Source organism: Triturus cristatus, chromosome 8, assembly GCF_964204655.1.
Source record: "Triturus cristatus chromosome 8, aTriCri1.1, whole genome shotgun sequence".
Lineage (NCBI taxonomy): Eukaryota > Metazoa > Chordata > Amphibia > Caudata > Salamandridae > Triturus > Triturus cristatus.
This window is the reverse complement of record NC_140591.1, coordinates 1,585,581,065-1,586,157,780: the sequence shown is the minus strand read 5'-3', so window position 1 is coordinate 1,586,157,780 and position 576,716 is coordinate 1,585,581,065. Positions and strand designations below refer to the sequence as shown.

General features: G+C 46.4%; 1 protein-coding gene and 2 non-coding genes across 4 annotated transcripts; all 3 read right to left on the bottom strand.

The window, feature by feature from the left end:
* Positions 1-170,951: 170,951 nt before the first annotated feature.
* On the bottom strand, positions 170,952-513,162 carry CCKBR (cholecystokinin B receptor). Of its 2 annotated transcripts, none has more exons than XM_085623513.1 (5): positions 512,858-513,162; positions 285,814-286,065; positions 243,827-244,091; positions 183,349-183,476; positions 170,952-174,503 (listed from the first exon to the last, which is right to left on the bottom strand). In XM_085623513.1, the coding sequence occupies exons 1-5, from the start codon at positions 512,868-512,870 to the stop codon at positions 173,980-173,982; spliced, it is 1,182 nt and encodes a 393-aa protein (XP_085479639.1). In that variant the 5' UTR covers positions 512,871-513,162; the 3' UTR covers positions 170,952-173,979. The 2 variants fall into 2 exon arrangements, with proteins under 2 accessions (XP_085479639.1, XP_085479638.1); XM_085623512.1 differs by lacking the exon at positions 512,858-513,162 and adding an exon at positions 499,980-500,854.
* On the bottom strand, positions 512,962-513,043 carry TRNAS-CGA (transfer RNA serine (anticodon CGA)). Its single transcript has one exon. It is a non-coding gene; the product is annotated as a tRNA-Ser (tRNA).
* A 59,401-nt stretch (positions 513,163-572,563) lies between the features above and the next one.
* TRNAS-CGA (transfer RNA serine (anticodon CGA)) lies at positions 572,564-572,645 on the bottom strand. Its single transcript has one exon. It is a non-coding gene; the product is annotated as a tRNA-Ser (tRNA).
* Between the last annotated feature and the right edge of the window lie 4,071 nt (positions 572,646-576,716).

Here is a 576,716-nt window from a genome sequence, read left to right as displayed (position 1 = left end):
TTTCTCGATGCGATAACATCTTTAAACTGAAACTGTACAGCTTCTTACTGACAGTCTTCTCGTGAGAAATCTCTTCCCACATTTCCTTCAATTCTGTTTTTTCTGATTTCGTAATGTAAGACGTTACATATCGAGCAACAGCAATGGAATTGTCAGCTACATACTGTATATCCATGTTAGCATTCCACATGGATAAAATGACTGGGTTGTAGTCATTTATATTTTTTGATTCTTCTTTTCTTTTAAGGTTGTAGGTATTCTTAGGTGATTTTCTTATGATAGTATGTCTCACAGATGACATAAAACTGTTTACTCTTCCATTTGAAAGAACAGGTCTAGGAAATCCAAATCAACATTTAGTGTAGTATTTATCTTTGCTCTTGTATTTCCGTCGACAGTATTTTCCACACCGATGACTTTGGAAACGTAAAACTTGCTCCTTTAACTTTTTCTCTTCTGTGCTTTTTGGTATAGCACATGTTGCATATTATTCAATGTAAGATAACACTGCTTCATCAGCATCTGTTCCAAACTTTGGGGCATCCTTGATCCACAACAGCATATGAATATGAGGAGCACCTCTTGCCTGGTACTCTTTTCTCCAAAAGAAATCCACTACTTCTCCTAGAGGTGGATTTTTTTTATTGCAGATGAAGGACATCATAGCCTCAAATCTATGATTGAAATATCTGCAAACATTAACCGGATCCAATGAGCACAGTTCTCCTGCTGTCTTGTATTCGATGTTTTTAATGTTTGAATTTGCCTCTCGTAGAAAATCCAGTAAATCATCCCAAGCGTACTCAGCACAGCTTAGGGTAACGAACCATGTTGGTGTTCCTAAATTCCGTAACATGCATTTTAATTCACCATGGCGTCGGTACCAATATTCATTAGTCCCACGCTGACAAGCCATCAGATTGATCAGTTGTGTTTCCAAATGATCATCTCGGTGCTGAACTTTCTCCATAAAATCCTTAGCAGACACATTTTGTAAATGTACTCCACTTTTTAAAATATGATTTACTGCATGTGATAATGCAGACAAGTCGCTTTCAAATAAAAGATGGAACAAATAAGGAATACTTTGTCGAAATCTTGGATCTTCTGCATATAGTCTTGTAGTCCGATACTCAGAAGCTGGAATCTGTTCTGGACGTTCATCGTATCGTCCTCCTTTTCCTTTAGGAAACAGCTGGGGAAAACATCGAGCTTCCAAGCTCTCCTCCCATACACTCACGGGAGTTCCTTTTGCTTTCTTCATCTGAAACAGATCAATATTGTCTCCCATAACTTCTTTTGAATGAAGAGGATGTATGCTAAAATGTTCATAAATTTCTTCTTCCTTTGACTTGTCCACTTTTTCAATTTGTCCAGTTGGTGTTTCTGTGTCTTCTTGTAAATCTTCTTCTTCTTCTTCTTCTTCTATATAAATTGATTCATACCATTTGTTATTCCTTTTCAAATACAAATTTGCTCTTTGTACTTTCCGTACATCTACCAGCTCCTGCCAAATCTTCTTATTCTTTGTAGGTACACCATTAACCAGAATAACTAATGGTTCAGTTTCCAAAGTATCTGCATCAATAGTTTCCATATTTTTTTTCAAATCCAAGGGCAAATATACCACTCTACCTTTTAAACCTCTCAGTAAATCTGAAGGAGGTAATTTACCAGTTTTGGGCTCCATACGTACTATGGTCTGGAACGGATGAACACATTGAATAAGTATAGACTCATAAGTATTTAATTCAGAAAGTTCGGCAGGAATAACATCCAATTCTAAATTATTATGTACAGCTCTGGTCGGCATTCTATTTTCTTCTAATTTGTTGTAACAGTATTTACAAATACGCTGAACTTCACCCAATTCAAAACAATTTTCAAGAAATATATATGTGGCAAAATCCTTCCACTTATAATTATCTTCATTTTCACTTTTTCTATAGAGATCAACATACCTGGTTTGTTTTCTATAATGAGTTCTGCGGCAACAAATACAAGTAATATTTGGTCTTTCATTAGAGATTTTTTCAAATTTTGTTATGTGATCATTAAATGTCTTACTTACAAATGGTTGTACATTCTCTTCCACTTCTTCCTCATTTACTGTGTCCTTTTCTGCACTGTTTTGTTCAGGACCAAAGTAACAAAACTGAATTTCATCAACAACCTTCTCTACATCTGATACTGACCCACGGAACAGAGCCCTATTCAATTCATCTAACTTTATTGCTGGACTTTTAGCAAAATACAACCGTCTCACAAACTTTCTCATTTCAGTATGATGAACAGCCAGCATTCTAAAATGATGGAAAACACTAATACACACTTTTCTAGATAGACAAGCCAGAGAATGACCCTGCAAACCAGTATACTCTCTCACTCTGCATGGATCTAGACTTTGAAGCACCTTAATCTTCTGTTTTACACTTTTTTTACTATATTCTCTTAGAAACTCACGAAATTTATCAATAGATTCCTGACGCACAGTGCAAATACTACTACAATTCCAAGTGTACACTGGGGCTTTAGGACGTCTCCCCATAGCCTCATCCGCCATCACTTGTACCTCATCTCTTGGAACCATTATCTCCTTCTCCATTATGCAACCATTTTTCACTTCGTAAGCACGACCTCTGGTGTCAACTGCATGCAGCAAACTATTACTTTGAAAATAACTCTCTTCATTAAAAAAAGGTTCACTACTTGAACTATGCATCCATTTTCCTAAAAACACTTTACAAAAGTTTGTTCTGTTCACTACTCTTTTCCTTTTGCTTTGTGATTTCAGTACATTAACCATTTTATCTAATGTACGCATCCTATTCAAAATTAAAATGAATAGTTTCCTTTTTAATTCTAATGCCTTTGCTGCAATGGCTTCAATTTCTTTTTTTCTCTTGTAAAATTTAGCCTTTTGCTTATATTTCTTCACATCCTTTATCAAATTGGACATAACTCTTCTCTGAAACATTTTTCTACGTATCTCTTTAAACGCTGTTTTTCTGTTTAAGTTAATCTTTTTAGTTGCAGAAGGTATATTTGCATTAACTAAATTCTCAATTTTTTCCTCTCCTTTTCTATTGAAAACATTCTTTCCAGTAGAGACATTTTGTACATTTTTCCTTTTTTTGAATATGTTCTTTAAAAAATCTTTTGTTTGCTTACCAGAAGATTTTTTCTTTTTCCCAACATGAGCATCTCCAACTAACTTAGGTCCTCCAGTTGTCTTCAAATATAGTTTTTTTTTGTGGTCTTTCTTTACTCTGGATTTTGTAGGCATCTTAAATTTTGTTCACTGCTCTTCAGCAATACCTGAAAAAAACTAAAATAAAATTCCTTTATTTTATTTAAATATATTACTACATTTTTTATGTTCTTTAGAAATCTTAAAATACTATAAACCCCTTTCCTATAAATGAAAATCACAATAACACCTTCACAAATTAAATATCTAAAAATAGTTCCTGTGTGCACACAAAGTCATGCTTTGAAATTAGACAGAAAACGAAATTTCTTTGCCAATTGCAAAGCATACTTTCTACTACTTTTTAGGCAAGTGAAAAGTACTTTTACAGACTGACACATTATGAATCCACTTTTCAGATTCTTAAAAAAGCACATGTCCAAACTGCTTTTTCAGACCAGCACCATGTGTAACCTGGGTGACTGACTACACTCCAGCAAGGGCAACCAGCCTTACTGATGCTGAATGTTTTTGCATTACTGACTGAAACCTCAAACCCCACTCGCTTGTGAATACTGTGCATGATTCCACAGGGTAAGCAGCTGGGTGTGTGCTAAGAGTCTGCTTCTGCACCAAAAAATGGCTCCCCCTTTCCATCTAATGCAACTGTGAAATCACCAGAGCAATACGCAATAAATCTCTGCCTGTAATTCCTCTTTGCACACAGAGTCATGTTTTCATATTAGTCACAAAACGAAATTTCTTTGCCAATTTGAAAGCACACTTACTACTCTTTTTTTTGGCAAGTGATAAACACTTTTACAGACTGACACATTTTAAACCAACTTTTCCGATTCTTAAAAAAGCACATGTCCAAACTGCTTTTTCAGACCAGCACCATGTGTAACCTGGGTGACTGACTACACTCCAGCAAGGGCAACCAGCCTTAGTGATGCTGAATGTATTTGCATTACTGACTGAAACCTCAAACCCCACTCGCTTGTGAATAATGTGCATGATTCCACAGGGTAAGCAGCTGGGTGTGTGCTAAGAGTCTGCTTCTGCACCAAAAAATGGCTCCCCCTTTCCATCTAATGCAACTGTGAAATCACCAGAGCAATACGCAATAAATCTCTGCCTGTAATTCCTTTTTGCACATAGAGTCATGTTTTCATATTAGTCACAAAACGAAATTTCTTTGCCAATTTGAAAGCACACTTACTACTCTTTTTTTTGGCAAGTGATAAACACTTTTACAGACTGACACATTTTAAACCAACTTTTTAGATTCTTAAAAAAGCACATGTCCAAACTGCTTTTTCAGACCAGCACCATGTGTAACCTGGGTGACTGACTACACTCCAGCAAGGGCAACCAGCCTTAGTGATGCTGAATGTATTTGCATTACTGACTGAAACCTCAAACCCCATTCGCTTGTGAATACTGTGCATGATTCTACAGGGTAAGCAGCTGGGTGTGTGCTAAGAGTCTGCTTCTGCACCAAAAAATGGCTCCCCCTTTCCATTTAATGCAACTGTGAAATCACCAGAGCAATACGCAATAAATCTCTGCCTGTAATTCCTTTTTGCACACAGAGTCATGTTTTCATATTAGTCACAAAACGAAATTTCTTTGCCAATTTGAAAGCACACTTACTACTCTTTTTTTTGGCAAGTGATAAACACTTTTACAGACTGACACATTTTGAATCCACTTTTTAGATTCTTAAAAAAGCACATGTCCAAACTGCTTTTTCAGACCAGCACCATGGGTAACCTGGGTGACTGACTACACTCCAGCAAGGGCAACCAGCCTTAGTGATGCTGAATGTATTTGCATTACTGACTGAAACCTCAAACCCCACTCGCTTGTGAATACTGTGCATGATTCCACAGGGTAAGCAGCTGGGTGTGTGCTAAGAGTCTGCTTCTGCACCAAAAAATGGCTCCCCCTTTCCATCTAATGCAACTGTGAAATCACCAGAGCAATACGCAATAAATCTCTGCCTGTAATTCCTTTTTGCACACAGAGTCATGTTTTCATATTAGTCACAAAACGAAATTTCTTTGCCAATTTGAAAGCACACTTACTACTCTTTTTTTTGGCAAGTGATAAACACTTTTACAGACTGACACATTATGAATCCACTTTTCAGATTCTTAAAAAAGCACATGTCCAAACTGCTTTTTCAGACCAGCACCATGTGTAACCTGGGTGACTGACTACACTCCAGCAAGGGCAACCAGCCTTAGTGATGCTGAATGTATTTGCATTACTGACTGAAACCTCAAACCCCACTCGCTTGTGAATACTGTGCATGATTCCACAGGGTAAGCAGCTGGGTGTGTGCTAAGAGTCTGCTTCTGCACCAAAAAATGGCTCCCCCTTTCCATCTAATGCAACTGTGAAATCACCAGAGCAATACGCAATAAATCTCTGCCTGTAATTCCTTTTTGCACACAGAGTCATGTTTTCATATTAGTCACAAAACAAAATTTCTTTGCCACTTTGAAAGCACACTTACTACTCTTTTTTTTGGCAAGTGATAAACACTTTTACAGACTGACACATTTTAAACCAACTTTTTAGATTCTTAAAAAAGCACATGTCCAAACTACTTTTTCAGACCAGCACCATGTGTAACCTGGGTGACTGACTACACTCCAGCAAGGGCAACCAGCCTTAGTGATGCTGAATGTATTTGCATTACTGACTGAAACCTCAAACCCCACTCGCTTGTGAATACTGTGCATGATTCCACAGGGTAAGCAGCTGGGTGTGTGCTAAGAGTCTGCTTCTGCACCAAAAAATGGCTCCCCCTTTCCATCTAATGCAACTGTGAAATCACCAGAGCAATACGCAATAAATCTCTGCCTGTAATTCCTTTTTGCACACAGAGTCATGTTTTCATATTAGTCACAAAACGAAATTTCTTTGCCAATTTGAAAGCACACTTACTACTCTTTTTTTTGGCAAGTGATAAACACTTTTACAGACTGACACATTTTGAATCCACTTTTTAGATTCTTAAAAAAGCACATGTCCAAACTGCTTTTTCAGACCAGCACCATGTGTAACCTGGGTGACTGACTACACTCCAGCAAGGGCAACCAGCCTTAGTGATGCTGAATGTATTTGCATTACTGACTGAAACCTCAAACCCCACTCGCTTGTGAATACTGTGCATGATTCCACAGGGTAAGCAGCTGGGTGTGTGCTAAGAGTCTGCTTCTGCACCAAAAAATGGCTCCCCCTTTCCATCTAATGCAACTGTGAAATCACCAGAGCAATACGCAATAAATCTCTGCCTGTAATTCCTTTTTGCACACAGAGTCATGTTTTCATATTAGTCACAAAACGAAATTTCTTTGCCAATTTGAAAGCACACTTACTACTATTTTTTTTGGCAAGTGATTAACACTTTTACAGACTGACACATTTTAAACCAACTTTTTAGATTCTTAAAAAAGCACATGTCCAAACTGCTTTTTCAGACCAGCACCATGTGTAACCTGGGTGACTGACTACACTCCAGCAAGGGCAACCAGCCTTAGTGATGCTGAATGTATTTGCATTACTGACTGAAACCTCAAACCCCACTCGGTTGTGAATACTGTGCATGATTCCACAGGGTAAGCAGCTGGCTGTGTGCTAAGAGTCTGCTTCTGCATAAAAAAATACCTCCCCCTTTCCATCTAATGCAAATGTAAAATCACCAGAGCAATACCAAACAGCTTTCTGAGACCAACAACATGTGTAACCTGGGTGACTGACTACACTCCAGCAAGGGCAACCAGCCTTAGTAATGCTGAATGTATTTGCATTACTGAGTGCAACCTCAAACCCTAAAAGTATTCCTTATTTATACCAGTACACCTTAATTTATCGTGAAAACATAGTCCATATTATTTTACATGTTCCTCACATTTAAATTTCACCCAAAACAGAAAATGATAAACACAACTTCAACAAAAGGAATTCCATTTCTATTATTCATTTCTTAATTTACCATATACATCCCCTCTCAAACTCTAAACTCACCTTAAAAATTAGTTAGTTGTGAAAGAAATGTGGCACTCAAACAGCAGATTATCAGAGCCAGGATCTCTGTTCTTTACACCTCTCTCCTCTCAGCAGAACCAGATAATGGCAAACTTTCCCTCTCTTTTTCCACACATATACATGTTAATTTCAAATCTCAGTGCTTCCCCCTTTTTTTCAAATGTAATCACACATTTCTATTGGTTGAAAACCAACCCTTTTCCAAAAGTACCCTTCCCCCAACTTGACTTCTGCCTAGTACCCTTCCCCCAACTTGACTTCTGCCTGCTACCATAGCAACAGCTCATGGAACACTGCTGTGTGGAGTTAGGTCAGAAGTTCACCAAACAATGTTTCATTTCCAAAGAGCAAGAGTGCTTGACTTTTCAAACCTAACAGCAAATCCATAGTACTGTTCTTTGGTAACACATTTTTCTGTACCAATACAAAACATGCTTCTATTAATTTACACATACAGCCTAGTTTTTATTGTAGAATGGTATGAAACAGCCAATCAGTTCTTTTTTTTATTAAAAAAATATGTATGCCCCCATTTCCCAACTGTCTTTCATTTCTTTTTACCATTCTACTGAATTACAGCTCCTGAGTGCATCCAGTTCTCCTTTGAAGATGTTCACAGTGTGGATTGTAGGGCACAGCTATGTCTTCTGGAGTGAAAAGTATGCAGAGAAAACAGATATGGTGAGAGACCTTGCTTTGCCAAATGTAGACATTAAATGGATTGGTCAGAGAGGGTTAAAGTGGCACCAATTGATTCCATTGGTGAAATCCTTCATGCAAATCCAACACCCTGACCTCATAATAGTGCACTGTGGTGGCAATGACCTAGGCACTTTGACTGGGGTAGGTCTGGAAATGCTTATGAAGGACACCTTTGCACAACTGTTTTCACTTTTCCCTAAAACTGCCTTTGTGTTTTCTAACATATGCCAAAGGCAAAAATAGAACTGGTCCAATCATTTCTGTCCACAGATTGACAAAGCAAGAAAGCACGTCAACAAATCTGTTTCTGCTTTCCTCCGTGACTATGGTATGGGTTCCATTTACCACAACAACTTGCGTTACGACATGCAAGACATTTATAGAGGAGATGGTGTGCACTTCACTGATGAAGGGAACAGAGTCTTCCTCTTGAACCTTAGACTCTGCATCGGTACTTACTTGTAGGTACCACTAAAAAATCACTTCATAAACACAACGGCTCTTTTTAGAGCCCCCTAATATCTAAACTCTTAAATCTGCATTTCATTTCTTTTATTTTATTTTTTTTCTACCGTACGCGTACGTTAAGCTTACCGTACGCGTACCCCGCGATTTTTTTTAAAATCAATAAATGTTTTCTTTGTACTTTTCTGTCCTTCTTTGACCCCCTTACAAATGTTAGGGGGTCTGTAACTCTCTCCCTTGCCCCCTTTTCAAGATATCACTCTTTTTTTTCTGAGTGAAACACACGAAATGGCGGCCGCCGCTTCCTGGTTTCGACCGATTCGAATGTTTACTAAGATCTAACAACCAATCAGAATCGCGCTCGCGCACGCCACCGTACGCGTACGGTAAGCGCACCGTAAGCGCACCGTACGCTGGCTCAGATATATATATTGATTTAAAGGCTATTTTCTCAGAATCTACTGAACAGATTTACACCAAACCTACAAAAGGCACTTTCTTGACCTGAGGACTACCTCTCTGCCAAAATTCAAGTAATTCTGTTCAGCCGTTCGGGCTGTAGCTGTGTCTAAAGGTCCTATGGAAAAATGCATGGGAAAAACGCGTTTTGGGACCCCCCTTTTATCTCAGCCCCCGCTTGACGAATCCCCCCGAGACTTTCAGGGTAGGAGCGGAGCGTAGCGCCCCACCTATTTTGAAAAAGTCGCGAGGATTCGTCAACCGGCGCCAAAGTTATTCAAAATAGAATGTTGCGGATTTCCTATGGAAACGTGGTCCTAACTATAACTACCTACTGGCGACCGCCAGTAGGTAATATATATATATATATATATATATATATATATATATATATATATATATATATATATTTTTTTTTTGTTTTTTTTTACCTAAAGTATCTAAAATGTGATTGAAGTCTCCATGAACTCTAAAATTATTATTGGGGTTTTGCATCATTTTTTAAGAGATAAGTTTCCAAAACTCATAATTTACTTGTGTCGGACCTTAGACTTTTATAATTCATATTAAGGCCATGCTGATTGTCATTTAATTTAAGTTGCACCTGCTATCAATACAAGTTTTGTGTCTTAATCTTAATACCTACTGATTTACTAAACAAACTCATTACAGTATTTTATTATTAATGGATGAAGATGTTATAATTTCTTCTACTCAGTTCTTTTAAATTTTTCCAACAATCATCCTCTGAAAAATGTGGGGCATATCTACAAGGCGGCGATAGAAAATTATCGCCGCTTTTGCAGCTGTTTTCGGCCATAAAGCGGCGATAATTTTATCGCCTAATTAGCAAGGTCACGCTAACCCTTGAAACCTTACATTAGCGCACGAAATGTTAACGCCCAGCTTTGCATCTCTAATGAGATGCAAAGTGGGAGTTCCTGACCTGACATGACAGGAGAAATGTCGCTAAGCGACATTTCTCCTATCATCAAGCCCCACGCTTTGAAGCATAGCGGCAAGAAAAGTAGCGATAACCCCTGTTATCGCTACTTTCCTTACGCCTGCTTCAGGACTGACTTAGCTATGATATCCTATGGAAGGTGGATATCATGGCTAAGTTTGTGAGGCCCTATCAACAAGCTAACGCCACACTTCGTGAGATTATCGCTGGGTTTCCAGCGATAATCTCACATTAGGCAGTTAGGCAGTTAGTGCTAGGATTTTTATCGCTTTTGAGATAAGCGTTGCTAATTATCGCCGGTTGTTGCTGATATGCCCCTGTGTTCCGTGTAGCAATGCAACATCCACATTAATGTTTGACAAATGTGATAACACTCTACTTTTAAATTGGATTCAGTTTACTCAAGATTTTTTTAAATTTTAACCAGATTGATGCCAAAACTTCAAATATTGTATGTGACACATTAAAAACTGGTTCAAGAGGTTTCATTATTAATTTTGTTCCTAACAAACAAAGGAAGAGGAAAAAATATCACGGCAGATCCACAACATCTAGTTAACAATATTTTATTTTCTACCAACATGTTTATGGTGGAAGATGACATCTACATACACTGTTCAAAGAGCTTAGCACCAAAACATTTTGAGTTCTAAATTTATTTCTTGGATAGCAATAGATTTTAAGAATCTTTTCTTTTTTTTTGTAATTCTTTTTATTGATAAATAAGAAACAAAAAGCAGCACTGAAACAAAAGGCATTTGCATAATTCACAGGTAAGAGGAGTTCATTCAATAGCATTTTGATAATACAGAGTAGCAATCAGAATAAAACCTTAGAGCTCAGTTGGTACAAGTTATGGTGTGGACAGGTCATCCAGGCTAACGCTACATGGTGGACTACAAATCTCCCCACGGTACGTGTTCCAGGCCCCTCAAATTAATGACCATTTCGTCGGGCATCCCCTTGCAACATAGACAGTCTTTTGCCAGGACGTGCACCGGTCCATGCTTTTCTTCCATTCCGTGAGTGTAGGGGGGTTAGTTGCTCTCCACTGCTGACCTATGTTTCTTTTCGCCAACATCAGTCCCAGTGTTACCCATATCATGCCCATTCTCCTTAGATCTGTAGGTTCCCACACGTTCAACAGGCACCTCTTTGCTTCGAGGCGGATATCAGGTCTCATTACTTCGCTTAGCACTGTGTGCATTTGGTGCCAGTATCGCTGAATGAAGTCGCATTCCTATATTATATGCATGAACGTTCCCTCAGAGCCACATTGACATCTACATTCACTCCCCTCAGCCCTCCCCATTCGGACCAGACAGGGCCCTGTGACGTATACTCTATGGAGGGTTTTAAGCTGAACTAGTCGCAGCCTGGCTGATATTGCCACTTCCTTCGGGGAGGACAAGGCCTCCTGCCATTCCTCATCGTCTAATTCGAGGCCATCCTTTTCCCACTTTTTTTCTGGTAGGTAGACGTCGAGCAGTCTGTTCTCAAGAGGAGTGTAGTCTGGGAGAGAGGAGCCTTTGGGTATGTGTGTCTGCAATGCATGGCGGACCTGGAGGTAACGGAAGTATTCTGTGTTGGCGAGTTCATACTGCTGTAAATAGGCAAAGGGCACCACTGCCCCCTTTACCCACACATCCCCGATGGTCGAGATCCCTATAAGGTTCCATTTGTCAAATCCCTTTGACTTCCAAAGCACCTAGGATCTCGGAATCCCAGAGAGGCGTGGCTGACTTTAGTTTACGTTCCCAACCCAAACCCCAAGTGGTAGTGTGCCAGACCTGTACCGAGTGTTTCGTCGGCCAAGTCAGGGGGAAGCCTTTTGGTCTGGAGTAGAATGCTCTGTAGTAGTTCCCGCTTGGGAGAAGCCACCGGTCCATTGCGTAACCCTGGTCATCCATAGTGCGGTACGTACCATGATTAATACCTGCGAGGTGCGCCACCCAGTAATATTTCTTGAGGTCGGGGAGACTGATTCCACCATCGTACCAGTTAAGGGCAAATTTGTGGAGTGTTATCCGAGGCTTCCCTCACCATAATAAATCCCTCTGCAGTCCCTCAATTTCTTTAAAATAACTGGTAGGCACTGGGTCTGTGAAGTTTTGAGGTACATATAGGAAGCGAGGCAGGGACATCATCTTGAAGAGTGCCGCCCTATCCAGCAGTGAGAGAGGGAGTGACTTCCACGCAGTAGCATCCCACTTCAGTCTTTGTAGTGGTGGGAGTAGGTTACGGCTGTAGCAGTGCTGGGGAGGGGACGTCACATATATTCCCAAGTATTTAAAGCCCTTAGTGGTGATTTGGATGAGACAGCCCTTGGGGACAGCGTGGCGGTCCCCATGGAGAATGTATATAAGAGATTTTCCCCAGTTAATGGAATACCCGGAGAACCTCCCGAAAATTGCGAGTATATCAAACACTGCAATCAACGACCTCTTGGGAGCGGCTAGGAGTAGCAGAATATCATCTGCATATAGAGAGATGCGGTCCTCCCATGATGGAGCCCACTTTAGTCCACGTATGACCGGGTCCCTGCGGATCCACATCGCAAGGGATTCCAGTGCTAGGGCGAAAAGGAGGGGGGAAAGTGGACACCCTTGTCGGGTACCTCGCCCCAACGAGAAAAGCGTAGACTTTCTGTTGTTTACTACGACCTGTGCCAAGGGTTTGGAGTAAAGGAGCCTGACCCACCGGATAAACCCCTCCCCAAATCCCATCTTCGTAAGCACGGCAAAAAGGTAGGTCCATTCTATGTTGTCGAATGCCATTGTGGCATCCAATGAGACTATAATTGCTGGTTCTTCAGGGCTGTATTGTGTTGAGGTATGAAGCCCGACTGGTCTGGGTGTACCAGGTTGCCTATCACTTTAACAAGGCGGTTGGCCAGTAGTATAGCGAGAATTTTGGGCTCTGCATTTAGGAGGGAGATGGGTCTATAGGACTAACAGTCCGACCTGGGTTTGCCTTCTTTATGGATTGTAACAACGGTGGCTATCCACTGGTCAAGCGGCAACTCCCCTCGTTCCCTACTCTCAGTAAACTTGGACCTCAGACGAGGGGCCAATTTATCAGGCGCCAATTTAGACAGTTCGATAGGAAGGCCATTGGGGTCCGAGGCCTTGCCTGCCTGGAGGCACCGAATTGCCGTTGGGATTTCATCGTTTGTGAAGTCACTGTCTAAGAGCGCTCGCTCCTCAGATTGCAGGAGAGGAAGGGCAATGTCTCTGAGCATGGATTGGGAGTCTTCTTCCGAGTAGTTTGTGCGTGTGCCGTACATAGTGCTATAGTGGACTGCAAATGTGTTAGCAATGGCCTTTGGGTCTGTGAGGGATAGACCATCATTATCGATTATTTCCGGCACCAGCCTGGATGCCATCTCTTTCTTGTCCAGCCACGCCAGGAGCTTCCCGGCTTTATCACCAAGGTCATATACCCTACCCTCGGATTCCCTGGCAAGGGATTTTGCCCTCTCCGTGGCTATCGCTTTGTATTAATCTCTTTTGAGCTGCAAGGCATGGATCTTTTCCGGCATCACCCCCTCCTCTAACTCCTTTTCCAGTTCGAGGACCGCACTCCCAACTGCCACAAGGTCCTTCATTCTATCTTGATGTACACCAGCTATTAGGGAGAGCGCCTGCCCTCGGAGCACTGTTTTGAACGCTTCCGACAACGTCTGAGAGGAGTCGACTAAGCCCTCATTTTCCTGGAAGTATTGGTCCATAGCCAGCAATAGGGCCTTGCGTATTCCAGGGTCTCGGAGAGGCCACGGGTTGATGGGGGCTATCCTACCCTCTCCACCCGTCCCATCGCCACATGGGCCCATACTGGGGAATGTTCAGAAAAGCCTCTTGCCAGATGTCCTACTTCACGGATAAATGTTAGTTGTGTTGCTGGGACGATAACATAGTCAATTTGTGAAAAGCTTTTGTGTGCACCTCAGTGAAACGGGTGTTGAACACTGTTGGGGTGGAATGCTCTCCATGTATCGGCTAATCAGAGTGTCTCCAGAAAATCAGGCAACCATCTAGCTGTCCTTCCAGTGTCCCGCGGGGGATATCTATCTAACATACCCGAGGCCACAGAGTTAAAGTCTCCTTTCAACAGCAATAGGCCTCACAGCAGTGAGAGCAACACGGACCCAAGGTCCTTTAATGTGCGAGATTGCAGTCCTGGTGGGACATAGATTGACATGCAAGTGACCGTGCACCCCTCCCATTGTCCCGTGACCCCTATGTAGCGCCCTAGGTCATCTGCCCATGTGGATTGGATCATAAAGGGAAGGGAGTTCCGCATCATTATACCCACACCTCGGGAACCAGTAGTGAAGCATTGTGTGTGCCACTAATGTGTAGCCCCATCTGTTTAGTGCCTTGCAAGTATTGCCCACCAGATGGGTCTCCTGGAGGAGGATCACGTCTGGTGCATGTCTCCTGATGTATTGAAGCACAACACAGTGCTTGATCTTGTCCCTTAACCCAGATAATGATACTTTTCCATGCTGACTTGTGGCTAACAAAACAAACAACATTACCCCAACCCCAATAACCCCCCCTCCCTGCCCCCTGCACTGTGGGCCTTAAACTGCCCATGATTCTAACTTGCAGAGTGCCTATCGCCCAACTTGGAAACTAAAAGAAGAAATGTGGGAGTGAAAGAGTCGCTACATCCCCCACCCACCTCTTCCCCCCCAAAAAAACGATTAGTGTCTCTTCTGCTACTCGGGTGGGTGAGTCCCAAGAGTCATGCCTCCTCAATCGCAGTTATGCCCCTTAAGTCAATGGCAACCCCCATGCCTAAGTACCTGAGGCCCTCGCCGATGCAGGGGGCCACACAGTTGCCCAGCAAGGTCCAATTCACCCCAGTATATCAATCTCTTTGTGTCCAGGCAAGTGTGCTAGTCTCCTGAGCCGAGATTACATTCCCTGACCCCATGCCAATTCTCTAGCCAGTCTGAGGCCGGTTCCGGGGTGTCAAAAAAACAGGTTTTACCATCGGTCTCCACACGTAGGCGTGCAGGGAACAGCATGGCGTACTTCAATCCCTTATCTCGGAGCGTCTTCTTTACTGCCAGGAAGGATCGGCGTTGCCTCTGGACTGCCTGCGTGAAGTCCGGGAAAAAGGAGATAGTAGCATTTTCGTACTGGAGTTGCGGGCCTGCCCTGGCATTTTGAAGAATAATGTCTCTGTCGCGGTAGTTCAATACTCGTGCCAGCATCGGTCGCGGGGGAGCTCCAGATTTCGGCCATCCGCCCAGGACTCTGTGCACCCTTACTACCACGAAAATTTATGAAAGGCCTTTAGGTTGGAGGTGAGTAAGTATAAGGTCCTCAACGAATAGGTCTGGTGCCTGTCCCTCCGCTCACTCCGGCACTCCCAAAATGCGCACGTTATTGCAGCGGGTGCGTCCCTCATAATCGTCGAGCTTATTCTCAGCAAACATCCGAAAGGACTGCAACTCACGTATCTCGGCCTGCATTTTGGAGGTGTCATCCACCAGGCTCGTGGCAGCGATCTCCAGTTGTTTGACCTTCTCGTTAATCTTCGACAGGTCCGCCCGTATCAATGTGACGTCTGTGGACATCGCATCCATTCTCTGTTCCAAAGATGACCTCACCCCAGAGATAGCCTCCATCTTTGAGCGTGAGTTCCGTAGGATTTTCTTCAGTTCCACTGCCCGCCTTGTCTCTGGTCTGCTGGTCGTGGGGCGAGGCCTTAGGAAAAGTATAATGGTCCAATTTGTTTTGTTGGACCAATCTGGACCCCTTCGAGACCGACATTTTGGATGGCGCCGGTGTCGCCCCTAGTTCTTGGCACAAGCGGTACCACTCGCAGTCTTCGGGCCTCCCTGGCGGTGTCCCGGTAGTTGGTGGGCACAACACCCACTAGCGCCTTTGCCACCAGTGACTCCCCTTGGGTGGGGCCAGCGGCGGCCAGTCACAACAGGTCGGAACTCACAGTCATGTAGGTTATGTCGCCAGCTCACTCAGGCCTTCAGCGCATCCAGTTCCAGGCCCGAGCTGGAGCAACCCGCTGGGGGATTGCCGCCCCCATCACAACAGCACTGCCACTCCCCACCACTGTGCACTGTCCCACCAGTTCAGCGCGCCTATGCTAAATTTTACACTTGCCATCAGGACTCAAGGTAGGGGTATGTCGATATTCCAGGCTGGTCACAAAGACTGTGTGTCAGGCTAGGAAGACGTGTCTGGGTGAGTCACCGTGGGCCGGTCGCCCCCGGCAGTGGCTGCAGACGCCTCGGGGGTGCAGAATTAGGCAACAAAAGTGATGTGCTGCATTCGCATATAACAGTGCGAGTGAGCGCACTAGCCATGTGCAGAGCCCCCAGTGAAAGGAGCGTCCTTACAGCCAAGTCCCCTTGGCCGTACGTCGTTACGTCGTCGGCCACTGCAGACACTCTACTGCCCGGCTGCAGTTTGTGTGAAGGCCGCAGACGTAGGTCGTCGGATCTCCAGATTTCGGGGGTGTACAGCCACGATTCCGGTGCCGGCAGAGTCAGTGGGGGCTCAGATTGAAGTTTTGGAGCTCAGAGGTTGGATAGGTGTGCCGGATGGTCGTGGTGAAGGGGTCTTAGGACGGAGCTAGTCTAACCAGCAGCTGCCATGCTACACTGCTTGGCCACGCCCCAAGAATCTTTTCTTGAAGCAAGCAATGACTGATTCTTAAAAAAGAACGTAATCAGGGTTTTTGAAAAACATATTGTGCTATTGCTGATTAAGCTTGACTGTAAAATGTTTTCTAAGGTGCCAGCAAACCACTTACTTTTCTCTCAATCAGGTGACAAGACAAGGGTACCAGCTCTCGCCTCTTTCATTGTTCTGTCATTGGAACCATTCCTTGAATTAATTTGATGGAACATTGGCTTCAGTCAGTGACCATGAAGGTAAATTTGTGGCATGTCCTGATGATATTTAGATTTATTTATTAAATTCTGGGATTACAATGCCCACCTTTTGTAATGAAATAGATGCCTTCTCTTTAGTCACTGGCTACAAATTAAAAATAGACAGTGAAGGGGGGCGTGGTTTAAGCGCCGACGGGGATGGCAGCCAGCTAGCCCTGAGGCTTAATGGAGCTCTTCGCCACATTCTTCAACCGGGAATTTCATTGTCGGAAATCTTCCTGCATCAAAGGCTGGCTTTAGTTACTCACGGTAAGCCCGCAGTTACTTGTAAATTGGAATTTTCATTTGCGGCGTGCTTCGTGACTGGAACGCAGCCACCATTTTGTGTTTTTTCACAATATCTCTACCGCGCAGCAGATCTTCTAAATAACATGCCGGTATGAGGAAAATATTTTTCTAAACCGTTTTTGGGAGCCATTTACCGCTTTGTTTACTCCTTTCTGCTGCTCTATCTCCAAAATGTGAAGTTTACTACGGTGCTTTCTTTCTCCAGTGCTACAATTACTGCATTTTTTCTATAAGCTTTTTCACAACTATATACAATTGACTTTTGGCTTCTACCTATCAACATTTTCTTTGAAGCTGTGCTGCCTGAGATAATTTCATTTTCTCTGCGCTTTATCTTGTGCCACCTCCATTTCAAGCTGCATTTTTTACCAACAGACTTTTATATGTCTATGGGAAAGGATCAGAGGTGGAAGGGCGGTGTTTCCTCCACTTTGTCAGTCACACGTCCAAAATCCATCCTATTACCTACGTCTAACCCTTTCTCAGTCCTGCAAACCAACATGGAGGACCCTTCACAAACAAATTTATCTCCTCTCAATGATACTGCTTCCAATATGTCTTCGTTCGTACCTGCTTCTGGCTCTCTGTCTCCTTAGTGTTCTATTCAAACTGTATCTAAATCCACTGCCTTGTCATCACAAGCTTCCACTAAGCGTGTTAAGAAGGGTCCTCCTACACCTACCGCTTCTCCTCCGCCAACCTCAATAGAGCTTCTATTGGAGCTCTTAAGCCATATATGGAGGAGATAAATACTCGTCTTCAAGCTTTGGCGGACAATTGGTCTTCGCATCAAACTAGAATCACATCAATGGAAAGCCAGGTTGAATCTCTACATGTCTCTGCTCAACAGATTCCTCCTATGCAGTTACAAATTTTTGCAGCGCCAGAAGCAGGTCACAAACCTTGAAAACCGCAGCAGGCGTAATAATCTACGCATTTATGGCTTATCTGAAGGATTGGAAGGGTCCAACCCCATCACCTTTTTTCAATCTTTTCTACCACAGCTACTAGATATTCCAGCAACGCCTCCACTGAACATACAGAGAACTCACAGATTGGGTCGTCGTCTCTCTGCTTCCTCCTCTCAACTTAAACCACATGGTATAATCCTCTACTTCTTAGAATATACTGACTTGTTGAAAGTTTTGCAGGCAGCCAAACTCAAGCGTCGTATCTCTTGGAACGGCTCACAGCTCTTTTTCTCCAAAGACTACGCCAAAACCACTGCAGATAAGCGAAAGTCCTTTCTTGCAATGAGGCCAGGGCTGCGGGATTTAAATGCTAGATATGGCTTTATCTATCTTTGCCTGTTTAAAGTAACTTATAGAAACAGAACCACCAAGTATGAAGACCCAACTTCTCTTCAGCGTTTTCTGGAAAATTGCAGAGATGAATCAATGGATTTTGCATGATCATCCTCTACTTGATAACTTTATTATTCCATTTTTGTAGTATTGTATTATATTTGGTTTTTTCTTGTTTATGATGGATGTTGATTAATTTTCTTTGTCTCTTCTTATGTCTTCCTGTTTAGGTTTCGTCTCCCCCTTCTTTTTGTACCTATCCTCCGTTGTTTAAACATCGTCTAGACCATGTTTCTCCTCGTGATCTCCCTCGGAGGTGTCTCGCTGGTTGCATCTCCTCGTCCTGTTGCCTCAACACCCTCCACCCATGTTTGAGTCGTTGGTATGTTTTTATGTTTTTGATGTTCTTCTCCTCTTCCTTTCCTATATTTTCTCCTTCTCTCTTTTTTCTCTTTCTTCCCTTTTCTCCTCTCCTTTTTTCTTTATCCAGCTCTACCTCAATATCACTCTTGCTTCTTCTTTACCATCCTACTTCAATTTTTATCTCACTACCTTTTTCTTCATTTCCTTGACATTCCAACCCCAAAATTGATTATTATTCTTTTATATTTACATATTCTCTCCACTTCAAGATTCGATTTCTTTTTTCTTTTCCTTATTTCTTGTTATTACGCATTACTTGCTAATTTTTGCTTTATGCTGTATTGTTGTAAAAATTCTAATGTATATAGTTGATTAATGACTTTACGTGTAATCTCCTGGAATGTTAAAGGTTTGGGTGCTCCTATCAAACGACAACGAGTATTTTCCCATTTGTCTAATCTTAAATCTGATATTGTTTTCCTACAAGAATCCCATTTAATAGATGCAGAAGTTCTTGAGCTAAAGAGACAATGAGTAGGGCAACTTTTCACTTCTCCAGGCACTAGTAAAATAAATGGTACCGATATTCTTATTCATAAAAAACTTAAAGTTTCCTTTATTGCTCAAGATTCTTATAATGATGGGCGATGGCTCATTCTTCACCTAAGAATTAATGATGTACTTTATTTAGCATATACGAACCTACTCAACCTGACCATACTTTCTGGCCTCATATTTCTTCCCTTTTGATGTCTATTGATGCACCATATGTTATTTTCGGTGGAGACTGTAATTTAATTGTTGACCCTTATATAGATTGCACATCTAAAACACCTTTTAACCCCTCACCAATGCACCAACACTTTACCAACCTAATTCCTCATAGATCCCTTGTTGACTCCTGGAGACTCTGTCACCCACAACTTCGTGAATATACTTTCTTCTCCCCCACTCACTTCTCACAATCATGCATAGATTATTTATTTGTCTCCACATCCTTAACACAATCTATTTTACATGCAGACATTGGATCCATCCTAATCTCTGATCACACTCCTGTAATATTAGACCTAGAGTTACTTCCTATCACTAATTCTAATAAACGCTAGCGCTTTAATACTTCCTTATTAGCTGATCCCTCTTTCACTTCTTCTTTTGAAGACTTTATCACAGAATTATTTTAACATAATTTATTTTCTGTTTCCTCCTTTTCTATTATCTGGGATTTTTTCAAAGCTTCAGCCAGAGGCTTTATTATTTCTTATGTTGCCAAAAAGAAATGTCAGAATTCCCAAAAAGCTAATGAGCTTCTCAAATCCATTAAATTACTAGAATCCCTCTATGCGTTAACGAATTCTGCAGCTGATCTTGATAATTTAATTAAGGAAAAGTATAAATACAATAAACTGTCTACAGAAAATGCTTCCGCATACCTCCTTAGAGGTAGTGCTCGCTATTACGGCGGTCAAAATAAAGAGGGTAAGCTTCTCACATCCTACCTCAAAATTAAAAAAGACTAATCGATGATTGATTACGTACTAAATTCTGCCACTATCCCTATCACTAAACATACTGAGATTGAAGACGAATTCAAAAAATATTATACCTCCCTATATACCCCTGAATCCTCTCCTGATTCTATCAATATACAAAATTATCTTGCATCCATACACAAACAATTTTCCACAAATGTTGACTTCTCCTCGCTAGAACATGATATTTCATTAACCGATATTTCTCAAGCTCTAAAACTCTTAAACACGGGTAAAGCGCCCGGTACAGATGGTTTCCCGGTGGAATTCTATTCCCACTTTTCCATACCACTTCCTCCTCATCTCCTCACATTGTTTTCATATTTTATTTCTTCTGATGCTTCCTCTGGTTCTTTTCAAGATGTCCTCATTTGTGTAATACCTAAAGATGGAAAAGATCTTCATCTTTGTAAAAATTACAGACCAATATCATTAGTCAACTCTGATTACAAAATATTCGCTAAAATTCTTGCCCTCCGATTAGAACTTCTTCTACAGTCTATTGTTGGTAAAGAGCAATCTGGCTTTATTAAAGGACGGACTATCCCAGATAACACTCGGACCTTTTTTAATGTATTACATAAAGCTAAAAAATATCCCCATTCTCTTGCAGCTATTTCTTTAGATGCTGAGAAAACTTTTGACCGTATGGATTGGTCTTTTCTTTTTCACACTTTGACTTGGTTTGGTTTCGGTCTCAAATTCATTTCTTATATTTCGTTACTATATACTTCACCCAAAGCTACTATTTTTACCAATGGTTCTTTTTCTGATCCTTTTTTGTTGCGAAGAGGTGTTTGTCAAGGCTGTCCCCTTTCCCCTCTTCTTTTTATTTTAGCTCTAGAGCCGTTTTTAGCTAAAATTAAACAAAACACCGATATACATGGTTTCCAACAAGATTGCCTTCATATTAAAATGATTCATTTTCAGATGATTGTCTTTTGTTGCTTGCTTTAATACAATGGTTATATAGAGAAATGTTTGTAATTGAAATATGTTGTATTATGTCATATTGTTAATATGTTGATAAAGATTTTTTTAACTCAATAAATGTATGTGGTACCCTTGCTGTGAGTGCACACATAGTAGAATCACTACAGGCAGAAGCCCCATGAGTGGATGCCATGCCACATGTCATGAGAAATTTCATGGAAAGATTTGCCCACAAGATCAACCTTTTATAAACCAGCTTACCCAGCACATGATCTTTTCCATACAGGATCCAGCTGGGAGTGGCATGCTGTGCATCTGTGGCATTCTCTTTTAACAGACAGTCTTCAGCTGCTCCCTTGGGGCAACTCAAAGAACTTAGCAGTTGCTGATGAGTGATGACCTTCTCATCCTGCCCCAATAATTGGTGGGATCAGCAAAATAAAGGAGCCTACAGGGTGCTGGGTTGTGGGAAGCGGGATGGCTAAATTGAGGCAGGGAGTGCATTCTGGAGTTCATTTATTGGTGAGACGTTAGCAAATTTGGGCAGAGAATGGATATTCCATAGAGGATATGGGGCCGGCAAAGAGTGCTTTGGGTCAGAGGCAAAGCCCGGATGACATCTGGCCACGACTTGCCCACTTTACGGGGGAGTTATGTCTGAAAGGGTAACAGGCCATTGCCTCCCTGCCTCAGGCTACAGGAACAGGATTGTGGGAGATAGGCAAGAAGGATGGTGGCTGCAAGGGTTACTGCTGGGTATCAAGAGACCATCTACATGCATTGGTGTGCTGTGCTGCCAGCAGTTTGAGTCGCTGCTTCGCTGTTGCTCGACCTTATCCTAGGAGCACCCCAGCATAGAGTATGTCAGTGTAATATTATCAAGAATGATTTTCATTTGACTGGGTCCAAACTGGAATAGCATGGGGAGCAACAAATGATGAATTTAGGCCCAAATCTCTGTACTGAGGGTGAATAATTGACATTGTTCAGCATTCCATCCATCAGGTTTTTTTTTGCATTTGTGGGAAGGGTAAGCCCAAACATGGGCACCTTGCTTGCTGTGCCACCAGAGTCAAGCTAGCCTAGATGATGAGGGGTAATACCCCGAAACCAGTCCCATAATGCTTGTTTCCAGTCCCGGAAGGACCTGGCTTAGCAGTTCGGGCTGAACTGTTCCCATGGGGAGCAGGGTCAAAACTGATTTGCATATGGCTGGGTACAAACTGGAATCGATTGGTGAGCAAAAAAAGTATGGATTTAGGCCCAGATCTCTGTACTGGGGGTGAATGTTTGACATTGTTCAGCATTCCGTCCATCAATTGTTCTTTTAGTAAAATACTATCCATCTGCCACTTCAGGAGCAGAAGGTGGAGGACCCTTCAGTTACGCGCCACCCATGCAGCCTTCTTCAGGCAGTGTTTGGTTTATGCCGTATTTACAACAAGACTGTGTAACTTCCCTTTTCTTTTGTGGCAGTTTTTCGTGCTTCATCCAACCCTACACACGATAGTGATAATTTATAAATGAAATCCTTGGACTGGATGTAGGCTGCTCATTGCACACTCTGTGAGCGGAAACCCAAAAGGGAACACTTTACTGTTCAAGAGAAGGAGGTACTGGATTGCAGTGTGTGATTAGACCAAAGAGGCTATGGATAGAATGTGCATATAAAGCACACTGTAGTTTATTGTCACATACACATGTTTATTGCAAAGAAGGCAAGAATTGGATAGGCACAAAAACTGAGGTGCCTCATCACCCAGTAGAAGGAGAGGCCAAAGACTGAAAGGGTGTTTATGCTCCTCTACTGTCTCCATCTCAAGTCTGACCTCCTTTGCAGAGGGGCTAAAGTGTATAAAGAGCCACACTCTCTCCACCAATAGCATCCATGTGTCTGTCTGGCCTTCAACCCAGGCCTGTGTTTTATGTTATGCAGTTTTCTTTTTGTTGGTGTGACTTAAATCAATGTGTCGATGAATGTTCTATGTCTCCATGTGCATGCACTTCTCTAGACACCACAATAAAGGCAAACCTATTATCAATGCTTGTTGAGAGTTCATTGCACATTGTACCTTTTCTTCCACCTACATGCACCATAAGGTGCATACAAGGCAGTGGCGTCACTAGGGGGGTGCGGACCGCACCGGGTGACACCATCACATGGGGTGACACCCGGTGACAGTGGGTACAGGGGACTGCGGCGGTAGGGGCAGAGCAAAGTGCGGAGGTACGGGGCACTACACTTCTCGCACACGCGTTCAGTGATCACGGCTCTTTCCTTGTTTGCAGCTGAAAAAATAGTGAGGAAAATCTACACTAAGAGTATTTCTGCAATGCGGTAAAGATAAAATTACTTGTTTAATTGTAGGAGTTGTATAGCATACCGTCAACACATGGACAACTGCAGGAGCGCGCGCTGCGCCATGTATTTAGCTCATCTTCCTACGGATTAACTCTTTACGCATGCGCAGTCTATAGACCTCCACCCTCACTTTCTCTTTTAGTTATTTGTGATTTGCGGGGTCGAAAAGCGGACAAAAGGAAGTCATTGTGGTGGGCGTAGGCAGCCGGGGGCTGAGGCTTCACATACAGAGCTCCTGCAGTGCCGAGGACTGGCTGTGGTGGTTGCACTGTGAAAGGCGCAATGTGAGTGCACTTTTCAGCCGCTTGCAGTTTAGCTTTTACAGGTTGCTTATTGCGTATGTAAAGTTGCTTTGTGCTTTACCTCTGTATGTAGATTGTGATAAATATATAATAAACTATCAGGCAGTTCCGGTGCAAAGATTCACACAAAATGATTAGGACGTACATTACAAAAACTCGCATCATGAAATAATATTTCCTTGCAAGACCGGCAAAAGTAGCAAACAGGCTCGGGATTGGTCTGTAGAGCAATCTGGCAGTGCCCGACGAGCTGATTAACAGATGAGTGAGTGTGTGGGGCATTTTTGGACTGTTTTTGGGCCTGTTTTACGTTCTTTTAGGCCGGCCGCTGTGTTAGCACATTGTCTTCACCAAGCACAGATGTAGGCTATGGAACGGCAGTGTGCAAACACAGTGGCATCACTAGGGTTGGTGTCACCCGGTGCGGGTAACTCATGGTGTCACCCCCTCACGACTTACCGCATGGACCTCCTACGCCCCGAGTCCGCCAGTGGACACAGTTGGCAAATAACGGGACCATACAGAATCCTTAGTAACGTTTGTAAATGTTGGTCCTATATTTACAAAATGTGCCTGTTAAAAACAGTGTGATAATGATTCATTAATCAGGTTGTACAGTGGGCTACCTGCTAGTCAACAGTTTATTGGAATTTATAATATCATAGGTATGGTACTTTTTACTGGTGTGGTGTTCCCACTATCCAGCAACATGATATATCAGTGGTCGAAGTGGGGGGAAAAAAGTAGGGGAACTGTGGGTGGAGAATCAGAGGGCGGGAATAACCCAAGGATTGGATCAGTGGGCAGAGCCAGAGGCGTGGCCAGAATGCGCAAACATCCCAATTTTTTGTATTTGTTTAGTTTCACTGCCCAGTTTTATCAACCATTGGATACACATGATTATTTAAGGTTATAAGGAGTTATTGACAGTAAAATGTATTCACAAAGTGGGATATGCTTCTAATCACAGAATGTCCCCAAATACGATAAAATGTGGAAGCACAAGCCATTTGTCTCCGAGCCATGGAGTTTCTGTCATCAGCACTTCTCCCTTTTCCAAAACAGCAGTTCAAACATGAATGGCTAAAAATCCTAGTTGGCAAATGTTTTCTAAATATTAATGGCTCTGCCATATTTGCTTCATAATGCAAGATCTGCAGCATGATCTGACCATTTCAACTAATAAATTGTTTGTAGCTCAAACGTATCAAAAGTTAATAAAACATGTGACTTGTGTTGCTGCGGAGTAGATGGCAGTTAATAGCTCACTGTTCTATGTTAGATTTTTAACTTATAAACTGAAAGTAACAAAAGGATCTCTCTGACAAAAGCAGTAGCCCACTGGCGTATTTACATTATGTGCACTTTGTGATCTGCATGGTACATGTTCTTTGCAGCAGGTACATTAATCCTCTGAGCTACCTTTCCATGAGTCAAATCTTCCATTAGACAAAGTTCCGATCTCTCTCTAGGAAGAACATTAATCACCAGAGTCATCATGACATTTTTATTGTTACCAAAAATTACTGGAGGCCAGGAAGGAGGCAGCAAGCGCTTTTAAAAGCATAATATACTTGCAAAAATGATGCCTCCACCTAAAGTGAGCACCTGGTGCGGTCACACCGGTTGCAGCGCCCTAGAGCTGGCCCTTCTCAAGGGTCCTGTGATCTCAGTAACAGGGTCACTGTTCTAGGGTGTACTGCTTCATAGGCCTGCCCGCAAGACTGGAGGTGAATTTCAGTATGAATAGTGGTGGACAAGCCTTGAAGGTTAACCTACACTTGTCAGAGTGCAAAAGAGGGTGAGCATCGTCGCCGGCTTCAGTGCAGCTCTTTTGAAAATGAAGTATAACGAATAGGTGGCTTGCAGGTAATAGAAGTGATAGAACAGGAGTGGTGGGGAGTACTGGGCAGAGGTAAGCATCACAAGAGATTTGGTGGGCTTACAGAGCGATATGATAATATGTACTGATGGGGCTACATAGCATAACCTGAACAGTGTCTACATCAGGACGTTGGTATGAAAGCAGCATCATCTCCCACATCTGCGGGACAGCTGAAATCCTGAACACTGGGGCTGGCCTGATGCTACTTGTTTTGTGTGGGAGCTAGACTTTCCTTGATCATGGGGTCCTGATGCAGGGTGAACTCTAAAACATTCTAAAAAGATAACACCAGGTGCTAAACAGTTCCTGGTTGGTGGTTATCAAATCAAGTGGGCAGTCAGTTTTGGTCATCTCGTTGTTAAATGCCTCTCTGGTCGCCTGTAAGTTAACCCGAAGATGTGTTTATTTAACAAGCAACAAAATTCATACTTCCAACAAATATCCGTATGGAGTCCTTTTTTGAGCTATAATCTTATATATAACTAAGAATACGCTGGCTATGGTGCCCTAATGCAGCCTCTGCGCACCCTATTGTACCTAAAACATGAGCACTACTGTCAAAAGATATACTAATATGTTATGTTGGAAAATTAACCATTGTCTGTCTTGTTTATCATTGTTGTGCACATACACCAACGCAGGATGCAAGCAACTGCTTCAGAAAGGTAGAGGCTCCTAACTAGGTTAATTAGGCGAAACTGTGCGCCTAATCCTTGTCCACTCTCAGTGGTATAACTGTGACAAATAGCAGAAGCCGATTTAACAGTTGTACGCGCTGCCGTGAGCTCGCCTGCCGCCCAGCTGCTAATTTCAACCGGGCAGCCAGCGAAGAGTGGGGCTCTGCAGGGGTCGGGGTCGGGGTCGCAGTGTCAGCTATGGATACTGCCACACTCCCTCGTGCCACATGCAAAGGCATGCCCAGGGCTCTTTCAAGCTTCTGAAGTCCACTGGCCAATGAGAGCTCTCGGACCCAGGAATTCCCCCCCCCCCCACAGTTTTTGTTCAAAACTATGGCCATGTCTCTTAGAGATCACAGCTCCTCTCCATCTGCATGTTCGAATGTAGTGTAGATTTTCCTCACTATTTTTTCAGCTGCAAACAAGGAAAGAGTCGTGATCACTGAACGCGTGTGCGAGAAGTGTAGTGCCCCGTACCTCCGCACTTCGCTCTGCCCCTACCGCCGCAGTCCCCTGTACCCACTGTCACCGGGTCACTGACACTGCGACCCCGACCCCTGAAGAGCCCCACTCTTCGCTGGCTGCCCGGTTGAAATTAGCAGCTGGGCGGCAGGCGAGCTCACGGCAGCGCGTACAACTGTTAAATCAGCTTCTGCTATTTGTCACAGTTATACCACTGAGAGTGGACAAGGATTAGGCGCACAGTTTCGCCTAATTAACCTAGTTAGGAGCCTCTACCTTTCTGAAGCAGTTGCTTGCATCCTGCGTTGGTGTATGTGCACAATAATGATAAACAAGACAGACAATGGTTAATTTTCCAACGTAACATATTAGTATATCTTTTGACAGTAGTGCTCATGTTTTAGGTACAATAGGGTGCGCGGAGGCTGCATTAGGGCACCATAGCCAGCGTATTCATTGCTCAAAAAAGGACTCCATACGGATATTTGTTGGAAGTATGAATTTTGTTGCTTGTTAAATAAACACATCTTCGGGTTAACTTACAGGCGACCAGAGAGGCATTTAACAACGAGATTACCGAAACTGACTGCCCACTTGATTTGATAACCACCAACCAGGAACTGTTTAGCACCTGGTGTTATCTTTTTAGAATGTTTTAGAGTTCACCCTGCATCAGGACCCCATGATCAAGGAAAGTCTAGCTCCCACACAAAACAAGTAGCATCAGGCCAGCCCCAGTGTTCAGGATTTCAGCTGTCCCGCAGATGTGGGAGATGATGCTGCTTTCATACCAACGTCCTGATGTAGACACTGTTCAGGTTATGCTATGTAGCCCCATCAGTACATATTATCATATCGCTCTGTAAGCCCACCAAATCTCCTGTGATGCTTACCTCTGCCCAGTACTCCCCACCACTCCTGTACTATCACTTCTATTACCTGCAAGCCACCTATTCGTTACACTTCATTTTCAAAAGAGATGCACTGAAGCCGGCGACGATGCTCACCCTCTTTTGCACTCGTGCCACATGCAAAGGCATGCCCAGGGCTCTTTCAAGCTTCTGAAGTCCACTGGCCAATGAGAGCTCTCGGACCCAGGAATTCCCCCCCCCCCCCACAGTTTTTGTTCAAAACTATGGCCATGTCTCTTAGAGATCACAGCTCCTCTCCATCTGCATGTTCGAATGACTCACAATACAACACTTTTGCACGCCGCAATACAACGAGTCTCTAATGGCATTAAAAAACACAAGAACATTCAATAAAACAGACGTCACTCCTGCAGCTTGTACGCGTTATGCCCACTGAACATTTTACTTTCAACATTCCTTAAATGAAGATCGAAAACACATCACAAGCGTACATGGAGAAAGAAGGCAAGCCGCACCAGCCCGTCCTTTTAACCAGCGTTGTCTATGTCAAGCTCCTAGAAGCTGTTTGCACACTGCCGTTCCATAGCCTACATCTGTGCTTGGTGGAGACAATGTGCTAACTCACAGCGGCCGGCCTAAAATAACCTAAAACAGGCCCAAAAACAGTCCAAAAATGCCCCACACACTCACTCATCTGTTAGATCAGCTCGTCGGGCACTGCCAGATTGCTCTACAGACCAATCCCGAGCCTGTTTGCTACTTTTGCCGGTCTTGCACGGAAATATTATTTCATGATGCGAGTTTTTGTACTGTACGTCCTAATCATTTTGTGTGAATCTTTGCACCGGAACTGCCTGATAGTTTATTATATATTTATCACAATCTACATACAGAGGTAAAGCACAAAGCAACTTTACATACGCAATAAGCAACCTGTAAAAGCTAAACTGCAAGCGGCTGAAAAGTGCACTCACATCGCGCCTTTCACAGTGCAACCACCACAGCCGGTCCTCGGCACTGCAGGAGCTCTGTATGTGAAGCCTCAGCCCCCGGCTGCCTACGCCCACCACAATGACTTCCTTTTGTCCGCTTTTCGACCCCGCAAATCACAAATAACTAAAAGAGAAAGTGAGGGTGGAGGTCTATAGACTGCGCATGCGTAAAGAGTAAATCCGTAGGAAGATGATCTAAATACATGGCGCAGCGCGCGCTCCTGCAGTTGTCCATGTGTTGACGGTATGCTATACAACTCCTACAATTAAACAAGTAATTTTATCTTTACCGCATTGCAGAAATACTCTTAGTGTAGATTTTCCTCACTATTTTTTCAGCTGCAAACAAGGAAAGAGTCGTGATCACTGAACGCGTGTGCGAGAAGTGTAGTGCCCCGTACCTCCGCACTTCGCTCTGCCCCTACCGCCGCAGTCCCCTGTACCCACTGTCACCGGGTGTCACCCCATGTGATGGTGTCACCCGGTGCGGTCCGCACCCCCCGCACCCCCCTAGTGACGCCACTGTGCAAACAGCTTCTCGGAGCTTGACATAGACAACGCTGGTTAAAAGGACGGGCTGGTGCGGCTTGCCTTCTTTCTCCATGTACGCTTGTGATGTGTTTTCGATCTTCATTTAAGGAATGTTGAAAGTAAAATGTTCAGTGGGCATAACGCGTACAAGCTGCAGGAGTGACGTCTGTTTTATTGAATGTTCTTGTGTTTTTTAATGCCATTAGAGACTCGTTGTATTGCGGCGAGCAAAAGTGTTGTATTGTGAGTCATTCGAACATGCAGATGGAGAGGAGCTGTGATCTCTAAGAGACATGGCCATAGTTTTGAACAAAAACTGTGGGGGGGGAGAATTCCTGGGTCCGAGAGCTCTCATTGGCCAGTGGACTTCAGAAGCTTGAAAGAGCCCTGGGCATGCCTTTGCATGCGGCACGAGGGAGTGTGGCAGTATCCATAACTGACACTGCGACCCCGACCCCTGCAGAGCCCCACTCTTCGCTGGCTGCCCGGTTGAAATTAGCAGCTGGGCGGCAGGCGAGCTCACGGCAGCGCGTACAACTGTTAAATCAGCTTCTGCTATTTGTCACAGTTATACCACTGAGAGTGGACAAGGATTAGGCGCACAGTTTCGCCTAATTAACCTAGTTAGGAGCCTCTACCTTTCTGAAGCAGTTGCTTGCATCCTGCGTTGGTGTATGTGCACAATAATGATAAACAAGACAGACAATGGTTAATTTTCCAACGTAACATATTAGTATATCTTTTGACAGTAGTGCTCATGTTTTAGGTACAATAGGGTGCGCGGAGGCTGCATTAGGGCACCATAGCCAGCGTATTCATTGCTCAAAAAAGGACTCCATACGGATATTTGTTGGAAGTATGAATTTTGTTGCTTGTTAAATAAACACATCTTCGGGTTAACTTACAGGCGACCAGAGAGGCATTTAACAACGAGATTACCGAAACTGACTGCCCACTTGATTTGATAACCACCAACCAGGAACTGTTTAGCACCTGGTGTTATCTTTTTAGAATGTTTTAGAGTTCACCCTGCATCAGGACCCCATGATCAAGGAAAGTCTAGCTCCCACACAAAACAAGTAGCATCAGGCCAGCCCCAGTGTTCAGGATTTCAGCTGTCCCGCAGATGTGGGAGATGATGCTGCTTTCATACCAACGTCCTGATGTAGACACTGTTCAGGTTATGCTATGTAGCCCCATCAGTACATATTATCATATCGCTCTGTAAGCCCACCAAATCTCCTGTGATGCTTACCTCTGCCCAGTACTCCCCACCACTCCTGTACTATCACTTCTATTACCTGCAAGCCACCTATTCGTTACACTTCATTTTCAAAAGAGATGCACTGAAGCCGGCGACGATGCTCACCCTCTTTTGCACTCTGACAAGTGTAGGTTAACCTTCAAGGCTTGTCCACCACTATTCATACTGAAATTCACCTCCAGTCTTGCGGGCAGGCCTATGAAGCAGTACACCCTAGAACAGTGACCCTGTCACTGAGATCACAGGACCCTTGAGAAGGGCCAGCTCTAGGGCGCTGCAACCGGTGTGACCGCACCAGGTGCTCACTTTAGGTGGAGGCATCATTTTTGCAAGTATATTATGCTTTTAAAAGCGCTTGCTGCCTCCTTCCTGGCCTCCAGTAATTTTCGGTAACAATAAAAATGTCATGATGACTCTGGTGATTAATGTTCTTCCTAGAGAGAGATCGGAACTTTGTCTAATGGAAGATTTGACACATAGAAAGGTAGCTCAGAGGGTTAATGTACCTGCTGCAAATAACATGTACCATGCAGATCACAAAGTGCACATAATGTAAATAGGCCAGTGGGCTACTGCTTTTGTCAGAGAGATCCTTTTGTTACTTGCAGTTTATAAGTTAAAAATCTAACATAGAACAGTGAGCTATTAACTGCCATCTACTCCGCAGCAACACAAGTCACATGTTTTATTAACTTTTGATACGTTTGAGCTACAATCAATTTATTAGTTGAAATGGTCAGATCATGCTGCAGATCTTGCATTATGAAGCAAATATGGCAGAGCCATTATTATTTAGAAAACATTTCCAAACTAGGATTTTTAGCCATTCATGTTTGAACTGCTGTTTTGAAAAGGGAGAAGTGCTGATGACAGAAACTCCATGGCTCGGAGACAAATGGCTTGTGCTTCCACATTTTATCATATTTGGGGACATTCTGTGATTAGAAGCATATCCCACTTTGTGAATACATTTTACTGGTAATAACTCCTTATAACCTTAAATAATCATGTGTATCCAATGGTTGATAAAACTGGGCAGTGAAACCAAACAAATACAAAAAATTGGGATGTTTGCGCATTCTGGCCACGCCTCTGGCTCTGCCCACTGATCCAATCCTTGGGTTATTCCCGCCCTCTGATTCTCTGCCCACAGTTCCCCTACTTTTTTCCCCCCACTTCGACCACTGATATATCGTGTTGCTGGATAGTGGGAACACCACACCAGTAAAAAGTACCATACCTATGAACCTATGATATTATAAATTCCAATAAACTGTTGACTAGCAGGTAGCCCACTGTACAACCTGATTAATGAATCATTATCACACTGTTTTTAACAGGCACATTTTGTAAATATAGGACCTACATTTACAAACGTTACTAAGGATTCTGTATGGTCCCATTATTTGCCAACTGTGTCCACTGGCGGACTCGGGGCGGAGGAGGTCCATGAGGTAAGTCGTGAGGGGGTGACACCATGAGTTACCCGCACCGGGTGACACCAACCCTAGTGACGCCACTGATACAAGGTATGCTAAGGCAGACAGAGAGAGAAAGGCTTGCCCTATTCAGCCTCACTGCCTTGCACACAGAGCTGGCTTCTGGCAAGGGCGAGCTGGGCACAGGCCCAGGGCGCCAACCATCCGAGGGGCGAATAGAACAGTCTGCATAAAGGTCCTGCAAACAGCAATGTCCTGTACTTTGGCTCCAGTGATCCCATTTGAAGAGCTTATAATCGCTTTTAACGTGCTGCAGCCGCTGTTATTTAGCATCCGATGAGCCTCTACCTCGCCCTCCCATCTACATCTGACCCTTGGCCGCTAAACATCCACACCCCCTCACCTCCTCAACAAGCAAGTTTGAACCAGTCTGAAGGCATTACTTTGGGTGTGATCAAAGTGTGCTGCGGGAGGTGCAGAGATGTGTTTTGAGCGGCGAGTCGCTGCTTTGATGTAGCCAGCCTGGGACTGACCTATGAAAAGGGGTTGCTGCCTCTTTTTTAGGTCTCGCTGAGCCCAGCACATGCGCTGGCTCGGAGAGACATTTTGTATGTGCACTTTTTTTAAGTGCTGCTTGCTGGCCTAGCGCTTGCGTGCATGTGAGCGTGCACGCGCACAGCCGCCATGAGCTAGGCCAGCCAGCAGCACTCAGGAGAGCGTCATCGCGATCACTTTCGCTTTCACAGCGATCGTGATCACGATGACGTTATAATCACTGCACCCGCGCTTTACTTTTAACATTAAAAGTAAAGCGCGGGTGCCGCGATTATACCAAAAGTAAAGTAATAGAAAAAACATTTATTTCTTTACTTTTGGAATAATCACGGCACCCGCGCTTTACTTTTAACGTTAAAAGCAAAGCGCGGGTGCCGCGATTATACCAAAAGTAAAGAAATAGATGTTTTTTCTATTACTTCACTTTTGGTATAATCGCGGCACCCGCGCTTTACTTTTAATGTTAAAGTAAAACGCGGGTGCGCGGCTGCCTGGTTTTAATTACATCAGATGGGCTGAAAACAGTCCCTGTGACAGGCACACCGCAAAACCTTACACTTACTTTCTGGTCTTCCACACCCGAAGCACCCCATCAAAGGAAGTGTTCCACGCGCATCCATCAGTTCGATTCTCTCTTGTGCTTGTCTGTCTCCTGGGCTTTGTTTTCCACGTATCACGCGCTTCTTAGCGCTTTGTGGAGAATTAAGAGGGCATGACGTGTTCTACAAATAACATAACTGTTATTGCTCTCAAGGAGGAGTGATTGAGGCTGACCACACTCCCGGAGGGAGGATGAAAAGTAAGTGCAGCGGAGAAAATAAATGAACTCATGAAGTGCCAATAAGTAATCTAGGCGCTACTCCGCCACTTTAACCTTGTCGCACCAGTACTTACATTTGATGAGGGTGTAAGCGACCACCCATCACTAGTATCGATCCGGATCAAACAGAAATCACACAACATAGGTGGAGCTGCAGAACACCCGCGAGAACAAGATTGGTGTAAGAATTTGTGGCGCTATAGCAAAATAGAATTTCGTCTCTTGGAGCGCTCCCCTTGCATTGCATAGTGGCTGTTTTTTGCCTTCTGCAGTAATTCAGCACCACCATTAGCTAGCACCCTAAGGCTGCTATCTTACTGCACATTATGAAGCAAGTAAGAAGTGTAAAATATTTCAAACCAACGATTAATACATGTGAAACACACACCAGAACCCTAGTGCCGAAAGCCACCTCTCTTGGATCCCTATCTCTAACATGCAACAGGTCACAAAAGTAAGAGATGAGACAACGCCTTACCTTTCCCTGCAGATCCTAGCTAGCGCTCCAGAACCCACCCACCCCAAGACAAAACATGGCAAAGGTGCCACAAGGCTTCCCCACCCATGCTTCCCCTACCATCGATAAACCCAGCAAGTCCAGAGAGGATCTGAGTACCAACACACTAATCGACACTCCTCCAAGCAGAGTCTCCAGGCGGTAAGTGGCCCCACACCCCCCACTCGCAGAAGGCCATATTCTGCCCACTCGAATGTAAACGCAGGCAAGTACTTCTACTGCCAGTTACTAGAGAAGGGTCTATTGGAAAATAAACATTTACCGGAGGAGTTAGGGATAAGTTTCATGTGCTGTTGCTTGCGATGATCTATTGTGGAATAAAAAACTTCTAAACAAGCATTGGCATAGCCAATACGTCTCGCTTTTGGGACCTTATAAGTGTTTAGTTATCCAGCACAATATCCATGGTGCAACAACATCAACTGCATGTTAAACACTTAGAAGGACCCAAAGGCGAGACCTATTGGCTATGCCAATGCTTGTTTGTATTCACCAGCAGTAGCGGGGGTGGCATATCCTCCGCCCAGGGAGCTAATGAAGCATAGGCGGGGACCGCTTGCACGGTTCCCTCCCAGATGACTGAGCCCCAAAAGAGCAACACAAATGGTATACAGTGCATACCTACCTACAAAGCACGGGGATGCTGTATAAGTACGGGGTTTACAATGAGGGAGCGGCGGTGCATGTGCAGGAGGCGTAGTTACGGAGGGTGCTATAGAGTGGGTACGAGTGATGAAGGGGGTACAGGGGAGGGGACTGCAATGTGGAGGAAGGACTTGGTTGAGTGTGGGGGGGATGAGATTAGATTTTGGCAACAGGGGAAGCTCAGGAGGGCCTGTGAAGAGGAAAGTAAATTGAACAGAAGCGGGCCTAGGGGAGAAGGAGGGTGATAAGCTGCAGGGAATAGCTTTTCAGTAGGTTATGAAATATTTGTGAATGTTGCAAGCTAAAGGATACTGGTAGTGTGGGAACTGTACAAAACAAAACTCTGGAACACATAAAGGGGGACAGGGGTGGTTAAGGAGTGACAGAGAAAAGGGGCGGAATCACAAGGGGTGGAGCTTCAAAAGAAGAGTCTGACAGTCAACGTATACATTTATTTCTTTTTAAAATCTGTTGCAAAGAAATTGTCACAAGGACATATGTGACAGTATATCTGTTCTAGCTTACTTGATTAGCCACAAAGAGGCTGCATTGTTAAATATCTTACACGGTTAAGACACCTGCTACAGAGATCTTTGTGAGTCTATCAATTTTGAAAGGAATATAATGGCCGTAAAATACCTCCGGTAGTTAAAGCAGTTCTGGGAGAGTTCTCTTTTTTGGCTAGTCACAGTTTTGACTCATCAAGTAGCACAGATGGTGAATGTACCTGCTGTAAAGCACATCGGTAACATGCACATCACAGGTTTGTACTTTATGTACATAGGTAAGTGGGTTACTGCTTTCAACACATTTTGCTACTTTCAGTTCATAAGTTACAATTCTTCTAAAATAGAATGAATGAATGAATGAAGCGGATTTGTATAGCGCAACTAAGCCCAATGGGCGTCAAGGCGCCTAACCAAACAGTACTGACTCGCAAATAAGCGGAACTTACTGGTAAGCCTTCATAAAATACCAGGTCTTAAGTGCTTTCCTGAAAAGGACTTAATCTCTAAAGGGAGAGAATTCCAAAGTCGCAGAGCAACGATGGAAAACGCTCTACTACCCCATCTCACCTTCTTGCTTCGGGGGACTACCAATTGATTAGCCTCTGAAGAGCGGAGACATCTACTGGGAATATAACGTGTCAGAAGAGACCCCAGAGCATCCGAAGGGCCAGCAGAGAGGGCTCTGTATGTAAGACAAAGAAGTTTAAAAGAAATCCTGAAATGGATGGGGAGCCAATGTAAGTGCTTCCTAGCTGCTGTTGCGGAGCAGTCTTTTGGGAGAGCCAAAACGAATTTAGCAGCAGCATTCTGCACCACCTGAAGGCGCTGGATGAGATGTTTATTGGTCTCCGCATAAAGTGCATTACAGTAATCCAACCTCGAGCCAACAAGAGCAGTCACAGTTTGCTTGCGTGCCAGTGGTGAGAGATAATGAAGAATTTTTTTTAGGGTCATAATGACTCCCCAACATGTGGATACCGTCCTGCTGACCTGGAGATTCATAGTCAACAAAGTGTCAAAGATGACTCCAAGGTTCCTAGCAGACTTGACAGGGGAAGGGCAAGTTTCTAAGGATGTAGGCCACCAATCACTAGACCAAATATCCTGGTCTTTACCGAAGACAAGGACCTCAGTTTTGTCGGCATTCAGTTTTAAGGAGTTTAACACCATCCAATCCGCAACCAACTGCATACAGGACCTAAAACTGGACGCCGAGACACTGACAGGGTGGACTAGGGACACCATGATTTGTGTGTCGTCGGCATACGAGACTACCTCCATCCCCTGAGATCTTACTAACCTAGCAAGGGGGGCAACATAGAAGTTGAATAAAGTTGGGCTTAAAGCAGACCCTTGAGGCACCCCACATTGCAAAGATTTAACAGGGGAGAGGAAGTCTCCAAGCATGACTCTTTGCTCTCTCAGATGTAAAAAAGAGTCAAGGAGACCTAGAGCCGACCCAGCCACCCCTGCCTCCCTTAACCGAGAGGTTAAGATAGAGGGAGACAGGGTATCAAATGCTGCGGTAAGGTCCAAAAGAACTAAAATAGTTGTCTGACCCCCATCAACCTTGCAGCGAATGTTATTTACCACCATCGTCAGAGCAGATTCAGTGCTGTGGAATTTCCTGAATCCATGCTGAGAACTATCAAGAAACTCAGAGGAGTCAAGAAAGGTGGATAGATGGAAATTGAGATGAGCTTCAAGCATCTTAGCAGGAGCAGGTAACAAAGAAATTGGTCTAAAATTCTTCAATACTCCAGGATCAAGAGAAGGCTTTTTAAGGAGAGGTTTAACTATAGCCTTTTTCCAAGCCGCGGGAAAAATACCCTGGGCTAGGGCCTCATTCATAACTTCCAGCAGTGGAGGCAAAAAGATCTCCCTGCACTCCTTTAAAACTCTTAAAGGACAGGGATCAGCAGGAGAGGCAGACTTAGTCCTATCGAGTAGGACATTGAGACCCTCAAGGGAGAGCGGCGGAAAGAGGGTAAGAAACTTATTGGGGTCCTTCCTCCAGGACTCTGCGGCCTTAACAACAAGGAGGGAACCATCATCTGATAGATTCCTCTGAGTTTCTAAGTCCTGATGAATATCCGAAATTTTCTTATAAAAGAAATCGGAAATATTGTTGCATAACTCCTGCGAGTCCACAACTGGATCCGGTGACTGAAAAGAAAACAGAGAGTCAACTATTTTAAACAATTCTTTGGACGAGGGGAGGGAAGCCGTCAAATTAGAAAAATAGTCTTGTTTTTCCTTGATCACATTAGATTTATAAGTTCGTAGAGACAGCTTGTGATCATCTCTATCAGAAGGATCCCAAGACTTACGCCATTTCCTCTCCTTGGCTCTACAAGTTTGTCTAAGGAGTCTTAGAGACTCTGTGAACCAGGGCGCTGAGGGTTTACGACGAGCCACATATCGCAAAGAAGCGGGGGCAAGCACATCAACCGCTCTGCTAATGGAATCGGCAAACTCCTGAGCCGCCACGTTAACATCTCGTGAGGACAAAACCCCAGAGCCTCTTATAAGAGGAGCGAGGGCTTGGGTGGTAATATTTTTATAGCTTCTTTTCCAGACTCTATTATTGATGGCACAACTACGGGGCTCTTCAATAGAGATTGTGAGTTCAAGGGGTACAGCCAGATGGTCCGACCAGGCCAAGGGAATGGGAGAGCCAGCTGAGAGTCTAGGGTCGTTGGTAAAGACCCCGTCTAGTGTATGGCCCGCTCGATGAGTAGGGCCTTTCACCAGCTGGCTAAGCTCACAGGCTTCTAACGAATTAATCAACTGAGATGTATCTCTTGCTCCAAGATCCTCCAGATGGAAGTTTAAATCCCCCAGAATAGTGAGCTGCGATTTACCAAAGTAAGGCTCTAAGATTCGAAGTAAATCGGAGCAGAAACTCGTTCTGGGACCAGGCGGTCTATAAACGAGAATGCCCGTGAAGGAAGCTGTAGGCGAAGAAGAGATGCAGAAGTACATAGCCTCGAAAGAGTCCGAGGGCTCAGAAACAGTCTTTATCACACAAGAAAATGGGGCTCTACACAAAATTGCCAACCCTCCCCCTCTACGTCCCACTCTATCCTGTCTATGAATCGTAAAGCCCTCCGGAATTGCCAGTAATAAATCATGTCCGGAAGAGTCGGAGGCCCAGGTTTCCGAGACAAAGACCCAGTCCGGTTGCCTATCAGTGACGAACTCATGGAACGCAATATTATTCTTGATAAGCGACCTGGCATTGATCAAGAAGCCCTTTTTAGATTGTGTAGTAGTCCGACTAGCTAATAGATTAGAAGAACCTCCCCCCACCCCTTTAGGTGGAGACAAAACCGCCCCACATAGGCGGCATGAAGATGAAAATCTCAAGTCCTCAGGGGAGAGAGAGAAATGGCAAGCTAGAGGTCGAGGTCTGATTACAAGCAACTCACCTATTGAATAATTCCTCACTATATGTAACGGGCAATGCGGAGTCCGGTTGGCCAGCCCGCCCATCAGCACGTCCTCAGCGCGGACGGGCGCAGACGGGCTGAACTCAGGCGTAACTCCGGCGGAAGTCCGGCGACTCCGCTGCGCAAGTCCGCTGCGCGAAGGCATGACTCCCTTTTCAAGTGTCTATGGCCCAACGGAGAGCTAGAGCGTCCAAGCCACACGCTCACCTCGTAGTACTCCTAAGATGGCGCCCTATCGACTTCAATGAGACCGGGAGATGGACCCGCCCAACAGCGGTGAGCAATATAAATTATAGTGCAAGCAGGGGACCTAGAGAATAAAACCAGGGAATAATTCAAAATTAAAAACTAAATAAGATACAAAACGAGGGAGTTTTAAAAAGCCAAAGGCCAGTAGTTCCAGGTATACAGCGCTCGCAAAAGCGCCAGCGCTACAACAAGTTTCACAAGTGATTAGTCAGCAAGCGCACAGCTATTTATTTACTAACATCCAAAAGCTGCATGCAAACTATAAGCCATCAAATCAGATCCTTATTGGTTTTTTTTCAATTGTTAATATTCTAAGACGGCACAGAAGGGTTCCTTTGGGAAGCAATAAAGTCTTGTTAGTACAGACAACCACAATCACAATGTTGCATTTTATAGCCTGACTGTGGCCCTAATTTGTGTATCGGTCGGAGAGCCTCCGACCACCAAGGTTTCAAACCTGACCTCCATATTACAATGAAACCAGACGGTCATTCCGACTGGCTTCCGATGGGCTCAGGGAGCCCGTCGGCCAGTCGGAACCAATACAGAGTCCCTTATCGACTGTGATTCTGCCGTCGGGATTATGATGTTGGTTTCCAACAGACTTTCCATGTCGGGGTTTCGGACAAGAAAAGCCTGTCGGAAAGCACATTGGGGCCCCTAGCAGGCCCCTCTCTTTCAGCAGCCTCTGGTTGGAAGCCGAGGGGGCACCTAAGGTGCCACCCTGTAAATCCCTGCACCTTGTGGCAGGCACCTCACAGTGACTTTCATTTCACTATGGGAGCTTGGCGGTTGCATCATAATTGCGGTTTCAAAACTGCAGGAGTGTCGGACGCAGTTTCATCCTAATCAGCCTCTTTGTGTTTCTCCCGACTAGTCACTCTTAACATTTAATGTCTACAAGAATGGACAATATGAGATTCGTACCTCTTATAGCTCTCATTGTCTAATGTAACATTTCCTGTACATTGATTTACACATTTGTATGATTATAGTGCTTCTGTGGGTGATGTAAAGTGCGCAGACAACCTTCACTGGGATGAAGGGGCTTGTGAAAGAATTCAATTTAAAAAATGTAGGTGCTATTTTAATCATTAATAGTGGGGTTGCTCATTCACACATATAAATCTTGCACACCTCGTATATTGGGGGAGTTAAACAAAGTCAAAAACCCGCCTCCAAGTCATAGTTTCTCTAAAATACTTGTGAAGTAACATGCTGTGTGCCTTTTGTTTCCTTACATTGCGTTGGTGTCTAGGTGATAGGCTCCAGTCAGGATGATACTTGAGCAAGGGTTAATGGTCCTTTAAATCAGGCTTTTATTTTGGGCCCAGATGCAAGTAAAAATAATAAAGCTTCATTACTGCTCTGAACAGAAAGCAGACGACATGCAAGTGCTGCTGAAATATGTCCCAGTGTCTGAAAATGACACCAGAATAAATTCAACGTGTTTCCCTGGGTCGGCCGGATCCCAGCTCCAGCCCCAAAATAGCTGCCAGAACCGGGATCCAGCGGAACCCTCTACTTTCCAGCACTGGGCACTGTTGCATTTTAGGTGCATCATGTTTCTTTACAGGAAGTAGCACTAGAAGTGAAATAGTCAGAATGTGCTCATAGTTTGGTTTATGCATGCTGCATGATATTTAATACAGTCTCTGAGTTCTTCCATGCATACATAATTACCACTCTCCAGGGACATTAACCTGTTTTGCAAACACCTACATTAAATCACTCTATTTTGTTGCATTAGGTGCATTTGGCTTATTTTAATCGCGTTTCGGGCCCAGGATGGAAACTCACACGTTGACCCTCCTTTACAAAAGATTGAGTGGTCACTCATGTGACTCAGTGCACTTTAAGGCAGCATTAATAAGTCTTTAATAGGTTTAGTAAACCAACCCTGTTCTTCATGCCATACTGTGCCACGCGAGCGCCTGCGCAAAACATTTCATATGTTGCCAGCTCCTTTCCATGGACAGCTGCCCCCTCTCTAGTGCTCCAACAATAGAACAGCATCTTCTAATGCAGATGAAAGTGAATACTGATGGCACAGGATGCTAACGTGACATTTGCGCCACGCAAATCAGGCGCAAAGTCAAAATGCTGCTCTGGATCCTGTCGGCGAGCCGAAGCTCCACCCCGCACGGATACAGCACACCAATGGCAGTGAAGCATATTTGGCCCCACAGTAACGACAGAGAGGTCATACGTTTGCAAATCATGAAGGTTTGTTAGCATTAGCAAAGTTACAATCTCAATCGAATTGATAAATCAAAAATCAATAATCATCTCAGTACAGCCTATATGTGACTCTAGTTCAGGCAAGTGAAATGAGGGAGGCAGGATTAAGGTATTTTAAAGGTAAAATAAGCAAATATGCAGTTTCTCTCCCATTAAAGGGAAACTCCCTAATGCTAGGCTAAAGTTTCAAGCAAGATCGGGGAATTCATAAGCAACAGGTGTCAGCAGGTGTATGATCAATCAGGACAAGGCAAGAAGGGCTAGCAGAAGAAGGTATCTATGAGCAGCAATAAAACAAACATGGGGTCTTAAGAGCAGGAAGATGGTCCTCTGCCTTCAAAGGTGGACAAGAGAAGTCTACCTGACTAGAGTCTGAGTTACTCCATTAAAACATAAGGGGGCCGGGGCGTGGCTTTGGAACCGATGGAGATGGCCGCCGTCTTCGGGAGCTCCGCGGGGACGTAGACGGCGAAGGACCTCCAGGCTTCTTTTTCTTTGCTTCGGAACGGGAAACCGGCGTTTTTCAGCGTCGGAACGCCTCTGCTACCGCTGTGAGGATGTGCGGAGCGTTTCTATGATGATAAGGTGATATTCTCTCCTCAAATGCAGTCTGTCAGCGCTGCGGCCGCCATTTTGTTTCCTGTGCTTCTGTTTTCCTGATGCATCCTTCGTTCTACTGCTACTGCCATTGACCCTGAGACTTATATTCTTCAGGCTTACTGCTATTAATGTATACGCAAAGGTTTTTTCCTCAACCACTGTTGGCATTTTTCTTGAAATCTTCGTAATATTTACTGAGAAGCTCACTGCAGTCTCTTTTACTGATTGGATGGCTCATTTTTGTTTTTATTCCTCCTAAATGCTTCTCTGCGGACCTCCTCTACTACTGAATCTTATTGTTATTTGAGCCTTCCTTTCCTTGTGACTTTCTTTGACACTTTTTAAGGGGAATTTTGTTTCCTTTTCCTCATGGCAATGCCGCGTGGTGCTCGTAATGGGGTGCAGCAAGCTGGGAACCCGTCTTTGGCTGACGCTAACCCTTTCAATGTCCTACGTGACACTATAGATGAAGTACCCCTTGAGTCCTCTGAGTCTAAAGGTTCGACCACTTCAGGTACCCGTCCCAAACAGGTTTCCAAGCTGCCAGCGGCTTCTCCATCCGGCAAAAGGGTGAAGGTTAACCCTCCGTCCCCTCCTAACCCTCCATCTTCAATCTCTATGGAGCTTCTCCTCGATGAAATCTGTGCTTTGAAACCATATATGGAAGAAACCAATTTGCGTTTACAAAGTCTTGAAGACAATTGGTCTCATACTGTTCAACGGGTTGTGGTTCTTGAGCAGAGAGTTGACGCAGCTGAGGACTCTATGAATCAAGTCCCCACTTTGCATAGAGAGATTGATCACCTCAAGCAACAGGTTAAACAATTGGAAAACCGCAATAGACGCAATAACCTACGTATTTATGGTTTGGTTGAAGGTCTTGAAGGTTCTAATCCAATTTCATTTTTCCAGTCATTTTTACCGTCTCTTCTTGGACTTCCTGAATCTCCTCCTTTAAACATTCAACGTGCTCATCGCCTGGGTCGGATCTCTAGCTCTTCCTCCTCTTCAGCGAGACCTAGAGGTGTTATTTTATATTTTCTAGAGTATACTGACTTGCTCAAGGTACTCCAAGCTGCCAAGCAAAAAGGAAAGATTTCTTGGCGTGGTTCCAATCTATTTTTCACTCAGGACTATGCCAAGGTGACTGCAGATCGTCGGAAAAAGTTCCTGGAAATGAGACCTACTCTTCGAAGTCTCAATGCTAGATATGGTCTTTTCCATCCCTGCCTTTTTAAAGTGACTTATAACAATAAGACTACATCTTATGAAGACCCAGCCGTTCTTCAACAGTTTTTGAATACATGTCGTCATGACTCTATGGATGTATCCAGATCGTAACTGTTTTGTTTTCATTATGCTGACTGCTTGATGCTTTGTTGTATTTTGGCATTGATGTTTTACAATGTTAACATATGTATTTTGTCTTTTTCTCCTTAGATTTGGATATATGATCCTCTGAATGTTATCTCCTTCATTCTTCCTGGATGTCGTCCTCCCTGTCGTTGATGTTCTGCGGTTTCCCGTTCGGCGTCCCATCTCCCCTGTATGGTTCCACCACCCTCATCCTTCTTGTTTTCTTGTGGTATGTCCTTTGCTATTGTGTTCTTATTTGTACATGAATGGTTTCGTTTGACTTGTTGCTTTCTTCTCTTGGTTTTGTGTCCTTCTTTTGCTTTTCCTAGCTTCTTTTTCCTTCCTTGTTTCTCTACTTTTCTCTCTGTTTTTATTCCTTGTTCTTTTCCTTCTCTTTATCTCTTTACTCTTAATCCTTTCATTCGATCTATTTTTTGGCTCTCTTTTTCATCCTCTTATTTGCCTTTTCTTCACCTTTTTCAATTTCATATCTTTGTTTATTTTTTAATTTCCTTGCCTTCTAAATACAATGTGTGTATGGCAGTTCTTCAGTTGTATATATATGGTTATGTATTTTATTTCCCTTTATATATCTATTAATAATTCTTTGTCCTACAATGTTTTGTTTTTCCTTCTTTTACAAATGTAACAGTTGTTATCCTTTCTTTAATTATTCACACTTTTGTGTTTTTCTCTCAATTTGCATTTTAACTCTTATCTGTAGATGTCTTTGAATATTTTATCTTGGAATGTTAAAGGTCTTGGTTCTCCTATTAAACGTCAAAGAGTATTGTCTCATATAGCAAATTTAAAAGGGGATATTGCTTTATTACAAGAAATTCAAGTTAAAGATACTGAAATTCCTAAATTACGTCGTCATTGGGTTGGTCATGTTTTTGCCTCTCCTGGTTCTGGGAAGCGTAATGGTGTTGCTATTCTATGCCATAAGAATTTGGATGTTCATCTTGTTAAACAAGATAATGATTTAGAGGGTAGGTGGGTAGCAGTCTCTTTGTTGATTAATAAAATTCCTCTAACTATTATTAATATCTATGCTCCCACTGTTCCAGATAAAGTCTTTTGGCCCCATATTCTTTCCCTGCTCATGCAATATACAGATGACTACCTGATTTTGGGCGGTGATTGTAATATGGTTATGGACCCCTTTTTGGATAGAAGATCTGATTCTAGGTTCTCTCCCTCCCCTCTGCATTCTTTATTTACCTCCACTATTTCCCAAAGAGCACTTGTAGATTCTTGGAGACTTTGCCACCCTACTCTCCTAGAATACACCTTCTACTCACCTCCTCACTCCTCCCAGTCCCGGTTAGATTATATTTTCATTTCCAAAGCCCTTACTCAACACATTACTCACTCTGACATAGGTTCTATTTTAATTTCTGATCATGCCCCAGTCTCTTTAAATCTAGATTGAATCCCTCCCGTGAAAGGCACTAGGAGATGGAGGTTTAATAATTCTCTTTTATTGGACCCGCAGTTTACACAAGCCTTTCTTGAATTTGCCTCTTCATTTTTTAATGATAATGACTCGTCTCAGTTAACCCCTTCCCTTATTTGGGATACCTTTAAAGCCGCTTCTAGAGATTTCATTATTACATTTGTTGCCCAGAAGCGCCGCACGGCCTCTCAATCGATTCATTTGCTTAACACACAGATTAAAAGACTAGAACACTCCTTTTATCTTTCTAAGAAACAATCTGACCTGGATGATCTTATTAAGGCTAAACTTTCCTTTAATAAAATTTCTACTGATTCTGCCAATTTATTTTTACTTAAGTCCAGTGCTAAATATTACAGCGCACAAAATAAAGCCGGTAATCTTTTAGCTAGGTACCTCAAAGTTAAGAAAGAGCGTACTAAAATTGAATCCATTGTTACTTCCTCTAATGTTATGGTTCATAAAGATGAAGATATTTTAGCTGAATTCACGGATTTTTATCAACAATTATACACTCCGGAGTCCTCTCCTTTATTGTCTGACATTACTCACTATTTATCTTCCATTTCTCCACCTTCCTCTTCAGATGTTGACTTCTCCCCATTAGAGGCTGATATAACACATAAAGATATTCTGGAGGCTATTCAAGTCCTAAAAAGAGGTAAGGCCCCTGGCCCAGATGGGTTTACCATAGAATTCTATTCCCATTTTTCCTCCTTGCTTCTTCCTAGAATTTATCAACTTTTTTCATTCTTTATTGCAACTCAGAAATCTGAGGGCTCCTTTCAGGAAGCTCTAATTTGTCTCCTTCCTAAAGAGGACAAAGATCACACTCTCTGTAAAAATTACAGACCAATTTCCTTAATTAATCTAGATTATGAAATTTTTGCACAGATTCTTGCGCTTCGTTTGGAAAAAGTTCTTCCACAATTAATTAATAAAGAGCAATGTGGCTTTATCAAAGGCCGTCATTTATCTGATAACACCCGTCTTTTCTTTAATGTCTTAAGTAAATCTCATTCCCACAAGGCTTCATTAGCAGCAGTTGCATTGGACGCTGAGAAAGCTTTTGACAGTCAACTGGCAATTTATCTTTTCTTCTCTTTCTTGGTTCGGTTTTGGCCCTAAATTCCTTTCCTATGTCTCACTGCTCTATTCTTTTCCTAGGTCTTTTATTTTGGCCAATGGTCTTGTCTCTTCCTCTTTCCCTCTTCTTCGAGGTGTCCGGCAGGGCTGTCCGCTTTCTCCGCTCTTATTTATTCTAGCATTAGAACCTTTCTTAACTAAAATTCGTATGAATGATGAAATTTCTGGTTTCCCCTATGGTGATAAACAGCTAAAGATCTCTGCATACGCAGACGATATCCTTTTATTTATCTCGAACCCTCATACGTCTCTTCCGTCATTTTTATTAGAGGTCTCGGATTATGCATCAGTGTCAGGTTATAAGCTTAATGTAGATAAATGTGAAATCCTTCCTCTAAATAAATTCTGTTTTCATGCTGACTTTTTATCTTCTTCCTTCCATTGGAGTCCAAATAAAATCAAATACCTTGGTCTCTGGTTCACACCTTCTATTAAGGATACTTTAGCATTGAATCTTAAAAATGTACTATCATCCCTTACTGCATCTACGAAGAAATGGCATCCCTTGTTCTTATCTTGGTGGGGTAGATTAGACTCTATCAAAATGATGTTAGTTCCAATAGTCTTATTTTTCTTGTCGAATCTTCCAGTTAACATTCCCAACTCTTATTACAAAAGTATTTATTCTATATTATCAAAATTTTTATGGCAAAACAAAGCTGCCAGAATGTCTTTTTCTAAACTTAAATCTCCTAAACATTTAGGTGGTGTTAATTTTCCTGACTTCTCCTCGTATCACACTTCTTTCTTCCTTACTCATTCTACCTCTTTCATTTCTGATCATATTCCTGATCCCTTTTCTCGACCTTTGTGGGTAGAAGTTGAATCCTCCTTTTTTCATCCCTTTACGTTTGAGGAGTTTGTTTCATTAGCTCAAGCTCCAAAGAAATTTTCTCTTCCCATCCTTCAGCAGGTTCGCAAAACCTTTCGTCCTATTATTCTGCATAACTTAGATGATCGTGCTCGTTTTTTACAATCTCCTATTTGGTATAACTCCCTTATCAAAATTAAAAATAGATCTATTTTTTGGAATGACTGGTTAACTCTTGGCCTTAAATGGACTTATCAGCTTTTTCACGATGGTTCTTTTATTTCCTTTTCTGTTCTTCAAGCTCGTTTCTCTCTCCCCCTATCTTTTATCCCAAATATACCTTATTAAAAACGGCGGCTCAAGCTGCTTATGATGCTCTTACTGGTGCTTCCATACAATATAATTTTTCTCCCATTCCCTTAACATTTTTACACTCTTCCCCCTCTGCTTCTCAGATTTACAAAAAATTGCGAGATACGGCTGCTCACCGAGAGAAGTCTGCTGTGGAATGCGCTTGGGAGTCAGATTTAGACGATTCTTTTCCTCTTTCTACCTGGGATAACATCTGGATCAAAATAAGGAAATCTTCTAGAGCAGCAAATACAACCCAAACTTTATTTGTTATATACAATAGACTTTTAATTACCCCATACAAATTACATCAAATTGACTCTTCTATCCCGTCTCTCTGTTGGTCTTGTTCGGCCTTGGTAGCTGATCTTAAACATATGTTGTTTACCTGTCCTGCTGTTCGCCTTTTCTGGGATAAAGTATGGCAACAAATTAATACCATTTTCTCTTCCAATTTCCCCTTTTCTCTTTCCCATATTTTTATTGGTAGTATTTCACAAATATGGTCTTCTTCTAGTGTTAACACCTCTATTGTTGATCTCCTTCTTGCTGTGGCATTTCAACAGATCACGAAAGCATGGAAAGATACCTCCCTTATTTCTTATCAAGCCTGGTGGTATGGGGTTTGTTATAATCATAGACTAGACAGGGCTTATGTTCACCCTATTACCCTTGCTATTAAAAGGGACTTATTATGGTTACCTATTACTACCTTTCTGAATTTGTCTGCCCAACCCCTTCCATTACATAATCCTTGCAGGGAGGAGGTTTCTAAACCTCCTTGATTTTGTTGTTATTATTAATGATTCTGTTATTATTAATGAATGTTGATTGCCATTTCTGTTCTACCTCTTCTTGCATTGTTAATTCCTGAATAGTGAAATTATTTTTGTTTACTCTGCTAGTTTTTACTATATATTGTTGTAATATGTTTCTGGTGATATCCCTTTCTCTTTTCTTCCTTTCGCCTCTTCTTTTCTATTCCTTTTTATTTTTATGAAGTATTTTGCAATTTATTCTTTTTATAAAATGTATGCTATTGTTGCTCTGGATCTTTTTTTTTCTCTAATAAAATCTTCTTTAAACTCAAAAAAAAAAAACATAAGGGGGCATATGTATCAACATCTCCATTTGCGATTCTCAAATAGCGATTTTTAAAGAACCGCTATTTGAGAATTGCAAAACGGGATGTATTTAAACAATCGCAAAACTTTTGCGATTTCTTAAAATTCCTTAATTGCGATTAGCAAATTACGAAATCGCAATTAAGGAATACCTTCCCATTCATTCCTATGGGCCAGGAGACCCATAGGAATGAATGTGAAGTAATTCTCAAATTGCGATTCGCAATTTGCTAATCGCAATTTGAGAATAATTTCAAAGGTGCAAGGGTGTCATGATGACACCCTGATGCACCCCTGAAATGAGCATGTGTGCGCATATGGCGCACATACATGCCCTAAGGGCATGTATGTGCGCCACGAGGCACTTTGTAAAATTCAAAACAGTGCATTTTGAAAGGAAATCGCAAATTACCACCAACTAGAAGTTGGTGGTAATTTGCGATTTCTTAAGGATAATTCGCACAACTTGGGTGCGTGTTACATATCATTTAAGAAATCGCATTTTGCGATTTCTTAAATGCTTACGCAAAATTAAGAAATCGCGAAATTAGCAATTCCTTAATTTTGCGATGAGATATTGGCTCATACATCCCGATTAGCGATTTTTTAATCGCAAACGCTGTTATTTTGCAAATCGCAGCGTTTGCGATTAAAAAATCGTTTGATACATATGCCCCAAAAAAGTCACTTCCAAAGGTTACATTGCATGAGTTTTCACAGAGCAAGGAGGAATCCAATCTAAAGGCTCACCTGAGCTCAGTGTGGGCCTCTTTCACACAGTCAAGGTGAAAAGCAGCTCCAACCCCCCAGACTTGGAGATATTGGACAAAGGGAAGGACCTTCTCCGGCGACTCCTTCCCTTCCAGGTGCAGAAAAACAACATTTGAATAATTGGTTACAACAACGGCCTTCACATAAAGTTTCAATAACAACATTTCAGAACAACAAGATCACGGTAGCTCTTGGTGCCTGGAACAATACAAAAATCAAGCACAGCAGACAAAAATACAAAGCTCCATCAAAATGGAGTCAGTCGCTCTAAGGTCTACACAACACACACTAACGTAGGATGAATCTATTCTTCTAGCTATAGATAACTAAACACATAAAAGCGCACATTATATTTTGGCCTAATATGAAATGTGCAAGCCAGGATAAACCGTGTTAATGCATACTAGGTTATTCAATTGCAAAACGAGAAAAGTGACAACGCATCACAAATACCCGGATGGTATTTGAGGGACTCTTTTTAGGCTTCCTCTGCATAGCGCTTGCGCTGTGCTTGAGAAATCTATTGTTTTTAATATAAACTTAATTGGGACTTACATCCTGCCTTCTCTTTTTCCAGGCTTCTCATAGGTTCTTGTGCGTGCCACTTACCTTTCCTCCATTTCTATTGGATGTAGCATATTTTCCTATATTTACCAATGCTTGTTCCTCATCTGCTTCTCTTATCAGTTTACGGCTGCCGAAAAACTGTTAACATCCGCTTTGTTGGAACTATATTTTCATTATGTTTTGCCTTTTACTCTTTCAGTATAGTGAGATACCAATTGAACATCTGTAGTGATTAAGTGATGTGCATAGAGTCACAGGGTGCTGAGCGGCACCTCCGAGACTTGAAACAGGATCCCCAGCTCTCAAGTCAGCAGCTCTGGCCACTGTGCCACATCCTCTCCACTCGCATGTTATCTGTCAGGGAGCTCTTTCCTTCTCCCGGATGATGATTGATGAAAACAGCTCTTTATTCATTACAGAGTCGAAACCAATGCATTACCAATGCTTGTAAATAGTCCAACCCTTGAGGTACAGGCGGGAGATGGTGGGTGGGACAGCATTCACCACCCTAGCCTAAATCACTTTTTAAAAACATTTCTCTCCTCTTTATGACGCACTCTTTCGTCTAGTCCTACAGTCTTCTTTCGCACACTCACTCCAGCTATGTTGTTGTTTCTCATTCCCTCTACACACTGACTGACAAACCCCAGTCAAATGGCTGTAGTCTCATTGAGATACAACTTGCCCTAGAAGACCGCTGTAACTCCCCGCAGGCTTATGAGTTTTAAGAACTTTTTTCTCACCTGTAGACTTGTACTGGTGGGAAAAGAGCTGTGTTCGTATAACGTATAGAATGCCTGTTGGAACTGGCACTTTCTGGTTGGCTGAGGCAATACCCAAGCCAGGCAGAACCTACCACTCCCGTCAGGGGCGGGTGATTACACTCGCTGTATAACCTGTGCTCACCGTTGAGTAGCTTAGCACTGAGCAGTCATGCTTATCACAGAGGCAATGAGTAAAACATTAGCACAGCACTCGCTCACAGTAAATATATTGCCCGTCACAAAAGAGACTTCACACATGATGCAAGTAAATATCGTTCATAGTCAACACACAATAATCAACACATGAACATCATGCACTCAATGGCAAAAATCACACTTGGAAATATTACTAGCAGCTCTCGGCCCAGCCATGTTTATGTGACATCAGTAGTATGCACTTGGCAAAGTTCCTAGTCGAACCACCCCACAACCACCTTATGCTGTGCAACACGTTATCAACCACAAGCCCACCCTCGCAAATCTGATAACTCAATACCACACAGCTATGGGGTGCGCCCCCGAGGCCACAACAATAATGTGCATGAAAGGAATTATATCACTTTTAAGCAGAATTGCGAGCCGAGGTTCTGAGGGTAAAACCAATGTCAACCGTAGTGTTCTTCTGACAAGATACCAACATGTAATACGGTACCACAGGCCGGTGATGTCAATCAGAGGCGGTCCGCTGATTGCCACTACCACACACACACACTCACCCAGCACTGATGCATGGTGCAATGGATATCGGGCAAGTACGCAGACGCACTAAGCACCCTAATGCAGTGCAACTGATATATGGTCGGTCAATTAGTAACGCACTGCAAAGACCAGTGGCCCAAACCACCCTCCAACTCACCCCGACTACCCTACACCAACAGATCGGAGCTAACCAACCCTACCCCCAGATAAAAGTCTGCTTGCAGAAAAAGTCACACTTAGTCAGGGTCTCAAGAAATAATGTGGGGGTAGGTAGCAGGTCTAATTAGGAGGCAGTCGTGAAATGGGGGTTGGCCACCACTTGAGAAGTTCACCCACAGGATGTGGAGCAGGAGTAGGCTAATGGCAACAATCAGTCACTAAAAAGGTTTCCACCAGAGACCTTCTGGTACCAGCCCAGCTCTTCGAAGCACGGTGGTGGTCATGCAGCCTCTTGCCCCACTTCTGATTGTTTTCAGAAGCATCCCTTCGACCCCATCAGTCACTCTTAACACCCAGGCCCAATCCAGGCAACAGTACCTGGCCGCACAGTGTCTTTGGGGCCTGGGTGAGGAGATGGCAGTTGGCCCGCTGCACTGAGGGCCAAATAGGAGCAAGCAATGAATGGGGCAGGCAGCATGGAGGCCTCTAGAAAGGAGGACGCACCCCCCCCAGTACACGTCTATTAAAGTCGCACCCAGGCAATTCTGGGCACAATGACTGGTGCGCATTGATACAAGTCACACCAGACAATTCCGGTCAAACACAAGGAGGAGTTGCAAATCCTGTGCATTCCTGGAAATGAGGCACAACATCTGACGTGCTGATTCGGGATGCAACAGATGATTTCGGTCACACATAAGGAAGAGTTGCAAATTTGGAACCTCACAGGAAATGAGGCACAATGCCTGGTGCGCATTTATGTTAATGTTAACTGGGACTTCTTGAATGCATAATCACCGACAGGTCTCTTAGTGCTATTAGAGAGAGCCTAACCTCGCCAAACCAGCATGTACATGCACCAAACTTGGCCTAGGTTGTGCCCCAGGCTTCAGCAAAAAGAAGCGTTTTAAGTTTTTTCCTAAATGGAAGAACGGTGGGTTCCATGCAAAGGCTTTCTGGCAGGCTGTTCCAGAGTTGCGGGATCATTGCGGAAAAGGCTCTGCCCCCTTTGGAGGATGTATTGAAGCGGGGGCAGGCCAAAAGGCCAGCTTCAGATGATCGAAGGGTACGCCCTGGCACATAGTTTATGAGGCGCTCCTTAATGTAGGCTGGGGCACGGCCGTAGATGGCTTTATGGGCTATGCAGAGACCTTTGAACCTGGCTCTCTGTTTGATCGGGAGCCAGTGCAGCTGCTGCAGTAGGGGGGTGTCATGTGCCCACCTTGGGAGCCTCAAGATTAGTCTAGCAGCGTTGTCCATGGCCACTTGGAGTTTTGTTAGCAACTTCTCAGGAAGGCCAATATACAGAGAGTTGATACAAGCATTGATACAAGTCACACCAGACAATTCTGGTCACACATACAGATGCAAGTTCAGCCGTGCCACATAAGGTAGAGTGTGGCACCACTATTGGTTCACCCCCACCTCCGAGAGTCGCACCCTGTGAATCGGACATCACATGTAAAGAGCATGCAGGTAGTCAGCCCAGACCAGCCACTATTCAGAAGGAGGCGCATGGTCCCTTTCAATGGCAGTAAACTTCCTTGTGCACAAAAGAATCCTCTGGCAGTGTGCACCACGTAGTTCCAGGTTCTCCGGTCCCACCTCCCAACAAGTGTATCTCTCACGCTGAAGTATGGCACCAGTAGATATACTGGAGTTTGTCATTGTGGTTAGGTGTTGTTCAGGGGGTTTCCTTTTGAACCACAGATGTCTCTCATAAATTGTAGGCCTGTCTGCCATTAGGCCATTGAATGCAGATCCTAATAAAAGTGGGGTCATCTCATGTCAAAATCTCTTCCTTCAAACTATCCAGCCAGGCCCTCAAATGGCAGAGGTCTGTTGTTCCAATTGAATGACCAATGTTTATATCTGTCGCTGGGGAATGCACAGATGTCATCCCCCAGCCTCCAGTGTGATATGTAGTCAAACTAATGGGCACGCAAAGAGTTTCAGAGCAGAGAAAGGCCTACTTTCTAGAATTGCCATTTCTAGGCAAGTAATGACAAAACCACTTTTACCATAGGAGAGGGTTTGTCATTGTGATTCCAAAGATAGGAAACATTATGAAGCTACTCTACTGCAATCTAAAATTGCAGCCTGAAGTCATTTCCACCATGTTCACCTATGGGGAGAGCAAACCCCATAGGCAGTGAAAACACACATTGGTATTCTTCACTTCCTGGGGTACACACATGCCCTGCTTTTCACCTACCACTTGCGTCACCCCTCAGAACTTACCCTAAGGGTGCTCTAGTGTAATGGAAGGTCCTCTCAGGGCTGGCTAGTGATTTAGTTAAGCCAGCCTGAGCATAAGTGCAGTTGAGCACACCCAGGCCTGCAATGGCATGCTGGGCACATGTTTAAAAACACCCTAGGTGCAACTGCGCACACCGAGGCCTGCAATGGCATGATGGGCACATGTTTAAAAACACCATAGGTGCAAGTGCACACACACAGGCCTGCAATGGGAGGCTGGGTGCATGTTTAAAAAGACCATAGGTGCAAGTGTACACACACAGGCCTGCTAGGGCAGGCTGGACACATGTTCAAAAACACCATAGGTGCAAGTGCGCACACACAGGCCGGCAAAGGTTACACGAATATGCGACGTTACATCGCGGTGTTTACACCGCGATACCTTTACAATGCAGGCATTACAACGCAAGTGGTTACAACGACTTGCGCTATAGGGCGCTGGATGTAGGAATAGTGTGATTTACTATTTCAACTCCAGCCTAGGTTACAGTAGGGAAAGTGTTGGAATAGTAAATCATACTATTCCTTAGGTTAGAGCGCCATCCTGCGCAAGTCATTGTAATGACTTGCGTTGTAATACCCGCGTTGTAAAGGTATTGCAGTGTAAACACCGCGATGTAACCGATGATTCCCATGTTACACATCATGTAAGCAGCACATCCTAACATAGATATGAAGGGAGTGTGCACTTCCACACTGGATTTACAGGGGGAAAGTGACCAGAGCCACCACAAGAGAATCAGCAAAACTCAGGAGGAAAAAGCAAAACTTTTAAGGAACACTACCTGAAGAATATCAGGTCTAATAATGCCTTTCATACATCAAATGACAACTGATTCCATCCTCCCCACCATTAGTCACAAGCTCCTGAATCACACTTAGAACCCAACCAACAGTATTCAGCTGGTTTGCCATGGTCTTTGGTAGCATTTTCACATGTACAGTAGGAGTGAAATATCCCCACATTAACTGTGCCCGTTACCCTCCTTGGTAAGAAACCAGTCAAGGTATACTCCTTCACATAGCACCAAGCCCTAGAATTGCTAAGGCGTTCCCTCACCGCTCAGCACCTTATACAATAATGCAGCAGTGACAGCTGGCCTGGGCAGCACAAGATAAATAATGCAGTATTTACGGACAGAAGTGCACGGTGTGTACATAGCACGCTAGTTAACCCAATAAACTCGGTCACCCTAAGCGTATGTGGCATAGTGACCTTCAGCGGTTTGTTTCTGCTACATAGGTTACGATGAAACTCATTGAGAAAGATTGAAAAAAGGCTGTAGAATTGAACATCCTCCAAAGGGCTTCCGTGTGACACATTACAGAGAAACAGCACATCATCCTAGGGTGACTACAAGAAATTTAAAAAAGGAAGCCCACACCTGGAATAGGAAAAGGAAGGTGGAAAGAGGCAAAGTAGAGTGCCGGATCCAGCACACCCAGCCACCACTGAGTTTATCACCCTCCTGTATTCAGCCTGATAGAGTAAACCCATCCCAGCCGCTCAGTTAATCAGGGGGAACCTCAATACCCCTCGTTCCCCATCCCGCTTAGGAGCCCCCAAATGTGTCGCTCACCAGTCGAAAATGAATGATCATGATCAAGATCCTGCCTCGCAAGAGGCAATGCATAAAACAAGGCCCTGGGTGTTCACGCTTTATTTATTTTAGTTATTTATTTATTTATTTGAAAAGTTTTATATAGAGCTGGCTAGACCCGGAGGTATCAGAACGCTTTACATGAGGACGAACATTGTTTCAGGGCATAGTTACACGTTACATGAGTTACTGGAGCGAAGTTACATGCGTTAAAAACATAGATGTAAGGAAAAAAAGCAGGTAAGGGGAGAGAGATTCAGGGGAGAGAGGATAGGAGCAGGGGAGGTAGACCAAGAATGAGAGAGGGAAAGAGGTGTGGGAGGGTGAAGGAAAACACAACCGGGAGACGAGGAGAAACAGTGTCCGGCGTACGGTGTGCTGTGATCCCAGTGGAAGAGGTATCATTCCCACACTTCCTCTGTGTGTGGTTCCCTTTGCGCTGTGGACTCTCTCAGAGGGGTCTCTGAAACTCCAGGGCATAAATACTGGATCCCTCCCCAACAAGGGGAGAAGGAGTGCTTTGGCAAGGGGCGCCATTCCCACACCTCCGCTGTGTGTGGCTCCCTTGACGCTGTGGACTCTCTCAGGGGGTCTCTAAGACTCCTGGGTATAAATGCTGGATCCCTCCGGGGAGAAGGAGTGCTTTGGTAAATGGCACACACAATGGTGGGTAACACATAGTTACATCCGTTACAGTTACAGTTACTAGTATATGCTTAGGAGAGAAACGTGAGCGTACACAATAATATCAAATATTAGTGCGTAGCATATCCAAGACATACATCATATGGGGAATGGAAGGTAGCGGGGGAAAGGTAAACAGGGGAGACGAAAGCAGACAGAGTCAGGTAGATCTGAAGGGGGAAAGTTCTCCAGGGGGAACAAAGCAGTCAAAGCAGTCAAGGCGAGAGAAAGAAAAAACTGCGAAGAACCATGAAAAACAATGTCCGATGTACGGCTGGGTAGGTCACGGCCAAGGGGGTGTCCCAGAGCCAGACTCCGCTATAGCTGCATAGAACAGCTCCACCGGGCAGCGGCCAAGGGTACTCGGGCTCCGCGGTAAGTACACACAGTTTAAAGTTTTAGCCCGTGGGGCATCATTATAGTTCCATAGAATCAGTCCTGGTGTTACTGGGAGTCGCCGTCCACCATGTATTCCATCTCGGGGTGAGTGCAGGTGAGTTAATTTTAATTTTATCTGAGAGATCTGATTTCAGAGCAGCCAAAGAAGAGCCCTTTAGTTCTTCACGTAGCTCCTTTTTAAAGTCATAAAGGCAGGATAAAAGTAATTCTTTTGTGAGGGCCATTGGGTCGGTGTCCGCCTTGCCGCAGAAGTTGCCGTCTGATTCTGCTGGGGCAAAGCAGTTGGAGATCCTATTACATTGTTGTTTTTTTGGAGGCATAAATGAGGTAGGGGTCTGGGTCGTGAAGGGTCTGGTGAAGAGAGATCCCCTTGAGTGGAGTCACGTCTTGGCTCTCTAAAATTGCAGGGTGTGTTGAACAGGAGAATTACTTCGGGTGTGGCGCCTCTTAGGTGATGACTTGCCTCGCCTATCTTTGTGCTCAGGGGGTTCCCTTATGTATTGTTGTAAGAAGATCAGGCTGTGTATATGGCTTTTTGCGTAGGTTCTAGTTGCCCCGCAGATTCATTATCTCGGTACCTGTAGAAGCTCTACACCGAGACAGGTCAGCGCCATTTTAGGGCCAGGCATGGGCCCACCTTGTCAATATTGTCCAGATCCCTGTAAAATCCTCTTCTAGGTCTCTCCCTCTTTCATGTAAGGGGCCTCCTCGGTCTAGGACGCAACCCTCAATGTAATTGGAATAAAGAGATATTGGCTATCTGGCGAGAGAAGCAGGCTTTATGTGCTCCTATTCGAAACGGGCGCCATTCTAGAGCCAGGCATCCCGCTCTGGTGATATCCCTAGCCGCGGGCTGCCCCCTCCACTGGGAGTCGTGCGGGGGAAGAGTGCCCCGTCCTCTTTACACGTCCACTTAATGATGGTACAGAAATGAATCACAAAGGGTCCCATTCTTCCATAAACTCTAATAGTGTTCCGCTCATCCACCGGATGTGTCACCAACTCTGCAGTATAAATCTCCCCCATCTTGAAAAGCCGCTGTGCACTCCTGGATAGCATGGGCTCTTCTGATGCCAGGCTTGTACACTTCTTTGTGCCATGAGAAATAAGTGAGTGTTATCAGAACCAAAATAAAATCTGGATCCTATCCAATCGGAGGGTAATATGAGTGAAAATGTGAATCCATTCCATGTCTTTCCAGCATCTTTGCAATACTCCAGGAGTCTTCCAGGTATGATAATAGGACCTCTCTCATTGCATTCTCTGGTTCATGATCCCGTCGTTCCTCCAAACATCTTTAAAACTTGCCATTGATCCTAATGCACCTATGTAAGATAGCAAACTCTACAATAATGGCATCTGTAGATTAATCTAGAAAGCTTGTCCTCATTTATATTTCCTTTCACATTCAAATTTGAGTGGAACATCTCATCCCCTTCCTGAAATAGCATTTTAGAGCTTCAAAATCAGCACCTTGTTGTGTATAGATATAATCAGAGAGCCCTCGCGAGGTGTCAATGTCCTCCTCAATTGTATGTGCCCATTTTCTATCTTGGAGTTCTCCTTTCAAGTTTGATTAATGGCTCTTTTCTACAAATTGGCCCACCGTCCCTCAACCACACTTGAAAAACAGCCAGCTCTGTTTTGCAAAAAATGAAGCATGAGGCTCACAACAGACTCAGCAGGAATGGCCATGTTAAAAGGTTTACCTTTGAGGCTGCTCACTTACTATGGACCAGAGAACTCCTAGAGTGATTTACAATTTGGAATTTCTTTTTGAGAGCACTAGCTCACTAGGAGGAGGTCACATAAATCTCCAGGTTCACTCAATGCTTTCATTTTTTTCTCCAAGATGATCTGCTAAAATTCTTAGTTGAGGGACTAATGATAGGTTTTGAAATGAGAAGGAAAACCATTCTACACACAAGAAAGGCAAACCATACCTAGAGATATCTGAGCATTGTTATGCTCCCAAACCAACTCCATCATTTTACTACTCAATTCAGTGAAGAATTCAGAATTTATGCGGATCTGGAGCATCCTATACAGGACCAAGACCCCGGGGAGGGGATTCATTTAGATGTATGCCATTTCCCAAATCAAATGGAACTTTGAACAATCATCCAACTATCCCATCTTTCTAAACCACTCCTCAGCGCATCGAGGACAGAAGTCTAATTAACCCCCCAAATATCTAATCTCATTTCCTTAACATTCATATTAACATTCATTATCTCAGTAACATTCTTATCTCAATCTTACCTCATAAAAATCACTTCTGTTTCTTACAGAGGCATCTGCAATCTTCCCTCCTTTCTACAGTACCCCGAAGACTAAAAAGGCCAACCGTGGGGATTCACCAGCAAGAGAGAGTAACATATCATCAACAACCAGCAAAAACCTACGTTGACTGTCATCAAATGGAGTCCCACGAATACCCTTGTCTCCCTGTATGTCACACATAAAAGAGTGCAATAATATTGCAAATAAGATGGTTGACTGAGGATGCACTTGTCTTGTTCCCCGAATCATAATAAATCTATCTGAATAGGTTCCACTCTCTTGAATATTCTTAATCGAAGGAACTGAAAGAGCAGCTACAGACTGAATGAGAAAAAGTTCAATTCTATATTATCTCAGCCTTTCAAAAAGAAAACACAACTATAGCCTATAGAATGCATTTCATTCAACAGATGACAATTAACTGGTTCCATCCTCCTAAAATAGGTCAAGTGAATCATAGTCACTGTCACATGTCTATTCTCCACCATTTGTCGCAACCTAATGAAACCCGCTTGGAACCCATACAAAGCATTAAGTAAATGGTATTGAGTTTGTTTGCCATGGTCTCTGCCAGCATGCTCACATCTACATTAAGGAGTGAAATAGCCCCACAAAACCATGTTCCCTACCCTCCTTAGGAACAATGGCAGCTAAGTCCTATAGCATTGTTGCTAGCAAATCGTCTACCTATGACATACTTCTAGAGAGGTCTGGACCATTGAGAGTGCAAAATTAAAATTAATAAAATTGTGTGTTTAATTAACATGGATGCATCGCAAGTAGAGTTAAACATTGTATTTTTCATAATGAAGTTTTAACGTTGACATGACAAGGCTTCAACCCCATTTGCATGTGTTGTCCTGTGTATATTTTACAATTAATGTATCATTTCTCATTTCTATCCGTGAAGCTCCTTCAGAGTTTGGTAAAGTCATTACAGCCCTGTTCTGTGGTAATTTTTATTTTACCATAGAATACTGTTTCTGTGGTAACTTACTCTTCTCCTTCTTTTTGGTTATCTCATTTTGGCACATTAGCTTTTATTGAGTTCCCTGACCGAGTTGGCAGAGAGGCTGAACTTTGCGGTTTAGCCTATGATGATGATGTGTTACAATCAATACTTACCACCAACCCGAGTATTTTAGACACTATACCTAACACTATGATGAGTAATGAAGACGAGTGGGGTAAATTACTAGGTCTCAAGAAATCTCACTCCCGGACATTGGTCCACTGAGCTATTATGACAGAGTACCTCCGGGGCATTTGTGCCCCCACTGGATTAATAGTCACAAATGCACCAAGATTATTCCTCGAAGATAAAACATTTATGAAGGACTGGTCTTTGATTGCTTGCCGCTGCACAGGCGACTGGCTTCTCTTAATTATTAGGACAGCCAAGCGCGTGGCAGACACCATTCTGATTGAAATACAACTGTTGGAGTCGCAAATTAAAACCACCATCACGGGCACTCTATATAAAAAGAACTTGGAGGAATCCAACAAATCCATCAAAGAATTCAAAGATTCCATCTTGATGACGAAAATAGAAAAATTCAAGAAAGATCTGGCATTCTTCACACATAAAAGGGTATATCCCTACACAAGTGAAGATTATGTGCCGCCTGAGTTTAATCGAAAAGGACGACAACCCGGATCCTCCTATGGGACCTCTAGTTCCGATGAGGGTTCTAGTGACTCGGACTCTTCTACTTTCAATGGACAACAGAAGAGAGGTCGTGGAAGAAATAATCGATCTTGGAGATATGGACCAGCACCCCAACATTTTCAACAATGGTAGCCCCCGAATCCTTGGGGTATGTCCACCCCTTCGTTCCAATCATTAGTTGTTCCACAAATGTGCCCCTTTCCACCACCTCAATACCAGCAAAACTTTAATCATCAGCCTTTTTTAGGGTTTGGCCGTGGGCACTCCAGGGGAAGAAGAAGAACCAAACAGGCTCAAGTACACTGGAGCTCCCCACCATCCCCAGCAGGAACACGGAGCAACAAAAAGAAGACCCTACAGCAGCCAGGGACCAGTACAGAGACAACTTAGTTGTTAATCTTAGCTCGAGTATAATGACCCCTGAGGAACAACTTGTACTCAATAGGGGTTTAGGATTTGTCTGTACAAATAAAGGAGATCTATTTCTGACACAATGTGAACTTGCCAAGTTCTTCCACAAAATACGTCTTCATTTTATGTTTAAAGACAATAACTCAGAAGCAGTTTTAGATTGTGAGGATAACAACACTGGCTTAAAGAAAAAATCTACATTCAATCCTCCAACGCATCTTGCCCCAGCACAAGTTCAAACCTTTGAAAAAGCTGTGAGAGAGGATGTCGAAGCATTACTCTTAACAGAGAATAAGTCCTTTTGCAATCTTCCTAAGAATGAACAACAAGCACTTAGAACACTTATGGCTGATGATCGAGTAACTATTAAACCGGCAGACAAAGACGGTGCCATTGTCATACTGGATACCGAGGTATATCGAACAGAATGTCTACGGCAACTCGGGGACAGAAAGTCATATTGTCCTCTCAAAACAGATCCTACAGAGAAATTAAAGATTTCAATTGCCACTATGGTTGAAGAAGCTAGGAATGAGGGTTGGATCCCCAACAATGAAGCAGCCTTTTTACAAACGGATCATCCCATAATGCCGTATTTTTATGTACTTCCAAAAGTACATAAACCTCAGCGACCACCACCTGGACGGCCTATTATTTCAGGCTTAGGGTCGATTCTAGAGCCTTTGTCTACATTTGTGGATTTTTTTCTTAGGCCGTTGGTTAAGGAGATGCCGACCTATCTCCAAGACACGAAGGACGTTTTACGTCTTTTACCTGAGGCTGAATTTGATCCGCACACAGATTTCCTGGTGTCATTCGACGTGGAGTCTCTCTATACTTCCATCCCACAGGATGAGACACTTGATGCCATCCACATTTTGTTAGACAGTAAGAACTTAGAATCCAGAACACCTGTACAATTCATCATGTCTTGTGCACAATTGGCGACGAAAGAAAATTTATTTTGCTTTGAAGAGACTATCTATTTACAGACTTCAGGTACCAGCATGGGAAGCATTTTTTCTCCCCGTCTGGCTAACCTTTACGTTCATGGATTCGAACAGGAACACGTACTGTCAGAGATCAATCCCTTCAGCCAGTCCATTCGCTTATGGAAGTGCTACATGGACGACATTTTTGTCGTCTGGCGGGGGGACCATGAATCCATATTGATGTACTTCACCTGGTTGAATACTAGAAACGATTTTCTTAGGTTCACTGTTGAAATCAATAAAACTAAGTTGTAATTTTTGGACCTCTTGATTTTTTCCACTCCCTCTAGCCTTGAAAGCAAATTGTACAAGAAACCTATGGCTAGGAATTCCTTATTGAGCTACGAGAGCCATCATCCTAGGTCGCTCCGTGAAAACCTACCATATGACCAGTTTCTTAGGATACGCCGCAATTGTTCAACTAGAGATACATTTGAGAACCATGCTTCATCTCTATCTACTCAATTGTGAACAAGGAAATATCCTAAGAAACTAATACGTCGCTCAGTTAAGCGAGCAGCCAACAATAATAGAGAGGCCTTGCTAGACCCTCCCTTACCTAAACCGCCTTTGAATCGGATCACATTTGTGATCACCTTCAGTATCTTGTCGAACAAGATTCAAAAGAGTGTCCGTAAACATTGGCATATATTGAACATTGGAAAAGAACAGATTCCATCACCACTTTTTTCATTTAAAAGAAGCACAAATTTACGTGATCAACTTGTACATACAAGACCAAAAGTCAAATCTGCCCAAAGAGAAAGCCCCCTGTGGAACTTACCTGCTGTTCAGTGGCACTTACCCTGTGGTACTTGTGCTGCTTGTCCCCAGACACAACCATCTAAATCCATTGACATAGGGACTGATAGACCGTGGACACAGAACAAATTCGCCAACTGTAATAGTGAAAGACTTATCTATTTAATCACATGCCCGTGGAACTACCAGTATGTGGGGATGACCACTCAGAAGATTAAAATCAGGGTCTCAGAACACAAAAGCACCATCAGGTGCAAGAAGCAGACTACCAAACTCACAACACACTTTCTGGAGGCAAATCATAAACCAGATGACTTTAGATGGACAGTCCTTGAACAACCGTTCATACCACCACATATCACTGACATCTCTAAATATCTGTTCATTAGAGAACAAAAGTGGGTGTTCAAGCTGCAGAGTGATAACAATGGTTTAAATGATGATATACCTTGGGTCTCCTTGTAAGACATCTATATCAATCTGCTGTAAGAAAGGACTAGACACTGCAAGTCTTTCTTGTTCATATTATATATATGATTTGTTAACATTATATATATGACTCTCTTAGTTAGTACATTATTTGAATCGTTCTTCTATGCACTGTGATTCAAAGACATTTCTAGTATTTACTTATGATGGGGTACCCGTTTGATAAGTGATTGTAGTCAACGCAAGCAATTGATGGTACTGCCGGGGTCCACTTTGTTCATTGGGGATAAGTGATTGTAGTCAACGCAAGCAATTGATGGTACTGCCGGGGTCCACTTTGTTCATTGGGGACTGCATCTCCCAGCATGCACGATCAGGGGGGTATGCTCTGTGTATGCTGTACTGAAACTTAGTAGTTGCAGTACTGGTATAATCCTTCGTACTGTTGATATAATCACGCATAGAAGGGGTATCAGAGGACAAAGAATGACTCTCGGCTATCGAACTACCGCGATAAGATGTGACAGTATCACGTGCTAGACGTCAACGCGGAAATACGATAGACTCCCTTTTAAAAAGAAACGCTTAACCGTAATCGGCACCTTCCCTTCGGCTCGCTATAAGCCCGGGGTACCGACGGTTCGGTAAGCGTGTCTTTGTATGACTGTGATTTGCTTGTTACTCGGTGAGCGCATTATGGTGTTAGTTCACGATGCGCTTCCTCTTTACGTGCCAACCTAATACACGCTTATGTTTACATTGTGTCGCTCTCTAAATCCAGTGCACACAGTGTTTGATGTGTTTTACAATGCTGTGTTTTGCGAGAATGCCCTGATTCACTTAAGCCTATGGGGTGGAGTTCTCTGTGAGCTTATGTCCGTCTCTCGCTGTTCGGCCAAGAGAAGCGGCATACATTTGCATAATCGCAACAACAGTATTTCACACACGATCGGGCTCATGATCACCTATAGATCCATGTTGCATGATCTTTATAGACTCTAGTAGCTGACATTGTGGATTGATACTGAAATTGCGTGTTCTCTACCTTCAACGTTGCCCTTGATGGGACATTATTGTTTCTCGACATATGAGACACTATTGTTTATATATGGCACACAATGAGCACTTACTACTTAGTCTAGTACCTATTGGTGCTATGCCAGTTTTAATTTTAATTTTGATTTATTGATGTGACATCATGATTTTTAACATTGGGAGTTGAAGAGTATTATAGCACTTTGAGCATCCTTCTGCTCTTTATATCTTTTGCAGAGCGGGGCCTCATTATCCTGAGCCGTTGCCAGGTGAGGTGAAGTGTCTTCCTCACAGTACACGGGTAAGGCACATTTGCTATTGCAGCAACTAGATGATATTTGTAAATCACTAGTATTTGACTTCACGTCTTCTTAAGAAGTGCAAAGCTTGGTAGATATGTGATAGGTTATTTTCCTTTCTGTGTTTGTTCTTGCAGGTTCTCACAGTATCCTTGGTACAGATGAGGATTTGGAGAAACTACTAATACAGGTCACATGGTTACAATTGTTTCAACCATGTTATTATTCACTTTTTTCTTTGGTTTTTGGGCACGTTATTCGCAGTAGCAATATATCTAGTGTTTGGTCCTGAAGAAAGCAGCGGATTCATTTAATCCGTATGGCTGAAACATGTAGACCTTTCTGTGTTTTTCTTCGCACGGGCAGTTATTATGTTAAAAATGTCATTGCACTGTTTTTAACTTGGGCATTAGGAGACACCCAATAACATTTCTTTTTATATATCACTTTCTTACTCACAAGCACTGCGTCCATCACTCCCTTAAACAACACCTCTTCACATCTAGTGGATTTCGTATGAGTGCGCTTTGCGCATTTATAGTTAACTATAAAACATCCGTGATCTCCCCTTCTTAGTGTAAGGGTTGTAGCCCTTGGCGTCACTAGTGTGGCGCTAGGAGGAGACCCAGATGATGAAGCATGACACATATTCTGGTCGTTCTTCTCATGGCCGCGTTCTACTAAGCCAGGTTAAGTTTCAGACCCGTGGATACTTTTGTTGTTCATATTCATTTGTTTTGGGGGAAAAAATCCACGCTTGGTCTTAAAAATTCCCTTGAACCCTGTCTTCCTTGTTTGTATTAATGTTTATTTTAACACTAAACATTTGCAAGCCCACAGAGGAAGTTTGTTGCTGCTGGAGGAACATGCATACAATGCCTCAATGTTCAAGGCTGATGTCTTTGTGCTAGCAGAACTGTGTTTTATTCATATTTTCAAGCAGCTATTGCTTAGTAACACCATGTTATTCGCACGTGTATGTAGGCTAAAGGTCCTACTTGACTATTCGTTTTGGGAGTGTTTCTGGGATGAGCTTATTTTTATGTATTGCAACTTTTGAATGATGATTGTTTTGTATTAATGCGTCACTAGGAGTACAACCCATGGTGTCACCTGAAACCATGCTTAGGGCTTGCTTTTCTCTTGTTGAAAAGCCATGAGAACTGGTGTTTTGGGGTGTTTGCCAATGACCTTCCTGACTTCTCTTAGAGACCAGGCTCCACGTTAATATGTTTAATCATTTCAAACTTAGAGAACCTTCCTTCATTCATTGACTTCAGGTCAGACTGTTCTTTGACTTGAACTTAAAATGTTTTTCATGGTTCTCTCCTCCTTATAAACTAAGCAGTCCCTATGACTACTTACTCTTTGACTCATTATTTGCCTTGAGCTAGAGTCTCGACCGTATTGGGCTCTGGCTATTAATTAGAATAGGGCTCAACTTCCATTGCCTATGCTAACACATTAGCCTACTACTATGATTTCTGAGTTCCAAATAAACCTGTATGGTTTGTACTTGATTTTTGCCCCAAGTGGATTTTCCTGTGTGGGGTTTATCTATGTGAGTTCTCTGGGTTTCTTGTAATTTTATATCTAGGGCTCTCATCCCTTTTAATTTTTAAAAAGTGGCAACAAAATTAAGGACTGTACATTCCCAAACATCTTTTATGTCTAAACCATTAAATCTTCATCCCCTGAATGTCTATCCAAGTTATTTTTCCCTACCATCTTATACCTGTGTTTCCTAAGAAGGACATTGCTATTTCTAACCCTCTCCTTGATTCACTGGTCTGAAGAGCACAATCGTAGTCCCTAAATCAGTTCACAATACCTTCTGTAATGCTATAAGACTTCCATCTCTGTTGTAGCAACGTATATGACCAACTATCTCTCTGTTTAGGTCTGGCCTTTGAGACAGCTTTAGGTGTCTCACCACAATATTGCTTTTCAAAAACAAATATCACACATAGTAAATGCATAAAGGAGGATTAAGTCAACGGGCATCATTCCATTGGTCTGTTTAATTGCCATTCACATTTTGCTTCCACCCACCACAACATACTGGGGTATTGGATTAGCCCATTTCACCCATTGAGTCCATTTACTTTGAGTGAGTGCACAAAGCCTGTGCACATTGTTCACATCCACCTAAAATAGTTAGGGGTACATGTACCAAACAATCATGCAGTGCAGCGCAGCAAGCCACCTTGCAGCACTGCGTGATAGGGAAAGGGCAGGAATCCACCGTACTTAACCCCTTGTAAGCCCATGACGAGCGGGACTCGTCATGGCACACAGTTCTCGTGTGCCCATGACGAGTCCAGCTCGTCATGAGGCATTCCCTTGGAAATCCCTTTGGTGCGGGCACCAGAGGGATTCCCTTTCACTAAAAATAGCCTTGGGAGCTGGGGAAGAGCTTTCCCAGCTCCCGAGGCCCCCCCTGCTTTCAGTGTAATGACGATCGGCGCGCACGTCGCGCCGACGTCATTACACTGAAAGTGAAACTGAAATGAGCCAAGAGGCTCATTTCAGTTTCACTTTCTACGTGCTCAGGGGGCTATCTCAGCCCCTTGAGCACGTAGAAAGACGGGAGAGGTATCGTTGGAAAGGGGAGAATCTCCCCTTTCCAATGGTACCCCTCCCCAGTGGATCCCTGCTTGGGGATCGCCATAGGAGGGCGATCCCCAAGCAGGGATCCACCCACTAGACACCAGGGAGGGGGGAGCGGCTCCTTGGGCAAGGGCCTTTGCTCCCTTTATATAAAATTGGCATCATTGAGTCTTTTTGCCCCCCCTGGGTGGCAGATGGGGGCAGTAGCCCCAATCTGCTCCCCTGGGGGGGGGCAAAAAGCCCAGTAGACACCAGGGAATTAAAAAAATATATATATAGGGTTGGGGGCTGCCCAAAACAGGCAGGCCCATGCCCCCCAATGACTACAGTCTTTCTGCCCCCCCGGGGGGCAGATGGGGCATTGGCCCCTAATCTGCCCCTTCAGGGGGGCAGAAAGCCCACTAAATACCAGGGATTAGTTTTTAGTTTGTTTTTAGGGAGGGGGCTGCCCAAATGGGCACGCCAATGCCCCCACCCACCCACCACCATTACAGCCTTTCTGCCCCCCTGGGGGGCAGATGGGGCATTGGCCCCCAATCTGCCCCCCCCGGGGGGCAAAAAGCCCACTAGACACCAGAGAATTAAAAAAAAAAAATAGGGGTGGGGCTGCCCAAAACGGGCAGGCCCATGCCCCCACCCCACCCCCCAATTATTACAGTCTTTCTGCCCCCACCCTGTGGGGCAGATGGGGCATTGGCCCCTAATCTGCCCCTTCGGTGGGGCAGAAAGCCCACTAAACAACAGGGATTTATTATTAGATTTATTTTAGGGTGGCGGCTGCCCGAAATGGGCACGCCAATGCCCCCACCCACCCGCCATAATTACAGCCTTTCTACCCCCTCTGGGTGGCAGATGGGGCATTGGCCCCTAATCTGCCCCTTCGGGGGGGCGGAAAGCCCACTAGACACCAGGGATTTTTTTAGAAAGTAAAAATAAGCGTGGGGACTGCCCAAAACAGGCATGCCCATGCCCCCACCCCTCCCCCAAAATCATTAGTCTTTCTGCCCCCTCTGGGGGGCAGATGGGGCATTGGTCCCTACTCTGCCCCTTCGGGGGGGCAGAAAGCCCACAAAACACCAGGGATTTGTTTTTAGAAGGTTTTTTTTAGAGTGGAGGCTGCCCGAAACAGGCATGCCAATGCCCCCACCCACCCGCCACCATTACAGCCTTTTGGCCCTCCCCAGGGGGCAGATGGGACATTGGCCCCCAATCTGGCCCCCCAGAGGGGCAGAAAGCCCAGTATCCACCAGGGATTCATTTTGCGCAATTGTTTTTAGGGTGTGGGCTGCCTGAAACGGCCCCACCCTCGCCCCCACAAAAATGACAGTCTTTCTGCCCCCCAGAAGGCAGATGGGAGCTGTAGCCCCCAATATGCCCCCCTGGGGGGCGCAGAAAGCCCACTAGAAACCATGGATTTTTTTGTTTTATTAGTGTAGGGGTAGGGGCTCCCCAAAATGGGCATGACAATACCCCCACCCACCCCAGAGAAACTCCAGTCTTTCCGCCCCCCCGGGAGGGCAGTTGGCTGCAGCGGCCCCTGATCTGCCCCCTGGGGGGGCAGAAAGCCCACTAGGCGCCAGCAAGTACGCAGGCTTTTTTTATGCGTGGGGGTGGGGGCTGCCCAAAATGGTCATACCAAAGCCCCCACCCCAACAAAAAATAGCCACAGTCTTTCTGCCCCTTTAGGGGCATATCGGGATGAAACCCCCTTCCCCGATTCCCCCCCAGGGCGGCAGAAAGCCCTGGGGCTCCGACTTTTTTTTAGCAATGTGCATACCTGTGGATTTTGGGCCATAGCGCAGTTGGCACGTAGGCAAACCTAGCAAACCTGTACATTTTTTAAAACTAGACACCGAGGGGAATCGAGGATGGGGTAACTTGACTGGCTCGCACCAGGTTCTATTACCCAGAATCCATTGCAAACCTAAAAATGTGTCCAAAATAACAAATTTTCCTCACATTTCTGTGGTGGAAAGTTCTGGACTCTGCGTGGGTCCACAAAATTCCACCCACCCCGCGTTCCCCAAAGTCTTCCAAGAAAAATGGTACCTCACTTGCGTGGGTAGGCCTAGTGCCCGCGTCAGGCAAGGGCCCAAAACCCATTGAGGAGACATCAAAATTACCTATCACAAAACAACCTGGTTTTGCAAAGGGGGTACCATGGGTTTTTGGCCCCGGGCTTGGCAGCTATCTAGGGAAACCTACCAAACCCACACATTTCTGAAAACTAGACACCCGGGGGATTCCAGGGAGGTATGGCTTGCGTGGATCCCCCAACGTTTCCTTACCCAGAATGCCCTGTACACCTCAAATTTAGCTGAAAAAATAACCTTTTTCACACATTTTTGTGTGGGAAAGTTGTGGCATCACCGGGCTGACACAAATTTCCTACCACCCAGCATTCCCCCGGGTCTCCCGATAAAAATGGTGCCTCACTCGTGTGGGAGGCCCAAGTACCCGCGACAGGCAAGGGCCCACAAAGTAGTGAGGCGACATGAAAATTGACTATCTCAAAACGACCTGGTTTTGCAAGGGGGGTCACTTTGGTTTTTGGCCCGATGCTCTGCGGCCACCTAGAGAAACCTACCAAACTGACACATTTCTGAAAACTAGACACCCGGGAATTCCAGGGAGGTATGGCTTGCGTGAATCCCCCAACGTTTCCTTACCCAGAATGCCCTGCAAACCTCAAATTTAGCTGAAAAAATCCCCTTTTCACACATTTTTGTGTGGGAAAGTTGTGGCATCACCGGGCTGACCCAAATTTCCTATCACCCAGTGTTCCCCCGGGTCTCCCGATAAAAACGGTGCCTCACTCGTGTGGAAGGCCCAAGTACCCGCGACTAGCGAAGGCCCACAACTTAGTGAGGTGACATGAAAATTGTCTATCTCAAAACGACCTGGTTTTGCAAGGGGGGTCACTTGGGTTTTTGGCCCGGTGCCCGGCGGCCATCCATGGAAACCTACCAAACCCACACATTTCTGAAAACTAGACACCCGGGGCATTCCAGGGAGTTATGGCTTGCATGGATCCCACAACGTTTCCTTACCCAGAATGCCCTGCAAATCTCAAATTTAGCTGAAAAAATCACATTTTTCGCAAATTTTTGTGTGGGAAAGTTGTGGCATCACCGGGCTGACACAAATTTCCTACCACTAAGCCTTTCCCCGGGTCTCCCGATAAAAATGGTGCCTCACTCATGTGGGAGGCCCAAGTACCCGCGACAGGCAAGGGCCCACAACGTAGTGAGGCGACATGAACATTGCCTATCTCAAAACGACCTGGTTTTGCAAGGGGTGTTAAATGGTAGCGGCAATTTCAGTCGATAACCCTTCAAGTATTGCCCGGCGGTAATCGCCTCTTATACCATTCGATGTTAAACCAATAAAGAGGCAGGCGCCGGAGCCTGGAAGGCAGGAAACAAAAGTTTTATTCCGTCGGAGCAGAACACATCAGATCAGACAGCAAGGTATCGTCACGAGGTGCTCTAACTGCATCTCTGAGGCCTGGCCTCTTATACACAGGTTTATGACTTTATTGCAGGGTTATCATACATGGCACATTCTTGAGATTGTCTTGGAACATGAAAGAACATCCTCGGAATCCCCACTTCGAGCTCGTTCCCACACATATCTACAGTGGAAGTCCCCACCCCATCCACAGTAGGAGATGGCTATCACACAGCTGGACATTCCGCCAATTCCCGGGGGTGTGTGCGACCGGCCGGGTCTCAGGGGGTAGGGGCTTTGATCTACTGTAATCCCTTTGATGTGGGGTGTTTCCCTTACAGTAGGGGCAATAAACTGCATCCGCAGGGCTAGGTGATGGCCTGGGATCGATTCGGACAATGGGGCGCAGAGGAAGGGGGTTATCAAAAGAGATGCATGACCATGTATGGGATGTCGGTCAGGCGTGGGATGTGGTTCCATGGCAGGGTCGCGCAGAAGGAGAGGGTTTATGGCCCGTGTATGAGAGAGCGGGGGTGGTCGGCGCGCGGGGGATGCTTGCAGCGCCAGGGGAACGCGCTGGCGATCGACAAATGAGCGGGGGAGAGAGTGGGGTGCCTAAAATGGCGGCCGTGCGTTCGCTGTGCGTGGCGCTGGGGAGAGGCAAGATGGCGCAGATAATGTTCAGTTTGCAAGCTGAATTTCCACAGTCCTCCCTTTTAACATGTCTCGCCAGCTTGTCTAGTTCGGATCTATCCCCATAATACTACGAACTTCCACCTCATAAAGAGCTTTCATTCGCTCTGCTTCAAAGTTCAAAGTCTTAGGGCAGATGCAGTTCATAAAAAGCGAACATAAAGGTGGCAGACACTGAATCCCCAAGCAACATCCACATAGTATCACAATTGGTATTAGGATAAATGAAAACAGCCTCCATCCCCAACTTCTAATAGTGTCCCAAAACCAACTCCCCAGTGACCATTCTTCTTGCTCCTGATGAACCTCTGCGGAAAGTCTGTGGAGGTGTTCAATTGCTTTGTAGACTGAGGGTGAGTTATCCGGTACGTAGGTACAACAGCTGGACCCAATGATGCGGCATGCTCCTCCACGATCAGCCAGAACCACGTCTAGAACGAGGCGGTTCTGAAGAGCCACTAGGCGGACGGCCTGGAGCTCGGCGGTGTTGTTGGCGAGGATGCCGGCCGTAATGTTCATCGCCGTTTCGACTGCCTGGGTTAAGTGGCGGATGGCACGGCTGTTTGCCATTGGACCCCAGAGTGGAACAAGACCTTTTACTGCGTCCATGAACTGCGCTCCGGTGGAGTCGGCTTGCACAATGTCTTTGGCACGTTTCTGTCGGTGATGGTTTGCTGGAGCCACATATGTCGGAGGAAGGACAAAGGCGATGTAGCAGGTGCCTCCCCAACCTTTCGGAAGCCAGGTGTAGGCCTTAGTACCACAGACGAAGTACATATTCGGGGAGGCAACAAAGGAGGGTGGATCAACTGAGTCCAATGTTCGGGTGATGAGGCAGGAGCTGTGGCCCACCAGCTGCGCCCCCAGGCCTTCGAGGCACACAAATCCAGTGATGTTGATGACGGATAGGGCCACTGTTAGGGTGGCGGCCGTCCGTTTCCGGAGGTAAGAGAAGGTGGGTCTGGCTGGGTTGTTGAACACTTGCATTTCAACTCGTTCTTTGGCAGGGATGTCCATGTGAAAGGAAGTGTTTGATCTCAGAGGACAGAAGGGGGCAGAAGTTCTTCCAGTTTTGTTCAGCCAGAACCCATGGTAGAAGTGTGACATAGTTCTGCCGGAAGTGGCATTGTCCTTGTAGCTTTCCTGCAGGAGTATTAGCCAGGCGAGGCAGGAACCATGGACAGAAAAAGGTGAAGGGATGAAAGGGATAGAGTGTCCAGTGGCATGTGGTAGCAATCCACAGATCCAGCAATTAGTGGCATTGGCGGCAAGATTATGTTGGTGGAGCAACTGCACAAAAGAGTTATTCCAGAACTCCTTACGTCTTTCTCGGAGTTGGGGTGAAAGTGAGATCAAATGGTGTTCTTTCATGGTGATAGGTTGAACAGTGGTCAGCAATGTCTTATGAGAGGGTGTGCTCTCCTCCATGATCCAGAAGGTGACCATGAGGAGAAGGCAAAAGAGAAGGGTAATGAAAAGTGTAATAGTCTTTGAGCTGTGCATTCTGTCAGTCTTTGGGTTTTTGTAGTGGATCTTCGGACGTCCGGTTGCTTCCATCATCTTCATGTCGGGCGCTTCCATCACCTTCAAGGAACTCGGTAGCGGGCAGAACCACAGACTTTGTTTAGTTTCTCTCCTGGTGGCCTTTGAGGTGGCTAGGCTACCGCTCTGAGATTTCCACTTAGTTTGTGGTCTGCTTAGCCGAAGTTCTCTCCTTTCGTTGCAAGTTATACCCTTCCTTGGATGGCACGGTGGGATCGGGATATTTCACTAACTCAAGTGTTTCTGTATCTGGGCAGTGGCGCAGGGATGGTCGGTCCTTGTCCAGAAGTTCTTCTTGGGCGGTGATGTTGTCCGTGGTCGTCAGGGTCGGTGATACCTTCTTGCAGTGGTGTGCATGCAGCCAATTACGTTTCTCCTCCACTCGAAGAGCTGTTCGGGTGGTGATCAGGACTTGCAGGGGGCCTGTCCACCGGGGCTCCAGACTCTTGGTGCGCTGGAAGTTACGCACTAAGACGAAGTCACCGGGTTGGATGTCGTGTCCGGGGCCCCTGGAAACATCGGGAATGGCGTGCAGCACCTGCTGATGGATAACAGACAACGTTTTAGTTAGGTTATACAAATAGTCAGACATGAGGACGTCCGGGACGTCGTGGATGGATGTTGGCTTTGGTGCAGTCCAAAGGTTCATGGGCCGCCCGAAAACGACCTCGTAGGGTGTCAAGTGGTGTTTAGTGGGGGTGGAACGCATTGATAGCATTGCTAGCGGGAGGGCGTCTGGCCATTTCAGTCCTGTGGTTGCGACTATTTTTGCTATCTTAAGCTTCAATGTGGCATTATGTCGCTCAACCAAGCCTGCAGATTGGGGATGGAAGACCGCATGGAACTTCTGTTTTACACCCAGCCCCTTTAAGATGAGTTGGATAACCTCGGCTACAAAGTGGGGGCCGTTGTCGCTCCACAAAATTCGACAAAGGCCGTATCGGGGGAAGAATTCTTTCAGTAGTACTTTTGCGGTAGTCATAGCGGTGTTGTCGTGGGTTGGGTAGGCTTCCACCCACTTGCTGAAGGCACACACAACGACAAGTATGTACTTCAAACCCTGGCACCTTTCTAACTGGACATAGTCCATTTGTAGGACTTCAAAGGGGTGATTGGGAACCCCAAACCCTCCCCGGGGTACAGCAGTTCCTTTCCCAGGGTTGTGTTGGAGGCATACCAGGCATTGTTGGACCAGACGTTTGGCTGAGTCTGGGATTTTGTCGTTGTGCCAGACTTTGGAGATGAGTTCGATCATGGGGGCAGACCCTATGTGTGCGGGGGAGTGTGCCATGGTCAGCATGGGGATCAAGTATGAGTCGGGTAGCAACCATTTGTTCGAGTCTTTAGTTCGCCAGCAACCGTCATCGTCCTTCAATCCCACCCGGGCCCATTCAGTTAATTCGTGTGGTGTGCTGGCTAGTTGGATATCCCTAATCGTTTCCCTAGCATCCTTCCATTTCTCAGTTTGTGACCTGGTCACGTACATATGGGTCGTGGACCTATTCTCAGCTGTGGTTCGGGCAGTAATGTCAGCTAGTGCATTTCCCTGTCCTATAATGTCTGTCACCTTCTTGTGTGCCTGGCATTTGATCACAGCCAGCCGTGTGGGGAGGAGGACTGCTTCGGTCAGGGCAGAGACTAGATCTCCATGCAGGATGGGTGTGCCATGGGAAGTTAAGAATCCCCTTTCTTTCCATAAGAGCCCAAAGTGGTGAACTACCCCGAAGGCGTACTGACTGTCTGTGTAAATGTTTGCGGTTGTCCCTGCTGCCAGGATGCAGGCTCGTGTGAGAGCAATTAGTTCCGCCGCCTGTGCGGATCGCTGTGTGATGCGGGCTGTCTCAACAACTGTTCGGGCTGTGGTGACTGCATAGGCAGCTGAGGTGGTGCCATCGGGGAGCTTGATGCATGAGCCATCCACCCACAGTTCTCCGTCAGGGTCCGGGAAGGCAGTATCCCGGAGGTCAACCCTACTCTTGGTCTGTTCGTCGGTGAGGGTCACGCAGTCATGTATAGGGGACGTATTGGGGTCAGCGTCAGGGAGAGGTAGTAGAGTAGCTGGATTCAGAGTGGTGCATCGTTTCAATGTGATGTGGGGTGCGAGCAGAGTCAGTTCGTAACCAGTCAGTCGTGCGCTAGTCAGGTGTTGAGTCTTGGTTTGGTTCAGGAGGGTGTCAACCGCATGGGGTACCAATACTGTGAGGGGGTTCGAGAGCACGATCCCCTCACTTTGTCGGATGGAGACAGCAGCGGCGGCTACTGCTCGAAGGCAGGCGGGCAAAGCTCTGGCTACAGGGTCAAGAGTGGCAGAGAAGTAGGCACAAGGGCGTTGTTTAGGGCCTATGGACTGGGTTAGGACAGACAGTGCACATCCCTCCCTTTCGTGGGTGTAGAGGGAGAAAGGTTTAGTGGAGTCTGGGGTTCCTAGGACTGGGGCCGAGCAGAGGGCGTCTCGTAATTCTTTGAAGGAGGATTGGCATTCGGGTGTCCTGGGGAGGGGGAAGGGGACATCTTTAGCCAGCAGGGAAAGCAGAGGTTTTACGATAAGACTGAAGTTTGGCAACCATTGTCGACAAAAGGAGGTGAGGCCTACTAGGGACCGCACTTGCTTCTGAGTTTTGGGAACAGGGGTTTCTAGGATGGTCTGAATTCGGTCAGGGGTAAGTTTTCTCCCGTCTTTGGATAGTAGGTGGCCTAGATATGTTACTTGGGGTTGGCAGAATTGCAATTTCTTCCTGGAGACCTTGTGACCGTTCTCCGCGAGGAAGTGGAGGAGGTGAATGGTGGCTGTGACGGCAAGTGGAGTGGAGTGGTGTCGGCCGCCAAAAGAATGTCATCGACGTACTGTATTAACACCACTCCATCGGGTAGTTGGACTGCATCTAGTTGCCTCTTGAGGGCTTGGCTATAAATGCTGGGACTCTCAGTGTAGCCTTGGGGTGCCCTACAGAATCTGTACGAACGGGCTTTTAAAGTGAAGCCGAACAGGTAGCGGCTGTCTGGGTGGATGGGGATGGAAAAGAATGCGTTCTTGAGATCAATAACGGTAAAGGTGGTGGCAGTGGATGGAATCAGGGTGAGGATGGTGGTGATGTCTGAGACCACGGGGTACTGAGGTATGACTACTTTGTTAACTTCTCGTAAGTCAACAATAAAGCGGTATGCTTTCTCATCTCCCTCGCCTTGCTTCTTTACAATGGGTAGGATAGGGCTGTTGCAAACATTACTGACTACTTCTTCTACCACTCCTGCATCGACTAGGGACTCGATGATTTCCACCAATGCCTTCTCGCCTTCGGGCGATATCCGATACTGTGGAAGCTTTGGGAGCACTGCGTCCGGTCGGACGGCTATGTTTACTGGGTCGATCACCATGCGCCCTACATCTGAGTCGGTTTTAGCCCATAGATGTGAAGGTAATGTGTCGAGTAGGGACAGGTCAGCATCGGTTATAGAGAGCATACGCCGTGTGTGACAGGGTCTGAACAGATCTGGGTTATCGTGCAGGATGACTCGAACTCCGTCTGGGGAGCATCTGATGGTAGCTCGAAAATGTTTTAGCAAATCAAGTCCCATAATAGCATCGGGGGTGTTGGAGGAGAGCAGAAAGGTCGTGTCAGTGGCGTTATCTTCTACGTCAAAGGAGATTGGTGCTGATAAGGGGTTAGTGGAGGGCGTTCCATCGAAGCCTATTGAGGTTACGTGTGAGCCAGACAAGGGTGCCCTAGGAATCAGTCGTTTAGATAACGCACTACGTGTCGCCCCAGTATCTACCAGGAATGGAGATTTTGTGCCCAAGACCTTAGCGGCGACGTAAGGACCTTGCTGGTCAACACGGAGTTCGACTGGATCCCTCCCTTGCCCCTGGCGGTCCTATGCGAAGTCATGGGTGCTTTCGTAGTCGGACTGCTGACACTGGTTTTGTCGGGGGCGATCAAAGGTGTTTGGTCTGCCTGGCCTGTCGTTGATGGCGTCGTTCGTGTACCCTCGTCCCTGTCCTCTATTTCTGGGGTCATATGCTGTGTCTCTGGGGTCCCTATTTTTGTTCAATTCCAGAAGGACCGGGCACTGGGATTTCCAGTGCCCGAACCCTCTACAGAACGCACATTGGTTCCCATCTAAGTCTCTCCGTCCGTTGTAGGGTGCAGGTGTATGGTCTCTAGGGGGTAGCTTTCTAGGGGCGGTTGGTTGGTAATTCCCTTTCGGGGGTTCCCTTCCTATGGTCACCCCTTGCAACTGTGCTATCATTACCCTCTCCTTCAGTTCCTTTTTCTTCCTCTCTGACGCCCTATCATTCTCATTCTTTTGGTTTTCGTAGTATTGGGCCATCTGGAGGATAGCTGCGGGTTTGGAGGCTGCCCAACTACTCTCGCTGGTCTGTAGCTTCTGGGAGACTTCTTGTGACAGACCTTTCACATAATTCTGGACAAAGAGGTGATGTCCGGTTGCAGTGGTCATGTCCTGGCCACTATAATCGGAAAACACAGTCTCGAATCGGGAGACGTATTCAGACACATCCTCCTGGGGTTTCTGGCGAAAAGCCGTCACTATCGACCAGTCTACCTTTCTTTCTGGGATTAGAGTCTTCAACTTCTGTACAATCTTGTCTGGGAGCTCCAATATGGCTTTCGGGGGTTTCTGTCCCGGTTCTCGCTGTTTATCTATGGTATCGAGTTGTACCCAGGTATATCCAAACGGCTCAGCATGGTCAACTTTCCGGATTTGCTTCCACACATCAGCCGGCAGACATAGCCCGAAGAACAAGTCGATATCTGCTAAAGTCATTATTGTTGAACCTAAGGCTGTACCCAGTTCGGTGTAGAAGGCAGTCGGGTTCTTTCTTAAGTCGGGTAGAGTTTTTCTAAAGGTCAAAATATCTTGTCGGTCCCATGGCTGGTAGACCCAATTATATACAACCCTTCCCTTCGCATCTTGGTGGTTGATGTCGTCATGTGTTCCCTGACCTCGTGGGGGGACCCAGTAGGGGGCGGCCTCTTTGATGGGCATCATGGTATCAGTCCTTCCTTCCTGGGGCTTAGTCGCTATGGGGGTTTCTGCTTTGGTGGTCTGCCTGTGTTCTCTAAGGTGTCGATAGACCTCGAGTGTACGAGTGAAGAGGTTCGTTACATCACCCTCTCCTTCTTCCCCAATGTCTACCTTCCTATATAGGGCCGCTAAGCCTTCGGGACCTTTATCGTGGTACCTATCCTCATATGTATTCAGAGCGTGATAACAAAGTCGTACGACAAAGTGTCGTCTGCGGCTGTCGGCATACGAGTTATACACGTCTGTTATATACTCCTCACTTTCCTTACGCTCCACCAGTGTCTTTACTATCTTGTCGATTCCTGTTCGTTCATCCTTCGTTAGTCGATTCATTCTGGTGGACTCTTTCTTTCTCATCTCAGGGTTATCCAACGTTATTGCCGACGTTGTGTTCAGTACAAGAGGCTCGGCCGGCGCGGAGGCCGTGAGGACCGAGGCCCCTGTACTGCTTTCGCTCGTGTTTGGGGGTTGTGGGTGTTGCACTACCTATTGGGAGGGTGCGTATGGAGGGGGCATGTAAATGATCGGGGGACCTAATAGTAATTCATCATTCGTTCGTTGCTTAGAGGACAACTCAGGGTAGAGCACAGAGGGGGTCCTAACAGCGTACTGGCCTGGTGTTTCGGGCTCCTGTCTTAGTTTAGTTTCCCTTCTCTCCTTTATTTCTTCTTCTAACTTTCTAGCGGCAAGGTGAGCTGCCTTTCGTAATTCTTTTTCTGCTTTTACTTCTTCCCTCTTTTTTCGTTGTGTTGCTTCTTTGCGCCACATGCCGATACTGTCAAGCATAGTAGGCGTCGTCTTATTGCTACGCAGAGCTATTTCTAGCATTTCTATCTTATGGTCGTCGAAGGATCCCATCAGTGGCCACTGACTCTCGGGGTCCTTCCTTGTATATTTATGCCATAGCTTGCTATAAGCTACGGCGACTAGTCCATATTTAGTGAACATGTCCTTATTATGGGTGCCTTCCAGTGGAGCTGGATGGTTCACCTCTAATAAGCGGTCCGGGCAGAACCAACTACCAATCAGTGGGGAGAAGATAGGCATGACGGGTTTCAACGGGGACAAAAGTCAGCACTACCTATCTTTTAACTGCTTGCAAAGACTAGACAGAATATCTCTATTCCTCGTTATTTGTAAGCAGAGAATACCTCCAAAGAACCAATATCGAACAACTAGTGTTCGGACAATCAATCAATCAATCAATGGGGAGATAAAGATAGGCACGACGGGTTACAACGGGGACAAAAGTCTGCGTTACCTACCCTTCACTATTTGCAAAGACTAGACAGAATATTTCTATTCTACGTTATTTGCAAACAGAGAATATCTCAAAGAGCACTATTCTTCAAAAACAATCAATGTTCGGACAATCAATCAGTGGGGAGATAAAGATAGGCACGACGGGTTACAACGGGGACAAAAGTCTGCGTTACCTACCCTTCACTATCTGCAAAGGGAGAGAGAGAGAGAGTATTTCTACTCCTCCCCGTTTGTAGACAGCGAATATCTCAAAGAGAACAATCAATGAGCAATACTAGTATTTCAAACAATCAATCAATTATTTCGCAATTTGTCGTGTTTCACGACCTTACCCGGACCGCGTGGACAGTTTCTCGTCTTCCGCCTCCAGCGCCCGATCGTCCTCTACTTTCCGTATTTGCCGCGGCACTCCTGATGGTTCCCAGTCAGGACCGTAGATCACTCGAGAGAGGTCTGCTCGGAACCAGTGAAGTTCGGATGATCGGCTGCCAGACGAGGGTCTATCGGGCAGGAGCTCTCCCGATCGTTGCAGTCGTTCACTCTGTCGTCAGGACCTCTCCCACTGGATCCACGTGTCGCTGATGGGCCCCACGCTTGGGACGCCAATTGTTAAATGGTAGCGGCAATTTCAGTCGATAACCCTTCAAGTATTGCCCGGCGGTAATCGCCTCTTATACCATTCGATGTTAAACCAATAAAGAGGCAGGCGCCGGAGACTGGAAGGCAGGAAACAAAAGTTTTATTCCGTCGGAGCAGAACATATCAGATCAGACAGCAAGGTATCGTCACGAGGTGCTCTAACTGCATCTCTGAGGCCTGGCCTCTTATACACAGGTTTATGACTTTATTGCAGGGTTATCATACATGGCACATTCTTGAGATTGTCTTGGAACATGAAAGAACATCCTCGGAATCCCCACTTCGAGCTCGTTCCCACACATATCTACAGTGGAAGTCCCCACCCCATCCACAGTAGGAGATGGCTATCACACAGCTGGACATTCTGCCAATTCCCGGGGGTGTGTGCGACCGGCCGGGTCTCAGTGTTGTAAATTAAGGCAGAATGTGATTAAGCATTTACTGAAAACATTAATGCTTCCCCTTTTGATCATGTTTTCTTCGTTATGTTGACCGAAGTTCGGACTCCATTTTGTATTGGCATGCTGCCATGTGTTCACCACGAGGAGAGTCCGACCTCTGTGTTAGTTGCTCTTGTAATCTGCCTAGCAACAGTTTATAAATAGCTCTCTCTTGTCCGTCTGGCGCATGCCCAGACTTGACCACATCTGTTATAATTAGCTTTGCTTGACCATGTCCTTTCGCGGGCTCAAGGAGTGTGTTGGCTCCGCCCATGTATTGATTCAGTATCGAGAATGACCATAAATGGTAATGTTCTTCGGCCTCATGTTGTATCCACCCACTTATGAGCCCCTCTGTTGTGTATAAAAGGGGACTGTGTACGAATGTTCTTTGTGCTACTCCATGCAATACTGAAGAGTGTTGTGTGGATTGTAGGACCACCCTTAAGGGTTAATAAACGTTGTTTTGTACTTTGCAGTTTCCGTGCCAACTTCCTTATAGATTCCGTTACAGGAGAGCGAACCCTTGAGTCTTGCGGGCCTAGCTGGGGCCTGTATTCATCAATTGGCGCCCGTCACGTGGGGCTCATCGGCGACTCGGATGCTCGAAGGACTGGTCGCGACGAAGGTGAGGAGTTTGGCCGGGGACGTGATCACTGCCAGCGGCGTCTTAGCCCTGGCATCCCGAGGTTTTTCTTCCTTCCCTTCCGAGCTGACCGTCTGGGTGGCGCCGGTCATCGACTGAGACCTCTTCTGTCGGTCCTGCCGTGAGAGCCGTTTGGGCGATTGTGGAGCTTGGCAGTTGGAACCTGGACTCTTGATTGGTAAGAACCGTTGTACGGTACTTGCTCCGAGTTTTGAAGCCTGGGTTGGCTATTTGAGTTTTGATTGATGATGACTAGTCATATTTTGAATTTGTCTTTGTGAAAATATATGCGTTGCAACACATATAGGCAGGTAATGTGGAGAAATTTCTCCAGGAGCTGTGTAAACTTTGAACGGCGCAACGATTAAGTGCCATTTTTCCTTATAATATTGCATATTTTGCACTATTTCTGAGCATGCCTGCTTTCAGCGCACTCCGTAAGTGGTGCTGCTGCTTTGGTAACCGGTTGAACCTCGAGGAATCTGCTCCAGCTCCCCCAGAGGGGACTCCTAATAGGGATATGTATGTGAAGCATGGTCTTTCTTCCATAATGTACAGCACGCTATGGAGGAAATACACGAGGAAGGATCCTGAGTTGCGATGGCCTTTGTATGGATCGTTTGATATACGTAAGATTGAGTATGTGGAACAGTGTATGTGTAAGCGACGTGCTCGTCAGGATATGTTTGAGTGTGTGCGATTATGGGTGAAGGAAGTGCGTGAGCGAGAGAAACGTGAGAAAGCGCTGTTTGATAAAGAGCAACGGAAGAATGACCATGTGCGAGCGCAGGAAGCGAAGCGTCGGGAGGACAAAGAGCATACGGACAGACAAGAGAAAGAGCGTAGGCTACAGGTCTCGGGTCAATATGTTGTTCGCCAGCCGCTTTATCCTGTCCTTAATAATCCTGATGATGATTTTTATTTACTAGATCGCTCTCCGCCCCCTTATGTTGGCGCATCTGCTCCGCGGCCGCAAGATTCTGGCCCGGCTTCGGGTAAGGTAGACACACGGTCCATGTTATCGGCCGAGCATATGGCTGAGCTTCGGAAACTTTCCCTCCGTGCACTTAAGGGCAAGATGTCTAAGGAGGAGTTGTTCCATACTTGGGGGTCGTGGCAAGATAGAGAGAGGGTGTATTTTCTGTCTCATTTCGCGGATGAAGTAATTGCTGCTTTCCGAAAATATTCTAGTGTCCTTGAGCCTGACGAAGTGTCTTCGGATGCCGGAGCATTACGTAATGGTGTTTTTTCTCCCCCTAAGGCTCCTGAGGCGGCTCGGCGGCTGTTCGCTTTACGGGACGAGGTGCTGGCCCTTAGAGAGAAAGCACGCCAACAAACGGAGGAGGGGAAGCAGTTGGATTCGTCTGCAGCAGGGGGCCACCCATCCGCCTCCCAGTCAGATAAGGATGACATAGTGCATGCTAAACCAATGCGAGAGGCGGCGCCTTTGTATGTTCCTCCTAAGGGAGCAGGGACTAGCTCGGATATTAACTCCGCCGATGCAAGGGGATATTTTGTATATAACTGGGTTTACACTCCATGGCATAGGGCCGATGTTATGGCACTAAAGAATGCGTTGCCTGACCCCCGCAAGAATCCAGCGGCCTTCTATGAAGAAGTCGAGGGGGCCTTGAATTCTTGCATTATGACCTTAGCGGATATAGACCTGTTCTTTGGCCTTATCCTACCGCCGGATACGTGGCGCTCTGTCCGAAAGGTAGATGATGCGGTTGCCTTCAAGGCCCGGTGGTCCGACCTTGAGGATGAGGATAGGGAACGGAAGCCTGCACAGAAACCACCCCAGAATATTTTAGATCTCCCTGCGGCTATTGTGGCTAAGTTGAAGACGATTATCCCCCCTAAAAAGATTGACTGGAATATGTTAACTGCATGTAAGCAGAAAGTTGACGAGTCAGTTGCGGACTTCTTTACGCGCTTTGAGGAGACGTTTCATGATTTTAGTGGCCAGTCGCTTACTGACGACACGGGCCGCCACCTTTTCGCGGACAAATATGTGGCTAATCTGCTACCAGCAGTTGCGGCCCGGTTAAAAGCGAGCGAGAGTTCCTGGTCCTCCGCGACGCCGACGGCCCTTCTGACTATCGCTCAGTATTATGAGCGTCAGGAGCACGAGGCGCAGGGCCAGGAGGAGCCATTGGGCCAGGGATTGCCCAGCGTTGCGTGCTTCGCGTCAGGGGCATACTCCGGGTGGCCCGAGAGGTAGAGGGGGCTTCTCGAACTTTAGAGGGAATTCTAACGATAATGTCCGTTTCGATACTGCCGGGCGGCACCGAGATGGCTCAAATGTTTTTGATCGCCAGCACCAGTATCATGTATCGGACATCGATCAATCGGGATATCATGATTCTCAGCATGCATAGGAATGCGTTGGATGGGGGTCCGAATCAGTTGAGGTGCCGGTCGATCAGACGGGTCCTTATGTATCGGCTGAGGTTTTAGGTTCTACTGATCAGTTCCTAGTGGATACAGGAGCGACACGTAGTGCATTGTCTAGGTACTTGGTTCCGGGGGCTCCCCCATCCGGCTCAATAGTTACATCGGTAGGGTTTGACGGTACACTCTCCCGAAGCCCTCTTTCACAGCCCCTTGCATTTAAAGTTGATTGTTTTTCTGCGCCCTGTCCGTTTCTGCTTGCTCCATATACACCGGATAACATTATGGGCCTTGATATGTTAAAGTACTTTAGGGCTACAATCCGCTGCTCCCCTGAGGGTGTGAGGGTGATCTTGAATGACAACTACCCCCGGTCTGGGCGGATGTGTACGATATCAGAGGATGCATTGTTGGCTACCCTCCCCCGAGCTTTATGGGCGACTTCGGACACAGATGTGGGACAAATGGTGATTCCTCCGGTCCACATTAGTGTCCAGGAGGGGGCGGTGCTACCACGCCTCCCGCAGTATCGTATTTCCCAGGAGGGCGAGGAGGCTCTCATACAGATTGTGCACGACTTGATAGCAGTAGGGGTGGTGGAAGAAGTTCCCTATAATATCTGTAACAGTCCGATTCTCCCAATTTTGAAAAAGGACACGGATGCAAAGGTCTATCGGTTCATAATTGATTTGAGGGAGGTAAACAAGATCGTGATACCTCAGTACCCGGTGGTTTCCGATATCACGACGTTGCTTACCTTGGTCCCGCCTACGGCGACCATGTTCTCAGTGATTGATTTGAAAAATGCCTTCTTTTCTATTCCCATTCACCCTGATAGCCGATTTCTTTTTGGGTTCACATTAAACAATAGATCTTATCGTTTTTGTAGAATTCCCCAAGGCTATACAGAAAGCCCTAGTATTTACAGTCAGGCTTTGAAACGACAGTTGGATTCCTTTGTTCTACTCGAGGGGGTCGCCCTCATTCAATATGTCGACGACATCTTGTTGGCGGCTGACACCCTGGAGTTGTGTGAAAGGAGCACGTTATCCCTCCTTTCCTTTTTAGCCTCCCACAATCATAAAGTATCTAGGAAGAAATTGCAATTCTGTAGACCAAAGGTGACTTATTTAGGTCACCTTTTGTCTAAGGAGGGGCGTGCACTCACACCAGATCGTATCCAAGTAATTTTGGACACACCGAGACCATCCACGCAGAAGGATGTGCGTGCATTTTTGGGTCTTGTTTCTTTTTGTAGACAGTGGATATTGGGGTTTTCACACATAGCTAAGCCATTACTAGCTCTTTTGACAAAAGACACGCCCATTCCGATCCCCTGGTCAGATGAGTGTGATGCTGCGTTTCAGCAATTGAGACAGGCCCTTTGTTCAGCACCAGTGTTAGGGACCCCTGATTATGCAAAACCCTTTTCGTTGTATGTGCATGAGAAAGATGGATGTGCATTGTCAGTCTTAGTACAGATGCACGGCGACAAGCAGCGCCCTTGTGCATACTTTTCGGCTGTGCTTGATCCTGTCGCCCGAGCATTACCAGGGTGTTTTCGCTCGGTAGCGGCGACAGCTGTGTCAATACGCCAAAGTGAAGGAATTGTGTTGTCCCATAAATTGTTGGTGTTAGTTCCCCATGCTGTGGATGCCCTGCTTAATCAAACAAAGACGCAGCATTTGACCAGTGCCCGTTTAACGGGATATGAGCTGACGCTTTTGGCTCCTCATATTACGTTAAAGAGGTGCGTGACATTAAACCCGGCCACATTGTTGCCATACCCCGAGACCCAGCCTGAGGCGCAGAAAGCGCATGATTGTATTCTTGTGACTGAGGAACAAACAAAGGGTCGTATTGATCTCCAGGATACGCCCTTTTCAGAGGTAGATGGAGAGTTGTGGGTAGACGGATCATGCCTGAAGCTACCAGATGGTACGACTTCAGCAGCGTATGCAATTACCACATTATACACGATAGTGGAGACAGCACGCATACCACAGAAATCAGCCCAAGCAGCGGAACTGATAGCCTTAACACGAGCATGTGAGCTCAGTACAGGATTGTGTGTGAATGTTTACACAGATAGCCGCTATGCCTTCGGAGTAGCGCACGATTTCGGCCTACTCTGGAAGGAGAGAGGGTTCTTAACGTCACATGGGGTACAGATAATGCATGGGGAGTTAGTCCACAATCTCTTAACCGCATTGACATACCCGAAGAAAATTGCCATTGTTAAGTGTAGTGCCCATAGGAAAGTAGTTGATAAAGTTGGAGAAGGGAATGCGTTAGCAGACCGAGTAGCACGGGAGACTGCGATGCAGCCCGGCGCTACTGCCATGTATGTAGTAAAGTCACAGGTGGAAAGATGGCGTGATGCGAAGGAGGAAGTGCGAGAAATGCAAAGGACCGCTTCTGATAAAGAGCGGGAGCAATGGGCTAGCGAGGGAGAGTTGGATGATGAGGGCTGTTGGAGAAATAAGCAGATGGATAGATGGAAGTTACCCACGGCTTTCGTACAACCTATGGTTCAAATGGCACATGGGCTAGCACATGTTGGAGCTTCCGCAATTGTGAAATTGCTTACCCAAGTCTGGGAGCATCCAGAGATTGCTAGCACAGCAAAGAGGGTGGTGCAGACCTGTATGATTTGCCTGAGGTACAACCCAGGAAAGGGCACTCGAACTCCAGCAGGAGGATTTGCGACGCCCACTGCACCCTTTGAGGTTCTGCAGATGGACTACATTCAGCTTGAGCGCTGTAACAATTTGAAGTATGTTCTAGTAGTGGTTTGCGCTTTCAGCAAATGGGTTGAGGCGTACCCTACGAAAGACAATACTGCAATGACCACGGCGAAGCTGCTGCTAAAAGAGTTTTTCCCTCGATACGGCGTCTGTAGACTTCTGTGGAGTGATAATGGCCCTCACTTTGTAGCGGATGTTATAAAGTATGTCTTGAAGGGTCTAGGCATCACTCAGAAGTTTCATGCCGTGTTCCACCCTCAGTCTGCAGGACTAGTCGAGAAGTATAATGGTACACTGAAGCTTAAGATCGCCAAAATCCAAGCTTCAACATCTTTGACTTGGCCAGACGCCCTGCCACTGGCGTTATTGTCAATTAGGTCGGTGCCACACTCTCGAACTGGCCTTACGCCATATGAAATCGTATTTGGACGCCCAATGAATATTTGGGGTCCACCAAGGCCTAAGGCTGTGTATGATGTACCTTGTGTAATGATGAGCGATTATCTGGCACAGTTAACGGATAATTTGGTTTCTATTCATCAACAGGTCCGAGAGGCGCTCCCTGATCGGTCTACCGGTGAAGGACATGGTCTCCAGCCTGGAGATCATGTTATGGTGAAGGTTTTCGACAGAACGAACAGTTTGGAGCCGAGATGGGTAGGACCTGAACAAGTCCTCCTTGCAACGAGGACGGCAGTGCGAGTCTCGAACAGGAAGAATTGGATCCATTCCTTGCACTGCCGAAAGGTACCGCCCGGATTGGTGGAGTCTGCCGTGCTGACCGATCAACGAGAAATCCTAGCAGCAGAGACAGGCCGTGCTGCGAAGCCGAATGACACTGAGGAACTCTTTCCGGACCACACGACTTCTGGAGGAAGGCGATATCATCTTCGACCAAGGAAGTAAGGTTACCAGTGCCGGGACATACTGTCAGAACGGCCCTTGGGTTAGTGAAACGGAGAGCCGATGAGGCAAGGGGGGGGGATCAGCCCTGCATTAGTGTAGTGACACCCGTCTTGGCCCGCTGGTGAAGAAATCAACCGCTGCCCAAGGGGAAGAGTTCTGACAGACTTTTTAGTTTCAGGAAGATATCAGGGTATTGTTTCTTTTGACATGGAGAAGAAGAAAATCCTTTGTGCGTTGGGGTTCATGCTAACAGTAGCTATTGTTGGGATAACCACATGGTTTGTGGAGGAGGCAACTCCTGCTCGAAAGACACTTGTGTTGACGACTCCAGTGCCTGCGGAGCACTACTTTTATACACTGCCATATCAAGAGTTGAAGCATCGACAATCCTATTTGAATAACACTTTCATTCAGATGCTGCATCACACCCACGTTGCTACGAACGCTACGAACTGTTGGATATGTGGGATGATGCCAGCCCATCAGAAGAAAGGAGGTACGCCATTCATACCACTTCCTTTCTCTCATAATGGCTCTTGTAGAGCATGGTACACTTTGCTGTTTGCCACTCGGAAACCGACAGTGGGACGATTGCTTTTTAGACTTAACAGAGAATGCCATCAAGACAAGAATGGGTATCCACAAGCGAATGGGACAATTTGGGAATGGGAAGAGTACCGACCGGACAATGAATCCATCCCCTATATCTTCACGAACACAAGAGACACTGTGGGGAAGGACAAATTCGTAATCCAAGTAGTACAAGCTCAAGCGGATTTGTGTGTCCAGAGTGTGGGTTTTATCCCTGTTGGTGTCAGTGATTGTATAACTATACTGAACATCGACGGGCTGAACAACAGTACCTTCCTAGCGTCCCATAATACCTATTTTGTATGTGGAAATAAAGGTTATTACCGTTTGCCGGCAGGGTGGTCCGGGGTATGCTATGTATCATTCCTATTACCTCCTGTATTCTTAGCACCTGCGTTATATCATAAGGATTTGAAACTGTTGAATAATGTGACTGTAAATAGATATAAACGTACTCTATCAATTGATGATGTGGATCAGACCGATACCAGCTTGCAACAGTATATTGATTTTAACTTAGGACTGTTCTTCTTTGTTGGAGCTGCTTTGAACAGTAGGAAGATCCGAAGATTGACAAGAGTGGTAGAAGCTGTGACAAATCAGACTGCTGCCGCTCTTGGGAATCTTACGGAAGAATTACAAATAACTAGGATTGTTGCATTGCAGAATCGTATGGTACTAGATGTAATGTTAGCTGATCGAGGTGGAGCCTGTAAAATTATTGGAAGTAGCTGCTGTGTGTTCATCCCTGATCATACGCCATCCGTTTATAACGCCATTAACAAGCTGCATAAAATAGCAGCTGAAATCCACACAGAAAACGGCACTTGGTCCTTTTCTGGATGGTTTTGGGCGTTGGTTACTGCCTGGGGATGGAAGGTCTTAACTGGTCTCTGCATTATTATAGCAGTTCTGTTCCTTTTCTGTATGTGTATTCAATGTGGACCATTGTGCTGTTCCGTATGCATTTCATTCTGCATTCCAGATAAGAAAGCTATTGCCGATGTTGCTCGACAGAAGGGTCTAGCTAAAGAGGTTAAGGGAATGATGATAATTGATATATATGATGATTATTCTTGGAAGCCGGATGTCTTCAGTAAATGCTGAAAGGGTCGTCTGTTGTAAATTAAGGCAGAATGTGATTAAGCATTTACTGAAAACATTAATGCTTCCCCTTTTGATCATGTTTTCTTCGTTATGTTGACCGAAGTTCGGACTCCATTTTGTATTGGCATGCTGCCATGTGTTCACCACGAGGAGAGTCCGACCTCTGTGTTAGTTGCTCTTGTAATCTGCCTAGCAACAGTTTATAAATAGCTCTCTCTTGTCCGTCTGGCGCATGCCCAGACTTGACCACATCTGTTATAATTAGCTTTGCTTGACCATGTCCTTTCGCGGGCTCAAGGAGTGTGTTGGCTCCGCCCATGTATTGATTCAGTATCGAGAATGACCATAAATGGTAATGTTCTTCGGCCTCATGTTGTATCCACCCACTTATGAGCCCCTCTGTTGTGTATAAAAGGGGACTGTGTACGAATGTTCTTTGTGCTACTCCATGCAATACTGAAGAGTGTTGTGTGGATTGTAGGACCACCCTTAAGGGTTAATAAACGTTGTTTTGTACTTTGCAGTTTCCGTGCCAACTTCCTTATAGATTCCGTTACAGGAGAGCGAACCCTTGAGTCTTGCGGGCCTAGCTGGGGCCTGTATTCATCATCAGGGGGTAGGGGCTTTGATCTACTGTAATCCCTTTGATGTGGGGTGTTTCCCTTACAGTAGGGGCAATAAACTGCATCCGCAGGGCTAGGTGATGGCCTGGGATCGATTCGGACAATGGGGCGCAGAGGAAGGGGGTTATCAAAAGAGATGCATGACCATGTATGGGATGTCGGTCAGGCGTGGGATGTGGTTCCATGGCAGGGTCGCGCAGAAGGAGAGGGTTTATGGCCCGTGTATGAGAGAGCGGGGGTGGTCGGCGCGCGGGGGATGCTTGCAGCGCCAGGGGAACGCGCTGGCGATCGACAAATGAGCGGGGGAGAGAGTGGGGTGCCTAAAATGGCGGCCGTGCGTTCGCTGTGCGTGGCGCTGGGGAGAGGCAAGATGGCGCAGATAATGTTCAGTTTGCAAGCTGAATTTCCACAGGGGGGTCACTTGGGTTTTTGGCCCGGTGCTCGGCGGCCACCTAGGGAAACCTACCAAGCCCACACATTTCTGAAAATGAGACACCCGGGGGATTCCAGGGAGGTATGGATTGTGTGGATCCGCCAAAGTTTCCTTACCCAGAATGCCCTGCAAACTTCAAATTTAGCTGAAAAAATCACCTTTTTCACACATTTTTGTGTGGAAAAGTTGTGGCATCACCGGGCTGACACAAATTTCCTACCACCCAGCGTTCCCCCGGGTCTCCCGATAAAAACGGTGCCTCACTCGTGTTGGAGGCCCAAGTACCCGCGACAGACAAGGGCCCACAACGTAGTGAGGCGACATGAAAATTGCCTATCTCAAAACTACCTGGTTTTGCAAGGGGGGTCATCTGGGTTTTTGGCCCAGTGCTCGACGGCCACCTAGGGGAACCTACCAAACCCATGCATTTCTGAAAGCTAGACACCCGGGGGATTCCAGGGAGGTATGGCCTGCGTGGATCCCCCAAAGTTTCCTTACCCAGAATGCCCTGCAAACCTCAAATTTAGCTGAAAAAATCACCTTTTTGACACATTTTTGTGTGGGAAAGTTGTGGCATCACCGGACTGAGACAAATTTCCTACCACCCAGCGTTCCCCCGGGTCTCCCGATAAAAATGGTGCCTCACTCGTGTGGGAGGCCCAAGAGGTCCTAAACGTAGTGCGCCTCACTACGTTTTGGACCCTTGCCGGTGGCGGGTCCTTAGGCCTCCCACACGAGTGAGGCACCGTTTTTATCGGGAGACCCGGGGTAACGCTGGGTGGTAAATTTGAGGTTTGCAGGGCATTCTGGGTGAGGAAACGTTGGGTGATCCACGCAAGCCATACCTTCCTGGAATCCCCCGGGTGTCTAGTTCTCAGAAATGTGTGGGTTTGGTAGGTTTCCCTAGGTGGCCGCCGAGCACCGGGCCAAAAACCCAAGTGACCCCCTTGCAAAACCAGGTCGTTTTGAGATAGGCAATTTTCATGTCGCCTCACTACGTTGTGGGCCCTTGCCTGTCGCGGGTACTTGGGCCTCCCACACGAGTGAGGCACCGTTTTTATCGGGAGACCCGGGGGAACGCTGGGTGGTAGGAAATTTGTGTCAGCCCGGTGATGCCACAACTTTCCCACACAAAAATGTGTGAAAAAGGTGATTTTTTCAGCTATATTTGAGGTTTGCAGGGCATTCTGGGTAAGGAAACGTTGGGGGATCCATGCAAGCCATACCTCCCAGGAATCCCCCGGGTGTCTAGTTTTCAGAAATGTGTGGGTTTAGTAGGTTTCCCTAGGTGCCGGCAGAGCTAGGGTTCAAAAACTACAGCTAGGCACTATGCCAAAAAAAGTTCATTTTTCACTGCGAAATTGAGGTGTGTCCACGATGCGTTTTGCGCCGTTACCTGTCGCGGGCACTAGGCCGACCTACACAAGTGAGGTACCATTTTTCTCGGAAGACTTTGGGTAACACGGGGTGGGTGGAAATTTGTGGATGTCAAGAACAAAAGGGAGAGCTAGGGACAGCTAGGGGGGTAGTGTCCGAATCCCCCTTGTTTGTGGATCCACGCAGATTCCAGTACTTTCCACCAGAGAAATGTGGAGAAAATATGTTTTTTTAGCAATTTTTTAGGTTTGCAAGGGATTCTGGGCAACAGAACCTGGTGGGAGGCAGTCAAGTCACCCCATCCTGGATTCCCCTGGGTGTCTAGTTTTCAAAAATGTATAGGTTTGCTAGGTTTCCCTAGGTGCCGGCAGAGATATGGTTAAAAAACTACAGCTAGGCTAAAAGGGTAATTTTTCGCTACAAAATTGAGGTGTGTCCACGTTACGTTTTGCGCCGTTTCCTGTCGCGGGCATTAGGCTGACCCACGCAAGTGAGGTGGCATTTTTCTCGGAAGACTTTGGGGAACGCGGGGTGGGTGGAAATGTGTGGATAGACGCAGATTCCAGAACTTTCCACCAGAGAAATGTGGGACATATGTGGTTTTTTGGGCAATTTTTTAGGTTTGCAAGGGATTCTGGGTAACAGAACCTGGTGGGAGGCAGTCAAGTCACCACATCCTGGATTCCCCTGGGTGTCTAGTTTTCAAAAATATACAGGTTTGCTATGTTTCCCTAGGTGCCGGCAAAGCTAGGGTTAAAAAACCACAGCTAGGCACTTTGCTAAAAATGGGTAATTTTGCATTGTGAAAATGTGGTGTGTTCACGTTGGGTTTTGAGCCATTTCCTGTCGTGGACACTATGCCTACCCATACAAGTGAGGTACCATTTTTATCGGGAGTCTTAGGGTAATTCAGATTTGTAAAGGAACTGTTATTACCTATTGACTTTCGATGCATTTCTGCCTTCCAAATGAAAACATTGTGTAAAAAAGAAGTCATTCTAAAAAATGACTGATAATTCTCATGCTAGTATGAGTATTCCCAATTTCGGAAATGTGCAAATATCTACTGTTTCTAAACTCTATATTTTGTTCCTATTTCAGAAATACATAGGTGTCTTTCATACCGATTTTTCCATGTACACATTTTTACTGAATAGTTACTATATACCCGGTACATAATAAAAAACCATTGCAAGTTGCTGCTCAGTTTTTGGCTCTGGGTTCGTCGGGTTCTTGGTGAACCTACAAGTCCTATATATCCCTACAACCAGTAATGTCCAGCGGATGTAACAGTATATTGCTTTCAAAGAGCTGTCATAATTAGAAGAAGTTACAGGTGAAAACGTTGACACAAAGGCTTTTTTTTTTTTAACACATTTTCAATTTATCCTATATTTAACTGTTAGTTTCTATAAAGAAATCTTCATGGATCTACACAAATGACCCCTTGCTGAATTCAGAATTTTGTCTACTTCTCCAAAATGTATAGCTTTCCAGGATCCATTATTGCTTTTGTACCCATTTCTACCATTAACTGGAAGGAGGTCGAAAGCACAAAAAATAGCAAAGATAGGCTATGTCCCAGAAAAATGCCAAAACTGTGTAAACAATTTTGGGTTTCTGACAAAAGTCTGGTATTCTCTAAAAGCTGGGAAAATGGTGATTTCCGCCCCACAAACCCTCTTTTGATAACATTTGCAGGGAAAAAACCCAGATGCTTTCATTTGCAGCCCGTTTTTCCGATTTTTACCCCAAAAAACTAAATTTTGCTGTATTTTGGCTCCTTTCTGTGACCCCTCCAGGGGAATCCACAAACCCTGAGTACCTTCAGAATCCCCATGATGTTGGGAGAAAAGGACGCAAATTTGGCATGGATACCTTATGTGGTCAAAAAGTTGCAGGGGCCTCAGCGCGCACTACCCCAAAGAGCCAAAAAAGGGCGTGGCACAGGAGGGGGAAAAGGCCTGGCAGCAAAAGGGTTAACATTATTCTGCACCTACTTGTCTTTTCCTTCCACTGGCACACAATACACTGTCTAGCACCCATGCAGGCACCCTTGCGCTATGGTGTAAGGGTGCCTGCACTGTAAGCACTATTGTTTTTGGTATTTTCCTCCTTCTATGTGTGCTGCAGAATGCATCAGACACAGAAACAGGAACAAACACGCATTTTGATGCATTCCCAGGTCTACCACCCATGGTAAATCTAGAAATGAGTCAAAATCCATGGGTGTATACATGCAGAAACCCACGCTCCACCCATGCAATGCCTCCCTGGGGCAGAGTAACGCAAGGCAGTGATTTGCGCTGCTTAGTGTTACTCCAGATCTATCAAGCCATGAAGGGCCATGCAAACTGGCAGAGCCCCGCAAGGTGGCCTTGTGCGGCTTGATGAATCCAAAGTTAGTGCTGCGTCGTCCTTGTGCCCCCTTGCGAGGTGCAAGGTGATGCAACACTATGATAAATCTGGCCCATACTTTCTTTTCACTGACAAAGCAGGCACAAAGTATGCATTTTATTTCCCTTATTCCTATCAACTTTACAAACTGCCAATTTATTCTGTCTGTACTTCGGTTGTCAGATTTATTTTCCATTACTTTTCAAAGTTGGTGTGGTAAAGTGACATTGTAATACAGTAGCTGCCTGTGGTTGAGTGCTTGTGTTGGCCGTGATTCATTCTTGTCTCCTTTGCAAATAATAATAAAATGGAAGGCTCGAATGAAAGGGGTGTTATTCAATAAAACCATCACTGTCCAAAGCTTGTACATGCAGAGTGCAAACTGTCAGAAAGCAGCAAATAACGCCAAGCAAACCACAATCCTGTCTTTGGAATGTGGTAATCATTCACATATTGATTGTTTACAAATTGATGCCTTGTATTCGCAAAGCGGTTCATGTTGGCTTCACAAATGCCTTTGTTCTTCTGGCTCTGGGTCTTCATTGTCCTCTCTTCCATTGGTAGGCAGTAGAGGCTGTTCAATGTACTTCGTCCACAGAGTGATGGTGGTGCCAGAGCCATCAATTAGCTTATAGGCTTATAGCCCGCTGCCGAGGGCTGTGCTGGTTGTTAAAGGCCCTGAACCCTATAAAAAGGGAGAGGGTCTTTAACGACCAGTATAGTCTGAGGCAGAAGGGCTATTAGAACATTTCACCCACCGAGGACAGAATGTTTTAAAATCACAAAGGGAGAAACCCAAAGACAAACAATGAAATATCTAAGGAGAAGGCCTCTATGAGCCATTATTATCTCTGAGCCATGCCATTGTTTTCAAAGGTGGTCTCTACATTCCAATGTTCGAATATAGCCTTATAGCCAACCGTAGGGGCTATACCAGCCATTAAAGGTCCGCTCAAGCGTTTAACAAGGGAGCGGGTCTTTAATTGCCGGATGAGCCTGCCATAGAGGGCTCTAAGTCTATTAGAACATTCCGCGCCTAGAGGGCAGAATGTTAATCTTTGTAAAACAAAGGCCTCAGTGACTCTGAGGGGGTTGAAATCCCCCAAGGCTCCGTGAGATCTTTGTACACAGCTTTTGCTGTGAACAAATATTGGATGGTTGATTCTACGGGCTTCTACCAGCCATTAGGAGCCCAGAGCACTCCATTGTCTACAATGCAGCACTCAACATTCCAATGTTCTAATGACCTTTATCATTATATTTGCCCACCGGTGCCCTGAGCATACGATTCTGACTTGCCACCTTATTGGAAAACTGATAACTTGTACTGGGTATTGTGTGGGGACAGAATACCATACATGTATTGTGCAAAATAAGTATACACATATATGACTTAAAACAGAAGTGTTTAGACCAAAATGTGCATGACAGACACAGACACCCCTCTAGTGTGAACTCACAGTCACACCTGGCGATTACAAATGTTTAGAAGGATGGAAATGGACAGCATGAATCTCCTGCAAGCACGTAAGGGAACATTTTGGAAAAAGGAGACAACGATGAAATTATGAAACACTTATTTTAAAATTGGAAATATGTTAGCTATTTTACAGTTCTAAAACTAGTGACAGATGGCAGGACAAATTACCTGGGTGGACAGAGCAGGGAGTCACTCATAAAAGCATTAATGGGCAGAAGAAAAAGTGTAAGGGAGAAGGTATGGGAGCAGAAACTAAGCACAGAACAAATGGCAAGAGAAAGTGGGAGTTTTGAGTTACCCCCAATCTATTGAGGTAACACCTGGTAGGTTTCCTAAACCCAAAAAGGAAACTGCAACCTTTTCTTCAAACAAGGAAAACTGGCAGGTGGCTCTCTACTGACCAATGCTCATATAGGCAAGAGTATTAGGTGTCAGAGAAAATCATTATAGAATATCTTTTCTACCAGTGGTAGATCCTCGCCCCGAAGGCCGAAATCAATATGCACACCATTTATTTGTATTATTATCATTTTATTTTATTATTTTCATCATAGAAACATAATACATCCAACAACACGCACAGTAGCATCATATGCACACATCATTAATGTTTTTTATACTGTATGATTATTTATCATGCATCATTTGTCTACAAATCACATGTATTTTATTGATTGCAAATATTATGAACAGCTCAGTAATTATTATACACATTGGGAGAAATAATAGGTAAGGCCCAATTATATTTATTTTTCTATGCATTTAGGGACACATGTACCAAGTCATTTTGAGGTCATTTTGAACCCTTCGTCTTGCAAAATTAGATAATTTGCAACTGCAAAATGGCTTTTGGGGTTTACTAAACCCATTTCATGTTTCTGTAAAGGTTTACCAAATTGCAAAATTGGTTTGGAAATGGATAGCAAATCAAAGTTTTGACGAGATGTGTTTAGGGCATCCCTTTTAAATTGCAATTTAGTATCAACAAGACTCATTGCCAGTGAAAATGCTCTCCCCCTCTTGCAGCTCCACCATCAAGTGAGGCCCTCCTGAGCCCCTACACTCTCGAGTGTTGGTGTTCGAGGTCCTCCTCCTCCCGCAGGCTATACCTGCGCCTCATCTCTGGTGGTCCAGTGGACCTCTCACTCTTTCTCTCGCTCTGTTTTTCTGCATGCTTTTTCCTTTTCCTTTCACCTTCGTTTGTCACCCTTTTACTGTCACTCTCTATCATTTTCTATCCTCTTTTCACTTTTCACTTCTTCATTCTGTGCACCTCTCCTCCATTTTTTTCCTGCCGCTGCTGCCCCCGCGGCCCCACCCCCCAGCGCGACCAGCCCAAGCCAGTTTCCCCTTCCCTCTCCCGTCTCCCAGCTGTCCAGCCCTCCTCGACCCCTACTAAATGGCGGACCCTGCATGTCCACGCCGTTAGCGCGCCAATGGCATGCCAAAGACAAGCCTGTCTGCGCCTGTCCGCGACCAGCGGCAGGAACCCTGAACCTCCGAACCACCAATGTTACAACCCAGCGGCACTCTACGCACTCAATCCAGGTTGCAGCAACAACTGCAAATTAGCACTCCTGCAGCACCACCAAGACGATGGATCCAGCACAACCTGCCCGCAACAACGCGACCACACCAAAGACCCTGCAATGCATCCTCCTCAACGTCCGATCCCTCCACAAACACACCACCAAAATCTGGGACCTCTTCGACAGCACCGCCCTGGAAGTCGCGTTCTTCACTGAAACCTGGACCAACACCACCTCGGTACCTGACATCGCCATCGCCATTCCCCAAGAATACAAGATCTCCCGGGCAGACCACCCCACCTGCCCTGTGGGGGAATCGCCACAGTCCACAAATCCACCTTCCGGTTGAGCACACTCTCCGATGAGTCCACAGACCGGATGGAACACCTACACTTCAAGATACAGGCCAGCCCTACCACCACCCTCCAGGGAACCCTAATCTACCGACCTCCCGGACCCCGCGGACCATTCACCAACTTCATCACGGACAGCGTCACCCAGCAGGCCATCGCGTCCACCAACTACAACCTGCTGGGAGACCTCAACTTTCACCTCGACAACCAACTAGACCCCAATACCACATCCCTCCTGGACAACCTCCACAAAATTGGACTCCGCCAAATTGTGAACGAGCCCACGCACTCAGCAGGACACACCCTCGACCGCATCTTCACCACAGGAAACTCCATCACTTTCAGCCACACCACCGAACTCCTGTAAACAGACCATCGTTGCATCCATTTCACCTTCAGAACACCCACCATCCACAGAACCCAGCACTTGCTCCAACACAGAAATTGGACTAAAATCACCGATGACCAGCTCACCACCTCACTCGGTAACTCCACCCCAACCATCGCGGACAACGACGACCACAACACCGGAACTCAAACCTTGCACAGATGAATCTCCGACTGCGCCAACACCATAGCCCCCCCTCAAGAAGAACAACAACACACACGCCAGGAAAGCCAGCTGGTCCACCACCGAACTCCGAGAGTCCAGACGCACATGCTGCCGCCTCGAAAAGGCCTGGAGGAACTCCAAATCTACAGAAGCCCACAACAACTTCAGAGCCGCCACCAGCACCCACCACCAACTCATCAGAAATACAAGAAAGAAAGCGATCAAAGACAGAACCTCCACGCATGCGCACAACAGCAAAGAACTCTTCAGCATCATCAAGGAGTTCGCCCTACCCACCATCTACAGACATCCCTCCCTCACAAGACCTCTGCGACAAACTCAGCACCTTCTTCCACCACAAAATCAAGAACATTTACGACAATTTCGACGAAGACAGCCGACACACAGAACCCTCACCAACCACCCCAACACCTTGAAGCCAATGATTGACAGCTGGACGGCCCTCACCACCGAAGGCACACTGAAGGTGATGAAGTCAATCCACTCCGGGGCCCCCATGGACCCCTGCCCCCACCACATCTTCAACAGTGCCGCTGACAACATCGCCCCCATGCTTCACCACACCATCAACTGTTCCCTCGCAAACGCCTCCATCCCTTACGACTGGAAGCACGCTGAGATTACACACCCCAAAGGACCCTACGATCAGCCCTGCTCTCCTACACTGTGGTCCCTCGCACCAGGAAGTCCAGATAGGGAGGACGCTCCTTCTCCTTCCTCGCGGCCAGAGCCTGGAAAGCCCTCCCGCTCCAACTCAGACAGACAACATCATTCCCCAACTTCACAAGAGACCTCAAAACATGGCTCTTCAATAGACCTCCTCCTTGATGGGCAGGATCTTGCGCTTCCCCCCCGTCCAGCGCCTTGAGACCCTTACGGGTGAGTAGTCGCGCTTAACAAACCCATGATTGATTGATATATCAGATGTAGTAACATTTTGCAATGGCAATTGCGATCGGAAATCATTGAAAAAGTACAACTCAAAGAAAATGGTAACACATTAGAAAAAGGAATGGGGTCTCCTTGGGTCTCCTTTGTGAAAAAAAGAGTTTGTTGGGGTGTAAGTAAGTAAGGTCCAGTGCACCAATGCCAACTCACATAAATGTTTTTAAAAAAGTATTTTTTTCTTTTTAAACACATCCCCATGCTGCATTTAATAAAAAAGTTGACCGCTTTTTCCTAATCGATTCTTAGTACAGCTGGCTCTTCTGTACTTAATATTTTGAACATTGTGCATGAAAACATAATATCACTACAAAACTTTACATCACATAACTCAGAACATCAAAGACATGGGATGAGTCTCATTAAATCCCTGCAGGGATAATTACAACGTATGAAAGCAGTTGGCGGTGAAGTAATATTCGTTCAACGGAAGATATGAGGATGATTCTGAGCCCTTGTTCCCCTCCCTGGTGTGATGCAAGGGGACATGTTAAAGATCTCTGAAAGTACTGAAGGAGACGTGGTGGATGAAGGGGACATGGATACAAATGAGATATGGGGATCATCATATGCAGCCCTAAGGGTTTGGGTATATAGGCCGAAATGGTCAGTTTGCTTCACTCCTCTGAAATAAGTATTCCTAGGATGGATGTTAGCTAAATGTCATCAGTCAACATCAAGGTCACTCAATGGGTCTAGAGAATGCAATTCAAGTAGGGCTCCTAAATACAGTAATAAAATAAAATGTGGACATATTTTATAAATAATATGTTCATATGATGCTTCTTTGAAAGGTTCTGAAGTGCTTTGCCCCTTTGCTGGTAGGGCATTGGGCCTTCAGTGCCTAAGGAGACAGACTCTGATGATAGATAATGATGGGGCCAGCCTCTTTCTCCATTGAGATACTAATCTATCAATATCTGTGGTATCAGGTAAAATTGTCAGTCTGCTAGAGGGCTGGAATACACAGCCACTGGTCGCTATCATTAGTATGTGGGTCATGACCACAGTAAAGGCATCGTTAAATGTTAAGGCCCTAGCCCACCACCACCAGGGCATTAAGTTTTGCTTGATACAATGGGCATGGTGTCTGGTTCTCATTTTTGTTCATAATCTTAAATTATTGAAACTGAAGGCTAGCCTCTCTCTGTTCCCCAGTAGTTAATTTGTAAACAAATAAATGCTGGGGCTCTTGTCAGGAGGCAGCTTGCACCAGCCCATTTCTCCTGTAAGCGGTGCCTAAAACAAAACCAACTACTAGCCATAAAAGTGGGGAAAGGATGTGGTGCAGCGGCCAGAGCTGCTGACTTCGTAGCTTGGGAGCAAGGTTTTGAGTCTTAACGTCAGCTCACCATCCTGTGATTCTGGGCAAATCGCTTAATATGCCCGTGCCTACCATAGATAAATATGTCCTTAACTGGTGCGCATGAAAAGCGCTGGTGTTGATGGTTAAGCACCGGAAACCACTGGCTCAAATTAAGCACTGCTGTTCCCTGTCTCAAGACTGGAATAGTGAAGCCCAATCCTCTTGACAAAGGATAATCCTGCTTGGCAATGCACCTGAGTTTAAACTCTACCAGTTTAGAGGAGAATTCTGTAATCATAATCTTGTACCTCTTTAAGAGAGCTATCATATCCCAGCCTCACTTTTGAAAATTTGAGAGAATTGGTGATTGAGACGGTAGGAAGGGACCTGGATTGAGTTTATTCCTGAACGGTGAGATCTGTTGATATCTCCATCTCCTTTTGATGTTACATATTTTATTACATTTCAAATTAGTCATCTTGTCCATCTCTGAGAGGGTGGTACCCTTATTGTTTTGTTAGGCCACAAAGGTTTTAAAGAAGCACTCTTGAAACACTGCATCGGTGCCACTCATCCATCGGCTACAAAGCACGCAGAAAAGAAAGTGGGTCAAGAGGACAGGCCTCTCTCATCTTTGTTCAGATGATGAAGCTGTCAAAAAGCAACTCCTGGGGTAGATTTGTGACACTGGATGTGTTTATGGCCATTTCACTTCAGCAATAAAATTAGGGTCAAGTCCCAATCCTTCCAAGGTTGTGAATGAATGCAGTCACAGGCTATCTCCTCTTCAAGGGAGACATGCACTGTTTTCTTTCATCTGCCAGATGATATTAGAGAGTAAATGTATGTTGTTGCATTTTTTTCTGTAGTCTCCAGTTGTCTCACCCTCCTTGAAGGCAGCATGTAGCACTGTATTCTTACTGTTTTAGAATTTGCCAGGTTGCCCGTCGCCAGCAGAGGCAGGCTAGAGGGTGCTTCAGAAATGATGGTATAGATTTCATCATTTGTAATATATCCCACTGTTTAATGTCTATATTCAGCTGATAGCGTCACTAGGAAGATGCTGTTGAGTAATTCTTCCTCTGGTAGTGGTGTGCCACTATATTGAGAATGATAAAGATGATGGAAAAGAGAGGCTTAGGTCTCAGTGATGTCTGCAGGCTGGGTAAAGAGTGTCACTGTAATAGTTAAGGATGGCAGGGGTGATGGGTTGTGATTCTCCCTTGTCCTCCTAGGCTGCCAGGAGAGCAGCCTCCCTTTTCTCCCTGTTCTAATGATGCATCACAGGTGAGATACAGTGTATTCTGCTGCTCTCGATTTGAAAAGTCCATTGAAGTAAAATGTCTTCTGTTCCAGCATTCTCAGATCTGCCTGACATTGCATGGTCCATTTCCTCATTACATGTTCCAAATTGATCTGATCAGCTTTAATTTTCGTTTGGCGATGGCTCAGATTGCGTTACCCGGAAACCCAAAAAGTCTGAAACAAGAACCCATGTCCCTCTTTTGGCCTAGATATGTACATAAATGTTCTTCTATAGGTTTTCTTTGCCAGTAATGTGTATCTAAATGTATTCAGTCCCCATCTTTTAGAAGGAAGAGTAACAAGCCCAGGCTGGAGAAGCTGGTGACTCATCGGATATTCCCTCTCTTAGAGAGCAACTACATGATACCATTTGTAGAACAAAGTTAGAAGTGAAGAAATGATCACTCCTGGAGCAAAACCTGTGTACATATGGTATAAAGGTATCATTTTCCCTTGACATCCTTCAGAAGGGCTCTGTCATAGATACTGAGACCTGCTTACAGGTATTGTGGAAAGACACTGTTGTCGCTTTTTTGGCAATATTCCCGCCCGCTACCTTGGCGGTCCGACCGCCGAATTTTAAAAGAAATAAAAGCAATTCCCCTTGATAGCGCCTGCTTCAAGAAGGTATTCATTTTTTATGCAAAGCCTGTTCTGGCTGTCTTCGTAATCTGACTTTGTACCAAAACCTATGTGTGTTTGCACTGATCGGCACAAGTAGCATCCCAGTATGCCTTCTTCATGCACAGGAACGCAAAGCAGCACACAGAGCTTTCTGCACTGAGAACATAGCACCTTTCTAGTTCTGGAACTTTAATACCAATGCAGCATTTTGAATCACTTTGCATCTCTTTGTGTCATTTTGCAATGGCACAAAGCCTAAGGGCCTTATTATGAGTATCGCGGTCACTGCCAGAAACCCTACTTATCTTGCAGACAAGCTCACCATCTCTGGTGGCTCTTGGAACACTCCTGCAGCCAGGATGCAATCAAATTGCAGACTAAGAACTGTAAAAGAGAAAAAAACAAGACAACAGTCAATTTGCAACTATGCACCAAGAATCTAGAACAACATCCCCATTTTCATTAGGACCGCAGCAACGCTGCTCTAATATAGGAAAGAGTTGAAGGCTTACCACTTAAAAGAACACCACAGCACAATGCAGGAACAGTAGACTTCTCCTCCCAGAATCTGGCTGCCTCTCCCATCACTCATTGACGGTATGCTTGCCTTTTACCCTCTGCAGCACTCGGCTGTCTTTTGGCTACATTCGCTCTATACAAATAACACATCAACGCATACATACATACATACATACCAGGTCAGCAGTAACAATGCTCAGTAATTGAGGAAGAAATTCTTGTTTGTATATGTGGGGGCCAGACTCGCCTGTAGGGCAATCAGACAGTGCCTGGTGGGCTGGCCTGACAGATCAGTGTGTGGGCCATTTTTCCAGCAGTTTGTAGGACTGTTTTACGGTCTGGTGGTAGGGGTTATACTGTTGATTTCCCTGATATTATCACAAATATTGACTGCAGCACGCCCAAATGCATGCAGTCTCCCTTACCTGGAAAAACACTTATACAGCGTGTCTTTACAAGTTAGAAACTGGTCTAATTCACAAAAGTAGGACACTTGTTTAGCTATCTAGTACTCTAATGGGGGCCACTATTATGTTGGTGCCCGGGCCTACTTTGTGTCCAAGTCCAACCCTGGTTTCTCATACGTGCTGACATTAAACCTTAGTTTACATTCTAAGTTGCCGAACTCACTAGACTGGGGACACATTACTTGAGTACAGTGTCTGTATCGGGGATAGTCCTGGTGTCACAAACAAAAAGGCAGACTTGGAATGTCCTGTGGCAGGTACAGATCTCAGTAATTAAACATACACGAACTTGATGACGTTTTGGGGTTAGTTATGTAGCATGCAAAGAAGGAGCGGCCGGAAAAAGGTGTCTTGTGGCCAGTTTACAGCCCTTTGTGAATGTTGCATCAGAGGTGTCTTTGGAAAGTGGCCTGCTGGTCAGAATGGAGGAACAGGTCCCTGTTGCTTTAAGGAGTAGATTGGGGCAGAGTGCATGTGGACAATTTGCATAACTCGAAACAAAAAAGAATACTGTGAGAAGTTCTGGCAGCTTTGCATGGATCAGGATGTAGAGGAAAAGGTTGTAGGCTGCAGTTGTGCAGTGTGAGTGGTAAAGTGTAGAACTCAGATGCAATCAGTGGCTCATTTAGAGGAAGCGTAGATAAACATTTGATTCATTTTTGGGTCCTTTACAAGTTTTGCCAGTTGAACACAAGCTTTGTGTACTATTAAACGATTACCAGTCTAAAAGGTTTAGGTTAAGTTTGAGCATCTTCCTGTTATGAAGAGTGTCTTGGATTACCTAGCATTTATATTTTTTTCAAAGCTTTCCCCGAGAACTTTATTTCAGAAAAGATAATTCAAGGGCATATTATCAAGAAACGGTGTCAACATGGGCTTCTATGGGAATTCTCTGCGGCATATTATCAAGCCCATTATCACCGCTTTAGCAGCAGTTTTCTGCCGCTAAACCGGCGATAATTTTAAATCCAAGCTTGATAATATGCCCCTCAGCTTGTATTTAAAGAGATGCAAGATTTCCTGAACCGGGCTGATACTGCGCATGACGAGCATTCTCTAAACCCTTAAGGCAATGGAATGCCTGAGGTAGCCAATACAGTTGGATAGGTGGATGTGTTAAGTGGCAAATGGTTTTCAGTGCTGGATGCCATACAGAAATATACAGATTACTGGGTCCTAGTTGTCTTGGATGGGTAAGTGGAAGTTCTCAAGTGTCAAACGCTGTTTCCATTTATCTAAGTGTTTTGTTTTTTATGTTCTCCTTTGTGTGATCATGTCATTTTTTGTATTGGGAAGTGTGTTATTTATTCTTTGGACAATTGTAAAGAAATATGTGTCATATTCTGTTGCAGGTCCCTATCATGCACTTGTGTGTGTGTTCCATTGTTGTTGTTAGGTAGTAGCCATGCAATGTACAATCTATTACAGCTAAGGTTGTTGGAGTTGGTTAGAGGTAAGAGGTCAGAGGTAAGCTTTGTGCCTTAACTAACTACGCCTTGCTATTGTGGGGCCAAAAAGCTTTTCCCTTTCATTTCTTTGTCGATCTGAACGTCATGCTCTGGATTCTTGATTTTCACTGGATTGTAGATCCATGTATTTGCCTTTAGCATTGAAATGCTAGATTGTGTCCAGAGAGTGGGACTGAAGGAAGCAGAGTTCTCAGTGCGTGTGGAAAGTCTGGGTACTCCACCACTCTGTAAATTTATGGGGTGCTTGATTCCCTCCTGGGTAAATGTATTCTCATTTGAGATGCTGATTCTGAAAGAGTGGCAAGAGATCCTTGTCACAAACAATGACTTCCCTATGTAGAGGCACTTAAGGAGGATCTCTTGGTATGGGCCACATGGGGAAGTTCCCTCTTGAGGTTGCAGATCACTTTGTTTTGAATCTTGGGGTGCTTCACCTCGCCTTTTTCTTTCACCACTAGTTGGGTATATAAGGTGCATCCCCTCGCTACACATTCCACATGCAAATGCTATTGGAAACCACTGGGTCACCCTTCACACGCCTCCCACAATCTTGCCATTAACGCCATGCTGCCCAGTCATACTGCGGCCAACCACTTAACAAAAAGATCAGCTTCCAGTAGGAAAATGACATCAAGGGACAGTAGAGACAATAATTAAGTAGGCAGGTGACATTTAAAATACAGATTATAGCTAAGAGGTGGTGAAGACATACTCAGACACTCCACCTGAACCATGGGGGTTGTGCATGGTGTCTCATTATGTTTCTTGTCATGGTGGCTTTCAAGATAATATGGTGGGGCTTAACTTAGTTCTTCTTCAGCCTTGGGTCCTCACACTGGAATTAGGACAAAATATTTAAATAAGACAACATTTCACATAAGATTCTGACATACAATCAGAGGTGTTTACCTCCTCTCCTACATGCTTCCTGTGATGCTAACACAAATTGAGGCTACTGCCTCCAGCTCATCTCGCAAAAGCACTCAATCTTTTACCAGCTGTCCACCTCACCCCATCCTCAGCTTCACTGAAACACAACACAGCATGGGGAAAAGACTACCAGAGACCGGGACAAAGCGAGGTATATGCATGTTCCAATGTCTTTGGGGAGCCTTTCACAAGCCTCCCGCTTTGGCCCCTGGCATGCGGTTCTTTTGGAATACACCCCATGCATATGCTGCTGTCTTGCCACAACCGCAGCCCACAGCTGCCTTCTGAAAATCTTGTTGCCCCTGCAGAATGTTGCCCCACTACCCTGTGACACCACGTAGTAGCTAGGCCTACTGGAAGCAGGTAGGTCCCTGTGGCATCCTTGGCTCCCACAGGCTTGTGGATACTTGTGGTATTCTGGGCCCCATACACATGTGGCCCCAAGTATAGAGAGAGCTGCTGGAGGATCCACGCCAAAGAAAAGAAAATGGAGGGGATGTCAGAACCTACAGCAGCCCATTCCACCGTTCCTCCATTCGAATGACTTCCATGGTATGTCTGTCAGAGCTTTGACACCTGCTGCAGATATACCAACAGAGTCACCATGCTGGAGAGGGATCCCAGGGTTTTTTTGGGGTGGGGTGCAAAGGGGCAAGATCACCTTGTTTTATGCAAAAATACTGCAAAGCCGTTAGCCAGGGAGACTCTAGTCCATTGAAGTCCAATGTTGGCTCACAGTGCCAGTGTCATTCCATTTCATCAGGATAACCACTGCCTTTGTAAATGGTTCCATTCAGATTAATGATATATCTTGTATTATCTTATGTGAATATTATGAAATTTTGGCCTGGAGCTTCCTCACAAGACCAATGTTGTTTGCTCTAATTTTGGCCCTACAAACTCCAATTGTTTCCTGTTGTTGTCATGTTGAGTATTTCAAAATGGAATATCCATAAAAGTCACAGAGAAAGTATATTCTTCATCTTTTTTATTATCTCAAGGTACATAATATTGTATTACGCATTTATTTAATGCATTTATAGACTGCATGGCTGCCCATAGGGCTTCCCAGTGCTAACACGGAAAGGTTAGAGAAGGCACCAACAACTGACTAAAAGACCCAGGTCCCCACTTTCATGCGAAAGGTCTCAAGAGAGGGGGCTGTTCTGCCTCTGAGGGGAGGTGAATTCCATAGCTTGGGACCCAGGTAATTGAAAGAATGGCCTCCCTGACGTTCCAATTTAACCTGAGGGATGGCCGCAAGGCCCAAGATGCATGAGCATAACACACGCTTAGCAGTGGTGGCTCGCAGAGGGAGTGCTGCGGGGCGGAGGGGCAGGGGAGGGGCAGAGTGGGGGGGTAGTGGAGTCAGACATACAACGGCCAGGAGTAAAGTAAGTAAATAAATAAATAAATAAAACTATTTATCCTGCGCTCGCTGCGTCGCCAACTCGGCGATGAAGCGAGCGCAAGGTAAATAGTTTTATTTATGTATTTACTAACTTTACTACTGGCCGTCGTATGTCCGACTCCATTACCCCCCCCGACCCTGCCCTTGCCCCACCCCACCGCCCCGCAGCCCTCCCTCTGCGAGCCGCCACTGACGCTTAGGGACGTGCAGGATGACCAGCTGTTTATGTAATAAGAAGCATTCTGGGCCATAACCTCATACACAAAACACAGTGCTCTGAACTTGACCTGTTTCTCAATGGGCAGCCAGTGAAGCTAACACAGATAGATGGTAATCGAAACACACAGGGGAACATGGCAAAGAAAGTCTGGCGGCGGCGTTCTGCACAATTTGCAGTTTATTCTAAAGGGACTTCAAAATTCCTAAATACATCACATTTCCATAGTCCAGACGCAAAGTTATTAAAGAATGCATCACTCTTCTTTGAGCAGAAGCAAAGAGAAGCTCCAGAATGGTACTCAGGCATTTAAGGAACCCAACACAGGGACCAGACACATTGTTCAACTGGGAATCTATCCTGAGTCTGCTGTACAAGCAAACCCCCAGATATTTTACAACCTGCTTAGGGGTGGGAACCGGACCTAAAACCTCTGGTCAGTCCCACAGCCCTCAGAGCTGAGGTTGGTTACCCACCACCAGAACCTCAGTTTTATTGCGATTCAGCTTTAAACAATTGTCTTTCATTCAAAAGGCCACAGCCTTTAAGTATGGCCTCACCTCAGGACCACTTTTGCCTTCTGTAGAAGACAAAGAAAGCTTACTTTGCATGTCGTCTAGATAAGAACATAGAATAATGCTGAAAGCTCATACAAAGTCCACTAGGAGTCCAACATAAGCATTGAAGAGTGTAGGACTCGGGGACGATTCCTGAGGGACCCTGAAAGACACCTTGTGATCTGAGGAAGAAAAGCAGCTGGAGGTCACTTGAAAGGTACAATCCTGCAAAAAAGAGTGGAACGATTTAGTGGCTCGGTCAGTCAATGGAGAAGGATGTTATGGACACGGAGTCAAACGCTGAGCTAAGTCCAGAAGAATCAGCGCAGTTGTGCCTTCAATCAATCAATCAATCAATCAATCAAGGAATTTGTAAAGCGCACCACTTACCCGTGAGGGTCTCCTGGCGCTGAAGGGAGGGGGGAACCGCTACTGCTCGAAGAGCCAGGTCTTGAGATGTCTTCTGAAGGTGAGCAGGTCCTGGGTCTGCCGCAGGTGGGTGGGGAGGGTGTTCCAGGTCTTGGCGGCGAGGTAGGAGAATGATCTGTCGCCGGTGGTCTTTCGTTGGATGCGGGGGACGGCCGCGAGGGCGACGTTTGCCGAGCGGAGCTGGCGGGTGGGGGTGTAGAAGTTGAGTCTGTCGTTCAGGTAGGCTGCTCCGGTGTTGTGGAGTGCTTTGTGTGCGTGGGTGAGGAGTTTGAAGGTGATCCTCTAGAGTCAAGTATCACTCTAAGATGTTCAGTGACTCCCAGCAAAGCTGACTGCGTATTATGGCCAAACCAGGAGCCAAATTGAGAGTCATGGAGAAAGTTGTGGAGTTCCAAGTGAGACGAAACTTGTGAATTAATATGTATTTCTAATAGCTTCGTTAAGGCCGGAATGAGTGAGATAGGATGAAAGTTTTCAGATGTGGACGCATCAAGAGTAGATTTTGTTAATAACACCACAAGGTAGCATATTTACAAGAGGCAGGGATCAAAGCTTGGTTCTTGGAAATGCTGAGAAGATCTATCCAAATAGGAGAGAGTGAATTGTGGCTGAGTTTAAGTATTGACAAAGGAGAAGGGTTAGATGGTGAGCCTGATTTAATGGAATTTAACAATGGCTCAAAACTTTGAGTGTCAGTTACAGTGAATGACTCTAGGATGGAGCTGACGCCTGTATCTTCTACCACATCTATTACTTCCACAACCATGGAATAGAACCCTTCAACCAAAGGAGCATCACATGAGTCATAGGTGTTAGCTACTTTGTCGAAAAGGAAATCACAAAGTTCATTATATCTAACAAAGGATAAGGGTGTTTAAGAAGGCATACAAGCTGGATCTGACAGGGCTTTGAAAGAACTTGAAATAACTCATTGGCTGGATTCTTGGCACAACTGATTTTATTATTGAAGTAAGCAGCGTGACCTTCTTGGCACACCTTATGGTAGAATGTCAGAGCATTCAGGTACTTCAGTTTGTCGTCTGTGTTATAATTTCTGTGCCAGGTACTCTCCCCACACTTACAGGTTTTCTTAAGTGCAAGAAGCTGGCAGGAAAACCAGGGTGCAGGTGCACAAGATCTGCTGTTAGTAACTGGTTTTCGGAAGGAGAGTATCAAGTGTAGACTCCATCCAACTACTGACTTGCAGCACCCTGCAGTCACTAGAACCCTCCAGCCTTAGGTTGTTGATAGAGAAGTGGTGGCTAGACAAAGAAGGGTCGGGCAATTCTCAACGTCGCCTATGGGTGCCCTCATACTTCTGTGCAGTTACTGCGCTCTTAAGTGCTACCTTTGTCAGGATGGCACAGTGATCCACAAAGGGACAGGGGGTTTGACCTTAAGAAAGGCAAGATTGTCTTTGAAAGGTTGATAATAAAACCTAGATCTTACAGGAGAGAAGTTGTCATCTGAAGAGCATCCAGAAGAAGAGAATGATTTTAGGACACGAGAATCCATAGTTGTCAACATTTGAAAAAAACTTCCCAGGACATTTTGCAGCACAGGGCTGCTGCAGACAGAAAGTTCTTGTTTGTGTACCTGTGTGTAATAAAGAGAAACAGTTTCTGCAACAATGTTACCTGGGACAGTCTCCAACTTGCCAGGACTGTCCTACAAAAACGGTACAGTTGGCAACCATGGAGGATCATGTCATCCAGATAAATTATCAGCTGGACAAAAGAGCCAAATTAAAACTGTGTCCATGACAGTTCTAACAAAAAAAGTTTTGATGTCCACTAATGACTACTGTATCAAAACTTTAAACAATGAAAAACAATATCCAGCTTGCCACAGCAGTTAACAAATAATATAATAAAATGGAGGCAAGAAAGGGTACTCTTCTCCAGCTGCTGAGCAAGGAAGGAAGAGGAATAAAACACAGTGGGCAAAGGTTTATGTTTAGTTGGAGCTGTTATTTAACTATTTTTCACTGACTTGTAGTTCTCACCATAAGTCGTATGTGCAATGGAGTTCATTAAAGGATACTGTAATGTTTTCATGGCTGCTGCATTTCTGTAATGGAAGCTCTAAACCATAATCCTCCCCTCTGCTACGGAAATCGATTCCTATTCCATGAATAATATGTTTTAATACAGGAACTCATTTTTTTTGCAAATTATGCAGTAATAAAAATGGAACAGACTGATTTTGCCCTAAGCACATTCCCTTCTTTCACGTTTCAAAAGTGGAAAAATACATCTTCTCCACGTTTTATTGTATAAAGAAAGGCAAACGATGTGAAATTAGCTTGTGGCATGTTTTCCTAGTGCAAATGCAGTTTACTACATTCCTTAACATACAAGTAGCAAAAACTGAGCCAATTGAGTTGAACTGTTTCTTCTTGTCGTTTTGCACTAGTGCAGTTGCTTTCCCAATATGACCCCTCCCACAAAGCCAATGGTGGTGGGAGGGTCTAGGGCCCAATTTGTACTAATATTTGACGCAAGGTTGTGCAGCAAACAAAGTTGCTGAGCTGCCTTCCGTCAAAGTGAGAGTGAAAATATTCACCACATCTATTAAGATATGGCACTTTTTTTCCCCAGCACTGGTGCAATTTTGGCTGTGATGTGTCAAAGAACCATAGTTCAAAGGTCCGTGCATTGTCTAAAGCATAGGTTTTGTAGTGGAATGGGACACTTACAGCACAAAAGCTATCCTTTACTACTTTTCAAATGTCATAAGTGTGCTACACAATGCAACACACATGCAAAGTAGGAAAAATAAGGAGAATTTTTTTTATCATTGTCACTCAAAGAGGCGTATGGTTTTGTGCACATCCCTGACCACGAATGTTAGTAGATAAGGATTTGCATTAAAACCCATGGGTGGTTGCATGGGGCAACCCATAGAACACCCTCTTGACCCAAAGTAGCTCATAGGCAATTTTGACTTCTTTTTTTTTTACTTTTCATCGCAAATCCTGGTTTTACATTGGATAGTAAATCCCACCCCAACACTTTGCAAGAGGTTTACAGCACACACGTGACACAAACCCAGCACAAAACGTTAGGATATCGGGGCATAGGTCCCTACAAGGATGTAATTTATCTAGGGTTGCCGTCTGCCGTTTTTTTACCGGCATGACCAGTACTTTAATGTCCTGATCACTACAAAAATTAGCAAAAATACAACAAGCAGGTATTTTTTAACCTTATCAGCAAATACTTTAAATACAACTTTTAAGAAAAAAGGCACTTTAAGGTGTGTTCTGGGGCTGCCTTAGCATCCCTAACTGTTAATACAAGTATCCAAATAAAGAAAGGCTATGATGAAAATGAATCCAGGCGATTTTATGTAAAGTTCTATTTGCTTTCGCAGATGCTTGAAACGTGAGCACATGTGCGGTATTTTTTCCCGGGGAAAGGTAGAAACCCGAAGTTGTTCATCTCATGATAATCTAGTGCTCAGCCTAAATGTATCCAAGTTGTTCATTAGATACATTGAAGGGTTCATCTTCGTGACCAGGATCCCTGGATATAGAAATAGTAAATCTAATTTAAAATTGTTATTTTTCAGTCCCCACTGACAGCTGTTTATATTTCACCTGTAGGGTCTTGCTTCCGCCTGTCCTCTACGTCCTTTCGACGTGCCTGAGGGTGACGTCGCCTGTGCGTGCGGACGCTCGGCGGGAAGAAATGAGGCGGAAACGGCGGTTAATCGTCAGCCATGACCTGAGGCGAGAGGACGCATCTGTCTCAGCTCTCGAGGCCTTGGGCCTAACAACCTGCAGATGAATGCCATTCCCGCAATGAAACCTGTAATTCTGAATTGCGGCAGGGCTGGAATTAAGGTGAACTGTTGAAACTGCGCCGATCCATCGTGTGTAGGTAGGAATGTCACATTTCTTCACTGTTACAGTAAAGCAAAACGCAAACAAATGACTGGTATGTTTTATTTTAATTTTTACAAAGCAGTCATTTAATTACGTTTTGCTTAACTGGATCAGTGAAGCGCTGGTTGGTACAAATAAGAACATGTTAATATGTAACAATGTCAGTAAGGTCACTCGCGTTCACATTGAAGTGAGCCGTCAGCATGTGGCTGTAACGTGTGAGACAGTGACACGCAGGGTCCTTCGGCGGTCCCCCTTCTGGAGCCTTTTCTGTCCATTAATGACGCTATGACTGTTACCAGGTGGAAAGACGGTGGTAGCTTGACATCCTTCAGAAATGTTCATCTCCTTCGAAGAAGGCTCATACTCAAATCAGGGTCGGCCCTAGTCAGTTCCTCCAATGTGCTAAACTGTACAAGACTGCACTGGAAATTTGTCAGGAGTTCCCAGACACCTCTGGGTTCTCATCGGTTGAGTCAACAATTGTGGAACTTGGCTGTGCCACGCATGTGACCTCCCACTTCCACAAGGCTTTAAAGGCTGACCACGCCCTTCCGGACTTTCGGGTCCAACGGATGTGAGATGCAATGCTGGATGCACCCCTGAAAGATGCAGGCGGAGGAGCGTCACCTCACTGCTCTTTGAGAAGCAATAATAAAATGATAATAACGAAGTTGTCATTTTATTGTTGCAAAGGTTACGGCCGGGCTGGAGGCACGGGGAGGAGTGGTTTGCGCACACTAAGTGCATATGATTGCATGGCCGGCTGTCTGAGACCGGCCAAACCGTCATGCGCACTTAGCATGTTCCCAACCAGGATCATTACACAGCCTGGTGGGGAACATGCCCAGACCCCAGTCCCCATCTGAGCAACGATTCACAGCATTGCAGCGTTGTGATTGGCTGTGAGGAGCTTGGGTGCTTCCTGGTTCCCGGGCTCGCCAGAGAAGTGAGGAGAGACAGCCGACGGAAGAGGTAAGTGTTTATTTTGTATTATTATGTCTCCCACCTTTCCCCCTGCCCCTCCACTCTCATTCCCTGTTAGCTGCTACTAGACAGATGGAGATTGGGACATGGCAAAAGAGTGTGTATGGGCAATTTCAAGCAATGCCCGATTTCAATTTACTCATTTATATTATATCACAATTACATGTCACCCACGTGGCTCCACTGAATCTGTCCGGTCAGGCCATCCACATGTCCCAAGTGTGGGGCGGGTGGGGTGGAATTCATCTGCATGACGTGAAGGTGTGGTCAGTTGGGGCTGTATTGGCAAGCTGCGGTATGTGCGCTGACTGAATTAACCGGCATTTAGTAGAGATGTCACTGCTTCACAGCTTGTTCAATTCAATACCCAAGCCTCCAAAACAGTAGATCACATGTAAATGAGCCTCCTTGGGGTTAGTGCTGGCTGAATGCAGGTTAGCTATACACTACATGAGAGCACAGGGACCCACCCTAGAGATGTGCAGGTGGGATCTATGGGAATGAGCAATTACGGTGGAGATACAAATGAAAAGGATCAGGACCAATCGAAAGCTACAGGAAGATCTTGGTTCACTATGCCTGTTAAATTGGATTCTGATACTAGGGGAGTGGGGGGTACCGGGGGGATGGAAGGAGGGAACTATGGAAGATTAATAAGAGCTATGTCATACCTGCACTCGTACATGCCACTGCACCTATGTTATGTTAAAATTGCTTGCTATTGTACAAGACTCATCAAGATAGGGACATCTCAGCGCTTGGAAGGCAGATAGCTAATAGCCAGGTTTTAAGATGTTTCTTGAATTCTGTAAAGCTAGGGCATGTTCGTAAAGTCAGTGGTAATTTTTCCAATGGAGTGGGCTCAGGTGAGATAATGCACGGCTTCTGTATTTAGCCATACAAACCCGGCTAAGGTGCAGGAAGGATTGGTTGCTGGATCGCAAGTTCCTACTAGGGATATAGGAAGCGAGTCTGTTATGTAGAAATTTAGGGCCAGAGCCTGAGAGAGATTTATAGGTTATACATAGTAATTTAAACAGGGCTTTCTTGCGGATAGGAAGCCAATGTAAGGCTCTGAGTGTGGGGGGCTGATGGAGTACTTGGAGGCAGGTTGTTAACCAGACGTGCTTTGGACAACCTGCAGTTAGGACAAGAGAGATTTGTTAGAGGAAAGGAACAAGGCATTTCCATAATCCATTCGGTTGATGACAAGCACCTGGGTGTTTTACGTGAGTACAATGGGAGCCATTGAAAGATTCTTCTAAGAAGGCACATGGTGCCACAGCAAGTGCCACCAATGGAGGATATGTGGTCTCGCATTGAGAGTTGATCTTCGATAAGGAGGCCTAAATTCCTAGCAGTTCTACTAGGTAACGGGGGGCAATTTCACGGGCCACTAATCCTCAGTTCAGAGACTTTGGGCCTTGCTTGTTTTCCACATATCCTTTTCACTGTGGTTATTGTTTCTGGCGAAATCAAAGTGAAAAAATGTCAGGATTCTTTTGTAACGTGTTAGTTATGAATCTATCGCCTCATCCCGCAGTCTTTTTCCCCGCAGGGAATCACAACGCGGCCGTTACAACGACCGCGTTGTGATTCCGCATACCATTACTCCGCAAGTCGGAACAACGACTTGCGGAGGGGGGCGCTGGACGTTGGAATAGTATAATTTAGTATTCCAACTCCAGTCTGTGCGGACACTAGGGAAGGTGTTGGATTTTAAATCCACCACCTCCCCCCCCCCCCCCCCCCACAAGTCGTTGTTCCGACTTACGGAGTAATGGTATGCGAATCACAACGCGGTCGTTGTAACGCCCGCGTTGTGGTTCCCTGCGGGGACAACGTTTTGCGGTAAACGTTGTTTACCGTCAGTTATCCCTCTTGGCTCTTAATCATTCCGAAACCATGTAGACCGATCCCAAATACTTTATATGTGATCTTTTTACATGGTTTCTCTTTTATGTTTATGTTTCTGAAAAGAAAAAATACAGATTTCTCTGCTTTTCACAATAGTTTTTCCGACCTGGACTTAAAAATACAGAGCAGGCCGGTAAAAGGTCAGGTGGAAACCCTATTCATGTGGCGAAAGCAAGTCACTAACTACATCACGCAAAACCATCCTGGTAATTGGTTTGATAATGCAGAAGAACATTCAGGCTCTTCTCACATTTTTTGTTCCATTGTTGTAGGTAGTCACAGGAAAAGGGAGGGACTTGCCAACAATCGCACTCTGTTTAAGTCCCGAGCCCTGGAATATTTATCATGTCTTTAGTATCCGGAGCAAACTTATGTCAACTACAAGATTTTTTTCATAAAAACATCACAAACCTGGAATATTGTGCAGGTCTTCTGGATCCTCTGTCAACTTTTGTGAGTTGCCAGAACTTAAATTTAAACTACACAGACATTGGCGGCATCACAAAGATGTTGTATCTTTTTAAATTAGAAATCTATATACGAAAAACTCCACAAAAAGCAAACTGTGTAGGAGAAACCAGCTGCAAACCAAAACTGGAGGTGCTGATCTTTGATCTGACTAATGATAGAGCTCCAGTTTTGGCCCAGAAAACTAGGACCTCTCACGATCTCAGTGAATATGATGAAAAACTTGGGATTAAAGTTCAATAAAGAACTCTGTTTGGAATCCCAAATTAATACAGTGGTATCAGCTGTTTGTCTGCAACTGGCACTCTTGAAGAAAAATCTAGAAACAATTCCTCAAGATCTCCGGTCCACTATGGTGGATACATGCGTCCCCTTGAGATTAGACTATATTAATGCCTATTATTAAGAGATTTCAATCAAACTGCTGACTGGACTGCAGCTAGTCCACATCATGGTGGCTAGACTCATTTCTGGCTTACGCATATTTGACGGTCAAAGATTCCAGGAGAATGCTGCACAGGTTGCCACCAGCTGAGCAGAGAATGTGCTTTAAAGCAATCATGCCGAATCCACTGAGCACTATAGGGGACAGGGGCACCTACCGTTAAGGCTCAGTGTTGCATCCTACTGCTTCTCCTTCTTTGTCCTTTCTTAATGTCTTGTACTCTGCTGCTCAGCCTGTCTCTATGATGTCATCCTTAGTTCTATCTGTGTATGTTTGAGTGTACTGTCAGTTACCTTGGAGGCTGAGCAGCAGGGCAGCTGCTCCCGGTGGGGCCTTTACCTTAACCTTTACTGGAACTTTTACTGGATTCTACATTGTGAGAAGTTGGCCTGGTATATGATGCTCACTAGTTAAAGTGATCACCTTGTACCATGCCAAGCAACCCTTATGGTGTGGTTGTAAGTCAACCTTTTCGGACTAGCTGCCCTAGTGGTAGCGTAGGCTAAGCAGTCTTTGAGGCTAAACTCGTAAAGCGTGTTAAGCCAGCTGTTTTACCAAATGCAACCCCCTTTTATACCAATGAAAGGACACCACACAGATATATATTCAAAATATATATGTATTTATTTCTCAAAGTGACCCCTAGTCTCTTTATGAGCACAGGAGCACAAATCGTCAAACAAGATTACAGTAGAATACACAGAAGTTGCACTTTATATGGATAGGCCCTGGTGGCCGCTCAAACCATATACTAAAATAGTGGTATAAGTACCACGAACAGAAAAGGGAAAAGGCCTAGGGCCTCTAGAATCACTGGGCCTACAAGGAGCTAACGTCAGTTAGTGACCAGGAGGTCCACGTGTTAAATGGTAGCGGCAGTTTCAGTCGGTATCCTTTCAAGTATTTGCCCGGCGGTAATCGCCTCTCATACCACTCGATAATTTACCAATAAAAGAGGCAGGCGCTGGAGACTGGAAGGCAGGAAACAAGGTTTTATTCCGTCGGAGCAGAACACATCAGATCAGACAGCAAGGTATCGTCACGAGGTGCTCTAACTGCATCTCTGAGACCTGGTCTCTTATACACTGGTTTATTGCTTTATTATACATAGTACATTCTTGAGATTCCCTTGATGTGCGGGGAAATATCCCCTGAAGCCCCGGCTCAGATCCGATCCCACACATGGTTACAGTAGAGGTTCCCACCCTACCCGCAGTGGGAGATGGCTATCGCGCAGCAGGGAATTCCGCTAATTCCCGGGGTGTGTGCAACCGGCCGGGTCTCAGGGGGTAGGGGCTTTGATTCTACTGTAATCCCTTTGATGTGGGGTGTTTCCCTTACAGTAGGGGCAATAAACTGCATCCGCAGGGCTAGGTGATGGCCTGGGACCAGTTCAGACAATGGGGCGCAGAGGAAGGGGGGTTATCAAAGGAGAGGCATGACCATGTATGGGTTGTCGGTCGGAAGTGGTTCCGTAGCAGGGTCGCGCAGAAGGAGAGGGTTTATGGCCTGTATGAGAGAGCGGGGGTGGCCGGCGCGCGGGGGATGCTCGCAGCGCCGGGGGAAAGCGCTGGCGATCGAGAGTGAGCGGGGAGAGAGAGTGGGGTGCCTAAAATGGCGGCCGTGCATTTGCTATGCGTGGCGCTGGGGAGAGGCAAGATGGCGCAGATAATGTTCAGTTTGCACGCTAAATTTCCACAGTCCTCCCTTTTAACATGTCTCGCCAGCTTGCCTAGTTTGGATCTATCCCCATAATACCCCGTACCTCCACCTCATTCAGAGCTTTCATCCGCTCAGTTTCAAAGTCCAAAGTCTTAGGGCAGATGCAGTTCATAAAAAACGAACATAAAGGTGGCAGACACTGAATCCCCAAGCAACATCCACATAGTATCATGATTGGTATGAGGATAAATGAAAACAGCCTCCATCCCCAACTTTAATAGCGTCCCAAAACCAACTCCCCAGTGACCATTCTTCTTGTTCTTGATGGACCTCTGTGGACAGTCTGTGGAGGTGTTCAATTGCTTTGTAGACTGAGGGTGAGTTATCCGGTACGTAGGTACAACAGCTGGACCCAATGATGCGGCATGCTCCTCCGCGGTCAGCCAGAACCACATCTAGAACAAGGCGGTTCTGGAGAGCCACCAGGCGGACGGCCTGAAGCTCAGCGGTGTTGTTGGCGAGGGCGCCAGCTGTAATGTTCATTGCTGTTTCGACTGCCTGGGTTAAGTGGCGGATGGCACGGCTGTTTGCCATCGGACCCCAGAGCGGAACAAGACCCTTTACTGCGTCCATGAACTGTGCTCTGGTGGAGTCGGTTTGTACAATGTCTTTGGCACGTTTCTGTCGGTGATGGTTTGCTGGAGCCACATACGTCGGAGGAAGGACAAAGGCGATGTAGCAGGTGCCTCCCCAACCTTTCGGGAGCCAGGTGTAGGCCTTAGTACCACACACGAAGTACATATTCGGGGAGGCAACAAAGGAAGGTGGGTCAACTGAGTCCAATGTTCGGGTGATGAGGCAGGAGCTGTGGCCCACCAGCTGTGCCCCCAGGCCTTCGAGGCATACAGATCCAGTGATGTTGATGACGGACAGGGCCACTGTTAGGGTGGCGGCTGTCCGTTTTCGGAGGTAAGAGAAGGTGGGTCTGGCTGGATTGTTGAACACTTGCATTTCAATTCGTTCTTTGGCGGGGATGTCCATGTGAAAGGAAGTGTTCGATCTCAGAGGGTAGAAGAGGGCGGAGGTTCTACCAGTTTTGTTCAGCCAGAACCCATGGTAGAAGTGTGACATGGTTCTGCCGGAAGTGGCATTGTCCTTGTAGCTCTCCTGCAGGAGGATCAGCCAGGCGAGGCAGGAACCATGGACGGAAAAAGGTGAAGGGATGAAGGGGATTGAGTGCCCAGTGGCATGGGGCAGCAATCCACAGATCCAGCAGTTAGTGGCGTTGGTGGCAAGATTGTGTTGGTGGAGTAACTGCACAAAAGAGTTATTCCAGAACTCCTTACGCCTTTCTCGGAGTTGGGGTGAAAGTGAGATCAGATGGTGTTCTTTCGTGGTGGTAGGTTGAACGGTAGTCAGCAATGTCTTATGAGCGGGTGTGCTCTCCTCCATGATCCAGAAGGTGACCACGAGGAGAAGGCAAAAGAGAAGGGAAATGAAAAGTGCTATTGTCTTAAAGCTGTGCATTCGGTCAGTCTTTGGGTTTTTGAAGTGGATCTTTGGACGTCCGGTTGCTTCCATCATCTTCATGGCGGGCGCTTCCATCACCTTCAAGAGACTCGGTAGCGGGCAGAACCACAGACTTTGTTTTAGTTTCTCTCCTGGTGGCCTTTGAGGTGCCTAGGCTACCGTTCTGAGATTTCCACTTAGCCTGTGGTCTGCTTAGCCGAAGTTCTCTCCTTTCGTCGCAAGTTATACCCTTCTTTGGATGGCACAGTGGGATCGGGATATTCAATCAACTCAAGTGTCTCTGTATCCGGGCAGCGGCTCAGGGATGGTCGGCCTTTGTCCAGAAGTTCCTCTTGGGCGGTGATGTTGTCCGTGGTTGTCAGGGTCGGTGATACCTTCTTGCAGTGGTGTGCATGCAGCCAATTGCGTTTCCCCTCCACTCGGAGAGCTGTTAGGGTGGTGATCAGGACTTGCAGGGGGCCCGTCCACCGGGGCTCCAAACTCTTGGTGCGCTGGAAGTTACGCACTAAGACGAAGTCACCGGGTTGGATGTCGTGTCCCGGGCCCCTGGAAACATCGGGAATGGCGTGCAGCACCTGCTGATGGATAACAGACAATGTCTTAGTTAGGTTATACAAATAGTCAGACATGAGGACGTCCGGGACGTCGTGGATGGATGATGGTTTTGGTGCAGTCCAAAGGTTCATGGGCCGCCCAAAGACGACCTCGTAGGGGGTTAAGTGGTGTTTGGTGGGGGTGGAACGCATTGATAGCAATGCTAGTGGGAGAGCGTCTGGCCATCTTAGTCCTGTGGTGGCGACTATTTTTGCTATCTTAAGCTTCAATGTGGCATTGTGTCGCTCAACCAGGCCTGCAGATTGGGGATGGAAGACCGCATGGAACTTCTGTTTTACACCCAACCCTTTTAAGATGAGTTGGATAACTTCGGCTACGAAGTGGGGGCCATTGTCGCTCCACAAAATTCGACAAAGGCCGTATCGGGGGAAGAATTCCTTCAGCAGTACTTTTGCAGTAGTCATAGCGGTGTTGTCATGGGTCGGGTAGGCTTCCACCCACTTGCTGAAGGCACACACAACGACAAGCACATACTTTAAACCTTGGCACCTTTCTAGCTGGACATAGTCCATTTGTAGGACTTCAAAGGGGTGATTGGGGACCCCAAACCCTCCCCGGGGTACAGCAGTTCCTTTCCCAGGGTTGTGTTGGAGGCATACTAGGCATTGTTGGACCAGACGTTTGGCTGAGTCTGGTATTCTGTCGTTGTGCCAGACTTTGGAGATGAGTTCGATCATGGGGGCAGACCCTATGTGTGCGGGGGAGTGTGCCATGGTCAGCATGGGGATCAAGTATGAGTCGGGTAGTAACCATTTGTTCGAGTCTTTAGTTCGCCAACAACCGTCATCGTCCTTCAATCCCACCCGGGCCCATTCAGTTAATTCGTGTGGTGTGCTGGCTAGTTGGATATCCCTAATCGTTTCCCTAGCATCCTTCCATTTCTCAGTTTGTGACCTGGTCACGTACATGCGGATCGTGGACCTATTCTCGGCTGTGGTTCGGGCAGTAATGTCAGCTAGTGCATTTCCCTGACCTATAATGTCTGTCACCTTCTTGTGTGCCTGGCATTTGATCACAGCTATCCGTGTGGGGAGGAGGACTGCTTCGGTCAGGGCAGAGACTAGATCTCCATGCAGGATGGGTGTGCCATGAGAAGTCAAGAATCCCCTCTCTTTCCATAAGAGCCCGAAGTGGTGAACTACCCCAAAGGCATACTGACTGTCTGTGTAAATGTTTGCGGTTGTCCCTGCTGCCAGGATGCAGGCTCGTGTGAGGGCAATTAGTTCAGCCGCCTGTGCGGATCGCTGTGTGATGCGGGCTGTCTCAACAACTGTTCGAGCTGTGGTGACTGCATAGGCAGCTGAGGTGGTGCCATCAGGGAGCTTGATGCATGAGCCATCCACCCACAGTTCTCCGTCAGGGTCCGGGAAGGCAGTATCCCGGAGGTCAACCCTACTCTTGGTTTGTTCGTCGGTGAGGGTCACGCAATCATGTATAGGGGATGCATTGGGGTCAGCGTCAGGGAGAGGTAGTAGAGTAGCTGGATTCAGAGTGGTGCATCGTTTCAATGTGATATGGGGCGCAAGCAGAGTCAGTTCATACCCAGTCAGTCGTGCGCTAGTCAGGTGTTGAGTCTTGGTTTGGTTCAGGAGGGTATCAACAGCATGGGGTACCAATACTGTGAGGGGGTTCGAGAGCACGATCCCCTCACTTTGCCGGATAGAGACAGCAGCGGCGGCTACTGCTCGAAGGCAGGCGGGCAAAGCTCTGGCTACGGGGTCAAGAGTGGCAGAGAAGTAGGCACAAGGGCGTTGCTTAGGGCCTATGGACTGGGTTAGGACAGACAACGCACATCCCTCCCTTTCGTGGGTGTAGAGGGAGAAAGGTTTAGTGTAGTCTGGGGTTCCTAGGACTGGGGCCGAGCAGAGGGCGTCTCGTAATTCTTTGAAGGAGGATTGACATTCAGGTGTCCAGGGGAGGGGGAAGGGGACATCCTTAGCCAGCAGGGAAAGCAGAGGCTTTATGGTAAGACTGAAGTTTGGCAACCACTGTCGACAAAAGGAGGTGAGGCCCACTAGGGATCGTACTTGCTTCTGAGTTTTGGGAACAGGGGTTTCTAGGATGGTTTGAATTCGGTCAGGGGTAAGTTTCCTCCCGTCTTTGGATAGTAGGTGGCCTAGATAAGTTACCTGGGGCTGGCAGAATTGCAATTTCTTTCTGGAGACCTTGTGACCGTTCTCCGCAAGGAAGCGGAGGAGGTGAATGGTGGCTGTGACGGCGAGAGGAGTGGTGTCGGCCGCCAAAAGAATGTCATCAACGTACTGTATCAACACCACTCCATCGGGTAGTTGGACTGCATCCAGTTGCCTCTTGAGGGCTTGGCTGTAAATACTGGGACTCTCAGTGTAGCCTTGGGGTGCCCTGCAGAATCTGTACGAACGGGCTTTTAAAGTGAAGCCGAACAGGTAGCGGCTGTCTGGGTGGATGGGGATGGAAAAGAATGCGTTCTTGAGGTCAATAACAGTAAAGATGGTGGCAGTGGATGGAATCAGGGTGAGGATGGTGGTGATGTCTGAGACTACGGGGTACTGGGGTATGACTACTTTGTTAACCTCTCGCAAGTCAACAATGAAACGGTAGGCTTTCTCATCCCCCTCGCCTTGCTTCTTTACAATGGGTAGGATAGGGCTGTTGCAAACATTACTGACTACTTCTTCCACCACTCCTGCCTCGACCAGGGACTCGATGATTTCCACCAATGCCTTCTCGCCTTCGGGTGATATCCGATACTGTGGAAGCTTCGGGAGCACTGCGTCCGGTCGGACGGTTATGTGTACCGGGTCGATCACCATGCGCCCTACATCTGAGTCGGTTTTAGCCCATAGATGTGAAGGTAATGTGTCGAGTAGGGACATATCAGCATCGGTTATAGAGAGCATACGCCGTGTGTGACAGGGTCTGGACAGATCTGGGTTATCGTGTAGGATGACTCGAACTCCGTCTGGGGAGCATCTGATGGTGGCTCGAAAATGCTTTAGCAAATCAAGTCCCATAATAGCATCGGGGGTGTTGGAGGAGAGCAGAAAGGTCGTGTCAGTGGTGTTATCTTCTAAGTCAAAGGAGATTGGTGTTGATAAGGGGTTAGTGGAGGGCGTTCCGTCAAAGCCTATTGAGGTTACGTGTGAGCCAGACAAGGGTGCCCTAGGAATCAGTCGTTTAGATAACGCACTACGTGTCGCCCCAGTATCTACCAGGAATGGAGATTTTGTGCCCAAGACCTTAGCGGTAACGTAAGGACCTTGCTGGTCAACACGGAGTTCGACTGGATCCCTCCCTTGTCCCTGGCGGTCCTATGCGAAGTCATGGGTGCTTTCGTAGTCGGACTGCTGATACTGGTTTTGTCGGGGGCGATCAAAGGTGTTTGGTCTGCCTGGCCTGTCGTTGATGGTGTTGTTCGTGTGCCCTCGTCCCTGTCCTCTGTTTCTGGGGTCATATGTTGTGTCTCTGGGGTCCCTATTCTTGTTCATTTCCAGAAGGACCGGGCACTGGGATTTCCAGTGTCCGAACCCTCTACAGAACGCGCATTGATTCCCATCCAAGTCTCTCCGTCCGTTGTAGGGTGCAGGTGTATGGTCTCTAGGGGGTAGCTTTCTAGGGGCGGTTGGTTGGTAATTCTCTTTCGGGGGTTCCCTTCCTATGGTCACCCCTTGCAACTGTGCTATCATTACTCTCTCCTTCAGTTCCTTTTTCTTCTTCTCTGATGCCCTATCGTTCTCGTTTTTCTGATTTTCGTAGTATTGGGCCATCTGGAGAATCGCTGCGGGTTTGGAGGCTGCCCAACTACTCTCGCTGGTCTGTAGCTTCTGGGAAACTTCCTGTGACAGACCCTTTACATAATTCTGGACAAAGAGGTGGTGTCCGGTTGCGGTGGTCATGTCTTGGCCACTGTAATCGGAAAACACAGTCTCGAATCGGGAGAAGTATTCAGACACATCTTCCTGGGGTTTCTGACGGCAAGCCGTCACTATCGACCAATCTACCTTTCTTTCTGGGATTAGAGTCTTCGGCTTTTGTACAATCTTGTCTGGGAGCTCTAAGATGGCTTTCGGGGGTTTCTGTCCTGGCTCTCGCTGTTTATCTATGGTATCGAGTTGTACCCAGGTATATCCGAACGGCTCAGCGTGGTCAACTTTCCGGATTTGTTTCCACACATCAGCCGGCAGACATAGCCCAAAGAACAAGTCGATATCTGCTAACGTCATTATCGTTGAGCCTAAGGCTGTACCCAATTCCGTGTAGAAGGCAGTAGGGTTCTTTCTTAAGTCGGGTAGAGTCTTTCTAAAAGTCAAAATATCTTGCCGGTCCCACGGCTGATAGACCCAGTTATATACAACCCTTCCCTTCGCATCTGGGTTGTTGATGTCGTCGTGTGTTCCCTGACCCCGTGGGGGGACCCAGTAGGGGGCAGCCTCTTTAATGGGCATCATGGCATCGGCCCTTCCTCCCTGGGGATTAATTGCTATGGGGGTTTCTGTTTTGGTGGTCTGTCCATGTTCTTTAAGGTGTCGGTAGACCTCGAGTGTACGAGTGAAGAGGTTCGTTACATCGCCCTCTCTTTCTTCCCCAATGTCTACCTTCCTATATAGGGCCGCTAAGCCTTCGGGACCTTTATCGTGGTACCTATCCTCATATGCATTCAGGGCGTGATAACAGAGCCGTACGACGAAGTGTCGTCTGCGGCTGTCGGCATACGAGTTATACACGTCTGTTATATACTCCTCACTTTCTTTTCGTTCCACCAGCGTCCCTACTATCTTGTCAATTCCTGCTCGTTCATCCTTAGTTAGTCGATTCATTCTGGTGGACTCTTTCTTTCCTATCTCATGGTCGACTGGCGTTGTGGTTGACGTTGGGTTCGGCACAAGAGGCTCAGCCGGCGCGGAGGCCGTGAGGGCCGAGGCCCTTGTACTGCTTTCGCTCGTGTTCGGGGGTTGTGGGTGTTGTACTATTGATTGGGAGGGTGCATACGGAGGGGGCATGTAAATGATCGGAGGACCTAACAGTAACTCGTCATTCGTTCGCTGCTTGGAGGACAACTCAGGGTAGAGCAAAGAAGGGGTCCTAACAGCGTACTGGCCTGAGGTTTCGGGTTCCTGTCTTAGTGTAGTTTCCCTTCTCTCTTTTATGTCTTCTTCTAACTTTCTAGCGGCAAGGTGAGCTGCCTTTCGTAATTCCTTTTCTGCTTTTACTTCTTCCCTCTTTTTCCGTTGCGTTGCTTCTTTGCGCCACATGCCGATACTGTCAAGCATAGTAGGCGTCGTCTTATTGCTACGCAGAGCTATTTCTAGCGCTTCTATCTTATGGTCGTCGAAGGATCCCATCAGTGGCCACTGACTTTCGGGGTCCTTCTTGGTATATTTATGCCACAGCTTGCTATAAGCTACGGCGACTAGTCCATATTTAGTGAACATGTCCTTATTAGGGGTGCCTTCCAGTGGAGCCGGGTGGTTCACCTCTAATAAGCGGTCCGGGCAGAACCAACTACCAATCAGTGGGGAGAAGATAGGCATGACGGGTTTCAACGGGGACAAAAGTCAGCACTACCTATCTTTTCACTGCTTGCAAAGACTAGACAGAATATCTCTATTCTTCGTTATTTGTAAGCAGAGAATACCTCCAAAGAACCAATATCGAACAACTAGTGTTCGGACAATCAATCAATCAATCAATGGGGAGATAAAGATAGGCACGACGGGTTTCAACGGGGACAAAAGTCTGCGTTACCTACCCTTCACTATTTGCAAAGACTAGACAGAATATTCCTATTCTACGTTATTTGCAAACAGAGAATATCTCAAAAAGCACTATTCTTCAAAACAATCAATGTTCGGACAATCAATCAATGGGGAGATAAAGATAGGCACGACGGGTTTCAACGGGGACAAAAGTCTGCGTTACCTACCCTTCACTATCTGCAAAGGGAGAGAGAGAGAGTATTTCTACTCCTCCCCGTTTGTAGACAGCGAATATCTCAAAGAGAACAATCAATGAGCAATACTAGTATTCAAACAATCAATCAATTATTTCGCACTTTTGTCGTATTTCACGACCTTACCCGGACCGCGTGGACAGTTTCTCGTCTTCCGCCTCCAGCGCCCGATCGTCCTCTACTCTCCGTATTTGCCGCGGCACTCCTGATGGTTCCCAGTCAGGACCGTAGATCACTCGAGAGAGGTCTGCTCGGAACCAGTGAAGTTCGGATGATCGGCTGCCAGACGAGGGTCTATTGGGCAGGAGCTCTCCCGATCGTTGCAGTCGTTCACTCTGTCGTCGGGACCTCTCCCACTGGATCCACGTGTCGCTGATGGGCCCCACGTTTGGGACGCCAATTGTTAAATGGTAGCGGCAGTTTCAGTCGGTATCCTTTCAAATATTTGCCCGGCGGTAATCGCCTCTCATACCACTCGATAATTTACCAATAAAAGAGGCAGGCGCTGGAGACTGGAAGGCAGGAAACAAGGTTTTATTCCGTCGGAGCAGAACACATCAGATCAGACAGCAAGGTATCGTCACGAGGTGCTCTAACTGCATCTCTGAGACCTGGTCTCTTATACACTGGTTTATTGCTTTATTATACATAGTACATTCTTGAGATTCCCTTGATGTGCGGGGAAATATCCCCTGAAGCCCCGGCTCAGATCCGATCCCACACATGGTTACAGTAGAGGTTCCCACCCTACCCGCAGTGGGAGATGGCTATCGCGCAGCAGGGAATTCCGCTAATTCCCGGGGGTGTGTGCAACCGGCCGGGTCTCAGGGGGTAGGGGCTTTGATTCTACTGTAATCCCTTTGATGTGGGGTGTTTCCCTTACAGTAGGGGCAATAAACTGCATCCGCAGGGCTAGGTGATGGCCTGGGACCAGTTCAGACAATGGGGCGCAGAGGAAGGGGGGTTATCAAAGGAGAGGCATGACCATGTATGGGTTGTCGGTCGGAAGTGGTTCCGTAGCAGGGTCGCGCAGAAGGAGAGGGTTTATGGCCTGTATGAGAGAGCGGGGGTGGCCGGCGCGCGGGGGATGCTCGCAGCGCCGGGGGAAAGCGCTGGCGATCGAGAGTGAGCGGGGAGAGAGAGTGGGGTGCCTAAAATGGCGGCCGTGCATTTGCTATGCGTGGCGCTGGGGAGAGGCAAGATGGCGCAGATAATGTTCAGTTTGCACGCTAAATTTCCACACACGGGTGGCGTGTGCAGAGCAGATAGTCACACGCGTGCTCCCATAGGTTTCAATGGGTGCGTAAAAAGTACAAAGTTACTGCAAAGAGGATCTTCCGGATGGACTAGGAACTCAAGATTTGGAACACAGGCACTAGAGATGTAATACTACACTTGGGCACAGGTGTGCCAGCTTTACCTCACCCACAGGAAGCGGGTGCATAGGCCTCGAAGTGCGTCGGGTTTCTTCTATCTGTTCCGTGGAGCCTGAAGACAAAGATGCTGCAGGCGGTCGGTCCGGAAGAGATGCAGTGGATCCAAGAGTGGATCGGAGATGTTGAAGACCTGTAAGCAGAGGGGACAGTGTTCACAGTCACTAGCCAGTGACCAGCGTGGCACCAGGTGGGTACCAGGCAATGTCGGGTGCAAACAGGAAGAAAGGTGTAGCTTGTCTCTGCAGCCACGTGGTCCCTGGAGGTCGACGACGTCCAGGAGTCGGTTCACGAGCTGTCCCACGCAGGCTCTCGCTGTCGGCGGTGTCGGCGACTTGATCGAAGCAAACAAGCCTTGGCAAAAGCAATTGTTGTAGGAGATGAAATAAGCTGATGGTTCTGACCAGCAAGGTCAGAAGGACTGCTCCTTTGGAGGGGAGCAAGGGCCAGTCTGGAGCAACCAGACCAGCGGTGTATTTCTTGAAGTTCGTCGCCAAGATGGCTACTAGCCAGCGGGCCAGCAACCGGTTAGGCGCGTCGAGTGGCAAAATGCAGAAGGGCCCCACGCAGATCGTGGAGATGCTGGAGGGCTCACCTTTGGTGCAGATGCTGCTCGGGTGTTGGGCTTCTCAGATCCCAAAGCACAACTTGGAGGGAGCCTCGGTTGTTGCACTTGTCAGCTTGTCGTAGTCGTTCCAAGATGGCTGGCTCCACGTGTCTCGGTGCCTCCACGGGTCTCCTCTTTTCAGGGACTGTGGATCGGGCGGTGAGAGGTCTGGAGGTCCAGGTCTTGTCAGTCTCTGGGCTCGGGCTCCGGCGGGAGGCGGCGGCAAAGCAGACGTTGATTCGCTGGATGGTGCTTGCGTTAGCAAGGTGGTCACTCCCTGACCACAGGGGAGATTGGCTTCAGTCCTCTGTGCAGCAGAGCGTCGAAGTTCCCGTCTTCTTCTTAGTGTTAAGTTGATTCCAGGATAGGACACAGCTCCTACCTTTAAGCGGATTCTAGGGGCCGGACTACCTGCTAGGTCCCTCCCTATGGGTGGGACCAGGAAGGGGGGTGGTTACACCCCCAATCCTTTGTCCAGCTCGCCCCAGGCCCGGGACTGGTGTGCCCCAGGACCGGTTTGAACTGGCATATGCACCGAGGCTCCTTGTGAGCCACAGGCATGTCTGGTTTCTTTCAAGCCCTACCTGACCAATACACAAAATCCTGTCTGGGGTGGTGCACGCACCTCCCCTGGCAGGAAACCCTTTGTCCACACCTCCCAAGCTGGAAGGACTCCCAGCAGCAGGAGGGCAGACTTGTGTCTGTGGTGGCAGCATCCATTTTGTGGAGCTGAGGCTATGTCTGATTTTACCCGGGTTTCAGGTACTGTACATGTCGTGTCCCTCTAGAAGGGTGGAATGCTAACCCCGTCGCCAGAATTGGCGAGGGGTTAGTATTCCAATTCGTATGACACCTTACTCGACATGTTTTGATAAAGCCAAACCAAAGATAGCATTTAACCGCGAGGTTCATAATGCACTTAAGAGTATATGGTATGACGATATCTGGAAACAGTAGGAGGAAGTTGTTCCGACCACTGCAGACAGGCTCAGCTCATGCCAGAGCACCATCTCACATGGAACCAAGCACTCTGCCTTCAGGATTGTTAAGGCCTGCCATAGGAGTGACTTATAGGTTACCAGGTGTCCCATTTAAGGTTAGGTATAGGTATACTACACCTAAGTAAGAGGTGATTACACCAACTTACCCCAGCTGAGTGATCAGCCAGTTGTGTCAAATTGTTAGGCCAAGCCTGGGGTGGCATAATACATGCTTCAGCCCCTGGCAGGCCTTGGGTACACCAATGCCCTGGGTACCTAGTGTACACTGGTACAGGGGCTGACAGGGTGATCCACTTCCAATTGGTTATGCACCTAGAGTGCATAGTTTTAATTTAGTAGAGAGAACAGCAGGCTGGGGGTCTGATTGGCAGGCCCACAGCCTCAATATGTCAAAAACCAGTGAAGCAAAAAGCAAAAATTTGGGGTGACCATAGGATAGCAGACCCTACTCTCCTACACACATACATGATTATATGCTGTGTCTATTTATCCTATGACTTCATATCAACAATAAATCTACACCTTTAAAACAGCAACCAAAGAGTTTTTTTTATTTATTGGATTTTACACTGGAGACGATTGGAGAAAAGAAACCACACGAAAAGAGAAGAAACTGCAAAAGAAACTAGGCGAAACTAGCTAAGCTTTATGGCCAACGCCTTGGATGTCCCACTGGTGTCTACAACAACAGACATCCTACTGAAGTAAGAGTTCTGGGCGTTGGTATATGGCTTGAATGGCTTTGAACCTCTACCTTACTAACTGTTTACTCATTCGATGTTTTGAGCGATGGACATTGCATGGATTGGATGATTTGAAACTTATTTCTCTACGGACACTACTGAGTTGAAGATTTTATACATATTTAGTTTGACTCAACTACAGACAACCTTTAATGAATTGGAAGGGTTACAACCTGCTGCGATTATCAAATTCTGAAGCCTTCATTGCTTACGGATTTGGATTTTGCTTGTTCATAAGATCATTTTTCTCAAACATGAAACTTCGTGGTGATGCAGTGCAAGTAATCTTTGATGGTACTCGGGGGCACTTGAGCGTTTCAACAGTATTTCCCTGTTCTACAAGTACTGGGACGTCCTATATTGTGAGCTCTCTGCAACCTTTGAACACTAATGTCCCTGCTTTGTTGCCTTTGGAGAGTTTCGACAGAAATGTGTACTTTGTGTGCTGGTGAGCTATTTTCATTTTTGTTTGGTTCTGTACTATCGCTCAACTTGTGCCGGTTCAACCGCTCTTCAAAATTAAAAAAATACAGCTCGAGCTGCCCGCAGCATGTGTTCACTGGACACGGGCTGTCTTACCTGTTTCCACGAGTCTGTCATGGATCCTCTGTGACGTCTGCTCTTCCTCTATGTTGTTGGCTGTTCTGGACGTTTTGGCGCTTAAGCCATCCTGCAAGCACGTCTTTCTGCGTGCCGCCATGTTGAATTGCAGTCCTTTACTGTTTCCTGCCTTGCCAACCTCGTTTTTCCTGACTTGCCAACCACGTTTTTCCTGGCTTCTCCATGTATGCGTCCGAAGAACGGGTGCCTTTTCGCATTTCATTCAACAATGGTGGTGGCATTTCTTCTCTCTTTTCCAGGTCTATGTTAGCATGCAGCAGTGACATTTTGTGAATCTTCGGCTTCTGTTGTAATGTATTCTCAGCATCTGCGAGTTTTCTGCATCTTTGTTATCATTACATCTTTTTCCTGGACTGTTGGAACAATTTCACCAGTGCGATGCAGACTCTGTCATGCTTCCAATCTTCTTGCAGTTGGTTACACCCTCTATACAGAAAAGATTACCAGTGGTTTCAGAAAGCTGCCTCCGTAAATCAGACAACGGTGACTACATTCATTATTTTAATTTGTTATGTTTAAAATATTGTCATCTGCACCTTGCATTTTAATTAATGTACGAACTGTGCGTGGTCTGATTATTTACAGTTTATAGTGATTTATTTCCTGTTATGTGACACATTATGCAGGCTATTTCATGCATGTCAGTTTACAATGCTTCCTCAGAGCTCAGATTCCTAACCTTTTGTGGGGAGCCATTTTTGTGCTCAATATATTTATTAAGGTGCTCTATCCCGTTTATTGTGCAGTTGTTTTGTTTACTTGTCCTGGACCTCGTTAGGGCTCTTTGTGTTTGAGGTGTATAATGCCATTTATTTTTACAGGTAATGAGCAATTGTGATGCTCGATTCTTTCTATGTTTACTTGTACTGAAATGAACCATTTGATGCTCAATTTATTTGAGGTGTTCATTTCCATTTTTTGTGATGCTTGATTCTTTATATGTTTACTTGTGCTGAAATGAACCATTTGATGCTGAATTTATTTGAGGTGTTCATTTCCATTTTTCTGGTGATGTGTTTTTGAGGTATTGGATTTTGTTAATGCGTACTTGTGCGTAGCCATTTTCATGCTCAATTTCCATTGAGGTGCTCAATTATATTTATTCTGGTCATTAGTTGTAGGGATTTTAATTCTTCTACGCTTGTTGGAGCCATTTATTTGCTCAATATCTATTGAGGTGCTCCATTCTGGTTATGCTTATTGGTGAGGGCTCAGTGTTTATGATGAGCCATAGGGGTGCTCAGTTTTATTTCGTATTGCTACTGAGCCATTTATTTGCTCGACTTATGTTGAGGTGCTCAGTGTTATCTATGCTTACCTCTATTTTGTTAGAGGTGTTCATATTACATTTTCATGCTCAGTGTTTGTGAAGAGCCTTAGATGTGCTCAGTTATATTTATGCTTACATGTTGTGAACCACTTACGTGCTCTACTTCGCTAGAGGTGTTCTATTCGTATTGAGATTCTCAGTTCTATTTATTTTTACTGGTGATGAGCCTTGGGCTCAGTTCTGTTGGCGCTTATGTATGCTGAACTACTTTGGTGCTCTATTTTGTTAGAGGTGTTCAGATTTTATTTATGATTGACGGTACTGAACCTTTATTACCACAATTTTCATTGAGGTGTTCAGTTCCATTTGTCCGGGGAAGAATAGTATTCCTCCCATTTTCATTCTAATGTTGATTTTGTCAAGTGGTGTACCATAACCATTTTTTCTTGCATTCTTTTGTTGGTACAGCCTTGGTACCCTCGCCCTTACCTCTTCTCTCTACCATTGTGAAGAGGCTGTTTATTTTTTTGTGCGTTTTATGTTTTTCCTTTCTTCTGCTCTCTGTTTTATCTTCTTCATTTCTTTGGTTAAAGGAGGAAGGTGTGTTGCATCCTGCTGCTTCTCCTTCTTTGTCCTTATTTAATGTCTTGTACTCTGCTGCTCAGCCTGTCTCTATGATGTCATCCTTAGTTCTATCTGTGTATGTTTGAGTGTACTGTCAGTTACCTTGGAGGCTGGGCAGCAGGGCAACTGCTCCCGGTGGGGTATTTACCTTAACCTTTACTGGAACTTTTACTGGATTCTATTTACATGATTATATGCTGTGTCTATTTATCCTATGACTTCATATCAACAATAAATTTACACCTTTAACACAGCAACCAAAGAGTCTTCTTTATTTATTGGATTTTACACTCCGGTTACTACGTCTGCTCCAAGTTGATCTCTGCATTCGTTCTTAGCGCCCATTCTCTGATGTCGGCGCACCCATGTCGGAGGGTGTTAGAATCCGGGTTCTCTGGTTGGCACAGGTAGGTACTTGTGACAAGCAGGGAACCTTTCCTCTAGTCAGGATGAGGGGTTACACTACTAAAACAACCCCTTGCTCACCCTCTAGGTAGTTTGGCGCATGCAGACAAGGCTTATCTCAGAGCATTATAGGTTAAGCATTTGTGAACACATACAGTAACCAAGTGACAACACTACAAATGGACACCACACAGGCAGTTATATTAAAAATAAGGAATCTTTATATAGGATTATCACAAGACCATTAAACAATTAAAAATACACAATACGGTTGCTTAGTTGGTAGAAGATTGCTTAGTTTCTCTTAAGTTCTTAAATGCGACACTTTAAGTCAATGTACCTTTAGATGCGACACGCAGGGCAACGAAAGTGTTGCAGCGATGCAGATGCGTTGAAGTTCTTGATGCAAAACAAATAAAGACGGGGTCTTCCAGATGCGTTGCGCTTCTCCGATGTTGCGAGAAGGCTCGACTCGATGTGTCAGCTACAGCGGCGTCACCCTTGATGAGATGCGACGACAGCGGCCTTGACAGCGGCACTCTCCGACGTTGCGAGACGCTTCCGCTCGATGCGATGCTGCAGCGGCGACACCCCTTCTGCGAGATGCGACGACAGCGGCACGCTTCTCCGTGGATGCGAGGCGCTTTTCTGGATGCGGTGCAATGCGACAACTACGATGGCTGCGATGGCGACACGCTTCCTCCTCGATGCGAGACTCTCCTCTCGATGTGGTGCAATGCGACAGCTACGATGGCTGCGATGGCGACACGCTTCTTCGGCGTTGCGAGACACTTCCGGAATGATGCGAGACGCTTCCGCTCGATGCGATGCAGCAGTGGCGACACTCTCTGCGAGATGCGACGGCAACAGCTCCGACGGCGGCACGCTTCTCTTCCTTGCGTCGCGCTTCCAGCTCCTTGCGACACGCAGTCCCTCAGAAGGCCCAACAACAGCAGCAGGCACTTCCAAAAGACTCTGGGGAGCTGGGGGTGAAGTCCACTGGTCCTGGGACTTCGTTCAGGGGGCAAGCTCAGTTCAAGCCATTGGAAATCTTTAAGCACAAGTTGAAATAAAAGTCTTTGTAGTCTTTTCTCCTCTCCTTCAGCAGCAAGGCAACCACTGCAGGCCAATCCCCCAGGTCAGGGACAGTTATTCTTCCTACAGCTTTCCCAGTTCCTTCTCTTCTGGCAGAGGTTCTTCTTGTTTCAGCAGGATCTGATCTAATTTCTTGGGAGCAGGGTCCCAATACTTATACCCCTAATTCCTTTGTTCCTCTGGGGTTGAGGGGCCTTTGCCCAGTCCAAACCAGTTCTTTAGCACTCTGTTGACATGACTCTGCCTTTCTATTCAGGGTGCAGGGCAGAGACATCAGCCACTCCGCAGGAGGTGGAGCCAGCATTGTGGTAGCAGAGCACAACCCTATTCAGAGCCCAGGTGTACTCCTCCCACCCATCTGACTGCCAATCTTCCTATTCACCACCAGGCTGCCTAGCCCTGCCCCTCTGGGTTTCCCCAGCCCTGTCACTCACAGAACCAGACAGGCAGAGGCGGGCTGAAATGGTCAAGCAAGCAAATACCAACTTTCTAAAAGTGGTATTTGCGAACACAGAATATTAAAATAAACTTTACTAAAAGATGTATTTTATTATTCTGAGTTCAGGCCTACTAAACTCGAATTTCTACCATGTTCCCTGGGTCTGTTAGGATCATAGGATGTAACAATTCTAACAGCCCATTCTGGCCTATGGAGAACAGGTAGCCTTACAATAGTGAAAACGAAAATGGCTGTAATTCACTATTAGGACAAGCCACACACATCAGGGCTTGTCCTACCTTATGCTTACAATGCAGCCTGCCCTATGGCCTACCATAGGGGTGACTGATATGAAGTTAAGGGAAGGTTTAGGGACTGGCAAGTGTGTGCACTTACCCAGTCAGCATGACAGTACCAGACTGCACGCAGGCTCTGCAATGGCAGACCTTAGATACATTTTACCAGGCCGCTTCTGTGGGTGGCACAACCAGTGCTGCAAGCCCACTAGCAGCATTCCCAACAAGCCCTGGGAACTCCTGGTGCACTTTACTGGGGTCTGACAGTAAACCAAATAAACCAATCATGGAATCCAACCAACATATACATTTTAAATAGGGAGCACTTGCACTGTGGCACTGGTTGGCAGTGGCACAGTGCTCTGAGTGGCCAACACCATAAAAACACATTAGGCACAGCGACAAAAAGTGGAAGGGAGACTCACGCCAAGGTGCCAGGTCTAACACGTGTCCCTCCAGCTGAAAAGTGGGGAGAACTACCCTAGCCCAGGGAGTTCCTCATCACTAAGGCGGAAAAATCTGGACAGACCGTCAGCATTGGCGTGATCTGTACCACGGCGATGTTCCACCGTGAAATCCATACCCTGTAGGGAAATGGACCACCTCAACAGCTTTGTATTCTCACCCCTCATATGCATCAACCATCTGAGGGGCCTGTGGTCTGTCTGAACCCGGAAGTGAGATCCAAACAGGTAGGGTCTTAGCTTCTTCAGCGCCCAGACCACAGCAAATGCCTCGTGCTCAATAGCACTCCATCTCTGTTCCCGTGGTAGTAACCTCCTGCTAATAAAGGCTACAGGTTGATCTAGGCCCTCTTCATTAATCTGTGAAAGAACAGCCCCCACACCATGCTCTGAAGCGTCTGTCTGAACGATAAACTCTTTGGAGAAATTGGGAGCCAAAAGCACGGGCGCCGTGCACATAGCAGCTTTCAGGGCCTCAAAAGATTTCTGACAGGTGTCAGTCCAGCTCACCTTCCTGGGCTGCTTCCTTGAAGTCAGCGCTGTCAAGGGGGCAACAATGTTGCCATACCCCTTGACAAACCTCCTGTAGTACCCGGTGAGACCTAGGAAGGCTCTCACCTCTGTCTGGGCTTTGGGCGACTCCCAATTCAGGATGGTTTCTATCTTGGGTTGAAGGGGTGCCACCTGGCCACTCCCAACTTGGTGCCCCAAGTACACCACTGAAGCCTGCCCGATCTGGCACTTACTCACCTTGATCGTGAGGCCTGGCCTCCGCAGCGCCATCAACACTTCCCAGAGGTGGCGCAGGTGTTCCTCCCACGTGGAGCTAAACACTGCGATGTCATCCGGGTAGGCTGCACTGAACGAATCCAGCCCAACCAACACCTGGTTGACCAACCTCTGGAAGGTGGCAGGGGCATTCTTCATCCCAAAGGGCATAACCCGGAACTGGTAATGCCCATCAGGGGTGGAAAATGCTGACCTCTCTTTGGCCCCATCGGTCAAGGCGATCTGTCAATACCCAGACGTTAGATCAAACGTGCTGAGGTAGTGGGCAGCCCCTAGCCGATCTATGAGCTCATCAGCTCTGGGGATGGGGTGTGCGTCAGTCCTGGTGACTGAATTGAGTCCTCTGTAGTCCACACAGAACCGGAGTTCGGGTGTGGCTCCCGGTGCTGCAGCCTTTGGGACCAAGACCACTGGGCTGGCCCAAGGACTGCTTGAAGACTCAATTACCCCAAGGGCAAACATCTTGGAGACCTCCTCCTTGATGCAGGCCCTTACCCTGTCAGTCACCCTGTAGGCCTTGTGCCTCACAGGTGTACTATCCCCAGTGTCCACATCATGGACGCACCAATCAGTGACACCGGGAACCAGGGAAAACCGATCAGAAAATTGTCCCAGCAGCTGGCGACAATCATTCTGTTGCTCAGGGGTCAGGGCGGAAGAGAGGATGACACCATCCACTGACCCATCTTGCTCCTTGACTGAGAGGAGGTCAGGAAGAGGCTCGGTCTCCTCCTCCATCCCAGCATCTGTCGCTAAGAGCATGCCCACTTGGGACCTCTCCAAGTGGGGCTTGAGGCGGTTGACATATAGGACCCTTAAGGGGTCCCTAGGAGACTTCAGGTCCACCAAGTAGGTAACCGGACTCTTGCGCCCCACAACCTCAAAGGGACCGGTCCACTTATCCTGGAGCGCACACGGCTCCACGGGGGCCAAGACCCATACCTTCTGTCCAGGCTGAAGCTCTACCAGAGTGGCATTCTGGTCGTACCACCGCTTCATCTCCTCCTGGCTGGCTTCCAGGTTTGCCTCAGCAAGTTCCCTGAAACGCCTAGTCTGGTTTCTGAAGGCCAGCATGTAACTATATACATTCTGGGGAGGTTTCCTGGGAGATTGCTCCCAGCCTTCCTTTACCAGACTTAGAGGTCCTCTCACTGGGTCTCCGTACAGCAGCTCAAAGGGACTGAACCCCAGAGACTTCTGTGGCACCTCTCTGTAAGCAAAGAGCAGGCATGGTAAGAGGACGTCCCACTTACGCCTCATGGGTTCCTCAAGACCCATTATCATGCCTTTTAGGGTTCGGGTGAATCTCTCAACCAACCCATTTCCTTGGGGGTGGTAAGGTGTGGTGAACTTGTAGGTTACCCCACACTCTTGCCAAAGGGACTTCATATATTTAGATATGAAGTTGGTACCTCGGTCAGACACCACCTCTAGAGGGAATCCCACTGGGGAGAAAATTCCCATCAGCGCACGTCCCACCACGGGGGCCGTCACTGTCCTCAGAGGGATGGCTTCCGGGTACCGGGTGGCATGGTCCACCAGGACCAGGATGAACCTATTGCCCATCGCTGTCCTGGGGTCCAGTGGCCCTACAATGTCAATCCCCACTCGTTGGAATGGGGTACCGACCACAGGGAATGGTTGGAGTGGAGCCTTCGGCTTCCTTCCACTCTTCCCACTTGCCTGGCAAGTTTGGCATGTTCTGCAGTGAATATCTGAACTCTTGCGCATTTGGGGCCAAAAGAAGTGGGTGACAAGCCTTTCAAAGGTCTTGTCCTGCCCCAAATGTCCTGCTAGTGGCACATCGTGAGCCAGCCCCAGTACGAAGGCTCTGAAGCGCTGGGGTACCACCAGCACACGGGCTGACCCAGGCTCAGCAACCTTAGGCTCAGAATACAGGAGGTCGTTCTCCCAGTAAATGAAGTGTGTTCCAGACTGATCACCGTTGGCCTGGTCTGCAGCCTAATGCCGCATACCCACAAGAGAAGGGCATTCTTTCTGCTCCCTACAGAATTCTTCCCTGGAGGGTCCTCCTTCTTGCTGCCAATGGGTCAGCTCAGGCAGGCCCCCCAGTTCAGCTATCTGTTCCCCTGTAGGTTCCAGGGCATCCCCCTCAAGGTCTGTTCCCTCCTGGACCGTGGGAACTTCAGGGGCCGGTTTCCCATGCCCTCTGCTACTTCTCTTTAAGGCCGGTCCCTGGGCCTCCCTCTCAGGCTCCAGGACCTCTTGAGTACCTCTACTAGCTGCCATGGACAGTGTGGTGACACACGCCCAATCCGGCATACCCAACATCTCCAGGTGAGCACTTCGCTCCACCTTAGCCCAAGGTGAGCTCTCCAAGTCGTTCCCTAACAGACAGTCTACGGGCATGGCGGGCCTCACAGCTACCTGAAGAGTACCAGAGATCCCCCCAACTGAAAGGGAACCAGAGCCACTGGGCAGTGACTCTCGGTGTTGTCGGCGGCAACAACCGGATAGAATGCTCCTGGGACAACCTGCTCCTGAGACACCAGGTGGCGCTTGCCAGCCGTCACACTGGCTCCTGTGTCTCTGAGAGCTTCAACCCTATGGCCATTTATGGTCACCCACTGCCTGTACTTCTTAGTGTTCTCAGGCAGCTGGGTTTGGGGGACCTCTTCACAGTCTCCTAATGAGACAAGGGACATCTCTGAGGGACCCCACCCACCTTGGACATTCATCTCCTCCCCCAGGGCTACACTAGTCACCTGCCGGGATGGAGCACCAGTGGGTGCTGGTTTACCAAATAATGGACACTTCACATCAGAGGCAAAATGCCCCATGTTACCACACTTGTAACATCTGATGGGCCCCTTCTGAACAAGTGTACCTGTTGGGCCCTGGTCGGCTTCTGTGGTGGGTGAGAACCTTTCCCTTGGTTCCCTTGGGGATTACTTTGGGGCCTCTTCTGGAACTCCCTCTGTTTACCCTTGTCCCCCCCACTCTTCTGCTGGGGACCCTGCCCACCTTTGGCGGAATCTCCAACTTGACCCTTATGGACCCTGGTACTGACCCAGTGGTCCGCTTCCTCAGCAAGCTTCCTAGGGTTAGTCAGCCTACTATCAATCAGGTGTTGGCGTAGCTCAGGAAAACAATTACTGGACAAGTGCTCCCATGCCATTAAATCAAGAAGCCCTTGAAAATCATTCACTTGCTACCCTTCACCCAACCATCCATCATTTTTTAAAAATTCCTGAACTACATCTTTGGGTATGTACACTCTGGACTCTACCTGCACTGGGGGTGTGCTGCCACCAGAGGGAGTGCTTCCCAAGCCCTGGGCTTTCAACTCCAGCTCCCTCATTATTCTGTCATGCTCCATTTGGATTTTTTTCTCTTCCATTTGCATTTTTTTTCTCTTCCATTTCCATTCTTTTTTGTTCCATTGCCAACTGTCCATTTAGTTTGGCCATCTCTATTTCATGAGCTCTGGTGTCCTTCCTGTCTGCCAACTCCTCTGGAGATAAACTTTTGTTAGAGACACTGCTACCTGCAGGGGAAGGGCTTCTCCCTCCTCTTGAGCCCACTGGCTCATCCAGTTGCTCATCTGCATTCTCATCATCACTGGCATTCCTTGCTTCTACCCAGACCCTCAGCGCCATGTAGAACTGTGCCTTGTTTTTACATCCAGTTGTAGAAACATTAAACTTCTTGCAAAAGAATTTCAGTTGTGGTAATGTGTAGCTGTCTAGTTTCTCTTCTTCCCATTTAAATTCAGTATCAACAGAGATTATGGATGCTGCTTTCTCCACCATGGTTAAGCTTGGCAGTGCTCAAAAATAGACAGTCCAAAAGAAATCTTCCAACAGTATTGGTTGCGTTTAAGGTCTGTACTCACTAAGTAGTGTTCACCAATCACTGTACATGAGTCACAAATGCAAATACAGAATCCTCACCGCTGACCACCAATGTTAGAATCCGGGTTCTCTGGTTGGCACAGGTAGGTACTTGTGACAAGCAGGAAACCTTTCCTCTAGTCAGGATGAGGGGTTACACTACTAAAACAACCCCTTCTCTCACCCTCTAGGTAGCTTGGCGCGAGCAGACAAGGCTTATCTCAGAGCGTTATAGGTTAAGCATTTGTGAACACATACAGTAACCAAGTGACAACACTACAAATGGACACCACACAGGCAGTTATATTAAAAATAAGGAATCTTTATATAGGATTATCACAAGACCATTAAACGATTAAAAATACACAATACGGTTGCTTAGTTGGTAGAAGATTGCTTAGTTTCTCTTAAGTTCTTAAATGCGACACTTTAAGTCAATGTACCTTTAGATGCGACACGCAGGGCAACGAAAGTGTTGCAGCGATGCAGATGCGTTGAAGTTCTTGGTGCAAAAGAAATAAAGACGGGATCTTCCAGATGCGTTACGCTTCTCCGATGTTGCGAGAAGGCTCGACTCGATGCGTCAGCTACAGCGGCGTCACCCTTGACGAGATGCAACGACAGCGGCCTTGGCAGCGGCACTCTTCTCCGACGTTGCGAGATGCTTCCGCTCGATGAGATGCTGCAGCGGCGACACCCCTTCTGCGAGATGCGACGACAGCGGCACGCTTCTCCGTGGATGCGAGGCGCTTTTCTGGATGCGGTGCAATGCGACAACTACGATGGCTGCGAAGGCGACACGCTTCCTCCTCGATGCGAGACTCTCCTCTCGATGCGGTGCAATGCGACAACTACGATGGCTGCGATGGCGACACGCTTCTTCGGCGTTGCGAGACACTTCCGGAATGATGCGAGACGCTTCCGCTCGATGCGATGCTGCAGCGGCGAGAAGCGACGGCAACAGCTCCGACGGCGGCACGCTTCTCTTCCTTGTGTCGCGCTTCCAGCTCCTTGCGACACGCAGCCCCTCAGAAGGCCCAACAACAGCAGCAGGCACTTCCAAAAGACTCTAGGGAGCTGGGGGTGAAGTCCACTGGTCCTGGGACTTCGTTCAGGGGGCAAGCTCAGTATAAGCCCTTGGAGATCTTTAAGCACAAGTTGAAATAAAAGTCTTTGTAGTCTTTTCTCCTCTCCTTCAGCAGCAAGGCAACCACTGCAGGCCAATCCCCCAGGTCAGGGACAGTTACTCCTCCTACAGCTTTCCCACTTCCTTCTCCTCTGGCAGAGGTTCTTCTTGTTTCAGCAGGATCTGATCTAATTTCTTGGGAGCAGGGTCCCAATACTTATAAATATCACAATCTAGAAGAGACAAGGGATTAAGTCCTCTCTGACTCCCTTAGCAAAACGTAAATCTCACACAACAGAGATAGACTTTATAGTACAAATAGAGATCCTATACAGTAGAGACGGGAAAATCAAAAAAAAATTTAAGACTGCCCTCACACACTTGGTAGTGTCATGCTTCATCATTGGGCCGCATCATACACCCAGGTGCAGACCAACACACTGGGTGGAGCGCAGTTTTTTAGAGGAAAAAAGATGAAGCGCAGTGGTGAAGGTAGAGTATAGTAAAGAAAGACAAAGACACAACACAAAAAGTGTCAATCAAATTATACAGGAAAATAAAGTTTCTTCTAAAACGAAAAGGGACCAAGAGAGGTGCAGAAATACTTCTAAAACTGCCTAGGGGTTAACCCGTATCTATTTATTCTGTGTCAACCTCTGGCAGGGTTAAAATTTTCAATATGGGGAAATCGGGGAAGGTAACGACCCTTCTATCCCCACTGCAATTACCAACATGTTTCTGCCAGCTTTTTATGCGCCCCACAAGGTCGCTCTGGCATTCGTCAGGGTGTTGGTCCCTATTTTTGCGGTCTGGACCCCTATTAGGGTATTTTTTACCTTATTTACTCTGTAAACGTGGGCTCTTTCCCAACGTCTATTTTCTCTGGAAAATATCGAGAGGAATCTCTATTAAGAGTTTACGGATTAATATTCTTAACCCGGGACGGTAGGGGAGGTGCTCTTGTCGTCACACTTACTCCAAAGAAGCACTGCCTCTGGTAGCCCCTCACGCGTCCTCCGTCTTAATAGAGATTCCTCTCGATATTTTCCAGAGAAATTAGACGTTGGGAAAGAGCCCACGTTTACAGAGTAAATAAGGTAAAAAATACCCTAATAGGGGTCCAGACCGCAAAAATAGGGACCAACACCCTGACGAATGCCAGAGCGACCTTGTGGGGCGCATAAAAAGCTGGCAGAAACATGTTGGTAATTGCAGTGGGGATAGAAGGGTCGTTACCTTCCCCGATTTCCCCATATTGAAAATTTTAACCCTGCCAGAGGTTGACACAGAATAAATAGATACGGGTTAACCCCTAGGCAGTTTTAGAAGTATTTCTGCACCTCTCTTGGTCCCTTTTCGTTTTAGGAGAAAATGTATTTTCCTGTATAATTTGATTGACACTTTTTGTGTTGTGTCTTTGTCTTTCTTTACTATACTCTACCTTCACCACTGCGCTTCATCTTTTTTCCTCTAAAAAACTGCGCTTTCCCAATACTTATACCCCTAATTCCTTTGTTCCTCTGGGGTTGAGGGGCCTTTGCCCAGTCCAAACCAGTTCTTGAGCACTCTGTTGACATGACTCTGCCTTTCTATTCAGGGTGCAGGGCAGAGACATCAGCCACTCCGCAGGAGGTGGAGCCAGCATTGTGGTAGCATAGCACAACCCTATTCAGAGCCCAGGTGTACTCCTCCCACCCATCTGACTGCCAATCTTCCTATTCATCACCAGGCTGCCTAGCCCTGCCCCTCTGGGTTTCCCCAGCCCTGTCACTCACAGAACCAGACAGGCAGATACACATCACAGCAGAGGCGGGCTGAAATGGTCAAGCAAGCAAATACTAACTTTCTAAATGTGGTATTTGTAAACACAGAATATTAAAATAAACTTTACTAAAATATGTATTTTATTATTCTGAGTTCAGGCATACTAAACTCGAATTTCTACCATGTTCCCTGGGTCTGTTAGGATCATAGGATGTAACAATTCTAACAGCCCATTCTGGCCTATGGAGAACAGGTAGCCTTACAATAGTGAAAACGAAAATGGCTGTAATTCACTATTAGGACTAGCCACACACATCAGGGCTTGTCCTACCTTATGCTTACAATGCACCCTGCCCTAGGGCCTACCATAGGGGTGACTGATATGAAGTTACGGGAAGGTTTAGGGACTGGCAAGTGTGTGCACTTACCCGGTCAGCATGACAGTACCAGACTGCACGCAGGCTCTGCAATGGCAGACCTTAGATACATTTTACCAGGCCGCTTCTGTGGGTGGGACAACCAGTGCTGCAAGTCCACCAGCAGCATTTGTATTTACAAGCCCTGGGCACTTGCACTGTGGCACTGGTTGGCAGTGGCACAGTGCTCTGAGCGGCCAACACCATAAAAACACATGAGGCACAGCGACAAAAAGTGGAAGGGAGGCTCACGCCAAGGTGCCAGGTCTAACAGAGGGAAAACACTCCGTTCAGGCTTGTCAACTCTGGAACAGTCTTTCTACCTCTCTCTAAAGCACTGCAGGCTGTCTGACCTTTCCAAAATATGTACAACCTTTCCTGTTTGTCTTCATTCACATACTGAATAATTACATACCCTAATTATCTGCTTTCTTATTTGTTTCAAGATTCTCTTTGTACTTTAGTAGCACCAAATTGACTTTTGGTGAACATCCTGCTTCGATAGTCTTCTTCATTCATTCACAAAAACCGCACTCTTTATGCACTCTGTAAAGATATTTTGCCATTTATTTTACTTAGTAGTACAATGGTATTTGAAGTACATTAATTTACTCAGTTTGGCCTTTGTCAAACCTCGCAAGATTATGTTTTAACATAGCCCTAATTTTCATCCAACCCTGAAAGCTGCTCACTGCTTAGCGGAGTACCTTGGTTTTTCTCTGTCCCAAAGAGACAATGGCATGACACAAAATGCGAGCACCTTCCCCTTATTCTTGGCGAGGCTACTAAGGTGTCGCTTATGCTGGCTGCATCACAGATATATTAAGGGCTTCAGCCGAGCGGTGGCTGCAGTCCCACTTACGGCTCAATTACTAGTTGTCCAGCATTCCCATTTTCATTAAAAACATCCAGTGTTTGTCTGCAAGGGAATCATAAGAGGCCTGGTAGTCCTGCTAAAGACAAATAAAACGCAGATGGAAATATGCTCAGGACACGGGAAGGAATTTTCACAAAACATCAAAATGTCAATGCAGTAATAGTTTCTGCATGTTATGTCCTATTCCAGAAGCAGAAACTCATAATGGCCTGCTAAAAGCAGGTGTTGTTAATGCCATGAACGGTATTATTGTGCCTTAATACCAGGCCACTCCTAAGGTGGACATTAAGTGTGTAAGCACACACTTTGTACCTCTTCTTAGGACCTGTCCAGCCCTCTACCTGGCCATCCTTTTGTCGGAATCCATGAATTATAAAGATCTTTTTGGGAAAAAGTCGCCTTCTACTTTCAAGAGGTACATAATATAAAGGTACAGTCACTTTTCTCTAATTTCCCAGTAGCATGGGCGACACAGCAGGGTCAGCGTGCAATCATCAGCCACACATCATAAGTACAAAGTAAGGAATGAGCTCTAGATGCAGAAAGACGTAAAAAAGAGACAGTCAAGGCATGAAAACACAGGACCAAGCCACAAGGAGTTTATTGGATATACTGTTCTCAGTTGACATGAACATTACATTTCCAGGCAACGACACATCTTAAGGAGAGGATAACAATCTCAGAAACATAGTAGGGTCCAGACAGGGGTGCAGAGTTTGGGGCCATTTAAGCTATTTAGCCTGGGATTTCAGCCTAACTGCGCTCTTACATCATAATCCCACCCCCCTTATATACCTCTGCAAAAAAATAGTTGTCCATAGATTTTCATTTTTGAATTGTATTTTCGGATCATTAGAGAAGTAATTTGGCTTGGTTATACATTGCTGATCCGCGCTGAATTTTTCTGGATGACATTTTCAAAAATAGCACATGAGTTGCAGTGATGATGTAATATTTCAGGAGCAATGAGACCTATATACTTCATTTTGGTGTGAAAACATAGGTTTTGGGAGTCAAGTAGTCTTATAGAGACTGAAAATAACTCCTCAAAGGAACACTTCCAACATCTTCCAAAATGGCAGCTATAATAGAGGAAGAAGAGACACATATTGAAATGAAACAAATAATTATGGTTTTGAATCCTTTTTATGTAGACTCCAAACAATGTTTATGATCTGAATATGAAAAAAAGCTAATGTTAATCACTACTGTTTTAGACATATTTTCATAGTTCACTTTATTTGTTTTGACAATTGCTCATTGTACATGTGCAGAATGTTGAACATTTGAGAAGAGGATATCGACAAGGACACCTTCTTCTTGTTTCACAGGTTTTGTAAGTTCATTTACACAAAAGTTCTGTGGCTTTAGAAATTCCATAGGTTTTAGCAACCCATCTATATCTTCCCAACCAAGTTCACACAGATCTTTCCCTTCATATACATGATCCAAAACATTTATGCATCTTCTGCTCAAGTAGAACGCTCTTTTAATGTGTTCACGCACAGACTATGACATCAGTGGAAGGTCACTTATCGGGACTGATCTCTTGAAATCAATGTACCGAAGATCATCAAACATGTGATAACTCATTTTCCACACACACAAGGTATTTTTCAACATCTTTATAGTCTCATTCTTCTTCTGTCTTAGCAAATCCTGTAAAAAACTTCACAGGTTCAGCAGTTAAAACTCCAAGATTTGTTCCAGTTTTGCTCATAGCTACTGTAAGAATATGTGCCTTGATAAGAACACTTGAGCGTCTCTGGGTCAAGTTTCTTGTGCAGAATATGAAGTGGGATTAAGTGTCTTTTCTTCCCTGTTCCAGACCGGAGTCATAACCGACAGTCCTTGACTTCTGAACATTGTAACAAATGTAAGTAGCACAATGATAACATCTATGTGATTTGACAGTACAGTGACTCGATTGGAACCATTTTGAACACCCCACTCAACGTGGCACAACATGAAGGTCATCTTCTTCCAATTTCCTGTTAAGTTCTTGAACAATATGGCCCTTACCTCTTGAATATATCTATGCAGGCACCAACTTCTCATTGACAATCATTCCACTTACGATAATTGGAAATTCAGTGTTCACAGAAGCATCATCATGGCGAGTTAACATCTCCTAGTTAATCTTGTTTGATGTTGATGACCAGAATTTATCAAGTTGCACTGGTATAGGTGTCGATTTTTGATTCAGGCAAGGTAAATTGTTCCTCTTGTCGACATTTGTCTGATACTCTCACATTCTTTGACAAATAGTTCAAGATAACCGTCAAAGACAATGTGCAGTTCTTGCAAAGGGAACACTGACTTTGATATCTATTGAACAGTCTGAACAACCACTCCAAAGTTTTGCAGGGATGGAATTTTGACCATTCGCAAATGTGACATATAGTCCACAAAACAGCAGTTTTCAATGAGGACATCTTTTTGAATTGAAATTCTTCAGGTGAACGTTTTTTTGCGAGCTCTGGTACAAGTTTGTGCTTCACTGGTTTGGGTATAGCATCTCCAGCAAAAAAAAATTGTTTATTGGAAGATTATGCAACAGAATGTCCTTGATAAATTCAACCCTTTCTTTTGCTACATCAATCTCTCTATGTGCTTGCAAAAGTTTTTTTTTGTTACCTGTTTTGTAGTGGTGGTTGGACAAAACTCTTACTATGGCATTTAAAGCGAGGAAGTTTAGCATTATGATTATGTCCAGCAGCTTTTTATCTATAAATACAAATCTCTTGTTCTTCAGTTCTGCGTACATATGCATTGTTTGGTCCCGAAGTTTTGTAGTCCCACAGGCTCAGTCATTTCAAAGGGGTTTCCTTACTGCTGCATGAAATGAAGAATGCTGTAAACATGCTTATTAAAACATTCCCTTCTCTTTCCCACAGGTTCGCGGTGGGGAACAGTTTAACGATGCTCCATTAATTTTGAATTTATCATCTCTCTGAAAACATTGCAAATAGAAAGGACTTCATGGCAAACTATCTGCCATTGAGCAACATATTCACTTTTATGTGTCTGACCAACAATTCCCTTGGAGCTTTTCTGTGATCTCTGGATCGTCTGTTCCAGTTTCATATCTGAAGCCACAGCATTGAAACTTCCCTCTCTGTCTTTCACCACAAAATGTCTTTGGATTAATTTTCTGTAGAGGTATGGTTTTTCCACCTTTAGCTTCTTCACTCTTTCCCAATACCAGGTACCGATATCTCAGGTAGTTTATGCATTTGATTCGCGAAACATAGTATTCAGTGACTCCACAGTCTTCACGTGCAGCTCCCAATCACCATAGCAATCAGCATGTACCACGTTTTTCACTAGAGCTATTGTGTAAAAAAATCCCCAGTACTTGCAAAGTTCTGATTTTTCCTCACAAACTTTGACAAACTCTACAAACTTGGTTTTTAAGTTTTCTGATGTTGAAATAAGTGTATTAAACATTGCCTGGCGTTGCATTATGTCTTTTTAATGATGTGCACCCTGTGCCTTGTGCACTTCTGAGATAAGATATGCAAAACCTAATTTGTCATTCTTGTTCCAGAAAGCATTCCAACACAATGTTTCTATGGCCTCAGCTATGAGGAGCATACCTTGTAACGAGCTAACATAATGAGTTCCGCTCAATAGTGACTATACAGTTTTGCTCCCAAAGATTTCAGTCCCAATAATAGCATTGTCTATGCCACATCCACTGAGATAACTTCCTGCATGATGCAACACAACTTTTGTCATGTAGAAAAGGCCCACCATTGGATAAAGATCATCAAATTCTACTGGGTTGCCCATATGCCCATAAAAATACCAGCTACAATACAGAAAACACCTTAATCACCAAACATTTGCAGGATAGGCTGTGTATACTGTTGCATAGTTTGGGACTAGAGATGGTATTACTGGTACAAACCCAACCTTCTTCAGTGGGACGGTATTCAGGAGATCAGACCATCAATTCCAGCCCACAGAGGAACTGGTTTTTTTCATCCTTCAGTCCGCACCACATTAGTGATATGATAAAGGTATAAGAAGATCATTGTCCTCAACCACTTCAAAACGTTCTGGTAGAACCCAGAGGATCAGACTCCCTCCCTCCCTTCTTCTCCGAACCCACTGACATCAACAGCGGAGTACCCCAAGGATCGTCGCTAAGCCCGACGCTTTTCAACACCTACATGGCCCCCCACTCCGCCATCGTCATACATGGGCTCAGCATAGTATCCTACGCCGATGACACCCAGCTTATCCTCTCGCTCATGAAGAACCCCGAAGACACCAGACTCTTCCACAAAGGAATGAAGGACGTCGCATCTTGGATGAAAGACAGTTGCTTGTAGCTCAACTCAGAGAAAACCGAGGTCCTCATCCTCGGCCCCTTCACCCCGCTTGGGACAACACCTGGTAGCCCTCTGCCCTCGGGAAGCCCCCCACCCCTACAAACCACGCACAAAACCTCTGCATCATCCTCAACTCCTCCCTCTCCATGAACCGCCAGATCAACACCGTCGCCTCCATCAGTTTCAACTGCCTGCGCATCCTCCGCAAGACCTTCAAATGGATCCCCCCGACTGCAGAAGGACCGTCACCCACGCACTCATCACCAGCAGACTGGGCTACGGCAATGCCCTATGTGCTGGAATCAACAGAACTCTTCTAAACAGACTCCAGACCATCCAGAACACCGCAGCCAGACTCGTCCTCGGAACACCACGTCACGATCACATGACCCAACACCTACGAGACCTCCACTGGCTCCCCGTCGAGAAGAGGGTCACCTTCAAGCTCCTCATCCACACCTACAAATCCCTCAACATCAGACCCAAATACCTCAACAAGAGAGTCTCCTCTCCGCCGACCCTGCCCTAGCAGAGGTCCCTCACATCCGCAGACACAGAACAGGCAGGAGAGCTTTCTCCTACATCGCAGCCAAGACCCGAAACGAGCTCCCGGTGAAAATCAGACGCTACCCTACCCTGCACATGTTCACGAAGAACCTCAAGACCTGGCTCTTTGACTGATCCGGAGCTGACCCACCCCCAACGCCTTGAGACCCTCACGGATGAGTAGCGCACTTTATAAGTCCCTGATTGATTGATTGGTAGACTGGGATGTCTTGATGGCTTGTAGGGATTTGGCATAATTTAGCAAGGCAGTTGGGTTGTAAGTTTGCAACTTCGTTTGTTCATGCCTACAGCTGACCCAACTTGTTTTCCAGCAGCTACTTCATTGGTACAGTCTTAAAAAAAACACCATGGCAGTATCATGTGTCCTGGATGTTCCAGACAAAGAAGAGCTATCTTCAAAATCAAAATTATTAGAGCAGCAATTGTAAATCCTTTCCTGGTAAAGTGACTTGGAAGTATTGTGCTGTTGGATTAAAAATATCCTATTCATTGAAGTGATTATCTCACTACCTTTGCACTTGTCACAGATTGCGAAGGCAGTAATCATGTGCAGCAGAGTTTTCTTTTTGCCATGATTTGATCCATAAAACATGATTACATGATTTGGAAAAGACAGTACATTTGCATAGCATAAGTCTGCAGCTTCATGGGATTGTCTTCGACTTACACGCTTATATCTTCAAAGCCATCATAAAAGTTATCAGCTTCTGTTCCTAACTCGAGAACTTTAGTTTGTAACAGTTTTTCTTTGCTGATATTAAATAATGTTGTAAAAAACGGTAAGACAACATCAGGCAATCTTGTTGACTCCCATGATGTGCGCAGCTCTGGAGCATCACAAAATTCGTCTTTGAGTCCATAATCTAAATCTTTTAGGACGTTTCATAAAATGATTCCCGCTGATTTTACTGCATCCTGTGATCTTATTTTGGCAGCAAGAACGTCAGAAGACAAATCAGCTGAGAACACCATAAGTGGCTCTTTCTTTCTGTTAGACTGATAAAAACAAATTCTGTCATTGTACATTCTCACCAGAAAAATATGAATTTCATTATTATGGATCAATACAGTTTTGTCAGTGTTAACCATTAATTCTCTGATCTCACTGAGTGTGAACCCATAGCCAGCACTCAAGAGTGGCCTTAAAACTTCATTTGCTTTTTTAAAGAGTGCAAACTTAACTGAAGGCTGGTGGTTTACGGAGCTCATTGTACATTCATATTTTCAAATGTGTACACGCATGCAGTTCGGATGGGCATACAAATCCGCTGCAAATACATTCACCACACTGTTTAGGTCAGCTACTTGGCTGAAATCTTTCTCTTTGAAGAAACTAACTTCAGATAAAAATATGTTTGCCCTTTGAGACACACATACTCTGTGCTTTGTTCCTTCGTCAATCCCTTTGGTCCTTGTTCTGGCTAAACCACAGATAACACATAGAAGATCCCCTCCTTTCTAATAAGTTGTTGGAGGTGGACAAGCGGTAGCAATCAAAGTCAAAGTCAAAAAGTATTATTGTATAATTTGTTAAAATTATCACAATACCCACATGTATGAATAAATATATATAAAATTGTAAAGAACCATAAAAACATCTAATCATTGTCACCAAAGTCCCGTAAAACTTGTTAAATACAATTATAAAAAGTTTGATTCAAGCGCGGGACATTCTATCTCTATGAAATCTAAATTATTTATTTGCATTTTTTTTTTTTCTTAAGGGTTCCGATGTCACGATCTTCCTGCTCTAATTGCTTCAGGTGAAACCTTACCGCCCCCAACAATTTGATTCCCCTGCATGCCAGGATTATGGAGGATCCTCCCAGCCAACTAATTACAGCTTGTCTACAAGTTCGAACTTTTAGGACATTAAAAATTTGCTTTAAGTACCGTCGTCTCTGAGCCATTACTGCTGGACATACACAAAAAATATGGGCTAGAGATTCTATTTTGTATCTGCATAGACGGCATTTTTCTGATTGATAACTCTGTTTCCAGGAGGGGAGTAGATCTTTTGACACGTGCTGGCCCATCCGATAGTCCATGTAGGAATTCTTTAGAAACCCGCTGAAATGAGAGGATAGGTATGCTTGTGGTTTTAATGATTTATAGGACGCAATAACTGTCCACCCATGCCGGCGTTTGGCCATAAAAAAAAAATTCCAAGAAGGATTTTATTTTGGCGGAAATTGTTAATTAATCTACTTAAACCAGCTTTGTCCATCCTAGTTTCCCATGATGATTCTAGATCGAGTTCTATCAAGCAAGTTTTCAGATGCTTTCCCCAAGTGCTCAAGGATTTATTGTCCGCCTGATACATAATTTCTTCCCAGCATAGATGGTCCAAGGTCTCCTGATTTGCAGAACGAAATTTGTTACAAAGCTTCACGAAGCCGCTCATGCTCCGGAAGTTTTGATTTTGTAGGCCAAATTCTAGCCGTATCTGCGAAGGAGAAGCAGATTTTGGCAGGTTAAAGACGGCTTTATAAATCCTTGTCTGCATTGCATTTAATAAGTCAGCCTCCTTGCCACGCCAAGTAACCAGCCCGTAAGACAAGGTGGGCAGGATTTGCGCGGCCATAACCTTCAGTAGATGATTGTAATTGGGACAGTCCAATTTGGATTTCAGTAGCCGGTATGCAAAGATTAATGACTGGGCTTTTGCTTTTATTACTACTTTTTGCTCCTTGTGTTTCAGTCCTTGCTCAATTGAAATTCCCAGATATTTATATGATGGTTGTTCTTCTACCGTATCCCCGTTTGCCGTCCATTTATAGTTGAGTTTGCTTGATTCCACTAGTCGGACAACCTTGGTTTTACCTTTATTTAATTCCAGCTTTTCCTGTTTTAAATATTCCGCTAATTTATTGATTGCTCATTGTAGGCCGATTGGTGATTTGCTCAATACTACTATGTCGTCCGCGTATTGTAAAAAGTTGATTGGATTGTTAGCCAGTCTCGGCGGATGACATTCTGCTGCAACCAAAACTTTACTGATGTCCGAGAGGAAAAGGTTAAAAAGGCTTGGGGCCAACACGCAGCCTTGCTTTAAACCTTGGTGCGTCAAAATCCTCGAGGTTATACTGCCGCCGTTGCCTAACTTGACTCTTACCCATGTGTTATTATACAGGGTGGCTATGGCGTTTAACATGGGTTTTGGGAATCCCCAGGTGATCAACTTTGCCCATAGGCGCTCTCTGCATACCCGGTCGAAAGCTGACCGTATATCAATAAAGCAAGCGTATAGTCTGGAGCCCTCAGTTAATGCTTTTTCCATTAAGAGCGACAGACTGGCCAAGTTTGTAATGGTACCCATTCCTTTCCTAAACCCTGTTTGGAACTTCGGGATAATATTGGTCTCTTCTATCCAATCTTGTAGCTGTGTTAGGATGCAGGAGGCGTAGAGCTTAGCTTCAACGTCTATTAGGGATATCAGCCTGTAATTAGCGGGGTTACGACGGTCCCCCTGTTTGAGAATGGGATGAATGATATTCCCCTGCCATGACTCTGGGACTTTGTTTTGTGTGTATATGTAGTTGAATAGGGGAGTTAGGGACTCTGACCAGAAGTCCGGATCTGTTTTAAAGAGCATATTTGGCAGCCCATTCGGACCTGCCGCTCCTTCTGTCTTCAATCTTGTTATTATACCCCTCAGTTGTTTTTTGGTGGTTAGAGGAGTTTCCGTGAACCCATTTACTTCTTCCATGTCCTCTTTTTCTTTATTCTCCGGATTCTCGTTTCTTATGTTTTTCCCATTATCCAACTCTCTCCCCCATTGACTATTAGTACTGCTTGAATCTGTGTTTCCATACAATGATTGCACGTGTCGAGACCAGGATTCCTCTCCTATCCCTGCTTCTTGCTGGAGGCTTGCTCCTTTGTTTAGATCGTTAATGATTCCCCAAAAGTCCCTGCTATTCGGCAGTTTTCCCGCATTCAGTAGCTTATTCCAAATGGTTTCCTTATACGTTCTTTTTGCGACCCTTAGCGACTTCCTGTACATGCTCCTTGCTTCTTTTAGTTTGCGGTTGTTTATGCTGGTCCCCATTTTTTTTTCCTGTGCGACTGCTCTGACCTCACGTGCAACGCTTCTCTTTTTTTCTCTTAAGTCCAGATTGAACCATGGCTCCTTCCTTGCCTTAATACAACCCGGTTCCCTGGTGCTGCTGGGAATTTGTGCAAGAGGGCCAGAATCAGTTGCTCACAGTTCTTTATACGATCTTCCTCGGGCTGAGGGCCTAAATTGGACATATGTTGTTTTACTGTGTCCAATATACTTTCCAGGCCTCCCCCACGCCATTTTAGCTTCATTAGGTTGAACTTCTCGGCATGTTGTAGTAAGGACGGCAGGTTTTGCAATGCGGTGGGTGGGATATTCATTCTGGTTATTTGAGGGAAATGGTCGCTTTCTAAACGCTTGACTATTTGAAATGATTCTATGCTAGAAGATAGGACCGTACTTATTATTGTGAAATCTATTGTTGAGTGGGCTTTACCGCTCAAGTAGGTAACGCCTGCCGGAATGTCACCCCTAGTTTTTCCATTTAGAATTAACAAACCTAAGTCTCTCAACTCGCATACTACTTTATTGATCTTTTCTACCTGTTTTTTCCCTATGAGATTGCTGTTAAAATCTCCTGAAATAAACATCGGGCAAGACGCGTACGATCTCTGTAAAACTTTTATGATACGTTTTCCTTTCCGGGTTGATATAGATGTTAATCACTAATAGTTGCCATTTCTTGTTTCCTGTTGGTGAATAGTCAGTGATTTTAATCACTTGAGCCCAAGAAAGTCCCACGTCCAGCTCTTCTGTTGCCCAGTTGTGTTTTTGGGCTACATAGGTTGACAGTCCACCGCGTGGATGCCCGAAGGGTGATAATCTTTCTGCCGATATATGATGTTCTTGGAACCCTGCAATTGGCGAGGGAGACATTTTCCATGATTACTGAATCAGGATTACATCTTGATGCTGAAAAAAGGTTAGTGTGTAATTTTCAAGGGCCATTTCTTGAAAACCATGGACATTCCAAGAACAGAATGAAATACTTTGTAGCAATCGATCCTCTTAAGTGGATGGGCATTGGGTTTTGATGTCATGTTCTCCGCAGACCCGTATTTTTGTTGTGATTCACTGGTTTCTGCAATTTTTTGACAAATATTTTTCATTGCATACGACTTGTAGTACTTATTGTTACAATGATAATATATTTGATCCTCTTCACCCATCACTTTCAATCTTTTGAATACTTCATCTTGCCGTATTCCTGCAGCACCTCGAATTTTCTTCTGTCCAGCCGCAGTTGATGTAGGTGTTTCTTTCGAATTAGTTTGGCATATGACTCATTTTTCTTTGTTGAAGGAGTCCTCAGATTTTGTAGTTAGCAACACTGTCAGAGGGTAACGATCCTCTGGTACCACCTGCTTCGCTTATGTTTACAAATTTGAATCAACAGAAAACCTGAAACAAAAACAATATTAAAATAAATTACCAATATGATGCTTAACACATCATTATAGAGCCACCATTTTGGGAAATGGCGGAAGGATTACTCTGAGGAGTTCTTTTCTGTCTCTATAAGACTACTTGACTGCCAAAAACCTATGTTTTGACACAAAGATGAAATATATAGGTCTCATGGTTCCTGAAATATTACATCATCACTGCAACACATCCCACATTTTTTTAAATGTCGTCCAGAAAAATTCGGCCTGAATTAGCAATGCTTACCCAAGCTAAGTTACTTCTCTAATAATAAAACCACACAGATCAAAACCAAAAATCTCTGGACACATTTTTTTTTATGGTATATCAAGGGGCCAGGACCATCAGTTCTGAACCAAATGTCTACTCACCTCACAGGATGTTTACTGTTCTTAACCATTCCCTTCTTGGAAACAAAGTGGGACAGAAAGAAATAGTGTGCGAGTGCTGTGGGACTCAGCGCATTGCAGGACTGTCACCCCATCATGTCCACTGGGGGAGTACTTTGTAAAACCCACTGTGAAAAGCTTCCATGGCAGAGGAGCAGGGAGCTGCCATGCCTGGGGGGTGCTCCAACAATGAGATATGTAGGCATTGTACATACATAATCTATTAGCACATTCAAAGGGTTATTCAAGTACTGCAGTCATAAATGTTATTTTAATTGAACTCATGTTACAAGAATATTACAGAGACTTCTGATGTACACTCATTTTCTCACAGAAGGAAGAAAACAAGGAAATAAAGGAGGAAGGGCACCAGGAAATAAAGTTGAAGCGAGATAGGGAAGTAAGGATGAATGGGACGAAAAACGGTGGAAGGAAGAATGTAAAGAAGGAAGGAAGAGAAATAGATAAAGAAAGAAGAGACGAGGGAAGAAGGCAGTCGTCGAGAGCAGAATGGAGGAATGAGGAAGGGTAAAGGGAAGAAGAGTGGAAGGAAGTTGAATCACAAAAGGAAGGGATTTTGGGGGAAAAGGGAAGGATGGAAAGTGGGAGGGCAATAGTTGGAAAGAAAGGTGGGAAAGAGGGAAGACTGGAAAGAAGGACACAGTGAGGCAAAGAAGAAAAATAAAGTTATAAAGAAGCGGAAGAGATCAATGCTGGAAAAGACAGACAGACAGAAGAAAGGCAACAAAGCGCTGATATGAATATAAATATAGCATGTGAAAGACAAAAGAAGATGGGAGATTTAAACTAATAGAAGCAGGAGAATTAATAGAGCGTTATGGAGAACGATGAAGACAGATATGGTGAATGCAAATGAAAGACAGCAGTAAAGAGGGAAAGATCAATCAAAGCCCTGTGTCCAAATAATACATTACAAAAATGTGAAGTGAAACAACTCCATCTGCACCCTGACGACAATGGTGTGAAGATGGAGATTACATTGATCCCTCTGTTGGGGTTTGAGTATCTACTTGGCCTTTTTGTTACCCTGGCAACCAGAAGGAAGGAAGCACAGAACTTTCCACCTGCTTCTCCTGTTCTAAGACCTCCTTTTCCTGGGTTGTTCTTACAGGCCACCAAGGGCCACCATGGACCCCCGCTGGCCTATAACACAAAAACTGCTTAGATCACTCCCAAAACTGGGTACACTGCAGTATCTCAATGCCTCCCAACCCAAGTTATTGAGCAATTTTAGTTTGTTCCCTCTTCAAGAGCATAAGACAACTGACTGGACCCTGACCCCATCACACGCGACCATGTGTGCACAAACCCCATCAAACAGATGCCATCAAACCACTGTTTGAATGCCCTCCACCTTACAATTCTCCACCATATGCGATAACATCTAAAACAGACCTCTCATACTTCATTTGGAAAGCATAGGCTCAAAACCTCAGCCTTACATGAAAATCTCCCAACAAAAATGTAAACCCCCACTTAAATTATCCAGCACATGCCCCATAATATGCTAGGCATGGAGCTAGAATAGTAAAGTGAGCCAGACCTAAAATATATTAGTAGTAAGCATGACTATATGTAGGAATTAATGTTTTTCGTTAGGTATTTATGTAAGCTCGGATGTTATCTTCTGGGGCTGTAAGAAGTCAGGATAGGGAAAACTCACCATAAATGAATGCAAGTAGCAGTGGCATAACTGAACCTGAGGGGGGGGCTGCAAAGTACAGGGAGGACACCCCTGCACCCACCACATACCAATTTGCCCCACCGCCCAAAAATCAAGGGTATCAAACTAACACTAGCTGGTCCCAGACCCAGTCAGTGTACTGTGCTAAAATACACAGTCCCACTGGCCAGTGGAGTAACATTAGCCCCCGCAGCCCCGCCCCCGCACGGGCTGCGGGGGCTAATGTTACTCCACTGGCCAGTGGGACTGTGTATTTTAGCAGTCTGTATTTTGAGATATATGTTTTTACTGTGAGCCATGTTTACTGATATATTCAAGAATTGTCTTAACTTAGGCACCACTGCTGGCGTCATATGATCCTAATACACATGGAAAGCAGGTACACTTGCAGCACTCTCAGGGCCCCTAAATGAGGATGGACTGGAATTATAATGGGAGCAGCCAGAGCTGCTGTGAGAACCTCCATGCAAGGAAGACTGGTCTAGAAGCAGGAAGCAAGAAAGAAAGGTAACTGCATGCTACAGATGTTATCTTTTGGGAATATAAGAAGTCAAGATAGTGAGAAAGGAATGACAGTAGGACTGCCTGTATTTTGGCAGTCCATAGTGTGAGGTGTATATGTTATTTGGAGCCTTGTCTACTACTATTTATTAAAGAATTGTCGTAACTTAGACACCACTGCTGGCCTTGATCTGCCCACTATCTCACTGCCTTATTTCATGTAAATAATATTTCATCCATTCAAAACTGTATTGATCTCCCATAACTCTAAAAAAAAAATCTTCTTTACACAACATCATCATGTTATGTCCTTTACTGGAGGTCCCTGGATTCACTGCACAGTTAGTGTTCTAGCATACATTTCAGGTGTGTCAATAAGGAGACATACATATATCTTAAAAGCATACCATCTAGACATTAAGACACTGATAGTAATTGACATGTTTTTCTGTCTTGGGTGATCGCCTTTAGATCTTTTATAGATAGATCAGAGAACAGATCAGAAGACAGGTGCCCCTTTAAGAGGATAATTCTGATGGGAACAAGGCAGGCAAAGGGCGACATAAGCAACTTATCACATGCATCCTCAGAACCAAAAATACCAGCATTAAACAAGTGGGCAGAAACCACCCCATAAATCGACAGCGAGAGGAAAACACTTAGTAAAGACCTCTACAGTTTCTTGGTGCCTCCAGAAAGTATACTCTGAAGAGATACAGATCCACACATCCATCTGCACCCATCCAACATATTGCTTAGTCATACACCACAGCCACCACAACTGCTGCAAAATGGAACCATGAATGAGTGCTTGGAAACAGACTGCGTCATCCTGTGTCTACAACCACCAATCCTGGGTACACAGTGTTCATTGTTCTTCCTGAAGGAGGTTCTTAGCGTAGCAAAGACACAACTTTTCTCATCAGGCATACTGTGGGCATGAGAGACTAAGGGGATGGAGCACATTCCTTTACCTTTAAATCTAAATCACAAACCATCATGGCAGAAGGCAGGTATATCTCACAAGAGTCAATGAAAAAACAATAAAGCTATGTCATGCTCAGTGGGCTAGTGAACAAAGAAGTTTTGCTGACATGCAGTATTAAAGGGAAATCCAGTTTCCAATGAATTTTACTTGGATAAACACAAATTAAGTGAATATTATGGAAGTTCTGCCCTCACTACTTAGCCAGACCAGAGGAAGATATTTTGTTAATTAGAGAAAACAATGTGGATGACGGTTTCCGATATGCTTTTGCTAAGAAGGGTTTTAATATAGTGCTAGTAACATAGAAAGCTGTCACTTTCATGAGGGGAGTGGGAACTATTGTGAGGTAATCGCCCTCCAAATTAGTTTGGAGTTGTCGAGAAGATGGCGTGTCCTTAATGAGGTAGAGGGGTAATTGTCTTCGTTAAAGTATCCGCTTCTTGTGCATCAAATACTATCAGACCATAGGGGAGAGCGGTCGCTAGGGCGGTCGACCTCCAATCTGGGGAACTGGGTTCGAGTCTCGGCAATGCCACTGAACATCCTGTGATTCTGGGCAAATCACTTAATCTCCCCGTGCCTAACAAAAATGAATGTGTCCTTATGTAAAGCAACTGGTGCTATGTATAGCGCTCTGATACCCGACTTGGGTCAAGTTCGCCCTATATAAAACTCTGTTAAAAAAAATTAAATGCTTATGAGGGTCCCTGTGAATCGCACACAGGTATATTATGACTTCTTCCTTCCCATGGCTCCTGCTGTTCTGGAATAACAGCTTCAAAATGAATGAGGAGTACCGGCTTGAGTGGCTCCTCCCCGACCATGGGGGGGGGGGGGGAAGATAGTTGAGAAAGTCAGCTTGGGTGTAAAATAATGTGACCAATGTGCACCCATCTTTTTCCCCCCATTGGCTGCTGCCACTGAATGACAGCTGCCGTGAAGAAACCTCCCCCACTGCTCGCACCTGATTCTGACGTCATCATTCAGCGACAGTGGTGGAATGATCGCCTAAATATTCAGATGGTGAGCCTTTCCCATTGAGTGGAGCCTGCTATTGAAATGCGTTGATTGGAGCCTGCAGATTCTATTAATTCAAAACGTGTTTTTGAGTTTCCTGATTTTTTTTTTTAGAAGAAAATGGTTTCCCCTTTATTTTCTACGCATCTTAAAGTCACTCTGCAGTTTGTAAATGCTCGCTTGATGAAGGCTAATGAGCGATGATTACACGATCAATCTTCAGTGCTGAAATAAGCAACATTTTTATGGAAATTGATATTGTGTGCCATAAAAATAAAAGACTGCCTAAGAGGTAATGTCCTCGTGAAAGCAAAGTCAATACTGAGTGCCTGGTGTACAAAAGGAAAGATTTAACTGAGTATGAAAGGGATAAATGATGTATATCTCTGGCTGTACGAGAAGTGATGTGATTAAAAACTATTTACTTTTACCTATTAAATAGCAGATCAGTTCTGTGAGACAAAGAGCAAAGTAAGATTTTTTTTGCTTTCTTGACATTGAACGTACAATATTTACATGTATAAGATTTTTTTTGAAAAACCAGAAAAGTGCTTACCTTGAACCAAGAGATAGATAATTTAAAAAAAATAGTTACATTTTCCATACAGGTAGGTCAGACCCACATATTCTTTAGGGTGGTATGTCAACAGATGACAAGAGGACAGGACAGACTTTATATAGTAACCTAGGGCAAAATATACAATATCCATATGAGCCTAATACACGAGGAACGCAGATAAGCTTGCAGCACTTTCAGGGCCCCTAAATGAGGATGGACTGATATCAGAATGGGAGCAGCCAGAGCTCCTGTGAGAACCTCCATGCAAGGAAGACTGGTCTAGAAGCAGGAAGCAAGAAAGAAAGGTAACTGCATGCTACAGATGTTATCTTTTGGGAATATAAGAAGTTGCGATAGGGAGAACTCACCCTAAAAGGAATGACATTAGGATTGTGCGAACTGGAGATTCTTGCCTCTTGATAAATACAATGTAGCAGATTGGCACAACAGAATAATCGAAATTACAAATACATGCAGCCAGCTTAAAATAGTGAGTGCTGAAGATTGAAGGATAAAGGAACTGACAAGAGAGAAACTCGTCAAAATGGACAAACTGCAAATATTGAGCTAATCAAAATGATGGGAGTTGTTCAAGATGGCTTCCTACACCCATTGTGCATGTTAGGAAGGATGCAGGTATAGTATAAAGGCCCTGAAGTGGAATAGTTTGCAGCACCACAAGGGCCTTCAAGGAAGAGGGTGTGAAAACTGAAGAACAAGAAAGGGAGCAACCTGCAAAGGAAACAATGCCAACAAGCAAGATTGTATGTAATAGTGCAACTGGGGCACAGGATATAGTGCCGCACAAAAACGAATTTGAACTAAAAGCGAGAATAGCAAACAGAAGATAAATGTTGGAAGGGGAGTAAGAGAGAACTACCTGCCCTCAACTCCTCACCCTAACCGTTTGGAAAGAAGAAAACAAGATTTACGAATTTCTGACCTCAATCACCTAGAATTTATGCCAAATCAGCTTCACTGTATAACATTGTCCACAGAGGGTTGATACACGTGTTACTAAATGATAATGAAGGAAAGAGAGCCTCGACGGTATAGAAGGGAACGTTAGATGTCTGTTGTGTTGGCATAGAACAGCAGGAAAATACAGTGATTTGAAAGCCAGTAGAAAAGCGCCTGGACATCTCTCCAAGGTTCCCATAAGCTACAGGTGACATTAGATATCCTTTCAGAAACAAACTTTTTATGGTATAAATCTGTGAGCCATCTACGTTCCTTCGAGTGACCGACACATAGATTAGTGTTGTAATCATACAAAGGTATATAGTGTACATGGTTGGAAACTCTTATTCCCGCCAGAATTGAATCAGTTTATATATACTATGTACTATCTATGCAAAGGATGAACATTTAAACATCTAAGCAAGATATTAGTCACTAGCGGAACTTTGCTCATATTTTGCAAGCGTCTTGTGGACAAAACGATATCTAATCAAAATTCAAAATAAATTGAGAGAGAAGGTAAGCAAATGCACAATGACTTTGAAATTAAGTACAATTACATTAGTTCCTTTAACATGCAAAAAGCTGGTGAGGGGGGAAAATAAGCAAAATTCCTTGCATTTGCCCCCTTGATTTCTGAAAATGAACAGTTGTTCTGTGCACACACCCTTGGAGCCATTATACTCCTTCTAGATCAACATTTTGAAGGTTGATTCCGTATCCAGATGTAGCTATCCAGCATCTGCTGATCCCAATGGGCTAATAAAATTACCCACCCAAGAATGCCGGGCACCTCAAGATGAAAAATTAGAACTTGAACTCAACCTGCTGACGCCACTTCAGACTTAATTCTCCTGAGTTGAAAGAATTGTTACTTAGTGTGGTGCCAATAGGAGGTGAGTGATAGTGATCCAGGAATTTGAATTTCTCCACGACTTCTCTTGGGTTTGCAGAAGTTCATAACTTCCGTCGACTACTGATGATAACACCATATTCGCTTGGGTGATTGTGGAAAAAACAGAATTCAAAACACCCTCTGACATTTTGGAGACTAGATGTGTGAACGTTTGGAGTGGAAAATGTCCAACCTTTTGGTTCTTGGACTTTGTGTTTTTTTTGCCCAAAAAGGACTGCAATGGCTAGAGCACAGTCTTACTCACAGAACAAAGAGGGGACTGGTCAAGGTCCCTCTTGGCATCTGACTCACTCCAGCAATTCTCCTTGTCCCATTCAAGACACTCACCATGTTTTTTAAGGTCACAAGAATCGCCTGCCTTCTTTATATAGAGTGCAGTTGACCTGCCTTTGACACCCCTTTATATGTATTGCGGTGGCTTCCAGATCCTGGCTGGTACCACTCTGCACTCACCCTTTTAATGTAATTTTAGGCAACCCACTAAGCTCGTCCTATTCAGTATTAGCTTATCTTGACCCACCCAAGACAGAAATATGTTTACCCTTTTGTTATTCCAGACCCAGTCAACACCCTGTTTTGCTGCTCTTTCCCAATTCTACATATCAGAAAAACTAAGTCATCATTCATTCCAAGGTTGCATTCATAGTGGCCCCCCTCGAATGAGCCAGAATTCCTTTACCTCCACTAGCACCTCAAATCATTCTTAAACATTTCTAAAGTATCTACTTGGTTTTCTTTATATAAAAAAAACACTGAGGATGAATGTGTTGTGGGCTCTGAAATGGTTCCCAAGCCTAGAAAGAAGGCGGGGTTTGGTAATACAGCCTTCCAAGTAACCATACAATGGCAACACCATGGACAACAGAGAAGCAGCGTCATCAATATATCTGATTCACATTCACACATACAAATACCAACCCAATGCATCAAACCTCAGCTTGCAGTAATAAAACTCAGACTAATGGGGTAGGTACATGATACGGGTCAGGCATCCTGAGAAGTGAGCACATTGACAAAGAATCTAAGACTTAGGAATGTTGGGATAGGAGGATTAAATAGTTCAAAAGCAGCTACTCTGTATGGAGATGAGTGACTAACTTTTCCCAGGAATATCCAGGAACTGTGAGAGTGCAGCAGAAGCATTTTTGAGGTTTAAAGGCATTTAATAGCGCAACTATTCAATACAAAAGGGTTACACTCGAGATGGATAAGGCTTTGTTGGTCTCAGCAGCATCGAAACCTCATCGAATGACAGCTCCCCCAATATTCTTCTAATCTATTGACTGTTCTGTTGGCTGCATTTGTCACACTGATTTACTCAGTTCTACTCTCCCAGCTGCCCACATTGGCTGGAATGTTGATATTGTAAGAGACCCCATGCTTCAGCCCCCTAATACCCTCTCTCCACCACAATTTAAACCACACGCGTCTCTGGGTGGAAAGTACAACCTTTGTAGTCCCACGTGGTGTATGACTGACCCTACCTGTTTACCATATATGACGTCTGGTTCCCCAGTCAGACCCTGGAGCCAATAACTTTTCATTAACCATTTATAGGTAATGAATTCAGCAGCCCGCATTCATCCGCCTTCAGAGTATCCCATCTTTCAAAGTGTACACAACGCTGTCCCTCTGCTGCAGTGTAGAGTACTGTCTGTCTAACTGGCAAGGCTTAAAAACATGTTGTATAGAATAGGTCCCTAGAGTCATTTCACTCTAAAATATGTACAACAGGTGTTTGGGCCAAGGACCTCCACGGGCTGCCTCCCAATGAGGTGGAAGATAAAAAGACTGGTTGACTCCCCAATATGTGATGATGGAAGCCCAGAACCCCTGGCCAGGATTCTGGACCGTACATTGTCTGCAGAAGATGATGAATATGTACTGCAGGTGGACTGTTCTCACTCGAAGGCCAGCATCCAAAATTAGGAAGCCTGTCTTTAAAGTCTGGGGTGAGGACTTTTGGAACAGTATACTATTTATTTATTTGAAAAGTTTTATCTAGCGCTGGCTAGACCCGAAGGTATCAGAGCGCTTTACATGAGGACGAACATTGTTTCGGAGCATAGTTACAAGTTACATAAGTTTGTTTACTCTGTGTACTACCGTTTAGAGATATTTATACAGCGAGGGCCGAGCCCCAAAGATAGAACACAGGTTTAGCAGCTTTATCAGCTTGATAGTGTCTGGTTCTAGAGGGCAAGCAAGGCTGTCTATGAAGGTTAGCAACTTTCCATGTAAGGTGGGCCCGTCGAGGCCAGTGGTTAGGGAGAGAGGTTGGTTTTAGCAGGTAGGTTAGTGGAGATTGAAGTGAGTCTACTTCCTTCCAGATATTTACTTCCTTTTTGATATTAAAGTATTTTATTAATGTAAAGTGCCACCTATTGCAAAGAAACATCGGTGGGCTGTAAAAGGTTAGGTTACAGTGTGCTTCTGTTCTGGGCTATTTTAGGGGATGGATGCCACTGGACTTCTGTTTATGCTCTGCCAGGAGGAAAACTAGGGAGTGCAACAGATAAATGAAAACAAAAAAAACTAGCAGTATCACACTTCACAAATGTTTAACCTGCCCATTCACATTTCCCTTACCTCATCTATGTAGTCTCCAGCTTCATTGCACTTTTCAAGGACTATTGTTCAACTACCCTTACATGCAAGTGGTGTTTCTTACCTGATGTCATGCGTGTGTGCACTACTTGGTGCTTTAAGGTTTGGAATATGAGTGTGCCTATTCTGGCACTCGCATCCAGCTTTCTTTGATCAAGCCTTACATTTCCCACTCACTCTGGTCCACAAAACATTGACATATTTATCACCTGTGAGTAAGAGTACCGTACCGGTCAGCTTTTCGATAACCTCACAGAAGAATTCCCCAAACCACTGGATGACTCCTGTGGCACCCCTCATGAGGCCTATTTCTTGTGCAATTGATCCCACTGCCCAGCAGTCTTTGAGGTTTCTTAAGAAGAAAGTTCCCACCTTAGTTGAATGACCAGGATTTGTTCATCAGCCTTCTGTGGCCAACAGTTTCAAACCTTTAGAAAAGCCTGCAGAGATGGCATCCCTCACAGTTGTCTACTATGCTGTTCACCCAGCCAAAGACATCAAGAGTATGCGTCTGCCATTACTGTGGATAATGTGGTATGGCATGCTGAAGGCCATGAAACCTGCTTGTGTCAGTCTTTTCCATGTTCTTTTTGTTTTAGGGGATTCCATCAATTTCTAAGTCGCTTCTTTGGGGCAGTTCTGCATGCATTACCTGTTTTTGTCTAGTAGACCTTTTGCAAGCCTGTGGAACATTTCCCATGTATTGTACGAGGTGCGATCTTGTTGAGGGCCTATAACGTCAGGGCCTAATCTAGTCCTATAGCCTCTTCTGTCTTACTTTTTTCACTGATCACTGGTGTTTCCAATAGTAGACTTTTTTAATGGACACTGTCTCTGAATGTTTATATGTGATTTATGTATTTGGAGCAATCCAGCAATGGATGGACTTCAACACAGTCAAAATGGAAGCATACCGCATCTGCACACACCTGATCGCAAGAGAAAGGACCCACAGTCTTCTCTTGTGGCCTCTGCAGCTCTATACTGGCCCATTCTCTCATGGTAAATCTTTGATGATCTTTATCAAACTCCCAATGTCATTGACCACATGTCCTCAGTAAACAATTTAAATTCTAGACCATCTCCCTACCCGGTTGTCTAAGCATCTTTACAATGATCCAGATTCGAAATGTCTACCCAGTGCCCTCAAGGCCATTACATTTGGCTACTCCAAAACCTCCCACAAAGCTTTCACAAGATCATGCATCTCACCTCGATGGCGCCCTTGCAAATTTTATAATAGTCGATTGACGGATCACGTAAATTCTAACATGAAACTCTTTCTAAAACAGAAACTTCGATTAAAAACTATCATCTATCTGCAAAAATGCTCCAATTAACTTTCATTCACTTCAGCAAGCATCCCGCCAGCTGATACCCACAGCATGTCTCTTCCACCCCTTATCTTCAGTCTCCACAATGGTTGGCAGAACACTTTATCCAAGCACTCTTTACCCTTCGGGCCCACATTCTTTTGCCTCAGTGGGGGAGCAATGCTGTACTCGCAAGGCTTCATGGGATACTAACCACAATTCACCTATTTGTTACCAGTGTGCCAAGAAGCTTTACACATTGTGCTCTGTTACCACATTGAACTGGGCAGATATGAACAGTAACCACGGTAATGTCTTTGCATCTTAAAGTATTTCTAATAGTAATCACTTGTGTATTCCACCCATGACTCTGAAATTTGTGATTGCCCTTTCTTTTGATTGGTTTGTAATTTGTGTTATAGTGTCTTTTATAACGGGAGGCTGTGATGCATTCTACCTCCTGTAATGGGTAATGTGGATAGGTTGTTACCAGCTATCATACACAATCGATTCTCAACTGTATTGCTACAGGCTCAATACTGTGCTAGCACTCTTTACAACGCCAGCAAACATATACCGTTTCACTTACGATTGCAAATAAAGTAATTGAAAATGTATGCCCTATTTATCACCATAGTGACACACTATTGATACAAACTACACCTACTCTCCTCCGCTTTATTCTCCAAATGCTCTGTAAATTCCTTCTTTAGTCCAAGTAGGATACCTAATCACCCTTTTTGTCAATCACAAGATTGGCCATAGCAGCCACCCAAACAATACTAGCCACCCAAACAATACTAGCCATCCAAACATTACCAAGAGAGCAGACTCAATCTGAACACAGTAGAATTATAAACACTATAAGCAAAATACACAAGCTGTCAATAAAAAATACAACATAGAAGGGTCACAACATCAACTGAGAAACAACCAAACTGTAAATAACAGCAGCATTTTAAACCATGTCACGAGAACAAGTTGCTGGAGTCTCCATGTGGCAGTCAAATGATTATCAGTGTTAGAGAAACTCATTGGCGGAAAATCCTCCACTGTGTGGGGCAGATGTTGTTTCCTAGTTGAATGTCCTTGATATTTAGCATTTAGAATCTGTGGTTGATTGGATGGTCATAGCAAGCTCTGAGATGAGGACGACAGGACAGGCTTCTTAACCAACGGGTGAGCATATTTCACACGGCTGTAGACCCTTCAATATGGAACCTGTTACCATAATGCCTTCAAACCCCCATGTGTTTTTCCAGGAAACAGTGGTTTCAATTGACAAACATGACTGACAAGCACAGTACAATGTACATGTTTACAGGTACATGGGATCAATCACCAACACACAACTTGCAATGCAACGCTTTCTGGGGGCCTTTGGTGTGGAGTTAATCAAGCTGTTTTCATGCATCTCTGTCAGTAGTGAATGAGGCTGACACGTGGCCACTACTTGCTCCTAGCCACTACAACCTCCGAAAAAGATGGCGATCTCGGTATCAGTTATTGGTGTTGCCAATGTCAAAAGGTGTGCTGAAAGTCACGAACAATTGGGGATTCAGAACCAGCTGATCAGTTTTGGATTTGTCTCAAATGATCCAAAGCAATCCATTAATAAATACCAATATGTATCTCCATGAATAAGTACAAATACTGTGGTGATGTGGGCAGATAACGATGAGTTTGTTTTTGTAGGAGGCAATATGCTTTTCTGCAAATTTTGAAGTCTTTAGGAATTATAATGTAGTGCATTACTTCAAAGCTTATATTTTTCACACACAATACATTAAACAGACAGTAAATGGCCCTTAATCCATAACTCGTGTTAATAGTAAAGAAGTTGGCTTATAATTACTGGAATATTTAGTGTGAGGAACATCCAGTGTGCCCAGAACAGTAGGCAGCTTAGTCTGAAAATATAGTGCATTGGTGACTTCACAGTGAAAAGTTGACAGATCTCTCAGCCTGTATAGTCGGGTAGAACAATCCAGCCCGAACTGTCCAAGGTGGAAGATTACATCTTTTGAGAAGTTAGAGTTTTTCTCGTGGACCAAAGTTTTCCACTTCTATTCATACTCCTATCCAAAACACTAATGGTAGGTATTTTCTAGGGAAAGTTTTTAACACCTAGATTTTTCCTCTCTGAATTTTAAGCAAAGTGGAGTGGATGTATTATGAAGGGCAAGTATTGGGCAGACAATGGCTACAATTCTGATGTGCTGAACAGTGAGATACTTCCAGATGCTAGCAGCTGGGGTGACTAGTGATAAGGGATGTTACTATCATCTGTGCAAATGATGTCTCTGGGCAGACTTTCACAGACAGATGTTTTGAAGTTACTGTAAGATGCGAGTTGTCAGTGTTGGCTGTTCCCATAATTAAACATGAGGTGTAAACGTTTCCTACCATTAAAACAAGAAATATTTAGGGACAATTACTTAAAATACTATCAAAGTCCCACATAAAGAAAATCAAAAACAAGACATCCACTGTGACACGTAGACCAGTGTTTGGACAAGGAGGGTTATCAATAGTAAGTGATGACCATATTAACAGCACAGTTATTCCATGCAGCAAAGGATCTTTACACCAGCAGGGACAGAGGACTGTGCAATTTCAGAAAATTAGATCCCTCTCCCTCCTCTTTTGGTGCAGTACAGTTAATGCGGACAGTGGTTGACGAAAGCTGAGGTAAAAATTGATAGTTATAGGGGACATTGTTCACTGTGTCCATTTAATTGCATGGAACATAAGTAGACTTCCATGGTCAAATTGATTTTTCTCCTAATCTCCTCTCTGCCTATTCAAATTCCTAACACACACTGCACTTCTCTAAACAAACAACGTTCCGGAACCACAGAAGTACCCACTCATTGAGCCTTTATGCAGACTGTCACTTAATCTTTGGTTGTCTTCTTGGCTAGACGTTTCAAGCACTCTCAGTGTAAGCTTCCAATAAGCAGCAAAGAGGTTGGAATATTAATATATCTTAAAATTAAGAGCATCAGTTTAGAAGGGAGACTAAAAAGCACAGGGTGCTCTCAAGTAGACAAACAGTGAATCAAATTCCCTAGGTCTTTAAGGCTTTATGGTTTCTTAGGCTAATTGAAGGTGAAACAGTCAGCATTTTCTTACAAATGTAAATGAGCCAATACATTAAATTAAACCAATATAGGATTAAAAAGCCTCAGCGAGGCCTATTCTGATCTTCTGATGTCACTTTAGCTATCTTGTGACCTACTCATCTTCTTTCTAGAGGAACGTTTCTGGTCTCACTGATGCATGGGCAGAAAACAGGCCAATCTCAGGCTACATGAACTCCGTGAGAGAGGCCCCTTGACACGTGCATCTTTCTCTGACTCTTGTAAACAAAGGCATGGTTTAACAAGGGTGCCACGAAATACCTTGCAAAAGTAGTGTCCCTGAAATACCAAAGCCAGAATATCGAAGCACACACATTTTGTGGACAAAATGTCAAATCCAAAATATTGAAAGGTAAGTGACTATAGATTTCCTATGCATATCTCCACATGTGTGTACCTTGCAGATATATGTATTTAATATATCTGCAAGGTACGTAAATGTGGATTCAGAAATAGCTATATATACTTCCTCTATAAGCACTTACCTTTAATTATTTTGTCCCTCAATATTCTGTCCACAAATTTTTTTTATCTTGTTATTTTTAGGCTTAAGTAGTACAACCTTGCGAAAGCACTTGTTCATGAGGCAATATATAAGAGGATTGACGCAGGCTGAAGTGTAGGAGAGGAGGTGAATGAAAGAGATGGGGGCCCCGGTGAGAGCCTTAAATGCAGACGTCTCATCAAAGGCCTTCCAGGTGTTGACCACGAAGACGGGCATCCAGCAGATGAAGAACATGGTGACGAGGACAATGAGCATGCAAATCAACTGCTTCCTGGCAATAAGCATGGCCTCTGGGTTGAAGTGTGCACGGTCCAATAATGAGGCCCCCCTCGGAGCCAGGGTGAACATTTCCATGGTGTTGCGACGCTTGGAGATTTGGATGTAGCAACCGTCGCCTTCATCGCAATGCATGGGAGTCGTAGTGGTCAATCTATTTTTATGAGCTACAACAAAAAGGAGAAATATGCAATCACAATCTATGATCATAACGATACCTCTTCCTTCATTCTTTATGGGTAGGGGCTGAAAGCATAAGATACATTTAACGCTGTATCTTGCTTTTTCTTTCATCGTGTGTCTACCTTTTTTTCTTAGCTATTAAATATAAATGTAGGTGCTTAACGATTTATGAAATGATTTTTTCGTCACAATATTTGAGTTTTTGTAAAGGTACGTTTTTGATTAATCATCTCCCCCCTCCCATCGCCTCACACGGTCTTCCCACCAATGTGTATTAGATGCTCTCGGTAATATGAAGTTACACTATTAACAATGCTGTTAACAGATGTTGCTAGTGAGAAATCAGAGAAATTATTGTGTACATATGTAGATTTGTATAGAGTGAACTATTCTACAACGCAATGAAACACGGTACTGTAGAAGGGGGATGCATTGCAAAAGAACTGAGAGGCCTAAAAGACGAGTGGATATCATTCAGCTGTGCATTGTCAACTCATACTGGTCTTGTGTTTAGGGCCATATATATGGAGGAGTAGTAGTCCCTTATTTTACCCGTTACATTTCACCACAGGCATTCTGAAACTCAATGTGGTCTCCTTGATTCTCAAGACCGTTGGTAAACATGGTAGACACAGAAAAGTTCAATGTAATTCTGTTGTATCCGCCTCCCCGCTCCTCTATTTTGCCTTATTTACTCCACACAAATGCCCTGCCATTCCACCAAGGGCCATTCCACAACCTGGTAACGCTCACCCCTCAATTGCAGCATCCTTCCTCTTCAGTCTACTTTACAGTCCATGCCTATCCACTGCGGCTCTGTGCTGATCCCTCTTAAAGTTCCTCCCTCTTCCAGTACTGCTCTCTTGCCCAAATTCCTTTGTCAAAAGTCACTATGGCCAGTGAGTTGACCCAGGAATGGTACACCTGTATTATTTCTTTATTGAAATTATCATACGCCACTTTATCTGTATAATCTCTATACTGACAACAATAGATCAACTTGAATTGCATCCTGTTCACAAGCATGTTGAACACCTAGTGAAAGTGATGGGTAGATATTGAAAACCTTGTCAGGATCAGTAGGTGCGACCATTGTGGATAAACCAGAATTTACAAAACCTGAGCAATAGTTAATGGAGGCAGTAGTCCGTATACATGGGATTCTACTAGAATATGGAGATGATAAGAAAGGCATTTTTTCTTGTCTTAATAACTTTGCTGCCATTTAACAAATATGCATGAAAAGTGGCTGCTTTACAGAAAGGTTTGCACTGATCTTTCAAGCAGGGGCCAAGAAAAAGGGGAGGGTCCCAAAGCATAGATTTCTCACTTGTTCCCACAGGAAAGTTTGCTATCCTATACAGACAAAACAACTGAACTGCACCAAATTCGGCACAAACAGAATTATATGGTGTAATTCCGTGAAGTAGTTTTCAAGACATTTATATTTAAAGAGGTGCTCGGGTTGGTCATGAAGGGGTTAATCTTCTACACCGTTGGTGTCCAAATATGCTCTAATTGGCCAATTTAAAGGGGAGTAGTCAATCCTCACTGGCTGACAACAACATGTACGATATGTTATGGCAGCCATGACAGGACTCGGGGCATGGTCTCCTTTGAAATACATTGTAGTGTATGGCAGGTTTTGAGGGTCACAAATAAGAGTACATATAAAAGCGGCTAACAGATTTTAGTCACAATACAAGTCATTTTTTTGTGGTTTTATAGTCCTTTTAGGAATTCTGATGTGTTCGCAGCTGATTTTACCCTGTGAAAAATGCTGGCACTCTGGTGGGATTGATAAACCATGTCTGACAGTAAACTGCTTTCTCTCATGAGTTTCTGATAGAGCTACATTTGCCAGCATTCTGCAGCACACATAGAAGTAGAAAATTGTTATTATTTAATGAATATTTATGTGCAGGAAGGGGCACCTTCAACGGTTATTTATGTGCAGGAAGGGGCACCTTCAATGATTATTTATGTACACCTTCCTGCACATAAACAATCATTGATGGCCTTTTGCTCTTTCTATGTGTGCTGCATAATGCAGTACACATAGAAGAAGCAAAAACAAGGAGAAATAAAGATATTTCTCCTCGTTGATCCATTTTAAAGCCAGCTATTGCATGGCGTTAGTATTTGGTGCATCCCCAGATTTACACATCCTTGTAAATCTGGGGCAGCCTCAAAAAGCCATGGATGTTGTGGTGGAACACCCACAGCATCGTCCATTGCACGCCCCTTTCATGCAAAGTGATGTATGTAAAGGGGTTGTATTTACAAGGTGGCGTTAAGACACAAAAAGTGGCTTAACACCACTTTGTAATTATAGAGAAGGGCATAGAGTCACCAGAATGTCAGTAAAAGTGACTTTCTGTTGGCGCTATCCCCTTGCAAGTATACCCCACTGTATCTATAAACGTGTTATGTGTTGTCACAAGTGAATACATCAGTGAGCACATGCCTCGCCACAACAGTGGAGATTTAGACAGGCAACCACCAGAAACAAATATTTTGCTAGTTCTTCTAATCTACCTTTTCAGAAATGACAAGGCACATTTGGCTTAGAAATGTACATTTTTCACAGACAAAGATTTTGTGTGGATCCCAAAAAGATGTAGCTGGGCCAGCATCTGGATATTAAAGTTTACAATCGTGATCTCATGTGTTAGTGCCACTTTACTCCATTGGGGGAGGTTCGAGTAAAGATGCGCTGTGCATAGCTGTAGCTACAAGGGTGGATACTTAGCCTAGTCATAAAGGCATTACTTTAACGTGAAGTATATGACTTCCTGCGTACTCATCTTACAATCTTCTAACACACTGCAGGCAGTTATTATTGATCAGGTGAGATGTGGGGCAGAGTGTTGGGCCACTCTCATTGAATGATAGCGATGAAGTTAAAGTGTGATATGATCTGAATGTGTATTCGTGGTACTGTATTTGGAACAACCCAACAAGGGATGGATGTCAAACCAAAGCTAAAAGAGCTCCACGCCTGTTCTACACAAAAGAAGGGACCGACATGCTTCTGTTTTAGCATCTGAAGCTCAAACGCTGCCTGTGCCCTAGGGTAAACGTTTGATAACCTTTGCCAGAATTCCAATGTCCTCAGCCACATCTTTTCACAGAAACAATTAAAATTCAAGACCATCCCTCTGCCCACTTGTCTAAAGCATCTTTTCAGTGATTCAGGTTTGGAATGTGTAACCAGTGCACTCAAGGCCATTACATTAGGCTACTCCAAAACCTTCCACAAAGGCTCAACAGTGTTATCTATCTCACCTCTACAGTGCCCATGCATATTTGAACAGCGGACTGGCTTTATCAAGTCAAACATAACACATGAGACAATTGAAAACAATCAACTATCTGCATAAATTCTCCATATCCCACCATATGATCCCCAGAACGTCTCTTCCACCCTATATTTTCAATCTCCACAGTGGTTGGCAGAGCACTCTATCCAACCGCACTTTGAACCTTCAGGCCCACATTCTTTGGCCTCCCTGGAGGAGCAATGCTGCTCTTCACTTACAAGGCTTCATGGATACCAACCATGCTTCGCTTCCTTATAACTAGTGTGCAAAGAAGCTGTACACATTGTGCTCCATGATACCACATTTAATTGGGAAGATAAGAACAATACCACAGCAATGTCTTTGCATCTTACGTAAAAGCCAATGAACATAGAAAACATAATTGGAGCTCACAATATGTCTAATGTTATAATAATATTTGCACGTGTGTTCTGGTTGCGACTCTGAAATCTGTGATTGCCCTTCCTTTTGACTGGGTTGTAATTTGTGTTATAATGTCTTCTAGAATGGGAGGCTGTGATGCATTCTACCTCCTGTACTGCGTAACGTGGATAGGTTCTTGCTGCATATCATACTCAATCGATCCTCAAGTGGATTGTTGCATACGTAATACTGTGCTAGCCCTACTTACCACCGCAGTGGCACACCATTGGTATAGACTACACCTACTCATCCCCTCTTCCATCTCTACATTCTCTGTGAATTCCTTCTTCAGTCCAAGTAGGATACCAGATCACACTCTCAGTCATTCACAAACTTCACCATACCAGCACTTCAAACATTACCAGAGAGCAGACTTGGTCTCAACACAGTAGAGTTTGTCTCACTATAAACAGTAAATACACAGCTGGCAATAGAAAATACAAAATAATAAACATACAAGGATCACAGCTTCAACTGAGGAACAGTCACACTGTCAATAACATACGCATTTCAAAAAATGTCACAAGAATTAGTAGCCGGAGTCTCCGTGTGGCAGTCGAATATGCATCATTGTTTGAGAAAATAATTGACGGAAAACTCTTCATAAACTTAACCCGGACAATGCTGTTTCCTGGTTGAATGTTCTTGACATTTGGCATGTAGAATATGTGGATGATTATATGGTCACTGAGATGAGGACGACAGGACAGCTTTCTTAACCACTGGTCAAGCAGAATTCACACGGCTGTGACCCTTTCATAATGGAACCAGTTACCATAATGCCTTCGAACCCCCCATGTGTCTTTCCAGGAAACTGTGGTTTCAATTGACAAACATGACTGACAAGCACAGTACTATGCACATCTATACGGGTACACGGTATTAATCACCAAAACACAACCTGCAATGCAACGCGTTCTGAGTGCCATTGGGGCAGGGATTGACCAAGCTGTTTTCATGCATCTCTGCCAGTAGTGATGGACGCTCGATCCGGCACGTGTCATAGCTTATCACTACTTGCTCCTAGCCACTGCAACCTCCAACAAAAGATGGCAATCTCGGTATCCATTATTGGTGTTACCAATGTCAAAAGGTTTGCCTAAAGTCACAAGCAATTGGGGATTTAGAACCAGCTGATCAGTTTTGGATTTGTCTATATTGATGAAAATGAATCCATTAATAAATACCAATATAGTAAACACGTATGTCTATGATTAAGGACAAATGCTCCAGTGATGCAGGCAAATACATTGGACTCTTTGTAGGAGGCTACAAGTGTTTCTTTACATTTTCAAGTCTTCAGGAATTATAATGTAGTGTATTACATCACAGATTGAAGTCTTCTCCCACAATGTATTAAAGACACAAAATGTCCTTAAATCCTCAGGTCCTCTGTCAGTACTCAAGAGGTTGGCATATAATCAATTGAACATTTATCTTGAGGAATAACCAGTGTATCCAAAACAGTAGGCCGCGTAGCCTGAAGATATAGTGCGTTAGTGACTTGCCAGTGTAAAGCTGACGGAGCTCTCAGCCTGTATGGTCAGATAGAACAGTACAGCCTCAATTGTCCTAGGTAAAATCTTTCTAGAATTTCGAGTTATTCTCGTGGAACAAAGTTTTACATTTCTGCAGTCCTATCCAAAATATTGATGGAAAGTATTTTTTTAAGACTATTATTCAGCACTTCTCATTTTTCTCGGGGTTTCAGTCAAACTGGAGCGGATATAATCTGGAGGGCATCTATTGGGCAGACATGGACTACAATTCTTATGTGCTGGACAGTGAGATACTTCCAGCCACCAGCAGCTGAGGTGACTTGTGATAAGGGATGTTACTACCATCTGTGCAAATGATGTCTCTGAGCAGACTTTCACAGATTGATGTTTTGAAGTTACTCTGAGATGAGAATTGTCACTGTTGGCTGCACCCATAGAGGATCACAGGCAGGTTGGCTACACCTTTAAGAAAGAGGTGCCACAACTTCCCAATAAGGGATGTTCAAATGTTTCCTACCATTATAACAATATATGTTTATAGACAATTCCTTGAAATAGTGTCAAAATCCCTCCAAAAAATAAAAAATCTAAAACAGGACATTCACCATGACACGTAGACCAGTGTTTGGACAAGAATGATTACAAAGGTGTACGATGAAGCAGAATGGGAAGAGGTGATCATGTCAACAGCACAGTTGTTCCATGCAGCAGAGGATCTTTTCACCCGCAGGGACAGAGGCCTGCAATTTCAGAAAATTAGATCTCTCTTCACTTTTTGTGCAGCACAGTTAACCGGAGCAGTGGATGGCAAAAGCTCAGGTATAAACCAATGTTCATTGGGGACCTTGTTCACTGTTTCCATTTAACTGCATGGACTTCCATAGTCAACTTGACTTTTCTCTTGATCACCTCTGTGCATAGTTCAGCTCCCAACATGGCTGCACATGACTAAACCAAACAATATTCTGGAACAACAGAAGTACCTGCTCATTTAGCCTTTATGCAGAGCGTCCCTTTCGCTGCTTGGTTATCTTCTCGGCCTTACTTATGAAGCATTATCAGTGTGAGTTGTAATAGCAATATATCTTAAGATTAAGTAAAGCTGTTCAGAAGGGACGCCGAAAAGCACGGTGTACTCTCACATACATGAGCTTTACAGTGAATCAAATTCCCTAGTTCTTTAAGGCTTTAAGGTTTCTTAGGTTACGTGAAGATGAAGCAATCAGCATTTTCTTTAAAAAAGTAAATGAGCCAATAAAGTAAACCAAAACAATATTGGATTGAAAAGCCTCATCAAAACCTGTTCTGATATTCCGATGTCCCCTTAGATGCCATTGTGACTTCACTCATCTTCTTGAAGGAACTTCCCTGGTCCCACTTATGGATGGGCAGTGCTCAGGCTGGTCCCAGGCTACTGACTGTGGTGTAGCTGAACTTGGAGAGAGAGGCTCCTGTGACAGCTACATCTTCCTCCGGGTCTCGGAAACGCCGGCATGGTTTAACACAGTTGGCGAAAGTGCCAAAAAAGGCCTTGCGAAAACGCTTGTTCATGAAGCAATATATAAGTGGGTTGACACAGGCTGAAGTGTAGGAGAGAAGGTGGATAAAAGAGATGGGGGCCCCGGTGAGGGCCTTGTATGCAGACGTCTCATCAAAGGCCTTCCATGTGTTGGCTACGAAGATGGGCATCCAGCAGATGAAGAACATGGCAACGATGACAATGAGCATGCGAATCACCCGCTTCTTGGCAATAAGCTTGGCCTCTGAGTTGTTAATGCGTGCACGATCCAGCTGTGAGGCACCACTCGGAGTCAAGGTGGACATTTCCATGGTGTTGCGACGCTTGGTGATTTGGATGTAGCAACCGTCGCCTTCATCGCAGGGCATGGGAGCTGTAGTGGTCAATCCATTTTTATGAGCTACAACAAAAAGGAGAAACAGACAATCACAATCTATGATCATAACTAACTGCATAACTATCGGCTCATGCTTTTGGGTGGGTGCTGAAAGTAAAGGATGGATTTCCTTTTCTTTCCACATGTGCCTACCTTGCTTTAGATATTAAATATAAATGCAGACTCTTACGATTTATGAAATTATTTTTTTCGTCTCAATGTTTGTCTTTTTGTCAAGTTTTTGATTCCTGTATTACAGGGGTCTTCAAATTTGGGGCAGTCCCCCACATGGGGGGCCTCAAGTGATCCCAGGGAGGGCGCCAGGCTTTGGCCAAACAAAGCATTATGGTGATAGCAGTGCTTAGTTTTAAGCTGTGAGGGAAAATGAGCGGCAGTAAGCCACTCTGTAATGGGCCATCAATAGCTTCTTTTGTCATTTATATCCTAGCTGGGAAGAATGGTAATAGAATTTAACTCCAATGTTTAAATATGTCTTGTGTGCAAATAAGTGAACATATTTAAACATTACCAGTTTAACAGAATGATTGTGAAAGATCTGAGGGGGACCCAATGAATTTTATTTCTTTACTGAGGTAACGAAGCATTAAAAAGTTAGAAGAGCACTACTCTATTGTCTTACATTGTCTCCCAACTGATTTGTGTTGGATGCTATCAGGCAGTACGAAGATTCACTATTGTTAACAGATGCTGTTAGTAAGAAATCAGAGATATTATCAGGTGCATATGTAGAGTTATATAGAGTGAACCTACCTAAAAACAATGGCACAGTGGGGGAACAGCCATTACAACGCGGTTTTTACCACGCAGTGCAGTTACATCGCATGCGTTACAACGCATGCGATGTTACAACGCTATGCCATTACAACGCAAGTCTGTACATCGACTTGCGATAGATGGCGTGCTAACATTACAAATAGTGTAGTTTACTATCCCAACACCTTCCCTACTGTTAAGTGGACTGGAGTTGGAATAGTAAATTACACTTTTTTAATGTTAGCACGCCATCTAGCGCAAGTCGATGTAAAGACTTGCGTTGTAATGGCATAGCGTTGTAACATCGCATGCGTTGTAACGCATGCGATGTAACTGCACGAGTGGTAAAAACCCGCGTTGTAATATCATACATCCGGCACAGTGTACATTAGAAGGGGGATGCAGTGCAGAAGAACTGGAAGGGCTAAAAGTCAAGGGGGATATCATCACTCAGCTGTGCATTTGTCACATCATAATGGTGTGGTCGTTTTCCATAATTCAAATAAAATGTGCCTTAATATTAGTTCTTTTATATGTGAAATTAGTCATGCATTAATATAAAGATATTTCAATTCAAAAGAAATCCTTAAGATGTTTTCTAATGTTTTTTTCTGTTCTAGATTAAACTAGGCATCAGATAGGCCTCAACACCATCTTTGTTAAAATGGCTACGGTATTATGTTTTTCAGTCTGTGTTTATATTTCTTGCTGGACACTACATGCAGCAAGATGTGCACTTTTTATTTTGTATGACATATTGTTCTTGAAGAACTTGCTGGAGGAAGACTTTTGCTACTTTCCAAAGCTCTTCCTCCTAGCAAACTGTATTGCATTCATTCACAATTCTTTTACTTTGTTTATGTAACTAGTTTGCTCTGACACCTCCAGATGACATTAAGTTGGAAGACACAGATTAGTATTCATTCAGTGGGTTAGTACTAAGATGGTATGGTTTTGTGATGTTTTAAAAATAAGAAATAAGATTTGCTGTAATAATGCACACATCGTGCTGACTTTGCAGTTTCTCTATGATTTCCAGTGCTGAAAATGACTACATAAACCCTTGAATATGGGGATGAGCCAGATCTTTTGAGTCTTTACAAGGGATGCTGCCTAACTGTAAATATTCGCTGCAAATTTGGGACTCAGTATATATTTATTTGATTTTTGTTTATTATTGCATTTTTTCTGTAACTTAGAGCCTTCCTGTAAGTTGATTCTTATGTGTCATACTGATTCTATAGGATTGCTGCTGCATGTGCCTGTTATGGATTGCAGTGTTGCAATTTAATAAACCTTCATGGTTTTCTCTACATTTCTGACCTCAAACTCCCATTTTGAGTCAGTCATTTCTTATTGACTGTATTATGAAAATGCTGTTTTGAAGGTTGTCTCCAGGGACACATTACTACATAGTCCTTGAGGTTAACACTGTCCCATCTCCCCCAGAAGTCGGGCGCACTACTGTTCTGTTGAATATCTAAGCAATAGCGCCCTCACACTGATCTTGTGTCTAGGGCAGAATGTATGGAAGACTACCCATTCCCGTTCATTTCGCTGTAGGCGTTCAGAAACTCAGCATGGTCTTCTTGAAAGACAGCTGGATAGGATGGCAGGCAAAGGAACATTAAATGTAATACTAATGGACACACCTCCCGCCCCACTGATCTGCTGTGCTTTATTTACTGCTCAGAAATGCCCAGCCCTACCACAGAGGTCCATGCCACAGACTTGTAATGCTAGCAGCTCAGCTGCAGTAACCCCGCCCCCCAGTCTCCTGTACAATCCATGACCACTGCTTCTGACCTTTCAAACTTCCTTCCAGCCCTCTTCGGTGTCCTGCCCTCCCCCAGTACTGCTGTCCTGTTCACTTTTGTATGGCCATAGCATCTAAAGCCACTGTGGCCACTGAGTTGACCCAGGAAGGATAACCCTGTTGGGTTCACCTGTGTTAAAATGCTTGTATTGAAATGTTCTACACCACTTCATCTGCATCAGCTATATCTTGATAATAAAAGTACTGCTTGAATTGCATCCTGCCCACAGACATGATGATTACTCAGTGGAAATGATGGGTAGGTATTGCCAAACCTACTCTGGTAAGAATTAGTAGGTAAGTCCAAGGTGGATAAACCAAAAGCTGCAAATCTTGAACAACAGCCATTTGATGCAGTAGTCTGTATACATGTAATTCTACCAAAATATGGAGTGTTCCGCATTGACCTGTAAAAACATTGTGGCCAAAATATCAACTACAGCAATATTGTGAATGTAAGTATAAATAGTTAAATACAGGTTTGCTGTTTTTAACTCTGTGTATTTGTACTTGATGATATTTACACATGTATATATCCACACATCTATCTATCTTGCAATCTTTTTAATCACTGATCCATTTGTAACAGTCCTGACGAGGCAATGCATGTCAAATTTGAGTTGGGTGTCCTTTATCTAAATACCTATATATGTATATATTCACTGAAAAAAATCAAAGGGGTAAGAGTGACGTTTTATTTAAGTATGGGATTAGTATCTTACTTTGCATTAACAAAACCTGAAACAAACAAAGGTTATAGGGTTGTTATAGTTAGGTGAAAATTGTAGTTATAACATACCAAAACCACTGAAATTCACCAATTATATGTTGTGGAGGCCATTAGAGGACTCATGGGCATGATCCCCTCTGAAATACATTGTAGTGAACGCCACATTTTGAGGGTCACTAAACGGAGCACATATAATGGGTAATAACAGATTTTAGTTCAAATATAAATCGCTTGTTGGGGGTATTTTCAGAATCCTGGTGAGTTCTCAAGAGATTCTATCCTATGAAAAATGCTGATCCTCAGCTGGAATATTATGAACCATGTTTGAGAGAAAACTGTTTTTTCTCTAGATTTTCTCATAGAGATTATTGAGGTGCTTCAGAAGTTAAAATGAGAACATATGTTCTATAGATTCACACTATCTTCCTTAGACAGGTGAGAATAAAGTCTGATATTCTGAGTAAAACATGTACTTCCAACAGCAGCAGCCTGTCATTTGATTCCCTTGCGTTCTACTGCAGCCTTTCACAGTGTTCTAATGAGCAACTAGAGCGCGAAAAGTCTTTATTTATGACAAAACCAAGCTTTGCTCAGCAGTCCGTGGCCGGCGCAGCAATAGATTTGAAAGCATTTTCTACAGATGAGACTGCAGTAAAGGAACAGAATTAGGGGTTTCCTTTTGCCATACAAATGATAGTTAGTGTTCAAATTAAGACAAGATTTCGCAAATATATTCCTCATCCAAGTCAGTAAAACATTCTGACACGCGGACTGAAACTTATAGTTTCAACACCAGCAGCAGTCTGTCAGTTAACTTCTTAGTGATCAATTGCAGCCTTACTGTAGAGTTCTAATGAGCAACCAGAGCACTAACATACTGTATTTGTGACACTTGTGGGGCATACTTGAAAGCCTTCTTGATGGAGTCAAAACTGAAATTTTTTAACCATTTCCTACAGAGGCGGCTACAATTAAGAAACAAAATTAGGTGTTTCTGTTTGCATAGAAATTATGGTTGGTGCTCTAGAAAGCTAAAATGAGGACAAATATTATACAAGTTCTCAAATATCTTCCTCAAGCATTTCAGGAAAATATTCTGCTATACATAGCGAACATGTACTTCCAACACCAGCAGAAGTCTGTCACTTAAATCCCTAGTAATCAGCTGCGGTGCCACCACTGAGTTGTAATGAGCAACTAGAGTGCTATCAATTTGTATTCAAGACAAAAGTGAGACATGCCTGAGGAACAAACTAAAGTAAATGAGCATTGAGATGTTAATGCTGGCATGAAATCAACAGGTTAAAAAAGTGAGGCAAGGTGTGGGTTTTTAGTAATTTGAGCCATGTCATGAATGATGAAATATGTGAGGTCAGAAGCAGTGCATGATCAGGGTGCAATTTATAGTTCATTTACTAACATATTTCAGTGGTTTATGGGTTTTTTTAACGTTAGTGCGCATCTCATTCCAAATCCTAATTATGTCACTTTAACCATTGGTTTTTCAGTTAAAACAAATCTGAGAGTTACCAAAAAACACAGTTAAAGTGCAGTAATGGTTACTAAACAAAAATCTGAAAAACAATATTATTTGCCAGTTATGATCTAGTAAACTAACCACAACTTGAATTGCAGTAACGGTTTGCTTATGATTCCACTAGTACATCACTCATGACATGTAAATTACATCATTGATGACATCAATAATGACATCTCAAATGACACCTCAAATGACATCATTGTTGACATCATCCATGATACTGACATTAGTTCTGATTTTTGTAATGATATGAATGACAAATATAGATGTTTAAATTACATGTAATATGAGTAAAACCTATTTTGTATAACATATGGTTTGGATCCTTGATGTAACTGTATAATTTAAAAGTAGTGAACAGACTTGTATTTGTATTGCAACATAATGGTGAGCCCCTCCTACAGAAATACTGGAATGTTTGTATAATAGTTACATAGCTGTATGTAACACTTTCTCTGATTATATACTAAGCTAGGTGTATGATTTTTTAGGCTACTATTCTGTTTGCTTGTGTATATTGCATGGTGATAGGGTAATTCAGTCTATGTATGTGTTCTTGCTTCCAGTAGTTTAATGGACTGTGTTTTTTTGTATTGATCTGTGGATGTGTGGTCGTACAATTGTAGTGCAATGTTTACATTACATTTTTGTGTTTCTAAATCATGGTGTGTGTAGTAGTATGGACACTGAGTGTTTTGGCAGCAGTTGAGTGGATACTTATGAAATGTGTTAAATTTTGTGATCGTGCTTATTTATGTTGTTGTACTGGAGTTTTCAACAGTTGTGAACACTTTCAGTATTGGTGCAGGTGTTCTAAAATAGGTTTTATTTTTTATAAGATTGTAGGGGGTTAATGTGTAAAGAAGAGTTATGTTTTTATAGGGTGCAGTATTATTACATGGTGTATTCTGAGGCCAATAAAGAGGATTAAAAATTGTGTAAATAGTGTTTCCTAAGATATAACAGTAGTTTGGATGGGACACTTAGCAGAGCATTGGTACCACTAGGTGCTGCCATCAAATATTTCATTTCCCATCATACCTGACGTGATATCGGAGGTCATGAGGAGGGTGCTAGCTATGGTTGGTTTACTGAACCATAACTGGTGAATATCTGGTTTTTAGTTTTTTTTATAATCATACCGCACTTGAAACGTGTTTTTTTAACTATATATACTAAGATTCATGATATAGTGTCAGTTGATATTTTGGCCGCGGTGTTTTAGCTGGTCATTATTTGTGTCCTCTAGATCCTGACATAAAACAGATGCATTGGTGTGAGAACACATCATTGGACATAGTGGTCAAACGCTGAAGGCAAATCTGGAGCTTCTCAGGATAGGGTTTGTTAACAAAAGCTGCTGTTCATTATGACAATTCTAAATGAGGTACCACAAGAAATTAGTACAGAATCAGTAATACTACAAAAGGGAGCACAAACGTGGGGACTTGTGCAGGGTTCCAGAAAACAGAAGCTATGCAGACGTAGAAGCAGATATTGGGAATCGTGGTGGGGGGCAGGGGTGGGCTGTGGGGAATCTCATCAGTGCAGAAGAGAGGAGACAGGAAACCAAGGGACATGGCTCACCCTGTTCCGTGAGCAGACAGGAAGTAATACCTGCTTTTAAATGCACAATGGTGAAACGCATGCGTTTAATGATGCTCAGTGTTTGCAAAAGTTCCATTTGACAAGTTATTCTTTAAGGCAAGTTATTGCAGAAGGGGGGGGCAATTCTGAAGGGACTGGTGATACCCCGCAGCCACTTCTAGAGATTTCCAATGGAGAATTGAGCAGATACAGGATGTCTATGACAATATGTTACTTCGGTAACTTGGTGTGCACTGTACTCTATAGGTGTTCAATACCTATAGGTATTTTATAGGTATTATTAAGGGTTGTTTGTACATCCCTTATAGTTTTCTATAGATAATCTATACCTATATTTATTCCATAGGTGTTATTCAGGGTTGTTTCTGCCTCCCTTATTTTGTTCTATAGGTATTCTTTACCTAGGTTTATTCTATTTGTGTTATTCAGGGTTGTTTCTAAATCCCTGTTTTGCTTACAAGGCTCAAGTCCTGCTTGTGTCCTCCTGCTAAAACAGGAAAGTAAAAGTTTACATGGCACTTAACTTTTAACAGTCTGTATAGTAATCATACACACATTGGCACATTTCTTTGTGACATTAAAAATTGCGAAATACACTGAATCTATACCTTTGTCCAAAGACCTAGTGGCTATATTTGTGGCAAGGCAACAGATTTACGGTAGTGAAATGCCGTTACAGATTCTGGGATAAGAGTTCTTCACTTAGCATGCATGTGTACAGAAAGTAGGACTACAAGAGAACTCTTTTACATACAGTTTCATGCCTTTGTGAATTGTCCCTGAAACGCCCCACTCATTATTATATGTACAAAACCAAGGAGGGCACAGTCCTTTCAATTTGCTCTAACTCCATATGAATATTTCTATTTTAGTATTACTGTATTGCTATTTTAAGTGTTTAGATACCATTCAAAAAGGCATGTAAGAGTATGTAAAATAATACTACAGAGGTGACCTATTACTTACTCTTACTTGTCCTTGTAAAGCGGCCTTATCCCGATTCAAATGATTCAGGCCAGTTGAGAAAAAATCACAATGATACAGGTGGGTCTCTGTTAGGAGGGGTGGGAGACTGTGAGTAATTTGTAAAAGCATATGTGTCAGGGCACCAAGCTTTGCTCAGCAGTCCGTGGCCGGCGCTATCAAAGGTTGAAGTGCTGAATACCAAGGCTGCATAGTCTTAATTACACCTCATGCCTCTTCCATCCACCCCCAGACACTCACTGTCCCTTTATCTCACTCCTGTCCCTTTCCCTCACTCCTGTAGGTTCTCTTTCATCCCTGCTTTCTCCTTTTGTCTTTCTGTCTTTCCCCTTTTACATTTTCTTCTCTTTTGCTCTGCTTCAAACTAAGTGCTGATTTCCAAAATCGAGTGCCGGGTGGCTCTCATCTGCAACCACCGGCACTGGTGGGTGAAAGAAGAGGCAGGGCATAGTTGCAACAAAACAGCCCAGAAAATGTAAGACATAAAAAGGAGAAGAAACGGACGGAAATACGATTGAAACCGGGAAGATATAACAGCAAAAAATCAATGCCTAGTAGACAATTTACCATATGAGATTGCTCCAAATTAGAAATTCGTGTTTTAAATAAGGGTTTGAGTCTTCTTCCAGAAAAGTAAATCAGATTTATTGTAATTCAAGGGTACAATTGTTAGGATATACTCGAATTTTAAAATTAAAGAAAGATTGTGCTACTCCCCAGAAGCAGGGAGTGGGTTATGATGAAAAAGTGAACTCTAATCCTAGTGATTTGGTAGGGAGATAAAACTAAACTCAGCTGCGCATACTGATTCAAATCCGGACTATTTTGTACTTCAATTTTTTGCATAATTTGTGGACATTACTGCACCCAAAATGATGACATTGAGGCATTATAAATAAAAGAGATATGGTTCTTAATTTTAACTTTTTAGAAATGAAAGACGTTTTAATATATTTGTTTTGAACCATGGATTTTGGCTGTGCATTGAGGAGTTGGGTATGACAAACTATTTTTTTAGTTTTTGTTATTACACGCATTCAAGTGACTTACTGTGATGCGGCACCGAGCTCAGGATTTGTTGTGTTCTAAGCACATCGACACATGGTGTATCTTCCCCCTGATGTGTGTGTAGGGCTGGTGATGAGATGACAAGCTACTAATAGTCGAGTCAGGGTTTCAGAATGACCTATAAACATGCAAATAATCCCCAGAGAAATTCACAGTATATGAAATTTCCCAAAAGTATTGATTATGGAAATAGTAAAAACCTGTTGGGATTTTTCTAAGATGTCGGTTGACTAGTCCAGTTCTGTGTGTGAGTGTTGAAGAGGGGCACATGCACCAATCCCTTCATCCCGTGCTCCTACCCACTTATCTCTCAATACTAACATCTCTGCTACTGTGATAAAATATTGACCTTTGGCCTCTTTCTTCATGTCCATCTCAAACTGGATCCCTCGGTAGAGCTCGCGGGAGATGAGTCCATAGGCAATGATCATCACCACTCCAGGAATGAAGAAGAGGATGGTGAGAAGGAACACATACCTGTGTGCAGAAAGACAAACATCAGTGACATGGTGACCACCACAGACGTAAGAGTAAGAGAATCCAGTGACACAGCCAAGTATATCATTGGAAAATTTTAAGTGGGGCATGTAGCACTAACACACCCCAATCAATGAGAAAATAAAATACAATTAGAACAAATGATCACTGGATTCCTTCTGATTTTCAATTTGCTCAAAACAAGTGACTCATTTTGTGCCCTTCTTTCATTTATGCTTGAAGGATCAGAATCCATTTAACATATATTAATCATATTTTCAGCATCATGAATTCATGTGAAGTATAGATTTTATTTTCATTAAATAAGAGATGATCTAATCAATGAGTGCACTTTATCCCAAGTACAAAAAAAAGACATGAGCCCCAAATTCTCTTTCATGTGTCTACACGTGTATTCTTTCTCTAGGAAGCATTCTTTACACCTATATGTTTAACATCTTTTGGGCATCTGGTGTTGTACAGAGTGAGCATTCTTGTGTTTCGCTTCTCAAAATGGAGTCTTCATCAGGACATAAAGAATGAGGAAGAGGCGGCACACATGGAGTTTTCCGACCGTGATTCTGTGTCTAATCTTAGTGAATCTTGTCACCTTGTATTGTATGTGGATCAGTAACAAGGAGCAAAATTACACTGAAAGTCAATGACGTGTTAATTTTGCCTTACATGACTAGATCGCTTTGCAAAATTTGAGCCCAACTGAGGGGTCATGGTCGGTTTTATTACGTGAAGTTACATCAAGCATTCAACCTTCCTGATAAATCAGATGTCAGTATTAGTTGGCACTAGGCATACTTCAAAACACATATCATCTGTCAATGTGTTGGCTACCTAACAGGCTTCAAGTAAGCTCAGGGGGAGCACTAGCATTCAATGATGCCTTTCTTTTTTTTAGATTTTAGAACCGCAACATAAAATTTTTTACCATTCTCACAAACCACATGTTGTAGTAGCTGGCCATTTGTATGTATGGGCGGTCACCTTCCCACAGACCAGTGTGGGTCACCCCGCTTAGCAACCAACTAGATTCATGCCCAGCCTCAATCCAACATAGCTTGCAATGCAAGTGAGCTGGGTACAAAGAACCCTAATATCATGTCTCCCAGCGAAACGTTTAGAGATTATAAAACACTTATAGGGATTGAGAGAACATATGGTGCAATGAAGAAAAAAAAGGGCACCAGACGAAATTCAGTCAAACATCTCAACTATTCGTTGACAATAATGAAAGAAATTAATAAAGATGAGAAAAAGTTGACAAAATCTTTAACGACAACATTTATTAAATTCAGCATCATATCAAATCCAGCACCTAAGCATTCGACGAATACTCCATAGGCACTGAGCTCATACACAAAAGGCCAAGTTCCAGACAGTCACACTGTGTGGAGGGCCTAGATAAACCTGCTTTGCTGTTTATCATTTAAGAGCAATGTTAGACCTGGCACCTTGGCGTGAGTCTACCTTCCACTTTTTGTCGCTGTGCCTCGTGCATTTTTATGGTGTTGGCCGCTCAGCGCACTGTGCCACTGCCAACCAGTGCCACAGTGCAAGTGCTCCCTATGTAAAATATATATGTTGGTTGGATTCCATGATTGGCTTATTTGGTTTACTGTCAGACCCCAGTAAAGTGCACCAGAAGTGCCAGGGCGTGTAAATACAAATACCGCTGGTGGGCTTGCAGCACTGGTTGTGCCACCCACAGAAGCGGCCTGGTAAAATGTGTCTAAGTCTGCCATCGCAGAACCTGCGTGCAGTCTGGTACTGACATGCTGACTGGCAAGTGCACACACTTGCCAGTCCCTAAACCTTCCCTTAACTTCATGTTTGTCACCCCTATGGTAGGCCCAAGGGCAGGGTGCGTTGTAAGCATAAGGTAGGACAAGCCCTGATATGTGTGGCATGTCCTAATAGTGAATTACAGCCATTTTCGTTTTTCACTATTGTAAGGCTACCCTGTTCTCATAGGCCAGAATGGGCTGTTAAGATTGTTACATCCTATGATCCTACATGCCCAGGGAACATGGTAGAAGATCGAGTTTAGTATGCCTGAACTCAGAATAATAAGGTACATCTTTTCGTATGGTTTATTTTAATATTCTGCGTTTGCAAATGCCACTTTTTAGAAAGTTGGCCTTTGCTTGCCTAACCATTTCAGCCCGCCTCTGCGTGATGTATATCTGCTGTCTGGCTTGTGTGAGTGACAGGGCTGGGGAAACCCAGATGGCCAGGGCTAGGTAGCCTGGTGGTGAATGGAAAGATTGACAGGTAGATGGGTGGGAGGAGTACACCTGGACTCTGAATAGGACTGTGCTCTGCCACCACAATGCCGGCTCCGCCCCATGTGGAGCGTCTGATGACTCTGCCCTGCACTCTGAAAGAAGAAGCCTGCATCGCGTCAACAAAGTGCTCCAGAACTGGACTGAACTAGGCAAGGGCCCCCCTGGCCTGGGAGAACAAAAGAAATGTAGTATAAATGTAGGAGCCCTGCTCCTAAGAAATCAGATCCGCTTTGAACCAAGAAGAATCTCTGCCTGAGGAGGAGGCGCCAGGAAAGCTGTAAGGAGGAAGACTGTCCCTATCCTGGGGGACTGGCCTGGAGTGGTGACCTTGCTGCCAAAGGAGAGAAGAGGAACCTTTTGCTAGAGACTTTGCTTTATTTTTATTTTCAAGAAACTTGTGCTTTTCAAAACGATCTCCAAGGGCTTGGAAGCGAGCTTGCCCCCTGAACTGAACCCCAGGACCATTGGGCTCAACCAGACCTTCACTCGCCCACCGCCGGACTGTGGTGTTCCTTCCTTTGCCGGAGCCGTGACTCTCGTGCCCCTCAGCCCCTCCTTGAGCCGTGACCGGACTGCTTAGCCGCCCCTGCCTTGGGAAGAGCCTCGCTCGATCTGAGACGCTCTCCCTACGCCGTGCTGGGCTGCCCCCGTCACCTCGCTCGCCGGAGGCCCACTGCGCACCTTCACCCCTCCCGCCGGAATCGGCGCTGTGAGCATCTCCAAGCCTCGGACGGCCCGGACGTAGAAAGCGTGCCCGGCTGCCCCGCTTTGCTCACTTGCCAACCTGAAACACCCCGCTCTTGCTGTGAGCCTGAAGGACCAGACCCCCCTCGTAAAGCGTGGGAGCCCCGTACGCCGCCTCGCCCTTCTGAAGAGCCGCTGAGTGTCCCGCACCAGCCTTTACTGAAAGAAACAAGGTACTGTACTTACGAACTCGACCGCGAGCTCGCATCGGATCCAGGGTCCGCAACATTCTGTTTTCCCTGCCGTCTGACGCGTGCCTCCCGGTTACCGTCTCAGCGCGAAGCGCGCTAAGACCCACAGTTCCCCTTGTTGCCCCGTATAAGACGACTTTCCGTATAAAAGAACTTTCCGTATTCATAGAGATCGTGGCCCCACCGTTTCACCGTTGCTGGGTCTTGTACTAAATCTGCTGAAAATATAAAAGCCTTATTTTTGTATACAACCTGCCTGGTGTCCGTCTGTGGTGCATGCAAAGTATTTACTGTGTGTATAATTGCAAGTGCTTAACCATGTACGCCCTGAGGTTTAGCCTTGACTGCTCGTGCCACGCACCTAGAGGGTGAGCATGGGTTATTCTAAGGAGCCATCCTTCGCCCTGACTAGAAGTAAAGGGTCCCTACTTGTCGCTGGTACTTGCCTGCGCCAACCAGAGCCCCCTCATTTCTAACAAGCAAAGTCATTGATAGAGACAGGGCATGGCAGTAGATGGAGAATGTGTGCTCTGCATCTAGGGGAATAGATATTAGAGCCTTGTTCGCACCACGCAAAGTGTTACATGCGTGATGCAGGGCTCTGTGTCAGATTTATGTAGTCACACAAAGCTACCTTGTGTGGCTTTGAGTCGCCTCATAAATCTTGAGTAAAGCAACGCAGTGCAAATCACTGCGTCGCCTTACTCTGTGCAATAGAGGCATTCAAGGGGTGTTGTGGTGGGTGTTCCCATGCAACACCCAGAACTTTTGACACATTCCAAGATTTTCAAGGACTGATTAGTAAGCCTGGGAATGCATCAAAATCTTACGCCTCCCAAAGTGAGGCAAAACGAGAAATATCTTGATTTCTCCTTGTTTCCTCCTCTTTCCATGTGTGATGCAATCTGCAGCACACATAGAAAGAGGAAAACACCTCCATGGATTGTTTCCATGCTGGAAGGTGCCTCTTCCAGCACAAAGACAATCCTGCAGACAACACGGGCATCCTTGCAAGGGTGCCTGCGTTGGCGCTAGGCTGCAGAAACGGTGCCCGCACAAGAGGAAGGGACAGGAATGAACCGTATTGGATAAATACAGTGCATCCCTGCCCTTTGCCTGTGACGCAGGGCAGTGCAGTGCAGCAGGATGCCATCCTGCACTGCGATACGACAAATCCCCGTAAATGAGGGCCCTAGTGTGCTATGCATCTATATGTAATGTGATCATGGTGCAAAGCCAGCGCTGGTGACTCTCCATCACATCCACGACTGCCACCTCCTCATCTCTGGGCCAGGGTGCAGTGGCATTTGATCGGACTGGAGGCAGAGAATCAAAGTCTGTTAATCCTAAGGATCTCTCACTACTGTTTCATTCTTTCACCAAAAGCGCTTCGAAGCTTCTTCCGGGGGTTGAACCGCTCTTTATTTGTGCAATTGCAAAGAATGGCGCAAGTGAGCCACACCCTCTCCAAAGCAAGTACTATGTATGATGCAATTGGGCGGGAGTTGAAAAGGAAGGCATGATTGACGTTGCTCCTGAGGCACAGCAGCCCGGGGGGTGGGGGGGCATGAGGTGCGAGAGTGGGGGCTCCAGCGCATTGATGAGCCTCCAGCCGCTGCATTGCTTAGCACGTGCACCTGCCTCTTGTAGCTGGAGTGCACTCTCCATGCTGCTTGGATTCACAGAGATAACGAGGCGGGGCGGGGAGGGGAGGGGGGCCGGTAAGAGCCCTGCTTCCCTCCTCTTTCCCCTTCACTGGTCTTTGAGCAGATGCTGCTCTCAGGAAGCACCGAGCTGTGCCCGGGCCCGGCTCTGGGGAGACATGTCTGCCTGTCAGGGAAGGGATGGAGCCCCCTCCGCCCCACCCCCGCGGAGGGAGCAGGTACCTGCCCGTCACTCACAGCAGGAGGCAGGCTGGCCCCCAGGGACAGTCTCCAGCACAGGAGTCAGGCATTTGTCACTACTGGTGTGCGTGGCTCTCCCCAGCTCCACGGACCTTTCAGAGTCTTCGGCCTGTCGTGAAGGGGCCACTCGGGCTGAACCCCTGTCTTGTGCACCCCCTGATACTCGTCAGTGTGAGTGATCCCCTATCTATGAGCTGTCTTTGCAAAGACTCTTGACAGCCTGCTCTTCTGACCGGTGCTGAGTGAGACGGCATACACAGCTCTGGGGGTGCAACAGACCCGCTGGCATGGGCGTAGGAAGTGTGGGGGACGCGGGGGATATACCCCCCCCAGATTTTGGAGTGGGGGGACACGGGGGACAAGGGTGGGGGGGACGAGGGGACAAAGGAATTTCCCCTCTCCCTTCTGTTATCGCAGGGCCATTAGCACGCGAAAGCGCTACCTAATGGCCCTGTACTTGACCTGCCTGGAGTCAGAGGCCACCCGCCCTCTGCCTTTTGTTCTGCTGCAGGAAGGCTCAGCTGTTCTGGGAAGGGCAGAGAATGGAGAAAAAATAAACGCTGTCTCTTTTCCTTCATGGCAAGGACCGTGTCCACTACTCCTGATCTGCCTCTGGCGGCTGCCCTTCTCTCTTTATTCCTCCATCTCTTTCTGTCTCTGTCTCGCTCCTGCTTGCGTGCTGATTTCAAGAGGCAGCTCTTAAGGTACTCTCTCTTGCCTCTCCTTTTCTTTATTTGTTCCCCTGTGAAATTGATCCAAAAAAGGCTGAACACTTTGGCTGTAAATGTCCTCATTTTCTGACCGTTTTCTATTGAAAAGAAAAACCTCGGAATGTAGAGAAAAAATAGTTAAATACCTAAATAAAGCAATACAGAGTGGACAGCAGACAGGCCAGACTGTTATTTACACCCACACACATTAGCGCCACTTTACAGAGTTTGCCAGTGAAAGCGCTACTTTCTTTTTTATCTTCTTTCCTAGAACAACATTGTTTTCCCAGGGTGGGTAAGTGCGCCATTCCTAAAGGGACTGCAATATCTGGTTGATGGGTAGAGTGGAAACGTTTAATATGATCGTGTTCAACTTTTTAATTATTTTAGCTTATAAAATGCGGCTCTGTGTTTGGGGATGTGGTCTTTTTTAAACCAAACTGCATACATTTTGAAAGGATATAAGCAATGGACATTGAAAGGGGTCCCTTCCTGGTCCTGTAGCCATGTCTTGAACTTTTCAGGCAAAATCACTTACTGAGTTTAAAACCGTTAAGGTAACCATGTTTTTTTCTGATTACAGTTCACATGCTTTGCTTATTCTTGCATTCCCTATGAGTGTTTGCTTTTTCCAGGGTGTTATTCATTTTTTTTCAGGCAGCATTTTACTGTTGTCTAGTGCATAATTTGAATTTAGTCGCAGCACAATTGAGTTGTGCTGAAGGCAGTGCAAGTTTCTCTCAGTGGGGCAGTATGGTGTTCAGTGTGGGAGAGAATGTGGCACTCTGGCCAGAGCTGCTGAATTTGGAACTAGAGAACCATGTTCAGACCTTCATGACCAGTTCACCATACCACACTCCTTCCTGACAGAGCTTATTCCGATGCTACACCTTAGAAGGCCCGATAGACCTTAGAAGCCCAGGTGTCTTAGCACCCGCAGGTGGACCCGTCCACCACAATCCATACTGCAGTTCACTTCCAGTCTTACGGGCAGGCATATGAAGAAGCACATCCTAGATCGACAGTGAATCTGTCACTGAGGTCACAAGACCCTTGAGGCCAGTCCACCTCACCCATTGGTACCTCCATTGGCCTTTTTCCAGCACTAGCAGTGCAACTTGCCAGGGGTTGGCAATGTAGGATTTGCATGCACACCAAACTTAGGGGGTGATTATAATGGCAGTGGGACCGCCACGTCACCCCGTCGGTGGCGGTCCCACCGCCATTGGTGACTGCATCACAGCCCGCCATATTACAATGGCGGGTGGTTACCTGGCGGTCGGAAAGACCAACCACTGTGTACCCGACGGGCTTCTTGAGCCCGCCGGTGTGGTGGAGGGGCTTGTGGTTCCTACAATGCTGGTGGTGCAAGCAGGGATTACGATGTCCCTTACCCGCCAGCTTATCAATGGCGGTTCACCTGCCATGGAAATGCTGGCGAAAGGGACATTGGGGGCCCGTAGCAGGCCCCTTTACCCTTGGCCCTCAGACATGGGTCCTGGGGGGCATCTATGATGCCCCACAACATATCACTGCACCATGTGGCAGGCACCGATATATTTAACATGTTCATTTTTTTTCACTTTGCGGCGGATGATGCAGCCAGCAGCACCTGCTGCAATGTAAAAGATAGGCACTGCGAACACCGTAGTGGCAGTCGCATTGTAATGCCTATCGTGGGGCCTCCACCTTGAAGGCCAGCGGCCCCATTCCCGGATTCGATGGCGGTGGTACTGAAGTCCGCCTGCCATCGTAGTCAGCCCCTAAGTTTGCATTTTATGAATATGATTCACCGGGAAATAAATTGATGTTTGCAATTTAATTGACTTTGGTTGGCCTCTTATCTATGAGATTTCCCTGTTGAATGTGCCTTTACATTATACATTTTCGGTTATATGAATTGATTGCATACTACACTCTCGTACAGGTATTAATTTGAGTGTCATTAGGAGTGTCTGGGACCAATTGTTTTCTTAGGAATTGTTTTCTTTACTAACCTTTGCAAATGGCCCTAAACTTCACAGCAACACAAGTCACATTTCTTTTAGTAATTTGGGATCCGTTTGAGCTACAAAATTGTTTTGGAGGAAATCGTTAGATTATGCAGCAGATGATGTATTATGTGGCAAATATGATACAGCCATAGTTAAGTGGAAAACATTTTTCCACTTAATTTTGCCCCAACGTTGTAGTTGATCAATTTGTAAGTTCCCCAAACCCAAAAGTCGAGTTTGGGCACAATTTGCATTTTAAAAGCAGCCCTATAACACAGGGCTACTTTTAAACTGACCTCAGGCTTCAGCAGTGCACACATGCAAGCGCAGAAAGGGCTGCTGGCCTCTAAACTGCCGTGCCTTATTATATTCTAGGGACTTAAAAGTAGTTCTAATCCCCCTGCCCTATTATGTACTAGGGCCTTATAGGAGAGGTCATGCCAATCATAGGGGTCCCCTAACCCATAGTGCACCCTAGTGTATGTAGGTGTTTTCACTGTATTTTTAAGTGCCTCTTTCAGAATAGCACTGGCTGTTTAGGCAGAGGCCAGGGTCAGTCAGTCAGGTACCACCAGTACCAGTCAGCAAAAAGTTGGGGAGTGCCCAGGGCGGCTTTGCAACACTCGAGAAACACAAACTCAGAATGTAAAACATAACACCATGGTTGGGGGGTTCTCTTCAATAATCAGAATTGATTTCTATCCTAATGAACCCATTTTCCAATATTAGGATAGGAAAAGACTGGGGAAAAATCATTACGTTCTAATCTATACATTTATGCAGCTCTTTGATGACGGTTAATAGCTCACTGTTCAATGTTAGGATTTTAACTTATAAACTTCAAATACCAAAAGAATATCTCAGACAAAAGCAGTAACTCACTGACCTTTTGAATTAAAACTTTCACTAGACAAGCCTTCGATCTCTCTCAAAAAAAGAACATTAATCATCAAAGTTATCTTCACATTTTTATTGTTGCCTGAAAATTGCTGGAGACCAGGAATGCAGCAGCAGGTACTTTTCAAACCATAATGCACTTGCAAACACGACGCCCCCACCCTAAGTCAGCGGCCTTTGTTTGCTTTGTGCATTAAGATGCAAGATTCATATATATGGTTTTTTTTTTAAACATTTGGTCTCTACTATATGAATGTAAATAACAATAAAGCATGCATGCAAACTGTGCCTGCTTTTCTCAATATTTCACTTCGAAAGTATGCAATTGTATTTGTTTAACGGGCGGTGATTTGTATAGGGTCACTGGAAAGTGCACAAGGTTGTCCCTGTCCCCCCCCAGAATTTTAGTGTCTCCTACGCCCCTGCCCGCTGGATCCTGTACCGGGGATCACGTGTTTCTCCGGCAAAGCGCCTCGTTCCCAAGCTACCGCTACAAGACACCCTCTGTGGTGTATGTCAATTCCGGGCCGCAGCCCCTTTGACCGCAAAATCGAGTTTGGACACTTTCTGCCTGCCCCTGGAGCCGTCAAGCACTGCCGCACTTTAGCCCTGGTCCCTGGAGGACGGACAAAAGCTAAACAGCGGTCCCGCAGCGCGGGAGACCGCAAAATCGAGTTTGGACACTTTCTGCCTGCCCCTGGAGCCGTCAAGCACTGCCGCACTTTAGCCCTGGTCCCTGGAGGACGGACAAAAGCTGAACAGCGGTCCCGCAGCGCGGGAGACCGCAAAATCGAGTTTGGACACTTTCTGCCTGCCCCTGGAGCCGTCAAGCACTGCCGCACTTTAGCCCTGGTCCCTGGAGGACGGACAAAAGCTGAACAGCGGTCCCGCAGCGCGGGAGACCGCAAAATCGAGTTTGGACACTTTCTGCCTGCCCCTGGAGCCGTCAAGCACTGCCGCACTTTAGCCCTGGTCCCTGGAGGACGGACAAAAGCTAAACAGCGGTCCCGCAGCGCGGGAGACCGCAAAATCGAGTTTGGACACTTTCTGCCTGCCCCTGGAGCCGTCAAGCACTGCCGCACTTTAGCCCTGGTCCCTGGAGGACGGACAAAAGCTAAACAGCGGTCCCGCAGCGCGGGAGACCGCAAAATCGAGTTTGGACACTTTCTGCCTGCCCCTGGAGCCGTCAAGCACTGCCGCACTTTAGCCCTGGTCCCTGGAGGACGGACAAAAGCTGAACAGCGGTCCCGCAGCGCGGGAACGCGCGCGGGGCGTGCCCGGGCGAAGACCGGGCCAAGACGGGCCCGTCTACGCCCGTCATAGACCGACAGAGGCCGGGCTGGGCCACATCTCTGGCACATATGTTTTACTAGTAAGGGGGCTTGTGTTGGGGTTTCTTACTTGTATTTTGGCTCTGGACTCTGGCGTAAACCGTCTAAATATCCTGTTCTTGTATATGTGCTGCTGCTTAATGGTACTTTACTCGATATAGTAACGATCTGTTTGTGTCGGTTCAACCATGGGGAAAAGGAAAATAGCGAGTACATCTAATAAGAAACCTACTAATGCTGGCGAGCATTCTCGCCAAACCTTACTCACATACCTTACCGGAGCGGTAGGCGCCATTGAACGCCAGATCACTACAGTTGAGGAGGCTTTAAAGCCGGGGGGGGAGATCTGTCCTGTAGCAAAAACTGGTCACGATAATAACGAACTCCAGTCTAGTGTTGTGGGTGGAAATGGCTGCATAGTGATTACTGCTGACCACTTGTCGGGTAGTGAGCAGGAACACGATGTATCGCAGCAATTACAGCAACCGCCAAACAAGCGTGCCAGGAACCCGGACTCTTGTCAGAGTACCATTGAGTTCCCAGGCCCCCTACCCGAAAAGCTCTCATCTACAACCCACAAAAGATATTCCAAAAGGGGAAAATGTACCACAGTTACCAAGGCAGAAAACTGGGAAAAGACTGTCATTAGCGCTAATATGCGCACCCAGTGCGAGGTAGGAAATTTAAATGCCAAACTGGATGCATTGGACACGTTTATTAGGGCAGGTTTAAATAACCTGACATCCAGATTAGACTCAATGGAGGCCAAATTAGCCAAATGTCTGAACACTTTATTTCCTTTACCACCCGATAGAATGACATTGCCTGGCCCTAGTGCGAATGACGAGAATCCTAGTACTGGTGTCAGGTCAAGCTATGCCGGCTCTGCGGCAGCTGGATATAATGCCCCTGGTAATATATCTTCTCTGAGAACTAAACAACCTCGTTGTGTCGAGCCTGAGGTACATCCAGCTGCCACAATACCTATAATACCTATTGCGCCCAAGACAAGTTTTACTCCATCTTTGGCTAATGCTAACTGCGTGGTTACGTCCCATGGGAACCAACAGGCTGCATTCCTTGATTTACCACCAGCAGCCACACCATATGTAGTGGTGTTAATTAATGTTCCTACATTGACCCACGAGCTGGAAGAATCCTGGGAGACCTTGAGAAATAAATCCCTACAGTGGCTTGGCACTAGGACAGGACTGACAGAGAAGCTATTTGAGGAGTTTAAGATGGTAAGGAGAGTGGGATGGTTAGGGAGAGGGCCTAAAAAATCTCCAGGAGATTGTATCATATTGAATTTTAGATCACCAATATTAGTGAGACTGATTTTGAACAGGCTTGGTGTTAACTGTTTGAGTGACTCACACATTAGTGCCGTCCCCTTAGGATACTTTTATCAACCGCCATTAAGGAACAACACTAGATTTATCCCGGCGAATCCCACCCCGCATTACATGAGCCAGTTTAACATTCCAATTCAAAACCGATTTGATAGTCTTAATAATCTCGAGAGTGTTGACTGACTGGGTTTGGGGGTCTTGACCCAAAGCACAATTACTGGGGGAGTGAGGGATTGCTGCACCAAGGGCCAATTGATGATGAGCTCTGAAGTTATTAAAACAGTACAATTACCCAAGGAACCACAAGCAGATATAGAAGTAGTGGAAGATACCTATACAGAGAAGGCAGCCGTTTTGGAGCACACCCCCATGCCTCATAATGCTAACGTACCAATGTTTGTTGAGGGTATTGAGGGGAATAGTGATAGTTCAGGTAAAAATAATAATTGGAAGTTAGTATTTTGGAATGTGGCTGGCATGAAATCAAAAGTGGGAAATAAAGTCTGGGTGGATTTTGTAAGCAAATTCGAGATACTAGGCTTACAAGAAACATGGGCAGAAGAGCCAATTCATTTGTGTGGTTTTAAAACATTCCATACCCCTGCAATTGGATCTACCCATGGTAGAGCTAAAGGGGGGCTATGTACCTATATTAGCAACCACCTTAACATCAGGAAAGCCTCATTAGTCACTACCAATAACTACTACCAAATTGTCAGTCTGGATATAAGTCAGACATCATCTGTGACAATAGTGAACTTTTATAATAATGTATCCATGGCACTGCGGGAGGAAGTTTTTAGATCCCTATATAAAGACTTAACCAACTCACAAACACAGACAACTAAAGACGCTTTTGTTATATGGGGGGGGGACTTTAATTGCTCTTTATGTCCAAATGCTGATAAGGGCACCTGTGGGTTATCATATGGTATAGATACTAGTCCTCCGCACTTTTCCCATATAACACATGGAGACCTCTTGAATAACATAGTATTCTCCTGTGATATGGGGTTTGCTAACAATCTTTGTATAACCGAGGTCCCTTTTAATCCTACTTTTAATGGACGAGGTGCCTTTTCAACAATAGATTATATTTTGATATCTAGCAGGCACTCTTCCCGTGTTGTGAGTTTTACTACCCACGATATTGCCTTAAGTGACCACTTCCCAATAAATATCGACATTATGGCACCTTATAAAGACCTTAACACTAAAGGTAGAGACATACATCCCTTGACGAATATTACCCTGAGTAGGCAAAATGGTTTTGCATTGAAATGGGCAAAAGTTGACCCGGAGGATTTTATTATTAAGTTAGTGAAGAGGTGCTACTGTATGTTCCAAGCTTGCCTCAATGAAAACTCCTCCCAACTAGTAATTATAGACAACTTCTTGACTATTACATCGCAAATAAAAGACATTCTTTGGATTAACCCTAAAAAAAGGGTGAACCATCAAGAAGGCTGGTTTGATAAGGCTTGCACCAAGGCTTACACGCACCTCAAATATACACTAAAGGCGATCGTGAAGGATCAGGATCTCATTAGGGAAGCCAGAAGAAATTACAAGAAGACACTGGCTGTCAGGAGGAATCTTTTAAGAGAAGAAGCTTGGAATGCTTTGCATGAGGCCTCCATTGATCGGGATTCCTCTGCCTTCTGGAAGGCAGTTAATGCGCCCTTTCTGGCAGACAAACCTAAAGCCACTATCGAGATAGCTATTTCCGAGATAGAGTGGATTTCTCATTACTCCAAGCTTTATACTAATCAAACATTGGATGCCCAGGGAAATATGTTACATGAGGCTGCTGTGGAGTCTACACCTATTTTTCAGGACTGTGGATTGAATTTTACCTTGTGTGAGGTTAAACTGGCTATATCGGCCAGTCTAGGGGGTAAGGCGCCGGGGCCGGATGGTATCCCGGTCGACCTTTTTAAGAATAATATGGATTTATGGGGACCACTTTTAACATTACTTTTTAATGCATGTTGTTCTTGTGGGTTTTTATCATCCTGGTATGAATCTACCATAGTCCCTATTTTTAAAAAGGGTGACAGATCGAATCCGGCCTGCTATCGTCCAATTTCACTATTGGATTCTACCGTTAAAATCATTGGACGTGTGGTCTTGGACAGATTACATGCGTGGGCTGAAGATCATTCTATTCTAAGCGACCTGCAATACGGCTTCCGTAAGGGTCTAGGAACAATCGACCAGGGTCTAAATCTACATATTCTTTTAGACAAATACATCAAAGCTAAAAAGGAAAAGCTGTACTTGACTTTTGTTGATTTAACCTCAGCATTCGATTGTGTAGTTCATGAAAAGCTTTGGCAGATTTTAGAGGGGCTGGGGGTGGATAATCACATTATTTTATTTTTAAGGCAGCTATACTCGGGAGCGAAGGCAAGGGTTCGTTTTGGACAAGGGGGAGATTGCACTAAGCACTTTAGGGTTTCTAGAGGAGTACGGCAAGGCTGTGTCCTTGCCCCATTCCTATTTTCTTTATATATAAATAATCTAGAAGGTGTCTTAGTAAAGGAGTGCAGGGACCTACCGATGGTAGCCACACGACCTATCCCTGCACTCCTTTATGCTGACGATGCGGTCCTGATGGCACGCACTCCCGTTGCTCTTCAAAGGGTAGTAACCTCTTTTACAGATTTCATGACCAATCTGGGCCTCACAATTAATTGCTCAAAAACATTTTCTATGAAATGTGGGATTGGGACTATCAAAAAGAAAAATTCTGTCTATATTAATACTAGGGCCATAGAGTGTACGGAAACCTTCTCATACTTGGGGATTTTATTTGATCACTCAGGTTCTTGGAGCAGGGCCATTAAAGAAAGACGGTTGTTGTTCAGCAAATCACTGATGGCCCTAACCAATTTCAGTAGGAAATTGGGTAGACGCTCTCCGGGTGAACTGCTACGAATCTATAGAGCTTCATGTGTGGCGATTGCCACTTATGGGGCTGGTATCTGGGGATACGCCAATGTTAATTCTTTACAATTGGCAGAAAACATCTTCCTCAGGTATCTTTTAGCAGTACCAGAGAGTACGTCAACTTTTATTTGTCACACTGAATTGGGTCTGCCGTATATCGGGGATGTGATTAAGATACAGCCTGTTCTCTTGTGGCATAGGGTTTGGATGACCGAAGAATCTGCTTTTAATCGCCAAGTTTTAAAGGATGTATTGGGTATTGATGGGACAAAACATATAAGATGGTTGAAATACGTCAAATCTTTCTTGATTCAAATAGGCCATGCTGAATATTATAATGACCCACCGACTATGTGTAGGGTATCAAGGAAGGATCTTAAAAATATTTGCTTGCTATACATGAATGAAGTCAGATTTTCAAGCGAGATGGCCAAGACTTCCGTGGTAGCACACCATCTTACCTTGACTTCGATAAATGCCCAACCATATATTCTGTTAACTACTAGGGATTATGACAGGTTTCTGTTGACACGATTTAGACTAGACATTTTGCATCGATCTTTGAGTTTCCCAGAGGTAAATGATTGGTCTAGAATACTCTGTAATTGTCCATGTGATGATATATCAGCCCAGTCATCTATTCACATTATGTTTTTTTGCACATTTTATTCAAAGCCTAGGAAAACATGGATTATTCCTGTTTTAAAAAAACTGGGTCTGAGACAATGTCGACCAGCATTTTTGGCTTTGCAGTATTTGGACAACGTTTATGTTATTGCCTCTGTAACCGTGTTTTTAAAAAATGTTTTTAGATATCGTAAGTCAATTGTGATGTCTTAACTAAGTTTTTTATCTGCATCTATTGATTTTTTATCCATTTACTGTAAAAATTTGTGGAATTTTGGTGTAATATTTTAATTGTGCTTTTATGGTTATTTTTTAATAACCGAATAAAGTTCATTTGAATTGAATTGACAAGCCATGACAGACACTGGCCCGTATCTCTGTCGATGCCCCTCGTTCGTGAGGTGAAGCACCTTTGCTGCTGCAGGGCACTGAGGGCAGCGCACTGATATTCAACAACAGAGAGAGACTGGCATAGGTGTGAGGATGCACCTCGTGCCAACGCCTCCGCGCCCCTCCTGTTCCCAAACTGCGAAAGGAAAATGCAATTACAATGAAATTGCCTTTTACGTGGTGAAAGGAACTTAAGGAAGACTCTCCCCGCGCGCTGCTGGCAGCATCCCCACGTGCGTCCGTCCAGAGGCAGAGACAGTGCTAATGCGGTTCGTGGCAGACACCCTGTCAGTGTTACCGGGAATGCGGTTTGTTGTTTCCTGTTTTCGCCAACCACAGTGGACTGTTATCTGGACAGTAAATATTCCTATATTGTGACACCGGCTGACACGCAGGTGCATAGTGTCAAGGGTGGGCTTTGTAAGGAATATTTGACAGTGTAACCCCCCTCCCCACCCCACCCTGTTCCCAATATGTGCCCTGTAAACCCTCGTGGGTGGCTGTCTGATGCGAGGGTCCTGTCAGCAGTACATGTCCATGAATGGAGCATGCACACTCCCTTGTGTGTGCCATGAACATACTGCAGGGACATGACATACATGCTCCTTGTAAACACAGGTACATCCTCTCGGATCTGGGCGCCCATAGACGGCACATCCTGTGTCTGCCACAGATGCACACTCAGGAGCTGGCTGGCGTCACACTCACACACGTTTATTTACAGCACCTGTCGGCTAACAGGAAAACACCAACACAACCACGGCACTCCTGGGAGCTACTCACACTCAAGCACCTTTATTTACAGCACCTGTCGCCTCACAGGAAAGCACCGACACAACCACGGCACTCCTGGGAGCTGCTCACACTCAAGCACCTTTATTTACAGCACCTGTTGCATCACAGGAAAACACCAACACAACCACGGCACTCCTGGGAGCTGCTCACACTCAGGCACCTTTATTTACAGCACCTGTCGCCTCACAGGAAAACACCGACAGAACCACGGCACTCCTGGGAGCTGCTCACACTCAAGCACCTTTATTTACAGCACCTGTCGCCTCACAGGAAAGCACCGACACAACCACGGCACTCCTCGGAGCTGCTCACACTCAGGCACCTTTATTTACAGCACCTGTTGCATCACAGGAAAATACCAACACAACCACGGCACTCCTGGGAGCTGCTCACACTCAGGCACCTTTATTTACAGCACCTGTCGCCTCACAGGAAAACACCGACACAACCACGGCACTCCTGGGAGCTGCTCACACTCACACTCAGGCACCTTTATTTACAGCACCTGTCGCCTCACAGGAAAGCACCGACACAACTACGGCACTCCTGGGAACTGCTCACACTCACACTCAGGCACCTTTATTTACAGCACCTGTCGCCTCACAGGAAAGCACCGACACAACCACGGCACTCCTGGGAGCTGCTCACACTCAAGCACCTTTATTTACAGCACCTGTTGCATCACAGGAAAACACCAACACAACCACAGCACTCCTGGGAGCTGCTCACACTCAGGCACCTTTATTTACAGCACCTGTCGCCTCACAGGAAAACACCGACAGAACCACGGCACTCCTGGGAGCTGCTCACACTCAAGCACCTTTATTTACAGCACCTGTCGCCTCACAGGAAAGCACCGACACAACCACGGCACTCCTCGGAGCTGCTCACACTCAGGCACCTTTATTTACAGCACCTGTTGCATCACAGGAAAATACCAACACAACCACGGCACTCCTGGGAGCTGCTCACACTCAGGCACCTTTATTTACAGCACCTGTCGCCTCACAGGAAAACACCGACACAACCACGGCACTCCTGGGAGCTGCTCACACTCAGGCACCTTTATTTACAGCACCTGTCGCCTCACAGGAAAGCACCGACACAACCACGGCACTCCTCGGAGCTGCTCACACTCAGGCACCTTTATTTACAGCACCTGTTGCATCACAGGAAAATACCAACACAACCACGGCACTCCTGGGAGCTGCTCACACTCAGGCACCTTTATTTACAGCACCTGTCGCCTCACAGGAAAACACCGACACAACCACGGCACTCCTGGGAGCTGCTCACACTCACACTCAGGCACCTTTATTTACAGCACCTGTCGCCTCACAGGAAAGCACCGACACAACTACGGCACTCCTGGGAACTGCTCACACTCACACTCAGGCACCTTTATTTACAGCACCTGTCGCCTCACAGGAAAGCACCGACACAACCACGGCACTCCTGGGAGCTGCTCACACTCAAGCACCTTTATTTACAGCACCTGTTGCATCACAGGAAAACACCAACACAACCACAGCACTCCTGGGAGCTGCTCACACTCAGGCACCTTTATTTACAGCACCTGTCGCCTCACAGGAAAACACCGACAGAACCACGGCACTCCTGGGAGCTGCTCACACTCAAGCACCTTTATTTACAGCACCTGTCGCCTCACAGGAAAGCACCGACACAACCACGGCACTCCTCGGAGCTGCTCACACTCAGGCACCTTTATTTACAGCACCTGTTGCATCACAGGAAAATACCAACACAACCACGGCACTCCTGGGAGCTGCTCACACTCAGGCACCTTTATTTACAGCACCTGTCGCCTCACAGGAAAACACCGACACAACCACGGCACTCCTGGGAGCTGCTCACACTCAGGCACCTTTATTTACAGCACCTGTCGCCTCACAGGAAAGCACCGACACAACTACGGCACTCCTGGGAACTGCTCACACTCACACTGAGGCACCTTTATTTACAGCACATGTCGCATCACAGGAAAACACCAACACAACCACGGCACTCCTGGGAGCTGCTCACACTCACACTCAGGCACCTTTATTTACAGCACCTGTTGCATCACAGGAAAACACCAACGCAACCACGGCACTCCTGGGAGCAGCTCACACTCAGGCACCTTTATTTACAGCACCTGTCGCCTCACAGAAAAACACCAACACAACCACGGCACTCCTGGGAGCTGCTCACACTCAGGCACCTTTATTTACAGCACCTGTCGCCTCACAGGAAAACACCAACACAACCACGGCACTCCTGGGAGCTGCTCACACTCACACTCAGGCACCTTTATTTACAGCAGCTGTCGCCTCACAGGAAAACACCAACACAACCACGGCACTCCTGCGAGCTGCTCACACTCACACTCAGGCACCTTTATTTACAGCACCTGTCGCCTCACAGGAAAACACCAACACAACCACGGCACTCCTGGGAGCTGCTCACACTCACACTCAGGCACCTTTATTTCCAGCACCTGTGGCCTCACAGAAAATCACGAACACAACCACGGCACTCCGGGGAGCTGCTCACACTCACTCTCGGGCACAATGAAAAAATCATAGGGACAGATGTATCAATATTTCACGCAACGCAGCAAGACAACCTGCTGTGTGGTGCTGCATGAAAGGGAGAGGGCACCTTTATTTACAGCAGCTGTCGGCTCACAGGAAAATACCGACACAACCACGGCACTCCTGGGAGCTGCTCAAACAGACCCAGGCACCTTTATTTACAGCACCTCTCGCCTCACAGGAAAACACCAACACAACCATGGCACTCCTTGGAGCTGCTCACACACACACACACAGGCATCTTTAGTTGCAGCACCTCTCGCCTCACAGGAAAACACCAACACAACCACGGCACTCCTGGGAGCTGCTCACACTCAGGCACCTTTATTTACAGCACCTGTTGCATCACAGGAGAACACCAACACAACCACGGCACTCCTGGGAGCTGCTCACACTCACACTCAGGCACGTTTATTTACAGCACCTGTTGCATCACAGGAAATCACCAACGCAACCACTGCACTCCTGGGAGCTGCTCACACTCACACTCAGGCACGTTTATTTACAGCACCTGTCGGCTAACAGGAAAACACCAACACAACCACGGCAATCCTGGGAGCTGCTCACACTCACACTCAGGCACCTTTATTTACAGCACCTGTCCGCTCACAGGAAAATACCGACACAACCACGGCACTCCTGGGAGCTGCTCACACTCACACTCAGGCACCTTTATTTACAGCACCTGTTGCATCACAGGAAAACACCAACACAACCACAGCACTCCTGGGAGCTGCTCACACTCAGGCACCTATATTTACAGCACCTGTCGCCTCACAGGAAAACACCAACACAACCACGGCACTCCTGGGAGCTGCTCACACTCACACTCAGGCACCTTTATTTACAGCACCTGTGGCCTCACAGAAAATCACGAACACAACCACGGCACTCCGGGGAGCTGCTCACACTCACTCTCGGGCACAATGAAAAAATCATAGGGACAGATGTATCAATATTTCACGCAACGCAGCAAGACAACCTGCTGTGTGGTGCTGCGTGAAAGGGAGAGGGCAAGAGTGCACCATATTTACAAATATATGGTATATTCCTGCTCTTTGCCTGCACTGGTGCACAATCTGCTGCCTAGCACCAACGCAGGTGCACTTGCACCATGATGAAAGGGTGTCTGCATTGCAGGCAGGATTGTTTTGGTGCAGGAAGAGATGCCTTCCTGCACCAAAACAATCCTCTGAGGCATTTTCCTCTATGTGTGCTGCAGAATGCAGAAGACTCAAGAGAGAGGAAACAATGCGGAGAAAGTTGCATCTCCCCTGGGAAGGCGTAGAATTTTGGTGCATTCCAAGGTCTACCAGTGTTGGTAAAACTGGGAATGCACCAAAATCCATGGGTGGATGCGTGGCCTTGTGTAGCTTGGTAAATCAGACTTGAGGATTGCGTTCCCCTTGCGGCACCTTGCGTGACGTAAGTAAGTGAAACACTATGATAAATCTGGATCATCCTGCTCCTCACTCACACAGCTGTAGGGGTCCCCTGGCACTAATGAGGTAACAGCTCTCCCTCCATTCCGTTCCAGGCATGGGAAACGTAACCTTTCCCTAATGCTAGCATTTTTCTCTAGAAGTGTTTTACACGTAAAGCAAGTAGTGAACAGTGAAACACAACTCACACGAGCAGCATTCTGGCAAATTGTCTAACGGCCTCTCTCAACCTTGGTGTTAGACTACAGACAGTGTAACGAACTTTGGCCAGGATCAAAAGTGACTTCTGTACACTTTTTAACACTAAAACATCTTTAAAGACTTGGGGGCAGATGAAGTAACCTATTTTATGGTAACAAAAGTTCCAAATCGCAAACTGCAAAGTAGGATTCTACTTTGTACGAATCCCCTGTTAGGAGTAAGTAACGTTTTACCAACTCCTAAAATGTGATTGCGAATTATTGCAAATCTAGTAGTTGGAAGGTGCATGTTGTGGGCGTCCCTTCCAAATACCAAATCAGTATATATCAACTGTTTGGGAGCACAATTGTGTTCACAATCCTTTGAAAAGTTACTGACCTCGCAGTAACCCATTCGTGAAGGGGAAGGGGTTCCCTTTGCACTCCTTTCCTTTTGTGAATTTAAAAACAAAGTGCTCCAGGGAACTGCTGCCTGCTCTCATTGACATGTTTAAAAAAAAAAAAAAAGCAGCCTCATTTAACCTCTTCAGTGCCCATGACGAGACTATCTCGTCATGAACCCCACCCACTAGTGCAACGCCCGGCACAGGAGGGGGAAAGGGTGTGGCACTGAAGGGGTTAAAGGAAAACGGGGTGCTTTAAGAAAATATAAACTCCAACCACAGACATGTTTCCCTGCTGACCCTGGTAGGCCACCACCCCTTGGATTGTGGCCAATCAGAGTGAGTCGCAATTTGCAACCTACCTGATGAATACTAATGAGGTCAGATTGTGACCACTCCAATTTGGAATTTTAAAAACAGATTTAGTGAGGGCTTCAAAGTCTCCTTTAGCAATCTAAAGGAAGTATTTGGCCTGCAAGGTAGCCCATAAAAAAACACAAAGACTGCAAACTTGAGAAAGTGGAGAACAGACCAAGGGAGAATACAGACAAGCAAAGAAACTGCAAATACTTCCCGAGTCAGGCGGATCAGATGTGCTTCACCAGCCAAACCAATATCAACCAAGAAACTGCACTTCAGGGTCAGTAGAGGCAGAAGTAGTATAAGACCTACAATGTGCAGAAGTAAGCTGTCTGATAACAGTGGCTGCTACGAGTACCTCACTTACAATTCAGTTCACACTCGGCCTAATCATTCCCTCACCTTTGTTGTTTTTCCCCTTTCTCGTTTCCCTTAGTTCTCAAGCCCTTATTGTACTTGCCTCTTTCTGGTATTCTCGGTTTGTTAGTTTTGTCTCCTTACACTCCCAAGCGTCCTTCCTACCAGTGCGGCAGTGTCATTCCCGCTTACTTTGTTCTTTTGTTTTCGCTTCTCGTTTCCCTCAGTTCTCAAGCCCTTATTGTTCTTGCCTCTTTCTGGTAGTCTCTGTTTGTTTGTTTTGCCTCCCTACTCCCAAACGCCCTTTCCACCAGTGCTGCAGTGTCATTCCCTCATACTTTGGCTCTTGAGCCGGACTCCAGGTAGCCCTGGGGCTAGTTAGAGTCTGCCTGTGCTCTGCAGCGGGTAAGCCCAGATCTTCTTCATGTAATACTTGTATTTACACCTCTTTGGTGTGTCCCCCCTCCTTTGATTGCACAGTCTCTCCAATAGATGGATAAGTGGCGGCCCTTTGCGTATTGGTCAAAGACACCGTGCAATAACCATCCAGTCCTGGTTTTCTATCAATCAACCAACAGGAGCATCTCTCTCTCTCTCTCTCTCTCTCGCTCTCTCTCTCGTTCTCTCTCTTGCTCTCTCTCTCTTGCTCGATCTCTCTCTCTCTTTCTCTCTCCTTCTCTCTTGACATGGTCAATGCTGTCTGAGCTCTGGTCATAACAAGATCTGGTATTACAGATGCCAGTTTGATGAGGTAGCATGAGGTGTGATGACATCTCGAGGTATGGACAGAACATGTGGGACCTCATTTATGAGAACTGTTGCATCACTGCGTGAAAACAGAGATGCAACAGTTTTAACTGCGCCATCCGTGCGACATGATGGATGCGTCATATATACTGTATGACGCATCACGTCACAAGGAATGACAGATACTTCAGTATTACTGACGTATCCGTCGGCGCAAAAGTGACGCATTGCTGGGGTGTGCCTGAAAACAGACGCAACTCCAGCAATGTGTCCTTTCACATGGGCCATGCCCCATGAGAAAGGGCCTGCATCAGTCTTACGCCTGCTGTGAGGAAGGCGCGAGATATTGACGCAGTAGCGTCCTAGAGGAGGCGCAGTGAAATCTGATAGATTTCAGTGGGCCATTTCTACGAGGCTTTCTTGCCGGAGAATGCCCACCCTGCATACATCCGGTATAATGTAGTGCAGATGCGTCACCTTGTAAAGAGGGCACAACATGGTGCATTTTTTACGCCGGCGCTGTGTTGTACTTACACTTCCTGCTGCTCGGCCAGTATGCATGAGTATGTGTGTATGGAATGTTGGAATGCGTGATGACTGTGTAGAATGTTGGTGTGCCTGGTGGACTGGAGGAATGACAGTTGGAGGAGTAGGCTGAGCAGCAAAGATGCAGCTCCTGGTGGGATCTTGAATTAGCCTGGTTAACATATTTACTTGGTATCTTGAGATCTTGAACTAACTTGTAACTTACCAATAAACTTCTACTTGAACTTACCTCGTGACTACAATCCATCTTTTCTACATTGGCGACGATCTGGAAGAAACCCTGCGTGACAAGACTACTGAAGGTGAAGAAATTTACATTTATCCAGGATTTTATTGGTACATGAAACTACTCAAAGCAAAGCAACTTAAAGATCAAGGAAAAGAACGCCCTCGCAGGTCCCACCAGTGTCCTCCACCATCTGGACAGCCTACCCAGGGCGCTTCACATTCCTTGTGGTTATTGATTTCTGCTTTAAAAAAAAAGAGAAAAAAAGAAAGGATACACCGCTAACCAGTATACGTCAAAGACTGGCAAAATATTTTCTTACACCTGTTTGCCATGGTGTGATCTTGGCATCTGTGAAGACTGCAGGGACTGGCGAGTTTTTGACCACTGTTGTCAGCAGAATCTAGCTACATGTTTGGACATTCAGAGACAACTTTATCTAGGTCATACAGTGGTACAGAGCATGAAGTCTGGCAATGTTTACATCAACCGTTATCTACAGAAGACACTGGTCTACGTACATTTTGCCGAGGACTTTGCAAGGGGCACTTTGTGTAAGGAGTGGTTAAGACGGCGCTTTGGGTGAGGCGAGAACTGCACCGTACTGTACTTTTTATCTTTGTTTGTTGCCGAAGGAGGTAAGCCCAATTTTTGGATTTAATTGTGGGCCCCAGCCGTTTCCTTTACATGTGGCAGTTCAATTGCTTAGTTTAAATCGTCACACCGCGCGCTCACCTTGTGTGTGCTTCATTCAAAATGACACTGCACGTGCAGCCTTACCGCTTTCCAGTGTCCAGCGAAGCGTCACAAAAGTATTGCAAGGACTCATAAATAAGCCCCATAGTGTGGAAGGAGCAAAGGCTGCAACGGCAGCATGTGCTGTGGCAAGAGCATGCGGTGTGGAGGCACTGAGAGCTCCGATCAGAGCGCGACGTGTGATGAGAGCGTGAGGTATGACGAGAGCACGAGGTTTGAAGAGAGCATGAACTGTGCCGCTGACCGCGGCCCCCGCAGGGGGCCACTCGGCGGTCGGCGCCTTAGTGGCCCCGGGGCCCCGGTCACCCCTCCCCACTCCCTCCTTGGGGGGGGCGGGGGCAGGGATCCTGATTGTTGCCCCCCTTCGTGTCGGGGGCCGGAAGTGACGCGCAATGCGCGTCACTTCCGGGCCCAGGTGTGAGGGGAAGGCTATTTAGCCTTCCCCCACCCTCACTGGCGACCTCTTTGTCGCCCACCTCGCCTGACCTTACCTCGTCAGCATCGGTCCGCCGTCCGCGCCTCCTCGTGCTCCGCAGGCCCCCACGGCTTTGTGTTCGTCGCCTCCACGCTTTCTGGTGAGTCTTGCAGCACCCGCTCCGCCCCGGCCCTGTCCCTGGGCAGTACCAGGTCGACGGGGCCCTGTGGCGAGGATTGCCACGGGCGGAGGGGGGGCAAGATTAGGGGCGGGGGTTTGGGCAAAAGAGCGCAATGATTTTTCTTTCCCGGACCGTTGCGGGGTTTGGGGAGCGCGGGCCGCGCACAGCTCGATCGTCTCGCCGTCGCGGGTCGCAGGTTGTCCGTCGTGCGCCCAGCTTCCCCAGTACATCTGTTCGGTGAGTTTGCCGCTGACCTTCCTCCCGCCCCGTCCCTGTCCCTGGGCAGCACCAGGTGACGGGGCCCTGTGGTCGGAATACCACGGGCGGGGGGGGGGTTGCAGGCACAATGCCAGGCCCAAGTCGCGGGCCAGGGAGGTTGCGCGTGTGGCAGGGGGTGGGGCGCACGTGTGTGTATTTTCGGTCGGGCATCGGCAGTGCCATCATCTGATTTTCCCGTGCCTGGATGTGTAATGTAATTACGGTGCTTTGGAAAGCACTCAAATACCTTCGGGTCGAGTCTGCGCTGTAATGAGTCACTGTGGCAGAATGGTCAAGGCCTGAGACACTTACGTCCAAGGTTACAGGTTCGATTCGTTCTGTTCAGGTCTAGAAGAGAGCTTGTTCATCCCCACCCTTGCACCCCGCGTGCACACTTCTCTATAATAATAAACGGCACAGTCAATCCACAGCGCACCTCTCCACACGTGAGGGCCGTGTGCGATCTTGGTCATATAAACGGCTCTTTTGGTGCTGCGGGAATTGAAATCTTTGTACCAAATAAAGAAGGGGGTCTGGGAGTTATTAGGCAGCAGTTCATAATATAGTGAATGTCGGTCGGTCGTTTCCTTGTGCTAGTGCCTGCTCCGAGACCCCTGGCCCTGCCCCTCCCACCCACCTTCCCAGCCATGGTTGTGGCAGCCTTGGGTCGTGGCTCGGTGGCCAGTTGGTAAGGCTTCGATCTCGAGTGACGATGTGGCCTTGGGCAGAGCTGCGGTCTGTGGCGCTGGAACTCACCGTTCGAGTCTCGGCTTCGGGGCTGCATGGGGTGATTCTGGGCAAATCACTCAAATGCAACTTGGGGAGGAGATGGGGTCCGTCGGCTGCGCTGCCGACCTTGGTGCAGGCAACCAGGGTTTGAGCGAGGTCGCGTCCACACTCTGGGATCCTTGGCATATCACTTCATCTCCCCGTACTTGATTGGGTAATGTAATTACGGTGCCCATGTCCAGCGCTCCAATCCTTCGGGTCGAGTCGCGCTAGTTAATAGATAAAAAAAAAAAAAAAAAAATATGCTTCTGTCTGACCCGAGGAATGTCTTCCCCCCCCCCAAAGGCTTCAAGATTGCATATGACCTTTGTGCACACTCAGTTTTCTCGAAGCTCACGGGTTCGGACCCCGTCCGAGCCTCTATGTTGGCTTTGGGACGCGGCAAGTGGGATTCTGGCGCTTCTCTCGCGCTTTGCGAGTAAGGGAGAAGAGTTGGCTTAACGGATAGGGCGCTCTAGCACAGACCTGGGGACCGGGGTTCGAGTTCGGTTTTGACGCTGATCCTCCTGTGATTCTGGGCAAATCACAATCTCCCCGTGCCCAACATAATATGGAAGTTGCGTCCCCATGCAACGTAGCTGGTGCTATGTCAAGCGCCCTGATACCTGATTGGATCCCGGCAAGTTAGTGCTTTACACAACTGCACTATTACAGATATAACAAATGCAAGTTTTCGGCTACCCTACATGCTTTCCTAAGTTAGAATAAACTTTCATTGCGTCAGTGTCCGGGCAATTCACCCCTCCAGTAAACGGTATCTAAAAATTTAAGTGACCACGAGCCTGCTGGCTAGTGGCAGTGATGCGACAGCTGCTTAACACTTGGTTTGTTTTACAGAATCGGGAACAGGCAACAGCAGACCATAAAGGGGGTCGCAGTTGAGTGACAGCGGGGTCGATATTTTCTAACGCGCACCAGTGTCTGGTGTGTGCCCCCTGGAGGTCGACACTCGGAGGCCTCCCTTCTCTTAACGTTTCTCTTAACGGTTGAGGCCCGTGCCTCAATATGTATGTAAATACGGTGCTACGGGATATATGCATAAAGAGCGAAACGTATACAAGGACCGAGGCTCAGGTCCTCAATCTCAATCTGGTTGGTGTTTCGAGTCTCGGGGCCGCATTCTGTGATTCGGGGCACATCACTTAATCTTAATCCCCACATTAAATAGGGTAAGTGGCTACTGAGCTCCCCGTGCCGGGCGTAATACTAATACGGGCTCATGTAAACGCGCCCGAGGTCGGTTGCTTAATCTTTCTGTGCCCTGAAAGGGGTTTTAGAACTAACTTTCAGCCGTGCAAACACTTTCCTGCGACATAAAACAACATGTCACAGGATGCAAGGTGTTAGCGGCTTAAAAAGAATGACGCGCATAGTGCATAGCGACGGCAACCGGCCACTCGGCGGGGTGAAACATGTGACGGGGTGAATCGGTGTAGTTGGCCTACGGGCTCAGGCGGTCTTTATAGAATGGGGGGACCCAGTTGCAAGCCTCGGCAATGGCGCTGTACAACCCAGTGATCATGGGCAAATCACTTAATCTCCCTGTGCCGGATATAAAAGGAATGGTGTCCGCAACTGTGCTCCGCCTCGCTATGATACCCGATGTTCCTCCAAGCGCCTAAGCCCACCCCCACTCACTGCCTTATAAGATCTCATCTCACGTGGCGATAAAAGATGTAGTTAATAAATAGTGATTATTTGGCATATATCCTTTGTAAAGACCTAACTAAAACGTCAAACCTGGTAGCTAGAGGGCGTAGTGTTCAAACACTAGTACCATCAAACATATAAGGCGCTGAAAGGGCTGTGCAAAGGGGGTGACCAAGGATTGCCTGCATAGAAGGTGACATCGCTGTAATCTTTCTTGTCAACTCGGAACCCAATACACTTTAAATCTGCATCTGCACATGCATAATATTCAACTTTTTATGATGTGATGGTTGGACGCTAAGATGTACATTTTTGGGTCGTGGGTGAAATCAACAGTCTCTACTTTGTGATTTGATGCAGACTGTTGACGAGTCAGACCATTCCATAAAAGCAAATGAATCAGGGTGGTCCGCATGGGGGCCATGCCCATCCTTTTATGCCCATCTGCATTCGTGGTGCGCCCCATCCTTGGTGATTTCGGCCAGTATGACACCCCCTGCTCCGGAATGGGCGGTGCTAGTGCCCGGCGCTTTAGGGTTTTCGCGCACAGTACAGGTTTGAAGGAATTTCGGTATTCCACGCGGCTGGGGCGAGCGGGGGCAAGGGGTAGGCGTTGTAACCTGTGAGTTGGCTGTTGGTTTAGGGTAACCAGTCCGGCCCGCGGGGTTGCGTCCGCATTCGGCCATTACTATACCCCCCGCACCTCACTGGATAATCGGGTGCGGTGCTCGTGTTATCTGTTACACTCGATCACGTAATATTGTATTTTGAATTAAGCGCAGTGCCTGGATGTGTAACGTAAATAGGGCACCCATGTAAAGCGCTCCAATACCTTCAGGTCGATCTCGCGCTATATAAATATGCAACATGTAATTGCGGGCTGCCTATATAGGCAGATCCATGATACCAGTACATGCATGGCTCGCAAGATTTTGCTCCATATACTCGAGCACGTAGGAGACTAGCGTGGGTTCACGGCCCCAAAACACCAGCACTGCACGGCTGGGAGCTGCCTGGGTCCCCGCTGATCGCGGGAGGTGCCACACATGTGGCGCTCCCTGGTTAAGGTTATCGCCCCCCCTCCCGTCGGCTACGCTGCCGTTGAGTGTGGGGGGGCATGCAGTGGGCTGCGTGCGGCAGGCGCAATGGACCTGGCACGGGGATCGTTTAGTATGATACGAATCTTGTAAGCTCCCCGTGCTTGAATGTGTAATGTAAATAGGGTGCTCAGGTAAGGCGCTCCAACACCTTCAGCTTGCGCTATATAATTATGCAACATGTATTGCTGGCTTCCTATAAGGCAGATAAATAATACAAGTGCATGCAATTTTCACATACGCGATTACTGGCATTAATAAACCCCCCCGCACCTCAATGGAGAATCTGGTGCGGGACTCGCGCGGTTCGGTCGGGGAGCGGGTAATATGGTATGAATGTCGTAAACACCCCCTGCCTGAAGAGGTCATATAAATACGGTGCTCATGTTAAAGTGCTCCAATGCCTTCCGGTCAAGTTCGCTCGATATAACTATTCATCATGTAATTGCAGGCTTCCTATAAGGCGGACACATGATACCAAGACATGCACTGTCCACATCACGCGATTACGGGTATTACTAATCCCCCCCGCTCCTCAAGGGTTAATCTGGTGCGGTGCTCGTGTGGCCGGGCACGGCGATCGTGTTATATGGTACGAATCCCCTATTCTCCCCGTGTCGGCTTGTGTAAGTACGGTGCTCATATACAGCGCTTCAATGCCTTTGGCGTCGAGTTTGCGCGACACAAATATGCAACATGTATGTGCTGGCTTCCTATAAGGCAGATACTTGATACAAGTGCAGGCATTGTTCACAAAATTTGCACCAATACCTTTCGGTCGAGCGCGCGCTAGATAAATAGGCAACATGTGGTGGCTGGCTTCCTATGATGCAGACACATGATACAGGTACATGTATTACTCACAAGAAGTTGCTCGTGCCCACATTTGCGCGCATTAGGCGATGCCGGGCATTACGACTCCTCCTGCACCGGAACGGGTTATTTGGTCGGTGCTTGTGTCCGGCGCTCTAATTATTTGGTGCGCAGTACGGTTTGAGCTAATCACTAATCGACCGTGCCCGAATAAGGTATGTAAATACGGGGCTCATGTTCTGCACTCCCAACACCTTCGGGCGGGTCACGCGGTGACTCTGGCCAGATAATTATTATCCACGTGCCTGATGATGTATGTATATACGGTGCTCATGAACGGCGCGCCATTACCTTCGGGTCGAGTTCACGCGACATATAAGGGCTAATTACAGTAAGGGTCGCGCAGTCCGATCCTGACCACACGTGACCACGTGTCGCTCGTCTCCAACCTTTTGCTGAAAGGGGGCTTGGGTCGCTTGTCATTGTTGTTGTCTCGTTACCCACCCCCATTGCTTACGGCCTCGCCCTCCCAGGTGCATCAGTCCTTGGGCAGGGCGGACCAGTGTGGGGATAGTCCTAACGTAGAACTGTCATTGCCATGTTAGTAACAGTTAAACACGGGTCGCTGCCGACAGTCTAAAAGAGGTATGCTTAAGCCCGCAACTTGGCCCCGCCAACATGCTTATGTGGGCCGCCTTCAACGGTCACTGACATGGGGAACTCACACATATCTAACTGTAACCTAGACACCCGGGTGGGTGCCTAGTCGGGCAAGGCAACGCAACCGAGATAGAATGGTAGTTATTATCTAATGCTAAAGGAAGTCTGGATTGAGCCACTAGATGGGTTAGATATGGGTGCAGCTCAGCGCCCCAATCGCATTGAATTCGGGGACGCACTGACATAGCGGCAAAAGAATAAGTGGTCACCACATAGCGCATCACTAGGGCCTAAATCACGGCACAAGGTTACCAGCGTGATTGTCCAAGTGGTTGCGGGTGCGCCGCTCGCGAGCGGATTGCAACCCGTGGTTTACCTCTGTCTCAAATCGACCGATAGTTCATGGTTAAGCAGATTGGCCTGCAGAACACTGAGCTGGGCACCATAACCAAGAGTTAGGCCTGCAGGAGGAGTAGCTGAAGGAACCATATAGGAATAGGTCCAGATGTACTTTGGGGGGCATTCCCCTGCAACCAAAGACAGATTTCGGGTTGCTTCGATGAAGACCTTCCACCCGGCTGGTGGGTGGTATGGTTGTTATATAGCAAGTGTGCGGTCGTTCAAAGTTTGGTAAAGACCACGTAGAGCCCCAGGGCATCAGGGCATTATTGACCGTGCAGCACTCGCTACGCTCAGAATAGGGCCGGTATTTGCACCAAAGTTTCCGGTTGGTTCCCACAGACTTGTCTGCTCCCAAGGTTATCCTCTAGGGGTAGAACTTGAGACTAAGGGGGCATGGCCTGCTTCGGCGGCACAAATAAGCGATAGCTACGCCGGGATGGAGTTACCATGCAGGTCCTGCCACCACTGGGTCCCCCCCAGGTGATGGGATCAAGTTAGGTGGGACCGCGAAGTCTACGGTTCTTGGGAAACTCCCTGCAGCAGGGCATTTAGCAACAGATAAGGTATCAGCGTGTGAGTATCAGATATCTGCTTTCCAGCAGCACCGTGCCCTGGGAGCACACGCGTTGCCCTAACTCTGTGGCCCTCCCACAAGGGAGCCGGGTAGCAAAACAAGTGAATAGGCTCCTTAGGCGGGCCTCTGGCCTTCAGCTGGGTGTAATCACCATCAATTGGAGAGAGGCCCAGGTAAAAATGGGCTTTCCGTAATGCTTGGAGGACCATTGCGGTTGGTGGCACTCCCCACCGGAATCACTGGTTGCGTACGGCAGCTGCAGGAGACTGGTGCTGCTGTCCCAATATCTGGGGTGTCAGCGGGGCAAACACAAGGGGACATTATGACCGCGCGCAACGCTTAAGCCAAACAGATTCCCGTAGCTGGTATGCCTAAGGGATCATCACTGAGGGATCCGTAGTGGCATAATTCCTATAAGGTATAAGGGATGGTGGGCAGGGGCAAGAGTCGCCCCTTGCCCATGGTCACGCGCTGGCAGTGAGGTGCACTCCCGTGCCCCAGGTTAACTATCTGAGGGGACTGTACAAATGTTAAGTAACCCTTCTCGTCATAATAGTCAAAGCGGGCAGGCCCAGGATTGTGAATAGGTGTAACCTTCCCGCTGGGGGGCGAATAGTTATCGCACATCTTCACAGGCCCCTCTATTTCAACAGACCCTATCCGATTGGGATAGCGTCTAGGGATTGGGGACATAGATGGGGCCATCTACAATCCAGGAGCTATAGCTCACTGGTATGTCTTGGGCCTGTGGTTATAAGGGATCTCACAGGGTTTGAGTCCCGCGAGCACTGTCAAACTGTCTTGAGGTGGCAGAATGTCAAACCCTTCTGTCTGCAGGGATGGTTCCCTTCCAGCTAGTTGCAGGAAGCCCTAGATAGGAGAGGTGCTGGTAAGACTATAGCGGGTTGGTGGGGGGCCCTGGCTGCGACGGTTAGCCGCCTCCAGGGCTGTGGCGGAGTTACAGGGCGATCTGGAAGCAGGCCGGTACAAAGGGTACCTCTGCGCGGCACCACGTGGTGCCTGAGCCAAAACGAGGAGCCTCCAGAGAGGTCCCGGAAGCCGGTCGGCGCCCCGCTAGGCCTGCGGGCGGTTGTGGGCCTGAACAACCGGGGGCTTGCTATGCGACGCTCCGCCCCGAGAGGGGGGGTGTGAGTAGAATCTCAACGGCACGTGATCGAAAAAAGAATCACTTGGGGGGCAGCACTTGCGGGTCGTTCCCGTGCTGCCCGGCTCATCAGGCGGGGCAGGTGAAGTAGATGGCCGCCTGCCCTTGGATCGCCCGTAAGATAACCCACCTATTACATATCCTGGAATTATGTAATAAAACCTGCAGCATTTGTTACCCACTTACAACTGTTTCTTGTGTCTTCTTTGGGTAACCTAATTTGGGGGAGGGGGGAAAGCGGGGTGCCCCTGGGGGTACTATGCCGCTGACCGCGGCCCCCGCAGGGGGCCACTCGGCGGTCGGCGCCTTAGTGGCCCCGGGGCCCCGGTCACCCCTCCCCACTTCCTCCTTGGGGGGGGCGGGGGCAGGGATCCTGATTGTTGCCCCCCTTCGTGTCGGGGGCCGGAAGTGACGCGCAATGCGCGTCACTTCCGGGCCCAGGTGTGAGGGGAAGGCTATTTAGCCTTCCCCCACCCTCACTGGCGACCTCTTTGTCGCCCACCTCGCCTTTTTACCCTCCCTACCGCTTACCCGGCGTGGTGTGGTGGGGTGGGGTTTTTTGCTGAACGTTTTAATGTTTTCCTTTTCGTTGCAGGCGGAGTTACAGGGCGATCTGGAAGCAGGCCGGTACAAAGGGTACCTCTGCGCGGCACCACGTGGTGCCTGAGCCAAAACGAGGAGCCTCCAGAGAGGTCCCGGAAGCCGGTCGGCGCCCCGCTAGGCCTGCGGGCGGTTGTGGGCCTGAACAACCGGGGGCTTGCTATGCGACGCTCCGCCCCGAGAGGGGGGGTGTGAGTAGAATCTCAACGGCACGTGATCGAAAAAAGAATCACTTGGGGGGCAGCACTTGCGGGTCGTTCCCGTGCTGCCCGGCTCATCAGGCGGGGCAGGTGAAGTAGATGGCCGCCTGCCCTTGGATCGCCCGTAAGATAACCCACCTATTACATATCCTGGAATTATGTAATAAAACCTGCAGCATTTGTTACCCACTTACAACTGTTTCTTGTGTCTTCTTTGGGTAACCTAATTTGGGGGAGGGGGGAAAGCGGGGTGCCCCTGGGGGTACTATGGAGAGAGCATGCAGTGTGGAGGCACTGAGAGCTCCGATCAGAGCGCGACGTGTGATGAGAGCGTGAGGTATGACGAGAGCACGAGGTTTGAAGAGAGCACGAACTGTGGATAGAGCATGTGCTGTGGCGAGAGCATGCGGTGTGGAGGCACTGAGAGCTCCGATCAGAGCGCGACGTGTGAGAGAGCAAAGGTATGACGAGAGCACGAGGTTTGAGGAGAGCATGTGCTGTGGAGAGAGCATGCGGTGTGGAGGCACTGAGAGCTCCGATCCGAGCGCGACGTGTGATGAGAGCGTGAGGTATGAGGAGAGCACGAGGTTTGAAGAGAGCATGAACTGTGGAGAGAGCATGTGCTGTGAAGAGAGCATGCGGTGTGGAGGCACTGAGAGCTCCGATCAGAGCGCGACGTGTGATGAGGTATGACCAGAGCACGAAGTTTGACGAGAGCATGTGTGGAGAGAGCATAAACTGTGGAGAGCATGAGGTGTGATGAGAGTAAGGGGTGTGACTAAAAAGAATGAGATGTGGACACAGCATGAGGCGGGGTGATGGCATGTGGTGCGGCGATAGCATGAGGTGTGGAGAGCGCATTAGGGGTGGAGAGAATAGAAGGGGTGAATGAGGGCATGTGATGTGAAAAAAAAGCATTAGCTGTGGGACGAGCATGATGTGTCACGAGAAAGCATGTTGGTTCTGATGTTGGAATCTGCACTGCACATGGGTGTGACAGATCTGACCAGGACCCATTCTAAGGCCTCGTATTCGAGGACTGGACTTAAATCCTGGCTCCCCCACAAACGCGTTGTGTAGTCTGTGACCCAGCTCTCAGAACACTCGCCCGGGAGCCGAATACAGATTTTATGTTCAATAATCGTGTACCGAGATACACTGTCCTTGGTTTACAAAGGAGCAGTGCCATGTGCACAGCGAAGAAGGAGTTATTCTGCCCTCCTCTGGGTGCCCTGTACACCCTCCCCCACCATGAATGCCATGCATGCCCATCTCAAGTATGCACGGGAATAATTCCACTTATGCGCACCAGCACACAATAGACGCAGGTTAGAGTCAGCCTCAGTAAAGTGGGCCTTTTAGATGACCCTGTATTATGGATTAAAGTAACCCGCGGAGCCTTTAACAATCCGACTCTTGCAGCATCAAGTTCCGCACTGGAAGGTATAAAAGTAAAGAGCTATAAACCGCTGGCTTCCAGCAGCCGTTGAGGGATTTCTGTGTCATAGTGCCAATATCGGCAACCGTTATCATATCATACATCAGTACATAATCATAATAAAAACACACGACACTGAATGTAAGTGGAGAAATATTGCTGCAGGTTTATTAGCATAATAAATATGCAAACACGGTGGGTTATCTTACGGGCGATCCCAGGGCAGGCCAGCCCCATGGCGCCTGCCCGTCTGATAAGCCTAGGGTCACCATGGCAGCGCCAATTGGTGACCACCAAATGTTGGGAGGGTCCACCCCTCCCATCCGTGAACCTCCAGTCCACATGCTTCACCACGCCCCCCCGTGATGGGTGGGCGGAGCATACATGGCAGCCCCCGGTTGCTCAGACCCACAACCGCCTGTCGGTAGCGGGGCGCCGTAGGTCTTCCAGTGGACACGCTAAAAGATCCCTGGGTATCCTGGCTTAGCACCACACGGTGCTGCTGCATGCTATACCCCTTGGTATGTGCAGACCCTGGATCGCCCTGTAACTCCTCCTGCAACACAAAAGTGAAAGTTGTTAGAAAAACCTTCCCCCCCCTTCTTGTCCCTCCTGATGCCGGGTAAGCGGATGGGCGGGTAAGGCAAACGAGCGGGCAAGAGGGCGAGGAGGGGGCGGGGACCGAATATGTACCCCCCTCGAGGCTCCTCCCCGCCGGAAGCAGCTACCTGCTTGGGGTCTCCCTAGGTCAAGCCCAGGGACAAGACCTCCCACCCCTGTGCCTTCCTGTGGCACTAAGGCGGCCGCCCTCAAGGGGGCGGGCCGCTGCGCAACCCCCCACCCCGGGCAGCCTTACATAGTGCCAATATCGGCAACCGTTATCATATCATACATCAGTACATAATCATAATAAAAACACACGACACTGAATGTAAGTGGAGAAATATTGCTGCAGGTTTATTAGCATAATAAATATGCAAACACGGTGGGTTATCTTACGGGCGATCCCAGGGCAGGCCAGCCCCATGGCGCCTGCCCGTCTGATAAGCCTAGGGTCACCATGGCAGCGCCAATTGGTGACCACCAAATGTTGGGAGGGTCCACCCCTCCCATCCGTGAACCTCCAGTCCACATGCTTCACCACGCCCCCCCGTGATGGGTGGGCGGAGCATACATGGCAGCCCCCGGTTGCTCAGACCCACAACCGCCTGTCGGTAGCGGGGCGCCGTAGGTCTTCCAGTGGACACGCTAAAAGATCCCTGGGTATCCTGGCTTAGCACCACACGGTGCTGCTGCATGCTATACCCCTTGGTATGTGCAGACCCTGGATCGCCCTGTAACTCCTCCACAGCCTTGGGAGTGGCCACCGTCACTACCAGGGCCCCCCACCAGAACCCCTATTAGTAGCAACCCGCAGCTGACAGAGCTTCTCCTAGATCCAGTAAAAACAGCCCCATGCCTAAATCCGAGAGGTGAACCCCATCGCCTGTGAGACATCCCGTTGACTTGGCATGCAGAAGGCCGTGCCTGATGAAACCAAAGCCTCTTTGCTCCGTGAACTTGCGCATAGCGCTGTTAACCTTTCTTCTAGATGCCTCGATGGCATCGCCTGAGCGAGCACCGCGCCAAATAGTACGTGGAGTCATCTCAGACCACCACAGCTCACACGGTCCCAACAACACGCTCAACTTGCAGAAAGTATCCCTCATGTCTTGTAGTAGAGCTCTCCTTCCTAATGATGTGAGGTCATTCCCCCCCAGGTGAACCACCAAGAGGTTGGGCGGCAGCCACCCTCCCCGGAGTCTCTGCTTAACCTTCCGTAATAAGTCGCACCAGCGCAAGCCTGGGAAACCCAACCACGTGATGTCCGTGTTGGCAAATCCATTCTGCCACTCTCTTGCCGCCGCCCAAAGTGCCAGTCTTGCAATAATTGAGTGACCAATTACCCACACCTTCATACTTAATAAAGAGAAAATTGGTTTTGAGTATATGTTTATTAAGCGGAAAAGAAAACAACACAAGCACATTTCAGCACATCTGCAGTAAAGGTATACGAAAATCCAGAAGAAACAGCGAGGGAGGGGAGCCCTGCTATGAATGTGGGCACCACAGACAGCCCCCCCCAAGTGACCCACAGCCCCACCGGCCACCCCTAGGGCCGGATGTACCGCTTGAAGCAATGCGACTGCCAGCGCCCCACCATCATAATACCTTCTGCAGGCATTCCCGCCAGGAACGCTGTGGTGGCCGCACCTATGCGGAAAGAGTGGCTGCTGAATACTTTGCCCCTGACCTCAACGCCGGACAGCCTAAGGCAGGCTTTGAGGATGTGGTCCACTTGAAATCTAGTGACCGGGAGGCCATCCTGATGCACTAGCAGGTAACCCACCCCCCGCGGGCGAAGCAGCAGGTAGGATCTGACACAGGCTACCGGGCAGTATCTCTCATCCCCCAGGCCATGAAGCACCACTACCCTCCCACGCCCTAGCTGGTCAGTTTTTGACTGTCTAATGACTATTTTCAAGCACCCCGGTTCAAGTTCTACGTCCTTTACGTTCAGAGCCACCCCCGAGGAGTCAGATTTGGAGCGGGCCACTAGTTCCCCTATCCTGAAGGCACCAAAGAAGGCCAGGGAAAAGCAGGCCGAGAACAGCGTAGCTTCGTACCTAGAGTGAGTGGCCCTATCCATGCAGTCCAACATTCCTTGTAGCAGTGAGAAAGTAATGGGGGACCTGGGATCCGGGGATCGCGGATCCATTTTCGCCCACCCTCGCAGAGCTGCCTTGATCACAAAAGCCTTGGTGGGATCCGCCTGCCCCCTGAACGTGTCGTACCTGCATCAGAATGAACCTCTCCAGGCACACACCACCCACCACCTCACAGCATCACAACAACACAACAAGGTCATGTGATTCTGTCGCCACCCTCTGTCTCAGCCACCCAAACCTCACCTAGGACATTACCACGCCCAAAACCACCAAGAACACTCGACCACAGATGGAGAGACCCCAGACCAGAAGACAGAAAAGAAAAAATCCATATGACTCCTCTGGCCTTGCCTTTGTGTCGTGACCCGCTAAGGAGGTTTTCAGATCGTCTATGAATTCAAAGAACCGACAGGTCACTAAAAAGAAATGTTTCCACGCGTGGAAATGCCAAAGAGCCACACACCCTCTTGATTTACCAAGAAACAACACACACTCACGGCCATAAGCTCATAACACAGCAGGTGGATCAGACATTTAATGGACCAGTATCACACAGCAAACAATCGTGCCATCTCGGAATCATGTCCCTGGCATTGCTCATTCTATGAAAACTGCTGTGGAAGCCGCACGAATGATAATCAACGCCTCCTTTGCCGTGGGTACTGTGCCAGGTGAGCTGACCTGCCCATTCAACAAACCACTCCTAGATGTACCAAGTCTGGATGACCATGCCACTGCCAACTGCAGACCTACAGCCGATGGATGCTTCCGGGCTAAAGTTGTAGACCAGGGAGCACAGCTCCAAATGTGGTTATTTACTGGAAAAGCAGCACTTTCAGATGCGGGGGTCTGTATATAGTCTTTCAAAGGGACATAGACCTATCCTGGATTCTACACTGGACGAACTAAGAAGACAGGCTGATGGAAGTGGGGCAGGGGGCCTGACCGTACCACATCTTTGTACTGCTTCCAGCATGGTTCAGCACTTGGGCATCCAAGTAAAAGCCTTTGATTTCCTTCTTTACAGCCAAATGGAAGCACATTGCCACATCCTCTCCCTGGACAATGCACCTCCAATTCCAACTACCTGGCGCCAAGGTCCCTAAGGGCTCGGCGGTCTTCCCCCATCCCTTCAACATCTACCTCAGCTTTCTGCCTGCACTGATTCAGTCTTTCTGAGTGTATTGTTATAACTATGAAGGTGGAACGCAGATCATACTCAAGCTCAGGCGCGCAACACCCATTGGGCTCACCGGGCTTCAGCCCCCCCGTCGTCTTCTTCAGCCCGGGCTAAGATTACACACGTTGAAATGATGAACGAAGGCTGCGCATTGGATCCTTTCTGAGAGGCCCGGCAGCCTGCCTCTGAACAGCCTCTGAACAGTTTCAGGAAGCCCCATGCCCCCACCTCTTGTTTTCCTTACACTGGCTTCACCGAGGTGAAATCCTTGCCTGAAGGCAGGGATTTCACCTAAGCACTTGATGGGGTGGGAAGATGTGCACAGCAGGGGGAAAGGGATGGCCAGTGCAGGTGACGCTTTTCCTTTGTCAAGGAATTTCTGCTGGCGTCATAGCCCAGGGTGTGCTGTCTGTACACTTGTATGGATGTATATTCAATACAAGTGAACAGACAGCAAGCCCTGGGCTATGACGCCGGCAGGAATTAATTTACAAAGGAAAAGCGTCACCTGCACTGCCATCCCTTTGCCCCTGCTGTCTGTGCACTTGTATGGAATTCACATCCACGGCGCCGATCACCAGATGAATGGTGAACAGGGACACGGATCTTTCACATTTTGGATCCAAGGGCACCAAGGAAGAAGCAGAGGCGGCCCAGGCAAGGAGAAACCAGGAGACATTTGACCCACATTTACCTACACTAAGACCTTCGGGAGGGGCTGGATGCCAGGGCGCAGTGCTGCTGATCAGCCCGACTCCACAGAATAGCATCAGAAGAGCAGGCAGCAGTTTTTTATGTAAGTTCCAGTGACTTTAATGCATTCTTCAGCACAGCATTACGTACTGCCTACATAAGTGAATGTTGTTCTTGACTTACATACATGGAAACGTCAAAGAGGACAGTCCCCACCGTATATGCAAATGTAGTGTAAGTTTGTAGTGTTCATTTTTTGGAGTGCTAGTGGGTAACTTTAGGGTTCAGGGTGGGTGTGGGTTTTAGGGTGCCAGGGAGTAATTTTAGGGTTCAGGGTGGGTTACGGATTGGGGTGCCAGGGGGTAAATTTAGGGTTCTGAGTGGGTAAGGGTTTTGGGGTTCAAGGGAGGTAATTTTAGGGATCAGGGTGGGTATGGGTTTTGGCATGCCGGGGGTCATTTTAGGGTTCAGGGTGGGTATGGGTTTTGGGGTGCCAGTGGTCATTTTAGGGTTCAGGGTGGTAATTGGTTTTGGGGTGCCATGGGGTCATTTTAGGGTTCAGGACGGGTATGGGTTTTGGGGGGCCAGGGAGGTAATTTAGGGGTTCAGGGTGGGTGTGGGTTTTGGGGTACCAGGGGTAATTTTAGGGTTCTGGGTGGGTGTGGGTTTTGGGGTATCAGGGGGGGCAATTTTAGGGTTCAGGGTGGGTATGGGTTTTGGGGTGCCAGGGGGTAATTTTAGGGTTCAGCGTGGGTATGGGTTTCGGTGTGTAGGGGTAATTTTAGGGTTCAGGGCAGGTGTGGGTTTTGGGGTGTCAGGGGGCAATTTTAGGGTTCAGGGTGGGTAGGGGTTATGGGGTGCCAGGGGGGAATTTATGGTTCAGCGTGGGTATAGGTTTTGGGGTGGCAGGGGTAATTTTAAGGTTCAGGGTGGGTATGGGTTTTGGGGCATCAAATTAACAAAAATGCATGCTCTAATTGTTGTCCAGTTTCAAATGCAGAATTCACCACATTTTTTTCTCAGCTTGACCTGAGCATTATCCGATCCTGATTATCTGCCATTTTAGCCCCGCCCCTATTGATTAACATTAGCCACGCCCCTTCATTTGCCATGTTAGCCCCCCCCCGAAATTAAGACCTAGTTGCGCCCCTGCTCAAGCTTAAGAACCTCAGTGACAACGTGACATCCCGATGCGCACCATGCTTGGTCATGGGAAAAGACCAGATAAGTGCAAACCATCTTACTCTCAACCCCCGGCAAATCAAAATCCTCAGACTTGAAAACTGGCTGGTGACGGATGAGATCCCAACCTGGCCTGCTGACCTAGGTGAAGCGCCCCTCCAAGAAAAACACCGCCCAACCACCTAACCTCAGAATCCTCCTCCGCAGAATGAAGTTACTTTATTTCATCATCTGGGAACAGTTAGTTGGGTGTGATTCAGACCAACTCGAAACAGATCCTTCCTACCCAGTGCACTCTTGCCCGGGTTAGTAAAAGGATATTATGGTTGACAGAGTTGGATGCTGCTGGAAGAGGTAAGAATCTTAACAATCTGGGATCTGCGGTGTGTGATTTGTTAAATGCCAGTTTCAGAACTACAACCGGCACTAAAACACGATTGGTAGTCACGCAAGGGGTTGTTATCCTTCATGAGAGGTTTGAGATGGTTTACACAACTTTCTAGTCCTTTAGAGAGGAAGTGGGAACCCAAAAAAGGTGAAAGTGTTTGAGAACATCAGGATCTTTAAGAGCTTTTTGAGTGAGGGAGAAACCGGACTTCTTTTCAAGCATGAATGGAACACACCCTGAGAGAGAGATAAAAACGAATGAGAAAGAGAGCGTACAAGAGAAAGAGGTGTACATAGCTAATTCAAAATGGAAGAAGATGTGAACTAAGGCGACAGGCAATGGGTCGGCAAACTGTTTTGAGGTTTGAGACTGGATATGGCGTCTATAAGCCCAGTCTGCCAGAGTGAAGGAGGCCTGCTGTCCAAGATGGGAGAAGACGTTGTGAGGAGTAAAGTTGAGAAAGGCTTTGAAAGAGTTTACTTTAGAATAAAAGAAGGTATCAATGATCTCACACTAAATTACTGTATCCGCAGCCGTGAAAGAAGAAGGTACGTTAGTTGCCACTCTAACAAATCCAAAAGTTTTTCGGGGAGAATTTTAGCATGATCAATTTGTGATTTGAAAGGGTCAATTTGGCTTCAAGCATGTTTCCTGAAAGAGTTTCCAAGCACATTAAGAATGTCTAGGCATAGTGTAGAGGTTGGCATAGACATTCTGTGGTTTTCAAGCTTCTCTTCTCATCATTAGCTCCTTGAAGTATCCTGGAGCATGTTTCTCATTTTGTCTTTCAGTAGGGAGGTCACAACGGGCGGTAGAAGCACAGTCTTCTCCTCCCACATGGAACCAAGATGAGCTGCATGAGGTTAAGTGGCTCTGATCTAGATTCCTTGTGCCAGAAATCCAGGACATCAGTGGTTTGGGTTAATATTATTAATTATATTTCTAAAGCAGACCCTTGCCTAGCAAAGGCGTCCTGGCACTAAGCAGCCTAATATGATCAGTCGTGCTCTACCCGCCGTTATCTGGTAAAAGGCAGGTTTTAAGAGAATTCCTGATTGGCCAAGATCTGGTCAATTACACAGCCCAATTGGTAGGTTGCTCCACAGACGAGCTTCCTACACCGAGAGCGCTCTGCCTCCTGTTCGAGAAGGCATACATTTTCTCTGAACCAGGAGAGCAGCTTCGGCGAACCTCAGCCGGCGTCCTGGGCAGTAGATCATGAGCTTCTTCCTCAAGTAGACCGGTCCCATCACATGTGCTGCCTTATAAACAATGCAGAGTTATTTAAAGAGAATCCTCTTCCCTACTGGTAACCAATGCAGCTTCTAAAGTGCCAGAGAGGCAGAGGACATTCGTGAGAGATCCCGGCTAACAGAGCTGCCTCGCTTTAAATGCGGGACAATCATTTAATCAGCAAATCACCCAGAATCAGTGCCTCACCATAATCTAACGGGGTAAGAGTATTAGTTTGAACAAAAAGAGCTCTATGTTCTGCCAGAAGAATTAGTAATAATTTGCTGAATGTTTTCATTGGGGCATAACAGGTTGATGATAACCTGTTGACACGAGAGGTCAATGAAAGATGGTTGTCACAGAAGACTCCAATACTTCGAATCTCTGAGGATGCTGACTGGGAAAGGTTGGTCTCAGATGGCCATAAATCATTTCCTCTGCAGCAAAGTACCTCTCTTTTCTCTTCATTGGATTAAGGATCTTCAAAGTCAGCCAACTTGTGACCTCCCTCATGCAGTGATGGATACCACCCTATGGGGAGGAGGTTTTAGGGTCAGCTGGTATTATAAGCTGAGTTTCATCAGCAGAGTTCTGTGGTTGCTTGCGCACAAGTAAAAACTTTGGGAACTTTTTAAGCTTTTGCTCCAGATTCAAAACGTACCCGACCAGCAGTTCTACCGCAAGGTACTGAATTTCAGATGTGTTTCCCTGTAACGCTCAAGCATCCCCGAAAAAACAGCAATGTCCCTTTCTGTTTAGGGACTCTGGAACGCTTTCAAGTAAGAACATCAAAGGGACCAGAGCCTTAGTTCGGCAGCTATCCCACCAGCAGATCCCCTGTGGCAGCTACAATCTCAGACTTGTCCTGCTTGGAGACAACTTTTTCTTAAAAAAATGACAAAGTCTCTTTTTGAATTAGGACTTTGAAACTTTTTTGAACTTTTTGGCTTCCAGACTTTCACCAGGACTGATCCACTTGTTTTTTTCCATCAGGGTGCCAACCGGATCAGCCTCAAATCGCGCCTAGGTTCCAGCCTACTGCTTCCATAGGCGATCATTGGCGCTTTGTGCTTTTTGGTGCTATTTTCACTTAAGTCTTTAAAAAATCATATCTCCAGTTTGCCATACTGGATTTTTGTTATTTGGTCTTAATTTACACAGAAAAAATGTCTCTTCATTTTAAAACTGGTAGCGAGATTTATTATGTTTTGAGTGACATTTTCGACTGTGTCTGCATTGCTTAACTACTTTACACATTTCCTTTGATAGAAGCCTGACTATTTTATGTCATGTTACCAGGGATTAAGCACAGGTTTATTTAATTTAATTTGTGTGACATCTAGCAGGCGGTGGAATTATGCTATGAGGTGGACACTTGTCCACCCCAAATATCAATTCACTTTTCTACGGTGCCATGTCTCGATCCCGTTTTAATGCACTGAGATTTTTGTATTCTTTTTTGTCTATGAAACCATGGATGAAAGTGCTCTGGAGCAGCCATAGGGCAACTATAGAAAACATTGCAAATGCATGCATATTGCATATGCACCCCCTTGTGATGCACAGCACTCATATTGATCTACCGTGCTTGGTCAGAGATGTAAAAATGTTGAATACATCTTCACTTCCCTCCATCTGCTTAGGTGCTGGTGCCATCTGCCAAGAGAATCCCCTGGCACCTTCTTGTGTGTTGTGCCAGTGTTCTACCCACTTCAATGGTTCACTGCGACTGGTAAGGCAAATAGTTTGTGACAGCCAATCTGCCTGCTTTTGTGGCCTGTAGTTTAATCTTACATGCTTACGGCTCAATAGGAGAATGCAAAAAGCTGGTATTTTAGGGTCAAATATCCCAGTTTATCTCTCCAAGTCAAAATAGAATTCTAGTAAATTAGGCTATGATGTAGTTGAGGAGGGTGTGGGTATTTAAGACAGTAAGCAGACAATTTACCCTTCACACAATTGGGGAATACTAGCCCAATTGTGCTTTCCTTCGTTGGTGGAAACCGCATCAGCGGAGATTCTTCAGGTTTTGACACTGGGTCCATCGAGGTGCCTAGGTGCCTGCATCTGAAATGATGTTGGATCAGATTCTTGTTCTAGAGGGTAAACAACGTTTATAACGAAACTTTTTTTCTGCAGGGAATCACAACGCGGTTGTTACAAACGACTGCGTTGTGATTCCGCATACTATTACTCTGCAAGTCGGAACAACGACTTGCGGAGGGGGGAAGGTGTTGCATTTAAAATCCAACACCTTCCCTACAGTCCTCACAGACTGGAATTGGAATAGTACATTATACTAATCCAACATCCAGCGCCCCCCCTCCGCAAGTCGTTGTTCCGACTTGCGGAGTAATGGTATGCGGAATCACAACGCGGTCGGTGTAACGACCGCGTTGTGATTCCCTGCGGAAAAAAAGAATGCGGGATAAGGAGGCGTATTCGTTCTAGAGATGTTGAACAGCCACCAGCCTGTTGGAGGTAACTCCATGAAACCCTGCCAAGGAAACATAGTGCACTTTCACGCAATGAAAGCGCCCAAGAAGGTTAGGTAGACTACATATGTGGTCACTCACTATTTAGCATCACTTCGTGAATATGTATCCCATTTCCACATTAGAGAGCAAAAAATGCCACCTTCTGCGGTGGGCACCAGTGGAGCAGCCATCAGAGGCCTCCTGTAAAAGCAGGTCATCCTATAAGGGGCATGGTCAGTTTGGCCAAGAAACCACAGCTGCCATCGCAGACAGCTCTAAAGTTGGCATATGTTCCTCTGCACCTTGGCAGAGGAGGGACATGTGCTGCAACCACAGACAACACACCCAACACTCCAGCTCTAAATGAGGCCTTTAGTTCTTCCTGGAAAATGTGAATGTCGAGACCACCGCATCAGGACAACCAAAGCTGATTAACAGTATCATGGATGTGTCCTGCTATCTATATGTCATAAGCCTGGCTGCAGATGAAGAGTCGTGTACAGGTTGGAGAGGATGGTTCAAGGTGAACAACAGATGCAAGGGATGTCTTCATGAGCTGACCGAGGTCAGCTCCACCTCATTCTGTCAGCAGCTGAAGGTGAGGCATTGTGCTCCCACCTAGGGGTCAATTGCTAGTTCTGTGGTAACAGTGTTGAATTGCATGTCCTGTGGTAACAGAGCAGAGATTTCAAATTAACTGCCAATCATGAGCGAGATCTGATTGGAACCTGAAGAATGGGAAATTCCACCTTCTAGCTGATGAAATGTTCGCAGATGGATGCAAAGAGTTCTAATGTGGTATCCCTACATTTCTTATCTTTCCCTGATTGAGCTGGAAATGTTGCTTGTCACCATCGTTAAAATCTGCAGCAACGGCCTGTCTAAACCCTCTCCATCTTCAGAATCTCCAGTAACAGCCTATCTAAACCCACTATAACAGGCTGTCTAAACCTGCTCCATCTTTAGAATCGATACCAAAGGGGATGATGGACGGAGCGTTTGAGCAAATCAAACACTCACCCCCAGTCAACTGATCTGGGTTTAATCCATCATCATTCTTTAGCTCACTCCACCACCCCAGTTCAGACATAGCCATATGCAAATCAGTCTGACTCTCTGCCTCATGGGAACAGTCCAGCCCGAACTGCCAAACCATGTCTTCCCTGGACCGGAAACAAGCAACCTGGGACCAGTTTCGGGTTCATAACCCTCATCAGCCAGGCTATCGTGAATCCAGTGGCAAAGTGAGCAAGGGACCCATGTCTGGGCATACCCTGCCAACTTAGGGCAAACAAAGCGATACCAAAGGGGATGATGGACGGAGCGTTTGAGCAAATCAAACACTCACCCCCAGTCAACTGATCTGGGTTTAATCCATCATCATTCTTTAGCTCACTCCACCACCCCAGTTCAGACATGGCCATATGCAAATCAGTCTGACTCTGTGCCTCATGGGAACAGTCCAGCCCGAACTGCCAAGCCATGTCTTCCCTGGACCGGAAACAAGCATCCTGGGACCGGTTTCGGATTCATAACCCTCATCAGCCAGGCTATCTTGAATCCAGTAGTAAAGTACTTTGCCACTGGATTAAAGATAGCCTGGCTGATGAGGGTTATAAACCCGAAACCGGTCCCAGGATGCTTGTTTCCGGTCCAGGGAAGACATGGCTTGGCAGTTCGGGCTGGACTGTTCCCATGAGGCACAGGGTCAGACTGATTTGCATGTGGCCATGTCTGAACTGGGGTGGTGGAGTGAGCTAAAGAATGATGATGGATTAAACCCAGATCAGTTGACTGGGGGTGAGTGCTTGCAATGTTCAACACTCCGTCCATTATCCCCTTTGGTATCGCTTTGTTCGCCCTAAGTTGGCAGGGTATGCCCAGACGTGGGTCCCTTGCTCACTTTGCCACTGAATTCAAGATAGCCTGGCTGATGAGGGTTATGAACCCGAAACCGGTCCCAGGATTCTTGTTTCTGGACCAGGGAAGACATGGCTTGGCAGTTCGTGCTGGACTGTTCCCATGAGGCACAGGGTCAGACTGATTTGCATATGGCCATGTCTGAACTGGGGTGGTGGAGTGAGCTAAAGAATGATGATGGATTAAACCCAGATCACTTCACTGGGGGTGAGTGTTTGATTTGCTCAAATGCTCCGTCCATCATCCCCTTTGGTATCACTTTGTTCGCCCTAAGTTGGCAGGGTATGCCCAGACGTGGGTCCCTTGCTCACTTTGCCACTGGATTCAAGATAGCCTGGCTGATGAGGGTTATGAACCCGAAACCGGTCCCAGGATGCTTGTTTCCGGTCCAGGGAAGACATGGCTTGGCAGTTCGGGCTGGACTGTTCCCATGAGGCACAGGGTCAGACTGATTTGCATATGGCCATGTCTGAACTGGGGTGGTGGCGTGAGCTAGAGAATGATGATGGATTAAACCCAGATTAGTTGACTGGGGGTGAGTGTTTGATTTGCTCAAACACTCCGTCCATTATCCCCTTTGGTATTGCTTTGTTCGCATTAGGTTGGCAGAGTATGCCCAGACGTGGATCCCTTGCTCACTTTGCCACTGGATTCAAGAAAGCCTGGCTGATGAAGGTTATGAACTCGAAACCGGTCCCAGGATGCTTGTTTCCAGTCCAGGGAATACATGGCTTGACATTTCGGGCTGGACTGTTCCCATGAGGCACAGGGTCAGACTGATTTGCATATGGCCATGTCTGAACTGGGGTGGTGGAGTGAGCTAAAGAATGATGATGGATTAAACCCAGATCAGTTGACTGGGGGTGAGTGTTTGATTTGCTCAAACGGCCCATCCATTATGCCCTTTGGTATCGCCATCTTTAGAATCTGCAGGTACAGCCGGTCTAAATCCACTCCATCTTCAGAGTCTCCAGTGACAGTCTGTCTTAACCACCTTCTTCTTCAGAATCTCCAGTAACAGACACTCTAAACCAGCTGCATCTTCAGAAACTACAGTAACAGCCTATCTAAACCCGCTCTAACAGCCTGTCTAATCCCGCTCCATCTTTAGAATCCCCAGTAACAGCCTGTCTAATCCCACTATAACAGCCTGTCTAAACCCGCTCCATATTTAGAATCTTCAGTAGCAGCCTGTCTAAACCCGCTCCATCTGAGAACAAGAGACCTAGTCAATCAACCGGTCATAGATCGACCTATGCTAAACAAATTGATATAAACATTGACTCAGTGTACTCAAAATTTATGTTAAAAATTTCATTTTATTAATATAAATTCATGATAAAAAAGTGTGAAACTAATGATACATACTATACTTGACAACATGACAAAGACGTATTTATATTTATACAAACAAATATAAAACAATTCAATCCAGGTATTTCGAACGCTAGTACAGAAAATTAAACATGAATTTAAAAAGTTTGTATCATGCTAAAACGTAGTGGCTTAATGATGAACAAGTTCTTGTTCATCATTACAGCCACTAAGTCTAAACCCGCTCCATCTTCAGAATCGCCAGTAACAGCCTGTCTAAACCCGCTCCATCTTTAGAATCTCTAGTAACAGCCTGCCTAAACCCGCTATGACAGCCTGTCTAAACCCGCTCCATCTTCAGAATCTCCAGTAACAGCCTGTACAAACCTGTTCCATCTTTAGAATCTACAGTAACAGCCTGTCTAAACCCGCTCCATCTTCAGAATCGCCAGTAACAGCCTGTCAAACCCCCTCTCCATCTTCAGAATCTCCAGTAATAGCCTGTCTAAACCTGCTCCATCTTTAGAATCTGCAGTAACAGCCTGTCTATACCCGCTATGACAGTCTGTCTAAACCCGCTCCATCTTCAGAACCGCCAGTAACAGCCTGTCGAACCTCTGCCCCATCTTCAGAATCTCCAGTAACAGCCTGTCTAAACCCGCTCCATCTTCAGAATCTCCAGTAACAGCCTGTCTAAACCCGCTATGACAGCCTGTCTAAACCCGCTCCACCTTCAGAATCGCCAGTAACAGCCTGTCTAAACCTGCTCCATCTTTTGAATCTCCAGTAACAGCCTGTCGAACCTCCGCCCCATCTTCAGAATCTCCAGTAACAGCCTGTCTAAACCCGCTCCATCTTCAGAATCGCCAGTAACAGCCTGTCTAAACCCGCTATGACAGCCTGTCTAAACCCGCTCCACCTTCAGAATCGCCAGTAACAGCCTGTCTAAACCTGCTCCATCTTTTGAATCTCCAGTAACAGCCTGTCTAAACCCGCTCCATCTTTAGAATCTCCTGTAACAGCCTATCTAAACCCGCACCATCTTTAGAATCTCCAGTAACAGCCTGTCTAAACCTGCACCATCTTTAGAATCTCCAGTAACAGCCTGTCTAAACCCGCTATGACAGCCTGTCTAAACCCGCTCCACCTTCAGAATTGCCAGTAACAGCCTGTCTAAACCTGCTCCATCTTTAGAATCTCCAGTAACAGCCTGTCTAAACCCACTCCATCTTTAGAATCGCCAGTAACAGCCTGTCTAAACCCGCTCCATCTTCAGAATCGCCAGTAACAGCCTGTCTAAACCTGCTCCATCTTTAGAATCTCCAGTAACAGCCTGTCTAAACCCGCTCCATCTTTAGAATCGCCAGTAACAGCCTGTCTAAACCTGCTCCATCTTTAGAATCTCCAGTAACATCCTGTCTAAACCCGCTATGACAGCCTGTCTAAACCCGCTCCATCTTCAGAATCGCCAGTAACAGCCTGTCTAAACCCGCTCCATCTTCAGAATCTCCAGTAACAGCCTGTCTAAACCCGCTATGACAGCCTGTCTAAACCCGCTCCACCTTCAGAATCGCCAGTAACAGCCTGTCTAAACCTGCTCCATCTTTTGAATCTCCAGTAACAGCCTGTCTAAACCCGCTCCATCTTTAGAATCTCCTGTAACAGCCTATCTAAACCCGCACCATCTTTAGAATCTCCAGTAACAGCCTGTCTAAACCTGCACCATCTTTAGAATCTCCAGTAACAGCCTGTCTAAACCCGCTATGACAGCCTGTCTAAACCCGCTCCACCTTCAGAATTGCCAGTAACAGCCTGTCTAAACCTGCTCCATCTTTAGAATCTCCAGTAACAGCCTGTCTAAACCCGCTCCATCTTTAGAATCGCCAGTAACAGCCTGTCTAAACCCGCTCCATCTTCAGAATCGCCAGTAACAGCCTGTCTAAACCCGCTCCAACTTCAGAATCGCCAGTAACAGCCTGTCTAAACCTGCTCCATCTTTAGAATCCCCAGTAGCAGCCTGTCTAAACCCGCTATGACAGCCTGTCTAAACCCGCTCCATCTTCAGAATCGCCAGTAACAGCCTGTCTAAACCGGCTCCATCTTTAGAATCTCCAGTAACAGCCTGTCTAAACCCACTCCATCTTTAGAATCGCCAGTAACAGCCTGTCTAAACCCGCTCCATCTTCAGAATCGCCAGTAACAGCCTGTCTAAACCTGCTCCATCTTTAGAATCTCCAGTAACAGCCTGTCTAAACCCGCTCCATCTTTAGAATCGCCAGTAACAGCCTGTCTAAACCCGCTCCATCTTCAGAATCGCCAGTAACAGGCTGTCTAAACCCGCTATGACAGCCTGTCTAAACCCGCTCCACCTTCAGAATCGCCAGTAACAGCCTGCCTAAACCTGCTCCATCTTTAGAATCTCAAGTAACAGCCTGTCTAAACCCGCTCCATCTTTAGAATCACCAGTAACAGCCTGTCGAAACCCGCTCCATCTTCAGAATCTCCAGTAACAGCCTGTCTAAACCCGCTATGACAGCCTGTCTAAACCCGCTCCATCTTCAGAATCGCCAGTAACAGCCTGTCTAAACCTGCTCCATCTTTAGAATCTCCAGTAATAGCCTGTCTAAACCCGCTCTAACAGCCTGTCTAAACCCGCTCCATCCTTGGAGAGTTTGGAACTCAGTTGACTGATGTTACTGTACGTTGAGTTATGTGACTGTATCACCTGATCTCAGCTCTTTGAATCAGGAAAAATCAATCAAGAAATGCCCCTTTAAACAGTGATGATGGCATCTTTAGAATGTAGGTTTCCATTTTGATTGTTTTAGTAGCTTGCTGTTTGTTGCTGTCATCTTTATATTTTAATTAGCATGCTGCTGCCTCGAATTTTGGATAAAGATCGTTTAAAAATACAAACAATAGCTTGTCATGTTTTTCAAAGGGTACTTGGTTTAATTTGAGTGATGGTTAAATGCACGTTGAAGTCACTTTCACTTCCTCCATGACTTTGATCTAGTGAAACTGAAACTAAAGTTCTACCTCATATAAAAGTTTCACAGAAGGTAAAATACTTGTGAAATTAAGGCATCCTTTGCTGTACTCACTCATATACTTATTTCCATTATTTATTCGCTCGCCCATTCTCTACTCATCTCGCACTTACCTTTTTACGTTTAGCTCATTAGTATATACCCTTACACTCACCATTTATTAACTCATCACATAGTTTGTTACCTGTACCATAGTTTGTTACCTGTACCTGCCATGCAGGTGTTCTTCACTCATTCATTAGGTCACTCATTTGCTCGCACACTCATTACTTACTATGACATCACTGAGAGCATGTATTGGAGCTCTAAGGTCATAGCTGCTCCTGCTAGTTGTTCAATGTGCCCCTTGAAGCAACTACTCTAACTTGCTCCACTGTGCAAATAACCTTCATCCACATATAACATATATAATCTCCCTGAAGGGAATATTCCCCCAATAACTAAATGTAACAATTGTCTCAATCACACGCCACCCACTCAAAACTCCCTCCCACATTCACTCTCTTGAAGTAGATGTGTGCTCAAAAGCTGTGTACCTTGGCAAAGGTACCAAAAGGTCTTCATTGCAATTCTAAGACTAGACTCTCCCTTACCTCCTGTGTGACCTTGGATAGTACGTTTTACTTGGCCAACTCTTGCACACTTACATCACAAAGGCCTTTATTTAAGGCGTGTGAATGTGTACTCCTGAAGTACTACTTGACGTACTCATAAATATCTTTTTGAATCTGCTTCGTGGACTTCAGTGTACTAAAATTCTGGTACCCATTGATCACTGGTATGTCAGTGCGGGTGGAAACTCAAAAGGCTTGATTCACAAACGGCCTCCGCTCTTGTGGCTGAGGGCCCACATTCGTGGGGTAGGCCCTCTAGTCGTGGCTGAGGTCCCGTAGTCATGATGGAGGCCCGGCAGTCAATGGGGAGGCCCGGCAGTCATGGGGAGGCCCCACAGTCATGGGGGAGGCCCCACAGTCATGGGGGAGGCCCCACAGTCATGGGAGAGGCCCCACAGTCATGGGGGAGGCCCCACAGTCATGGGGGAGGCCCCACAGTCATGGGAGAGGCCCCAAAGTCATGGGGGAGGCCCCGCAGTCATGGGGGAGGCCCCGCAGTCATGGGGGAGACCCCGCAGTCATGGGGGAGGCCCCGCAGTCATGGGAGAGGCCCTGCAGTCATGGTAGAGGCCCTGCAGTCATGTGGGAGGCCCAGCAGTCATGTGGGAGGCCCCGCAGTCATGGGGGAGGCCCCACAGTCATGGGGGAGGGCCTTCAGTTGTTGGAGAGGTCCCACAGTCGTGAGTAGGCCCCGCACTTGGTAGGGCATCTTTGCCATGAGAATCCTCATTGTGGAGATTGAGCCCCGAGTGCAGAAACACCCCCACTACTGAAGGGCCTTCCCCACGACTGCGGGGCCTCGGCTAAGACTGCGAGGCCTCCCCCATGACTGCAGGGCCTCAGCTACGATTGCGAGGCCTCCTCCATGACTGCGGGGCCTCGGCTACGACTGCAAGGCCTCCCCAGGGCCGGACTGGCCATAGCGGGCACCGGGCAATCCCCTGGTGTGCTGCACGGGTAGGGGCCGGTTTAGGGCCCCTGGGGGCCGTTTTTGTTACAGGGACGTTTTTGCAGCATAGCTGCAAAATCGGCTCTGTAACAAAATCGGCCCAAAACCGGCCCTGACAAAATGCTCGGCACCCTTCCTCCACCCCTCCCGCCCCACCCCAGGGGGCCGGCCGATCACTTTGTCAGGGCCGGTTGTGGTTCCCAGTCCGGCCCTGGGCCTCCCCATTGACTGTGGGGCCTCGGCTATGACTGCAAGGCCTCCCCCACGACTGCGGGGCCTCAGCTATGACTGCGAGGCCTCCCCCACGACTGCGGGGCCTCGGCTTCGACTGCGAGGCCTCCCCCACGACTGCGGGGCCTCGGCTCCGACTGCGAGGCCTCGCCCATGACTGCGGGGCCTCGGCTACGAGTATGGAGGCTCTTTGTGAACCAGGCCCTCGGTTAACAAAGTGACTCAAGCGTGCATAGGGGCTCGAGGAAACATCTCTTGAGGCACTGAGATCATTCAGGTCTCAGTTTAGACTTAGGCGTAGTAAACGCATATACTGCTGATAGTCACAGCGGTGGCACTGGTGACATCACAGTGGTAACACATCAGTCGAGGGAGGATGCAAGTGACCATACAGGGGCAGCATGGGAGTCCACAAGGTGTGCCTAAATGATGCCACTGCCCACAGGGTGCACCCCCTTCCTCACCCCGCTGGGCCCAGGTTTGATGAGAGGGAACAGAATCCTTGTCAGTGCCCTTCCCTCCCAAAAATACACAGAATGTACCTGGCCTCCTCTCACTCTCTTCCACCACTTTTGTTCTTGATATCCAGACATCGAAATAAATAACAGGTTAACAAAAAAGGAAGGGTGTGGGGGCAGGGGGCTATCGGGCCTCTGGAAACAGGTATAGCGCTCTATTCCCCTGGCGCTAAGTTTCCTCAAATACTAGAAGACAAGGTTTCGAGGTCTATTTTAATGTGTCTCAAAGCCGAAATCCCTGGAGCATCCAACAATTCTAGTGATAAGTATTTTTAATGAGCTTATTGTTTTATTAAAGCTTCCTCTTCAGTGCACAAGTGGCCATTGTGCCTGGGAGAGGAAGATGTAAGAGCACAATGAACACATTAGAAGAGTTATCACTACTCTGAGTTGATGCTGAAGAAACTGCGGCATTGAAAATAGACCTCGAAAAAAGTGCCTTTTAGTGTTAAATGAAACCTGTTTTTTCTCCACACTTCCACATCATCCAGGAAAAACAACCACCCACTGCATCCCCATGTTAAAAAAAACCTTGGGGCATATTTACAAGCCCGTAGCGCCACCGAAGCATCACTTTTATGGACGCTCCGGTGGCACTGTGTAGTGGCCCATATTTACTAGGCCACTCAAAGCCACTTGGCGTGCTTTACACGGCCTTGTAAATATGGCCCCTTTTACTCAGTCCTCTGCGTCACTGGGCATGTCATGGATGCTGCTCTGGGTGCCCCCACACAACGCCCACGGCTTTTGACGCTGCATAGATTTACAGGGATACATGAATCTGGGGCAGCGCCAAAAACTGACGCCTTCCCAGGGGAGGCCTCAAAGTGGCGAAACGAGGGGAAATACTTTTATTTCTCCTCGTTTTTTGCTCTTTCGAAGTGCGCTGCAGAATGCAGCACACATAAAAACAGCAAAAAACGAGAAGCAAAGCACCATTAATGATTATTTTTGTGCATGATGGGCTTCCTTCTTCCTCACAAATACAATCTTTCCTGCAACACAGAAACCCTTGTGCCATGGTGCAAGGGTGCCTGCGTTGGCGCACGGCTGCGGTTTGTGCGCCAGCGCAGGAGAGAGCACAGGGGTGCGCCATATTCTTGTAAATTCGGCGCATCCCTGTGTTTTGGAAATGACGCAGCTCAGTGCTGTAAAATTGTTTGTGGCGAAGCGCTGTGTCATTTCATCGCAAATATGCCCCCTTGTGTCCTTCCAGCATCTTGAATACCTCCCTCCCTGTATTCCTGAGCATCCTCTCCACCACTACACCCACCGAGCTCTGGGCTTGATGTACAAATTTCAGATTACCTACTGCGATTTTCTCCAAATTGCCATCAGGAACTTGCTATTCCTAATGTATGAAACTCACTGAGTTTCATTTTGCGATTCCTAGTGGGTTGAAAATCGACTACCTCATGAATATTAATGAGGTAGGTTGCAGTTTGCAACCCTCTAGGACTCGCTGCCATCACTGCATCACTGGGACGGTGGCCTCCTGGGGTCAGCTGACCACCATGTCTGCGATTGCTTTTTAATAACGCAATATATTTTTTTTCCAAATGTAGCCCGTTTTCCTTAAAAGAAAATGGGATGCGTTCAAAAAGAAAAATCATGAAACGTTTAAGTCTTATTTTTTAAGAGCAGACATTGGTCTGTGGGACCACTGCCTGCTCTTAAAAAAACTTTTATCAACATTCACAAAGGGGAGAGGGTCCCATTGGGATCCCTTCACATTTGTGAATGGTTACCACCTCCTCTGAGGCGTTGGTAGAAAATCAATGTTTCGTGACTGTAACAAAGCATTCGTACGTACCACTGTGAATCGGTATTAGGAAGGGACACCTTAAACACGCCTCTTCCAAATACTGATTCACAATACAAATCGCGAGTGGATAACAAGTTACTGAATCACAATTTGGCTTTTGTACATTTTTTTTTTTTTTTGCAGTCGGAAATGGACCAGTTCTCCGAATCGGGCCATTTAGGACCTCAGAAAAGGTATTGTACATATGGCCCGTTAGCCTCTCATTCGAGGAGCAGAGCGCCGGTGTTACACTGACCGCAGCTCTAACAGCAGCTCCTCCATGAGACCTGTAATCTCTGTCAGTGTGCATTGGCACAGACCTGTGTCCACAGAAGAATATGCTGATATTCCCGCCTCTCTCAGGTCTACGCAGGCATGAAAGAGGCAGGGGCGATGGCCATTCCACCACCTTCCTGCGTCTCCAGAGACAGATGCACGACGCAGAACGATGTCCCCCCTGCAGAATGTGGTGAGGGACCCCTGATATCTCACAGATATTTATAGACCTGGGGCTGGATGGGGCGTGATAAGTGAAATCCCCCTGTGCCGCAGGGGACCTGCCTTATGCCTCTGGCTGGAGACCGAGAGGAGGCAGCAGGTCAGTGCCCTTCAGGGCTCGGAGTTTACTGCTCTGATATCGGAGTAACGAATAACAGGATTTTGATATTGGTTTATGATGGAAGCCATCCATTACAGCTCTGACATCATGCCACTTGACAGCTGTGGAAATACCAACTCACCCATCTTCTACTTCCTCTGAGTCTCCGTTGACCCGAGGGCAACGTAGCAATGGCGAGCGCTGCGTTTTCTCCTCCCGCTCCTTCGAGCCCTCCTCAGGTCGGTGGAGACCCCAAGGATGCAGCAGATCTTTTGCAGCTGAGCCTGCTGCTTGCTCTGTAGTCTTAAAGAGCAGGGTCGTGGCACTCAGGAGAGGAAGGTGAGGGCAGAAGAAGGCTGGGATAATGGTAGGTGCATATAATATAAGGGGCCTGATTTAGATGTCATTGGACCATGACTACATCACAACAGTGACAGATATTCCATCCGCTGAAATATAAATCCCATTGGATAATTTGATTTAGATTTTGGCCAATGGGATATCCGTCACCGTTGTGATGGAGTAACCCGTAGGCCAAGATCTAAATCAGTCCCTATATGTATGTGGGAATGGAAGGCATGGGGGCAACAGAGGGTGGCATACACCAAGCATTTTTTATCTGTGGGGAATGGAGTGTGAGACGTAATGCCAAAGAGATGTGGGGGGCAGTAGCAGAAGACCAGGTCACTCTCCCTCTGTGAAACTGCTCCACTGCATCACATTATAAGAGTATGGAATGGGAGAATGGGGGGGCAGAAAATGAGATATTGCACCCAACGCATACATCATCACACAGGTATTGCAAATCACAGAGGATATCTGTGACAATATAGAGTCAAGAGGGTGTAGTCTGAGTGCCTTTATTAGGTCACACAATTGTTAGGTGACATGCAATATCCTTTCAGTGTACATTTGGGCATTCATTATTCTATGTAGTAAGTGATTATTTCCACCCTGGCACAGAGCCCACAAGTTGTACCAGGTCATGTGTATGTAGTTCATGCCATCCTTTTTTAATTTGTAGTCTGAGATCTGTACTTTTGTTGTTCAGTTTAAGAAAAACCGACCCTAAGATCCATAATGCAAAGAGAATGTAAGACCAAGATGAAATGCTCCCACCTGACTAACTGTGGTCCATCCATGTTTCACATTTTTCACTCCCACTGCTCCATGTTGACCTAGGAACAGTAGCCTCTTTCCTCAGTTCCCACAGATGTGCTTGGATTCCTGTGGGGCTGTCAGGTGGGGAGGTAGCTGTGGTGGTGGGCTGTCTGAGGGTCCTGGACCTCACATGCGCCAGAAGAGCAGATACACCTGCCAGCATCCATACTTTTCTTCCTCATGGTTTGAAGGGGAGGTAGGAGTATGGGCAGTGAAGCAGGTCAGCCATTCGAGTCAAGTGGGCTCATGTCATGAGGCAGGTGGGTCAAGCGGGGTCTGCATTGTGGTGCTTTATGATGAAAGGAGTCTTTCTGGCTCAGGTGAGAGCACACATATGGAGGAGCCCACACTGTGGCACAACAGAGGATATGAGGCAGAGTGCGGAGAATATATCTCTGAAAGGGCTCCCTCCTCCTGTGAGTGAGGTTGTGAAGGGGGAGGAAGACCACCCTCAAACACAGTGGTACAAAGAGTAGGTGATGATGTGATGACACTACCCACTTGGAATAAGTTATCACAAGTGAGGTGTCTTGCAAACGTCGTCTTACAGGCACTCTCTACTCAGGCTGCCAAACGTATCTGCTGCAGGAAAGTAAAGACTAGGTCTATATAAGGAAATAATGGGATCCTACTTATTATTCACAAATAAAGCTGCAGATGTATAGGTGACACCAAAAGGATGTAATCCCCCGCATCATTCCTGGTGACATGATCAACACCTTGTCAGCAGTTTGCTGAATGAGCAGAATGGGCAGTGGTGGGCAATGGTGGTGGTTTGTGACAATCTATGAAGGGGGGGGCAGGAAGAGAAAAGGAATATGTGTAACAATTTAGGAAGCTGTCAAAGGAGATGCACATCGCTGAGTGGTGTCACAACTTACCAATTAAAAGGCAATGCAGTGCAAAAATCCTTAATTTGAAACCAGTGGTGGACCATTATAATTGAGACTCCCAGTTTTGCATGTCTTTACAGATAAATATAGGCAGAGAATACCAATTTTCTTCTGCTGTATTAATTTGTCATTAAGAAAGAAAGCGGAAAACAGGTCTTCTTTTTATTGACCCTCAAGGCTGTCAATAATGACACATGAGCCAATAGCTGTGCGGACAGACAGACACGTGAGCCAATAGCTGTGTGGACTGAAAGACGCTTGAGCGAATAACTGCGAACTGACAAACATGTGAGCCAACAGCTGTGTGGACTGACAGACATGCGAGCCAATAGCTGTGTGGGCTGGGTTACAGTAGGGTTTGCCGTTCCCTAAGGAAGCTTAAACAACTGCAGTTGTGCATGTGATTGCACTGCAATGCTAACGTTTTCATGTGAGTGAACCCAAAGGGCTGGTAGGTAAACATTCTAAAGACATTCTAATAGCATGAAAAGGTTAGTCCTATTGGCCAGTCATTGTTCGAAGACGTCAAGCGGCAGAGTAAACCTGGGCAATGAGATTCTTAGGCATTTGCACAAGTAATTGCTCAATGTGACACAAAAAATGATTCTTTATGTCTTCCTGTGCACTCTATTGGTGAATGACTAGGTTTGTGAGTAGCTCTTTGGGTGTCTGAGAGTGTGTGAGTGGATCTGTGGCTGTATGAGTACATATATCAGTGGCTTTATTACTGAGTTAGTTGTGTAGGAGTGGCTGTAAGGGTGATAGAGTGAATGTGTGTGTAGACCTATGAATCAGTGAGTGGGTGTGTAAGTACTGGTATGGGTGTGTCAATGGTTTTGAGAATGACAGTGTGGAAGTTGGAGTGGGTGTATGAAATTTTACATGGGGGTGTGAGTGGATGCGTCAGAGATTCTGTGGATGATGTCATCAGTGATGTCATTTGAGATGTCATTAGTGATGTCACTGACCATGTCATGAGTGATGTAATATGTGAGGTCATAAGCAGTGCATTGTGGGGGCATGAGATTTGCTGAATTCCTCTGGTTTTGTACAAGTGAATTGTCAGCCTAACTATAACGTCTCTGTAACCTCTGTTTTTTTCAGTGAATCTTTAGGGTTTTTTAAATGCTATTCCTCGGGATTGTGCACTGTGGTGGTAATGACCTAGGCACATTGACTGAGGTAGGGATGGAAATCCTAATGAAAGAAACCTTTGACGAACTGATGTTGCTTTTCCCTCACACTGTCTTGGTTTACTTTAATATATGCCAAAGACAGAAATGGAAGTGGTCAAATCAATTCTGTCCACAGATTGACAAAGCCTGGAAACATGTTAATAAAACTATTTCTTCATTCCTCAGAGGCCATGGCATGGGCTGTATCTATAACAACAATCTGCGTTTTGACATTTATGTAATTTATAGAGATGATGGAGTGAACTTTACAGATGAAGGCAACGGGATTTCTAAGTAACTTGAAACTCTACATCCAGTCTTATGTATAGTAGCCATATACACACAACCAACACAACGCCTCTTGTCAGAGCCAATCCGAAATGATGTGACTTTTTTAAAGGGTTTTTCTCTGTTTCATTTTTGTTGATCTTTGTAACGATGTCACAATCGCTGAGGTCACGTTGCGAAAACGGAAAACAAAACATTCAATGGCCACCAACACATCCAAAAATAATATGTTAAAAATTCCTTTCTGAACATTGCACTATACATATTGCTATATACATTCTTCTTTCAAAGCATGTTTAAAGTCATATTTTTGTACTAAGTTTCTTTAAAAAACATCTTTCAGACCTATTTTCCGTTTTTGCGGTTATTTGGGGCATATCGATGACGTTGTTAACCGCAACAATAGCGCCTTTTCCATAAAGTCTAAAACACATATATCCACACATCTTACAGTATTTTACACACTAGGGGTTTCTTACACTATTCTCTAAACTCATGTTTTTCTAGAGAGTTTGAATAAAAACCATCTCTAAAACTTATTTTATATTTTTGTGGTGACTGTGGAGAACACAATGGCATCGGTAATCGCAATTCCCCGGACACGTCATGAAAACTGAAAACAAAAGCAAGAATTCAATAGCCACCATCACATAAAAAAAATAGAACTATATAATTGATTCTAACCATCACGGTAGATAACTCACTAGCTAAATAACTCTATAAAACATTTATCAGAATCTCAATATCTCTATACCAATGCATATTAATGATTCATTGATATATTTTTTATAATTCCACCAATGTTTGCGTCTATGTCGATAGTCACGATGTCCCCGTGTTGGTACACGGGGCTGCTCTGGCAGTGTAGTGTCAACGCAAATATCGTACGCAATTAAAAAAATCTATTTGGGCATATAACTTGTGTCACTGACACCCCTATTTCTCAACCGTGGGGTCAGAGTATCTCCACCCTATCCCCTTATGTAGGCTTTCAAACAAATTATCAGCCCCGGGACCTGTTCCGGATAGATAAAATGGCGGCCGCAACTTTCTGTTTGGGTTGGTCCAGCCAATCGGAGCATCCCCGTTTGCCTGTGCATTCGCGATTCATCGCGAAACCTCAGCGAAATATCTGCAGCTGGAGATATCGTAATTTTAAACTTACATTTCTCAAAAGCAACTGAACGAATTTACACCAAATAAGCAAAAGGCACTTCCCTGAACTGACATCTACCTCCCTGCCAAATATGGTGTAAGTCTGTTCAGCGGTTCGGGCTGTAGGTGTGGCTAAAGGTTCCCATGGAAATTAACATTGCAAAGGCAACCTTATTTTGTGCCCGAATTCTTGGTCCCCGCTGCACGGATCTCCCCCAAATTTCTATGACAACCAGAACCTACCTTGACATTTTGTTTGGAAAATTTAATGAAGATTGGTCAAACGACGTCAAAGTTATAGGCAAGCCAAAAAATTTTTTTCCTATGGAAACTAGGTCCTAACTATAACTACCGACTGGCGACCGCCAGTAGGTAATGTAAATATATATATATATATAAAACCTTGGTCGTATATGTGGATGTGGACCTAGGTATGGATAATTTCGTTGAAACTTACTATTTAATATTGTTCTAACAATATTCTTTCCCATCGAGATCTGTGACTCGATGGGCAGTTTCACAAATGTAAACTTAGACGTTTGGTCTAAACTTAGACCAAACGTCTAAGTTTACGACTTTGGGAATTCACAAAGAGCATTTACCACTACTATCTTTATGTCCTCACTTTGGGATTTAGAAATTTGTATTAATTCACTATTTTGTCATTTTGATATGTTAACAATGGCTGGTCAATGTGTTGTGCACAGAAAGAAAAGTAAAAAGTAAAGCAGAAGGTAGAGGAGAGAAATCGGCATGCACATCTCCATTGCGTGCCTCACCAGGCTTGGTGCACTGTACTGTTTGGCCAGACGATGCGGCACTGAAAGCCAGTGGTCACGCCATCCTTCATCTGGAAAGAGACTAGGGTGTTGTAGATGGGGTAGGGTATCATCATAATGGTGGAGATGATCCAGGTAGCAGCGATGACGCGGTAGGCATGGGAGCGCGTCTGCCAGACACGGGATTTGAGCGGGTTGCAGATGGCGCTGTAGCGTTCAATAGCAATTGCCACCAGGCTGAAGGTGGACACACTGACAGACAGCCCTAGAGAGGAACAAAAACACATGTCAGAATGCACAACAGTGTGGAACCACAAAAATCACATCTAGGGCAATGCACGTATTATCCTTTATGGAGGCATTCATGTATGTGAAGTAGGGCAGAAGCTACTTTAAAATTTCGTGACCACTGTTAAATAAAGAACTTTTGTTGAATTGTTATATTGAATTATATTGGACAGGATAGGCTGGGGAGTTTCTGTGGGTAGTGGTAAGGACTCTTCGATTCCAGCCCAGTGACAGATGCCAGGGGTGAAAAGGAATAAATGAACAAAGATGCATGCAGGAGTTCTGTAGAGGACTTAGACCCAAGAATTAATGCATCACAGCACTCTAAAAAAGTGGGCTACCCTTCAGATAATACTTGTGGTGCAAGAAGCAGTTTGATAGACTTTAGGGTATGGTGGCTGTAGCATTGCACATGCACAAAACTACGTAGTTCCATGTTGAGCATATTTGTTCAATGACACCGTGGACAGTGACTACTGGTGCACCTCAAATCCCGTGTTCGTGTCATTACTTGTCACCCTCTCTGCCGATACCACAGAAGCTCACCCCTTGCATATCCCCCATGTCCCTCTGGGTGGGAAAGTAAAGGGGTTCCCTCTGCACCCTTCTAGGCAAACCAAACAAAAATCAAAAAACCTTTCACTGGCTTAAGAAATTTGCACTGGATACATCTGGTCTTCAGGCTACCTGAAGCACAACTTGGGAAACCAGGGGTTGCTGGGTTTACAGATGAAGAGGGTGCTGTGGTAGTCATCCACTCCAGCTGCAAGGAAGGCCAGCCACACAGGCAGTTTCTGTATCTGCAGCACAAGGTATAGAGCTCAGCCTGTAGTCATGGACCCCGTTCCCTCCTTGGGTGCACCATACATAGAGGGCTCCTGGTTACAGGGTTCACTGCACTGTTCCCTCTTCAATGTGAGCGCCAGTGTGATAGCAAGCACCCAGGGAAGGCAAAGGCCTCCATCAAGTGAGTGAGATGTTTACCTGCAGGAACTCATTCTCCATAGCTTGAGAGTTCTGAATGATTCTAGTGATGTCAGGGGTTCAGTTGACATCAGAGTCAATGAGAGCTGACTGTCCAGGTTCTTCTCCCTGTTGTTGATTTCCTTCTGGATAGTCCTGCCCTGAATCAAGGCCTCTCCTATTAGAGGTAGGCCTGGTGGGCTGGGTACCCTGGCATGAAAGACTGGGTCTCACTCTCTGTGGATGGCAGCTGCACCTACACTGGAACACCCTTCCTTTCCCAATGCATGGGTCTGGGCTCTGGATTCTCCTGCTCTAAATCCCCCGAGACCCAAGAATGGAGATCCATGCCCTAGAGGGTACGGCCCTGCGTAGTGGGCCACGCATAGTCAAGGGGAAATGATGCCTTGTCAGCTCGAGATCATTGGGCAAGGAGTGATGATGCCCTGGGAGTGGGTGACACTGCGGCCACTTGGCTGCTGTGTTGATGCAGTGAGCCAGATGCACAGAGTAAGAAAGGAAGGGTCAGCATTGATGCGTCTCATGCCGATGGAGGTTGCTGTTGGCTACCAAATCTTGCAGGCGGCTGGCATGTGGCATGGTGAGGAGGGGAGAAGCCCCACAGCGCCGCAGGTTAGTAAATGTGAAGGCACCAGGGAGTGGGACCAAGGCAGGCTGAAGGACACGGTGTGTGGCAGTACTGCACAACAGAAGAGGTCTACAATTCAGGAAGTTGGCACAGAAGAGTGAGAGCCGAGGGCCAGATGGACAATATTTGCATTCACAAAGGTGGTTTCACCTTCCGCACCAACGTTTCGCAAAAGGAAACGAACTTACTAATTACTAATTGGTCGCTTCACAAAATTCCAAAGTGTAGTGAGTCGTAATCCAATCTACATCATTAATACTCATGGGGTAAATCACAAATTGTGACTCACTACGATTGGATGTCATCACAAGGATGGTGGCATGCTGATGCCAGGAGAACCATCATGTCTGTGATCATGTTTAAATAAAGTAAACTCTTTTTTAAATGCAGCTTGTTTTACTAAGAGGAAACAGGTTAAAAGTTGGAAAGAAAGAACACTTTTTATGTGTTTTTTAAGTTGGTTTTTACAATTGACAATGGTCTCCGGGACCATTCTACTCCCCAACAAACTTGTTTTGCACCCACAAAGAGGAAGGGTCCCCAATCGGACTCCTTCCCTTTTGTGAATGTTACCACAGCACCTCAAGGGATGGAAACTTTTTAATGTTTTGCCACTGAATTTCATGTGCTAAAACATTAATACATACCATATTAAATCACTATTTAGATGGAATGCCTTTAAACACCCCTTCAACATGGCTATTCGTTATGCCTTTCTAAATCCATTTTGCTATTTAGTAATCTTTTAATGTATCGCAAAATGGGATTAGTGCATTACAAAAAGCCCTTTTCTGTTAAAGCACCCTGTGATTTTGCAATTCGCAGGCTTTGAGACTGTGAAATGGGTTTGAAGATGAGGCCTAAGTAGGCTGCCTCCATCCAGTGGTGATTGCCCAGGTCTAGACAAGAGGCAGTGGAAGAGAGAAAAGCCTGGCAGAGAGGGCAGGGTAGCAGTGGACCTGTGGGGCCCAGCATGAAGCCTGGTGGAGGGAACTGTTAGCGTGATATACAGTGCGGCCATCTTTCAGGGGAGAGAGACCATGTTAGGTCCAGGGTTCCAGTGCCAGAGGGCAGGTTAACCACTGCATACGCCCCCAACATGTGTGGACCAGTGAGGCAGCCTGTGGCTTTTGCTCGGACCTTGTTCATCAGAATATTCTTCTAAATGCCATTTACTAAAATATTGTCTCATTGGGTGTAGATTTTCTATCATTAACTCCAAAAGGGGCCTATGTTTGTGAGCAATATGCAGATACAGGGGCAGATTTATGTTGCCTAGCGCATCTCTGCAAATCAGCAGGGATGCGCCAGGAAAGATGCGGCACGCAAGTTTACCCTTGCACCACCCATGATGTGCCACATTTACAAGAGGGCAGGAGAGGGGCAGGGTGGGGGGTAGTAAACTCCGGCTCACGGCCGACCGGAGTAATGTGAATAAATAAATAAAATTAATTTCATTGTGCGCGCTGAAACGCCAAATGCATTTCAAACCTCCAGATGACACTCAGTCGTCAGGGTGGGGCCACAGTCAGCCTTCCCGTGGCAGTGGTATCTCACCGGTGGCAGGTTGGAGTCTCTAGCCTCTGAGGGCTATGCAGCGTGTCGCTCAATGGGTCGCAGCAGGAGCAGAGACTGCTGTCAGTGGCCCTCTCCGAGGCGGCATATCACTGCGTGCTACGGCTCTATGGTAGAAACTAGTCAATGATCTTCAGGACCCAAGAGTCCTGTTGGAATCATGTTAGCCAAAGAAGGTAAGCACAGTTGACTACGTAGAGCTAGCCGATGACCACCAGTCTCAGGGGCTTGCAAACGTCTTTGCCAAAAGAGCAAAGGGCATTAGATGGCAGAGCGCTCGCTGATGACCTCTGTAGCCCACGGCATTATTTGAGTCATCGATTCCAAAGAAGTAACGTACAGCAGCCAATGTTGAGCTGATTGCTGCCTGCACGACCAGATACTCTTGTTGGAAAGAAGCAAGGTACAGTCAACCACAGCAGTGGCGTAACGAAACTTTAAGGGCCCCCCCTGCAATGTACACAGAGGGGACCCCACTCCGCATTTTATCCGGAGGCCTCAGACCGTAGTTCTGTTCTGGGGGGGGGGGGGGCCCACTGCAGCTGGGCCCCCCCCCCCCCCGCACCGCAGGGGATGCGGGGGCCTGTGTTACGTCCCTGAACCACAGTGAGCCAGCTGATGGCCAGCAAGCCCCACCGTCTTTTTGGAATCATTTTATGCGAGAGAGCACAAAACAGTAGAACAGGAGAAGCTGGCCAATGAGAATCCACCTTTGTAGCACTTTTAGAATAATACTAACTAAAAATGCAAAGAACAATGCTTTTTGGTTGCAGGTGCCGTGGTAAGTATTGTTTTTGATTGATTAGTTATTATGAGTTTATGACAGGTTTCAAAATAATAGAAATTACCCTCTAGAGCAGAGTTGAACAAATCTCTGAATTCTGTCACCAAGGGACTTTTGCAATCTTCTAGAAGGATTTATGACTGCGATAGGTGGAGCTGAGAGTTTGGGAAATTGCTAATGTAATGAAATTCCTAAATTCATCTGCACTATGTCCACAGATTATCTCATGAATCACAAAAATGAACAGACATGTCCTGCCAATAAGTAAATTGCAGCTCCTAACATATCCCTCTTGTTTGCCAGTAACAGGAAATCTACTTTTTAACAATTTCCGGGATCAATTCAGCAAGGGCTCAGAGAGTACATCCTTCAACCAAAGAGCTAATTATGTAAAGCATGAATTCTGCGATGGACTTTTTCACTTTACTTAAAGAATTTAATGTCTATAAAAGGGGAAAGGTTAATAACATACCAATGCATAACAACTTCATAACGTTATTCTTTCATTTTAAAAAGGAGGTAACAACACATCTCTTATATCACCTGTCACCGATAAGGACCTGTCGAATTCCTCCAGACACGACAACTATGAGACTTTTTAGAGCATCCTGGACTGTTACATTGGTAGAAAGGAGTTGTCTTCATGTGTTCAAGTACAACACAGAGTGAGTTTATTGCTAGTTACAGGTTACATATAATGTTCAGGTAGGTACCACTAAACCCCACAGGGAGCGATTGATGTTTCCAGCTCAGTCATCAGGTCCTCTCTGACCTCCTTCAACATACACTAGTGCAGTCAGGGTAAGAGAATAATCTACACACAGAGAACTGTTCTTAACTTTGTTTATATTGAAAAAGGGAGAAGTGTATCATCCTGTTCCTGAAATGGTTGAGCCGTAGATTGGAACCCTCTACTGTGAGAGATCTAACGTATGGTGGGTCTGCTTAGGCGGTTTTGGCACTCAGTGCATCGGGCATAGGCCCTTTTAGTCTCTCAACAAGTTCATGATATCAGCGCAGGGCCATGTTCGGCCCCCCCCCGCACCAGTGGGATCTCATCAGCAGCAGGCACCTACCTCCAGATGACACTCAGTCGTCAGTATCAGTGTGGGGCCACAGTCAGCCTTCCCGTGGCAGTGGTATCTCACCGGTGGCAGGTTGGAGTCTCTAGTCAGCACTCAACAGTCCTCTGAGGGCTATGCAGCGTGTCGCTCAATGGGTCGCAGCAGGAGCAGAGCCTGCAGTCAGTGTCCCTCTTCGAGGCGGCATATCACTGCGTGCTACAGCTGTATGGTAGATACTCACAAAACAGCTCACTCTGGTACTCCGCTATGACCCTGTGGCCTGTCATGGCTGGCACAACTTATTGTTCAGGCTGCCACCAACCAATCAGGATTGACTAGTCTCCTCTAAAGTGGCCAATCAGAGCATGAGTGGACACCAACGGTCCAGATATCACTATATTTTGAAGTTTAATATCTGAAAAACAGCTGATCAAATTTACACCAAATCACAAAAAGCATGCTCTCTGCGTGAATATCCAGCTTTCTGCCAAATTTGGTGTAATTTTGTTCACCCATTCTTTCTTTTTTACTTTTTCTTGAGTACTTGGTGCTTCTTCTTGGGCACACCAGCCACACGCCCGATGATTCAACGGGATGGCCGATGCCAGGCACTATCGTCGCCACACAGTGCCTCTAGGTGATGACTTACATTCTTCACGAGGCATCCCGATGGCAACTCTCAGTTCACTTAGTCTTCAGGGCTGGTCCCAACCTAACAGCACACTTGTCAGTGTCATGGTCAAGCAGTCCATTTCCGGGGCATAGAGGCTACTTGCAGGTGTTTATCCCAACTTTAGTTGTGCCTTCTACTTGGGCACACCATTCCAGCGGCCTAGAGGCTACGACAAGTATATGTGATGTAGGCTAGGACAAGTATATGTGATGTAGTTCAAACTGCCCGATCCAGCAGTACCGTGATTCCTTCAGCGCAGTTGCTCAGGGAGTCTCTGTCGGACGCACAGTACACCAGGTTCAATTACAGGATTCCCTTCCTCAATCCACTCCTCCTGCAGGATTGGTACTTCCTTCCTTCCCTCACTCACAGACGGGATGTCTTGGTCAGGGGCGGCTGGTGGATTTTGAAACTGGTGTGGCGAAAAATTTGTACCCTTGTACACTGCGCGAGCGAAGCGAGCGAGCCTGAACTGAAAAAGGAGGGTGCGGGGGGGATTCCCCCCGCAAGAAAATTTTGCAAAAAATGTATTCAAATGGTGGGTTTTACACCACATATTTACTGTAAATTTTTGCAAAAACGGGATCCAAATATAGCATTTTAAAGCACAAGTGTGAAGAAAATATTACAAAAATGTGCTCAATCCTCTAACTGGTCTGCTTGCAAAACGACACCCAAGCCAAGCACACACAGCCAATGGGAAGAGGCCCTCTAAGTGTTTTCTACCTGTAACACATCTCTTCCTCTTTACTGTATTGGTTAATGAAGTCATCAAGGCTCACACCATTGGTAAGACCGTACATTGCAAATACTTTGAAAATTAGATGGCGAAAGAGATCCATCCCAGGATTGCAGTTCATCCTTGATTTTTTTAAGATTAGCCAGACAAACAGAAATTATATTTCAGCACTACTATCCCCTTAACTACCGCCACAGAGTCAGTCACCCTGACCCTGCCGTCCGGGCCCGCAGGCATCAGTAAAGTAAATTATCGGATTTGCAGCAGAGTAGACAGACAGTGATAAAAATGAAAAACAACAGTTAAACAGTGTCGCTTAGCGGAACCATTGCCTTGGACTGGTGTCCGCAAGGGGGGCTGATGTGACTCCCCCAATCCAGTGTCCGGCTTTCGTCCTGCCTTAATCAAGTGTGGATGGCTCTCAGCTCACATGCGTAGGTGAGTGTGGCTCAATTATCAGAGGGCTCGCCTTCAGCCTGGGAGACACGGGTTCGACCAAAAAAACAAATATTTAGGTAGAGATTAGCGCGCATTGTTATCCTAAAGCACTCACGCTAGAGGTACAAATAATAAATATATTTTTAGGGCCCCATGTCAGAAGAATGGTAAATCAGATCGGCAGGCACACGGGGTATCCGGCGGGGAGTTTGGGCACCCACTAACTTTAAGGAGGACCGGTACACATATGGTCTGTCTATTAACGTCCAGCCTAAGGTCGCTGCGTCGGTGTTTTTGGGGGGAGTTAACAGTTCGAGGCAGGATAGCTGGCTGCCTTCTGCACCCGAGGGTGCTGGTGTTCAAAGTAGGTGGACTCACATAGAGGCGCTATGGCCGCTCTGAGGTCGTGACCGCTGGGGGCGTGGTGAGTTTGCTGGGGGCCCTGGTGGTAACAGGCGGCACGGGGGAGAGGGTGCGCGCGATTTCGCACCTCTGTGCCACGCCGCCTGGTCTTGTGTCAGCCATCCTTGTTCCAGCTGGACACGCCATATCCCAGTCCCGGCCACCGCGCCATATGTGCATAACAGTTACACTAAAAGCTTAAGCTCCCACTCAAAGTGTGAGGAACCGGGTTGTCGCAGTACATGATGGGGGGAGGGAATAAACGAGAGCTGGTATCACACTTCCACCAGGGGACCTGCAGCCGTCAGTACAGTCAGTAATGGGTCTCTCAACTCCAGGATAGCTCCATGGGTTGAGCGTTCGTCACTGAAGCATGGAGATATGCAAATCTTAGTCTCTCTTCCAGGCAGCAATGTTATTATTACCCCGTGTAGTGGCCCACACCATGAGGCTCATGGTGTGGGCCACTACATGGGGTAATAATAACATTGCTGCCTGCAGCCCTTTGAAAAGGCAGGAGTGCACCGTGAGCTAGATAAAAGTATAATAGTGCCTCTTCTACGTCAGGCGCGCAACGCCCATTGGACTCAAAGGGCTTCAGCCCCCCCTGTCTTGTTTGGCTGCCCGGGAATGAGACAGCTTCCCGGCGCACACACAGCCGCACCTGAGTACTTCACAGGTCTTTAAAAGACCTGTTGCTTGTTAACGAGGCTTTGATGGTTTTCACCCCTGCAGCTCCACTCCGACTTTTGCTTGAAGCATCAGCCCCCCCCCCCCCCCCCCCCCGAAATTTGACTCTAGTTGCGCCTCTGGTTAACAGTGTAGTTCAGGTTTTTTAATTCCTACTTGGGGCAAGTTAGTAGTCCAGTTCACTGGAGTCAGACTCACCAAATTATTGGCGGGCCGGGTCATGCCAAATGCCCTGTCCAGCCTGTGGAATGCCCAGAGCTCTGTGCAGTGTGCTTTATGAAAGACCCGTGAATGAATGAGCACCTCAGACCCTTTTGACATACACAAAACACTTATTTATATAGTAAATATTCTGCAAATCGCCTAATGTTGATCACCAAAGATGTCTTTCCTTGAGACCAGAAATAGGGAACGAGAACTTAAAAAAAAATCTGTGTGTAGGTTGATTGATGGGGGATATTAACAAGCCAGAGAATACATACATCACACTAGAGTTGTTGTCACAGTAAGTCAAATCACAACACTCCCACACACTCTGATGGATTTTCCAGCCAAACCTAACTAAGGTACACACTTTGCTGCATATTAGATATGCAAATAAATATATGTATACATTTGGATTTGATCATATGTAAGCCACACATTCACGTCTATTTTACCCTTTGAAGCACGGAATATTTTAGGCAGTCGTGAGCCTATATTTAAAAATCAATGCACAATAGCAGACATGCCAACCCTCCCGATTCAGGCGGGAGACTACCGATTTCAAGGCTAGTCTCCCGCCTCCCGATTCCTGCAAGCAAAAACCCGATTCCTCGGGGCCCCAACACTTGCATCACCCTCTCTCTTCCTGCTATTGCGCTATGAGATGGACATGGGTTTATATTTGTTATCATGCGAGCCTGCTTAGCTTAGCTACGTGTGTTGGAACACATGATTCTAAAGCCCATCCGTTTCTGCAATGGGTGTAATTTACTGATATTTGTGTTTTCCTCGTCTTCATTGCTTGATTTCGCTTGCGAAAAAGTGTCACTCATAGTTGTTGAAATGTCACTTATACTGACACTGAAATTATAAAAATGTCACACAAAGCAATCTGAAACCTTTGCAGCTATGTACACAGCGAGGAAGACGAACTTCTTTGGTAAAGTGATTTTTAGATTTGTTGTGTTCATCATGTATTCAGGTTAGATGCAAGTGGCATGAAGCCGTTACAAGCTGCTTACGTGTCGCACTTCCTTCCTGTAAGTGGTTACTTTCTTATCACCTGCCAGCCAACCTTCCTGTCGCATACAAAATCCAAAATGCTGTATTACAATCAACACATTTCACTCATCTTCTTTTATTATGGCAGTTGTAACTCATGCTGCTGGCACCGAGCCAATGCCACTAGCTTCAGGTGGTTTTAGTCGTCTTGGCCGGGTGTCCGCAAAACGAGATACATCTGCCCTGAAAGCGAAAGTGTGTGAAGTAAAGCCGTGATACACCAAAACACCACCCATCAAATAACACAATGGCCTCTAGGTGGACAGCTTTATGGCAGCCCTGAGCCCCTCCAGTGACCAAGAGACTGGTCAGCCCCAACTCGGCATGCCAGAACCTTCGGTGTTTTACTGTTTTTTTTTTGGGGGGTGTGAACTTGTGCTTCCACGTGTGAGCTCCTTATCGCTCTGCCGCAACTGCAGCATGGGAGGACCTGCCATGTTGTTTAAAATCCAGTTGCCTGCCCCTTAAGTACAGTCTACTGATGTGACCAGCGTCCTAACAGTGTCTGTGGAAGAAAGCATCTCGTCACCATCCCCGTGGCGACTTCTTAAGAGGGAAAGTGACATCTCTGGTGAGCCAATGTGTTTGTTTGGCATGGGAATGAGTGCTGGCTATTTCTTTGTCACCAACTGTTAATACATTACACTTGTTGCTGCACATTTCCAATACGTTACGCAGTTAGAAATGCATGGTTTCACTAGCACAAGCATTACCAGTTTAAAGTTGCTCCACTACTCATTTCAGGCACGTGACAACCCGTGCAGGCTGTATGTGACGTCAACATGGGACATAAGGCCGAATTTTCATCGAAAACCAACGCAAAACGACGTACTGACATCCATCTTTGGGGCATATTATCAAGCCAGGTGATAAAATTATCGCCGCTTTAGCGGCAGAAAACTGCAGCGAAAACAGCGATAATGGGCTTGATAATATGCTCTATGGAATTCCAATTGAAGCCCATGTTAGATGTGAAGGACATCTAACATGGGCTTCAATTGGAATTCCCAAGGGCATATTATCAAGCCCATTATCGCCGTTTTAGCGGCAGTTTTCTGCCGCGAAAGCGGCGATAATTTTCTCCTGGCTTGATAATATGCTCCATAGTTCGTTGGTAAGAACTTCTTTCACTTTCATGGCGGTCACGACGTTGTGGCAAGTCTTTTATATATAATGCAGCCTGTCCACCTAAGAACGTTTATGGAACCTGACATTTGATTTTTGCATCTACGAGATGTTAACCCCTCAGAGCTGTACATCCTACGTGCCGCCATGGTGATCCTCTGAACTGCTGTGTGTTTTTCCATGACTTTGGTGCAGTGTGTGCAGTCTTGTTCGGACACTTGAGGATAATTAGCTGGGGCATACATACTACAAGGAGCAATGTCAGTCTCCATTGCCTGAGGTATGCCTCCACAGCGTTTACTGCCAGGGTACTTTTCATCTTTGTCAGTGTGCATAGACTGGGAACTCCTCGTTGGAACTTCATTTTGGTAACGGGTCAGTCATCATTAGCGCAAAGAGGAGTGCAACTCGTTACAGGGTGCTGGTATTGGCATTTTCTGGCTAGTGGCTACTACTACTGCATGATTTGAATATATCAAACTTTATTGGTTAACTGCTTGCTGACAAATGCGCTCCATGCTTCTGAAATTTAAGAAAAAAGTGCATTTGTGTTTCAAATGTCCAGTCCTGCAGCAGCACACTTCCAAGGCCCAAACCCGATTCAAGGCCCCAATCTCCAGATTTTTTTTTTTTAAATCTCCCACTTTTCTCTTCGGAAATGTTGGCATGTATGCCACACACACCAGATGCCCTCCGTTGTTTGGGTTCGTTGTTTATCATTGCTGCAGACATGCCAACTTTTGCCAACCCTCCCGATTCAGGCGGGAGACTACCGATTTCAAGGCTAGTCTCCCGCCTCCCATCCCGTCCCGATTCCTGCAAGCTTGAAGCAAAAACCCGATTCCTCTGCCCTCGGGGGCACAACACTTCACACTTGCATCATCCTCTCTCTTCCTGCCATTGCTGCACTCCATGCTTCTGAAATGTAAGAAAAAAATGCATTTCGTTTCAAATGTCATTTGAAACGCAAATGCACTTTTTTCTTACATTTCAGAAGCATAGAGCGCAGCAATGGCAGGAAGAGAGAGGGCCTGCAGCAGCACACATCCAAAGCCCAAACCCGATTCAAGGCCCCAATCTCGCGAGTCCCGATTATTTTTTTTTAAATCTCCCACTTTGCTCTTCGGAAATGTTGGCATGTATGCCACACACACCAGATGCCCTCCGTTGTTTGGGTTTGTTGTTTATAATTGCTGCAGACATGCCAACTTTTGCCAACCCTCCCGATTCAGGTGGGAGACTACCGATTTCAAGGCTAGTCTCCCGCCTCCCGTCCCGATTCCTGCAAGCTTGAAGCAAAAACCCGATTCCTCTGCCCTCGGGGGCACAACACTTCACACTTGCATTCCTCTCTCTTCCTACCATTGGATGCGCTCCATGCTTCTGAAATGTAAGAAAAAAGTGCATTTCGTTTCAAATGTCATTTGAAATGCAAATGCACTTTTTTCTTACATTTCACATAAGCATGGAGCGCAGCAATGGCAGGAAAAGAGAGGGCCTGCAGCAGCACACTTCCAAAGCCCAAACCCGATTCACTTCAAGGCCCCAATCTCCCGAGACCCGATTATTTTTTTTTAAATCTCGCACTTTGCTCTTCGGAAATGTTGGCATGTATGCCACAGACACACACCAGATGCCCTCCGTTGTTTGGGTTCGTTCATCATTGTACGGCCATACTCGCTTCGCTTCTGTTCTCACTTTCACTTTCACTGACAGAGACAGACTTTAAGTTTACTTAAGTTAGACTTCACTTCACTTACCCCCGTGTTTTACCGACGACGCGTTGATGATGACATGCTCGACCTCGCTCGCTGGCTCCATCGATGTTCATAAACCGGGCTCCTCGTCGCAGCAGTGCACAGCGTGGCAATACCAAACTGGAAACTTCTGGAATTGGTCTACTCTTTCGACTCCTCCCCCAGACCCCAGCAAACCAATCACTTGAACAACAACAACTGTTGCTGGGTCTGGTGGAGGAGACAAAGGCCACTGCCACACCCCCACAAACTCTAAGCCTGCCGGAAGGCTCCACCCTCGGCCATTGGAATTAATGGAGGGCCTCCAGCTCCGCCCTGGGCCAAGGGAATAACGCCCAAAATCGAAAGGCTATTCTGCTAGTTAGACACAGGCTGCACCCACCAGTGTGTCGTCACTGCCCTGCTTTCTGGCTCTAGGTCGAAGAAATCTTCGCCCAGCCAAAAGCATGTGCAGACACTGCAGAGCAAAGGCCATACCCCCACACCCCCCTAAAGAAAACCCCAATTTTGTACATGTTTGTTCACTGAGCACTAGCAGCCAGCACAATTTATTCCTAGCTGCTCAGTGTTTTTCGTCAGGCATTATTTTTGTCCCCCAGGGTGGGAGGGCGACGCCCATCTCGCCCCTATGCACCAGCCTCCCCTGGTCTTGGTCCCCAGGACAGACCATTAATTCCTCCTTCAAATCGGACTACCAGCGATGTTCCCTTGCATCTTGGGAGTTGGCTGTCAGTGCGACTCCAACCCCAGGCTACCTAGTAGATCCTCACTATGCTACGGAGTACCCCCTCCTTGGTAGAATAAACCACAACAAACAACAATGATGAATTTTAGGCTCTCTTGGTTAGATTGATTTCGCAGATGGGACATGTGTATTCCAAGGCTGATTCTTGGAACAGGTTTGGGTTAGTTCCCCTTTCATGTGTCCTAGCCAGACCACCTTCAAGCCCTAGCCTTTGTCTGCAAAGGTGCTCTGCCCAGCAGGACAGTCTCCACCACAGAAGTACAAAGAGGTGAGAGCAGGATGCACCGATCTATTTACGACTCTTACTCAAAGAGATCAGGAAGAGAGACAAGAATCTGTGCCCCTTCAAGGGACTCCTTTCCCTATCAACAGATATTGCTGGCCTCACCATGCACCCCCTGCCATCCATCAAATGGCGTGCAAGTGGCAATGGCCCCGATAATTATGAAGGATGCTATGTAGTTAAGACAATATTGCTCAGATTTAATAAGTAATAAATTACAAGTCTGATATGTGTGTAAATACAGTAATATATATGTGTATCACAGGTATTTTACATACGTACGGCCCATATACACAAATTGATTTTAGTAAAATGGGTCTTAAATGTCAGTGGCGTTTCGCTCCCTGTGAATATTGGACTCATCATCATGACTCAAATCAACATGAGAGGTAACTACATGGGAATTGGTTGGGAGAGAGGCAGAAATGGGACATAAATATAGATTATATACAGACTCATTGTATGGCAAGTATTTTACCCTGTATCCAGCTTTGTAACAAAATATATTAAGGAACACTGAAAGTCCCAGCAGCAGCGGACCTTACACTGTAGACACCAATGTTTGTCTTCAAGAAAGGAAAAAACCTCAAAGACCATTAGGTCTGCTCTGCACTCGCTCCGAATAGTACTCCCAAGTTTTTTTATGGATCTGTGCGTCATTCCACCTGTAGCTTCTGTTCCCTAACCGTCGAAACTCTAACACCAACAATGTGATTTACACCATTTTGTGTCCTTGCAACCTTTGGGTCGAACAACCCAAAAAATCTGAATCTTCCAATATCGGTGCAGACTCAGGTGTGAGGCCCTCACTGCCCCACTGGTTGTGCACTTTATCCAAACAAAATATTGAAAAAGACGATCTGCAGAGGCAGGTGATCTCGGTCATCTTCACGCCCAAGAGAGGTGGCAACATAAGCAAGATCCTAAACCAAGAGGAGCTCAAATGGATCCTACGCTTGGATACCATGAGTTCCGGACTAAACGGAATGGAAGACCGGACAGCATTACTATAAGACAGAGACCTTTCTCCTCACCTGGGCGCCTTTCCTCCGGGACGAAGCCCACTAGCCCTTAGTTGGGAGCGCCCTTGTCCCCAAAAGGCTGACCAGATATTATATCACACTGACACTGCCCTTGAGATCCCACCTGGTCATGATCCTTCTGGGTGTGTGCCTACTTCCCCCACTTTCCTCTCCCACTTCCGTCTTTTCTACATGTCTATTCTTCTTTTTTGCCTCTTATCTTTTTTCTCTCATTTCCCTTCTCTCCCTATTCTCTGCCCTTTCCCACTCTCTACTCCCCTCCCCCGCGCGTGTGGATGTGAGTATGGACTCTCTGTTTGATTTTCCATTATTTGTTTCTTTTTTTCATGTTCCATTTTTTGGGCCACCCCACTGACTATTCTGTGTACAGACGTGGACCCGCGTGTCCTCCTTGATATTGCTCTTCCTTGACCTTCAAGCGTCCCTGCACCGTGGGAACACCACAGGCTATGTGCCTAGTGCTCTGTTTCATCTTGAACTGTGTGTTTTTTGTAATGTATCACTGTTTTACATATTATACCTTATTTTCCCCGTCCCCCCTTCATGTATTCAGTGTTTCGTTTGGATCTTCCAATAAAGAATAATTAAATTAAAAAAAAGTATTACTATAAGACCCACCAGTGTCATCCGAATGGGACAATACAATTCGACCAAAAACTGTTTTATCTTTTAATTGGATATTATCCCAGCTGACGTTACAAGTATAACATATCAATTTTTCAGCAGCATTCTGTATATATTTCTGACTGGTTCAGTACCATAACTAGAAACACCCCCTAATGGGTCACTCTGTAATCGTTTCATTTTCTGATAATATATTAAATGAGTCCATGTGATCAGGGGCGGCTCCTCCGCTATGGCGGGGGAGTGTCGCCCCACTGCTTTTAAGCAGTGCAAAGTAAAGGAAGCCTAAACTTATAATAACTTTGAGTTATTATCATTTTATGTTTCCATGCTGCTTTGAGGCTGCTGCTTTGCTCTTGGAGCAGGGCAGGGGAGTGGTTTGCCCACTCCTAAGTGCACATGACTGTTTGTCTGGCCCTCTCGGGCCACCCAAACCAGTCATGCACACTTTCCCCGTTCTCCATGCAGGCTGCATTGCAGCCTGTGTGAAGAACATGTCCAGGCTCCCATTCCCTGGCCGAGCGTCAAACCAGGTCGCTCAGACCAATCACAATGCTACATTGCAGCATTGTGATTGGTCAGGGGAGCCTGGGTGCTTACAAATCACAATGCTGCATTGCAGCGTTGTGATTGGTTAGGGGATCCTGGCTGTGCTTCCTGTTCCTCAAGTCCCACGAGGAGAGCAGGAGCAGAGACGCGGAACCCGGTGGTAAGGTAAGTGTTTATTTTTATTTTTTTATTACATTGCGCACCCCGTCTCTATGCACCCCTGCATCCGCCTCTCCACCCGTGATCCATGCCGGCCGCCACTGCATGTGATAAAAGAAATGTCTTAATTACTGTCACAATTGTAACTATCCAAATGCCTTCTTATGCCTTTCGACTTATATCAACCTCATAAACATTCCTTCTCATACATGACCACCGAATGAGTCCCTCTAAAGGTGTCTGTGCATCCTTGGAGATGTTACTCAATGGATAGCTGCCGACAGGGGTGTAACACAGGCCCCCCGCAGCCCCTACAGTACGAAGGGGCCCCCAAGCTTCAGGGGGCCCCCTCAGCACAGCACTTCAGCCTGATAGAGTCCAGAGGGGGCCCCTTCACGTACCTTGTAGGTGGGCCCCTCAATTATCGTTATGCCACTGGCTTCTCCCCACCGGCACTTGGTTCGTCCTCACAGAATTCCTGCTCACCACCCACCGGCTTAAAGTTCTGACCTCATTGCACGTCACCTCCAAATATATGTGCCAGTTACTGAGCAGGTATCATTTGAATATGTAGCCTCCATCTTTACTTTTAGCCCCATGGCATTCCAGTCATACCCTTGTCACTCCAATGTTCCCTCTCCACCAACTAACCTCTCCTAGCTGTACCCTGACTCAGCGTCTCCCTCATTGATTCGATCCACGTGGCTGGAATTCCTGCTTACCTGCCCGCCGCTCAAGGGTCTCACCTCATCGGGGGTCGCCTCCCACCACATAGTCACAGACCAGGTAAAAATTGAGGTTGATGCAGCCTTTCTCCTCAGCTTACAGCCGAGCTCCCCTCCATCCCATGTCAGTCCATATTCCTTTTCACGGAATAAACTCACCTTGACGTACCCTCACGCGGCACCTCCCATAAAGCTAGACATTAAATCTTGTTGACTCCCTCCGCATTCCACACTGGTGAGTTTCTGATATTCACATCCCCAAATCACCATACTCTCGACTCGATGGTTAAATTCACTATTCATTTATTTTTAATTTTCGATCTTTCCTCAGCTGATCTTCCCTTTGTTGGCATCATTATGGCGAGTAATTACGGCGCATTGCTGCAGTGTACGATACTTGTCATACGAAGTGTCCGCATGTATTTATATTTCTGTCCCCTTTCTGTCTCCCCCCCCCCCCAGGAGTTGCCGCTTGGGCTCGTGTTGCTTTGAGTTCTGAGGCTGATTCCAATATTCAGGGGATCGAACGCCGTCGATCTTTAGACGGATCCATCTCACTCAAATCAAATTGTGACATACAGGCCGGTCTTGTGTAAATCCTTGTGATACTCATACTGTATGCACACGTGTGTATCCTGCTTGCCTGAGCCCCTAGCAAGTGTTTCTTTCACCTCACCCTCTCTCTAGGAATATTTTAGGTTGTAATGTATTCATTTTGTGACTGATTATTAAATCTGAGCAATATTTTCTTAATTACGTAGTATCCTTGGGTATTTTAGAGACCATTGTCGCTACCCCGGGTCCCTAGTGACCACAGGATCTCCCTTGTGTTTCAGGACAAGTGGCCTCGAATGCAGCTCCAGTCAGCGTCATCACGGACACTGTATGAGGGAGGGCCTCGGCACTTCTAAGAAACGCCAGCCTCCTCTTTCCACACGATGGAGTCTGGTGCTCCCCTCCCAACTTGGAGATGCCTGCAGTACACATATGCTGTCTGGAGAAACAACCTCTCCTCCATCCTGTGCTCTGGTCCATACTGTCAGCTTCCAAAATGGGACCCGTTGGCATGCATCACTCGTGCATGGCACAGCGTTACTCCGAGCACACACGCACATGCGCAATGCACGGGATGTCTCATTCAGGATTCTGGGTTCATTGTGAGCAGCAGAACTTTAGATGAATGGGCCTGTAAGCACACATTGATGTCTCACAGGTAATGTCCTCTGTAGTGTTCTATGTCCATGATGTCATGTGTTCTATGTCCATGCTGTCATGATGTTCTGTATGGGAATGTGAGGGTGCATTTGTCTGAGCAGCGGCAGGTGTCTGTGAGCAGCGGCAGTTGTCTGGGGTGCGGCAGTTGTCTGTGAGCAGCGACAGTTGTCTGTGAGCAGCGGCAGTTGTCTGTGAGCAGCGGCAGTTGTCTGTGAGCAGCGGCAGTTGTCTGGGGTGCGGCAGTTGTCTGTGAGCAGCGACAGTTGTCTGTGAGCAGTGGCAGTTGTCTGTGAGCAGCGGCAGTTGTCTGGGCTGCGGCGGTTGTCTGTGAGCAGCAGCAGTTGTCTGTGAGCAGCCGCAGTTGTCTGGGTTGTGGCTGTTGTCTGTGAGCAACCGCAGTTGTCTGTGAGCAGCCACAGTTGTCTGTGAGCAGCGGCAGTTGTCTGGGCTGCGGCGGTTGTCTGTGAGCAGCAGCAGTTGTCTGTGAGCAGATGCCACTACAGGATGCTCCTCCAGAGCGGCCTCTATTGTAATGATTAAACCTGTGTGCACCATCCATGCGACTCGAGTTTTCACTGCAGCCTGTCTCGCAACTCACTAACACAGTGTGCTACCACCCCTGCTCTCCAAGGATGAAACCTCTGAAAGGGACAGTAGTCCTCTGTCACCCTTCTTGATTCAGAACTAAGTCCAGAACGTTTCATTATCAAGACCAGACCTATGTCAAAGCGCGCACATGGGATTGGTGTGGGGCATTAACAAAAAACAAGCATGCATGCAATAGGTCATTAAGTTAAAGCCATTTGCTTTGCTATACAATACCATTAGTAAAGCAAATAGCTTTAACTTAATTAAAGGTGAGACCTATTGAATTTTCAATGCTTGTTTTCCTTTTGGTTCCAGTTCTAATCTTATCTCTCACCTTGCTTCAGGTTTCCTTGTTCTTATACGGCCTTGCATCTTTTTCAAATGGATATCCCCCCATTGGGTACTGTCCACCCCCGCTGACGTGTTGTCTTATTTATCTAAGCATCCACAAGTTCACCCCAGGGTCAGTCCTCATTTCAAACTCTCAGTGAGATGTCAGATTTGCATCTTTATCGCCCCTCCTCCTCTCACCCCTTTAAAAAATCTTCCCTGACCAGACCCCAAAAAAGAGATGTCTCTTGTGCCCCGTTCCCCTGTGCCCAACTTTCAACAGAAATCCCTACAGCGGGAACCCCAGCGACTGCTTGTCCCACCAACAACAGACCAAGGAGAAGCCACAAGAGCTCCTAAGATGCAGAGTGGTAGCAAAGGAGTTGTGGGAAGACAAGAACAGAGGAGGGTAGAAAATAAAAGAAAGGGAAGAAGAAGACAGATACAGTATAGAGGGAAGCTGGAGGGAGAACAGGAAACTAGAGAAGAGGTGGAGCAAGGGCTGGGAAAGATGAAGAAAAAAAGGGAGAGCCAGGAAAAGGAGTGAAGAAAATGAGGGGGCGAGAAAGAGAATTATAAACCGAGAAAGGTGAAGGGTAAAAGTAGGGGGAGAGGGGATGTAAGAATAGGTGAGGTGAGGGAATGGAAGGTGGGGGTGGGGGTGGGGAGGGAGGAGTAGGGTGGAATAGGGATGGACACAGAGTCCCGAAAAGAGGAACGGGGTCAGACACTACGGACATAGCACGTGCAATGGAGGTGGGAGGGGGCCACGGAAAGAAAGCCTGCAGAGGGGTGGACATGTTAGTGCCAGGAAGTAGAGAGGGTGGTAGGAAAGGGTGAGAGAATGGAGCAAAAGCGATGGGAAGAGCTATGGAATGAATGAGGCAGAAAGTGAGAAGAAAAGAAGAAAGTGAGGCAAACTGAGATAGGTAGAAGAGTAGGGAGAACTACAGTAAAAAGAAGATAGAAAGGATAACCTTTGGAGGCATTGGGAATTATTTATACTATTTCTGGTTTTAGCCAAATCCATTTAACATTTGCGAGCGCTCGGCAACTCCACTGAAAATAACGTTAACAAAGAAGCATTGCCAAATTCAAAAGGACATACTAAGTAATGATGATCTGATATGAGCCACCGCGGGAACTGGAGGTGTGTACTCCAGCCTCCTGCCCCTGAGAGACCCATGCACAGACAGGTCTTGTCACTGACAGCTGATGCATGTGTACATCTGCAACAAGCACAGACCTGGTCTTTTCCGAGTTCATTCTGAAGCCACAGTGCACCCACCTATTGCTACACGCCGATGCCCATGCCACCCGGGCGTGGGACACGGAGCAGAGACAAACAGGCCACACGATACCTGGCGGCCGCACAGAGCCTCTAATCTGGTCTTCCAAGAAAGGCGTATTGAAATATGTCCCGTCCTTCCGTGAAGGCAGCTGTATTCTTGATGTGAAATTCCCCAACCCCTAGTCACCCACAGACCCAAATCTGGTTCAAGCACCTTGTTTTGGGAAGAATCTTTTCAGCACACAACGAGTGACAAGCTCCCAAGTCCTCCATCACCCCAAACAATCTATTTTAGAGAGTCTTTGGTTTTTTTTATTAGGGGGGCGGTTACACAGTTACGTCACCTAGGTAAAACATCGTTTGGGACCCCGCATCAATCCATGTACAACAATTTCACACAAGTCTCGTAAAACTCTCCTGCACTTCACCACATGCTTTCAAGTCCGGCCTTTCACCATTCTGTGGTTGATAAACTGCCACTGAGCTGGATAGAGGCATTTCCGTTTGTGGTGTGCACTCTGTAAATAATTATTGGAATCAATGTGCAAGTGTGCATTTGTTCACCTTGGTAGGCGTAGTGGCAGGTATGAGCTAGGGATGTCCAGCTATCACGGAGAATATTCGGTTCAACAGCAACTGGAATATTTCAAATCAGCAGCTGGGGGAGACGACACAATAAACAAAGATGACTCCAGCCCAGGCGCCATCTAAACATTCACATGTACGTGTATGGCATTCCTCAGTGGTCAAGGGAGGCTGGGAAAAGCAAAGGCCCCCTTCGGTTCAAATATCGGTGGTATTCTGAGATGTGTTAAATTTCTCCAGGAGGCGAAAGCGGACTTCTTTGATCAATACAGGCAGAACTGCGTTTATTTGTAAGATCTCTTCGGGGCTAGAATGCCAGCAGTCACTTTCCTTATCCTCCTCTATGATGGGGGTTCGGGGACCAAATCCTGTGACTGGCCTGGTGGAGAATGCGGGGGCAGCGTCTAGCGAGTGCTGTGTGCGGCACCGGCCGCCATTGTCAAACTAAAAGCACACTGAATAACGAGGTTTGGCCCGAGGGAGGTGGCAACAGGAGCGCGCTGAGGCACCTTTTAAACAAGCTGTCGGCGCTGTGCGAAAATTATAGTGCGTAGCAGCTAATGAAGGAAAGTGTGTAACGCCGCAAGTGAGAGATCCAATCCCGGTGGGCGGGGCCAAAAGTGGACAGGGTGGTAACAAGGAGGGACTAAGAAGCCTCCTTTTCAATCATGAGCCGGCGTTTAGCATGGAGGATGATGCCCGCGAATGGAAAAGATGGGCGGGGCTTCAAGTCCACCTCTGAAAGCTTTGGAATCCGTATTGAATCCAAGAAGCCCTTGCCTAGCGAGTGCAGCGCATGCGCGCTGCTAACGCCAGGCGAGACCTAGAAAAAAAATCGCACTGGCAGGGGACATGAATGTACATCATGCAAGGGAAATTCCTGTCCCAACAACATACATATATATACATAAAACGTTTGATGTTAGCGTCTGTGTGGTTACGGTTAAGATTCAATTTCCATTGAAAAGGCACTTTATGGTTTGAGTGTAATTGTGGCGCCATTTAGTGCAGATTCAACAGAGTCGAATGGGGGTGTGGGGACAATATGAGAGTTTTCCACTTTAACTTCCATAGGAAACTTTGCCTCCAACAGAGAACTTAAATCATCCTGACAGGCAGAGAGGAAGTCTGGATGATCAAACATCCACTCTGTTCCATACCAGAACATTAACTCTGCCTTCAGCATCACAACGAGAAGCAAGCACACCATATTACACTACAATATACTTACTGACACAAACCCCAGATTATGGCAACTCAAATATTTATGTATAAGAAAGCACTATTCAGAGGATGCAAGGTAAAATATGCGTAGTGCTGCTGAAAACTCACTAACAAATACATATATTCACCTCAAGCATAAACCTATGAACAAACAATAGGTGGGATTTGTGAAGGTGGGAGACCAAGTAAAGGAGAAGCAAAGGTTGAGTGCTATGAAATGAAGTGCAGAGCGGGTTAAATGGATGGAGCTAAGAAAAGAAGAAAGAAAGTATCAGGAATGAGGAAAGGACAATATATGAAAGAGGAATTAGAATTGATGAGGGAATGGGTAAAAGTTGATGGAGGATCACGTTTTACCATATAAATAAATACATATCGACCCATGCAGCATGAAGGCCCCTGTATAGGCCCCACCAACTACAACCTGGAAATGTGCTAACTTGACCACTTTTATCTTACACAGTCACTAGTGCCATAGTGGCTCACACCTCCCTTGACACATCCACATAGGCCCAAGGCCAGTGCCTCAGTTCTTATCCTCCTCAATAATAAATTCTACTAGGCCCAATATTCTTAAACATGCATTTCTCTTGTGCCCAACACTGCGAGGCAGCTCGGGCGACCGCAGAAACTTTCCACAGTTGCAAAACCTATCTCTCCCACACACAGGGCCAGCTGGTACACTCTCGACATTTCACAAATATCGTTTGCTTCATTCTATATTATGAAACTTCCCGAGCTTGCTCAAATGTAACCAAAAGACAGCACCTTGCCTCAACAACACCTGTTTCAATTCCGCTTTCATGTACACGTTCCGAGAAATGTATGATAAAAATATGATATGTTTATAAGTTGCGGTCAAGCATTGCTGACCACCCGCTCAAACACCTGACCCACTGGGACACCACTTCTGTGAGTTCAGGGTTTTAGCAACACCACCGTAGACATGCGGTCAAGAGCACCTACGCCAGTGTGGTTCAAATACATGCATCAATGCGGGTTAACCATTCTGCATTGAACGGGTATATAGGGCCTGCACCCCAGTAGGAGCTCAGAACTCTTTTGCAGCGCCTTGCATGCTGTGGGTTCCCGCCGGCCGTATTTCTGCATTGGGCTTGGAAAGCCTTCTTTCAGGTGGTAGAGCCCAATCTAGATAACATTTTTCCTTTTTTTTAGCCTCTGCTCTTATGCTAGGTTTTTCATCCTCACTCAATTCATTGCATTTAATGTACTTTTAAATTGAAATTCTTGGATGGTTAGTTTTCTCATTTCAGGATTGCCTTCTAGGCCCCCGCACGCTCATTGATAAGTATTTTGTGTTGCCTTTTCTGACTGATTGCGACTATGAGCTTGATACTCTCTCTAAGCTAATGAGTAGATGAATGTATTTCTGTCACTGTGTTAATGACTTAGTAAATAAAGTGCCACTCCAATGCAAGGTCTTTGTCTCACACTTGTGTTCATTATTTTTAGACAAACTGTGATTAAGCTGCGTTAGACCACACCAGGTGGGGTTACATTTACCCGTCTTCAGCTGGCAACCACAAATTCATCGTGCAGACTGTTCCTTCCTGCGGCGGACCGGGGACACTCGGCGGACTGCCCACGGACTCCCCTTCTCTCCCCACTGCCGGCCACTGGGTGAGTCAGGGATATATATTTTTTTTCCCTTGACTTACTACGGTTGGTCCCTGGTATGTGGTTGTGAGGTGGGGGCTTTGGGCTCTGTCTGTCTGGCTCCTCGATCCCCTGTAGCGGTCTGTCTTGCCACGATTCGCACCCTCTATGCCCCTGCGTGTGGTGACAGCTCTCAAGTTGCTTCAGATGTGGTTCTTGTTGTATTGGGGTTAGAGTCCTCAGATGTGGTTCTAATTGTATTGGGGTTAGAGTCCTCAGATGTGGTTCTGGTTGTATTGGGGTTAGAGTCCTCAGATGTGGTTCTAGTTGTATTGGGATTAGAGTCCTCGGATGTGGTTCTAGACTTTGGATGTCGTTCTAGATTTTATCGTGTATTTTGGTTCGAGGTTACAGTCCTCTGGTTCGAGGTTTCGGGGTTAGAGTCCTCAATTGTGGTTCGAGGTTGACCGTCCTCCATGTTGGTTCGAGGTTTTGAGTCCTCATTGTGTTTTTTTATATTGACTTTGTATTTCACCGTTGCCTTCTACGTTTTATCTACAGTGTGGTTTTCTCTTCCTTCGGGTCCCTTTTTCAATGTGTGCTTCCCATCTTTGCCCGTTTTGTCCTTTCGGATCACATTATTTCATGGGCCTCTCTCCTGTCTTTATCTCTCCCTTTGACGACCTAATTCTGCATGGATTGGGTGTAATATTCTTCTCTTTTATTAAAATATTTTTCATCTGTAAACGTTGTGTCTTTCATGTCTTTCCCTGACTTTTTTTTGCTGCGCAGCTCCCTGCCTCGAAAAGGGGAAGTCACTTGTGGTTACTTCGCAGCCTTCACCCGCCTTCCACTTCTGTGGGTTTCAGCCAGGCTGCCTTGGCTGCGCTGCCTTCCTTCACCTCTTCATCCCTTTCTCTTCTGATTGCAGCCCTCACCCACCCCTTCTTTTCTTTCAATCTTCTTCCTTTCTACATCTTGCACTATACGCTGCTCTCACCTTCCTTGCCCTCTCCCTCCCTTGCTCTATACACTCTCTGCTCCTCGGCTTCACTCCCCCGCCTCCGCCCTAAACCCTCCTGTGGCCTCTCTCTCGTGGTCTGCCTCCTCGGTGCTGCTGACATCTCTCCCCATCTTGCTTTCTGGTCTCGGGTTTTTTTTTCTTGTGGTGAGAATTCATATCTAGGTTTCTGAATGTACAATATTTATTCACTATGTATGCAATTTATTGTTCCATCATTTATTTTTCATTGATGTACTCTGTTTAACGTTTTTGCTGTCTTTTTGTGTGTCATTGTGTTTCATGTTTTGTATTTGTGTGGTGTTCTTTTTATAACACCGTGCCTAGGTGCTCTTGTCATATATCATCCACTGCCACTCCTGTTGCTTCCTTGGCACTTTCACACTTCCAGTAGTCGGTGCTATGGACGCCAGTTAGTTCATCTACCTGTTGCTGCTCTTGACACTTTCACACACAATAGCCGGGTGCCAAGGCTGCCAGTTAGGGGTTGCCTGGACTGCAGTGCTACCTGCCCTTAACAGCTGCGTCCCGCCAGGTAGGCTGCAGGCCTCTCATACAGTGCCCCCTGACTCCTACCCTTCCCAACCAGGGCTCCCTTCAACAGCGGCCTTCCACTCCTTGGTATTCGGTGGAACTAAAAATGGAAAAAGCCAGTTGCAGGCGTTTGGAAAGAACGTGGCGCACTAGTAAGACTCATCAAAACAGAGTTCTTTATAGACAGTCTCTGTCCAAATATCATCTGACCTTAAAAGTAGCCAGACGTCGGTTTAACATCAACCATATAGAAAATGCCAGCAACTCCCCGAAAACACTGTTTGGCATAGTACGGGACTTTGTATCTCCTAAAGTCTGTAGACAGACGCCCATGGAATCCCAGGAGTTCTGTAACTCTCTGGCGACCTACTTTCATGAGAAGATATAAAATATCTATGAGAACTTCTCTTCACCAGCCGCTATTGACTTGGTATCTTCTACCAAATTTGAGGAGCAGGATAAGTTGGCAGCCAGCTCCCTAAACAGTTTTGAACCAACCACACCGGAGGAGGTCATAAAAGGCCTTGCTGTGGCTAAATCTGGGTCACCATTAGATCTCTGTCCGCCAAAAACTATGGTGCTTTTAGCCACAAGCTGTGCCCTGGTAATCCGAGATATATTTAATCATTCCATCCATACTGGCACTATTCCAGCCATCTGGAAGGAGGCATTTGTTCGCCCAATATTTAAAAAAAAACCACTGCTGATCCTTCAGTTCTTGGTAATTACCGCCCTATCTCTTTGCTATCGCTGCTGGGTAAAATATTAGAAAGTTTTATCAATCGACAACTAAGTTTTTACCTGGAAGATAACCATATTTTGGATCCCTCGCAATCGGGTTTTCTGCCAGGTTTCAGCACGGAGACCGCCATTTTGGCAGTAACCGATTCTCTCAGACAGACTATCGATGCTGGCGGAGAGACTTCTTTCCTGTGGTATCAATGGTACAGCTCTGAAATGGCTCAAACACTTCTTGTCTGAGAGAACCCAAACTGTCATGTTGGGACCCTATTCCTCAGCAAAAATGCACCTTGACAAGGGCGTTCCGCAGGGCTCTTGTCTAAGTCCAACCCTTTTCAATATATATATGGCTCCGCTGGCAAGGATTGTCGAGCAGCTGGGTTTTGAGATCATCTCATATGCTGATGATACGCAGCTTATGTTTACCATCGGACCAAACCCAGAGCTCGACAGAATCCATTTTACCGCTGGTATGCTTGCCATTTCCAACTGGATGACAAGTAACTGTCTCCAGTTGAATCCGGAAAAAACTGACGTTATGTTAATGGGTAAAGCCATGGACAGTTGGTCAGATGACTGGTGGCCTGTTCTGTTGGGCACTGCCCCCTCCCCCAAACAGTCAGTAAAAAACTTAGGTCTAAAATTGGACCGGGCTTTGACTATGAAGGATCATATCGCGGATACTATGAGTTTGTGCTATTATGGTCGGAGGCTTCTTAGGAAAATTTTTCCTTACATGCCCACCTCCCACCGCAAAACTCTAGTCCAGGCAATGGTCATCAGTTGTCTGGACTATGGCAATGCCTTGCTGGCAGAAGTGGCAGAGACCCTATTGGCCAAACTCCAAGTAGTACAGAACACCGCAGCGAGAATGATTTTAAATCGTCCAGCAGGCTCCGCCTCGGCTCTTCTGTTAAGGGAATTACATTGGCTAACAGTAAAGAAGAGATCTTTTTTTAAGGTCTGCTGTCTCACACATAATGCGTTGAATGAAAGAGACCCCCTCTATTTGTGGAAAAAACTATTAAATCCCCCCCCTGTAGGAAACTTAGATCCAGTACTCTGGTTCTCCTCCAGGTTCCTCGAATTCGCCTCATCCGCACTGGGGGTAGAGCCTTCTCATATCTGGTGCCAAGATATTGGAATGAGCTCCCCCGAGCCTTGCGCAAAATCCCAATGTTTAGCATTTTTAGGAAACAGCTGAAAGCTTTTCTGTTTTAACGGAGATATCCATTCTAATCCGCCCCAGGGTGATTTGAGCACTCTACAAAACATATAACATAACATTACATTTTTTCTGCCTCCTGTCCCACATCATTTTCCACTCCCTATCACAGATGTTTTTTTATCTCCCAGTTGCCTTGCAACTGGTAGCCAAAGGGGGGTGGTAGTATTCCTTCTAGGCTCCTTGCCTCCGTCGTCGCGCTCTCTCTGACCGTTATGTCCAATACCCCCCACTTATCATCAATTTCAATATCCATCTAGTGCACGATACTGATCTAGTCGTCCATAACACTACTTTTAATGAACTAACTGAACTTACAGACCATCAACGCGACATCCTCTCTGCCACTTGGGAAATTCTGGGGGTCATCTTCACCCCTAATACTCAGGTCCGCGTCTCTACGCTATCCTTGACTGACTTATTTGCCGCCCGCGCACACACATCTCTCCCGCCATCTCCAGACACCACTCATCCTGACCTGCTTTGGCCTGACCACTCATCTAACTCTTCCACCATATCAACCCTCTATTCCGCCCCTTCTGAGTGTTCCACCACCTCCCCAATTGTGATTATTACCGACGGGGAGTCTTCACCAGACTCCACACATTCTGTTGCCCTATCCGAAGCAGCCTCTCTCCCACATCTTTATGCCCCTGACTCTCCCACGCTCTCCGCCTCCGACTCATCCTTTTTATTATTATATCACGCACATTCTAAAGACCGCCCAGTGCCCCTCTTAAGGGCACTCCTGCACAAGTGTTCACAAGACTCTGCAACCCTGTCTACCCCTGCAAGCCCACCTCATTGCTCTAACTGGATATAAGGGAATGACCGACAAATCCCACACCAATACCCCACCTCAACTTACGGTATACCTGATTAACAATCACGTCGTGGGTCTTTCAGACGGTCACTTGCTTTATCCACGTAACACCCTTAACTAGCACTGTCCTTCTCACTATATTCCAAGCACTCGGTATTGACTATAGTCACACACGGCAGATCACGCTCTCAATAGCACCGGCATTCTCTTACCCCCTTACATCAAAGACTTGTGCACTAAAGCGCAATAAAAAATAATACCTCTTGGTATACTTCTGCACCACCTACCCGTCACGAACAAAGGTCCCATGCAGACAATATACGGGAAAAAAAATATTGGACTCTTCTGTGCACAAAACACCAGATTGGATTTAAGTACGCATTTGCCTAATATCTCTAGGCTTAGAATTACCTACCACATTGACCACTTCATGCCCATGAAAACGATTACAAAGTAAGATTATTATTGTCCTTGCCCGTCACAATATTGAATTCCCTGATTTCTCCCCTGAGGGAATATACAGAGGACCAGAGGAATTGAATTTAAGATTGATAATTTGTTTTATTGTTCTTGACGCCATAGGGGCCGAACTTATAAAAGGCCTATACCCCAACTATCCTAGTAACTAGTCGGAGAAAACATAGACAGGGTGCACTTCACCCTCCCTCGAAGTAACCACATTGTTCCTCGCAAGCTTACATCGTGGCATTCTCACACTAGTGATCCTATGAATAGGATACTGAGCTCTACTGTATATAAAACAACAACCGGCTTCCACATATATTTTATCTTATGACTCGAAAGTTGGGAAGGCCCCACCATAGTAACTAGTTGTTGGCCAAGACACCCACTTCTGTTTAAGATTGCTGACGCCCGCTTTGGCGGCCAGCTCCATTTCCCTGGTTGCACTCCTGCACAGGACCACGACTTACAGGACGGTATATACCTCCGTGTCCTTGAGAGTGTAGGAGAAGAACTGATACCAGATCTCAACTATAGCCACTAAGAGAGAGAAAAGCATAGGCAGAGGTGTTTCACAGCAACACCCTCCATTAAAAAGATTACAAAGGACATACCAGACACAGTAATGGTAGCTGCACCTGTCAGTTAGATGACGGCAGTGACCACATTCCCCCAGGCTGCCATGAATGCCCTCGCAGGCAACATACAGCCTGCCGCACAGTACGTACAGCCAGAGCCCCTCGCACAATATATAATACGAGCACAACCTGCTTACATGCCAACACAACCTGCTGACAGCATTGCCCAACAACCTCATTACAACAACAGAAACAATACCAATAGGAACTCAGGTATGCAGGGAAGAGGTAGCGGAATGGGACAGCAGAGGTTCCAACAACAGCCAGGACAGCATACCTGTTTCTATTGCCACAAAATAGGCCACATGCAAAGGGATTGCCGCACTAAAATGCAAGATCAACAGTACATGGGTCTCACCCAACAAACACTGCCTCAATTCCACCAACAGCAAATGCGTCCACAACCCCAAATGCCATACACCTACGTCAAACCAGTCCAACAGCAAAACATGCAGCAAGCACAGCTACAAGCAACCATGATGGCCCAAGCCCAGCAACCACTACTGCAGATGTCAGCTCCAATGCAACAGCAGGCCCCTACATACCAGGTGGTTCCCCAAAATGCTGTGCCCTAAGGAGGCATGGTGATCACCCCCAGCAATACGTTCAAACAAGGCGCCATCAAGTAATACCTAGCAGGAGGATACAGGAGGTTAGGACAGCCCACAGACAACTCTAGTGTGCCCGGTGATATCATGCACTAGGAGCAGCAAAAGAGGACCCCTTGCCAGATAAGCACTGTATATTTTGTTGATGGGTCCTCCACCATTGACCAAGAAAGAGGGATCAGGTACACAGGAGCCACAGCAGTTAGGGCCCAGCAGCATGCGTCCTCTGATTCACTAGACATTGTACAGCAGATGGCATTACCTTCACACTACTCAGCCCAAGCGGCCGAGTTAGTGGCCCTTATTGCCGCTTTAAACTTTGGGGCTGACGACCGCATCACTGTGTATTCAGACTCGGCATATGTCACAATGACAACACACTCCAGCATCTTGCGCTGGAAAAGGCGTGGATTTCTTAAATAAGATGGGACGCCTGTGATTCACAAACAGTTATTAGAAGAACTTAGATCTGTGAATTGTTTTTGTTTTTATTCTTGTATTTGAAGCCCTTTCTGGCAGATGCTGATCTATTAATTTATTAGTGAGACCATAATATCTAGGTGCATATTGATTGTCATGTTGATTATTTTTAATTATATATGCAAATATTCACTTATGAGCAAATTTTGTCAATTTAAAGTTGACTGGCCTTATACCAATTCCGTCATTTAGGGGAAAAGCCTGCTAGTTAGTGTTGCTGTGATCTGTATCACACCAGTCATTAGCCTTACAGATCGCCGCTAGTTATTTGATGCTGTGGTCTGTAGTACACCGCACCATTCCTCCCCCTCATCTGGGTACGTGCCCAGCACACCCACTTTGACTGAGGCAGGTTCAATTTGAGACCACGCAACTGGTTTGAGGTGCATCCAGTGTATACTGTGTCTAGCTACCAAGTAGCTTCCTTCAAGATTGTTACTTACGTCTTTTTGAGCACGGATTTAAATAGGCTCCCCTGTTTTAACTTATTACACCCTGGATGAAGTACATTCAGTTACTTGACCGTCACACCTCACTCAAGTATTGGGTCAAGTGGTAGGAAGAGGGAGAGGAGAGATTTCACAGGCATTAATTGACCACATCACACAGCAACCTTTTTTACGTTTTCTGGTTGCTATTACGCCCTTGACTTGGCCCAGCAGCAAATGATAGGCCAGCCACGCAAAGGTAAATGACATAATAGGTTGAGCTCAAGGACTGCCATCCCTTACCGCCCAGAGCCCAATCATAGAAGATGTAATAACAGGTAAAATTGAGCTATTCCCTTTGATATTTTTGTATCCTCATTATATTCAACACGCACCACAACATCTAGATTATTGACAACAATAGAACAATGAACAAAGATTGTGAAAATGAGTAGTAAAGTGCCTTGCTGGTAACATACAAATATCTTCTTCGTTATTGGAAATAGATCTTTACACAAAAATGTTCTATGGCCCACAATGTTAGAAGACTAAAAATTTAGTCAAAAAAAGAAGAGGGGGACCAGGAGCTGGTTATGGTCCAATGTCCGTGCTCCACTCATGACAGTTAAATCAATGAGGACATTGTTCCCTGTTGGCGGTGAAACAAAAATAATGATCACCTGCTCAACATAGGTAGAGATAGAAGAAAGAGTAAAGATGGGGGGAGGAGAGGGGGGTAGGGGGGGAGATGAAAAGAGGCGAAGAGAAATGTCCCCAGTCTCAAGGATCCAATCCCGAAGGGGAGGACTCTATGTAGCCTCTAGTTAGCCCTCACACACCCCGAGGGATGTCTTGCTTCATCATTGGGCTGTTGTTGCTCCTCGTCGGGCCGGCGCTGCAATGCCCGACGGTCCCCCGAAGGGTCTCTTTATCGGAGGTCTTTAAAAGAGAAAAGCCGTAAGGTGAATGCGGGTATGTGGGCCAAAAAACAGTAGGGAGGATCCGAGGTGTAAGTGATAACGTGCGTGTGAGGTGTGTGAAATAAAAATAAAAATGCCTAGGGGTGTCCAGAGAGTGGATTTTAATATAATGGAGCCCCTGGCAAAGTAAAAAAGACCAACAGGTCGCAGGGTCACTAATTAGCGCAAGGTGCTAATGTGACTTTAGTAAAAGGTCGACATGTTTCACGCCTAAAATGCCCAAACGGGTCAGCGGCGTTTCATCAGGACCAAGGAAGGGTGAAAGGTTGTGCACGGTGAAGACGGGGGTGCCAGAGATTGGAGGGGTAACCCACGTCTTATAGGAGGTTAGAAAATGGTACGGGGCTGCGGGTTACAGTGACCAAGTCAGCAGGGGAAAAGAACGTACCAAGCTAGTGTAACCCTCGTGTATCTGAACGGGGCTTCCTAGGTTTAGCCGAGGCTGCCAGCGCCCTATTTGGGTTGAGTCGGGGGCCGGCTCTGTCAGCACCTACCCTCTGCCAGCTTGGTACGTTCTATTCCCCTGCTGACTTGGTCACTGTAACCCGCAGCCCCGTACCATTTTCTAACCTCCTATAAGACGTGGGTTACCCCTCCAATCTCTGGCACCCCCGTCTTCACCGTGCACAACCTTTCACCCTTCCTTGGTCCTGATGAAACGCCGCTGACCCGTTTGGGCATTTTAGGCGTGAAACATGTCGACCTTTTACTAAAGTCACATTAGCACCTTGCGCTAATTAGTGACCCTGGGACCTGTTGGTCTTTTTTACTTTGCCAGGGGCTCCATTATATTAAAATCCACTCTCTGGACACCCCTAGGCATTTTTATTTTTATTTCACACACCTCACACGCACGTTATCACTTACACCTCGGATCCTCCCTACTGTTTTTTGGCCCACATACCCGCATTCACCTTACGGCTTTTCTCTTTTAAAGACCTCCGATAAAGAGACCCTTCGGGGGACCGTCGGGCATTGCAGCGCCGGCCCGACGAGGAGCAACAACAGCCCAATGATGAAGCAAGACATCCCTCGGGGTGTGTGAGGGCTAACTAGAGGCTACATAGAGTCCTCCCCTTCGGGATTGGATCCTTGAGACTGGGGAAATTTCTCTTCGCCTCTTTTCATCTCCCCCCCCTACCCCCCTCTCCTCCCCCCATCTTTACTCTTTCTTCTATCTCTACCTATGTTGAGCAGGTGATCATTATTTTTGTTTCACCGCCAACAGGGAACAATGTCCTCAGAAGACTAAAAATGCCATCAATATAAGTAATATCGTTTCCTGGCAGAAAAGGAAATACTTTCAGTTTCAAATGCTCATGAATATGTCTATTTAGATGACCAATTATAATTCATAAAATAATTTTTTCATTATAGACCTGATGAATATCTTTGGGCATCCATACTTTAATGAACAAAATGCAGGGGCCTACCTGGTCAGCTAGATGCTAGATTAACATAGTAAGATGACAGAAAATACTGCATCCCCAAGATACTAAGTACAGAATAATTTACTCCTACTTGCGTCCGAATTCAGCAGCAGCCAAGGCAGGCACAAGCGATAGCACGAATGCAAGCCACAGAGCACACACAGTTGGTGATTACTATTACAAAATAAGGTTTTGAATTGTGGCTCATGTGCAAGTTAGTTAGTGCCACTGCCCTTAGAGCAACGTACAGGTCGGAGCAGATGGTGAATATTAGACAGAAGATTGGAATTAGCAAGATAAGACTGTTCTCTTCCGATTTCTTGTGAACAAAAGTAGGAAGAGAAGAGGGGAGATAAAATGATGGAATGGAATGCACGCTAGTTACATCCCATTTTCGTTTTGGATCAATATAGGTCCAATACATTAGTGTAGTTGGACTTGATGGTCACAGGTTCAAATGTTGGTCTCCTCAGCCTTTCATCATTCTGAGGTGTATAAAATGAGTACCATTAAGTTAGGAAAAAAACTTGCTGTTTAGCGCCACAATTACTATCTTGAGTGAACGTGCGCTTTACAAAAACACCATATTATTTTAAAATAAGCTATATTTTACGTACAATTAAAGACAACACATGTGTCTGGATAATGCGTGATGTTGAAGGGTTAATAGATTTTGTCTTGGGCTGTCTTCAGAAGTAGCACTCCTGGCCGACCACAGTTCTGGGCGTTGAGCCAGGCAGGAAAGAGACATCCTGTGGTTAGTAACGAACAGGAGATTGAGGGAGTTCATGTAAAAATATATATGTATACAGTTGGAACACAGAGAGCTGTGTAAAGAGGAATAAATTGCCTAGGGTCACACGATTCGGTAAAGGGGGCAGCCGAGATTAAATTAAGTGTTTTAGGTTCCACGTTATGCAGTTTAGTGACTGGGTATGCATGTATTTATATATATACATGCATGCTTCGATCCCTTGTGACAACTGTACTGTTTAAGATAAAGTAAGCTAAGTGTACGCATGTCCATCAGATATTAAAGCAGCAACAACTTTCAGCAATGCCTGAACGGGCTGCTTAAAAAATAAAATAGGCAAAGTAAGCGCCACAATTGAGGGAAATAAATAAATAAATAAGAGAAAGCAGTAATAGTGTATTGTCCATGGATCACCCTGTTTTCACACACAAATATTCCAATGTTCTGACCGCCACCTAACATATAACACCGCCATCTTCAGAAGTAGATATATATATACATATATATATATAATGGCACTAGGTATATTGAATTCTTGAAGGGTTTTGCCCATTTAAATGGCGCAAGGAAAAGTACTATTTTATATGTTTTTCATTTCTAGGTTCTTCAGAGCTGAAGAGAATATTGTTGTAACAAATTAGATTGTATGGTGGAATGTGCTAAAATGCATTCTAATGCAGTGCATTCGCCAGGGACTACAAAAAATAAATAATATATAGTAATATCATATTTCTGTATTGAGGTTTAGTAATGAAAATATGAGTATATATAAATACAGGAGGACAGTGTGCATTGAATAACTGTGCTTCATATTATATTGTATATAAAAATGAAATATATAAGAATTTGAATGAGCTAACACGCACTGCGAAGTTTCATTCAAATTCAGGTTTCCAGGTGGAGGAAGAAGGCCCCCATCAGTACTGAGCTTCGACATATCAATAATGGAACACAGATTTTTGACCCAAATACTTTTTGAAACAATAATAGACTACTCACAAACAGCTGTCCCCATTGCCAAGAGGAAGGGATTAACAGAACAGACTTCAGGGTCAACCCTGCACCCCCTCATCACTGAACAACAAACTAGAGAAGGTTAACTTGTTTCCATTTGACTGTCCAAGAGGAAGAAGGCGGTGACAGCTTGGTCATTTATGGATTCAGACGTAGCCTCATTACCCGCCGCACAGAAGTGTCTTATGCAAAGTTATGCATTTGAATTATAACATTTTGCCGTTTCGGCAGAGTGGCACTAGGACAATTTAATTAGCTCACTGTTCTATCTCATTGTGTTAATAGAAAGGCTTGTATTGGTCAAACTTTTGAAGTTGCCAATACCACTGTGCACCCCAAGTCACCTCCAATATACCTGCTAGCACATGGAGAAAATGGCCCTTGTAAGAATGCAAAAAGGTTCAACATCCTCTGCCAGTACCGTCAGCACCCCAAATATTTATGAGCACCCTGTGTCCTCATCCCCTTCCCCTGTTGGAAGTAATAATATATTAATGCAATAATGTGAATAGTGCCCAAACAGTTAGAAAGCATACTCATGATTCCCTTTACAGCAACATGTGGTACATTCAGATGACAACAATAGGTAGACAGAAGACTAGGGAGTACTGTTATATAACTCATGGACTACGCATGCAGTAGGCACAGATAGACTGATTTTACCTAAGGAGGTACTACCACACACTGTAGAATATCTCCTACACCTGTTACCCTACAGAATACACAACCAAATGTCAGATTATTGAGGCCACCTTCTCTAAAGTGTTCGTAAATAGAACAGTAAGGGACCACACCCCAATGATGCATGAGGGTATCACTGACAAATCCAGAATGAAGTGAAGGCAACAAGGATATTTCAGATGAGTGTTCATGATATAGCCCTTAGTGTAGCTTTTTGCAGGAACAATGGGTTTATGATAACAGGATCTCTGTCAGACTATCATGGCTCTTTGCCCCACACCCTACCTTGCCCATGCCAGAATAGACGTGCTTTATTGTTCTTTGCACAAATTTACGTCCATGGCAAATTGAGTGCCCCAGGTTACTTGAGGTATAGAGCAGCGTCCTTAGGGCAACATAGGGTAGACTAGGATTATGAAGATGAGAAAGACTGGTAGTCTACTTGGGGTGGGGAGAAAATGTCAAAAAATTGTAAAATGATCTCAAATTAAAAGACACCTCGTCTCTGTTTTCTAGGATGACATTTATGGCATGTTGCCTGTGGGTCGGGACACAAATTGCAAAGAGCACTATTTTTAATTTGGACATTAAATGCCAAGATAGGGATCTACAGGAAGTCCATACATAGGGTCAGTAGACCAAGGAATAGGAGTATATTAGCACTGCTAGAGATAGTTGAGCTCACAACGACTGGTTCACATTTGTAGCAGACCCCTCCCGACATCAACTACTAAAGTACATACTGCTCCCCCACTTCCTCCAGGTACACCTTTAGCAGGGATAGACTATACCATAGCTCCTTATGACGATCTGGTTAAAAACATGGATCGGGAATACGTTGAGTTAAGAGCCCAGATAAATAGGGAGTACACGTGCCTCTATGCTAACGACACCCCTTTTGGATCATAGGACATGATGAAGAACAAGCTATATATACAGTTAGGAAGGTGTTCAAAAATGAACTAGAGGAGGGAAATGATGGAGGATCACGTTTTACCATATAAATAAATAAATATCTACCCATGCAGCATGAAGGCCCCTGTATAGGCCCCACCAACGACAACCTGGAAATGAGCTAACTTGGCCATTTTTATCTTACACAGTCACTAGTGCCATAGTGGCTCACACCTCCCTTGACACATCCACATAGGCCCAAGGCCAGTGCCTCAGTTCTTATCCTCCTCAATAATAAATTCTACTAGGCCCAATATTCTTAAACATGCATTTCTCTTGTGCCCAACACTGCGAGGCAGCTCAGGCGACCGCAGAAACTTTCCACAGTTGCAAAACCTATCTCTCCCATACAGGTCCAGCTGGTACACTCTCGACATTTCACAAATATCGTTTGCTTCATTCTATATTATGAAACTTCCCGAGCTTGCTCAGATGTAACCAAAAGACAGCACCTTGCCTCAACAAGACCTGTTCCAATTCCGCTTTCATGTACACGTTCTGAGAAATGTATGATAAAAATATGATTTGTTTAGAAGTTGCGGTCAAGCATTGCTGACCACCCGCCCAAACACCTGACCCACTGGGACACCACTTCTGTGATTTCAGGGTTTTAGCAACACCACCATAGGCGTGCGGTCAAGAGCACCTACGCCAGTGTGGTTCAAATACATACGTCAATGCGGGTTAACCATTCTGCATTGAACGGGTATATAGGGCCTGCACCCCAGTATAAGCTCAGAACCCTTTTGCAGCGCCTTGCACGCTGTGGGTTCCCGGCCGGCCGTATATCTGCATTGGGCTTGGAAAGCCTTCTCTCAGGTGGTAGAGCCCAATCTAGATAACATTTTTCCTTTTTTTAGCCTCTGCTCTTATGCTAGGTTTTTCTTCCACACCCAATTCATTGCATTTAATGTACTTTTAAATTGTATTTCTTGGATGGTTAGTTTTCTCATTTCAGGATTGCCTTCTAGGCCCCCGCACGCTCATTGATAAGTATTTTGTGTTGCCTTTTCTGACTGATTGCGACTATGAGCTTGATACTCTCTCTAAGCTAATGAGTAGATGAATATATTTTTGTCACTGTGTTAGGGCCATATGTAGAAAGCAAAATTGCGATCGCAAAGGCCGAAATTCGCCGAATTTCGGCGTTTGCGATCGCAATTTTGCTAAGTGGGATGTAGGAAGGAAAATCTGCAGGCAAAATAAGGAATCGCAAAATTTGCGATTCCTTATTTTGCAAATGCATTTAAGGAATCCCAAATAGCGATTCCTTAAATGCAATGTAGAAAGCACCCAAGTTGTGCTATTTTGGCTTAAGGAATCGCAAATTACCACCAACTTCAGGTTGATGGTAATTTGCGATTTCTTTCAATAATGCAGTTTTTTGCATTATTCAAAGTGCCATGTGGCACACATACATGCCCTTTGGGCATGTATGTGCGCCACATGTGCACCCATGCTCTTTACAGGGGTGCAAAAGGGTGTCATGTTGACACCCTTGCACCCTTGAAATTGCATTCTCAATTTGCGATTCTCTAATTGAGAATCGCAAATTGAGAATGTCTTCCTATTCATTCCTATGGGCCTTTTAGCCCATAGGAATGAATGGCAAGGTATTCCTTATTTGCGATTCTCAATTAGAGAATCGCAAATAAGGAATAGGTGGGATTCGCAAACAAAATTGCTAATCCTACCTACATAGCGTTTTGCTATTCTCTAATTGCGATTCCCTAAAAATTGCAATTAGAGAATCGCAAAACACAGCCTACCTACATATGGCCCTTAGTAAATAAAGTGCCACTCCAATGCAAGGTCTTTGTCTCACACTTATGTTCATTATTTTTAGACAAACTGTGATTAAGCTGCGTTAGACCACACCAGGTGGGGTTACATTTACCCTTCTTCAAAGTGGACAAGAGAGATGCTTAAAGTATCAGGACGGAACCAAAGCCCTGGGAGATAAGGTTAATTGGAGGGAGGGTGTAAGAGGAGACAATGTGAGAAGAGTGAGCTTGAGCAAGTTAGTTAAACCCTAAGGGTCAGATTTCCAAGAACTGACCCATCTCTGCATATTAGCAGAGATGTGTCAGTTAATTTGCGTCACTGAAAAAACACTTGCGCCACCATGGATGCATCACATTTACAATGCGGCGCACCGTGGCGCAAGGATTGACAGATGCGTGATGCATCTATTGGCGTAAAGGTAACGCATTGCTGGAGTCGTGTCGCAAGCACGACGCAACTCCAGTAATATTATTATTATTTAAGAGTTTTGTATAGCGCTGGCCAGACCCGAAGGTATCGAAGCGCTTCACAACATTAGTGGCGACAAAGTTACACGATAAAAGCAGTAATACAAGCATTGATTCGTGACATATCGAAAGTCATGGGTGCTTTACAAAGTTAATAGCAAAGAAATCTCAAAATATAACAGTGTTATATACGACTCGTGACGAGGTCCGCTCTCAGAGAGATCAACAGTATAGCAGTAATATATGCATTGAGTTGAGACGAAGTCCTTTCGGGGAGGGGGAGACCAAGGAACAAGTCAGAGGTGGGCGGGTTGGAAGACTTAGTTATAAAGTGGCGGTGGGCAAGATTCAGCGATAAGGTGGCAGCTATCCATTCGGAAGAGACTGGTTGAGGTAGAGGTCCTTGAGCTGCCTTTTAAATTTTAAAATGGAGGGGTTAGTCCTGATATGGATTGGGATGGAGTTCCAGATTCTGGGTCCATTTCCTGAGAAGGATCGAGATAGGGTTTTTTGTTTGTGCGTTTTCGGGGGAATGAGGAGTAGAGTGTTGGTACTCCTAAGATTCCTTGACTGGCCGGCCTTCTTTAGTTTGGAGGCCAGGTATGCAGGTTTCCCACTGTGCAGGGCTTTGTGCGTGAGGCAGGCAGTTCTGACATTGGCACACATTTCGATTGGGAGCCAGTTTTCTGAGCGCAGGCGAGATGTGTTCATATTTCTTCACTCCGGTGACCATTCTGGCTGCAGCATTAAGAGTTGATCTGAGGAGCGCTAGGTGAGATTTTGCTCTTCCTGTGAGTGTTGCATTGCCTTAGTCTAGTCTGGACAGGACTAGGGATTGGGTAGCTATTTTGAGGAAGTTGGTAGCGATGTAGGGTTTTATTTTGTTGAGTGGTTTTAGGTTTAGGAAGGCGCTCTTTGCGGTGTTCTTGATGTGTTTGTCCATGTCTAATTTTGAGTACCGAGTGATTCCCAGCGATTTTATGGAGTCGGCCAGGGTGAGATTGCAGTTGAGAGCATTGATAGCTTTTAGCCATTCTGTGATTAGGGGGTTCTGTTCTTTGTTGGAAATGAGGAGGATTTTCGTTTTATCTTGGCTGAGTTTCAGGTGATTGAGGGATAACCAGTGTTGGACTTGTCTTAGAGTGTCATTTAATCTCTGGATGTCATCAATGGAGGAGGTCTCTAGATCGATCTGTGTATCATCCGCATAGAGGTGGAAGGGGATGTTGGCTTTTTTGAGTATGGTGGTGAGGGGTTGCATGTAGAATTTGAAGAGTTGTGGGGAGAGGACTGATCCTTGGGGGACCCCCCTGCTGACGGGGAGTAGGCCAGATGTGAGGTTTTTGATTTTTATTTGTTGGGTGCGGTTCTGCAGGAAGGAGGTGAACCACTGTATGACCACCTCTTCTGCTCCAACTCTTTCTCGGAGTACCTTAGTGAGAAGTTTGTGGTCAACCGTGTCGAAGGCCGCTGATAGATCCAGGAGTATGAATAGACAGCACCGGTCCGTATCGAGAGATTTGTGGACATCATCTATTACATTCAGGATCGCTGTCTCTGTGCTGCATCCTTTTCTGAAATCCGACTGGTGGGGGTCTAGGAGGTTGCTGTTGTCCAAATGTTTGGTGAGTTGCAGGAGAACACATTTTTCCAGGATTTTAGCTAGGAATGGGAGGTTTGAGACGGGTCTGAAGTTATTCAGATCATTTGTGTCAGAAACCGGTTTTTTTAGTAGTGGTGTGACTCGTCTGATTTTGAGTCAATCAGGCATGACTCGGGTACTCAGGGAGCTATTAATGATCTTGGTCCAGAGCGGGGCTAGGGTGCGTTTGGGTTTTTTGGCCAGTTGGGTAGCAATGGGGTCCGAGAAGTGTGATGATGGTTTGGAGCTGGAGATCATTTTGATGATCTCTGCTTTGGAGATGGGGTTGAAGGATTTCGAGCTGTTCGGTGGGTGCTTGGGTGTGATCTCTTCTCTCGGTGGGAGCGAGCTTCTGTTGGGGGGGTTGCTGTGATTATCCAGGGAGAGCTCAATGTTGGCGATTTTGTCATTGAAGAAATTGGCAAAGTTATTACAAAGGTCTTTGGAGGGCTGCATTGAGGATGTAGGGGGCTTTGAAGTTTGTTGTCTGATGAGATTGAAGAGTTCTTTGGGTCTATTTTTAGTATTATCAAGGGCATCACAGAAGAAGGAGGTTTTCACCTTTTTGATGTTTTTTTGTAATTCCTGCATTCTGATTTGAGTTGATCAAGGAGGATTGTGCGACGGGTTGTTTTGCCAGAGTCTTTCTGCAGCTCATAGTTGTCTTCTTTTGGAGTTTGTCAGTGTTGAACCAGGATCTAGATGGAATGTTCCTGGCTCTTTTTAGTTTCTGGGGAGCCATTTGGTCCAGAATGGAGGTCACTGTTGTGTTGTAGTGTTCGGCAAGTCCTGTTGTGGATAGGTCATCTGTGGAGGTGGGAAGTAGTGAACATAACCTTTCCTCCAGGTTATCAAGCGGAATCTTTCTTAGGTTCCTTGCCCAGTGGAGGGGTTCCTGAGTATTAGGCAGGCGGGGGCTCGATTGGTTGATGTGGAATAGAATGATATGATGGTCTGACCAGTCAACAGGTAGGGTGTGGTCGATGGTGACTGCATCTACTTGAGCAATGATGGCATCTAAGATTGAGCCTCTGTTGTGAGTTTGCTCTGTGCAGTGTTGGGTGAGGTTGTTGTTGTGAAGAAGTTCGGTTAGGGTTTGGATCAACAGGTTGTTTTCCTCGTTCCAGTGTAGATTGAAGTCACCTAGTATAATGTTGTTGGAGTCGCGGAGTGCGCAGTGAGCAATGCTTTGGAATGCCTATTTCTATTATGCTGCGTTGCTCCATACGCCTGCTTCAAGCAGGCGTAAGGTTTTGACGTGGTGGCGTCCTAATAGTGACTTAGTGAAATCTTGCAGATTTCACTGCATCAGTTTTACGAGACTTTCTTGCGTCGGAACGCACATCCCGCCTACATTATACCTAACGCAGGTATAATATGACACAGGACTTTACAACATGACTCATCTCCATAGATGAGTCACGCTGGAAATGGGTCGCAATGTGGCGCATTGTTTACAACGCTGCTGCGTCACAAAAGTGACGCAACGGTGGCGTAAAAGTATCCCATGGGGCCCCTGAAAGTCTAAGGGGAGGAATGGAGGAAGGGGTTACTGAAGTACTGGAACTTCAATAAGATAATCAGGCAAGAGAGTAAGACGAGAGATGGTAAAACAGATTGTTGAGGGCTATTGATAGGAATACAGCAAGAAGGAATTTCTAATTAAAAGAGGGAAGAAACGAAGGAAGGAAAGTTGATGAAGAGGAGGAAGAGACATACGAGTGGTAGACTTGAAATGTCGGTGAGATTGCAAAGCTGTATGAGAAGGGAAGAAATGCAACCATGAGCAAGAATATCTGGGCCAATGTTAAGCTTAATGATTTTGAAAGGAGTTCGACAGATGTTTGTAAAATATGTAAAATATGTGCTTGCCTGATACCTATTAACCACATACTGAAATTCACAGGTGCTCGCATTAAGTCCTCTCACCCATGAAGTAGGCGGCAATCTTGCAGATGGCCTCTCCAAAGATGAAGTTGCCCATGAGGTTGGGAATGAAGGTGAAGGGGATGCAGAAGACAGCCACCATGAGGTCACTGACGGCCAGCGACAGTAGGAAGGAGTTGGTGACTGTACGCAGGCGCTTGTTCATCACCAGCACGATGATGATCAGGGTGTTGCCGAAGATGCTCAACAGGAAGATGATGCAATACAAAAGGATACGGACCCAATTGTTTAAGTCTGAAACAGAAGGAAACACACATTTACTTGAAGGAGAAGAAAAATGTTGTACAATTATTCACATGTCATTGACTTAACATCTCACAACCACACATTGAGAAACAACTTCAAAGATACGGCAACCAGATGCAATACACAATGGCTACCTACTGAAAAAATTACAACTTGGCCAAAATGCTGATATACATTTGATTTTTGCACTAATGCATTGTCTCCGATGGTTTCTAATGGAGCAGAAAATAGATTTCAAGAATATCTGCTAAGTATTTCAGTACATAGAAGGCAGAGTCCTTTGCATCTCTATTTCGAACAGGAATAAACTGGTTTGGCTGCCAACTTTTGTTGGTGGTACCACCCTTTAGATGGAAATCGAAAGGGGAGTGGAGACGTGCGGCCTTATGTCCAAAACTATGGAATAAATGCTTCCTTGAGGTCTTGCACCTGCAGACCTTCCTCAAATTTGAAATCGAGTCAAAGCGGATTCATCTCAGTAATCCTGGCCTACGCGTCTGCCACCAGCCGCTCTGTCTTTTCTATAGTGCCTATATTAAAAATGTGAAAAATATTAAAAGACCAGAGACCTTCATGGGCACCTGGTTTAGTGCTGCATCTCTGATTCAGATGACCTTTCAGATAGGATCATGAATTTTCATTCTCTAAAATTCTTACTTTCACAGCATTTGTGAAATTGTAAAATTAGTCAAGTGGGATTCCCAAATATAAAAGCATCTGCAAAGTTGAAAGCTTGGAATACTTTTAGGAGTATGGTACTGACAATACCTGTGAGTAGTGTTTCCTTAAGTGAAGACTGGTTGTCCTGCACAGGAGCAGCTAGCAGAGAATGATGATTAATACAGATTTAGGTGGATTCTCCTTAATGCATAATCATGATACACAGTCCTCAAAGCCCTTCGGAGATGTCTTCGGCCACCAAGACAATAAGAATGACTTGGTTGTCACTGTTGTGCCGCTGCTTGGGGGTTGCAGGATTGTCATTCATTCGCCAAGCAGCTCCCCGCATGAGATCCATAAAGATAGGTAGTAGATATTGGGAGGACCTCATTTGTTCGCCCTTACAGATAGAAGGAGAACCACCCCAAAACAAGCCCTTATGCCATAAGGACAGGGCCCTTTGATCAACAAACAAATATGTGCCCTCTCAATCCTACAATCTATAACATTGACTAAGTATTCAATAGTCATGAGAATATGGTTTAAAACATAAAAAGGAGAAATTGATGATAAGCAAAAATCCACTGAATTGAATTCTTCAAATGAGATTTTGTTTCATAAGGAAAGATATGGCAAAACGAGGAACAGCCTTCTCCAATTCATCTCCGGTAAGTATTTGAGACATATTCGAGCTCTACTCCTTGGTATTCACCACTTACATGGATTTTTTTTTTTTAGTTTAAAAGATAACCTGTCTTGCACTTTGTTCTAATTTACTCTTTAGAAAGGTGTCACCCTCATCCCTTGCCCTTTTACTCTACATCCATATATGGTCTTGACCAAAGTATCTTGCGCGTTTCATCTCTCAGTTGAATTGGGAATGTCTGTCACACTTTCACCTTCACATACATGCATGAAATTTTAAAGGAAGCAGCAGAGCAATACTCTCCCCTCGATTATATTTGTTTTTTGGAGGTGCTTTATATCCAGCGTGGTACGCACACACCACTCTTTACCTCCTGGACCCCTGAATAAAGTGTGTTCTCTAGGTACCAGTTGCGTAATTTTAAATCACTTTCACACTTTTTAAGGCCCACACACCCACATGCACAACTGCGGCGTCTCCTAAAAAGATCTCCGATAAAGAGACCTCTTGCGGGGCCCGTGGAGGACTGCAGCGCCACCCCCACGAGGAGCAATGCCCGATGATGAAGCATGACACTCGCAAGAGTGTGTGAGGGCACTATTTCTTAAAGGAGAAATTCCCCCAGCTTCATCCCATCTCAACCTGATCACTTAGAGACATTTCTTTTGTCACTTTTTCGCCTTCTCGGCCTTGACTCGTAACCATAGTTTGGCTGCAGACTCTACTCTTTTGGGAACTGTTACCCCTTGTGATACATACTGCATAGGGCATACCATACACCGCACCGCCTTAATAGAATGTATCCGAATGCACAAAGCCCCTACCCTAGATGTCAGGAGGCAGACGCTGATATACTTCATATGCTATGGGACTGCCCGCGCTTACGAAACTTCTTGCATACCGTCAGGTATAGAGTACAAGAAATCACTGGAACTGATGTCTGGGCGACTGCAGAAAGCTGCCTGTTGGGATACGCCGATGTCCAAAGAGTCAGAAGGTCTGTTATAGATTTGCGGATATGGCCATCCACAAAGCGAAACAAGCCATCACTTTGAGATGGAAATCTGCCTCCCCACCTCAACCACTTGCATGGCACACAGAGATGGTTCGCTGGGGCTCCGCGGAAAGTGCAATTATTCAACAAGAATAATTTCATGGACTTCTTAAATTACCAATTTCTATGGAATGGGACCAAATGTTAATATCATTTAAAGCTATAGATCCAATATCAACTTCACCATCACGGAATGGAACTACATCCCCTACACCCCCTGCCCACTAACATAATTGCACCCATCTAATCCAATACACATAGTTTGAACTGTCTTGATACACAAGATTATACACATATATGTTCATAAGGTAAGGGCGTGATCTCAAATGAGAGACCACAATATACCGTGAAAAATCATGTAAAGGATGCCAGAGAAGTGGGGGGAGGGGGGCCTTATTAGATTAAAGAGTAGTATGTTATATTGTATTGAGTAGATATTAGAAGTGTACAGGATAGCTGCTTAGTTGCGGCCATAACTTCAATTCCAGGTGTCAGATGTGCCGCTGTACTGCAAGATACCATTGTATAGGATTGCGTATATATATACGTTTCCGATTTGGTTATCATATTATGTCACATGTATCTCTACACATCATTTTATGTTCTTATGCAAATGTGAATATTATATATTCAACCTTTTGTGAAAATCTCAATAGAATTGTGTTAAAAAAAAAAACAAATAGGCCCCCAAATTCCCAGAGGGAGAGGGAATGAAGGAGAGAGAGTAGAGCACGGGGGGAGCGAGGGGGAGGAAGGGCTTGAGGGATGGAGAGGCAAAGCAAGGACAGTAGGAAAGATTCTTTCATTGTCGCTACATTTACTTCGGGTGTTGCGCTGCTTTTCCCCTGCCCTTCTCAGTCACATTTAGGAGGGACAAATACTATATTATTTGCCTCGTGACGATAGCCAGACTGTTGAATATATCAAAATAAAGGATGTATGATGTTACAACGCGTGTGTTTACAACGCGTGCAGTTACATTGCGGTTTTTACAACGAACGCATGTAACCACGCGATGCCATTACAACGCAAGTCTTTACATCGACTTGCGCTAGATGGCGTGCTAACATTAGAAAAGCGTAATTTACTATTCCAACTGCAGTCCACTTAACAGTAGGGAAGGTGTTGGGATAGTAAACTACACTATTTTTAATGTTAGCACGCCATCTAGCGCAAGTCGATGTAAAGACTTGCGTTGTAATGGCATCGCGTGGTTACATCGCGTTCATTGTAAAATCCGCGATGTAACTGCACGCGTTGTCAAAGTTTCGTTGTAAAGGTTGTTTCCCCAAAATAAACCTCCCTTTCACTTGCTTACACCCTCTATGTACGTACCCTCTATCTACGTACTCTGCCCAGAAACAAACCCCAGGCGGCAGCTGAAGGGTTAAAGATTCTCATAACAGGGCCAGGACTGGATTCAGCAGCAGTGATAAAGGCGAGCGCATGCCCCATTATAGGGGGAACAACCCTTTAAAGGCAATACGAGCACCATGCACTGGTTACTGCCATCTGTTATTGATAGCACCTAGAAGCACCGTAGCTGTGGAATGCAGAACCATACAAAAAATATAATCATTATCATAGTAAACAGTGATAAATGGCGTATGGGGGAGGGTGATGACAGACTGGAGGAAAGGGACGCCAGTCCAGCTTCTCCTTTCATCAGAGAATTATTCGGTCCAATCTAAACCAGCCCTGTTTGCTCTTCTCCTCCACAGACATCACTGCTCCTGCCCAGGACACTCCTGCGTTACTCTTCCCTTTTCCTATAGAGTTTGTGAGGGGCCTCCAAGCCAGCTCTGGCTCATTCTTCTCTTCCGCAGAGGTCATAGTCCTGTACAGGCCAGTCTGCTGCTCCCTGCCCTGCTTCCACACAGTGTATCAGTCCTGTCCAGAACAGTCCTCCGCTCTGTCCTCCTTCCACAAAGTGTATCAGTCCTGCCATGGCCAGTCCTCCACTCTGCCCTGCTTCCGCACAGTGTATCAGTCCTGCCATGGCCAGTCCTCCACTCTGCCCTGCTTCCACACAGTGTATCAGTCCCGCCCTGTCCAGTCCTCCGCTCTGCCCTGCTTCCACACAGTGTATCAGTCCCGCCCTGTCCAGTCCTCCACTCTGCCCTGCTTCCACACAGTGTATCAGTCCCGCCCTGTCCAGTCCTCCACTCTGCCCTGCTTCCACACAGTGTATCAGTCCTGCCCTGTCCAGTCCTCCACTCTGCCCTGCTTCCACACAGTGTATCAGTCCTGCCCTGTCCAGTCCTCCGCTCTGCCCTGCTTCCACACAGTGTATCAGTCCCGCCCTGTCCAGACCAGTCCTCCACTCTGTCCTCCTTCCACAAAGTGTATCAGTCCCGCCCTGTCCAGACCAGTCCTCCACTCTGTCCTCCTTCCACAAAGTGTATCAGTCCCGCCCTGTCCAGACCAGTCCTCCACTCTGTCCTCCTTCCTCCACAAAGTGTATCAGTCCCGCCCTGTCCAGACCAGTCCTCCACTCTGCCCTGCTTCCACACAGTGTATCAGTCCCGCCCTGTCCAGTCCTCCGCTCTGCCCTGCTTCCACACAGTGTATCAGTCCCGCCCTGTCCAGTCCTCCACTCTGCCCTGCTTCCACACAGTGTATCAGTCCTGCCCTGTCCAGTCCTCCACTCTGCCCTGCTTCCACACAGTGTATCAGTCCTGCCCTGTCCAGTCCTCCGCTCTGCCCTGCTTCCACACAGTGTATCAGTCCTGCCATGGCCAGTCCTCCACTCTGCCCTGCTTCCGCACAGTGTATCAGTCCTGCCATGGCCAGTCCTCCACTCTGTCCTCCTTCCACAAAGTGTATCAGTCCCGCCCTGTCCAGACCAGTCCTCCACTCTGTCCTCCTTCCACAAAGTGTATCAGTCCCGCCCTGTCCAGACCAGTCCTCCACTCTGTCCTCCTTCCACAAAGTGTATCAGTCCCGCCCTGTCCAGACCAGTCCTCCACTCTGCCCTGCTTCCACACAGTGTATCAGTCCCGCCCTGTCCAGTCCTCCGCTCTGCCCTGCTTCCACACAGTGTATCAGTCCCGCCCTGTCCAGTCCTCCACTCTGCCCTCCTTCCTCACACTGTATCAATCCCGCCCTGTTCAGACCAGCCCTCCGCTCTGCCCTGCTTCCACACAGTGTATCAGTCCTGCCCTGTCCAGAACAGTCCTCCGCTCTGCCCTCCTTCAGCACAGTGTATCAGTCCTGCCATGGCCAGTCCTCCACTCTGCCCTGCTTCCACACAGTGTATCAGTCCCGCCCTGTCCAGTACTCCGCTCTGCCCTGCTTCCACACAGTGTATCAGTCCCGCCATGTCCAGTCCTCCGCTCTGCCCTGCTTCCACACAGTGTATCAGTCCTGCCCTGGCCTGTCCTTCTGCACTCATCTCCTCTTCTGAATGGTTTACCAGTAACGTTCAGGCCCCCCCCCCGACTGTCATTTGCATAAGTTACACTTGGCACGTTATGCGCGATAAAAGCCTGCAACACTATACATAAGCATTTGTCAGCACCACTGGCTATGGTTCCACCTCGCCTCTTTTGCTAAGAGTTGTCTGTGCCATTTCCACAAAGGATGTAACACTCAAGTGCCCAGAGGTGATTCACTCATCCATGTGGCGCTACATAAAACATATTTTGTTACTTTTTTTGCATTGGCTTCTTTTTTCCGCATGTATTGTATTTGGCTGATGTGCTGTATGTCACAGTGAACCCTGGTGGAAACAGCTGGATCTCGGTAAGGATGCATAGTATTTTGGGGGGCGGGGGCACAAAAAGTGTTTAAGAGTAAAGCGGCATGCCATTTGACATTTTGTGCCCTTTTACAATGCGCCAAGCTTTTTGACAACAAAATATTCTTTTTTGATGAAGCGTTTAAGTAAAACTACTTTATAATTGCACCATTTTGCACAAAGAAAAAATTGTTGAAGGATACATCCTGTGTTGCTCTTAACCAAAACCTACAGGCTTATTTACAAGAAGCTTGCGCCGGCGAAGCTTCGCTTTTCTTGATGCTCAGGTGGTGCAAGCTTCTCAATCATATCCATGAGGTGACGCATAGCCACCCTGCATGGCTTTGCATGGCCTCATAGATACGGAGTAAGGTTCCTAACTCTGTGTCAAGGAGGCACAGTGGTGGGTGCTCCCACGCAACACCCATGGATTTTGACGCTGCCCCAGATTTACAAAATCACGTAAACCTAGGGCAGTGCCAAAACCTTACGCCTCCCCAGAGTAGGCGTACCAAGGAGAAATGTTTTCATTTCGCCTCCTTTTTTCCTCTCTCCATGAGTGCTGCATTCTGCAGAAGACAGAAAGGGGGAAATGCCTCTTGGGATTGTTTTTGTGCAAGAAAGTGCCCTTTCCTGAACAAAAACAATCCTGCCTGCAACGGAGGCACCCTGGCAGCATGGTGCAAGGGTGCCTTGCAGCATGGTGTAAGGGTGCCTACATTGGCGCCAGGTAACAAATTGTGCGCCAGCGCAGGAGGAAAGGATAGGAATGCACCATATTTCATAAATACTGTGATTCCTGCCCTTTCACATTGGTGCAGGGAAGCACATGAGAAGAAATGTGGCGCTGCCCTGCGCCAATCCTTCGTAGATATTTGTCTGGCTGGCACCTAGACATAAACTATCATTTCGTTTTGTACATGGCTGAGGGAAGTGCACCCAGGGGCCCAGATTTACGTAGAAGGCACGCAACACAGCGCAGCAGGCAGGGCCGGCTCTAGGGCGGTGCGGCCGGTGCCACCGCACCGGGTGCTGACTTTGCATGGGGGTGCCTGTCTGATAGTTTATATTGTGCTTAAAAGCACCTGCTGCCCATTCCTGGCTTCCAGTAATTTTCAGGCAATAATTAATATGTCAAGAAAACTCTGGTGATTAATGTTCTTCCAGGAAAGATCAGAGTTTTGTCTAGTAGAAGTTTTGACTCCTGAAAGTTTCGATTCATGGTAAGGTAGCGCAGAGGGTTAATATGCCTGCTGCAAAGAACATTTATCATGCAGATCACAAAGTGTATGTAATGTAAAAGGTTCAGTGGGTTACTGCTTTTTTCAGTGACTTCCTTTTGTTAGTTGCAGTTTATAGTGAGCTATTAACTGTCAAAGAACTGCGTGCAGACTTCAAAGTATAGATTAGAGCGTATGGATTTTAACCCCAGAGTTACATTATACTAATGTTGGGAAAAGTGTTCATTTGGGTACAAATCAGTTCCAGCTAATAAAGAGTGCCCCAATCCATTGCGATACATTTTTAAATTCAGAGTTTGTGCTTCTCCAGACCAAGTACTCTTCAACTATACTGCCTACCTGTATGGATGACGTGTGAATCCACCCCTTGATGTCCTGTGTCTTATGTAACACTTCCTATACACTAATTTACACACCTATGATTGATAGTCTCTGTGTAATGTGTGTGTTATGTAAAATGCTCTGACACCCTTCACTTTTATGAGTGACGCTATAGGATTAAATAAATGCATCTGAGAGAGAGTGGTTATGGAGACTGTTAAAGGGTGGTGGGGAGGCAATCCGTGGTGGAGGTGGTGAGTGGGGGGGGCGCCAAAGAACCATTGTCGCACTGGGCGCCACCAGTGCCAAAGCCGTCCCTGACAGCAGGTAAAATTACAACACTGCGTTGCATGAAAGAGACAGAGCAGGACCATATCTACTAAGATGCGGTGCTGTCCTCCTCTCTCCTTGCACTGGTGCACCTCTGGCTGCCAAGCTCCAACACAGACACCCGTGTGCTATAGTGCATAGTGCTTGCTTTGTGACACGCAGGTGCTGCAAGCTATGCTTTAAGGCAGGGATACACAAGGTAGGAACCGGGGGCCGCATGCGGCCCTCCTGACCTTTTATGGCGGCCCCCTGGTGAACACCAGCACTGGGCTCTGCTCACTTGACAGAGCAGGAACATTACGAAAGGAAAACTGTGAAATTGGCATACATTTATTTATACTTTATTATTATTATTATTATTATTATCATGGATTTGGGGCGCATGGCTGCCCTAAGGCTTCCCAGCACAAAGAGACATCTAGTTGAGTGGGACTTATAGATATTGTTTAAACAGCCAAGTTTTAATTGCTTTACGAGACTGCAATTCTTTGTCCATCATTCAAAACTCGCGTGGCAGGGAGTTCCAGAGTTTGGGGACTTGGGGCCATATGTATCAAAATGTTCTTTTGCGATTCTCAAAAAGCGATTTTTTGCGAATCGCTATTTCAGAATCGCAAAACGCTATGTATGTAGGATTTGCAAATAATTTTGTGAATCCTACATATTCCTTAATTGCGAATCGCAAATTGCGATTCGCAATTAAGGTATACCTCCCCATTCATTACTTTGGGCCTAGAGGCACATAGGAATGAATGGGAAGACATTCTCAATTTGCGATTCCTTGATTGCAATCGCAAAATAGGGAATCGCAAATTTTGCGGTTCTTAATTTTGCAAGGCAGTTTTCCATTAATACATACCACTAAACCCAATTGAGATCGCAAATGCCGAAATTCTGCGAATTTCGGCGTTTGCGATCGCAATTTGGAATGATACATGTGGCCCTTGGTGGGGAAAAGATCCTCCTCCCCACCTCTCCCTAGTGGCCCTAGTTGGCTTTAGGAATCCTTCGGAACTTGATCTCAAGTACCTATTAGGAGTGTAAGGTGATAATAGACTCTATTTTCCTCGGGCCTCTGTTGTGTAGAGCTTTGTGCGTCATGTTCAGCACCTTGAATTTGACTCTAGCTTCCACGGGGAGCCAGTGTAGTACTTTTAGGTGTGTTTTCACCGACTCCCGGGCAGGGACATTGCACAGTAGTCTTGCTGTTGCATTCTGGACTACTTGCAGTCTGTGGGTCACATATTTTTGGTGCCCCCAGGGCAATGTGTTTCCATAATCCAGCCGCGAAGTGACCAGAGAATGGAGTACCGTCTTCCTAAACTGCATGGGGATTCAGTCTAGGATCCTTCGGAGACTTCTTAGAAGTCCAAAACAAGTTGCTGCAACTTTCTTGGCTTGTGTCGCCATGGAGAGATCTTTGTCTAGCCAGAAACCCAGATTTATTATAGTTTCTTTAGGTACAGGGGAGCTACCTAGACAATCCGGCCAGTTTATGGGAGGTCTGGGGATTTGCTTGTTCCCAAGGACCATTAGCTCGGTTTTGTCTCAGTTTAGCTTTAGGTAGCTTTTCGTCATCCACTCCTTGACTCTTTCCATACAATGTGCTAATCTCTCAGAGTCCCTACTGTTTTTTGGGTCCAGGGAGATCACCAGTTGAATGTCGTCCGCATAAGACGTCATGAAGATGTTGAATTCTTGGACAATCTATGCTAGTGGATCCATATACACACTGAACAGTGTCGGGCTGAGCGAGGAGCCCTGTGGTACCCCACAACTCATTGACATTGTCTTAGAGAAGGTAGTGTTCTCTAAAACTTGAAATGGTCGTCCCTCCAGGAAGGATGCCAACCACTTGAGCGCAGTTCCCTGTATCCCGATGGCCGAGATTCTCCTTCGTAAGATGTGGTGGTCTACCGTATCGATGCCAGCGCTCAGGTCCAAGAGGAGTGAGGCCGCTGATTTCCCCTGATCTAATGATGCCCTAAGTTCCTCCACTACCACCACCAGGGAGGGTTCCGTGCTGTGTTGTGCCCAGAATCCCATCTGGGTTGGGTGGAGGCATTGGTTCGTTTCTAGAAATTCCGCTAATGATCTATTAGCTTGCTTTTCCACCAGCTTACACGCAAAAGGCAGCAGGGAAATGGGGCGGTAATTAGCTAGTTGTGATGGGTCTGCGTTAGTTTTTTTTAACAGTGGTTTATAATGGCATGTTTCCATGCTGCTGGGACAATACCTGTCTCCAGAGACTGGTTCATGACATTAATCAGGGATGGAAGGATGGTAGATGTGGCTTTTTTAAGGATGTGGGGCGGGCCGGATCTGAGGGTGAACCAAGCTTCACTTTATCCATTAGGGATTCTGCTTCCTTTGCTACCATTAGCGGGAGAATGGTGAAAGTTTTTGGCGGAGGGGTTTCTTCCTGATCCTCCTCCCCCCTTGAGGTTGTAACCTACTTGCTCCAAAGGAGCCGTAGATGTCAGTTACTTTTGAGAGGAAGAAGGAAGCTAAGTCATTACATCTCTCCTCTGATGTCACTAAGGGATGGGGGTCCTGGTTGGGATCGGTGAGTGCCTTAACTACCCCAAACAATTCCTTTGAGGAGTTCTGAGCCAGGGTGATTTTTTCTTCGAAGAACTTAGCCTGAGTAATTTTTACATTATTGTGGTAGTTTCTTATGGCCGTTTTATACTTGATTTTCAGGTGAGGATCATAGTTTGTCCTCCACTCCCTTTTGATCTTTTTGCAATTTTTCTTAACTCGTTAACTAAGGAAAGGTAAAGAAGGTGCCTTAGACTACTTATCTTTAGAAACACCTTTAGCTCTAAAGACATCTTGCACTAAACATGTAAAAACATTATTAAAAACTCTGCAAACTGCAAATACGTTAATTTTATTACCATGCAGAAGGGTTTTACCATAGTAGATCCGATAATATCAATGCATGGAGAGGCATTTATTAGAACTGGTAGTTTTCAAACATGATCTTGGAAACATTAATGCTGCCACCCTTCTGAAAACAATGCCATTAGTGAAACAAGAGGAAAGTCATTTGTCAGGTGCACCTTGTGTTTAGCCTTGGTTGTTATATGATTGGAACAACATTATATCTTATTGAGTAAAACAAAAGAGAATGTTTTGTGCAGCACATATCCTGAACTCGTATATTTCAAGGGGCACTAATATGTGGTAATGAAGAAATAGGAGGCAAAGTGAAATTACCCAATTGCCTAGGATCACACAGTTTCTTCAAGCGGGGAAGCCAGGACTCATACCACGTTTTCTGTTTTCACATTTTGCAATTCAGCCACCAGATGTTTGCTAGTACCCATGCTTTAAGACATTTCCCATTTCTTACGAGTGCTGTACAATGCAGCACACATGCAAAGTGTGAAAAACCAGGAGAAATGAAACATTTCCCCTTATTATGTCTTCCTTGCAGAAGCGCAAGATTATGGCTCAAATCCGTGTCTACATTTCGTTGTAGATAAGGATTTGTGGCAAATCCCATTCATGGTTGCATGAGAAGCTCATGCACCACCAATGGAATGCACCCTCTTACCTCTTGCCTCTTACCTTTTATTTAGTGACTTTGTTTTCTATTTACGTTAGTATGTCACACTAAACGTCAACTACCTCATTATCTAGACCCCGTATTGGATATACCCACTAAGTTGTGGAAACTATATACTTTTTCCTTTTGCTTAAGTTAGTATCCCATAACATCATGATTATTGGTCATTGGGGTGCTAAAACTCTAACTACTTCATTTTCCAGATCATTTAGATCCAATACTGGATACACCCATTAGGTTGTGGGAACAATAAAACCTTTCTTGCGTATTAAGCATAGAGTACGTCCAAACTTGTCATGAAAACTGCCATTTGAAGCACTATTATGGACACTGTTCCTCGATATTACGTTCCTAATTTTAAACTTTTGACCGATATTTCAATATAAATATGATCTAAGAACAGGAGTGCATCATCAAAGTATGTATCTTTGTGTATACTATGTAGAAAATGACTTATACCGAAGTTAGGAATATGACTAAGAGGCTGTCACATTGCTTTATAAAGTGTACACAAATAGGAGTGTCTGATCCATTGACAGGCATCTACGTCGTAGGATCTCGCATGATTATCATCAGTCTAATCCTTAGACATCTGCTGAATTTAAGTAAGTGTCTGGATTTTTAATATTAATGCAATTATGCAATCAGGCAAATAACCCAAACTAAGATTGCGTTCTCCTTTATGTTTCAGTTTTTTGACTTTACTTCTTTGAATAAGTCAACACCATATAACAACTGTGGAGTTTAAAATACTCGTGTAAGTATAGATCACAAAGAGATACAATATATCCCATTTGGATAAAATCAAGCTCTTGATTAATAAAACATGACCCTTATGAAATGAGGGCTCTATACTCATAGATAGCAATATACATGTTTGTGTACCTATCTTTATCCTCATTATATAGGTAATATGTGCCATGACAATGGGAATATGAGACGCTCTTATCATTACCAACTAAACATAGATGAAGACTATAAAGATAGGGTTAATGACCCAACACATGATTAAGAACAAGATACATGATATCAGGATATTATTGTCTATTGATGTTTTTATTGTTAAAAATTGTATATGTTGAGAGAAAAAACACTACAGTGTGATAAATCATTGATAATCCACTATAATATATAAACTTTTGTATATGTATAATGTTTAAGAAAAATAATACATTGAAAGTATATTTTTCTAAAGATATATGGTTCCTCATATCATTTATGGTCATTGGTTGGTTTTACCCAGATTATATATTGTTGTTGAACTAGCTTGCTATTGGTTCTTTTTTCACAAAAAAATGCCTCTTACCTTTCCTCCATTTCTATTGGCTGTAGCATATTTTCCTGCATTTACCAATTCTTGTTCCTCGTCTGCCTCTCGCCGCCGAAATACTGGTAAAATCCACTTTGGTGGAATTAAATTTTGATAACGTTTTGCCTTTTACTCTTGCTGCATATTTATATGACAACTCATCACCTGGAGAGATTAAGTGATTTGAATAGAATCACAGGATGTTGCCCGGCACCACGGAGACTCGAATCGGGATCCCCAGCTCTCAGTGAGCAGCTCTGGCCACTGCGCTACATCCTCTCCACTCCCATGTTATCTGTCAGAGAGCTCTTTCCTTCACCCGAACGATGATTGATGAAAACAGCTCTTTATTCATTGCATATGTGTAACCGATGCATTAACAATGCTTGTCCTTGTGCTGTCTCCAATTTGTATTTTCTCCTCTTTCTTTTGCGGGGTGTCCCCCCTCCTCACCCCTTTCCCATGCCTACACCCCCCGTCCTCAGTATTGTCACTCTCCCACGTGACTCTTGCAGGAATAAATGCATTGCATGTTATCTCATCATGTTAACATATTGGCCATTTCCACAAAGGACATAACAGTGAGGAGCCTAGAGGTGATTCAGTCACCCATGTGGCACTATATAAATCATATTTTTATCTCATCATTTAATGTATTGCGCTTCTCAGCAGTGTGTGCGTATGGATGGGGGGGAAGGGAGTGTTAGTGAGTAATGTGTTCTCTTGTTTTTTGATGTACCGCAGGCTGGTATTATCCTAATCTGTCTTATTGAACATTCAAGGAGTCACTCCTCCTGACTGAGGCACGGAAATTTGCATAAAGTCTTTCTTCATTGCGCTGCAGGATATAATTATGCTGATTTGTTGTGGTCACATGTGAGGGGTTTCATTATACGGTAAAATGCCACGCCTCTGAGTAACATGAAGTGCGTAAAGTCAGAGTCACAGTGAGTAGGGCAGCAGCTCCTCCAACCATATATATTTTATTAAAAGATTTGTAAAGCGCACAGCTACCCAACAGGGTTTCCCGGCGCTGAGCAGGACAATACGCAAGCGACGATTGCAGATGATTATACAGAAGGATCATACTCAGCTGTAAAGGAAGGTCTTTAATTTCTTACGGAAAGCTAAAAGCGAATGACATCCAGAGTTCCAGAGGAAGACAATTCCACAGTTTGGGGCCAGGGTAGGAGAATGACCTGCCGCTCATATGAGTGACATGGACTCTGGGAACAGAAAAAAAAGGAAGGCTGATGTATACAGGCCCCAGCTAGGCCCGCAAAGCCCAAGGGTTCGCTCCCCTGTAATGGAACCTATAAGGAAGTTGGCACGGAAACTGCAAAGTACAAAAACAACGTTTATTAACCCTTAAGGGTGGTCCTACAGTCCACACAACACTCTTCAGTATTGCATGGAGTAGCACACAGAACTTGCGTACACAGTCCCCTTTTATACACAACAGAGGGGCTCATAGTGGGTGGATACAACATGAGGTCGAAGAACATTACCATTTATGGTCATTCTCGATAAGAAATTTCTCCACATTACCTGCCTATATGTGTTGCAACGCATATATTTTCACAAAGACAAATTCAAAATATGACTAGTCATCATCAATCAAACTCAAATAGCCAACCCAGGCTTCAAAAACTCGGAGCAAGTACCGTACAACGGTTCTTACCAATCAAGAGTCCAGGTTCCAACTGCCAAGCTCCACAATCGCCCAAACGGCTCTCACGGCAGGACCGACAGAAGAGGTCTCAGTCGATGACCGGCGCCACCCAGACGGTCAGCTCGGAAGGGAAGGAAGAAAAACCTCGGGATGCCAGGGCTAAGACGCCGCTGGCAGTGATCACGTCCCCGGCCAAACTCCTCACCTTCGTCGCGACCAGTCCTTCGAGCATCCGAGTCGCCGATGAGCCCCACGTGACGGGCGCCAATTGATGTATACAGGCCCCAGCTAGGCCCGCAAAGCCCAAGGGTTCGCTCCCCTGTAATGGAACCTATAAGGAAGTTGGCACGGAAACTGCAAAGTACAAAAACAACGTTTATTAACCCTTAAGGGTGGTCCTACAGTCCACACAACACTCTTCAGTATTGCATGGAGTAGCACACAGAACTTGCGTACACAGTCCCCTTTTATACACAACAGAGGGGCTCATAGTGGGTGGATACAACATGAGGTCGAAGAACATTACCATTTATGGTCATTCTCGATACTGAATCAATACATGGGCGGAGCTAACATACTCTTTGAGCCCGCGAAAACACATGGTCAAGCAAAGCTAATTATAACAGATGTGGTCAAGTCTGGGCATGCGCCAGATGGACAAGAGAGCTATTTATAAACTGTTACTAGGCAGATTACAGGAGCAACTAACACAGAGGTCGGACTCTCCTCGTGACGAACACGTGGCAGCATGTCAATACAAAATGGAGTCCGGACTTCAGTCAACATAACAAAGAAAACACGATCTAAAGGGGAAGCATTAATGTTTTCAGTAAATGCTTAATCACATTCCGCTTTAATTTACAACAAGGCTAGCTAATCTCAGCTGTCGAGCGGGCACATAGGGTTTGACCAGGCTTTGTATGTAGGGGGGTGCCAAACCATGTTTGGCCCGGAGGCCTTAAACCATAGGTGGGTCCTTGTCAAAGGGACTTCTGGTTTCCTCCTTCCCACACCACTGTGGAGATAGGTGTCCTCCCCGTTGTAAGAGGGACAAATGTGGAAACCATTGCTTGTTCTGAACATCCACAGAGAAATCTTATCTCTCATTTCCACTTGAGGCCCCTCACTCACAGGCAGGCGAGGAGAACCTGACCCCTCACTCACAGATGGGTGAAAAGAATCTGACCCCTCACCGGCAGGTGAAGCTAACTTACCTCCTGACTCACAGACATGTGAAGAGAACCTGATCCCTCACAGGCAGGTCAAGTGAACTTGACCACGCACTCACAGACAGGTGAAGAGAACCTAACCCCTCACTCATAGACAGGTGAAGAGAACCTGACCCCTCACTCACAGACAGGTGAAGAGAACCTGACCCCTCACTCACAGACAGGTGAAGAGAACCTAACCCCTCACTCATAGACAGGTGAAGAGAACCTGACCCCTCACTCACAGACAGGTGAAGAGAACCTGACCCCTCACTCACAGACAGGTGAAGTGAACCTGACCCCTCACTCACAGACAGGTGAAGTGAACCTAACCCCTCACTCATAGACAGGTGAAGAGAACCTGACCCCTCACTCACAGACAGGTGAAGAGAACCTGACCCCTCACTCACAGACAGGTGAAGTGATCCTAACCCCTCACTCACAGACAGGTGAAGAGAACCTGACCCCTCACTCACAGACAGGTGGAGTGAACCTAACCCCTCACTTACGGACAGGTGAAGTGAAGCTCACCCCTCACTCACAGACAGGTGAAGAGAACCTGACCCCTCACTCATAGACAGGTGAAGTGAACCTAACCCCTAACTCACAGACAGGTGAAGAGAACCTGACCCCTCACTCACAGACAGGTGAAGAGAACCTGACCCCTCACTCACAGACAGGTGAAGTGAACCTAACCCCTCACTCATAGACAGGTGAAGAGAACCTGACCCCTCACTCACAGACAGGTGAAGAGAACCTAACCCCTCACTCATAGACAGGTGAAGAGAACCTGACCCCTCACTCACAGACAGGTGAAGAGAGCCTGACCCCTCACAGACAGGTGAAGAGAACCTAACCCCTCACTCATAGACAGGTGAAGAGAACCTGACCCCTCACTCACAGACAGGTGGAGTGAACCTAACCCCTCACTTACGGACAGGTGAAGTGAAGCTCACCCCTCACTCACAGACAGGTGAAGAGAACCTGACCCCCTCACTCATAGACAGGTGAAGTGAACCTAACCCCTCACTCACAGACAGGTGAAGAGAACCTGACCCCTCACTCACAGACAGGTGAAGTGAACCTAACCCCTCACTTACGGACAGGTGAAGTGAAGCTCACCCCTCACTCACAGACAGGTGAAGAGAACCTGACCCCTCACTCACAGACAGGTGAAGTGAATCTAACCCCTCAATCATAGACAGGTGAAGTGAAACTCACCCCTCACTCACAGACAGGTGAAGAAAACCTGACCCCTCACTCACAGACAGGTGAAGAGAAGCTTCAGCAGTAGCTCTGGTTAAGCCCTGAGCCACTCCATGGACCTCTATGTGGCACAGAGATGCCTGCTTGAGTACCACACCCAACTCGCTCACAAACAACTTCACTTGATCCGCACAAATCTGAGCACTCATGGACCGTCCACCTTTGACACACAGCGGCCCTATGATGTTCATCACAATCGTGACCTGAGCAAGGTACGGACACACCACAGGAGCAAACATTTTCAGCAATTGTTCTACATATTAAACACCTTTCATGACCTACCTTCCAAAATGCTGAATTGCCTACTGTGTGGGTTCAATCCCTTTCACCATTGTTGTCAGCTTAATTTCCCTTGAAGATTTCTTTCCCAGCCCAGCTTCACTTCCAGTGTCTACTGTACTGCTCTGCACATCCACACGTATGCCATGCCAGACCAGCTCTCTGGGCCTCTGGGATGCACGGGAGACCAGGCCACCCGGGTAACTAGCCTTGCTGTTGTCCATGGAACCACAGAATCTGGTTATTACACCCGGATGCTTTTTACCTTATTTTTAAGGTGTGACCTTTAAGGGGTAGGTAAGGGCAAATGTTCAAGATTTACTGTTGAAGAAGGGAGTGAGTAGAGCGCCAATTACCCGTATTAGCAAGAAATTGTTCAATAATTTTGTTGTTTGTACATTCAGTGTTTTAGGTAGTATTATTTCACATAGCAAACATTGGGCAGTGTTACATTTCAAAGAGATAGATGCACGCACCAGAAGTTACTCTGCGTACATTACCAAAGAGAGCAAAACAGGGTCTGCCTGCGCGATGCACTCTAGCTGCGGTTGTGGCATCATGCACAATTAACTCAGAGGCTTCACATCAATGTGCAGCACAGTGGGTCGGAGTTACCAGGTGAGAGGTATTTAGCACATGCTGTCATTATTGGATGTGTTAAATAACTCAACCCTCGTTAAATTTCCGCACGTGAAACCTGCCAAAATTTAACACGGGAAATGTGTACGGCATTTACCATACCATGTGGAGTTTAGATGCTTTAAATACATCTGCATGTTATTCCCCAGAAACTCATAATAGGTGCTATTTATCACACCAGATCAAAAAACGTACCCGCGGTATTGTTATTTATCACGTGCAGGCAGATTCAGGGCGTCAGTAAATCTAGCCCATGATGTGCACCTCTTCTGTGGTCACAACTCAACTCTACAGCTAGAGCTGTGTGGGGGGCATCAGCACTGGATGCATGGTTCACGCATGTAATTAAAGGGATAGTTTGTGCGGGGTACCAACGCTGTATGTGTATGTTACACCTGAAATACAGCTATCGCTGTCTGCAGGGTACCAGGGTTGGATGTGTGGATCACACTTGACACACAAAGCTAGAGCAATGGGCAGGGCACCAGTTCTGGATGTGTGGATCGCAACTGAAATATGCGGCTACAACAGTATGCAAGGTACCAGCACTGGATGTGCGAGTCACACCTGAAATATGCAGCTACAACTGTATGCAAGGTACCAGCCATGGATGTGTGGATCACACTTGACACACAAAGCTAGAAAAATGTGCTGGGCACCAGTCCTGGATGTGTGGATCACAACTGAAATATGCGGCTAGAACAGTGTGCAAGGTACCAGCCATGGATATGTGGATCACACTTGACACACAAAGCTAGAAAAATTTGCACGGCACCAGTCCTGGATGTGTGGATCACAACTGAAATATGCGGCTAGAACCGTGTGCAAGGTACCAGCACTGGATATGTGAGTCACAAATGAAATGTATGCCTAGAACTGTTTGCAGAGTACCAGCACTGGTTGTGTGGGTCAGACATGAATTACAACGCCAGAGTGATGTGTAAAGAAACAGCGCTGTGTGTAGGTCACAACTGAAGTATGCAGCTAGATCAGTGTGTGGTGTAGCAACACTGGATGACTGGGCACACCCGAAATTATGGCTAGAACTGTGTGCAGGGTCCCTTCCCTGGATGTGTGGGTCAAACTTGAAATATACTGCTAGTAAAGTGCACACGGTATTAGCACAGGATGTGTGTGCCACACCTGCTATGTACAGCTAGCACAGTGTGCAGGGGAGCTGCCTTGGATGTGTCTCACATATGAAATGTAAGGCAAGAACAGCGTGCAGGGTACCAGCGCTGGATATGTGTGTCAGACCTGAAATATAGTGCACAGTTCCAGCACCTGATGTGTGGGCCACTCTTAAAATACAACGAGAGCTGTGTGTGGAGTACCATTGCTGGATTTGTGGGTCACGTTCGAAATATACAGCTAGCACGGTGTGGAAGGTATAATCACTGAATGTGCGGGTCACACCTGAAATAGTCCACCCGAATATGTACCTTCCACCTGCAATATACAGCTAGAGCTGTTTGTGGGATACCAGCACTGGATGTGTGGGTCACACCTGAAATATACAGCTAGAGCTGTTTGTGGGATACCAGCACTGGATGTGTGGGTCACACCTGAAATATACAGCCAGAGCAGTGCGCTCAAAACCAGCACTGGATGTGGGGGTCACACCTGAAATATACAGCCACAACAGTGTGCTGTGTACCAGCACTGGATGTGTGGGTCACACCTGAAATATACAGCCACAAGAGTGAGCTGTGTACCAGCACTGGATGTGTGGGTCACACCAGAAATATACATTTTGAACAGTGTGCTGTGTACCTGCCCTGGATGTGTGGGCCACACCTGAAATATACAGCTAGAGCTGTTTGTGGGATACCAGCACTGGATGTGTGGGTCACACCTGAAATATACAGCCACAACAGTGTGCTGTGTATCAGCACTGGGTGTGTAGGTCACATCTGAAATATACAGCCAGAAACGTGCGCTGTGTACCAGCACTGGATGTGGGGGTCACACCTGAAATATACAGCCAGAACAGTGCGCTCTGTACCAGCACTGGATGTGGGGGTCACACTTGAAATGTACATTTTGAACAGTGTGCTGTGTACCGGCCCTGGATGTGTGGGTCACACCTGAAATATACAGCTAGAGCCGTTTGTGGGATACCAGCACTGGATGTGTGGGTCACACCTGAAATATACAGCCAGAGCAGTGCGCTCTGTACCAGCACTGGATGTGGGGGTCACACCTGAAATATACAGCCAGAGCAGTGCGCTCTGTACCAGCACTGGATGTGGGGGTCACACCTGAAATATACAGCTAGAGCCGTTTGTGGGATACCAGCACTGGATGTGTGGGTCACACCTGAAATATACAGCCAGAGCAGTGCGCTCTGTACCAGCACTCGATGTGGGGGTCACACCTGAAATATACAGCCAGAGCAGTGCGCTCTGTACCAGCACTGGATGTGGGGGTCGCACCTGAAATATACTAGCCAGAACAGTACGCTCTGTACCAGCACTGGATGTGTGGGTCACACCTGAAATATACAGCCAGAACAGTGCGCTCTGTACCAGCACTGGATGTGGGGTCACTCCTGACATTTACAGCCAGAACGCTGTGCTGTGTGCCAGCACTGGATGTGGGGGTCACACATCAAATATACAGCTAGAGCCGTTTGTGGTATACCAGCACTGGATGTGTGGGTCACACCTGAAATATACAGCCAGAGCAGTGTGCTCTGTACCAGCACTGGATGTGGGGGTCACACCTGAAATATACAGCCAGAGCAGTGCGCTCTGTACCAGCACTGGATGTGGGGGTCACACCTGAAATATACAGCTAGAGCCGTTTGTGGGATACCAGCACTGGATGTGTGGGTCACACCTGAAATATACACCCAGAGCAGTGCGCTCTGTACCAGCACTGGATGTGGGGGTCACACCTGAAATATACAGCCAGAGCAGTGCGCTCTGTACCAGCACTGGATGTGGGGGTCACACCTGAAATGTACAGCTAGAGCCGTTTGTGGGATACCAGCACTGGATGTGTGGGTCACACCTGAAATATACAGCCAGAGCAGTGCGCTCTGTACCAGCACTGGATGTGGGGGTCACACCTGAAATATACAGCCAGAGCAGTGCGCTCTGTACCAGCACTGGATGTGGGGGTCACTCCTGACATTTACAGCCAGAACGGTGTGCTGTGTGCCAGCACTGGATGTGTGGGTCTCACCTGAAAAAATACAGCTCAAGCTGTTTGTGGGGTAGCTGACCTGTGTACCTTACACCTGAAATAGACTGCTACAGCGGTGTGCGGGACACAACACTGAATGTGTTGGTCACACCTGAAATACACAGCTAGAGCTGTGTGACTGTTGTATGGGCTTGTGTGTACAGATACTGGTACTAGTTGTGTGCTATTGCATTGTTTGGGGCGCCATTACTGGATGTGTGAGTCTGCACCAAGAGGGTGTACCAGGTAACAGCAGTTGGTCTGTTAGGTCAAGCCAGACGTGGGCACCTTGAATTACACTTTTAATGATGCCTTTAGCTTGTATAATTGAACAGAGTGGTAGACCAGATAGAAATGAGATAAGGCGGTGTAGCATATGACGTCAAAACTGAAGTGCCCACGTGTCAGCCATACTTTGTTATCCCCCTTTGAACGCCGCGTCACACCAATATGTAGGCATCTTTCTAGAACTTATATTTTCAGAGGGGGTGTTTAACTCATTTTACATCTTTCGTCTGTTTTGCATCCCACACAGGGTCAAAGAGCTAGCTCGGTTTCCATGGAAACAGTTCCTTACTGTAACAGATTTCCTAACTTGTGCCTGTCTGCTTCCTGTGAGGACCTGTTTCCCGCCTTCCTGAAGCTTCCTGGACCTGGCCTGCTGTACTGCATCTCAGTAGCAATGTTAATCTGTTTCCAAGCCGCCTCCAGATCAGCATTAGCAGCTCGAGCCTGCGCCGGCGCGAGCCTCTCTGGCGAGAGTGATCTCTGTAGGCACGAGCCTCCGCCGGCGCGAGCCTCTCTGGCGAGGGTGATCTCTGTAGGCACGAGCCTGCGCCGGCGCGAGCCTCTCTGGCGAGGGTGATCTCTGCAGGCACGAGCCTGGCTCGCCCCATCGGTCAGAGGGTCTGCACCTTGGAGCACTGACATCTTCGTATCCGAAAGCCACGGTAAAGGCCAGGCTGGACCGAAACCCTCTGTAGCGCCAAAGTACATTTGCATGGACGGTCGGGGATTTGCTACAATCATAGGTATGAGTAAATCCATAACCGAAGTGTGAAAAAATAGGAAACATTCACAAGATTGTGGGAATCTGAGGGAAAAGGCTTCTCAATCAACAGAGAAAAATATTGTCCTCTTCAAGAGAAAGCAAACAATAGCATGTGCAAATGGACTTTTGCTTCGGGTGAACACATGCACAGATGTTGAACATGTAAAGTTCATATCTCAAGTGCTTAGACAAGTGAGGACTCCTGAGAAGCTGCAGGTCAGGGTACTGCAACTTTTTGAGAATTTTGACAAATAAACCATCTTCAAACGTAGGTGTAGATATACAAATAATTTTGAGAATCGTGTCCGAAGGGTCTCTTCAGAAGCCTCCAGCCAACCGGTGCTCCGACTGCCACGTGGCTGACAGATTTTTGTAGTTTGCGTACGGGATGGAAGTTTGCACTTGTTCTGGATGAGGGAATCTTGAGCGGCTGATGAGTGCGTAGTGTGTGTATCATGTACTCTGCACAGATGAGTGGTGGTGGCCGTGTGTGTGTGGTTGTGTGTGTTAAAAGCAGGATCAGAACTTAAAGGGTCCATCTGGTGAAGAGAAAACATCAGTTCTCTTTACCCGCTCCTTCACTAATAATCTCCAACGATAATAATTCAGAATGTCTCTTTGTTTGATGACGTCTGCTTGGGCTTGGTGGTGCGCTGTGGCATCAGTGACCGGAAGGTCTCCTAACATAAGAGTGGCTGTTGTTGTTGACATTGACTATGGTACGTGTGGATTTGCAATGTTGTAGAGGAAAGTTAGGGGTGTGGGTGCGAAAGAAGCAGTGTCGACACTTAACAAAGCATACCCTGTACCCTCAGGTGCGTTTTGCTACCTCAGAGCCCCATTTTTCAATATCAGTTCGATCGAGTTGTGACGTAAATCTCTAGGAAATCCAACTATGGTCCATGAGCTCTGAACTCTCAAAGTGGTACAAGCCCAAGAGCGTTCTTTCCCAAGGTTGTAGAAGAGTTCACAGGAAGGGGCAGGACTATTCTTGGACCCAGTAGTCATCAAGAGTATGACTTGGAAGCATTGGGCTAGGTAAGTCCCACAGAACCTTTTGCCAACTCTTCTATGCCGTGTCTAGCAGCTGTGCACTGCTGGCGGAGCTCTGGTCAAGTGGTAGGTGATGGATTGCCATCCACTTCTTAGGGCTTAGCAAGTACTCTTCCACACTCCAGGTGCTAATGCAGAGACACAGAGGGAGTGTGGTGCTAAGACAATATTTGTGCAGAAGTTTGCTGGATGGCGATGCTGTCCATAGAAGAATCCAAGATAAAAAATTATATGAGAGCTCTGACTGCAATTGAGATCCACGCGTGCCCACAGCGTCCTTTTGTTGGAAATTTCCTTCATGAGCAGTCACTGAGAGGTGACAGCCAGTGACTGATGTCACAATCGGTCTCAACTCCCAAGAGAGATTCATCAGATAATTCCTATTATTGGTAGTTGTGGTGATGAGGAAGCGGCTAACGAGAATTGTGACTGTTTTATATCACATGTTGATAAAACCAAATGGTTTGAGAAACGAGAAGTAGGAATGACAGTTAGCGAGAACGGCATTAGCTTTAAAAAAGGAAAGAAGATAGGAAGTGGTTTAGCGTCAACTGGTCAAACGTAATGGCTAGGGGTTTTGGGATAGTTAATAAGTGTTAGACTGTAGAGGTAATGGATTACGTGTTGGGGTAAGATATGAGGGTTTAGGGCTAAGGGTTGGGGAGTATGAGGTACATTCTTAGGAATGAGGTACCAGGTTAAGGATGAGGGCATAGTGGTATGGGGGCAGTTATAGGGGTTCGGAGGTCAGGGTACATGCATGAAGTAACAGGTTATGGAATAGAAGTAATGGAGCATGGATTAAGGGTTCCGGCAATGGGGTTTCTGGTTAGTGGATGAGTCTAGGACATAACAGTTTGCAAGTAAAGTAAAAAGTTAGGGGTAAATAAAATAAGGAGTTGGACTTGGAGGATGGGGTTTGAGGTTTTTTAATTTGGGCTAGAAGGTAAGGGTTTATGGGTAAAGGTAGGGGGGGTTACTAGCTCACAGTAAGGGACTGGCTGTAAGGAGTTACAAATTAGTGTATTATAAATTGTTAGGGATTTGGAGTCGGGCTTGGCTGAGGGATGAAGGTGGATATTAGGGGTGAATGTTAGGGTTAGTTGAAGAGTTTGATTAATCATAAAAGAGCAACATAAATAAGTGAATTAAAATCCAGATTTGAACCAAATAATTGAAACCAGGACCTGTTTCAGTGAAAATGGACAGAGTGGAACTATATGGTTCCAAAACCATTGGATTCAGACTGGGTGCTTTACTTTTGAGCTGCTCTGTACTCTTCATATAAAATCGGTTTTAACTAGTTAAAACCATTTTCCTATTGAAATCTCCTTTGTCTGGATAATATTTCATTTATATGAACTGTTCAGAATTTTGCTTGTTGTTTCCTAGTCTCCCCAGCACTTCTTACAAGATTAAGCCATTTGCTCACTGACCCTATCGAAAGAAGGTCCAATGGTACTCAAGAGAGCCTTTGGATAACCTGTGTTTATGAATACACACATGTGACAATGCTGTGTGAGCTTGTTAACTGGTGCACTGTGTTGTAAGTCTTTCTTTCATGTCCATCCGTCCCCTGAACTCCACACAGTACAATACATAAAGGCCTTTTATAAAGTTACACCAAAGCAGCAGTGGAGAAAACACACCTTCAAGAATTGAGGCTGAACTCTTTGCTTCTTTTGTTTAACATTTGCAACCAAGAGGCAGGCTGAAAAGAAAGCTGGTAAACTGCGTTTTAAGTGCACTTTAAAGAAATAAAAAATTCATGAGCACAAGTGAAATGAGAATAGAACAGGCCCTTGCTGATCTAGATTTAGAAGAGAAATGGAGTGTAATAAACATGACTTTATATTTACAAAACGCCAGTACCACCGTTCTAGTAAAAACTGGGTTAATTCACTTTTATTCAGCCTTTCTTTTCATTTTTATTTTTTTATGACCAGCAGAAGGAACTATTTGGCAAGAAATGCTTTGCATAGCAACAGTGATCATGGTACATGGATGGATGACATCAAGAGGTCGAGGATATGAAGAATGAGGATTCTGTCATTACACTAGACATAACGGATATGTAATGTATATATGGAAAACAATGGTGGATAATGCTTCAAGCTTTTTTACATTGACCAGAAAATATTTTGGAATATTTACGTTTCCGTGGCTGGCGTGGCACATCTCATTATTAAGTAAGGCATGATCGCGCAGCTGTTTACAAAACCGTTATTTTCCTATATAGAGAGTCAGCTGTGGGTCAGCCCTCTTCAATCATTGGCTTGTTTGGATCAGCCCATGTTAGCCATTGCTGTGGAACTTTTTCAATCACACACTGGCTGAGACCAGGAGAGTGTGCATCTGTCACCGCCTGCTACTGGCTGTTGGATGTATCCTTCCGCCTTCCTTGGAATGCATCCATGGCAATGCCGCAGTCACAGAGCTGGTAGATAAAATTATAAAGCCCAAAACGAAAATGAATCATCACACTTTTTCTCACATTCATTGTCCTATAAAGGAATCCTGTTTTTTCACTGCAACACTTGTAATTAAGAATGTTTTAATTGATCAGAATGCCAGACCAAGCCTGACCCAAAACGGTCGCTTTAATGAGTTTTCATTTTGCAGACAATGCCTGGATACCCCCCAGGGCAGCGCCTGGATACCTATACTGGTGGCAAGCAGCGCTCTACAAATCCACCTTACATTACCATGCCTACGGGAGGTCTGGCTCCAAGATGGCTGCGAAGACATCACAATATCAACAGCAATAGCTGCAATGATGTGGCCTAAGGGCTAGGGCGGACGACCTCAAATCTGTGGAACTGGGTTTGAGGCTCGGAAACGGCGCTCAACATCCTGTGATTCTGGGCAAATCACTGAATCTCCCGTGCCTAACAAAAATGAATGTGTCCTTATGTAACTCAACAGGTGCTCATGTAAAGCACTCTGGTACCTTCGGGTCAAGTTTGCGCCATATAAAACATCGAAAAAGAAAAACTTCTTGCAAGACTTTAGGCGGCCATCTTAGGGCCAGGCCACCCAGATCTCAAACAGAGAAAACATAAAGCACCTAGCCCTATTGCTGTCTGCAGGACTCTCTTCAGTCTCCTGCCAATGTGCAGCTCCCATACACAGTGGCAGCCTACCCAGTCGCCATCTCACCCCCATTTCTCAGTTATGTCCCGCCTACATTTAAATCTGTGCCCCCTGGATGGTTTGCACAAAGGACTGAGGGGGGGGGGGGGGGGGGGGGGGCAGAGATGGCAGTCTCAGTGATGCAGAGATTTGCTCGGCTTGCAGAGCACCATTTCAGCATCCTATAGCTTCCAATAAAAACATTGTCACTAGTGAGAGCACATGAGGGCCACACATTGTTCACTAGTGTCTGGGGTGGGTGAGTGGCTCCAGCTAGTAAGGACAGGTATTGAGTGAACGAAGCAGGCCATGTGCGTCTCCATGCATTGCAGTGCATCCCTCCTGTAAGCAACTGCAAACCCACCGCAAACCAACAATGACACAGTAACAGAAAGCCAGAAGAATCTTCCTAAACACCATGGGATCTTCTGCGTCACTAAAGAATACACAAAGAGGCCTGTTTGTGGGGATTTGGCATAGGGCAGCACAGCAAGTCATCTTGTTGCGCTTCCCTGCGTCAACGTGAAAGGCCAGGAATGCACCGGATTTAAGCAATATAGTGGTTTCCTGTCCTTTCCCCCAGCGCTGGTGCCCTTTCTGCAGCCTAGCGCCAATGCAGGCACCCGTACACCAAGCAGGCACCCGTACACCAAGCAGGCAGCCTTGCACCATGCTGCAAGTGTGCCTGTGTTGTTGGCATGATTGTTTTTGTGCAGGAAGGGATACCTCTTTCTATACGTGCTTCAGAATGCAGCACATATAGAAAGAGGAAAAAGAAGGAGAAATAAAGTTATTTCTCCTTTTTGCGCCTCCGCTGTGGAGGACTAAGGTTTTGGCACATCCCCAGGTTTACATGGTTTTGTAAATCTGGGGATGCGTCAAAATCCATGATGTTGGGTGGGAACACCCACCACAACACCCATGGAACGCCTCAGGAGCGCAGAGTAAGGCAATGCAGTGGTTGCGCTGCCTCGCCTTACTCCTTATCTATGAAGCCATATAAAGCCACACAAAGTGGCTTTGCATGGCCTTAGAAATATGATTTGGTGATTTGCGCTGCAATTGTGTCACAAAAAGGGACATGACAGCGGCACAAGGGGGTCGTACATATGCACCAAAGTGGGCAGCAGACCCAGGGGCATATTTACTAGAAATTGACGCAGTGCAGCACTGCAAGTCATCTTGCTGTACTGAGCAGAGTCATTAGGAAAGTGCAGGGATGCGTCGCATTTACAGCAATATGACGGATCCCTGTGCTTTCCTCTGCGCTGGCGCCAATGCAGACACCCTAGCACCATGGTTCGAGGGTGTCTGCGTTGCAGGGATGATTGTTTGTGTGCAGGAAGAAACCGCTTCCTCCACAAAAACAATCATTGATGGCGTTTTCCTCCTTCTATGTGTGCAGCATTCTGCAGCACATATTGAAAGAGCAAAAAACGAGGTGAAACAAAGGTATTTCTCATTTCACCACTCCTACGCTTCCACTCGGGAGGCGTAGTATTGTGACGCAATCCCAGTTTTACAAAACCTTGTAAATTTGGGAAAGCGTCAGAATCCATGGATGTTGCATGGGATCACACAGCAACACCCGTGGAACGCCCCTTTCATGCAGAGGAATGCATGAAAAGGGGCCATATTTACAAGGCCATGAAAAGCCACGCACGGTGGCTTTGCCTGGCCTTGTAAATATGGCTCAGCATTGTGCGCCACCGGAGCTTCAAAAAAAGTGTTGCTCCGGTAATACTGGGGCCTTGTAAATATGCCCCCAGTCCCTAACCCCACTCTTCTGTGTTGCAGAACCCCATGACTCTGGCTGCACTGAGTCATCTGCAGCCCTCCGTGCATCTGTCCCCCCTCCAACAGCCTCTTATTCACCACCCATGTCCCTCTGCAGAGAGCACCGTCCGATCTGTCCCTTCTCTGCTCCTATCATGTCCCAGGTTCCGGGGACCTGTAGCCGGCTGTGTGTGGCCTGTGTGAGGAGGGAGTGGAGAAGGTAGGAGGGTGGGATGCTGTTCATGCCTGGCTCTGATGGAAATGAACAAAAAACCATTCGGTGCATGATTGCATGTGTTAGCACTTATAGACAGACCTGTTGGCTTCTCCAATGCTTGTTCATTTTCAGCTCCTATTGCAAACTCTATGTTCCCAACCCACTACTATTTTGCGTAGTTTGGCAAAGTAATCACCATTTTTCGATTTTGGACTCAAACTACAGCTGTTTTGCACTTTTAAAGAAGCAATGAATGTTGTGACATTGATTTCGGTATACTTTTTAATGCAATGAAATCATGTCTTCTTTCTTGTACCATAACCAGAATATAAGGAGTTGAAGGAGAACTCTCAAGGGGCGGAGGATCAGTGGCCAATGGCTGAATGCCCCAGAGTGACTGTACATGTAGAGGATCAAAGGTCTAAAAAAAAGATGCGTTTTTCCAAACAGTGCTCTGTGGCTGAAGCATGACATGCTTGATATTCGGTCTCTTCCTCCTTGCCATGTGCTGTATGGCCTCCAAGCGCTATACATGGGCATCAGGGCTGTATGAGGCGCTATCAAGATCACCCATGTGACAGACCCATTTTTCCTGCACTGGCGACTCCTTTATTTTTTCCTTCTTGTCTCTCTGATTTCTTTGTTGATGAATTTATAATGTAGTGAGTGTACACCCCATCCTCAAGCACAGGCCCGAGCCCCCTTAAGGGATTGGGGAACAGGGAGTTCTCCGTCGAAAGCATTTTTTTTTTTTAAGTGCGCCAACTTTGACACTTAACAACATAGGGGTGGATTTATGTTTCCTGGCGCATCCCTGCAAATCAGCAAGGATGCGCCAGGAATGAAGCGTCACGCAAGTTTACCCTTGCGCCACACATGATGCGCCGCATTTGCAATGCGGCGCATCATGGCGCAGGAATAAACAGATGCGTGACGCATCCGATGGCGTAAGGTTGCCGCAGTGCTTCAGTTGCGTCGCAAGCACGACGCAACTCCAGCACTGTTCCAACCTACCCTATCCCTAACATGGTGCGTCAAGCCTTACGCCTGCTTCAAGCAGGCGCAGGGTTTTGGCGCATCAGCATTGGGAAAGTGACTCAGTCAAATCTTATAGATTTGACTGAGTCACTTTTCAGGGGCGTTCCTGCGACGGAACGCCCCCCCCTCTGTCGACACGCCCACGTGAAACCTGACGCAGGTTTTACGTGGCGCAGGGCTTTACATCGTGACGCATCTCCATAGATGCGTCACGATGTAAATATGGCGCAACGTGGCGCAGGGTTTACACCGCTGCTGCGTCACAAAAGTGACGCAACGGCGGTGTAAAAGTGGCGCATCTCCAATATAGATCTGCCCTCTTGTTTTCATAAATGCAGTTTTCAAACTCAGAGATTCTGAGGGCAGACTGATGAAATAGATATTCGTGATGGAGGAATGTTTTCACACCACTGTGCAAACAACAGTCGTAATTATGTAAAAATGAAAAAAAAAATCAAGGTGGGCCCCTGATATGCCTTCCATGGCGAGTGTATTTTAAGGACCTTCACAATGTGGCAAGGATGAGCTCTTTATGTCTGGGATAGCAGTAATGCTGCCAGGAATGCCCCACATGTGGCAGGAATGAGCTCTTCGAGTCAGGGATAGCAGTAATGCTGCCAGGAATGCCCAACATGTGGCAGGAATGGGCCAGTATGATGAGAGGGAGGGCCAGAGTGTTGCCAAGAGTGGTGTCACATGTCAGTGATGGGCAGCGAGGACGCACCAATAGCATGTTGCCAAGAATACCCAGAAGCATGTCAATAATGGGACATCGTATGAGGGACAGCGGGAATGTCTCCACAAGTGGTGTCAGGGTTACAGAGCCTGTCCCAGAACTGGTTGTCATGGCTGCCCCTCACATTAGGTTTAAGCAGCATGTCCCCAAGAATCACATAAGGTTCATGGGTGAGGCCAATCGGGCCAGCCCCGCTGCCTTCCCAAACACACACCTAGAACCAGGTCACGAGTCGGGGCTACATGCGGGTACACAGCGTCCGCCCACTATTTTCACAGGGTGGACGCCGTCCACTCTGCCAAGACATTGGGCCCCACAGAAATATGCTGAATGTGTCCCGGTGCAATTTTCAGACACCGGGACACTTTCAACTGCTCCTGCACTTTGTCTGCTTTCCATTCCCAGCAGCAACATGTCGGCAGTGAGGGGGCTTCTTCTTCACCTCCAGCGGGGCCAAAGATAAAGGCAGAAGTTAAGGGGAAGGGTATGCCCAGACGTGGGTCCAATGCTCACTTTGCCATTAGATTCAAGCTAGCCTGGCTGATGAGGGGTGTTACCCCGAAACGAGTCCCAGGATGCTTGTTTCTGGTTCATGGAAGATCTGGCTTGGCAGTTTGGGCTGGACTGTTCCCATGAGCTACAGGGTCAAGACTGATTTGCATATAGCTAGGTCTGAACTGAGACGATGATGGATTCAACCCAGATCTGTGACTGGGGATGAGTGTCTGAAAGGTTTCAGTGCTCCGGCCATCATCTCCTTGTGTTTGCTTTGTTTGCCCTAAGTTGGTACGGTATGCCCAGACGTGGGTCCCTTGCTCACTTTACCACTGGTTTCAAGCAAGCCTGGCTGATGAGGGGTGTTACCCTGGAACCGGTTGCAGGATGTTTGTTTCCGGTTCAGGGAGGACATGGCTGCGCAGCTCAGGCTGGACTGTTCCCATGAGGCACAGGGTCAAGACTGAGTTGCATATAGCTGGGTCTGAATTGAGGTGGCGAAGTGAGCTCAAGAACGATGATGGATTCAACCCAGATCTGTGACTGGGGGTGAGTGTCTGAAAAGTTTCAGCGCTCCGTCCATCATATCCTTGTGTTTGCTCTGTTCGCCCTAAGTTGGCAGGGTATGCCCAGACGTCGGTTCTTTGCTCACTTTGCCACTGGATTCAAGCTAGCCTGGCTGATGAGTGGTGTTACACCAAAACTGGTCCCAGGATGCTTGTTTCCTGTTCAGGGAAGACCTGGCTTGGCAGTTTGGGCTGGATTGTTCCCATAAAGCACAGAGTCAAGACTGATTTGTATATAGCTGGGTCTGAACTGAGGTGACGAAGTGAGCTAAAGAACGATGATGGATTCAATCAAGATCTATGACTGTGGGTGAGTGTCTGAAAAGTTTCAGCGCTCCGTCCATCATCTCCTTGTGTTTGCTTTGTTAGCCCTAAGTTGGCAGGGTGTGCCCAGACGTGGGTCACTTGCTCACTTTGCCACTGGAATCAAGCCAGCCTGACTGATGAGGGGTGTTACCCCGAAACCAGTCCCAGGATGCTTGTTTCCAGTTCAGGAAAGACCTGGCTTGGCAGTTCAGGATGGACTGTTCCCAAGAGGCACAAGGCCAATACAGAATTGCATATAGCTGGATCTGATTTGAGGTGGCGAAGTGAGCTAAAGAACGATGATGGATTCCACCCAGATCTGTGACTGCGGGTGAGTGTCTGAAAACTTTCAGCGCTCTGTCCATCATCTCCTTGTGTTTGCTCTGTTAACGCAAAGTTGGCAGGATATTCCCTGACGTGGGTCCCTTGTTCACTTTGCCACTGGATTCAAGCTAGCCTGGCTGATGAGTGGTGTTACACCGAAACCGGTCCCAGGATGCTTGTTTCTGGGTCAGGGAAGACCTGGCTTGGCAGTTTGGGCTGGACTGTTCCCATGAGTCACAGGGTCAAGACTGATTTGCATATAGCTGGGTCTGAACTGAGGTAGCGAAGTGAGCTAAAGAACGATGATGGATTCAACCCAGATCTATGACTGTGGGTGAGAGTCTGAAAAGTTTCAGCGCTCCGTCCATCATCTCCTTGTGTTTGCTTTGTTCGCCCTAAGTTGGCATAGTATGCCCAGACGTGGGTCCCTTCCTCACTTTGCCACTGGATTCAAGCTAACCTGGCTGATGAGGGGTGTTATCCCGAAACCGGTCACAGGATGCTTGTTTCTGGTGCAGGGAAGACCTGGCTTGGCAGTTCAGGCTGGACTGTTCCCATGAGGCACAGGGTCAATACTGAATTGCATATGGTTGAGGTGGTGAAGGATGATGGATTCAACCCAGATCCGTGACTGGGGGTGAGTGACTGAAAAGTTTCAGCACTCCGATCATCATCTCCTTGTGTTTAACTAGAAGTTAAGGGGCCGCATGCCTAATTTTGATCGAGTATCGGACTGGATTCGGCCTGGAATCTCACACTTACATGCAAATGCACCGGAGAGTAGAGAAAAGCACACAGCTTGTCATCTCTTCACAGGTACTTACGTGAGGCATGCTTTTGACTTTGTCACTCCCTGTATATAAGTGCACGCACTGTAAGAATGTCAGATAGGTTGGGCTTTCCCAGTATTTACACAAATAATTTAAATAACACTATTTTATTCCTTTCATAGCACTACTCATCCCAATGCAAAGTGTTAGAGCGCTTTACATAACATACACATTATCCAGTCAAAATAAATTATGTAAGTGTGCAAATCAATGTGCAAGATGTGCTACATGAGACAGTCAGGGTTACAAGGTGTAGGAGTCAAACGCCTTTCATAGCTCACTGTGGTCTGCTAGAAGGATTATATTTGATGAACTGCAAGTAACAAAAGGATCTCTGTGTTCAAAGCAGTAATCCACTTAATTATCTACATATAATAAAAATCTGTGAACTACATGTTACATGATGTGCTTTGCAGGAGACTTTAAAAATATATTTTATTGCATTTTCAGTTGGCACATGTTATAACATACACATGAGAGCACTATTGCATAATTGAGTGGCACATTTATGCTCACAACATTGTATAAGATGCACACCATGTGTGCTGCGATATCATGAATAACAAACCCGAAGAAGGTATCACACCCCCCCCGCCCCACCCAAGAACAGTGGGTGATTATGTTTTACAGGAGACAACTTAATCCTTTATATTACTTTGATTCAAATTTGGGACTACACTAAACAAAGATCTCTCAACAAATGCGTTAACCTCCAGAGTTATCTCACCATTATAATTATTGCCTGAAATGTACTGGGCACCCCTGCAGCAGATGCCTTACACCCATAAACATTTCTAAAATGCGGACTTTGCAGCCCATTAAGCAGGACAGACCTGTTACCATACTTTTGCTTGTTGGCAATTTCTTTGTGGCAGGGTTTAAAAAAAAATGTATTAGTTGAGGCCCAGAGTTTACGTTAGGATTGCGCCACTTTTTGGCACAACCGGACTCCAAATCTCATTTGTTAAATATCCTAATGGGCTTAAACGTACGCATGATACAGCAGATAAACATATGTGAGGGATCTTAGTATCTGATGTCACTTCTTGTGATGTCACTTACATTGAGGTCCCTTATTGTGATGCCATGTGGAATGTCATGCGTCGTGACGTCATGTGCTGTGTTGGCACGCGTCATGATGTCACTTGCATACTGCCAACTTGGTCAGTCCCCCCACTTCTTTTTATAGGACTTGTGCCCTGCCTAGAACCACTGGTTCCTACCGGTAACTGAGATGGATCGCAAGGTCAGGGCGAGTTTGGCATGTCCAGACCCTCACATCACAGGACAATGGCACACTTCCAAAAGCTGGAAGGCCAGCCTCCCGCCAACCAACACATCATACGTGTATAAAGGAAAAAACCCTTCTTTGCTCTAGGACAGGGGAAAGGAGAGACACTGAGTGTGACAGAGGTGGACAGACCAAGGGTCAGTGCAGACTCACTAACATTCTCACATGTCCTCAACCCTGGGGGATGCAAGCTTCATTCAGGTCAGGCAGGGCCAGCTTGGGAGGCGACCCTGGTGGCTTCTAGGCAGGGCGGCTGCCTCGAGACACCCTCCATGCAGGTTTGGCTTCGGCTCCTTTAGTTCTCTCCAGCTCCTCTCCCTTCCTGGGCAGTACAAGTGCTTGTTTTTCTGGGGAGTCACACGAGGAGGGCATCTGCGGGTGTTCGAGGATTGTTGGAGGCCCTGAGGGTAAAAGCAACACTGAGTCCTGGTCGGACATCAGTCTCTGGTGCCAGAGAGGTGGAGCACAACACAAAAAGGAATACCGAGGGCCACAGTGGTCTGTGAAGGGGTCTGACTGTGCCCATCTGTGCCATGGTCCGTGAGTCACACAGGTCTGCAGGCCTGGCAGGGTGCAAATGTGGATTTAACCGCTCCAGCAGGAGCTACGGTGGAGGAGCTGCAGTCAAGGTGTGTGGGCCAGCTGGACATGGGGGAGCCGCCATCTTGTGCTGCGATCATTGTGACATTCACTCCTCCAATAGGACTCAAATCCACAGGTATGTACTTGAAGCTCGGAGAGAGCTATCAGAGACAGCTTCCCATCCAGGCTGAAGGAGAGCCCCTTGGTGAAGGGACTTGGGCTGGGGTTTTGAAATATTGGCCCCTTCGAGCCTTTCTAAGTTGGAAAGAAGGTAAGTACTTATTAGTACCCTATTCTCTTTTACCAATGCTGCAGCATCGGCACTAATGCACCCGCATCATCTATTGGAGGGTTGTAAAAAAATAAGTATAAAAAGGGAGGAGAAGAAGATGCTTTAAACCCCCGCGTCCCGGTGGCACTGCACCTACCGCACTGTTGATAGCTTCGCCCCTGTGTTCTACACACCTTGGTAATATTGGACACTCAACAGAAGTTCTTGAATGAGGCCTTCACTTATCTCTATGGAAAGAGCGGCCCATTAACCATGGACCTCAGCCAGGGTGAAACATTGTTTTTCGATGCGCAGCTGTGCAGCTGTGCAGCTGGGCGTGCACTGAGACCGGATTGTGTGGATTCTGTGCCAGGCACGGCCCTCAGCCAAAGCATCAAAAGTGGAATGTCCCTTAGAGTGCACCACCGAGGACTTGCAGGAGTTGCACTCTGATGAGTGATTACACCAAGAAGGTAAACAAGGCAACGGCTAGCTGGGCTCCCTGAGCGGGACTATGAGAACGGGTTATTAAAAACCTCTGATATGGTAAAAAGCGTATCAGTTAATAATGTGATACGTATAGGAAACAAACCTTCAACTCACAACTCAGCATTCAGAATAAAGATAAACAGATTCACATGACATTACGATCCCACTACCATATTTTGAACAACCACAGGCAAAGCCAATAGGTCTGTTCTGTGACACCAAGGCACAAGACTATGAGGTTTGCAAATTATTTTTGTTCCATTCATATGCATGCATTTGCATGACAACCATCTTAGAATAATTTGTCTTTTTGCTTTAAGAAAAACCTGCTCAGCATACATCAACCACCCTCTGCCATCGTGCTGTGGGAGGAGCTATCTCGTGTCTCGTGCCACAGCATCAAACTAAGGTTCAGATGGCATGCTCGGCCTGGTCCAAGATTCTGTCTGACTTTCCTTCTGTGTCAGTCTGTGGGCAGAGGTTGTGGGCACCTTATTTTGGTATAAATCTGCTTCAGGTTGGACCCCGCCTCCTCTCATTATTCTGAATTAGTGATGAAGACCAGAAGTTGGAGAGGATTTCTGCCCATAATAAAGCAATGTTGTTGTCCTTTTGGCTCAGTGGTTTATCTGCCACTGCTAGCCGTGTGCCACTTTCTGAAGATGTAGAGGGGCTTATTTACAAGCCCAGTGCGCCACCGATGCCTCACTTTTTTTGATGTCTCTGCGGTGCAGAGTGCAGACTCATATTTACAAGGCAGTGCAAAGCCACCCTGTGTGGCTCTGCACGCTCTGGTACTTATGGTGTAAGTCGCTGCGTTGCCTCACACTGCATCAGGGAGACGTACCATGGGCGTTGCGGTGGGTGTTCCCAGCAAACGACAGATTACTAGATTTACAACATAGTGTAAATCTGAGAATGCATCAAAACCATGCGTCTCACGATGGAATATTTTTGTGCAGGAAGTTGTCCGTTTAAAGCAATCCATCATACAATGCGGATACCCTTGTACCATGGTGCAACGGTGCTTGCGTTGGCGCATGGCAGCATTTGTGCGCCAGCGCAGTAACAGAGGCTACAGCTCATTCCGGCCCTTTTCTTTTGTTGCAGGGCAGCAAAGCAAGAAGCCTCATGGCGCTGCCTGGCGCCAACATGTTGTAAATGAGGCCCAGAGTTTTCAGAGCTCCTGTTGTGTCTCTATCATGGTGCAATGGAAGGGCAGCAACCAAAGGCGGTGGTGCAGTGCCCATCAACCGGCAGAGAACACACACTTTCTGCTACTGGTGTCCGTCCCAAAAAGAGTCACCCCCTGTTCCATGAAGAGGATGGGGTCTTTAACAACTCACCAGTGTAGCATTCCGGTGGATTCACTGGTCCAGGTGTCCTTCACAGGGACAGACGCATGTCACTCACCTGTGAGGGCTCAGACGGTCACACTGTGACACTCCAGGCACATTTTCGAATTTCCACAACCAGCAGAAGCATGTTCAGGCCATTCTCATGGAGGCTCCTGTTCTGCCTGCTTCATTCTCAACAACACTGGACACCTCTATCTCATTCAAACCCAGATATCTCCAGCAGGAACTCACAATGCCATACATATATGTATATAGGTCATAGTGTAATTTTCCTACAATATGCTTGTTCTATATTTTCTTATTATAAGCAAGTTCTAATGTTACAAATACCATTAGTAGTCATTTATTCTATGCACCCAGGTCAGGCAGTCGCATTGCCCTCACAGGCATCACCAGCACACAGCTCCCTGCTTATTAAGAGGAGCCTTTATCAATGGCTACAATCCCAGAATGTCAATCGAATATGGCAATGTTTGACAGCATTGAATCTTTCATAGATTCACATTCTTACATCATGCTTAGGCTGGGAATCCCTTGTATATTTAAAACACAGCAGCATCACCATGCATACATTTAAGGAACTACTAGTCTCATGTAACGCCAGACGAGGAATATCTATTTAAAATCTATACGGGACTTTTTCCTCACGCAACGCAGGCACTTCCTTGAAATCCTTTTGGGAACCGAAATTTACCAAAGCATAGGTGTTGATACTGGGACTTTGTCTATACTATAGCTGCACTATGTGTATTACACTTACTGGGCTATACTAATCAGGGTAATAACATCCAATTATCCAGTGCGAGAGAGAGTTAGCCTTTTGTATAGACGATCACGCACATATCGTACTTCGGTAATTTATTGGACATTGTTGTGTTGCGCCTGTTGAAGGGTAGCTCTTTCAGTGTGCAATTCATTATTATTTTAATTTTTATCTTTTTAAATCCTTACTTCAACATTACCTTCTTACAGAGAGTGCGTGTGGATGGCTGTCCTCACTCCCCCGCCATTTCGAGTTTACTAATTTAATAAACTCGGTAAGTTGGATTTAGGTTATGGTACCGGGTAACCCGGTGGTGTCTTCTGAGCAATCATTTTCTTCCGTAGTTTTGTGTTTTTTAACTAGACTTCCTGATTTGTATATTAACTATCGGGGTATCAAAGCAAGTAACTATATCGATATTGTGACTGCCAGCAACCACCTTTATTCCCATATGAGGGGAAGTATGAGTATGCTGCTGTGAAGACTGTGTGTGGGTTTTGTGTTGGGGAATATCCACCAGTTTTACGTTTAGTTTATTCATATATATTTTTTCAATCACTTTAGGTTCCTCTCCAAAGGCGAGAGACCTCACTTGAGGTGTTTTCTTCTTTTCCAAATTGGGAGGAAGAAGGTTCTACACCTAGGAATTTATGTGGTGAGAAGTCCTGAGGAAAGCCGGGTGATTATTTAGAGCTGGCTGAAACATGTCGACATTTATGCAGAGTGGGGGGGTTGGAACCTCATTATAAGCTCTCCAACCTACCACCCTCGTTTTTTGGTTTTTAATCCGTTCTGGGCACCTATTATTAAATTTGAAATAAGGATTTCCCGGGATTGGTTTAATATCACTGACTATCACTGGTTCTGCACCTTCATCTCACCCTTGGTTCCACTTATATTGTGTGTTGTATTGTCTTCCCCTCCCTTATTGCTCCACCTCCAGCGTTTGGCTGGCGCGGAAGTGTAGTAGCAGCCCTATGATGAAGCATGACACAGCTTGCTGTGTGTGAGGGTAGTTTTACTAAATTGATGGATTTTCCCCTCCCTTCCCTTTCACACACTCATGGTTCTTTACGCAATTTCGTTTTAACCCTCTTCTTTTTGTGATAATGAGTTAACAAGCGGGAGGTCAAAGAGGGTTTTTTCCTCTCACCCCTCTGATCTTTGTGTGTTTTGACTACTAGTCTTATCTCATCCGTTTCACTGGCTTAGTTTTATTATTTCCAGCTAACAAGGTGCATTGAACTCTACCCCACAACAGGCCATCAAAATTCAGCCAATGAGGGGGAAGTGCTTTGAACTCTGGCACCCTGGGAGCTGTATTGTCAAGCACAGGTGTGTAAGAAATGTCATAAGAGCCTCAATACCTGGGACAAGTTAGGTTTGTGTCGCAATCTATGAACGATTCCAATGCTGAGAACGTTTAGAGACTCACACGCTTCGACCATGACCGGCGAGCAGTTACCTTATAGGAAGGCTAGGTAGGATGGGTTTCCTTGATTGGAAAAGGCTCCTGAGCTTTACTTGTTCCATCTCAAATGCACTTCTGCAATGCACATCCAGGCAATGATGTTTCACAAAGTATGTCCATGAGGGAATCCCTGCAAACAGTGTATCGGTTGCTGCAGCCCCTCTCAGGGAATGTGACATGGCCCACTGTGGCGCTACCTTATTTTGGCAGGACATGAAGCATGCTGCAATCTAGTGTGATAAGGCTTGTTCGGATATGGGATGCCCCTGGTGTAGTGTTGTGACATCTGTTCATGTTCCCTAATGTTGAGGTGTTGTCCAACTAGGATTTAGATGCTGCTCGATATCCAAAGCGCAGGAACCTCGCTAAAGGGGTCGAAAGATTCAGGAAGGAAGTGGACATAGCGCTGGCTCATTCCAATGAGACTCTACTTACGGACAAGTGACTTTATCCACTGCCTTCATTGGTGCCACGGGGACTGTGATCCTCCAATTGGGGGAATAGCCCTGCATAAGCAGTGGAGTAACATTAGCCCGCACAGTCCCTGCAGTGGGGGGCGGGGCAAGCTCCAGGGGGCCCCTCCGGCACTATGCACGCGCAGCAGGCTCCTGGCCTGAGAGCTCCTGACTGGGTATGGAGCATGGGGGGGCGCCCTGTACTTTGCAGGAGGGCTCAAGTTTCATTACGCCACAATGCATAAGGCAACCTTGGACCGTGCGTGAATGGAGATGAGGAAATGTGTGACTCGTGTCTTCTTCCACCTGAGACCTCACTTTCACCCAGACACATTCATACTATAATGCTTTCTTAACAAGCACCTACATGAATCTACAGTCTGGATTCACACAGCTGAAGCTAAAGTTACAGCGGAAGGAATCCGGTATTGGAAGAAGCTTCCATCTGCGGCTTAAGGATCCTGGCTTCCTAGGCCCCTCCACGGCTTTTTCTAACTTCTCATTTCTCCTTGAGTTTGTTTCTGGTTGTGTTGCTCAGCTTTGCTCCTTGGGAGACACCAGTACAACTCCAGCTGTCAGCTGTGCTTGTGTTGATGCCCCAGTCAGCAGCCTGGCCAAAATCATGAATCTATGTGAGTCATATAGACTGAGACCAATCAATTCATGCTTAATATATACAATGACTCTCGTTAAAGGCCTTAAGTCAGTAAGAAATTCACTGCCCTACAATGTCACAAAATGGAAAACCTTCATGCTAAGAGGATATGCTCCGTCTTACAGAAGGGCCTTAATGCAAGAAAGAATGCTGTGTCCTACAAGAACTTTAATAGTGGATTTACGACAAGATGAAATCTTTTGTCCTATGATGGCGCCAATGGGGATCCTTGAGGCAGGAAGGAACTTGGGGCCAGAAGTTTGAAGCATTTTAATGCTTACAAATGCCCTGATTCGGCACTAGTGGCAGTTAAATTGCTTTTGCTATGTACTAATTCCATTTTAGGAGTCAGAAAAGGTTTTCTGTTGCCTATAAAGTGATAGACGTCTGCATATGTTCCTTCACAGACAGAAAACCAGCTAAACGTCCAATAAAATAATGATTTTAAGGCACATCTGAGAAGCGCCCTCAGTCCAACTGCAGGTGATTATGATTGCATCCACCTTATCTTTTACTTTGCCTATGTACGTCACTGGGCTTTAGAGTGAATTTTTCCTCCAGTAAATATTGAGATAAAGCCACCCATGTACGGAACAAGTGTGACTTCATTACATTTATCGAATGACTCTGTATGGTATTTACTGATTAGATAACAAGTCTTTGGCTTTTTGGCGGTCACGGCATTGCACGTCTTGGACTGAACATAGTCTGGGGAGATGTTTGTGTGAAGTTATTAGAAGGACTCCTGTGATCCTAACTGGTATAAATATTGAAATAGTAATTTAGAAGTGAAGCCCTTAGGGTATTAACTGGACCCTCTATTTTCATGCTGTTTCAGTTATCTTTATAACAACAAGGACCTAAACTCGGGCAGCAGAGCATCCTACATGCAAAGAAACATGCACAGACTAACTGATTCACACAGATGTATCTTGTTTTGATGAAAAACTAAAAGAGAGAACTGGAATATGAAGACCCCAGGCTATTGAATCTTCATTTTGGTCAATTGCCACATTTGTTTTTCAAAATTCGTCCTCTTAAGTCCCAAATCCCAACTCTTCTTAAATTTCTTATACATTTTCGCAGGTCCTCAACATTAGGAATTGTAAATGAAACACTTTATCATAAAAAAAACTGTATATAAATGGGGTTTGTCAATACATAAAGGTTTCCATAGTCTGCTGTCTATTTTTAGCACACCTTAAAAGGGGAAGATACTAAATTACCGAACAGCGAGACCGCAAAAATGAAAACAGATAAAGAGGATTGGGGTAGGTTTGGTTGTGAAGGCTGGAGAGGTTCTGAGGTGGAGTGTGGGGTGTCCCTAGGGAAAAACAGAGAAAAGAAAGGTAAAGGTGTTCAGCTGGGGTTGAAGCGAGAGGAAATTAGAGAGAGGGGTTTGAAAAAAAGTGGAGGGAGTGGAGAATACTCAGACAAAGCAGAAAATGTTTACAAGAAAAAAGAAAAGAAAAAGAAATGAAGATTTAATATCTTCAGCCCAAAAGACACAAAAAGTATCTATGTGACCCTGACTAGGCCTGGGAAGAATCTGCGAAGTTTACAAAGTTGGTGTGAGACAAAACTTGTGAAATTTCCTGATCTTTTGCAGTATATGATTGTGAAGAATTTGCAGCCACCAGAGACTATTCGTGTAAAGCAATGCTTGTACTGAAAACATTGTCTATTGAACCAGGGTACAGCCGGTATCTTGCAAGACTTTTTTCCCATGCATGAAAATTTCACTCGATATTTGGTCAAAACACATTTCACAAAATTTTCCTAAAATTTCACACACCCTTAATCGCAGGGACTCATGTCAAGTTTGTAAGATTAAAGATGTATTTAGGAATGTCACCCATTGGGAAACAAGTTCAAGGGGTCTTGATAGAGAATGTTCCACTGGAAGGGGTTCCATTGAGAATGTTTCATTAGAAGAGGTGTTGGAATGCGGCTTATTAGCAGGGGTAAGTAGGCACCTACTTCTAGCAATAAGGCCACCAACGCAATATACGGTCCAGACAAGATCTTAATAAATTAGTCCCTAGCTCAACACTTCATAGCTAACAACAAGCAGGCAGGTTTAACTTAGAAGACAGGTGTGTGAAGCATTTAAAAACACCAATACATTAAATTGGTAAGACATAACACACAATAAAAATCAAACACCAAAATAGGAAATATTTTTATAACAAAAATGACACTAAAAAAAACGCCAGCAATAAAATATAAGGAACGAAAACATATGAAACTTGAAAGAATAAACACTTCCAAGTGCTTAAAAACATATAGCGCTTAAAAATATATAGTGCCAACTCGGGACATCTGGTCGCACATGGCCGGTAAAAAGTCAAAGTTTGAGACTGGCCTCAATGGAGCTCTGGTCGGAGGCACTAAGAGGGAGGCCTCGGACAAAATGTTACAATTTCTGGAGGATTTTCTCTCGTCGTCGAGCGTGGCTCATCTTCAGGCTTTGCTAAGTAAGAGGCCTTGGTGAAATCCTGGGCAAAGAGTAGGGGGAGACACCCCTGACAAATGGGCTGCAGGGTGCCACCCAGAAGCAAGAGAGCTTCCTCCAAAGTGTGGCACATTCTTGTTCCACAAAGAACTGCACTTTAAAATACAAGATGGAGAGTTGACCTGTGTTGTTGGTCTGTCAATTTGGGAAAGAGTTTAACTCCCTCCACTGACCCATCTTGCACATTGTTGGAGAGGCGGTCTGGCACTGGCTCAGTCTCCTCCTCTACTCCCTCATTTGTGACCATCAACTTGGTCATGTCTTCCCTGCCTTGGTGGGGTTTCAACCTATTGACATGCTGGACCCGGTGAGGTTCCTGGGGGGTTTCAGGTCTACCAGTAATCTCACCTTTCTTCTCTAGGATTGAATAGGGCCTTGTCCACTTGTCCTGGAGGGACATAGGAGCCACAGGCTCCAGCACCCACACCAATTCACCTAAAGTGTACTCAAGCATGGTAGCCTTTTGGTCATACTAGTGCTTCATGAGATCCTGGCTGGCCTCCAGTTTTTAGCTTGTCTTGTTCATGTACTTTGCCATGCGAGATCTCAGGTCTAGCACACAGTCCAGCACATTGTCCTTGGCTTCTTTGAGAGGCTTTTCCCTAGACTCTTTCATCAGGCACAGCGGCCCACTTGCAGGGTGCCAAACAACAACTCAAAGGGGCTAAAGCCAACACCTTTTGGAGGGACCTCCCTGTATGCAAGAAGTAGGCATGGGAGGAGAACCTACTCTCTCCTCCTGAGTTTGACAAACCATTGATCATGCCCTTCAGGTTCTAGGGAATCCAGAATGTTCCCCCAGGCCTTGAAAGGTCCTAATCAACTCTGCCTTCCTGATCTTGTTTCTATAAGTAACCCCTTAAACTTACACTGAACCCTGAGCTCAGCCACTTTGAGTTTGTTCAGTTTACCCAGATCTAGCTCCCTGGTATCCCTAGTTTGGGTCACACAAACTTTACAAATCAGAAATAGAAGACATTTAGAAAATCAAAAAGATGAATTAGAAATCGGTTTTAGTCCAAATAAAAAACATCAACAATCAAAAGTTTTGTTCAAAGTTGGTTTAGCAGACTTTAAAATAACTTAACTTACTTTACCGTATGGTGTAATTTAAATACAAGTACGTATCCCACTGCTGCCAACAAATGTTGGAAGGTGGTTTATTAGTAGTGGTAAGTAGGCACCTACTACTAGCAATAAAGCCACCGACGCAATATACGGTCCAGACAAGGCCTCAATAAATTAGCCTCTTGCTCAACCATTGGCTGGCAATGAGCAGGCAGGCTTAATTTAGGACACATGTGTGTGAAGCACTTAAAAACACCAATACATTAAATAAGTAAGACAAAACACACAATAAAAACCCACAACCAATTTATAGAAAAAAGGAACTATTTTTACTATTAAAATTACACCAAAATGACATAAATCCAATATAGGGAACTGAAGATATGAAGTTTTAAAGAATAAACACTTTCTAGTGCTTAAAAACATAACGCCAGCTTGGGACATCTGGCCCAGCTTGGCCGGGACAAAGTCAAAGTTTGAGGCTGACAGCTAAGGAACCCTGGTCGGATTCACTAAGCAGAAAGCCCTGGTCAGAATTTTACCTTTGCACTCGTAAACCTTTCTGGAGGATTTTCTCTCATCGTTAGGCGAGGCTCCTCTTCAGGCTGGGATTCGAATCGATGTCGGCAGCTAGGCTCAGCATGAGGCCTCGGTGATATCCTGGAAGTCTTGAGCTCCGGAGCTTTCAGCAGGATGAACCTGAAATCCAGGTCAACGTTGATGGCCCAACTCTTATCAACGGGTCGGTCACCTTAGTGAGCTTTTTCTAAAGGTTGCCCCAAATTTCCACAAACTTCTGGAACTTCTTCCAGAAGTTCCTCTTGAGGGTTCAAAGTGTCCACAACACAAATCCAAGGTTCCAGATTCTCTGAGTTGCTCTTCGAAAGTTTGTACTACAGTTCCTCCCACAATGCACCTGGCCAAATCCTTAAAAGCCCTCTGGACTCACTCCAGACTGGGGACTTCTTCAGGGAGATGTTGCAGGGACTCTCTGTTAACCTGTTGCTTTCAGGGAGTCCACTCCTTAATCCTTTTTGAAGCAAGGCAAAGTCCTCAGGGCTGTAGTTCCAAGTGTGCAGCAGGAGCAGTCCTTCAGAGTGCAATCCTGTGGGGTGCAGACGAGGGTTCCAGCAGGGCAGTCCTTCTTCTCCTTGTAGTTTCAGGCAGCTGATCCTAGTTGCTGTGCGGCTCTCACATTTTTATTCAATGTTCTAGGGCCACAAGCATGGGGGCACCCCTGGCTAATGGGGTGCAGGGTGCCACACAGAAGCACAATAGCTTCCTCCTAAGTGTGGCATATTCTTGTCCCACAATGCACTCCACTTTAAAATTCAAGATGGAGAATTTTTCTAATTGGGAGTAAGACCACGGGTGTGGCTCATTTCCATTAATGCTCCCTTTCCAGACCTCTTGTAAATTCCACTCTTGGGGCTGCCATCTGGCTGTGGGTACATGAAGAAGGGGTAGGCCTGGCTGGCATTCCTTACTGACCTACACTCTTTGCAGCTCAGTTTGAAATACCCAACCCCCATCCTGGCCCATTCTTTGCAGCTGCAAAGCTCCCCCCATCAGATAACCTCTGCCTCTCTGCAGGCCACATACCACCTCATCAAAGCAGTTTGGCTAAGCCTCTAAAGGCTGGTCATTCAGGAGAGGCTGCTAGGAGGCTGGATTTTGGCTCACAGAAAAGATCGTTCTATAACTTCTCTTCTGTATTAGTTATGATAAATTCAACAGTGGCACGTTGTTGGAATAATCATTACCAATCAAGTCCTTAACAAATTATTTTAGCTCACTCCAGTCAATAGATACACTGTATTTCAATAGTCCCATGTTAGCCTATGGAGCTAAAAGTGCAACAATGTGGAGAAATTAAATTGTTAGTTTTTCCCTCACCAGGGCATATACAACATCTTTTTAAATGCCCCTGCATATTTGTTTCATGGCAGTCTACCCTGGGGGGACCTGGGGTAGATCTTAGGGGTGACGTATATGTAAAAATAAGGTAGGTTAATACTTTGGAAGTACCCTTAAAACCAAAGTCGAATCTGAATGTACTTTCAATTAAAAACAGCTTGTAAAGGAGAGTTTGACTTTTGTAATGAGAGCCGGCAGCACAGCAGTGCGCACTTAAGTGTCTCAAAGCTGCTGGGCCTCTAAACCTACATGGCCTACCGTATACTAGGGACTTACAGGTAGGGCGCCAGTGCCAATTGTAACTACACCAAATTACCATATACATTTTATAATCAAAACATTGGCCTTGGACCTGGTTAGAAGAGCCAGTTGCCACCAGTATAGGTCAAAACAATGGAGGTGATCAGGCCAAAAAGGATGACTTTCTCACAGGAAGTATTATAGAGAATGTTTCAATAGAAGGGGTTTCAAAGAGAACGTTTCACTAGAAGGGGTTTCAAAGAGAACGTTTCACTAGAAGGGGTTTCGTACAGAATGTCTCACTAGTAGGGGTTTCATAGAGAATGTTTAACTGGAAGGGAATTCAATATAAGGGGTTTCATTGAGAATGTTTCACTAGAAGGGGCTTCACTAGAAGGGGCTTCATTGAGAATGTTTCACTAGAAGGGGTTTTGTAGAGAATGATTTAGAGAATGTTTCACTAGAAGGGGTTTCGTAGAGAACGTTTGCTAGAAGGGGTTTCATTGCGAACAGAGAATGTTTCACCAGAAGGGGTTTCGTAGAGAACGTTTCACTAGAAGGGGTATCGTAGAGAACGTTTGCTCGAAGGGGTTTCATTGCGAACAGAGAAGGTTTCACCAGAAGGGGTTTCATTGAGAATGCTTCACTAGAAGGGATTTCGTAGAGAATGTTTCACCAGAAGAGGTTTCGTAGAGAAGGTTTCACTAGAAGGGGTTTCACTCTAAGGGGCTTCCACCAATTTATTCTTCATCTGATTCACATACATCCAGTTTACAGAGCAGCAGATGCAGTTTGAAAGGAGGTACATTGAAAAGAGGCTAACAGAGATCAGTGTGATGGACCCAGGAGGTTTGTGGAAACGTTGCAGAAGTAAGGGGTAAGAGGGTGAACTTGCAGCAACAACTGGACCATGGGCTTCCTCCTAAACTCTTCAAGACAAGAGTGCAGTCTTAAGGTCGGTGAGAGAGCGCTGAGGAGTTTCAAGCATTTCAAAGGCACAAAAAACACAAATGCGGTTGTCACAAAATCAGTACACATTTGGGTCTTGATGTACTAACATTAGAAATACAGATGTCCTAATTGCAATTCTCTCTGAATCGCAATTAGGAAATCAGTATTACTAATGCATGAAACTCTTTTGAGCTTCATTAGCGATTCCTAGCGGGTCCCACATCGACCTACCTCATGAATCTTAATGAGGTAGATTGCAATTTGCCACCCATTAGGTATCGCAGCCATCACAGGGATGGTGGCCTGCTGAGGTCAGCAGACCAGCATGTCTGTGATTGCTTTTTAATAAAGCAATCTTTTTTTTTTTTTAATGCAGCCTCTTTTCCTTGAGTAAAAAGGAAAATTGAAGCTTTGCAGTTTCATTTTTTAAGAGTAGATAGTGGTCTGTGGAGCCACTGCCTGCTCTTAAAAATATTGGTATTTCATTGTCAAAGGGGAAAAAGCAGACAGGGTCCCTTTGGAACCCCTTCCTATTTGCGAATGGGTTACCACCTACTTGAAGTAGGTGGAAGATTGCAAATGTTGTACGACAGCATTTCGGTCACAAAACATTTGTACCTACCACTACGATTAAGTATTAGGAAGCGACTCCATAAACACCCCCCTTCTTAATACCGAACCAGTGTGTATTCGCAGTTCCAAACTGCGATTGGATAACATGTTACCGAATGTCAGTTTGGGATTGACATACCAAAATGCATGTTTCTGGTTACAAACAGCCCGATTCTGCAAATTGGGCCATTGCAACCGGAAAAATGCTTGGCACGTCTAACCCTTGGTGTTTCAGAGGTAAAAATAAAACTGTTATTTGGGCCTGAGTACGGCGCTGTTTTCTTACATCTTTTCTCTGTGGCATGTGCAGGCTTGAAAACTTGTGTTATCTAAAAAAATGGATGCATAGTATTTTGTGTTCTCATTTCAATTCATCCGTTTTGTTTTATTTTAAATTTTCAAGCTGTTAATTGAGACATCTGGCCCTCAAACATCCTTAGACTGATTCCATGATTCAGACACCCTCAAACACCCACCCCACACCACTGACTCAATTGTCCACAGACACCCTTAAATATACTGAGACTGGCCCATTCATCCACCAGCACTTCCATTTGGATACAAGCAAGGCAGCTTCAGGAATACTCAATCTTACTCATGCAAATCCAGAATCACCTCAACCCACCCACCCCCATCATCGGCTCCCTTACAGGTTTGTGGAACGCCTACTCCTACGTAAACATCTTCATCTGTAATTCTAAATAATCCACATTTATAATAATAATCCACATTTGTAAAGCGCGAACAATCACCCGTAATTGTCTCTAGGCGCTGGGGATCGAACCGTGATCCTCAGATTCCGGAGTCAGTCGCCCTGGCTGCGGCGCCACACCTCTTCTAAACATATCTTATCCACCCACAAGCCAACACCTCTCTGGAGATGAGTGGTCCCCTACACTAGTTCTCTCCGAATACCCCTCTATCTTGGCAAGACTGTATCACTTTGCGCCTAGCAAAAAACGCCTAGTTATAGACATAAGGCTGTTTCACTCCTCTCCAAACATCCACTATATCATCCTAAGAATGTCTATCTTTTCCCATAATCACTGAGTCATCAGAGTGCCTGATTCAAACTTGTAGAGCCCATGCATCCTCTTTAAACAGCTTCAGTCTTTAGCACATTTTGTAGTTCACCAACTGCTACACTCATCCCAAATGTGCCATTCATTCTACATACACTACTACCAGACAGACCCTTCACCCACTTCAGACTCACATACCCTTCCCTATCACCACAGTCATCCTCCCCCATCAATCACACTCATCCCTTAACACCACATTCATCATCCTCAGACTACTGCACTCATCCCCAAACATCACATTCACCAACTTCGGTCTGCCACATGTTTCTCAAAACACCACATTCATCCTTCTTGGTCTTTCACACTCATCTACAAAAAGTGCATTCATTCTTCTCAGTCCTCCACACACACACACCCAAACACCAGACCCCTCTTCCTGGGTCTACCACAATTATCCACAAACACCACATTCCTCTGCTTGGTTCTACTACACTCATCCACAAACACCACATCCCTCCTCTTCGTTCTACTACACTCATCCACAAACACCACGTTCATCCTCTACGATCTACCACACTCATGCCCAAACACCACATTCATGCTCTTCCATCTACCACACTCATCTCCAAACACCACATTCACCCACCTCGGTCTGCCACATGTTTCACAAAACACCACATTCATCCTTCTTGGTCTTTCACACTCATCTACAAAAACTGCATTCATTCTTCTCATTCCACCACACAACCCCCAAACACCAGACTCCTCTTCCTGGGTCTCCCACAATCATCCACAAACACCACATCCCTCTACTTGGTTCTACTACACTCATCCACAAACATCACATCCCTCCTCTTTGTTCTACCACACTCATCCCCAAACACCACATTCATCCTCATTGATCTACCTCACTCATGACCAAACATCACATTCCTCCTCTTCGATTTACCACAGTCATGCTCAAACACCACATTCCTCTTCTTCGATCTACGACATCATTCCCAAACACCATATTCCTCCTCTTCGATCTATCAAACTCATCCCTAAACATCCCATTAATTCTCTTCCATCTCCCACACTCATGCCCAAACACCACATTCCTCCTCTTCAATCTCCCACACTCATGCCCAAACACCATATTCATCCTCTTTGATCTACTACACGCATGCTCAAACACCACATTCATCCTCCTCCTTCTACCACACTCATCCCCAAACACCACATTCATTCTCTTCCATCTACCACACTCATCCCCAAAAACCACATTCCTCCTCTTCGATCTAACACACTCATGCCCAAACACCACATTCATCCTCTTCGATCTAACACACTCATGCTCAAACACCACATTCATCCTATTCCTTCTACCACACTCATCCCCAAACACCACATTCATTCTCTTCCATCTACCACACTCATTCCCAAACACCACATTCATCCTCTTTGATCTACTACACTCATGCTCAAACATCACATTCCTCCTCTTCCATCTACCACACTCATCCCCAAACACAACATTCATTCTCTTCCATCTACCACACTCATTCCCAAACATCACATTCCCCTTCTTCGATCTACCACACTCATGCCCAAACACAACATTCATTCTCTTCGTTCTACCACACTCATCCTCAAACACCACATTCCTCCTCTTCGATCTACCACACTCATCCCCAAACACAACATTCATTCTCTTCCATTTACCACACTCATTCCCAAACACCACATTCCCCTTCTTCGATCTACCACACTCATGCCTAAACACAACATTCATTCTCTTCGTTCTACCACACTCATTCCCAAACACCACATTCCCCTTCTTCGATCTACCACACACATCCCCAAACATCACATTCATCCTCTTCCATCTAGCATGCTCATTCACAAACAGTACATTTGTCATTGTCAGGCTACCACTCTCAGCCTCAAACACCACTTTCCTGTTCCTCTGACTATGAAGCTCATGCCAAACGCCCCATTCACCCTCCTCAGACTGATTACTCACAAGCAAAAGGAATCACTCAAATACATGTTCATAATTCCTAAGTCTGCTACATTGAACTCTAGGCACCTCAAGGTCCGTCCGTCCCCAGTACTACCTCTTGCATCTGTGGGTTCCCAAGAGCACGCACTGAGCAGCTTACCTTGATCCGTCCCCTTTCTCCCGGTTAGCCTGCCCTAATAACCTCTGAACTTTCATACACTCCAATTCATTACCAAATGTGAACACCGACCCTGGCATCCTAGAGCGTCCTTCAAAATCAGGCACTTATCCCAAGCTTGCTAGTACACCTATGTAGTGCTACACTTATCCCAGGCACACACCTGTCCCAGGCATCCTTGCATGCACTGTTCCTAGGTATCCATGTACATTCAAGGAGAACGCAGGTATCCCAAACGTCCATGTACGTATCCAGAGCACACATCTGTCCCAGGTATACTTGTACATCCTCAGAGCACACACCTATCCCAGGCATCCTTGTACGTACTGTTCCTAGGTATACTTATACATTCAGGGAGCACACATGTATCCCAGACCTTCATGTACTTATCAAGAGCACACATCTCGCCCCGGTACACTTGTACATCCTGGGAGCACACGACTATCCCAGGGCATCCTTGCAGACTCCAAGAGCACACACTATTCCTAGGTATCTTTGTACATTCAGGGAGCACACATGTATCCCAGACCTCCATGTTCTTATCCAGAGCACACATCTGGCCCAGGTATACTTGTACATCCTCAGAGCACACACCTATCCCAGGCATCCTTGCATATTCCAAGAGCACGCATTATTACTAGGTATCTATGTACATTCAGGGAGCACACACGTATCCCAGACCTCCATGTACTTATCCAGAGCACACATCTGGCCCAGGTATACTTGCATGCACTGTGCCTAGGTATCCATGTACATTCAGGGAGCACACAAGTATCCCAGACCTCCATGTACTTATCCAGAGCACACATCTCGCCCAGGCACACTTGTACATCCTGGGAGCACACGACTATCCTAGGGCATCCTTGCATATTCCAAGAGCATGCACTATTCCTAGGTATCCATGTACATTCAGGGAGCACCCATGTATCCCAGACCTCCATGTTCTTATCTTATCCAGAGCACACATCTGTCCCAGGTATACTTGTACATCCTCAGAGCACACACCTATCCCAGGCATCCTTGTACGTACTGTGCCTAGGTATCCATGTACATTCAGGGAGCACACATGTATCCCAGACCTCCATGTACTTATCAAGAGCACACATCTCGCCCAGGTACACTTGTACATCCTGGGAGCACACGACTATCCTAGGACATCCTTGCATATTCCAAGAGCATGCACTGTGCCTAGGTATCCATGTACATTCAGGGAGCACACATGTATCCCAGACCTCCATGTTCTTATCTTATCCAGAGCACACATCTGGCCCAGGTATACTTGTACATCCTCGGAGCACACATCTATCCCAGGCATCCTTGCATATTCCAAAAGCACGTACTGTTTCTAGGTATCTATGTACATTCAGGGAGCACACACTTATCCCAGACCTCCATGTACTTATCAAGAGCACACATCTGGCCCAGGTATACTCTTACATCCTCAGAGCACACACCTATCCCAGGCATCCTTGTACGTACTGTTCCTAGGTATCCATGTACATTCAGGGAGCACACATGTATCCCAGACCTCCATGTACTTATCCAGAGCACACATCTGGCCCAGGTATACTTGCACATCCTTGGAGCACACGACTATCCCAGGGCATCCTTGCACGCACTGTGCCAAGGTATCCATGTACATACTGGGAGCACACACACATCCCAGACCCCCATGTACTTATCCAGAGCACACATCTGGCCCAGGTATACTTGCACATCCTTGGAGCACACGACTATCCCAGGGCATCCTTGCACGCACTGTGCCAAGGTATCCATGTACATACTGGGAGCACACACACATCCCAGACCCCCATGTACTTATCCAGAGCACACACCTGGCCCAGGTATACTTGCACATCCTTGGAGCACACATCTATTCCAGGCATCTTTGCATATTCCAAGAGCAAATGCCTAGTCCAGGTTTACCTGTACATCCCCAAAGCACACATATCCTTGTACATGCACATGCATTTACACATACAGGATGCCAGCATACAAGGGTACCCGTCCTCAGTACACTGAAGGGGCAGGTACCGTCAGGTATGGAGTACCTACACTTACATTTGAAACCGAGAGCACGCGCTTTTCAATAATATATTTACTTTATTTATTTGCAATTCATATAGCTCTATGTAGATCCGAGGGTCTCAGACTACTATACAACTTATACTAGGAAAGAACGAGTATAACATAACGAGAACGAGTATAACATAAGTAATGCAGTAGGGAGCAGTGCTTTAAAGGAAATGTAGAAGTGCAAGGGCGCATCATTTGGAGTACATGTTTGTTCCTGGGAAGTGTTGTTACTCTCCCTTTATAAGCACTGCAGCAGTGCTGAGAAGTGCTTGTACTCTCCCTTTATAAGCACTGCAGCAGTGCTGAGAAGTGCAAGCACTCTTCTATTATAACTGCTGCAGCAGTGCTGTACTCTCCCTTTAGATGTACTGCAGCAGTGCTGAGAAGTGCAAGCACTCTCCCATTATAAGCCCTGTAGCAGTGCTGAGAAGTGCAGCTACTCTCTCTTTATAAGACTTGCAACAGTGCTGAGAAGTGCTTGTACTCTCCCTTTATAAGCACTGCATCACTGCTGAGAAGTGCAGTTACTCTCTTATTATAAGTACAGCAGCAATGCTGTACTCTCCCTTTATGTGCACTGCAGCAGTGCTGAGAAGTGCAGGCACTCTCTCATTATAAGCACTGCAGGCAGTGCTGAGAAATGCAGGCACTCTCCCATAATAAGTACTGCAACAGTGCTGAGAAGTGCAGCTAGTCTCTCTTTATAAGTCTTGCAACAAAGCAGAGAAGTGCAGGCACTCTCACATTATAAGCACTGCAGCAGTGCTGAGAAGTGCCGGTACTCTCCAATTATAAGCACCGCAGCAGTGCTGAGAATTGCAGGCACTCTCCTATTATAAGTACCGCAGCAGTGCTCAGAAGTGCAGCTAGTGTCTCTTTATAAGTCTTGCAACAAAGCAGAGAAGTGCTGATACTCTCCCATTATAAGCACTGCAACAGTGCTGAGAAGTGCTTGTACTCTCCCATTATAGGTACTGCAGCAGTGCTGAGATGCACCAGTACTCTCCCATTATAAGCACTGCAGTGCTGAGATGTGCAAGCACTCTCCCATTATAAGTGCTGCAGCAGTCCTGAGAAGTGTTGTACTCTCCCATTATAAGCACTGCAACAGTGTTAAGAAATGCTTGTACTTTCCCATTATAAATATTGCAGGAGTGCTGAGAAGTGCCGGAACACTTCCACAATAAGTCTTGCAGCAGTGCTGAGAAGTGCTGTACTCTCCGATTATAAGCACTGCAGCAGTGCTGAGAAGGGCCAGTACTCTCCCATTATGTCTTGCAACAGTGCTGAAAAGTGCTGTACTCTCCCATTATAAGTACTGCAACAGTGCTGACAAGTGCTTGTACTCTCCCATTATAAGTACTGCAGCAGTGCTGAGATGTGAAAGTAAGCTCCCATTATAAGCACTGCAGCAGTGCTGAGAAGTGCAAGCACTCTCCCATTATAAGTAGTGCAGCAGTGCTGCGAAGAGCCAATACTCTCCCATTATAAGTTTTGCAACAGTGCTGAGATGTGCTGGTACTCTCCCATTATAAGCCCCGCAGCAGTGCTGAGATGTGCAGGCACTCTCCCATTATAAGTAATGCAGCAGTGCTGAGAAGTGCAGGCACTCTCCCATTATAAGAACTGCAGCAGGGCTGAGAAGTGCCTGTACTCTCCCAATATAAGTACTGCAACAGTGCTGAGGTGTTCAGCTACTCTCCCATTATAAGCACTGCAACAGTACTGAGAAGTGCTTGTGCTCTCCCATTATAAGCACTGCAACAGTGCTGAGAAGTGCCAGTACTCTCCCATTATAAGTACTGCAGCAGTGCTGATATGTGCCAGTACTCTTCCATTATAAGCACTGCAGCAGTGCTGAGATGTGCAGGCACTCTCCCAATATAATCACTGCATCAGTTCTGAGAAGTGCCGGTACTCTCCCATTATAAGCACTGCAACAATGCTGAGAAGTGCTGGTACTCTCCCATTATAAGCACTGCAACAGTGCTGAGAAGCACTTGTACTCTCCTATTATAAGTACTGCAGCAGTGCTGAATGTGCCTGTACTCTCCCACTGTAAGCACTCCAGCAGTGCTGAGATGTGCGGGCAGTCTCCCATTTTAAGTACTGCGGCAGTGCTGAGATGTGTAGGCACTCTCCCATTATAAGCACTTCAGCAGTGCTGAGAAGTGCCTGTACTCTCCCAATATAAGTACTGCAACAGTGCTGAGGTGTGCAGCTACTCTCCCATTATAAGCACTGCAACAGTGCTGAGAAGTGCTTGTACTCTCCCATTATAAGCACTGCAACAGTGCAGGGAAGTGCCGGTATTCTCCCATTATAAGTACTGCAGCAGTGCTGATATGTGCCAGTACTCTCCCATTATAAGCACTGCAGCAGTGCTGAGATGTGCAGGCACTCTCCCAATATAATCACTGCATCAGTGCTGAGAAGTGCCGGTACTCTCCCATTATAAGCACTGCCACAGTGCTGAGATGTGCCGGTACTCTCCGATTTTAAGCACTGCAACAGTGCTGAGAAGCACTTGTACTCTCCTATTATAAGTACTGCAGCAGTGCTGAGATGTGCCTGTACTCTCCCACTATAAGCACTGCAGCAATGCTGAGATTTGTGGGCACTCTCCCATTAAAAGCACTGCAGCAGTGCTGAGAGGTGCCGGTTCTCTCCCATTATAAGCACTGCAGCAGTGCGGAGAAGTGCCGGTGCTCTTCCATTATAAGTACTGCAACAGTGCTGAGATGTGCGGCTACTCCCCCTTTATAATTCTTACAGCTGTGCTGAGAAGTGCCGGTACTCTCCTATTATAAGCACTGCAGCAGTGCTGAGAAGTGCTGGTACTCTCCCATTATAAGCACTGCAGCAGTGCGGAGAAGTACCAGTACTCTTCTATTATAAGTGTTGCAGCAGTGCTGAGATGTGCAGCTACTCTCCCTTTATAAGTCTTGTAGCAGTGCTGAGAAGTGCTGTACTCTCCCATTATAAGCACTGCAACAGTACTGAGAAGTGCTGGTACTCTCCCATTATAAGCACTGCAGCAGTGCTGAGAAGTGCCGGTACTCTCCCATTAAAATTACTGCAGCAGGGCTGAGAAGTGCAGGTACTTCCCAATTATAGGTTTTCCAACAGTGCTGAGAAGTGCTGTACTCTCCCATTGTAAGCACTGCAACAGTGCTGAGAAGTGCTTTAACTCTCCCATTATAAGCACTGCAGCAGTGCTGAGAAGTGCAGTTACTCTCCCTGTATAAGTATTTCATCAGTGCTGAGAAGTGCCAGTACTCTCCCAATATAAGTCGTGCAACAGTGCTGAGAAGTGCTGTACTCTCCCATTATAAGCACTGCAACAGTACTGAGAAGTGCTTGTACTCTCCCATTATAAGCACTGCAGCAGTGCTGAGAAGTGCCGGTACTCTCCCTGTATAAGTATTTCATCAGTGCTGAGAAGTGCCAGTACTCTCCCAATATAAGTCGTGCAACAGTGCTGATAAGTGCTGTTCTCTCCCATTATAAGTACTGCAGCAGTGATGAGATGTGTTAGTACTCTCCCATTATAAGCACTGCAGCAGTGCTGAGATGTGCAGGCACTCTCCCATTATGAGTACTGCAGCAGTGCTGAGAAGTGCTGGCACTCTCCCATAATAAGTACTGCAGCAGTGCTGAGAAGTGCGATATTCTCCCATTATAAGTCTTGCAAAAAAGCTGAGATGTGCTGCTACTCTCCCATTATAAGCACTGCAACAGTGCTGAGAAGTGCTTGTACTCTCCCATTATAAGCACTGCAACAGTGCAGGGAAGTGCCGGTATTCTCCCATTATAAGTACTGCAGCAGTGCTGATATGTGCCAGTACTCTCCCATTATAAGCACTGCAGCAGTGCTGAGATGTGCAGGCACTCTCCCAATATAATCACTGCATCAGTGCTGAGAAGTGCCGGTACTCTCCCATTATAAGCACTGCCACAGTGCTGAGATGTGCCGGTACTCTCCGATTTTAAGCACTGCAACAGTGCTGAGAAGCACTTGTACTCTCCTATTATAAGTACTGCAGCAGTGCTGAGATGTGCCTGTACTCTCCCACTATAAGCACTGCAGCAATGCTGAGATTTGTGGGCACTCTCCCATTAAAAGCACTGCAGCAGTGCTGAGAGGTGCCGGTTCTCTCCCATTATAAGCACTGCAGCAGTGCGGAGAAGTGCCGGTGCTCTTCCATTATAAGTACTGCAACAGTGCTGAGATGTGCGGCTACTCCCCCTTTATAATTCTTACAGCTGTGCTGAGAAGTGCCGGTACTCTCCTATTATAAGCACTGCAGCAGTGCTGAGAAGTGCTGGTACTCTCCCATTATAAGCACTGCAGCAGTGCGGAGAAGTACCAGTACTCTTCTATTATAAGTGTTGCAGCAGTGCTGAGATGTGCAGCTACTCTCCCTTTATAAGTCTTGTAGCAGTGCTGAGAAGTGCTGTACTCTCCCATTATAAGCACTGCAACAGTACTGAGAAGTGCTGGTACTCTCCCATTATAAGCACTGCAGCAGTGCTGAGAAGTGCCGGTACTCTCCCATTAAAATTACTGCAGCAGGGCTGAGAAGTGCAGGTACTTCCCAATTATAGGTTTTCCAACAGTGCTGAGAAGTGCTGTACTCTCCCATTGTAAGCACTGCAACAGTGCTGAGAAGTGCTTTAACTCTCCCATTATAAGCACTGCAGCAGTGCTGAGAAGTGCAGTTACTCTCCCTGTATAAGTATTTCATCAGTGCTGAGAAGTGCCAGTACTCTCCCAATATAAGTCGTGCAACAGTGCTGAGAAGTGCTGTACTCTCCCATTATAAGCACTGCAACAGTACTGAGAAGTGCTTGTACTCTCCCATTATAAGCACTGCAGCAGTGCTGAGAAGTGCCGGTACTCTCCCATTATAAGTCGTGCAACAGTGCTGATAAGTGCTGTTCTCTCCCATTATAAGTACTGCAGCAGTGATGAGATGTGTTAGTACTCTCCCATTATAAGCACTGCAGCAGTGCTGAGATGTGCAGGCACTCTCCCATTATGAGTACTGCAGCAGTGCTGAGAAGTGCTGGCACTCTCCCATAGTAAGTACTGCAGCAGTGCTGAGAAGTGCGATATTCTCCCATTATAAGTCTTGCAAAAAAGCTGAGATGTGCTGCTACTCTCCCATTATAAGCACTGCAGCAGTGCTGAGATGTGCAGGCACTCTCCCTTTATAAGTACCGCAGCAGTGCTGAGAAGTGCAGGCACTCTCCCATTATAAGTACTGCAGTGGTGCTGAGATGTGCAGCTACTCTCCCATTATAGGCACTGCAACAGTGCTGAGAAGTGCTTCTACTCTCCCATTGTAAGTACTGCAGCAGTGCTGAGATGTGCCAGTACTCTCCCATTATAAGCACTGCAGCAGTGCTGAGATGTGCAGGCACTCTCCCATTATGAGTACTGCAGCAGTGCTGAGAAGTGCCGGTACTCTCCCATTATAAGCACTGTAACAGTGCTGAGAAGCACCTTTACTCTCCCATTATAAGTATTGCAGCAGTGCTAAGATGTGCCGGTCCTCTCCCATTATAAGCACTGCAGCAGTGCTGAGATGTGCAGGCACTCTCCCATTGAAGGAAGTGACCCAGTAGGGTCACCTTGGTCACGCTCCGCCTCTTCTTGCCTTCCAGTAATGAAGAGTTGATGAAACTGTAGAGAATACAAGCAAACTAGTTTATTCACAAAGTACACTGCAGTGAAGTCCAGTCTGACCAGCCTCCTATGATGGCTGATGAGGACCTGACTCTAACAGGTATAAAGTTACATTATGTAGGTTACGGAGCCCACAAAGACCCGCCTATTATGGAAAAGTACTGGTAGGTGTCGTAATATAATGGGGGCACAGAACATATGTTTCGATCCCACAGCCTGGTACAAGCTACCTACTATCCAAGGTCGTATGGCCTATCCTCCCTTCTAGACAGGTGAAGAAGGCCTCTATGTAACAGAAAAGGCATGCGGTAATGAGCAAGTTTCAGCATTGGAGAAACGAAACTTACCAAGGACCATGTCTCGTAGATGAGCAAGTAACAGTCCTGATTATAAAAGAAAATGGCATCTTTGAGAGCTAAAATGGGGGCACAGATGTCAACCTAACTAACGCAACATCTGTATTCACTGATTGCGTCTACACATAATATGCAGATATAATGTATTTGCCATGTAAATGCTAACATAATATTTGGTAAAACAAGAGTAAAATGACAATGTTACATTTCAATTGTATCACTATTATAAGTACTGCGGCAGTGCTGAGATGTGCAGGCACTCTCCCATTATAAGCACTGCAGCAGTGCTGAGAAGTGCCGGTATTCTCCCATCATAGGTACTGCAACAGTGCTGAGTTGTGCAGCTACTCTCCCTTTAAAAGTCTTGCAGCTGTGCTGAGAAGTGCAGCTACTCTTTCTTTTAAGTCTTGCAGCAGTGTTGAGATGTGCTGCTACTCTCTCTTTATAATTCTTGCAGCAGTGTTGATAAGTGCTGGTACTCTCCCATTATAAGCACTGCAGCAGTGCTGAGAAGTGCCAGTATTCTCCCTTAATATGTTTTGCAGCAGTGCTGAGAAGTGCTGGTACTCTCCCATTATATGTACTGCAGCAGTGCTGAGAAGTGCAGGTACTCCCCCATTATAAGTACTGCAGCAGTGCTGAGAGGTGCCAGTACTCTCCCATTATAAGTCATGCAACAGTGCTGAGAAGTGCCGGTACTCTCCCACTATGAGTACTGCAACAGTGCTGAGAAGTGCTTGTACTCTCGCATTATAAGTACTGCAGCAGTGCTGAGAAGTGCCGGGCCACTCCCATTATAAGTCTTGTAACAGTGCTGAGAAGTGCTGTACTCTCCCACTATAAGCACTGCAACAGTGCTGAGAAGTCCTTGTACTTTCCCTTTATGAGTGTTGCAACAGTGCTAAGAAGTGCCCATACTCTCCCATTATAAGTCTTGCAACAGTGCTGAGAAGTGCTGTACTCTCCCATTATAAGTACCGCAACAGTGCTGAGAAGTACTTGTACTCTCCCATTATAAGCACTACAACAGTGCTCACAAGTGCTTGTATTCTCTTATTATAAGTACTGCAGCAGTGCTGGGAAGTGCCAGTATTCTCCCTTTATAAGTCTTGCAGCAGTGCTGAGAAGTGCCACTACTCTCCCATTATAAGCACTACAGCAGGGCTGAGAAGTGCCAGTACTCTCCCATTATAAGTACTCCAAAAGTGCTGAAATGTGCGGCTACTCTCCCTTTATACATCTTACAGTTGTGCTGAGAAGTGCAGCTACTCTCTCGTTATAAGTCTTGCAGCAGTGCAGAGATGTGCAGATACACTCTCTATATAATTCTTGCAGCCGTGTTGAGAAGTGCTGGTACTCTCCCATTATAAGCACTGCAGCAGTGCTGAGAAGTGCCAGTATTCTCCCTTTATATGTCTTGCAGCAGTGCTGAGAAGTGCTGGTACTCTCCCATTATAAGTACTGCAGCAGTGCTGAGAAGTGTTGATACTCTCCCATTATAAGTCTTGCAGCAGAACTGAGATGTGCAGCTACTCTCCCTTTATCAGTCTTGCAGCAGTGCTGAGTAGTCTAGTTACTCCCCCATTATAAGTTTTGCAGCAGTGCTGACAAGTGCAGGTACTCCCCAATTATAAGTTTTGCCGCAGTGCTGAGGACTGCAGGTACACTTCCATTATAAGTATTCAGCAGTGCTGAGAAGTGCCCGTACTCTCGAATTATAAGCACTGCAGCAGTGCTGAGAAGTGCAGGCACTCTCCCATTAAAAGTACCTCAGCAGTGCTGAGAAGTGCAGGCACTCTCCCATTAAAAGTACCTCAGCAGTGATGAGAAGTGCAGGCACTCTCCCATTAAAAGTACCCCAGCAGTGCTGAGAAGTGCAGGCACACTCCCATTAAAAGTACCTCAGAAGTGCTGAGAAGTGCAGGCACTCTCCCATTAAAAGAACCCCAGCAGTGCTAAGAAGTGCAGGCACTTTCCCATTATCAGTACTGCGGCAGTGCTGAGAAGTGCCGGTACTCTCCCATTATAAGCACTGCAGCAATGCTGAGAAGTGCAGGTACTCTCCTTTATAAGCACTGCGGCAGTGCTGAGAAGTGCTGATACTCTCCCATTATAAGCACTGCAGCAGTGCTGAGAAGTGAGGCTACTCAGGAACACAGTACCGGATACTGCCTGCGCATTTAAAGCACTGGTAGGGAGCATACCATATGCTAACAAAGGAATAGAAGAAACAACTCATATTCTAACAGGGTTAGTGGCACCCGAAGCCTTGCAGCCGTCACGGGCCTACCACCACGTGGCGCTGACTGGGGTTGCACAGGGTTAGTGGCACCCAAAGCCTTGTGGCCGTCATGGGCCTACCACCACGTGGCGCTGACTGGCGTTGCACACGGTTAGTGGCACCTGAAGCCTTGCGGCCGTTACAGGCCTACCACCACGTGGCGCTGACTGGCATTGCCTGCGATGATGACGTGTGCACTGATGTGGTCTCCGCCATTGATGACTCAGGACTTAGCATCATATGTGGGACCTGCTGGGCCGCGGGGCGGGTCAGCATGATATGGACCATGCCATGGTGGCGGGACTGGGGCATGGAGCTTGTACGGGCACGTGGTGTGCCCATTGATGGACACACCGGTGACAGTAGGTGAGCAGTGGGGCCTGGGTGCGCAGGGGCGGCGGTGTCTTTCTCTCTGTCCCTTCCCTCTTTCTCTCTCTCTCCCTTCCTTTCCTTACCTCTCTTTCTCTCTCTGGCTTTCTTTCCTTCTCTGTTTCTCTGTGTCTCGCTCCTTTGATGTGCGCATGACACACGTCCTGATTTTGTGCTTTATTTTCCAGGCTGTGACGTCGAGTTGTCCCTGATGGACCCAAAAGGAGTCTTCCGCATTGGTGTTTTGTGTTGTGTTTCAATACATTTTTTGGTTGTTACTTCAGTGCTGTGTGACTGTTTCTTGTTCTTCTGGCCACACATGTGTTCATTTTTGGAAATGTGCGTCATCATGCGCTTTTTTTTGGCTCTTGTGTGGTGCATGGTATGTGTATGTCCGGGGTTGGGAGGGCGGGGGGGATCTTGGGGGTGGTGGCGGGCCTGGGGTGGTTGCTGTGGGTGTTGTGGCCCTCATGGGTATCCGCGTTGTATGATCATTGTGTCCATAGCATCTGTGGGTCTTCCGGTGTGGCTCTTGGCTGGGCTCCCTTTTATGCTGCAGGTAGTCGTCCTGCTTGACACCAGCAAAAGGCAGGTGTTAATTCCCTGGTGCAACCGCGGCTTATCGCCTGTTTTTGGTTTGCATCGCAGATCTGGCAGTTCGTTGTGAAAGTGATGTTGTGGTTCTTTCGTGTGTTCATTCACAGGAACGCCTACTCTGCATCTCATTAGGGTTAGTTGGTGGTGTCCACCATGGAGATACATTTTGGGGCAGTTATCGCGGGAATACTGGCGATGTCTGCAGTTTGCACCGGCTTGTGAATGGGGTGTTAAATCTATCTCCACTTTTGATGCGTTAAGGTGGAGATAAATCGGAGATAAGTCCTTGTGAATATCCCCCTAAATCTCAAGGGACAACCAAAATCTTAGAATAATAATGTCCTTTGAAATCAACACCACAGCAATAAAGCAGAACACAGAGGATATGAGTGGAAGAGACATCACACCCCATCCTGCACCATGAACAGCCCTTTAATAGAACCTTGGAAGCCCTCGCATTGGCAGCTGTCTCCGAGCCAGGAGGGGGTGGGTAAACCGCCCCCGCGTCCCTGTTATTGGGTTAGCAGTCATCCCTGGGAGCCAGCTTCAACATGGCTGCCAAATTCCTGCAGACTGTTTTAATTGAGTTTCAGTGCAAGATCCTACTCTGAGCGCAGACACCAGAGGGAGATTTGCAATTTACCAGGGAAGGAAGCTAATGAGAGGCCTTGAGCAGGATTAAGGGCTTGGGGGGCTGGAGAGGCGGACGGGGGGGGGGGGGCTATGTACACTTCCAATTCTGACTCTCTACTGAGACATTCCTTGAATACATTTGTATCTTTGCAGGTGGTAAAGCCATTGCAATGCAGAAGGTTTGGGTAAAATGAAGGCATTTTGAATTGTTCTTTTCATTAATTTTGCTGGGTTGCTTCCAAGAGACAGGGGGCCCGATTCACAGAACTAACTTAAGACAAAATACTAAACTTACTACCATTTTCGTATTCACAGAAGGCACTTACTCATTTTGGTATTCACAGAAGACACTTACTCACTTCGGTATTCACAGAAGTTAGGAGTCCTAACTTTAGGACTCCTAAATGCCTTCTGTGAATACCGAAAGTCTTAAAATTTGGATTTTTCTCAGTTTAGGAGTCCTAAAGTTAGGACTCCTAACTTTACTACTACTAAATTCAGAAAAATCCTAATTTTAAGACTTTCGGTATTCACAGAAGGCATTTAGGAGTCCTAGAGTTAGGAGTCCTAACTATACTACTACTAAACTGAGAAAAATCCTAATTTTAAGGCTTTCGGTATTCACAGAAGGCATTTAGGAGTCCTAAAGTTAGGACTCCTAACTTCTGTGAATACCGAAATGAGTAAGTGCCTTCTGTGAATACCAAAATGAGTAAGTGCCTTCTGTGAATACCAAAATGGTAGTAAGTTTAGGATTTTGTCTTAAGTTAGTTCTGTGAATCGGGCCCAGGATGTACAAAATTTGTAGCAAACAGTGCATGAGCCCAAGGGGGGGAAGAATAACAAATTGCAGTTTTTGGGAATTTGGGCGGTAAAAGAAGCCATGTCACAGGTGGTAATGCAGGTAAGGAGTGAGAGTGAGAGTGTGCTGTGTACAGGACTCTTGTTGCTAGTGGGGTGACACCACCTAGAGGGTGTGTTAAAACCATGTCTCTGGAGAGCAAAGGGAGGGGGTCATTGCCCAGGAGGGCCTAGCTCTCAGCGTGTGTGATGTCCTGGTTACTTACCAGTAATATTCATTACTCTGAGTCCTGGATGCGTAAGTAATGCATCCAGGAAGACAGGCGAGGAGGTAATGTATGATCATGACCAGTTAGGAGGCGGAGGACGAATGCCGCATTTCACCCTGAAGTGAGAATATTCTTAGTGATGGAGCGAGTCTCGAATAAATTTTGAGCTGAGGAGCATTGTGCTGCTTAGATCAGGGGTGCCTTCTCCAGAAAGGTCTCTGCTGGAGTTGTTGGGGGAGTTTCCCACAGGGACGGTCGGCTTCCAATAGACATTGGGCCTGATTTAGAATTTGGCAGAAATGTTACCAGTGCATTACATTTTAGGACAATTTTAATGAGGCAGACGATATATGTCTGTCATTTTGTGACTGAACAGCCTATTGACAAACTCTAAATCAGGCCTGCTATCTAGCTAAGCAGGTGGCCAATTGCATGGCGAAGCCTTCCGCACCATCCACCACTCTTTCTGCATCTTCATGCTCTGTATGTGACACAACGGAGGTTACCAAGAAGAGGAACATACCGTGTCCCTCTGGGATGGTTAGTATTTTAGAGTGGCCATATTTCTTAGGCAAGTAGGGTGCAGATCCCTAGAAACTAGTAGCTTGGCAGGCAGAATCCAAGGATCTCCCCCAGGAGAGTCAAAGCAATCAATTTTGGGAGCACACTCGCAATTAGGAGATGGGAGGGTCTCACATCCTGTTCAGGGTAGGGGGCCACAAGGCTAACAGGGCTACATGGCCACTAACATGGTTGTTTGGGTCGTTTGCCTCTTGTGTCCTGGGATTCGTCTTGCTATGGCTCTGCAAATGGGGCCTATTGCATCAGTTCAGCATACTGAGGAAAAGCAGTCAAAGAGTTCTAAGGAAGGGTGGGGTGAAAAGGCTCGGAACCCAATAATCAATCAACATACACAATTCATTGTCCAGTGCAGTGCTTTTCTTACAAGAAAAGGGGGGGCCTTTTTATACGTCTTAGCTATAAACTGCTTTTGCTGTCCGTGGACAGAGCTATTGTTGTTTCATATCCTGAGAATGGGCTTTGGCTCAGCCCCTTGCTCATGATTGGATGACTTTGTTGTCAATTTCAGCTGTCTTCTCTTAATTTGATGGTTTTCCTCCCTTTTCTTTTGTTTGTCACTCACAGGAGCATTTCGATTTCAGAGTGCTATGACTGGATCAGTTGTATACTACCACTGCATACATTCAGTCCTCTTTTTCATTTTTACTTATATTCTGCACTCCAGGGGAGTTCCTTGCTCTACTCTTTTTTTCCCCTGCAAAATCTCTTATCATTCTCACCTATCCTGCTCACCGATGCTTCCCGTTTAAAAATACATTCTTTTATTTTTATGACTAGTGACTGGCAGCTGAAAAGGGCTGCCAGGACACTTGGATTTTACTCTCTCTCTCTCTCTCTCTTTCTCTCTCTCTCTGCCTGTGCTCTCTTTTTAATTCCCAATTCCCATTTCCTGATGCCTCCTGACCCATTCCCTATCCTGTCCCACCCTCAATCCCACTCCACATGTCAACAAGCATTTGCAATGCAATAGGTCTCGCATTTGTGAGAGTAAGAGCTATTGACGTTGTAAATCACAATGTATTTTAACTATTTGTTTTAGTTTGGAGTGGAGTGGAATTATGTAGGTTGAATTGGCATAGTGAGTGGTGGAATTATGTGGTGTGGAGTGGATGAGTGGATGCTTTTATGCAGAAATTTATTTTTTTGAAAGCATCCCAGATGCAGACTAAGAGCACGTAAAAAAACATAAGCAGCAAATGGCAGACAATGTGGCTCCTTGCAGAACCAGGAGCCTCACAGGGAGGTGTTAAGCTGGGGACTCTTGTTATGTGTGTCTGGATATGGGCTGCAACGCTGTACTGTTCACATATGCTTTCTTATGCTCGGCTCTGACCGTGCGGGCCACTTACTGTCTTAATTAGGCTTAAAAAACAAGGTAAACAAAAAGAGAAGAATGCTGAATTTTAATTTATAAGCTCCCTTTCTGTGTGAGGCCAAACAGGCACTCATTTTCTACAGTTCTTGACAAAAAATTAAACAAGCAACACAAGAGAGGAGGGAGGGATGTTGGTGGCAATTAAAGCAGGGCAGAGGGTAGGGTAGTGGTAGTGTCACAGGGGTGGGAAAGAGATAATTACGGAACCTCCTGAGGCACAGCCGGGAGTAGGCAGAACACAGCGCATTGATCGCTTTTAAACTTGTGAATTTGTTTTTTAAAACTCACTCACCTTTCCTCCTGACACACGATCACGGTGTGCAGGCGTCCCCCACTCAGCGGAACGAGCGCTGGTAAGGGAGAAAATCGCCGACCTACTCCACCCGCCATCACCCACGCCCAGACAGGGACACGCCCACTCTGAGGCCACGCCCCCTGCAACCATCATAAAAGCGCGCTGACATCACGAGCGCGATAGATAATTACGGAACCTCCTGAGGCACAGCCGGGAGTAGGCAGAACACAGCGCATTGATCGCTTTTAAACTTGTGAATTTGTTTTTTAAAACTCACTCACCTTCCTCCTGACACACGATCACGGTGTGCAGGCATCCCCCACTCAGCGGAACGAGCGCTGGTAAGGGAGAAAATCGCCGACCTACTCCACCCGCCATCACCCACGCCCAGACAGGGACACGCCCACTCTGAGGCCACGCCCCCTGCAACCATCATAAAAGCGTGCTGACATCACGAGCGCGATAGATAATTACGGAACCTCCTGAGGCACAGCCGGGAGTAGGCAGAACACAGCGCATTGATCGCTTTTAAACTTGTGAATTTGTTTTTTAAAACTCACTCACCTTTCCTCCTGACTCACGATCACGGTGTGCAGGCGTCCCCCACTCAGTGGAACGAGCGCTGGTAAGGGAGAAAATCGCCGACCTACTCCACCCGCCATCACCCACGCCCAGACAGGGACACCCCCACTCTGAGGCCACGCCCCCTGCAACCATCATAAAAGCGTGCTGACATCACGAGCGCGATAGATAATTACGGAACCTCCTGAGGTACAGCCGGGAGTAGGCAGAACACAGCGCATTGATCGCTTTTAAACTTGTGAATTTGTTTTTTAAAACTCACTCACCTTTCCTCCTGACACACGATCACGGTGTGCAGGCATCCCCCACTCAGCGGAACGAGCGCTGGTAAGGGAGAAAATCGCCGACCTACTCCACCCGCCATCACCCACGCCCAGACAGGGACACGCCCACTCTGAGGCCACGCCCCCTGCAACCATCATAAAAGCGCGCTGACATCACGAGCGCGATAGATAATTACGGAACCTCCTGAGGCACAGCCGGGAGTAGGCAGAACACAGCGCATTGATCGCTTTTAAACTTGTGAATTTGTTTTTTAAAACTCACTCACCTTTCCTCCTGACACACGATCACGGTGTGCAGGCGTCCCCCACTCAGTGGAACGAGCGCTGGTAAGGGAGAAAATCGCCGACCTACTCCACCCGCCATCACCCACGCCCAGACAGGGACACGCCCACTCTGAGGCCACGCCCCCTGCAACCATCATAAAAGCGTGCTGACATCACGAGCGCGATAGATAATTACGGAACCTCCTGAGGTACAGCCGGGAGTAGGCAGAACACAGCGCATTGATCGCTTTTAAACTTGTGAATTTGTTTTTTAAAACTCACTCACCTTTCCTCCTGACACACGATCACGGTGTGCAGGCATCCCCCACTCAGCGGAACGAGCGCTGGTAAGGGAGAAAATCGCCGACCTACTCCACCCGCCATCACCCATGCCCAGACAGGGACACGCCCACTCTGAGGCCACGCCCCCTGCAACCATCATAAAAGCGCGCTGACATCAGGAGCGCGATAGATAATTACGGAACCTCCTGAGGCACAGCCGGGAGTAGGCAGAACACAGCGCATTGATCGCTTTTAAATATGTGAATTTGTTTTTTAAAACTCACTCACCTTTCCTCCTGACACACGATCACGGTGTGCAGGCGTCCCCCACTCAGCGGAACGAGCGCTGGTAAGGGAGAAAATCACCAACCTACTCCACCCACCCTCCACCCACCATCACCCACGCCCAGACAGGGACACGTCCACTCTGAGGCCACGCCCCCTGTACTTTCCCCTACACTATATACATGTGTATCTACAGGAAGCGCAGCGGACGAGCGCAGCGGGCGCGACGATTGCGCGCCGAAGGCGCGCTTAAGGCAAGCTCGTCTGCGCTCGTCCGCGCCGAGTCCGGGCACAGGGCCGTACCCCCTATTCCTCAGACACCAGAGCCCAGGTACTACAATGCTGAAACCCTTCACAGCCTAAGGCCCCCTGCTACGAACTGTTCACGGCACCTCTACTCAGCTGAAAACATTCCACAAACATGCCCTAAATGTAAATCACTTCTTAAACCCAAGCCTACAGCTGCTCTAACCCACGATTATCATTTGCTCTTGTTAAATTGCAGATCTCTGCCGAAACATAGGACAGAAATTGCCCTGTTATTAGATGAACTCACTCCGGACATAGTATTCCTGACGGAAACATGGCTCACCACAGATTCCTATCCTGCCCTAGTTAGCGCTCTCCCTCCTGGCTTCCAAATTACTCGGCAGGACCGTTCTGATGGGAGAGGTGGAGGCCTAGCAATTATCCATAAAGAACAGTTTCAATGCCGAGTTATTCCTGAAACCATTCCCGACTGTGAGAGCCTTGCTTTCAGCATTGACCTCTCTCCGAATAACTGTTTCTCCGGTACACTTATCTACCGTCCCCCAGGTCCCCCTAAGCAATTCCACTTCCTTCTTCCTCAGATTGTCGCGGAACGCGTTAGCACCACGTCCAACTTCACTTTGCTAGGTGATCTTAACCTTCACTTTGATTCTGTATTGGATCAGGGAGTCACCACACTGGTAGATGACCTAGACGCGCTGCAACTCACCCAATACGTCAAAACCCCAACTCATGTCAAGGGTCACTTATTGGACCCGGTATTTAGCAACTGTGCATACTTTACAGCCGACCCGCCATTCCCGCTCCCATGGACAGATCACTTTCTTGTGCCCTTCACATGGACCACATTTAAGCCTCTGCCGACTAGACCGACCACAAAATTCACCCGAGCTTGGTCCCGCCTTTCAGTCGACGACTGGTCTTCCAAGCTCGCTACCAACCAACCTCTTTATAATGATGACCCAGGCCTAGCCAACCAGGCCTACGCTGACTGGATCAAGCAAACTCTCGAAAACACCCTCCCTAAAAATAAAATCACGCTAAAACGATCCCACAAAACGGCTCCCTGGTATACGGAGGCTCTCAGGGACAAGAAACGCCAGTGTAGAAAAAACGAAAGATGTTGGCGTTTAGACTACTCACCAGGAAGCAAAATCTGTTATCGAGAGTCAATCAGCGAATACAAAGCTGAAGTCAAAATCGCCCAGACCACTTATTTCTCGAACAAAATTCTCCTAGCCAAATCAAAACCCAAAGAAATTTTCCAGATTGTAAAAAAATTAACCAAACCCCCTCCTAGTTTGCACGATACAAAATCCAAAATCCACAACTCACTGCAACGATGTAGCTGAGTTTTTCCATCAAAAAGTTAATAACATCTACTCCACTTTTCCCCCCAGCAAGATCACCACCCTAGCCCAGTCCAACGCAGTCCTAACTACCCCCTCCCCTCAGCCTCATCCTACCCTGGATCACTTCCCTCTCCTGGATCTTGTCACTCTGGAAACCATAGCCCGGAAAGTAAAAACCGGTTCCCCGGATGATCCAGCCCCTCCAGACATCTTAATGTCAGCATCCCTAATTACATTGCCAATCATCAGGGATGTACTGAACGCTTCGATCACTTCCGGCTCAGTTCCTTTAGCCTGGAAACGAGCCATGGTCCGCTCACTATTAAAAAAGCCTAATCTAGACCCGTTAGACTTCAGCAACTACCGGCCCATCTCCCTGCTCCCGTGGGTGAGCAAAATGTTTGAAAAATACATTAATTGCCATCTGGTAAATTTCTTAGAAAACTCCCAATTGTTAGACGCCACCCAGACGGGCTTCAGACCCAAACACGGGACTGAGACCGCCCTCCTCATGGTCACGGAGGAATCCAGAAAAATCCTGGATCAGGGAGGATCAGTGGCAGTGATCCTCCTTGACCTCAGCGCAGCCTTCGACACGGTCAGCCATGACACCTTGCTGCACCGTATGTCCAGCGTCGGAATTAAGAACAAAGCTTGGCTCTGGTTTAAATCCTTCCTGGAGGACAGATCCTTCCGAGTCTTTGATGGTGAGGCCGTGTCCACCAGTAGACCATTGAGGTGCGGAGTCCCTCAGGGCTCCTCTTTAAGTCCCGCTCTTTTCAACATCTATATGAGGCCACTGGCCGATGTCGTCCGCCCTTTTGGGATTAAGATCATTTCTTACGCGGACGACACGCAACAGGGTCTCACTGGCGCAGGTAGCCAATCCACCTACGTCAGGCGGACTTAGAGACTGCCTAAAAGAAGTAAAAAGCTGGATGTCCTCATCATCCCTTAAACTGAATGGGGACAAAACGGAGCTGATGCTCTTGGGCCCATCCGACCCCCTTTTTTTCAACTCCCTGTGGCCCTCTGATCTAGGCCCCCCTCCAGCATCTAAGGACAACATCAAGAGCCTTGGGGTATGGCTGGACAGTTCCTTCTCATTTAAGACTCAAGCCACAAAACTTTCTGCAACCTGTTTTGGCCTCCTTAAAATGCTTAAGAAAATCCTGCCTCTTCTCCCAATGGAAGCCAAGCAGGTAGCTATACAGGGTCTGATACAGTCACGCCTGGATTTTAACAATGTGTTATACCTTGGCGCCCCAGACTACACCCTACGCAGACTTCAGACAGTGCAGAACTGCGCGGCCCGTCTACTGCTCAAACTTCCTAGCAGACAATCTGTGAGGGCAGGTCTGGTCAACCTTCACTGGCTGCCAGTTCGTCAAAGAATCCGATTCAAAGCCATGTGCATTGCTCATCAGGCCTTTTGGGATACGGGTCCTATGATTACCCGGGATCTAGTCACCCATTACATACCCACCAGAAACCTCCGCTCTAGCCAGACCTCCTTAGCTACACCCCTCAGAATAAAAAAGACCAGGTCGGGCGGCAGGACGTTCGCCTATAATGCAGCCAAGACCTGGAATGCTCTCCCTCTGCATCTCAGAGCCAACTCCAACCTTTCCTCATTCCGAAAGCAGTTAAAAACATTACTTTTCAATCTCCCCTATTAATCCCCACTCAGTCACTCTATGAGGTCTCCTCTATTATCTTCAAGCGCTTGGACGCCTCCGGGCAGCAATTCGCGCTTTACAAATGTACATCCATTTCCATTTCCATTTCCAAAGCAAGCAGAAACAGCTGGGAGGCGGCATGGGGTGGGAGAGGAAGGGAACCATCACAAGCGACAAAGCCGCAACAGCAGGGCTGAATTAGGGACTGCAGAGAAATGCAGAAAGTTAATTAACTACATAAGAATGCCTCGTGAAAGAAGTATTATTTTAAAAGTGAACCATGAACTACTGCTCGGCTTGTAATAACACAGCTCTTGTATGGAGTGTTATAAAACAGAAATAACTAGGGTCACCTACAATCAGCTTGTCAGTCTGGTTGCAGTTGTCCCCATTGCAGTAATATGTTGTTAAGATAGAGAGGCTGCGGCTGGATGGAGCTGATGTTCCATCCTTAGTTCCCAGGCCACAGCAAGTACCCACAATAGAGCATGGAAAGAGAAATAGGACAAGACTCCAGCACAACTATTAGCAGCGGCTAACGGGATAAAAATCTTGGAATGGCAACTGGCAAACACAAGAACTTCTAATACATACAAATGTAACTTAAGTGCAAGACAAACTTAGTGTACCTTAGACAGAGCAGAGCATATCTCTGACAGCCACCATGTGTTGTGCGGTGTCAGCAGAGGGCACAGTCCTCAATTTCTATTTGCATTCTGGGACTTGTCGTCTTGGATTTAAATTGGGAATAAAAGCTACAAGACACAGAATGCAAAGAAATGAGCATGGTCGAGATAATCGCTCACACTTGCCGTGGGTCAGTTGCAGGGGTCCGGGGAGAAGACAGCCGGTAGTGTCCTCGGCTCTGAAGTAAGTGTATCTGCAGAAGGCAGACAACCTCTGGTGTCATTAGGTCTTAAGCACATGTATCTGCAGGGATGCCTAGCACCAGGAGAGAGGGGCCAGAGAGGGCGAGGATCAGCTGAAAACACGAGTGCTTGCTGAACAAGCATTTTCAATGCAAATAGGTCTCGCATTTGTGAGTTAGAGCTATTGACTTTTTAAATGGCAATGTTTTTTGCCTACACGTTTTATTTTGGGAGTGAATGTATGTAGTGTGCAAAATCCCTTGGAAAGGTCCTGCACTTCGTAATAAACATATTGAAAAAGACGCAAAGTGTGGATTGTGTCTACAATTGGTTGGCACGTACCTCATGGGTGAAGTGTCGCCACACATGCACACTGTGGTGCTTTACTAATGCTAAACTCATTAATAAAAGTAGTGCTTACAGACTAAACAACGCGATCGGGATCGGAGCATGTGAGTCCGAATCCCGGCTTCTCTTTCATTTTCTAGACTATTTGACTCTCCTGCATCTTGGTTATCCCCAAAACACTGGGAGGCAATGAAGTTTGCCAAGGGGGCGGGGCAGGGGGCTTCGGGGGTACAGGAAAATGTATTCATTGCCGAGTTGTCAAAGGTTGCCCGGTGCTATTAGTTAAAAGTGTGCAGATTTCATTAAGATATTAAGAGTACTTTACTCGCATCTATGAGAAAATCGACATTAACTAAACAAAATGCCAGAATGCGTGTCAGTTTTCACAGTGGTTTAGACAGTACTGGTTGCTTAGTTTCATTGCATTAATTTTTGTATTTACTCTTTGACACAGCATCCAAAGTAGGTTACTTAACCCAAGAGCCCTGAGTTGTTAAATGACCCATAGAAGGGAGTGTTTTACAGTTGAGCAAATGTGTCCAAATGTAATTTTGGTAGTGCCATGGAATGATCAGCCAATGAGGTACTCGATGAGCAGGCATTTAACTACACTTTCAAAACGTACGGTATTGTGGCTGTTGTTTGTTTGTACACAACCCCCTCTCTAAATGTGTTTATTAACACAGAGCTTCATCTACCAGACAGTGCTCACAGAGGGGCAACTAAAGCACAGAACAAAATGTATTCATTTATCCTGAGTGTGAAGCCACCCGGAAGGCTTAAGTGCCTGCCCAGAAAGGCCAGGGATCCCAGCGCTTCTACAGACTCTGTCGTGCTCCTCTGCGCCAGCAGGGCTCAGCTCAGAATCTGCCGCTTCTGCTAAGACTAGGTGAGGTTGGGGAATGCGGGAGTTGCTGGCAGATTTCCAGGTTATTGAAAGTGATGATTCTGACGTGAGGCAATGGAGACTGACTTTGTCTGTTTGTCTGCACCAGTCTATTTCTCTACCATCTACCGGGCTCACTGTCATGTATCCATTCATCTCTCTTTGTTAGAGGTGCACGTGCCAATATATTAATTAACAGGTATAGCCAGCCAGAGACGAGCCAAGCGTATACGAGCCAGTGGGCGAGCCGTGAAAACGATCGGAATGTTAATCATACAGTAAACATGATGTAAATGTGTGATAATGTCTCTTCAGAATTAAAAAAGTGCATTTCTTTAGCGCGTCACCTCAGTACACAAGATTATAGCACTGAATTGAGAGGAAGTTATTAAAAGTGCTCGTTTTATGCATGAGTTAAAACACTGCCGCTCCTCCCGCCCGACAACAATGCCATTTGTGAACTAAGAGGCATCAGTTGCCATGCATACCCCGAATGTTGCCTAGAGTCTCATTATATTTAGAGTAACATTAAAATCAAGTTCATTAAACACAAGAAGTTTTTTTACAGCACGCATCTTGAACTCGCATATTTCAAGGTGGCAATAATAAAGATGAAAACAGAAGTGCCGGCAGGCAAGAAAACACAAGTGGGAGTGGGCGGGGCGGCGGGGAGGGGGAGAAGTCACAGACTGAGGGAGGGGGCGGCGGGGTGGGGAGACAAGGAAGAAAGTAGTGTTAGGAGTAAAGAGGCCAATAGCTGTGGAAGGATACAAATGATGAATGAGGAGGGACAAACAAGCCTCAAACCAATCGGAGGGCAGCATTTCAGACAAAAGCCAATGGGCAGAGAGTGGGCGGAGTTTCCACGAAGCTTCCACACTACAGTATATGCATGTCTCGCAAAACGATGGCAGCGCATTCGCGCTGCAACGCTAGGCGAGACCTAAAAGAAAATAGTGTCAGGAGTATAGGGGCCAATAGCCGTGGAAGAATACAAATGATGAATGAGGAGGGACTAACAAGCCTCAAACCAATCAGAAGGCAGCATTTAAGACAAAAGCCAATGGGCAGAGAAAGGGTGGAGCTTCCACGAAGCTTCCACACTACAGTATATACTGCATGCCTTGCAAAGCGATGGCAGCGCATTCGCGCTGCAATGCTAGGCGAGACCTAAAAACTAAACCAGGAGAGGGGGGCTGGAGGGGAGGGGCAAGGATCAGCTGAAAACACAAGCTGAAAGCACTTGTGTTTTCAGCCGATCCTTGTTTAGTTTGCACGCGCTTGTGTTCTCAGCAGATCCTCATTAGTTTGCATGCGCTTGTGTTCTCAGCAGATCCTCATTAGTTTGCACGCAACCAACGATGATCAGCGGAATTCACAAGCACTTGGAAACTAAACTAGGACCGGCTGAAAACACAAGTGCTAAATTGGTAAAGTTATGGGAAATAACAGGCTGGCAAATTTATCTTTGGAACCTTGTAATATGTTAATTATCCAGACCATAACGGCAGCAAGGCTGAAAGATGAAGCGGGCACACTTATGGGAAGTGCTTGTAAGCCTGTTAAGTAAACAAACAGTGCAACGAGGGTTAGGTGGGTGTGGCTGCAGGCATGAAGGTTTGAGGCTCGGCGTGGCTCAACATCCTGTGAATGTGGGCAAATCTCTTGGGCAGCATGGTGGCTTTATGGAAGTAGGTACCCGCTGCTTGGCAAAACCACCAGCTGCTGTGACCACTAGCATATGCAACACAGGGTAGGTGGGGGGAAAAAGTGCGGCAGACATGAACAATTAAGTTTTGGTATGGGCTCAACATCCTGTGAATTTTGGCAAATCACTGAAGCAGTATGGAGCATGGTGGCTTTATGGAAGGTGCCCCCATCGCGGGCAAAACCATTTGCTTCTGTCGGCGGTGGACATGGAGGTTTGAGTCTCAGCTTGGGCTCAAAATCCTATGAATTTCGGCAAAATACTGAAGCAGCATGGAGGATTTATGGAAGGGACCCCCGCTGCAGGAGAAACCACACGCTTCTGTCAGCGGCGGTGGACATGAAGGCTTGAGTGCCGGCATGGGCTCAACATCCTGTATATCCGGGCATATCAGTCATGCAACATGAAGGCTTTGTGGAAGGAGGACCCCGCTGCATGGCAAAACCACCCACTGCTGTGACAGGGTCAAGCATATGTGAACGTACATTTTAGAACAAGCTCGAATTAAATTATAGACAATCTGACATCTTTCAGGTTCATAAAAATTAAAAGAGTTCTCCCTGAGCAACTGAAAAGGAATGCAAGCGTAAGTAAACTGTACTTGGTCGGTGCTGCTCGGCCTAAAACGGAAGTGACATATCGCTGCCTGAACCAGTTAGGAGGCAGTAAAAAAGAGTGACACTGGCCTGAACCAATGGCAAGCAGCAGTCGGGAGCATAGTCATTTATGAATACAACAGGTCTTGCAGACACGCATGCGTGCTGCTACGCTTGACCTAAAAAGGACTCTACTGAAGGTAGCCTGTTCCTAAATTGCTTGGTGTTTAATGGCCTGTCATTCTTGCCTACCAGTACTTAGCAAGAGTTTATAAAAACCATAAGTCTGGCGTTTGTATATTGGATGAATGCACACAGGGGGCACGTGTGCACATACATATGCACATGCTGATATAGCAAGACAAGCACTGGCTTCCTTGTGCACTCAGAGACCAACATACACACACAGGCCCCAATGCAGCACGCTTTCTAAGAGCGCAGGTGTTTGTGTCTCTCCATACCCACATTTGAGGGCCCATGCTCTGTGATCACTCACTAGAATGTCATGTATAATGAAGCATTCAAGAAAGTGAAAGCAGTCAATAATTCTAGACATTGGCCCTTATCAAAAAAGGATGGCGGCAAGGGCACAAAAGTTAAGCAATATAATAACAGCAAGGAGTAGAGGCGAGAAATAGGCTAATTATCCATTCTGAGGTTCACAATACACCTGACGTGTGACTGACTTCGTTGCAGCCCTTCCAGCCTGTCAGAGTTGCTCCAGGACTGTCAGTGACTCTTCCCCAAACCCCTCCGCCTGATATAAGTGTTCCTAACAAGGCTAGAATCGTCCAAGCCTTACTGCATTGTCAGACGTGCACCTGGTATATGCCTGACTCTGCCCAGTCCTACTAATGTTTCACAGGGATGCCTGACCTCGGACAAGCACTGCAAAAGCCCAACCAGGCTTTCAGAGGTGCATATGAAAGCAGACTGACTCTGATCCTGTCCTATGGGCCTGTCACAGATACAGATTGGCTCTTCCGGAGCCCTGTGAATCTGTTAAAGGTGCACGTGATGTCTATCTCAGTCCTACAGGCCTTTCATGTAAGTAGCACCATCCTTGGTGTCATGACCAGACCTGGGCCTTCTGGCTATGTAGAGGTACATCTGCCGTGTGACTGACTCTGCCCCAACCTATTGGCTTGCCGGAGGTAATCGCCTGCCGTAAACCCTCCCACTCCACCAAACGTTAGAATTTGTCCCTTATAATTTGCCTCCTGAGCTTTTTTCTGATCCTCGAGGCCTTTTGAGGCTGGAAAATTAAAAACACATTTTGCTATTTTGTCAGGTCAAAGAGACCAAAGTACAGTCTTGAAAATGTCTACCGAGCTCAGCAATAAACAAGCATTTGCAATGCAATAGGTCTCGCATTTATACGAGTTTAAGCTATTGGCATTGTAAATGACAATGCCTTTTATTTATGTTTTAAAAAACAAATATAGGAAATGCCATTTACAATGCCAATAGCTTAAAATCGCGTAAATGAGAGACCTATTGCATTGCAAGTGTTTGTTTTTTGTTAACTTTGCTTTTTTATTTGTTGCCGAGGCTTCACAGCTGAGTTTTAAAAAAAATAGCAAATCCAAAAGATTCATAAAGCGAGACTTTATGGCTGTGCCAATGCTTGTTAGAAATGGTTTCAGAAAAAATGCTCTTTTATTCGAAATATTTATTTTGCAAGAATGCATATTTTGAACTCCTAGAAATGCAACAATGAGGGCAAATAGTCCCAACAGATGGCTCCATGCAGTCATATGGTGATAACTGCCATTTCTTTAGCCAAAACTACTTCTCGTGATGAGACTCAAGGATTTGCATGTTTTCATTCCTAACTTGGGTTTAAAAATCACAGCACTAAAAGTGTTGTTTGTTAAGCAGTCGGAAGTAGCTTAGGGTGTGACGCATGACATGGGGCCACTTAGCAGGCATGCGTGCTGAACATGCTTGCAAGGTTTAGTTGCTGCTTAGAAGTATTTACAGCTCTCCGAACACCAAGAGTGCATTGCAGACTCCAGCGTGAGTGCGCCGAAGCAGAGAAAAAGAACACATATGACTGACAAGGATGATAGTTCAGGAGTACTGCGGGTGTGTGGAAATGTACAATTCAATCACAGGTAGAACCCTGTGCATTGAATGTTTTGCAGGCACCACTTAGCGCCTCTCGTTAATTCTCCTTGTGTTTATGCTATAGATGGGGGTCTCTCAATAATTCTGTGGTGAGAGCAGAATATTTTCTTTCCACAGACCTCTCGCCGCACCGCTGGGTTTAGTCCAGGTGTATATAGAGCGCGTGCTTGAACTGCCTGGCCTTGTCACGCCACCTCTCCTGGTGCAAGCTGTGCTGGTGTCCCTCCCGCCGACGCCTGACCTAGCCTCGCGGGGACCGACGACTCGCAGTTTTATGAAGCAAAGTCATGAATCTCCGAACTTCAGGTTCGCTCCGCCGTGCATGTGGGTTCGATTGACTCCAGAGTTTGCTTGTTTAACCCATTTCCCATTTAATTGCTGGTCCTGAAATGCTTTCCACGGTTTAGAGTGAATTCGGTCAGATGCAAGCCAGCAGCAGAGCTGTAGCCTTGGTTGGAAAAGCCAAAGCCATAGAGAAGACGCCATGCTCCCTTTCCACCTTTGCTGTGAAAGCACCGCTGGGGCAAAGCAAACCTGCCGAATAGAGATGGGGGCTCTGCAGAGAGCCAGGACTGTCCCCGCACTGCTTGACACAGAAGTGTGAACCATATGGTAAACTCAACAGTTGCGACAAGAGCCACAAGCTCTAACAAGCTGAAATGTTTACATACCACAGCTCCTCAAATATGGTTCATGTTCATGAGGCGCTACAAATAGCAGAAACGCCTGCTGCCACTCACAGGTAAGGTTCAGTTGACAACGCCCTTCTGAACTGCTTGCAAAGTGTGCTTGTGTGTTTTTTCTCGGAGTTTTATATAGTGCGAATTGACCCGAATCGGGTATCAGAGCGCTTTGCACGTGTTCTCATAATATACTGCATCTAGATTGCTAAAACGGCGCGTGCGTGCACTGAAAGAGAGCCGATAAAAAGTGCGCAACATTTTGTTCAGCTCATTATTGTTTTTAAATATAAAAGGCTGACGCCCTGCTACCAGACACGTTGCACTAAATTACATTTTACACTAAGTCAAAGGGACAACACGGTGCCACGCATTGAACCCTTAATAAAAACAAAGTTATAAAAGAATTTTTTTTACCATTGAATTATTCTGGTATTGCTACTTCCTCAACAAGCCCGCGAGTGGTGCGCGCGCCCAAGCCACAGCGAGACATTTGGTTTCAATTATCGCGCCCGTGTCTGGGCACGATAATTGAAACCACATGGCGGCCGTGCGGGTAACCGACACCAATAGGCCATAGGCGGAGCAATGCGCCCGCCTTTGACCAATTGCGTGCTGTCTTTGTTAAAAAGACGCACGCAAAGGCCAATAGCGTGGGCCAAAACAAAAAGCACACGCATGAGCGTGTATGAGTCTTAGGTTAGTTTTCAAAATCCCCTACATGAAGTCTTCGCCAGAACAGGCTCGACCTAATAACGACAGATGCAGGCAGCAAACATAGAAAGGCCCCCCCAAATGGTTGAATCTTCTCACAGCTGCACCAAAGAAACATCCACGTCACCTAGGGCAACCGCAAGATCTCTTCTCATGAATTACAGTTTTAATCAACCAATGGCTGTTGAGTGTGATGAGTGACACTTACAACAACCAATGACTGAGTTCAAGGTGCTTTTCTGAATAGATTACTTGAGCTCTGGGAGACTGTTAAATGCGTCTCTGCCAGACCCAAACATGTAGTTAGAGAATGAAGGGAAAGGGGTGAACCAGAGACCCAGAGACAAAAAGCAAATGTCAATGACAAATCAAAATCAGTTCTGTGACGGCGGTGGGGGTGGGGGTGGGAGAGCGTAAGAACGCTAGAATAGGAGCACTAAAACCTGGGGGCTCAGGAGACCACTTCTGTAAATGGCACATAGATAGTGGGAACAGCTCAGGGCACAGGTGGGGGTGTTGTCTCCTCGGGAAAAAAACTAATCAGAACTAAAAAAAGAAAAGTGAACAAAATGCGCAAAGAGCAAAGCAATAGGGTCTATTCAGACAGTTGAATTGAGTCGCACATGTAGAAACAAATGCACATTTTTTTTACTCCTGCTAGGAAGTCACAAAGGTATTGCTGGGTGGTGTAAATGTTTTTACTGGTGCACATTTCTCCATCACAAGTGTGGATAGATCCGCCACTAGTAAATGCCGTTCAAGAGGGGGGAGAGGTGAGTGTTTCAAAGTGGGGATTGTCTAAAAAGTTTGGGAACATCCAAAAACGTACGTCTGTGGGCATTGCCAAACCCCGCTGTGACCCCTTTTGCACCCTGGAAATGTTTGGAGATTTACCCCAGCCTCGCCCTCCAGTATGGGAAGAGGAACAAATAAATCCCAGATTTTCTAGGGGTGCAGAAGAAGTGTTTTATGCATGCAGAAAAAGATTTCATCATGGGGAAACCAAATGTGCATTTGCAGAGAAGCACCGCCCCCTCCCTCAGTCTGTGACCTCTCACCGTCCCCCGCCCCCCGCCCACTCCCGTTCATGTTTTCTTGCCTGCCGGCACTTCCGTTTTCATCTTTATTATTGCCCCCTCCCTCAGTCTGTGACTTCTCACCCTCCCCCGCCCACTCCCGTTCGTGTTTTCTTGCCTGCCGGCACTTCCGTTTTCATCTTTATTATTGCCCCCTCCCTCAGTCTGTGACTTCTCACCCTCCCCCGCCCACTCCCGTTCATGTTTTCTTGCCTGCCGGCACTTCCGTTTTCATCTTTATTATTGCCCCCTCCCTCAGTCTGTGACTTCTCACCCTCCCCCGCCCACTCCCGTTCGTGTTTTCTTGCCTGCCGGCACTTCTGTTTTCATCTTTATTATTGCCCCTTCCCCTAGACATAGTTCTGTGCTATGGAGAGCGCTATACATGGGGGTGGGGGGCTCTGGGGAAAAGTCACCTGATATTCTCTTAGTTTCAACCTTCTCTTGGCACAACTTTCCTGGCATACTTCACGGAGGGGCAGATTTACAAGCCCCTTGCACCACTTTTGCGTCACTTTTAACATGGGAAAAGTGACGCAAAAGTGGCGCAAGGGGCTTGTAAATCTGCCCCGGAATGTTTGTGTTTAGAAAAAGTAGCAAAATTATGCTTAGGCGGAGATGTAAATATCAACACTATTTTTTCTATACATGAATAGGGCCATGGCATTAATTGATTCATGTCAAGTGTCACAGGCTTATTATCCTTTCATGGATTCCTCATGAATTTTAGATGGAGTAACTCACTTAGAAACAACTTATTTGCAGTCAGGAGAGCACTTTGGGGACACCGTCCCTAGCATCCTGTGGAACTAGAAGCCCTATAAACATACCTCTTTTACTAAAGGGGCGGAAGGACATTTTTCTGTTGCTTTCTTGTCCTCTTTATGCCATAGATGTTTGAAAACAGTGGCAACATATGCAGGGGGGCTGAATCTAATCACCATGACAACAAACAAAATAATGTGGGAAAAGTGCCTCTCATCAAAGAAGGCCGGGCTGGGAAATGGCAGAAGCCCTGGGTGAGTTGTCAATCTGGAAGAAGGGCTGCGGGCTTTGACTTGCTGGTGAATTCCCACTGCGCGAGGATTGGTGAACTCTGAGACGGCAGGCTGCCCGGAAGAATATGGGATGGATTCAGCTGTCACACCATGTGCATAGCATTTCATTGGTTCAGCTCAATGTAGCAAAAACCAAGCTCCCAAGACCAGTGAAGCACTTTACAGAGAATACTTTTACTTCACAGGGTCTTCTAATGCATGACATGCTGGTTATATATGGAATACATTCACTCTGCTGTACATTATAAGGATATTGCAAATCACTGGGAAGTTTCATGATCATATAGAGAAACGAGGCTGAAGGTGACTTGCAATATGCTTATCATGTACGATTGAGGGTCCTTTATTCCTTATAATACATGGTCGCACCATGACATTTCCAACAAACCACTTAAATCCTTTTTGCGCATCTCCTTCACATGAAAGAGAGAGCATGTATGCAAACATGAAGATTAAAATAGAATCTCTAGTGCAAAGTTAAAAACTTCATAAAGTCTGTTAGATATTTGTTGCAAAAAGATATAAGGATCAGTTTAATACAAGCCAGCCATAGCTTGGAATGTGTAGAAACATGCATAACGTTTCTAACTTTTGTATAACGACCTAAAGAGTGCAAAAAATAAACATGTTGTCATAAATATCTCCTTTCTGCTTGTCACTGCACAGATAGAAAAATAGCAGAAGAAAGAAAAGCAACATATTTGTTATTTAAGCAGCTGCTTTAATTATGCTCAGTGACCCGCCTTTCCCTTCGCCTGCTGGCAGCAGATATTCTGACATTAGAACTTAACTGTGATAAGATATTACACTTGAGCTCTGGCATCATTTCTTTATAATAGGCAACTGGGTGAGTCATAAGTCGCCTATTATAAAGATATTAGAGATAGGTTTTTATACAGGGATTGCAGAATTTTGAGTATTATAATAAAACAACTAGATATGGGGGCTTATGCAGGGATTGCAGAATCCCCTGTATTATAAGGCAGTATTGTGTTAAATACCTACTTACAGAAACATGATTTGATTAATATGTGAGATGGAATACGCAGTTGACATTTTCATTAGATGTAATATTTATAGTGGGTGGAACAAAGAGATAAAGTATTTTGAACGGAATTACACCTTTTTTGCCAAGTGCAAAGCCAGGTTCAGAGCTGAAAACCCTAGGAAAGAATAAATTCAACTTGGTAGTTGTGAATGGCACTGATATACAACAACGCGTGCCCTGGTGCCAAGCCAATGTATGCAGCATGAACGGAACAGACGAACAAGGGTTATTTGGTGAAGATGTGGGTTTGAGCAGTTTCCTGAATGTGCTATGAGATGTGGCAATGCTAGTCTTGGCAGTTAGGAATTGACAGAAGCGATCACCTCTCCTGGCTTTAGCGACGCGGGGTATCGCCAGATTGGCAGAGCGCAGTTGTGTGGGAGGAATATAACGAGAAAAGAAGATTATGTAGGTAGGATGCGCCTCTCCCAGCCCCAGCTTCACCGGCTTGCAAATGTGCTGCTCGGCCTCATAGTCTCCACAAATTAAAATAACATAGAAGATAACCATGCACCTTCCACTTTAAGAGCAGGGCATCCATGTGCATAAAGTAGGCACTTATTTAACACATCAGGGCTCACTGGTTCATTCCATATCAATGAGATGGGCATTCAGAACCAGTATAGATGAGTTAAAGTACCCCCAGCTGGAGATTATACCAGTACAGCAAGTTTATTAATAAGTTCATTGACCATACACCTGTTTGAGGCTGCAGACCAAGTTCCAAGGTATCTTGCGGTATTTGCACATAGCTCTACTTGACACTCAAATATGGAATGATAACTACAATGCCCACCCCAACTGATCTCTCAACTTCTCTCTCCCTCTAAGCTTGCCAGCTCAGGACCACAACTATACACATAATCTCAGATTGGGCAACTCAGTGCTATGCGTAACCAGCTAAGGAGATTATACCATAAGAAATAACATAAGGGTACCTGCAGAGCTTTTGGAAGCTACCAGCAGATTGAAACCCATACATAAAACTATGCGTCTGTTTCTCACAGTTTATCCTTCACCACACTGCTATGCACTGAGTCCCATAACACGATAACTGCACCTCAGCGGTCATCACGCAAGACATGGAAACCCTTCCTACACAGGATCAAAACAAAGACAGCATCCTCCCAACCACACACTCTACATGGTGTAGCGTGCTACCCATGCAAGCAAGCACTATATAAATACTACAGTACAATACAATACAGCGGTGGGCATTTTATCTCTTATAATACATATGAGTCATTCCCCTTCTCCTTCCCTACTTTTCACAATTGTTTTTCTTCTGATCTCCCATTTCCCCCTCATTTTCTTTCCTAATGACTTGTGCTTCATTCTCCATCTCATTACTGATATATCATTGGTGTGCCTTCCTTTCTGTCATCCCATCCCAACTTCCTCTAATTGGTGCCCACTTTCATTTTTATTTCCTAATAATTCTTGATTTACTTTCTCCTCCTCTCCATCTTTCCCGAACTCTACTTCCACTAATAGCCCTTCTCCAAGCCTAGCCCCATTCTATCCGGGTTTCTACGGTGTGGAAGCAGAAAACACTGTCTGGAGATCTGTGCTTTTGACTTAATGGAAAGGAGAATGACTTCTGCCAGAAATCATTGACAACAATCCAGGGTTCGAAACACGGTGTTCACTGCTCTCTTACACAAGCGGTGAAGAATCTGAGATTAGTTGCTCATTGTTCTTACATCAGAGCAGTGGAAAATAAGAAAGTCCTTTGGAAACACTGATCCACCATCTCACCTTGGTCTTCAGAAACATGAAGGGGGAGGTAGAGAGCATGTGAGTGCCCTCTTTCCATCCCATTTCCCCTTAACTCCTTCAGGTCTCTGCAGACTTGAGGGAGGAGAGATAAGGGGCCAGGGAATGTTCTAGTGCAGGGGTCTCCAACCTTTTCTGGAGTGAGCGATACTTCTGATCAGTGAAAATCATCATGAGCTACTTAAGGCTAAGCTACTCGCGCATCGTTACAAGACACCCTCACAACCAGCTCCTTTGACTTTAAGCCCGATGTCCATAGAACCAGATAATATAGTTTGAAGACGATAATTTGACTAGGGGCACTATGACAGGGCTGCCACTGACAATGTGGTCTTTGGAGATGTAAGAACATGTCTGCGTATGAATGGGATAAATGTGTATGGGTGACTGAGAGCCTATGTCAAATGTACTTGTGTCACGTGAATACGTTTCATTGTATGTGGCACCATTACATGCATAATACAAACATATAGCCATTTTTTTAAATGGGAGAAATTTAAAGTCTACAAAACATTCAGCAAAATTTTTCATCATATGGAAAAAGTTTCTGCACTTTAAATTTCTCCCACTTAAAATGATGGCTGTATATTTCAGTTATAAATATGGCATCGTATCTACAAACCACTGGGAGCAAGATGCCTTCTGTGTGTATAGGCGACACTTTGAAATGGGAGAATATTAAAATGAAGAGTTAACTTTATGTTTATATGGAGTCCATAAAACTCATCTTTAAATGTAGTCCAATTTCCAAGTGTCACATTCACAAACACCAGGAATCTTGCTCCCAGTGGCCTGTAGACAAGCTACCATATTCCTACAGAAGAATACAGCCATTTGCTTAGATTGGAGGAATTCAAAGTCAAGAAACATGCTTCATAAAACATTAAGATGTAATCAGTTTAATTGAAAGTGGAGGAAAACATTAAGACTTAGTGTTCAACAGAAATATTTTTTTTCACTTTAAATTTCTCCCATTTAAGATAGAGGACTGCATTTTTCAGTTATAAATATGTCCAAGTGTCTACTGGCTACTGGGGGCAAGCGGTGGGTAAAATGAAGAGTTAACTTAATCATTAAGGTACCTTTTCATTTACATGTTGTACCATTTAAACATTTTTGAAACATCACTTTGTTCTCACTCTCCAACATTGAGTTGACAAGTGCTTATTTAAGAGTGAAACACCTCAGTGCTTCAGTTCTTCACCTCTGTGCCCCAGCCTGGACCATAACTCTTCCTCCAGCACTGCTCATTATCAGGCCCTGCTATCTCCAGCCTGAAGATAATAATGTAAAATAAACACAGTCTTCTCTTAACTTTAAAAGAAAAATGTGACCCTGTGCTTTTTTTTAAGTTTACTTAAGGCTGCAAGCTACTCTGAAGGTGTCAATGGGCTCCTGGTAGCTCCCGATGGGCTGGTTGGAGACTCCTGTTCTAGTGCCAGTATCCACCCCCTACTTAGCCTTCCACACGTGTTGCATCCTCTACAAGGAGGGGATTCCTGTTTCTCTCCCAGAGTCGCAGTCAGGACAGCGCTTCTTCCCTGTGCTCCCTTGAGTGTGGGCAGCATGCACCCTGGGGCAAAAGAGACGCCAGGTATGCTGGCATTGTTGCGGGAAGCAGGGATCCTGAGGGAGGTGTGGGAAGTTGGCAGGACGCCACAGATTCATTCTTTCTTAAGCGTAAGCTGAAGGTGAGAGGACAGACAAACAGGAAGACCCTGGGTTTATTTTCTTTTTGGGGGGTGGCCTACTGACCACGGTGGCATATGGTGGCAAGACACCAGGAATATTTGATTAAAGTCTGGGGCTAGCTGAGGGTGGTGGAGGAGGGATGTGTCTGACTCCTCTCAATCGGAACAGCTTTTGGAGGGGTTGAGAAGATTACTATAAATTCTAAGAGGGGTAGCTGGCACTAGCAGGAGGTTTCCCACCTCAAAGTTTCAAGCAGTAGCATAGACTACTTGAGTTTCGCACTCATTGCCTATGATGTCGCTTGTGCCCTCTCAATCATCTCTCATTATTAAATAAGTTTGATTTGAGGAGGTGGCGTAACGACCAGCGCAGCCGACTATGGAACTGGGGATCCAGGTTCAAGTCTCTGTGTCGGCTCAACATCCTATGATTCTGGGCAAATCACTTAATCTTCCTGTGCCTATGGACAATGCCTGGATACCCTCATGGGTGACTAGCCACCCTCTACAAATCTGAGTATGCATTTAGTTTTAAAACTCTATTCCCTGAAGGAAGCCAGGAGCAGAGGATGTAGACATTTCTAGTTATTCCAGGTCTTGTACAGCACTTATATTGTCTTTTCCTCCATCCCAGAGTTCTGTCTTTCGCTGTCACCAGTTGTCCTTTTCTGTCATTATTTAAAGCAGGAGAAGAGACAGTGGCAGAGGTGCGCGCCTGAATCCCGGTAGATTCCTCACACAGGTGTTGCAGAGGGGCCTAGGCACTCTGGCACTGCCCTACTGGGATGTGGCTTTGAAACTACCGTGCTTGGCCATTCATCCATCCTCACCATCAAATCAGAACGAATACAGGCGCCAGCAACGTGTACCTGGAGCCACCTCTCTCTGCCACAAGTGAGGACAGGAGCGTTTTGATATCCCTAGTCACTTGTAATAAATTATTACTAGGTCTGAGTGAAATTGTAATTATGCCAGAATAATCAGAGTAATTTCAGTAATCTTGTGTTACTCTTTTGAGGCAAAATTACCAAATATTCAGCGATTACACCTGTTCTCATAATTACAGGAGCCGTGAATTTAGCGATCACGACCGGCCGCGGGATGCTGCTGTTCGTGTTCTGTTGCATTTAGTGCTATTTTCTTAGTGCAAAAAGCATCTTTGGGCTCATTTTTGGATGAAAGGCTATTTTCTGTGCTAAGTGCAGCATTTAGTTAATGCTACATGCTGGGTTATGCTACTCACGTAATTACGCATAATCTCGCATAATATTTTACATAATTCACGCAAATGAGATTGTTCATGGGTATTACAGATTTTATCAAGTGGGAAGCACAGTTTTAGTCTGATATCCTTTACAGCGCCTCATTGGGTTTCTAAGCAACACAATGCACTGCTCGGCTTTATCACGGCTGTTTGTTTAATCAACAGCCTCTACATGAAGTTTAAACAAGACCTTAATATTCTGTAATTGCAATCAATACCCACTGCCAGGTGAGCACTGTAGAGAGGAACTTTAAAACACTCACTTATAAAGTTTAAGGGGCTTCTTAATTCAGCAGGCTCCTTCTCTAACACTCTGCATTCTGATTCACATAAATTCAATATTTTCTTATCTTTTTACCACTGCCAGAAAAAAAAAATACAATATTTTAAAAACTGCTTTAAATAAAATGTTCCTGTTTTCCTACTAACTCCATCAACCACAACGCCACATTCTGCTTGGGGGTTTCTGATATTACCAAAATCCCTAAAGGCATTATTACACAGTAATACTCAGCTACTCACCATGTATCTTCTACATTGTGACACGGCTACTCACTATGTATCCCCTAAATATCAACACAGCCACTCACTTTGAATCCCCTACATATCGACACAGCTACTCACTTTGAATCCCCTACATATCGACACAGCTACTCACTTTGAATCCCCCACATATCGACACAGCTACTCACTTTGAATCCCCTACATATCGACACAGCTACTCACTTTGTATCCCCCACATATCGACACAGCTACTCACTTTGTATCCCCCACATATCGACACAGCTACTCACTTTGTATCCTCTACATTTCAACACTGAAACTCACTATATATTCTCTACATATCAACACAGCTACTCAACATGGATCCTCTACATAACAGCACAGCTACTCACCATGTATCCTCTAACATACCATACAGCCACTCGCCATGTATCCTCTACATACAAACACAGCTACTCACTATGTATACTGTACATATCGACACAGCTACTCACATCGGATCCTGGACATATCGACACAGCTACTCACATCGGATCCTGGACATATCGACGCAGCTACTCACTTTGTATCCTCTACATTTCAACACTGAAACTCACTATATATTCTCTACATATCAACACAGCTACTCAACATGGATCCTCTACATACAAACACAACTACTCACTATGTGTCCTCTACATATCGACGCAGCTACTCACCTTGTCTCCTCTACACATCGACCTTGCACCTGTCTGTATTGTACAAACCCCTATTAAGTAACTGTTGTGAATAAACAAGCTCCTTCTTCCTCCTTGTATGCTCTCCTCCTTGTTCTCATGGTCATTGCCATCTGTAATTTCCTCCTGGTCAGCCACAGGTGACACTGTTTCCCACTGAAGTCACCCAACCTTCCATGTAGAAGTCTCCTCACACTCTATGTTGGACACTTGCCCTCTGCTTGTAACTGGCCATGCACTTCCAGACACATCGGATTTGTCATTCTCACTTTCCCTCCTTCCACTGTCAACAAACCTTTTCTGCTCCGCCTCTTCCCTAGGAGCAGGGCTGCTGGGTGTCATCACTGAAGACACTCGAGCTGTCCACGCTCCTGCTGTGACCAGGGACCAGAGAGAGGACGAGAAGCAGTTTTCAGAATCTATCACTGTCTCAGGCATTGCATACTGCTGCAGCAAGAGAAGCCACGCTATCCGGGTATTAGGGTAGCAGCAAGTCAAAACAAAACTTGGCAAAGCCAACAGGTCTCGCTTTTTGCAGCCTTTCATCTGTGTCAATGCTTGTTGGTGATGCTGAACCACATCTGCCCCAAAAAAAGTTCTTGCAGATGCAAAAACACAGAAATGTCCTTCACAGCACGATTAAATATATGCACATATGCGTCATCATCATGAATTTACACAAGTGTGTAATGATGCCGTGGGGGCAATTCCTTTTAGTTTATGACCGTCTCCAGCGTGACGTTCACATACGTATGTGTCACTATGAATAAGCACATATGCGTCAACGTGGCAACCATTTTTTTCCCTTTCAGTTTACTGAATGCCTTCATGGAGCAGTAAATGTAAAAGTCACAATAAGCTGTCAGTGTAGCAGCTGGCTCCGTGAGTACTATACCAAGGAAAGGTATAGTGTGCACTGAGTCCAGTGGACCCCCGCAGACTTTACAGAGGCTAAGGTAGATGACAATAATGCTCTCTTTTGTGGTAGTGTGGGCAGCAGTGAGGCTTATCATAGGGCAGTGTTAAGCATTTGTTGTACACACACAAGCAAGAAATGAGTACACACACTCACTGACTAATTCCGAGACTAATGGTTTGGAAAAAATATTACTTTGTTGCAGTAAAATACATTCTGCAATATCACTGTTTCTCAATGTGAGAAGTGGACACGGTGCAGTTTTCAATCAGTACAATGTTATCGTATGGGAGGAAACACAATCAGCAATATGCAGGTAAGTAAACTATTTACGATATTGAGCTTTTGGATGAAGAATCAGTACCAGGGAAGGTTCAGGTAAGTGACCTCACTGCACCACCAGCGGTAATGGGGCATCCGGGTGCAGAGGTCAAACTCGGGGTCTGGAGCCAATGTTATCCAATGGAGAAAGGGGGCAATCAAGGTGGTACTACTTACAGGTAAGTAGAACATTTTGTAACCAGTCTTCGGGGTTAAAGTAAGCATGGGGGGCCACAAGGCAGCACCAAATGTACAACCTTAGCGGCATAGGGGCGGCAGGGTGCAGAGTGACACAGCGTCAGGTGTCCAAAGCAAACAAATTGAGAATCTTGAAGTCGGAAAAAGGCTGCAGGCTCAGGCCAGGAGGCTGGCCGAAAGAAACCTATAGCTGCACAGGTAAGGTAGGATGTGCTGGGGCATCAGGACACTGTCGGTATATCTCCCCAACGCCCAAGGGCTCCAGGTGCAGGGGTGTCCTTTGGAGTCAGAAGTCAGCTTACCCGTGCAGGTCGCAGTTGGTGGGTCGTCGTGCAGAGGCTGCAGGAGTCGACGTGGAGTCAGGCAGGAGTCAACCCATGAGGGCTCTTGCTCAGGATCACTGGGGAACCTTTTCTGGCCCAGTGGACCACTTGGACTCGGGCTGTGGGCGTCAGGTGCAGAGGAGGTCGATTGCGCAGTTTCACAGGCGGGTCACTTTCTCTTTAAAGTTGGTTTTCTTCTGGACAGGTCCGCTGTCCATGGGATATTAAGAGTCTTTTTAGAAGCCAGGCAGTCCTCCCAGTTTTCTAGAGGTCACTGGGCTGTGGGACGGGTTGCTCTTCTTCAGCAGGGTCTTTGAGGGCTGCAGACAGGTCGGTAGGGCTGGAGCCAAGTCAGTTGGTGTCTTCAGTCTTCGCTGCTGCACAACTCTTCTTTGTCCTCTTATTTGTAGTTTGTCGGTAATCTGAGGATTAAAGTCCAGAGGTGCCCCTAAATACTCAATTTAGGGGTGTTACAAGGGTTAGAAGGTAGTCGCCAATGGGCTACTTAACTTTATGGTGACTACGCCCTTTGTATGTCCACTCCCTCCGGGGAGGGGGCAGATCCCGAACTCTATTGGCTAGAATCCTCCGAAACAATATGGAGGATTCTCAAAGGAGGGGTTCACTTCAGCTCAGGGCACTGTAGGGTTAGTCCTGGCTGAGAGGGGACATATCTCTCTTGCCTACTAATTTTCCCACCGATCTTGCAGCCAAAAGTGGGGCTTGGTCAGAGGGGCAGGCATCTCTACTAGCTGGAGAGGCCCTAGTCAGCATAACAAAGGGCAGAAAGCCTTTGAGGCTCACCGCCGTTCTGTGCTGTTCTTGCTTGGGTGTAGGTGTGAAGCACCTCTACCCAGAGCAGACTTTGTTTCTGACCCACAAGAGCACAAGGCTCCCACCTCATGGGTCAGAAACATGTCTAGAAGTCGCAGGCTGTGGCAGACCAGTCAGCTGCACACCAGAAGTTGGTTGGGTTTTCAGGAGGCCCTTATGAGGTGCCCTCTGAGTGCATTTATTAATGAATCCAACACTGGCATCAGTGTGAGCTCATTAATCTGAGATGTTTGATACTAAACATCTTAGAATTCGGTGAAGCCATCGCAGAGCTGTGGAACTCGTATTGACAAGCTCCCAGCCGATGTACTCAGTATGACTTCACCGTGCACTTATAATGTCTAAGAATGGACTTAGACGATATGGGGGCATATCTGCTCATGCAGTTATGCCCTCACATGAGGTATAGTGCACCCTGCCTTAGGGCTCTAAGACCTGCTGTAGGGGTGACTTACCTATGCCTCTTGCTGTGCTGGTAGGCCTGGCACACAGGTCTGTGTGCCAGCTCGACTCTTCACTTTTATCAGCACCAAACCGCACAGGCTGCAGTAGCAGGGTGCGTGTGTTTGGTGAGAGGGTCTCTTAGGGGGGGGGGCACAATACATCTGCAGCCTTCAGAGACCCTCTCTTGTCAGAATTCCTTGGGCACAACTGGTACCTTTTGCAAGGGACTTATATGTGGGCCAGAGGTGTGCCAATTGCGGAAACAAATGTACAGTTTTGGGAAAGAATACAGGCACTGGGAACCCAGTTAGAAGGACCTCAGTGCACATTGAGTCGAAGAAGAAGATGGGTTGTAACCTTGCCAAAAGGGGTACTTTCCTACGGTCAGGCCCACAAAATAAAGAAATAAACATTTTGAGGACTGATGGGCAAGAAACAGAACCTCTTGTTATGAACAAAGTGACAGGCGTTGTCAGGGAGCAACAGGGGAGCAAGGAGGAGGAAGAAGAAAAAAAAACCAGGTGGGATGGGGAGGGGCAGCGCCGCTGTGAAAGCAATGGACGAGCTGGGGGGAAGCAACACAGAGCGCAGAGGGGACAGGGTTGTGAGGGGGAAGCAGCACCTGGAGAAAAACAAAAGAAAAGTGTAGTTTCTTGAATGAAAGCAGTGAAATAATTCAAGCCATCCTACAAAATGACAGTAAAGAAGGTATGCTCCAGAGGAGGGACAAGTACAAGAAGCCAAAGGCAAGCCAACGAATGAGAAACAAGCAAATGAGACTGACAAGACACCAACCAAGGATAAAGAACGGGCTGACCAATATCCCGTGTAAGTATTCGCATTGTAAACAATAGCTCTTTCGAAAGGTGAGACCTAAAGATGCTTGTAGTAGGAATGCAAGACCCATCACTTGTGCCCCCTGCTCGCCAGTGCCATTTTACAACTGGGCACAGCTGTATTTGTTTTGCATTCAGTGCTTCCCATGTGTCTGTGGCCTGCTTTCTGTGTCTGATTGTTTTCCTTGCATGATGGCTGCCAGCAGTGACTGGGGCTCATTAAAGTGTCCAATGGTGGGTGTGCAGTCAGCAGGGATGGAAGCTGCTTTCATATCCCCCCCTCCCCCCTCTTCCACAAAAACTGCAGGGTGGAAAAGACAAAGAATATAAGCTCCCCTCACACTTCCGGACGGCGTCAGTGATAGGACAGAATCAATCTGCAAAGGAGGTGCTCTTCCTAAGAAAAACAAACCTGTGCATACATTAGAGCACATTGTTGGATTCTACAGCTGAAAGGCTATTTATAACATGCAGTTCTACTTGAAAATTAATATAAAGTGAATCAAATAAATATTGTATCCCTACTCTTGAATAAATAAAGACTGTTCTAAAAATCTTTGTACTGTTTGTAAATGTTCTACATGCACGTGTGTGGGCATGTGTGTTGTTATTGCGCCACCTGCAGGGATCTATGTAAAGTGCAGGACGCAGGTTTGAATCCCAGCTGTGGCCTTTCAGCCTTTTAAGCGTCATAAAGTGATTCTCCCCAAGTTGATGAAGAACAGTTGCTTCCAGCGCTTCAAAACGGGAAACATTTAGAAAAGTTGTATATATAAAAATATTTTAAAAGACGGGTCTCAGCTGAAACTAAAAGTACAACATGTGCAGATTAAAAAAAAATCCAAGTACTGAATTTTATCAAGTAAGGTATTGTCCTAGGACTAAATAAATATTTTAGTTTTTCTTGAAAAATGGATCTCCCTGACTATTAATCCTTGGTTTATTGATAATCGCTTTTTCTTTCGAAAGGCTTTGCAAAGATCCAGTGAAATGCATTATACATTTTGTAAATCGATGGAAGTTTATGTTTAGTGAACTAAATCATCCATTTCAGGAATCCGTGTTTGACCTCCTGGTCGCAGGTTCAAGTCCTGGCAGATCCACTCAGCCTTTCATCCTTCAGATGTCTTTAATGTGAGTACTGCTGGTTATCACTCAGCCTTTCATCCTTCAGATGTCTTTAATGTGAGTACTGCTGGGTATCACTCAGTCTTTCATCTTTCTGAGGTCTTTAATGTGAGTACTGCAGGGTATCACTCAGCCTTTCATCTTTCTGAGGTCTTTAATGTGAGTACTGCAGGGTATCACTCAGCCTTTCATCTTTCATGTGAGTACTGCAGGGTATCACTCAGCCTTTCATCTTTCTGAGGTCTTTAATGTGAGTACTGCAGGGTATCAGTGAGCCTTTCATCTTTCTGAGGTCTTTAATGTAAGTACTGCAGGGTATCACTCAGCCTTTCATCCTTCAGAGGTCTTTAATGTGAGTACTGCTGGGTATCAGTGAGCCTTTCATCTTTCTGAGGTCTTTAATGTGAGTACTGCTGGGTATCAGTGAGCCTTTCATCTTTCTGAGGTCTTTAATGTAAGTACTGCAGGGTATCACTCAGCCTTTCATCTTTCTGAGGTCTTTAATGTAAGTACTGCAGGGTATCACTCAGCCTTTCATCCTTCAGAGGTCTTTAATGTGAGTACTGCTGGGTATCAGTGAGCCTTTCATCCTTCAGAGGTCTTTAATGTGAGTACTGCTGGGTATCAATGAGCCGTTCATCTTTCATGTGAGTACTGCAGGGTATCACTCAGCCTTTCATCTTTCTGAGGTCTTTAATGTGAGTACTGCTGGGGATCAGTGAGCCTCTGTCATCTCAAGTCGTTCTGACTGGAACCTCCTTAAACATGTTAATATGGGCGATACTGAGGGCAGCTACTCAGAGCCCCACAAGAGGTCGAGGGAGGAGGACAGCGAGCCCCTTCCGGGGGTGCACTCAGCCGCGAGGGGTGCTGCCCAGCTCCACAGCCCCCCGTCAGCAGCATCGACCGGCAGCTGGGGTGACCATGAGCGGCTGTGCATGTGGGACAAAAGGAGTTCATCTACTGTAAGACAAGTATTATTTCAAACCAAAAAGGAGGGTATTTCCAGAACCACTTGCAAGCTGATCTTGTTCATCAAATGAGTTTGATTACTGACATGAAAATCTATTGTTTACTGTCTTAAGTAATGTGTTTTAGAAAACTACAGGAGGATGATTGTATATAAAATATTTAATGTCCAAAATGCACGTGAAAGTGGTCTGTGAGTGAATATCTATGCGGGGCTCAATCTACTTGTCGCTGAAGTCATTGGATGCTCCTGGGGGGCAGGAGGGCACTTCCTGCCAGGACAGGCATTCCTTACTCATGTGAAAGCAAAGCTGCTACAACTGTGGTACCCCGAGTATCACTTTGGTGTCTGGACCTGCAGAGCTGTCTGAGCACAGAGCCATAGGTGCACTGTGGTGTGTGAGTCTGCTGCCTGCCCGGATGAGGCCTCAGTCACCTGATGTATGGCTCTAGCTCCTGAGACAATGCGCTCTGTGAGATGTTTCTTTTCCCAGCCTTGTCTCCTCCCAGTAGACTAGCCGTCATATTGCGTGTCTGCTGGTCTGCTATGAAGGGACAGAGTGGAGAATGAAGCAAGTGAAAGGTGCAAGTGAAGGGGATGCTTTATACATTTTGTAAACCAATGGAAGTTCATGTTTCATTGCATGCCTTGGTGCCCACACAGGGCCTGCCGCACATCTCTAGGAATGGGCCCCCAATGGTGTCCTGATGCACCACTGACACCCCATGGATGGGGCCTGTCAACCAGCTCAGCCTCTGAAGGTCGATACTCTCTGCCGGCTGAACCTGGCACAGGCCGTGTGTGGGTCACATCTGTGCAATGGCAAGAGTCAGGTTGATTTGTCCTGGCTGGCAGGGCTTGGCATGCTTGCATCTTCCAATGCCAACAAAGGCAGATTGTGGGTCACATCTTCACAGTGGGAAGGGCCAGCAGGGTGTGGCCAAGTGCCCAGGAATCAGCAAGGCCCGTCTAAGACATTGCACTCAGTACTGAAGTGGTCTGGGGCAGTTTGCGAGGCGCCCCTATGAGGCCTGAGTTCTTGGGTAAACAAGGCAGGTCAATACTCTGCTCTCCCAGGGCGGACTGACGCTGCCGCATCCCGCAGATTCAATCCACAGACTCTGCTGGATACAGCCGGCTCAGAGAGGCTGAACCAGGATAGGAAATGACACCTGTAAGCTGCTACTGCTTTGGATTAAAGGCTTCTTGCTAGAGCCAAGAGCAGAGTTAAAAGAAGTGCAGCTGAGGAGCGGGGAGGGACCAGACGCAGGAGCTCGGAAGGAAACTTAACTTGTGGAGACATATATAAAAGGTGCTTTTTCAAGACCGAGGTTGGGAACTACCATATCGGCGCCATGCTGATGTCGTAGCTGAAGCAACGGAAACAGGGAATGTCTTCTTTCACCATATTGTCTCTTTTTTACCCTGAAATGTCATTCACTACTAATAACGAGCGTGGAAGTTGTTCAGGAAGGACATTTTAGAAGCTCAGGAGGATGGCTCCTTGTGTAAGCTAGAAAGGACCAAGCATCTCTGGGGTCTGCGGAAAGTATGGGCCGCGCATGGCGTGGTGAGGACAGCAGCGTCACCCAAGGCAGCTCATTCGCTCTCCGCTGTCAGGAGAGAACCCTACTAAGGGCTTCCTCTCTCACACTCGCATGGGTGCAGCGTGCCAGTCTAGCTGGGTTCAGAGCCACAACACTGCGGTGCCTGACTGGTGCTTGTCCACCTCCGGGGGCCTTCAGGCGCTCGAGAGGGGCTTGGAGCATGAACCCTGCTCAAAGATTTGGCGTCCTTTCAACTAGCACGAATAGGTGAAGTCTGGGCCTTTTAAGGATTGCGTAGTTTCCGCACAAGTCCTTGATTGCTTTTCCACCTCCTTTCCTCCTTCATAGAATGTGTTTGATCAGTAGATTGTACTCCTGCCTTTAAATAATAATATTAATAATTCCCATTTTTCCACTTTGGCATCCTTTTACTTGTTTGATTTGCTCTACAGATTACTGGAACGTCTGCAGTTACCTACTTGCTTGGTGTACAGGCGCCCAGCATCCTGCTGCCCCATGGCTAGGATGGTGCTGAATGGATCCCTTTATGTTTCAGTTTTTACTAAAATATAATTTGTGCACCTATCTCTCACATACCCTCACCTATCACACTGCCAGGCACTGGAGCCCATAACACGGCAATCACACATGGGTGGTCATCACACATGGCATAAAAACACTTCCCACACAGACTCAAAAACAAAACAACACCTTTACAACCGCACACCCTACATGATGTAGCTTTCTATTGGTGAGGGTAAGCATTGCAGTGCTCCACATAGTAGTCATAAGTAACCCTTGGCATAGGACTACGCTACGCCCGCGTAGTTTGCGCAACTACGCGGTATGCGAATTGCACGTAGAACAGTGCAAAAACGCATAGCATAGCGTAGCGGGCATTTTTTGCTTGCTCGCAGCCCTCAATGTCAAGTTGGGACCGCAAGCGAGCAAAATTACATCCCCGCAAGACTTTTTCCTCGTTTGCAATCAGCAACATCAAGTTGCCGATCGCGAGCGTGGAAAGTAAACCTCCCAGCGAGATTCTCAATGCGGGGAGGTCAGGTTTCCCATTGCGAGTGGTCGCGTATGCTCGCGACCGCTCGCGATGAGAAACTACCAGTCCACGTTGAGTAAGCTGCTGCTCGAGTACAAATCTACTTGAGCGGCAAAAAACGACTGCTTGCACTGTGCAAGATGCCGTTTGCAATGATTGCACAGTGCGGACAAGCATCCGGCACTGTGCAATCAGTGCGAATAGCATTTTGCACAGTGCACGACGCATTTCGCGCAGCTTGCTTAGTGCGAAGTGCACTTCACATAGCTACGCGTAGCGCTACTACATGAACTACGCCCAGGGTTAGTCATAAGAACAATACAAACGCTACAATACAGTACATTGCTGCACGGCCGCAGAGGCATGTGGTGGTATTCCGTGTACCCCTCTGCATCTGCTGTGCCCAGTTGTTAATGACCCCCAGTATGGATCCATTGAGCCCAGGAGTCATCTGATGCCAGGTGGTGTCCAGCCCCCCATTGCTGCCCACCTTGGATAGTGGTTAATACCCAATTTCGGGGGCACTGGTACCCCTGTGTGCCCCCAGCAATTTACTCTCCACAAGCACCCTCTACAGATGTGCTCTGTCGGGGAGTCATATGGGGTCAGGAGGTTTACACTGTGCCATTCTAAGGATTTGAAGGGCCTTGGCAAAGACATATTTTGCAGAACCCTTATTTGGACCAGCTCTCCATTTATTACCCATTTTCAGCTAATTCAACCAAAATTGAATTATGTGTTAATACTTCCAATAGCCAGGGCATGCAAAAAACATAAAAAGCTCATGTTTCCTGTAATTTTTCAACCCAATGATACCAAAAGAAAGCTTGAACAAATATTGATTAATTCCTTTATTTTTACTTATAATTAGGTTTCTAACCAACTTGCCCCTCACATTGTAGAAAGGACAGGGTAAGGGTGACTTGGTGGGTGGTTAGTGAGTTAGTACATAGCATGGGGATTTTCACCACTCCTTCATCTATAATCTGATCATTTTCTGTTTTGCTTAACTCTTTCCCTTGCCTTGTCCCTCCTGTTCATTTTCGTGGTTAGACAGTGACCTCTAACTCTACTGAGGAAGAGAAATAGGAGGGGGGAAATGACAGGAGAAGGACAGAGAGGTACAGTGAGAGAGCTAAAGTAGACAGAGAATGAGATTCAGACAGCAGAGAGATAGAAAAGGTAGGAGAGACCTCAGGTAAAGAACGAAATATGAGGTAACGAGTCAGGAAGATACAGAGAGGTAGACAGAGAAAGAGGAAAAGTCGATAGAGAAAGAAAGTTAAAGAGAAACTCAAGATTTTCGAAAATGGAAGAAAGGGGACTGAGTTACTCCAAGTGGTGAGCTAGATACGGTAAGGTAGAAAGGTGTAAAGAGAGGTGAGTTACAGAGAGGTAGAGGCAGAGAGGTGGGTGAGGTAGTGATAGAGGTATAGAGACATACAAAGTAGAGAGGTGGGCAAAAAGAAAAATATAGAAAGACAGGTTACGTAAAGAAATTTGTGAGACAAAGGGAAAGAGAGAGGGAGGGAGTTGTAGATGGGAGAGATGAATATCAGAGAGTAACGAGGTAGACAGATAAGTAGCAAGAAAGTAGTAAAGTAGTGACAGAGGTGAGTTACAGGAAACAGGTGGAAAGTGAAAGATGGAAGGTGGACGAATGCTGAGGTAAGCTGTTAGGCTAGGTTGTAAAGAGATAAAGGTAGAGGCGAGTGAGATGATAAAGATTAGAGGACGAGGAATGAGGAGTAGTGATAAGGAAGGTAGGAAGTGAGGAGCGAGAGAGAAGCCTAAGACAGAGGTAGAGAGGGATGAGTTAAAGAGGAATAGAGATAGAGAAGGGACTCAAAGAGATATGAGGAGAGCGGTTGTGCAGGTTGTGAATGCACGCTATGGCGCCGTGAAGTCGGCATCCCAGCTATTAAATGAAAATATGTATTTTTTTAATTGTTGCGGTTAGTACAGGCAGCACGATGTCTGACTGTCCGTATCATTGTTCCAGGGTGCCTTGTGCTTTTGCCCACTTTGCCAATTCCTTAAAACTGCTCCCGGTTTACAGCCCCCATTGATGTACAGCCTCGGAGGCCAAGGGTGGTATTCACCAGGGGCCAGATGAACAAAGCTTTTTTCAGCTCGCAAATGACACGATTTGCATTTCTAAATCAATAAAGCCCTATTTGTGATTTGGTAATCTATTACGAGTCGCTATTAGGAAGTGGCGTGCTAAGGGAGTTGCCCCTTCCTAATATCGAGTCGAGAGGGCATGTATAAATGTTTTGTGACCAGAATGCGGTCACAAAACATTCATACTTTACCGAGTCCGTGAAGGAGATGGTAACCCATTCACAAAAGGGAAGGAGTTCCTTTGTGAATGTGGGTGCCAACATGTTTTAAGAGCAGGCAGTGGTCCCCCCCACCACTGCCTACTATTAAAAAATAAAAGGGAAACTTAAAATTTTTCTTTTTTAAATGCATCCTGTTATAACTGGGGGTTTCTAGTTAGCAGAGTTAGGTACCTTTGACCAAATAGGTACCCTTGCTTCTAGTCAGGGTAAGGGGGTACACTCCTAAAATAACCCCTGCTCACCTCCTTGGTAGCTTGGCACGAGCAGACAGGCTTATCTTAGAGGCAGTGTGTAAAGCATTTGCGAACACATACAGTAACCCAGTGACAACACTACAGAAGGACACCACACAAGTTGTAGTATAAAAATAAGTATTTTTATATAGACTTAACACAAGACCACAAACGAAAAAAATCCACAATACTGTACTTTAAAAATGGTAGTAATAGATTAATTCTCTTAAGATTTTAAATGCGACACTTTCAGTGCAATGTACCTTAGGATGCGTAACGCTATACAACAAAAGTGTTGCAGGGAAGGTGATGCGTTGGTTCCTTACACGCAAGAACGGTGATGCATCGGGTCCCTGCTAATGCGTAGGGGATGCGTCGGTTCTTCTCGGGGAGGTGATGCGTCGGTAAGTTACTGCGCTTCCGTGGCGATGCAACCCGCAACGCCGTGATGCGATGAAGATCCGGTGTGATGAAACAAAGATGGCGTCTTCTTCTTGATGCGACACGATGTGTGCACGCCCGACGGCCGTGCGGCGACTCAACGATTCTTCTGAGCCGTGACAGGCCCTGCGACACGCTTCCCGGTGATGCGACGGCGTCTGATGCGACGGCGACACTCTTCTCCAGCGATGCGCGGTGCTTCAGCGATGATGCGACACCTGCTTCGGCGGCGACACGCTTCTCCGTTGATGTGGCGGCATCTGATGCGACGTCGATCCTCTTCTCCGGCGATGTGATGACAGCGACTGCGGCGGCGACACGCTTCTTCTTCATGCGTCGCGCTTCGAGCTCCTTGCGACACGCAGTCCCTCAGAAAGCCCAGCACAACTGCAGGCACTTCCAAAGAACTCTTGGGGAGCTGGTGGATGAAGTCTGCTGTCCCTGAGACTTCCGCAGGAGGCAAGCTCTTTCTCAAGCCCTTGGAGATCCTTTACATGTTGATGAAAGTACACACAAAGTTCCTCTCTCCTTTCTTTGGCAGTCAGGCAACCACTGCAGGCCCATCCCCCAAACAGCACTTCAGCTTAGGGATAGTCTCTCCTCAGTCTCTCTGGTTCCTCTCCTCAGCAAAGGTTTCTTCTTGTTTCCCAAAAGTGATCTAAAGTTCTGGGGTCTGGGTCCCCTTTTTATACACAGTTTCTCTTTGTTCTCTGAAAGCAGAGAGGCCTTTGCCTAGTCCAAACCCTTCTGGTCAGTCCTGGAGCACTTTGTTGACAAGACTCCTTCTTTCACAGGGTGGGCCAGGGACATCAGACGCACCATAGGAGCTGGAGACAGCATTGTGGAGGGAAGGCACAGCCCTATTAAGGTCCCAGGTGCAACTCCTCCCACCCATCTACATGCAGCTCTCTCTATTCAGGCCTGTGCTGACTCACCCTGTCTCCTGGTATCCCCAGCCCCTGTCACTCAAACTCCAGACAAGGAATACACAACCTAGCAGAGGCAGGCTTGGATGGTTAGACAAGAAAATACCTACTTTCTAAAAGTGGTATTTTCAAACACGGAATGTTAAAACCACCTTCACTAAAAGATTTATTTTATCATTCTGAGTTCAGGCATACTAAACTCAAATGTCTACCTAGTTCCCTGAATCAGTTAGGATTATAAGATGTAATAATCAAACTGCCCATTCTGGCCTATGGGGAACAGAAAGCCTTGCAATAGTGAAAAACGAAAATGGCTGGAATTCACTACTAGGACATGCCACACACATCAGGGCAGGTCCTACCTTATACTTACAATGAACCCTGCCCTTGGGCCTACCATAGGGGTGTCTGATATGAACAAAAGGGAAGGTTTAGGGACTGGTAAGTGGGTGCACTTGCCCAGTCAGCATGGCAGTACCAGACTGCACACAGGCTCTGCAATGGCAAGCCTTAGACACACTTTACAGGCTGCTTCGGTGGGTGGCACAACCAGTGCTGCAAGCCCACCAGCAGCATTTGGTTTACAAGCCCTGGGAACACTCAGTGCTCTGTACTAGGGTCTGACAAGTAAACCAAACCAGCCACTCATGGAATCACTAATAAATACATCAATTTACTATAGGGAGCACTTACACTGTGGCACTGGACAGCAGTGGCACAGTGCCCAAAGCATCTATAACCAGCAACAACACATGAGGCAACAGCAAACAAATGGAAGGAGACCCACGCCAAGGTGCCAGGTCGCACACATCCCGTTTTCCTTTAAGGAAAACAGGATGCATTTCAAAATAAAAAACAGCTTTATTTAAAAAGCAGTCACAGACATGGTGGACTGCTGAGCCCAGCAGGCCACCATCCCTGTGAGTGCCAGCCATTCCCAATGGGTCGCAAACTGCGACCTGGCTCATGAATATTAATGAGGCAGGTCCCTTGCAACCCATTGGGAGCAAACAGTGTAAAATGCACTGTTGTACATAGCTGTTTGAGATTTCCTAATAGCAAATTGCAAAAATTTGCTATTAGGAAATCGCAAATGGAAGTCTATGTACATCTGGCCCCTGCCCTGCAAAAGGCTACTTCCGCTCTGTGCCAGCTGTGCACTGTTTCCCCAGGGCACCTTGTATATTTGCATTGTTGCCAAGATGTTATCTACTGTGCTGGTGATTTACTTCCCCCATTGCTGCACAGCCTCGGACGCATAGGGTGGCATTTGCCTGCTCTTGGAGATGGTGGTTCCAATCTGTGCCTGCTGCACCCGGCTCCTTGTTTCTCAGAAGTTCGTCTATGGATGTGTTCTGTGCCTGCTGTGCCCTGCTCCCCAGGAGCCCCCTGTATGGATGTGTTCTGTTCCCACTGTACCTTGCTCCCCAGGAGCCCCCTGTATGCATGTGTTCTGTTCTCACTGTGGTTTGCTCCCCAGGAGACCGGTATAGCTGTGTTCTATGTCCGCTGTGCCCTGCTCCCCAGGAACCCAATTTCTGGATGTGTTATTTACCCGCCGTGCCCTGCTACCCAGGAGCCCCCTCTATGGATGTTTACTGTATCTGCTGTTCCCTGCTCCTCAGGAGCCACCTGTATGGATGTGTTCTGTGTCCGCTGCACACTGCTCCCCAGGAGACCTCTGTATGGATGTGTTCTGTGCCCACTGTGCCCTGCTTCCCAGGAGCCCCTCTATGTATGTGTTCTGAACCTACTGCTCCCCAGGAGCCCCCTGTATGGATGTGTTCTGTGCTCGCTGTGCTCTTGTCCCCAGGAGCCCCTGTATGGATATGTCTTGTGCCTGCTGTGCCCTGCTCCTCAGCAGCAGGTCTTCGATGGAGGTGTTCTGTGCCCACTGTGCCCTGCTGCCCAGGAGCCCTTTGATGGGTATGTTCTGTGCCTGCTGCGCCCTATTCTCCAGGAGCCCGCTGTATGGATGTGTTCTGCGCCCACTGTGCCCTCCTCCGCAGCAGCTCTCTGTATGGATGTGTTCTGCGCCCACTGTGCCCTCCTCCGCAGCAGCTCTCTGTATGGATATGTTCTGTGCCCTGTTCCGCATCAGCTCCCTGTATGGATATGTTCTGTGCCCTGCTCCGCAGTAGCTCCCTGTATGGATATGTTCTGTGCCCTGCTCCGCAGCAGCTCCCTGTATGGACATGTTCTGTTCCCTGCTCCCCAGGAGCCCCTCTATGAAAGTGTTCAGTATCTGTTCTGTGCCTGCTGTGCCCTGCTTCCCAAGAGCCCCCTGTAAGGATGTGTTCTGTGCCCTTCTCCTCAGGAGCCCCCTGTATGGATATGTTCTGTGCCCGCTTTGCCCTGCTCCCCAAGAGCCCCTTGTACAGATGTGTTCTGTGCCAGCTGTGTTCTGCTCCTCAGGAGCCTCTTGTACAGATGTGTTCTGCGCCTACTGTGCCCTGCTCCATAGCAGCCCCCTGTATGGATATGTCCCATTCCCTGCTCCCCAGGAGCCCTGCTATGGATGTGTTTGGTACATGTTCTGCGCCCGCTGTGCCCTACTCCCCAGGACCCCTTTGATGGATGTGTTCTCTGTCTGCTGTGCCCAGCTCCCCAGGAGCCCTTTGATTGATGTGTTCTGTGCCTGCTGTGCCCTGCTCACCAGGAGCCCTTTGATGGATGTGTTCTGTGCCTGCTGTGCGCTGCTCCCCAGGAGCCCTTCAAGGGATGTGTTCTGTGCCCACTGTGCCCTGCTCCCATGGAGTCCTTCGATGGATGTGTTCTGTGCCCGCTGTTCCTTGTTCCTCAGGAGTTCCTCTATGGATGTGTTCTGTGCCCGCAGTGCCCTTCTCCTCCGGGGCCCCTTGTACAGATGTGTTCTGTTCCCACTGTGCCCTGCTCCATAGCAGCCCCCTGTATGGATATGTCCTGTTCCCTGCTCCCTAGGTGCCCCTCTATGGATGTGTTTGGTTCCTGTTCTGTGCCAGCTGTGCCCTGCTCCCCAGGAGCCCTTCGATGGATGTGTTTTGCCAGAGGGTCATCTGGTGACAGGCGGTTTACGGTCCCACATGCCATGGCTGCTCAGACTCGCAGGGTAGTGACACTCCTGACCCTACACCCCAGAGCGAATAAAGCTTCAGTGTAAACACGACTCAGAATTTGCCGTTATGTAACAAGGCGTGGGATTCTGCCAAAGCCTCCAGGCGAGGCGGGATGAAGGCACTGCTGGCACACTTCCTCTCCCAGCCAAAGAGGTTATTTTTAGCCTAGCAGTTAATGGCCATATGGGGACAGGACAGCGGTAAACACGAGCCTGCCCACCCAAAGCAGCCCTGTGCCCAGAGCAGACACACACTCTGGGTGCTGCAGTGACAAATATCTGCCTGTTGGTCTCATGGGGCTGGTGCTTCACTGCAGATACCTTCCTGTAGGTCCCATGAGTGCTAGTGCAGCACTGCAGAGGTCTCAGTGTACGTCCTATGAGTGCTGGTGCTGCTGTGTAGAGACCTCCATGCAGGTCCCATCTGTGCTAGTACTGCAGTGCAGGTCCTATGGGTGCCTGTGCTGCAGTGCAGAGAGCTCCATTTAGGTCGAATGGGTGCTAGTGCCGCAGTAACAGTGACGAGAGGCCATTTTAATGGGTGGCAGTAGCCTAAGAACCTCTGCCTCACTGCAATACATGCACAATGTTTCATTGTTTTGTTTCAATGGTTGCTTGTTGGTAATATTCTAATTGTTTTATGTATTCTTGTCTGTCATTATAAGATTTGTGTGCTCTTGGTTCTTTCTTGGCAGTGACTGGCATATATTTCATCCGCCATATTTAGGGGTCACTCGCGATGTCGCTCAGAAAGGCTCCGCATCGGATTTGGGTCTGCCGAATCCGATTCAGGACGCGTCTTTCAGGCCGATTCGGAAAACCTTCTGACTGATTCCAGATGGCATAGGGAGGAATCGAGTCATTTGGAACTGACTCGTACAGGTCTACGGACCGCGTTTCCAACCGAGCGATTACGATGTCGGATTTGGACAGCTTTTCTGAATCGGTTTATCCGACATGGATCGGCTGTCGGAATCTGACTTTGGGGGCATGTAGCAGGCCCCCCTTCACCTGGAGCCTTCCAAATGGGTCCCATGGTTTCAGACCATGCACAGTGTGACAGGCACCAAGTGGTGCCCACCATAGGGTGCACGATATTTCCCACCCACCCCTTCAATGAGAGCCTGTGTATTCGGTCGGAACACAAGCTCCCATTGAAGTCAATGGGAGTCCGACCGATGGTATCGGGAACCATTGTAATCGGTCGGACTCTCCGAATCCGATTCGCTCGTAAACCATTCCGAGACCAATTCATTCCAACCGACATCGTAATCGAGACAGTAGAGTGTACCAGTGGCAGCTGGTGAAATGTGAAAGTGGTAGGGCGTAAAAGTAGTGGATGAGTGTTCCGCAAATGATCGAGTTGTGTGCTCCTGGGCAGAAGGTGTATGTACTATACCACGACAGTGAAGATTATTATGGCCCATCTTAACATGTTAGTTTAAAAAAGACTAGTAATGATTGCGACTTTTACACATATAGTACCAGAGTGGAAAGGTGGAATTTCATGATGTTACCAGAGTACCATAGAATTCACTGCTTGCAGAAGCCTTGTTACAATCATTTTTCAGAAGAATAAGTCTCAAGGCTTTTTTTAATTTATTTTTATTCCCTCTGCACTGCATGACTGAACCCCTCGTCTGGTTCAGTTTATTCATTTAGAACATCTGCAAAACATCTGCAATCTTTCTATACCGTGCCCTCTTGCTTGCCAGGCCCCTCTAAAGTAGGTGGAGGCTGATCACTAAGCACTGTGCAGAGAGGAAACCCCAGCCCTGAGAAAACGCCCATTAGCTAACGACTAGGATGCCATGCTGTTCAATCTAAACATTAAACTTAAAGATGATACCTTATCAATAGCACCGTCATCTAGTGCATCTTTGCCGGGAGACTTGTTTGATTTTGTCCCCCATGAAGCTCGCCTGCATCATGCACCTCTTACAAAACCCAGAACCCATGCAGCTGGAGTCATCGCAACCCTGATCTATCGGGAAATGGTTGAAGGGCCGGTAGGCGAGTTCTAGCTGTGGGCTGCTTTTTTGGGCAGCCTGGGGGCTATATGTGCTGTTAGGATGTCACCAGCGGCCCAGTGGGTGCCTGAGTGGCCTTTCTGGAGGCAGATGGGCGGAGATGTCACTCCCTTTCTCTCGCTGGGCCGGCCTATTAATGTATGCTGATTGAGCGGGGGTAGGGGCCTGAGCAGAAGTGGTCTCACTTGCATTCATGTGTGGCTCAGCAGTGTGAACTAAGCTGTGCATTTTTTTAAATCTAAGTGAAGTTAATAAAACATGCTCCCCATCCCCTTTCTTTTCATACAACTTCGCTGAAGCAGTGTTTTGCGGAAAGGCAATATGCAAATGTGGGCTATTTGTTTTTGGTGTGCCCGGGCCGATTTTTATTCCAATCCAACTCTGAACTCTGCTCCATCTGTGCTAATACTCTTATATCTGACATTTTAATTTATTAAATGTTCTTCACTAAAGATGTACCCCTGCAAACACCACATGGGCAAACCTAGACCGTTTCTCTGCTGAACGCTTCTAATTATGCTATCTACTTCCGCTTGCTGCGTTAACGGGGTATGCATAGATTTTTTTATATTACTGCTTGTTTCATCTGAAATTGGAATTATACATGACTATAATTTTTGACAAACATCAACGCAGCCACCTCCTCCTCCCGTGCAAGCACAGCTCTCTGAGGTGCCTCCCACTCCCCCCAGTCCCAAGGACACCCTGCCGTGGAGGGTTACCGAACTCACATCATGTTTTGCCTCCTGTAACTCAGTGGTCGAAGTACATTAAAAAAGTATGGGAAACTGTGATGCTGCACGCAATGGGGTGGGATGAGTCAGCATGTGGGCGTGGTCACAGGCGTGTCAAAAAGAACCCAAAATATTCTGTTACGTTTTTCGTTTTTTTACCTTCAGGTAGCTAAATATCAAATAACACACAGCTTAAAGGAAAATGAAATGAAAGCTATGTTAATCAGGGGAACATACACTACCGTTCATTATGAAACCTCTGTTAGTTAACACACTGCACCAGAGAGCCACAGAATGGAATCCTGGTCGCTGCAGTGGAGAATAGTGACTTGTGCATGTTTAGTGCTACAACATCCCAGTCTGGTGTGGGACAGAAGGCACTGTGAACATGTAGGTCATTGTTTTAAACTTGCATTACACACAGTACAAGATAGGCTGCTACAAAATGTGCAAAAGGTCTAAAATAAAAAGTTGTTTACTTAATATATATTTTAGTAATACCGAGACTGTACCTAGGGCATTTTTTCAATAATTGTCTTTTAAAAGCACACACTTCACACTTTAGCTGGTAGCTCTCTTACAATACCTCTGAAAAAAAGAAATGTGCCATTAGAAAGCTTCAAGTCATTGCATCAATTTAAGTCAATACCAGCTTCCAAGGTCCGTTTACATCTGCAGATTACCCAATTGCGCACATTCACATTTCTATCATGCAAGCAGGCACCCTGGCAGGAAGGCTTGTTTAGCTGTCTGCTCCTCCCTCTGTTTCACAGCACAGGAGACTCCCTGCCTTACACTTCAGCTGAAGCATTTCAACTCTTGGAATTAACCGTCCCGGGACGGTTGCCTTTTCATAAAATAGTAGGGGAAAGTTTTTTTCTTAAATGAAACAAGTATGGGCACATGGTGCCCCGCAGATCCCCCCCCCCCCCCACATAGACTACTGCTCTAACTGCACTTCTGCGAAAGTTTTGCATAACGGCAAGCCGCTTCGGAGAGTAGGCAGGCCCCAGCGTTCATAAATGGAGCTCACTGCATACAAGGAACCCCGAAGAGAGGAAAACAAAAGTCATATAAGTAGAAAACTAGAAACACACGGGGATAAAAGGGTCGCGGTTAAAGCAACCAGCAGCTGAGCCAAGCCTGCACCATCTGTTATCACTCCCGTCTGAGCCCTGCGCGTGAAATGCAAAGAAGCATTGATAAAGTCAATAGGTTTGGATGTTTTATAATGAAAAGCGTACAGATGCGCAGCTCTTAGTGCTGAGGATGTTGTGGCACCTAACCACAGCTTTGCTTCTGTGGCGGGGGCGCCAGAGATCTGCTGCCCCACGGACGCCCTGCGCTGGCCTATTTTCATGCCTGCCCTGTTGTGTGGAGAGATTTCTTTCAGAAAGCAAACTCCTGCATGAATGCAAGCCTTCCTCAAGGCTTCGTGTTTTTAGGTCGAGCCTGGGCATTGCATGCGCTGCTCGGCGAGGCATGCTGTACTTGAGTATGGACTTGAAGTTCCGCCCACTCTCCGCCCATCATTTTTTATTGGCTTGTGTCATTGGGGCACATGCATCAAGCAATTTTGCGATCACAAACAGTGCGATGTTTATAACAGGTGTACCCTGGCTGCCACACGCATGGAGTGTGTGAGTGATGCAGAGTAATGGCGGCCAGTGGGAGTCATTTTGGGTCCCACCGATATGGCCTTGAACATGATGGAGGTGGGGATTGTGTTCCCAGACAGTGGAAGTGCCTTGCACACATTCCTGCAGCTCGAGGGAGGAGGCCTGGACACTGAAGAGACAAAAGTAGTGACAGGACTTCATTAGATATTTGATGAGGCCTTTCGATTCGCGAGGAGCTGCTGGTTCATCTTCCTGAACACTGCCATGGGTGGATTGTGCGAGTGAGGGGTGGGACTGCACACTCTGGGGTACAAGGTGAGGAAACCTCTAACTGGAGCCTACAATTTTGTCTTTCCCTGATTACTCATTCAGTTGGGCTGTTCACAGCCAGGTGCGGAAAACGTATCCCTCTTTGTGCCTCTGTTGTGGGGGTGGGGGGTGCTGCAGATTGGAGACTGCTAACCGGTGAAAATCATCACTCTATACAAAGCCTGTGTCTGGAAAACAGCCTTGAATAGAGACCCGCCGGAAACCACTTCTGCAGCTTCAGGCAGCGGACACATATCTCTTGTTTGCCAGTTGGGTATAAAGTGGGGGACCTCACTACCGCACTTGCTGGTTCACTTCCAAATCCTCTGTGGCCAAGGAAGGATGTGTTCTGTGGAGTGCTCAGAGAACAGCTGTGCAAGTAGGGATGGTGTCTGGCTGACAGTCAGCCTCCCAGAAATGATCTGTGTCTGGGGGAGCTGTATGCCTACCCTCAATGGCCCAGAAGCTGGCCTGCCTTCTCAGAGAGGGAAGAAGTATAAAAAACCTGCCAAAGGAGAGACTGTCCAGGAAGGAGTGAGGTGCAGGGCGTCTCCGGGTCTCTTTGAGGAGTCCAAAAGAGAGGATTGTTGGAGAGCCAGTTGTTGGTTTGCAGACTCTCCATTCCGCTTCTTGCTGGGAAACTCGACTCCATGATAGCAATCGATAAGGCCCAGTCTGGGCTGTGATTGTGTTGGGGTCGGTCAGTGCATACTCAAGCAGAGATCAGAATCTGCGTGACTGCACCTACCCAAGCTGTGATCAGCCCATGCCGGGCTGAGATACCTGCGGTGTCGCTGACTCATGTCGGGCTAGATCTGCCAGCTGTGATCAGCCCATACTGGGCTGAGATATCTGCGGTGTCGCTGACTCATGTCGGGCTAGGTCTTCCAGCTGTGATCAGCCCATACTGGGCTGAGATACCTGAGGTGTCGCTGACTCATGTCGGGCTAGATCTTCCAGCTGTGATCAGCCCATACTGGGCTGAGATACCTGCGGTGTCGCTGACTCATGTCGGGCTTGATCTTCCAGCTGTGATCAGCCCATGCCGGGCTGAGATACCTGCGGTGTCGCTGACTCATGTCGGGCTAGATCTTCCAGCTGTGATCAGCCCATACTGGGCTGAGATACCTGAGGTGTCGCTGACTCATGTCGGGCTAGATCTTCCAGCTGTGATCAGCCCATACTGGGCTGAGATACCTGCGGTGTCGCTGACTCATGTCGGGCTTGATCTTCCAGCTGTGATCAGCCCATACCGGACTGAGATACCTGCGGTGTCGCTGACTCATGTCGGGCTAGATCTTCCAGCTGTGATCTGCCCATGCCGGGCTGAGATTCCTGCGGTGTCGCTGACTCATATCGGGCTAGATCTGCCAGCTATGATCAGCCCATACTGGGCTGAGATACCTGCGGTGTCGCTGACTCATGTCAGGCTAGATCTTCCAGCTGTGATCAGCCCATGCCGGGCTGAGATACCTGCGGTGTTTCTGACTCATGTCGGGCTAGATCTGCCAGCTGTGATCAGCCCATACTGGGCTGAGATACCTGCGGTGTCGCTGACTCATGTCGGGCTAGATCTTCCAGCTGTGATCAGCCCATGCCGGGCTGAGATGCCTGCGGTGTCGCTGACTCATGTTGGGCTAGATCTGCCAGCTGTGATCAGCTCATACTGGGCTGAGATACCTGCGGTGTCGCTGACACATGTCAGGCTAGATCTGCCAGCTGTGATCAGCCCATACTGGGCTGAGATACCTGAGGTGTCCCTGACTCATGTCGGGCTAGATCTGCCAGCTGTGATCAGCCCATGCCGGGCTGAGATACCTGCGGTGTCGCTGACTCATGTCGGGCTAGATCTGCCAGCTGTGATCAGCACATGCAGGGGGATCACACCGGCCACATCTGTACCCGGCCCTTGCAGGGCTGCAGTATTTGTCATACCACGCCTGCACCACAGAGCCTCCCCAGAGCGTCCAGTGCAGGCGCCACTGGTCCAGCCTACTCACCGGTCTTGGTGAACCTAGAGATGGGGATGGAGCCAGTCCAGTTGGATCAGGAGTGTCCCGCGCTGCTGCCTACAGCAGTGAACACTAACGTGCAGTGACCCCAGGCTCTGTTGTGTGCCTCACAGCCTGCACGGGCACGGCTGGGAGGACAGAGGGGCACCTAGGGGCGGCTCCTCTGCTAAGGCCGGGGAGCGTCACCCCACTGCTCTCAGAGCAGTGGGAAAACAAAAAATAAACTGATAATAACAGCGTTACCATCAGTTTATTTTTTGTAGTTACGGGGCTAGGTTAGGGTGGGGTGGGGCTGGTGTCACAGGGGGGAAGAGTGGTTTGTGCATGATAAGTGGCATGTTCTCCACCCGGCTGCATTGCACAGCCTGGACGGAGAACATGCACAGCCTCTCTCTCCCTGTTTGAGCGCTGAACCGCGGCGCTTATGTGACAGCAGCGTCGTCATTGGCTTAGAGGAGCCTGTGTGCGTCCTGCTTCCGGGACTCGGAGTCAGGAAGAGAAGCGGAGGAGAGACGACAGCCGTGGAGTGGTAAGTGGTTGTTATACATATATATATTTAAGTTTTTTTAAAACCACCCCACCCCGTCACCCCCAATCCCTACCAGCCGCTACAGGGGGCACTGTTTCATTTTCAGCTGGGCACTGGCCAAATGCACTGACGGACAATGTACTGCTGCCCCTGCAGGTGCCATTGAGGATGGCGGTGCAGATGATACCAACCCTCCCCCCCCCCTCCCCCCCCCCCGCCCTGGTTCACCTGGTTCACCACAACCAAGACCAGCAAGACTATTTGCAACCAATGTGCTTCCGAATGCACAGCAATTTGCAAGATTGTCCCTGTAGTCAGTGTTTCAGCTAGTGGTATAAAATATGATTATTTTTTTCAAGTAGCCCTATTGAAATTAATAAGAAGAGAAAGGTTCAACAAGCAGACATATACAAAAGAGGTATGCCACAAAATGACATAAAGCTAAGCATAACGAGATCATCAAAACATAGTCATTAGCATTACACTAAGTTGATGTAGTGACAGATAATTAACTTATAATAAAAGTAAGAAAAATATGGGCCAACAAGAAATGAATTATAGATAATATAATAATTAAAATACTTAACAATTATAAGCAACAATGCAATTGTATAGAAGACAAACACGAGTCAAAGTTAATCCGAACATATGATTAGTTATCATCTGAAATATAATTATCTAAAGGTTTCCAAGATAAATAATAAGAAAGAGGTTCCCTCAGCTTAGATGTAGATACTTCAAACTGTGCACCGATCAATCATTAGCATTCCAATGGGACCTGACAGATTTACATCTAAAGGAATCAGGAAATGTAACATTTTGCCTTGAAAAATTGATTATGGAGAAGCAGGTGATACCGCTTCACAAACAATAATAGGAAAAATAAATATGATAAAAATTGGTAAAAACTTTTTATTTATCTCCCAAAGCTTTTCTCAAAATGGTGATATAACTGGGCATTCAAGTGACGTATGGCTCAGCGAGCCGGTGGCAGCCTCACAATGTCAAGGCAAAGACGAGTCGGCCATTTTAGCTTTGGATACCTTTTCAGGTGTGCAAACATATGTGCACAGAATCCAAATATGAGTTTGACAGAGCGCCACGGCTTACATTCCTGAAGAGTTATCGATCCATATGTTGTGCATGGCTCAGCGGCGAGGTGTAACCATAATAAATCCTCATTACGTTTACAAATATGATTTTGGTTTTCAGATCACTTTACGTAACAACAATGCAACGTCAGTGCAAAAGCGAGGCAGAAAAACCGAAGAGGTAACGGAATTTCAGGACTGCAGAGTGCAGACTAAGCACATTGGAAGAGTGCTGGTACTCAGAAATGAGTGTGTGTGGTCCCCACCGGCACAAATTAAGCACTTACGGTGCTCTCTGTGGCAAGTGAGGGGTCGTTCTGCTGTCTGTGAGAGGTGAGAGCCAGCCCTCCTGTCTGCAGTGAGAGCAGTATGTCGGCTAAACAAAGGACAGCTCTGCTGTCTGTAAGAATCTGGGGGAGCTCTGCTGTCTGAAACAGGCCGGGGAGAGCTCTGCTGTCTGTGACAGGTGGTAGACATGTGACATGTAGCACCCCCCTCTGGATGGTGACAGTCTCTTCTCTCTGCCAGGTCCAGGAGGGCTGCAGGGACAGGCAGGTCTTCCTGCCCCCTCTCACTGAACGATACATTTATCTGTAGAGCCGAGAGCTGAAAGAATGGAGAGCTGGGAGTGAACCAGGCCTGTGGGGGACAGCGGTGCCAGGGTTTGAGACACAGGCCATCGCCAGGTTGTTGAGAGACTGGTCTGGCACTTTCTGATCCCAGGGCGACAGCACTTAGACAGCCAATGCTCTAGCCCAGGACACCCTGCTTGGCTGCTCCTGCAAGCCAGCTCTTTCTTAATGTGTGTGCAGTATTTCAGTTTATCTTGTGGCAATCCTGCATCTCATCTGCCCAATAATAAACTCAAACAATGAGAGCATTATCCACTCTTATGGTCTGGAAGGCTGAGAGCATCATCCGTTGGTATGGTCCGGAGGGCTGAGAGCATCATCCGTTGGTATGGTCCGGAGGGCTGAGAGCATCATCCGTTGGTATGGTCCGGAAGGCTGAGAGCATCATCCGTTGGTATGGTCTGGAAGGCTGAGATCATCATCGGTTGGTATGGTCCGGAAGGCTGAGAGCATCATTTGTTGGTATGGTCTGGAGGGCAGAGAGTATCATCCATTGGTATGGTCCGGAAGGCTGAGAGCATCATCCGTTGGTATGGTCTGGAAGGCTGAGAGCATCATCCGTTGGTATGGTCTGGAAGGCTGAGAGCATCATTTGTTGGTATGGTCCGGAAGGCTGAGAGCATCATCCGTTGGTATGGTCTGGAAGGCTGGGAGCATCATCCGTTGGTATGATCTGGAAGGCTGAGAGTATCATCCATTGGTTTGGTCTGTAAGACTGACAGCATCATCCATTGGTATGGTCTGGAGGGCAGAGAGCATCATCCATTGGTATGGTCTGGAGGGCAGAGAGCATCATCCATTGGTATGGTCTGGAGGGCAGAGAGCATCATCCATTGGTATGGTCTGGAAGGCTGAGAGCATCATCCATTGGTATGGTCTGGAGGGCAGAGAGCATCATCCATTGGTATGGTCTGGAAGTCTAGTACATCTGAACAGGCCCTTCAGAAAGGAGCCCTTGTCTTCGCGGGGCTTTCAATCACTGTTAGTGTCAATGTGCAAATCTGGGGGCTATACTCTCCGCTCCACTTTGATGTTTGACATTATTCCGTTTCCTTTCTCTTTCTTCCCTTTCCACAACCCACAATGTAAATAATCACTATTATCGCCCTTGAGAAAGCCCCAGGCCTGCGCCCACAAAGGGTGAAACACGTGTTGGCTGTCTTTAGTTTGCATCACTGTTCTGGATGAACAATATTAAACAGAATCAAAAGCAGCAAACCTGTGGGGAAACTACTGAATTGGAAGATTTATTCTCCATCTCTGTCCTTGATCCAAGACAAACTCTCCACTGAGGGTTAAATCTGAATTATATATTTTTCTTAGCTTACTTTGTATGTAAATAGGCCGAATGTGACAGCTGTGTTTATGTGAAAACATCAAACGGTGAATCCCACACAATCTGCCTTCCCTCTTTCACCATCAGGATGGGAGCGTCTTCTGGCTCCCCCCAAAGCTGCCTCAAGAGCTGAGCCGCAGAGCCTGTGCACCCCTCAAAGCCAAGCTTGATTCCACCCCCCTGAACCCCTCCTCTTTCTCATATTAAACTTCAGAGTGGTAGGTGAACGGAAGAAAGGGAAAGGAGCCAAAAAGAAAACCCTTATATACTTATATATTATTTATTTATTTATTTATTTATTTTGGCGATTTTTAGAGCGCGCAAATACCCTTGGGTGTCTCGGCGCTGTAGATGCAGAACTCTCATGGGGGGGGGTAGGAAGGTTTAGGCAGGGAACAACCAGGTTTTTAGTTTCTTTCTGAAATTCAGAAGGGTCGGGGCACACTTGATGTGTAGAGGGAGTGTGTTCCACAAAATGGCTGTGGCCACTGAGAAGCGTTTGTCGCCCCAGTTGGCCCTTCTTGTACGGGGGACCATGAGTAAATGTGCTGAGGATGACCGCAAGGTTCTTGTGTGTTCAAGCGGTCGGAAGGCTCTTCTTAAGAATAGGGGTCCGTGATCATGGATAGCCTTATATGCTATGCATAATGCTTTAAATTTGATCCGGCTCCTCACCGGTAGCCAGTGCAGCTGTCGGATGTAGGGGGAGACCGATGCAAACTTAGGGATAGATAGCAGTATCCTGGCGGCTGCATTCTGCACTGTTTGCAGTTTATTGAGGACCTGTTGTTGTGCATTGAGGAACAGTGCGTTGCAGTAGTCAGTTTTGGAGAATACCAAAGTACTGACCAGGGTTTTGCCTGCATGAGGAGGAAGATATGGGATAAATTTTTTTATCCTTTTTAGAGTGTGGAAGGAAGAAGAAACCACTGCATTAGCATGTTGCTGAAATGACAGCTTGTTATCGAAGATAACGCCCAGGTTGCGTACCTTCGTTACAGGTTCTGGGGGTTGTCCCATCTGGTGGGGCCACCATTGTGGGGACCAGGTAGGTTGGAGCCTCCCGAATGTCATCACTTCTGTCTTATCAGAATTGAGTTTAAGACAGTTGGATGACATCCAGGAGCTTATTGCCATCATTCCCATTTGGAAGTTGGCTGCCACCGAGATTCCATCGTTGTGTATTGACAGCACCAATTGGGTGTCGTCGGCATAAGTAGTCAGGGAGATTCCGCAGGATTTTATGACCCTCGCCAGGTCCGACACATAGATGTTGAATAGTGTCGGACTTAGCGAGGATCCCTGCGGTACTCCACATGGCAGGGAGAAGGTCTGGGATGTAAAATTGCCTAGCTTTACAGTTTGCGGACGGTTTGCCAGAAATGAGGCCAAGAGGTTTTTGGCTTTGTCTGTGATTCCTATGGCCTCGACACGGTCGATCAAGGTGGCATGGTCGACCGTGTCAAAGGCCGCGGATAGATCGAGGAGTATCAGTACTGCAGCTCCTCCGTTATCCATCGTAGCCCTGATCTCATCTGCAGCTTTTAGTAAAGCCGTCTCCGTTCCGTGGCCTTGTCGAAACCCAAATTGGGTGTCATCTAGTAAATTGTTATGGTGAATATAGTGTGACAGCTGGGTGTTCATAATCTTTTCAAAGATTTTTGCAGGGAATGGGAGGCAGGCAATGGGCCTGTAGCTGGCAGGCAGGAGAGGGTCTAGGCTGGGTTTTTTGAGTAGGGGTTTGATTATTGCTTTTTTCCATACTGAGGGATAGACACCTGATGCAAACATTGCATTGCATATGATGGTTAGAGGTGGAGCAATGACTTCCGGGATGAGGTTAAGGATACTTGGAGGGCAAGGGTCCAAAGGTGAACCAGATTTGGTTCGGGCGATTAGGGGAAGGGTGATTTCGCAGGTGGTAGGTTCAAAAGCTGCAAATGTGGGGCCAGTATCGGCAATCGATTGAGGGGGAGAGCGCACTACGTCAGGTGTAAATGTATTAAAAATGGCTCTGACCTTGTCCTCAAAGAATTTTGCCAATGAATCAGAGAGGGCTTGGGATCCCTCTGACTGGGGGGCAGGTGGGCTAGACAGATAAGTTACTACTTGGAATAGTTTCCCTGAGGAGTTTTTAGCCTGATTAATTTGATTTGTGTAATACGTGGTTTTCTCTATTTTAATGATTTTTTTATAGTTAGAGAGAGCGCTTTTGTAAGTGATCTTATCAGACGTATTAAAGTTACGACGCCACTGCCGTTCGAGGTTTCTGCAGTGCTGGCGCTGGAGTCTGAGTGATTCAGAGAACCAAGGGGCTGAAGGAAGTTTTCTACTCCGATGGGATGATTTGAAAGGTGCTAATTTATCGCAGGCTTCAGTCAGATTGTCCATGTAGGTATCTGATGCTGCTATGGGATCATGCTCATTAGATAATGGGCTGTCCTGTATCATCTGAGTGAGACATTCAAGATTTAAGTTTTTCCAGTCTCTGAATTTGGTGGGGGGGGGAAGAGGCAAGCACGGGGAAGTGGGTTTAGTAGGAATAGAGAAGCATATTGCTGAGTGGTCTGTCCAGATTAAAGGGAAGACCTCGGTGATGGAGATTTCAGGGTGGTTGGTGAATAATCCATCCAACGTATGTCCTGCTTTGTGCGTGGGTTTTTTAACAATTTGTGTGAGTCCGGCTGTCTCTAAATCTCCCAGGAGCGTTATGGTGTCTGGGTCATCTAAAACTTCGAGATGAAAGTTTAGATCACCTAAGATGGTAAACTGTGGTGATCCAATTGATGTCTCGATTATATGATCCAAGCGTGCTAGGAATTTGGCTCTGGATCCTGGGGGGCGGTAGATCAACATACCTTTGAAAGTGGCTTTACTGGATAAGCCTATTGAAAAGAGAAGGGCCTCGCATTCAGGGTATGTTGTGTCTACTGTAGTTATTGTAAGGTGATTTTTGTAAATGATTGCGACTCCTCCACCCCTCCTTATCGGTCTGTCTAACTTACACACGCAGTAATTGTTAGGCGTGGCGTCTCTGAAGTCCGGGCCAGAGGCTTCGTCTCCCCACGTCTCGGTGATGAATAAAATATCTAAATGTTGCGATTCTATGAAATCTGCGATTTCAAATTTGTGTTTCGGCAGTGATCTTACATTTATAAGTGCTGCTGACACTAGAGGCGGAGGTGTAGGGTGAGGGGTAGATGGCGTCTCAGTACAGGTAGGACACTTAAGAGGTCCGATCCTGGGATTGTTGTAGTAGAATTTAGGTAAGAAATGGGACAACCTACTTGTTTGCTTGATGCTGAGCAGTTGGTCCGAAGTATACGTTATTGGTGAAGAACTGATGCCGGGGTGGGAGAGTGATGGATCAGGGGGGGTGGCCCTGTGCCCGGTCTCGGCGCGGACGAGCGCAGACGAGCTTGCCTTATGCGCGCCTTCGGCGCGCAATCGTCGCGCCCGCTGCGCTCGTCCGCTGCGCTTCCTGAAGAAGCACATGGTATATACACATGTGAGTCAGGGCGGGGGGCGTGGCCTCCAAGGGGGCGTGGCCTGCGGGCCGAGCGCGGCGCCGATCAGGGGCTGATGACGAAAGCAACTGGCGTTACCCCGCTTTGTGCAGTTGTTAAAGGTAGGTGTAAGTTAAAACACAGTATCAACGATATTTAAAAGAAAGCCTAACTCCCGGCTTCCGCCTCAGGAGTGGTGCATCAAAAAGGTGGCGCTCGTGGATCAGCGTCTCTTAAGTAGTCAGGGCGGGGGGCGTGGCCTCCAAGGGGGCGTGGCCTGCGGGCCGAGCGCGGCGCCGATCAGGGGCTGATGACGAAAGCAACTGGCGTTACCCCGCTTTGTGCAGTTGTTAAAGGTAGGTGTAAGTTAAAACACAGTATCAACGATATTTAAAAGAAAGCCTAACTCCCGGCTTCCGCCTCAGGAGTGGTGCATCAAAAAGGTGGCGCTCGTGGATCAGCGTCTCTTAAGTAGTCAGGGCGGGGGGCGTGGCCTCCAAGGGGGCGTGGCCTGCGGGCCGAGCGCGGCGCCGATCAGGGGCTGAAGACGAAAGCAACTGGCGTTACCCCGCTTTGTGCAGTTGTTAAAGGTAGGTGTAAGTTAAAACACAGTATCAACGATATTTAAAAGAAAGCCTAACTCCCGGCTTCCGCCTCAGGAGTGGTGCATCAAAAAGGTGGCGCTCGTGGATCAGCGTCTCTTAAGTAGTCAGGGCGGGGGGCGTGGCCTCCAAGGGGGCGTGGCCTGCGGGCCGAGCGCGGCGCCGATCAGGGGCTGATGACGAAAGCAACTGGCGTTACCCCGCTTTGTGCAGTTGTTAAAGGTAGGTGTAAGTTAAAACACAGTATCAACGATATTTAAAAGAAAGCCTAACTCCCGGCTTCCGCCTCAGGAGTGGTGCATCAAAAAGGTGGCGCTCGTGGATCAGCGTCTCTTAAGTAGTCAGGGCGGGGGGCGTGGCCTCCAAGGGGGCGTGGCCTGCGGGCCGAGCGCGGCGCCGATCAGGGGCTGAAGACGAAAGCAACTGGCGTTACCCCGCTTTGTGCAGTTGTTAAAGGTAGGTGTAAGTTAAAACACAGTATCAACGATATTTAAAAGAAAGCCTAACTCCCGGCTTCCGCCTCAGGAGTGGTGCATCAAAAAGGTGGCGCTCGTGGATCAGCGTCTCTTAAGTAGTCAGGGCGGGGGGCGTGGCCTCCAAGGGGGCGTGGCCTGCGGGCCGAGCGCGGCGCCGATCAGGGGCTGATGACGAAAGCAACTGGCGTTACCCCGCTTTGTGCAGTTGTTAAAGGTAGGTGTAAGTTAAAACACAGTATCAACGATATTTAAAAGAAAGCCTAACTCCCGGCTTCCGCCTCAGGAGTGGTGCATCAAAAAACAGAGTGGAAAATGTATTCGTTCTATGTCATGAAAATGCTTTATTCGCTATTCCTCAAAATGCATGTTTACATCACAGACGCTTCTCAAAGCTGCATTTATTCTAGAGGCCCACAGAGCGTGGAAGAACCGCAAACAAATGTATCTCTTCTGAAGGACATATTTCTGAATCCTACTGTACATACGGCTGTAGATGTACACAACCTGGCGTAGGATGGTTTTAAAGGAAAACATGGCCCAAGAGGTGCTATATTGTGAACACAAAGCAAGGCAGGAACTGAAGGCAAGGTTAAAGCATAACCCGGAAGTGTAGATTAAGAGAGTCACGTGCTTTACGGCAAGAACTGTGTATATCTAGGCTTCTTTTCGGTGGAATGCCAGACTGCATGTGTTAAATCCAATCTATTGTTCTTTGAGGGGTAAAAACAAATGTTCCCTGTTAGGAAGGGGGCCCCAACGTTTTTCGGTTTTAGGCCTGTGGTATGTGGACCTCTGCTGTGAGTGACACTAACAGGGAAACTCACCCAAGCAGACTCGAGTGAGAACCGTCCACCTTGTTATTTAAGGCCAGCGGCTGGGCAGCTGGCGTAAAAGGCTTTGTGCTGATTACACATGAACACTCGGGCACAGATGTGTGCACATGTGTGCAGGCTGAGCGAGGCGGAGCAGGGGCTCACTCAGGCTGGTCTCTGCTCACAGGTAGCCTGTCTCAGATGGAACCCAGAATACATTAGTTGTGGCTCGTGCAAGCCCCATAATAGGACTTGGCTTCCAAAAAACAAGTCCCCATTCCTTTTACCTAAAACAGGAAGGGGGATATTTACTAAGATTTGGCGCCGTGTTTGTGTCACAAAAGTGACGCAAATCTTAGCAAAATCTTTTTTTCCCTATTTACTTTCCAGCGCTAAACCTGCTTAGCGCTGGAAATAACGGAAAAGTAATGCGAAGCAGAGTATGCGATGCTTTGTATTACTTAGCGCCGCGGGGGCGTCCATGGGTGAAGCACGGGCGTTCCCATGCAACCACCCAAGGTTTCTCACGCTAAACCCAATTCACTAAATAAAGTAGATTGAGTTTAGCGTGAAAAAACTGCGTCTTTTTCAAGTAGGCGCAAGAAAGGAGAAAGGCTTTCATTTGTCCTTCTTTTTCAGACTTTGCATGCTTGGGGAAAACTTTGCATCGTGTCTGGGCATTGTATTTTGTACAGGAATGGTACCCTTCCTGTACAAATCCTATGCTAGACTAAAGCACACACCCTAGAGCCATGGCACTAAGGTGTGTGCGTGGCGCACGGCAGCTGTAATCAGCGCCGGCGCAAGGGAAAGGGAGGTGAGAGCCATATCTCTGAAGATATCGCGCGCTCTCCTGCTCCCTCCCTGTCGCGCAACGCAGCACAGCCTCGCGGGGGCAGCTCTGCATGAATTTTTTGTAAATCTCCCCCTTAGTCTGCAATATGCATGCATCTATGACTATGATATTTTTATGGCGCTGTACATGGTCAGAGACAAGTATAAAGTCAACACGTTGTGGGCGAGACAGCCGGGTTGTGGCAGTCAATGCATTGTGATGCACTGTTCTTTGAAGTGGGGAGGGTTCAGCTCTTTTCTAAACTGGAGCAGCGTTGGGGCGGTCCTGAAGGATACAGGGATGTTGTTCCAGATCTGCTGTCATGGTTTTTTTTATACTTCTTAGTCTGCAGTCTGATGGTGCCCTGGCTGCGAGTGTGCCGAGAGCCACCAGAGATGGACAGCTTCCAATAATTCACTGGTTATTCCATTCCCTTGTGCACCACATTGCCAGTTTCACGGTGGGACAGGGTCCCTGGAGACTTGCCTGATCAGCAGTGCCGTTGCGCTGATTTACTATCACTTGTCATGGAAGGGGGGAGCATGATCGGTGTTCACCACTTCCCTGGAGCCCGCGGACCTTGAGGATCAGGCCCATGTGAGAGGGGGCTCACCCACCAAGCTGCTCTATCAGAATCAAGCAGTGTGGCACGAGAAGGAAACGCTGACAGCCTCCCCTGACCTCGCTGCTGAAGAGCACGTGCATGTGCTAGAGAAGAAAACACACTGCTACAAGTGTGACAATCCAAACTATTCAAGGCTCCCAAAGCAATACAAAATGGTTTGGCGACAGATATCAGTTGTTTTAAATACATATTGGAATAATAATTAACTGTTGTTTTGCCCATCTTTAAACTACACAAACAGTGCCACCATGTGGCACCTGTCATAAGTGCCGGTATTGACAATTAAGTGCTGGTGCTGAACACTGGTAACCACCGGCTCAAATTAGGCACTGCATTTGCTGCAAAACAATGTGCTGGTGGGCAGTAGTGGCTCCTGGAGGGAGTGCTGCTGGGCGGTGACGCAGGGTGGGGGAGGGGTAGGGTGGGGTGGTAGTGATCTCCGGATTATGGCCAAATGGAGGTAAGAATACAAATAAATAAAACGAATTTCGATGCGCGCGCTGCATTGCGATGCAGCGCGCGCAATGAAATTCGTTTTATTTATTTATTTGTATACTTACCTCTGTTCGGCCATAATCCGGAGTTTACTACCCCGCCCCTCCCCCGCCCTGCATCACCGCCCGGCAGCACTCCCTCCAGGCGCCGCTACTGCTGGTGGGTGCTTTCAATCTCAAGCGAAACAGAAAGACAATGGAAATTAGGTCTTCCAGTAGGATAGATGCCACCGCCTAATTTTGCAAACTTGTCACCCTAAGTCTCCTGAGAGAGTTTTGCCAGGAATACTCCTGCAGATGGGCTTCTGCCCAGAGGCTCTGGGGTGCATGGACGTTTGCTGTGAGGTTGTCCAAAGTTACAAGGCAACTGCAGGAATGTGAAAATAGGATTCTGACACTGAAATCCTCAACATTGTAATACACCAATGAAAGTTAAAAGGACAGCATTTTTGAAACGGTAGCAACATCTAAATTTAGTGTGGATTTCTGGGTGCTCTCCTGAAATATTTTCATTGCTGGGATTTACTATAGTAAAAGGGCTTATGTTTGCATTTTGTTGTTATGGTGACACCCTGACAAAGCCAGTAGGCATAACTGTTTATTAATGCTCTCTTTGTGTGGTGTTTGGCACATATAAGGGCTATTGTGTTATCAAGGGTTAGCTGATGTGGAGACTTTTAAAGATCTCTCACCATAGGGTATCCGGGTACATTTATGGGGTTACTTGATCAGAGTGACTGTTCTTTAATGTGTGCCACGCTCTTAAGAGGGTTTCGCCGTAGGCATTTCTATGTGTCAGTAGTTCTATATTTCTTAATGTGTGTGCAGTATTTCAGTTTATCTTGTGGGAATCCTGCATCTAATCTGCCCAAATAGTAAACTCTAGCGCAATGAGAGCATTATTTCACTGTTATGGCCTGGAAGGCTGAGAGCATCTTCCATTGGCATGGTCTGGAAGACTGAGAGCAGCATCCATTGGTATGGTCTGGAAGGTTGAGAGCACCATCCATTGGTATGGTCTGGAAGGCTGAGGGCACCATCCATTGGTATGGTCTGGAAGGTTGAGAGCACCATCCATTGGTATGGTCTGGAAGGCTGAGAGCACCATCCATTGGTATGTTCTGGAAGGTTGAGAGCACCATCCATTGGTAAGGGCTGGAATGGCTGGGAGCACCATCCATTGGTATGGTCTGGAAGGTTGAGAACACCATCCATTGGTATGGTCTGGAAGGCTGAGAGCACCATCCATTGGTATGGTCTGGAAGGTTGAGAGCACCATCCACTGGTATGGTCTGGAAGGCTGAGAGCACCATCCATTGGTATGCAGTTCTTTGTGGAATAAAATACATTTGCAAGAAACAGCACTCATTGAACTGTGATTGATTAAGTGTTGCTTGTTGCATTGCTGAGTTCTGAGTCTTTAGCCCACAGCACCTCTGCGGAGTAAGTCTTCGATTACTCTGTTTCACTACCCTGAGAATCAAGTGCACACAGCTCATCCTGCTCTCACAGCACCAGCGTCTTTTATCTTTGGTGTCGCAGGATTAGAAGCGGGAAACAAGTAAAGACACCTACATGCTCTGGTGCGATGAACGCGGGTGCGACCAAGAGCGCATGAGAAGAGGAGCGAAGCATGCGGCAGAGCACCTAAGGCTGAAGCAGAGCGCTGACCTGCTCAGGACACATGTCAGAAATTTCCTTGTGCCCTGCGCAAAGTATCTTTAAAATACTCAGCCTATTCACTTGTAACCTGTGAATGCAGTCCAACTGGGCTGAGGGAAATTAAGAAACAAATGGTATTTTGCACAATCTGAAGGTGGCAGATACGATATTTAGGTAAGCCAAGTGCAAACGACTACAAAACACACAATCAATTCCCAGTTCTAGAAGCATGCCCCTTCAAGCAGGTATTGCTCATTCCAGGTGTGACTGAAGCAAGACATTCCCAAAGTTTAGGGTGAAAGTCAGTGTTACTACCACTTAGTTGCATCAGGAATTGAATATCAACAACGCAGTTAACATTGTAAAGCCAAAGGAACAAATGAAAGCAACAAAGGGAGGTAAGTAAATGTTAAAGATCTCCATTAAGTACTCCATTTTTTTGATAAATCAATCTCCACAGTTTTTACTTTTACAAAGAAAACGCACTTTATCCACACACTAAATGCAAAACATAAAAATGCAAATGTTCACAATGGATTTCAAACTTCTCCAGCACTACCTGAACTAGAGCTCTGTATCAGAAGTTCTCTTGGTGTTAAAGAATGTGTAACCCTTCCTGGTGCTTGTCAGGGAGATCTTCCTTTTGTAGTTGTCTCAGAGTTCCCACTGTAAAACCCTTTGTTCTTAGATTTGTCCAAGAGTTTGCCATCTAAGCCCCCTTGATAGTGTCTTTGTCAGAGTTCGGAATGTCAAACCTGACTCTCAGGATATTATGGCAGGACAAGGCAGACTCAGGAAAATGAACTCGGCTAGAAACTCAGAAATGAGAAACACGCAAAAATAACACGCAATAAATCAATGTCTGCTCTATATTTTTTTTAGCTAAAAAGGAAAAGTACTTTTATACACACACAACTAAATGGTAAACTCAAAATGCCACACATTTTATAAAATGTCAGGTGGAGGTACACTTGTAACCTCTCTTTAGGGGTTTCACAGACTGAGGGTGCAAATCAATAAATATCACGGGGGGGCAACTAATCCTGTAAATTTACTCTGCTTCTATTAATTGTGGGGTGCCATGTGGCAATGTGCCCACCAGCGGGCTTTACTCCCGAAAAGCAGCAATGCACCTACACGGGATAATTGGCAAACATCCGATTTTTCACAATCAACAAAGTTAAATCTAGAGACCTTGCCAAGTCATTCACAATATAAAATGAGAGGTAGACTGCCTTTGTCACAACATTTGAAAATCGATAATTTAAGCATATTTACATTAACATGAACACAAGCATGACTCAGAGGAGTAATGGGGCTAGAAAATCATAATTCAGCAATGCACAAAAATAACAACAATTAAATGTCCATAGAATGCGTCTCTAAACATGAAAAGTACTGTAACGAAAACACAACTAAACAATGACTGCAAAATTACAAAGATTTCAAGTACAGTTGCAAGTTAGAACCTCACCTTAAGGGGTCTTGCAGAATTACAGGATGCAAAATACATAGCCCAAAGAAATATTACATGGTGCAACCAACCCAGTGCATCTAGTCTGTTTCTGTGATCTGACTGGAACCAGGTGTCAATTTGACACCAACAGGCCCTTACCCTGAAGACCAGCCAATCCCTGTATGGCCTAATTCAAAATAGGAAGCTTTTCACAATCAGCAAGTTTAGGCCTACCAGCTTTATCGTGTCATTCACACTGTAAAATGAGAGGCAGACTGACTTTGTCACCACATTTAAAAATTATACATAAAGTTAGACAGTGAGGTTTCAGTGGCCCTGTGTTCTAAGCTTAGAAAGACTTCTCAAACATTTTAGACACCCTGAACGTACACATTGACGTGAACATAAAGTCTCTCTCTGTGAACACCGAACATTTACTGTGGCCAGACCTCAAAAGGGAAATCTGAATTAAACCCCTTCCTATTGTATTTGTCACATAGTTCATAATGTAAAGCCCCTTCCTATGGTGTTTTTAATGATGTTCACAAAGCAAAACCCCTTCCTATTGTGTTTGACAAAAGATTTAGGCCCACATGCATCAAAGCAAAAACCGGTCGCAAACGGGCAGATTGCCCCTTTGCGTCCGGTATTTTTTCATTTGGGATGCATCATCGTAAATGCAAAAATCGCAATTTAAGTAATCTCTAAATTGCGATTACTTAAATTGCGATTGCATTTAAGGAATCTCAAATTGAGATTCCTTAAATGCAATGCATTAAAGGAAAAAAAATTGCGATTTCGCTAATAGGGGGAGCAAATTACCATGAAGTTGAACTCCATGGTAATTTGCAAAAACTTTGAAAAATGTACTAAAGTGCATTTTTCAAAGTTCCATTTTACACACACACATGCCCTTGGGGCATGTGTGTGTGCAATATGTACTCATATGCAGATCAGGGGTGCAACAGGGTGTCCTTTTGACACCCTGGCACCCTTGAAATTGCATGAGCAATTTGCAATGCTCTAATTGAGAATCGCAAATTGAGAATGTCTTCCCATTCATTCCTATGGGCCTCTAGGCCCATAGGAATGAATGGGGAGGTATTCCTTAATTGCTATTTTTTAAGCGATTTCTACATGCATAGCCTTTTGCTATTCCTTATTAGCGAATCCTTATTTTTTGCTAATAAGGAATCGCAAATGGCATTGTTGATGCATGTGCCAGTTACTGTTTAGATCCCCTTTCCAGTGCTTTTCTGAGTTTTAAATGTAAGCCCCTTCCTACTGAATGTGTCAGAGAGTTCACACTCTAAAAGATCCTTTCTATGGTGATGAGGACATGTTTCACATTGTAAAACCTTTCTCTAATGTCTTTTTCAGATTTGATAATGTAAAAGCCCTTCCTATTTTATTTGAGAAATATGGTTTAAGACATCTCAGAGTAGTTGGAAGGTAGTAGCCTCAAGTGTGTCAAATGGGGATCTTTCACCTAGGTGTCCTGGGGACCTCTGACTCTCATACCGGGGTCCAAGTGCCCACTTCAGTACTTGACCCTAAGGGTAACTAGTTAGAGCAGCCCAAGGCTGACTCCGGGAGGTTGCAGTGGGCTAGAAACTCAGAACACAGCAGCACACGCTAACTCTCAATGTGTCACTGTCCTGTCAGTGATTTTTCTTTAAAACTGAAAAGTTCTTTAATGAACACATAACTAAATACTGCGATAAAAATAAAGAATATTTACAAGATTTCAGGTTGAAATACAAATTAGAACCCCTTTTATAGAAGGGGATTTGCAGATTAAGCAGGGTGCAAATGATGTACCCTAAAGAAATATCACAGGAAGACGGTAACCGTGTAAATGTAGTCTGCTTCTGTTATCTGCAAGGCATCATGTGACAATCTGCATACAAGCTGGCTCTAATTAGAAGAAATAGCAATGGTCCAACATGGGCCAGTTGAAAAATGTGAGACTTTTAACCACAAAAAAAGTTTAAATCTACAGGCTTTATCAAGTAATTGGCAATGTAAAATGAGCGGCCTACAGTTTTTATCACACATTTAAAAATCTATTAATAAGCCAATTGACTCTAACATTAACATAAGCTTATCCATGTTCTCATTGCCTAGGAGACCCATCAAACAATTTAGACAGACCCAAAGTATACATTGACATGAACATTGCTAGACCTGGCACCATTGGCGTGGGTCTCCCTTCCATTTTTTCTCGGTTGCCTCCTATGTTTTGCTATGTTTTTGCTGGTCTAGATGCTTTGGGCACTTTGCCACTGCTATTCAGTACCAAAGTGCAAGTGCTCCCTATTGTAAATTGTTGTATTGGATTAGTGACTCCATGATTGGCTTATTTGATTTACTTGTCAGACCCTAGTACTGTGCACTATGTGTGCCCAGGGCATGTAAATCAACTGCTGCTGGTAGGCTTGCAGCATGGGTTGTGCCACCCACAGAAGCATCTTATAAAGTGTGGCTCAGGCCCGCCATTGCAGAGCCTGTGTGCAGCCAGGGACTGCCATGTCAACTTGGCAAGTGCACCCACTCGCCAGTCCATAAACCTTCCCTTTTCTACATATTAGTCACCCCTAAGGTAGGCCCAAGGGCAGGGTGCATTGTATGTAAAAGGTAGGACATGCCTTGGTGTGTGTGGCATGTCCTGATAGTGAATTACAGCCAATTTCGTTTTTCACTATTGCAAGGCTATCTGTTCCCACAGGACAGAATGGGCAGATTGATTATAACATCTTATAATTATAACTGACCCAGGAAGCAAGATAGGAATATAAAGGTTAGTAGGTCTGAACTCAGAATGTTAAAATACATCTTTTAGGGTGGGGGATTTTTACATTCTCTGTTTGAAAATACTACTTTTAGAAAGTAGGTCTTTTCTTGCCTAACCATCCAGCATGCCTCTGCTAGGTTTGTGTATTCCATGTTTGGCTTGTGAGTGACAAGGGGCTGGAGAGGGCTTTGGCTCCAGCAGTCTGATGGGTCAGGGCTGGGCTGAATAGGCCCTGCATTGCATAGAGAGTAGAGGGTGGAGATTTCCTTTCACTGACCTGAGCCCTCATGGAATAATGAGTCTGTCTCCACCTCCTGTCAGGAAGCTGCACCCAGGAGGACAGATCTGGTTTTGACTAGGCACAGACACTCTCTGCCTTCAGAGAACAAATGATTTTGCAGTATAATTATTGGGGCCCAGACCCCAGAATTTTAGATCACTTCTGGGAATCAAGACAGACCTTTGTCAAGGAGAAAAACCAAGGAAGCTGAAGGAGGAGACTGCCCCAGTGCTGGTTGCTGTCTAGAGTTGGCCTGCAGTGGTTACTCATTTCTAAGGAAAGGGAAAAGAAACTTTGTGTACTTTATCATCTTGAGGAAGATCTCCAAAGGCTTGAAGCTGAGCTTGCCTCCTGTCTGAAGTCACAGGGACACCAAGACTTCACCTCCAGCTCCCCCTGAATTTTCTTGCTGGGAATTCTGCCTGCAGAGAGGTACCTGCTGTTGTTTTCGGCCCTCTGGAGACTGTGTGTCGCTGGGAGCTGAAAGCACGATGCATCGAGTAAGAAGCGTGTTGCTGCCGCAGAAGTTGTCATCGCATCACCAAAGAAGCGTGTCACCGCCGCAGCTGTTCGCCCTCGCATCACCGACGAAGCGCATCGCATCTCCGGAGAAGCGTGTCACCGCCACAGAAGTCACCGTCGCATCACCGGAGGAGCGTGTCACAGGGCCTGTCGCTGCTCAAGAGTTCACCGAGTCGCCGCACGGCCGTCGGGCATGCACGCATCGCATCCACGTTGTCACATTGCATCAAAGACGCCATTTTGTCGCATCGCATCGGATTGTCACATTGCATCGAGGCACCATCTTGTCGCATCATCACCGGGCCGCAGTAAGAAACGACGCATCAACTCCCCACACAGTAAGGAAGCGACGCATCACCTCCCCTGCGCTGCAGTAAGGAACCGATGCATCCTCTCCCCTGAGTGTAAGGAACGGCACATCAACTTCCCTGCGACCCTTTTTGTTTGCATTGCATGACGCATCCAAGGTACTTTGAGAGTGAAGTGTTGCATTTACCATCTACATTGAATTAATCTATTTTCTAGCATTTTAAAGTCTATTTTTGATTACAGTATTGTGGATTTTTGTTGTTCGGTCTTGTGTTAAGTCTAGTAAAGATTACTTATTTTTCTAAACTGGTGTGGTGTCCATTGGTAGTGTTTTCACTGTATTACTATATGTGTTCACAAATGCTTTAGACACTTCCTTTGAGATAAGCCTGTCTGCTCGTGCCAAGCTACCAATGGGGTGAGCAGGGGTTATCCAGGAGTGTACCCCCCTTTCCCTGAATTGAAGCAAGGGCCCCTGCTTGGTCAAAAGTACCTACCTCTGCCAACTAGAGACCCCCAATTCTAACAAACATCAACTCTCCTTTTGGAGACACAAACCATATACTGTGGCTGGATGTAACAGGTATATCTGTACCTAACCCCTTCCTACTCACTTGTAAAAGAGTTTACAATGTAAAATCCCTTCCTGTTTCATTTGTCAGAGGTTTCATAATGTAAACCCCTGAGTAAGGTGTTTGGCAAAGGGCTTCACAGGTTAAAAAAACATTCCTATTGTGTTTATCGGAGAGCTTACAATGGAAAGCCACTTCTAATGGGTTTTTGGCAAGTAGTTCCACAAAGGTCTATTGGACTTAACATGTGCTTTTCATAATAAATAATAGAGGTGAAACGGCTGTCACAAAGCAGGCTTAAGCATGCTTGCCGTTTCTCCACAAGCAGAACAACGCTTGCCTTAACCATGCATATGTGTGGTTAAGGCACTCGGTGTACTAGCTGTCTGAGCAGATGGGCGGGGAGAGGAACCGGAAGGATCACGGCAGGAAGAAGGACCAGGACGGGGCTAGGGGCAGGTGGGGGTTTTAGGGGGAGGGGTCTGGTTTTAGGACTCATGGTAGGGGGCTGGGGTCAGGGCAGTTTTTAGGGTGGTGGGTCGAATTTTATGGCTCAGGGCAGTCGGAGGGACAGTTTTCAGGGCTGGGATACAGGTTTTATGGCTCAGGGTGGGGGTGCAGGAGTTGGGGTCGTTTTTTGGGCGAGGGGGCCAAATTTTAGGGCTCCGGGTAGGGGATCGGGTAGTTAATAGGGTTGGGTGGGTAGTAGATTACAATGCAGAAGGGACGAATTTTAGGACTCAGGGCAGGGGGGGCTGGGGTGGAATCTTTACCACATATATACCTTTTTCAATCATGCCTTTACAATGAAATTCATTGTAAAGGCATGCGTGGCAAAGGCATGCGTGGTAAAGACGCTGTCATTGTAAAGACCGCATGGTGCATGCATGGTTTAGGCATGCATGATTGCGTCATACAACCTAAATTCAGACCTACTGTTCTTTGTCATAACTTTTTAAAAGTAAACAGAGCATACATATTGAATCTGGCATAACTTTTTCCATTGAACCAAACAGCCTAAGGCCTTGATCATTGGCTTGTTGCCACAGCCAACCCAGGCCTACCGTACTGGGCACTCTTTTGCCCAATCAACTCCAGTAAGAAGGAAGAACAACAAGTGGGCGGAGCAAATGTTTATGTTTATGTTTCTTGCAATTTTTATAGCGCACAACTACCCGAGGGTGTCTCGGCGCTCAGTATACAGAATGTTAGCTATGGTGAATTTTAATATGAGAATAACCAAGTTTTTAATTTCTTCCTGAAGCTGATAAGCGTAGGGGTCGTTTTGATGTGAAGGGGAAGTGCGTTCCAAAGTCTAGCTGTGGAGATCGTGAAGCATCTGTCACCCCAGTTGGCTTTTTTTGTTCGTTGAACTTTGAGCAGACAAGCTGAGGAGGAGCGTAGCGTTCTAGGATTTTCAAGAGGGCAGAGGGCGTTTTTAAGAAACTGTGGGCCTAAGTTGTTAATGGCTTTATAGGCAATGCACAATGCCTTAAACTTTGTGTGGCTCCTTACTGGGAGTCAGTGCAGTTGTTTGATATACGGAGAGATGGAAGTGAACTTAGGAATGCCCAATAAGATTCTAGCTGAGGCATTCTGAACTAACTGTAGCCTGTTAAGGACATTATCCTGGGCGTTCAAAAGAAGGGCGTTACAATAGTCAGTTTTGGCAAAAACCAAAGTGCTAATTAGGGTTTTGCCGGCTGAAGTGGGAAGATAGGGCAAAAGTTTTTTTATTTTTTTCAAGGTGAAAAAGGATGAGGAGACCACGGAGTTGACATGGTGATGGAAAGTCATTTTATTGTCAAAAGTAACTCCAAGATTACGAACCTTGGTGACCGGTTCCGGTGGAGGCCCCTTCTCAGTTGGCCACCATTGGAAGGACCACGTAGGTTCCAGTTTCCCGAATGTCATCACCTCTGTCTTGTCAGAGTTTAATTTGAGACAGTTTGATGACATCCAGGAACTGATTGCCAGCATTCCTTTTTGAAAGTTTGCGTCAACTGTCGCTCCGTCATTGTGTACGGAAAGCACCAATTGGGTGTCATCGGCGTAGGTCGTAAGAGCAATACCATATGACTTTATCACCCTCGCTAAGTCTGACACATAAATGTTAAACAGTGTCGGACTTAGCGAGGAACCCTGTGGTACTCCGCAAGGGAGGGTGAAAGTATGGGAGGTGAAAGGGCCCATTTTTACTGTCTGTGAATGGTTAGCTAAGAAGGAGGCGAGAAGTTCTTTAGCCTTGTTCTGAATGCCTATAGCTGAGACACGGTCGATCAAGGTGGCATGATCGACCGTGTCAAAGGCTGCGGAGAGATCTAGCAGTATTAATACTGCCGCTCCTCCTTTGTCCAATGTCATCCTTATTTCATCTGCCGCTTTTATTAAAGCAGTTTCGGTTCCATGCCCCTGTCTAAACCCAAATTGGGTTTCGTCCAATAAGTTGTTATTATCTATGAATTTGGAAAGTTGAATATTCATAGTTTTTTCAAATATTTTAGCTGGGAAGGGGAGACATGCGATAGGTCGATAGCTAGCTGGGAGAAGGGCATCAAGGGTGGGTTTTTTTAGGAGTGGCTTAATGATGGCCTCTTTCCAGACTGAAGGATATAGTCCGGTGGTGAACATAGCATTGCAAATGTTCGTCAATGCGGGGGATATGGCTTCTGGAATGAGATTGAGAATGGCAGGAGGGCATGGATCTAACGGTGATCCTGATTTTGTGCCGGAAATTAGGCGTCGGACTTGTTCCTCGGTGGTCGCCTCGAAGACCGAGAGAATAGGGGCATTGGTAGGCAGAGGTTGATTGGTAATAGTGGTGGGGGAAGATTTAAGGGTGAAAGCTGAATAAATAGAGGTAACTTTATCTTCAAATAAATTAGCAAGGGAGTTACAGAGGGCTTGAGATACGTCGGGGCGAGGGACAGGGGGATTGGAAAGATGCGTAACTACTTGAAACAGTTCTCTTGCAGAATTTTTTGCCTGATTGATTTGGGAGGTGTAATACCTCGTTTTTTCAGCGGTGATGAGACATTTATATTTGGAGAGGGCGTATTTGTATGAGATTTTATCAGTGGGGTTGTAATAGCGGCGCCAATGTCGTTCCAAATTTCTGCAGTGTTGTTTCTGAAGACGTAGGGATTCCGTAAACCAAGGGGCGGAAGGGAGCTTTCTGCTGCGTTGGTAAGTTTTTAAAGGTGCTCGTTTGTGACAAGCCATTTCTAGGCTGTTGAGGTAATTACTAGAGGCTAACGACGGGTCTGATTCAGTAGTGCTGATGTTGTCGGACAGCATGGAGGCGAGATGAGAAGTATTGATATTTTTCCAGTCTCTAGAGGAGATAGGAGAGGATGAAGCACTCTTTTTCTGTTGATCACATAGGGTCAGTAAAAGCTTGCTGCCAAGCCAGACCTAAAAAGGGGTGCAGAGATTGGGAGCCCCAGGACACCAGATACAAAAGATCCTAGTTGTTAGAAGTGGGGTCAGTACCGTCTGACTGCCCTTGAACCCTATGACCCAGGTTTCCCACTTTAATGAAAAGGCGCTCCCTGTGATCCGCTGAATGTGTGTAGTTTTTCCATCTGAAGCAATCCGTGTATTTTCTATATCAGTGGGATCTATTTTATATGAATGTGTTTTGAGCTAGCTTCATTATGGTGCCACATAATTTGGCCTTAATTTATTTATTCTCCATTTTAATTTTGGATTTCAGCCAAGCACTGCTCTCAAGCCCAGCTCGGTGGCCGCAATGCTCTATGATGCGGCGACAGTCTCTGCGCATGTGTGCATCTCACACACAGTGGCACGCTCTTCCCAAGACACTCAGTGCATTTTACAACTTGTATTATTTATAACAGTCCATTATGCTATCTAGGCACTTTGTGATGTTTGACTATTTAATGAGTCTGTTTTATTATCCTGCAATGTTGGTTGCGCCGTACTCGTTCTATGGTGGCATTCCACATCACTGAGGCTCCTCAGCATTATAGTCAGGACAGGGGCAAGTTGTTGTCGACCCTTTTGCATGGTAGCAGGTTATGGATTGGGTAGTGCCTGACTGGCTGTCAGTCTTTCTGACTTGTTTCATGCACAAGAGTTCACCGATGGCCACCAACAAGCCATCAGGAGCAGGACTTCTAAAACTACCCCCGGGACAGCAACGGATGGTTGCTCCCAATCTGTGTCTCCTGGGGCACTTTGGTATTACAGAAGGGGCCGCAGATGTTTGCGCTAACACCATGGGGGTTACAGAATGTATCTCACAAAGTTAGCAACCATGTGATGCTAATAGGTGGTCCATCATTTCACTAAGAGTATGACTCTGTGTAAATGAAGACATTGCCCTGCTTGAGAAAATACCCCATGTTCGCGATCATGCACATGGCCCAAAAGGCCATGGAAAGACATGTTGAATGTGTTGTGCGTGGCACCCTTTTACCCCACCACCCAGGTCAGCCCACAGGTGCCTAAGCACAAGCATTGACAGTGTCGCAGGGGTCATGTTGTGTGTGTCTGCACAGACAGTGCTTTAAATGGAAACAAATAAGTGGAAGTACTCTCCAAAATGAGATGTGGACTAGGGGGCGGGGCTTGTGGTGGGGCTAGGGGCGGGGCTATGGGCAGCACAAAGGGATCCGGCCAGGGTCCCATTTAAGCATTGATGCACGCAGACAGGGCATTCAGTACATGTATTTTAGAAACGCTTACATTCGCTGCTGCCCACATTAATAAACCTTGATTCCCACCTTCTCTGCCACAGCATTACTATCCCCACCTTCCTCCTCTGTCTGGTTGCAAACAAGTGCTGCTGTACTCTGCTTTGCCAGCAGGAAGCCTTCTCTTCGATTTCCCGAGAGTAACGAAATATGTCTGTTAGCAGGCCCTGCTCACACACGTACAGCGTAGAGCTCAAGGCGCTTCAGACCCCCACCCGCCCTCGTGTGTGGCAGCCTGGGCTAAGACAGCTTCCCGGGCACACCCTCAGGCAGAATGAATTAAAAACTGTAGATCTGTCATTCACCGGCTCGACAGACCATGCCATGTATCCCCAGTGCTTAATTTGTGTTGGCGGTTTCCAGTGCTTGGCACCGACACTTAACTGTCAGCACCAGGACTTATGGGAGTCTGCCACAGGTTGGCACTGTTTTTCTGATTTAGAGGTGAGCACAACTACAGTTGTTTATTAATTCAAAATACATAGAAAATTACTCTTGCCTGCCACCAAAGCCATTGTTGTAGTTTTCAGCATCTGGAATAATCTGAAATGTCACACTTGTAGGAGTGTGATGGTTAGTTGTGTTGGTGCTGTCCTTGACCTGTCCTGTTGTTTACAGCGCAATGAAGTCAGCGGCGGTAGGCGCTAAGGTGTTCATTGCGATCCTTCCCCAGGCTTCATCCCTTTACTTCATTCACCAAAGAAAGGCAGACTCAGAAAGTTCCAGTTTTCGAGCCCGGGCTGAGACAGCTCCTGGGCACACACACAGCCGCACCGCACCCGAGACCATTTGCTTGCTAACGAGGCTTTGTTCTTTTTCACCTTAGAGCTCCTGCATCTCCACTCTGACTATTGCTGGGAAATTAGCCGACCCCCGCTCCCCCCCCCCAGATTTGGCTCTAGTTGCGCCTCTGACACAGTGTGAGTCGGCCCCCTCCCAAACGTCCTGCCAGTTCTGAATGAATGCCTTCTGAAGGCCCCGACATTAGCACATTGTAAAGCGAGATTAGCACTCGATAAGAGTATTTCATGTAAACAGATCCACTCCTTGTCAGCTGTGTTGCACTTCTTTTTGAAATTGCCAATTTCACTGAGCTTGGCTCATATCCCCATGAGTACCGGTACTCTCTTAGGACAAAGAGAAGTTCTGGTACTTAAGCGCCAAAAACGTAGAAGTTCCGGTACTCAGTACCGGTGAGTACCAGCCCATTTAAAGCACTGCAATTTATGGCTGCGTTCATCCTTCTGGGGGTCTTTCAGGATTTATAATGGGCCTACAGCTAAAGCTCTCTGTAGCCAGACCAAAACAAGCATTTGCATTGCAATAGGTCTCGCCTTTGCATAAGTTTGAGCTATTGGCATTGTAAATGACAATGCCTTTTATTTATGTGTTTTGAAAACCTGCAAGCGGTGCGTAAACACGCACTTTGTACTTATAGTCGTTGCTTACGAGAAGCAAGGCTAGCAGTAACTGCGCCTCTTTTACTGCCAGCCTTGCTTCTCGTTAGCAAAGACTATAAGTGCAAAGTGTGTGTTTACGCACCGCTTGCAGGTTTTCAAAACACATAAATAAAAGTAGAGTGTAGTAGAGAGTAGTAGAGAGTGAGTAGTAGAGAGTAGTAGAAAGAGAGTAGTAGAGAGTGAGTTGTGGAGAGTGAGTAGTAGAGAGTAGTAGAGAGTGAGTAGTAGAGAGAGAGTAGTAGAGAGTAGTAAAGAGTGAGCAGTAGAGAGTAGTAGTGAGTAGTAGAGAATGAGTAGTAGTGAGCAGTAGAGAGTGAGTAATAGAGAGTAGAGAGTAGAAGAGAGTAGTAGTGAGTAGTAGAGAGTGAGTAGTAGAGTGAGTAGTAGAGAGTAGTAGAGTGAGTAGTAGAGTGAGCAGTAGAGGTTGAGTAGTAGAGAGTGAGTAGTAGAGAGTAGTAGAGAGTGAGTAGTAGAGAGTGAGTAGTAGAGAGTAGTAGAGAGTGAGTAGTAGAGAGATAGTAGTAGAGAGAGAGTAGTAGAGAGTGAGTAGTAGAGAGTAGTAAAGAGTGAGTAGTAGAGAGTAGTAGTGAGTAGTAGAGAGTGAGTAGTAGTGAGCAGTAGAGAGTGAGTAGTAGAGAGTAGAAGAGAGTAGTAGTGAGTAGTAGAGAGTGAGTAATAGAGAGTGAGTAGTGGAGAGTAGTAAAGTGAGTAGCAGAGAGTAGTAGAGTGAGTAGTTGAGGGTGAGTAGTAGAGAGTGAGGAGTAGAGAGTAGAAGAGAGTAGTAGTGAGTAGTAGAGAGTGAGTAGTAGTGAGTAGTAGAGAGTGAGCAGTAGAGAGTGAGTAGTAGAGTGAGTAGTAGAGAGTAATAGAGTGAGTAGTAGAGGGTGAGTAGTAGAGAGTGAGTAGTAGAGAGTAGTAGAGAGTGAGTAGTAGAGAGTGGTAGTGAGTAGAGTGAGTAGTAGAGAGTGAGTAGTAGAGAGTAGTAGAGAGTGAGTAGTAGAGAGTTAGTAGTAGAGAGTGAGTAGTAGAGTAGTAGAGAGTGAGTAGTAGAGAGTGAGTAGTAGAGAGTGAGTAGAAGAGAGTAGTAGAGTGAGTAGAGAGTAGAGTGTAGTAGAGAGTAGTAGAGAGTAGTAGAGCGTGAGTAGTAGAGAGTAGTGTAGCGAGTAGAGAGAGTAGAGAGTAGAGTGTAGTAGAGAGTAGTAGAGAGTGAGTAGTAGAGAGTAGTAGAGAGTGAGTAGTAGAGAGTGAGTAGAAGAGATTGAGTAGAGAGTAGAGTGTAGTAGAGGGTAGTAGAGAGCGAGTAGTAGAGAGTAGTAGAGTGAGTAGTAGAGAGAGTAGAGTGTAGTAGCGAGTAGTAGAGAGTGAGTAGTAGAGAGTGAGTAGTAGAGCGTGAGTAGTAGAGCGTGAGTAGTAGAGAGTAGTAGAGTGAGTAGTAGAGTGAGTAGTGGAGGGTGAGTAGTAGAGAGTAGTAACTTGGTTACTATAAGTTGCTTGGTTACTATAAGTCTCGTGGCGAGGAGTGCATGCACACTCCAACGCCAGACGAGACCTAAAAAAAGAGTTGGGCCAGGACCTTACACGTTGTTTACTGCCTGACCCTGCGAGAGGCTCATGCACTGTCAGACATGGGTCTGGGGGGGGGGCGTCACTTAAAGCCACCCCCCCTCAATCTTCATAAATGCTGTCCCAAAACATTGCACTATTCAAGCAGAATTGTTACTTTATATGTTAAAAGTCAGCCCTTTTTAAATGCACCAGGCAAGTGTAGCGATCGGTTTAAAATGTCATTTCGACTCGTTCACGAGGTCAGCTCCTCAATACGTGAATAAAATGCAGTGATTTACATTAGTAAAATTAATGAAATGTTGTTTTTACCTTTCCACACTCTTACCGCTTCTTTAGCTGCCCAGTAGTGTCTCTTCTTCACACTACTCTCACGTCCCCCCAGATCATGCTAACGTCTCACACGCTCCACAGGGGCCACCCTCTCATAGTGCCTATCAGGGAAAGCCCCTCACACTGCCCATGCAATGGAATCAGCCTGGCTCAGGAGTGTGCCCTCCCTGTGCCCCGGCAATCCCTGGCCTCTCTGATGGCATTGCCAACAGAAGTACCGATGTACTTCTGTTGGCAAGAAGTAGAGAAAAGCAGCAGTGTGGAGAGATGGCACAATCCCTCTGACAGGATGAATGTATGACTCAGGGGGGCGCTCAGCACGGGGTCCAGGGAAGGCGCTGTGACGTGCGGGCAAGGCGAGCTGCAATGAACCCTACGCTCTTTAAACCTCAATAATAAACGTGCATCACTTTAAAATCACTTTACATAACACATTACGTATATTCGTTCTTGTTACATTTCTAAGAACAAACGTCACACATTTTTGTAAGGTTGTAAGGACTATCAGAAAGACATGCCCCCGATTACTACGTTTCTTGTCCCACAACACACATTGTTCCTGAATTCATATCTCAACCTAAGAAAAAACTAATATTAGTGCACCGAAAACAGTGCTTCTTTTGTCATGCCTCCACATCTGGCTGGTGAGCACCCCCCCCTGCCTCCTCCTACCCCACAGCCTTGGGGAGGGCTTGTTGAGAGAGGGATCTGTTCCTACCTTTTGTGATGGAGCTCCGTGCAGGGACGCAGCAGCCCCAGTCTGTGGAGAAGTCCCATGGGCCTAGGCCGCTCGTCAGCAGCCTTTAGGGAGGGTCTCCTCAGTGACAGCAGCTCAGTGGCTCGGGGACGGCTGGACCCGGCCCGTGCCCTGCAACTGAGCGGGGCGGTTAAGCCACCCGCCCTCCACCCCGCCCCCAAAGTTTTTGGCTAATCTCGCAGGGAGCTATTCTGTAAACAAAACAGTATTGGCAAACAAGACGTGAGCGGCCTCCTGCCCCGAGGCACAGCGCTGCTGCTGTATACAGGAAACAGGCGGCCGTGGAGGCGGCACAGGCGAGCGAGGGAAGCACCGGGCGGCGCGCTGGTGTCTAAGGTCACTCGGTGAATGGAAGGGAGGAAGAGGAGCAGAGCGTGGGCTGCTCTCGCCGATGACACTTGCTGAAAACTTCCTCCAGCCACTTACGCTCAATAAATTGTCACCGTTTTATAGCACTACCAGTTTTAACTGCGACAGATGATAGTAACTCTTCTGCAGAGGTACACCTTGGAGAAAACAGTATATAGCGCTGCGCGACAACAGAAAAGCCCCGGCAGCATGCACTGTGTGTGCCCTTGAGTGTATCTATATTACACCAGCAGGTTACTGCGGGATTGCAAGAGGCTAGGGGTGAGTTTTAGAATCAAGGTAGAAGGAGCTGGACACCACTAACCCCCCCCCCCCCAAATAACTCCGGTGCCTTCAAGTGTCATGACCTCCGAGTACAGACACCCCCGTGACCTTCAGACTTTTGCTTTGGAACTGGCTGGGAGCGCGGCTGCTACTGTCAGATGTCCGGAACACGTCCCTCTCCCAACAGCATCTTCCCTGTGGGTGACACGGACTTAACTGTTGTACAGAATCCCCCAGAAGAAAAAAATCTAATAACCAAGTATTTAATGTGGCGGGGTTGTGCCTTAGGGAAAGTTTCACTCTCTAGCTAACTTCAAAGGGCCCCTCCAGCGCCCCTCCCACCCATCACCAGATGCGTCTTTGATCTCCCTCTGAGGCACAGTGGCGCAGGCACGAACAAGGGTGTGGGTGGGCGCCCCTCGGAGGCCCAGATATGACCAGCGTTCGCCCACCCCAGACCAAAGCGGATCCTGCGATGCCCCACTCCCCCCGACGAGCTGGGCCCATAGCCAAAGCTGGCTGGTGTCTATCACCGGGCTTAGGGCTTCAGAGCAGAGGCGGGTCCGGCACAAGCACTGCACAGGGGTGTCCGAGGGCGGTGTGGGTCGGGGGGGGGGGGTATTGTGGACCCTTTGGGATCGGAATGCGCATCAACATTTGAGGACAGACCAGCAGGAGACCTGTGGCGGAACTAGATACGAAGGGAGGTCGTGACACTGCAGAAGAGTGTTAATAAATTCACGCGCCAACGTTTATAGGCACTTTAATAATAAAATACGTCAATATCGATATATGTATGAAGTTAGGACTTCTTTACCAAGCCCCCGCGTCAACAACTTCACCAACCTGTACAATGTCAGATAAATGCCCCAGAGCGCTCTCCCCCAAGCCCATGTAAGGATGCGCAGCAAACTATTCGAAGCACAGCCTGATCCGGCTGGCACTCAAGCGGACCTGGCGCGTCACCCTGACAGAGGTTGTTGGGGGTACCTGCCCCTCCGAATATCCAACACAAATGTAAATAAACAGTGAACCAATCTCCTCAGAGCGGACAAACAGCCACAAATGTAAATGTACACCGGCACCAGGCTAAAAAGACCCGTAGAGATATGCATACACCCACCCCCGAATGTAAACACAGCTCACATAGCAGAGAAAGCACCTCACAAACATGGGTTACCTCACCCCACACACAAATGCGCACAGGCACACATCCGAATACGCATCTGACACAGACTGCCCCGCTCGCTCACACACAAGGCAGACAGGCAGGGTGTGCTCCGCGCCAGCAGCCTGTGTGTTATAAAAAATCTAATTATAACCATAAGAAGCCGAGGTGAGTGTCCCAATAAACAAGCATGGTCCGCTTTCACTTTCGTCCGTCGTGAAAGCTTTCTTGTCTTTATGGGGCCATGTGTTTGAAACACATGGCTCCATAAAGATAAGAAACCTTTCACGGCAGAAGGAAACCAGATGAGCCAGTCCAAGTGGGTCGTCTCTAAAAGCCAAAAGCGAACGTCACAAGGAGCTCTTTTCCAATGGCTGGCCACCGTTTAGCATGAATGGTGAGGCCGGCCTATGGAAAAGAGGGGCAGGGCTTAAAGCCCTTTACTGAAACTACCCTAAAAACGTTAAATCTCGCCAGAAAGACTGCGCATGTGCGCAGCCCACGCAGCCGAGACCTAAAAAAGGGAACTGAGCTGTGCACAAGCACTGATTGGTACTTCCAGTGGTTACACGGTCGCATGAAGGTGCAGCTAGGAGCATGGAGCCAGACAAAGGAGGAAAAATTACATCTTCAATGACCCTTTTGCTATTTACCTCCTAATTGTAGGGCAGTTATGTAGGCGCACGGGGACTCGTGCACACAGGCCCACATCAATGTGCCTGAAGGCAATCAACGAGATTTTAATACAGAGCCACATAAATATCATTCACCATTTCCAAATCAAAAATGGTGCTCGTGCCTCTGTAGGTCAGCAGTAGTAGCTACCACTGCGGACACACCGGCTTCTCCTGCACAGATTGATTAAAATGTGTTTACACAGAATACAGCACCACATCGCTGACGCGTGTTATGGAAAATGCATTTTGCTCCAGTAATTGGGTGGCAAAGTGCACTCATTACAGAGCTGTTGACAGCTGTTCATGGCACACTGAATATAACTGGTTCTGTGTGGTGCACAGACACATTCAAACGATGCTGGATTTAAAAGTGTGAGTGATACTGCTCACTAGTGCTAGCATCCTGCTGGGTCTGTTGACTACCACCGAATCATGAAACTAGGCGCAAACGAAAGCCATTAAACCATAAACCCCTGTCTGTCTGCCTCTGGCCGTCCTCTCGATGCCATTCCGTCCCCTCGCTCAGATCCACCTACCACGTTCTTTGTTTTGGACCAAATATAATAAGGGCCTGATTTAGTTTGGAGGAGGGTTACTCCATCACTAATGTGCCAAATATCATGTCCGCCTTATCACAAGGGCCATAGGATATAATGTCCACCTTATCACAAGTGCCATAGGATATAATGTCCACCTTATCATAGGTTCCATAGGATATAATGTCCACCTTATCATAGGTTCCATAGGATATAATGTCCACCTTATTACAAGTGCCATGGGGTATAATGTCCACATTATCACAAGTGCCATAGGATATAATGTCCACCTTATCACAGGTTCCATAGGATATAATGTCCACCTTATCACAAGTGCCATGGGATATAATGTCCACCTTATCACAGGTGCCATAGGATATAATGTCCACCTTATCACAAGTGCCATGGGATATAACGTCCACCTTATCACAGGTGCCATAGGATATAATGTCCACCTTATCACAAGTGCTGTGTGATATAATGTCCACCTTATCACAAGTGCCATGGGATATAATGTCCACCTGATCACAGGTGTCATAGGATATAATGTTCACCTTATCACAAGGGCCATAGGATATAATGTTCACCTTATCACAAGTGCCATAGAATATACTGTCCACCTTATCACAAGTGTCGTAGGATATAATGTCCACCTTATCACAAGTGCCATGGGATATAACGTCCACCTTATCACAGGTGCCATAGGATATAATGTCCACCTTATCACAAGGGCCATAGAATATAATGTCCACCTTATCACAAGTGCCATAGGATATAATGTCCACCTCATCACAAGTGCCATGGGACATAACGTCCACCTTATCACAGGTGCCATAGGATATAATGTCCACCTTCTCACAAGTGCCATAGGATATAATGCACTTTAAATACAGTGGACAGGTTTTCAAGTGATGTAGCACAGTGCAGCATCCAAAGTTGCAGTGTTGTGTGAAAGCCAGTGCTGGCACAATTTGGCTGCCTTGCACCAACGCACATGCCAATTGGCGTCATGTCTAGCATAGGTTTTGTACTGAAAACAAACCTTTCCAGCACAAAATGCTTCGTTTTGACTAGTTTAACACTTTTCCCACTTCATATGTGTGGTGTATAGTAAAAACATTGGCAAAGTTAGTAACGTTTTGAAGAAAGATAGCTTTTCTCAAACTTTATTCCTGCCTCGTGGAGGAGTACACTTTTGGTGCAAATCACTACCAAATGTCAGAAGATAGGGATTTGCATCAAACCCAGTGGGGGATTGTGTGGGAACGCCCATGCACTACCCCTGAAATGCCTCCTTGCACTTAGTGCCACTTTGCATTACTTTAAGGCTATTTTCCACAGCAAATCGCTGTAGGAAATTGGGTTACATGTTGGGGGGTGAAACCCTGCTCAGGTTGCAACCATAATTTCTGTAAGGGAGAAATCCCAAGCAAGCCCACATTAACCTGTGCTTAACCCTTTGGTAGCTTGGCACAAAAGCAGTTAAGCGTGACTTAGAGGTAATGTGTAGCATATTTATGAAGCATTTCAAACTGTAATAAAGTGAAAACACAGTACAAGAAGAATCCCACACCAATTTAGAAACTTTTATAAATTCTTTGAGACCAAAACGAAAAATTCCAATCAGTAGAACCAGTGATATGTAGTTTTAAAGGTTTAGTTGAAAATAATGCCTAGAACCACAAAGCACCAACTGTAGGTATCTGGTCATGCTGGACCGGGACAAAATTTCAAGTTCAGGCTGACAGCGATAGAGCCTAACTGGATATAGGGACCAAGTTAGGCCAGCTAAAAAAAATCCTTAAATCCTGAGTGTGGAGCGTTGCGAGATCCTGCATCGAGGATGCGTTGTGCAGCAGCAGTTCCACAGAAAGTGTGGGGCTTCAATGCATGGTCGTGCTTTGTCATTGAGGATACCATCGATGAGGCGCTTGTGATGTGAAGGCCTGCATCAAGGATGCGTGATGCAGTGGTGGTTCCGAGGAAACAGCGGCTGTCATACAAGGTTCTGTTTTGGAGATGCTTCACACTGCAGTGGTTCCGAAGTGGAGCTGCAAGGAGATGTGTCACGCTGCTTTGGTTCTGCATACAGCAACATAGCTGGGCTATCAGACCGCTTTAAGGCCCACTTGCAAGGGTCCAGGACTGGCATGGCACCACTTGGGGGGGGTAGGACTCACAGCAGACAGGATCCAGGTGCTGGGTTTAAGGTGGTTGCAGACTTTTCTGTCCCTGAGCCTCTAATCAGGAGGCCAGCCAGCTAGCCCTTGGAGTCACTCTGGTGGTCCTGGGTTCAAGATGCAGGTTCAGTCCTTTCACTCAGGCAGCAGGCCAGCAGGGCTGCAGAGTAGCAGTCCTCCTTGCACAGTAGCACGGCAGTCTTTGTGATTTTTCCATAGGTACAGGGGTTTACTGAAGCGTTGGGTTTGAGTGTCTAATATTTCTACATGGTGCCCACTTTGAAGTAGGAGAAGGTTCTGGAGGTTACCACCCTCAGAGGCATTTGAAATTTCCTGCATCCTGCCCTGACCCTGCTAGTCTGGGGACACAAATGACTAGTGTCAAAACCCTTTTTGAGTGTACTGGGCAGAGACTTTGTGGTGTGCAAGTGTGGTCGGTGACACCTCCTTTCCCTCGTCAAGTCAGAGATGGCACATCCTGCCAACACCTATTCCCCTTCTGTCTCCATGTCTGGGAGCAATACACGAAGACCAACTTCCAGTAACGCCTAGTCCTAGGCGACCCTGGATACAGGCTGCAGACACCACATAGTTGGAACAAAAAACTGTGAAATTTCTAAAAGTTGCATTTTTAGAATTGTGATTTAAAATCCAGAGTTACCATTAACGCTTGTTTTAAATTACACATTTTTTAGACGCCAACTCGACATTCCTACTTGCTCCCAATTGAAAGCTAGCACTCATTAAATGTAATAAGGTAACCCAGTAATACCATATGGTAGAGGTAGGCCCTGCAGTAGTGAAAAATGAATTTAAGAGTTTTTCACTACCAGGACATGTAGAAGTTAAACATACATGTCCACTTTTTTAAATACACTTCACCCTGCCCTCTGGGCATTGTAGGGCCTACCCTGGGGGTGACTTATATTATTTATTTTTTTCAGAGTTTTATTTAGGGTGAACTTAACCCAAGGGTATGAGGTATTTACATGAGCGCTTTACATGAGCACCAGTTATGTTACACAAGGACACATTCATTTTTGTTAGGCACGGCGAGATTAAGTAATTTACCCAGAATCAAAGGATGTTGAATGTCATTGCTGAGACTCGAACCCGGGTTCCCAGATTCGAGATCGATCGCCCTAGAACAGTAGGCCACATCCTCTCCCCGACTTAAATGTATTAAGAAGAAAGGTTTAGGTCAGACAAAATGTTTATATGCATCAGGTCAAAATGGAAGTTTCATCTGCACACACAGGCTGCAATGGCAGACCTAAATTATGTTTTATAAGGCTTCTTAAGTGGGTGGCACAATAAGTGCTGCAGGCCCACTAGTAGCACTTAATTTACAGGCCTTGGGCACAGGTAGCACCATTGTACTGGGCATTTACAAGCAAATAAAATGTGCCAACTGCGTGTAAGCCAATTTCATCATGTTTAAAGGACAGAACACAAGCACTTTAGCACTGGTTGGCAGTGGTAAAGTGCGCAGAGTAATAATGCCAACAAAAACAAGACCAGCTAAAATGAATTAATAAGGCAAAAGGTTTAGGGGAAGACCACCATAACGCTGACATGTCTAACAATCAGGATTTGTGTGGGATAATAAACCCCAATACAAAAATATTTGCGCTGGGTTTGCGCCACTTTTGGTACGCAGACCCGCCGCAAAGTGTAGTAAATTTCCCCCTTTGTACGGCTCAGTCTTGGGACATTTAAGAATGGTTAAAAGTAAATGCATTGCAACAATATTGATTTCAGAATAAGATGTTATCATATAAAACATTGTTGAGGGCTCACTGACAGCCTTGTAACCACTCGGGATCAACCGCCAAGCAGTAGCACACCACTAATGTACAGCCTGCTTCTTCATAAGGAACATTTGATTAAGGGTTTAGAACTGGACTGCTTATGTTTCAGGGAGACCCTGGTACTTGCCAGAGCACTTAGGTGAACAGTATTGGGGCTCGTCCATAGCGCCTAGACAGAAAGAGCTATGGGGTCCCTTAGCGGAAGGTGTTGCCAATGAACTCCTTTCCATTGTTACTTTGGCAAAGACTCTACCTTGCTAAGTTACCACCATCCTGTTCCAATATCATCCTTAATCGAGTCGCGAGGAGATAGGCTGCGAGGCCAGCTCCTCGAAGCTACCTCCTTACAACTATAATTCCATGAGGAAATAAAAGCATAGTAATAAACAAAAAGTGTTGTCAAACATTTCTTGCAGAATACATCCCCCACTGTTGGATGTCACCACCGATTCAGTCTGGTTAGCTCACTTTTATTGTTTTTGATTCGAAATCCTGAGTTTCAGTGAGAAAAAAACAATACAAAACATAATTTAAGGCTCTTTAAAACGCGTCAACTAAAATCGCCCCAGAAAAGTTTGCTTATCTTATAATATTTTGCAGTTCACATATTTATTGGGAGAATGTAAAAGGCAGTTCTGAATATCAGTTAGTGTTAACTTTTCCTTGAAAACTATGATAAACCTGTTTTTAAATTTACAAGCTTGTCTCATGTTCGAATATTAAACATGGCGAGAAAATATTGTACTCAGGGATTGAATTCTGGGGCTTGTAGTCTTGTTTATTCTGTATTAGGCAGAACTGCAAGTCCTAGAATTCAATGAAAAAAACCTGGACTGGAGTTGCACATCACACATGAACATGGGAAACTTGTCAGCTATTGTTTTATTCCGGTGCCAGCACTGAAGACCACCGCATGGTTCAGAGGAGCAGATTCCTGTTGACAGGTGTCACCTAGATTGACCTGGCTTCATATCAACTGTTTCCTGCCGATGGGAGAAGGCCAGGCTGACTTGGTTTCAAAAGCACCGACCCCTCCCCACTCCTGCCCCCCACCAGCAAATTAAAAAAAAGAGCTTGCCAATGCTGGCCTGGTTTCAAAAGAGCAGGTACCTATTAACGGGTAATGCCCGTGCTGGCCTGGTTTCACAGCCGCAGCACCGACAGACAAGTGTTGGTTGTGTCTATCCGGTACTGGAGCACATTAGGTACAGACAGGTGCCAGCCAGGCTACTCTGGTTTCAGTTAAAAATAAAAATAAAAATAAAATAAAAAAATCCCTTTTGTGTTATTCACTACTACTAGAATATTTAGACTATAATCAGTCTGCACTGATTATAGTCTAAATATTATAGCAGTAGTTAATAACACAAAAGGGAATTTTTTATTTTCAACTGTGTTATGTAACCCTGTTCCTTTTGGTTTAACCTGGGTAACTCTCTTTTCTTGGATACTCTGGTTTCAGGGCAGCATTTTCCTACAAACAGATGGCAGCCATTTTGGCCTGGTTTTAGCATAGCATCTTTCTAGACGCAGCTTGGAGACTGGTTTCAGATAGGCAGCTCCCTACTGACAGGTGTCAGCCATGTTGCCCTGGTTTCAGAGCTACAGCTCCCTACACATAGGGGGCAGCCATGTTAGTCTAGGTTCGGAGCTACAGCTCCCTACACATAGGGGGGACAGCCATGTTGGTCTGGTTTCAGAGCTACAACTCCCTACACATAGGGGGTGGCATGTTGGCCTGGTTTTAGAGCTACAGCTCCCTACACATACGGGGGACAGCCATGTTAGTCTAGGTTCAGAGCTACAGCTCCCTACACATAGGGGGGACAGGCATGTTAGTCTAGGCTCAGAGCTACAGCTCCCTACACATAGGGGGGACAGCCATGTTAGTCTAGGTTCAGAGCTACAGCTCCCTACACATAGGGGGGACAGGCATGTTGGTCTGGTTTCAGAGCTACAGCTCCCTACACATAGGGGGTGGCATGTTGGTCTGGTTTCAGAGCTACAGCTTCCTACGCATAGGGGGCATCCATGTTGGTCTGGTGTCACAGGAGCAGCTCTCTAGGACTGCTGCTGAACTATTTTCAGAAAAGTAGCTCCATAGAGACAGGTGTCAGCCATGTTGGTCTGGGTTCAGAGCTACAGCTTCCTACACATAGGGGGGGGGCAGCCATGTTGGTCTGGTTTCAGAGCTTCAGCTCCCTACACATAGGGAGGGCAGCCATGTTGGCCTGGTTTCAGAGCTACAGCTCCCTACACATAGGGGGCAGCCATGTTGGCCTGGTTTCAGAGCTACAGCTTCCTACGCATAGGGGGCAGCACTGTTGTTCTGGTGTCACAGGAGCAGTTCTCTAGGACTGCTGCTGAACTAATTTCAGAAAAGTAGCTCCATAGAGACAGGTGTCAGCCATGTTGGTCTGGGTTCAGAGCTACAGCTCCCTACACATAGGGGGCAGCCATATTGGTCTGGTGTCACAGGAGCAGCTCTCTCCAGACTGCTACTGGACTATTTTTCTGTAAAGCTGCTCCATACAGACAGGAATCAGCCACTTTGGCCTGGTTTCAGCCCATCAGCCCTGTAACAGATATGTCCAAGATAAAATTTGCTTCAGAGGAGCGCTGCTGCTTCTCTGTCCAAGAGCGCAATCCTGCTCACGCCTGGCCAAGCTTCTGGAGCTGCCAGCAGGCACTTATCCCTGCGTCCCTGTGGCAAGTGGCCAAGCCGCACAGCTAAAAGCATCCGAGTGGCCCATCTGACGCTGACATGTCCACAAACCAGTGTCAAGCAGGCCGGCTCCTGTTTCCACTCTGTAGTCTGCGAGGCTGACACATCCGCTTGTTCACTCAGCGCCCTGATGTTTTACTAGGAACACTCAGCATAACATCTGCAGCAGGGCGTGCAAATGAATGGAAAGTGGTGGCCGTGGAGGGGGTGGGGGGGTGGGGGGTGCGGCGGTAGGAGCTGAGGGGGCGTGAACGACATCCAAGCGGGTTAATGCATGCAGAAAGAGTGTCACCATCAGGTCTAAGTCCCGTCGGGGCTACTAAGACTTTTATTCTCCTGAGGTCGATAAAAACAGGTCCTATTTAGTCCTGCAGCAGCACTATACCACAGCACATAGTTGTCCCAGGGTCAGAGCACTCTACACAATCAAGTTATCATTCCAAAGTGAATTTTTGCGTGTATTATCATCCTCTGCTCTCCTGTCTTCTCACACACACAGTTAACATGTAAGGCAGCATTGCAAGCTTCAACCACACACAGCACAGGTACAGTACATGCAATGGGCCAGCTGCAGTGTAACGCTCAAGCATGCCATCGACACGTGCATGTGTACCGCGGGAACTCTGCTGCTGGCTGTGGCAGACGCCACACCACCAGTGAGTAGAAACAGATGCCACGGTACCCATGGATGTGGTGAACTTTCAACCCGCTCAACTTCTGGGCCAGTTACGTAACCGCCAACGGGTCGCACCATACACCCCGGAGCTTTCCCACGGCACCAGTCCAACATCGCTCACCACACTATCTCCGCGAGCTTCAGCGGCTGCAGTCAAGGAGTTACTTCTGGAGACTTTGTATCCCAAAAAGAGCACACCAAAGAGAAACCATCAGAAGCCAGCCATGGATACAGAGATGGGGGAGGAGGGATGTGGTGAACACAGCTTAATCAGGGGGAGGGGGGATCACAGGATAAGACACAAAGGCTGGAGTCTGAGGTGGACCTGGAAGAGGATCCAAGAGGGAAATACATCCTACGGCGTCAGCTGATGGAGGTGATGGCGCACATTGGGCGTATTCTAAAATTCCAAGAATAAAACAGCAAGACGAGGAGGGTCTTCTGCACACTACAGGTAGCATACCAGTTACCACTTCTTAAATACCGAACGTTACCGAATCGGTATTTAAGAAGTGGTAACTCGTATGTAGGTAATGAGTCGGTAATTTTTACCGATTCGTTACAATTCGGTAATTACCGAATCGGTATTTACCGATTCGGTAATGAGGCATACCTTCCCATTGAGGGGAAGGTATGCCTCATTACCGAATCGGTAAATACCGATTCGGTAATGGTGGAGAACATGCAAGGGTGGCAGGGTGTCACATTGACACCCTGTTGCACCCCTGATTCGGCCATGTGTGCACATGTGGCACACATACATGCCCTAAGGGCATGTATGTCTGCCACATGTGCACAGTTCTAAGCGCTTTTAAATGCTTTACCTCATCCATACATTATTTACCACCAACTATTAGTTGGTGGTAAATACCGACTCCTAAAAACACCCACACACTCCCCCTACATCTCATTTTTGTATTCGGAATTTACCGAATCGGTAAAATTACCGATTTGGTAATTTTACCGATTCGGTAAATTACCGAATACAAAAATGATCCCCCTACATACCAAAAGCCAAAATACCGGTCGGTAACGGTATAATTACCGAAAATCGGCCGTTACCGACCGGTATTTGGCTTCCTACATGAGGCCCTACGTGTCTCGGCCGGCAGGTGCGCGACCGTTCCATGAGGCGCTGAAGAAGATGGTCCTGGAAGAATGGAAGGAGCATAAAAAGCCATCCTTTCAGAGCTTCTTGATAAAAGATATAAACTGGACCGCCTTGAGGACAATTTTCTGCAGGTTCCAAACGTCTCGCATGAGCCTGGCTAAGATGACCACAGAAGTATTCTCATGGGCAGAAGGTCCCCTGCTGGCACTGAGGGCAACTTCTATTCTGGGGTTGGAAAACCTTCCGTCCAGAGAGATCGAGCCGCGACCTTCCATCGCCGGTCCCTTTCCATCTGAGGGTGCAGACCTTGAAGTTTGGGAGTCCATGGCTGGTCTTGTTTGCGAACACAGACAACGCTCTGCCGCCACACTGTTGTTCAGAGAACAATACAGCAAACACCTCATGGGTGCAGGCGAAGATGTCTTTACTGTTGGCCATTACTTCAGCTAACAATTGGGTCAGCCAGGTTCATTAGCTACAATTTCTGCCGGAGAGAATGGCTTTGATGCCTGATCCACAGCTTACGCCTGAAGTTCAGAAGCAGTTTCATCTCTATCAGGAAATGGATCTACCTGTAGTTGACGATGAATCATAAACAGATATTCTTGAATCATTACACATTAGAAGGTCATTGTTTTTTTTTTTTAAACTTGTTTTTATTGGCATTTGTTAGTACAGTTGTTACATATCAGTATTGGAGCGTGGCGTCAACATTAGAAGGTCATTGTTGGTGTGCTTATGTAGAATTAAAGAGTTTTGTACTTCCAATGTTTTGTTTGTGGCCCACGGAGTCCTAAATAAAGGGAAGAGAGTGACAACAGCATCCCTGAGTAGATGGGGAAAGAGCCCACCATGCAGGCACATATCTCCCCTGGTTGGTGCCAGGGATTTTTCAGGGTCTTTCTGCTAGAACAGTTTCCACTTCATGGGCTGAGGCAGCTGGAGTTTCCCTACCGGAGATACGCAGGACTACCACTTGGTCCCCTCCTGTGTCACACTGTAGTATAGAGGTGCGTGAGGAGGCTTCATTGCACTTTGCTGTGGGAGTGTTCACAGCTGCAATGAAGCAGCTGGATGCAAATATGAAAATGAATCAAATGTAAACAGGAACTGTGTAAAGTTTTGTCTGGAGTGTTCTGGGTGCCTTAGACGCTTGTGGACATCATCAATGTTTAGGACTGTGATGAGGAGCGACAATGAGGAGGTAGTGAACCCATTACTTACAGGTAATCTGCATTAATAGCTACAACCCCTACTCCCTGTCCCACCTGCAGTGTGACAGACAGGGGCGGCTCCTCCGTTATGGCAAAGGAGCGTCGCCCCACTGCTGCAACCAGCAGATGTATGTAAAATAAAATGATAATATAGCAGTTATAAAACTGTTTTATTATCATTTTCTTTTACTCCCACAGCCGAGGCTTGAGGGTGGAGCCATCAGAAGCAGGAGGAGTGGTGGACTCAGGGCACTGCTAGTGCGCATGTCGGGTTGGCCGGTCGTCCACGGCCAGTCAAACCGACATGCGCACTTGGATATCTCCTTAGTGTTAGCATCAGGCTGAAGAGCACAGGCTCCCAGTCCCTGCTGGAGCGTGGAACCAGCCCGCTCTGCCCAATCCCTACGCTTCTCTCATGCTGGGTAATACCAGCATGGGAGTAGCGTCTGGATTGGTGCAGGGGAGTCTGGGAGCCTGTGTGAGCATCGGAGCTGAAGAGGCGGCGATGCGGCAGCCGTCAGGCTGTAGGTAATTTCTGTTTGTTTTTTATTTTTTATCCCCCCCCACCCTCAAGCGCTGCCCCACCGATTTCCCCTGCCTGCGGCCGCTAGTGGTGACAGAAGGAAAGGAAAAACCAATAGGTCTGACCTTGTATTGAAGATATTTTACACTGAGTTAATAGCAGTTGGTGCTTAATAAAAACTTGAACAAAATGTCGGTGTTTCTTTGATGTATTCAAGTAGCAGATGCTGAATTGTATTCCAAATTAATAAAGGACGGTAAAGTTTAAGCGGATAGAAGAAGGTTGACGACATTCATGCCGCCCGGACTCTATGGTTTCTGAGGAGAGCCCAGCTTGAGTAGAATAGAACAGCCTTCCTCCTGGGGCTCGCCTGCTGCTTTCAATGAAGAAAAGAAAAAGAGAGCAGTGGTAGGAATGCAAAACACCCTCGTGCATCTGGAACAGGCGTGCAGTGCACTTGTGAAACAAAAAAAACAGCAATGACAGCTTAAAGTGAACCCATCTGCGCAGGACTAGACCTCCACAAAATGAGGACTGCAGAGATGAAAGTGAGGTTATATCACCAGCAGCCAGCAGACGCCTGGGATAAATCAAAGTAAACTGAACAGGCACTGGTAAAGCCAATTGGTCGCCCCTATGCAAGATCTATTGGCTTTGAAGGCCTTTTTTTTTTAGCAATGTTGTACAGCAGAGCATGGTTGCCATAAACTATACCTAAAAGTTAAAAAAAGCTGATGCGGTCAGCACTGGCCGTGCCATAGTATTTTTTAATATATTTTTTTAACTTTCAACCATGCTGCACAGCAGCGTGCTAGTGTAGAACATGGAGAACAGACATTGACAAAGCCAAATAGCTCTACTATTTGTCTTTCTCAATTTTTTTTGGTGCATCGTGGTTAAAAGGAAATTAAACAAAATAAAAGGCGCTATGATGCGGTCAGCGTTGAGTGTCATAATGTTTCTTTTTTTTTTTTTTTACTTTCAGCTGCGGTGCTGTGTAACATGGCTTGAAAAAAAAGCGAATACATCTCGCATTGATGAAACCATTTGCCTTTGCCAATGCTTGTCTGAAAATCTGGTCACCCTAAACATAGAGGCAGGATCAGTTCTGAAATGTTTTAGATGTTAGATTTTAAATCACAACAAGGATTTAAGGCCTTAGCTTAGGTTTCATGATGTAGTCCCATCTACGCCAGAAGCCAGAGTGCCCTCGATGTGTGGTGTAACTGCGCTCTACAATCACAAGCAGGTAGCAGTCATGCTTCCTTTAGGGGGGCAGTGGTGTTCATCTACAAAATACCCTGCACCAGACGGCTTTTAAATCTGGATAAAGTGAACTATTCCAAAGTGAACCACTGGAAGTCCAATTCCTTTTTTTAAAACAGAGAGGGAGTTTTTTGAGGCCCCAAAAAAAGATAGATCTGTGCAATGGACAACGCTGCCCTGTGTGTAGCCAGGAATCTCCTGGCTGCTGTTGGGCATTTTGTGGCCTCCTGGACCTCAGGGTGACATCCATGGATGGACCAAATCCACAGAGGAGGATTGAGACAATTTGCTGAAGCAATGTGAGGACCTGCCTGGAGCTGCAGCTGTGGTCTACATTGACTGGCCCCAGGACCATGCACAGCTCTGCAGAGAGGTCCTTCACGTCATCCAAACACATTGAGCCAAAAACCTGCATTTTTTACTCTGTGCTTATGGCTGCTATGTAATGTAATGTAATGAGGTGTTTATATAGCGCTCTATCACCCGACGGGTATCCTGGCGCTTAAAAAGGAGAGTCCCCACCAGAAGTTAATAGGGGCAGCCGAGGTGTGACACAGGAAGGGAGGAAAAGAGAGATAATATCAGAAGGAAAAATTACTCCAGCCTAGGGAATAAAAACGTTTTCAACTTTTTCCTGAAATCCATAAGACTTTGGACCTGACGTAGATCCAAAGGGAGAGTGTTCCATAGCCGAGAAGCAACGGCAGAGAAGGATCTGCCACCTGTTCCGGACCGCCTGAACCTGACTACATTCATCAGAAATGCAGAAGCAGAACGAAGGTTTCTAGTTGGAGAATACCAGCTGAATTTTCTTGGGCTATGGGCTGGTCGCAGGACTTGAACAGTGCTAAGCTATCAATAACTAGTTTGCAATGTAACATAAGTGACAGCCAACCGCAAGGTTAAGGGCCACATTTGTCAACATTTGTCATAGTGATTGCCTGAGTGCGATTTTCAGCGAATCGCAATTAGGTAATCGCTATTACAAAAGTATGAAACACCAAGAGTTTCATATAGCGATTCGTAGGAGATAACAAATCAACCTACCTTATTAATATTAATGAGATAGGTTGCAATTAGGAATTAGGTTTAGGAATCGCTAAAATCCCGGGGATGGTGGCCTGCTGGAATCAGCAGACCACTATTTCCATGATTACTTTTAAATAAAGCAATCTTCTTTTTTCAAATGCTGCCTGTTTACCTTAAAGGAAAACGGGTTGTATTTAGAAAAAAAAAGAATAGTTCACTTTTCATTTTTTAAGAGCAGGCAGTTTTTACATACATTCAAGAGCGGGAAGGGATCCTTTGTTTGCGAATGGGTTACCACCAACTTGAAGTTGGTGATAAAATTAAATGTTGTGTGACTGCATTCACAATCACAAAACATTCATGCATTCCAACACAATTTGGTATTTTGAAGGTATGCCCTAAACACGCCCCTTCCAAATAGCTAAATCGCAAACCCATTTTGCGATTCGGTAACAATTAGTATTTGATACATGTGAAAAGCATTTTTTGCGTTCGCAAACTGGAAAATTCTGAGAATTGGCCCATTTGCGAACACAAAAAATCTTAATACAAGGTGCCCATAGTTTGCTAACTTCTTACACGCAGCAGAAAGACTGAGCACCCACTCTCAGCCTTACCCCAAGCCTATTCCAAATGTTAGCAATAGTAAAGTTCCGCTATGTTGTGTTGGAATGTTAATTTAATTTATATCACGCAAGAACCAGCCCGGTAAGGGTATCTCGGCGCAGCGCAGGTCACAGGTAAATCATGGAGCTACTTCGCTTAAAGTAGCTCTGCCTTAAGGAGGTTCCTGAACTTAAAATGATCAGTGCACTTTCGAAGGTGGAGCGGTAACACATTCCAGTACAGAGGAGCTAGGTACGAAAAGGACGTGCCCCCTGACCAGGACTTTGTAACCCGTGGAACAGTGAACTGAGCTTTGTTGCTAGATCTTAAAAGTCTGACTGGTCGGTAGCATGTAAGCTTCGAAGATAGGTAGCTTGGACCTTTCTCGATCAGAGAACTGTATGTCAAACAGCAAATTTTATAAACAATTCTTTTACGCATCGGCAACCAATGATGGGAAGTAGAAGGGGAGCAGAAACAGACCTGGAAGGAAGGTTACAAATGAGACAAGATGCAGTGTTCTGAACAACTTGCCCTTTAGATAGTAAGGGCTCATTTGTAGAGGCCAGTAATCCAAACGGGAGATAACCAGCGCTTGGACCAAAGTTTTCCTCACAGAAAGTGAGAGGAGGGAAAAGGTCTCCTCAACAGGCACATCATATAACAACAAGTGCCTGTGGTGGTCAGGACCTGTTCTTTCATTGCGAGGGATTGGTCCACACAAGGCCAAAGTTCTTGACTGCTAGTTAAGGAGCTGAAGATGTGCCCAGTTAGTCCTGGTTTAGCTCTCTATCAAGGGAAGGTATTGTTGACTCTCACAACCCAACTATTGGCAATATACCCTTTTACCTATACTTTAGTCCACCTCTTTATGTCATGGCTTTATGTTATGTTGGATGGCACATTGAAGGACATTCGGACAGCCGATAATAAGTTAAAGGGCAGGTGCACAAGTGCAGTTCAAAAGACCTTGTATGAGTAACCTTGGAACCATATGTATGTCAACATATTGAGTGGAATCATAGGTTTACTCATCGTAACTCAATGACGACAATATATATCTTGTAGGTCTGTAGGTGTGGAGTTAAGAATGCATCTATGCTTACCCATATACTATGGCCTTCGCAGTAATGTAGTCGCCAATATTCTGGGTACAATATTGTGGCAGGGTGATATTTAAAACTCAACATTGCAGTAGCTCCCCCTCATGCATGCAATATCTGGGGAGGTTCCATGTGCTACTTCACTAGTGCAGCACCAGTGTGGACATTACCTGAGTGATGTGCATGCCACATGCTGATACATCAGTTATTTGAAAGACACTATTCTGGTCGCTCAATGTCGCGATGCATTTGGGCCAATCACAGTATAGGAGCCTCCTTCCCACGGAATGTCTCAAAGATTCTCAGGTAGTCTGAAGGGTTGAGTTGCCATCGGGTGAGCTGTGTGTCACTGTGCGTTACACATCCCCGTCCATATGGCCCAGTTAAGCATTTCATCCTTCCGAACTGTTGTATTAGGCATTAGAGACAAGCAAAAATGTATACTACAAATGAAATTAAGTGATAGCTACTCTAAAGACGTTCATGCTCAAATGAAATACTAAAACTGAAACCTGTTAAAGGGGAATCTACATATTCCCTGGGTGCAGTCAGGGAGGAAGTGACAATTGTTTTCTACAGGCTCCCAGCCAAGGCAACAGCGTGAGCAGAAGAAACCACTCCGAGACAACAGTGTGAGCAGAAGCAACCACACCAAGACAACAGCTTGAGCAGAAGCACCAAACTGAGACAGCAGTGTGAGCAGAAGCAACCACACTGAGTCAACAGTATGATCAGAAGCAACCACATCTAGACTACAGTGTGAGCAAAAGCAACCACACCCAGACAACAGTGTGAACAGAAGCAACAACATCGAGACAACAGCATGAGCAGGAGCAACCACACCCAGGCAACAGTGTGAGCAGAAGCAACCACACCGAGACAACTGTGTGAGCAGAAGCAACCACAGTGAGACAACAGTCTGAACAGAAACTATGACATTGACACAACAGTGTGAGCAGAGGCAACCCAACGAGACAACAGTGTGAGCAGAAGCAACTACACCAAGACAACAGTGTGAGCAGAAGCAACCACTCAGAGACAACAGTGTGAGCAGAAGCACCAAGAAAACAGTGTGAGCAGAAGCACCAAGACAAGTGTGAGCAGAAGCAACCACGGGGTGAGCAGAAGCAACCACACATAGACAAAAGTGTGAGCAGAAGCAAGCACACCAAGACAACACTCTGAGCAGAAGCAACCACACTGAGACAACAGTGTGAGCAGAAGCACAGAGATAACAGGTTGAGCAGTAGCAAGCACACCGAGACAACAGTGTGAGCAGAACCACCAAGAAAACAGTGTGAGCAGATGCACCAAGAAAACAGTGTGAGCAGATGCACCAAGACATGTGTGGGCAGAAGCAACCACGGTGTGAGCAGAAGCAACCACACAAAGCAACAATGTGAGCAGGACCAACCACACCAAGACAACACTGTGAGCAGAAGCAACCACACCGAGACAACAGTGTGAGCAGAAGCAACCACAACGAGACAACAGTGCCAGCAGAAGCAACCACACTGAGACAACAGTGTGATCAGAAGCACAGAGATAACAGGTTAAGCAGAAGCAACCACACCGAGACAACAGTGTGAGCAGAAGCACCAAGAAAACAGTGTGAGCAGATGCACCAAGACAAGTGTGGGCAGAAGCAACCACACAAAGCAACAATGTGAGCAGGACCAACCACACCAAGACAACACTGTGACCAGAAGCAACCACACCGAGACAACAGTGTGAGCAGAAGCAACCACACTGAGACAACAGTGTGAGCAGAAGCAATCACACCGAGACAACAGTGTGAGCAGAAGCAACCACACCGAGAAAACAGTGTGAACAGAAGCAACATCTTCAAGACAACAGTGTGAGCAGAAGCAACATCATCGAGAGAACAGTGTGAGCAGAAGCAACCACACCGAGACAATAGTGTGAGCAGAAGCAACCACACTGAGACAACAGTGTGAGCAGAACCAACGAGATAACAGTGTGAGCAGAAACATCGAGACAACAGTGTGAGCAGAAGCAACCACAGTGTGAGCAGAAGCAACCACAGACAGACAACAGTGTGAGCAGAAGTAATGACACTGAGACAACACTTGGAGGAGAAGCAACCACGCACTGTATCTGTAAATTGAAAATGTATGTTTCAGTGAGAAAAGCGCTTTCTTAAAAGCAAGAATTCAAGGAATCAAGTCCCAGCAGAGCTGATATTGCGCTTGAGTACTACAGCGTTAATTAATCATTGCGCTTAATATTTAACACAAAGGGCCTCATTTATGGGGAATTGGAGTAAGGCAGCGCTGCAAGACTTCTTGCTGCACTGCCCTATGCCAATGTGAAAGGACAGGAATGCACCGTATTTATGTATCACGGTGCATTCCTGTCCTTCCCCACTTCACTGGCGCACAATGGGCTGCCTAGCAGGGGCATCGTCATATACAAAAACAAACCAGAGAGGCGTTTTCCTCTTTCTATTGTGCTGCAGAATGCAGCACACATGGAAAGTGGAAAAATGAGGAGAAATAAAAAATATTTCTCCTCGATATGCGTGCCCTGGGAGGTGTAAGGTTTTTGTGCTTCCCCAGGTTTACATGATTAAGTAAGTAAGGGGCAACGTCAAAACCCATGGGTGTTGTATGAGAAAACCCGCTGCAACACCGAGAGAATGCCTCCCGATTGCAGAGTAAGGCAACGCAGTGACTAGAGCTGCTTTGTCTTACTCCGTATTTATGCGGCCATGCAAAGTCACGCAAAGTGGCTCTGCATGGCCTCATAGCTATGGGTGAAAGGTTGCACCGTCAGAGCATCCGAAAAAGTGATGCTTCGGTGGTGCAAGCCTCTCCTAAATAAGGCCCAGAGACACAATTCATTTTGTAGTGTGTGCTCTATAAATGGGCTTCATTTATATTTTATATTAATTTATTTTTGTCGACATGTGCCTCGTTCGGGATGGCACAAAATGAAAACGAGTGACACAACCATTTTCTTGTAAATGTCAGTCAAGCAAATCAAAAATTGGTCTGGTAGATTTAAACGTCTTTGTGTAAAGAAATTAAACTGGAAACATCTTCTTTGGTGTTGTAAGATGGCTCAGATGTGAAGCCTAGAACTATTCTCACGGAATACCCAGAAATGCAGAAAAAAATACATCTACACGAATTTCTGGATGACATGTCCCACTGCCCCAGACATTAAAACATCAAACACCCAGGCCTTTATTTCTCCTGTGTTTTCCTCCCTGAAATGTGTGCAGCTCTGAACCCTGTTAGGTCAGGTCTTCAAGTCTTAAACCTGATGTTGTTTTACTCTAGGCGATGACATTACCACGTTATCTTTTGTGTGCTGTATACTTTTTTCAGTAAAACTGTATGTGTGCAAATGTAACAGTCATTTCAATTGAAAATGTGTAATTTGTAATGGCAGTGCGCTACCACCCCATGAATACTCCACTTTCCGCCACTCCACTCTACTCTGCTGCACTTCATGCCACTGCAATCGACTCTGTACCACTCCGCACCATGCCACTCCAGTCTACAGCACTTCACTCTGCGTCACTGAACTCTACTCTGCACCACTCGACTTTACTCCACTGCACTCTTCGCCTCTCTACTGTTCATCGCTCTACTTTATTTCAGTGCCCTCTATGCCTGTCTACACCACTGCGCTCTTCGCCACTGCACTCTCCACCACTCCAGTATAAGCCACACCACTCTACTCTGCAGCACTGTACTCTACACCACTCCAATGTATGCCAGTCCACTCTACTTTGAAACACTCTACTCTACATCACTCCAGGCAAAACTACTCTGCAACACTGCACTCTATGCCACTGCACTCTATGCCAACACACTCTGGTCTGTACCACTCCACTCTATGTCACTGCTCTCCACGCCAGTCCATTGTACGCCACTCTAATCTACTCTGCACTCTACGCCAGTCTATTCTACACCACTCTACTCTACACCACTGCACTCTAACCTGCACCACTCCACCCTACCCTGCACCACTCCACTCTGCGCCACTTCACTCAACTCTGAAACAATCCACTCTACACCACTGCATTCTATATCATTCTACACCACTCTACTCCACTCTGCACAACTCAACTCTACGCTGTGCCACTCTACTCTACACACTGCACTCTACGCCACTCTAATTTCTTCTTCACCACGCTACGCTATGCCACTGCACTCTACGCAACTCTACTCCAAACCACTGCACTCTACACAAATGCATTATCCACCAGTCTTCTCAAAACAAATGCACTCAACACTACTGCATTCTACACCAATCTACTCTGCACCACTGCTTCTATGCCACTATACTCTGTAACACTCTGCTCTACGCCATTTCACATTACGCCACTCTATTCTACACCATTGCCCTCTACACCACTCTATTCTACTCTATGCCACTCTACTGTGTACTACTCTACACTATGCCACTGCACTCTGAGGCATTCTACTCTCCACCACTGCACTGTATGCCACTCTACTCTGCATCACTCCACACCACTGCACTCTATGATCTCTATGCCACATTATGCCACTCTTTACTACTACACACCAATTTCCTCTATGCCGCAAAAATTAAGCATGCTGAACAGCAGCCACGCTGATGTGCAACATGGCTAAAACACATTTACAAAGCCAATAGTTCTGCATTGACATATTATTGACTTTGCCAATGCTTGTAAGAGGTTTGTTTTTTCAGATGCAAGAGATCAACACCAAGCAGCAGAACATGCGCGCTGTCCTGACCTAAAAAACATATTATTCCATCGTACCTCTATGGCACGTTCTCCAACCCACAGTGAAACCCTAACACAGGCTCATATCAAAGAAGAGCCTAGCAGCAACACAGAGATACAGACTCTGACCAGATTATTATAAACACGCTGCAGCAAACAATAGCTCTAATAGCTCTAACATGCATGCGTTGAATGCACAAATGCTATTTATCATATCAAAGCCTGCACTATTGGCTTTGTCAGTGCTGGAAAAAGTAGCAAAAGACAGAATGCTTCCTGAATAGAATGAATATAGTAATTAAAGTATTGAACGTGACAGTGTGATGACTGAGTATACACTTAAGATGTAAAATAGTCCTTCTGGCATTCCAATGGAAGCACTTCCTGGAATGCACAGTAGTACACCAAACAGACCATAGCATAAGATGAAACAAACTGAGATGCTCTGGGCGGAGCCAAAGCCCACTCTATGTGTGTTTTAAAAACATTGATAGCAATACGTACTCGTACTACAGATTTAGCTAGGCAGACCTAAAAAAGGAGTCGCATGAGACTCAATATCAAGGAAACTAACGCGTGCATGAAAAGCAGACAAATAATAATGAAACGCGTGCACGGTCTTATAATTTGAATACCTTGGGGCATATTTATGGGGATGTGGCGTAGGGCAGCGCAGCAGGTCACCTCACTGCGCTGTCCTACGTCGAAGTGAAAGGGCAGGAATGAGCCATATTTATCCAATACAGCGCATTCCTGTACTGCCCCCTGGTGCTGACGCCGTTTCGGCAGCCTAGCGCCAACGGAGGCAACCATGGTGCAAGGGTGCCTGTGTTGTCGGTAGGATTGTTTTTGTGCAGCAAGGGTAACCTTCCTGCACAGGAACGGTCCATAGAGGTGTTATCGTTCTCTGCACTGCAGCGACACAGAAGGGATCTTTGCATTTTTGTTTCCTGTAGAAAGAACCTATATTTATTCCCAAATCATCTCAGACCTAGTGCAAGGGTTGCAGACAGCAGAGTTCGGACACAGGGCAGTAATTGCCTCTGTGCGCCTCCCCTTTAGGCTTTACCGGTCAGGGAGGTAGGGGGATGGAACAGTCAGGGCTCACTCCAGGAGGTTGGTAAGGGTGTTGGAATGTCTGTTACTCACATAAATGGACAATCTAAGCAGTGTCACTGTACATACCTGCCAGCTCACACGCTGCCACCGTGTGACAAACTTTATCGGCTCCCATCACACGGTCACCATGTGAGGAGCCAATATCACACGGTGCCAGAAAAACAAGATGAAAACTACTGTTAATAGTAGTTTTCCAGCTCGTTTTCCCCATGCTTTGAACTGCAGGAGTGTGAAAACACCCCGGACATCGGCACCAGACTCAGCAAGCTTTTATTTTTGGGGGGAGAAGGCGGCTTGGGTGCGGGGTGGGGTTCAAAAGTGCCTCATAGGTACTTCTCGGCATGAGGCCCCGCCCATTTCAAGGCCATGCCCCCTCTTCACACGCTGAGATTGTTCTTCAAGTTATCAGGTATGACTGTATTTTATGGAAACTGATAGGAAATTATATGATGTAAGCATGAGCAGTAACTTTAAGGCATTCTATGGCATCAGCTAATTAAGGGGATTTACAGTGAGTACAATTCTACCCCCTTCTTTGCTAAACTGGAGGGGGGTGAAGAATCGGGGATATAAGGACGTAAATGTAACCTAGGAAGCAGTGGTTAATTTGCAAAAAAAGTAGTGCGGTGGCTCTCGTCAGGAAGCAGCTAGCACCAGCCCATTTCTCCTGTTAGCTCCGCCACAAACAGAATAAACTACTAACCATGAAAATGGGGAAAGGATGTGGTGTAATGGCCAGAGCTGCTGACTTTGAAGCTGGGGAACCAGATTCGAGTCTCAGCTCGACTCAACATCCTGTGATTCTGGGCAAATCACTTAATCTCCCTGTGCCTACCATAAATGAATGTGTCTTTAACTGGTGCTCATGAAATGCCCTGGTGTTGATGATTAAGTGCAGGTGCTTAGCACCGGAAACCACCGGCTCAAATTAAGCACTGCTAGGAAGAACTGTACCTGCTTGCCACGGGTGCACTAGTGTGGGTCTGTCTCTCTCGGTTCATAGTCTCTTATGCAAGTATACGGCCCCTAGGAGGGTTCAATCTCTGGGGCCCCTCTGGATCCGTTTAGGGTGTGGAGTAACACTGGCAGTACTGTCTTACAGCGGTTGGAGGCAGACCAGTGCTGTGTGGCGGTATGAGTGCGCATGCGCATGCTCATGGTCCTAGGGGATAGCTTCAGTCCGGGTCACACCGGGCCGAGGATGGTCACAGGTGTACAGTGGAGACAGGGTCTTGTATGCCACTGAGCGGCATCACTCCATAGCTGCCGCCTCACAGGCGTAGCTTCAGGTTGACATGCGTGAGGTTTATACGTCTCACTCAATGTCTCTAGTCTTGGTCACACTCAGCAGAGCGGGCACCTCGCAGCAGCAGAAGAACAACTGACCTCAAGCTCTAGCGGTGCAAAGCTGCTTCTAAGCACCCAAGGAAGTCTACCTTCAACAGAAAAGCTCAGCAGTATTCATCAGTTCTGCAGTTCCAGGGATTTGATCTCAACGCCTTAAACGCTAACAGCAATGGATGCTGCCTCTGGTCTGGTACCCTCTCTACCTGGCTGCGCTGAGCTCCAGCAGGTGACAATCTGAACACTGGATCAGCAAGAGTGGATCACTTTTAACTAGTCTTGGGGACTAATGGTATCCCACCTAATGTCAAATTGGGTATTAAATGTTTACCAATTCCAGAAGAGTGCACATCTCTTTCAGGAAGCCTTACGGCCTTGGGAACCATTGTGGGTGCAATCAGCCATCTTGCCACTTAGGTATGCAGTTCAAGCTTCCTCTCTCAGGAGAAGTACAGAACAAGTACAGTCTGAGTAGCAGAAGTGCAAGCTTCACACACACAAAACAGGTACAGCATGACCGACTGCAGTGCAAGCTTCAGTCACACACAGAACAGGTACAGCATGACGGACTGCAGTGCATGCTTCATTCGCACATAGACCAGGCACAGCACAGGCTACAGCAGTTCAAACATCACACACACAGAACAGGTACAGCATGACCAATTGCAGTGCAAGATTAATTCACAGACAGAAAAAGTACAGTACTAGCAGCACTCGTGCAAGCTTCATTCACACACAGAACAGGAGCAGACCAGGCAGCAGCAGTTCAAGCTTCCTCTCCCAGAAGAAATACAGTATTGGCGGCAGCAGGGAAAGGTTCAAACACACATATCAAGTACAGCATGACCGACTGCAGAGCAAGCTTAATTAACAAACAGAATAAGTACAGGATGAGTGAAAGAGGTGCACGTTTCATTCAAACAGATCAGGTACAACACAGGAAGCTGCTGTTTAGGCTTCCTTCACCCAGAAGTACAGAACGAGTACTGTATGAGTGGCAGCAGTGCAAGCTTCATTCACACATAGAAACGGTACAGCACAGGCAGCAGTGGGTCAAGCTTCCTTCACCCAGAATTACAGAACAAGTACAGTATGAGCGGCAGCAGTGCAAGCTTCATTCAAAGTGACAGCAGGTACAACACAGGCAGCAGCGGTTCAATCATACTTCACCCAGAAGAAGTACAGAACAAGTCCAGTATGAGCAGCAGTAGCACAAGCTTTATTCACACACACAGACCAGGTACAGCACAGGCAGTAGAGGTTCAAGCTTCCTTCACCCAGACGAAGTAGAGAACAAGTTCAGCATGAGCGACAGCAGTGCAAGCTTCATTCAAACACTGAACAAGTACAGCACAAGAAGAAGTTCAAGCTTCCTTCACACAGAAGAAGTACGGTGTACGTAAAGTATGTGCAGCCGCAGTACAAGCTTCACACACACAGACCAGGTACATCACAGACAGTAATGGTTCAAGCTTCCTTCAGCCTGAAGTATAGAACGAATACAGTATGAGCAGGGGAAATACAAGCTTCATTTACACACATAGCAGGTACAGAACAGGCAGCAGAGGTCCAAGCTTCCTTCACCCAGAAGTACAGAAGAAGTGCAGTATGAGCAGTAGCAGTGAAAGCTTAATTCACACACACACACACACATGCACACACACACACGCGCACACACACACACACACACACACACAAAGAGCAGGTAGTGCACAGGCAGCACTGATGAAGTAGGTTTTACAGAAAGAACAAGTGTGGCACACGCAGCAGCAGATTAAGCTTTCTTCGCCCAGAAGTACAGAACTAGTACGATATGAGCAGCATCAGTGCAAGCTTCAATCACACATAGAAAAGGTACAGCTCAGGCAGCAGCGGTTCAACCTTCCTTCACCCAGAAGTACAGAACAAGTGCAGTATGAGCAGTATCAGTGCAAGCTTCATTCAAAAACACACAGCAGGTAGAGCACAGGCAGCACTGGTTCAAGCTTCCTTCACCCAGAAGTACAGAACAAGTGCAGTATGAGCAGCAGCAGTGCAAGCTTCATTTACACACACACAGCAGGTAGAGTACAGGAAGCACTGGTTCAAGCTTCTTCTCCCAGGAGAGGTACAGCACAGGATGAGGCAGGTTTTACACAAAGAACAAGTGTGGCACACGCAGCAGCAGATTAAGCTTTCTCCACCCAGAAGTACAGAACTAGTACAATATGAGCGGCATCAGTGCAAGCTTCAATCACACATAGAAAAGGTGCAGCACAGAAAGCAGCGGTTCAAGCTTCCTTCACCCAGAAGTACAGAACAAGTACTGTATGAGCGGCAGCAGTGTAAGCTTCATTCAAAGTGACAGCAGGTACAGCACAGGCAGCAGCGGGTCAAGCTTCCTTCACCCAGAAGTACAGAACAAGTGCAGTATGAGCAGTAGCAGTGCAAGCTTCATTCTCACACAGCAGGTAGAGCACAGGCAGCACTGGTTCAAGCTTCCTTCACCCAGAAGTACAGAACAAGTGCAGTATGAGCAGCAGCAGTGCAAGCTTCATTCACACACAGCAGGTAGAGCACAGGCAGCACTGGTTCAAGCTTCCTCTCCCAGAAGGGGTACATCACAAGGCGAAATAGGTTTCACACAAATAACAAGTGTGGCACACGCAGCAGCAGATTAAGCTTTCTTCGCCCAGAAGTACAGAACTAGTACGATATGAGCGGCATCAGTGCAAGCTTCATTCACAGAGGACAGGTACAGCGCGAGCAGCAGCAGGGCAAATTTCCTCCCCAGAGAATAGGTACAGCATTATCAGCCATAGCGCAAGCTTCTCTCACAGAGAACATGTACTCCACAAGCCGCTGTAGCACAAGCTTGCTTCACCGAGAACAGGTACAGCATTAGCATCCATAGCGCAAGCTTCTCTCACAGAGAACATGTACTTCACGAGCAGCTGTAGCACAAGCTTGCTTCACAGAGAACAAGTACATCACGCCCAGTCTCAGCACAAACCGCTCGTAACTACCTCAGCACAGGTGAGCTCAGCTCCTGCTCATGTAACATGTTCCTGGTAGATTAAGCTTTTCCAGGAACGATCCTCGTTGTCATAACACTGAAGACCTTGACAGTCTGGGCCCAGCTGCATGAGTGGGGCTGTAAATGCTGGAGACAAATAGGACATGGAAGGACAATGATAACTGACTAGTACTGAAGATGAGCTGGACTGGTAGAAGCACACTGGGCTTCCTCCATAAGCCTGCCTGGCACCACAGGCTGGCAATGAGCAAACACACAAGCTATCATATCAAAAGTCTCTCGCCTTGCTCGCTGCACGTCTGGACCATGCACTCACTGCCCTTTGCATAAAAAACAAAGTATTTCTCATTACATTTAACTGTAAGGTCAAGCCATGGACAGCTTTGTGTTGCACAATTTTATGCCATCTCTGCTTAAAAAAAGGCAAAGGTCAGTCCCTGTCAATCATTGGTTGTCCATTAGCCACAATCACAGCCATTGGTTGATACAGCAGTCATTCATGACATATGAGTAGGGCAAGCCTTTCCATTGTGACCAAAGCTCCTGCAATAACCAAATTGAGCAATCAATGGTGGTAGGATGTAGTCTACCTTTATGTATCGTAAGGATAAACTTCTAAAACCCTGTGGCATTGAACCATTTTATTAGTAATGTGTCCGAGTACTAAATTAAGCTCAAAGATCTTAATATAGTTTGCTGAACTGTCAGGGCGGAAGTGACACTGAATGCGTCAGAGGATGTTGCCAGTGGCCGGGCAGCAGAGCCGAGCAAAGTCACTCCGAGCTGGTTGCTGCGCTGCTGCTGCCCACCCCGTCACTACGTGACGCGTGCGTGGGCGGAGAGGAAGCGGTAACGTCAGAGACGCAGGTACTACATGGCCTAGAGAGGGAGCCTACTTCCGGTAGATGTATGTCACAATGTGAACCACCTGTCACTCTTTACTGCCATTTCCGCAAGCATATTGACACGTCACACTTCTTACTGCACGCGGTTTAGTACGAAGGCTGTAAGTTTACTTGCCTTTGTGCAGGGGTCTGTGGTATGTATGTGTGTGGTTGTGTGTGCATGCATCTGTATCTATCTGTGTGCTCATGCATTTGTGCATGTGTGAGAGCAAGAGGGAGAGAGCCGATACCTGTGTTTCCATAAACAATGCTCTAACCGTTATATCTCAGGCCACCAATGACATCTGGTGACCTCACACTCATGTTCTACAGCCCAGTCCAACCCTGCATGTTGGGGCATTTTCAGATATGTGTCCCGCCTGGTATAATAGTGTTAATTCTTGGCAGAATTTTGCCCACTTCTAATGGTCTGGTACCGGAATATCATAGTAAGAATATCATATGACATACATATCGTGTCTTAAATGCCATCTACAAAAGTATTGCCTCATTGAAGATAAAGGTAGACATTCCACACCCAGTGGGGCAAAATATTTGTAAACAAAATTTAAGATACAATAATAAGTGACAAAATATTTTTGTCAATAATATTGGGACATGCAACCAGTAGTATAATGATTTCCCTAGCACAATGGTGGACATTGTTTGTACAACCCGGACACGCATGATCCACATCTGGAATAATGCTGGCATTGGAAATATATTGGTAATCTTGAAAACATTTGAACATCTATGGCATGGTGGTGCCAAATTCTAGCACAGTGCTGGCCCCACCATAAAAGTGAACACTCTTGGCAAACTTTGGGCACGCGTGACATTGCGGCACCTGCCTCTGACTCAATGACCTGCTTGGGACCTTCATATTCAAACTTGGCATGCATGTTTTACCCCAGTATGATACCTTGCTGGACTGTGTAGGTCTAATTGGAGCGAAACTGCACTGTACGACAGATTTCGCCTATATGGCTAATGCAGTGAATACCCCACAGATGTTCTAGTAAGCACTACTGAACAATCTATGAATTGCCGATGCCCGGTCAGCAACAATCCTTGCAGAGACAGGCTACCTGTGCACACATACAGGGCTGTGCACGATGGTAATACACACACACACAGTCGGAACTCGTGGACACAAAGCCTTTACCCCACCTTCGCAGCAGCGCCCTTATCTTAAAAAGCAGACACTAGCAGTTAACAAACTCAGACCAAATACTGTGCATTTGGCATGGGTAAGACTAAGGTTGTGAAACTGACCCACAATAAACGTTCAAAAGCAAAAAGTCCCGGTGGGCTAAATGGGTGGAAACCATGTACTACACATGCGATCTGCATCTCTCACAAATTACTATTTGAAAATCCTGCTTCACAGCTTTAGATTATTCATGTTTCATATACGTATAGCTAAAATAAAATATGAGAGATTTTAAGCTTGCTCTGACCTGCCAGTCTTCACCTCGCGCTGTGTCCAGTTCTGAGGCTACAACTCAGGAGGGAAAGAGCCAATCAAGACACAGCCTTGTGGAGATGCACCAGTGCATGCCACTGTGTGAATGATAGGACTTGTGATGCATTTCCACAAAGGTGAGAGTAGACAGTAAGCGACATTCTGATACCTAAGGTAAAGGTTATAAACGCCCATCCACAAACAAGTAAACACATTTCTATCCATGAACTCCATTTCTAAAATAACCACATCCCTAAGGTATCAAAACAGTAGTAGAAGTGCTCCAGCCCAGACTTGGAGTAAATCAAGCACAATACATGGCCACTAACAGGTACTGCAATACATTCCTATAGAACAGGGGTACTCACAAACTTTCTGTTGGGGGCCAAAATTACAGTGTGGTTAGTGGCCGAGGGCCGCACTGGTAGGGGTGGAGTCAGTGGGGGCGGGATCAGTGAGGGGGAGAGCTAGAGTAAAACAAAAAAAACCTTTCAAAACATCTGTCTCCCTCTCTCTCTGTCTCCCTCCCTCTCTGTCCCCCTCCCCCTCTCTCCCTCTCCCTCCCTCTCTCCCTCTCTCTCCGTCTCTCTTTGTCTTCCTCCATCTCCCTCCCTCTCCCTCTGTCCTCCGTCTCCCTCCCTCCTCCGTCTCCCTCCCTCCTCTGTCTCCCACCCTCCCTCCTCTGTCTCCCTCCCTCCCTCTCTCTCTCCCTCCCTCTCTCCCTCTCCTTCCCTCTCAGTCTCTCTCCGTCTCCCTCCATCCTCCGTCTCCCTCCGTCTCCCTCTGTCCTCCGTCTCCCTCCCTCCTCCGTCTCTCTCCCTCCTCTCTCCCTCCCTCTCTGTCTCCCTACCTCTCTGTCTCCCTCCCTCCCTGTCTCCCTCCCTCCCTGTCTCCCTCCCTCCCTCCTCCGTCTCCCTCCCTCCCTCTCTCCCTCCCTCCCTCTCCTTCCCTCTCCGTCTCTCTCCGTCTCCCTCCGTCCTCCGTCTCCCTCCGTCCTCCGTCTCCCTCCCTCTCCCTCTGTCCTCCGTCTCCCTCCCTGTCTCCCTCCCTCCCTGTCTCCCTCCCTCCCTGTCTCACTCTCTCTCTCCCTCTCTCTCCTCCTCTCTCCCTCCTCCGTCTCCCTCCCTCCTCCGTCTCCCTCCCTCCCTCCTCCATCTCCCTCCCTCCCTCTCTCTCTCCCTCCCTCTCTCCCTCTCTCTGTCCCTCCCTCTCTCCCTCCCTCTCTCCCTCTCTCCCTCTCCTTCCCTCTCCGTCTCTCTCCGTCTCCCTCCGTCCTCCTCCGTCTCCCTCTGTCCTCTGTCTCCCTCCCTTCTCCGTCTCCCTCTCTCCTCCGTCTCCCTCCCTCCCTCTCTCTCCCTCCCTCTCTGAAAAAAAATCGGGAGAATGGGGCCTTGAGTCGGGTTACTGTCATGTATGGGCGTTGGCGGTGTGCTGCTGCAGAATCCGACATTTGAAACGCAAAATGCACGTTTCTTTTCCTTACCTTTCAGAAGCATTGAGAGCAGTGGCAGGCAGAGAGAGGGTGATGCAAGTGTTGTGCACTGGCCTGGCAGGTTGCTGGCAGTGCATACAGCACCCCCACCCCCCCCCCCACCCGTCTGGCAGCCCGGCGGGCTGAAACAGCTTCCAGGTACACACACAGCCGCCCCCGAGTACTTCACAGGTCTTTAAAAGACCATTCGCTTGTTGATGAGGCTTTGTTTTGCTTTATCACCTTTTCTAGAGCCCCTGCATCGCCACTCTGATTATTGCTGGAAGAATTAGCACTCTACACAATACAAGCCCTGTGATCTGCAAATACTACAAAGCCACAAGAGGTGCTGACCAGTTGGTGTAGATCTTGAGTATCGGAATGGAATATTGAGTGGTAACGCTATCGCTACCAAAATATAGAGGGCTAAAACATAACTTGCGCCCTCGTATGCACTGCTTATGACCCCACATGTGACGCAACTCATGTTCCCACGCAACTCTCAAGGTTTTTGGCATATTCCCAGATTTACCAAATATGGTAGACCTGGGAATGAGCCAAAAACATACGCCTTCTCCGGGGGAGGCATAACGAAAAGAAATATCTTTATTTCTCCTCGTTACTTCCTCTTTATGTCTGTGCTGAACTCTGCAGCACACGTAGATTGAGGAAAACGCCTCTCAGGATTGTTTTGTGCAGGAAGGTGCACCTACCTGCACAAAAACAATCCTACCTACAATGCAGGCACCCTTGCACCATGACGCAAGGGTCCTGCATTGGTGCTAGGCAGCTCATTGTACGCCTGCGCTGGAGAAAGGAGAGGAATGTGCCGTATTGCAATAAATACGGTGCATTCCTGCCCGTTTCCTATAATGCAGCACAGCAAGGCGACTTGCTGCAATATGTTGCGCTACAGTCCCAAAAATATACCCCTAAGCATTGTAAGCAGTCTTGCATTATTGGGCAAAATAACCATAGCTTGACAATTTGTACTCCACATAGAATGCTGTGTGCACCAGGCACTAACCTATGTACACATGCATGTGTTGCTTCAGGAGATGGGCTACCTGTAAAGTTTTAACCACAGTTCAAAGGCTGCAGGTAGTCTGGCCTTTAGCACCTTCAGACCTGGGTTATTTTAAGCAGACAAGTTTTGCACAAAGTGTACATAGTTCTTAGTAGATACTTTGAAATTCTCTGTGGTGCATTTCTCATGAGAGTTTCACTGTCTGCAAACAAAATGAAACAGAGGAAACTCTCTCCATAGAGTAACCAGTGCTAACAGAACCCACTTTTCTGCTTATATCCATTTGATTTCTCAATGTAGGCTTAGTGACTGCCAGAGGTTTATCACAGGTAAAGGATGTCTGTAGTAGGGCATTAGTTATGTAACAGGTCTTGAGTAGCTGGAGGTACAGTTTGAACACAGTGTGTAAGACTGGTTACTCTTTCATCTGTGGTTAATAGTCAACATGAACTTGGCTACCCATGAAGTGCATGGTATAGGATTAATATTGCAAATCCCACAAACTTGCTTTAACTATAGTAGTTGTATGTATGATAGCAGTAAAGACGCTTCATATTCTTCTGAGCTCTTGTGCACTTACATTCATAGCTCTAATGGTATATCCGTTTATAGAGCAATGAGTACAAAAGATGCTTGGATGATGTCATCAGTGATGTAATTAATGATGTCATTTGAGATATCATGAATGATGTCATAAATAATGTCATAGAACATGTCATGAGTGATGTCATATGTGAGCCCATAAGCAGTGCCTGTGAGGGCGTAAGTTACAGTCAGCCCTGCTAACTATAACAGGTGAATTTCTGCGTTTTTTTTAGTTCAAAACATTAATGTTGTCACTGGCAAATTCACCTAACTGTAATATTACTTTAACCTGTGGCCTTTGGCTTTTTTGGTCAGTTTTCTTTTTAAACCATACCAGATCATTTTATCACACCTACCTATAACATTACTTTAACCTTTGGTTTTTCAGTAAATTGCTAAGGTTTTTATTTTTAAACAAAAACGAATCTTATTATCACACTAATTATAACGTTACTTTAACCTTTATTATTTTCTGTGAATTTCTAGGTTTTTTTTCCCGTAAAGTAATATTTAATCACCTTATATAAATCCAACCCCCGCCACACACAGGCTTCGGCCATGCATGGTGGGGGGGCTGCAGGCCAACCCCTCGCATAAAGCCAACCCACGCTGTGCACGACCGTGGTCAGTTGGCCACAAGGCCTGGTCTGCAGCCGGGCCCTGTGGCCAAACCCAAAAGGGGGGCGAACCCCACACTGCAAATGGTTTCCGGCTGTGCGCAGCAGGAGGTTGGCCACAGGGCCTGGGCCTGGGGGACCCCACCCCTCAGGGCCTTTTTCTTTTAAAAGGGGCAGGGGGCCGTGTGCCCCCACTCCCCTCAATAGGCCTGTGGATCTCACCCACCAGGGCCTTGTTGATTTTAAAGTGGGAGGGAGGCTTTGTGGCCCCCCTCCCCGATACTCTTTATGCCATGAGGACCCCATCCCCCAGGACCTTTTTTTTAATTAAGGGGGTGGTGCATCGCCCCTCCCTGAGCCTCTTTGGCCATGGGTACTCCATGCCCAGGACCATACATATATATGATAAAAAGAAGGGGCGGCCCCCCTCCCAGAGTTTCTTTAGGCCCTGGGGATGCCCAAGGTCTATGTTAAGGTGTATACTGGTAAAGGTGGTGCCCCGGTGCCTACCAAGGGCAGCCATCATAGTCTCGTGGAGGGCCGCAGGGGAGCCCCAAGGTCCCCGCGACCCCAGCCTGCTCCCTGATTCTAAGGGGAGCCAGCATTGCTCGCACCTTCTGCTCCCTGTGGGCTGGAGCAATACTTCGGTCTGTTTCTCTGCCCATTTCAGTGCATTCAGGATAACAGCTCGAAAGCCAGCTCCCAGCAGGGGCATTTTTGAAGATCCCACCAGCTGGGAGCAAACTTGGTGTTTGCTTCTGCTTGGCAGATTTAAAAATGCTCCTGCCAAGCAACGACAAATGCAGGTTTCCCTGTCTGCAGCAAACCCGCAATGGCCCAGGGGTGGGCTCCTCGGGACCTAGCCTGTGAGCCGACTCCTGGGGATGGAGCCTCGGGCCATAAATGGCTTAGGGAGGGGGGGTTGCGTCGCCCTCCTCCCTTAAAGTAATAACCTGGGTGGTGGGCTTCCGGGGGTATTTTTTGTCCCCCTCACCATTTTGTGAAATGTTGGCCCGTGGGGGTAACTTGGGTCTTGTGAGGCGCAGGGAGGGAGGGAGGGGGACCACGGGGCCCCCTCCCCATTTTGTGAAATTTAAGCCCTGGGGGTGAGCTCCCCAGGGCCTTTAGAGGCACAGAGAGGGGAGCCACATGGTATTTCCCCCCATATAAACAATGTCATGCCCCGGGGCTGAGCTCTCTAGGGCCTCTGCAGGCAAGGGGGGCCGTATAAAGTAGTTTCAGCCCTAGGGGTGGGCTCCACCCCAGGGCCTTTGGAGGCACAGAGAGAGGGGCCACTTGGCCCCCTCCCCATATAAACAAATCTCAGCCCCAGGGCTGAGCTCCCTAGGGCCTCAGCAGGCAAGGGGGGCCGTGTAAAGTAGCTTCAGCCCTTGGGGTGGGCTACCTGGACCTTTTGCGGCTCGGAGAGGAATATAAAACATTTTTAAAACTCATTAAAATAACCATGATGCTGTATTGAAACGGTGCATATGTTGTTCTTTGTTTATCACAAATAGACTTTCTTTATATGTAAATCTGATGTTTATAGCATCTGGATTAAAAACACAATTCATACGTTTCCACAGATACTTTCATCGAAAAACCACCGAAATATCACATTAAGCTTATACATTTATCTACACAGTTTCATCATGAAAATACACAAAGATATTACCGTAAAAATCTAAGGACAAACCTGGATTTTTACTGTGATATCCTTGTGTTTAAGAATGTCTATTTGTGATAAACATAGAACAATATATGCACCGTTTCAATGCAGCATCAGAATTATCGTAATGATTTTGAAACAAAAATTATTCCAATGAATGAGACATTTTTACATATAAGAGGGCTCAGTGTGTAGGTACTTGAGTGAATGTAGTGCGAATACGAGAGTGCAAGATTTCAACATTTTGAATACATTATTAGAATAAGTAACACCAGGGGACTTACTTTTGTCTTTGACCCTGGTGGAGGGTGCCCCATGTGATGTACAAGAGGCCAGATTTGGGCTATCCTACCTAGTGAAACAGTGATGGCTGGACTGGAATGTTGTCCTCGAGTCTGCAGCTTCCCAGAGATGAGGGAAGGATGGAGAGTAGAGTGGGGTGATTGACAGTGACTTCTGTACTTGTGTCCTGGAGGGCTGAGAGTGATCCCTGACGCTCCATCTTACCTGGCCATCAACGAAACGAGCGCTGTCTCCCTCCCGCCGCCGCCATTCAATACGCGGCCGCTGTGTGGAGGGGGACTACCTTTCCCGATAGCCCTAGCGCCGGACAGGAACCGGAACCCGCCGACTGTGCTCTCGCGCCTGGAGGCGCTTAAAACCAGGCCTAACCACCGCCATGCGGGGACCGCACGCGGGACTGCGCCGGGCTAAGCCCGGGCAAAGGGCGGGCCCTCTGAGGCCCTCAGAGGCACAAAGTGGCACGGGACGGCCCAGGGAGTAAGGCCGGTATTTGAAATACAGCACTCTATATATTGTGTGGGATGTATTGGTAGGGTCTTACGCTAACATTGCTCTTTTGACATTTCGTCACTTTTAATATATAAGTTATATACATGTTAATGTGATCCCGATTTAGTGTCATTGGAAAATCTGGTCATTTTATTTATCATTAGTCAGGATAATCCTGTTTTATATACTGTTTGTTGTTAACATGAATATGCGGGAAACTAGAAGTAAGATCGTCACTGGAGGGAATAAGCTGACGGGAACACTAGATGACTTTATTGTACGTACTAATAGCTTGATAGATCAAGGGATAGTACTAATGGAGAGAAGGGTATTTCAAGACCTAGCTTTTGCAAAGAGATCATCGATAGGTAACATTGCTGTGGCACGTAGCCCTGAAAATATTCTGCCTGAATTTCCTTCATTACAAGCACATGCGCAGATACATAATAGTGCCGCTACTGACTTGGTATCGCAAAACCCAATCAGTATGGGATTAGAATTATCAAATCCTGTGGAAGAAACTATGATTGGGGTATATTTAGATACCCAGGACGACACTGTAAATCGAAAATTAAAAGGAAAAAGGCAGGGGGCAATTCCAAAAGAGTGCGCCAAGAATAAAAAGTTAACTTGCAAGAAGGTAAAGGCAAAAGTGGTTAAGAAGGGTGGTATTAAAGACTCTGTGGTAAATGAAGTTGGGATTGAATCTGAACCTGAACTTGAAGTTGTCAGTCACAAGAAACTGTCCCTACCCATGATAGATGTCACTCTACCAGATGAGTCTTTAGTTGATATTCTTGATGAGAGTAATATAGTGAGTGGTTTAGACGGCTATGAAGATAGGGAAAATTCTATGATATATACCCTGTCAACACTAATCAAATCCTTATTTGCCCCTATACAAGAAAGGCTCCAAGATATAGAGAAGCTACTCCAAATACTCCAGAAGGATATAAAGATACAGTTGTGTACCCAGGAAAAAGCGCCAAATAATGAGATTATATCGGTGGATAAACCACCGGGCTTAAAAGAGAATTGGCCGAAAGGAAAGAAAATAACTTCTACAATTCCTCTGCCTGAATCCATGCGAAATACAAATAGTTCAGCAGTGAGTACAAGGACTCCCGGGCTATTGACGGCCCCTGAAGTGACTGTACCCACTATACTTTCGCCTTCTGCACCTACTCCTAACCTAGACAAACCACAACAGGAGAAAACTGAAAAGCGCAGAAGTATAAATTTGCCCCCGGATGCTTGCCCTTATGTGGTAGTATTAACTGGGGTCCCTGAATTGGCACCTCATACTATGGAGCCCTTTGAAGCACTTAGAAACAAGGTGATTCATTGGCTAAACTCCAATTATCCTATACCCTCAGTTTTGGCCAGTAGAATCTTAATGGTCCAAAGGGCACCATGGGTGGGCTGTAATAGAAAGAAACTACAGGGTGACTGCGTGGTTATAACTTTTGAAAACCCGCAAACGGTAGATTATATTTGCCAGGGGAACCCTAGGAATCAGGATCTGTTGATTACAGTTAGACCCTTATTCTACTTCTATACTCCAAATGAACAACTAGATGATAGATGGAGTTGGATTAGAAATGAAAATTGTGCTAGGGAAGGGAGGAGAAATAATTTGCATGGGGATTTAAATTTTAATTTTAATAGGCAGGGATGGAGGGAAGATGACCACTGGACTTTAATACAGCGAAGGTCCGGGAGAAATCAAAAGGGAGGCCTGCAACATTGGGGAGATTGGTCAGGCATACAGTCTGCTCCATTTGTCATCCCTTGCTATAATAGATTCAGTCCACTGGATATGGTCGACTGACGTCTAGGGTGTGAGAAATTCTCTGACCTGTTGCCATCTGTAAATACTACCCCAAATCCACCAGCCCTTAGTCCCTCCAACGAAAATTTTCATAAGACTAGTAGTAGTTTGTGCAATAAGATCCCACCAGTAATCCAAGAATTGAATAATCAGGCCAAATTGTCGGGGCAAGAGTGTGTAAAAGGTAAAAAGGAATTACCCCTTTATAGCAGTCTAAACTTCGTCTCTAAGTCAAAAGGAATCATGAGTGATCTTATAGTTGAAATAGATAAGATTGACATAGGTCATGTTGTTACAGACGAGGTAATAATACCCAGCCAAAATGGAAATTGTAAGGTGATGTTCTGGAACGTGGCAGGTTTAAAACATAAAATCTCTAATCCTTCATGGAAAACGGCCACGGATAGCGTGGATATTATGGCCCTGCAAGAAACTTGGACAATAGATCCTATACATTTAATTGGCTACAAAACTTATTGCACTCCTGCAGTAGGAGGGTCATATGGGAGACCCAAAGGTGGTATAATTACGTACCTCTCAAACTCTTTATTATATGAGAGGGTCCATTTCTATCACAATTGTAGTTACTATCATAAATTAGTGATAGATATTAAAACTGGGATCAGCCTTGTTATAGTTAATTTTTATAACAATATCCCATGTACCGCAATTCAGAACATTATGAAAAGGCTAAATGACGATCTACAAGGGGAGATAGTTAGCAAGACGAGGGAAGTAATGATTTTAATGGGGGGGGGATTTTAATTTTCATCTTTGCAAAATGGGTCAAAAAGGAATTTGTGGTTTAATGTTAGAGCAAGACATTAATCTCACACATTTTGACCATACTCTAACTGGGGATTTGCTGAACGAAATATTATTTAATTGTGATTTGGGATATGCAAATGAACTAACCGTGTGCCCAACATCTTTTGCTCTGACCTTTATTGGAAGGGGTGCATCGACCACCATTGATTTTATTATCTGCTCAAATACTTCTGGATTTAGGGCATCTAACTATAAGAATTATGAATTACCACTGAGTGATCATTACCCACAAGTACTCGAAATTGATAGCCCATTTTCAGCATGCCAACATGATAGTTCACAGATACAGGCAGCCCCGGATGTGCTGATGGGGAGACAAAATGGGTATTCTCTCAAGTGGAGTAAGGTGGTCCCGAACGAATTCTTAGCTAAACTAGTTAATATCTGCTCAGATAGCTTTAGAGTTTGTTTAGATGAAAATTCAAAGAGCGAAAATATAATCGAACATTTTAACATCATAGCAGCAACAATTAAAGAGAGTTTGAGAGTGGTTTTTAGAAATAGGACTAAAAATGGCAGAAGATGGTTTGATAAGGCATGTACTAGAGCCCTGACTGAGCTCAAACATGCTATTCACCGGGAACCACGGAACCCCATCCAAATAAGAGATTTAAGGAATCGCTACAATCTTGCATTGCAAGAAAGAAAGAAAAACATAAAGAGCATGGCCTGGGAACAACTATGCGATGCCTCACAGGCTAAAGATACATCGGCATTTTGGGGGGTGGTAAATGCGCCCCTCCTTTTTGATAATACTAAGGCACGCATAGAAATTGCAATCAATGAGGATGACTGGGTCACACATTTTTCAACCCTCTATATGTGTTTAGAACCGTCCCCACAAAAGGTCTCTGCCTCTTTGTGTGAGAAAGAGATGGAGGCACAAAAAGTACCAGTGTCACCACTGGAGATTCCACGGGAGAAATGGGGGGTACCTGAAAAAATAGTGGTAACACTGCCCGAGGTTCTATTGAGCTTAAAAGATACAAAGGGTGGAAAGGCATCAGGCCCAGATGGGATCCCAGCTGATCTGTATAAAGCTAACAGTGAGATCTGGGGTCCCATTCTGGTACAGCTTTTTAACGCAGCATTGGCGAAGGGCCTAAGTCGGTCATGGTTTACATCCATCATTGTTCCCATTTTTAAAAAGGGAGACAGACAAAACTGCGCCTGTTATAGGCCAATATCCCTACTTGACTCGTCCATAAAAATCCTGGGTAGAGTTATTTTAGCTAAATTACAAAACTGGGCGGAGGATAATGGGATAATAAGTGACCTTCAGTTTGGTTTTCAAAGGGGCATAGGAACTATAGAGCAGTGTTTAAATCTATTTTTTCTTCAGCAGAAGTATACATCGATAAAAAAAGAGCGTTTATATCTTGTTTTTGTCGATCTTACTTCGGCTTTTGATTGCGTGTCCCACAATAAATTATGGAAAGTGATGCAAAGGATGGGCGTGGATGACTCAATCCTCTCCTTTTTGAGGGAGCTGTATTCTGGGGCTACAGCAACTGTTCGTTATGGAAAAGGGGGGGAATGTAGTAAATCTTTTGGGATAGGGCGTGGAATACGTCAAGGATGTGTCTTGGCGCCTTTCCTGTTTTTGATCTACATAAATGGGTTGGAAGATCGTCTTCTGCAGGAGTGCAGGGATGTGCCTGTTGTTGGTAATAGGCGTATTCCTGCACTCCTGTATGCGGACGATGCCGTCTTAATGGCACGAACACCAAACGCCCTACAAAATTTAATAACATCCTTCAATAAGTTCATGTACAGTTTGGACTTAAAAATTAACTGTAGCAAAACTTTTACCATGAACTGTGGAATGCGAACTAAGAAAAGGATGAAAACTATCTCAATAAATAATGCTAGTTTAGAAAACACGCCCGCCTTTTCTTATTTAGGCATCTTATTCCATGAGACTGGCTCGTGGACAAACGCGATCAGGGCAAGAACTCTTTTGTTCTCAAAGACAATAATGGCCCTAAAGAGTTTTATACAGAAAATGGGAAAGAAGCCTTTTAGAGAAATTTTAACTGTTTATAATGCAACGTGTATATCGGTGGCTGTCTATGGAGCAGGACTCTGGGGGTATGCCAACATAGATGCTATCCAAATAATTGAAAATAAGTTTATGGGGTACATGCTGTCCGTGCCCGATAGTACTGCAACCCTAAATTGTCATGAGGAGCTGGGGCAGCCATATATTTCAGATATAATAAAAATTCAGCCCATTTTATTATGGCACAGGGTCTGGACTGTAAATGAGTGTGTTGTAAATCGTGCCATAATCCAGGATGTGTTACTACTGGAAAATGTAAATGTTTTCAAATGGTTAAACTATGTGAAGACCTTTTTGACAGAGATATATTGTGAACAATATTTTGAGGATCCACTGTCAATGGTACACATCTCCAGAAAAATATTGAAAAAATCCTGTATGGAACATTTCAGGGAAAAAAGACTGTGTGAGGAAAAAAAGAAAAAGACAGTGTGTTCCCACCAGCCGATACTAAGTGGTGCAAATTTACAACCATACTTATGTCTCTCTATGGCAACCCACGATAGATTTTGTCTTACACGTTTTAGATTTAATATAGTTTTTAGATTATTAACTTTCCCAGAAATGAATTCTTGGTCAAATGAACTTTGCTTATGTCCATGTGATGAATTATCCTCGCAATCTGATATCCATGTGCTGTTCTTTTGTAGATTTTATACCTTGCCCCGTAAAAAATGTATTGTCCCAATTCTTAAAGAGTTGAAGTTAAATAGATGCCGCCCAGCGTTTTTAGAATTGCAAAGAATGGACACTGTATTTATTGTTGCCTCGCTGGCAGAATTTTTTAAAAATGTTTTAAAATTAGGTAAATCAATGGACAGTTAATTGGTTAAACTGCCCATATGGAAATTCGTTTGCACTTCTCCCCTGTAACAAAAACTATATATTGTATTATTTTTAACTGTATTTGTATTTTTGTTGCTTTTATGGTTATTTTCTTTTAACCGAATAAAGTATTTTGACTTGACTTGACTTGACAGTGTCAAAGGCTGCAGAGAGGATGTTGTGAATTTGTGAGGTTTTCTTCACCGCTTGGTTGATGGCCCGTGGGTCTCTGCTGCAGCGGGGTCCAGAGCAGGCCTGTCAACCTATCTAGCACTCGCCACAGCGTTGGCTCCACAGTGAAGTCTAGCACTTGCAACAGCGCTGGTACCACAGTAAAGTCAAACAACCACGACAGCGCTGACACCACAGGGAAGTCTAGCACCCACCGCAGCACTGGCTGCATAGTGAAGTCAAGAACCCACCGCAGCGCTGACACCACAGATTTATTTGGATGAAACACAGCGTTGGCTCCACAGTGAACCCTAGCACCCGCCACAGCGTTGGCTCCACAGTGAAGACTAGCACCCACTGCAGCGCTGGCTCCACAGTGAAGTCTAGCACCTGCCATAGCGTTGGCTCCACAGTGAAGTCTAGCACATGCTGCAGCACTGGCTCCACAGTAAAGTCTAGCACCCGCCACAGCGTTGGCTCCACAGTGAGGTCTAGCACCCACCACAGCGCTGGCTCCTCAGTGAAGTCTAGCACCCGCCACAGCATTGGCTCCACAGTAAAGTCTAGCACATGCTGCAGCACTGGCTCCACAGTAAAGTCTAGCACCCGCCACAGCGTTGGCTCCACAGTGAGGTCTAGCACCCACCACAGCGCTGGCTCCTCAGTGAAGTCTAGCACCCGCCACAGCGTTGGCTCCACAGTAAAGTCTAGCACCCACCACAGTGTTGGCTCCACAGTGAAGTCTAGCACCTGCCACAGAGTTGGCTTCACAGTGAAGTCTAGCACCTGCCACAGTGTTGGCTCCACAGTGAAGTCTAGCACCTGCCACAGCGTTGGCTCGACAGTGAGGTCTAGCACCTGCCACAGCGTTGGCTCCACAGTGAAGTCTAGCACCCGCCTCAGCATTGGCTCCACAGTGAAGTCTAGCACTCGCCACAGCGTTTGCTTCATAGTAGAGTCAAACAACCAACACAGCGCTGACACCACAAGGAAGTCTAGCACCCACTGCAGCGCTTGCTCCACAGTGAAGTCAAGAACCCACCGCAGCGCTGATACCACAGGGAAGTCTAGCACCTACCACAGCACTGGCTCCACAGTAAAGTCAGGAACCCACCGCAGCACTGACACCACAGGAAGGTTTAGCACCCACCGCAGCAATAGCTTCACAGTGAAGTCTAGCACCCGCCACAGCGTTGGCCCTACAGTGAAGTCTAGCACCCGTCACAGCGTTGGCTCCAGAGTGAAGTCTAGCACCCGCCACAGTGTTGGCTCCACAGTGAAGTCTAGCACCTACCTCAGCACTGACTCCACAGTGAAGTCAAGAACCCACCGCAACGCAAACACCACAGGAAAGTGTAGTACCATGGCAGCACTGGCTTCACAGTGAAGTCTTGCACCCGCTACAGCATTGGATCTACAGTGAAGTCTAGCACCCGCCACAGCATTGGCTCCACAGTGAAGTCTAGCACCCCCCACAGTGTTGGCTCCACAGTGAAGTCTAGCACCCGCCACAGTGTTGGCTCCACAGCGAAGTCTAGCACCCGCCACAGCGTTGGCTCCACAGTGAAGTCTAGCACCCGCCACAGTGTTGGCTCCACCTTGAAGTCTCGCACCCACCACAGCGTTGGCTCCACAGTGAAGTCTAGCACCCGCCACAGCGTTGGCTCCACAGTGAAGTCTAGCACCTGCCGCAGCGTTGGCTCCACAGTAAAGTCTAGCACCCGCCACAGCATTGGCTCCACAGTGAAGTCTAGCACCCGCGACAGCATTGGCTCCATAGTAGAGCCAAACCAACACAGCACTGACACCACAGGGAAGTCTAGCACCCACCGCAGCACTGGCTCCACAGTGAAGTCAAGAACCCACTGCAGCACTGATACCACAGGGAAGTCTAGCACCTACCACAGCACTGGCTCCACAGTGAAGTCAAGAATCCACCACAGCGCTGACACCACAGGAAAGTTTAGCACCCACCGCAGCACTGGCTTCACAGTGAAGTCAAGCACCCACCACAGCGTTGGTCCTACAGTGACGTCTAGCACCTGCCACAGCGTTGGCTCCACAGTGAAGTCTAGCACCCACCACAGGACTGACACCACAGTAAAGTCAAACAACCACCACAGTGCTGACACCACAGGGAAGTCTAGCACCCACAGCAGCACTGGTTTCACAGTAAAGTCAAGAACCCATCACAGCACTGACACCACAGGAAAGTTTAGCACCCACCGCAGCACTGGCTTCACAGTGAAGTCTAGCACACGTCACAGCATTGGCCCTACAGTGAAGTCTAGCACTCGCCACAGCGTTGGCTCCACAGTGAAGTCTAGCACTTGCAACAGCGCTGGCACCACAGTAAAGTCAAACAACCACGACAGCGCTGACACCACAGGGAAGTCTAGCACCCACCTCAGCACTGGCTGCATAGTGAAGTCAAGAACCCACCGCAGCGCTGACACCTCAGGGAAGTCTAGCACCCACCACAGCACGGGCTCCACAGTGAGGTCTAGCACCTGCAGCAGCACTGGCTCTACAGTGAAGTCTAGCACCCGCCACAGCACTGGCTCCACAGTGAACTCTAGCACTTGCCGCAGCACTGGCTCCACAGTGAAGTCTAGCACACGCTGCAGCACTGGCCCCACAGTGAAGTCTAGCACCCACCACAGCATTGGCTACACAGTGAAGTCTAGCACCCACAACAGCGCTGGCTCCTCAGTGAAGTCTAGCACCCACCACAGCATTGGCTCCACAGTGAGATCTAGCACCCACCATAGCGCTGGCTCCTACGTAAAGTATAGCACCCGCCACAGTGCTGGCTCCTCAGTGAAGTCTAGCATACGCCGCAGCACTGGCTCCCCAGTGAAGTCCAGCACCCGCCACAGCACTGGCTCCTCAGTGAAGTCCAGCACCCGCCACAGTGCTGTCTCCTTTGTGAAGTCTAGCACACGCAGCAGCACAGGCTCCACAGTGAAGTCTAGCACCCGCCACAGTGTTCGCTCCATAGTGAAGTCTAGCACCCACTGCAGCACTGTCTCCACAGTGAAGTCTAGCACCCGCTGCAGCACTGGCTCCACAGTGAAGTCTAGCACACGCTGCAGCACTGGCTCCACAGTGAAGTCTAGCACCCTCCACAGCATTGACTCCACAGTGAGGTGTAGCACCCACTGCAGCATTGGCTCCACAGTGAAGTCTAGCACCCGCCACAGAGCTGGCTCCTCAGTGAAGTCCAGCACCCGCCACAGCGCTGGCTCCTCAGAGAAGTCTAGCACATGCCGCAGCACTGGCTCCACAGTGAAGTCTAGCACCTGCCGCAGCACTGTCTCCACAGTGAAGTCTAGCACCCGCTGCAGCACTGGCTCCACAGTGAAGTCTAGCACCTGCCATAGCACTGGCTCCACAGTGAAGTCTAGCACACGCTGCAGCACTGGCCCCACAGTAAAGTCTAGCACCTGCCACAGCGTTGGCTCCACAGTGAGGTCTAGCACCCACCACAGCGCTGGCTCCTCAGTGAAGTCTAGCACCCGCCACAGCATTGGCTCCACAGTGACGTCTAGCACCCGCCACAGCGCTGGCTCCTCAGTAAAGTCTAGCACCCACCACAGCGCTGACACCACAGGAAAGTTTAGCACCCACCGCAGCACTGGCTTTACAGTGAAGTCTAGCACCCACCGCAGCATTGGCTCCACAGTGAAGTCTAGCACCCGCCACAGCGCTGGTTGCTCGGTGAAGTCCAGCACCCGCCACAGCGCTGGCTCCTCAGTGAAGTCTAGGACCCGCGGCAGCACTGTCTCCCCAGTGAAGTCTAGCACACGCTGCAGCGCTGGCTCCTCAGTGAAGTCTAGCACACGCCGCAGCACTGGTTCCACAGTGAAGGCTAGCATGCGCCGCAGCACTGTCTCCACAGTGAAGTCTAGCACCCACCGCAGCACTGGCTTCACAGTGAAGTCTTGCACCCGCCACAGCATTGGCTTCACAGTGAAGTCTAGCACCCGCCACACCGTTGGCTCCACAGGAAAGCTTAGCACCCACCGCAGCACTGGCTTTACAGTGAAGTCTAGCACCCACCACAGCATTGGCTCCACAGTGAGATCTAGGACCCCCACAGCATTGGCTCCACAGTGAAGTCTAGCACACGCTGCAGCACCGGATCCACAGTAAAGTCTAGAACCCGCCACAGCGTTGGCTCCACAGTGAGGTCTAGCACCCACCACAGCTCTGGCTCCTCAGTGAAGTCTTGCACCCGCAACAGCGCTGGCTCCTCAGTAAAGTCTAGCACCCACCACAGCACTGACACCACAGGAAAGTTTAGCACCCACCGCAGCACTGGCTTTACAGTGAAGTCTAGCACCCACCGCAGCATTGGCTCCACAGTGAAGTCTAGCACCCGCCACAGCGCTGGTTGCTCGGTGAAGTCCAGCACCCGCCACAGCACTGGCTCCTCAGTGAAGTCTAGCACCCGCCGCAGCACTGTCTCCACAGTGAAGTCTAGCACACGCTGCAGCGCTGGCTCCTCAGTGAAGTCAACAATTTCGTAGCGCACGCTGCACCGCATTTTGTGATGCAGGGCGGGCTATGAAATTCATTTTATTTATTTAATTGTTTACTTACCTCCAATTATCCATATTCCGGAGTTTAGTACGCCCAACCATGCCCCTCCCCCGCCCCGCCTATCCGCCCCACGGAACTCCCACCACGGACCGCTGCTGGAAGTCTAGCACACGCCGCAGCACTGGTTCCACAGTGAAGGCTAGCATGCGCCGCAGCACTGTCTCCACATTGAAGTCTAGCACATGCTGCAGCACTGGCTCCAAAGTGAAGTATTGCACCCGCCACAGCATTGGCTCCACAGTGAGGTCTAGCACCCGCCGCAGCATTGGCTCCACAGTGAAGTCTAGCACCCGCCGCAGCACTGTCTCCTCAGTGAAGTCTAGCACCCACCACAGCGCTGACATTACAGGAAAGTTTAGCACCCACTGCAGCACTGGCTTCACAGTGAAGTCAAGCACCCACCACAGCGTTGGTCCTACAGTGAAGTCTAGCACCCGCCACAGCGTTGGCTCCACAGTGAAGTCTAGCACCCGCCACAGCGCTGACACCACAGTAAAGTCAAACAACCACCACAGTGCTGACACCACAGGGAAGTCTAGCACCCACAGCAGCACTGGTTTCACAGTGAAATCAAGAACCCATCGCAGCACTGACACCACAGGAACGTTTAGCACCCACCGCAGCACTGGCTTCCCCGTGAAGTCTAGCACCCGCCACAGCATTGGCCCTACAGTGAAGTCTAGCACCCGCCACAGCGTTGGCTCCACAGTGAGGTCTAGCACCCGCAGCAGCACTGGCTCTACAGTGAAGTCTAGCACCCACCGCAGCACTGGCTCCACAGTGAACTCTAGCACCTGCCGCAGCACTGGCTCCACAGTGAAGTCTAGCACACGCTGCAGCACTGGCCCCACAGTGAAGTCTAGCACCTGCCACAGCGTTGGCTCCACAGTGAGGTCTAGCACCCACCACAGCGCTGGCTCCTCAGTGAAGTCTAGCACCCACCACAGCATTGGCTACACAGTGAAGTCTAGCACCCGCAACAGCGCTGGCTCCTCAGTGAAGTCTAGCACCCACCACAGTGCTGGCTTCTCAGTGAAGTCTAGCACACGCCGCAGCACTGGCTCCACAGTGAAGTCTAGCACCCGCCACAGTGTTGGCTCCACAGTGAAGTCTAGCACCCGCTGCAGCCCTGGCTCCACAGTGAAGTCTAGCACACGCTACAGCACTGGCTCCACAGTGAAGTCTAGCACACGCCGCAGTGTTGGATGCACAGTGAGGTCTAGCACCCGCCGCAGCACTGTCTCCTCAGTGAAGTCTAGCACCCACCGCAGCATTGGCTCAACAGTGAAGTCTAGCACCCGCCACAGCGCTGGTTGCTCGGTGAAGTCCAGCACCCGCCACAGCGCTGGCTCCTAAGTGTAGTCTAGCACCCGCTGCAGCACTGTCTCCACAGTGAAGTCTAGCACACGCTGCAGCGCTGGCACCTCAGTGAAGTCTAGCACACGCCACAGAACTGGTTCCACAGTGAAGGCTAGCATGCGCCACAGCACTGTATCCACAGTGAAGTCTAGCACACGATGCAGCACTGGCTCCACAGTGAAGTCTTGCACCCGCCACAGCATTGGCTCCACAGTGAGGTCTAGCACCCGCCGCAGCATTGGCTTCACAGTGAAGTCTAGCACCCGCCGCAGCACTGTCTCCTCAGTGAAGTCTAGCACCCGCCGCAGCATTGGCTCCACAGTGAAGTCTATCACCGGCCACAGCTCTGGCTATACAGTGAAGTCAAGCACCAGCCACAGCGCTGGCTCCTCAGTGAAGTCTAGCACCCGCCGCAGCATTGGCTCCACAGTGAAGTTTAGCGCCCGCCACAGCGCTGCCTCCTCAGTGAAGTCTAGCACACGCTGCAGCACTGGTTCCACAGTGAAGTCTAGCACACGCTACAGCACTGGCTCCACAGTGAAGTCTAGCTCCCGCCGCAGCGCTGGCTCCTCAGTGACGTCTAGCACCGGCCGCAGCATTGGCTCCACTGTGAAGTCTAGCACCGGCCACAGCGCTGGCTCCTCCGTGACGTCTACCACACGCTGCAGCACCGGATCCACAGTAAAGTCCAGCACCCGCCGCAGGAGCTTCAGTCCTCACTAGCTGTTAACTACATGCAAAAACCCAGAAACAAGACAAGAAATCATCTTTCTTCTGTTGACTAACATTATCCTACTTTATACCAGCACCAGCAATCGACCAGTTAAATTTACTTTTTCACAAAGCACATTGAAGACGCCCCATACTGAAGACCAAATGCCTCACTATATTGGAATTGTGAAGGACAGATGTACCAGAAGTCGACAGATGACAGAATGGGTATAATTCACATTGCAGGTGTAAAACATATCACATCCACATCATCACCCTAACCTATACCCACTATGATGATGTACCAGCTGCATGCTTACCTGTGCCGGCCGCAGCTGGTACATCGTCGTAGTAGGTATAGGTGTACTGCTCTTTCATCTACATCTATTTACATAGACTTAGCTTGCAATCTAGTCTTTAGGGTAAAGATGTGGATGTGATATTTTTTACACATGCGATGTCGCTTGCCATATATAGTGGCAGCTGTTTCTGGGCCGGATCTGGGATCCGGCCAATCCAGGGAAATTTGCTGAATTTACATTGGTGTCATTTTCCGACAACTTGACACATTCAGCGCTTCCTGCACATTGTCTGCATTCCGTTCGGTGCAACATCCTGCAGCCAGTGAGGGGCCTTCTTGTTTTCACTTCCAGCGGTGCCCAAAGCAAAGATCTGATTGAAAGGACCATTAGCCGTTATTTTGTTCACGTATCATCCTGGCTGGGAGCCATCTGGAGCCTAACACCTAGACGCCGATTCCGTCGAAGGAGCTTCGGAGAAACTATGGGGTATATTTACAAGGGGATAGCGCCACCACTGTTGTGGTGGCGCTATATCCTTCTCCATATGTACAAAGTGGCGTTAAGCCAACTTTTGTTGGCTTAATGCGGCCTTGTAAATACAGCCCATTTACACACATCACTTTGCATGAAAGGAGTTGCTGTGGGCGTTCCACCGCAACACCCATTGCTTTTTTACTCTGCCCCAGATTTACAAGGATGTGTAAATCTATGTCAGTGCCAAAAAACAACTCCATGCAAGAGTAGGCGTTAGAATGGCGATATGAGGAGAAATACTTATATTTCTCCTCGTTTTTGCATTTTTCTATGTGTGTTGCAGAATGCAGCACACATAGAAAGAGCAAAATGCCATGAATGTTTATGTGCAGGAAGGTGTCCCTTCCTGCACATAAACTTTCATTAAATAATGACGATTTGCTACTTCTATGTAAGCTGCATTCTGCAGCACACATAGAAGTAACAAATCACCATTATGAATTGTTTATGTGCAGGAAGGGACACCTTCCTGCACATAAACAATCATCCCTGCTACACAGGAACCCTTGACCTATCGTGCAAGGGTGTCTGCATTGGCCCTAGGCAGCTAATTTTAGCGCCAACGCTAGATAGAAGACAGGGGTTGACCTTTATTGTAGTAAATACGGTGCATCCCTGCGTTTTGGAAATGTCGGAGCACGGTGCAAGCCCAATTTGCGCCGGTCTGAGCTCCGACATGTCCTTGTAAATATTCCCCTATAACTTGGAGGCCCGCTTTTGACTTTGTTCAACCTTCCTATGTAAGGGAGGCGCACGCACTGTAAGAACACAAGATTTGATTTAATTAGATTAAGTGCGAACAATTACCCGGAGGTGTCTCAGTGCTAAAGAGGGGAGAACAGAGGGAATGAGATTAAGTTTTATTAAAAAGCCACGTTATTGAAAGCTTGTGGAAATTCCAGAGAGATGGGGCTGATTTAATTGCCAGAGGAAGCTAGTTCCAATTTTAGGTTGTGCAGACCAGAAAACTCCTGTCTCCCCAAGAGGAGAGCCTTTAGGGAGGCACCACCAAATTCACCTCCAAACTAGACCTAAGGGTCCGGTTGGGCACATACCAGCTGTATCTGTGTGGTTGAATAATTACACTACGAATTATTTAAATGAAACCTACTGATTTCTTAGGTCGGGCATTAGCCTAGACCTTTTGATTTTGCAAAAAAATGTACAATATCCTTACATATAGGGGATTTCAGACACCTCTCGTCATCCATTGGTCATTTCACATTTTACTTCCACCCGCTACAGCTTACAGCATGGGGCAGTAGGTCAGGCTACTTAAACCAATGGTTAACTTCACTTGTGTTTTTTTGTTTTCACTTCATAATTACTTTAGTGAGGCATTTGTGTTTAGAGCCTGATGTGATAGCAGGACGCTTCTGATGCATATTCCATCTTTATCAGATCCCATCTCCTACCAATGCTGTTGTAAATTCCTTCTTTTTTTTAGTGTTTTGCTTTCTGAGTGCTGGCATTTTACAGCATACCAGATTGTGTCCATTTGAAAATATTCTGCATTAAGTTATCTATTTTATATTTGGCTTCTTTCAGTCCTTCTTTCCTTCTCTTTTTCTCTTCATTCTCTCTTTCTTTCTTCCCCATTCCTTCTCTCTTCCCTTATTTCCTTTCCTTATATCATTCTTCTCTTCTCTTTCCTTTTCTTACTTTCTTTCTCTCCTTCTTTCTTTCCCTCTCTTTCTTTCACACTTTCCTTCCTTCTTTCCATCTTTCTTACTATTTCATTCCCTTCCTTTCCTTATCTATGCTTCTTTCATTCTTTCTTCCTTTTTACTTCCTTTTACTTGCTCTTTCGTTCTCTTTCGTTCTCTTTCTTTCCTCTTCTTTCTTTCTTTCTTTCTTTCTTTTATTCCTTCTTTTTCTTTTGTTCCTTCTTTCTTTCCTTCTCTCTTCTCTTCTTTTGTCCTTCCTTTTCCTTCTTTCCTTCCTTCTGTATCTCCTTCTATCTTTCTCCCTTTTCCCTGTCTTTCTTTCTTTCTTTCTTTCTTTCTCTCTTTCTTTCTTTCTTTTCTTCGTTTTTCTCCATTTTCAATGTTCTTCCTTTCTCCTTCTTTCTTTCTTTTTTCTTTCCTTCTCTTGTTCCTTTTCTTGTTTTTCCCTCTTTCTTTCTCTCACTCTTTCTTTCTCTTTCCTTCTTTCTTTTTCTTGCCTTTTTTCATTATTGCCATCTTTCATTCCTTCTTTCCTTCTCTCTTTCTTTCATTCACTTGCCTTCTCTTTCCTTCTCTTCTTTACTCCTCTTTCCTTCTTCCTTTCTTTCCTTCTCCCTTTCTTTCCTTCTCTTTCCTTATGTCCTTCTCTCTTTCCTTCTTTCTTTCACTTTTTCCCTCTTCTTTCTATTTGTCTTTTGAGCCTTTTTTCTAGTTGTCTTTCTTTTGTTCTTTCCTTGTTTCTATTTTTGTTTCTTTTTTCTTTCTCTCGTTCTTTCTTCCATTATTTCTATCTTTTTTTTTCTTTTTTTAAAGGCTGGAGGCTCACAGCTAATGCCAAACTGATTTAGTTGTTTAGGTCTGTGTTAACCAAGACCTTTTGAATTTACTAAGATTATGTGTATAACATAGTTACTTATCTGGGTTTCAGACAGACTTCTTCCATTGGTCTGTGGTTGTTTCACATTTTTCTTCCACTCACTCCAGCTTGCATTAAGGGGTAATGTATCAGCCCACTCCAGCCATTGCCTGGCTTCACTGAGGGTTTTGACATGGCCCCTTTCACAAGGAACACACCCACAAACAAAGCAGTATCCTTCAGTGCCAGGGAATACTATGGGAATATGTGTTTTTTAGACCAAAAAAACCTTTTTGGCCTGTAGCAAATGATTTTGCTTCTATTAACAAGGCCTTTGCATATTCCCAAACAATAACGTGTTCAAAAACTATGACAAAAAAACAATAATTGGCAGAAAGGTGGTGGCAAACGCCAGACCTATTGGCTTTGCCAATGATTGTTTTTATTTAGTTCTCTTATAGCGCAACTCATTCCATGTAGAGTGTCAGAGTGTTTTAAATCACACACAGAGACACAAGATATCATACAAGTGTGCAAATCAATGTACAGGAAATGTTACTTAAGACAACGAGGGTGATTAGGTGAGGGAGTCACATATCATCCATACTTGTAGACATTAAATGTTAAGGGTGAATGGTCAGGAGAAACACAAAGTCAGAATGTAAGATGTCACACAGTGATTGGGGTGATCTGTAGTAACAAATCTTATCAGTTCCCATAGGAGACCTTCTTTGCAATCTAAGAATAACAATAAATTGAAATTAGAATCTAAACCCACAGTTTACAGTTTGCATGCAACTCCTTGATGGCGGTAAATAGATCACAGTGCTATAATAGAAGGATTCCAAATTATAAAATGGAATTAACAGAATGACATCAGTGTCAAAAGCAGTAGCCCACTTACCTATCTACATAAAATACAGATCTGTGATACGAGTCGAGAGTGTAATGCACAAAATACAGAATCTTCCCGAACTGAGTTAACCTATAGTTATCTTACAGCTCTTATAATCCACTCAGCATTTATAGGCACTCTAATATCTCTGCAGCAAGTACCTGAACCTTGTGAGATACTTTAAGATGCAACCTCTTTGTGACCAATTAAGTAAGGAGGAACAGATTTTTTGTCACCTTTGTCTGTATTGCCAATTTCTGTGCAGCGCATTTTTTCAACAATTGTATAAATTAACTGTCAGGCTCTGCTTTTTAAGCTGCCTCTCATGACTCCACCCCCCCTTTCCTCTGCCACACCTTGACCCCCAATTTATGGGATCCCAGTGTAAATTGATTTCCATTTCCAGCTCTGATGGTGACTTAAACACAGTGATGGGCATCCCAACAGAGGTTTCACCCTGTCTCCAAGAGTGGCCAGCAGACATTGACCTCATGGACATATGGCATGAATCACATCTGTGAGATGCAGACTTTACCTTCTGCTCCTTAGCCCACAAGACATACGCCCGCCTAGACTATGGGTCTGATTTAGATCTCGGTGGATGGATGACTCCGTCACACTGGTGACAGATATCCTGTCCGCTGAAATATAAATCCCTTTATATCCTATGGGCTTTATATTTCAGCAGACCGGATGTCCGTCACCATTGTGATGGTGTAACCCATCTGCCGAGATCTAAATTTGGCTCTATATCTTTATCAGCTCATGACTGTCAGGGGCAGCAGAAGACGTAGGCGTAGGTTGTAGAAGGGGTTTAGTGTATCTACCAGAGGTTGAAAAATGCTAGGAAGCCTTTATTATTCTTTTTGGAATTTCTGTTTTAGTTGTAGATAGAAATTCAGAATTTGATCCAAAGTGCATTTGTTGCAACAAATATTTACACATATTAGTGGTACTCTGTAGGCAGCCAACACGTGTTTCACCCCTGAACGGCTCGATAGCCTGGGGCTTTCTCAAGGCTCTTTCTCTAGAATATATATCTCCAAAAATGTCCTATTCCACAATTAAAAAAACAATAATTCTTTGATATTCATGAAGCAGTTCATTTTGAGACACTGTTGGTCCTTACTTCATAAGAGTTTGTGTTTAGCAAACTTTTGATTCTTGAAATTTAATCTCTCTATTTTTTAGTTAAATTGAGTGGTCATGCAGCAATGAGTTTAAAAGGTAAATATCCTCAGTGTGTCAGACGCGTGCAAACACACATCTGCGTCGAGTTTCCTTCCTGCAAAAGTTGTTTCCACAGTTTCGTTCCACTCCTAATCAAATGTTTGACAAGACCGCCCCAATTACCAAATCCTAATATTTATTCTACGTTGTGAGAGAAAACTACTTCTTAATGTACTCCATATGCTAAACAAAACTTCACGAGAATGCTGTAAGTGTTGCCGCTACCTCGCACTCTCGTGGTACAATCATGTAATGTGTTAAAACAGAACTTTACAAATTAGCACAAACTGTGCTATCTCCTCATATTCTTAAAACACAGTCATTCCTTAATGGCGTTAGCGCTCCCCTGGACATAGGTTGTATCGCTCTGTCGGGACATGCCCCGATGTCATGATTGAGACAGCGTTGAATCATAATCAGGCCTCAGGAGGTTTCCTCCTTCCTCCTGAGGTTCTCGTTAAGAGCATATATCAGAGGAGTTCTCAGCGCCACGCATTGTAAAAGAGTGCGGATGGATGGATACGTGCTATTCTTGGAGGCTCATTAACAGAGTTAAGAAAGGGAACATACATGCACTGCTCTGCGAGACTCTGGGAGAACATCCGGGCACTCAGGGATCAGCTCAGAGCATCCTTCTTAGGACAAAGCATAAATACTATATAGCTGGCAACAAAGTGGGGAGGCTGCTGGCCCATGAATTACCAGAGACTGAGTTCAAAAACTATTAACAAAACTGGTAACTAGTAACCAGAGAGGAATATATCATCGAGTACAGGGAAAAGCACAGGTAAGGATAGGGGCAGCTTGATCGCCGGTGCAAGTGTGACTGTCTTATTAGGTTTAGTAAAGGATCAGCCATCTGGGATCAAAGGTTTTGGAAAGGATTAGCCATCTTGGATCAAAGGTTTAGGAGAGGATTAGCCATCTTTGATCAAAGGTTTAGGAGAGGATTAGCCATCTTCAATCAAAGGTTTAGGAGAGAATCAGCCATCTTGGATCAAAGGTTTAGGAGAGGACCAGCCATCTTGTATCAAAGGTTTAGTAAATGATCAGCCATCTTGGATTAAAGGTTTAAGAGAGGATTAGCCATCTTCGATCAAAGGTTTAGGAGAGGATTAGCCATCTTGGATCAAAGGATTATGAGAGGATTAGCCATCTTGGATCAAAGGTTTAGTAAAGGATCAGCCATCTTGGATCAAAGGTTTAGGAGAGGATCAGCCAACTTGGATCAAAGGTTTAGGAGAGGATCAGCCATCTTGGATCAATGGTTCAGGAGAGGGTTATCAATCTTGGATCAAAGGTTCAGGAGAGGGTTAGCCATCTTGTATCAAAGGATTAGGAGAGGATTAGCCATCTTGGATCAAAGGTTTAGTAAAGGATCAGCCATCTTGGATCAAAGGTTTAGGAGAGGATTGGCCATCTTTGATCAAAGGTTTAGGAGAGGGTCAGCCATCTTCGATCAAAGGTTTAGGAGAGGATCAGCCATCTTGAATCAAAGGTTCAGGAGAGGATCTGCCATCTTGGATCAAAGGTTCAGGAGAGGGTTAGCCATCTTGGATCAAATTTTTAGGAGAGGATCAGCCATCTTGGATCAAAGATTTAGGAGAGGATCAGCCATCTTGGATCAGTGGTTCAGGAGAGGGACAGCCATCTTGTATCAAAGGTTCAGGATAGGGTAAGCCATCTTGGATCAAAGATTTAGGAGAGGATCAGCCATCTTCGATCAAAGGTTTAGGAGAGGATCAGCCATCTCGGATCAGTCGGCCACCCAAGTGGGGAATTTCCTGTTTTTCTTACAGATACTCCAATCAGGTAGCTTCCGCTATCATGAGATAGTAGGAATGCATCTTGGGAACTGTGCGCCATGTGCACTGACTGTTTTAGACCCAGTCACTGTAAGATGCACAGATACTGTGCAAAGCACAGCCGCAAAGGAAAGGTGACGTGTCGGATCATATATTCTTGCCTGAAGAGGTTGAAATTGGGACACTGTCTTGTAGAGTGTGTAAAACCAACAGCTCTCACAAGGAATACTGGTGATACACAAGAAAACACTAGTGACTTCTCCAGTCCTGTTTGAACAAATGCCATGGCGCCACCTCTGAGGGACTTCCCCATAATAGAGAGTGGTGTTTCAGGGATTGTGTTCCCTCCATGCCCTCAACTGAGGCCTCACTAACGTTTCTGTACTCTTTCACAAGATGGCCGCCTCCAGCATCTGGAAAGATATTCCGTTATCCATCAGGACCACCTCAACTTTGCCACAATTTAGGACAGAACTGGAGACACAGCTCTGTTGTGAAGACCCTTCACAGCAAAGTCCTCTCTCACTCTTATTATCCAGTTACCATTTCTGTCACTCCTTGACTCTCTCTTGGCCTTTGACCCTGTACAGCTTTTGACTGTCTCAGCGCTCCGTTTGCGCGCTATACATACCACATACATACACGGTACTGAGCAGGCAGTTGCCTCTGAACAGCACGCTCCCCAAATTAAGGCGGCCAGATGCAGGGAGGGGCCCTTTCTACCTTAGATAGCTATGCTCAGCCTGCCTGGCGGAGAGGGCCTTTTACTTCCAGGTGGACTGACCGTAGCAACGTCACTCACGGAACGCCACTGACCACTCAGTGGTGGCAGCACAGGGCTTTAAGTCCCCAGACATCAAGGCAAGGCCCTCTTGGTGCTGCCACCACTTGTATCCCATCTCAGGAAGACGAGTATAGACTCATTGCCAGAACACTCAAAAATCTATTTTTTCTGTCCTAAACCCATAACCGCTGAGATATCCCTTAGCTGTGAAACGGGTCAACTGAGTCACCCGTTCCCTGACTTTATCTGTTCCCCCTGGGAATTGTGCTTAAGAAAGAAGGTGTCTCAGTCACTGATGCAATTGACCCTTCATTGTGGTCAGTTAGTTAGGGCCCCACTTGACCATCCTATTGAAAAACTGAGGGCGTTAGGTAAGGGTGCGTTGATGACTAGATCAGACCTAGAAGATGCCTTCCGGCTGCTAGGCTTACTCTGGCAGGTGTAGTTCAAAGGGCTGGGCAGTGGCTTGTGCTTACTTAGAGCGCCTCAGCTCCTTCATGGAATAGGTGGTCAGGGCCGTCTCAGGGACCGAACAGGTCATTTATGGATGATTTCCACTTTTGTTGAGCAAAGGGGACGATTCTGGAAGTCATTGTGACACAAATGGTAAAGTTAGTGCCTGCGAAGACAATGGCTCTAACCACAAGACTGTCCTTTCCGAGTACTGAATTTGACTCATTACAGAGGCAGTGTTGGTTGCAGGTTGATAAAGTGAGGCCAGTCTGTCAGTCTATTGCCTCCTGCCTGCCTGAAAAGATATTCAATTCACATCAGCCATAAGTCTTTCTAAGTGAACTACTTTTCACCCTGTGAGATGTCCCCATGGGCGGCCATTTTCCCCGCTCCGCACATGAGTCATGTCAAGGCTAAACATCACACACCTCGTTTGTCAGTTGAGCTCAATGCAAAATATATAGCCCCAGTGCCTACAATATCCAAAGGGCTCAGTCATTCGGCAGTGACACTACATCAATCAGGGAGTCTGTCCGTTCACTGGCTCAGCAGCGAATGTAAGTTTCGGCGCCATCTTTGACCGTCACCGGTATGTTCCCAAGTTCTCTTCACAGACGTTTGAGTTTGGTTTGGTGAGAAATGTCACATTCTTGGAGCTGTCCGCAATGATAACAGCCCTACAAATGTGGATAGACCAGTTTAGGGACATCAGCATGCTGTGTTTTGGCCAGCGAGCCTGTCTATAGTTGAAGATGTGAATAACCACAGTGCCACATGATCAGTGATCCTTGGGCTGCTGAAGAATTTGCTGTAGATCTGTTTGAAGGACACGGTGGCCTTTAGAGCAAGCCCAGTACCCGTTGTGTCATGGAAGAGGCGGGAATGACGCGTCTTCTATCCGGATGCCCCAGCCAAGATGGACGCTCGGTGCCTGATGGGGTGAATAGCAGCCTCCTTGGCCCTTAAAATGTACCATGTGTCAACTCTGTGGATTTTTGCAGGGAAAATGAATTTGAAGACATTTCCTTAGGCACCCCAGCAGCTTTCAGACAGAGTGCTCTCACACAGGGCAGCCCGGCTCTACCTGCTCAGGGGTCCTTGTTATTCCAGGGAATGCTTCAGTTTTCAGCCAGCAGCATGTCTGGAGGATGATGTGAATGACTCCGCCCCAGATCTGCTGGTCTTTGGGGTCTCTGACCTGGTGAGTGCTCTCACATAGGGGTCCTTTTTATTGTTTATTCCAGGCAATGCATCAGTTTTCAGCCACACTGCTGCTCCCACATGGAAACTGGAGTAAATGGATGGAATGGTTTCCTTGAGAGCACACGACAAATCCGAATAACCACTGGAAAAAATGCGTCCCTTTGGTTTCAGAGCAGCGTGTTCCTATAGTATAGTGCTTCAATGCCTCATCAGAAGTAGCAAGCACTATAAAAGTGCAATTACAATACAATATGCAACAGTCCTGGTACATAGGAATACAATAACACTCAGCGGTCGGACAGGCAATCACCCTCACTGCCTCAATTCAGGAAGGACCTCAAGAGTCAAGACGTGGCTCTTCGAACGAACTGCAGCCACCACCCCCCAGCCCCCACTGCCTTGAGACCTAACGGGTGATTAGCAGCGCTCTATAAGAACCCTGATTGATCGATTGATTGATTGATTGATTGATTGATTGATTGATTGATTGATTGATTGATTGATTGATTGATTGAACTGTAGCCCATGGAGAGTGCATGATAATTCCTTTATACTGCTTGACACTCACACAAAACAGAACTGCATCGGGTCGCATCCATCACACGGGACTGCACTAGGTCACAGCATTAAGCCACCCATCACCAGATGAACAGGCGTGGGCTGTCATTCAGCCCATCATGGTAGAACCCGACAAGCTACATACTTTAACGGCTTCTTGACGTCTCACAATGACAATCAGAAATGGGACAATGTTAACAGAGTCTGTCCCGGCAGATCTCTGTACTATGTCTTCCTCCAACAGATGCCGGCGTACTGAAAAAATCCCGACTTTGCACTTATCGCTCACACTATTCATCACGCTGCTAAGCGTTCTGACACTCTAACCACGCCTCGTTGGTCCTCGCGCATGACATGGAAACAATTCCCACATAAGATAAAGACCACGACCTTCCGACAACATACTCTGCATGGTGTAGCATGTTACTAAGGGATACAAGCGCTTCAACGCCCACATCGGGGTAGTAAGCGCTGTATAAATGTTGCAATGCAATACAATACTACCTCCCTTAACCGATTCATCTCCTGGTCTTTACATCCACAGGACACTCATGCGGCATCATGGGGGCAGCATGTAGTCTAAGTAAGTAAATTCTGCCTCACCCCCGTACACCTCTCTCTCCACATTCATCTGATCCCCTCCATTTTCTCTTCACCTCCTTCTCACTCTTTTCCTGATCTTTCTTTCAATTTATTGTAATTTTTATTTCACACTTTTCCTGGTGCTACTCAGTTTTTCTCTCTTCCTTCTCCACTCTTCCTTTCTTCTCACGTTTCCCCAAAGTATTTATGTCTCCCTCTGATCTCTTCCTCCCTTTACATCACTTATTCCAGAGCTCCCACTTTTATACGTTCTCTTTCTGTCTATCTCTTTTATCACTCTTCACTAGCCTTCCTTTCCTTTACATATTTTTCTCTCATTCTATCCCATCTCTCTGCCCCATTCCAGCATCACATGTGAGCCTCATGCTCTCACTCTCTCTCTCTCTCTCTTTCTCTCTCGCTTTTCGTCATTCCATGTGCTAGATTCTCTGTTTCTCTCAACTGTCTTGCTCTTTTATTACATATGTCAGTGTCTCTGTCTCTCTTGGTCTCACCCATTTCTCTCTCGCTTTCTGTCATCTTCTCTGTCACAGTGTGTCATTCTAAATGCTAGCCTCTCTGTATCTCTCTCTCTCTCTCACTCACTGTCTCACTGTCTCTCTCGCTCTTTGTCATTCCCAAATCCTAGCCTCTCTGTCTGTCTCTCTCTCTCTAACGTTCTCTGTTGCTCTTCATCATTCCAAATGCTAGCCTCCCTGTCGCTCAATCTCTTTCTCTCTTTCACTCTTTGTCATTCCTTGTGCTAGCCTTTCGGTCTCTCACTTTCTCTCTGTCAGTCCATATGCTAGCCTCTCTGTCTCTCACTTTCTCTCTGTCAGTCCATATGCTAGCCTCTCTGTCTCTCACTTTCTCTCTGTCATTCCATATGCTAGCCTCTCTGTCTCTCACTTTCTCTCTGTCAGTCCATATGCTAGCCTCTCTGTCTCTCACTTTCTCTCTTTGTCATTCCTTATGCTAGCCTCTCTGTCTCTCACTTTCTCTCTGTCAGTCCATATGCTAGCCTCTCTGTCTCTCACTTTCTCTCTGTCAGTCCATATGCTAGCCTCTCTGTCTCTCACTTTCTCTCTGTCAGTCCATATGCTAGCCTCTCTGTCTCTCACTTTCTCTCTTTGTCATTCCTTGTGCTAGCCTCTCTGTCTCTCACTTTCTCTCTGTCAGTCCATATGCTAGCCTCTCTGTCTCTCACTTTCTCTCTGTCAGTCCATATGCTAGCCTCTCTGTTTCTCACTTTCTCTCTGTCAGTCCATATGCTAGCCTCTCTGTCTCTCACTTTCTCTCTGTCAGTCCATATGCTAGCCTCTCTGTCTCTCACTTTCTCTCTGTCATTCCATATGCTAGCCTTTCGGTCTCTCACTTTCTCTCTGTCAGTCCATATGCTAGCCTCTCTGTCTCTCACTTTCTCTCTTTGTCATTTCATATGCTAGCCTCTCTGTCTCTCACTTTCTCTCTGTCAGTCCATATGCTAGCCTCTCTGTCTCTCACTTTCTCTCTGTCAGTCCATATGCTAGCCTCTCTGTCTCTCACTTTCTCTCTGTCAGTCCATATGCTAGCCTCTCTGTCTCTCACTTTCTCTCTGTCAGTCCATATGCTAGCCTCTCTGTCTCTCACTTTCTCTCTTTGTCATTCCTTATGCTAGCCTCTCTGTCTCTCACTTTCTCTCTGTCAGTCCATATGCTAGCCTCTCTGTCTCTCACTTTCTCTCTGTCAGTCCATATGCTAGCCTCTCTGTCTCTCACTTTCTCTCTGTCAGTCCATATGCTAGCCTCTCTGTCTCTCACTTTCTCTCTGTCAGTCCATATGCTAGCCTCTCTGTCTCTCACTTTCTCTCTGTCAGTCCATATGCTAGCCTCTCTGTCTCTCACTTTCTCTCTGTCATTCCATATGCTAGCCTCTCTGTCTCTCACTTTCTCTCTGTCAGTCCATATGCTAGCCTCTCTGTCTCTCACTGTCTCTCTGTCATTCCATATGCTGGCCTCTCTGTCTCTCACTTTCTCTCTGTCAGTCCATATGCTAGCCTCTCTGTCTCTCACTGTCTCTCTGTCAGTCCATATGCTAGCCTCTCTGTCTCTCACTTTCTCTCTGTCAGTCCATATGCTAGCCTTTCGGTCTCTCACTTTCTCTCTTTGTCATTCCTTATGCTAGCCTCTCTGTCTCTCACTTTCTCTCTGTCAGTCCATATGCTAGCCTCTCTGTCTCTCACTTTCTCTCTTTGTCATTTCATATGCTAGCCTCTCTGTCTCTCACTTTCTCTCTGTCATTCCATATGCTAGCCTCTCTGTCTCTCACTTTCTCTCTGTCAGTCCATATGCTAGCCTCTCTGTCTCTCACTTTCTCTCTGTCAGTCCATATGCTAGCCTCTCTGTCTCTCACTTTCTCTCTTTGTCATTCCTTATGCTAGCCTCTCTGTCTCTCACTTTCTCTCTGTCAGTCCATATGCTAGCCTCTCTGTCTCTCACTTTCTCTCTGTCAGTCCATATGCTAGCCTCTCTGTCTCTCACTTTCTCTCTTTGTCATTTCATATGCTAGCCTTTCGGTCTCTCACTTTCTCTTTGTCATTCCATATGCTGGCCTCTCTGTCTCTCACTTTCTCTCTGTCAGTCCATATGCTAGCCTCTCTGTCTCTCACTTTCTCTCTGTCATTCCATATGCTAGCCTCTCTGTCTCTCACTTTCTCTCTGTCAGTCCATATGCTAGCCTCTCTGTCTCTCACTGTCTCTCTGTCAGTCCATATGCTAGCCTCTCTGTCTCTCACTTTCTCTCTGTCAGTCCATATGCTAGCCTTTCGGTCTCTCACTTTCTCTCTTTGTCATTCCTTATGCTAGCCTCTCTGTCTCTCACTTTCTCTCTGTCAGTCCATATGCTAGCCTCTCTGTCTCTCACTTTCTCTCTTTGTCATTTCATATGCTAGCCTTTCGGTCTCTCACTTTCTCTCTGTCATTCCATATGCTAGCCTCTCTGTCTCTCACTTTCTCTCTGTCAGTCCATATGCTAGCCTTTCGGTCTCTCACTTTCTCTCTTTGTCATTCCTTATGCTAGCCTCTCTGTCTCTCACTTTCTCTCTGTCAGTCCATATGCTAGCCTCTCTGTCTCTCACTTTCTCTCTTTGTCATTTCATATGCTAGCCTTTCGGTCTCTCACTTTCTCTCTGTCATTCCATATGCTAGCCTCTCTGTCTCTCACTTTCTCTCTGTCAGTCCATATGCTAGCCTTTCGGTCTCTCACTTTCTCTCTTTGTCATTCCTTATGCTAGCCTCTCTGTCTCTCACTGTCTCTCTGTCAGTCCATATGCTAGCCTCTCTGTCTCTCACTTTCTCTCTGTCAGTCCATATGCTAGCCTCTCTGTCTCTCACTTTCTCTCTGTCAGTCCATATGCTAGCCTCTCTGTCTCTCACTTTCTCTCTTTGTCATTTCATATGCTAGCCTCTCTGTCTCTCACTTTCTCTCTGTCAGTCCATATGCTAGCCTCTCTGTCTCTCACTTTCTCTCTGTCAGTCCATATGCTAGCCTCTCTGTCTCTCACTTTCTCTCTGTCAGTCCATATGCTAGCCTCTCTGTCTCTCACTTTCTCTCTGTCAGTCCATATGCTAGCCTCTCTGTCTCTCACTTTCTCTCTTTGTCATTCCTTATGCTAGCCTCTCTGTCTCTCACTTTCTCTCTGTCAGTCCATATGCTAGCCTCTCTGTCTCTCACTTTCTCTCTGTCAGTCCATATGCTAGCCTCTCTGTCTCTCACTTTCTCTCTGTCAGTCCATATGCTAGCCTCTCTGTCTCTCACTTTCTCTCTGTCAGTCCATATGCTAGCCTCTCTGTCTCTCACTTTCTCTCTGTCAGTCCATATGCTAGCCTCTCTGTCTCTCACTTTCTCTCTGTCATTCCATATGCTAGCCTCTCTGTCTCTCACTTTCTCTCTGTCAGTCCATATGCTAGCCTCTCTGTCTCTCACTGTCTCTCTGTCATTCCATATGCTGGCCTCTCTGTCTCTCACTTTCTCTCTGTCAGTCCATATGCTAGCCTCTCTGTCTCTCACTGTCTCTCTGTCAGTCCATATGCTAGCCTCTCTGTCTCTCACTTTCTCTCTGTCAGTCCATATGCTAGCCTTTCGGTCTCTCACTTTCTCTCTTTGTCATTCCTTATGCTAGCCTCTCTGTCTCTCACTTTCTCTCTGTCAGTCCATATGCTAGCCTTTCTGTCTCTCACTTTCTCTCTTGTCATTTCATATGCTAGCCTCTCTGTCTCTCACTTTCTCTCTGTCATTCCATATGCTAGCCTCTCTGTCTCTCACTTTCTCTCTGTCAGTCCATATGCTAGCCTCTCTGTCTCTCACTTTCTCTCTGTCAGTCCATATGCTAGCCTCTCTGTCTCTCACTTTCTCTCTTTGTCATTCCTTATGCTAGCCTCTCTGTCTCTCACTTTCTCTCTGTCAGTCCATATGCTAGCCTCTCTGTCTCTCACTTTCTCTCTGTCAGTCCATATGCTAGCCTCTCTGTCTCTCACTTTCTCTCTTTGTCATTTCATATGCTAGCCTTTCGGTCTCTCACTTTCTCTTTGTCATTCCATATGCTGGCCTCTCTGTCTCTCACTTTCTCTCTGTCAGTCCATATGCTAGCCTCTCTGTCTCTCACTTTCTCTCTGTCATTCCATATGCTAGCCTCTCTGTCTCTCACTTTCTCTCTGTCAGTCCATATGCTAGCCTCTCTGTCTCTCACTGTCTCTCTGTCAGTCCATATGCTAGCCTCTCTGTCTCTCACTTTCTCTCTGTCAGTCCATATGCTAGCCTTTCGGTCTCTCACTTTCTCTCTTTGTCATTCCTTATGCTAGCCTCTCTGTCTCTCACTTTCTCTCTGTCAGTCCATATGCTAGCCTCTCTGTCTCTCACTTTCTCTCTTTGTCATTTCATATGCTAGCCTTTCGGTCTCTCACTTTCTCTCTGTCATTCCATATGCTAGCCTCTCTGTCTCTCACTTTCTCTCTGTCAGTCCATATGCTAGCCTTTCGGTCTCTCACTTTCTCTCTTTGTCATTCCTTATGCTAGCCTCTCTGTCTCTCACTTTCTCTCTGTCAGTCCATATGCTAGCCTCTCTGTCTCTCACTTTCTCTCTTTGTCATTTCATATGCTAGCCTTTCGGTCTCTCACTTTCTCTCTGTCATTCCATATGCTAGCCTCTCTGTCTCTCACTTTCTCTCTGTCAGTCCATATGCTAGCCTTTCGGTCTCTCACTTTCTCTCTTTGTCATTCCTTATGCTAGCCTCTCTGTCTCTCACTGTCTCTCTGTCAGTCCATATGCTAGCCTCTCTGTCTCTCACTTTCTCTCTGTCAGTCCATATGCTAGGCTCTCTGTCTCTCACTTTCTCTCTGTCAGTCCATATGCTAGCCTCTCTGTCTCTCACTTTCTCTCTGTCAGTCCATATGCTAGCCTCTCTGTCTCTCACTTTCTCTCTGTCAGTCCATATGCTAGCCTCTCTGTCTCTCACTTTCTCTCTGTCAGTCCATATGCTAGCCTCTCTGTCTCTCACTTTCTCTCTGTCATTCCATATGCTAGCCTCTCTGTCTCTCACTTTCTCTCTGTCAGTCCATATGCTAGCCTCTCTGTCTCTCACTGTCTCTCTGTCATTCCATATGCTGGCCTCTCTGTCTCTCACTTTCTCTCTGTCAGTCCATATGCTAGCCTCTCTGTCTCTCACTGTCTCTCTGTCAGTCCATATGCTAGCCTCTCTGTCTCTCACTTTCTCTCTGTCAGTCCATATGCTAGCCTTTCGGTCTCTCACTTTCTCTCTTTGTCATTCCTTATGCTAGCCTCTCTGTCTCTCACTTTCTCTCTGTCAGTCCATATGCTAGCCTCTCTGTCTCTCACTTTCTCTCTTTGTCATTTCATATGCTAGCCTCTCTGTCTCTCACTTTCTCTCTGTCATTCCATATGCTAGCCTCTCTGTCTCTCACTTTCTCTCTGTCAGTCCATATGCTAGCCTCTCTGTCTCTCACTTTCTCTCTGTCAGTCCATATGCTAGCCTCTCTGTCTCTCACTTTCTCTCTTTGTCATTCCTTATGCTAGCCTCTCTGTCTCTCACTTTCTCTCTGTCAGTCCATATGCTAGCCTCTCTGTCTCTCACTTTCTCTCTGTCAGTCCATATGCTAGCCTCTCTGTCTCTCACTTTCTCTCTTTGTCATTTCATATGCTAGCCTTTCGGTCTCTCACTTTCTCTTTGTCATTCCATATGCTGGCCTCTCTGTCTCTCACTTTCTCTCTGTCAGTCCATATGCTAGCCTCTCTGTCTCTCACTTTCTCTCTGTCATTCCATATGCTAGCCTCTCTGTCTCTCACTTTCTCTCTGTCAGTCCATATGCTAGCCTCTCTGTCTCTCACTGTCTCTCTGTCAGTCCATATGCTAGCCTCTCTGTCTCTCACTTTCTCTCTGTCAGTCCATATGCTAGCCTTTCGGTCTCTCACTTTCTCTCTTTGTCATTCCTTATGCTAGCCTCTCTGTCTCTCACTTTCTCTCTGTCAGTCCATATGCTAGCCTCTCTGTCTCTCACTTTCTCTCTGTCAGTCCATATGCTAGCCTCTCTGTCTCTCACTTTCTCTCTGTCAGTCCATATGCTAGCCTCTCTGTCTCTCACTTTCTCTCTGTCAGTCCATATGCTAGCCTCTCTGTCTCTCACTTTCTCTCTGTCAGTCCATATGCTAGCCTCTCTGTCTCTCACTTTCTCTCTGTCATTCCATATGCTAGCCTCTCTGTCTCTCACTTTCTCTCTTTGTCATTTCATATGCTAGCCTTTCGGTCTCTCACTTTCTCTCTGTCAGTCCATATGCTAGCCTCTCTGTCTCTCACTTTCTCTCTGTCAGTCCATATGCTAGCCTTTCGGTCTCTCACTTTCTCTCTTTGTCATTCCTTATGCTAGCCTCTCTGTCTCTCACTGTCTCTCTGTCAGTCCATATGCTAGCCTCTCTGTCTCTCACTTTCTCTCTGTCAGTCCATATGCTAGCCTCTCTGTCTCTCACTTTCTCTCTGTCAGTCCATATGCTAGCCTCTCTGTCTCTCACTTTCTCTCTGTCAGTCCATATGCTAGCCTCTCTGTCTCTCACTTTCTCTCTGTCAGTCCATATGCTAGCCTCTCTGTCTCTCACTTTCTCTCTGTCATTCCATATGCTAGCCTCTCTGTCTCTCACTTTCTCTCTTTGTCATTTCATATGCTAGCCTTTCGGTCTCTCACTTTCTCTCTGTCAGTCCATATGCTAGCCTCTCTGTCTCTCACTTTCTCTCTTTGTCATTTCATATGCTAGCCTTTCGGTCTCTCACTTTCTCTCTGTCAGTCCATATGCTAGCCTCTCTGTCTCTCACTTTCTCTCTGTCAGTCCATATGCTAGCCTCTCTGTCTCTCACTTTCTCTCTGTCAGTCCATATGCTAGCCTCTCTGTCTCTCACTTTCTCTCTGTCAGTCCATATGCTAGCCTCTCTGTCTCTCACTTTCTCTCTGTCAGTCCATATGCTAGCCTCTCTGTCTCTCACTTTCTCTCTTTGTCATTCCTTGTGCTAGCCTCTCTGTCTCTCACTTTCTCTCTGTCAGTCCATATGCTAGCCTCTCTGTCTCTCACTTTCTCTCTGTCAGTCCATATGCTAGCCTCTCTGTCTCTCACTTTCTCTCTGTCAGTCCATATGCTAGCCTCTCTGTCTCTCACTTTCTCTCTGTCAGTCCATATGCTAGCCTCTCTGTCTCTCACTTTCTCTCTTTGTCATTCCTTATGCTAGCCTTTCGGTCTCTCTTTGTCATTCCACATTTTAGCCTCTCACTATCTCTCTCTCTCTTTGCCATCCATATGCTAGCCTCTCTGTCTCTCTCACTCTGTCATTCCATATGCTAGCCTCTGCAACTCTCTCTTTCATACTCTTTGTTATTCCAAATGCTAGCCTCTCTGTCTCACTCACTCTTTTGTCATTCCATATGCTAGCTTCTCTCTCTCTCACTCGTGTGTCATTCTAAATGCTAGCCTCTCTGTCTCTCTATTGCACACTCTTTGCTATTCCTCATGATAGCCTCTCTCTCTCTCTCTCACATGCTCTTTGTTATTCCATACGCTAGCCTCCCTGTGTCTCTCTCACTTTCTCACTCTTTGTCATTCCATATGCAAGTCTCTCACTCTCTCTCTCTTACTCTTTGTCATTTCATATGCTAGCCTCACTGTCTCTCTCTCACACTCTCTCTCTCTGTCGCTCTCTCTCTCTCACTCTCTCTGTCTCTCTTGCTTTTTGTCATTTCATATGTTAGCCTCTCTGTCTCTCTCTCTCACTCTCTGTCTCTCTTGCTTTTTGTCATTTCATATGCTAGCCTCACTGTCTTTGTTGGATTACAGACAGAATAATACAAACAGAAATATGGTGTGGAGAGCATATTGTGTCGAAATTATCGAGGACCAAAATATCAAGAAGGTAAGTGCCAATAGGTGGGTATAGATTCACTCTTCTTAACTCCACATCTACGTACCTCGAAGATATATATATATATCTTTGATAAAGGCTGGGATCAGCCGAAACCCGTCAGTACGGACATGGCGACGAAAATTCAATAAAATAAAAAGACTGCTGACTTGCCTGGAGTGCCCACCTTTTCTCTTTTCTACAAGAGTTTCCAAAGAATATATAGATATATATACGTATATATATATATATATATATATGGAGCTATGTATAGTCAAACTTTGTTTACCCATAGAAATTTACCTTCACAATATTTTTGTCCTCGCTATTCTTGACACAATATTTGTTTCCGACATTCTGTCTAAACACCCTCTCTAACACGTTCTGTCATTGCACGTGCCAACATCTCAGGGCCTATTTATGAGGTTTTGGCGAAGGCAGTGCCGCAAGGAATCTTCCTGCGCTGCCCTGTGTCCAAAAAAAAGGGCAGGAGTGCACTGTATCTATTCTCCCCAGCGCCGGCGCTCAATGGGCTGCCATGCGCTAACGCAGGCACCTTAGCACCATGGTGAAAGGGAGCCTGGGTTGCGGGGATAATTGATTTTGTGCAGGAAGGGACACCTTCCTGCACAAAATCAATACATTTAGGTGATTTCCTCTTTCTGTGTATGCTGCAGAAAGTGGTTTTGCGTGGTCTTGTAAATAGGCAGCGGCACATTGTGCCACCGGAATGTCAAAAAAGCAACGTTCCGGTGGCACAAAATTGCTCTCACTTGCCCTCTCTCTCATCTCTCTCTCTTCCCACCATCACGTTCATCCTCTCTCTCGCGCCATGCACCCCTTCTTTCCAACTGTTTCCTCTTTCACTTTCTTTTTCTCTCCTTCTTTCTTTCCCTCCCTCTTTCCACCTATACTCTTTCTCTTATTCTCTCTACCTATCACACGCTCTCCTGCCCGTACTCACCTCCCCACCTGCTGCCCTCTTCACTTCCCACCTTCTTTCTCATGTGATCGTCACCCTGCCTTTCTCATCCCCTGCTCGCCCTTTCGAGCCCCCCCCCTCGCTCCTTTGGGTGTACTTTCCCTATTACCCATCTCTCTCTCACCCTCTGCCTCTTTACCGATCTGTTTATTCTGTCCTCGCTTTACCACCTTTCACATGGTATCTTTACCTTTCCCTCGCCCCTCTCCCCCTGCGATCTCCCTGTTATTCTTTGATCCTGACACCCCCCCCCCCCCCGCCCTGGTCTATAGGAGGGTGATCTGACTATACCTTAAGAAGGTCCCTGATTGTGAACTCTCTAGCGCATTCTAGGCACACGAGTCTTCAGTGAGGTGTAGTATCATGGCTTTGTTGCACATTCCGCCCCCTCAGTTATTCCTTGACCCGACCACTCCCCCCCCCCCCCTTCCGCCCTCCGCCCTATTCCGCAGGAGGGGGATGATGTATCTTAAGGAGGTCCCTGATTGTGAACTCTCTAGCTCTTACTAGGCACACGAGTCTTCAGTGAGGTGTACCCCCGATCTCAAGGAGAAGAAATTGGCCGCACGCAGAGCAGAGCGCGCATGGAGAAGAGAATATAGTCCCGCCAAAAAAATCATCTACCTCTCTGTGCTCAAAGTATACAAACAAAGCATACTTGACGCCAAGACCCTGTTTTACTCAAACAGGATACTAGCAGCTGAATCTCAATCTAAAGAGATTTTTGCCACAGTACATGAGCTTGCCTCGTCTAATAGAGCCACGGCCTCGATCCCCCCTTCTCAACCGCTTTGCGACTCCCTCAACGACTTCTTCGTTGATAAGGTCGCAACGATCAAGGCTAATATCTCCCCCCCTTCCCTCACCTTCACTAATCCCTCCCCCCCTGCTATCACTTCCAAACTCACTTCCTTTCCCCTTCTGACCACAGTCACACTTCCTCCCCTGCTCCAAAAGGTAAAGTCAGGCTCCCCCCTAGACTTTGCCCCTGCTCGTATCTTGCGAGAAGTCTTCCTACACTGCCCTACCCCTTCCCTTACACTTTTAAATGACTCACTCAAATCCGGAGTGGTCCCCACTGCCCATAAATTTGCGGCAGTCATTCCCATTCTAAAAAAACCCGGTGCCGACCCTTCATCCCCTTCCAATTACCGTCCCATTTCCCTGTTACCCTACCTGGCCAAGGTTTTGGAGACCCATGTAACCAGCACCCTGAGCACCTATGTGGAAGCCAACCACTGCCTCTCCTCCCGGCAGGCGGGCTTTCGCCCCCTCCACTCGACGGAGAAGGTAGTGATCTCAGTGATGGACAGCCTACGTGAGGGCATTGATACCAACGTCCCCCAGGCCCTCATTCTTTTAGACCTATCCGCCGCATTTGACACGGTGGACCACTCCATCCTCCTCACCCGTGTCAAGGCGGCGGGTATAGAGGGCCTGGCCCTCACCTGGCTTAAGTCCTTCCTGAGTGACAGGGCTCAGGCAGTCCACCTTGCTGGCTTCACCGCTGCCTCTCGTAAGGTTGCATGTGGAGTTCCCCAAGGCTCCTCCCTCTCCCCTCTTTTGTTTAATTTATACATTTACCCCCTCATTTTTATGTTACAGCAGCTCGAGGTCACGGTGTTCAATTACGCCGATGACCTCCAGCTAATTTTTGACCTTTCCCACTCCACTTCCTCTGCTTCAAATGTCCAATCCGTCATGCTGTTCATCCAGGATTGGATGAACTGCAACCACCTCAAACTCAACCCGGACAAGACGGAATTAGTCTTGACCAGAGGTGGTTGCAGTCCCTGGTCCCCCTCCCATTGGCCAACCTCACTTGGTGTTCCCCCGCTCCCAGTTCCTAAGGTCAAGACCCTTGGCATTCTCCTGGATCCCTCACTTTCTGTTCACTCTCAGGTCAATTTAGTTGTTTCCTCCTGTTTTTTCTCCCTTCGAATCATTAGGAAGATTTCTCGTTTTTTTTCTTTACCTGCCCTAAAAATTATAGTGATGGCCATGGTGCTTTCGCGCCTCGATTATGGGAACATCATCTATAATGGCGCTCCAGCCTACGCCACTCGCCGTTTGCAGCTAGTGCAGAATCAGGCTGCCCGCCTGATCCACGGCCTGCCCAAATACCATAGAGCTACTCCCTTACTGCAGGCCTTGCACTGGCTGCCGGTGAAAGAGCGTGCTCTGTTCAAGCTTGGCTGCACTACTTTCCAGGCCATAACAGGCACTGCCCCGGAATTTATTTGTTCTGCCATCACCCCCTACATACCTGGACGAGAGCTTAGGTCTACTCATCAGGCTTTGTTAACCATCCCCCGCTTCAGCAAGAAAAAGACTGGCGGTACGAAATTCGCAGTGCTTGCTCCCGCTTTTTGGAACTCTCTCCCCCCGGAACTCCGTATGTCATCTTCCTATATTGAGTTCCGGAAGGGTCTTAAAACTTTTCTCTTCTCCCGTGCTTACAATGCTTAAATTCCCCTTTGCTCCTGCTTGCTTCTCGCAATCCAACAGCGCCAAGAAACCGCTTGGTAAAAGTGCGCTATAGAAATGTTTTTAAATTCAAATTCAAATTCAAATCATGGCTTTGTTGCACATTGCGCCCCCGATGTTATTCCTTGACCCGACCACCCCCAACCCCCCCCCCCCTTCCGCCCTCCGCCCTGTTCCGCAGGAGGGGTGATGTATCTTAAGGAGGTCCCTGATTGTGAACTCTCTAGCGCTTACAAGGCACACGAGTCTTCAGTGAGGTGTAGTATCATGGCTTTGATGCACATTGCGCCCCCGCTGTTATTCCTTGACCCGACCACCCTTCCGCCCTCCGCCCTGTTCCGCAGGAGGGGTGATTGAGGGGTGATGTATCTTAAGGGGGTCCCTGATTGTGAACTCTCTAGCGCTTACTAGGCACACGAGTCTTCAGTGAGGTGTATTATCATGGTTTTGTTGCACATTCCGCCCCTTTGTTCTTCCCCTGCAGCAGGGATGATGCACCTTAAAGAGGTGAACTCTCTAGCGCCTACTTGGCACACGAGTCTTCTGCGTGCTATAGTATCAGTGGAACACATTCTTGAGCCTTCAGATCTGTAGAGACGTTATCACCCTAGGAGCGGTGTCGTGTGTGTGTTGGGGGAGCGGGGTTTGTTGATTTGCAGGTAGAGTGCATTAATGGAAAGCGTTTAACTCTTCCAAAGCTCGTGCTGATGAGAGCAGTCCAGTGGGACGTCGGATCTTTTATATCTGGCGGTGCAAGAAGGATGCCCAACGCAGGTCCAGGAGAGCCAGACCCAGGCCTCATGCCCAGGAAAGTCGCTGACTCTGCGAATGAGAACAAATAGCATTCACTGAATGCAATATCTCAGGATGGCTCAGTGAGTTGAACGCATGCAGTGATCTACGGATCACGGGTTCGATTCGGTCAGGCCTGTAAACTGAGTATGTGTGTACGGATATTAGGGTGATAATGAACGTGAGTGGGGACGGGGACCGGGGCTAAGGGTCTCCCCTGGTTTCAAAGACTCACCCTGGAGGTTTAGGGCGCTACTTGTAACTGGGTATTTTCGTCGGGCAATGCTCCGATCTCCCACTAGAGGGATGTATGATGCCCCATAAAATAAAGAGGGTGCGTTGGGGTGTTCGTTTTTGTTGCAGCAGGTGGAGTGGGACCGGGCGGGCCCCAGAGCCCTCAGGAGCGCATTGAAGCCTGGTAAGCGCTACATTTCACTGCGCCACACAGCAGTCACAGGGCTCGTATTCCTTGGCCGCGCCAGGGCCCGTGGCCTCCGTGCTGCGCTGCGGCGTTGGGAGGCTGTGAGCGACGGGGGCCCTTTTACAGCAACCCTCCCACTGCATGGGTACCGGGCTGTACAGAAGAGCAGTGATTGGCAAGGCCGGCTCCAGTATGTATTTGTTGCACTGCAGCGCTAGTGCCTGGAAGTGAGAGGTCGAATACAGCGCAGCTGAGCGCTCTCTCACAGGGTACAGCAGTGCAGCTGAAATGTGTGTATGTGTGCGCGGCGGTGTGTGTGTGGGGAGGGGAGTGGGGTGTAAAAGTGTCTGCCTCCTATTAATAAAATATGCCAGTGCGCCGGAGGGCCGCTGGCTGCATTTACGGGGTGGGCGCGGTGCTGGTGAGTCCCCTGCAACGGAACGGAGCCGGGGTGTACTGGGGTCACTCTCGGATAAGTGCCGTATAGGAGATGGGGTGCCCCTGCAGCAGAGAGGATGGCTGTAGGAGCTGACGAATGTACCCCCTTTATGACAAGAGGCGCCCCGTCTGCAGCCGGTGGTGTCTGTGAGGGCTGTGGGGTATGCCCCCCTCTGCCAAAGGAGGCGCCCCTGCTGCAGCCGAGGGTGCCTCTGTGGATGTGGGCGGTGTACCCTACTCCAGAAGAGGCGCCCCCGCGGCAGGGAGCGTATAAAGGGGCTGTGATATATCTGGCCCGGAAGTAGGGATTGCATTTAGGGGCTGTGATACATACCCCTTCTACTAGAAGAGGCGCTCCGGATGCAGGGGAGCCTCTGGGGGCTGTGAGACGAGCCCCTTTCACGGAAGAGATGTCCCAGAAGCAGGGGGTGCCTCTGGGGACTTTGAGAGGTGCCCCTTAACCATAAGAGGCGCCCCGTAAGCAGGGAGACGAGCCCCTTCTACTAGAAGACTTCCCACTACACCAGAGGTGCCTCTTGGCGCTGTGGGGTGTGTCCCCTCACCAGAAGTGTCACAGCAGTAGAGGGGTGCCTTTTTTTGAACCGCTGGTTTCTTCCCCATCTATGACACGAGGTACCCTGGCCTGAGCCGAGGGCGATTCTGGGGGCTGCGTCCCACTTATTCCCCGGAACTCCCCCCAACCTCCTCTTGTAGTGCTTCGAAGCCCGGCGTTTAAAGCAGCCGAAGTGGGGGACTGTGTGAAATGTGCTCCCATAGTGCAATCCATATCACACTCGGCGTGGGTCCCAGCCAGTGCCACTGAAAATATGTGGCAGGGGCGGACCAAATTATGCGGCGAGGTGGGCCAAATTAAGCGCCAAGAAAAGGCACACTACGCGCAATAACGCCGCACATTTTGTCGCGGTGTTACTTCACTATCTTGTCATTTTTACAATCCAACACTGTCCAGAGAAAGGTTTCACTCCATTAATATAAATTTAACCGATAAATACTGCAATCGCTGCCTGAAAGGTGACTGCCGATGTGTGAAAAAGGGCCTGCCACGCAGGAACACCTGTGGCCGAGTTCTAAATAACTTTTGATCTTTTGAGCTAAGAACATTGTTTGTAAAAGTCTGTAAATTAGGCAGAAGATGATGGATTATACTTCAAATTCGGCTAATCCATAGTTATGCGCAGGGCTCAAGCCCTAAAAAAAGAAGGGGGGGAGGGGGACTCACCAAGTTAGGCAGAATGGGAGTGACATCACCGCGCCTGACATCACGCTAAGTGGCATCATAGGAAGTGATGTCACTGCGTGTGACACCACAGGAAGCAAACATCCCTGTGCATGACATCACATATGGCATGACAGGAAGGGGAATCACAACCCATGACCTCACAGGAAGTGACATCTGATCTTAAGACCTCACATATGTTTAGCAGGTCTTTTATGAGTACATTTGAGGGGATTACAATATTTAACAAATTCGATTTTGCATTGGAGTTGTACCAAAATATTGACGCAACCCAAACGCAAAATGTTGGCCTCAATTTATACATTTATATATTTTAAACCCTGTCACAAAGAAACTGTCAAATAGGGAGAAATGTGGCAGTAAATCTTTTCTGCTTAACAATGTTTGCATATTTAAATATCTTATGGGGTTAAATCGCAGAGATCTTTGTGAGCCAGCGAAATCTCAGGGAATAATAATACTGGTAAGATACCTCTGGAGGACAATGTATTTGCTGGAGAGATCTGAGTTTTTCCTAGTCCTAGTTTTGAATCAAAGTAGCATAGAGGGTTAACATGTCTCCTGCACAGCACACTATGCAACACGCAGATGACAGACTTTTATTTCATGTAAATGGGTGCATGGGTTACAGCTTTTAAGACAGAGATCCTTTTGTTACTTGCAGTTCATAAATTGTAATTTTTCTAATGTAGCACAAGACATGAGGCTCCCGCACCTCGTAACCCTCACTGTCTTATGTAACGCAGCCTTTACATTGCTGTACACACATATGATTCATTGTCAATGTAAATCTGCACGTGTGATGTAAAGCGCTCTGAACCCTGCAGGGATGAGTGGTGGCACTAGTCATTCCACAGCAGGGTGTCAGGGCGCTTAACATCACACGCACATCAACACCAATCACTACTTTGTCTCTTTTCTTTTATAGTGCTTAGCACTACTGTAGTGCTGAAGAGCTATACAAAAAAACAACAACATTGTGGTATTTAAATTGCTGCTGTGTGTAAATGCTGGGCCACCAGTTCATCTGGCATGCTTTCAGTGCGTGCATCTATATCTCTTCTACACAGGGACGGAACAGAGTCCAACGCATTTGTCTCTCAGGTACCTGTGAAGTGATACAGAGCCAGATGTACTGAAGGGTTTACCAATTCTGTGTCTATGGGAAAATGTGTTCATGCCTATGACCCAAGATGTGAGCCTTTGTTTCACTCCATTGCTTCTAGGTGTGAGGCGCACCATAGCTCCCAGCCAGGAGGCGCCAAGAAGTACGGGAGCAGCTTGCATCAGATCAGCCCCCCCACCCCTCCCCCCACCTGCACGGGGCTGCTCCTAACAAAAGCAGACACTGTGCAGGCGCTGCTGAGAGTGCCCGGTGTCAGAAAATGAAACCGGACGAGTGCAGCAGGTTTCTGTGAAAGTAGCGGATAGACGGCGTCTACACCCAACTCGAGCTCTGGTTATGCGGAAAGCACCGCAGAATCGCATAATTCCCGTCTCCCTGGTCCCAGGGCAACCGGCAACGTCAGCCAGGGTGCAAAGCTTGACACCTTGGAGACCCACTGCATGGGGGTCTCTCCTGAGCCCACTCCCCTGAGTCACCCCCTCTTTGGGGGACATTGTCACTTCCCCTAATCCCCTTATCACTGTTGGACCACTCCAAACACCCTGCTGCCTTACCCCCCTTACGATTGGAGGGCTGGCAGGAGTGAGTGAGTGAGACCTTTGCACAATAGCACGACTCGAAATGAAATCACTAAAATATACGTTTTCTGCCTTTACACCCCGACATTCCCTTATACAACACCCGCTGCTTTATAGATAGGCCGGTGCAGCATAGTTTTTATTGAATCCGTTAATAGCATGTAAACGGCGATCGCGTTAAGAAAGTGTTTCGAAGCCTTACTAGCGGGAGAAGGCACTATGCATATAAACATAACACACTGCATCTACCTACAGCTCCTCAGCCTGAGCTGAGTGAGCTCTCCTATGTTTTACACAGTTCTTCATACTACAGCCTGGCAGATTTCTAAGCACTGCCGGCTTTTGTCAATAAGAAAAGAGGGGAACGGAGTGATTTGCCCAGGATCACTAAGTTGTGGGGAGTTACAGGCGCCGGGAGCAGAGAACCCACGTTCTCTTTTTGAAACTCGGCAACGTATCCACGCCGCTACGTCCTCAAAACGTAGAATGCTATAGATGCTCGTCTGCGCTGTTCCACTGCGCTAAGAAGTGAACCCAAAGCATCATTAGGCACTATAAACCGTACACATTCACATAAAAGCTCTCTCCAAGCCTTACCTTTCGGTGCCATATTTCTCTTCCGTAGTAGCTGCTCGCAGGTCAGGTTCCAGGCGCTGGCATTGCCGCTGTAGCTAGACGGGGGCAAAGCGCCCTGACGACACAGCAGATCCATCAGGGCGCTGTTGTTTTCCCCTAGCCTCAGGAGGGAGCTGGAGTTCTCCCCCATCCTCAGGAACTCCATGACTCTCTCTTCTCAAAGACCACAAGTTCTCACCAATAAGTTCAAAACCAAGAGAAATTAAAATTATGACGATATTGTCTCGGGCAGGGGGCGGGCGCTGCTTCCTCCGGTCAGCTCGAGGGAGGAAGAGAGAGTTAATCCAGTCTGAGGCTTCAAAGCACTTTCACGGCTCGCGACTGCAATATGTCTTTTTTATTCTCTGCATTTTTCGCTTTTAATTAAAGCAAACTTTAATTATTTGAATAGCTGGCGCCGCCTGACTTCACGACTCCCGGGGCTGGTCCCCAACTCTCTCTGCTGCCCCTGGCTCTGCGTTCCTCCAGTCCTTCAGATCTGTTTCCACCAAATAAAATACAGGGCACCAGGGACCCGAAAAGCTGAAGGGAACCACGTCTACACAATGGGGCCAAAACACTGCAGAAAACTACTTTTAAAAGAGTGTTAAAAAACCAAGAAAAAAACACGAATTCTTCTGCTTTCGGGGAAAAAATGTGCAGCGGCTGTCAGAAAGAATTCTGCACACCATGGGGGTGTCACTTTTATGTGGCGGGCACACCCATGGAGTGATGCTGAGAGCAGCTACCCATGCTGCCTCCTCTGGTTCTGCCTCTGAGCCCACAGAGATGCACTGGAGGTGGGGATGCACTGGCCAGGGTGTCCACTGTCCAGCTGCCTGCGTCCTGTCCGTCTGTCTGCGTGTGCAGTGTGTGCAGGTGCAAGGCACGGCTCTGTATTCCACCACACACGGGCGAAGGGTGAAGAGGCGCGGGATCCGCGGGCGCAGCGCGCCCTCTTCCGGGGGCTGGAGGGATGGCAGCTCTTAACCACTGCCCCATTAGCCTGGCTCACTTGAGGTTTGATTCAGCGCTTGTTTTTTTTCCAAGAGCTCCTTACACTCAGCTTTTGTTCCGTTGTTTATTTAGCTCACAGTTTACTTTGCATTCTGTAGGCCACTTCCATAAAGATATACATAACAATGCATGCACACCTGTTGCACTGCCTCGCAGAAGCAAGCTGGTCGAATAATGGTGGAAGCCGAGCAGTCGATCACAGGATTCTGGGAGTTTTCCCTAATTTGTGATTAAGGCGATGCAGTGATTTATATGCAGTCTGCTGGGATGTTTTCGTGTAACCTAAAGGCTTCGTTCGCGACAGGGTCAGCTCAACTATTCATCTTTCTAAGGTAGAATAGTGGATTATTGAATTGAAAACACCTGTTAAGTACAGGGCTAAAAATGGCACATAGTACTGTGGGATGCCCTGTGTAGCATCTCTGACTGAAGGCGGGTTTCCTTTCTTTGCTCCTTTTCAGCCAGAGGCACTTTAAGGCATGGCAAAGGGAGCAGATGCCATGGGCCCCCACATCCCAACGGGTCCCCTGGGAATGTGAGCTTTCTCTCCCACCTCTGTCTTTCCCCCTCTCCCTTCTCTCTGCCTACCTCCCCCTCTGTCTCTCTCTGGAGCCACAGGCAAGACATATATGCAGCAGTGGTGAGAATGGAGCCTGACAGCAGACGAAGTCAGGGCATCATCGTATGCATGATACATAGTTACTTAACTATGCTCACGGATTTGGACTGTGTTTTTACCTCATTAGTGGCAGAACTTGGCTCACATCCTGCTGCATTCAGGGACTTTGGAACGATGTGAGTCAGAGGGGACAATACTTACAGCCGGCGGTGTGGAGCACCAACTGGAACCTGCAGTCCTCTCTCTATGACCGCATATATCCTCCAATGGGAGTTAATGTGAGACTATTTCAAATCCCTGATGGCGATCTCTGTTTCACAGCTGGCATTGAGGAAGGTAATGAGCCGAAACGCGTCTGCCGGGTGTTACAGCAATGGTGACTTTTGATAATGCATGATGTGCCAAGATGGCGAAATAAAACTCACCAGAAGCGAACCTGAGCAAGTGTCCGCCCGTTTTTACTTTGAAGCACGATTGGGAGTTGATATATTTGTTGATATATTTGTGTGGTATACAACATGCTGTGCTTTCTCTTCTTCTTACACATTTTTTACACATATACATTGAATGTTGGTGGTATGTGTAAAGTAAATTAAGTAAAAATTTCTTTAAAGTACTGACTGTTCACTTTTTGGTTCTATCTGTTTTTTAAAATTTTTAGAGTATGAGGCACGCTGGATTGGGTTACACCAAGATATTGATTAGGTGATTGAGGTTTTTTGATAAAATTATCTTTCCTCTTCCCCATCCTGACTACAGTGAAGAGTGCCTATTGGTACCAGCTCTTTGTTGTTTAAATAAGTGTTGCGTGGAGGGTGTTCTGGCATATTGCCCCTCTTGAGCTGCTTTTTTTGGTCTTCCAGCCTTTGGTCCATGCTGAAAGTCTGTCTCTCTCACTCAGCACTGGCGATGAGTTTCTGTCTCTTCCTTCCTTTTATCCATGGTAAGAGCCCGTGTCTTTGTTTATATACAAAACGGACAGGCCTTTGAATCTAGAGAATATACAGACACTCCTCAAATCTGATTTTAATATTGACCCTTCTATCATCATTACTTCTCCAATTTTTTTTTCCCTGTGGTTGTTTCCTGTTCTAGTTGGATTGTAAAGCGCTCTGATATCCCCTGGGATCTTGTTTGCGCTATATAAAACTTTATAAATAAATGAATAAATAAATAAATAAATAAATGATGTAATCCCACCAATTTCAATTATGTTAATATCCATCATCCCCTCATCTGTTGAAAGGAAGGTCATCACTGCTATCGTCTCATCTTTATTGTTCCATAAACAAATATGATCCATTTACATTTAAGACATTCACTGGTTGTTTATGTTTCCATTATTTTTTTCTATCAAGTAACAGTGAGTATATGGTGTATTTATAAAAATAATACAAAAACTAACCTATATTCCTTCTTTTTCACACAAATCTACTAAGCAAATCCTTGTAAGGGGAAACAAGAAACATAAAGCAATACTAATTTTATCCAGCAATAGTCCCCACTCCTTTCTAGCACCTTTTCCGACAATTATTAACTTTGTACCCGAAGTTTCGGCTCATCTTTTGTTGGCTTCAACAGGACATACAGAGATTTTGACAGTTACTAATAATCATATGTCAGATATTTCTGAAGTTATATTACCGACTGGCGGTCGCCAGTAGGTAGTCATAGTTAGGACCTTGTTTCTATTCCAATAGCGTTTTTTATTTTCCCAATAACTTTGGCACCGGTTGATCAATCTTTGCGAAATTTTCAAAACGTTGGTCCCGCTCTGGTCAGCTCCTCTCCTGAAAGTTTCGGGGTGATTCGCTAAGCGGGAGCCGAGAAAAAAGGGGGGGTCCCAAAACGCGTTTTATCCATGTTATTTCCCATAGGACACTTTAGACACGACTACAGCCCGAACTGCTGAACGGAATTACACTAAATTTGGCACAAAGGTAGCCCTTGGTTCAGAAAGAGACCTTTTTTTTTAAATGGTATAAATCCGTTCAGTAGTTCCATCTTGCTGCAATGCTTTTAAGGTCTTGCCTAGCGATGCAGCGCATGCGCTGTCACTACACAAACACAACTGCACTGCCCAAACCCTAAAACACTACCCCAGCACGAGCCCCTACACTGCACGAAAACTGCACTGCCCTAAACCCTGAAACACCACCCCCAGCACGACCCCCTAAACTGCCTGAACATCACTGCACTACCCTAAAACCTGAAACACTACACCCAGCACAACCTCTACACTGCCCGAACACCACTGCACTGCCCTAAACCCTGAAACACTACCCCCCAGCAAGACCCCCCTACACTGCCCGAACACTACTGCACTACCCTAATCCCTGAAACATCACCTCCAGCAAGACCTCCTACACTGCCCAAACACCACAGCCCTAAACCCTGAAACACCACCCCCAGCAAGACCCCCAACACAGCCCGAACACCACTGCACTGCCCTAAACCCTGAAACACCACTCTCAGCACGACCCCCTATACTGCCCGAACACCTCTGCACTGCCCTAAACCCTGAAACACCAGTCCCAGCACGACCCCCTACACTGCCCGAACACCACTGCACTGTCCTAAACCCTGAAACACCAGTCCCAGCACGACCCTCTACATTGCCCAAACACCACTGCACTGCCCTAAACCCTGAAGCCCCAGCACAACCACCTACACTGCCCGAACACCACTGCACTGCCCTAAGCCCTGAAACACCAGTCCAAGCACGACCCTCTACACTGCCTGAACACCCCTGCACTGCCCTAAACCCTGAAACACCAGCCCCCGCACGACCCCCTACACTGCCCGAACACCACTGCACTGCCCTAAACACTGAAACACCAGCCCCGCACGACCCCCTACACTGCCCGAACACCACTGCACCACCCTAATCCCTGAAACACCAGCCCCCGCACAACCCCCTACACTGCCTGAGCACCACTGCACTGCCCTAAACCCTGAAATGCCAGCCCCAGCACGACCCCCTACACTGCCCGAACACCACTGCACTGCCCTAAACCCTGAAACACCACCCCCAGCACAACCCCCTACACTGCCCGAACACCACTGCACTGCCCTAAATTCTGAAACACCACCCCAGCACGATCCCCTACACTGCTCGAATACCACTGCACTGCCCTAAACCCTAAAACACCACCCCCAGCAAGACCCCTACACTGCCCGAACACCACTGCCCTAAACCCTGAAACACTACCCCCAGCAAGACCCCCTCCACTGCCCAAATACCACTGCCCTAAACCCTGAAACTCCACCCCTGCAAGACCCACTACACTGCCGGAACACCACTGCCCTAAACCCTGAAACACTACCCCCAGCAAGACCCCCTCCACTGCCCAAATACCACTGCCCTAAACCCTGAAACACCACCCCCAGCACGACCCCCTACACTGCCCAACCACTACTGCACTTCCCTAACCCCTGAAACATCACCTCTAGCAAGACCCCCTACACTGCCCGAACAGCACTGCCTTAAACCCTGAAACTCCTCCCCCAGCAAGACCTCCTACACTGCCCGAACACCACTGCACTGCCCTAAACCCTAAAACACCACCCCCAGCACGACCCGCTACACTGCCCAAACACCACTGCATTGCCCTAAACCCTGAAACACTAACCCCAGCAAGACCCCCTACACGGCCCGAACACTACTGCTCTGCCCAAAACCCTGAAACACCAACCCCAGCGTGACCCCCTACACTGCCCAAACACCACTGCACTGCCCTAAGCACTGAAACACCACCCCCAGCACGACCCCCTACATGGCCCGAGCACCACTGCACTGCCCTAAACCCTGAAACACAACCCCCAGCACGACCCCCTATACTGCCCGAACACCACTGCACTGCCTTAAACCATGAAAAACCACCCCCCTGCATGACCCCCTACACTGCCCGAACACCACTGCACTACCCTAAACCCTGAAACACCACCCGCATGACCCCCTACACTGCCCAAACACCACTGCACTGCCCTAAACCCTGAAACACCACCCCCAGCACGACCCCCTACACTGCCCGAACACCACTGCTCTGCCCTATACACTGATACACCACCCCCCAGCACGACCCCTTACACTGCCCGAACACCACTGCACTGTCCTAAACCCTGAAACACCACCCCCAGCATGACCCCCTTCACTGCCCAAACACCACTGCACTGCCCTAACCCTTAAAACACTCCCCCGCACAACCCACTACACTACCCAAACACCAATGAACTACCCTAAACCCTAAAACACTACCCCAAAACGACCCCCTACACTACCCAAAGACCCCTGCACTACCCTAAACCCTAAAACACGACCCCCAGCACAACCCCCTACACTACCCAAAGACCACTGCACTACCCTAAACCCTAAGACACTACCCCCTACACTACCCAAAGACCACTGCACTACCCTAAACCCTAAAACACTACCCCAGCACGAGCCCCTACACTGCATGAACACTGCACTGCCCTAAACCCTGAAACACCACCCCCAGCACGAGCCCCTACACTGCACGAACACTGCACTGCCCTAAAACCTGAAACACTACCCCCAGCACGACCCCTACACTGCCCGAACACCACTGCACTGCCCTAAAGCCTGAAACACTACCCCCAGCAAGACCCCCCTACACTGCCCGAACACTACTGCACTACCCTAATCCCTGAAGCATCACCTCCAGCAAGACCTCCTACACTGCCCAAACACCACAGCCCTAAACCCTGAAACACCACCCCCAGCAAGCCCCTCTACACAGCCCGAACACCACTGCACTGCCCTAAACCCTGAAACACCACTCTCAGCACGACCCCCTACACTGCCCGAACACCACTGCTCTGCCCAAAACCCTGAAACACCAGCCCCAGCACGACCCCCTACACTGCCCGAGCACCTCTGCACTGCCCTAAACCCTGAAACACCAGTCCCAGCACGACCCCCTACACTGCCCGAACACCACTGCACTGTCCTAAACCCTGAAACACCAGTCCCAGCACGACCCCCTACACTGCCCGAACACCACTGCACTGCCCTAAACCCTGACACACCAGCCCCAGCACGACCACCTACACTGCCCGAACACCACTGCACTGCCCTAAACCCTGACACACCAGCCCCAGCGCGACCCCCTACACTACCCGAACACCACTGCACTGCCCTAAACCCTGAAACACCAGCCCCTGCGCGACCCCCTACACTGCCCGAACACCACTGCACTGCCCTAAACACTGAAACACCAGGCCCGCACGACCCCCTACACTGCCCGAACACCACTGCACCGCCCTAAACCCTGAAACACCAGCCCCCGCACAACCCCCTACACTGCCTGAACACCACTGGACTGCCCTAAACCCTGAAATGCCAGCCCCCGCACAACCCCCAACACTGCCCGAACACCACTGCACTGCCCTAAACCCTGAAATGCCAGCCCCAGCACGACCCCCTACACTGCCCGAACACCACTGCACTGCCCTAAACCCTGAAACACCACCCCCAGCAGAACCCCCTACACTGCTAGAACACCACTGCACTGCCCTAAACCCTGAAACACCACCCCCAGCAAGACCCCCTACACTGCCCGAACAACACTGCCCTAAACCCTGAAACACTACCCCCAGTAAGACCCCCTCCACTGCCCAAATACCACTGCCCTAAACCCTGAAACACCACCCCCTGCAAGACCAACTACACTGCCAGAACACCACTGCACCGCTGCCCTAAACCCTGAAACACCACCCCTAGCACAACCCCCTACACTGCCCGAACACCACTGCACTGCCCTAAACTCTGAAACACTACCCCCAGCACGACCCCCTACACTGCCCAACCACTACTGCACTTCCCTAACCCTGAAACATCACCTCCAGCAAGACCCCCTACACTGCCCGAACAGCACTGCCCTAAACCCTGAAACACCACCCCCAGCAAGACCCCATACACTGCCCAAACACTACTGCATTGCCCTAAACCCTGAAACACCACCCCCAGCACGACCCGCTACACTGCCCAAACACCACTGCATTGCCCAAAACCCTGAAACACCACCCCCAGCGTGACCCCCTACACTGCCCAAACACCACTGCACTGCCCTAAACCCTGAAACACCACCCCCAGCATGACCCCCTACACGGCCCGAACACAACTGCTCTGCCCTAGACCCTAAAACACCACCCCCAGCACGACCCCCTACACTGCCCGAACTCCACTGCACTGCCCTAAACCCTTAAACACCACCCCCAGCACGACCCCCTACACTGCCCGAACACCACTGCACTGCCCTAAACCCTGAAACACCATCCCCCTGCACGACCCCCTACACTGCCTGAACACCACTGCACTGCCCTAAACCATGAAACACCACCCCCCTGCATGAACCCCTACACTGCCCGAACACCACTGCACTACCCTAAACCCTGAAACACCACCCCGCATGACCCCCTACACTGCCCAAACACCACTGCACTGCCCTAAACCCTGAAACACCACCCCAGCACGACCCCCTACACTGCCCGAACACCACTTCTCTGCCCTATACCCTGATACACCACCCCCCAGCATGACCCCTTACACTGCCCGAACACCACTGCACTGCCCTAAACCCTGAAACACCACCCCCAGCATGACCCCCTACACTGCCCACACACCACTGCACTGCCCTAATCCCTAAAACACTCCCCCCGCACAACCCCCTACACTACCCAAACACCAATGAACTACTCTAAACCCTAAAACACTACCCCAACACGACCCCCTACACTACCCAAAGACCACTGCACTACCCTAAACCCTAAAACACGACCCCCAGCACAACCCCCTACACTTCCCAAAGACCACTGCACTACCCTAAACCCTAAAACACTACCCCCTACACTACCCAAAGACCACTGCACTACTCTAAACCCTAAAACACTACCCCAGCACGACCCCTTACACTACCCAAAGACCACTGCACTACCCTAAACCCTAAAATACTACCCCGCACGACCCCTACACTACCCAAAGACCACTGCACTACTCTAAACCCTAAAACACTACCCCCTACACTATACAAATACCGCTGCACTACCCTAAAACACTACCCCCAGCATGACCCCTACACTACACAAATACCACTGCACTACTCTAAACCCTAAAACACTACCCCCTACACTACACAAACACCACTGCACTACCCTAAACCCTAAAACACTACCCCCAGCATGACCCCCTACACTACCCAAACACCTCTGCATTACCCTTAAACCCTAAAACACTACCCCCAGCAGTACCCCCTACACTACCCAAACACCATTGCACTACCCTAAACCCTAAAACACTACCCCCAGCAGTACCCCCTACGCTACCCAAACACCACTGCACTACCCTAAACCCTAACCCACTACCCCCAGCACGACCCTCTACCAGCCGCGGTCGGTAGTAGGAGTAACTGCAGGGCGGTGACATGGGGAGGGGGAGGGGCAGGGTGGGGGGTAGTAAACTATGGATTACGGAGGTTTACGGGTAAATTAACATATAAATTAATAAAACGAATTTCGTTGTGTGCACTGCATCCCCAAATGCGATGCTGTGCATGCAACGAAATTCGTTTTATTAATGTATATGTTAACTTACCTGTAAACCTCCGTAATCCATAGTTTACTACCCCCCACCCTGCCCCTCCCCCTCCTCACGTCACCGCCCTGCAGTTACTCCTACTACCGACCGCGGCTGCCCTCTACACTACCCTAACACCACTGCACTACCCTAAACCCTAAAACACTACCCCAGCACGACCCCCTACACTATCCAAACACCACTGCACTACCCTAAACCCTAAATCTATCCTCAGCATGACCCCGTACACTCCCTAAACACCACTGCACTACCCTAAACCCTAAAACACTACGCCAGCACGACCCCCTACACTACCCAAACACCATTGCACTACCCTAAACCCTAAAACACTACCCCCAGCAGTACCCCCTACGCTACCCAAACACCACTGCACTACCCTAAACCCTAACCCGCTACCCCCAGCACGACCCTCTACCAGCCGCGGTCGGTAGTAGGAGTAACTGCAGGGCGGTGACGTGGGGAGGGGGAGGGGCAGGGTGGGGGGTAGTAAACTATGGATTACGGAGGTTTACAGGTAAGTTAACATATAAATTAATAAAACGAATTTCGTTGCGTGCACTGCATCCCCAAATGCGATGCTGTGCATGCAACGAAATTCGTTTTATTAATGTATATGTTAACTTACCTGTAAACCTCCGTAATCCATAGTTTACTACCCCCCACCCTGCCCCTCCCCCTCCTCACGTCACCGCCCTGCAGTTACTCCTACTACCGACTGCGGCTGCCCTCTACACTACCCTAACACCACTGCACTACCCTACACCCTAAAACACTACCCCCAGCACGACCCCCTACACTATCCAAACACCACTGCACTACCCTAAACCCTAAATCTATCCTCAGCATGACCCCCTACACTCCCTAAACACCACTGCACTACCCTAAACCCTAAAACACTACCCCAGCACGACCCCCTACACTACCCACACACCACTGCACTACCCTAAACCCTAAAACACTACCCCCAGCATGACCCCCTACACTACATAAACACCACTGCACTACCCTAAACCCTAAAATGCTACCCCCAGCATGACCCCTACACTCCACAAACCATGACCCCCTACACTACACAAACACCACTGCACTACTCTAAACTCTAAAACACTACCCAGCACGACCCTCTACACTGCCCGAACACCACTGCACTACCCTAAACCCTAGATAAATAACCACCATCCCATGCCCAATCCCCCTTACCTCTCACTCCTCGTGGTTCCTGCTTCATGTCGTCTCAGAGGGGCGGTGCACGTCGTTGTGAGGACACGGAACAGTCTCTGTTTCCTTACAATGACGTGGATCATCTACATTTTTTTAGAACACATGGTCATTTACCATACATACCTTTACAACAAATTTCATTGTAGAGGCATGCGTGGTAAATGACCATGCGTTCTAAAAAAATGCGAAGTAATGACTTTGCGATAATATAGGGGGCCCATGAAAACCGACTACGCATGCCCAGCTCACGAGCCAATCTTTGGCACTAGAAAAAATATCAAAAAGCATAGACGAACTGCACAGGTACATAGAGAACGCACTGGGAACATTAATTGAGAGAGTGGCAAACCTGGAGGGGATTACAATGGGCAAGTCTTGTATAAAAAACCAGGGGAATTTAATACACGCCCAGGAAAAGACTTCCTCAAGTGGGCTGACAAGCATGACCAATATGGCTATCCCTAACACAGTGACTAGGGGCAGTATCTCTGGACCCCCCATACCTGGAAATAACGCTGATATGGGTGACCAAAATGTTATCACTGAGATAAACAAATTGGCGGGGGAGGAGAAAAGATATAAAAGTAGGCTAGGGCATAATGACAGGGATTCGAGGCCACTCCAGGAACCCCAAGCACATACTTGCCTTGAATTGCCACCGGAAGCTACACCATATGTGGTAATCCTGGGCAATGTCCCAGTATTAAGGTCACGTGCTATTTAAGCATTTTAAAATGGCAAGACGGGTTGCGTGGGTGGGTAAAGAAAGAAAAGAGCTACAGTGATGTCATCAGTGATGTCACTGACCATGTGATGAATGATGTAATATGTGACGTCATCAGCAGTGCACTGCGGGGGCGCGAGTTATAGTTAGCTGAACTAACTATAACGCTGGATTTTCTATGGTTTTGTATGAGTGAAAAGTCCAGCCAACTATAATGCCCCTGAAACCTATGTTTTTTTCAGTTAATTTCTATGGTTTTTTAAATGCTAATTTCTAACTATAACGTGCCTGAAACCTATGTTTTTTTTCAGTGAATATATACACAGATTTACAAGAATATGTTTACATAACATTATATATGGCGCGACCTCCACCCTGCGCCCCCCTGCCCTCCTCCCTACTCTGTCTCTCTGCTGCTGGGAGCAGGGAGTGGACCACCTCCTCTGCTGCCGGGCAGAATCCAATAAATGACTTCAATCATTTAAGACTTTAGAGGCGCATGTGCAAGGAGGGCATACCTTTCACTTCTGACTCTCAGGTTGACCTGACCTTTTCCCAAAACACTGGACATTTATTTGGAAACCTGGGACGTCTGGTCACCTTAGCCTAGGGGCAAGCACACGGACATCAGAGGGTGGAAGGGAGGGGTGGGGGCCTGCGAATGGACATCAGAGGGTGGCAGCGAGGGGTGGGGCAAGCACATGCACAATGGAGAGTGGGAGGGAGGGGCTTGCACAAGCGAGCAGACAATAGAGGGGGGAGGAGAGGGGCGAGTGAGCGGGTGGGAGCAGCTGGGGGAAGCAGACAGGCCATAGAGTGGATGGGCTAGAGAGGCTGCGGTAAGCAAACTAACAAGTAAATGGACAACGGAGTGGGGCGGGAGGGGTTAGGGAGGAAAACAGAGGGGGAAGAAATACACTAGAGAGGCCGCTGAAAAACGCACCAACTCTTGCAAAGACGGTAAAGAAAAAGAAAAAAAAGTAGTGCCTTGAAAAAGTTAGCAGTGGAAGAACACAGCAAGAAGTTCACAAACACAGGAGGAGGAAGGAACCTGTGGAAACTGACGAGCAAGAAGCAAGCATAGGACAGTGACACTAAAACCGACTAATGGTAAGCAAAGAGCGGCAGCCAAGTCCACCAGAGGATAACAAAGGGTCTGTCTTGTGAAACCTAAACAAGTATGGCAATCAGGCTACGATGCAATTTTACTTCTGCCTAAGGGTTTAGGCTGTGATAAAAAAATTAGGGTTGTCTCTCACTTTAATGCAGGCAAGATAATCGCCTTTAAAATGCAAGCGGCAAAAAGCAACGTAGGCCCGGAGAACACACCAGCAGCGCCAATGCTAACAAGACACATGCTTCCAGCCAGCAATGAAATACAATAATGTGCAGCCCACTAATACACCTCACATACGTCACCCGCAGTCTGCAGCAGGGCATAGATGCTGTTCGACAATCACGCCAACCTCACTTTAACCCTCATCTTCCTCATAGCGCCTAGTGAAAGAGCCCGTGAGAGCGGTGAAAGACTGCGTAAAGAGGCGCGCTCCATAAGAATGGCAGGGGCTTGCATCTGTGAGTGACCCTTGAAGGACACACAGCAGCACCCCTGACCCCACCCCTCTCTAAATTACGACCTGGTGACCTTAATGTTCTAATCTTACTTGTATCATTCATTGCTGTGACTCTGTGACTTGATGGAGATGGCGAGTCCGGAAGTGAAGGTTTCCTCGGGGACACTGAGCCGTGTTCGGGCAAAAGCTGGAGCCGCTGCGAGCAGGATTCGAACCTGCGCGGGGAGACCCCATTGGATTTCGAGTCCAACGCCTTAACCACTCGGCCATCGCAGCGCCTTGAAGCCGTCGTCACTGTTGTTGTATACGAGTGCAGTGTAACCAGCTGCCCTCTGGACCCGTAACTCTGCCAGCTGACCTCCACACATACTGCACAGCACACATAACACTGTGAATGCAACACCCGCAGGTATACATTTAACTATGGCTGTATCCCTCTCAGCCACACTACTTATGCACTAAACTCCGTACCTCTGGCAGCTGACCTAGACGGGGCTATCCAGGGAAACCTGGGACGTCTGGTCACCTTAGCCTGGGGTCAAGCAGACAGGCATCAGAGGGTGGAAGGGAGGGGTGGGGGCAAGCACATGGACGGCAGAGGGTGGAAGGGAGGGGTGGGGGCAAGCACACGGACATCAGAGTGTGGAAGGGAGGGGTGGGGGCAAGCACACGGACATCAGAGAGTGGAAGGGAGGAGTGAGGGCAAGCACATGCACAAAGGAGAGTGGGAGGGAGGGGCTGGCAAAAGCGAGCAGAGAGGGGGGTAGGAGAGGGATGAGCGAGCGGGTGGGAGCAGCTGGGGGAAGCAGACAGGCCAAAGAGTGGATGGGCTAGAGAGGCTGCGGTAAGCAAACTATTAAGTACATGGACAACGGAGTGGGGTGGGAGGGGTTGGGGAGGAAAACAGAGGGGGAAGAAATACACTAGAGAGACCGCTGAAAAACGCACCAACTCTTGCAAAGACGGTGAAGAAAAAGAAAAAAAAGTAGTGCCTTGAAAAAGTTAGCAGTGGAAGAACACAGCAAGAAGTTCACAAACACATGAGGAGGAATGCCGCTGCCCGTGTCCCACGCAGGGGGACATCAGCAGGGCAGCCTTCTAGTGGCCGCCCGTCGTAGCCTCCCCCCTTGCTCCGCCTCGCGTGAGGCCGCACCTCGGGGAGGGGAGGCCCCAATGGGATTGTCCGGGGGAGGCGTGCCAATAGGGTGGGCGAGGCTAGCCCCCCCTTTTTAGGCGCCTCACCCCCTCTGATCTTCCTCTGCTTCCTGCGCGCTTCTCCTGGCCACGCGTATTCGGGAGGTCGTCGTCCTCATGGTCGTCGTCCTCGTGTGCGCGAGATGTCCTCCCGTTCGCCTTGCGGTGTGTCGTCATCGGGTCCGGCTGTTTGCGGTGAGTACGGGCCATTGCCGAGTGCTGCCTTCCTCACTCTTGGTGCTCTGAGTTGAGTGTTTGCGTCGTGACTGTAACGCACGGTCCGGCTACTGACTGACTCGGTGATACACTCAGTGCCGGTTACTCACCTCATCGCAAGGCAATGGTCCTCACACCTGGGCATGGCAGAGTGTGCCTAACGCCTTCAGGGTTCTCACTGACTGCACCTCGCGCCGGGGCACGCAGACCTGAGCCGGAAGAAGGTCCGTGCATGATATGTGCCTGGCGACAACTGAGCGCGCGCTCTGGGAGTGTTTCTCACAGGTGGGGGGGGGCTGATCCTCAGGGTATAGAGCTCATTCGGGCGCACCTCATACAAGGGTAGCGACTTCACACAGATGCATATCTCATTCGTTTCAGTGGTTGTTTCAGCCTCACTCGCTGAAAGCTCGCCGACTGGTTTGCCAGCCTTCGTAGGACCGCAGCGCAGCCTGCCTTACCCCCCTCCCCCCACCTGGTCTCTGCTGTTTTATGCGGTAAATACGGGGATGCAGAGTTGCGATGCCACTGAGTTTTCTCTGTTCCCTATGCCCTGCGCACTGATTCTGGCACACTAGGCTGCGGGCCTGAGCTACGCGCTCCGAGCCCCGAGCCTTCTTCGCCGCACTTTTCTCAGTCACATCTTACGTAGCACGTCGTCTCAAGTGTATCTATAATTGGTCCGAAACTCAACAGGACAACAAAACTGAGGCATGCAGTCACTAATCTACCAGAAATTATGTTGGTTAGTAAATAATGATACATCCAAGCAAAGCTTTGTGTGGTTCGTTCCCTGTGATTTTAAATGTATTTTAAACCTGCATTTCACACTGCTCGCTGATTTTAATTGGTCTAAACCCTGGCTCTTAGTTGTTTGCTATGTCCCTTACCTCCTAATCTTTTGTTTACGGGGAGATTTATCAAGGGTGTTGCTCCTTTCAGGGCCCGCTCTGAATTTGAATGTGCCCTGAATTTGAATTGTTGTTATTTTCTGTAGCGACACTGCAGAATTCAACATGGCGCAGTAGATCGAAATTCTAACAGCACTAATTCAGGAAAGATGGTGTTTTATTTTTGTACTATGATGTAATGATTGTGTTTTTAGCTCCCGCTTCAGGGATCTTTATGTAAATTCCAGGTCATACTTTTGAAACGAAGCAGGCCGTACCGGCCTTCCATGCTTCTGAGGTAGATAAAAGAAATTGTTTTGCACCTTTACGTGTAACATGTTTTGTATTGCGATGTTTGGTGTGGGCACAAATTGCTCATCATTCCTAGTTTCGTAACTTTGAGTGGAGGATAACACGCTGATTGTGTCTTTTTCCATTGTCCGAGGTATCCCAATTCAAAACGTCTGCTGTATATACCTGCGAGCTTGCGTCGCGTATTACTTAGGGTTTGGATCCGGGGGGGGCACGCGGCTGTTGCGGGCTCACGGCAAGCGGAAGGTGATGCGGGGCCGCCCTTGTAGTTGTGGTTGTTTGGGCGCGTTTGCCAGCGGCGTGTGAGGTTGTCGCGGGCTTTGTGTGAATCTCCGGAGATATCTTGGGGGGCCCCGGTAGTCAATAGGGAGCTGCAAGCGTTTTTGTTTTTTTGATGGCGTGGGTTTTTGATGACGGGGGTGGTGCCCCCTTTGTTAGCAATGCACTGTCCTGATGCAGCGGCTGGTATTTGCGGTGTCATTGCTCTCCTGGAATTCGTGGGGGGTCACGGTAAGGAAACACAATGCACAGTTTGGTGTTTCCGGGCTTGATGCACGTGCGTGAGACATGACCCGTCAGGGACGCGTTACCTGCACTTCGGTCAGCGTTCCGCCACTTGACGTCAGCACTGTCAGAAAGGGGGAGATGCAGGCCACGGGGGGTTCTTGCCTCCCTCCTGGTAAGATACAGGCCCTGCCAGGGTGCACCAATGAGATGCAGGCTACATGGTCATGGTTTACACTCACTTAACACCCGCCCCCCCCCCCACAGTATTAGAAATGGTATTAGAAATGCGGTTGGGTAGGAGAGTGTGTGTATGGCATTTTAGGACACAGGCAGAAGAGACAGGGCTTCCTCTTTACAGTATACCCTGTCCTCCATCGTAGTCAATGAACACATGTATAAATGGAGAATTGACTGATGTGCGAGATTTGAGGCACTTTCTTCTCCCTTGTGAACTCTCTACCGAGTGAAGCGCACACTGGCAGATCATGAAGTATTGGGATCACCGTCTTCTTGCCATCGACGCTGACTTTGAGGGCGCAGTTGACTTCGCCATAATGCAGGAGTATCAGTCGTCTCCCCGGCCGTTGTATTGGGGGCGGGAGGGTCGTGCTTGGTGAGCGGAGTTGGCCTAACGGCTAGAGCGGCCAACCTCGAACCTGTCACCGGGTTCGAGTCTCGGGAATGACGCTGAGCATCCTGTGATTCGGCAAATTACCCTATCTACCCCTGCCTAACGGGGGCTGGCATTTGCAATGCAATAGGTCTCGCTTTTCCCCGGAGCCGGCGGCAAATCGGCGCTTGGAGGCCCTGACGGGAGATTGTTCGCGCTTTACAGGTGTGGATTCGTGTTTGTGCGTGGCGCCGCTACACGAGGGCAGTTTGTCTCGTTTGTTGTGTTAAATGGTAGCGGCAGTCGTAGTCGATAACCTTTCAAGTATTGCCCGGCGGTAATCGCCTCTTATACCATTCGATGCTAAACCAATAAAGAGGCAGGCGCCGGAGACTGGAAGGCAGGAAACAAAGTTTTATTCCGTCGGAGTGGAACACATCAGATCAGACAACGAGGTATCGTCACGAGGTGCTCTAACTGCATCTCTGAGACCTGGCCTCTTATACACAGGTTTATGACTTTATTGCAGGTTTATCATACATGGCACATTCTTGAGATTGCTTTGATACATGAAAGAACATCCTCAGAATCCCCACTTCAAGCTCGTTCCCACACATATCTACAGTGGAAGTCCCCACCCCACCCACAGTAGGAGATGGCTATCACACAGCTGGACATTCCGCCAATTCCCGGGGGTGTGTGTGACCGGTCGGGTCTCAGGGGGTGGGGGGCCTTGATCTACTGTAATCCCTTTGATGTGGGGTGTTTCCCTTACAGTAGGGGCAATAAACTGCATCCGCAGGGCTAGGTGATGGCCTGGGATCGGTTCGGACAATTGAGCGCAGAGGAAGGGGGTTATCAAAGAGATGCATGACCATGTATGGGATGTCGGTCAGGCGTGGGATGTGGTTCCATGGCTGGGTCGCGCAGAAGGAGAGGGTTTATGGCCTGTGTATGAGAGAGCGGGGGTGGCTGGCGCGCGGGGGAATGCTCGCAGCGCCAGGGGGACGCGCTGGCGATCGGCAATGAGCAGGGAGAGACCAGGGTGCCTAAAAATGGCTGCCGTGCGCTTTCCTGTGTGTCGCACTGGGGAGAGACAAGATGGCGCAGATAATGTTCAGTTCGCAAGCTAAATTTCCACAGTTGTGCCCAGTTGTCTGCACACCGTGTCGCCGGCAGCCCCGTGGCCATAAGCCGTTGAGGGGGGGGGCTCACAGTCGGTGCTTGGGGCCAAAAAAATGAAAGGTGGCTGAACTGCCCCCTTTCCCAGAACAAGGAACCTAGGCCCTACGTGCAGCAACGGATGTGTTATGCCCCTGGTCCCATCTTTGCACGAGGTTATCCCCCATGGAAATAATAGACGTTTTAGTGTTCTGGCACATGTTCCCTTTACAGAATGTATTGTGCAAGAAAAGGCCTTGATAGGTGCAGAATGTAGACCATCCAGGAGGGAACTTTGAAATATGGGAAACTGGGTTGCAGCGATCCTCTAGGCCCCCAACCTTGGCGGCCACACAGTCTGGCCACACCAGGGACACACTCTTTTCTTATTAGGCACGGGGAGATTAAGTGATTTTCCCAGAATCACTGCATATTGATAAGGCGCTGAGACTTCTCTCTTCTTTTGTAAATCTACAGTTGTCTTGAGGCATCACACCAGAGGTGTTTTGATTGCATTGCCTACGTAATGAAAACAAGCTTATATATGATTAGATATTATGGGTTTTCCAAGCGCCACTTGTGTTTAAAACACATCTTGAGTAAGTGAACTTATTTGAGAAGCGGCATTTGTTGTAGGAGTTGTGACAGTTTTTGAAAGTTAGAAAGTAAATATGTCCCCTATTTCCAAACACGAGAAAATATATTTTAAGAGCTTCACATGGAAGAAAATTACGAATAAATGTGGGTAGATTTATCATACTTTATGCTCAAGGCCAATATGTTCTTTGACCTCCCCAGGTTCTTACCCTTTTGATATCTGGCTTGATAGGGCATTTTCCTTAAAACATTATAGCTACAAATGCTTTAAAATCGAAATGGGGTAGAATGTGGGTTCCCCAGAGCAGCGTTACTCACATCATGTTACTGGCTGCTTGGTGGATTATTCCGCCTCCAAGTGAATGCTTTCATTGAAAGTATCAGGGACTACTTAAAATCTCTAAAGTACAATATATCATCACACTTTGGTTTTCCTCATAGATGCATCAAATAGAGTGATCAATCGTTATTGCTTTATTTTTGTCTGCCTTCTACGTTTTGTAGTTAGGGTACAAAATGAATGCAAGCCAGGCATATCGGCTTTGCAAATGGTTGCTTATGTTTGTATTATTATTTGGGTCAGTCTGGTACTTTGGTGTTTATGTGTGATTTTATTTATTCTTCAACTCACAGTCATAGTGGCAGCTTAGTCTATACAGGAAAGCCAGCAGCCTGAGCTGTTTTGAGACAAGCGGAAGGCCTGGGTTTGTGTGTCAAACATACCATCCGTAAAGTTATTCTCACGAAGTGACGAAGTTATGTGTCCCGAGTGGGGCAACAGGATAAGGGAGGGTATGTATATATATATATTCACTGAAAAAACCATAGGTTTCACACATGTTATAGTTAGCGGAAATTTTACTGATAAAAAACCAATGAAATTCCCCCGTTATAGTTAGTGCAGGCAACTATAACTCACGCGACCGCAATCCTCTGCTGATGCTAATACTGTATTTAGACACTTATTTGCCCATGTCTTCTTCCATAAATTTTTAGCTATACATATATTACAAATATTTTTTTTTCATAAAGACACATATGTCATCAGCAGAAGATTGCGGTCGCGTGAGTTATAGTTGCCTGCACTAACTATAACGGGGGAATTTCATTGGTTTTTTATCAGTAAAATTTCCGCTAACTATAACATGTGTGAAACCTATGGTTTTTTCAGTGAATTTGCAAGGTTTTTTAAATGCTAATTCCTAACTATAACGTGTGTGAAATCTATGGTTTTTTCAGTGAATTTGTACGGTTTTTTAAATGCTAAGTTACTTTACGCCATTCGTGGCGTGCGCGCCCACTTAACGCAGTTCGTTCCGTGCGCGCACGGTGCGCCCACTTTACGCAGTTAGTGCCGTGCACGCACGGTGGGCACGCGGTGCGCTACGCGCACCGCGTGCCCACGTTACGCTAGATGGGCCATGTACGCACGATGCGCTTCGCGCACCGTGCGCACATGGAGGACATATGATGCACTTCGTTTTGAAAGGTAATATTTAAATTTTTCACACCTCTTTTAAGCCATGCACAAATGGTGCCCTTCAGGCACAAATTGCACACGGGGTGGGGAGAGTGTGGATAATTTTTTTTTTAATATATTTTTTTACCGTACGCGTACGGTAAGCGTAATCGGCGAAATTAGCGAAAAAATAAAAATTCGGTTTTTGGCCTTGGGGGATCATTGGGGACTCCCACAATAAGGCTAGGTGTTTTGGAGCTGTCCAAACAGCCCCTTTACATGTTTTTGTGCTTTGTATTTTATTCCACACTCTCAGTGCGAGAGAGAAAATGGCGGCCGCCGCTTCCTGGTTTCGGCCGATTCGAATGTTTACTAAGATCTAAGAGCCAATCAGAATCGCGCTCGCGCACGCCACCGTACGCGTACGGTAAGCGTACCGTAAGCGCACCGTAAGCTGGCTCAGATATATATATTGATTTAAAGGCTATTTTCTCAGAATCTACTGAACAGATTTACACCAAACCTACAAAAGGCACTTCCTTGACCTGAGGACTACCTCTCTGCCAAATTTCTAGTAATTCTGTTCAGCCGTTCGGGCTGTAGCTGTGTCTAAAGGTCCTATGGAAAAATGCATGGGAAAAACGCGTTTTGCGACCCCCTTTTATCTCAGCCCCCGCTTGACGAATCCCCCCGAGACTTTCAGGGTAGGAGCAGAGCGTAGCGCCCCACCTATTTTGAAAAATTCGCGAGGATTCGTCGACCGGCGCCAAAGTTATTCAAAATAGAATGTTGCGGATTTCCTATGGAAACGTGGTCCTAACTATAACTACATATATATATATATTCACTGAAAAAACCATAGGTTTCAGGGGTGTTATAGTTAGCTGGACTTTTCACTTGTACAAAACCATTGAAATTCCCCCGTTATAGTTAGTTCAGCTAACTATAACTCGCGCGCCCGCAATGCACTGCTGATGACGTCACATATTACATCACTCATGACATGGTCAGTGACATCACTCATGTCATCACTGATGACATCTCAAATGACATCACTGATGACATCACTGATGACATCATCCTTGTGATAGAGTGACAGACCTCCTTTCACCCTAATATAACCTTTGATACACACATTCAAAAATAGAGACTAACATTTTCAAAACAATGGACATACCAATACCAGTTACAACAAGCTCTTCAGTAATTCTAAGATCCACATACACATCCACTCATTCACCAACAGTCCTATACAGTCACTCATACATGTACTCACTCATCATATGTACTCATACACCTATACATCCTGTTACACAATGCCACTCATCCATAGAGTTACTCACACACATAGTCACTCATGCTAATAAAGAATCAAACATACATTTACTTGCATATACAGTTATACACACACCACCACACTTACTTCTACGGAAACTTACACATACTTAGTCTTTTAAACAATCACTTATAGAAACACATACTTATTCATACAGGAACTCTTTCAATCTCTCACTCTCACATATACTCACTTATATACACCAATAGTCACATATACTAGTTTAAAACATATGTAGTTACTCATAAATACACTATTGAGACAGTCATTTACTCACTAACACACCCATACACACACTCATCCACCCATACAGCCCTGCACACATGCTGTCTTCAACACATACAAACAGTGAGTCACTCATTCATGCACCTACGCACTACGTAATACCCCCCACCGAACCATACAGACACTCAGGCTGATAATCAAAAAACCAACTAATAACCTATATAGACACCCATGTAGCTACTCACCAACCCATGCAGCCACTTATACACAAAGTGAGAGACTGATAGAGATATTTACATATTTAAACATTACTCACTAAGCCATGTATTCACTATGATACACTTAATCAGTCAGTTACACAATCAATTTTTCAAAAACAAATCATCCATTTAGACACTTATATACCCATTTATTCTTCCATCGACCTTGAGATATACATATATAAAACATATTTAATTTTCAGAGAAACAAACATTCACTGGATGATGTCATCAGTGATGTCATCAGTGATGTCATTTGAGATGTCATCAGTGATGTCATGAGTGATGTCACTGACCATGTCATGAGTGATGTAATATGTGACGTCATCAGCAGTGCATTGCGGGCGCGCGAGTTATAGTTAGCTGAACTAACTATAACGGGGGCATTTCAATGGTTTTGTACAAGTGAAAACTCCAGCTAACTATAACACCCCTGAAACCTATGTTTTTTTCAGTGAATATATATATATATATATATATATATATATATTCACAGAAAAAACCATAGGTTTCAGGCACGTTATAGTTAGGAATTAGCATTTAAAAAACCTCAGAAATTCACTGAAAAAACCATAGGTTTCAGGGGTGTTATAGTTAGCTGGACTTTTCACTTGTACAAAACCATTGAAATTCCCCCGTTATAGTTAGTTCAGCTAACTATAACTCGGGCGCCCGCAATGCACTGCTGATGACGTCACATATTACATCACTCATGACATGGTCAGTGACATCACTCATGACATCACTGATGACATCTCAAATGACATCACTGATGACATCACTGATGACATCATCCAGTGAATGTGTGTTTTTCTGAAAATTAAATATGTTTTATATATGTATATCTCAAGGTCGATGGAAGAATAAATGGGTATATAAGTGTCTAAATGGATGATTTGTTTTTGAAAAATTGATTGTGTAACTGACTGATTAAGTGTATCATAGTGAATACATGGCTTAGTGAGTAATGTTTAAATATGTAAATATCTGTATCAGTCTCTCACTTTGTGTATAAGTGGCTGCATGGGTTGGTGAGTAGCTACATGGGTGTCTATATAGGTTATTAGTTGGTTTTTTGAGTATCAGTCTGAGTGTCTGCATGGTTCGGTGGGGGGTATTACGTAGTGCATAGGTGCATGAATGAGTGACTCACTGTTTGTATGTGTTGAACACAGCATGTGTGCAGGACTGTATGGGTGGATGAGTGTGTGTATGGGTGTGTTAGTGAGTGAATGACTGTCTCAATAGTGTCTTTATGAGTAACTACATATGTTTTAAACTAGTATATGTGACTATTGGTGTATATATGTGAGTATATGTGAGAGTGAGAGATTGAAAGAGTTCCTGTATGAATAAGTATGTGTTTCTATAAGTGATTGTTTAAAAGACTAAGTATGTGTAAGTTTCCGTAGAAGTAAGTATGGTGGTGTGTGTATAACTGTATATGCAAGTAAATGTATGTTTGATTCTTTATTAGCATGAGTGACTATGTGTGTGAGTAACTCTATGGATGAGTGGCATTGTGTAACAGGATGTATAGGTGTATGAGTACATATGATGAGTGAGTACATGTATGAGTGACTGTATAGGACTGTTGGTGAATGAGTGGATGTGTATGTGGATCTTAGAATTACTGAAGAGGTTGTTGTAACTGGTATTGGTATGTCCATTGTTTTGAAAATTTTAGTCTCTATTTTTGAATGTGTGTATCAAAGGTTATATTAGGGTGAGAGGAGGTCTGCCACTCTATCACAAGGATGATGTCATCATGTCATCAGTGATGTCATTTGAGATGTCATCAGTGATGTCATGAGTGATGTCACTGACCATGTCATGAGTGATGTAATATGTGACGTCATCAGCAGTGCATTGCGGGCGCCCGAGTTATAGTTAGCTGAACTAACTATAACGGGGGAATTTCAATGGTTTTGTACAAGTGAAAAGTCCAGCTAACTATAACACCCCTGAAACCTATGGTTTTTTCAGTGAATTTCTGAGGTTTTTTAAATGCTAATTCCTAACTATAACGTGCCTGAAACCTATGGTTTTTTCTGTGAATTTCAAAGGTTTTTTAAATGCTAATTTCTAACTATGCCTACAGAGATAGGACATGTGAAGAAAGAAGAAAAAATGCACAGAAAGAAACAAAAGAAGTGCAGAAAGAAGCAACAGAAGTCCTCAAATACGAAGATAAGTGCAGGAAGAAGGATAACGTGCAGAAAGAACAAAAAGAAGAGCAGAAAGAAGCCTTGTTGCAAAATCATCCTGTACCCTCAACTTTTTCAGACGGATACTGGTGGTAACTGAGCCTGACTAACCAGTCCTAGAGCCAGTGCTATGTTAAAAGACACTTAGAATACAGTGAAAACACCTACATACACTAGGGAACATTATGCGTTGGGGTCCCCCTGTGATTAGCATGACCTCCTCTGTAAGCCCCTAGTATATAAGAGGGCATGGGGATTAAAACTACCTCTTAAAACAGGCCACAGGGCGTTTTTGCACACGTTAACTCAGGCCCCGTCCCCTCCCTTCACCACTGTGTAAACACGCCCTGTGTCCATTTTTAGTTGGGAGATTAAGTTCATTTGAATCCTGAGGGTCCCTGGGGTCCAACTAGCCCACTAGGTACCTCCAGTAAGTGCCACAGAGCTGCGTTGCAGAGAGGTGTAAAAAGTGGCACGGCCTGGACCACCTCTCTGCAATGCAGCTCAGTGGCGCTTACTGGAAGCACTTGGTGGGCTAGTTAGCCCCCAGGGGCCCTCAGTATTGAAGGGAAATTATATCCCCAATTTAAAACGTGCCATAGTGCGTGTTTGCACACGTCACCTCAGGCCCCGTCCCCTCCCTTCACCACTGTGTAAACGCGCCCTGTGGCTGTTCTAAGTTGAGAGATTAAGTCCCCATGAATCCTAAGGGTCCCTAGGGTGAAACTAGACCACTAGGTACCTCCAGTAAGCGCCACAGAGCTGCGTTGCAGAGAGGTGTAAAAAGGGGCTTGGCCTCAGAACACCTGGCTGCAGCGCAGCTCCCTGGCGCATACTGGAGATACCTGTTGGGGGCGCGTTTGCAGAGTGCTGCACGGAGGGGGCATGGCCTCCGGCACGATGCCAGTCTTTTATTTATTTTAGTTTTTTAAGAAGGGGGGCTGTTTGGTTCCCCTTCTTATTCTAATTTATTGGCCCTGATGACCCCATCCCCCAGGGCCAGTCTCCTAATTATATTTTTTTGACCCCAATCCCCAGGGCCGGCCACTGTTTTTTATTATTTTTAAAAAATATATATTTATAGACACACCTAGGACATGCTGGACAAACCGTACGTACCTATCACCATGACGATTTGCGTGATATTCATTAAAAGGCGACTATGCATGCAATGAATCCACGTGGAATGTATTTACACCACTAGTGAAGCTCTGACATGTCTGATGCCCTACCGTGCCTAATCCCGGTAGACACCCTTGTCATTTATTTATACAAACTTGGGTAGCTATTGACGGGCACATTTAATACACATGCACACCAAGCCATTCAAAGGGGATTCGACAAAAATTCGACCAAAACTATGCAAGAAACCCCCCTCACGGTTAATAAAACACACATCCACTGCCGGATGTGTAATACTTTTTATTTTACTCTCTGGAAAGGGGACGAACATCACTTGAGAGTCACAGCGCGCTCCTGACAGAGCCCAATGCTGTGTTACACCCACCATTGCCTGCCGTGTGCCACACACCTCTGTGTTGTATTCCACTAGCTAGTGCATATGCTATGACACTCTCTAGCCCATGTGCACTGTAACACCACCCCGTGAATATGTCATGCCACACTTGTCTTCGCACGGGTTATATTGCCCCATCTAACGTGCCTTTCTCGATGCCTATGTTATAACGCACAGTGCTATGCCATACATATTACAATCTGGGATCCATATCTTTGTCACAGTGCATATGCAACCTTACACTCCCCAGCACATATTTTATATTACAACTTTAGAGACTAGTTAGGTTACACAACACTGCCCTGTGCATATTACACTCCAAGGCGCATATCGCATAGCACGCGCTAGTGCCTGTGCTATCTCGCGCTCTCCAATGAATCTGTCATTGCGCACAATGTATTGCATATTATATTTCACGCCCGGTTCATCTTATATCACACTTTTTGGTGCATAGTTTATACCATACACTATATCTAGTTTTCATTTTCAATCGTGCTCTCAGGACTATGTTCTATATAACACTGTGTTCACCTACCCTTTTCACGGGCATTACATTTTGCGATAGGGAGTGGAGGGTCAGGGGGTGTTTCTGCCAAGTGAGCCCGGAGTCACAGTCACAAACGTCCTCTTCTTCCTGAATAAAAGTGAGATTATGCTGCATACTTGTTCATATTTTAAGTAGTTCGCACAGACACAATGTTTTAAAAACAATAAAGTTCCTAATACCCGCCTTCTCTGAACAGTTAGCTTGCTGCCCCATCCCCTTCCTCCCTATCCTCTGTTGTGTGAATCCATGGACTAGCCTCCTCCCTCCTGCCATGCATGGTCTGATGTGCTGCCACTGCCCTCAGTATGATGTACCAGTCCACTCCTCCTGCCCTCCATTGCCCAATTCTATGCCCCATCATTGACCTCCTGCTTAAACTCTGTGATTAGCTTGCTGCCCCTATTCTCCTTCCCCCTGCCCTCCGATGTCTTTGTGCATGCCCCTGCTCCATCCTTTTTGCCCACCATGTCCCATGGACCTGCCACTCCTATCTACTCTGAGTGTTCTGTTGAGCTGCCACTCCCCTCCCACCTGCCTAGCATTGTCAGATGACTGTAACCTGTCCCTGTCACCTCCACCCTGCCTGTCCACATGCCATGCCCCTATCCTCTTCCTCCTGTCCTACATGGTCCATTGTACTGCCACACCCTTCTGCCCTCCCTGGTCTGTTGTGCTGCAGCTGCTCCTCCTGCCTGCCCCGTGTGGTCTGTTGTGAGGTCCCTTCCCCTGAACTTTCTTGTCTGTGCACAGGTCCTGACCCTCCCTTCTATCCTCCATCGTCCTTTGTGCATGCCCCTCCACCCTCCTTCTTGCCCATCATAGCCATTGTGCTGCCACTAACCCTCCCACTTGCCATGCATGGTCTTCTGTGCTGCCATGGCCCCTCCCACCTTCCCTGTGTGGTCAGTTAGCTGCCCCTGACCCCCTCCCACCTTCCCTCCATGGTCTGTGTGTATGCCATCACAGTCTCACTGTTGCTCTTCATGGTGTGTCTTGCTTCTAGTGCCCATCCTGCCTGACCTCCATGGCTATCTTGCTGCTCCTGCCCTGCCCCCTTGCCCCCAGCCCTACTCCCTCCCTCCTGGCTTGTCTGTTCCATTGTAATGCCCCTGATCCGTCCCTCCTGCCCTTTATGATCTGTTATGCTGCAGCTTTCTCTCCTGTCTGTCCATTATGGTCAGCTAGCTACCATTGCCTCTTGCCCCTCTGTTCTCTGTTGTCCATGTGCATGGTCCTGTCCCCTCCCTCTTGCTTTCTATGGATTGTTGTGCTGCACTCCCGTGTGGTGTATTGTGCTGCTGCAAACCCTGATGCCTGCCCTGCAGGGTCAGTTTGGTGCACCTCTCCATGTCCCTCCTGTCCTCTGTTATCCAAGTCCATGTCCCTATCCCATTTCCTTCCATGATCCAATGTACCATACTTGCGAACATTTTGAACTTGGTAAGAGGGAGATTTTGAAAAAAAACTGGGGTATTGATTTTCCCCTTTGAGTTACATTGAAAAAGAGGATATTGTAGACAGGAGACAGATCAAATAAAGCCCATTTGAGCTTAAAAACATTGGACGTTTCCTGGCTGAATCGGGTCTGTTGGCATGTATGGTTGTACTACCATTGCCTCTTCCTTCTGCCCACAATGGTCTATTACATTGCCACAGGCTTGAAGGAGGGTAGATTTTGTATCACAGGGGGCCCCTGGCCCGTTCTGTCCACACCTGAAGTATGAGACCCTTGTCCTTGCCCTGCCAGCTGCATTTGTAGGCCGTATTAAATTGACCAGCGGGTCCTGTGTTGCTATATAATTATCCTGAGACATCCTTACCACTCAGCCAGTATAAAACCCCTGTGTAGGCCCTTCTGTTCAATATGTAGGCCTCTTTGTTAAATTGACCATAGCTCTGCAATTTTAGTGTATAGCAGTCTGAAGGCAGGTCTGCGAGGCCTTCTGCTCCAAACCAGTAGCCCCCACCCTACCCGAGTGCTCCGTGCTCGGTATCAAAGTTCAACATCCCCCTGAAGCTGTCGACATACAGTAGGCTGCATCCTGGACTGGTACTTGCTTCCTGGGCAGGTTTCCCGCTTTTAAGGAAGTGGCAACCGCAGAGCGTCAAGTTAGGAGAACTGAGGAGATTTTATACATGAATATATTGAATTCCCGTACAATACCCATTATTTTCTGCTTGCTCTATGGAACTTACGATAAGCGATTGGCCTGAGAGACTGACCTTTTCACCCAGTCCATTGTCAGCATTAAGTGGGTAAATGACGAAATGTCTGGTAAAATCTGCAGACGAAGCTTTTGGGTAGCATACGTAGGTAGATGTAGGGGCAAAGGAGCCCACAAAATGATATAAAAAGGGAGCACCCACAGATATCGACGGACTACCTCGCCGTCTGTATGTAGGTTAACAGCCAGTGCAGGTTTTCCCCAAGAGCTGGGAGCTCTTGTCTTCCTTTGCTTAAAATGTCTTGCTCTGCTTTGCTTGAAGTATCTTATTCTATTTTACCTATATGAAATGTCATGTTATGTTTAACCATTGTTCTCTTTACTTTTGCATTTAAAAGATTTTGTATTGTAATTGCAGGAATGCTTGCTCTAAGAGTAAACGTGAGTGTTCCTAGGTAACATTTTCCTTGCATTTATAGATGTGTTTTCTCTCTCTCTCTGTCAGTACATTAATTGAGATACAGAGAATATCATGACAGCTGTATGATTATCTGGATTCTGTATTTTGTACTTTATGTCTCTATTCTGCGGTTTCTTTGAAGTTGCATCTTCTCATTAAACTGCCATTGTATTCTGCCTCCAATTCCATGTCTCATATGTCTGTTTTCTTCATTTTTGGAGCAAGCGTTCCTAGGCACCCCGGCTCAAATTAAGGTGCCCCTTTTGTCCCTGACTCACTCTCCTGCTCAGTTCTGTGGTGGCTCCCGGGGATCTGGGGACCGCCCCTAGCTTCCTTGACCCGTAATAGATCTTTCCTCCAACAGCCTCTCTTGCAAGTCCTGTATTGTTGGTTTGTTGCCCCTGCCCCCCTTTCCACTGCCCTCCATAGTCTGTTGTGCTTCCACGGCCCTTCCTGCCTGCTCAGTGTGGTTAAATTGTTGCCTTTGCACCCTCCTACCTGCCTTCAATTTTCAGAGTCCGTGCCCCTGGCCTCTGCCTCTCAACAGTATCCTAATGAACAACTAGATTGCTAACATTCTATATTTATTACAAAAGTGTGGAACGCCTGACATCATCTTGATGTAATCAAAACTGTAATACCTAGAGCATTTCCTTTAGAAATTACATATATGAGAGGGTCTTATTGGCATCAAAATTATGGTTAGTGCTCTAAAAGGCTAAAATAAGGACATATTTTCTGAGTTTTCAAATAGCGACAAAGCACTTTTAAATTATTTGTTATCTTTATGTTTTTTTATCCAGTTGACCACTTGATTAAATGTTGCACTTAGGGGAGATGATGTGGTGTTACTTCCAGAACTGCAGACTTTGCAACTGGGGAACCAGGTTGAAGTTTCTGCTTCAGCTCGACATTCTGTGATTCTGGTCAAATCACTTAGTCTCCACATGTCTACAACCAAAATGAATGTGTTCTTGTGTGATGTAACCAATGCTCATGTAAAGCACTCCAATACCTGACAAGTCTGCACTATATAACACTGCAAAAACACAAAATAATAAGTGTTTTGCACACTTCTGTCATTGGGCTATATTTGGGCTACATCTGGGTGATTTTGGGCTACATTTGGGCTCTTTTGTCTCCGGTGGCCATCTTGGGAGATTTATTTGTTATGAAGTTTCCTAATTTCCTCATGTACTGCAGTCTCCTCAGTAGGAAATGCTTTCAGTTTTTTACTTTGATTCCATCATGAAGGTATTCAGATATGTCACACATTTGCCATAAATTCTGAATGTTAGCACTCTAGTTGCTCATTAGATCATTGTAGTAAAACTACTGCACCATGGAAGTCTGCTCCTGGTATTAAAAGTGCATGTTTCAGTCTGCATGTCAGAATTTTTTTAATGAAATAGAAGAGGATTTGAGAAGTCACTCAAAATGTGCCCTCATTTTCTTTCTTCAGCATTAATCACAATTTCTATGGCAAAATGAACCTCCTCATTGTGTTCCTTTTTAAATTAAATGTTTTAAGTGTTACCAGTTTATTCCAATCAAGATGGCTTCAGGTGTGCCATACTTTTGTCATAATGAAGACAGTAAGCGCTCTAGTTGTTTTTAAGAACATTCTGGGACATTCTGTCATTGGGCTATATTTGGGCTACATCTGGGTGATATTTGGGCTACATTTGGGCTCTTTTGTCTCTGGTGGCCATCTTGGGAGACTTATTTGTTATGAAGTTTCCTAATTTCCTCATTTACTGCAGTCTCCTCAGTAGGAAATACTTTCAGTTTTTTACTTTGATTCCATCAAGAAGGCATTCAGATGTGTCACACATTTGCCATAAATTCAGAATGTTAGCACTCTTTTTGCTCATTAGATCACTGTAGTAAAGCTACTGCTCACCAGGGAAAACTGCTGCTGGTATTGAAAGTGCATGTTTCAGTCTGCATGTCAGAATTTTTTAATGAAATAGAAGAGGATTTGAGAAGTCACTCAAAATGTGCCCTAATTTTTCTTTCTGCAGCACTAATCATACTTTTTATTGAAAAATGAACCCCCTCATTTTGTTCCTTTTTAAATTAAATGTTTTAAGAGTTACCACTTTAATCCAAGCAAGATGGCTTCAGGTGTGCCATACGTTTATCATAAGTAGGACTGTTAGCGCTCTAGTAGTTCTTTGGAACACTCTGGGAAGCTGCAGTAGAACACAAAGGAATCAACTGACAGTCTCTGCCCTTGTTGGATGTACATGTTTTACTGAGAATGTCAGACTTCATTCTCACATGACTGAGAAAGATAATGTGAATTTACAGAAAATAAGCTCTCAGTTTAGCCTATTGATCACCTTCCAAACCTCTGTGGTAAAAGCATGAGAAAATATTTTTCTCTCAATCATGATATCCCAGCAGAAGGCTTTTTCACATGGTGAAATCACCTTAGAACATACCACAATTCCTAAAATGAGTATGGTACCATCAACAAATGATTTATAATGTAACTAAAGTCTTAAAACCTTCTATTAACTGCAATGCTTTTTAATGAGGTGCTATAATGTATATTGGTCCCAAGATGGCTGCCAACACTTCTTGGATGAAGTGCTGACAGCCAATCAGATCTCAGGATGAGATGTGTGGTTAGGCTCCGCCCACATATATATATGCTTTTAAATGCTATTTTCTCAGGATCTACTGAACAGATTTACACCAAACCTACAAAAGGCACTTCCTTGACCTGAGGACTACCTCTCTGCCAAATTTCAAGTAATTCTGTTCAGCCGTTCGGGCTGTAGCTGTGTCTAAAGGTCCTATGGAAAAATGCATGGGAAAAACGCGTTTTGGGACCCCCCTTTTATCTCAGCCCCCGCTTGACGAATCCCCCCGAGACTTTCAGGGTAGGAGCGGAGCGTAGCGCCCCACCTATTTTGAAAAATTCGCGAGGATTCGTCAACCGGCGCCAAAGTTATTCAAAATAGAATGTTGCGGATTTCCTATGGAAACGTGGTCCTAACTATAACTACCTACTGGCGACCGCCAGTAGGTAATATATATATATATATATATATATATATATATATATATATATGTTATCTTGGTAGCAGGAGTACAAATATGTCAAAGGTTCAGCCTAAATCCCAGTCTCAACCATAATGCAATGGTCAGCTTGTAGAAAGGTGTAACACGGAAATTGATCTACCAATGTTATTATTGTGAGTTCCACGCTAGAGTCAAGAGATGCTGCTGTCTTTCATCTTTGCATTCGAAAACAGCTTGTGTAATGTTTCTTTCAAATCACAGTCACAGTGGCAGCTTAGTGCATACAGACAAGTCAGCAGCCTGAGCTGTTTTTGAGACAAGCTGAAGGCCGGGGTCTGTGTGTCTTACATAACATCTTGAAGGTATTTATTAGTGCGAGTTCCACGCTTAAGTCAAGAGATGCTGCTGCCTTTCCTATTTGCCTTGCTAGTCGCAAACAGCTGGTGTAAGGTTTTCTGCAACTCAGTCATAGTGGCAGCTTAGTCTATACAGGACAGTCAGCAGCCTGAGCTGTTTTGTGACATGCGGAAGGCCTGGGTTTGTGTGTCAAACTAAACATCTTTAAGTTTATTCTCCCTGTTCCACAGGGAGGCAAGGGAAAGCCCAGAGTGACATGGGCTACCGACCTTTTGAAGTTCGTTTATTTATTGTATGAAGGTGACAGAGGCTGTCACAGTAGTTTGATAGGCACCAGGGCCAGATGACATTAAAGGGCATTGTGTGCTGGAAACTGAGGAGCGGGTCCATTTTAGTAAGCGCAAGGAGGTGTAAATATTTTGTGTCACTCACAGATGCCCTGTGTTGGGTGGATGATATCTGAGAGCTGTACTCCTTCGAAAAGGACATTGCCTAATAGTCAAGCCAATGGCACATCAAGTGGTTATGGTGAAAATCTCGAAAGTAATTTGGTTTTGGAATAAAAAAAAAATAAAAAAATAAAAAAATACCAATTCTGCTCTCTTCATCCATTCTACGATATGAATGTGGCGACGTGAAGGGTTCACCTTGGCCACGTCACGACCCCATGATTAAACTACATGTGGTGTTCCCCAGGGATCCTGTAAATGGAAACACTTTGGGGAACAAGGTTTTTCACACTAAGTCCCAGATATTTGAACCTCCAGAGATTAGGTCCTGCACAGACACCATGACTTCCTGCAAACTCCTAAACATGGCTAGTCAGACAGGTAAATGAGTAACATACCACCCTAACCGGTTTCAGAGTAGCGCCAGGAAAGCAATCTGATACGTGTGCCCTACAAATTTAGTATACCATGACATAACAAATGTGGGATTGCATTTCATAATCTTTCAGGGGAGGAACATAATGTGTCTGTGCCCTACTGAGAGATTCGAAAACAGAGCTGGTGGAACCACACAGGATGTTCCACAAGGTGACATACTGTTGAAATAAACAATTATAAAAAATAAATTAATGTTGAAATTATTTTAACTGACGTCAACAAGTTTAACGATATTTTGGACCAATAGTTATGGTAAAAGGTGAAATTGCAGTGCAAGTTGTTTCAGTCAATAACATTAACTAGCAACATCATATAACGAACATTACACAAAACGGTAAATATATTCAGTGCCTGGTAAAAAGACATTTGCACATTTGTCCCCGATTGTTGTGGTTAGCATTAGGTTTTGAATTTTATAACTGATTTGACTTTGACCAAAAAAAAAAAAAAATTGGGTGCAAATTACATGTCGTCTTCAATTTTAAGGAATTAAAAGTAGGAATGAACCGAAATATTTCAATAATATTTATCTTAGTTTGATTGGTCGTTTTTTTTATATTAAATTTTTACCATCGTGTGAGGCATTTGGGATATTATAGAGAGGCCCCTGGATAGGAAACTGTATTTCCAGTTCAGAATTGGGTCTCTCCCTGTAAAAGCTTTTACCCATAAATGGTCATCTTCCCAGGATGACAAATGTCATTATTGTTTAGACTTGATTGAGGATATTGGTCACTTGTTGTTTGTGTGTCCGTTATACATTGCCCCCCGCCATAGGTGGTTAAAGCCAGCATGTCTAAATCTGGGAACACGTAGCTACAAGGAAGCCTTAAGAATTCTAGAATCTGATTGCACCCCCTGCTTGGCTATTGCTGTTGCAAAATTTCTGGGGTGGGCATGGACATTACGTCTTCGTGCCCTGAAATCCCTTGAAATTGATCAATGAATGTTTTATCACCAAGAAATGTCTAACTAACTTTTTATCCAGTATTTGATCTTTTTAAGATTTTGTATCCATTGATGTCGTTTTATTTGATGTTATTCGCCAGCATTAGGATTTAATGTATTTTTATTATATTTTAGCTTAGTATTTATGAAATTGTTAGGATGTACTTGCTTTTATGACATGCTGTCGAATAAAGCTTTTGAAACTTGACTTAGTTTGATTTTATATGAGCAATTAAAGAACAAGGCTAGGATAAGACTCCATCATCTAAGTTAATGTAACTTCACTTGCAAGAATATTTAATGAAACCTGTATTATTTGGTAGTTAAGATGATCCCCAGAAGGCTGGGTCATTATTGGCAGTGGGGAGGCCAGTCCAGGGAGATGTTGCTGAGATTGGTCATTGAAAGTAAACAATAGGATAATAATACAACGTGAGAGAAAGAAAATGTAAGGTTGATAGCCAAAAAGGTAATGCGGCAGTTAGCAGTTAACCTGTTAAATTGAAGTGTATTAGCATGCTGTAGGGAGGCGAGATTGTCTCAACGAATCCCTTGCCAATAATGCTGTCACTAGCTAAGTTTGTGGCATTAACCATTCAGGGGCAGTGACGTGAAGCAGCCAGGGACAGTGAGCGTATGTTTCCTGTGTGCTGGGTGAGAGTACAAAGACAGAGGCTGTTGCCCCCCATACCGTCTGATGTTCACAGCTTTTAGTGCCCACCCCATCATTCGACACCCATGATGTCAGCTTGTGTGGATAAACGTAGGGAAGGCAGTTAACTCACACGTTACCTCCATCCTGCTTTACTGGGCTTAGCTGTTGGAAACACACTTCCGAGCCAGAATGACCCTAGTTGGCCCAATTGAAAATCACAATAGGATTTCATGCCATATACGCCAAAGCTAGCTCGTAGGGGCAGGGCACCTATAACAGCAAAGGGAGGAAGGGGGGGCTCTGGCAGCGACGGAAGCCTCCCCAGAGCTGTGGCGGAGTTACAGGGCGATCTGGAGGCAGAAGGGTACAGTAAGGGTACCTCTGCGACAGGCGGTACAGTAAGGGTACCCCTGTCCGGCACAGTAAGGGTGCCCGAGCCAAGGTCCGGGAGCCAAAGGAGGTTCTGCGAAGACGGCGCCCCGTTAGTCCTTCGGGCGGTTGGGGGGCCTGAACCAACCGGGGGTGTGCCACAACACGCTCCGCCCCCGTCAAAAGGGGCGGGAGTATGCGACAGATCACGTGATCCAAAGGATGATCTGAAAATATGTGCCGCACTGCAGGGCATCGACCCACCGTGCGTGCTGGCTCGCCAGGTGGGCGGAGCAGCGAGGGGCTGCTTGCCCTGGATCGCCCGTAAGATAACCCACTTATCGTCATACTTATGTTGTTTGAAATAAACCTGCAGCAGTTCTTCACCCACAATGAAAGTGTCGGTGTAATCTATGGGTGACGTCTGTGCATGTGTGTTGAGTGGAGCGGATGACGGTGTGGTCACTAGGAACCTGTGGAAACTGACGAGCAAGAAGCAAGCATAGGACAGTGACACTAAAACCGACTAATGGTAAGCAAAGAGCGGCAGCCAAGTCCATTAGAGAATAACAAAGGGTCTGTCTTGTGAAACCTAAACAAGTATGGCAATCAGGCTACGATGCAATTTTACGTCCGCCTATGGGTTTAGGCTGAGATAAAAATTAGGGTTGCCTCTCCCTTTAATGCAGGCAAGATAATCGCCTTTAAAATGCAAGCGGCAAAAAGCAACGTAGGCCCGGAGAACACACCAGCAGCTCCAATGCTAACAAGTCACATGCTCCCAGCCAGCAATGAAATACAATAATATGCGTCAACTAATACACCTAACATACGTCACCCGCAGTGCATAGATGCTGTTCGACAATCACGCCAACCTCACTTTGACCCTCATCTTCCTCATAGCGCCTAGTGAGAGAGCCCGCGAGAGCGGTGAAAGACTGCGTAACCAGGCGCGCTCCATAAGAATGGCAAGTGCTTGCATCTGTGAGTGACCCTGGAAGGACACACAGCAGCACCCCTGACCCCACCCGCTCTCTAAATTACGACCTGGTGATCTTAATGTTCTAATCTCACTTGTATCATTGCCCTTAAACTCTGTGACTCGATGGAGATTCCGGAAGTGAAGGTTTCCTCGGGGACACTGAGCCATGTTCGTGCAAAAGCTGGAGCCGCTGCGAGCAGGATTCGAACCTGCGCGGGGAAACCCCATTGGATTTCGAGTCCAACGCCTTAACCACATTACTGAATGTAAGTGGAGAAATATTGCTGCAGGTTTATTAGCATAAGCAATATGCAAACATGGTGGGTTATCTTACGGGCGATCCCAGGGCAGGCCAGCCCCTATGCCGCCTGCCCGTCTGATAAGCCTAGAGTCACCATGGCAACGCCAATTGGTGTATACCAAATGTTGGGAGGGTCCCCCCCCTCCCATCCGTGGACCACCAGTCCACTTGCTTCACACGCCCCCCCGTGATGGGTGGGCGGAGCATACATGGCAGCCCCTGGTTGCTCAGACCCACAACCGCCTGTCGGATAGCGGGGCGCCGTCGGTCTTCCAGTGAACACGCTAAACATCCCTGGGTATCCTGGCTTAGCACCACGCGGTGCTGCTGCATGCTATACCCCTTGGTATGTGCAGACCCTGGATCGCCCTGTAACTCCTCCACAGCCTTGGGAGTGGCCACGGTCACTACCAGGGCCCCCCACCAAGGTAGACCTATTTCCATACAACCTGCTGCAGCCAAAGCTTCCCCTAAGTCCAGTAGAAAAGATCCATGCCTAAACTAGAGAGGAGCACCCCATCTCCCTCTAGGCACCCTGTGGACTTGCGTGCATAAGACCATGCCTGATAAGGCCAAGACCAGGTAGTCCTTTTTCACCTACCGCATGCTGATATCGGCCTTCTCCCAGGTCCAGCCAAAACAAGTCTACCCCAACCGGGCCAGTGGCCAGCATGCACCATCCGGACAGGTTCCCTCATCCTTTCTAGATTCCACCGGGGATTTAACTGAAATGACCTTAAACCTAAAATAGGCGATGGTCCCAAGTTGCCTTTGCATGGCCTGCAATTCCCTTTGACAAGACACTCCTGCCTGGCAGTGCCAATGCGGGAGGTGGTAAGCGTTGCAACCCCCTTACTTCCTCTTTCACTCAGTTGGAGTACGCCCATCGTATTCCATCAGTCACCACCAACTGTAAAGCCTTGCCCTCCCAAAAATCTGCTAGTATACCAGGGAGAGACAGGACAGAGTGACCACGGAGGAGAACCACGTGTAAATTTCTTCTCTATTTTAAATACTGGGAAAGCCAATTAGTCTCCTGCTAATTTGTAGCTATAGAAGTGTTACCCCGGGGTTTCCCTTAATCATATGGACCGAATCTCCCCCGTTGGAAGGCCACTTCCACCACCTGCATAGCTGCCAGCCAGAGCTGGAGGGCGGGAGAAGTTACCCGGTACCGATACTCGCATCAAAGGTACCTGTTTCGTCGAACTCAAGGGCGGGCAACTAAGTGAGCAACCAGGCTCAGCCCTAGTATCCAGAGGTCAAACCCAAGCTCCTCCAAGTTCTGCTCCTTCACCTGCCTGTTAACACGAATCCCAGGGCAGACCACCGGCCTATAACCCATGCTTGGCCATGCCTGAGCTAAAATACCTCTGAACAGCATGACAACAGGCTAACCACCAGCATTGCGTTCTGAATGTTTCTGACACTGCCAAGAAACATGCGCATAACTAAAACCACTGGCACCATGCCCTAAAGCATCAATTCAGCCTTCTATGAATGCAAAATGTGCCCTTGTGGCGATCCGAGTAGTGCTCCCTCCAAGCCAGCAGCCCTACCCAGGCAACCCGCACCCTCTTGGCACTGGCACACCCCCGCCCCAGCTGCCCTAGAGTGCCTGGTAGTGTGTAGCCACAACCTCCGTTTCATCATTGACGTTATATCGGGGTATGATGACACATCTAACTCTACTGCTGAGTGCCCGTTGCACCATCGCAAGTATGCCTTTGCCTGCTCAGAGTCTGGCTGCAAAGTTGGGTGACATAGACACCCCAGCCCAGGGCGAAAATGGCAGCTTTACAGTTTCTGGTGCTATAGACGGTCCCTGTACCCTGATGGAACAGAATGCCATTCCCTTGCTCCTGATGAGCACGAACCCAAAACCAATTGCTCACCATAGTTCAATACCTTCTTGGGGTTAATCATTTCTTAGCAAAATTTTGACAAATCTATGTTCTGCAATGGCACTACTTCGCAGCCTGCACCATTCTGCCAGTGCTGACAAGACCTTTGTCCTGCTGCCTGGCCTAAGCAATCCTGCCCTGTTGTAGAAGCGCCCGCTTCAGCCCTAGAGCAAACAATTCGCCAGTAACCCCAAACTGGCCCTGATGCGAGCAAACCATGCCAAGGCACACAGGTGTGTGTAATAACTAATAGCAGGTCAACAGCGTCAACAGGCATCCTCAGCTTACAATAGGCGTGATGGAGTAGGGGTTTCAGTGAGAATAAAGATGACCGCTTCCCATCTGACTCACCGTGGAGGGAACCACTCCTGTATGTTCTAGCACAAATGCTCCCAGTTCACTAGTCCCTGCCTGATGTACGTGACCTAGGGGCATGGTCCCCTTGCAAGCGGCATGCCATTGGGACCAACATCAAGTCCCCGATAAGTACCACTATCCGCCTACACTACAATCTTGCCTTGCGTTCCTTCATGCCCAGATGTCTCATGTGAAGAGTGCTCTCCATCAACACCATCCCGCATCCAAACCAACCCGCCGGAAAGGCAACAAGAGCCTAACGCTCTACACCCGAGGATGACCCAGGAAGTAACCAATCGTGTAACAACCGAGTAACTACCCACGGACATCCTTTCCGCATCTGAAGGGCTAGCCATTTCAGAAGTAACCTGGGACCCCAAACCCAAGCATCACAGCAGGCCTCGGCACCTGTGGCGTGTGTGATCATGGCCCACTTCCGTGTGAGCCAGGGCCCGCGATGCATACTTATTTCCTGATCGCTGAAGCACACGTAAACCACCCTCGCTGTACCTTGCCGCTAGGTCATCCTACCCTAAGGGGCCCCAATGAACGACCCAGGCATATTAACTCACACTCAACACAGGAGAAACCCTATTCTTAGCCTAGGTGCTGGATGCAAAGTGACACCTCCCCCTGCTCCCGACCATAGTGGTGAAGCGTCACAGGAGTGCCCGGCTAATATACCAGACCCCGACAGGCCAAGGGAGCCCTGCGCAGCTACAAGTGTTTGCCAGAGTACAACTGGTCTGAAGGGCTAACCAGCATGCTCAGGCACTGGCTATGGCAACTGACCGGCCACCAACACACCGCGCATTTACTATGTGTTCCAAGTACACTCGGTCTCATAGCCAATGAAACAAAGCATCGAAACCAAGCCCCTGAGACGGGTGCTGACCCAAGCCGAGTAAACCTCCCGCCTCACCTGTGAGGACCGCACAGCCAATCCACTCCCGCTGTGCTGACCTGAGTACGCGGATGACAGTCTCAGCAAGGCGCCCTGACCATCTATGTACGCACGCCCCATCAAATTAATCTGGGATTGCACGTAAGCGACAGAACAACAATCAACAATCTTTGCTGACGCTGAACTGTGTCAAAATTCCCCCGATACGGGTGCTGACCCAGGCAGATTACGCCTCTCGCCGTATCTGAGAGGACTGCACCGCCAAACTCAACCCACTGTACTGCCCAGAGGACATGGTTGACAATCTCTGCCAGGCACCCTGCACATATATGAAACGCACACCCCCACGCATAGTCTGAGATAGGCCGCAAGATGACAGAAAACATCAACACCATATCTAATGTCGCGTTGACCGCCGACTGCGAGGAGACACGCACGCGGCAGCCCGGAGGACACCACACCTCAAATCGTTCCAAGACCGCGAAACATAGCCAGACAGGAGCATGTTGCACCCGCTCCCCATGCTCAATATAAGGGGAATCGGGAACACAAATTAATGACTAGTGTAGCCAACCGAGTCGGTAGCTGTGCTGAACACCCAAGGCCTCCCCCAGGGCAAAGCCGGTCCTCACCCCGGAAGCGTGCTTTGCTTTGCAGGCCGAGGCACCTTGTGCGTGCTTACACCCCGTGACCACACCCGAGTGATGCACCCGGTGTCCCCTCTTGTGTCGCTGCAACCATAAAACATCATGTAAACCTGTCCCTGGTGACACCCTGAGTACCTGCACCCGGGTCCCCCTGTGCTTGAGGAAGCTATTCTGTGCCTAGGTGACGTCCCTCCCGACTGGTGATTTGCTGTTTCTGTCATTGCATACCGATATATGATCCAGCAAGACATCCCCGGCACGTCAGGGGTGTAGGCTTAGTCAATGGTAGTTAGTTGCCTAAGAAATCAGCAGCAACTGGGCTAGTGAATAAAGTTGCAACGTTAGCTAAGAGCGCTGAATGTTGCTTAAGATGCAGGCCCCTGCCTAATATTGCTGCACATACCAAACATGATACCCCTAGCCATACATATAGCAGCCGGGCCGTTATGCCACTCCCCTTCCCCGGCTGCATACCTAATTTGTCTCAAGTGCAAACCTATTAAAGACAAGAGCCTTCAGAGTCCAGGGTCTATAGAAGGATTGCCTCATATGCTGTGGCAACAGACGAATTTCCCCCCAAACAGTGTGCCACCCAAGAGAAAACTACAGCACCGCCCAGCAGCACTACACTCCTAGATAAGTTGGGCAAATACTCCATTATCTTTAGCTTAATAAGGCGGTGCAAATATAAATTGAAGCACGCATAATGTGGCACCCTTGTCACGTACTAGCCCTTAAACCCTAGCTTAGGCGCTGCCACCCGTGAGCTGTGCAAAACCACCGATCGATCCCCGTACCGGCTGGCCGTAACAACCGTATCACTAAGAAGGGATGGAAACGGAGCGCTTTATATAATCGTGGGTATTCCCTAATGCCCTATCCATTCTTCGAAAACACCGGCTGACTTCACCGGATCGTGCTACCCTATCTCGGCGTGTACTACAGGACACCAAACATTCCTGCTTTATCATCAGCACTCAGACGCTAAACCGACGGTGGAGCCAACATTAACCCCGACCGTGCCCCATGCCTGCCGCACCCGCCTATGGGAGCGGCCTCCTAATGCCGGAAGTTCTTAATTGCATACTCCCCCCTCATACTAGAGCGGATTCATTCCAGCGTGGCCCCATGACCGTATAAATGCCTGAAAACCAAAACTAACTGCCATTGCAGCGGCCCCCCCCTATATGGGAGCGTCCTCAGTATGCCTACAATCTATATCGCGCCTGACCCAATGGGGACTGAATACCATACCCCAGCGGCGAGGCTTCCGTGCCGTGCGCTAAACCATTGGAGTAATTCTTTATCTGAACGAAGTTGCAAGAGAAATCAGATTCAACGAATGAAGTATGCCTCCATTACAAAAGATTCGCTGTACACTACCTCCTGCGGCACACAAGCGCCGATCGCACCCACACATCATGGCCACTAAATGCAAGCATCAAAAGCTGTTTGTTCCGACACCCACTCTTGTCTGCATCAGCGACTTACGTCTCGGGCATATAGTCACCATCCGTTCGCACACAACATGGTTGCCGATAGTTTACCTGTGCCCTGAACTCTGCCATGCTTTGTACAGCTAGCCTCCCGAAACTCTAGCGTGCGGCCTAGAGATAATAATTTGCCTTCCCTGCAACCAAGCACCACTGTAGCCGCTGGCACCGGCCCCAACTCCCGCCGCACAATTCACCTGACTCACCCATCCCGGGCAAGAAACACGCCGTCGGACCCACCAGCAAGACGCGACGCTCCGATCTCGGCACAGAGGAGGGAGTAGCGCCCCCTTGCCAGTTCCATACCCATACAAGAAACCAAGTGGGGCGCGGTTAACCCGCTCTATCTTTGTGAGGGTCATTCACCTAGGGGAACCGAATGAGGACCAAAAACCATGGGGACGATGACATGCCTTACAAAGGAACCTGGAGGGGGGTCGCAGCCAGCGCGCTACCAGTGGACATAAATTCCAATCTACATCATGTGATCCGCGTTTGGCCAGTGATAGACGATTACTTACAGTACGCGCTTCGCTACTCGAGCATGCGCGACCCAAACCCTCGGTTTTGGTCAGCATCCAACTCACCCTTCCCCCTCAGGCCCAGCATGGTTCGGAAGGAGTGAGCCCGGGATCATATATGGCGCAGACCGCCAGAAGATTGGAGCGCTTACCTAGCTCCTTAGTACATTAGCCATTCAGTGCGGGGAGGACGAGAAATGCCCGGAGGTGGCAGAGGAGGGAATTGTATCGATGGGTCTCATGCATGCACAGCACGAGCTCTGCCACTGAGCTACCCTGCATATGGCAGGGGGGTGGAGGTGCGGGTAGCCCCCATGGCGACTCTCAGTAAAGGCCCTGGCAAGACGTGCTGGTCCACCAGAATGCGTGAATTCAGGGACCACCCTTTGCAGCATCGGTACCTAATCTGCGGGTTACTTGTACCCGGAAGGCGCTGCTGGCCATGGAGCTGCACCACATCTCCCCCCCCACTGCATCCGCGATCATCGCTAACACCCGGACCGCCACCGCATTGACACCGGAGCCTGCACGGGCTCAGGGCCATTCCGCACAGGCGCCGACCCAACATAGAGCCCTGGATGAGACCCGTTCCCGATAACGTGGACTGCCCGGGCCCCCGCTCCGCTGGGAGCTCGAGAAAAACATGCATGAAGGCGCAGCTGCTGTCCCTCCTGCCGTATTGCGAATGGGCCAGGAACCAGGGGAAAGGGCGCCGCACGGTGCTCTCCGCACACCCCCTTTCACAGAGGCGGTCTAGCGTGCCCGAGGCCCTCCACTGCCAAATGGGCACGGCCTCTCGCACCTTTCCCCGAAAGCCATATCTCGCCTCTCATGCTGGAAGAGGGGGGAGCGTCACGCAAGCCCCCCGCAATGGAGGGTGAAGTGACTGCGGGAAGGTTCATCCCTGCTGGCTACCTCCTCCCTAGATCCCCGTCAAGCCCCGGGGACCCGTCGAGCTGGTACCTTGCCAGCGCAGCCTGCTGTGTTCTCGGAGTGCGACCCCACCCCCTCACCACTGAGGAGGATCGCAGCCGTGGCCAGGCCGGCCAGTCCTAGATACTACCCTGAAGCAGGGAGATCGGGACGTGGCGTAGTGCCTCACCGCGATAATTATGCACAGCAGCTCTCACGAAGAGGACGACAGGGAGGTTGGAAAGGCGAGAGCCTTGGGCTGTATTAAGCAGCGCGAGACAGATTAATTTGTAGGGGGTGCTACACTAATCACACCACCCCGCACACAAACATCAGAGCACCAACATGCCCAGTATATATGCCCACAATGAAATTGGAGCGCTGCACTAGAGCCCCGCGTTTTCCCTGTGCAAACGGACTCACCGATGTGGACGCGCCCTCGAGGCTAAGGGGCGTTCAAAATTCATCCTACCCGACCTCACGCAAAACCTGGACACCTGTGGTACCAACGAACCACGTGAAACGACACGGCGTGGAGGCTCTGTGAAGGGACAAAACACACCCGGACTACTCGGACTGTGCTGAACTGCTACACCCCGCCACCAAAATCCCCAGCAGGGGCAGGGCATGCGAGACGACCATACCAATAACATATCCTCCGAGCTACAAGCTCCACGACTCACCGCACACAGAAGAGGCGCACCAGCCAGACCAGCGGGCCACCCCGTGGCATCTTGCCAGCAAACGATGGACGGCGAGCCGGGCCAAGGCGCGCAAGTCACGACCAGGCCCGGAGATACCAGCGACGAGACGACGCAAGCCCTTCAAGGCGAATGGGCGGACAAGAGGGCGAGGAGGGGGCGGAGACAGAATATGTACCCCCCGACTCCTCCCTGCCGGAAGCAGCTATCTGCTGGGGTCTCCCTTGGTCTATCCCAGGGACTCGACCTCCCACCCCTGTGCCTTCCTGTGGCACTAAGGCGGCCGCCCTCCAAGGGGCGGGCCGCTGCGCAACCCCCCCCCCCCGGGCAGCCTTACATAACACTGTGAATACAACACCCCCCAGGTATACATTTAACTCTGACTGTATCCCTCTCAGCCACACTACTTATGCACTAAACTCCGTAACTCTGGTAGCTGACCTAGACGGGGCTTGTTATGGCCCCACACACGGTGTGAGGTCCGAAGAGAGGTGCGTTATCCTAAACAACCGGCCCCACTCGCGGCGCTTGCTTCCGGCCCCATTCCCTTCCACCCCATGTGACCCTGGGCAAGGGGCGCTCCTTCCCACCAGCTCCCAAAACCAGCTCCACAAGCGCCCTGAGACTCAAACCAGGGTACAAGGTGCTATACAGACCCCTCACTCATTCATTCATCTGGCACCTTCTACAACCTGGTCTCCACTGTAAGTAATTTGCTTCCCAGCAACACTCCCAGGGGCGTTTTCACAATTACATTCAAACACATCAAAAATCATACACATGCTCACACAAGCGTAATCACACAGCCAGGCATAGACACACACCACTAACTGCAGAAACGCAGCCAAGCACATGCTTGCACATATAGCCATGTCACAAAACCAAATGCACATACTTACACACGACCTCCCACCTACAAACAAACATATATAGCTACACACAACCTCCTACTTGCAAACACATGCATATACCTACACACAACCTCCCACCTGTAAATAAACACATGCACATACGTAAACACAACCTCCCACCTTCGAACACATACCTGCACACAACCCCCATCTGCAAATAAAGACATGCACATAGCTACACACAACCTCCTACCAGCGAACACATACCTACACACAACCTCCCACCCTCAACAAATACATGCACATTCCCACACAGAACCTACCACCTTTGGACTAATGCACATACCTACACACAACCTCCCACCTGCAAATAAACACATGCACATACTACACACAACCTACCCCCTTTAAACTAACGCACAGACCTACACAACCTCCTGGCTAAAAATACAAACTTGCATATACCTTCACACAACCACCCACATGCAAACACACGCACATTCCTCCACACGACCTCCCACCTTAAAATAAACACTTGCATATACCTACACACAACCTCCTACATGCAAACACATGCGCATAGTTATACACAACACCCACATGCAAATAAGCACATGCACATAAATACACACAAAATCCCACCCAGGGCCGGCTTTTGTGCGGTGCGACTAGTGCCACCGCACCGGGTGCTGACTCTTCGAGGGGGCGCTGTGATTGGAAGGATTTTATGGTTTAAAAAGCACCCTGTGCTGCACTGCTGGCCTCTGGCCATTTTCATACAACAATCAAAATGTCAAGGTAACTCCAGTGATTAATGTTCTTCCTGGAGAGAGAAGGAGTTTTGTCTAATGGAAGTTTTAACTAATTTTATGGTAGCACAGAGTGTTAATGTGCCTGCTGCCAAGAATGTGTACCATGCAGATCACAAAGTGCAGATAATTTAAATAGGTCAGTACTTTTGTCAGAGAGATCCTTTGGTTACTAGCAGTGTAGATGTTAAAATCCTAACATGGAACAATCAGCTAATAACTGTCATTCAAGAGCTGCATGCAAACAGTCAAGATATAGATTAGAGCATTATGATATTTTCCTCCATCTTTCATTATTCAATTTTTTCAAAAAGGGTTCATTTTGCTAAAAAAATAATCCTAATTATTAAATGCAATCCCCAACCCTGGGGTTATGTTTTAATTTTTTTTTTTTTTTTTTCAAGTTTAATATCAAAGTTTATTGAGCAAACTTCAATATAATACAATATATAAAAGAGAACAGTATTTAATGTAATTAAGAACATTTTCAAGTAAATAATAATTTATATGAAAAAGATAAAGGAAGGAGAAGAAAGTGGGGAGGGGGTGAAGAACCAGAACCTTTTGGACCTGGCGGCGCAGGGTACGCCTTAATCTCCTGGGTTCTCCTGCTTAGTTACACAGAGACACGGGGACACTCTGTCGGCGTAAAAGATCAGATTTATTAGCTGCAGCTAGTACAGTTGTCCCAGAAGTACACAAGGTAGGTTCTCAGGAGACTGCCACTTCACTCTGTGGCGCACAATCTTATATACCACATATGTAAAATATACATTAACTAAATACACACCCAGAACATATAGAAAAGAGCCAATAAGAAAAGTTGGAAAATAGGACAGCACCAATAGGAAAGGTTTGAAAACAAAGTATCAGATGACTCGAAGAAGCCTTTCCTCCAACTGTGTTTGTCAACCTCCCCACGAGCTAATTCATTAACTGATCTGCAACTAACTTGCAGGTGGCGAGATACGTTTGTGTGTGTTGGAGGACAGTTGTGAAACAAGAGAATACTAGCAGAGGACAGTGAAGTTCAGACGATAAGATAAAGTCAGAGGAGAATAGTGTGAACCAACAGATAGTTGAGACGGGGATTAGAAAAACCAGACATGGATTAGCGTACTTGGCCAATCCTAACACCAGCTTTGCAAATAGAGGCAGAAGGCTTATTTCGACACGAAGCTGCAGAAAAAGCAGAAAAAGACTTCGATCGTCGTGCTGCCTGAGTGAGGGCAACACAAAATGGCGGTGGAGCACAAAATGGCGGGTCGATACGATCACAATCGAAAATCGAAGTTCCTCAGACCCTCCTTTTGCCAGAACTCAGGCAAGATACTCAGACTCACATTAATCTGAGTCAATGTCGATGGCCATAAGGTCATCGAGCTGTTGCTGTAGCATCATTCTGATATTCTCTGTTCTTTGTGACTTGGGTTTAGGGATGCACATAGTAGCACAAAGGTCGCACATGGCGTGGCCACAGTGCATACAAAGGCAACAAGAGAATACGATTGCTAAAACTACTCCAAGGAATGTCAATACCTTCCAACCCCATTTGGACAGTAGTCCCCAAAACCACTCCAATAATGACCAATCTCCTTCGTCTTGATGAATCGACTCAGAGATTATATGTAACTTAGAGATAGCTTGGTATACTGTCGGAGCATCATTAGGTATGAAAATACAGCAACTTGACCCGATCAATTTGCATACTCCACCACGGTCTGCAAGAACAAAGTCTAGGGCAACTCGGTTTTGTAAAGTCATAAGACGATCTGCCTGTAGTTCTGCCGTGATATTACTTAAGGCTCCTACAGTAATGTCTATGGTGGTTTCTACGACACGAACCAATTGCCTTATATTTCTACTGTTGGCCATTGGACCCCAAAAAGGAAGAAATCCTTTGAGGAAATCTCCTCCCTCTTGTCCTGCTGTGTCCTTGGAATTAATAATTCCTCTGCCATACCTGTTTCGATGATGATTTGCAGAAGCGGTGTATGTAGGGGGAAGAAGGAAAGCTATATAGCAAGTACCGGAAAAACCAGTTGGCAACCATGTGTAAGCCCTATTATAACAAATGAAATACGTGCTTTGAGACGGCACTAGAGGAGGCGAGTTTTGAGAGGAGTAAACGTATGTGTGGGAACAGCTATTTCTTTGTACAGTGTCAGCAGACTGACCATTTATCTGTAGACAGAAATTACCCTGATGTGGTATAGTCCAAATCGGTGAAGATTTTCCTTTTTTAACTTTATCACTAAGGCTAGTGACGTAATGGGTGACGTTACACTTAGTGTAAGTGGCATGAGTCCACACACCCAACAGTCAGTTGTATTGATCACTAATTGATGTTGATGTAACAACTGGACAAATGAATTATTATAATATTCAGTTCTCCTAGTGAGTTCATGTTGAGGAAGTGTATGAAACAGATGTGGAGAGACAGTAGAAGAAGACGAAGAAGTAGGAGAGACAACTTTTTGCTGCAGAGCAATAACAATCCAATTTATACACGCCAAAAGAATACTCAATAATATAATAATACATAAAGCAATACTACAACGACTATACATTTCTTTACGATGATTCTTTTTATCTTTACTTTCTCTTTTGCCTAATGTAGTCTCATCTTTCTAAGTGGATGCTAACGGCAATCTTCCTCAATCACTTAATCACGATTGTCTGCCGTCCTATGACACTGCAAGTCCTGCAGGCCTATTGCCGCTACTCAGGTCGCAACTAAGACTCCTACCGTGAACTTGCAACCGGGACAGAATACTACATAGGAGAGAGAAAACTTAAGAGTTCTTTAGTCTAGGCCTTAGGTTATAGTGTTCTTTACTAGGTACGGTTTGGTCTTGGAACAATGTTCGCGGATTGGTCGTATTCAAGCGACGATGTGGTGGTAATGCTTCCTGAAGAATGTCGTCGTCCTCTTTCTCAGACAATGTTCCATTCAGGTGTGCATCACTAAAAGGTACGAATCGAGGAACTTTTTTACTTTCAGAGTCACCAACACACCTACGAACCCACTGATCGAAGAGTAGAGGCATAGGCACTTTCTTACAATGCACACCTTGAATCCAGTTTTTCTTTCCTTCGACTTTGACTGCTGTTCTCGTTGTTAAAAGTACTAAACGAGGCTCCTTCCACCTGGGCTCCAAATTTTTCGTCCTTTGGAAATTCTTTGTACAGACCCAGTCACCTGGTCGGATGGAATGACCTGGGTCTGTGGAAACCTCCGGTAAAGCACTCTGAACCTGTTGATGAAGAACACGCAATTTAGTCGTAAGGTCATGCAAATAGTCAATCAACATTGGATATGGTAAGTCTGAGTATTTCTTAGGGCGAGGGACTCCCCATACATTAGCCGGGCGTCCAAAAACCACTTCGTAAGGGCTAAGTCCCAAACGAGAGTGTACTGCAGTTCTGGTGGACAGAAGAGCCAATGGTAAAGCATCGGGCCAATTGAGTCCTGTACTAGCCTGAAATTTCGCTAGTTTTAACTTTAGTGTACCGTTGTAGCATTCTACTAAACCTGCTGACTGTGGATGATTTGCCGCATGGAACTTTTGCTTGATACCAAGACCCGCACAGACATTTTGCATGACTTGGCCCACAAATTCGCTCCCATTGTCACTCCAGACAACGCGCGGCAGACCAAACCTGGGGAAAAATTATTTTAATAGAGCTTTAGCTGTGGATAAGGCTGTGTTGTCTTATAGAGGGTATGCTTCTATCCATATTGAAAAGGCGCATACTACCACCAGAACGTATTTGAGGTTGTTGCATCGCTCCATATGAATATAATCGATCTGCAACACCTCAAATGGATATGTCGGAGGAGCAAAGTGACCTGCTGGAGTTGGGGTTCCCTTTCCCGGATTGTACATCAAACAAATAATACAATGTTTCACTACATTGTCTGCACATTTTGGGATTCCTTCATTTTGCCACACTGGAGCCAGAAGCTTGCATATACCTTTTGCACTTAGGTGGGCTGGACCATGTGCCATAGTGACTACTGGCAGCACATAGGCGTCTGGTAACAGCCAACGTTGGTGCTCAGACAATTCCACCCAACATCCCATCTCATCCAACATTCCTGTACTTTCTTTCCACTTGCTCAATTCTTTCTCTGTAGCCTCTTTCTGAATCGATCTTACACTTTCCACTGTATCCTCATACATTCCTCTCTCTCTAACCCAATTCGCAGGACCCGCCACATACATTCGACTTGTAGCGTCTCTCGCTGTCTTTTTCGCTACTCCATCTGCAAATACATTTCTTCTGCCAACATCATCTGTAATCTTTTTGTGTGCACTACACTTCACAATTGCTATTTGGGCAGGCAAAGAAAGTGACTCAAGAAGATCAGTCACTAATTGACCATATTGTATTTTAGTACCATAAGAAGTAAAGAAACCCCTCTCTTTCCAAAGACGTCCAAATTAAACGCTACACAAAAGGGGTATTGACTGTCGGTGTACACGTTCATTCTCTTTCCTTTTGACAACACACATGCTCTCGTTAAAGCTATTAATTCTGCTGCTTGAGCTGAATTGTGTCTGATACGTGCGGTTTCCACAACTGTATGTAAAGTAGTAACAGCATAGGCTGAAACTGTATCTCCATTAGGAAGCTTAAAACAAGAACCATCCACCCATAGAATTCCATCCGGATTTTCTAGCGGCGTATCTTTCAGATCAATTCTTCCTTTCGTCTCTTCCTCGGTACGGAGGAAACAATCATGTTGTTCTTGGTCATCTTTGTCTATTGGAAGAGGCAACAAAGTAGCTGGATTTATAGTATTACATCGTTTGATGTGCACGTGACTAGCCAAAAGCGTCAACTCATATCCAGACAAACGAGCACTCGTAAGATGCTGCGTTTTTGTTCGGTTTAGTAAGGTATCCACTGCATGCGGTACCATAACAATAAGTGTGTTATCTAACACTATTCCAGCAGACTGTCGAATAGAAATCACTGCTGCTGCTGTTGCTTTGAGACAACTAGGCAATGCTTTAGCTACTGGGTTTAACGTAGCCGAAAAATATGCACATGGCCACTGTTTGTCTCCAAATCGCTGCGTTAAAACTGACAACTCACACCCTTCTCTTTCATAAACGTAGAGCGTGAAGGGTTTACTGTAATCGGGAGTACCCAATACAGGAGCAGAACACAGCGCAGTACGCAAATCAGTGAAATTCCTCTGATATTCGTCAGTCCATGGAAGGGGCTGTGGTGTATCTTTCAAAGTGAGTGCCAACAGAGGCTTGGCCAACAAAGAGAAGTTAGGGATCCACTGCTTACAATAAGAAGTAATACCCATAAAGGCACGTACCTCCCTTTGTGTGGATGGCACAGACATTTGCGCAATCGCCTGAATTCGTTCTGGGGTTAATCGTCGTCCCTCCTTTGATAGGAGATGACCCAAATAGGTAACCTCTCGACGAACATATTGTAGTTTTGAAGGTGAAACCTTATGATTCAGATCAAACAGATGGCGTAACAATGCAACAGTCACATCTTTGCAAATATTGTCTGAATCAGCAGCAATCAATAAGTCATCCATGTATTGGATAAGAGCAGCACCCGACGGCAAATGAAAAGCATCAAGATGACATTTTAAAGCTTGACTGTAAATAGAGGGACTTTCACAATAGCCCTGAGGTGCGCGCTTAAACCAGAAGCTTCGGCCTCCAAGAGAGAAGCCAAAAATATCTCTACTCTCTTCAGCAATGGGAATACTAAAGAAGGCATTCTTTAGATCGATAACAGAAAACCAAGTCGCTGTGGAAGGTATCATCGTCAACAGAGCAGTGATATCTGGGACTACGGGAAATTGTGGTACAACAATTTTGTTTACCTCCCGAAGATCAATTACAAAACGATATACAGGAGGCTGAGAATCAGTGCGTTTAAGAACAGGAAGAATAGGACTGTTGCATATGTTACCTCTCGTTTCCTCAACCACACCCTTCTGAATCAAATCTTGAATGATTTTCAAAAGCGCTTTTTCACCTTCAGTAGAAATTCTATACTGCGGAATACGTGGCAATTCAACATTAGGCTTAAGAGTGACAACATAAGGTGGAATCTCAAGACAACCAACATCGTTCAGACCCGTGGCCCAAAGCGTTGCCGGAAGAGAAAGCAATTCAGGTGGAAACTGATCTTTGGACAAATACATTGGAGAGATCAGTTTTTGTCCTAAAGTAAGATGTACACCAGAAGGAGAACAATATATCGTAGCATGCATCCTTTTCAATAAGTCCAAACCCAACAGATTCTCACCACAACCATTTGTCAAAAGAAGTGAAGCTTCCAAATCATAAGGGCCAATTGAAATAGGCAAAGGGCAGGAAACCGGATTACGAACAGGGGCGCCAGAAAATCCTACAGATACATTCGTTAAGCCAGACAAAGGTGCCCCAGGGAGTTTAGAATGAATGATAGAACTTCTCATCGCCCCAGTATCTAGGAGAAATGGCTCTGAAACACCCATTGGAGTGACATTAACTTAGGGTCCATTCTGATCTACTGGAATCAACGCAACTCCCTTACTTTGTCCATGGCTGTCCTAGTTAGTATGAAGACTTTCATTCTCGCCTCCAACATAACAATCCTCATTGTAATACTGTGTAGTCCTAACATTTTGCTGATCAAAATAATTCACAGAATTGGGAAGAGGAAGGGTACGCTGTTCTTGAGTCAACACACCTCGACCTCTACCTTTGTTTGCGGACTGGAGGCCAGCATGACCTCGTGGAGCAGATAATGCTCCATTGCGCTGCAATAAAACCGGACAACTACTTTTAAAATGACCTTCTTCTTTACAATAGGCACATTGATTAGGTCCTAACAAAGGTCGCGGAATATATGGCTCAGGTTTTTGATACAACCTCTGAAACTGCAGAGGCTGTTGAAACTGAGGCTGAACATAGCGAGGAGGATAAGCTTGTTGCAAGAGAACCTTTGTTTTTAATTCTTTCGTCTTTTTCTCTTGCTTTTCTCTTTCTTCTTTATCTCTATTTTCATAATATTGTGCAGTAGCCAATATCTGGGCAGAGGAAGAAACAGCCCATGAACTTTCAGAATCTTTCAATTTGTGTGACAGCTCGGGAAGCAAATTAAATACGAATTTGTCCACAAATAATCGCTGACCACCCTCTGTAGCCATATCTTGACCACTGTGGTCAATAAATGTCTCCTCGAAACGAGTGAAGAAATCAGAGACACTCTCATCTTTCTTTTGTTTGCATGCTGCTAATTTATCCCAATTAACTCTCACTGCAGGCATCATCGTTTTCATTAATGTAATAATCCTACCAGGGAGTTCCGAAATCAAAGCGTCAGGCTTTGCACCACCCACTTGATCTCTATCTGTGGCAGTTATAACATCCCAATTAGCACCTAATTCCTGTGCGTGATTCTCTTTACGAATCCTAGCCCATATTGTCTGTGGGACTACATTTCCCATCAACATATCGATATCAGCTAGGTTCATGATGCAAGCGTCAACTGTCTGTGATAATTCTTTATAATAACCTGCAGGGTTTTTACGAGGATCCGGTAGAGTCTGCTTAAGAGCCAAAACTTCAGATCGTTTCCATGGAACATGTACCCATATACGTTGAAAATGAGCAGAAATAGCTGGATTAGCACCTACTGCTGCGACCTCTTCCTTCCATACTGGAGGAACCTCTCTCATGGGGTAATTTTTCAGTGTCAGTCTAACCGAGGTTTGGTAGAGGCGGAGATACTAAAAGGGGCAAAGGCGGAAGAGCCGGAACAGGCGGAGGTACTGCTGGCAGCTGAACAGGCTGCTGCAACTGGGGTGCTTTAGTACCTTGTGCATAGGGCGGAGGCAACCTCAATAAATGGGACATTAGGGGATCTTCTTCTAAATCTTTCTTGTTATCGGAAGGGGAAACAGGCAATACCGGATAACATTTATCTATCGCCATACGATGCTGTCTTTCTGAAATTTCCATCGCATTATTAATTTCATCATCTTTGAATTGTTGGGCAGCCTGTATAATTGTCATACCCTGTGTTTTCCTATCTCGTTTTGCTTGCTTAATTTCTCTCTGTTTGGCTTCCTTACGCCATAGGCGGAAAGATTCAAACATTGCCGGCCGGGCTTTTCTTTTGAATTAAACTGCTTCCAAATTATCTAGCACATCAGAATCGAAACTACCATTTTCTGGCCATTTTAAAACACCATCTTTCTTCGTGTATCGGGTCCATGCCTCGTTAAAGGCATTGGGGCCAATACCGTGTTTTGAATAGAGATCACTTTCCCAAGCCAATTCAACCTTCGTTTTGCACCTATCAGGAGATAGAGATAAGCATTTATATAACGATGAAGCAGAGGAGGAGCTCGTTAATAAGGGAAAAAGCGTGGAGCTACCAGATGAGGAGGAGGGCAATAATGATAAGGATCGAAGGTATTGACAAAGTGAAGGATACAAAAGATCATATTGAGATCTACAGGAAGGAGATAGGCCAAATTGTGTTTGAAGATCCGAAAAGGACAAGGGAACATCATGTAATAATAATTGTGAAATCCAAAGTAATCCCTTATTTCTCAAAGATTTCCAGTAGTTAGTACGATTTTTAATGCGGAGTAAAGAATTGTGCCAAATGGGCTGTTGATCTAACAAGGAAAGAGAGGAATAGGAAGAAGGCAGAAGCGGAGCAAGAATTTTGCGAGTGTGAGAGATAACCGGGGTCTGAAAGGAAGAAATATTATTGGTAAAGGCAAGAGATTCTTCAAATTTAAAAGGTGTTATAAAATAATTTTCTATAGTCAACCAAATAGGAGAAGGTATAGTCTGATCAGGAGAAAGCCAACGGGAAGATTGTTTTAATGAGAAGGCAAGACGGTATTTTTTGAAGTCAGGAAACTTTTGACCACCAGAGCTTTTATCCGCCTTCAAAGAGGATAGGGCGATACGTGGAGATTTGTTTTTCCAAAGAAATTTTGTTATAAGAGAATCTATTTTTTAAAAATAAAAACCAGGAATACACACTGGAATCATAGAGATAATATATAGAATTATGGGAGAAAGCATCATTTTAATGGAATCTAGTCGTCCCCACCAAGACAGAAAAAGTGGATGCCAACGATCGATAGAGTCGGATAAAGTCTTAGTTATGTGATCAAAATTTAATTTTAGGGTTTCCGGAATGTTTGAAGAGAACCACAGTCCAAAGTATTTTATCTTTGAAGTTTGCCAAGAAAAACCCGTAGAGCTGAAGTCATGTTTAAGGCAAAGGACATTTAGGGGGAGAACTTCACACTTGTCCGAATTAAGACAATAGCCAGATAATTGGGAAAAAACATCAACCTGTGCCATAAAAGATGGAATGGAAGAAGAAGGATTAGAACAATATAAAAGTATATCATCCGCTTAAACAGACATTTTGACATGGGAGGTAGCAAGCTGAAAACCAGTGATCAGAGTATCCTGCCTAATCTTGGTTAAGAAGGGTTCTAAAGCAATGATAAATAAAAGTGGAGATAGAGGGCAACCTTGGCGTACACCTCTAAGAAGGGGGAAATAATCTGAGATTTTACCATTGACAAAAATAGAGGCTGTAGGACCTGAATACAGTAGAGAGATAAGGGATATAAATTTAGGAGGAAATCCTATCCATTTGAGAGCTTGAAACATAAAGTCCCATCCAATCCTATCGAATGCTTTCTCTGCATCCAACGCTATGGCTGCAATAGGATAATTAAGAGTAGAGGCTTTACTAAGGATATTAAAAAAGATTCTGGAATTATCAGAAGATAGACGACCTTTTACAAAGCCCGATTGTTCAGGACTAATAAGATTAGGTAAAATAGGATCGATTCGGAGAGCAAGAATTTTTGAAAATATCTTATAATCAAGATTGACTAAGGAAATTGGACGATAATTTTTGCAAAGAGATGGATCTTTGTTATCTTTAGGGATGAAACAGATCATGGCTTCCTGAAAGGTACTGGCAGAAGCACCAGCAGAAATAAAAGAATTGAAAAGAAGTAAAAGACGTGGGAGGAGTATCTGAGTAAAATGTGCATAGAATTCTACGGTAAAACCATCTGGGCCTGGAGCTTTCCCCCGTTTTAGTACAGAAACTGCATGAGTAAGTTCAGAAAGACTGATATCCATATTTAAAGAGGTAAAGTCAACATTAGGAGGTGACGGATGATCAATGGAGTGAAAATAGGAAACAAGGTCAAGTGAGGACGGAAAACATTCAGGAGTGTATAAGGTTTTATAAAAAAGAAACAAACTCGTTTAGGATGTCATTGTCTTTAACTAAGGAGAAACCAGCATTATTCCGTATAGATTCTATCCTAGTACGATCACGCCGTATTTTTAAATAATTTGCCAAAACCTTCCCCATCTTATTTTGACCTCCATAGTAACGTGCACTGCTTTTCAAAAGATATGAAGAGGCTGCTTCTGTAGAAGATTTGTTGAAGTTAAATTTAGCTTCAATAAGTTTTTTTAAGGAAGATTCAGAGTTTGAATGATAGTAAGTATGCTCAAGTTGTTTAATCTCAGCAAGCATTTGGGACGTTTTAGCTTCAAAGGATTTCTTCTTATGGGAAACAAAATTCATAATAAAGCCTCTGGCAGCTGCCTTAAAGGAGTCCCAAATCATAACCGGAGAGGAGCTTAGAGTAGAGTTGATTGAGAAGAATTCTGAAGCAAACGAGGTGAACTGGGATGTAAAAGCGGGATCAGCTAATAAAGTATTATTAAATCGCCATCTACGTGCATGTGGAGTAAAGGGTAACAAATCAAAATCTACAAAAACTGGGGCATGGTCCGAAATTAAAATAGATCCAATTTCGGAATGGGAAACCTGTTGAGATAGGCATTTACTAAAAAAGAGATAGTCTATACGGGATTGTGAATCGTGTGAAGGGGAATAAAAACTATATTCTCGAGTGTCAGGGTTACAAAGCCTCCAGACATCAACTAGAGACTTACGACGTACAGTGGAAGTAAATTGGGAATGCATCTTAGTGTGTGAAAACTTAACAGAAGAATGTCTATCTAGTATAGGGTCAAAAACCTGATTACAATCGCCTCTAAGAAAAATATAATCATCGTTCAACAAAAGAAGCTTCTCAGATATTAGAGTCCAAAAGGTATTATCAACAATAACTTGTGCATAAATATTAAAAAGAACTAAAGGTATCTGATTTACGATAAGTTTGACTATTACCCATCGACCTTCCGAGTCACATTCATGGGAGATAGATACCTGATATTTTTTATGACATAAAATAGAAACCTCCATTTTTCTTGCCTAAGGTTTGAGCAGAGAAAACATTACCAACCCAGCCTCGCTTTAATTTAGATGCTTCAGCATCAGATAAGTGTGACTCTTGAATTAGCGCTATGTCAGCATTTAATTTAGATAAATAGGGTAAAACCCGTTGTCTTTTTATGGGATTATTTATTCCCTTAACGTTCCATGTGACGACTCTAAATAGAAACAATCAAAAATTAACTTGAACAAATATTATGCAATCAATGACAGAGAATAAGCTTAATACTGAGAAAATGGTATAAAGTTGAAACAAAAAAGTAACAGTTAAAGTAACTTGAACAAATGTTAAGCAAGCAATAGAAAAACTAAAAGTAGTAATAATAAAAGAATATAGAGCAAAGTGATAGGAAAAGAAACATGAGTTCCAGATTAGACAAAGAAAAGAAATCGAAATAAAGCTTCCATCAAAAAGAGAAGGGAAAAAAGAGCAGAGGAAAAAGAAAAGGGAAAGAGAGAACAAAGGACAGAAATGAAGACGACACAAAAACAGAAACATACGATAAAACAAACAGCACATGATAATGCATATAAGTGTCTAAAAGACATACCACAAACGAACAATGAAGGTGGGGATGGAGGAACCACATAAGGAAAAGCAGCACACCGGACGGAATACTCCAAGAGAACGCAGCAAAGGGAGAACAACCTCCAGGCATAAACGAAAGGGTCATACACCAAAAAGGATCACAGAACCGCACCTGACAAAAAAGAGAAAAAAAAAACATTAGGAGGGCATCGCAGGATAAAACAACTACACCAGAAAAAAGGATAAAAACAAGTAACAGCAGACAGAAATTGAATGGGACAATCAAAAGCCAATAAAACAATTATAAACGAGGAGTGTCCATGGACTCATCTCTGCAGGAGTTGATGAATTGTTGAAGAAGTGCAGGATCTTCAGAATTGGTTGTCTTATTGTTATAAGTCACTTTGAAGAGACAAGGATGGAACAATCCATAACGTGCATTCAGGGAACGAAGAGCAGGTCTCATGTCCAAAAACTGCTTGCGGCGATCTGCAGTAGCTTTAGCATAGTCTTGGGCAAAGAAGAGATTGGTGCCATTCCAGGTAAGTTTCCCCTTCTGTTTAGCAGTTTGAATAACTTTAATCAAATCTGTATACTCTAGAAAGTATAGAATAACACCTCTAGGTTTCGTTGAGGGGGAAGCAGAATTGGCAGAGTGAGAGGGTGGACCTAATCAGTCTGCTCGTTGGATATTCAGTGGAGGAGAAGTTGAAAGACCAAGAAGTGTCGGCAGGAAGGATTGAAAGAAGGATATAGGGTTAGGACCTTCAAGACCTTCCGCAAGGCCATAAATACGTAGGTTGTTGCGTCTGTTGCGGTTTTCCAAAATTTCAACCTGTTGTTTAAGTGATTGTATTTTTTTATGCATTCCTGGAACTTGGTCAGAGATTATCTGCACTGAGGACATCTTCCTCTCAAGATCAGCCACTTGTTGCTCAGTATGGGACCAATTATCCTCAAGGCTCTGAAGACGAGCATTTGTTTCGGCCATATACGGTTTAAGGGAGCGTATTTCTTCAAGCAGAAGCTCCATGGAAATGGAAGATGATGCGTCGGTGGGGGAAGGAGGATTTGCCTTCACTCGTTTCCCTGAAGCAGAATGTAATTTAGAGTTAGGTTTGGTGTGTGATCGAGAGGTGGTAGGAGTAGAGCCCTTGAGACCAATAGAGTCAGTGCAAGTGTCATCCATATTATCCTGCAGCACACTGAAAGGATTGTTGTCCACCAACGGCACGCAGGCAGTATTAATAAATTGAGCGGAATTACGATTAGAACTTGCTATAGTTCTCGCAAAACGAGTGGAGAAAAATACTGGGAGGTGTTCACGAGACCCTAAGAGGCGTGTCAAAAATTATTGGAAAGACTTGAGAAAAAGGCAAAAATTAAATTAATAAAGCTTAAGTAAATCGTTCAGCCATATGAGCACATATAAAGTCTTGAATCTTGAAAAAGTCACATTGTTTTATTCCAAGGAGCACAGTAGAAGACGACAGAGTAGTAAACTAAAATGGTGGTCAGAAAAAGAACATTCACTGCTGAGGAGAGAGGAAAAAATTGTCCACAAATGCCAAAAATCGACTAAATGTCATGGAGAGTAGTTGGCAGCATAAAATAGGGAAGATTTGCTGTATATAGCCCATAAAAACACCAACAGAAGCATTTTAGGGCAAGATATCCTGGAAAAATAGCTGCGGAGCGCATGGGCAGCTGCAGACGCTGAAAAAATGTTTAAAATGGCAGCCAGAAAGAGAACATTCACTGCTGAGGAGAGAGAAAAAATTGTCCACAAATGCCAAGAAACGACCAAATGTCATGAAAATTAGTTGGTAGCATACATTAGGGAAGATTTGCTGCATATAGCCCATAGAAACACCAACAGAAGCATTTTAGGGCGAGATATCTTGAAAAAATAGCTGCGGAGCGCATGGGGAGCTGCAGAAGCTGCGAAAATACTTAAAATGGCTGCCGTGACTCCGAAACGAGCAGTGGCCGGTACATAATACAGAGAAAGCACCCTGTAAGCTCACCCCGCGCCTCCACTTCTATGTCAGGGCATGGAGGAGGTACTTCGGATACAGAATAAGTGGCTCCGTGAGCAGGAAACCAGCAGCGAGCGCCTGGAGGAGTCTCGGCTCCACTACGAGGTCCCGGAGCTTCCGATAACGGCGGCCATTTCCCTTGGTGCCTAAACCACGCCCCCTTTATGTTTTAAATTCTGAGTCTGTGCCTCTCCAGACCAAGCACTCTTAAACTATACTGTCTACCAGTATGGATGGCATGTGACTCACCTTGTAGTCTTCTGGCTTATGTAACATTTCCTGTACACTATTTTACACACATATTATTGATTGTCTCCGTGTAATGTGTGTGTGATGTTAAGTGCCCTGACACCCTACACTGGTATAGGTGGCACTATATAACTAATTAAATATATCTGAGAGAGAGTGGTTATGCATACTTGAGGGGGCACTGTTAAAGGGTGATAGTGAGGGAATCTGTGGGGGGCGCCCATGGAGGGCGCCAACAAACATTGTCGCACAGGGCGCCACCAGTGCTAAAGCTGGCCCTGATCCCATCTGCAAATAAACACATGCACATACCCCCACACAACCTCCCACCTGCAAACAAAGCACTTGCATATACCTACACACAACCTCCTACATGCAAACAGATACCCACACACAACTGTCTGCCCACAAACACATTCACATAGCTATACCCAACCACCCACCTGCAAATGAAAACATGCACATACCTATACACGACCTCCCACCTGCAAAGAAACAGATGCACATGTTTGTACGCAACCTCCCACCTGCATACCTACACAACGAAAAACATACTCACACATACTTTGCACACACAGATTCTTGGAAAGTGGGTTATTAGTAGTGATAAATATGCATCTACCACTGGCAATAAGGCCACCAACACAGTCGAGGGCGCAGTACAGGTCTCAATAAATTATTCCCATGCTCAAACCCGGGTAGCTTGGCTGTGAGAAGGTAGGCTTAATTTAGGAGACAGGTATGTAAAGCATTTAAAAACACCAATTCAGTACATAACTAAGACACAACACACAATACAAATTCAACACCAATTTATAAAAATAGGAAATATATGTATCTTTAAAATGACACCAAAATGAAAAAAATCCAATGCAGGGAACTGGAGACATTACTTTTAAAGAATATACACTTTCTAGCACTTAGAAACCTACAGGACAATCTGGGGTATCTGATCGCACTTGACAGGGACAAAGTCAAAGTTTCAGGCAAACCGCTATGGAGCTCTGCTCGGATACCTCACATGGTAGGCTTCGGTCAAAATTTTACCTTGTGACTTAAAAACTTTTCTGGAGCTTTTTCTGCTGGGGTTCCTCGATGCTCTTCACCTGGCCGGATTTGGTGAGTGTTCGCCGGCTTGTTTTTCAGGGAGGTCCTGGTCAAATCCTGGAAGTTAGACATCTGGTGCTTTTCAGTGGGACAAACGAGCAGGTTAGGCCAACTCACAGTTTAAGATGGCCGGCTTGGCTCTCCCCTTATGAAGCTTTTTTCCGAAGTTGCTTCAAACTTCTGGAAGTTCTTCCTGAAGTTCCTTTTGAGAGTCCAAAGTACGCCCACTGCGCATAGCAGCACAGGGGCCGCCATTATGTAGTGCTGCGGGGGAGACTGGACAGCTGGGAGGCGGGAAACGTGGGAAAGGACACTGGAGGGGGCGGGGGAGCGAGGCTTGTAGATATATTTTTAACAAATTCTTACCTCGAGGCCTGGTCCACATCTTCTGTGCTCTTGCTCTCCTGAGTCTGCTTCCAGGACCATGAAGCAGGCAGCCAGGCTCCCTCCCCAAAGCCAATACCAATACTACAATGCGGTGCTCTAATTGTTCTTGAGCACCGTGACAAGGCATTCCTCCAGGGGTTGGAGGGGTGGGCATGTTCTCCATGTAGGCTGTAATGCAGCCTGCATTGCGAACAGGGATGTGTGCATGACTGCTTTGGGCAGCCTGAGAGGGGCGACCAATCAGTCATTGCACACTTAAGTGGGCATCCCATTCTGCCCCTGCCCTGCTCCATGAGTCGAGCAGCCCCACCCGTAAAGGAAACATAGCATGAGTACATCAGCAAGTTATCACCATGTTATGTTTCCTCTTCTTGCACTGCTTGAAAGCAGTGGGGCGATGCTCTTCCACCATAGCAGATAAGCCGCCACTGGGGGTGTGTCACCCACAGGTGCTAGACCTGGGCCCGCCTCGACACCCGGGCCTCCTCCGCTACGCGTACCACCTTCTCCTCACCTGAACATTGAAACTGTGGCGCAATCCGCTGCACTCTTTTCAAATCTGTGACTCAACCAGCAGGAGACGTAGCCAGGTGGGATTTCACAAGCCTGGGTACAGCAGTTGCCGCCAAGTCCACTGGGGAACTTCCTGATGCAAGTAATGCAACAGCGCCCCCTTAGGCGCTGAAGTTGCAGTGCTCCAACCACACAAGTTTGGCGCAGCTCAGGGGCATGACACTCCACAGCATCCAGCCATCACAACATCTTTTTTGGTCGCCCAGATGGTGACTGGATAGACTGGGTGACTGCCCAAAACCTGTGAACAAGGTTAAAAATCTGGGAGTCATTTTCGATAATAAACTTACTTTTATTGACCAAATAAATAACCTTTCGTCAACCATTTGGTATATATTGAAAATGATCAGAAGAGTATGCCCACATGTTCCTCAAGATTTGTGCAAAATATTGGTGATGGCATTGGCCCTGGCCAGATTAGATTATGGCAATGCCTTGTACTCAGGAATACAAGTCTAACACATAGCAAAGCTCCAGCGGCTGCAGAATGCAGCCGCAAGGCTGGTGCTCAAAGTTCCTAGATCTGAGCCAGTTGGTCATAGATTGAGTAGTCTCCACTGGCTCCCCATGGGGAAAAGGATCAGGTTTGAATCATTGTGTCTGGCCTATAAGGCCTTACACGGGACGGGACCACAGTTTCTAAGAACCCACATGAAATGGTACGTACCGGCTAGAAATCTGAGGTCAGTCCACTTAAAAACTCTGCAAATCCCCAAAATCAAGCAGGCAAGGTGGGTAGGGAGAAGCTTTCTGCATCGGACTGCCAAGGATTGGAATCTTTTACCCATCACGATAAAAGGAAATTGTAGTAACCACGCACACAGTGGTTAGTAGGTAAGAAGTATTTATTCACAGGTACATCTTCAGAAGTGTACAGCAACCTCCAGCTTCTTCAACTGACTGTCTTTCTCAGAACTATTCAATGATGTCATTCTATTACATCACTGAGTTCTGCAATAGAAGAAAGAAATCTCCACACATCTCCCCATTACAAAGAATTTCAACACAAAATTGATAAACTAAGCATGTTAACAATAATGAACAAAGAGAACTAAACATAAAACTCATGTAAAATATCAAGCAATGAAAAGAAAAAGAAAATTACATATTATAGTATGTAATAACAGAACAATTATTCAGTTGAATTTTGGAAAATTAACTTTGCACAGACTCCCCATGCTCCATTATTTTCCATCATTCAGGGTAACCACAGAGTTCATTACTTTTACTACTCTTTGTGGGTTGGAGAATTTGCTCTCACCCTTTTTGACAAATCCTATTTTTCTAGTGACCACCCAATCACCATAAACAATTCCAACATCCTTCAACCCATTCCTTCTGTCATAATCATCCTTATTGCGTTCATGAGATTCTTTAACTCTTGCCGCAATTCGTTCCCGATCCACCCAAACTTGAGCTTTCTTTTGCAGCCACACAGGAGACTCTTTGGTTGCTGGTTCTTTTCCTTTCAAAGCAAAACCAAAGGAAATGATGGACGGAGTGTTGAACATTGCAAGCACTCACCCCCAGTCAACTCATCTGGGTTTAATCCACCACCGTTCTTTAGCCCACTCTGCCACCCCAGTTCCTTTCAAAGCCACAAAAGGTGATACACCCGTAACAGAGTGAGGAGTCACTCTATGAGCCCACATCATTTTGACTAATTCCTCCTTCCACATTAATCCGTTAGCCAAAGACAATTGGATGTTGTCCATAATGATTCGATTAACCCTCTCAACTAATCCATTTGCCTGTAGTCTAAATAGCACCACTCTATCATGCTTAATACCTAATACCTAATCCAGTAAGAAACTTTGTCATGGTAGTAGAAACTAGCTGTACCCCATTGTCTGTGACCAAACTTTTAGGTATCCCTTCTTCCAAGAACACATTTCTCCAAAATTCAATCACATTCCCAGACGTAATATGCTCCACAGACTTAACCACAAACCATTTGCTGTGGTAGTCCACTAAAACAAAAATCTGTTCCTTACACCTAATCTATCAATCGGACCGAAGAAATCCATCGCCAACTTTTCCCAGGGTCGATCAGGAACCCACACACTCCTCAATGGAGGTTGACGGATCACGCTACACTTGTCACTATTACTGCTTGCCTGATAATCTTTCACAATCTCTTCCACCTCTCTAGCCATCCCGGGCCACCAAACATTTTGTTTCAATCTTCTTTTGCACATGCTCCTCTCCAGATGTCCTTCATGTACCAGTTTGATTAATCTCCCTCTCAACATCCTAGGCGGAACAACACGATTGCACCTCAAAACTTTATTCACATGAATACTCAACTGATCTTTCACATTTATATATTTTTTCAATTCCTCATTTAAATCTACCACATTTTTCCACCCATCACGTATAGCATCTTTAACCCCTTCGGCGCTCATGACGGAACGGTTCCGTCATGAGCGTCGGTTGAGCTGTACTCATGACGGAACCGTTCCGTCATGACCACGCCCGCGCAAGAAACGGTCAGCGCTGAGCGGGAATCGGCGCCGCATCGAAGGGGTTAAGCTCTATGTACTCTCTATCTGCATTCAAAGCTTCGCTCCATTCTTCTTGTCTTAAAGCCAATTCTACATCACAAACAGTAGACAACGAGTCCACCTCTATAACAAAAGAAGATTCCTCTTCCTCGACCGGCATACGCGACAGGCAATCGGCTATGACATTCCTTTCACCTCTAACGAAATCAATTGAAAAATTATAATTCAGTACTGACAACAATCATCGAGAAATTCGGGGAGTCACATTCCCTTCAAGACCCTTTCCACCTTTAAAAATGTGCAACAAAGGCTTGTGATCTGTTCTAAGAACGAAGGGCAATTCCCATAAATAAAATCTAAAATGATTTATCGCCCAACAACAACCCAAGGCTTCTTTTTCAATTGCAGAGTAAGAACTCTCTGCACCCTGTAACCGACGCAATGCAAATCCAATCACTTTTTCTCCATCATCCATCCTCTGGGTCAAAACAGCGCCCAAGCCAACATTACTTGCGTCAGTTGTTAACACAGTTTTCTTTTTTACATCAAAGTGTGTCAAAGTAGGCGCACTGACCAATGACCCCTTGATATTTTTAAACACTGATTCACATGCCGAATTCCATTCAAATGGTACCCCTCTTTTTAACAACGCCCTCGAAAGGCTCTACAGTTTCAGAGAAATTGGATACAAACTTTGAACAGTACTCGGCAAGACCAAGAAATGATTTTAACAATTCTTTATCGGTAGGCTGAGGAGCATCCACAATTGCCCTTACAATACTTTTCTTTGGTCTAATTCCATTGGCGGAAATCTCATGACCCAGATAATTTACTTGTTCTTTCCTCAGTTGACATTTCTCTTTTTAAATGGTTAATCCATGTTCAGCAATTCTTTTCAAAACTTCAAACATCAACTCATCATGATCCTTGAAGGATCTACCAACCACCATTATGTCATCCTGGAAACACAAAACTCCACGCATTCCCTGAAATATTTCTTGCATAATCCTTTGGAACACCGCAGAGGCAGAGGCTAACCCAAACGGCATGCAACGGTAGTGGAAAGCCCCTAGCGGTGTGACAAAGGAAGTCAGGGATCGTGATTCCGGATGTAAATTTACTTGTTGATAGGCAGCGGACATGTCTAAAACGCTAAAAATCTTCCCACCTATATTCTGAAGCGGTTGACGGTCCACCCATACGTTCTTGTTTAAATCTCTCAAGTCAATACAGAGACAAATCTTATTTCCTTCCTTGGGGGCAACGACAATTGGAGCAAGCCATTCTGAAGATCCAATGGGCTCAATAATTTTACACTCCAGTAATTTATCAAGATATTTTTGAAGTGGTTCCCTCATTAGTAAAGGTATGGGCCTAACCTTGTGCACTACTGGACTAGCATTTTTCTTCAGGATAATGCGGTGAGTAAATTTCTTCAACATTCCTAGTTCATCAGTAAAGACATGGGGAAATAACACCATTAATTTCTTACCCCAGTCAGAATTATCTTACAGAACAGGCAAATCACTTTCTTGCGCAGACTCTACAACCATCACCGGTTCTTTAGCATTAGGGTCAAGGATGATGTTAAGATCTTTTTGATGACGCCATCCTAAAAGATTAGAACCATCTTCTGTTATATGCACTCGACCATGAACACTATTATTCTAGAAGAATATATCCATCCATTCCATACCTACAATGTTAATTCTCTTTCCGCTGTACCCTACTGCTTTTATATCAGGATGTTGTAAGTCTTTCATGTTTTTCTTCGACTCCTTCTCATAAATATCTTTAGACATTAATGTGAACAGACTACCTGAATCCACCAATACCTTGACTTCAGTATTACCAAAGATGATTCCACAATGGGGTTTCTCAGGCTTCTCGAAGAAGATGAAGATGTACCTGTGTTTAAATGCTTCTTACCTACTAACCACTGTGTGCGTGGTTACTACAGTTTATGGCGACGAGATTCTGTGCAGGGGGCAGATTGCTGAGTGACCTCCACCCCTGGAAAAGCAGCTCATCTAGGAGCTCTGATAATGATCTTTGAATTTGAGAACTGTGAGTAACTTCCCGTTTCTTTTGTTTGCCTTATTAAGAAGAATGGCTTGCTCCTTCTTAATAAGGCAAACAAAAGAAATGGGAAGTTACTCACAGTTCCCAAATTCAAAGATCATTAGCAGAACTCCTAGATGAGCTGCTTTTCCAGGGGTGGAGGTCACTCAGTAATCATCCCACCCTCGTCGCCATAAATTGTAGTAACCACGCACACAGTGGTTAGTAGGTAAGAAGCATTTATTCACAGGTACATCTTCGGAAGTGTACAGCAACCTCCAGATTCTTCAACTGACTGTCTTTCTCAGAACTATTCAATGATGTCATTCTATCACATCACTGAGTTCTGCAATAGAAGAAAGAAATCTCCACGCAAGCCCTTCTCTGATGCACTTCAGGAAAGCCTTAAAAACTTGGCTTTTTAACGCCTAGACAAAGCACGCATGGCCAAATTTTTTTCCACATTGGACACAGCGCCAAGACGCCCACGGGCAATCGCGCACTTTAGAAATATTAAATCAAATCAAATCAAACATACTCTGGCCTGTGATGCAGAGAGGTGTGGCTCACCATTGGTAATCTCCTTCGTGCACCACAGTGTAGTGGTGGCGTGTGATATGCGATGCAGATCTCCCTACGTGGGTTTGCAGGAGCGCCTCTACTATTCCCAGCTCCAAGGGGCACCAGGCGGTCTTCTCACATAGGTCAGCAAGGTGTCTCCATGCGACCTGGCAGACTTCACCACCAGGTAAGGGCGATCGCCGATGCCTCAATGTCCATCGCCACAGTCCAGCAGCTCCGCATCCCACTCCGGGTCCCAGACAAAGGCCCAGCGAGGCCTCCAGGCCCCGGGGACTGTGCACACTTTCATGGTTTTGGATACCATGGTGTTGCAAGGAGTGCGCAACGATAAGTGATGCATCTCTGGTTTTGTCCAGCGATGTGCCTCTTTTCATGATTGTAGCCCTAAATTTCCTTTTCCCCTGGGACACTGGCTGGTCATCCTGGCTGTTAGGAGGCTTGGGGGGGTTGTTAATCTGTGCTGCACTTGGAGGTGGACTTATGGGTTATTTTTGCCTCTAAAGGCAAAAAAGTCACTTTGGGCTGACTAACATGAGTTTCTTTGCAGCTAATGGGCCTTTCGTCAGTTTTCACCCACAAACGTCAGAATTTGCATCGCCTTCACGCTATTGTTAGCGTAGTTTTCACCGCGGCTACCTGGAACTATCAACATGTAGCGACGTATTGTAAATACATTGCTAACAGAGCGATAGTTTTTGGTGATAGGCCGTGGAAAGAAAACTGCTGCTAACTAGCGTTAGTTAGCGGCAGCTCTTCTACATGTACCCCATTGACCCTTTCTATCTCGGCGTGGATGGCATTGTGCTAATCCTACACTTAAATACTTTGACAGAAAAGCATACATTTGAGGTGAGCAGATCTAGAGTGTCGCTGGTGTTGAGAGTGCTCTACACAGGAGCTGCTTTCCACCTAAACTTGAGAACCACCCAGAGTTCTCTGCTTCTTTTTGCATATATATATAGATATAATTATAAATATACACACACACACACATTTACAAAGATATGTTTACACAACATTATATATGGCGCGACCTCCACCCTGCGCCCCCCTGCCCTCCTCCCTACTCTGTCTCTCTGCTGCTGGGAGCAGGGAGTGGACCACCTCCTGTGCAGCCAGGCAGAATCCAATAAATTACTTCAATCATTTAAGACTTTAGAGGCGCATCAGCAAGGAGGGCATACCTTTCACGTCTGATTCTCAGGCTGACCTGACCTTTTCCCAAAAAACAGGACATTTATTTAGAATGAATAAAAGCGTCGGGATACCAGAACAGTCCTCTGAAAACCGGAACTGCCCAGGGAAATCTGGGACGTCTGGTCACCTTAGCCTAGGGGCAAGCACACGGACAGCAGAGAGTGGAAGGGAGGGGTGGGGGCAAGCACACGGACAGCAGAGGGTGGAAGGGAGGGGTGGGGGCCTGCAAACGGACATCAGAGGGTGTAAGGGAGGGGTGGGGACAACCACATGGACAGCAGAGGGTGGAAGGGAGGGGTCGAGGTAAGCACAAGGACAGCAGAGGGTGGAAGAGAGGGGTGGGGGCAAGCACACGCACATCCGAGAGTGGAAGGGAGGGGTGGGGGCTAGCACACAGACATCAGAGGGTGGGAGGGAGGGGTGGGGGCAAGCACACGGACAGCAGAGGGTGGAAGGGAAGGGTGAGGGCAAGCACACAGACAGCAGAGGGTGAAAGGGAGGGGTTGGGGCTAGCACACGGACATCAGAGGGCAGGAGGGAGGGAGGGGGCAAGCACATGGGCAGCAGAGGGTAGAAGGGAGGGGTGGGGGCAACTACACAGACAGCAGAGGGTGGAAGGAAGGGGTGGGGGCAAGCACACGGACAGCAGAGGGTGGAAGGGAGGGGTGGGGGCAAGCAAACGGACAGAAGAGGGTGGAAGGGAGGGGTAGGGGCAAGCACACGGACATCACAGGGTGGAAGGGAGGGGGTGGGGCAAACACAGAGACATCAGAGGGTGGAAGGGAGGGGTGGGGGCAAGCACACAGACATGAGAGGGCGGGAGGGAGGGGTGGGGGCAAGCACATGGACAGCAGAGGCTGGAAGGGAGGGATGAGGGCAAGCACACGGACATCAGAGGGCAGGATGGAGGGGTGGGGGCAAACACATGGACAGTAGAGGGTAGAAGGGAGGGGTGGGGGCAAGCACATGGACAGCAGAGGGTGGAAGGGAGGGGTGGGGCAAGCATACAGACATCAGAGGGTGGAAGGGAGGGGTGGGGCAAGCACATGGACAGCAGAGGGTGAAGGGAGGGGTGGGGCAAGCACACACACATCAGAGGGTGGGAGGGAGGGGTGGGGCAAGCACACGGACATCAGACTGTGGAAGGGAGGGGTGGGGCCAAGCATACGGACATCAGAGGGTGGAAAGGAGGGGTGGGGCAAGCACATGGACAGCAGAGAGTAGAAGGGAGGGGTGGGGGCAAGGACACGGACATCAGCGGGTGGAAGGGAGGAGTGGGGGCAAGCACATGAACAGCAGAGGGTGGAAGGGAGGGCTGGGGGCAAGCACATGGACTGCAGAGGGTGGAAGGGAGGGCTGGGGGCAAGCACATGGACAGCAAAGGGTGGAAGGGAGGGCTGGGGGCAAGCACAAAGACATCAGAGGGTGGAAGGGAGGGGTGGGGGCAAGCACACAGACATCGGAGGGTGGAAGGGAGGGGTGGGGGCAAGCACACGGACAGCAGAGGGTGGGAGGGAGGGGTGGGGGCAAGCATACGAGCAGCAGAGGGTAGAAGGGAGGGGTGGGGGCAAGCAAATGGACAGCAGAGGGTGAAAGGGAGGGGTGAGGCAAACACATGCACAATGGAGAGTGGGTGGGAGAGGCTGGCACAAGGGAGCAGACAACAGAGAGGGGGGGGGTAGAGGGGCGAGCGGGTGGGAGCAGCTGGGGGAACCAGACAGGCCATAGAGTCGATGGGCTGGAGTAACTGCGGTAAGCAAACTAACAAGTACATGGACAACGGAGTGGGGTGGGAGGGGTTAGGGAGAAAAACAGAGGGGGGAGAAATACACCGGAGAGACCGCTGAAAAACGCACCAACTCTTGCAAAGAGGGTAAAGAAGAAGAAAAAAAGTAGTGCCTTGAAAATGTTAGCAGTGGAAGAACACAGCAAGAAGTTCACAAACACAGGAGGAGGAAGGAACCTATGGAAACTGACGAGCAAGAAGCAAGCATAGGACAGTGACACTAAAATCGACTAATGGTAAGCAAAGAGCGGCAGCCAAGTCCACTAGAGCAGTGGTTCCCAAACTGGGGTCCGGGGACCCCTGGGGGTCCCCGAAGCCTCCTGAGGGGGTCCCCGAAGCCTCCTGAGGGGGTCCCCGACTACTTTGAAAATCGAATAATATTAACAGATCAATAAAGTGTTGATATATAAGGAGGCTAAATGTACAAGTGAACATTTTTAAACATACTGTAATTGTGGGAGCAGTGCAAGTGCATCAAACTGAATATAGTGTGGATGATGAGCGGCCTCAATTGAATTTAGAAAAGCTCCAACCATTCTATTAAAATTACATTTTGATTTCTTCTTTATTTATATGTTTTCTAATGAAATAAAATGTGTTATTTGTGTATTTGTTTGAATGTTTTTTTATATTTTTGTGTATTGTTTTGTGGTTCAAATCATCAATATTGCTTAGGCCGGGGTCCCCGACTTCCAGTAATGACTCGAGGGGCCCCTGGATTCGAATAATGATTCAGTTGGGGTCTAGGGTGACCAACCGTCCGTAAATTTCACGGACAGTCCGTAATTTCGGCCGTCTGTCCGTTGTCCGTGAAGGATTCTTTAACGGACGCCATTTGTCCGTAATTTTAACCGGGCACCGGTCGCACCACCCTAAACTGGCACAGCTTCCACCCACCTCCCTTCTTGACTCCGATCCTCTGATGCAACACCAAAGCTCAGATCCCCAGCAGCATTGGGGAGGCACAGCGTGATGGCAAACCTCACACCCTCCGCCCTTGATGAGCTGCTAAGAGGTTCTTGAAGGTGACTGAGAGGGAGGGGCTGCAGCTTCAGGGGCATCCATTCAGATGCAAACAGCCCGGAATGCGTCAATGTCTCTGCAAATTAGAGGGGCCTCACACATTCCCTTTCTGCCCAGGGCCCCAAACACCCTAGAACCGGCCCTGATTACACCAGGCAGCACGTGGTTCTCTTCACAGAGCTTAATTCCTGTCAGTAAATTGTAAGCAAACCTCGGTTCTTCAAACATGCTGTGTATAATGTAATAAAATAAAGAAATGGCACAATCGCAGCAACACTGATTAACAAAGTATGGAGGACAATCAGTTAAGTCAGTTCTCTTCCAGTATCTCTTTTAAGTACTGTACATCACAGTGGGGGTGGCAAAACTAACATTTTAGAAAGAGAGCCTGTCCTCTCGTTGTCTTGTCCAGGAGGGGGTGAGGAGCCCTACCCCACCCTGGAAGAGACCAAGATGACACTAGAATACTGCATGCCCACCCCTGTGCCCACCCTGGTGGATCCTGTTCCCCCGCCTGTGATAGCTCCTACCCCCCCCCCTCCAGTGATGGCTCCTGTCCCCCCCATGTGGTGGCTCCTGTCCCCCCCCCCCCCTCCGCCTGTGATGGCTCCTGTCCCCCCCTGTGGTGGATCCCGTCTCCGCCCTGGGTGGCTTCTGTCCCAGTCCTGGAATGGCTCCTGCAGCGAGGGTGAAGTTCTTGATGGGCCTCTTCTCAAAAAGGCTCAGCTCAAAATTAATATGAAAAGGTGAACGAGTGATTAAGTGAAGGGATGGGTGGATGGCTGGATGAATTAGTGAAAGGGTGAATGGACGAATGAAAGATTGAAAGATTGAATAGATGGCTGAGAGAGGATGGATGGATTGATGAGTGAGTGCAAGGATGGATGAGAGAAAAGGTAAATAGCTGGATGTATGGGTGGAAGGGTAGCTGGATGGGCAAAAGGGTGGATGGATGAGTGAAAGGATGGATGAGCGAAAAGGTGGATGATGAGTGAGTGGGTGGATGGATGAGTGAAATGATGGATGGACTGATGAATTGATAAGTGCAAGGGTGAATGGCTGGAGGGATGAGTGGATGGATGGATGGGTAGAAGAGTGGATGGATGAGTGTACAGATGGATAGGGTGAAAGGGTGTATGGATGGATAATGGAGGAATGGATGAAGGGATGGATGAGTGTAATGATAGATGGAAGGATACATGATGGATAGGTTTGCAAATGGTTGAATATGTTTGGACATGGCTGGGCTTACTTATATACTATGGCGTGACCTCCTCTGATGTGTCTGTAAAACATACCTATTGTCCTGACGTTTTGTCCTGAATTTTGACCTCCTGTCCTGAATTTGTGTCCTGAATTTTGACCCTTTGTCCTGAATTTTTACACTCACCGTCCTGAATTTGCACCAATGCCAGTTGGTCACCCTATTGGGGTCCCCGGGTTCCAGTAATGATTAAATGGGGGTCCCCAGAAGTCAAAAGTTTGGGGATCACTGCACTAGAGGATAACAAAGGGTCTGTCTTGTGAAACCTAAACTAGCATGGCAATCAGGCTACGATGCAATTTTACTTCTGCCTAAGGGTTTAGGCTGAGATAAAAATTAGGGTTGCCTCTCCCTTTAATGCAGGCAAGATAATCGCCTTTAAAATGCAAGCGGCAAAAAGCAACGTAGGCCCGGAGAACACACCAGCAGCGCCAATGCTAACAAGGCACATGCTTCCAGCCAGCAAAGAAATACAATAATGTGCAGCCCACTAATACACCTCACATACGTCACCCACAGTCTGCAGCAGGGCATAGATGCCGTTCGACAATCACGCCAACCTCACTTTAACCCTCATCTTCCTCATAGCGCCTAGTGAAAGAGCCCGTGAGAGCGGTGAAAGACTGCGTAACCAGGCGCGCTCCATAAGAATGGCAGGTGCTTGCATCTGTGAGTGACCCTTGAAGGACACACAGCAGCACCCCTGACCCCACCCGCTCTCTAAATTACGACCTGGTAACCTTAATGTTCTAATCTTACTTGTATCATTCATTGCCCTTAAACTCTGTGACTCGATGGAGATGGCGAGTCCGGAAGTGAAGGTTTCCTCGGGGACACTGAGCCATGTTCGTGCAAAAGCTGGAGCCGCTGCGAGCAGGATTCGAACCTGCGCGGGGAGACCCCATTGGATTTCGAGTCCAACGCCTTAACCACTCGGCCATCGCAGCGCCTTACTGCCGTCGTCACTGTTGTTGTATACGAGCGCAGTGTAACCAGCTGCCCTCTGGACCCGTAACTCTGCCCCCTGACCTCCACACATACTGCGCAGCACACATAACACTGTGAATGCAACACCCGCAGGTATACATTTAACTCTGACTGTATCCCTCTCAGCCACACTACTTATGCACTAAACTCCGTAACTCTGGCAGCTGACCTAGACGGGGCTTGTTAAGGCCCCACACACGGTGTGAGGTCCGAAGAGAGAGAGGTGCGTTATCCTAAACAACCGGCCCCACTCGCGGCGCCTGCTTCCGGCCCCACTCCTTTCCACCCCATGTGAGCCTGGGCAAGGGGCGCTCCTTCCCACCAGCTCCCAAAACCAGCTCCACAAGCGCCCTGAGACTCAAACCAGGGTACAAGGTGCTATACAGACCCCTCACTCATACATTCATCCTGCACCTTCTACAACATGGTCTCCACTGTAAGTTATTTGCTTCCCAGCAAAACCCCCACGGGTGTTTTCAAAATCACTTTCAAACACATCAAAAAATCATACACATGCTTACACAAGCGTAATCACACAGCCAGGCATAGACACACACCACTAACTGCAGAAACGCAGCCAAGCACATGCTTGCACACATAGCCATGTCACAAAAACAAATGCACATACTTACACACGACCTCCCACCTACAAACCAACATATATACCTACACACAACCTCCCACCTGTAAATAAACACATGTACATATGTACACACAACCTGGCTTATGTAACATTTCCAATACACTATTTTACACACATATTATTGATTGTCTCCGTGTAATGTGTGTGTGATGTTAAGTGCCCTGACACCCTACACTGGTATAGGTGGCACTATATAACTAATTAAATATATCTGAGAGAGAGTGGTTATGCATACTTGAGGGGGCACTGTTAAAGGGTGATAGTGAGGGAATCTGTGGAGGGCGCCCATGGAGGGCACCAACAAACATTGTCGCACAGGGCGCCACCAGTGCTAAAGCTGGCCCTGATCCCTCCTGCAAATAAACACATGCACATACCCCCACACAACCTCCCACCTGCAAACAAAGCACTTGCATATACCTACACACAACCTCCTACATGCAAACAGATACCCACACACAACTGTCTGCCCACAAACACATTCACATAGCTATACCCAACCACCCACCTGCAAATGAAAACATGCACATACCTATACACGATCTCCCACCTGCAAAGAAACAGATGCACATGTTTGTACGCAACCTCCCACCTGCATACCTACACAACGAAAAACATACTCACACATACTTTGCACACACAGATTCTTGGAAAGTGGGTTATTAGTAGTGATAAATATGCATCTACCACTGGCAATAAGGCCACCAACACAGTCGAGGGCGCAGTACAGGTCTCAATAAATTATTCCCATGCTCAAACCCGGGTAGCTTGGCTGTGAGAAGGTAGGCTTAATTTAGGAGACAGGTATGTAAAGCATTTAAAAACACCAATTCAGTACATAATTAAGACACAACACACAATACAAATTCAACACCAATTTATAAAAATAGGAAATATATGTATCTTTAAAATGACACCAAAATAAAAAAAATCCAATGCAGGGAACTGGAGACATTACTTTTAAAGAATATACACTTTCTAGCACTTAGAAACCTACAGGACAATCTGGGGCATCTGATCGCACTTGACAGGGACAAAGTCAAAGTTTCAGGCAAACCGCTATGGAGCTCTGCTCGGATACCTCACATGGTAGGCTTCGGTCAAAATTTTACCTTTTGACTTAAAAACTTTTCTGGAGCTTTTCTGCTGGGGTCCCTCGATGCTCTTCACCTGGCCGGATTTGGTGAGTGTTCGCCGGCTTGTTTTTCAGGGAGGTCCTGGTCAAATCCTGGAAGTTAGACATCTGGTGCTTTTCAGTGGGACAAACCAGCAGGTTAGGCCAACTCACAGTTTAAGATGGCCGGCTTGGCTCTCCCCTTATGAAGCTTTTTTCCGAAGTTGCTTCAAACTTCTGGAAGTTCTTCCTGAAGTTCCTTTTGAGAGTCCAAAGTACGCCCACTGCGCATAGCAGCACAGGGGCCGCCATTATGTAGTGCTGCGGGGGAGACTGGACAGCTGGGAGGCGGGAAACGTGGGAAAGGACACTGGAGGGGGCGGGGGAGCGAGGCTTGTAGATATATTTTTAACAAATTCTTACCTCGAGGCCTGGTCCACATCTTCTGTGCTCTTGCTCTCCTGAGTCTGCTTCCAGGGCCATGAAGCAGGCAGCCCGGCTCGCTCCCCAAAGCCAATAACAATACTACAATGCGGTGCTCCAATTGTTCTTGAGCACCGTGACAAGGCATTCCTCCAGGGGTTGGAGGGGTGGGCATGTTCTCCATGCAGTGTGTAATGCAGCCTGCATTGCGAACAGGGATGTGTGCATGACTGCTTTGGGCAGCCTGAGAGGGGCGACCAATCAGTCATTGCACACTTGAGTGGGCATCCCACTCCGCCCCTGCCCTGCTCCATGAGTCAAGCAGCCCCACCCGTAAAGGAAACATAGCATGAGTACATCAGCAAGTTATCACCATGTTATGTTTCCTCTTCTTGCACTGCTTGAAAGCAGTGGGGCGATGCTCTTCCACCATAGCAGATAAGCCGCCACTGGGGGTGTGTCACCCACAGGTGCTAGACCTGGGCCCGCCTCGACACCCGGGCCTCCTCCGCTACGCGTACCACCTTCTCCTCACCTGGACATTGAAACTGTGGCGCAATCCGCTGCACTCTTTTCAAATCTGTGACTCAACCAGCAGGAGACGTAGCCAGGTGGGATTTCACAAGCCCGGGTACAGCAGTTGCTGCCAAGTCCACTGGGGAACTTACTGATGCAAGTAATGCAACAGCACCCCCTTAGGCGCTGAAGTTGCAGTGCTACCACCACACAAGTTTGGCGCAGCTCAGGGGCATGACACTCCACAGCATCCAGCCATCACAACATCTTTTTTGGTCGCCCAGATGGTGGCTGGATAGACTGGGTGACTGCCCAAAACCTGTGAGCAAGGTTAAAAATCTGGGAGTCATTTTCGATAATAAACAAACTTTTATTGACCAAATAAATAACCTTTCATCAACCATTTGGTATATATTGAAAATGATCAGAAGAGTATGCCCATATATTCCTCAAGATTCGTGCACAATATTGGTGATGGCATTGGCCCTGGCCAGATTAGATTATGGCAGTGCCTTGTACTCAGGAATACAAGTCCAACACATAGCAAAGCTCCAGCGGCTGCAGAATGCAGCCGCAAGGCTGGTGCTCAAAGTTCCTAGATCTGAGCCAGTTGGTCATAGATTGAGTAGTCTCCACTGGCTCCCCATGGGGAAAAGGATCAGGTTTAAATCATTGTGTCTGGCCTATAAAGCCTTACACGGGACGGGACCACAGTTTCTAAGATCCCACATGAAATGGTATGTACCGGCTAGAAATCTGAGGTCCGTCCACTTAAAAACTCTGCAAATCCCCAAAATCAAGCAGGCAAGGTGGGGAGGGAGAAGCTTTCTGCATCGGACTGCCAAGGATTGGAATCTTTTTCCCATCACGATAAAAGGAAATTGTAGTAACCACGCACACAGTGGTTAGTAGGTAAGAAGCATTTATTCACAGGTACATCTTCAGAAGTGTACAGCAACCTCCAGCTTCTTCAACTGACTGTCTTTCTCAGAACTATTCAATGATGTCATTCTATTACATCACTGAGTTCTGCAATAGAAGAAAGAAATCTCCACACATCTCCCCATTACAAAGAATTTCAACACAAAGTTGATAAACTAAGCATGTTAACAATAATGAACAAAGAGAACTAAACATAAAACTCATGTAAAATATCAAGCAATGAAAAGCAAAAGAAAATTACATATTATAGTATGTAATAACAGAACAATTATTCAGTTGAATTTTGGAAAATTAACTTTGCACAGACTCCCCATGCTCCATTATTTTCCATCATCCAGGGTAACCACAGAGTTCATTACTTTCACCACTCTTTGTGGGTTGGAGAATTTTTCT

What these genes read in the sequence shown, in the direction of transcription:
- CCKBR (XM_085623512.1), bottom strand. Translation starts at nt 500,163, where the DNA reads ATGGAGTTCCTGAGGATGGGGGAGAACTCCAGCTCCCTCCTGAGGCTA. An exon ending in GATTGCCGCCTACTTCATGG is followed by an intron (nt 244,092 to 285,813) that starts GTGAGAGGACTT and finishes GTTCCTCTCTAG; the next exon opens with GGCTGTCTGTCAGTGTGTCC. An exon ending in CATGAAGAAAGAGGCCAAAG is followed by an intron (nt 174,504 to 183,348) that starts GTCAATATTTTA and finishes TTTTTGTTGTAG; the next exon opens with CTCATAAAAATGGATTGACC.